Source organism: Vanellus vanellus, assembly GCF_965231255.1.
Source record: "Vanellus vanellus genome assembly, chromosome: 1".
Taxonomy (NCBI): Eukaryota; Metazoa; Chordata; class Aves; order Charadriiformes; family Charadriidae; genus Vanellus; species Vanellus vanellus.
Window position 1 is genome coordinate 147,385,811 of NC_138905.1, and position 448,176 is coordinate 147,833,986.

At 40.2% G+C, this 448,176-nt stretch overlaps 1 protein-coding gene across 1 annotated transcript; it reads right to left on the reverse strand.

The window, feature by feature from the left end:
• Positions 1 to 106,824: 106,824 nt before the first annotated feature.
• Positions 106,825 to 439,390, reverse strand: GABRG3 (gamma-aminobutyric acid type A receptor subunit gamma3; the record flags this gene model as incomplete). The annotated part of the gene is made up of 10 exons (XM_082498342.1): positions 106,825 to 107,103; positions 110,664 to 110,693; positions 112,216 to 112,412; positions 120,583 to 120,735; positions 157,486 to 157,623; positions 261,206 to 261,288; positions 263,578 to 263,798; positions 418,971 to 419,038; positions 435,619 to 435,767; positions 439,338 to 439,390. 10 exons carry the CDS (start codon positions 439,388 to 439,390, stop codon positions 106,825 to 106,827), a joined length of 1,371 nt encoding a protein of 456 aa, XP_082354468.1.
• Between the last annotated feature and the right edge of the window lie 8,786 nt (positions 439,391 to 448,176).

Genomic DNA, 448,176 nt, shown 5'->3' on the forward strand with positions numbered 1-448,176 from the left:
TAAGTCTGTAGAAAGTCAGGAGAAAGGTCAAAACTGAAGAAATTCTGGGTTCACGTAGTCATTGCGTCCCACTGCACTGAGGTGCTTATGAACTCATCACGCCTTCATCACAAAAAACATGGTTTCAGCTGTTTCAGGCACACATTCTGCTTTTCATCAGGAACAAAAGAGGCTGTGAAGCCAGTTCCTAAACGACATACATTTATCTATTTTTCTGACATTAATGAAATTATAACACAAATCTGAAATACTGAAAATGTTGCCACTGAATTCATTCAAAACCAGGAATGGGTCTAAAATGAGATTTTTGGTGCTGTTCAAAGCAGAAATTCTGTTTGGTTTAGATAATTTAATGTCTCAGTCTTCTGCAATTCCCTTTTCAAGTTTTAGCCTGATTTTGTAAGGAAATGTGGCTTACAAGATTATGGTGTGTATCTGTTTGTGTGTGATCAGGACAACTCTTAAACTATGGATCGAATTCATTCAAGCTGACAGATGGGAAGAGCTTCCTACAGTTATGAAAATAAGAAGTCAAGTAGAGAATCGAGAGACCTTAGTTTTATTTCTCATGGGAGAAAGGCTAAAGAAAGCCCTCACCTCCTTTATTTTCTCATCAGAGAATCAGTATATGCTTTGCTATATCATTTGTTGATAATTTTACTGCAGTGTGTCCTTTCCACATCATTTATCCTATGCCCGTCACCCCTTTCATAGGTACACATAAATGTGATTCAACACACTATCTTTATTCATCAATGAACACATCTTTAGATCACACTGAGTTTACTGGGACTCACTCACAGGGTACCTTGAATTAGATTGGGGTAAAAAGGACACAAAAAAGAAGGGAGATATTTGCCTCTCCTTCGTGCTCCTGAGTGACATGAAACTCAGGCTGGCAATGGTTTGGCTCCAAAGCTGTGCAGGAGGATGGCTTATTAGGGTGAGATTTCCAGACTTGCTTTCAACAAGATAATGTGGGGACTCGAAGTGATTTCAGCCACGGCAGCAGCCGGGTTTACTCTGTATGTGCCTGACTTCTTGATGTCATGGCTGGATTGCTTTGGACAAATTGGTTTGGACAATCAAATTTCCTTGGAACAGGTCAGTCCTACAAGACTTGGGCAGCCTGGTTCGTTTTGTAGCCACGTTGTTATGTTTGACTGTGAGTTTGCCTTGTTTTTATACTGTTGCTTATACTCAGATCAGTAAATAACACAGTGGGCAGGTTGATACTGCAAGTTGACAGAGAACCTTGAAATAAGACACCCGAATTTAAATGCTGCCAGTGTTTCAAGGCTTGTGGGTATTCACTAGAGGTAAAATGGAAATACATGTAAAATATAAAACTTCTGCAATTCCCTGTTCTCGAGTGGAAAGCGATATTTATAACGAGCAGCTTAGTCTTTAATTCAGCTGTACAGCTAAACCCCAAATCAAGAAAAATCTTTAAAGAACTTAGCCCTGATCCAGACTACCTGAATTACATGAAAGCTACAAATGCGTTTAAGGATTTTGTTACAATGGAATATCGGCATGCAGCAGGATTGTACCAATATTTCTCCAGACGACAAATACAAGATTCATCTTGGCAAGGTCATGATGTAAAAATGAAACCTCAACAAGTTTTGTTGACCAAATGAGATGAAACTAGAAAGTGGAAACAGAACCCAGCTATATTCAATGTGTTGACACATTATGAATCTGTGAGAAATGCAAGTACATGCTAGGACTGCGTGTGGCCACATGAAGTAGGTCATGCACTTTGAATAATTTTTTTAATTTACAAAACCAGGTTAAATGGTAGATATTATGATTTGATTGTATTTTTTATTTGATGTATCGATTATTGCTTTAAATTATTGAAGAAACAAACAATCAGGTGGAAGCTTTTAATATACTCAACACTACTATATCTATCTTTTCTACTTTTTCCTCTGCTATGGCAAATGAATATTTTGACTTGCATTGGACACACTAAGTGAGCTTTAAGATTTCTTTAATTTTTATCCTTAAGATCACATTCACCTTCGGCCAAAATTAACTGAAGATATGTATGATTCACTTATTACCATAGGCATAATTTTAAATATTTTCTTCCGCAGCCAATAATCTTCTCCTTTCTATTTGGGTCTATGTGAACTACTCTTACCTATATCTATATGCAATCACAAATATTTCTGGGTTGACACAATTATCCTGCTAAATAAAAAATAAATATAATCAGTACCTCTGATTTTGGCAATGGTCGTGGGGCTAAATCCTTAGAGATTCACAGAACTCTTGGATAATCCCATTTTGTCAATATACTCTTATTCTGAGTTAAATTCATTCTAACTCAACCAAGGACTCAGCACTTTTGAGTGTCCCTCAGCTCCTCAAAATAGGGCTTTGAGGAGACAGAATTCATATGCAGAGTTTGTGTTGGCTCTGTGTACATAAACATATCTGTGTGGTAGGCTGAAGAGCCTGTGCTACTTTCATGTTTTACTGCTTGAAGTTCACACGGTCATGAGGACATAGATATAGAAACACCCTTATAGTAAGCCATACCATCATTATTTATTAGCCAGATCTTCAAGTGAAACATCAAATAGTGGGATGTGGCCAATGAAATCACAGCAGGAGAGTCCTGGGATTCCCTTCTTTTTTATCATGTTTCTTCATATAGTCTATCAAATTTTCAGTGGCAAAACAAATAATTTACATTATTTCAGATGCAAATGCCTTCATTTGGATGTGTGATTGTAAATCTGGAGGCAGTCTGCATGTTGACAGTTAATCTCATCTTTAAACAGTTTCGTGAACTGAGACTTCTGTGGAACTAAATCTGTCAGTATTTCCTGTCCTCTGAATACGTATCTGTCCTATACATGTCCTGTAGTTACTGAATGGACTGACACCGAATCATGGCAAATGCGTTACGTGGAATTGCACAACATCAATACACAAAACTGGTTTAAATTGGAAAAGTCATTTAATGATAATCTTTTGCTGAGGGGAGTATGGACTTTTGTGTGGGCACCGATTTAAATAGTTGCCTCATTTGCTGTAAAGACTATGAACCAACATAAATCGTTGCTGGTAGCTTTTCCCTTCCCTTTTGTGTATATATATATATGTACTTTTTTAAAAGCCTTTCCACATTAACCATTAGTTATTTAAGAAAATAATTGCACCATTGTTATATTAAAACAACACCTCAGCAAGAGAGTTCTGATGTCCTGTTGTCTTTGTTAATTGTGTTCTCAAGCACCGTGGCCTTCAAAATTTTCTGGGCATTTTCCCACATGTCTAAAAACCGTACAGGTCAATATCTGTCTATCTGTAAGTGGCTGAGATGGTTGAAACAAATGACTTAGTCCTTTTCAAAGTCATAGATGGCTGTAGGGTAAACAGCCCATAAATTAATAGGTCAAAGGGAAGATACAGAACCTGCAAGAACCAATTATCTCGTTTCTTTCCCGTAATGCACCACTTATCTTCAGCTGAGACGTTAAGATGAATAATAACTGGAATAGTAAAAAAAAGTAATTTTATTTGCAGGGCACATTAGCCTATTTTTTTGGCTGGTTTTCTGCAATACATTTTTTTCTCTGAAGTATGGTGAAGTGTAGTAGATCCTTTTTTATATCTGAAATGATACATAATTTCATTAGGGTCAGTGCAAGGACCATGGTAATTTGTCCTCTGACACTATTCCAGTCTCTCCTGATTTTTAAGTATTGCAGCACTGCATAGTTAGCCTGTAAAGACGACATCCTGTGACTCCTTTTACTGATGAGTTTGCTTATATCTATTCCAAAGCTGTAGTGGAAACATGACTCTTAGCTTGGTTGAACATGTGATAATTTGAATAAATCAGCAAGAAGCTGAGCAAATACCAATGTAAAGTTAATTCTAAGATTAGATTAAATATTTAATGTCAATTATAAGATATATGGTTTGGAAAATGTCCTTTTATTAGCTTAAAGCTAAGACTTTAATGTATTTTCTCTCCAGATTGTCCCTACGTAAATGATTCTTTAATTCAATAAATGTTTCATATTAGTATGCCTGCCTGTCACCAGCCTGAATTCTATGCAGGTTGGTTATATTTTCATACGAGCAATTGTATTATTGATACTGTTGTGGTAATGAAAAATCAAATGGTCCTTCATTGTATACAGCACTTAATGGAAACAGTTGCCATTCAAGCTAGTGAAAATGCTGAGACCTACGAGGCTGTACCAAGAGTCTGAAAGCTGAATAGTTTATCCTTGCCAGGGAAAGAAGGTTATTACTGCGAGAAATTATAGCTCTCCCGTCATTCTCTCTACTGATCCAGCTCCTACTGAAATCAAAGGAAAGGCTCCTGTTGGCTTCAGTGAGAGCAGACTGGAGCTTTGTAATACCTGTGAGTCTCCGAAACAGAATAAATCTTCCTCTCTCGTTACTTTAGAGCTGGCTGATTCGCAAGTGCCGAGTTCTGCTGTCATCTTCCATGCTGTGCAATCCAAAATATCACCAAAGCAATTGTACTAGCTCCTCCAAGCTCAGCCTCTCAAGAGAAATTGGTGCTATGGGCGAGATGCCAGATGAGGATGCAATGGATAGGACAAGATTTATGGTGCTTCTTAGTTCAATTCAAGGCACAGCTACCAAGAGCTGGAGGGACGAGACAGACTGAACTGAGGGCAGGCTAAGTAACAAGTTCATGTTTTGTGAAATTAAATAGATTAATTCGAATAAAAATAAGAGCCAAAGTGGTCATAGATTACTGCTGACGGATAAGGAAAAAAAAAATAAGAAAAATGGTTACTATGTGCTCATCTTTAAATAGAGAAGCTACTCCTTGCCAGTTCCAGTGCAACACTTAAAATACATACCCTAAGTTCAACCAGTTCCAGTTGGAGTAAATGAATTTATTCTCAGGTTTGCAAACCTAACCTAATGTTTAGTTCTTTGTTGAATCAGGTACTAAAAAGGAAACATTTTCAGGACAATAAGACTCAAAGATTGCATAGAAGAAAAACAGAACATTACACAACTAGATTTTAGACGATAATTTGCAGAATAAGGAACAGTAACACAAACCACCGGGGGAGAAGCAATGACTACAACCCTGCAACCTATTGCAACAACACAATACAAATTCAGCAATGAATTTTAATTCATTGAGAAAAGTTATGTGGAGTGGGAGATATAACTTATTCACTAGAATTTGTGTGCACATATTATTTCTGCATTACATTGTCAACTCCCTCATAATGCTAACTGTAAAAAGTGGGCTCCATCACTTCCTCTGAAAGCGTCCCTCAAAACACACACAGATCAGTAGGTTTCTAAAAATATATCTATTCTGAAAGAAACACATTTTGTGCAAAGGTGCATTCAGGAAATATTAGCTAGGTCGATATCCAGATGGACACTCTGGATACCTTGCAGCCATACCACAAAGTAAATGTGTAACGTAATCAGCATGTTGCAGTACAACGAGCATCAGCCAGCTTTTCCCCACCTCATCCCCAGTTGCTGTGTCTCAGTCTTAACAGAAGGAAACCTGAGCCTGTAGGCTGCACAGAAACTCTGGTATAAACCAAGAAGGTTTCCTAATTTGTCCATCTGCAGAGTAAATTCTGTGTTCTTTTTTTTTTTTTCTTTAGGGATAGAACTGTTCCTTCTTTGTCCAGATAATCTGTTTGTATGGCCGTGTGCATTTATGGGAATGTTTGCATCAAGCACATTAAGATAATGTCTATACATATAAAAGGAAATAAAGAAACATAATATTTGATAATTTGGTAAATCTTACTAGATTTATTTAAATATGAAAGATGATGACACCTTTCATGATGTATATCTACTGAAGAAAACATCACCTTATTTTTCCTTCTGTCCTAGGACACAATTGACGCTACTTTCTAGACATTGTCCCCAGCTGAGAAGAATGCAAGAACTCACCACAGCATCACTGGTTATTCTCCATTTCATCTTTTCCTTCTAGCTCTTCAGGAGAACAAGCAGAAGTTAATATCACCTAAAGGAGCAATTAATACAGGATCAGCTTTACAGCAAACTTGTCTTGCAGAGCTTCTGCAACTGCAGCTTCTCTCCTACAGGCTGATGACACCTGAGTGGAGCAGAACATCCCTTGCACAGATGGTCTCCATGCAGCTGACGGTCTGCTTGCCATGATTCAAGTTGCTGGGAAGCTTGTTTCTGAAGGCACTGCACAGGGGATACCTGACCATGGTAGTTAATTGGTAAAGGGGAAGATTAAACTATCAGTCATGTTAGATACCTGCTGTGCAGATGCCCACACCTGAGCTGGTTGCTCTAGGCTCTTTCTTTCGTCAACAGAGAATAATTAGCAGCTGTGGGTTTCATATGACCTAAAACATTCACGGTATAGGTGTTTTAACACAGATGAAATTATTCAAATTCTAACTATAAAGGAAAATTAAGCTGACTTGCCCAAATACAGGCATTAATGCTGAACATGCCTACACGTGTTCAGACAGGCAAAATGCCAGTACGACTACTGTGGACCGTAGTGATAAGACAGAGCTCAGAGTTACTGTATTACCATCATGACTGGTATGATAGCTATTGTTTCTGTGAATGCTATGAAGTTAAGTGTCCTCTCTAGACCCTTCCTACAGGCGGTCTGGATCATTGCATTCATGTCAGGTTACATCTCTATGTCCCCCAGAATACAATGGCTGGATTTGCTTTACTGTGATATGTTTAAATATATTTATATATACATACGCTTGAGTGTCTTAATAATAATAATGGTGCTTCAATAACACTTTAAGGAAACAAAGCCAGCCACTCCTTTTTGGTGGAAAAGGAAACAGTCACTCATCCAAATAAAATATTTTCTACTCACCAGCTCGTCCAGCTTGAAGGTCACTAAGGAATTACGCAGGTACCACACAAATATGTGCACGCAGAAGGGAGAGCCAGGTAACATAGCAAATGACCGGGAGCAGGATTTTGTAAGATGACATGACAGACTGCAGTGATCAGAGGCAGGGTTTGCCAGGTGACCGTGCTGATCAGCAGCTTGCTTGCTCCTCTCCATTTTCTTATGTTTCTGATCCACCTTTATTCCCCCTGTCCTGGTTTCAGCTGGGATAGGGTTCATTTTCACAAGAAGCTGGGAGGGGACACAGCCCCGGGCGGCTGACCCAAGCTGGCCAAGGGGGTATTCGATACCATGCGACGTCATGCTCAGTATAGAGCTGGGGGACCTGGCCGACAGGTGGGAATTGCTGCTCAGGAGCAGACTGGGCATTTCATGTTCTGGTTGGTGAGCGGTTAAATTGTGCATTAATCATTTTTGTATATTCCTTTATCAGTATTATTGTGGTTGTTTTGCTTTGCTGTTCCGTTAAACTGCCGTTACCTCAACCCAGGAATTTTGCCTTTTTCTTCTGATTCTCCTCCCCGTCCCACCGGGGGAGGAGGACTGAGTGAGTGTCCATGTGGTTCTTTGTTGCCGGCTGGGGCTAAACCACCCGTCACCTGGTTTCACCTGGGAAAGAGTTAATTTTCTTTCTAGTGATTGCCCTGGAAGGAATGTCAACAACACATATTGTTTTAGTTGTTGTTAGGCGATGTTTGTGCTTCTCAAGGACTCTTTTCAGCTTCCCATAGAAGCTGAGAAGAAGCATAGACAGAACAAGGGAATGGCCAATGGAATATTCCGTACCATAGACATCACGCTCAGTAAATAAATGGGGGTTGGCTGGGCAGGAGTGTATCGGCAGTCACTGCCCAGGAGGGTGCCAATTCACTGGGTGGTGAGGGTGACGTGTCATTATTGTATTTTTCCCTCTTTTTCCCCACCCTTCTTGGGGGTACAGAGGAAGTGAGTAAGCAGCTGTGTGATCCTAGTTGCCAGCAGGGGTTAAACCACAACACCCCCTTTCCTGCCTTTGGCCCTTCTGGAGTTTTGCGTATTCCCACCATTCCTTTAAATAACCCATAATAATTTTGCTCTTCCCCTTGAGAACCGTGATAATCTTCTTTCTGCCTTCTCAGTTACACGGTTCTGGCTGAACCTCAAGGCAATCAGATATTCTTCAAAAGTGCTCCCTTGACCCAAAATAAATGCTAGTGTAGATGCACCTTAGCTACCTAACACTTAATTAAAATTGGGAAAACCAGCCTGGACAAATTGAACCCTTTTATGAACACTTTTTATGAGAATAAATAGCAAGAAGGATTTTTAGTGTAAGGTTTTTTCCTACTCCCTTATCTTATAATTCATTATTTGAGGCAATGGAGCGATTTAATAAACTGGACTTCTGGTAAGAATAAGAGCCAAAATAGTGGGTCCCTTGGGCTTGAAACTTGACATCTAGCTACCTCAGGGATGTCTAATATTGAATCCACTTTTCTTTTCAGTATTTTCTACCAGGTAATGTAAGCACCTGGGAAGGTGCTCAGTGCTCTTCTTGCACTGTCTAGAAAGCCTGGGCTCCTAAACTTGGTACTTAGGTTTCCACAATTAAGCAGGAGGCTCACAAATTGACTTTTTCAGCTGTCACCCTTTCATGAGGTCTTCTGTGGATGTAGTCCTTAATATTTTAATACTGTCATCCATACTGTTTGTATTAAGACAATACATATAGAACCTTGGAAAAGAAAACAGAACTCATGAATCATTACATCTGTTTTCTGACTTTTATATTCATTTTATGAACTTTTGCAGTCTATAATTTGGAAATAATCCCAGAAAATGAATATTTGGATTACTCTGATTGCAGTTTCAATAAAAAAAAAAAAAAAAGAATGCATAGTGTAGTCAATCAGGAAATATTATGCTAATTACTGTAAAGATAACAGCTGTTCATACTCTTTAGATTATTAACACCTTCTACACTCCAGCAGGGAAGCATCCCATGCAACGCTAATCTTCCATGTGCAAACAACTGCTGTTCCTTCACAGGGAAGCGGGTAATACATTCTTCTCTCTGACAGAACAATAGGCAAGCAACAGCAGGCAGAACAGAAGTTTTATGACTTTCAAGATATTGTTAATGTCATTGGCGCTGCAAACTGTACAATACATATGCTACCAGAAGAAAACAAATGTGGTTCTTATAAAGCAAAAATCACATCCAGCCTTTTATACGTAAATAAATTGCTGGATTATGCCAGCTGTTATTTTTTTTTCTCTTTTGACTTTTCCCTGTTTTATTTTTTTTCTTTTATCCAATTAAAAATGGTGAAAATCCAACATAAATTCTGAACTGGTTTTGTGAAATATTCGAGTTTTGACTTTATAAATTACTATGGTGCTCACTCCTTCTCATTTTCTGGGTTATTGAAGTAATTTTCAGTGTATTGCTACCTTAAATGTTATGCTCACGTTATAAAGCAGGGAACGTGATGGGCAGTGCTGCCATCCAGTGTGACCTGGACAGGCTGGAGACCTGGGCAGAGAAGAACCTAATGAGGTTCAACAAAAGCAAGTGCAAGGTCCTGCACCTGGGGAGGAAGAATGCTAGGCACCAGTACAGGTTAGGGGCGGACCTGCTGGAAAGTAGCTTGGAGGAGAAGGATCTGGGGGTTGTGGTAGACAGTAAATTATCCATGGCCCAGCAATGTGCCCTTGTCGCCAAAAAGGCCAATGGAATCCTGGGCTGTATAGGGAAGAGTGTGGCCAGTAGGTCGAGGGAGGTCATTCCCCCCCTCTACTCTGCACTGGTGAAGCCACAACTGGAATACCGTGTCCAATTTTGGGCTCCCCAGTTCAAGAGGGACAGGGAACTGCTGGAGCGAGTCCAGCGAAGGGCAACTAAGATGATGAAGGGATTGGAGCATCTCCCTTATGAGGAAAGGCTGAGAGAGCTGGGACTCTTTAGCCTGGAGAAGAGAAGGCTGAGGGGAGACCTTATTATGGCGTACAAGTATCTAAAGGGTGGGTTGAAGGAGGATGGAGCCAGGCTCTTTTCAATGGTTCCCAGTGACAGGACGAGGGGCAATGGGCACAAGTTAGAACATAGGATGTTCCGTTCAAATACATGGAGGAACTTCTTTACGGTGAGGGTGACAGAGCACTGGCACAGGCTGCCCAGGGAGGTTGTGGAGTCCCCTTCTCTGGAGATTTTCAAGACCTGCTTGGATGCAGTCCTGAGTAATGTGCTCTAGGCAATCCTGCTTTAGCAGGGGAGTTGGACTAGATGATCTCTAGAGGTCCCTTCCAACTCTGATAATTCTGTGATTCTGTGATTCTGTGAAAAATAATTCTTATTGTGCGGAAAAATCATTTCCTACCAAGGAAAACTGTCTGTGATCTGGGAAGAGGTGGAATAATGTTTTATCTGTGAAAAATATGACTTGAATAGTAAAAAAAACCACTCTAAATCTCTGTAATGTAGACTTTGAAAATGAAGTGTTAAGTCCAAGAAAAAAATACAAGCAAGTTGCAGAATTAACAAGTTCAAGGGCTCTCTGAGCTGTTAGGCCTAAAGAGAGTTTAATTAAAGTTAATTGAGGAATGTAAAAGTTGTAAAAACTATCACAAGGAAGAGGAAAAAAAACTAAACCAAACCAAACCCAAAATCTGACTCTGAAAGAGATGAGATAATTGGATGATAAAACTATCCCTTAGTGCTGCGTTACGCTTCTTGTGTCAGTGACTGACTCGGCAAGGCGGGTGCTCGGTGTGCTTGCTTTGGCAAAGCTGGAGGCAGGTGCCGGTCTTCTTGCTGATAACCAGCCAGATTAAAAGGTTGTCACCCTCAGCATCCCCCACTCCTCTTCACCCCTCTCATTAGACAGAACGAACAAAATTGAGATTTCCCACATATTTGTTATAGCCCCTGATACGGTCCCGTCAAAGTTCTCTGCATCTGCTGCTCTCCCCCGCTGTGCCTCTTAGACCACTGTTCAGGTGCCTGAACTATCCTGGAACATTTTGCCTGCGGTGGGGCACCCCAAGAGCAGCAACTTTATAAGTTCCGAACAGTTCATTTTTCAGTTATTTGCATTGCTTACAAACTTTGCGGCTTCTCTGGTACTTCTGGTCAGCCTACAGCTAAGGAACATCCTTAACAGGGTGAGTCACTCTGGGTGAATCAGCCCTGCATCACTCCCAAGCCATAAAGTCTGTTACACTCCAGCTGGGGACTGAGCTCAATGAACTGCCAAAACCTAAATTACCACCTCTCCTTACCCAGGATCCATGTACAGAAGGACACCGTGATGTGTGCTTATCTTTTTTCCTCCTTAGTTAGTCCTCAGGCTTCTCAGAGAGATCCTAGGTGCAACAGGTTATTTGCTCGTGTAGATGAAGAGCTGTTCCACAGCCCCTCTCAAATGAGAGGCCACCTTAACTCAGTGTTCACGGGAGACCAGGAAATGTAAAAGGATTTCTTATTTCCTCAGACCATATTTTCTGAGATCTAGAAGAAAAAAAAAAAGGCGGCTTTGCACTCTCTCTGATGCTGTATACGCGTTAGACACAGAAAAGCTGGTAGTAGGCTCTTTGCCAAGCCAATCTGAGTTTCTGGGACATCAAAATCAACCCTAAAATACAGGATGTGTCTATTTCTCAGCTGATCTGATAGAGATTACTTTCACTGAACCTTAGGTGTTTCCAGTGTAGACACCTGATCTAGCACCCTGTGGACTCCTTGGCAGGCAATGGATGCTTTTAGACCAAAGGCATTTTGTCATATGGAAGTGCTTAATTCAGGATGAGGTGAAGTGAACCACTGAAAGAGTTCCACAGACAATAAAGGGAGAACAGAGTCATTCACTGAGATGCAATGTCTGTATTGAATCAGGTTAATACCATCTTTGTGTTTAACTTACAGTAAGCTTTGTTCTAAGTTAGTTGAATATTAAAATGCAGTAGGTGCATCAGCTTCTAATTCTATTTTAGCAACATACTGCACAACACGAATATTTTAATGTAGAAAACTTTCACAGAGGTGACTTTTTATTAAATATTATCTTAAAATCCACAGTTCACTTTTTTTTTTTTTTTTTAATTTGAAGTGAAACAAGCAACCCCGCCTCCTCTAGTTTTAATAAAGGACAGTGTTATGTTAGAAACCTCTGAAAGGTTTATTTTGTTATAGACATCTGAAGCTCTGTTAGAAAGAGTTTGAAATGAACCCACTCTTAGAAGTTTGCTTGGATATTAAAAATCTCCAAAATTTGGGTGACTTATTAGCTTCTGTGCCAAGGATTATGTGGTGCTTGATTTTTGAGTCTGGGTCTTTCCTAGCAATTACTGTTTTAACTGGAGTGTAAAATTAGGCATCTGCAAAATCTGTATCTATTGATTACAGTACTGAAGAGGAAAAGAGACAGATAGCTCATGAAGAAACCTTCATCTGTAAATATGATATAAATATGTGACATGTTGATGTAATAATATTTATAGCACAGAAACCCCAAATCATGGAATTATTGCTACTCATGTTTCACGTTTAGGATAGGGTACATAGGAAGAATTTTAAATACAAGATATTTCTGATATGTACTAGGAATGTACATATCTAGCTAGGAGCATAAGAGATTGATCTTTTCTACATACAGAAAAACACTATGGATATGCCACCAATGTCATCCAAGTCATGAAGTTAAAGATTTCCCTCGTCATTTAATCTGTGGGGTTTTTTTGCCTTTTTTTTCTTCTTTTTTTTTTTTTTTTTTCAAATGAATATATATTCACTTTTTTCACTTTTAATGGGGGAAAATTGGAATACTTCACAGAAAAAAAAATCACTTATAAAAGGTTATATTTAGGGAAAAAGTTGTTACGCGACCTACAACTTTCCTTTTATTTTAACCACTCCATGTAATGAAATGCACTCACCTCTTCTACATAAGTGTTCCCATGATCCCCCCAAAACAAAGGAAACATCCCATCCTTCCATCCTTTTTAGTGAACCTGTCTTCTCGCGAATACTTTCTTATTGTATATTGTGTTCTGCATGTCAGATGGTGGCTATACGGATAGATTTGCTCTGAAACAGAAAACCTTGACAAGGAAGATTGGGGAATAAAGAGTTTGGGGGACTCTGTATGAAACAACCCTTTGTCCATTTCCTTATACCAGCAGGAGCTGGAAAAAGGCGTCCTAGGTTGAAGGTTGTGATGTGTTGTGTTTGTAACTCTGTTTTCTTTTACTTTGGATCAGCTTGGGTTTCCAGTTCATGCATATTTTTCTGATGTATATGCTAGCATTCTGTTATTCCATGAGAAATTGGCTGAATGTCTTGGGAAGCCTGGGATGGTTTCCAATAGTTGTTTATAATTAGGAGCATCTCAAGTAGTGGTGGTTTTTCACATCAGTGGAAAATAGGAAAAATATTTACTTTTAGTACTTATTTAATCATCAGCTCTGCTAAATCGTGGTGTGGTTTTTTTGTATGTTCTTTTTCATTCTGTTTATTATGCACTGCTCTTTTTTTTTTTCTGTATTTTTCTCTGCTGCACAAGGAGAATGCAGAATCTCCTGAAGGAGGCTGCCACAAGCTAGCTTGAAAATGTCTGTTATAAAACTAATTTAAATCTTCTGTCTCTGATTCCACGGGCTTTTGATCAGCCCTGGAGAAACTGGTCATCTACTTGGAGGAGGTGATTACCTCCACAGCACAATTGATGCTTTACTTGCTTTGCTGATTCACAGAAGATGCTAGATTAACCAGAGCAAGGGAGTGTGATGTATAGCTGAGCAGAGGCATAGTCCTCTGTGGGAATCTTAACTGTCATGTTAGTAGCTTTTGCTCCTGTATTTTAAACCAGCAGAAGAAACCTCCCTGCAAACTAGCAGTATCCTGGGGGATACCATGTGAAATAACTGTAAAGTTTTTGTGCTCGACCTCCTGCTTCACAGCTCTCCAGTCAGGCCAAAGCTAAATTTTACCATCCTTCCTTGACAGAGACAAGTGAGGGTGCAGACAGACGGTCATCGGTTTTGGACAAGGTATGACCTCCTCTAACAGTTTTCCCCCTGCTTTCTTGTAGGAGATCAGGAACCAGAAAGCCGCTTGTCTTCACTGAAGCCAACTGTACAAAGCAGACATTAATTGACAGGTTGCATACATACATACACCACATGTGCGTTGACTCTTTGTATTGCACCTTCCAGGATAATTTATAGAGGCAGGATTTTTGCAGACCTTCCCAAAGATCACATCCAGTCTTGATCCTGGGGGTGCTGAACCTCTATGCAAACCTGGAGGGGAGCCCCTGGCAACACATTTTGGGATGCAGGGCGACTTTGGAAGCAAAACTGTGTAGGTCCATGAAAGATAGATTAGCTAAATCTCCTCTTCCATACAGAGCATTCAATTACATGGTCCCTGGCCCGCTCATCCAAGGGACTGGTCCCACACAATCTTCACATTTCTCATGGGGAGAGAAGTAAGGAAATGTTCTGATGACAGAGTTAACATCCAAACAGGACTTTAGGATGAGGCTATTTCTTGATGGTCAGTCAGATGATGCCCCTGTAAGCTAAGAACGTGAAAGAGCAATTGCCATCTATATCCAGCTTAGGACCTAATGTTCTGGATTGGTGGGCATCTACATGGGTAAAAAGTTGTTTGGATTGTCAATGGTTAATGGGTCGTGCCCTGCGTGGATGCCTGTGATGAGTACTGCAGAGATCTGTCCTGGGGCCTGTCCTGTTTAACATCTTTATCGATGACTTGGCAGAGATGGCACAGTGCATTCTAGTCAAGTTTGCAGATCACACCAAGTTGGAGGAACAGCTGATATGCTCAAGGGTAGGGCTGCCATCCTGAGGGACCCAGACTGGTTGGAGGACTGCACCAATAGAAACCTCTTAAAATTCAACAAGGACAAATGCAAAGACCACATCTAGATACTGTGTCCAGTTATGGGCCCCCAAAATAGGAAAAACATGGACAAATTAGAGGAAGCTTAGTGGAGAGCCTCAAAGGTGATGGGGCTGGAGTGCTTGCCCCATGAGGAAAGGCTGGAGGAGTTGATCTTGTTCAGCCTGGAGAAGATATGTTTTTGGGGACCACTAACAACTCCCCCAGTACCTACAAGGGGTCATCAAAGAGATGGAGCCAGGCTCCTTGCAGTGGTTCAGGGCAGGGGGGCAACAATGGGCACAAGCTTAAACAAGAGAGGAGAAATATTTTTTCGAGAGTACAGTCAGGCAGTGGAGCAGGTTGCCCAGAGAGGCTGAGCAGTGTCCAACCTTGGAATTTTTCAAGACCCAGTTGTGCAAAGCCCTGAGCAACCTGGTCTGATCTCATAGCTGGCTGTGCTTTGGGCAGGATTTTAAACCAGCTGACATCCCAAGATCCCTTCCAACCTGAATTTTCCTATCAGTCCTATGATTTTTTTTTTTTATCCAAGATTTCCTAGGGTGTTGCCTTTCCAGATCTTTTAGTAGGGAAGCAGTTTGGATTCAGGTTGTTTGTTTCTATCATTGTCTGTGTCTCCTGACATTGGATGAGGAAGAAAATGTGAAAGTCAAATCACCTGACTGTTAGGATGTACAGCATAGATCCCTACATCCGGGCTACTTGTCTAGACTCCCACTGTAACTGATAGAGAGAAAAAGGCATTTTAGGGATAACATTAATCTCATCTGAAGGTAGGTTGTCTGCTTCATGCATAAGAATGTTTTTCTCCACTGGCTATATCGGAAGTTTAGATGAATAGCTCAGTTGTAGCTGCCTGTAATATAGTTGCCCACAGAGTTAAATGAGATCATTCTTATCTGAAATGCCTGCAATTACCCACCACCCTTTTTCCCTACTCTTTACGCTGAGAGCTGTATGACAGATTGACACCAACTAGCTCCTGAGATCCTTTGCCTTTGCAGGTGGTGGCATGTGAAGCACTATGGGAATAATTCAAGGGTAGCAAGAATCTGTGGGCAAAAATGGCTTTTCCCATTATGTAGAAACCATAAATGGCTGACAGAGCTTCAGAAACCATTTAATCTTGATAACATAAATGACAATTCTCTCATACCTGTCATCATAGCATGAATCAGGTGGAAATAGTCTCCCCTTTCCCCCATTTTATATTCAGTAGATGACAGCTCATTTTTCAAGGCTTAACATTTTTAGGGGTGGGGGAAAGGAGAAGAAATACTAGGAAACCAGCATGGCAATTATGTACCTTCATCCTACTAGCTGACTGATAATCCCAAATTACTCCTTCTGCTCACAGGAGGATCAGGCGCTCTTAGCTGATCGTGCTTCACGTTCCTATTTATTAGGTCTGTATACACCTGCTCTGAGTACTTTTGGTTTATGAAAGAAACATATGCCAGGGAGCCTGACTGCAGTTGTAAAATTTTAGGAGGGGGAGAGGAACACAGTTTTATGACTGAGGCCTGAATGATCTTCTACATCTCTTATGCAAGGATACCACACAAGGCTTTTGGATACCGAGGTCATGGGAAATTAATCACACTATCTCCGGCTGACAGTTCCAGTGATTAGTGTGCAGAGACCTTTCATATCTCAAAGCACCAGCATGTTAATCTGATCAATTTAGGCAAGTGACTTCAGATGTATACAGTCATATTGTAGCAGAAGCCTCAACTTCACAATGATAGGACTGTGTTAATCTACTGCCAAAGTTCAGCAATGGCTTAAAAGAAAACTCATTTTGACTTTGCTAAAAAAACACACAAGTTCCATTTCTAGTTAGAAGCTTTTCATAAGTAGGTTCAATCCTGTAAGTCAGAGCAAAAAATTTAATACTTCTGGTTGTGTTTCCATTAAGTCAATGGAAAAACAAAATTTTGTTCTTTATGTTCCTTTCAGCAAGTAATTTATGACTCATGAATTTACTTCTTATTACCTGACATTTTTCTGTCATTTCCTCCCCTCTCCCAACTGTGTTATTTTCTGTGAATGGTTTGTGGCAGTTAATGAAGCCACAGCTTTTGAAATCACTCACTCTGGCCAAAGTTGAGTTGAATTTTTCTTCTTTCTAATTGAATGTGACAGTCAGTATGATATGTACCTGAGAGAAAAGATCTTTGAAAATTCACCAGGTAAGCAAGGAATATGGAACAGGTAGACATTTAGAGATGATAAGGAGGATATGGGAGAATTTTTGCAATTTAAAACTTTTTCTTTTCTTGGTCTAAGCCCTGTCAAGGAATGAAAAAAGCCTAATATCAAGGTTTCTGGCTCAATATTGGCAGAATTTAAGTGTAATTTTTCATCACATTCAATCAAATAATTGTACGTGAACATAATAAAAATAGGAGGCATAATTCTGGTTCTGATACTGTTGATTGGGAAGACTTTTGTCATTGATTTAAATGAAGGTTTCACATGAGGTGTTTAAAACTTTCTAAATGCCATCAAAGGGGTACACATGCAGCACACATATGAGGTAGAAATGTCCTATGGCTTTGAATTCCTTGTCTGTGTGTGTGCAATTAAGTGTGGAGTCTTGCAAATGTCATTTATTTCTGCACACAGTTTTGTGCAGGTAGAAATGGGTTCTGAAAGACTATTTGAAACTGGGGTTTATAAAGTTAAGATTGCGGAGAACTGAACAGAGTTAGTTTTGACACTTCTAATGAAAGAGAAAAACTTTCATGAATTTGTGGAACTGAATGAAAAGAATGATATCAGCAGCTGAAAGGTAATTAAGCCTAAAGAGCAAAAGATGTAAAATGTAGTTATTGTGTCAGGTTCCCAAGGCTGCACACAGCTGGGATGTGTGTGCAGTTCCCTAAACTGCATACATCAAAAGAAATAATTTGCCTTGTGATTACAATGGCAAGTGTCTGAGAAAGACGCTTTCACTTCTGTTTAGATTGAAGGATACTGAAAAGTTCTCTTGGAAATTGCTTCTATCTATTCAAACAAGATGGCATGGATTTGGTGGTTTGAAAATACCTGAAAGGGAAGGAAAGAGAAAAGTTCATTCTGGGGGGAAGTTGCAGTTATCAGAAAGTTGATTCTGGCTAGAATAAAGGTCCTTCTTCCTTCTACATAGTATCTTCTTAACTCAGGGGTATATTAAGGGAGAACATTTGAGATCAAAACAGGCAAAACAGGTACCTTTTTTCATATTTCATGGTACCCATTTACAAAGTGCTGAGGAACTTCCTGCCTCAGAGCAGTGAATACTAAAATTTAGGTGGATTTAAAGATCAGCCTGAGAAATTCTGGGTAGAAGGTCCACTGTGATTAGCTCTGCTTCAGGATGTTCCTGAGCCACAAATAACTGGGGATGGTGAGACTATGCCGGGAAAATGTCTATTCTGTTCTTATAAATTGAAAAAAAAAAAATGTTCTTTCCTTATACTCTTTAGTATGTGTTTGACACTGGGCTAGATGGACTCGACACAGCAATTCCCATGTCACATTGGATGTGCTCTGTATAGTCATTTCTTTATAGACAGAAAAGATGAGTTGGTTTAGATTTTGATGTATCCTATGGATATTCATGATATGTCTGAAGTAGGATCTCCCCCGTGGGTTTCCCAGCAGATTTGTTTGAGTTTCATAGGAATTCCTACAGAAAAGCGATTGTTTGGGGCTCTGAGTGGCATAATTTTATCCAGAAGCTAATGACAGCTACCTTAGTTCAAAATCATGATTGCAAACTATTTATTTGGTACACAGTGATAGAAAGGTGTTAACTTTCTGTTGACCTGTGTAAAAGCTAGCATTTACCGGTATCTAGTATCTGTTGATCTTCTGGGGAACAGACTGGAACTGGGGAAGACCACGGGATGGGATGGGAGTTTCAGCAATTTGTCCTCCCATTACAACAGTCAAACCTGCATAATGAAATAATTGTCTCTGCTTGCACCAAGCTTCAGATTGCTGGAAGTAAAAATAAAGTTGGTTACTGAACTAAAAATTCCCTTTCATTTAAATTTGAGATCAAGTTAAACCAAGAATTTTCTTCAGCAAAAAGATCTGGAGTTCTCAGTTTTCATACCTTCTTTTTTTAGAAAAGAAGTCCCCAGTGTATTTCTCCTACGGAACAATGTATCCCTCAAAGTTTTTTTCTGATCTCTAGTTCTGCCAATAGCAGATACCTCTGCAGAGATCAGCCATATCATCATAACATACTAGTCTGTGCTTTATAACACAGGGGTAAACATTGTTCCCTATAAGGAAGAGAAAATAAGATTCATCATGGGCAGGTGTAAACATCAAGGATCATAGAAATCCTTCTGCTTTGAGACTACAGATTGTCTTCCTCTGAACTATTCAGTCTAATGTTCACTCCCCTTGTAGCTGATGAAGAGGAACAGGTGCTTTGTTATCCGGAATAGTACCGTTGTTAACCTACTATTTAAATAACTATTTAGGATAAGTTCCATTTTTTTTCCCCCTCTCAACTGTAGGAGAAGCTGGGGGTCACTAGATCCCATATAGATGCTTTAATGTGGTCAGATGAATCCTACCTTGTGAGTCTAGTCCTCTCCTCAGAAAATATTTCTGCCTTCCTTTCTACTTCTGACGCAACAAGCAGAACTGCTTAGCTGGTTTGGGAAAGCCAGGTGGCATTATGAAGCAGCCAAATACAATTATCCAAAATCTTTATCTTTTCACGGTTCCAAAACAAAGCCATGGCAGTAGAGGAACAACCAAGTCCTTATACGCATGAGCATTATGCCCATGTTGGCAGTGGTAATTCCAACAGTCTTTTTTCTACGAAAACCTGCAGCAGTAGCTGGGAAAATTTGTTCAGACGTCGAAGTCAATGGTAGCTGCACCTTTTTCGATGAGGTAAGCAATACTTTTTAATTGACAGTTATGTGTGTTCTTTTTTGTACTTTTCCCCTAGTAATAACGATTCATTTTTTAAACAAAATTTGTATTTTCAGATAATCAAACTCTGCTGTTATCATGTGATTGCAGTACTGTATGTGCACAGAAAAATACAGTAATTATTAGAAGTCTCCCTTTCAGGGTGAATAGAAAGATTAATATGGATAAGAAACCTATTAATTTGTTAATTTAAATAAACCCTCCCCATTGCCTCCTGATTAATTTAGTCCATAATGCTCTGGACCTCCTGGAGTCAGAAATAAAGGATCAGTGGGTACTTGGGGTACAAGTGACTTCCATGCCTTTGGTTTCATTATTTCACAAAATCCATCTATTGAAATGTACTGTCTATCAAATATAAAAGTCCATTCGGCACAAGCAGTGCTCCAGCAGTGCTCCTCCTCCTCCCCCATGCCTACCAGGCCAGGGCTCACTGGGCAGGATACCTTGCAGCTGTTGGACATTTGCAAATCCTGCTGTACGCATTGACAGCTACCCATGCTGATAGATAAGAAGAAACGAAATTGCCTCTGGATAAACACTTACTTCGTGGAAGCTGGAAAGAACAGACTTAATTAGTGTTGTGGGCTTAAAGGACCTATTGTTCTACCTGGAACAAAGGCTCTTTGAACATCATCCCCCCAGCAACCACGGCACTCTCAACTCCGCAGCACCCTCTGAAAGGTCCCAGGGTGCATCCCTGTTTTTTCCCCAACTTTTTTATCGCTAATCCTGCCAGCAGCATGGCAAAGGGAGGGTTCAACACCCTTTTCAAAATACACCATTGCTACTCTAAAATTAACTACTAAAGCTGCCTCTGCCAAGTGAAGGTAAGGAGTTGAAAGGCTGAGGGGAGCAGGATGAGATGGAGTCGAGGCTTTGATCTTCTTTATGCCCTCACATCAATTGCATGTGGACTGAGAGCACCGCAATAACTGCACTGCCATATCCTGCTTGCCCACTGCAGCACGCCAGGATACTTTGTGGAGTCCGCCTTTTCTGAGAGCAGGTCTGCCAAAGCAATCCCCTGAAAGTTTGAATCAGAGCAAGACGTTAGGAGAGAAACAACTACACTGACGTTCCTATCTCCATCTGTGAGAAGACACACGGGGCTTAAGATACCCCCAGGACCACGTACAGCCACTGGCAAATACACGCTGCTTTACAGCATCAGAGAAAGTAGATGATGCTGTTGCCTGCAGTGCGTTTATTCCCCTGCAATTCTTCCCACCAGCCTGTGAAGGTCAGGGGCCTTTGTTCTATGCTATTAAAAACTCAGTATTTACCCCACCACAGTGCACACTGCTCATCAGTTCCACTTACTATACGAAAACAGCTCTATCGTAACTTTTGACAACAGATGACTTGTCAGAGGCAGAGTGAGTAATAATTCGTGCATTTGGGCTTTCAAAACTCCTCGCCTAGTTCTTATTTTGCTGGCTTCCTCTGCATCCTCCCAAGCAGCTGTTATTTTCTCCATCTGGGGACCTCGGTTACCGCTCATTGCTGCTGCTGCTGCTCTTGGCTTTGCTGCTTCTAAGTTCCCCGACTCCTCCTGAGTTTGTTGCACCTTTCACCTGTTGCTGTCATCTCTGGCTGTCCTGCAATAAGTGCTGTTAGGGCTGCCCGCTTCGCCTGGAAGAATTCTCTCCAATGAATGTATGTGTGCCTCAGGAAATAGCGTAATTCAGTACAGCAGGTAGTAATCTTTCTGGGCGTTAATATTAATCCAGGCCTTGGCATCACGTCAACAAGCTGTGCTGCCTGAAAACATTTTCTCCGAGGTAATGTACAGTTAAATGATTCACCATTCTTGGTTATCAACGAAATACCTCATTTTAGGTCAATTGAAAATTAAAAAGTTTTAAATTATCCAAGCACCACTTTTTTTTTCTCTTCATTGTGATTGTTAAATAGAAAAATGAATTATTTGCACAGCCCTACTCAAGATGACATTTTTTACTCCCCCTCTGTTATCACCTGACGCAATCAACATTTATTCACAATTCTAGACTTGGCTGTGGCACCATTTCTGCATGGCTGGGGCAAAAATCACCTTCTTAATTCTAAGTCTCTGCAAATTGTAAGGGAAGGTTGTAGGATAACAACCAAAAGCCAAAACAAGAATGAGCACTAAGAACTGAAATTCTGGTTCTTTCACTACTATACAAAGACCTTTTTTTGCGATTAACACATTAAGAACATGTGTCCTGGTTTGAAGTAAAACAGAACCAATTTTGTTCAGTAACTTTGCTTCTTAGCTGGGCCTCTTCTAACTACTGAAATTAACTGCATATTGTGCAGACAGTGTTCACTCTCTCAGAGTGATAAGACCAATGTTTACAGCTGATGCCCAGGCATGGTATGCAGAGAGGCTCCTGCTTATACTTATTGCCGTAACCCCCAAGGCCAACCAACTCTGTTATTTGCCCCGTTGGAGGGTCGGAAGCGGAAAAGCATAGTGGGGTCCCACCTGTGGGGAGGAGTGGACAGGACAGGTGACCCAAAACTGACCCACAGGGTATTCCATCCCATCTGCCTCATGCTCAGTATAAAAGCTGAGGGATCAAAGGGTCAGTGCTCTTCCTTCAATGGCCGACGTCTGAGGAGGACTCTGTTTGTCAGCCTGTGATCCCGATCCTGAATCCAGATCCGCAATCCAGTTCCTGTCCATCACTGAGTCCAGCCTGTGACTGCCCCAGTGCCAGCCGGTGTTGTGATTGTCATCTCGGGAGCTTGATACGGTTTTGTATATATTTTTCATTATTTCTTAATTTTATTTTTTTATTAATATTTCATGAAAGTAGTTTAGTTCCTTCTAAACTCATAAGTCTCTTTTCCCTCCTCTGCCTCTCTCTTTGTAGAGGGGTAGAGGGGAGCATCTGTCGGTCCCATCTGGGGTCCCTCAGGTCCCCAGTAGTGGATTTTGGCCTAAACCATGACAACATGTATTTGCATGAAGTATATTTTTCCCCCGAAGATACCATAGCAATGACTTCAAGCATTCAACCAAAACGTGCAAAGTGTTGATAATGTGCAGCATAGGAAATGAGAAGATGAAGGTAGAGCCCAACACATAACCCTTGCAGAGCAGTAAAAGGAGGAGCCAAAAAGCACAACAAAGGGCACTTGTCTGAAGGATGCATATTAAGACTTCCCACTATCTGAATATTTGGGAAAAAAAAATATAAAAAGCACATATAGAGCTGTACAGCTGCAGCTCTTCTGTAAGCTGATAAAAACAAAGAAAGAAATAACTTCTTTGAAAAGAGCAGAATGTTTGTCCACTTTGAATACTCAAAAGTCTGAATTCTGAATTCCTCTTCATAGGCAAAGTTGAATTATATATTTTTTTTTTGTCTGAGACTACAGAAATAAAAATCGTTTTCTTTAACTTGTTTATGTATTTGTCAGTACTGGGTTTTCATTGTTGTGTTTGCAGGAATGGGCCTGAAGTCAATTTCCATTGCCAGTTTTACATTTCATGCAGCAACAGTGAAGAAAAAAACCTACTTCTGAAGTAGGAAAATATGTTTATAGGAAAAAAGAAATGGGCACAGAGAATCCAAGGCAAGAAAACACCTGAAATTGTTTTTAAAACTTTTTTGTTAAAATGGACTATAATTCCCCAAGATAATTTTCCTTGAAACAGCAGAATACCATAACATATTTTCCTTCTCTAAATAAGATTTGTGAAGTATGCTATAGCATTGTATGAACCAGAGAAGACTCCAGTAAACTTTCTGCAGTAACATCCAGGTGTCCTTTCACTAGACAAATGTGGGATAGTCAGGGTGGCCTTCTTCACAGTGCCCTCTGTGAACATGCGCTATGAGGATATTATAGAAATTGGGCAGTAACTGCATTAGGAGTTCATATAAAACAGAAATTGTGAAGGGTGACTTGGGTACTGTACTGTAGTCAGCTCAACTGCTAAAAGAAAATGGGGCCAGATATGCTCACTCTGTGATGGCTTAACATTTAACTAAGTCAATTGACACTGAATTATTATTGACTCCTACTCACACTGGGGTCCCCATCATAGAATCATAGAACTATGGAATGGTTTAGGTTGGAAGGGACCTCAAAGATCATCTAGTTCCAACCCCCCTGCAGTGGGCAGGGACACCTTCCATTAGACCAGGTCGCTCAAAGCCCCCTCCATCATCATCAGAGCCTCCTTTGCAGAGCTGATACCCAGTAGTCGTTCATCCTTCAGCCCAGGTGGAGTACTTTGGAACTGACCCTATTGTATTTCACACCCCTTTTTTAGTCCTTTTTTTCTTTCCAATTTTAAAGATCATTGTTGGTCTCACCAAATACCCTAGGCCAATTTTAACTTCTAGAGTTTGGTTCAATACTTCTTGCAGGGATGGGAAATGTTTCTAGTATCTTTAGAAAGCATGCAATCGGTCTCTTTAGAACTAGTTTATCCCAGAGAAATTTGACTAATGCCAAGATAATCTGCATTAGCAAAATCATTGAGTCTGTGTCACAAAATACAACTTGGAACAATGGCATTATTTGTACAGGGGAAGTTATTCTGGTGGACTGCTGATCTCAGAATCAGTCCCTGTGTTTCCCATTGCTTTTTTGTATTATATTCTTTGCTGATTCATTTAGGTTTTCCCCAACATTTTATAAATTTGCATTTACAGTCTGTATTTAATTGATTTTACCATTAATAATTCATAAAATGGTAAAGTTATAGATCAATGCAACAAGGTAACAAAATAATGACAAATAAAAATACAATTAGTAATTATTAATGTGATTAGGGGTCTGGATCAGATGACTCCAGTTGTGTTTGTTTCTATACCCTGTGTCCTCACCATAGGGGAATGTGGCAGCACTACCAAGGTGCTTTGATATTTCTCATCCATGTACATTAGGAATGAGTTGTACACAGTTTTCTGATACAAGTATGTATCTGAATATATTTTTCTTTCTCTACAGCTAGCACATTCATCTTAGTCTCACAGCAGGAAACCTTCAGATATCTCTAGTGCAATTCCAAGGCTCAATGAAATCGTCAGCCTTTAAAACTAACCTCAAATCATGACATGAAAATCATGCAAAAGTTTTAGGGAATGGAATTTCAAGGTAAATGCAATGCTATATTAGAAAGCTTTTTTTTTTTTTTTTAATGTGGAGAAATTAAAGTAACCTTAAAATAACAGGCTATTTTTTAAAGGACTTACAATTTTAAACCATTTTTGTTACTTCTGAGCTCTTTGTCTTGGCAATACTGCAGAGTGGAATTTTCTCATGAGAAATTCTACCTCTGTCAAATGGATTGGATGAAAATTTTTTTAAATTGATCTTAAAGGCAGTGGTGATTAGTGTTTTGAGCAGAAAATCATAAACTTTCACCATGAAAAATTCCTACTGTGTTTTCTAATTCATTTGTATGTCTCAGTAGCATTGTTTGTTATTTCAGATCTGCTACTGTGGTTTATATCTTCCTTTAAACGTGCCAAATACTAGAGCTTCCACTGTTTCTAATTAGGTTTTTGTTTTCACTGCCTTACATGATAGGTGTCACTGAGGAAACAGGATCTCTTTTCTTGCTCAGATTATTTAGAGAAATTCTCACAATTTTCCTGTTTAAAAGAAAGAGCCTGGGGTACCAAGTTTGGGAAAGAGGGAAATAGGCAAAGTCAGAATGTAAGCACGTCCAAACTCTAGAAGATCAACCCGCCCACCGTAAACATACCCTTCTCTCATGGAAGATGCATTTTAATCAGTTAATACCATGTGAGTCTCAAAGCACACATAGTTCTTCTACTCTCTGCATTGTCCTTCTGATCTTGTCTTGTGTGATGATTGATGACTAGATAAGAGTATAACACAAAAGGTCCAGGGACTACATCTTCCAGGACAACTATTTTTAGGTGCTGAGGAAAGACAACCAGGACTCTGCAGGGAACTGTGTTTCTATTTATAATCAGCTTCCCTTGCTTCAGCCGAGCACTCCACTTTAAAAGCCAAGTCATACTTGATGCTACGTAAAGCTTTCCTCACAAGATCATTAAAAACTTTAAAAGTCTGCAGGATTTCTGTTTAGAAATATGATCTAGTTAAATCCCACCTCCATCCAAAGTTAGATTAGAGCAGTTCTAAAATATCATCTAGCTGTAGCAACAGGATATTAATCCTTTATAAGCAATTGTCTATTGTGCGTACGTTTTACACCCTTGCCTTTTGTTACTCAGAGAATTCCTCCACAGACCAAAGGCTAAAGGGAGGGCATATCAGGGCTGCTTTTATCTCCATGCTTATGGGAATTCCCCCTGAGAACCCTTTGCTGTTCGTGCTGGAGCCACCCCCTATATTTCACTGGGCCAGCACCAGGAAAACAGGAAGGGCAGAGTCTGATACAATATGCTCATTAGTTTTAAAATGCAAATTCGTTGTTGACAGAAGCTGTATTTGAGACTTAGCAGAGGATTGTATTGTACACATTCCTTCAAAGCTAAAGAAGCTTTTATTTTGGTGCTCTACTTGGCAAACCGCTTTGGAGTCCATCAGCTTCCTCTGGAGTCTGTCAAGCACTCCTATCCTTTCATTAATGTTTGTGTTCATGTTCTCTTGAAGAAGGAAGCTTCACATATTCCTGAACAAGCAATAAAAGGTTACTATTTAATCCTCTGGAACTCTGCAGAACTAATTTACTTTGCTTGCTGCTTTTACCTTCCCTTACTCCCTCCATTTATAATTACATTAATTACATGCATATAAAAATATGCTGTCTCTTTGACATTAATTACTTGGCAGTGAAGATTAATGAACTTTGTAAAATGTTCAGTGTTGCAAATTCATAAATGGCTGATAACCTGCATGGGTCACCAGTATAGTGGGAACTCAAGTAATGACCACAGAAAAGTTTCCTGTTAGTAGCCAAGAGAAAAAAAAACAAAACAAAACAAAACAACAAAACACTCCTAAGAAAAATAAGAGGCAGCTTGGTATACCAAATGCTAGGCAAAATATCTTTGTAGATTAAATTTTTATACTCTTTAGTTATTTCGCAGTAGAATAGGTAGCCTGTAATGCTTTATTTTTTACCCTAATAATGCTTAATTTTCTTAAAATTTTGCTCAGGTTTCTCCCTAGGTTTTGAGTCCTTTTCTTCATATTTCCATTTCTGTACAAGGGAGAATGTCTACCACTGAGCAGAACAATGATAGCACTGTTCTTGCTAGTCCGTCAGGGTTTTCATGACTGTTTGACAAGACATACCTTTTCTGAGACAGGAGATATTAACACTGCTATAACTGGCTTATTATGAAGTCCAGAGCTGCATAGTAAATAGGGGCAATATTGGGAAAGTTGAAAAAAAAAAAAAAGTACTTCAAACATTAGCATGCCCCAGACTGTTTTGTAGTTTCCTCAAATTTACCCTGTGTAGGCTACATAGTCCCTGGTGGGAGGAAGTCTTCTGGTAGGAAGCCCAAGAAAACTCCACAGGGGCCGTTTTCCCGCATCTGCTTCTTACCTGCCACTGGGGTGCAGAGGAGAAGGTTGGAGGAGCACAAAGAAGAAGAAAGTTCAACTCTTCAGGTGCCTGTGGACCCATGGGGAGCAGTTTGCAAACACTCTTAAGTTCCAGAAAGTGTACAACAAAGGATTACAGCTCCCTGGAAATCTGACTGCACTGGGACATGCTGGATGTAGTCCTGGCACTACAAGCCTGTAGCAGATTAAGTCACATAGCACAGTCTAACACAGGCTGTAGATTACTTAGCTTTTAATTGGTACTGGAGTAAATAGAAGATGTGCGTCTGAAAGTGCTTACCATCACTGGGCTTCTATAGTTACAGGGAAATAGCATAAGGAAAAGGTCAACAAAAGTTATATTTTTTATAATATCCTATTCTCTCCTTCTTGCAAAAATTGTGTGTATGTGTCACTAAGTTTATACGTGAGGGAAAATCCCCTTAGAGTGAACCACAGCCCCCGCAGTGAATGAAGTCACACGGAAGTTCCCTTAAAGGAAAAAAACTCCTAGTATGCCATGACTGTTAGGTTACATATAGGTAGGAAAATCGTGTCATTCCTGTCTCAAACTCCAGCTTGACATACGTACATGACATAAACAACACATACGTGTCTACAGACCCATTTCAGTCACTAGTTCCAGTTATGGTCACAGTCTCTGTATAGTTAATTTCATCTGAAGTTCTGCAAATACTGCTGCCTGGAATATGAAGTCAATACAATTATTCCCATCTAATAATTTGAGCATATACTGAAAAGTTTTGCAGGATCAAGCCACTTTTAAAGCAAAATATAAGACATATTTGAAATTCTCTCTGACTGTATTATGAGACAAGATATATTTTGCAGAAAATTACATCTGCTAATAAAGCTCTTAAATTATGTCACGCAGCAAAATTAAATCCAGTTTTGGTGACTGTCATGTCATCAAAAGAAAAATTTAACATGGCCTAGAATTCAGTCACTTTGGGATTACTAGATACCTCTTTCAGCTGCTTTATAATGCATTTTAGTGTTTACTGTTTTAATGTTTACATAGCTACTTCACAGTCTTTATTTCATCAAAACAGTCCCATGTATTAGGGAAGTTCCATTACTCTGATTTTATAGCTTTGGTACCGAGGAAAAGAAAAGCCACAAGCAAATTGGTTGCAAAACTGGGAAGTGAATCCTGACTTTGGAGTCTCAGACAGATGACCTCACAAAAAACCTGCCTTTTTCTCCCTGTAGTCATGTGGAGGCACATACAGGGCCTTATCTCTAAGTGCACAGACATGTACATTGACTTCCACAGGCTTGTGTTTTATGCTTGAAGCTTGTTATGGGCATAAGACTTTCCAGGACTAAAGCCTTAATACTCAGTGGATTCCATTCAAGCACTATCTCACTGCATCACTACTCTCCTTAAAGCTCCCAAGAAAGACTTAGCTGCCTGTATCTTCCTGTGTAGCCACATTTGTCGTGGTTTAACCCCAGCTGGCAACTAGGACCACACAGCCGCTCGCTCACTTCTTTCCCTCCTTAGTGGGATAGGGAGAAGAATTGGAAAAATAAGGAAAACACGTGAGTTGAGATAAAGACAGTTTAATAGGTAGAGCAAAAGCCGCACACGCAAGCAAAGCAAAACAAGGAATTCATTAACCACTTCCCATCAGCAGGCAGGTGTTCAGCCACCTTCAGGAAGGCAGGGCTCCATCATGTGTAATGGTTACCTGGGAAGACAAATGCCATCACTGCAAACATCCCCCCCTTCCTTCTTCTCCAGCTTTATATGCTGAGCATGATGTCACGTAGTATGGAATAACCCTTTGGTCAGTTGGGGTCAGCTGTCCTGGCTGTGTCTCCTCCCAACTTTTTGTGCAGTTCCAGCCTACTCATTGGCAGGGACGTATGAGGAACAGAAAATGCCTTGACTACTTAGCAACAACTAAAACCACCAGTGCATATCAACATTATTCCCATGCCAAATCCAAACCAAAGCACTATACCAGCTGCCAGCAGAAAGTCAACTCCACCCCAGCTGAAACCATGACTACATTGTAGTTTATTTATATTTCTGCAGTTCTTTCTCCTTTGGGATGACTCATTCTGTAATTGGTACACATTTCTCAGATAAAGTGTTTGGGAAAATTATGCTTGAACTTAAACATTGTTGGGTTGAATTGTATGGCTTGGTTTAGCTGTACAGGTCAAGTGTACGAGTGTGATCACGCAAAGTGCAAATGAGTCACTACTTACTAGCCCTTTGCTCGTCATTAATTCCAGAAAACTCTGGTTCTCTGTTGAAGGAAGGAAAACAAGATCTTTGAATCAGCTTGTACACAAATGAAACTCTGATCCCAATAACACACATGTGGTAGCAAGGGCTAATATCAATTATGGAAGGTTTTGCAAGATTAGGCCTTAGAACTTTCCTAAGAGCATAAACCTACTTTTCCTTGATGGGTAGAGGTGTATTTAGTCCAAGCTTTCTAAAATGTTGAGTACCTGAATTTGTGAGAAACAATTTAAGCTGCTTCAAAGGAACTCCATTTTACGTAGATTGTGCAAGGAATGATTTTTTGAATATGTAAATCAGTCAGTTCGGTTATTTCACACTGGACACCTAGAAATCTCTTGACTCTTTTAAAAATGTATAAATGTGTTCTTTTATTTTGCCAACTTTTAGGAATAAAAGGAAAATTATATCCAATCTGGTAGAACAAAACACAACATACAAGCTTTTTGCTGTTTTCTTCTTTCTTCCCTAGATTAAGAATGCTTAGAGGTAAAGGATTTCCCCCAAAAGAACAAAGTCTCTGATCACACTTTATCCCCTTCTACAGTATGTAAAGGGTCTGATTGTGCAATACCAGCTCAATTGATGGACCCCCTGGTGTTAACTAGCCAGGTAGCTTGTGCTAAATGCTTGTCCCAATTTTTAAAGGTTCCACCCCCTATTATTTTTAGGGTAGTTTTTAATACTCCATTGTATCGCTCAATCTTCCCAGAAGCTGGTGCATGATAGGGGATATGATATATCCATTCTATGCCATGTTCTTTGGCCCAATTACTTATAAGATTGTTTTTAAAATCAGTCCCATTGTCCGACTCAATTCTTTCTGGAGTGCCATGTCGCCACAAGACTTGCTTTTCAAGGCCCAGGATTGTATTCCGGGCAGTGGCATGGTGTATGGCATAGCTTTTCAATCATCCAGTGCTTTCTTCCACCATTTCTAGCACATAGCGCTTACCCTGGCATGTATGAGGGAGTGTGATGTAATCAATTTGCCAAGCCTCCCCATACTTATATTTCAGCCATCATCCCCCATACCACAAAGGTTTTAACTGTTTAGCTTGCTTGATTTCAGCGCATGTTTCACAGTTGTGGGTAACCTGTGCAATAGCGTCCATGGTTAGATCCACCCCTCGGTCACGGGTCCATTTATAATTTGCATCCCTTCCTTGATGACCTGAAGTATCATGGGCCCACCGAGCTAAGAATAGTTCACCTTTATGTTCCCAGTCCAAATCTGCCTGGAAAATTTTAGCAGCCTGATCTGCTTGCTGATTGTTTTGATATTGTACTCATGGGTACACAGTCACCACTATTTGAATCGTGTGGGTAATTCACATGTATAAGAAGTATTTATGTGTACCTTTGCAGAATCCATGAGGATTCACTTGGCAGCTGCTTTTCCCCAGGTGAGCCCAGCATCTGTCTGAGCAGATCTGTCTCAGCATGATAAAGTAGGAAAGTGCATATTATGTAGGTAGTGCAGGTACAGATGGAAGGGGGACAAGGCTGGCAAGACACTGTGCAGCTGGAAGATGTTTCTTAGGTCCTTACAAATGACTGACCCCCTCTGTGAGAAAACTCAACCCCCTCTTACTTTATTTTCCTGTATCCATTGTGATGCAACACAAGACTTGAAATAAATTATGTTTACAAACTAGCACTGGAAAAAAAAAAAAAAAGAGTTCTGGGAAGGAAATTTCTGAGATTAAAATAAGCCTGAAGCTTATCTGGTATATCCACTGTATGCTGCCCCAATGCACTATTAATTAAGCAATGAAGAGGGTGAAAATTATATGCTTTGGCTGACTTTTTTGCAGTTACTTTCACTCTTATTGTGTTTGTTCAAAATAATTAGATAGCTGTATAAGGCCACAGAACTGTTTCTTTATGCTCAAATGAACAAACAGAAACAACGATTCTTTAACTTGGCAAGTATTGTGTGGCAATGATGAATGTGGAAACAAAGATGCAAGAAACAGGCATCAAAACGGAAGCTCTCTTTCCATCTGTTTGCCTCTTCATTTACAAGAGGTTGCTATGGGGGCATGGCATCAACAAAAGTTAACTGAACTATCATGAATAGGAACAGTACTGCATCTACTCACTTACGTGAGGGCCGCACCTTTGCTGTTCATGCAATGAGAAGAATATTAGGAGCCCATCCTTGCAGAGTGGGATTCCAAGAGCCTGATGTGTACAAATGCACAAGGTTGGTTACCTGCGCCAGGTTACCCATGCAGCTAAGGCAGAGGCACCGGTAATGAGGAGCCCATGACCTACTTCAAAGGACACCACTTAGTCTTTACACACAGTGGGAAGGCCTACAGCTCACTGTAGCCTGAGTTGATGCTCTCTGAGCTATCTAGGAAGGCACCAGTTCCGATCTAGATGCCGTATACAGTTTTTAGCCTGAGCCAATCAGTCTTGCTGATGTGGATCCTGCATAACACTGTATGACTTCTGCGTCAGAGCTAATTTGTGTTTGGAGAGCTTGGAGCAGACACAGGCAGAGAAGCACGTGTCTGTCTACACCATCCACATTTATATATCCAGCCGTCCATAAATATGAAAAAGCATACAGAAGCGTTGCCTTGTTACAGTAAAATACACTCCTAGAGAGCACAGTTGAATGGGAAGGATGTACTCAGTACGACTGACTCCACAGGAGTCTCCCCGGGGCCAGGTGCCTCAGTTATTTTCACTAATGCCTTCGGAAAGCAGCTGACAACTCGGGTGTGTACATGCTGGACTCCACTTCCTAATATCACTTGTTAGCCCTGTTTTACCCTCATAGCCCTCTTTGTTCATTACCTTCATTCTTGCCTTGCATATAGCTTTGGACGTCATCAATCTTAAAGACATGTTGTCCATAAACTGACAAAACAAAAGCACTCTCAAGCGTAGATTAAGTTTTAAAAAATCTTCCTGTTATGTAGCCTTAAAGGCAAAATTGAAATCACTGCAGAGAGGAACAGCTTCTTGTATTCTTTCACCAGTAATACTTCAAAAATGCTCTTTGATCTCCTCATGGGCATACTCAGGAGTCCTGTGAATCCTGTGGGGACATGGCTCTTGTTCTGGCTGCAAAGGAAGGCCTTCTGGATGAATTTTGCAATAGTTAAATAGCAGTTCTTCTTCAAGCACAAATTTAGTAAAATTTTAAGGCTTTAATGCCTTTTACAGTTTCATTTCCTATGTGCAAAGGTTCGTTCAGCTTTTGATTCGTCTGGAATTCAAACCAGAGGTTAGAATTTTGGATGGGATTCCTCTTACTGAGATTTAGAGTTGGGATTTGGTTGCCCAGCCATAGGCATCAGCTGCAACTTGAGTTGCCCTTGGACATCTCAGGCGTCCCGGCTATAAAATAAGCCACAGAACTGAACTCTTCTGGAGCAACAGTTCTAGAGTAGCTGAGAGCACATTAAAAGTACTCGCTGACTATGTTAACTTGCCTGATGTCTGTAACATCCATCCTCCTGCTGCCAGCATAAACCTCTGGCCTGTCTACTCTAGATAATTAAATGGAGCTATGGTTTGTTTGTTTGTTTGTTTGTTTTTGGTTTTTTTTGGGGGGGGGGGGGTGGTTTTTGTTGTTGGTGTTTTTTTTTTCTATCTGGCCAAGTAGGCTGGGTGATTTGGGACCACACAAATGATGGTGGAATTATGGATGCTTTAAATCACTGACTGAATCAACTCAGCAGTTAGCTGTTACCTCCAAGGTGAGATGTGTGCCTGGGTGAGAGTTTATATGTCACTGCCCATTTCAGAAGTCACGTATGCTGTTTTGTAATGGCATCGCTCCTGTGCATCTACTGTACCTATGTGTTGTTTGATCCCATAGATAATCTCAGTGCAGTCTTCGGTTGCACGCACAGTGTGTTGGAGAATTGTGTTTTTCTCTAGTGATAAAAGGAAATCAAACAAAAATGTTCTGTTAATATTATGCAGCAGTGCCGCCTAAGCCTGTTGAATCTTTGTACATATGAACCAAATTCATAACAAGGATGTTACCACACAGCAATTTAGTCCACAGCCTGGAAGTGGTGTAAGAGAGAAGCCTGACTAAATCACCAGTTCTTCACTGACCCACAAGCACAGGAACAAAGTATCTTTTTCCTCCCCCCTCCTCCCCTCTGCCGCCAAACAAAAGAAATTTAAGCAAAATCTGAATAGATGAGCATGAGATAAAGGGGGCAATGCAAAACATAAGCAAAGAATGACAAGAAAGGTTTTTAGAAAGTGAATTAGCTGAGGAGAGAAAAAGGCAAGGAAAGCATCAGACCACCACTCAATAGAAATGGAAGGCTATTAGCAGATGACAGTAAGAAGGTCAGAATTTTCATTGCCTTTTTGGCAACAGCCAAAAATCAGGTGGCTAGCTTAAAAAAACATGAGTTAGAGAACACAAAAACTTACCCTACATCACCTGAGGGAATGAAGGGCTTTCAAAACTGCAGGCAGTTACTGTTGAAAATTTGAGGGAGCTGGAGCTAAGTTAAGCTTCCAGAAGACTGGAAAAAGACAACAAAGACACCTATCTTTTTAAAAGAGGAAGTTGTTGTCCCCACAAGCCAAGGAATTCTGAGCTTAGATACTTTCAATTTCCAGAAAGAAACTGAAATATAATGAAGCAAATCTTGTGTAAACACCTAGAAGATAAGAGAAAGAAAACATTCAGCAAATATATTTTGTCAAACATACCTCAAACCAATCTAATGCAACCCAGTAGTGAGCTCTATGTTACAAAAGCTCTTATAGACACCTCCTTTAACATTTTTGAAGACAAACTAGGACAATTTGCAACTCTTAGGTGGATGGACTGATGTTGGAAAACTTCCCAGAGAATAATTATTGAATGTTCAATGCTAGGTGGGAAGGATGCATTGAAGGGAAATCCACAGGAATCTCTTCTCGGCCAATATCTTCTCTTCAATATCCTCCTGAGCTGCCTGGGTGAGGGACTGCACTAACTGGGAAGGGCGGTGGGAGGGTAGGAACTGAACTTCAGCTGCTCAAGGCCCATTGAAGAAATGGTGCAACTCAAACAGGGCATGTTTCCTAAAGAGCAAGTACCAAGTGCGACCTGCAGGTTGCCCAAATACAGGGTAGAGAACAACTGGCCAGACAGCAGCTCTGTGAACGGCACAGGGATAACAGTGGCACACATGGTAAGCAAGTAGTAGTAATGTTGCGCCACTGTGATCAAAGATGTGTCCTTGGGTGTATAAATAGGGCTATTATGTGTGAGAGAAATGAAATAATTCTTCCTATTTGATCCTGGTAAAATATGAGTCGGCCTGTGAGCGGTGTTTATTACTTAATTCCAATAAAACATACGGATTTAGAAAATACTGTGAATGAGGAAAAGCTAAAGGAAGGCTTGGAGTTCTTTGGTTTAGAAAAGAAACAGCTTAAGGCAGACATGAGATCACATTTCAAAAAATTAGCTATAAAGACAAAGGGAATAAGGTCTTCCCCATATTTTCTGTGAAAAGGACAAAAAGTCGTAAGTCTTAAAGCATCTGTCAAGACTGGCAGAAGCATAGCTGAACCTGCCTTGGGGAGGGACGGGGAATGGGTGATCTAAGTGCTTTTCTGTCCCATGCTTTGTGAACTATAACTCTGTACCTATATCTATATTAAGGAGGGGCAAGATTTTAATTTATTATTGATGTTACAGTTTTTAAGTACCTTTATTTAAAAGTAGGATTTTCAAGTATAAATAATTGGCAACATGCATACTTAGCTGACTTAGAGAATAAGTACATAAATTGAGTAAGTCATCATTCCCTCATCTGATCTCAGCTGGACATGACCAGAATCAATGCAAGAACCTGAGTCAGATCTTTAGAAAGGCTTCAATTATTTTGGATTGATTTCATTTTAAGTTGTTACAGTCACACTGTGATTAATGGATCTCTAGTCATGGCACAGTTTTTCAGTAGAGCTGTCACAGACAGTCCCCTTCTAAAGACAGGCTTTGGGCTTTATTCTGGAGAACAAATGGGCAGTGCTGACCCACCAAGAAGGAAATCAGATATAACTGCTAACATTTCCACTCATATGTGCCCACCAAATCTTCCCACTGAAACAGGTGTTACCAGCCACTTCAGGTTTTCATGGCTGGTTTCTTACCCTGACACTCCACATCATAACTCACTGACGAAATCTCAGCTTGAGAGAATCTCTGTGTTGTTTGAGTCAGTATGGGAACTTGCATCCACAGTGCTTATATGTTTGGGTATTTAGTATTAGGAATGGGGCTTTTTCAAGGTCTCCTACTGGAGCATCATACTTTGCATCAGGAATTCAACCTTCGTTTGGACAGAGAGAAGGACATCTGTAATCCCACTGTTCTGTGCATTCACAGGGATGTTAAAGTCCCTCCATGAAATCAGAGAGAAAGCTTTTGAACTTAATTGTATCTATCTACTAGTCTATAAAGATGGATGTTTATTTTGCCTCTCTGCTATTTCATAGAATCATAGAATGGTTTAGGTTGGAAAGGACCTTGAAGATCATCGAGTTCCAACCCCCCTGCCATAGGCAGGGATGCCTCCCACTAGACCAGGTTGCTCAAAGCCCCATCCAGCCTGGCCTTGAACACCTCCGGGGATGGGACCTCCACAACTTCCCTGGGCAACCTGTTCCAGTGCCTCACCACCCTCAGGGTGAAAAATTTCTTCCTTATGTCTATTCTAAATCTACCCTCTTCCGGTTTGAAGCCATTACCCCTCTTCCTATCCTATTTGTTTACACGTATACGGTGCTGTCCTGCCTGCGGGTGAAATATCCCCAACTGAGGCGTGCTCTGGCCATTTCCACAGAAAGTTCATCCTCATGGCAACACAGGTGAAGGAAGGCTTAGTAACATTTGAAAAATGTTCAGGAGCTGTGACCGTGCTTGTCTTTCAAAAGACTTACATGTTAAATTCCTGGCCATTGCCTGCCTTCCAGAATCTCTGTACACACCACATAGCAATAACTGAAGAATCTGCGGCATAGGATAACTGTCAAGTGATGCTTTGAGATGATCAGTAATGCTTTAGACAGCTAATGGCTTGTTCTGCTGGAGAAACAGGGAATTTGAATTCTTAGGCATTCCTGGTGTCTCTGAAATCATACATCACTGAGGTGGAAGACTTGGGTCTTTGCATATCTGCATAGAATAACACAATAGGTTGGGTTGGAAGGGATTTTAAAGATCATCTAGTTCAACCCCCCTGCCATAAGCAGGGTCATCTTTCACTAGATCAGGTTGCTTAAAGCCCCGTCTAACCTGGCCTCGAACACTTCCAGGGATGGGGCAGCCACAGCTTCTCTGGGCACCCTGTTCCAGTGTCTCACCTCACCATCATAAAAAATTCTTCCTCCTGTCCCATCTAAATCTGTCCCCTTTCAGTTGCTCATGTCCAATTTTTCAACCAGCAGTATCCCCAAGTCCTTCTCTACAGAGTTGCTCTCAATCCATTCATGCCCCAGTCTGTATTGACACCGGGGATTGCCCCAACCCAGGTGCAGGACCCTCCACTTGGCCTTGTAGAACTTCATAAGGTTCCCATCTCACACATCCCCTGTAGGACTCAGTCTTGGTTTGTTCAGCAGCAGTGTTGCTGGTGGCCACTCCACCTGTGCCTCGTCCAGGTATGTCAGTTAGTGGGAGAAGCAAAGGGCATTTGAGCAGCACATATGTTATTTATTCACAGCTTCTAAAAATTTGAGAAAGCCTAAAATACAAATGGAATTTAACCTATGTCTTTGTTCTTTCCATTTTGAGTTAGCTTAAGTGGGGTTTATCTGCTGAACTTTTGACTTCTGAAAGTGTAACTAGATGTCTAGGCTCCCTTTATTGCAAAAAAGAGAGAGAAAGGGTATCTCAAGAGGGCAATTTTTATTTATTTTAGATGCCTGTCCTGAGTTGTGATGATTCTCTTTGTGAAGGTATCTGCAGGTTAATATTGTGGGACCCCGGATAACTGACTGACTAAAATGCTTGAGTTGCACACATAGCACCTGTTCATTTACACCTTTTTGTCCTTTTTTTAATCACAGTTTTCACAGTCTTGGTGCGAATTTTTCCCACCTTTTTATTTTCTTCTGGTGCTTTAATATGTTTCCTATTCTAAGGGTCTCCCAAGACCTGCGTTATCCTGAAATATCAGTTTGGTAAGTGCTGCGTGATAGTAGAAGTAGCATCCCAGATGAATCATATTTGACATACACCAAAATTATGCAGAAACATATAACTAAATTGTGACTAATACAGGAATGACACACTGTCTGACAACTCAGGCAAAGATAAATCACTACCTATAAACGGAGGTGCTAGAATCAGCTGAAAAGCAGTTAACTTTTTCAACCTGAAACAACAAAACTTGTATTTATTGATCTCTGTGCACATAAGGAGACACATTGATCTGAGAGGTCTAAGGTCTTCTGTGAATGGCCTGTACTTAGCAGTTTTCAAGGCAGCAAAATCCATCTTGGTCTTTTACATCAAACTTGGTGGGTGTGACTGGCCTGGGGGTAGATGCAGGAGAAGCGTGAGCTCTTGGCCGGTGAGTACTGCAAGTACCTGCCTGCTGCACGGGCTCAGCCGCTCCGAGGTGCCCACGGTCCCCTGATCCCTGCCAAACAGCGAGATGTTCTCAAGATTTAGTGTGGAGCTGCAGTGACGCAGCACAGCAGGGTACACGGCTGGACAAATAGATTCTTACGGCCCCTGCAAGGAGCATGGCCATGGCGCTGTGGTGCTGTCCTAATTAGCCTCATCTGAGTTAATTAGCAGACTTGTAAACTGAGCTCAGTCAACTGGTGCTTTTGCCTCCAGCCCTGGAAGAAGCTCATTAAAAGCCTATTCTGGGGTCTTTGCACCAAGGACTATTATGCCTTCCAATAACATCCTTCAAAAGGCAGCAACTTAGTGCCAGTCTTTAGCTTCCTTCAGTGCCACCAGAGCAATCTGGACCCAGAAAGCATGGTCCTGCAAAGCGATGGGGTCACGGGCAGTGCTGCCACGAGGGTCAAGAGCATCGAGACACGTCAGGGAGCATGGCAGTGCCAGCGAGGGCTGTCGGTCCAGGGACATCACCAGCATGGGTTTGGTGACCAAGGAGCTGCCTGCAGCACAGGCTGCCTCCAGCAGCGGGCTTGCAAGCAGCAGGCTTCACCGGGGACGAGAGCTGCAGCTCTGCTGCTCTCTCTGACGCTGTGGGTTGATCTTGGTCGGCTCCAAAGGAAACAGGTTTGGCAGCAGCAACCGGAGCTCTCCTCTGTCTCAACTGTTTTTTCCCCCTGAAAGTAAGGAATTAATCTTTTCAAATACAGACTAAAATATAGTCATACGAGAGCTTTTCTTATAAAACTTTTCAATGAAAAAGAAAAGGATTAAGGATATCATTAAAGTAAAAGCCTTCCTTAATACCTTTTATCAACACAGCCTTAACCATTTTAATTCTCTTCCTTTCCTGCATTATTAATAGGTCTTTTCCAGATTTTTAATGGTAGCATTTGCTGCTCTATCTAGCTGTCACGTTAACTCTGTTGTGACTCTGGTCCCATCGCTTCTGTTGGCAATAGAGTAGTCTAACAGCACTCGCAAATCCTGGAGCTGAACCTGCAGCTCTCAAGGCGCTTTGCAGCCCAACACAACACTGTTCCCTGTAGCCATAGGCAGAGCAGCACCAGGAGGAGGAGGATTTTCCCGGTGTTATTCACCAGATCAGTTGCAGAAACAAAGACAGACTTTCACCATTTCTCCACAGTTCAGAGGCACACAAAAGTGACATTTGATGTGCTCTGGACTGAATTTTTTGACATGACTCCCTGAAGAGTTTCTGAGTTTCTGGTCAAAACATGAGGGACGACAACTTTGAGTCCAATTTTATGAAATCAGAGAGCATTCAAATAGGCATTTGAATTTTCAGTTTGACAAGCATCAGTCAGCTTACTTCAGTTTTCACCAAACTTTGCAATGTGATAGCAAAGTACCATCATGGTGCATGTGACCTTTGAAATTTAGACTTGCTCTTTTTTTACATAAGGGAAAGTATGAAGCTTCTTTGGGTGGTAATTTTCTTCTTTATTTTGTGAAAATCAATGTTCATATCACCTCTCAGGGGGCACATTTTCACAGGGCAAGGACAGATGATGTTTTTAATGGGTTCTGTGCAGCAAGTGTGGCAGAGCTTATTATTATTCTCTCATAGGGTGCATTGAAAAGTAACACTTAATAAAAAGGACTACAGGAAGCCAACATTAAGTGGTACCTTTTATTAAATACGAAGCATCTGTGGTTTACACATTTTGGGAAAAATGAAGCTCAGTCTTATCTTTTGTCTATTCCTTTAAACCCATAAGGGGATGTCCTGGTTTGAGGTAAAACGGAACCAATTTTGTTCAGTAACTTCGCTTCTTAGCTAGGCGGCCACCCCGGCCCCCACTGCAATGGCACAGGCAGCACCACCGGCAGCCATCCCCCCCACTGCAACAACAGCGGCCCCTCCGCCGCACGTCCCGGCACAAGCCGTGCCCCTCCCTGCAGCGGCACAAGCCACGCCGCCGCCTGTCCGGGCACAAGCTACTCCAGCCGCTACAAGCAGTACCAAAGCTACTCAAACTCCATTAAAATTGGTACAAGCTGCCCCAGTAACCAGGAAGAAGAGAAAGAAGCCAGATTGTTCCCCTGTTGCTTACAACAAGGACCAGCTCAAGCCAGACAGCTTGGGAGAGAGTTCTGAGGAAGATACGGGAGAAGGCCCTTCTAGAGTAGATCCAGGAGAGGGTCCTTCAAGACCAGACAAAGGAAAGAGACCTTTTAAAACAGATAAAGGTGAGAGTCCTTCTAGAGCAGATCCTGGAGAGGGCCCTTCTCGGGCAGCCTCACCACAGGAGGAGTCAGATGTAGAGGTAGTTGTTAAAACCTTCTCTATGAAAGATCTGAGAAATATTAGGAAGGACTTTAGTCGTCGTGAAGGTGAAACACTTATCTCCTGGTTGCTCCAATACTGGGATAGTGGGGCAGATACCATAGATTTAGATGGCAGAGAAGCTAGGCAATTGGGAAACCTGGCCAAGGATGGAGGTATCAATAAAGGGATTGAGAGAAAGACAAACACTCTCAGTCTCTGGAGGCGATTGGTGTCAGCCATAAAGTGCAGGTACCCCTTTTAGGACGATATCGAATGCCATCCAAGTAAATGGACCAACATGGAAAAAGGTATTAAGTACCTGAGAGAATTGACTCTGCGAGAGGTGATATATAGTGATGAGCAAGTGATTGTAGACCCTGATGAAATGCCATGCAAACGATCTATGCTAAAAAAGTTTGTACAAAGTGCACCATCAACATATTCCCACACATTGTCAACAATGGTCTGGGGAGGATCTGATACTGACACACCAGTAAATGAAGTGGTACGACAGTATGAAGACAGTCTCTCTCATCCGTTCTCTGTGGCAGCCATAGAAAAGTTGACTGTGACCACCGAGAAAATGACTGAGAAAATAGAGCAAATGACCCAGAAAATAGTTGAGCAAACCGATAAACTGTTTGATAAACTAACCAAAGTGGAGGAAAAACTCCATTCTTTCCCTGCGCAGACCCATGTTGCAGCTGCTAAGAAAAACCACCCTCCTACTCAAGAGAAAAAACACCCTCCAACTCAATACAAATCAAACCCGATACAAGATATCCTGTGGTTTTGCCTCTGTGAATATGGAGAAGACATGAAGAAGTGGGATGGAGAACCTACCTCAGCTCTACAGGCACGGGTGCTTGAGTTGCAGAATAAAGCAGACAGAAGAAAGGATTCTTACAGGAGGAAGGCTGTTCCGACCTATGGTAGGTGATCCTACAGACCAGGTAGGAACGGATCTGATAATCGTAGGTACTACGATCAATGTTAGAGGTGCCCTGCCTCCAGCCAGGAGGAGGAGAGGGACAACCAAATTTATTGGACTGTGTGGATTCGATGGCCTGGCACATTAGAGCCATAAAAGTATAAAGCCCTAGTGGACAATGGTGCACAGTGTACCCTATTGCCATTGAATCATAAAGGGGCAGAAACTGTCACTATTTCTGGAGTGACAGGCAGATCTCAAGAACTGACTGTATTAGATGCTGAAGTGAGCCTAACTGGGAATAAATGGGAGAAACACCCCATTGTTACTAGTCCAGATGCTCTGTGCATCCTTGGCATAGACTATCTCAAGAGAGGGTATTTTAAAGACCCAAAAGGGTATCAGAGGGCTTTTGGTATAGCAGCTGTAGAGACTGAGGATGTTACACAGCTGTCTACCTTACCAGGTCTTTTAGATGACCCTTCTGTTGTGGGACTACTGACGGTTGAAGATCAGCAGGTGCCAATTGCTACTGCCACCGTGCATCTACGACAGTATCGCACCAACTGAGACTCCCTGATTCCCATCCATAACCTGATTCGCCGGCTAGAGAGCCAAGGAGTGATCAGCAAAACTCGCTCACCCTTTAACAGCCCTATATGGCCAGTGCGAAAGTCTGATGGGGACTGGAGATTAACAGTAGACTATTGTGGCCTGAATGAAGTCACATCACCACTGAGTGCTGCTGTGCCAGACATGCTACAACTTCAGTATGAACTGGAGTCAAAGGCAGCCCAATGGTATGCTACAATTGACATTGCTAATGAACTCTCAGATAATGAGAAACAGTATGCTTTGTTTACTGATGGATCTTGTCATATTGTAGGAAAACATCGAAGGTGGAAAGCCGCTGTGTGGAGCCCTACATGACGAGTCGCGGAAGCTGCTGAAAGACAAGGTGAATTGAGTCAGTTCGCAGAGGTAAAAGCCATCCAGCTGGTATTAGATGTTGCTGAACGAGAAAAGTGGCCAATACTCTATCTCTATACTGACTCATGGATGGTGGCAAATGCTCTGTGGGGTTGGTTAAAGCAGTGGAAGCGGAGCAACTGGCAGCACAGAGGTAAACCCATCTGGGCTGCTGCACTGTGGCAAGACATTGCTGACCGGCTAGCGAACCTAGTCGTAAAGGTATGTCATGTAGATGCCCACGTACCCGTGAGTTGGGCCACCGAGGAACATCAAAACAATCAGCAAGCAGATCAGGCTGCTAAAATTTTCCAGGCAGATTTGGACTGGGAACATAAAGGTGAACTATTCTTAGCTCGGTGGGCCCATGACACTTCAGGTCATCAAAGAAGGGATGCAAATTATAAATGGGCCCGTGACCGAGGGGTGGATTTAACCATGGACGCTATTGTGCAGGTTATCCATGAATGTGAAACATGCGCTGAAATCAAGCAAGCTAAGCAGTTAAAACCTTTGTGGTATGGGGGATGATGGCTGAAATATAAGTATGGGGAGGCTTGGCAAATTGATTACATCACACTCCCTCATACATGCCAGGGTAAGCGCTATGTGCTAGCAATGGTGGAAGCAAGCACCGGATGGTTGAAAAGCTATGCCATACACCATGCCACTGTCTGGAATACCATCCTGGGCCTTGAAAAGCAAGTCTTGTGGTGACATGGCACTCCAGAAAGAATTGAGTCAGACAATGGGACTGATTTTAAAAACAATCTAATAAGTAATTGGGCCAAAGAACATGGCATAGAATGGATATGTCATATCCCCTATCATGCACCAGCTTCTGGGAAGATTGAGCGATACAATGGAGTATTAAAAACTACCCTAAAAGCAATAGAGGGAGGAACCTTTAAAAATTGGGACAAGCATTTAGCACAAGCTACCTGGTTAGTTAACACCAGGGGATCCATCAATCGAGCTGGTCCTGCTCAATCAGACCTTTTACATACTGTAGAAGGGGATAAAGTCCCTGTGGTGCATGAAAGGAATTTGTTAGGGAAAACTGTTTGGGTTTTTCCTGCTTCAGGCAAAAGCAAACCCATTCATGGGACTGTTTTTTCTCAAGGACCTGGATGTACTTGGTGGGTGATGCTGAAGGATGGAGAAGTTCAATGTGTACCCCAAGGGAATTTAACCCTTGGTGAGAATACTCAATCCTGAGCTGTATGATGCTGATCACTACATAATACTAACAGTGTTAAATAAGTGTTTTTCAGAATAACACAGTGGTGATGAAACCTGAGCTAGCTTCATCAAGTGGTGTCCAGCAAGCTCTTCAAGATGAACATGCTGCCCATGGGCACGAACCAGAATGAATTTCGTACCGTCTTTCCTGCCCTGAGATAAGATCCTGCAATCATGAACTAAACGGACTTAAACTTTTGTCTATAAACATAAATCATAGATGAGTGACCTACATGTATCCATATCATATATATATCTATGTGTGTACAGATTTGATAGATAAAAGTAATAGTAATCTGAGCAAGATGCAAATGGTATGGAATAAGGGGTGGAATGTCCTGGTTTGAGGTAAAACAGAACCAATTTTGTTCAGTAACTTTGCTTCTTAGCTGGGCCTCTTCTAACTACTGAAATTAACTGCATATTGTGCAGACAGTGTTCACTCTCTCAGAGTGATAAGACCAATTGTTTATAGCTGATGCCCAGGCATGGGATGCAGAGAGGCTCCTGCTTACACTTATTGCCATAACCCCCAAGGCCAACCAACTTTGTTATTTGCCCCGTTGGAGGGTCGGAAGCAGAAAGGCATAGTGGGGTCCCACCTGTGGGGAGGAGTGGACAGGACAGGTGACCCAAAACTGACCCACAGGGTATTCCATCCCATCTACCTCATGCTCAGTATAAAAGCTGAGGGATCAAAGGGTCAGCCCTCTTCCTTCAATGGCCGACGTCTGAGGAGGACTCTGTTTGTCTGCCTGTGATCCTGATCCTGAATCCAGATCCTCAATCCAGTTCCCATCCGTCACTGAGTCCAGCCTGGGACTGCCCCAGTGCCAGCCGGTGTTGTGATTGTCATCTCGGGAGCTTGATACGGTTTTGTATATATTTTTCATTATTTCTTAATTTTATTTTATTATTACTATTTCATGAGTCTCTTTTTCCTCCTCTGCCTCTCTCTTTGAAGAGGGATAGAGGGGAGCATCTGTCGGTCCCATCTGGGGTTGCCCAGTAGCCGATTTGGTCTAAACCACGAAAGGGAAGAAATTACAAAGCCGCTTAGGGTCCTAAATCATAGAGTTATAGGATCATAGAATGGTTTAGGTTGGAAAGGACCTTGAAGATCATCGAGTTCCAACCCCCCTGCCATAGGCAGGGACACCTCCCACTAGACCAGGTTGCTCAAAGCCCCATCCAGCCTGGCCTTGAACACCTCCAGGGATGGGACCTCCACAACCTCTCTGGGCAACCTGTTCCAGTGCCTTACAACCCTCAAAGTGAAAAACTTCTTCCTAATGTTTAATCTGAACCTGCCCTCTTCCAGTTTGAAGCCATTTCCCCTCATCCTGTCACTACGTGCCCTTGTAAAAAGTCCTTCCCCAGCTCTCCTGTAGGACCCCTTTAGGTACTGGAAGACCGCAATAAGATCTCCCTGGAGCCTTCTCTTCTCCAGGCTGAACAGCACCAACTCTTTCAGCCTCTCCTCAGAGGAGAGGTGCTCCAGCCCTCGGATCATCCTTGTGGCTCTCCTCTGGACACGCTCCAGCAGGTCCATGTCCTTCTTATGTTGGGGACTCCAGAGCTGGATGCAGGACTCCAGGTGGGGTCTCATGAGAGTGGAGCAGAAGGGCAGAATCACCTCCTGTGACCTGCTGGCCACACTTCTGATGCAGCCCACGATATGGTTGGACTTCTGGCCTGCAATCGCACAGTGCTGGCTCACGTAGAGCTTCTTGTCAATCAGCACCCCCAGGTCCTTCTCCTCAGGGCTGCTCTCCAGCCATACCCGGCCGAGCCTGTATTTGTGCTTGGGATTGCCCCGACCCAGATGTAGGACCTTGCACTTGTCCTTGTTGAACTGCATGAGGTTGGCTTGGGCCCACCTCTCCAGCCTGTCCAGGTCCCTCTGGGTGGCATCCCTCCCCTCCAGCGTGTCTACCTCGCCAAACAGACAGACATTCAAATCCACCGTGGGCACTTGAGCATTGCAGTGCAACACTTTGCAGCATCAAACCGTCAGGTGCCAGCCTTCCTAGAAGCAGTCAGCCAGCTGAGGTATCCAGGATTCACATGTAAAACAGGGGGATTCAGTGTGCCTGGATAAAAGAGCCCTATCTGGGACTATAGGCACTTTCTGTAGGAGCTCCAGGGATTTTTTTAACTGGAATCCACAGTCCTGCTTACATCTGACACGTAAGCCAAGATTCTTTTAAATAAAACATATTAACTGTCATAGTACATTCCAGCTCCAGACACCTAAAAATGTAGGTGAACCTACAATGTCCACTTTGTGAACAAGATCCTTAATCTCTGCACAGTGGGGTACAGGTAGTGCATATGGAGAGCTGTTCAGTTCAGCAAATGTGACTTTAACTTTAGTGAGGTGAACAGGTTTCTGTATCTCAATGAAGTGTGATTTACTTTCAAGTTGACATCAGTTGCTCACTTGTAGGTGTCCAGTGCCATTTGGGCAGCTCTGAGGCATCCTGCCTGATCTCCAGATGCCCTTCCAGGATGTGTGTGACACTGATCAATCCTGTGTGATACCTGTCCATGCTTTGCAGCTGTCTCAGGCGCTCACTCCAGAGCACCTCTGATAGCACCAAAAGTGGGCAAATGACTCAAGCTCTCTGTTGGCTATCATAGGGGCTTAAACATTCAGGGTATAAATCAGTTGCTTAGTGCTAGATAGTCAGCTAACATCTTTTTAGGAACTATGGGAAATCCCACTGGGCCTCTAAATGTTGTCCCAAAAGCTCCAGCCCTTTGTCACATCCACTACCCCCACACAGATATTTCAGGTGCTCTAAGACATGTCATATCGCACGAGGTTTCTATGTTTTAGCAGCTGAACTCTGATCCTGGTTCATATCCTGTGGGCTGACATGGCTGAAACCTAAATGTAGGGGTCTGAATTTAAATCTGAATCTCTGAATCCCACATTCAGCGTTTTCTTCTTTTTTTTTTTTTTTTTTTTTTTTTTTTTTCCCTGCAAAAGCTGGCTGACAGGAGCATCAGTGCTCATCTCTTCTGAGCGGACTGTGCAATTTCTTGCTCCCCCATCACTTCTGTTCGGCTGCTGCCTCTGCTCCTCCCAGTGCAGGTTATTGCTCTGGAAGACAAATTTTTCCATTTTGAAAAGCTCGTGTGCTGCTTTCTCTATTCCCCTGTTCTCCATGCCCTGCAGATGCAGATGGTTAACTGCAGGCTGCAGGAAGAAGCAAGTGATAGTTTCCATCACTTTAGAGCTTGGATAGGTTGTATGCTACAGTACAGTACGTGCCGACGCTTCCCATGGAAGGTAGCAGTTGGTAGCTTGGGTTTTCCTCTCTGTTGAGGTACCAGGACAGCTAGGAGCAGAGGGACCAGTGGCATTGCAGCTCTTTTCTATCATTGCAGGAAATTCTCTGCTGTAATGGTGATGCGATCCATTGAACATGTGGCTTGGTGGACTTCCACCTCTCCCAGTTAACCCTCCAAAAGAGACCAAAAGGGTAACTTCAACTCTCGGAGCTGTTGTTTAGGTGTCTTTGCAGACTCGGCTGGAAAAAAAACCAAACAACGGTCTTTGAAAGCATTTGGGGCACATTTTGAAACTTAATTTTCAAAATGAAGGCTAGGCTGCAATGTAATCAGGTCAGCCCAGGGGTGAGATATGCAACTGAGAGGTATTACAAACTGCACTGTTTCAGTTGATTGCAAGACAGATCAGGACTTTTTAGCAACTCATAACTGTCTTCAGGAGTTTCGTGAAGAGAAATACTTCTGCTTGGAACCACTAGCTCAGTGAGCCTGAAATACTTCATTCAAAGCATCTCGGGTTCAGCACAGTTCGTCTGGAGCCAAAACAGGTTTGTGCCTATCCCAGAGCTATAGATCCTGGGAGCATCAGGGTCAGCATCTTGGCACCCGACCAACAGATCTGCTGTGGGCAGGAGAATATTGAAACCCCCTGCAACTGCTCTCATAAATCAATGTTACAGCTATTTTTAGTCAAACTGACAAGAATGTCATTTTCACAGAACAGTTTCTGGCTCAGGGGAATTTCTCCTTCATAGGAGATTTTTATAACAGTTGGTTTTAATCTGATTTGAATTAAGAACATACATCAAAAACTTCTTTGTGCACAGAAACTTCTATTTTATTGGCCATTCTGAGACAGGAAATCATGCTGGAAAAGGGCAGTCTGAGTACCACTGAAATTAATGATATCTTTGCTTTTACCAAGCCATGTCTGCGGTTACCAAGCACTTAGAACCAGTATGCATGCGCTCATTGATACTGGGTAATTCCCTCCTGTTCGTCTTATTAAATCACCCAGAGTCAGCTGAAGGTATATGAAAGTAATTGGGTCAGTCTCAGTGGCTCATCTAAAACCACGTATTGAAGAAAAAGTGACCGAATATGCTTTTCGGGAATTTTATTAAAAGTAAGTAATAAGCAGGAATCAATTTAAAGAGGATGCAATAGTTAAGCCTTCTACAAATACTTCCCAATCAGTTAGGACTTAATCAGTGCAAATATGAAATTACAGTCAAAATAAAATCATGTAACAATTAAGCAGCACCACTAGAAATAAATCCTCAGATTAGTCAAAACCATCAAATGAACACTGCAAATAATCACTCCTAAATCCTAAAGCAAGAAGTTCAGGGAGGTAACCACACATTTAGTTCCAAAACACGATCGACTACAGCCATGGCATAAATCTTTATCTGGGTAAATATTTCAGCATAAAAAGAAAATGAGCATGAATCTTCATTACAATCTCAGAAGCCAATTAATGTTTTCTTCTTGGAAGTTCACCATCAAGTACAGATGCTAATCAGCATGCTCTTTCACTCCTCTCTCCCAGGGAATATAAATGTTACAAGGTATTTTGATAAGCACAGATTTCAGTAGTTTTTTTCACTGATCCACCACTGACAAAACCCTAGGAAAACCACAACGTTTGACTGGAAGGGAAGGCATTCTAGTTTAGTATGGAAATATCGTCCAGTGCTTTCCTATGCGGATACAAGGATTCCATTGAGTATTCCCCCAAAAAACAGAGTTAAGTAATTAATATAAAAAGATATTCAAACATTTCAGCTTTTGTAGTATTTGGCTCTACTTGCTATGGGGAACTGCCATTGCAGTTAGACATATTTCTGATCATTTTCTGAACTGAAGAAAAAGTGTCTTTAGATTGTTTTTGTTCACATTTCAGGGTGAAGAAAAAGGGCTGTCGTTTCTATCAAGTATTTTGGGAGGGAAGGTTGCAAAGTGACGGTTGGTGCCTGGAAAGGTACATCAGGGCCCACAGGAACTTAGTCTATGGTGGATGGTTCATCCTTACCTACTTTGCAATAACTTCCTTGGTCCTTGTTAAAATAGGGATGTCACATGCCTGAAACAGGATCTGATGTCAATAGAGTGACTATGCTGCAATCTGGAGCTCATTACGGAAGTCCCTTTTGAAGCCACCCCTCTCTGTCACATCTACTGATTTTGATTTCCACAAAGGAAAAATATCAGGTGAATCTTGGAGAAAAGAATCTAAGATGTGGATTTGAAGTTTCACTTCAGCTTCTGGAGCTGGTGACAAAGCAGCACTTCATCATCTGGTGGTCCAGCACAGCATTCAAGTGGCCACTCCAGAGAGCAGCCCCAAAAAACATTCCCTCCCTTTACCCCTATCAAACACCTGTGTACACCTCAGAATAAATCTGAATAGATTTAACAACAGCTGTCAAATCAGCTCCTCGGTAGATGAGAACTATGTTGGGCTGGCTCGCTGCTGGAAGGTTAACAAGATATTTCTTACACTTGAAGGTCCCAGCATTTTCTCTCTTCTAGAACCACAGCAAAAGTTTAAAATGCTAATTAAACTAAATCCACTGAAGTTTACATAAATATACATTTGTATAAAGACCATTTTTCACTTATCCTGAATAGTCTGTTATAGATTATATTCTTTTCTCTTACATCTTAATCTTGTTTTGTAATTTCTCAAAGGGACGAATTTTTGGTATCCAACTTAATTTGATTTCAGCATTTAGATGCTTAGCTCCTGCTTTGTGAAATCCACAGCCCTAAGGTCTGGCTACTGATGTCTGCAAAGAAATTTCAGTTTTATACAGTAAGTGCTACTAACAGAGGTGAAATGATATGCCAGAAGTAGGGGGGGTGTCCAGAGTTTCTTCTCTCCCAACTTCATGTTTTTCACTGCTGTTGTACCATTTCTGAGAGCACAGCTGGCCCAGACTGAGTCTAGCTACCCTAACTTTACAGTACGTAGGTTTTAATTATGGAATGCATGCTACAATCAGGAATACAAGCAAGCTCTGCAGGTAGAGACCAGCCTTTTCCCCTCCCTTTCCATGACTGTGCGCCCTAATCACTGGACACAGATGCTTTCTGTTTGCTTTCCTGGGAATTCCCAGAATTCCTGATCCTGGGAATCCTGGTATTTCTAGTTACATAATGGCCAGCTAACAATAAGTGGTGTCAGTGGGGTTCCTTCATGAAACCTCCTTAAACTTCTCTTCTTTCCAGTTTGAGAGTGGAAATGAGTGATGTGAATTACCTGCTCTGTGAGCTGAGGATTTTGAACTTTTCTGTTTTAAGAGGTGGGCTACTGTGGAGAAAGGGGAAACAGCAACTGCTCATTCTTCCCCAGGAACATTTAGGAGTGGGTTTTCAGCTCTGAGTTTTGAATGACAGAAGTGTGCCTTGCAGTCCCAATTCACATACCTGAGCTATGGAGTGGAGCAAAAATTTCCAAACTATTCCAGGATTTCGCATTTAGCTGTAAGTTTTCCCTGCTTGCCACGAAAAAATTTTGGAGCACCTCCAACCTGATGTGCTCTCTGTGCACATGCTTTGCAATACAGCTTAGGCTCAGGGACCTGAAAATGTAAATTTGGTAACTTACAGGCACCAAAGTCTTTTACTGCATCTGGCACAAGGTGGCTATGAATGAAAAGTTGGAGACAAAGTTTACCAAAGTATCAACATAGAGAGGACCATATAAAGAAAGCATTATAAGCAAAATTCAAACTCCTGTATGAGCTTATATTTCAAGTGAAAAAGAATTTTAATGAAACCAAAGTAGCTCTAGTGTGGGTTTGCGTCAGGCCCTGGTGCACTACTCAAAATTGAAGTGAATTTTTCTCTCTGGTATTTCAGTCATGTTTTCCCTCACCAAGACTTCAGCTGAAACTGCCGAGACCCACAGTCCTTGACAGAAATTACTTGAATCGAGGACAGAATGACTGGTTTCAGGTGGGAAATTTATACTGCAGTGCTGTCACAACAGGAGAATGATATCTAAATGCAAAGTGTCCCATCTTTGTGAATACAGGCAAAGGAAAAATCTTAGTCCTTCCATGCCAACTTAGACGAATGACATCTGGCCCTGTCCAGATGTTCATTTAAACGCATCTGATTGTTTGTTCCTGACTTTTAAAAAAGCGTCAGTAGTCGTAAGGCAAAGAAAATGACTTAGCATTTACCTGAAAGGTTAAGATGTATCTTAACTGTGAACCGCAAGTGTTTACCTAGAAAAGATTTCTGGGGGAAAATGACAAGAAAAAGTAAGTCTTAGAGGTGCGAGGCAGACCTGTCTGACTGCCAACATTTCTAAATTTAGCTGGACTTTCATTTCAGGCTTGATTTCTAGTACTTACCCAATCACAACTATCAGTCCTCAGTGCCAGGGTGCTATTCTCCAATTACAGTGATCTGAAGCAGAAGTCAGACGGGACAGATAGCCCTGCAGAACTGAGAGAAGTGGAAATGCTTTGTCGAAGACCAGACTCTTCGCTGTCGCATGATCTAGAGCATGCGCTAGCAAAGATATGCAGGGCGGCTACTGCACCGCCTTCAGCTTCCCCAGAAGATGGTCTTCAGCTACCAAGGGCTGCCTAACAGTTCCTAGTTTTTAGCTGATAGAGCGGTGCAGCAGGACCTGACACAAACCCACACTAGGGCTGCTTCAGGCCACCTCTCCACTATGTTCTCCCTGCCATGGTCTGCCACCAAAGTGAAGCCCCAACTCACTGGACGTTTATGGATCCCCAGAGGAGCTGTGGCTCCCAGTAGCGGACACTTACTGAGGTGCTTATTCTTCAGCCAAACTGGGCCACATCTGGATGTTCTGGCTGTTAGGCTTGCTTCAGGTGGTGAGGAGGTGCTGTAAATCCTTCTGGGTGATATTTGATAGCTGAGAGGCAAGTCTCCCAGATGCTAACAGCCATGTTGTTTCTTCCTCTTGCCATGATGCAACAGAGGCTTAGTCGTGATGCAGCTACCAGCTGAAGCAGGATGTAGATTCAAAAGCCTGGATTAACGCAGGCTCTGAAATAAACACGTTTTTTTCTAGCTATATGGCAAAGCACTTTATATTTGTCATGATTTAATTGAGAGACTGGGGAGACCTGTTAGCACAGCTATGACTCCAGGTACAATGTGAAGAGAAGGCATGAATTTTGAGCAGTTTTACTGCAATGTTTAATGAACAGATTGTCCTAGGATTTAAAATGTTATTAATTAAGGACCTCAATTACCAGTAAGTACTGTTTGTCTTGTTATTATAACCATTGACTGTAAAGGTATCATTGCTAAGAGTCATGTTCCATGCCATACTGAATCATAGTATTTAGGACTAGAAATAAAACTAAATAGTGCAACCTTCTCCCTAGGTTGGAAAGGAAACACAATTATTAGATCAATGATAACAACAAGAAAGGACTGGCAGTCAGGATGGTTTTGAAAGTATTACCGCTGTAAGAAAAGATATTATAATATGGAGAAATTAATAGCTATTAGAAACTTCCATCATTATTTCAGTCAAATTTATAGTAACACTTGGACATAGTTTTCTGTAGAAAGAGAGGTAGAAAATGTTCATACAGCATTGCTCAGTCATTTTAAGCTGCAGTTCCCTTACAACAGTATTTAGCTCTCAGCTACAACAAGTATAAGGAAGCATCTCGCCTTTAAATTGTCTTTAAGTGAGTTTCCTGCAGAGATAAAACAGAAGGGAAGCTACAAAATCCAATCTTGGTAATGGATTCCTAGATCAGTGGTTCCCCAATGAATTTTGCAGCCACCTTGATGTTGGCTATCATTTGGACAGTTACTGTCTGACTGCTATTTAGAGGTGTATATATATATTTTGTTACACCAGAGAATAGTTACAAAAGTTAATAACAGAACTAGATTAACACTTACCCTTGCACTGAAGTGGGAAACAGTTTTAAAAGTCAGGAACATATCCTGAGTTGGCGTATGTGTCTTTATATCAGTCAAAGACAAGGGAAGATAATAATGCAGCTGAGGAAGCCAGTGTTGGCTAGTAGGGAAACCAAAGTATCTAGATTCTACCTGTGCTGTACAGACATTCATATTAAAAAGCATCACGTGGCCAGGAGATATATATAAATTATTGCTGGTCTGAAAACCTGGCTTTGAAGAGTTCCTGTATCTCATACCTATAATAGCTGTTGTGTGTTCCTTGTAAAATAGTGACCACAATAACGAGAAGCGATGCTTTGACCACATTATTTCACTGGTCTAGGTGCACTACCAAAAAAGTCGAATGAATTTTTTTTAATTAACCTTGATTATGGAGGAATTTGGGAAGGTTTCCACACCAGAAGTCTTTGGGAAACACAGTCTTTGGGCTCTAACTTAGAATAAAATGTCAGTAGAAGAGATCCGGGAACAAATCACAAAATTAATATTAATAAATTGCAAGGTCTTGATGGTATTCACTCAAGAGGTCTCAAAATGTGGAACATTTGAACTGATGCACAACCTTAAGTTTATAATTGTTTCTGTATTACAGTACCAGGCTACGGTGGCATCACTTTTGGAAATTATTCCAGGTTAGATGCAATGAAATATTGAGCAATAAGCCTACAAGAGGAAGTTAATTACATGGAAATGTACTAATAACTTGGGCAGAATCAACACAGACTTTGTAAAGGTAAATCCCATCTGTCAGAATTACTACATTATGCTGGAAACACAGACGGACAAAGAAGATCTGATTGCTGTATGGATTTGTTTTTTAAAAAGCATTTTGACAAGATTCCTCACCAAAAGCTCTTAAAGAAGGTACGACGGAACAAGGGGACATGCCCCCACATTGATAAAGAGAAAGGGGAATAAAAGCTCAGGATTCAAGCTGAAGGAAGTAATCAGTGAAGGAAATTATTCAGGATGAAAAAGATAAGGCTAAAGGTAAGGTATAAAGATAATAAATAACTGTAGAAGGCCCTAATGACAGACATGTCATAGATGCTAAAATAGCAGATGAAACTCAATACACATAAAACGTGATCAAAGCTTTAGGACAGCTTCTTTGTGAGGAGTAACTTAAATAGATACAGACTGTTCAGCCTGAAAAAGAGACAACTGATAAGGTACGTACAATACAGGTCTATAAAATCTTTGCTGGCCCGGGGCAGGGGTGCGGGGAACAATTTCAGTGTAAGAACTAGGCAGCCTCCAAGTAAGCTAGCAGGAGGAAAATTCATAACAGTGAAAAGGAAGTGACTCTTTGGGTAACACATGGTTAAATCAAACATTACAGCAAAGTGCTGAGGGTACTAGCTTACAGGTCTTCAGAGTCACCAAATGAAGTTATGGCAGATTCCTGCAGGGTCAGAAGGTTCACTGCAAAAGTCTCACGAGATGAGATGCTCCATCTTATTCTCAGCCAAGTCACTGTTTGGTTTTTATAAAGTAAACAAGCAGGAACGAGAGAAGGGAGTGAAGCAGCAGTAAGCAGGGCTGCAGTGGGGGCTCAGCTCTTCCCTCAGCCTGGTAATTGCCTGTCGTGGATGGAAATATTTGACACGGTTATGATTTAGCAGCAATTCAAACTTTATTAGTAGTGTGCGGTAAATCAAGAGGTTAAATTTTAGCAGCACTTAATCATCAACTGATTTAAGGATTTACAAGATGATTTAACAAAATAATTGAACACTGACTTAATTACAGATTCAAAAATGCCAAGATTCACAGTAACTTACTACAAGGTATCCCAAATCAATACATACGCATATGAGCACAAACATACAAACACACACCACTGGAGGGGTCACGTGTGCACACCCCCCCCCACACACACCTCCCCCCGAGTCTTTAACTGGTAGGACCAAAGATCCTTTTGCAGTGGGTGACTCCAGTGAGCCGAAGGGTGCCCCTTTTGACTCCTTATATGTGCATAGACAAATGGACAGAAAGTATTTGGATCCAGTAAAGTATAAGAACACTGATGCTCGTAAGAGCTAATGTGTATATTAGAGACACATGGACAGAGAGGTGGATGAAAGAGAGGCTAGCCTACAGTTAACATTCCCCTCTTCTCTGGTTTACAGTAAATACTCACAATGCATCGGTTCCTCATCGGACGATAACTGAGACTTGAGAGGGTTGATTTGCCCTGGCCTTTTAATCCTTGAGGTGGCTGCTTGAGCAGTGTCCCAACTCAGGGGAGATGCTGATCACAGCCTCCTGCAATTCAGAAGAGCTCCAAGGGTGTCGCTAGAATCATTACTTGTAGCACCTGAGGTAATTGACTTTTGTCAGATACTTTTCCACTCTGGCCCAACTCGGACAATGGGATATTCTGGTGCTTCTCCAGCTTGGACAATGGATATTCTAGTTCTTTCCACCAGTTGCACACGCCCAGAGCTTGAAAAGATTTTGAAGTTCTGGTATCATCCTCTTCTTTGGGCTACAATCCATATATTGTCAGGAGTGATTGATTACTGTTATTCTTTCCAAGCGATAGGATTCACTGGAGCCAAGTCCGCTAAGGGGTTGCTGTAATGTTCTGGTCCATCACCTGTTACTTAATTTCTTTCTTTTATGTTGGACCATTATGTGTCCCAGGTGCTGATGGGCTGAGATAACATTTTGATCCATTGTATTGTGAGGTGGCCCAGCCAGGAAATCAAACCAAGCACCCAGTGGCCTAAAGCAGCAGGGGAGTTGCACCACCACATTGCTCTCCTGGGCAAAGTGCTGGGGAGGCAGAGGGGTGGAGTAAATCCGGGGGGCCCCAGGGACCGTCTCTCTCGGGAGGTGATGACCAGCCTGCACCATGCCATGCGATGTGCAGCAGTAATGAGTGATTTGAAGGTGTACATAATACCAATAAATAAAGATGCAGATAAGTAGCTGCAATGACATATTAATATGTTAAAATAATTCCAGAATTGCAAGCTATTATACTGTCGCGCCAGCATTTGATGTATTAGCATTTTGTTGAGCCCAGAATTTTTTCAGGTAAGTCCAATATGTTAAAGCTACCTGTGCTTCTTAGACTGTTTTGCAATTAAGAACATGGTGCTATTTCATGTCTAATAGCTTACATAAACTGGAATGAAGAGTGACATTTTCATTTGAAATGAACAAAAATCAAGATCCTTTAATGAGTAAAAGAGAAACTGCAGCCCCCTCATAGACCACAGTCACCTTCAGAAAGCCCTTGGTAAAGACATGGCAAAGCTTGAAGACATTTACTGTACCACATTACATTTTTATTAGATTTTCCCAATTAATTTTAGTCATCAGAGACAAGAAATACAATGTTGTTCCCATCAGCTGCTCATATTTGCAAAAATGACCAATCTGGAAAGTATATAACAGAAATCCCTTTTCACCATGTTCTATCTGAGAAGACAGCACACAGCAAAAATCTTTGGGATTATCTATTAAACTCTTTGCTTCCTAATAGTACATCTTCTACTGGTTTATCTGGTTTCATTTCCAGTGATGCCAAGAAAAACTTTTCCACGTATTTTTGGTGGAAAGCCAGAACAAAGGCTAAGAAATTTTATGACCTAGGTTCTCATAATCATTGAGACTAAATCTTCTGATGCTCAAGGGTAGAGTAAAGGTCACAGCAGGTCCCTGTTGCAACTGCCTGAATCCACATAACACTCATCTCCACAAAACAATGATTTTCGCAGACAGGCTCTTCTGATCTTTTCCTTCAAGTTTGGTAGAACCATTCAGTAGCTGTTTTAAACATGCCTCCTGCTTGCCTTAGCATACTGCCTTTTGTGTCTTGGTATCTATTTCATCTGCCTTTCACTAGGCCTCTCATTTCATCACCGAAGAAGTGGTATGTCTTTATCTAACAGTGTCTTCTAGCTCTTTAAATACTCGTCATACACTCATGTGGTTTATCATCTGCTCCTTTTGCAGAACTATTCTGGGACCTTTTTGACCCAGTCATATTTAGACACTTAGAATCTGTCTTCCTAAGCCAGTGCTTTGCCTGTAAATGCAACTAAAATTAGGATTTCAATCCTAATATGAAATGATGGCTCAACAACAAGAAGAGGAAGTGCTGGAGTTACAAATAAACACAGCAGTATTTAATTCATCTACTAATCAGTTCCTTACGATTTTAAAAGATCTAAAACAGTCTGGCACTGAGTGACAGATGTTCAGCCACTGCATCCGGGATCTGAAGACATTGCAGCTGCACTGTGGAAAAAAATAGTGTGTGGGCTCTCCCCAGATGCAAATATAATGTAAATGCAAATTTATACAGTCGGAGGCTATGTGCAAACTTTCATGTGCAATCTTATTTGCTGCAATTCCAATCAACGTGATTCTGTTGGATGAAAACCATGGACACCGGAGCCATTAATCATATAGGAAAAAAGGTCACCAACACATCTGACCTCCACAGCGCCAACGAGTATGAAATGTGAAGGCAATAATTCTAGATGCCGCAGGATTGCTGACTGCAGAGCCTTCGTGCCTCATAGTAATCCTGAGATATGCCATTTATTCTGTCATATCTGATAAGGCCTCTGGCACCTGGTTTTAAATTCCCTCCTTTCCCCCATCTGACTTCTGCCTGACCAGATCTGCTGGCAAAGACTCTCATAACACCCCACGATTAAATTTTACAATGTAAAAATATACCGATTTCCCAGACACCCACTGATTTAGACAGCTGGTGGCTTTTGTCAACTATATTGCATAGATATGTGAGCTGTGTCACTGTGATGAAACTTGTAGCGTGATACGAAATTTCTCTCATGATGTGCAGATAAACCCCAGATTGGAAAGTGCATGAATTCAAACAGCATTAATAAAATGGGACCAAATGATTTGCTATTGACTGTTTTATTGATCACTTCTTCTCCAGTGATTTAGCTATATAGTGAAGTTAATTATTTTCCTGTAAAGAAGTTAATTATCTTCTTGTAGCACTTATAATGCTAATGAAATATGGACTGCTTGCAAGCAAATTGGTTTCACGCACTGAAGTGATAGCACAATCGACAGACACCGGTCTGTCTAACCATCAGTCCCACAGAACATCAGGCTAACTTTAGCAAAAGCTCATGTGAATGCTGTTTTTCTTCCTATAAGCTATTTTATGCTCAGACAATAATCTTGAAGTAAGATGGATATGTTGGAGACTGTCACGCTGAGCAGTGATGACTTTCAAGTTGACTCCGATTTTGATTTTTTCCTTGAGAGTCCTTTTTTTTTCTGTTTCATATCCTTCAAGGATAGATGTTTCTGTGAGGCTTCCTAGAGAAGGAAAAAAACCCAAACTTAAGATACACCTGAAATTGTTATTGTTATTATTGTTATTTAACTAAAAGTTAGAAAGGTAAAATGGCATATGCTTTTCTAGGTTACCTACGTTTGTCATCTAATGATTGCCTCACTGCTTGGGCGCCTCATGTACTTTAAGAAAATGTCCAGGAAGTTGTTTGCTCTCTTTGTGGAAAATTAAATTTTCATTGATAAGGCCAGTCAAAAAGCCCAACTGGCCGCTGCTCGATTTTGCTGTAGTGTTTGCGGTAACTACTTGTCAAAACTGAGCAAGGCATGGGTAGGTAACTGCAGGTATACAATAGCGGGAACATCCAACGCAAACTCTTGTGGTTACTGTACCTTTTCAGGGGCCATGAGGAATAATAATGAAATAATCTCAGCAAAACAAGGAAGTCTACTTTTTTCTCAATTGATCTGGTAATTTCAGTTTCAAAACATGGGATTCCTTAAAGGGAGAATGTGACATTCCTTATTCTGAGAAAGTGCTCAGTATCACATTTCAGAAAGCAAGACTTCACCAAGATTTCTCAATCTGGGCTAAAATTTCTGGCAATCAGTACCTGCTAGGAGAAATTTATTCTGGATAGAAACCAACAGGAAGCATGTCTGCACTTTTTTGTTATCTCCTAGATAGAAGAAATAGATTTTGTGCATAGACTTTCTTAGCATGTCTAGTCTGCTGCGGCAGGGGGAACCTTAATAGTGCAACCAACACCCAAAAAACCCGAAGTCAATGAATTGAAATACCCTCCCGCCCCCCGCCTATGAACAGCATAATAGCAAACACATTGTTTGGGGCCTTTGGGGCTGAAACGTGGCTGACCTTAATCATTTAGCCCAGAAACATAGAAAGGGAAGGCATAACAAGGATTTAAAGAAAATAAAAATATCTGTGGGCTATTGAGGATCATGCGGGCATTGCTAAGATCCACAAACTACCTGTGCCTCACACAGTATTCCTCTATATGCAAGGGAGGCTGTACAATATTGCATAGTTTTAGAAATGTTTCAATCATCTCTTGCTAAGAGGAAACAAAAAAAAAATCCAAGATTTCTGCTGTTGGCAAAAAGAGGGGGTGGCAGGTAGATCTCATACCGGAGTGACACCATTCAAATATTTATAGTAGCTTCAAGCGACACAGTGTCAAAACAGCAAAATCATATTATTCTACTTCAAGAGTCATTTGAGTGCTGAAGCATCCTGAAAATATGCCAGTCATGGCAATTGGCCGCTCAGTCTGCTTTTTTTCTCATAAAGTTTCTATGATTAACTGCGGGGGACATCATGCTCTGAATTAGTCTTTTTAGATGACGCAGGTGTTTACTAGCACAAGGTCTATGGTGTTGTGAATCCCATACCTCCAGCACCTGCATAAAGCAGCCCTACTGCAGGGAAGGCAGGTCACTGGAGGGAATTGTGCACCCCTGGGCATTTCACAGGGCAAGACAATCAAGTGGACATACCGTTTCTTTTGTCTTTATGTGAGCTGAGGCAGTTTCCTCTTTGGATCTGTGGTTTGCTGCCAAATAAACCTTTTTGGCACAAAGCATTCATAGTGGCGGAGGGAGAGGGACCGTGTGTTACTTCTTTAAGCTGTATCATAAGCATACAAAGGTTATAAAGAGGCAAAGGAAGCTGAAATTTTAAGATGGAAGAAAGAGACAGACTGCAAGCCCTGATTTAGGTAGATTTCTTAATTAGAAAAAAAAGATATAATCTATGTTGGTAGGGGTTTTTTCTCCCTTGCTGTATTACTGAAAGTGGCTTTTTGCTCTGATTCCTTAACCCCAGAGGTGCTAAAATACTATTTGAGGTTGTGTACAATGTCTTAAACAGAACAGGAGAAAATCCTGCAGACTGAGCTGCATAAGAACTCCAGTGCATCCCTCTATGGTATTTCCAGCTCTGAAAGACAACATATACTTCCTGTCATATTCATCCTTGGGAAACACAGAATTCCTTCATTACCTAATTAAGATTAGGTCACTCATGCTGCAGATATTCATAATGAACACTTCTGCCCATTCACATTAGCACCTTCTAAGATTATTAGAAGTTAAAGAACTGATACCTTCTTTATAAATCCCTGTATGAGTGATTTATATTAAACAATGAAGGGACATGTGTATGTAGCTTACAGCATCTAATTTGTTGGTGGAAGGATAAATATTGCAATCAACATTTCAGACTGATGATTTTTCCCAAGAAGACATTCATTTCCATCACTAATGAGCTAGAAAGTAAAACTGCCACAAGCTTCATTTGACTGGCAGCTTCAGTGGCTTGGTCAAGAGCAAAGTGAGGTGAAAAATTTTTTTGGAAAAAAAAAAAAAAAAGCATTACTCTGGGTTTGTTTTTTTTTTAATGCTCTGAATTTGATGATGCTTTGAAGTCAAACTTACCTGCAGGAAAGGCTTGCTCTTTTCAGGAGTTTGTGTCCAGCTTAAGCACCCAATTGTTACTGAGCTGGGGACTTCAACAGCTGCGCAGTCTTCAGTAGCAACCGTGGAATAAAATAGACTTCCTTTCTGTTGGGTTCAGTGCTGGGCAGCAATGGGACTGAGAAGAATTGCATGAATTTCGGTTGGCACCAGCCGGGGCTCGCTTGGTCCCCAGCCCCAGCACACCGCCTGCCTGGCAGCGGGCAGGAGCCTGCTCCCTTTGGGAACCTCGGGGCTCTCTGCTCTCGGATGGGAAACCCTGTTCTGGGAACAGCTTTTCATATTCGGCTTTTTCATGCCCGGTCCTCATCGGAAAATCTATTGTAAATAACAATGACAGTGACAACAGTCATAATAAATAATAGGAAAAAATACAACTACTCTGTTGTTACCGTTGGTTTTATTGAGCCCTTGATTTTCTGTTGAGTCATACTCACAGTCATAGCATGCACGCCATATTTTAAACAGTTAATTAATTAAGTCATTAATACCTCTGAAGGCTCCTGCCATTATCGTCACATTTTTAGGAGTTCTTTGTTCAACCCTTTTTTGGAATAAATGAATTGCCCATAGAATTCAAACTGTGCTTTGTAGTATACCTATTATTTGTTCTTAAATGTCAAGAGAGGCTTTCCTGGAAGCTTGATTGTGTTCTTCCAGCCTCTGGCACAAGATTAGATTGCTATAAGCTTAGACTGTTATCACTGAAGTTGATTATGTTGTGGAAATTTCAGCATCTGACCACATGCTGTTTATTAATATTTTGTACCACTTCAATATTACGTGCTTAGATAGTGAATTTCAGCAAATAATATGCTTCTTGTGCATGTTCCAGGGAAGCAGAATTTATACTAGAAACAAACTTGGAATAGAGCATTTCTGGTGGATATGGACAATTATTTGCAACAGGAGAAGTTCTATCTCACTATTGCTGCTTTTCAGGCACCTTTATTAGCATTTCCATTTTTGGAATTAAGAACTTGACTGGGGATATACTTATGTATTGCAGCATTAAGTGATAAATCTGAAACAAATACTCTCATTCATTCAAACAATGACAATAAACACCATTCAAAAGCTGCAGCTAGCAAACTCTACTAAATATTTCAGATCCAACTCCACCACGGTAAAGCAGAGCAAAATAACTTCCACGACTGTAATTGTTCTCATCACTAAATAAAAACTTGGTAGTTTCTGTGGATGTGTCTGTCAATCATGCTGCTGTTGGCAAAAGATGATTTGCGTTAGTGATTTTTTACACATTTGATGGAATGCCAGGATAGGATAGGTCATATCTCTTACAAACAAGAGAAGATAAGAATTTTAAAGCTCTGGAGGCATATTAGGATATATAATACAAACATTAGCAACTCACTGTGGACCAGATTTGTATAGGTGTACGTGCTATGTAATGAATACATAAATTTTGCATTTGCTTTCATGTCAGTGCCTTTAAATCAGAAGTAAGACAGCTGGCTGGAATTAATCAGCATTTGCCATAGCATTACTAAGAGTAGAATTTAGAACAAATCTTGGAAAAATAAAGTACCATAGCTTTTTTTTCTCATTCTTCCCCTAATAATGTCCTTACTACCCTTTCTTGTTGCAACACATCTTATGTTATACCTGCATGATGAAAATGCTGAAAGTCTCTCTTTTTTCTTATGACAAGAGATTCCAGTGGATATGGAATCAGGCTTTTCTTCTGTGAATCAAGGGAGCATTTAGCAGTGTATGGGTGTTCTTACTCACCACTTCCTTTGCCCCACAGAATGCTTTTTTCTTTCAGAGATGTGAAGAACATCTTTTTTGCTTTTTTTTCCTCCATAAAGGTGCGGAAGAAAAAGAGATGGGGTGGGTGATGCTCTTTGTAGCTTAGAGGAATTCTGGAGCACTGGCAGTATTAATGGCTCCAAATCAGCAAGAGCTCACCGTGTCATTTACAGACAGTTAAACCCACTAGGCATCATTAGATCACCTAGTCTGACTTCTGAATTACACAGGCACTATGCTTGATCCATTTCTCTCTGTTCTGAGATTAATAGCTTGTATTTAGCTAAACAGAAATATCATCAAACCTTGATGTGAAGACTTCAAAAGATGAAGACATTGCTGCCTCTCTCAGTGTTTTCTCACAGTGGTTAATCATACTTGCTTTCAAAGGTTTGTGCCATATCTTAAACTCGAAGCTCTACTTCTTTACACAATTTCCATTGGAACTTTGTATTTTTACTTCTTTCTGTCTGTATTGCCATGCAATGTATCAATGCACCAAGCAAAGATTGCCCCTTCTGGATAGGCATTAGGGATCGACTATCCCATCTGCTCTAGATGACGCTGCTTGGGCAGGGGGTGGGATGAGATGTTCTCCAGGTCCATGTCCCTTCCAACCTCAGACATCATCTGGTTCTATGAAGTACTTCCATGTGGTAGAGACTGGGGAAGGTTTTCTGGAGCACAAAGTGAAACCTTCTCAGCTCAGCCACAGTCACACAGATGCACAGTATCATCTGTGAGTCTTTCTTATGACTCAGGTGAATATTTTAGGAGATAGAGGACCCATGGATTAAAGCTTAGAACAATGAGACAGTTACGTGGCTAGATAAAGATTATTTGCCTTCCTATTTGACATTCATCCATGAGGGAAAAGCTCACCCATGGCTGCTGGTTTGTTGAGCACATTGCCATGAGACAGGGAGGGGTAATTCTGGTTCTGGAAATGAGGCTGTGAATACGAAGCCACTTTTCAGATGCTACCCAAATGTGAAGACTTGGCTCTCTAAATGTAGCTTCTGACTGTTTGCAAGCTCACAGGACTGGGTGATATTTTGGGAAATAAGATATTCTCAAACCATTATGACACTGACCCGCAATTTCCTTTTTCCTAAAGAGGAGAAGTCCAAAAAGTCAATAGCAATATTTTTTTAAGTGAAAGCTTACATAAGGCCAGGGGAAGGGAGCAATGAAGTAACACCGAAGGGAGAAAAGAATTAACATGTCATTTTTGGTTGAGCTGTGAAATTTCTCTTCCACTCTGAAAAGACAAGAGAAAATCTAAATATGCAATAATAATATAAACCAGTCCAAATTAAAATAAATAAAATTTCTGTCCTCCTTTGTATTGCTCATTATGATAAGAGGGAATCCATATTACTGTCTTAACAGAGAGTCACAGATTTTTCTAATCCTCAGCAGGTTATTACTCACACAGTTAAGTCAGCAAAGACAAATGTGCAGAATATGGTGGAGTATAAGTTGTTACTTATTCACAGCAGTTTATTTCAGGGACATTGCTTGTATTGCTTAGAAGCTTATTTCTTGCACTCATTTGTCAGGAAAAAACCAAACACCTACTAAATTTAAGTAATAAGTATGGTGAAGACAAGTAGATTTTATAGCAATTAGGTTTGCATACACAGAGTTTTCAAACCCAATTGTATCCAAAATTGGTGGGCAAGGATATGTCTTCCCACAGGAGAACTGAGTGAAAACACTCTATCAGAGTTACAACTCGTTGATGTTTGACTTATTTGGCACTAACATACTGTAGGATTCATCACGCTTATCTACACATATCCATCATGAACATCTGAGATCCTCTGATATGTAATAGAGAGAAATCGGCATACTCAGAGGCATAAATCCTCAGAGCAGACACAGGGACGTACATTTGAGTTTAAGGGTTCATCCTTGAGCATTACAGGCTTTCCTCCATGTCTGATACGGGAACTTAGGGTCACCAGCTCAGATGCAGATACCCACCTCAGCTGCTTTCCAGCCAAAGTATCCCCACTCCTATTTCACTTCAGAATTTCACCTATAGGATAAAACTAGTGTTTTCGTCTTATTATGCAAGCTGCTAGAATTATGAAACAAAGTATTTGAAAGATGACAACAGGCATTTTAATTGTTAATTACATAACTCTATACATCTCAATAAACTGTATTGATTCCCATGAATTTACCTACTTCAGCTGTGTATGAACATAGATTTGGGCACACGATGCTCATGTACCAGCTTCTAGGTTAAAACTTCATTGTCTGTTTTCATTTCATTCTCATGGATCAAAAAACCCTATAAATTGCATTTGCAGAAGTATCTTATCCAGATATCCATGTCACTGGTGATATAACATAACATAACATAACATAACATAACATAACATAACATAACATAACATAACATAACATAACATAACATAACATAACATAACATAACATAAGCTAACTCTTTGTGAAATCCTAAAGGACTTCTAGCCTACGCAACTCATAGTTTAACTTCAAATTCTGAACTCTGAGGGAAGAAAAAATATTAAACTGTTGTTGGATGTCCAGGTAACAGCCTACTTGAAATGTGACAGCTTGGGACCAGGATGACAAATTCTCTTTGAATTTGAAATGTGTCTTGTAAGCTGAAAGATGGAGTACCACGTTCAGTGACACTTCAGGTATATGACAGAAAAAAGTGCGTGTATTAATTCAGATATATGACAAACATAGGAAAATTATTAGGAAAAAACATAACTTCCAAAGTATGTACACTCTAATTTATTTGAGGTTTTCAGAGTATCTAAGATGGTTTCCACTTTATCAGAAAACACTTTCACAATATATGAAAATTGTCTTCCTATTGTGAGTTCCCACTTACAATAATTCTTTAATCAAAAAATGCTGCAAACCAGTATAACAGAATGAGTGAAGAGTTGTACGATTATTAAAATTTATGTAGCTCAGAAAGGCTCATATATTCTTTATGCAGCACTCTCCCTCCATGCTGTACACCTTGCTTGGGAGCGAGTCAAGCTACAATAACTGAACCATGACTCATGGACTTCGTCTCACTGGTATGAAAGTTTAGGGGAGGACAAAATAGATCCCGAGACTTGAAGGGCTGAATATAAAATAGCGTTTAGGGCACTGCAAGTGCTCGTTGTGGAAACTTTAAAGAACAGACTAGGCCTATACATCACACCAAAAGACAGAAAAAACGACCATTCTTCAGCTGAACTAAGTTATTTCAAGTAGGAAAATGGGAACCATGAGCACATAACCAGTGGTTGGCTAACTTTTCAGCACACACACTGTTGCCAAAGTGATAAATCCGGGTAGTGAGCAGTTGAGCAGTCAGCAGCTGAGACAAAGACATTCTGTCCTCTAATAGAAAAGCTCCACTGGATATCTATACTACTGTGCAGAATGAAGTAGTGATTTGTAGTCCTCATAAACAAGATTTCACCAGCTATCCTTGGGCTCTCAGGTACCTGCTGTACATCAAGGTTCCCGCAGATTCTGCTTCTTTAAGTTCAAAGGATTAAGAAGTCCACAGTGGCCACCGGCTTTTCATTCTTGTCAACTCTTAAAAATTTCCCAGTTCTTTCTCTGAGTCTGGTAATGACTCTTTTAACCTCAGTAGCTGCTTTCACTGGTTCATCTCCATTCATCTTCATCATCTTCTCCTCAGCTTTGTGAGTTTTCAGTCACACTCTGGCAAATACCACTTTTTGAGTTCAGCCATCCTTACATATGGTAATTGTTCCTCATGCCAACTACTGCTAACCAACTGCAAAACTTTTCACAAGTGACAACAGAAATCTTAGATGAAGAATTAATGTTCGTTAGTAGCGCAACCTGAGCTCTCTTTGGTGTGCTCTTCTGAAGGACAGCAGCAAGGGCAATTGCTCTGGACTCCAGGTAATGAGAAGACCCCTTGGACTCATTAAGACTGCAAGGCAGACAGTGGGCAAATAGGAAGGAACAAGCACCTCCATGAGTCTAGCTCCAACTATAATTTTTGCTGCCATTCCAAGAGTAGTAGAGCAAAAAAAATGAGCAAGGAATTCAGAACATCAGATTAATCATTGATGGGGACAGTATTGGTCTTGCAGTAGTGGAAACCAAAAGTACCTTATGTTTGAGAACTGACTTCTGGAGGGAAAAAAGTTCAAAAATTTTGTTGGAAATTTTCCTGAAGACCAGCATTGTAATTGTATGAAGCTTCCTACTTAGGTATTTCTACAAATAGCTTAATGTGTATGATAGTCCCACAGTCTTGATGACTGCTTCTAAAGTAGAGCACCACAAGAGAAAGCTCAGAGAAATATACATGAAATGGGAAGAAAACGTGTAAGAGCTGTAGGCAAGCACGGTTTCTAGATCTGACTGCCCACTGGCTACATAGCTAACAGCAAACCCAAAAGAGGACTTTAGCCAGGCTTCAGACCTTATTGAACCAAGAAAGCCCATCCAGTCTGGACCAATCAACACATTTTTTACAAGTTTGTGCAAACTCAGCCTGCTGCAAGATATCTAAGGTAAAGATAATATTTAGTAAAGATTATTTACATTCACTTTAACATGGGATTCTAGAATATTTCACTCCTGACCTGTGCTTTTTTACAAAGTGAAATTGAATACTATGTGTACGGGTGATAATCACTGATGTGGGTGGTCCTGGGGGTCCTGACAGCCTGCTTCTGTATCTGCAGTATAGACATGACCAGTAGGAAATCAAGAAAGTGATTTTAGTGGATGAAAAATATTCTGTGTTTTGCTCTCAATCACCACTAAGCCTTGCTCTGAATTTGCAGTGAGCTCCTAAGAGTGGGCTATTATCACCTGTAAAAAACCCACGGAATTCAGTGGATGAGGTGCCAACCACATAGTTTCAGTCAGCCTCTGCCTCCTTCCACGCTCAGTGGAGACAGCTTCAGCGGGCAATTCCTCACAAACTGAAATAGGCATCTAAGAAGACTCAACCCTGCAGGCACCAGCTCTCCCCACTGATCGTAAAAAGGCTCTGAACAACTATAACAAGTGGACAACTAGCTCTTAGATGGCTAAAGTTAAATATTATTATTAAATATTCTTAGTGGAGATGAGAGGCAAGACACTGCTTCATACCGTATAAATACACAATGATAGGATCTGCTAGAAAAAGTTTACAATTTCAAGGACATGAATAAAGAAGTGATTAAAACAAATGAGCCTAAGTGGATATCAGAAAGTGGTTTGTGATTACAAAACTCCTTGTCTGGTGTCTTTCTAAGGTTATGCATTATCTTAATTATATGCAACGCTTTGAAGATGTATTTTCTTAGCAGGTGTATATACTTAATCTATTTGACATGCACATCAAATGTATTTCATTGACCAGATGCTTGGTAATACAGACTTGGAGAAGCCTACAGTTCTGAAAGTAGAGAAGTTTAAAGTAACTCCTTTCTATGACACATCGTGGCTTTGCAATTTCTGCACAAGAGAAAAAGACCTCACCTCACCAGCGCATCCACACATACATCCCTGTTGCATCACTAACACACCCCAGATTGCGAACATATGGTTTATAAACTGACTAGAAAAGATGACCAGTGTACTAGAGTTGTTTGGAAAGAATTGTTCCTTGGTATATCTAGAAAGAAATTATTATTTCTTTGTTAATTTGTGACACTTTACTCAGAAGAATCAGACTCCTTTGTGTAGCAAATGGGGACATATATTACTGGTTTCAAAAACTAAATAATTTAGATGTAGGCCAGAAACACCCAAGAAACTCAGATGATTCCAGTAGAACCAGCTACAGAGGAGAGGTAATTACTATTGTAATTAAAAAATTATTTCCATTATTCTATGTTGCAAAAAGGAAATGCAAACAGATACAGCACAGTATTGTTGTATTTTGTAAAAACAGTAAGAAACTATTCAGAATAGTGAATCAGTATCAAAATTGAGATGACTGCACCCAAAATTTCATTTGCTGTTACAAGTGCTATTTTCAAACTGGAACGTTCATCTTATACATAACAGACGTAATAGAAGGACACTCAAATTTTGAAGAAAACTGCATTTTGAAAAAATAATCCAAAGCTTCTTATGGATCTAGAATGCCTAACCACTATATCTTAACTAGAAGTTTGACACAGAAGTTGCTAGTTTTTCCTGAAAACATTAAAAAGACTTCTCCTGAAATGTGCACACATCTTCCTTTTCCACATGTTCATGTTCTTTTGGAAAGAACTCTCTGTTCTGGTGGGAGGTATATTTTTCATTCATAAAATGATTCAGGTCATAAAGATTACCACTTAAGTAAAATAAAACAGGTTAAAAATCAGCCTCTGATAAAATAATAAATCTAATGCACTCTAAGAAGGCATAAACATTGGATATGCTGTTTGAGGGAGGACACAAAGTAGAGGAGGAAACCATCAGAAATAAAATACAAGTCCTAATTTTAGTAGTCGACATATGGCATTGTTATAGCAGTTCTGAAAGTTCTGTTTAACAAAGGGTAAGTTGACACAATCACAAGTCTTGAGTTGTTACAGATTAGCAACATATCATTTCTCATCTGATATGGATGTTCTCCTGCCACTGAAAATGTCATCACCTACACAAAGTGGCATAACTCAGCCAATTGGAGCCATGTGAGCAAACCTTTAGTGTACACGCTCTTAGGAAAAACAGTTGTTAATTTTTTGTTTCCTGAGTCTAAATTTATAAAGTATCAGTCACAGATTTGGGCTCACGTCTGTACAAAGTAACTAGGAACATACTGTGAATCTAGATTCATCTGACCTAATGCATGTGTCTCCACCTAAGCTAGGCATGTAGGCTCCTGTTACAGGCAATGGAGAGAAATGGGTGTTTCTGGACTGCCATTCATTTCCTTCCAACGTAGCCATGTAAATAAGGCAGATAAATCATATCCCAACAGGACTTTTTTCATATCACTGACTATAAAGAGACCTGAGGGTGACTACCTTAGAAGAGGTTGTCACTGTGGGCAACCTGGAGAAGAAAAGACTGAGAGGGGATCTTGTCAATGCTTATAAATACCTAAAGGGTGGGTGTCAAGAGAATGGGGCCAGGCTCTTTTCAGTGGTGCCCAGCGACAGGACAAGGAGCACTGGGCACAAACTGGAACACAGGAAATTCCATCTAAACATGAGGAAAAACTTCTTTACTCTGAGGGTGACAGAGCACTGGAACAGGCTGTCCAAAGAGGTTGTGGAGTCTCCTTCTCCAGAGATACTCAAAACCCACCTGGACGCATTCCTGTCCAACCTGCTCTAGGCGAACCTGCTTGGGCAGGGGGGTTGGACTAGACAATCTCCAGAGGTCCCTTCCACCCCCTACCATTCTGTGATTCTGTGACCTGCAATTAGCCCACCCCTGATGTCAAAATTACAGCAAGCACTAACATATGCAGGAAAAGAAACAGCTCATGCATCTAAAAGGATGTTTTGGAAGCAGGATCTCTAAAAATGAAGTAACAAAGATCCACTGATAATGGTGATGGCAATAGTTATTTTTACGGGCCTGGATCTTCCCAGGCAATTTAAGTGCTCGGGAGTTACATGCTGCAGTACTTCACTTCAGAATGGTTGGCACTCAGGATAAAAATTGGAACGTAAAGCAAGGCGACCAAAGATTCCTCAACAAGGGCACAGTGTAGAGTAGACATCTATCTCAAAAAGACAGTCTGAAATACCCTCGGACTGAATGGCTGAGATGCATTTGAACTTTTGTTCTTTCTGGACGTCAGACACTTGACTGAGACCTTGAACAAAAGTGCTTATGTCCCTTGGGAGTCATACCTCTGCCCCTCAGTTAAATCCTTGCCTGCACCTCTCTCTTGAATCTGTTGAGCTGAGTTCTCTGGCCTCTGATATCTTGATGGTAAAAGTGTTGTGCATTTGCCTACCTATGTGTTGTAAGACACTGCTGGAAATGTTTGCAAGGAAGGTGAGAGGGAACCCTTTTTATTCAGATGGATGTGCAGTGTAGCAGAGAAGAAAATATACATGGGACAAGAGAGCGAGCATCTGCAGTGCAAAAACCCCGCTTGACAATGATTTCTTGGTGCTCCTATGCTGCTTCGGCATGTGACTGCAATCCTACGATGTTTAAAAAAAAAAAATAATGCAAGAAGTGAACTCAATCATTGGAAAGAAAAATGTTCAAACTGAGAGGGGGAAATCTGTAAGTTTATATATTAAATAATAATAGAAATGATAAATGTCTTCTCAAAAATTAAGTGAGCATAGAGGTAATGGTCATGAGATGGCTATCTAATAGTTGCATTAACACTGCATTAATACTTCATTCTTTTATGGAGACAGACTGTACAGTCATGTTGCAGTCACAAGAATATTTATTCCATGTCTGTTTTATTTAATAGACTTTTTGGTAGAACAAGCAGGAGAGCATTATGATAAGATCTAGAAAAATCATCTAGAAATATATATATATATATATATATATCAACAGCAATGGAGAAAATGCCAGTTTCTCATATTTCATGCCCCATCTCTGTTGAGCTGCAGGTTTCCTTTGCTCTCCAGGCAGAGTGTTTTTCCCTACAGATACTGACTGTATCAACCAAAGCCTAGAAAATACGTTTTTAATAGGAAGTTCAGTGGTATGGGATATAGGCATGTAGTTACCTAGGGGCACATTTACAGTCTGTTTCCTTTTTTTAAGATGCCTTTCTCCAAAACACTCTAGTTCCAGTGTGCTCGCTGTGGTTACCCAAAAATTGCTTTTGGAAAGCTCTTTGAAAGGAATTCTACTGCCATTTCTTTCAGAGGGAAGAAAGCATCACAGAATTTCTGTGATAGTTGCAGATAGTGTACAGCCTAACCTGACATGGGAGAATCAAGTGTGGCATGAGCCGAACCAGTGTGCAAACGCTTGAGATACAGGAGGAAAGCGTCCAAGACCTGGTGAATTAAACCTGGGCTATAATGGGTTTATATCCCCCAGGTTCAGTGGGGAATGGTGGGTCTAGTTATCCACGTCAAAGTAATTGTCAAAGCTTTTATATATGAGTAAATTTATGGCTTTTTTTTTGGTATTGATTTTTGAATGGCCCTCCCCACTGATATTTATAAATGCACAAAATGATAATGGGGATTCATGTACCTGGTACTGCTGATTGCATTGCTATTCCCATCCTTGTGACGTACCACCTGATGAAGCTTCACTGTGCACTGCACCTTTTCTCCTTCCCTCTCTTCTCCCATTCCCATCCCTTGAGGTGGTGCTGCCTCCATGAGGTCTTTACTTACAAAAGTGAGGGAGAGTAGAGTTTCCACTCTTACTTTCTTCCTCCCCTGGTGACAGTGTTCCTCTTCCTTTTGAGCAAAGCACCTAGAGGGTACAGGTGTGTGTACAGGACCCCAGAAAGGCAATATTGGGGATAGCAGTCCTATTCCTCAGAGCAAGAAGGACCTTCCCTGGGAAGAAATCCCCCTGGAACAGATCCCAAAAGCTTTTTGCAATCAGACTGGATAGCGTAGAAAAAGCAGAGAGGAGACCTTGGGTCCTCATCTGTAAATCTCTGCACTCACACTGATCCCTGTCCAAGGTCTAATAAACGTGACATGTATGCGTATCAGGACACTTTTTTCACAACTTGTCTCACAATTTTTTTTTGGCAGGATTGCTCACCATGATTATGAAGCTTGTCTGTCCCATCTTGGATACCACATGGAAGGCATGAAATCTCAGGAGCTTACTGTGAATATCTATTTGCCTTCTAATCATACCTGGGAAACTGAATAGCAATATATTCTGCTAAGTGTATCTTTGACTGATTCACTCAGTTTATCAGGACACTGTAACAGAACTGTTAGATAGAAAGCCTAAACTTCAATAATTCCTTGACTGTCTGCTACAGATTTTTATGTTATACAAGGATTTGGTACACTGGTTCTAGATTAACTATTGCAGCAAAGAAATATTGCTGTCGCTCAAAATCAGCTTGTCAGTCACCTGTGAATGTTGCCAAAGAAATGCTTACAGTTCTACCAGTGCCTTTTTTTTCTGCCATATTATTGAGTATGTATATGGATAAATATATACACATATATATGACACTAGTCTGTCTTTTTTTAAAAAAAATGCAGTGCCATTAGTTTATATGTTACACTCCAGGGCTTAATATAGAGATATAGAATGAAACTATATTATAAGTAGCTTCCAGTCAGTGATGGACTGAGAAGAATTATGATTACCTCTTTTGTCTCCGAAGGGATCCTTTTCATTTATTTGCAGCACAGATTGGCATTTATTTACACTGCAATGACAATTCATCGTAAGCTCCTTTTTAATATATTTATTATAGCTCTGGGTTTGGTTTTCTCCATTGCTGCTTTTCTAAACAGCAATTTCCAGTCTTCTATCTCGGCCAATTATTTTTTCTCCATAAATATACTACTTTACATTTATCTATTTTAAGTCTCATTTATTTTTATCTGCCTCTGCTGGCTTGCCAATGACTCTGCAGCACTGCTATATGGTCTTTTGGACAGACATAAGCAATTCACATCCATTATCATTAGACAAACCCCTTATACCTTTTACCTTTTTTATTTTCTCTTCATCTGTTCATTCCTGTTGTATGATTTGCTTGGATTATAATTCCTCATCATATTCCTTTGGTAATGAATAACTATTTGACACTGCTGTTTCACTGCCAAGATCAACCAAGGCCAGCATTTTAATGCATCTGAATGTCACCGATAACAGCCCTGAAATGGACACGGGATGCCAAGCTGGATTTGGATCTTTAGCTCCTCAATGCTGATGTTCAGTTGCAGTCCCCACTTCTTGAGTCAGATTAAATGTATAACTCAAAAATAAAAAATAGAAATCCTCGCTTAAATAAGGATTCTGTGACTTGCAAGGGAAACATTATTTTTCATTTCTTTATGTCTCCTTATTTTGAGATCTCGGGCAGAAAACTGTTGGGAAAACTGATTTTGACCTAAAAGAAAAAAAATTCACGTAGCATCAGTCTGTTTAAATCTTGTTACAGGCTGATTTTCAGGATGCAATTCAGACAGGGAAGGAATATGCATGCCTCACATTACAGATTGTACACAAACTGAAGGAAGATTGCATCCATCATATGGTACATGACATATCACCAGTTCAGAATGGTCTCAGTCCCACAATTGTTCTTCCTATTCATTGATGCATCTATATCAGACCTGTCAGATCATTAAATTCTCATTACAGAGATGTTATAGCTATTAAACACATGATTCATGCCCTGATTTCTGCCCCTTTTCATTCCAGGAGGTATGTATGACTATCAGGTTCATGGGTTCAGCTATTACCAGCATAGACAAGTTGCAAAAGGAAATAGCAAAGGAATGTACAGATGTTAAAAGCAGCTTTTATCCTGTTTCTCAGAATCTCTCAAATCTTTCCGTGTGTTTGCAAGACTTTTCTTGGTCAAAGCGGCCTTCCTGGTGACAAGCAACTACTTCAGCAAACAACTGAAGGGCTGCATGGTAAACAAACAAATTGAAAACCAGAACAAAATGCCAACTTCAGTAAAAAGCGTGCCTGGGGACAGTAAGGAAAAGTCCCAGAGAGGTTTCCAGAAAGGACTGCGTGAACCAGAAGAACTAGCTGATGGGACCATGAATCACAAACTGTATTTTGAGGAAAGTTTCACACAGAGGTTGTCGGGGGGAGCTCACCTTGCCCATGGCTGCTGGAGAGCTTACAGCTGCCTGTAAGACCATCACACAGGGTATAAGCTGGTGGTGAATGTGTTTCCTTATGCTTGGGCCATTGATGGCCTTCTGGAAAGCATCAGAGTGAAGAGGGAGAGGACAGAAGGTTGCCATGATCTCTTACCATTCCTGTCCAAGGCTGGAGCAGGCAAAGAAAGCAGAATGGGCACAGGGGGACAGTGGAGTTTGAGGAAAAAACTGCAGGGTGGTTTTCTCCACCAGAAAAAGTCCCTTTACAGTCGCACCTCCTCCTGCGTCTCCTCTCTGCGCCTGTTCGAGTGGCTCTTTGCCCTGCTCCTACTTGAGGGACTCAGCTCCCAGTGGCCAGGTGAAGAGGTCAGTAGGGGGGGATCAGCGAGTGGCCCTGAGCAATGGTGGGGGCGGTGGGATCCCCCTAGCTGCTGGCCACAGGGCCTGTCTTCTGCTCAGCAAGGGCCTGGCGAAGCAGTTACTTGGTCACTGCTCATATAGCTAACAACGTGGGAAAGAAATATTTGGCAACAGAGGCAAAGGAAAAAAACAAAGATCTAATTATCTGGAGCTGAAAGTGGACATATCCAGAAAGCAAGTATAAAAAACTTCAGAGGACAATTAACCACAGACTCAGATGATAATAGTTCTGTTGAATTGGATAATTCATCATATTTTTAAATAAAGACTTAGTGTTAATCCTTTACAGAGTAATGGTCTGCTTGGACTCCTTCATTTTATACGTGAAGCCTGGATTCATTTTTCCCTTCTCCATTATTGTGAATTTGCTAGGTTCAATGTTATCTGCCTTTTTTTTTTTTTTTTTGTCTGTCCCTCACGTACTCGGTCTCAAGGTCTTCCAGCAATTACTTGCAATCAGACCTGGACTTTATTACCCTGTATACATAAATGCCACTAGTAAATTCTGTCACCCAGCTATACACCTCTTTGAAAAGCTCATAAACCAAGGTAGAATAGAATATTTAGTCCCATACTTTGAGGAACTTAAATAAGCTATTTCTCTCACTGTGGAAAAACCAGTGTGGGCATAATTCACTCATGTAAATAAGAGTTTTTCATGCTTTCTGATGGGAGTTTAATCCTTGTTTAAGGGTAGGGGAAGGTCTGTTCTGCATCAGACTTGGCAGGGAGGGAGCACGACAAACTTTGGTGACGAGCTTCTACTGCCTGTGCTATTCCAGCCCCAGTTGCAAAAGACAATCCCCTGACAAAAACCTACAAGGCTTTTGGCATCTGCATTTAAGTCACTTCAGTATGTCAGCTTGGAGAGGATATTGCACTCACTGTCATAGGATCCTTCACAGCATGCCTGCTAACAAACTAAATTTGCAGTCATATTTGACTTGGCTGATGATATGCTAATACACTTGCTAAGCCCATCTTGAGTTATACTCAAGAACTGCATTTCAGTTAAGGGGCACTATCAGTTTTGAGGTAACTTCTTACACTGCTTATCAGCTAAAGTTTACTCGATGAGTGGTCCTGAGCAGACAGGTAAATTTGACATATCTACATGAGTAAGGTGTGTCTGAAAAGGAAACAGGTGTGCAGCCACATCCATAAGCTCCTGAAAATCTTTCCTTATCCCTGGGAAGCCATGTCTGTAGGGCTGGACAGGCCTTGTACTAGTAGGGATTTTTTCCCCCGCCTAAGAGTTACCTAACTATTTTGGAAATTTATCCTCAACACTTAACAAAAGTGAACATTAAAGTATTATTTTAATATTAAACTTTTCTTTCAACATGCAGCTCAATAAAAACTATTGACTCTTCAGATTCAGAGAAAATGTTCCCTTGACACATCTTGTGAAGATAAATTGACATGTTTTTTGGAAACGGGGTGACTATGAGGACAGGTGATAGAAGCCATTTACCATAACTCTGCTGGGAGAAGTCAATAAAACTGGAGGAGGAGAACCATCGATCTAGAAAAGCCATGTTCATGTGAATTATCTTTAACTAACTCAGTGGTAAAAAAACATTTTAAGTTTCTAAGGGTACTTACTACATTTATTTCTGCTGCAGACATGACTCACCAGCACTATTTCTTTGAGAAAGACAATTGAAGTTAGGCCATACACTAACCTGGCAGGTGAAGCTCCACTCCAGGCTCTGCCTCACTCCACCTGACCTTGGGCAAATTGCCTGTACGTCAATTTTCTGTCCATTCTGCAACTAACCAGTGCTTCCTTTCTTCACTTCTCCACTTTGCCTTTTTAACAAGTGAGTATTTCAGAGCTAGAATTGTACAGTTCTACACACTCCTCAAGCCTAGAAGATGAATAAGGTACTGTAACTCTGACATGATTCAGTGTTGTAGAGGTTCCTGTAATATAAATAATAATTACATCAAAATGATTAAAAGAAACTTTAACACTGACAAATCAAGCCTCTGAACTTAGAATATATAAAAACTGAGATGAAGGCTTTGAGACTATCTTTCTTTTGTAGGAGATGTAAGCCCTGCTCAAAGATGAATGAATAAGGATATGGTAGAGGTGTAATCATCAGGTGCCATGACAGGATACACAAAAATTGTTCAGTGCCTCTTCCAATGCTAAAAATAGGTGGTGCATAGCAGATTCAAAACATACAAAGAAAGGTCCTTCTTCATGCTTTGCATATCTGACTTGTGAAAAAGCTTGGCACAAAATGTTAAAAGCTTACGTGGATTCCAAAACCAGTTGGACATAGAAAAGCAAACAGTGGGGTGGCTCCTGCACTGTTCCCCAGGCATCCACTGTTGGGTACTTTTGGGTACTGTTCGGTTTTTAAGTGAATCACCTGGACAGCCCCACCTTTTGTGCTTTGGTTTGTGCTGAGGAGCGGTGTCAGAAAGCATGAATGAGATTCTTGTTGTATGAGACTAAACAGGATGGTATGCTCCATGACCACGCATAACACACTGCAACCACACACAGGTGTTCAGTCCATGACCTACTGCTAGTTTGACGTGGAAAAGGCCCCGAAGTATGTCTAAGATGCCAGAGCCCTGGCACCAACTGTTTGACTCCGATTGTCCACTCTAGTTTCCTCTCTCACTAATGGCTACTAAGGTGCCACCTCTGGCAGGTCAGTTTTTATCCCTCTGATACAACTCTTCCATTGGAGCTAATTGCAGCAGTAACTAGATGTCACTCTAGAAAGGTCCATGGCTGTTCACCAGGGAGTTTCACAGATACTGTTTGAGACAGACAGTGGTTGACACCCAGGTATTTCAGGTTTCAGGACTGTTCTGAAGGGCTCTTTTATTTCCTGGTCAGATCCTTCTCTTTCACACAGTCATATATACCCTCTCACCATTTTTTTCATCTCCTGACCCTTGTCCAAATTTGTCTCTGTCCCATTTTCCATCCTTCCCCAGATTTGCCTGCCTGGATCCTATTCCCTAGCTATGCGCCTCATTTTCCAACAGTCACAGCTGCTACAGCCTCCACCAGAAGGGCCAAAAGCAAATAAATTGCACTTCCACTCCTCTGACCTTTTGCTGCAGCATATTGACTGTAAATGCTGCATGTAAGAACTTAACTTTCACACCCTACCTGGTGTCACTTGGTAATTTGCCAACTGAGATGCATGTCTAAGCCAAAAATGGCCCAGATGGCATCTTTGTGACAGATACCAGGGAAACCCTCTCCACATTTCTGCCCCCAGAGTTCTCCTTCCAAAGCAGGAAACCTGATAGCTGGCACCCTGGGAAAAAAGGGAGGTAGTGTTATAAGAAATAAATACGGAGAACATTGACAAAATACCAGTCTTCCTAACCATACAGACTGCCACACCCCAAGAAAAAGCCAAACCTTTTTCTTAACTTTTTAAAGACCATCACACTGAGGTGAAACCTCTGTCTAGAAAATTTCTGCCTAGACAGTCCAAAGTTGATAAGTGAAAATGAAGCCTTACAACGTCAAGTGCCCAAATCCTTAAGTCTACTAGCCACAGCTGGTGCTGCCTACAAAAATGTAAAGTATAAGCAATCCTCTGTAAGAGGATAGATCCTGGGTTTTATTGATGATTTTGTGGGCTTAAGATCATTTAAAATGTGTCAGACTTTTTCTTTCTCCATTAGAATGAAGCTGCCTTGATAAACCTGACAGGCACAGGATTATACATAACTATGGCTTAATTTTTAATTTCAATTACACATTTACTTTTGAAGCTTATCATACCCTTGCCAGAGATACCATTTATCCAAGCCCACACGACTTACTACTGCTTAGCTGGAGTGTCTCAGGAGTCAGGGGAATTACACTGGACCAGAGCAGGAGGCCATTTTCCTGAGGACCACTCTCCCCTGCATATGCCACAGGCGCCCCCTGCCCCCCCATCCCCCTTTGTTCATTTTACAGTGAGCTCTTAACAAGCAGAAAGTGAGGGACCCTTCCCTGTAGCTGGGAAATAGCCATGTTTTAAGGATAAGTCAGGTTCTGCTGAGCACCGTATTTAGCCCTGAGGAAGGCTGACTGACTTCTTTGCTGGCAGAAGCAAACCCAATTTACTCAGAAATAACAGATGGGAATGGTGCATATAAGCCAATTCTTTCATATCAGGATAAAGATCACATTTCCCTCAGAATTTTTAAGTCTAATTGAATGCCAGTATATACCTGAGTGCACTCAGTTATAGAAGGAAGAGTTGGCAAAGTTTGACTGAAATACATATATCTCTGTCCCGAATGAGGGAGCCATTCGTGAACTTCCTTTAAGCCAAAGAAAACTAGGTAGAAGAATAATACAGAACATTGCAGAGGACTTCCTACTGACTTAACTTATTAACTGATAATTTATTCGCAATCAGTGGAGAAGTCCAAAATAGATTAAATGATTATTCATTTTCAACTTATACACACACATTTCATGGATTTTTTTCTTCTTCCTGTTGGTCCTTCACATCTCAGGTCAGGACTGATTTTCTTTCTGTCTCAAAAGACAGGAGAAAAATGACACAAAAGTAGAATCACCTTTAGATGACAACAGTGAGCAGGAACTATAGCTCAGTCATATGGCAGCATTGTGATGGTGAGTGAAGGAGAGGCACGTGATAATTACATGCAAATACACTGAAGCTGATATTTTCAAATAGGCCAGGAAAGCAGTGTGCACCCAAACTGAGATGTTATTTGTAGGGTTTCCTTTAACATTCTTTAAATGAAACTGGAGGAATATGAAAAGAATCCAATTCATTTGTCATCACTGTAAATCTCAGTTGTACTTCTTCAGGTATCAGAGCAGGTCAGACAAAGGCATTTTTTTGGGTAGCATGAGTGGCATAAAGGAATAGACGTGACAAGCTAGCTTCTTTTTGCTGCCTGGTAACACACAGTGGAGTAAAGTCCCAAAGCAATTTGGGACCTGCAGAAATCACAGAGGACTGTACATCAAGAAGTCTCAGCTTTCGTTCCATTCTGTAAATGCCAGCAAGTCTTTCAGAAATTCAAGCAGCCCCCAAAAGCCCAGAACACTTAACCCAGTGGAAGAGCAGGGGAGAGCCTTCCTTCTCAGGCTGCTCTTTCTTGTCCTGAAGGCACTCCATCACTCACTTCTGGGCCCATCCCAGACCATCCACTCTCCCAGTCTACCCTGCAGGTAGGAAACCTTCTGTATGGCATGTCATTGAAAACCTAACCCCTTAGTCAGATAATAATAGAGATGCGGGACTATGTAGGAGTCCCACTAGGATTATGTCACTGTTTGGGAACTTCTCTGAAACAGAAGGTATTATTAGGTCACGTTTTAAGAGGAACAATATAGGCAAAAAGTATTTTAATTTTCTAGCCTTAAATTCAAAGATATTGGAAGCTTTCTATCTTCACTCATTAACTCATGTTGCCACCCAACCCTCATGTCTATGCTGGGGGATTGTGTGGAAATATGTGTTCATATGTCAGACTGAAACATGAAATAAATTAATTTATTATTCATTTATGGCAGGAGACAAGCCAAATAGTATACATATGACAAGTTCCCAGATCACATGGTCACGCTTTCTCCAGTAGACTAGTTATCACCAATTGCTAGAGTTATCTATTTCTAGATGTAGTGGCCCTCAAAAACAAAGGCAAGTATTTTAGAAAATTGAATAGGAGAGAAGCTAAGAACAAGGACTTGAAACAATGCAACACTTACGTAATGTATGCCAGAAACTTTTCCCTTATTAAAAAATGCTTTCCAGATAAATAACAGGCACTCAAGACAGCCATTATTTTCCTCTGCAATCATCCTTTCATGTAATCTATACAAGTATTCTCACAGGAATAATTACAAAGTATTCTCACAGGAATAATTACAAAGTATTCTGATGACTACTATTAACAATCAACTGAATTGCATTTCAGAATAGTTCCTCTCAGATTGTGACCATTTAAAAAGTATTGTCAGCATATGCCCAGAAGTTTGGAGAGAAAATAGACTGAGTCTGCAAGGGAGGCAGAAAAAAGGAAAGACTGAGCCAGATAATTAAAGACACAGATGCAGAAGCTACATGTATGAAAAGAGGATGAATATAATTATAGAATTCAGGCTCATGAGGAAGAATTTAATTTTCCAAGCTTCACAAGAATAATCCTTATGCAATCTTCTTAGAAAGAAAAAATACGGTGCCCTCCTTTGAATTACTTCCAAATTGTAGAAAAAACTTAGGATAGAACAATAGTTCAAATGGCCACATTTGAGGTTAACAGAAAAGCTTACTTCATTTAGCATTAAAAAGCATATAATACCAGATAGTTTTGCTAACCTCTGTCCTAGACTATGAAGAGAGTTGGAACAAGAAATTGTAAAGCCAGCAAAATGAATGTTTGGTTTGGCTTGTTTTTTTTCTGGATCTTTTATTTCAGGATTGTTTTGATACCTGGAAGGTAGTAACGAGTAGAAGTGTGGGAGTGAAGTAAGTGATTCAAGGAAGCAGAGATGTCTTACTTTTACATCAGTACTTTAAAAGATCTTGGAAGATATTTCAAAGAAAAGCAACAGAGATACAGACATGGAGTCTAACAAGAAGTTGAGTACCAAAGATAGAGCCGTTAGTCTGCTCAAATACCTTTTTATTGATAACAGATTTTTCAGACAGGTAATGCAGTGGGTTAATCCATTTGTACTTAAATAAAGTACTTTATCTGATGCTCATAGAAAATCGTTGGTGGCAATAAAATAGAATACAAGGTTAACAGAGCTGACTAAAGCAGAATTATCAGGATAAAAAAAAGAAGACTGTAAAAGAAGTATTCCTGAGGGATCAGACTTGAAATTGTCCCTGCTGCAGATTATAATATTTCACCTCTAGGTAGAACTAGGCAAAAGTTGATAATGAAAAACAAACTTAGAGGGTATTACAGAATCATAGAATAGTAGGGGTTGGAAAAGACCTCTGGAGATTGCCTAGTCCAACCCCTCTACCAAAGCAGGTTCGCCTAGAGCAGGTTGGACACGAACGCATCCAGGCGGGTTTTGAATATCTCCAGAGAAGGAGACTCCACAACCTCTCTGGGAGCCTGTCCCAGTGCTCTGTCACCCTCAGAGTAAAGAATTTTTTCCTCATGTTTGGATGGAATTTCCTGTATTCCAGTTTGTGCCCATTGCCCCTTGTCCTGTTGCTGGGCACCACTGAAAAAAGACTGTTCCCATCCCCCTGGCACCCATTGATAAGATCCCCTCTCCAGGCTAAACAGACCCAGGTCTCTCAGCCTTTCCTCATAAGAGAGGTGCTCCAGTCCCTTGACCATCTTCGTAGTCCACTACTGGACTCTCCCTGTCTTTCCTGAACTGGAGGGCCCAGAACTGGACACAATACTCCAAATGTGGCCTCGCATAGTAGAAGGGGAGGATGACCTCTCTCGACCTGCTGGCCACACTCTTCTTGATGCACCCCAGGATGCCATTGGCCTTCTTGGCCACCAGGGCACATTGCTGGCTCGTGGTCATCCTGTTGTCCACCAGGACTCCCAGGTCCCTTTCCACAGAGCTGCTCTCCAAGAGGTCAGCCCCCAACCTGCACTGAGGCATGGGGTTATTCCTCCCCAGGTGCAAGACCTTACACTTGCCCTTGTTGAACCTCATTACTGAAATGAAGCTTGAATTGAAGTACTATTGAAGTTGAAGAGAACCTGACTGTAATATAAGATCATTTTATCAGCTGGTCTGACAGAGACTGTACGAATTCTAACAGAAGAAAACACAAAGTCAGGTACCTGGAGGCCAACAATAGGAATTCGGCTGTAGCCCCGCCTCAATGGCTGCTGGGCCACCTGCTTGTCAGGGAAGTCCCACCCACCTTCTGGTTAGATGCTCTGCTGATGCCACCGCTTTTTTTCCACTGGGTGACGTGTCACATCTGATGTGTTCACAGCCAGCCCTGTGATTGGCTTCCAGATGCCCTGCCCACTTTACCCAGAAGGCCATCACAGCAGGAAGGCCTTTCCCGCTGCATAGATGGGAGCCACCATTTTGCTTCAGCCACCATTTTGCTTCAGCCACCATTTTGCTTCAGCCACCATTTTCACAGCAGGAAGATGCCATTTTTGGCAGCGCTGTGTTCCCTGTGCTCACAGGCAGCCCTGTGACGGGCTGGCAGGACCAGCCACCCCTCCCAGTTTACCTGGAAGAGCCCCCCCCCGCGTATGCAGAGGCTGCCATTTCTGCTGGTGTCGTTCCCCACCTGTTTTCACGCTGCTTGGAGATTGGTTTGTTGCTCATTTTTGAACACATCATACCCAGATACCCACCCTCTGGTTGGCTCCCCATTTCCTTTGGAACAGGAATTAGTCATAGATATGAACATATATGTATATATGTCAGAAATCTGCGTGTGACTGGGTGAGGAGGGAGAAGACAGAAGGCTGCCATGATCTCTTCCTGTTCCTGCCTGGTTGTGCAGCAGGCAAAGGACGCAAAATGAGTATAGGGGGACAGTGGAATTTGAAGGAAAAACAAAAAAGTCTGGAGAAGCCTGACCAGCAACCAGCTCCCTGGTTCAATTGGTTGTCCAGTATTTTATTTCTTAGCTGTGCGTAGTAGCAGTGGGTCAAATCCAGGCCTTTTCCAGCCGTGAGACTGAAACGTATCCCAAGCTCATAGAGGGCTGAGAACATGGGATTCCCAGTGTATTCCTGTGGGCAGAGCCTCCAGCTTCTCTCCAGCACCCACAGTAGGGGAAATGGGACATAAATGAGCCCTCCACGTCCTGGACCTGGCTTGGTCCAGGCTCGGGGGGGGAGGCATTTGGAGGGGTCGCTGGAGGGCAGAGCAAGCAGATTCCTCATGTGGAACACTGCTGGCAGGAAGAGAATTGTGTTGGAAAAGGTACAGCAGCCTGCCCTTTCAGAGATATGCTCAGGGCCCCCAAAGCCTCCCCACACCTTCAGGAAGGGGTCAGGCATCTGGGTGCTGCTGGCTCACACTCTGCAGATCCATCTCAGTGCCTACTTATGCTGGACCCTCTCTGGAGCTCCTGAGACCTGTGGGGCTGTTGCCTGGAGCCGATGGGAAAAGCCAGCATTTCCTTCCCATTTTGGCCCATGAATATCTGGGTCTGTGTCTGACTGGCCGGAGCAATTGCCACAACTACCCAGCATCTCTCTGTGGGCTGGGATAGTGTCCTTCCTTCAAGGACTCACTGTTTCGCTGGCTTATGGGCTGAAGCTAGACAGCACATGCAACCACGCTATTCAAATCTCCCTCCCCACACAGCCTTCTCTTCACTTCTCATTGATAAGTTTAAAAAATTCATCTCCATTATTCAACTAGTGAAACTTAGATGTGTACAAAATTCTTGTCTACAAGTGACCTGTCCATATGGGATTTTTTGCAGTCCATCCCACCTTGGCACTCTAAAACATGTTTCAATCCTTTGGCCAATCTCATTGCTTTTCTTTTTTCCACAATGTTTATGCATTGTCTTGAATTGTGAGCAATAGCATTTCATAGAAAATTTTCAGGTCAAATGGTTGAATAGTCTCAAGTGAATTTAGAGTGGGTACTGGAAGAAAATATCCAATTAGTGGTATTCTGGAACCACCTTCCAACAGTGTAAAGGAGAAAATATCTAATTTTAAGATGGATTGTGGATGACTCCTGGGGTGGATGAGGATGACGTGGTTGGTAATAATAAATTTGATTATGATCAAGAAGGTCTCTCCCTGTCCTGTGACTTATTCCAGTAAAGACTGTCCTCTGGCACATGTAACGCTGCTGTAGCTTCTCTAGCCATTGCTCCCCTGCTAAGACATACAAAGGTTTCTTTAGCATTTTGGTCACATTTCAGTAGGTAAGTAGGTAATTTTGAACCCTTAGCCATCAACCAGAAACCTTGCAACAACACTACATGTAATTAAAGGGAAAGTATGAATGAGGAAATGCATAAAGAGAAGACTGTTCATTAATAAACAGTTTCGATACACTAAGGCTGACATTTCTCAGAACAACTACTTACAGCGTTACTCAAATTTACATCACAATAAATGCTCAGAATTCATCTTGTCTAAGACACCGAACTGATATTTTTATAGGCGTTTCTTTGGTTTTAATCTCCATGGTATCCGAGCGCTTCAGAGGAAGAAGTGCATGTGCTGTGAGATTGTTTGAAGTGTGTCTCAGGCTACTTTTATTAATTTTCACACCATACAGAATAGGACATTTTTGTTTAAATGAATGTCAGAGCAAAACCCATGCAGCTTCAGTCTGAAATTCATTTACATCTAAATAGCTGTCTACCAATTCCCCCCATATAAATGGCTTTTTGCAAATAAACATTATTATGTTCACAGATTGTTTAGGCCTAAAGAAACAGTGCTAGATTTAACTTCTTATTTAAGATTTCGCCCCCTTCGTTTCTTTGCAATCTGCGGTTAACATGATGAAAGAAATGTGGTGTGATGGTATCGACTTCTTTAGCACCCAGAAGGAACAAAAGCAGGTTTCATCAGTGCTACTTAGAAGAACCTTGTTACCATATTTTCTTACACTTTGTACTGTACTGTTTCTCACAGTGCTTCTGAGTTAAGGAAATAACATTATCTTCATTTTGCAGATGAAGGGCTAAGGCAGTTTACCAAATACACAGGTTTGCAACTTGATGGCCCCAGTTCCACAAATAATTAAATAATAAACAGGTCTAAAAGCCTGTTTCTGGAAGTACTATTCACATAGTGACAAAGTCCTTATGTGATAAATTGGAAAGGATTTTGAGCTGGTCTTCATGGCAGCATGGGCTAGTCTATAAGAAAAGTTCAAGAAAAACCCATGCTTTAAACTCTGTCCTTCAAGGGCAAAGGCCTCCCTGTAAAGCTGGGAACACTGCAACTGCAACCCTTTTGTGTGCCCAAATTACTGGGTTCTCTTGCTAGTCTCAATCAAGTGCCCTAAACAGATGCCTGTCATCAACTTGAGTTCTCTAGATACTGAATCTAACTCTAGTTGTCTTGATTGCCTTTATATGAAGTGAGAGAATAAGGTATTTCTAGGGTACTTCAGTCAAAGGTGAACATCTAGGGCTTAATTCAGTTGCTCATATTTACATATCTAATGTAATTTGAGACTCCCTGGGTTTTCTAGGGTTTTCTTGGGTCTACCAGATATGACACAGGTCTTACGGGAGACTTGTGCCCATCTGGAGGCAGCTGGAGGCAAGGCTGGACATCCCACTGCACCCACACTGGCATGGAGGGTCTTATGTGTGAGCAAAGGATTTGTATGATATGCCTGAGCAAAAGAGTAAAACCCCTAAAAGAGGGTTATTCTTACTTCATTTCATTATTTACAAAGAGAGTGAGATGTCTAGATTAGATTTAGCCAGATAAAACTGACATCAATCCCACCCTGGGTATTACAGAATCACAGAATCACAAAATGGTCAGGGTTGGAAGGGACCTCTGGAGATCATCTAGTCCAACCCCCCTGCCAGAGCAGGGTCACCTACAGCAGGTTGCACAGGACGGTGTCCAGGCGGGTTTGGAATGTCTCCAGAGTGGGAGACTCCACAACCTCTCTGGGCAGCCTGTTCCAGTGCTCTGCCACCCTCAAAGTAAAGAAGTTCCTCCTGTTGTTTAGATGGAATTTCCTATATTCAAGTTTGTGCCCGTTACCTCTTGTCCTATCACTGGGCACCACTGAAAAAAGACTGTTCCCATCCCCCTGGCACCCTCCCTTTAAGTATTTATACACATTGATAAGATCCCCCCTCATTCTTCTTTTCTCTAGACTAAAAAGACCCAAGTCCCTCAGTCTTTCCTTTCATAAAAGAAATGTTCTAATCCCCTAATCATCTTTGTAGCCCCTTGCTGGACCCTCACCAGCAGTTCCCTGTCTTTCTTGAACTGGAGGGCCCAGAACTGGACATGATACTCCAGATGTGGCCTCACCAGGGCATAGTAGAAGGGGAGGATGACCTCCCTCGACCTGCTGGCCACACTCTTCTTGATGCACCCCAGGATACCATTGGCCTTCTTGGCCACCAGGGCACATTGCTGGCTCATGGTCATCCTGTTGTCCACCAGGACTCCCAGGTCCCTTTCCACAGAGCTGCTCTCCAGGAGGTCAGCCCCCAACCTGTACTGCTGCATGGGGTTATTCCTCCCCAGGTGCAAGACCCTACACTTGTCCTTGTTGAATTTCATAAGGTTTCTCTCTACCCGACTCTCCAGACTGTCCAGGTCACATTGTATGGCGACACAGCCTTCCAGTGTGTCTGCCACCCCTCCCAGTTTTGTGTCATCAGCACTTGCTGATGGTACACTCTATCCCTTCATCCAGGTCATTGACGAATATACTGGACAGGACTGGACCCAGTACTGACCCCTGAGGGACACCACTCGTTACTGACCACTCATTACTGACTCGCGACATCACTCATTACTGACTGGGGTATGAGAGTTTTTATTATACAATTAGGTTAACAGCAACATTTTTTTTTGTAAATAACAGATAACTCCTTCTGCAAGTGCTTCTTGTTCTGGGAATACTGAAGCACAGCGATATTTTATAAGTCAAGCTCAGTATTTAGTGCTATGAAAAAAACAAATGCTTAAAATGAACAAAACCCTGTTGAGGCTTGCCAATAAGCAATATATGTAATACTGCTATATCATTAGCTGTGATGTGCTATTAGATGTAATATGCATCTTTGTTACATGTATTGTTGTCTGTTTATATATTAAAACAACATGAGCATAAAGTATAGGACTAAATCTGTAACAATGTATGTAGCACTAAAAAAGTTAATAATATGCAAAATCATAGAATCATAGAATGGTTTAGGTTGGAAGGGACCTGGAAGATCATCGAGTTACAATCCTCTGCCATGGACAGGGATACTTCCCACTAGACCAGGTTGTTCAAAGCCCCATTCAGCCTGGCCTTAAACACCTCCAGGGGTGGAGCTTCCACAACTTCTCTGGGCAGTGCCTAAACCACCCTCACAGTGAAAAATGTCTTCCCTCTTCCAGTTTAAAGCCATTCCCCCTTGTCCTATCACTACATGCACTTGTAAACAGTCCCTCCCCAGCTTTTCTGTAGGCCCCCTTTAGGTACTGAAAGCTGCTACAAGGTCCCCCCTTCTCTTCTTCAGGCTGAACAACCCCAGCTCTCTCAGCCTGTCCTCATGGGAGAGGTGCTCCATCCTTCTGATCATCCTTGTGGCCCTCCCCTGGACCTGCACCAATGGGTCCATGTCCTTTTATGTTTGGGGCTCCAGAGCTGGACACAGTACTCCAGGTGGGGTCTCACCAGAGTATAGTAGAGGGGAAGAATCACCTCCCTTGACCTGCTGGAGACATTTCTTCTGATGCAGTCCAGGATACAGTTGGCTGTTGAGCTGTGAGCACGCATTGCCAGCTCATGTTGAGCTTCTTATCAGTCAGCACCCCCAAGTCCTTCTCCACAGGACTGCCCTCAATCCATTCTCTGTTGAGCCTGTATTTGCTTGGGATTGTCCCTATGCAGGTGTAGGACCTTGCACTTGGCCTTGTTGAACTTCATGAGGTTGGCATGGGCCCATCTCTTTAGCCTGTCCAGGTCCCTCTGAATGGCATCCCTCCCCTCCAGCATGTCTACCTCGCCACACAGCTTGGTATCATTGGCAAACTTGCTGAGGGTACACTCGATCCCACTGTCCATGTCACCAACAAAGATGTTGAACAGCACCGCTGCCACTGACCCCTGAGGAACACCACTTGTAACTGGTTTCCACTTGGACATCGAGCCATTGACCACAACTCTTTGAGTGCGACCGTCCAGCCAGTTCCTCATCCATTGAGTGGTCCATCTGTCGAATCCATGTCTCTCCAATTTAGAGACCAGGATATCATGCGGGACAGTGTCAAACACTTTGCACAAGTTCAGGTAGATGACATCAGTTGGTCTTCCCTTGTCCACTACTGCTGTAACCCTCTCGTAGAAGGCCACCAAATTTGTCAGGCATGACTTGCCCTTGGTGAAGCAATGTTGGCTGTTATCAGTCACCTCCTCTTTTTCTGTGTGCCTTAGTGCTTCCAGGAGGATCTGCTCCATGATCTTGCTGGGCCCAGAGGTAAGACTGACTGGCCTGTAGTTCCCTGGGTCTTCCTTTTTTCCCTTTTCAAAAATAGGGGTTATGTTTCCCCTTTTCCATTTGACAGCAACCTCACCAGACTGCCATGACTTCTCAAATATAAGGGATAGTGGTTTAGCAACTTCACCTGCCAGTTCCCTCAGGACCTGCGGATGTATCTCATCAGGTGCCATGAACTTGTGCACCTCCAGGTTCTTCAGGTGGTTTCGTACTTGATCTTCACCTACAGTGGGCAGTTCTTCATTTTCCCAATCCTCACCTTTGCCTTCTGCATCGTGGGTAGTGTGGCTGCAATCTTTACCAGTGAAGACTGAGGCAAAAAAGTGAATAAGTACCTCAGCTTTGTCCTATCCCAGGTGACCATGTCTTCCGTTTCCTTCCAGAGAGGGCCTGCATCTTCCCATGTCTTTCTTTTCTCACTGATATACTTACAGAAGGATTTTTTTTTTTTGTCTTGATGTCCCTGACCAGATTTAATTCAATCTGGCTTGAGCTTGCCTAGCCTGATCCCTGGCTGATTGAACAATTTCTCTGTATTCTTCCCAGACTACCCGCCCTCGTTTCCACCCCCTATAGGCCTCCTTTTTACTTTTGAGCATGTCCAGGAGCTCCTTGTTTATCCATGCAGGCCTCCTGGCTTTTCTGCCTGCCTCTTTCTTTGTAGGGATGCATCACTCCTGAGCTTGGAGGAGGTGATCCTTGAATATTAACCAGCTTGCTTTGGGCCTTTTTTCCCTCAGCACTTCATCCCACAGCACCATACCAAGCAGATTCCTCAAGAGGCCAAAGTCAGCTCTCCTAAAGCCCAGGGTTGTCAGCCTGCTGTGCACCCTCCTCGCTGCCTCAAGGATCTCGAACTCCATCATTTCATGGTCACTGCAGCCCAGGCTACCCTTGAGTTTGACATTGCCCACCAGCCCCTCCTTGTTGGTAAAGACAAGGTTCTCTCCTCGTTGGCTCCTCTACCACTTGGAGAAGGAAGTTGTTGCCAATACAATCCAAGAATGTCCTGGATTGCCTATGCCTGGCTGTGTTATCCTTCCAACAGATGTTGGGGTGGTTGAAGTCACTGATGAGGACCAGGGCCTGTGAACGTGATGCCACCCCTATCTGTCTATAGACGGCCTCATCCACTTAGTCTTCCTGGTCAGGTGGTCTGTAGCAGACGCCCACTGTAATGTCTCCTGCTCCCAAATTCCCTTTAATCCTGACCCATAAGCCCTCAGTCAGCTCTTCATCCAGCCCTAGGCCAAGTTCCACGCACTCCAGCTGGTCATTGACATATAGGGCAACACTGCCTCCTTGTTTCCCCTGCCTGTCTCTCCTGAAGAGCCTGTAACCTTCCATGCCAACACTCCAGTCGTAGGAGCCAACCCACCATGTTTCCATGATGCCAGTGAGATCATAGACTTGGAGGCGTGCACACATCTCTAGCTCCTCCTGTTTGTTCCCCATGCTACATGTATTTGCATAGAGGCACTTCAGCCATGTCCTCGTTGAGGCTGACTTGGCTGGAGCAGATACAATTCATTTGCGCTCCTCTCCAGATGGCGTTCCTTTGTGGTGTATTAACAGTGCCTCCTCATTGACTCCTGTTACCCCAGGAGCTCCTGGCTTGTCTACACAAGACTTTGAGTGTGCTGCAATGTAGCCAGCATATCTCGGAGCAAACAGCAGCAAGCCCTCACTAGCACACCATTCCTCTATCCTTGGTGCATCGTCCCTTGGCCTGTCACAGGCAAGCCTGGTAATATGCCCTTCCCCTGTTGAGTCTAGTTTAAAGCCCTGTCAATGAGCCCTACTAACTCTTGGGCTAAGACCCTTCTCCCCTTTTGGGTGAGGCAAACCCCATCTGCTGCCAGCAGGCCTGGTGCTGTATAGGCCATTCCATTGTCAAAAACCCCAAAATTGTGGTGGTGACACCAGCCATGGAGCCACGTATTAACAGACTGAGCTGGTCTGTTTCTTTCAACATCATTGCCCCCAGTTGGAAGTAGGGAAGAAAAAATAACCTGTGCTCCGGATTCCCTTACTAGCTGTCCCAAGGCCCTGATATCTCTTTTAATCATCCTTGCACTCTGATTTGCACTTTCATCACCCCCCCCTCCATGGAACAGGAGCAGTGGTAGTAATCTGAGGGCCACACCAGGCCAGGGAGTTTCTTCATGATGTCCCTAACCCGGGCCCCAGGGAGCCAGCAGTCTTCCCTAAGAGTGGGGTCTGCCCTACATATTGGACCCTCTGTCCCCCTCAGAACTGAGTCGCCTACAATACTTCAATAATTTAAATGTTCTGTGGGATTAATGACAGGGCTAGAATAATTTTTTCTGGTCTTAATGCGTCATTTAAAAGTTCCATAATCTCAGAACAAGGGTGTCACAATAGGAAGGTAAAACACCTTTCAGTATAGCACATCATCTGAAAAATTGGTCCAATACTTTACAGAAAAATGAAATTACACTATCGACTGAAAAATGTGAAATTATCAAAGAGAATGGAAAAGCGCTCTCAACATGCTCACAACACTTGACTTCCAGGAACATTCTCACTGAAATGCACATGTGTTGCTTTGAAAAATATTCCTCAGTGCTGAAGTACTTAGATTTTTTGTAGGGTTTGTGTGGAAAGTACCTACTGTGTCTTTGAGTATGTTCTTTTCAAATTAATTTTATATATTACTAGAGGTGTTTGATTTATGTTTACTTAACCATTAACAATGTGTGAGTTAAAGAACAACAGTGAAAATAGCCGATATGGCTCTAACCACGTGCCTCAAGTTTGACTTGAAGAACCTAAGCTGAAGGGTAGGAGCCCTGGGTGTCTTTGTTGACTCAGCCAAGAAGCATGTGATTGGTGCTGCTACCTATCTATCAGCTAGCAGAAATGAGAACTTACACTCTCTTGCCTTTGTCTGTCAGGTTTATTTCATGTAGAGAATGTGGAAATAGTAATGAGAAGAGAAAAGGAACTCCCTCCCTCCAGGGAAATGTATGAAAACTGTTTTTATTAATCCTTGAGGAGCACTACTTAAACAAGCAGCCCTACTGTTTTCCAAAACAAAGGGACGTAACTCCTGTTCTGTTTACTCCAGAGGACTGTCAAACTATGTGCCGTGTTCTCCTCACGTTATGAAAAGGGAGGCAACAAAAGTAGAAAAGAGCCCTACTGCAGCTGGAGGGGGGAGAGTTACGCTGGAGCTAGGGAACAGGCACGGCAGGGCCACCCTTTTGGCAGGCGAGCTTTAGCGGGATAAATTAAAGCAGCCGGTGGCCTCTGGTGAGTCACACTGAACCGGCATTTAAACAGCAACGGCCATTGTCTGTCTCATACAATTCCTGTAGCAACTCTGGCCAGACAGAAGTGCAGCCCTACTCCCTGGTATGCCGATAACAATGGCGACATCCCCGTTTGTGAACGGAGGCCAGTCGCTGTCAACGGGAGTGCTGGATGGTGTGTGAGGGGAGTGTGAAAAACCGTTCCAGCTAGGATTCACATTCATGCGGCTCTGCCAGCTCCAAGTTATTCCTCACATTGTGCCAAGTACAGGATGAAATGCAAGTCAAAAAGGGAGGGTAGCTTACCTCTCGCTACAGACCCTACGGATGTGAGAATCTGCATGCTCTGTGGCTGTGCATGCTGATCACTTTGCCTCCATACTTCACTGGGAAGTGTTTTCCATATGTGACAGTATATTCACAACACACAGGCATACCCTGTCATCCATTGGAATGTGCTCCTGGAAAGTGTGGTGGTTGATTATGCAATAGGAGGGGAGTCTGTATGCAGGGATTTGACAAATACACACAACTGAACTACACAGGGACGGTAACAGACAGGGACAGTATGTCAGTGTGTTGTGAAATAAGGTCTTTCCGCTCATTCCAGTAACACTACTCAAGAAAGCAAGTTCTTGATGGCATGAGTGAAGAACAAAGACAAGAGGAATGCTGCTGCATAGCCACGCACAAGGTTCTTAGCATATTTTGCTAGTGTGTGTGTAATACATAAACAATATATTAGTGAAATGTTTAAAATCCTGCATTGTAGCCTACTGTGTGTATATTCTTGGCAGTTATTTCTGGCAGTTATTATTCTTGACTGCAGTTTAGCAGGTACTGTAGACATATTTGTGTTGGTATTTTCCTTTAATCTTAGAAAGAACAGGGAAATCCCCACATCGAGCTGTGTTCCTCGTAGCTGCACTATTTCTTACACATCTTTCTTATGCTATTATTGTTCTGCATTCCTCAGTGCGGCATCCCTATTTCTGCTGTTTAAAAAATAATATGGGTGGGATTCATCTTCCATAACTTTAGATGTTTATGGCTGTGCTAGACTCCCTTTTGATTCCCTTTATTGATGCTGAAAAACAGATGAAGTCTTTTATGAGTGCGGTTTATATGACTCCCAATTTCAGATTTCTACTTTAAGATAAGATGAGTTGTGTTCCAGTAGTGTCTGTGCCTCTCCATCAGCTGTAAAGGGAATTTAGATTACTAACTCCAGTGACGGTGTCTGCAATATTTATATCTATATTTGGTCAGATGAACTTTGCTTTGTGTATATTGCTGGGTTGTGGGTTTGTTTGGGTTTGTTTGGTTTTTTGTTTTGGTTTTTTTTTTTCCCCATTGAGATTTGATTTGACTGGACTCCTGCAATATAGAAATAGGGATTTGTTTTTGCCTGATAGCCACCTCCAGTAACAGTAACTTAAGCAACAGATTGCTTGGAATGGTCTTTTCTTTTCCTGTTCTCACGGAGCTACTCTGGCACCGTGGACAAGTGTATGGGGTTTCAGTTTTTGATGGGAGAAGGCTGAAGTGGTAGTGGTACTTGTGGGCCTATAGAATAGGGACCAAAGCCTGTGAATATGCAGATTACCTCCCAGGATTATCAGTATCTTGGATATGCAACACTTCTAAACCTGAAGGCCCCCCTTTCTCTCTGGGGTGCGTTGCTGTCTGTCACCTGGCTCTTGGGTGGTGGGAGAACTGCAGTCCCAGTTACCTACACAGAGCTGTAGCAGGCAGCTCTCTTCTGTTCTGCATGCTGATGTGAAAAGGCTGATAGCACTTCATAGATCACCCAAGTGCCTACTGCCTACAGTTTAAGCTCTTCCTGGCTTTTGCATTTCTGGGACCGTTGTCTGTGTGCTGGAATCCGCTCTGTGACTCTAAGCAGCATGTCAGTAGCTTACATAGATGCAATGCAGATGAGCTCATGCTGTGAATTCAGCTCTCCTTAGAATATATTTTGCACCGGCTTATTTGTGCAGATGCCACCCTTCACTGCCTCATCTGAGGCTCAGTGCCATGTAATGAGGACAGTGAAGAGTCCTACTGCCAAAAGCCCTCCACCCTGATATTTCCAATACCTCTTCCCTGGAGTGAACTATGTAAACCATCCTTTTCCTAGAATCAGATGCTACTGTGATTTGATTTGCACAAATCTGAGTTTGTCTGCATTGGTAGTTTTCTCCATAGATGTATGAAATTAATACCTGTAGTGGATAGATCTTCATAGGTCATCATTTTCAATTTAGCTTTGCTTCACACATGCAGAACTAATGAGTTCAATGCCTCCATTAAGCAAATGAGTGTACACACATAACAGATACAGTAGCAAACTTTGGGCCAAAGATAATGGCTAGAAATATGATCACTAACTCAACCACTTAACCTTCTTCTGAGCTTTCTGTGATCACCTATCCATACAGTCTGCACTTGTGAATGGTTGGCATCCTACGTGGCCGAAGGGGAGGAAACTTACAAGAACAACCTTGTAGAGAACCCATTTTTTCACCCTTTTGGACATAACTGCACACTGCACATTAGTTGCAAAACACAAGCAGATAGAGGTTGTTTTATTTGTATATGTAACACATAAAAAGAGGTTAAAAATATGTATCTATTGTCCACCAGTTGCTGAAATGACTGTAGATATGCCTTTGGAAGATCTAGTACACGCTACATTACAATAAGGGCTAGAAATGTCATTAATTTGTTATGGGGTTTTGTTTGGTGTTTGCTTGTTTTTTCATACATTGAACTATATTCCTACATTTACACAGTTGAACCACACCGTAGACCTCTGTAACAGTGAACATGTTACTCAATCACACATTTCAACGTTCAAAGTAAATACTTTTGCCCATTGCAGTTTGGATTTGTGTAGAAATGTAGCATGTAGGTTGCTCACTAAAAGTAGCTAGGAGTTTTCATTCATGCAACGTAATATGTAAATAGCATAATTTACCAATTTGCAAGGGGAAGATAAGATTGGGATGGTATCAGATGCTTCTTTTAAGAAGTTGCATAATAACAAATTTTGTTTTATTTGACAAGACTGGGGCAGCAATATACATTAAAAAAATTCATTGACATAAATGACATGTTCAAACTGGGACTTTGCATAGTCATAAAAAAATCCATTTCTCCAGATGGCATTGAGAGGTCTCACTAGGAAAGCATAATGTGATTCCTGACATGTCTTATGTCCTATATAAAAAGAGAAATTGTTCAGAGACTGAACAATAGCAGCAATGCCAAAGCAGATAGCTTGCATGTTGGTTTTAGTTAGGTCATTGTTCCCTATGTATCTAGTTGAATATTTATGGGAAAGGTAACTGGTGAAAAAAAATCCTTTTATGGAATCATAGAAATGTTGATTAGAATGTGGGGTTTTTTTGGAGGTCATGTAGTTCAACCTCATGCTTGAAGGGGGACTACTGCCAACACTCGGTCAGGCTCTGTCCAGCCAGGTCTCAAAAACCCCTGTGGAGGGAACTCCCACAGCCCTTCCAGGCAGCCCCTTTCCTGCAGCACTGCATTGTGGAAAAGCTGTTCCTCATCTCCAAGCTGAGCCTCCCAAGGTGACACCTGTGTCCCCTGCAGTACTGTAGCAGTACTGAGAAGAGATTGAGAGTTTGGCTCCAATGCCTTTGTAAGTGTCCTTCAAGTAGTTGTAATCTGCGACTAGAACATCTCTTAGCCCGCTTTTTATAAGTCTGGATGAGCTCAGTTCTCTCATCTTCTCGCAGTCTATCTGCTCTGGGCCCCTGATCATCTTAGCAGCTGCCTGACGGGTCCCCTCCAGTTTCCTAGTATCCCCACTGATGATGTGGGTGGGGAGGACATGCCCAAACCAGGATATTTATTGCTGCCTTGTACTCACCAGGGCTGAATACAGGGCAGTAATAAATTCCTTTGATCTGCAGGACACAGCCATAGCATAGCGCATTGCAGAATTGCATGAGCTGTGGTGAGAGCACATCGTTACCTTCCGTTCAGCCTTGCAATTGCAGCAGTCTTCACTGGCTTCCCATGCCACTCTGCTAGCTGGTTACCAGTCTGTGCTGATGCAGGAGGTTTGTCTGCTCTGGTACACTGTTACACTTTTTCTTACTGAAATCCGTGAGGTTTCTGTATGTTTAATCCTCAGCTTAAGGGCCAGGAATAGACCACTGAATCATTTATAGTTCACTGGATTTGTAAGATATTCAGAGATGTGTTGTCAATTGCATTGTCAATGTGTACTAATGACAGAGTATATGTAGCATGAATCCTACGAGTCTTTGGGGGATTCTGAGTTAGATAAGCTGTATAATCAATTAAGAAGTATTACAGCTTTCATTTATATTTCAGCTAGCATGGAAACTACGGGAGTCAATGGGGATTTTGCATTTAACTTTTACAGTTGTCATTGTTTTGAGTGAAGAATTCTATCAAAAAAATGTTGGTCAAAGGGTTTGACCTGACATTTACCAAGTTTTTCTTGCATGAATATCTTTAAACAGTATTTCATAGTCAAAAATGTTGGAAACAGAATGTCTGAGCATTTGGGAGAGGTAAGGTTTTGGCTGAGCATGAACTTTGCCAGTTCAGTTTCTACTGGGTTCTGTAGTGCCCTGACCAACAGTTAGATGTATTCAAACCTAATATTTTCTGATAAAATCTAATCTTTCATTAATGTATTAATGGTTGCTTTCACTGAGGATCCCTGATAGATGAGCTGTCACAGCCTCCATTTCTGTGTGCCTTAGGGTCTGCTCCTTCATGTGTTTCAGGTGACCATCACACCAAGCTCTATAGGATTCAATGCTATTTTCCCTCCTGGTCGTCACGCCTGCAGGACTGTGGTACCTGGGCTTTCTCAGGCTGCAGCGCCCTCACTGCTGGGAAGATAGTCAGCAGCAATGCTCTGCCCTATCTGACTCAAACAGTGCTGTTTAGTCATGGAGGGGAAAAAAATGGATGTCAGAGATGAGAAAACATACAAGAAAGCAAGGACTCCCTCCTTTTCCTAGGAAGGGTGAGAGTTTGCTTTTTTCTTGATTTGCCTTATTTTTGTGGACTGGTGGACCTATGGCTCCTCTCTGACAACTACAAGACCCCAGAAAACTTAGCTGCACCTTAGCAAAGGGTACCTTTTCACCTCTGCTATGATCCATGACTCTCTTAGACCGACTTGCTCTATAAAAAATAATGCACCTTCAGACAACCTGGAAGTTGAAGCTGCTGTAGTGTGCAAAAATGTGTGTCTATGGTGTACATTGGTTACTACACAAAACTAGAGGATGGGCTAATGAAACTCATTGGCCCAGATTTTACTTGCATGAAAAATTCTTCCTTTTAAGGACAGTTCTGTGGCAATCTGGAGGAACATATAATAAATGATAACAAAAATAACCAAACGTGCAAATTAATACATAAAAAAAACCCACTGGAACACATTGCTGTATGTTAAACTTTGGCATATATAAATTATTTTGTACTGCTAATGCAGATGCCTTCCATTTCTAAATGAACTTTAAAAATGCGAAGGTTTTTTACTATTTTTTACTTTCAGGCTATTAACTGACAGTGGTCTTCTAATATCAGTCAGTAGGAAGATGTCTATTCTGTTTATTCTTTACTTTCTGGATAGCTCCCTGATGTTCAGCTTTGCTCGTTTTCCATTTCACAGACTGAGTTTACTTTAACTGAAACTGCCAAGCAGTAATTCAGTTCTTAACTAGATTTGCGGTGGTGAGACAGAGGGTAACATAAAAAGGCAGAACTTATTGGCACGATTCATCATCATACTTTATTGCACACTCGAGCCTACTGGGCAGGAAATGTTATTAAATTGGAAGATGTACCAGAGCCTTCTGAATCTGACAAGATGAGCACCTTAAATCTCAGGAAGGGCTGATGTGCTCAACTCACATTCAGTCCCCCTGAATGGTCGCAAGAATATAGGTGGTGTTCCAGGTTAACCTCTGCGAGGGAGAAGAGCTGGCCTTGCGTTCACACTGTGACAGTGGTACACGTTAAGGACTAATATGTAGAAGGCAAATAGTCATGGCAGCAATTGTGCTCACCTGTTAGTCTGAGGAGTGGGGCATAACCCCATCTACTTGGTTACTGCATGTCAAACGCTGGCATAACAAGTGTCGGCCGCTGTTAGGGCAGTCCAGAATCTATGTATATTTTTGAGTGGACAGGTCAGTACTAGCAACTAGTTGTATCGAAACACAGATGGGGGTAAAACATGAATGGCATGTCAAACTAATAAGTGAAAACAGTGGACTTCCTGAAGGGAAAAGAGATTTCTTAGTGAAAACTTAATGAAAGACTATGGAAGAATTAGATGCAATTGTTGTTTGTGAAATAAAATGTCTTTTGGAAAAAAATGCTTTAGTGATAGGAACATACAGAAAGTATAAATATAACTCAGATGATAGGGAAATCCCTATTGCACCACGGGATTGCGAGAAATTTTGGAAGTTTCTGCATTATGCGTGGCCCAGCTGTCAGCTCCAGTGTTGCTATGGTCTGAAAAGGAGTAAGGATTTCGCAGTTGGAGTGGATCGAGACTGGCAATTCTGTGGTCATGAATGTACAGAGGTGGGAATTAAATAGCATTCAAAGAGGATAAATCAAAAAGACACTACTTAAGAATAAGTGGCTGCCGAAGAAATTATACTTGTAAAAATGCAGAGTATAGTTTTACCAGTAAATTTCATTGTGCAAGCAGATCCAAAGAACGGGCTTTCAGTGTACTGAAAAAATTGGGCTTGGGAAAGTTTTGAAACCAAATTTGATTGCACTTTTTAAATTATGAAGTCTTTACATTCAAGCAGTTTGTGCAAAAGGCAGCTTATTTCTGGACTTCTCTTTGAATTTTGTAGGATATTCTTCCCACTATATGTTAGCCCCATGGATAAACCTCAGTCTCAAATCTTTTAGTTTACTGGCTGCTCATGCTGACTATTGAAAATATTTTAAAGACTTTTCTGAAATTCTTTTCAAGAATGCCCTGTCAGAAAGGTAACACACTATTCCTCGTCTCTTAGGCAGATTTGCAGATGTCTGTTTCTATTTTTTTAAGCTCCCAGCTTTCATAAGAAAATACAGTCACGAATATATGCACACAATACTTGCATTTTCTGATAATGTGTATTTATTTGTATCCAGAAATACAAATGTTGGGATCAAAATACGAATATAAATATTATTCTAGACGCACAGCCCTACTCCTTAACACAAAGTAACGTGGAGTGGATGTGGTCGATAAGGGAAGGTCGTTGTATGAGAACTTGAGGAGATGAAGCACGCAGGTGTTTGACTTTTCTGGTTAGGTCAGTCTGGGGAATCACTAGGATGGCTATCTAACTTAGAATGACATACTGGTACTAGTGCTACCTGTATTATTCAAGGCACATTGGGCACATAATTGTACTTTCATTTCACTATGACATCACAAGCTGCACTGCTAGCAAAGAAATCACACACCCCTAAGAAAAACTTAGGAAGGAAGGAAAATCAGAAATCTAAAATTTTATTTGTGTTCTATAAGAAAGTTCAATTTGGCACACAGTTGTCAGTTTTTATGTGAGTCCTAAAATTGCACTCGCTTAAAATTAAGAGAAATATTCATATGTTGTCATTTTGGGAAAAAAAAAAATTATTTGAGAGGAATATACTGAGAGTTTAAAATAGGATAATATAAGGCAGTTGATGACTGTCTGTGATAGCCACAGACTGGGCTCAGATTCCCTCCAGCCTAGTGTTCCTATTTGTGACGGCCACATGTTGGCCCATGTTTTGTGGTTGGTATTGCATGTGAGCGTGGATGACAATAAAGACACAAGACTCCTCAATGACTACAAAAGAGAATATGGGGGACTGATACTGTAATCTCTCTGCACAAGGTTTCCCGCTGTTGTTCAGAGGAACATTATTTTGTGGAAGGTTATTCTGAAATTTTGTTTTCTTTGGAGCACTCTAGCAGCGATTTTCTTTCTTGTTCTGCCTGTGTAATACTGTCAGATGCAATTATTTTGCCAGCTTTCCATGAGTTCAACATCAGCTCATTTTTTGATGATCCCATGTGGTCTGTAAGTATGAAATGGACTCTGTAACATGCTCTGTTCCACATTTGTCAGCAGTTGTTTTTTTTTTTTTCAAATATATCATCAAAATTGTTGCCATTGTCCATTTTCTATTAATATGCAATTTAGAAATTTTGGCATTTATCTGTTTTAGCCCCCACTGTAAGTACAAAAAGTAGAAATCTCACTTTAAGTGCTTAAGTTACAAATCTGCTTTTCACAAGCTTTGAAGCCAGTCAATGGATAGTCAACCCTGCCAGAATATGATCCAAAGCTCTTTCTGCTTGCTAGTAAGAATATTTTAATTTAAACCCCTCTTCTGGTCAATGATCTTGATTGATAAGAAAATTTTTGACCTGGAGGCCTCCTCTTTAAAGTTTTTAATCACAACACAGTCTCAATAACAAGCAGTCCCCAGGTTCACTGTGGATATTTCATTCTTTACATTTTATAATATATTGTGTCGGTACAGCTTCATGTCTCCCAAGCACTGTCATAGGCTGCAAGAAGGTAAAGAGACATTAGGAGACTATTAAGCACTGTATTAACCACTAAAGGGAGCACCTGGGTCCCTGTATAAGAAGCTCTGCAGGCTGGCTTAGCCCTCCAAGCAAAGCTGAGTTTTGTGAATGCTTCCATGACACCAACGAGGCTGTTTTGGCTCCTCTGGCTAGTGTCAGTCATTACCTAGATAAAAGAATACCTGGCAAATAACCGACTGTATCACTGCTCGGTTTGCCTGGTTCAGTCCTTGGGAAAGCTTACCCCCAGACATATGAATAATCATAACCACATGTCGTCTGCTGTCTTACTTTGTCCTTCATAAATAGCAAATGATTAGAAGATCAAAATGCACATTTTGATAGAAAGTAAAGAATTCTCAGGTGTCCAACTCTGAGGCACTGAACTTCATGATGAATTTTATTGTCTAATTTCACATATATTCTAGAAAAATCCTTGAGGACTCCAGATGCATACAGACACTGACTTGAGGACCCACAACAAAAGAGAAGAAGTAAAAGAACGTAAAGTTTGCAGAAAGGAATGCATCATCACAGATCTTGGATATCTCCCTTGAGGAATATCATCGGACACTAACTAAGTGCTCAAAGACTGTCACAATCCAAAGTCATTTAAAGAAACGGCTGCTAGGTAAATTGGATAATTAGAATGACATTTTACCCTAATTCAGGACTAAGTACTACACAGGGCTATAGGGTAGCATATCTCTTTGAGTTATCCACCATATGTACAGTGTATAAAAATTTCCTGTTTAACTTGTCAAAGCAATGCAGTTCAAGTGGAGACGCTTTTTTTCTATTCAAACATCATTTCACTTTAGATATAAAACACAGATTTACTTTTAGTATCTAAAACAGTAACCTAAATGATGAGGAAAGCAGATTCTCTGTTTGTTTGTTGTCCAGACAAACCATGGTTCCCAGGGGAAAAGGCAAAATTATTAAGGCCACTGAGTCTTGAAGGAAGGCCTCCATTTTTTGTGTATATACTAGAACTCTTCAAGAAGAGAATGTAGTGAACCATAAGAAGCTTATAAGCATATAAACATAGTATAAGATTAATGACACTATGCTTATTTTCAATATGCAAGTGCAAGTCTCAATGTAAGTTTGCAGTATGTAAGTCTAAGTTGAGCTGATTTTGTGCTTGCCAATTGTATAGGTGAAGAGAAAGAGGGAGGGAGACAGGATCTAAAATTAACTCAGAAAAAAAATAAAAAAGCTCTGAAGGAGAAAGAACCTCACCTTCCAGCTGTGGAAATGTATTCCCAATGCATAGCTTGTTTTTTGCCTATTTTAAACAGTCTTCTGGGAAGTGACCTGGGTGAAGTAAACTGCAGTCTTGAGTTTATGCTCTGCATCTCTTGGTGGAATTCAGTTGCTGAGTGAAGAAGGAAGGATTCCACTAAACCACTGAAATCCCACTGGAGTTTTCTTGCTACTTAGGAACTGAGAAACCTACAGACTGCTTGAAAAAAAAACAAACATCAGACAAATGCTCAATCTGTAGGTTGAAGACTTCTAGAATATTGGTCACACTCTGTGGTGCTCAGGAAGATCTCCAGCAAGGTCATTGTCCCTCTTTCTAGTTCTCAGGCCAGGAATAGTATATCCTTCGATATCAAGAAATGCTAAAGGCACTAATGTAAGAGGCACAAAGATTTCACTGTAAGCAAGAAGAAGAATATACCTCGAATAAAATCATCTAATTGTGTAGATTATGGGGTGTGACTTGCCTTTTCTTAGTGTTTATGGAAACACAGAAAGAGCAGCCAATGGGAAAAGTACAGACTGTACTTATGGAAGCCTTTACAAGTTGCAGTGGGCACTTTGTTTTACAGATTAGAAGGTAAGACCAACCCTCCAGTTTGTGAGGCTAATGAAATCTGTTTTAAAAATATTGAGTCTCCCTTCCCACAAAGTCAACAGTACAGCAACTATGGTCTTTCCAGAGCTGTCTTGCACCTGGTCACTTGGAGCATGGGCAGGGCAGAGACATTTTTCTAGATGTATGGTGAAATTTGGTGTAAAAAGGAGGTAAGCATCCTTCCCTTCCTGAAGTGACTGAGTCAGGTGAGTTGTGATAAATGCACGCAGCAACATGATGTGCTAGACTCAGAGACACATTAGCACTGCAAAAGTGTTTGAGATAGCTATCTATCCGAGCTATTTGGCAGGACGCCTCCAGTTCCAGAAATATCATTTCCTATCAGATAAAGGCTTATGTGTCACTGCTGTTCCAGCTGATGAATGTGCAAACCACCAGGTGGATGATTTGAAATTAGCTGTGGGTAGGTGGTGGGAAGAACTGAGTAAGAAGAGTGGGACAGATAAGAACTGCACGGCAATAAAAAATAATTTCTTCCTCCCCTTTTATCTTCACTACTCATCGTTGTCTCTGTGAAGATGGTTCTGGTTTGTTTTTTTTTTTCATTTTTCCTGCTGTAATTCGTATAATTTTTATTGATATGTACAATATACCAATATACAGCTGAGAGTTGATGAAGGAGAAAAGGAAGATCTAAAAGAGAAGAAAAGTCACTAAAGTGCCTGAGGTGTTTTAATCTACAGCTGTACTTCTTGATTAGAAAGTTACATTAAAATTGTCTGGCATACTTAAGTTCCACATTACTGCTGGACGTGGAGACATCATAAACTGGCTGCAAGTTTTTATACACTTATTCTGGGAAGAATGGCTGTAAAAGAAGGAGCTGTCAGTATGTTAGGCATCAGGGCCAGAAGAACTGAGAAAACAGAATTTAGCAGAACGCTATTTTTATGCATTCTTAATTGCCTTGAAAATCCTGCCCTCAATGCAGGAAAGCACTGTCGTTTGACTTTTAATTGAAGAGGGATGATAAGAGGTTTGACTTTAGATCATCCTGGAGGAAGTTGGTTATCTAAACAAACCCTCACCATCTTTTCTGTAACTTCACAAAAGAAGGAATGTAATATGAAGATACTAGATTTTGTGGTTTTACATACATATCTAATGAGTTTGTTTCACTAGTCATTTGTTTTTGCCTTCCTCCATTCCCTTCCCTTCCCTTCCTTGGAAGGGTAAAAAGAAGTACCAAACAACAAAAAGAAGCAGCTGAATAAATGCAAGTCTTGAATGTGAAATTCTATGATAAGAGAATGTTCTAAAATGCTAAAAGGTGGTTCTTGCATTTCTCATGGGAGAGTGCACAGAAGTGTTAATTTTTTTCAATTTGCGAAAGAAGCAAGAGTATCTGGAGGTTAATGAGGATATTCTTAGTACTACAGAAGGATATGGCACATAGATATATGCAGACCACATTATCTAGGTGTCTAGAATAATTGCATTTTGAATGACGCAGAGACTAGAAAGCTTATCTTCCCTGATCTCTATGGTTTTTCCGTGGCTGCCAAAGCACAGAGCAGTGAAGCAGAGGGAGTAAAGCAAGCAACTAGGAATAAGCAGAGGAATGCGTTCTGGAACCTGCCAGCCTGCGGCCTCTCTCCTTGCACGTAAATCAATTTTTTTGCAAATAACCCCAGAGTAGAATATATTACACAGTAGAATATGTCCTCCGCTGCCAGTGTAAGAGGGGAAGCCAGTAGTGTCTGCAGATTCTTTCTTGGTTAGGACCGTGGAAAAAAGTGAATGAAACGCTTCCAACTTCTGTTTATGAAAGCACTCAGAAAACAGAGGCAATATCAATGGACTTGGCAGAGCCGGTCTGCCAGGAAAGGATCCGATGGGATTGCGTGCTTTTAGCAGGAATGGGTAGCCATGAGCAGAAGTGTAAGAAAAGTATATGCTCATCATCTAAAATGGGAATGTTCCACTTCCACACTTACTCCCAGGACAATCACTCAAGTATGCAATTGCTAAATAAACCTCACTTTAACTGTTCAAGATCTAATACTGGAAGGCACCTTCTTGTGCCTCATCTGTCTCAATACTCTCACCAACATCAATTGATTGCGCAGAGGGTTTGCAGGATCAGACCCCTAAAGGATAACTGTTTCCATTCTTTTATTTAGGCTTGAAATATTTCTAGTATTCTTGCAAACTATGGCTGAAGGTGGCTGTTAGAGTAGATTGATTCATAATTAGAGATCAGGATATTCAACTTCAATTCAATCACCTTCTTGCACTGCTCAAAATATAACTCTCATCCTTAAATAAAATCCATACTTCCAAGTGCAGGGCACAGAGATTTTACAGAGTAATAGATTTTACAGAGTAATTTGCTGTTGAGAGTTAGCAAAATCTTCAACATGTATTTTGAAATCAGAAGGTTATCATTGGTTTAGAAGACATCAGATTGGGCAGATTTTGCTAAAAATAAGGTTTTGATCCTGCCCCAAAATATTTCTCCTCTGTGCTTGTAATTTGAATTTTGTCAGTCCTTAGAGAAGTAATTCCCCTCCCCCACCTAAACCCAGCTCTGTCTCTGATATTTTAGGCAAGTGAAAGACAGAAGAGAGTATTTTGAATAACTACAGTTAACTTTTGTGTTGGTATTTTTTTTCAATTAAAAACTCACTGGAAGCACAGAGCAACAGCAATGACAGACAGTGATGTTTCAAAGAACATGACAGCGTTTCTGTTCTTTTAGAATTACCATTGCATTAGTTTTTGTTTGTTTGCAGGATTTTCCTTCTGAGCAGAAAAGGAACATCTACACTAATTTTTTATCAAATGCTGTGTGGAAGAGACACACATCTTTTGAGATGATAAAAGAATTATCAGGTCCTCCAGAAGAGAAAAAAAAAAATAGATTTTTGGTTTTAGGTATGTTTTAACTTTAATCCTTTGTAACCATTTGTCATCCAAAGGGTAGTAAAAAATCATTGCTATTTAGTTTTTAATCTGTTTTGTTTGTAACCATTTGTCATCCAAAGGGTAGTAAAAAACCATTGCTATTTAGTTTTTAATCTGTTTTGTTTGCTTAACAACCATTATTGAGACAATCTGTAAAAGATGTGATCTAGTTTAACACTGTAAAACTAGTTTTTGAAAAAAAGTTTAAGAATGTAATGGTCAAAAGCTTGAAAATTACAAAATAGCTTTTTAGGGTAAAATATGGATGGTAGTTTAGGAAAAAAAAGAAAGCAACATTTTTCTACATGTGGCCACTATACCATGTTTAATCCAAGTGTGACAATTGTGTTCCCATAATGTACTATTCAAGTCAAAAGTGTTCAGTCTTCAGCTCACGCCCAGGAAACAACTGCCATGAGTAAGGACTGCAATATTTAACTTTATGGAAAGAACAAAAAATTTCCTTTGGCACACGTTTTTCAATTTTGTGAAATAACTTTGAGAGAAAAAATAAGAATGAGAGAGAGCGCTTTTTAGTAAATTGCAATCTGAAGAAAGTCACATATTCCTAGTGCTATTATATAGTGATTTTTACTCATGGCCTATCAACTATGATCTGCTACAATGACACAAACAAGCAGGAATCTTGTCCTGCTTGAAGTAGAGTAATTTAGAAATCAATGACCATCCTGTGTTTAGCCATTCATAAAAAAGACAGTTAAAAGCTTGAAAAACTGTAGAAGTTATGCCTACAGCTGCCTCAGATATAGGCAAGTCTTTTATTTATATCAAAATAATAGCTTTCTTTTCACCTTAAGTCAAAACCATCATGTGTAGGTAATTGGCTAATTCCATGAATCCCAGACCTTTGCAGAAAATAATGTCCACGTTTTGTTCCCACCAGCAACATTTCTTACTGTCTGGTGGTTTCTCTATAGCGAGGAGATCACCAATGAAATATTTCCCAAAACCTATGGGACGTAGCTCAAGCAAGTTTAAATACAAAGGAGTGGTTTTGTTGGCTTTGGCTTCTTTGCCAGTGCCAGTTTATGTTGCTCTGAGCCTCAGGGATATGGCAGCACTTTGAAGAAAGTATGGGAATGAAGAACAAAAACGACATATTTAACCTTTGCCTGAATTGTGTATAGCTTCTATGCCAAGGGAGAATAGTAGAGATTCTAATATACAATAATTATTCATAAACATCGCTTACACTACAAATTCAGCTGAATTTTGTAAGGATCTTTTCCTTAAAATGAATTGCAGTAAGGAGATAATTCTTCCACGATTTTCTTTTTCAGACAATTATATATTAAAATTCTTCATCAGGCTCTGTGATGGTGAAGATTAATTTGGCCTCTATAATTTGAGATGAAACTGACCGCGTCCTTCACTTTTTCTGCACTTTCACCATCCCTCCACAGTGTGAAAACACAGCAGTCTTCACCACTACAGGCAACATTTAAAGATAGAGGTATCCAACCCAGTAGACCAGGTTAAACAGCAGGAAGGATGTAGGAAAAAAGACCCTAGAGTAAGAGTCCAGTTCTAAGATGTCTATGTGAATCCGTCCTCTCCTCCATGAGCCTGATTTACACTCTTCGTAACAACAGAAAAAGCTCTGGCAGTCTTTCCCATCCAGACATTCATAGACGCACGCATCTTCAAAATCTTGCCAATACATGGCATTGTTCAATGTGATGACTGTAGTTGGTGGTCTCATATCAAGTACAGAGTAATTCTGAGGAGAGAAAAAGAAAGCAACAGTTTGATAAGCTTCCATGGATGATGCAGATCACAATTAGTAATCATGGGAAAAAATCACAGGAGCTGGGGATAAGAGGTCGATACGATAGGAATTCTAGTTGTGGGGAGCATCTTTCTTTCCCTCAAAAGATGCCTTTTCAGATGAATTTCCATAGAGAGATTGCGAAGTGGCACGTTAAATAATTCTACGCGTATTTTGTACTTGGTTAACTCAAAGCATGTATTTCCTTGTAACCATTTTTTCACAGTTAGGAGTTCACTTGTCTGTGCAAATATTATTTGCAAGTTACTTTAAACACTTGCAGCTACTACATTTAAGAATGTATTCCAAAAAAATAAGGAAGCTGTCCCCCCTCCCCAATTAATTACAGAACAATGTCCACTTAGTATAGCTGCATTCACTGCCTCTTATCTTTACCATGGTTTATAAAAACAGATCCGATCAGCAACAGATGATGATGATTTCAGTGCAGTGATGATTTCAGTGCAGGATTTCAAAATGCCATCCCTGGGCACATCCCCTTAGTGCTTATCACACTAACTATGCCCAGAAATAGGGCACTTTGATGTCACACATCCTCACAGTACCACTCGTGCCTACAGACCTCTCCTTCTTCAATGCCCTCCCTATTTACACTTTGTCAGCTTTTCTGTCACACCATTTCCTTCTCATGAAAGGTGCTTTCTCACAATAGTCTCCTCTCCCATCAAACCACCCGTTCCATCCTCACAAATGCCACCTCCTCCGCTGGCACCACTAGGAAGGGTCCCATCATCTTCGCTGCCTGTCTGCACCGCCCTGACAAAGCAGGTTCCAGCCCTCTCAGGGCAGTCTTCTCCACCTCGGGGGCCCTTCCTCTCCCTGTGACTGCGCTGAGCATCACCTTTGCCTGCAGGAGCATGCCGGGTATGCACTAACAAGGTAGGCACGCCTCTGCAGCGTGCCTGCTTGCATTCTGGAGGGTGCTCTGGGCCCCCACTTCCATGCTTGAGGTACAAAATAGGTGACGTTTCCTGTTGAAGGTGTTGGGGCATACCTGAAAGCTCTCACTGTGTCTGTGAAAGAGATCAGTGATATGAGTGATGTGCCTCGGTGGAAATTTTCCTTTTTCTATTGACTTCATTTTCTTTCTACAGATCCTTTGGTCTGACACACGATAATATTACGCATCTCATTAAAAATGCCGGTCCCTGGGATAAGAACTTGATGTGGCATCCCTCTGCTTAGATGTTGGCACCTCCAACATAGATAACGACATCTGAACAACTGCCCTATGGTATCCAGCCAATTACTTCTAGGACACAAGTCTTCCCGTCACAAGTAGATGGCTAAAATCTCTCAGGTGCATTGCACTGTGGACTGTAAAGAGATTCCAATTCAGAAGCAGATTACTGCAAATCTATTAGTTGCGAATGACTTTATCTCTGAGATTACATGACACAAATTATGCCCTTATGGTCTTCTCTCTCATTTATAAAGTTTCAGGTGTCTGGCATCAGAGCTTTACCATGCGCTGCCACATGGAAAAGGTCTGAGATTATTGCACAAGCAATGACTTTTTGACTGTAGCACTTCGGAGAGAAAAAAGCTGTAACTAAACTAACTCTTCTATACCACTTCTATACATAAAGGCCACTTACAGGCCTTTATGTAAAATTCCTACTCGGTGACTGCAATTTTCTATGCCAGGCTATAATATTTGTGTTAAAAAGATGAAAGGTTGATTTCCATCTCTCCAGACAATTTTGGTAAGTGAAGAGAAATAGGTGCCCTAGTTCTGCAAAGGAAACTCTCATCTATCAATAGCCTGTTTTTTTTTTTTGTTTTTGTTTTTGTTTTTTTTATATCAACTATCTGCTCGGGACAGAAGATAAAATAAATGCTGTGATAATACAGACAGATTAATCTGGTTGCTTTAATCTCTGTCAGCTAGGAGGGGTCCTGAAATGACTAGATACCAGGTGAAGGTGAATGGTACCCACTGTGTCCTGAGTCCTGCTGAGCTGGGTTTGGGAGGCGAGTGGTGCCCACACAGTGGCCGTCAGCCCAGTACCACGTGAGAGGTCTGGCAAGGCAAGGCATCTCTCAGGTGCCTTGGACAAGGCCGTTCAGATGCAGTGTTAAACATGCTTAATAAAATCAGTTCAGAAAAGGTATTAGTGTGTTCTCTAGGAAGAAAAACAAGGGGTGGGATTACCTGAACACAGATTTATTAAGATTAATAAATTTCACCTTTTAGGTGGCATCACTACAAGGTTGGAAAAGACGATATCTTGAGAATCAGACACTGCTTTTTTTCTGCAGTTTTTGCTACAATTTGAACATGGAAGTTGTTCATGTATAGAACAAGGCCCTGCTCAGTATCTATCTTATAGTGAAAAAAGAAAAGAGTGAGTAAAAGACTTGAAAAGCCCACAGATACTTCCCAAGCAGGTCAGACTGACTAGATCTAGACAAAGTGTTAAACCCTATTGTCATTTTAATTGTGCAGCTCTTTCCTTTTTTTTTTTTTTTTTTAATTGGAAAAAAGAAAGTGCCACTACCCATTCAATTTTCACTTCATCTTTCAGAATATTCTGTCCAGGGAGTGACAGCAAGAGCAAGCGTATAATTGCAATGTTTGCTGTAAACCATTCATTGTCAATGAGCAGACTTTCAATGCTATATGAGCTCTTTAAATACATCAGAAATCTCACGGGGGAAAAAAAAGTGTGCGTAACCTTTTTTGTAAAAGGTCAGCTAGTAATATGGAGCTAGCAGTTCTAAATTATGAACTTCAACATATCGAAACCAAGAAACGCAAAAGCAATCTTTTAGTTCTGTCCCTGTTCTTATTTGGGTCTGATAGCTGGGAAGCAGGCCATCCAACCAGCTGATTAACTGGCCCTCCGCATGCTTTATATTTATATATATTATCGTATGTGTTCCAGTTTCAGATTTTGTACGACTTAGAGACACAATTTTATGCTCAGTTTCAACTTTATTACTGCTGTACATATATAAATAGTTATCTAGAGCTTTGGGGAATAGAATTTATTCGATTTGTAGATATAGCACAACTAACTGTGCTAAACTTCTCTGCCTAAATTACTTGAAAATCCACCTGAAAGCTTGCTAAAGGCTTTACAGATATGCATAAATTAATTATTTTCTATGAAACTCAGTTAAATCTTCATATAAGTGTATGACATAAATTGTGCTTACTAGTTTTTTTATAAAATGTAAGGAGAAACTGCGATATTATATAAGGCAGACACACAAAATTTCTCAGTTAAAAATAACACACAATATTCTACACTTGACCGTTCTCCCTCCCAAATCATTTGATAAGCCCTTATAGAAAGAGGCAGCTATGTCCCTCTGCCACAACCAAAAACAAGCTGACCTTTTAACAAAAAAGCAAAACAATATTTATAGTGAAGCCAGGGTAAAACATAATACAGTGTTACAGCTTTCTTGAGAATTACTGAAAGTAAATGTCAGCCATACATTCATGCCTCCATTTCTCTGAGTGAATAAAATAGTTTACTTACCATCACATGACCAAAACTGACATCAGGTAGCTTAAATGAAGATAACAAAAGAATTATTCCGAAGAAAACTTACTTATTGCTTCATATGCATCTAATGTTCAATAGCATTCCTTAAACCAAGCATTTAAATGTATTTGTCCATAAAACACTTCATGCTGATTATTCTATATATTGAGAATAATATTCTTGCACTTTAAAACTGCATTAAACCTCAGCAGAATGCACGCCACTTGAAATCTTTATTCAACCTATTATATTTATTTATTTAGCAAACAATAGCTAAGTGAGCATTTGCTCTTGTGTTAATTTAAATCTCATCAATGTTTCATGCTTTCCCTCATCTTCATTCTCATGTCTGGAAATACATCCCACTCACAAAGATACTCGTGACTTTTTCATTCAGTCTTTCTATAGGATGAAATTTTAGTTTGATCATAAGCAAGCTCATTTTGATTGTCTCATACTTTTCTTCTGGTAACACTCTTTTGCTTTTGTGTGCAATGCATTTTTATGAGAAGCTATTAGAGGTTTAATGGAGTTTTCATTGACTAAGTCTATGGCTTTCTAGGCTTTCTCTAATTCCATATTCATTTCAGCTTTTCCTTCATTAATTCTTCATTCAGTCATTTTCTATAGCTCTTCATTCAATCCCTTTTTACCTTGTGACCTATTATTCCCTGAATTTAGCCTTCTGTCTCTTCAATTTCATCCTTCACATTTCTCATATTTGTCTTTGTATTTCTGATTTCAAATGCCCTTATTCCCTCCATTATGCAAAATGGCATCCAACATCTCCAACTACTGATCTCAAACCCATAAGCTTTTCCGCTGTTCTTGAGTGGACAGCCCACTTCCCCTTCCCTATGTTTACACTGAGATTTTATTCTCCATTATACTGCCCCCTCTCATTCTCGCAGTCAGTTATGACGTACACCAGGCAATTCTTCCTGCGTGATTGTTTTAATAGTTTCTAAATAAGCAGCTTTTGTGTGTGCCTGGGTGTTACTCTTGGAAGTGTCTTTTTGGCCAAAAATGCACCTTTGCAAGTGACCTGCTCTGTTTTTGTACTTCGGAACAAGCCCCTTTGTGCATAGGGCTAAAAACAAGTGCTGATTCCCAGTAGAGACATTGAAATCCCATTTGTAAAGTTCACAAATATTTCTAGACCTTTTAAGTCATGAAATAGCAGATGCACTTGAATATACATCGATGTGCATATATTTGTATAACCAGCTATGCAATCTGTTTCAGTGGCAGTCCTTTATGACCACCAGCACTGTAATTGGAGGACAAAAGACACGTAGGCAGGGTTGCTGCCTCATGGTCGGCAGACCGCTTCTGTTAGGAACAGACCTCACTCAACAAGCGCATTACTGCTTCTGCTGATACTGCGGGTAACTATTTTCCATCAGCCTTCAGGGCAGATCACACCACAGACTGGGAAGAGCTCAGAGGAGTGGAGTATCATGGGATTACATGCTGTCACTGAATGATTCTCTGCTCTCTGAGCCAGACACATGCTGGAAATCAAATTTAAAAGCTCCCATCTTACCGACTTTTTTTTCTTAGTACAGTTTGGTTTCCTGCAACTTGAGTAGTAGTTGAGGGTTGCATACTCCATCAGAGCAGCAAAGACAAAGAGGAAGCATACAGTCACAAACAAATCCATAGCGGTGACATAGGAGACACGGGGTAATGACTTCCTTGCAATGGTACTCAAAGTTGTCATGGTCAATACTGTGGTGATGCCTGCAGAGAGAAACTTGATTTAATTGTATGCAACATCATTTCTCCATGTTGCAGAAGAGTCTTTGGAAACAAACATACAAAACATAAATCCAAATAATTCATTAATTTCATTCGGTGCTATAAAAATAATGAAAAATAACATCTGTAGAGCCAGTGGTATTTTGTAAACAAAGATTTCCCAGCTGTTTATATTCATCTTTGCAAAAAAGACATTCCTATGCCTCTCAATATGCTTTTCCTCATCTCTTCCTTTTTCTGGCACCAGTTAGGTTGGAGATGTGGGTGAGGGAGAAGGAGAGAATGAATAAATTTTCCAAGAAAAATATAAAGCAGGAAAAAAAAAAAAACAGAATAAAAAATAAGAAATATAGAAAACAATGAAGGAAACGGTCTTTTTCACAGCAGTACCACTCTCATGAAAAAAATTGTGCTCAAACAAGAAAAAAGAGAGGGGGAGAAAAAATAAATTTTGCTGCTAAGTTCTGGCCATGATTTTTGAAAATATGTTTTCACACCACTGCTTACTTGGGAGTCCTCCACTGCTATTTTCCTTCTTAGTAAGGGAAAACAGACTCTCATACAAACTTCAGATGCAACCTTCATGGAAATAGACTTTTTAATTCATACAAAGCATCACATCTTAGATTGATTTAGTAATAATGAATATAATGGGTATTACTTGGTGGGAAATATCCTGAAACAATAAAACCAGTCCTAGAATTAAATCTACGGGGTGTCAGTTATTTGGCTTCTGGTAATTCATATAATTTCTCTTCATTCCTGAGGAATAGAAGTCTTCATTCCCACTTTGGACTGATGCTTTTAATCATTTGTTATGAACTGCAAGCCTTCTGAAAGAAAAAATAAAACTCCTCAATGGCTTGGGAAGAAAAATAAAGCTCTCACTCAAATAAGCCTCAAGAGAGAACCTGCTCTAGAAACAACATAACCATAAGGTAATCTTTCTTTTTATAGTTAAAGCGATATTTTTCAATGGTACACAGTGTTTGAAATGGCAGGGGATGACTGAAATTATGCCTTATAGTAAAATTACTTCCCACAAATGGCACTCTGGAGAAAAAGAAGTATCTGTGGATTACTTTTGACTACTTTCTGCTTATGAAAGAATGCCCACCTCTGATTTGTAGCATTTGATAGAAACTGCCTTGGCCTCAACCTTCTTCTATAATGAATAATAACTAATTGTATTCCTTAAAGAACTACTACCCAGAAACAAAACAAAACAAAACAAAACAAAACAAAGAAGAAAATAATAGTTGCTGAAAAAACACAACCCAATAATCAAGATGAAAGCAACGCTGATAGGAAGTGGGAAATGTGAACTTCCTATGTACCTTGGACATCTAAAAGCTATTGGGAAAATACTTCTGTTTCCTGCCAACTGTGTCACCTCCCAATATAAGCACAGGTGGCTGCCGTGGTCCAGTAACCTCTCAAGACCCTTCAACAACTGTTCTGTAGCTATCTGGTGCTTTGAAAAAGCTCCAGAGACAAAGTCCATGCTTAGCCATTCATCCCAGTAGTCAACTGCAAAGATATCCAGCTGCAAAAGGTGTTGGCTCACTAGCCTTGATTTGGCCCTTGCTAACTATAGGTTAATTAGTCTTTCTATATGACCGTGACTCAGGCCTTGGGAGTCACTAACTTCAGAAGAACTGCATCCAGACTATGGCATACTTGACATATGAAATGAAGTTCTTTAACACTTTCTAACCCACATTTAGATTTCTAACATAAATCTGTCCTTTTCAGAGCCACGTATGCATGCACCAGCTCTCAGGTATTTTACTACCTTTAAAAAATTCCTCAAAACCTATAGTCTTCGTCCAGCACAATATGCAGTATCCTTTTTACCTGGACTCAAGGGAAAGATTTTATTTCCCACTCATCCTGTGAAAGGATCTCAGATTACTTTAGGACACTTTTTTTTTTTTTTTATTAAAAGGTAAAAAAGAAATAAAAGGGAAAAAAAAGCTTGCAATGCTCAAAACTTTTTTTTTCTTTTTTTTTTGCAAAGTTCTGCAATTTTGCTGCTGAATGCTGTATTGACAATGTAATATTTTTCCTCTATTCTTACAGAAATGGAAGCATAGCTTTGTATTATTTGTGACAAGAAGTATTCTGCAGGTATCTGTAATGATGACCAGCTGCCAAAGCGACTATGGACAGAAAGGCAGACATGTGAAAGAAAAATTACCATTAGCCTCTGTGCTTAAGTATAGAAGTCCTCAACTCAGCCTAAATCCTATATCCTTAAGCCTGAATGTGAAATACCTACCCGAATCATGTTTGAGACTGTGAAAAACTAGGCGCTCTAGGTGAGAATTGAGCAAAACCAGCCCAATAAATCAAGTTGTAAATGTCTCAATGATACAGATTCTGGGAGTTTTGGGTGGCTCCGGACTTAATATTAGCTGATTGAAACAAAGTAGGTTCCACTGAATTTATACACACAGCAATTAACGGTGTAAGATTTATTTTCGTTTTAAGATATTAATAGTGTCCATCCCCAGTCTCTTTGACAACAAATCACATTTTGCTACCAGAATATAAAAACTCGGGGAAAGGAAAGTTTAGCGTTATCACAAGCCATCATATTTGCTGGATTACATGTCACACTTCAAATTACAGCAGAAGCATGAAACAAGATTGCTGAGCTCATAGACAGAAACATCCAAAGGTAAACCAAACAAATTTTACTTTTATTATTTATACAAAATATTTTTATTCTATGAAATCCAATAGAAAAGTGTCATTCTTCATTTAAACTGAGGCTTGGGCTTGGATTCCCGCTCACACCATAAACAAGCAATGAGTTTTTGAAATAATAAAAATTCTACCCAGTATATCAATTTTACATCTGACACATCGGCACAAGTTTTAAAATATTAAAATGAGTCATATGGGGATACATACGGAGAGCAAACAGAAAGAAGGTGCACCAGATGATACAGTTATATATTCCTATACGTTTACAAGTTGGAATATACAGATACGCATATATGAATAAAAGGCAGCACCCATTATTTCCAAAGAGAATATCTAGTTTCCCTACCCATAGCTCATTTTATCTCTCATGCTAAGAAATTTCAGTTTGTTGAGTGGTTTCAAATGCAATAAACTTTGCCAGATGAAATTGTTAAGTCTCTCACTTTGGGGAGGCCCGTATGGCAAAGTGAGTTTTGCATCTGTTATTGAAATTCACAGTGCTCGCGAACCATCTCTTCCAACAGAATTTTAAAATCAGCCAAGGACAGCTTTGAAGTAACGTAGCTTCACGATTTTCAGGTCGACAGGTGTAAGTGGGAGCTTACAAGTTTGTGTATAAATACCGTTTTGTGACATTTATATTCTCTGAGTAAATTCCATAGCAAAGATGCTATTTGATAAATCAAAAAGGACTGTCTGGGAGATCAAATGATGCAGGGATACATAATGCATGAGAACACTTTAACCTTTAGATCATTGGCCTAAACAGTTCTATAAAACCATTACTGTTTGAAAGCTGCTTACTGGACAACAGATTGCAAAGTAAGGAAGCAGGAGCTTCGATGTAAGAAACTCTTTGGTCAGTGAGGCTCATTTTTTATTTTTCTAAGGGTACTTTGATGAGACACTGTGGGAAAGGTGTATTGTTTTTACCAATGCCATCACTTGTTTATAAACTTTATTTCTCTGACTTTCCAGTGTGGCACCTATTTTGATCACTTGCTTGTTTTTCTAGTGGATAAGCTTAAGATGGGATGGCAAGGAGAGCAATGTTCATTTTTTATTAGACATCATCTGTATCTTTTACATCAACACATTGCTGGCCTTGATATCTACTGCATTTTTTTAAACTGCAGTTTGAAGTTGCTCTGTAGTAACTGCCTAGTCGCATTACGTGTTGTACCCGTTTTGAAAAAGCCGGGGGAAACTGGGATAAAAGATTCGGTTCAACTTAATTCCCTTCATCTTCAAGGAATACAACCTATTCTTTTACAGATCATAACTTTTCTTCAGACACTTGCTGGCTGCTCTTGACTGTGAACATTGGGAGAAGATCATTGTGATTACTAGAGACAAGCAGAAACAGCAGAGAGCCACTTTTTTTTTTTTTTTTTTTTTCTCTTTGAATGGAGGGCAGAATAACCTGGAATCACAAAACACAGAGCTCTCATCCAACACTCAAATTCTTTTCCTGGTTTCCCACTGTCTCTTCAGGTGGCCTGTGGTGAGTCATGTTGCCCCTCTGGGCCCCAGCCCCTTATAGGGCATGTGAAAAAGGGACTATGATGGCAAGTTTTTAAGGAGCACTTTGACGCCTCTGGGCAGTTCTGCTGAAAGGATACTTAGGGTCTCATTTTTTCCCTCACAGCTAAATACCCCGATTGCATTTATTTTTTCCAGCACAGAAACAGCTTATTACTGAAAGGGGTAAAACCCATCCTTCATGTAACTGTGAGTAGTTGCCAATAGCTTAGGAAGTTACTCATTAATTTCAGAAAGTGAAACATTTCCTGATGCTAGCTCTTTACGTTAATGCAGCCATACTCGGAGAAGGTTTCGTGCACTGAGTCTACAATTAATTTCAACCAATTAGTAGGACAGTTTCAGCAGTTTGCCTTCGGCTGCATTACTCACAATTTTGCCATGTGCCACTATCCAAATGTGGATGTGCGCTGTTGCTCAGACAGATTTATAGGTTGCGTTGTACAAGCAGACATACAGTACACTGGGAACATCTGCTTACTGCATCCCAAGAGTCAACAGGCCATTGTCCTTTTGAGAGCAACAGGACTCTCTGCACAAAGACGTGACTTGTGTATGTTATTTTCTTGTTATTTGACTTTATTTATATAAAAAAATATGTTTTAGCTCAGTAATTTAATTCGTCATCAGAGATTTAGGAGTTAGTCACGATAGCCATTGAATATAGCCTTGGAACATCTTATTTTTATGTTCTTACTTCAAATTCATGACCTCATTATATGAATACATTTTTTGTCTGAAGTCCCCGCTGGCTGAGGGGGTGAGGCAGGGAGAGTCACACTGTTATGACTAGCGTTCTAACCTACTTCTGCCTCTAATTAATTGGAAGACAGAGTGGTGTGGTGTGGGGAAGTTCCCTCTGGGACACTGTATGAACACTGCTTCCAGAAAATTAGTAATGCAAGCTGTTAGATGCCTTTTCTCTTAAGCATTATGAAGGTTCTAATCATAGCATCATAGAATCTTCTAGGTTGGAAGGGACCTTGAAGATCATCGAGCCCAACCGTCAACCTAATGCTGCCAAAACCACCACTAAACCGTGCCTCTAAGCTCCACGTCTACCCACCTTTTAAATGCCACCAGGGATGGTGATTCCACCACTTCCCTGGGCAGCCTGTTCCAATGCTTGACAACCCTTTCTGTGAAGAAATTTTTCCTAATATCCAGTCTAAACCTCCCCTGGCATAACTTGAGGACACTTGCTCTTGTCCTATCGCTTGTAACCCAATTGGGTGGTGCGTGACTCTGTGCACACACATGGTGCTTCAGACTCCTAGTTAAAAAAGATGCAGCAATCTTTTCTTATCTCCACTGAGTCACCTGAATTAAGAAGAAAGGAGTTCAGCAGAGAAATACGCTAAAGGTCTATTGCTCAATTTTCTGGCCATCAGAGGGAAGTCTACACAGCCGGGAACAGGCAGTCGTACACCTGCTCTGTCCTCACCTTTGTATCGTCTTTGCACTGTCCTGGAGTTGGAGGGGATCATAGAATAACTGCAAGTCTTACGGTCCATCATGTTGCTGGAGCCACAGTGTAAAGGCACTTTGGCACTCACATGAAAGGAATGAGGGCTGAATATTCCTTTCTTGGAAAATAACCTCAGAAAACTGGACCCACATGATGCCACATGACACCACATAACTTACAATGGTCAGAAGTGCTACGTTTAGTAATTTGACAAACTCCTGGAGCAGATCCAGCAGGTTATGGTCTTGTGCTGACCTCACGCAAAATGGGTTTTAATACAGAATTATCTGTAAAGTGTGAACCAGTGACGGCTGCTTGCGCTTGTCTTATTGCGGGTTTTCTGATATGTTTCTTTCTATTGATCCTGTCTCATGGCTCCAAGTCACTGAGCTGCTCTGGTTTGGAAGGGTGCCTCTTGTCACTCACTAAGAATTAAAGCTGACACAACCTCCCCCTAGGAAGATGCTCAAGGATTGATAGCATTGCTTAAATAAAGCTGTGACTAGTGAGGGAGTAACACTTAGAGAATATTTTTGGTAACGTATTTCTTCTATCATTCAGCTGAAAGTTACTACAAAGCTATTGAAGCATTAAAAGTTTTGGGAGGAAAAATGTTTGTAACCTGGGCCTTGTGCACCCAGAATAGATGACCATATGTTTTTTGTATGAGTGAAGGATTTAGAAAGTGGGATCAGACTTCTGGACACATTCAAGAGGCTTAGCAGCTAAAATCTCATTCAGAGCAAACGGGCTTCAAAGTCTCTTTAGCACTTCATTTTTATTTTCCCCTTCAGGGTCTTCAGGGGGTTTTATGCTAGAAACCACACCACCCTCAAAATTGGTGGTTGCTTAGATTTATTAGTGCAGGAGAGAGACAGACAGAAACAGGACAAGTAATTTTGAACAACTGTATAAAGGCTGCATTGCTAAACAAGATGTCTTCTTCCTGAGATCAAGTAGAGCACCTCTACACAGTGTTTGAAGGAAAGCTAACAGAAATGGATTCACATATAAATAAGCATCCTTTCTGGTAAATGCTTAGTTCACAGAATCACAGAATCACAGAATCACAGAATTATCAGAGTTGGAAGGGACCTCTAGAGATCATCTAGTCCAACTCCCCTGCTAAAGCAGGATTGCCTAGAGCACATTACTCAGGACTGCATCCAGGCGGGTCTTGAAAATCTCCAGAGAAGGGGAAGTTATTTATATGAAAAAGATTGAGGAGTACTGATGACCCTTCATCAACTGTTTAGGGGAGTGGGAGGCAGAGGTGGTTTGTACAAATGGCCTCTCCTATACTGTGGTTGAACGAACGCTTGCCAACACACAGCAGCACTCGAGAACACCGTGCCTGCCGCAGGCTGACTTCACGTGTCCTCCAAGGAGGCGCAGCCCGTTCACAGCTCCGGTTCTCCACTCTTTCCTCGCAGCAGTATCACCCTTTCAAGCCTGGGGACTCAGTTGCTCCTATGAATGCTTTCCATTTCATTTCAGTACAAAAAGTCAGGCAGGTCAGTTTTTAATAATTTGTTCTTTCAAGTTGAAATGATTTAGAGGGTCCAGCTAGTTGACTGGAGATGGTGACAAACTCCAGCAGGAAGAAGCAACGAATATCTGGGAATGGTAACCTCTACGCTTGAAAACAGACATATAAACCTTGACACAGCCTCCCCTTTTTGCTAAACTGGTAGATTTCTGAATCAGTTAGTATTTGCAGCCCTGGCAACCACAGTCTGGACTAAAATGTTTTTCCTTCAGTTCTGATATACACCTATAATTGGCTACTATATAGCTCTATGCCCTCGATGCTGGCAAAACCTGCATTTTTTTCCATAGACATAAGAATAAATGGTCAACATTTCTAAGTGTATCCTAAAGCACAAAGCCAAAATGCAAATGCTGGTCCTGACATAAATTAACTGCTGGAAGACCTATGCCAGCATAAATCTCCACAACCTGTGAAAAACATCTATAAACCCAGTGTGGCTCTTAACTTCAAGCATGCAAACTAAAGCACTTCGAATGAGTTAATATTATTATATCCCACAGTTCTCAGTATATATAAGATATAATGCCCCATGGGGGAGAGTTTCTGAAGGGAAGGAAGCCAGCAGTGCAATTAATTTATTCTTCAAAAATGTCACTAAAATATCATAGTGAGAACAAGGAGACAGACATTAATTCTAGAATATTATGCAAAATAGGTGGCAGTGTCATTCCAAAGGGTCAGAGTAGTTTACTTTTAATTACCCTGTTAAAGACAGAAAACCAGAGGCTTCAGTGATAAGTAGACCTGGGTCTGCAAGATCTATTAGCAATAATCCAAAGCATATAGCTAGCAGTGTCTTTGAAAGGAAGATGACATTTTCCAATGATAGTGTAGGAACTACACAAAGAGAGAAAAAAAGGGAATTATTAACAACTTACCTAATGCTGTTCGTGCTGGTGTGGCATCTTTTTTAATCCAAAAGGATACCCAGGAAAGGACAACTGTTAATATACAGGGAATGTATGTTTGAATAGTAAAGTATCCCATTCTTCTACTTAAGTCAAAGTATATAGTCATGACGACATAATCACCTGCAATAATAGCATAGAAAATGAATGGACATTGTGGTGAGATACAGACGATTTTTCATTAAGCTTCTACTTTTTTGAGCTTCATAAAAACGCAGCATATGAAATATTTCTTAGTGTTTCAAGAGCGTCTGTGCAGCAATGTTCATGTGAATTAGAACTGAAACAAACCTTTCTATTCTAATTTCCTTTAGTTGTAGGTCTCTGTGGAAATGTTGACCTATTTGCACAGGAAAAGGCTCTCAGTAATCATTCTGGATGAGTAAATTTTTGAAAGGCATCTTGGCTTTCCAGACTTGATATCTCTGAATGGCTCCATGGCCACAAACATGAAGCTACTATCATTCACCAGCTTCTGTAACCAAGACACACAAAATCCCTCCTTCTGCAGGCTGTACCTTCCCTGCCCTAATTTCAGATTTGAGTGACTTCTTTTATCTTCTCTTGAGATGTGAATCAGGGTCTTTATGGCAAGTGTAGCATGCACAGGAGTATGTCTTTACATAAGAAGTCATTTATAGGCACTAGATCCTCAATGCTGGCGAGACAGGTCAGACTGCATGCTTTTAAAGGGCTCACCATTAGAAATGAAGAGTCTGTTTTTGTCAGCATTCCTCCATTTCAAAGCAGTTGTGGTCATTTGTAATATCTGTAAACCTTCAGAAGGTGAGCCTGGATATAAAGTTTGTCATTCTGCTGGATACTAAAAATCATAAAATCAAGAGCTCAGTAAGAAGGCTAGTTTACCTCACATTATATGATTTTCTTCACGGTATCTCTTCTGCTAACCCTTGTGACTCCACAGGGGATAATAATCTGTCCCTCTCTCTCTACTCAGTAGAGGCTACCAACCTTATCACCTGTCTCCTTACTAACAGCTCCCTCAGCTTCATAGATGTTAACTATCCTTTTCTCTCAGACCGTCACAGTGATTAACAATAATGAAACTGAACTGAGACCAATTTCTGTACTTCGCTTGAAGTATGTTGCTTCCATTTCAGATGTGAAGAAGAGTTTATATGCCTGAGAACTTTTATGGGGTTTTGTCTGACTACGTCAGATGACCTAATAAATTATATTGCTTCTTGTTACAAACCTTGACTTTATAGAATACGATATTTGCTGAAGGCGTCATTTGCAATAGGTAGGCAAGTATGTCCTGTTACAGCAAACCATCAGAAGACTGAGGAAATTAGTAGCACAGGGGGACTAATCCCCCAAGGAATGTACATACAACTCACACAAGTAGAGGCACAATGAGTTCATTAGGAGTTCAGACAAATTAAAGCTTAATCTTCTAGTAACAGAGAGCATATGAACGAAAGCATCTAATACAGTGGATATTTTGACTATAGCTAAATATTGCATAGAAAATAAATTAATTCAGTACGAATAACTTCTGCCTAAAGAATATCTGAAGGCTACTGTAAAATGAGTGAACTCATTTTACTCACCATGAGCTACAAAGTCAAAGGTAAATAAGAGTCTGAGGGTGGGAACTGGGGAGAGAAGTTTAGAACAGTGAGTCAAAAGGAAAACTTTCTACATGTTATGAACATCGGTTTGAGATAGATATATTTGGAAGAGGTTGATAAGCCTGTGTGTGCTTCCCTCATGCCTCTGTTAGATGAATGTGTACGTTTTCACGAGTACTGTGCCAGTAAGAAGCAAGTGACCCCAACAAGCTGGACACTCATTTCAGAAGCCTAGTGTATTTGGCATTATGGGACAGAGCTTTAATGAAAGAGCTCACTGCAGCTACAAGTAGGAAATATTGCTGTACATCATGACATAGTGAGCTTTGTGGGATGTTCACAGGCTAAGGGTTATTTTTATTCCACTATTCGCCAGCACTTTTCTCTGTGCAGGGAATGGCACCAGGAAACTGATGTGGGTTAGTAACCATTGGTTCTACTGGCTTATTGTTAGGCTATATCAGCTCCCTAATCTAGTTTTCAGCATCGAAGAAAGATTTATAACACAGCAACTGGCATCATTTCATAGAAATAGGTGTAAGGAGTCAGAGGCTGTGTAAACCAGTGCTTCTACTGACAGCAACCAACCTAAGAACCATGGAAAAAAAGTTATGATAAAGTTTCAAACATCGTCAAGGCAGAAGGATGAGAAAAAAAGGAAATCAAAGGCTCTATAGGAAATGTGCCAAGTCTTTACATTTCCTTTACCCGGTTATTGTATCTAGAACTGCACATCTATGGATAAGTTGCTATTGAATGGTATAGAGCAAAGCAATCTGCAGACTTCTCATGTACAATGATATACGATGCACACAATTCAAGTACACACATAGGTTACTGCTCCTCTGAATAGTAAGATTGCGATACCCAGCACAGCAAATGAGAGTGGGGCTACATACTGGACAGTAAGACACTGGGAAAGTAAGGCTGAGTCCCTGCTTTCAAGGTCTTCTACTGAAATAAACCTGATAAATTGAGAGTGGGAGAAAATTATGGCACATTTAAACTGTTTTGCAGACAGGAACTGAGGCAGAGATTAAATGACGCAGAGAGTCCATCACCACATTTAGTCATGAACTGATTCAGTATCTTCCAGGCAGGATTCATTTGCCTTGATTTTAGACATCTAGAAGGTAAATTCTAAAGATGGCCTGCACACTGTGACCTCCTTTCTATACTTAATGAAGAGAAATTGGCGCTTTTAGTATATGGTTTGTCTCATGTGTTTTAGAGGTATAATTTAGAAGGATGTGAATGTACCCAAAACATTTCCATTTCTCTCCTGTGATTAAAAAGGGAGAGTGATTGCCTCAGATGTGGACAAATACATTGTAGACACTTGCAGATGATTCAAGGAGTCAATGACACCCCTTGGTGATTGCTAAATCCAATGGTGAAATCTAAACTGGGCTACTTCTATGAGGGTGCTAAGGTTATTTTACCTAAATATAATAAACTTCTTAACCTTTCAAAGGGTATTTTAGTTATTCTCCTCCTTTGTCTCATAGTTAAACTTGATGCCTTCATCCTTAAGGACATGCACAACTTCTCTGCTTGCTCCTCTACTTTCCTTCCTCCCTTCCTCCCTCCCTCCCTCTCTCCCTTCTTCCTCCTACTCTTTATTATAACAGAACTTTTCATCTTCTCTGCAGAACATCCTTCCAGCAAGTTAAATAAAGGAACTGTGACTTGGTCAAATTTTACAAGGAGCTGCAAATTACCAAGCATCCAACAAAGACCCATAGATGTCTAACAAGCACCCATTGAAGATGAAGTCCTAGGATAGTGAGAGGCTGTGTCCATTTAGCCACTGACCTACTTTTTTGTCTGAGATCCGTATACAAAAATTCTCACTGTGAAGAAGGCAGACCCAGTCAAACAAGTCGCAGCTGTGCATGCAGATTTATATACTGCACCCTCCGAGCTGTACTCTAAGTTACGTGACCACACTGACATAATGTTCCAAGAGATAGGGAGAACAATTTGGTTCAATGGAATTACTAATGCAAAGTGAAAGTAAGAGGAGAGTTTGCTGGTTCTCCTACAGTACTCTAACCATGCTTAGAGAGGATGCAGCTCAGAGATGATGAATGCTGATCACAATGCTTAGGAGCAGGAGGAAATCACCACTGCTGAAATGCAGAGCCCCAACTGGAAGCACCGATGTTGTGACTGCTGTCAAAGGCAAGCGTGTTTCTGTACAACATGTACTGAATGCATTTTTTAATAGCTACAGTAAATTACAATTTGAAACTCAATTACCACTTCAGTTCTGCTATCCTCAGCCAAGTCAACTTCTGTTGAGATTCATGAATTGCCTCTTTGCATACAGAAGAGCCAGCATGGATGTGCTATGGCTACTTTCCTCATTGCACTACTCCAAACTGCATTATTATTAGTAGTAGTACTAGTATTTTATCTAAATTACTCCTTCCAGAAGTAATTATTCTCTATGTATCTAAAAACACTTGTCTGCAGCTTAACGGAAAGTAGCGATGGTACATATATTTCTGATTTTTTCTATACACACAAAATAATTTCTACAAAGAAACTCTCCTCTCTTCTAAAAAAACTGACCTACAATTCATTCCGTATGTCCTGCAGACACGAGCAACCCAAAGGAAAGAAAAGCTTTCAAGAACTCTGCTTGGTGCCTCCTTGCTCCTTCGCCAGCCTTCAGAGCTCCACCTGCCATTACTGCCACTGCTAGAAGAGGAGCTGGGACTGATTGTGTGACCAAGCCCCGCAGTGCAGGCAAGATGGGAAAAAACTGCTTCCAAACTGCATATCATTAAATCAGCATACTTGTTTTAAAAGTAATCACACAGTGATTGCCTAGCTAGGGACCACTGGAATAGCTAATACCAAAAAACTTCATTTTGAAACCCAGAGAGGAATTCTGCTTTTTAACAGATTAAAGACTTTCCCAGGAAGGCAAACTAACTTTTAACTGAACTATCAGACCATCAATTCACTGAAATAATGAAAATTACCTTGAGGAAAAATAGTGCCCCACCAGTTTTCTATAAGAAGAGAAAAAGTTGCTTCTTGAGGCAGCAAATTGCGAATAATAGGAATAATGTACCAATGCTTCCCATGAAACCAACCCATGACTGCTGCCTGTGACCCATAGGACTTATATTAGCTAAGTTTCTAGTTTGAAAGTAGGACGCTATTTAGAATAATAATGATTTTAAAAGGAATAACTGCTGCGGATTTTAATGAACAACGCAAAACTGTAGCCTATTTCCTTTGTCTTTTGAAGACTAAGGGCATGGCTGACTGAATTGTCAGAATTTTGCCTACATTGCACCAAGAACAGCTCCCTTAAAGGTGAAATGTTTGAGCAGAATGCAATTATTTTTTGTTAAGAAAATATTTAAAAAATATAAAATGTTATACTGTAATTCATTTATTTACTAAAGCCATACTATACTATCTTATTACATATTTTCACTTATTCTCTCATTACACTCTGAGGTTAACAAGTGTTACAATTCCAATTATCTTAGGAAAAAAGTTAAACAAAGAATTACTTTACAAATACTGCAATATGAAACCACAATGCACGTGCTCAGCAATTTCAGCATGTGAGTGAAGATTACATGCTAATTGTCCATCACTAGAACTGCAGAATAATGAGGAGTGGCAGAGTTTATCCATATTGTTATGAGAGTTTGATTACAGAAAATAATCCTAGTCATTAGAATGAGGACTCACACAGTGTGTCACGAGTATTTCTTTGTTGATCAGCGACACCATAGACAGTACACTGAGGCATCTTCCTTATTATCTTCATAAATCAAATTTACTTAATAGTGAGCAAACTAAGTTTCTAATCTTCAGTGTTGGGTTTTTTTTAATTTTATTTTTAATTGGAAACCAAAAGAAGACCCTATTTAATCCTGCCATTCACTTTTAATTTCCTCCCAACCTGTTTTCTGATCTTTGCTTCCCAAAGCTCCATTTTTTCTTTCCTGAATTAGGTTTCTATGCTTTCTTAGTAACCTGAAAATTTTCTACTGGTTTGGCCACTGCCTACCAGTCATCCAGGATGGTGTCCTTGCATCATAAATGCCTTCATTTACAGACATTTAGTAGGGTGGAACTGTAATTTTGGAAAAAAATTAGCTCAAGCAGGAGACCACTCCTGTTGAACACATTGGTCAGACAGCTGACAAATAAAACCATTGAAAAAAAAATTTCACCAAAGTCAGTATGTACAGTTTTTACAAAACATTCACAAGAGAGGTTTTTTGGAAGTCATATGTGCTATCATGGCAGTGCTGTTGTCAACTGGGGATGTGCAAGTTTCAGGTTCAAGAGAAGTTTTCAGGTTCCAAATTTTACACTATCTGGAAAAAATAAGTCAGCTCAGAATAAGGCAGAAACAGTGGCTGTGGTACGAAACCCAACTGTGCCTAATTCAGAGTAGAAATTGTCTTCAAAATCAGACAGAAGAGTCACGTGAACTAGGCCTTTTCAACTTCCCAGGCCATCATCCCAACCCCTGAGAGACATGCCCAGTGGAAGGTCAAGCTATCTTCTTGCTAGCATTACTAAAATGAAAATAGATGGATTGGGATTTCTTGAAGTACATTGCCTATCACTAATGCTTCAGCAGCTGGTCTGTCTACAGGGCTGGTATCCTATCCTAACATGATTTGGTCTTGACCTAGTCCAGGTATGAAGGAGGCTTGAACTTCAGAAGATCCAAAACCTAAGCAAAATGGTAGAAGAAATAGCTGAATGCCCTCACAGGTCCTTATAACTCCAAAAGGAGATATTATTAAAAGAGAAATGACAAGGGTGAAAACAGGATTTTGCAGTTCTCTCGAAGAGAAATGTAGAAGGAATGAGAGTCATGAAAGTATCATTAAAGTGCCTTTATCTTCTTCAGCATCTTTATAAACAATGAAGAAATACTGAGGACTTATTGAAGGCTTATTCCGAGTCCTCCAGTGTGTCAATCAGCATGCATCAACAGTTTTCATTTCCAGGAAAAAACTTTGCTCCATAGCACTCTAGGACAAATGTTTCCAAGCCAAAAGGAAGAACAGAATGATCGAGGTCATGCTGTCATGTTGTCACTTATGGCCCTGTCTTAGATTCCCCTGTGCTGCTCTGGCATTTAGGTATCTTGATGGTGATAGGCTAGATAACCAAGAGACCATGCTTGGATGGGAGCATGTGTACAGCAGAGAAACATGTTTGCACCTCACCCCAAATAAATTGAGTGTTCTTGGAGTGGTAACAGGCACTCATTACATACATATTTTCTGCATAAGCTGCATGTTTAATCATGCAAGAAATGCATACAGGTCTTCAGAAGCGTCATTTTTGTACGTATTGCTGTAGTAGCTATGAGACGCCCAGTCACCGGCAAAGATCTTATATAATAGATATCGAACAAACAGAGAACAAAAAAGCTTCCTGTGTCCCAAAGATCTCTGGGTTTGAATTCATAATTGCCTTTGGCATTATCAGGAAGTGTCTGTGTGTGTACGTGCGCATGCGTGTACAAGTACAGTGTAGCCCAGGTTTGGCTTTCAGCATTTACACTTGAAAAGCAAATTTTCCAGAAATGCGCGCACACCATGAGTGCCAAATCATTGCTTACGTTTCCCATTATCGTAGACAAATTGCTATACCAGTATACAGTGAAAAGAAGAAACTCAACGCCAACAGCATTGTTTCTGCTTGTAGAAATCATGTTCAATTATAAGTATATACATATTCATAAGCATGGGTAATAAAAATCAAATATTGACAGATTAGAGTGTGAAAAGCAAAGACCAGACTCCAGGCTGTCTGAAAGCAACAGATTTTTTAAAGTCAAGTAAGACCAAGACTTTCTCCTAACTTATCAGAACCAAAAGCCATTAAATTTGGGGGTTTTGTTCTTGTTTAATAACAAGAGGAATATAATATTGAGGGTTATATTTTTGCTTGAAGCTATACATCTTTTTTGTCACCCTCAAAAAACTTACATTTATTTTGCTTGTTCTTCCTTAGATAGTGAACTTTCATTTTCTTTGGTACAAGCAGCATTTTCAAAAGACTTTTATGAAATGACAGGTTTGTTAAATGAGCTATTACCTGCTTTTAAAAGTTAATGACTATGTTTGCAGCACATAAAGTTATTTCATCCTCTGATTTTGGCATTTGGTATCAAATCTGGAAAACCTATGAATTTGTTCAAAGATGTAATTTCTTTGGATTTTTTTTTCTAGAATTGTTGGCATACATAGATTGCATACTGGAAGTCTTGATGAAGAACCGGAATTAAATAAATAAAAGACCCATTTTTTCAACATTTAAATTCTTTGTGTCCCTTAGTCATTTGAAACATACTAGGCAATATTTCTTTTACCTTAACCAATTCATTATATGCCATACTGGCACTTTCAAAAATAATTATTTTTGATTTAGCTGTAATAATTTCAGCGTCTGTAGCTATAGCCCATCTCTTCTGTGAAGGATCTGGAGTACTTTGAATGTACTCGGGAGATGGATGAATGCCCATGAACACACTTGACCTACAATAAAAATACAAGTGGGGCAAAAAACCCAAACAAACAAACAAAAGATTTTAGTGTTTGGTGGCATGATCAAGAATATTTTACTTGTTTGTATACTTACGTATTTATATACTTATACAGGCTGTCCTGCCAAATACACGTATTCTTTCTTCCCAGACCTACTACTGTATATAATACTCTCCTCCAACAAAATCTATGTGATGTTACAGCCTCTTTCTAATCTATGTGGTATTACGAGCATCAGAATTGCTCTCAGGCTGTTCAGGCCTATTATCTTGAGGCATAATGAAATTTTTGTTTTACAACATGAAGTATCATTTTGTATGTTCTTTAAAATGGCCTACTAATGAAAACGATGGATTTTTAATTTGGCTGTTGTAAGGTACAAGTAATATCGGAAAATCCTCCAAAAAATGCAGTTTCAGCAAGCCACATAATGGGTATAAAAATGTATAATGCCATAAGCAAGACCGATCAATGATTACCAGTCCTGTTCGATTTCTGCCCTAGCAGTAGAAAAGTTGCCCACATAATCTCCGTTTGCATTCATGCATCAATCTGAGAGAAAATCAATATACAAATATGGTGTTGCATGCATGATCCATTACTCACTATTCCTAAGAAATGTTGCTATTTGCCATATATAGGATTTCTTTTATGCTTGAAGAAAAAAAGTGAACAAAAGCAGATTAAGTAAAAATAATAATAAATTACCGTATCGGCCTATGTCGGTGAAAGTAGATGCAGGATTGGAGTGAAGGTGTGTGTCATTTATGCAGGAATCTTTTTCGAAAAGGTTTATTGACGGGGACCTGTGCAATGCTTTTTTAACAGAATATTATTCACACTCCACAGAGCACCAAATACTGTAGAAGGTCTGAGAATATACAACACTAATGACTCTTGCATTCATTTTGCTCTTAATAAGCACCAAATCATGCCGGGGAACACCCAGATTTATGCCATCTGTCAATGCTGATCACTTCTCATTTATTTCTAGAACTGAATTTCTTACAAGAGCTGTTGTTTGTCAGAGGAGGCCCCTTTGTACTGAAGTTTGTTGTGAAGTCCCATAGGACTGGGTTTGGTGAACCTGTAATTTGAAATCCAGTTGAAATAGCTTTCATTTAGCTATCAAAAAATCCCATGTCAACATTTTCAAATAAAATGCTCTTTTTTTCCTTCCTGAGTATTTAATTTTACACATTAAAAAAAAAAATATTAAAAATGCAACATTTTGCTTGACCTGATATTCTTTTGTTCAATTAAAATGTTCACAGCTGTGGCCTCACCATTGTGACTGTACCGTGACATCTTTTATATAATCATGGAATGGGGTAACCTGTTTCATCCTGTTCATACTGACATCTAGTCCACCTCAACTGTCCCTAACATACGCTCTTGTGGCCCAGTTTCCCTTACAATCTTTTGAAAGCTTTAAATAGCATATCACTGTTGGAAGCCCATCACCATTGATCATGTTCCATTCTGGAACAGGCTATGGTGATTATCTGGTCTCACTTTCTGCATGGTATGAGATTTTCCCGGACTAATCACTGATGCAAACCCCGAAGTTACGGGTAAATTAGAACATCTTTTAGAAAGGCATCCTATCTTCATTTAAAAATTTCCAGCAATAGAGTTGCACTGTAACCCTTGAAGTTCTTTCAATGCTTAGTTATTCTCACTGTAAAAAACATGTGGGTTTTTCTTAGTCTGCAGTCATCTAGCATTGGCTCAGACCTTAAGTCTTAATGCATCTTTGCTAGACTGAAGAACCCTTTTTAACCAGTTTTATTTTTCCCATGCAGGTACTTAGAGATGGTAATCAACTACCCTTTATCCTTCAAGATAAACACTTACGGTCTCTTAACACAAGGAATTATTTCCAATCTCAAATAAATCTTTTGTCTTTTTCCTGCACGGCACAACTTTTCAAAATTACTCTTGAAGTGCAGCCATCATAATTAGGTCTTATTTTAATAGCAGCTGCAAAAGCATAACATATAAAGACAATATAAATGCCTTTCTTCCAGAGAATAATCTTTCTTTGAATATGTATCCAAAATCTGTGCTTGGTATTTTGGCCACACCTTCAAATGAGGAGTATATTTTAAAATAACTATTAATTGACAAGAAATATCCCAGAGCCTATACTCCTGCAGCACCCAGAATGGCAGGTCTCCAATTCGGGGAAAGCAAAATCCATAGGCTTCAATCCTAAATACATGCTTCAATCCTGAACACTTGTTCTGAAGCACAGAAATGCCTATTGGCACTTGAATCCAGGCTACCAAGCTATTTGAACTGCTTTCTACCCTGATTTGCATTTATCATTGACTGCTATTGTGTCACCTATAAACAAGGAGTCTTAATGTTATGATTACTTCTCCATCATCAACAAAAAGTATTAAATAGCATCAAGCCAGAAGACATAGCACCTCAACAGAAGGCCCTGACAAATAACAGTTTTTCTAGCTATGTTTTGAATCTTGCCAGGTAGTCAAAATTTAATAATTTGATATGTGCCACAATGATTTTCTTATCACTGTCGCTTCTTAATCAAAATGTCATACTGCATCAAATGAGATGTCTTACAAATGTACATTATATCACCACAAATGTATAAGCTTGGAAGATGATATTGAGCTAGTTTGACAGGATTTAGTTTCTATGAATGAATGTTTATTGGTGTTAATTATATTATCCTCTGCGTTTGTATTAATCTATTCCAGGATCAGCTGTTCCATAACTTTGCTCAAGATTGATGCCAGGATGAAAAGCCTGTAATTACTTTGGTCATTTTATTTACAGTTTTTTGAAAATGAGGGGAGAAAAAAAAAGAAAAAAACCCTTGCTTGATTTCCCCTCAGCCTTCCTTGAGGACTTGTGGCGAATGCGCAGTAGTGATACCTGGTCAGCTCTTTAAACTGTTGTTATCAAATTATCAAAGGGTATGTTAAGTAAAGAAGGACTTAACGAAGGGGTTGTGCTGGGGAAGTGGCTGGTAACATTAGAATAGAATAGAACAGAACAGAACAGGATAGTTCCATTGGAAAGGACCTACAACAATCACCTAGTCCAACTGCTGACCACTTCAGGGCTGACCAAAAGTTAAAGCATGTTATTAAGGGCATTGTCCCAATGCCTCTCAAACACTGACAGGCATGGGGCACCAACCACCTCTCCAGGAAGCCTGTTCCAGTGTTTGACCACCCTCTCGGTAAAGAAATGCTTCCTAATGTCCAGTCTGAACCTCCCCTGGTGCACCTTTGAACTGTCCCCACATGTCCTATCACTGGTCCTGAGGGAGAAGAGCTCAGCACCTCCCTCTCCACTTCCCCTCCTCAGGAATCTATAGAGAGCAATAGGGTCATCCCTCAGCCTTCTTGTCTCCAAACTAGGCAAACCCAGAGTCCTTAGCTGCTCCTCACAGGACATTCCTTCCAGCCCCTTCACCAGCTTTGTTGTCCTTCTCTGGACACTTTCAAGGACCTTCACATCCTTCTTAAATTGTGTTCTCTATTTTCCACACATAAAACCAGTAAGTTATTACTTGCATTCAAAAAATCCTATAATAGTTTATCTTTTACACATAACTTTCTATCTCACACCAAATTCCTGCATGCCACAAACAATACTTTTTAAGTTAAGAAATTTTAAGGGGTAAAGTCAAGAAATTCCAAGGAATACTAGTATTTGCAGAAGGAGTTTTCTAGCATAGTGCTTCAGATTTAAGGCACAGCTATTTCTCACTTCACATTATAGTTATATGTCTCTTGTTTTTCTACAGAGCTATTTGGTAGTTTGTAACAGACGCAAGTTTGCATTCTATTTGCTGTTTTATCTGGTAGAATAAAGAAAAGTATTGATCCGTATGCACTCACACTGATTTACTTCCAAGACATTTGACAACTAGAAAAAGGTAACTCTACTTCTGAATGAGTGTTATTTTAGCTCCTTCTTTGCCTACATTAATTTCCCTAGCTTGTATCTCTGGTATTGATGCAATGTTTTTTCCTTCACATCTCCCAATGCCTTCACTGCAATGTGCTATTAATAAATTAATTTTGTGCTAAATAAATGCTCTTTTTTTTTTTTTTTTTTCCTGTTCCTACTAGCCCTTTTTCTTTAGTGTACTGCCCTCCTGGATTACCTAGTGCTTCCCCGTTCCTTTGTGATGAATGAAAAAGCCAGTCTAAATCACATCCAAATCCATTTACTTCTCATCTGTTCATCTCTATTTATGAGTAATATTTTTCATTTCTTAATGCCATAATCAGACTTTCACTAGTTTTCATGAGAAGTATTTCCTTCTTTTAGTTCAACTGGCAATAAACTTGGCTTTAACCTGCCAATAGTGTTCGCTCGATTGAAGACATCAAATCAGAGATTTAGCCCAAGTCTGTTGATATTGCTCTCCTTTCCGTCTCTAGGGAATTGTTTTTGCTTATTGATGAATTCTCTTTATCTGATATACTGCAGTATGACATATTTAAATTGCAGAAGAATAACATGCATTGAATTTTTAAAGGGCTTCTGTTAAATTACACACTGTCAGAAAAAGGACCAATGCTATCCCTCGTGCAAATGAAGAAATAGAACTCTTTTCCCCAAGTGCCTTTCAGTACTACCTTTTGATCATTCTCTTCAGTCCTGGGCAAGAGTCTACATGTCTTTCTATGTCTTCCCTGCATGATCCAGAAAAGGAATAGTGACCATAAAGAACTGCAGAGAGAAGAAAGGACTCCTTCAAAATTCTGAAGAAAGGGATGAGCAAGGTAGGTGGTTCAGTGACACAAAGGTGATGTTTTCTTCACAAGTCACAGTCAATTGTAGAGTGGAGCAACTATAGTGCAGGAAGATCTTGACATCCACTGGTGCCAGAAGTTAATTAGTTCTTGGCAAATAAAAAAGCAATTCTGTGTAATCAAGCCAGACCAAATTTATTTTATTTTTCAACTATGCTACCTTTTCAAAGAGTATATGGTAATATCTTTGATTATTACTTTATAGGTTCCAGTTTTCCTCAACTACAAATACCCATGCAATTACCTAAAAATGTATGTGTTTTGGGGGGAGTGGAGTCGCCTGTTGTACTTCAACCCATGAATCATCATTAACCACCTATTCAAATGGTACTGTGTGAAGAGGATTGCATGTCAGATATGTGCAAATTAAAAGGGAACATGAGATGAATTCTAACTGACTGTAACAGTACAAAGACTTTGAAAATTCAGCAACTTCAACCAACTATTTATAGGAGGAGAACAATTTGGGAATGGCTAAAAAGGGCAGAATCTATTTGGCTTTTAACTATTTAATGACTTTGCTGCTGTGCTGGCTGAAGCTCTAGTGTGCACATAGAAGTAAACAGCAGAGCATGTGTTTTAAAGTTATTTTTTCCCAAATATTTGTAAAACATTAGGTTTTTGTACAACTTCTGTGGATGTCCTTTACCTGGATTTGAGTAAAGCTTTTGACACTGTTTGCCATAGCATTCTCTTGGAGAAACTGGCTGCTCATGGCTTGGATGGGCGTACAATTCACTGGGTAAAAAAATGGCTGGCTGGATGGGCCCAGATAGTTGTGGTGAATGGAGTTAAACTCAGGTGGTGGCTGGTCACAAGTGGTGTTCCCCAGGGCTCAGTATTGGGGCCAGTTCTGCTTAATATCTTTATCAATCAACTGGACAAGGGGATCGAATGCACCCTCAGTAAGTTTGCAGACGACACCAAGTTGGGTGGGAGTCATGATCTGCGTGACGGTAGGAATGCTCTACAGAGGGATCTGGACAGGCTGGATTGATTGGCAGAGGCCAAATGTACGAGGTTTAACATGGCCAAGTGCCGGGTCCTGCACTTGGGTCACAACAACCCCATGCAGCGCTACAGGCTTGGGGAAGAGTGGCTGGAAAGCTGCCAGGCAGAAAAGGACCTGGGGGTGTTGGGTAACAGCTGACTGAATATGAGCCAGCAGTGTGCCCAGGTGGCCAAGAAGGTCAACGGCATCCTGGCCTGTATCAGGAACAGTGTGGCCAGCAGGACTAAGGATGTGATTGTCCTCCTGTACTTGGCACTGGTGATACTGCACCTCAAATACTGTATTCATTTTTGGGCCCCTCACTACAAGAAAGACATTGAGGTGCTGGAGCATGTCCAGAGAAGGGCAACAAAGCTGGTGAGTGGACTAGAGAACAAGTCTTATGAGGAACAGCTGAGGGAACTGGGGTTGTTTAGTCTGGGGAAAAGGAGGCTGAGGGGAGACCATATTGCTCTCTACAACTACCCGATATGAGGTTGTACCGAGTTGGTTGTTGGTGTCTTCTCCCAAGTAACAAGTGATAGGACAAGAGGAAATGGCCTCAAGTTGTGCCAGGGGAGGTTGAGATTGGATATTAGGAAAAATTTCTTCACAGAAAGGTTTGTTGAGCATTGGAACAGGCTGCCCAGGGAAGTGGTTGAGTCACCATTCCTGGAGGTATTTAAAAGATGGGTAGACTTGGTGCTTAAATGACATGGTTTAGTGGTGGTTTTGGCAGTGTTAGGTTGATGGTTGGACTTGATGATCTTCAAGGTCCCTTCCAACCTAGATGATCCTATGATTCTATGATTCTATGCAAGGGCCAAGTCAGTTTCATTCATATGACTTGGTTAAAAATTTGAATACCTACACCAGTGGAAGAGAATAACTACGGAAAGGCTGGAGGCTGGCAGTTCATTATTCCTGTGTACGTATGATAGCACCGATTGTTTCTGCACGATCTGCCTTCATTGCTGGGCCTTGCAGGCCTGCAACTTCTAACCATGCTCTGCTTTCATTAAACAAGTAAGTGTGAACTCCAGCATAAGTGGATGTCTTCTGCTGACTGCAGCCTAAAAACATTAGTCATAGCGCCTTCAAAAGCACTTCACCCTATTGGAAATCAACGAGGTACAGGTTTCTAAGTCACTTGTGCCACATATTTACAAGGTAATTGGATGAGCACAAGAGAGGCTCGGAGCACAGCATGCTCTGGCACTAGCCAGCGTTGCAGCACTATGAATGCCTTGCTAAAACTGATGGATTGCCAGTCTTAGTGGGATCACTTTGAGATCACTGCTACTGGGCATCTGCAGCATGCAAGGTCCCTCATGACTCTGTGCACTCCACAGATTGACCAACAGGCACTTTTGAGAGTTTTCTCCAATGTACATAGGTTTTACATCTGCAAACAGAATCTGTCTGTACTCACCTAATGAAACAAGTATGGGACCTACTTGTGTAGGAATGTTTCCATTTCTGAAGGTCTTAGGACTGCAAAAATGTTTAATGAGGTACCCAAGGGGTGGTCAAAAAAAAATCACTGGCAGTCTTAATTTAAGCCTTTGATTTATTTTTATTTTTCACAGCCAGCAATCTCTTTGCCCTGTGCTTTGCTTCCACGGATGAATCTGAATGCAAAATGGGGACAAAATACCACATGCACAAACTGGTAACATGTTAGAAATAACCAGCTGGGGAAACACGATTCAGTCCTGTGAGAAGGAAACTCAGGAAATTCATAAATAGTTAGGGTCCCATTTAAATAGCATACACACCTTTGCAACCTGACCACATACAGAATAACCTACTTTGAGACCTACTTTGCCTAAGAGCTACCTGAGCAACAGTCTACTTTGGGAAAGAAGTATAAACAGGTTTTTCATATTTCTCCCCAATAACTTTACTGATTTTTGAAACCACCAGACCGACTGGAGAATGAAGTACCTTATTTACACAGGTTGGTCACAGGTTTCAGCAAAAAAATATTCACAATGCTCAGTAGGCATCAACCTGAGGGGAAGAGTCGGCTCGAGGAAGAAGACTAGTCTTAAGTTTCACTCCATGAAGGGTACAGTAATCAAGTGTTATGGCTGAATCTGTGCTGATAGCACCTGCTTACTGAACACTAGTTTTTGACAGTTCAAGGATTTGCAATTTATACAACATTTAAGAAGGGCATTAGATTAGCCCAGGGTAGAGATTCACACTGTGTAAATAGACTCTTGAGGAGTTTATGTCAGCAAGGAGTAGTTTGCTGTGTACATTTGTTCCAATAAAAAGTGCTTTCAAAATAATAAAAAAAACAACAACAACAACAACAACAACAACAACAACAAAACAACAAAAAAAAAAAACCAAAAAACTGGGGAAGGACCAAAATATTGTGCCTATTCTTTTTTCTCCTTTTTTTTTTTTTCCCTTCTTTAACTGCTCTTTACAAAGAGAGCCTATTCCTGTGTGCAGATTATACCTTACAGAATGAGAGGTGCCTTCTGGAACTGAGTTACCACTAATCAATTACTGTTGCATTTATTGATGAGCCTGACTATGACAAAATGCTCCACGTGAGACTTAATACTTCAGGCAAACAGCTTGAGTATTTTGATATTAAGATCAGTTTTCCCTTAGTGTGTTCTTTCTTTGACTACATAATCTAAGCCTTGACAACTGGTAATTTTATTCTACATCTAAACTTCTGCTGTGTATTATCTCCAGTTTGTACCAGGCTGTGCAGTAGGTTTGCAATATGAATAACGCGAATAAACACACTTGTGCCCTGCTTGGGTAAAAGTCTATTGTGCTAAACCCCTTCATGGTTTAGACCCTGGAATTAGGTTTCTATGGCACTGCCAACAAGTTATGGCAAACTTTGGGTCTTTGTATGTAAAAAAGATGTTAATGAGATGCTAATGGCAGGTGTAACCTCCTTGAACTGTCAGAAAATGAATAGGAGACTGTTAAAACTGAAGTGCTTGGAAAAGCCTGAAGAATCACTTGTGATGCAAGTAGGTTGCTTTTCCATTAATATTTAAATGTATTTTTAGCACAAGGTCAACACATACCAAAATACCAAATTAAAAATGACAGATTGAGTTTTTATTTTTTTATGTGTAGCTGCATTTGGTCAGCATTTCCCAGAGTTTTTAGGGATGCATGGGTCATCTGTGAAAACGTATTCAGAACTGAATTTTGGCAAACAATACTTCAGCCCTGGAGCTTTTTAGTTTCAGAGCTTTCAGAAAGTTTAACTTTAAGAAAAGAAGAAAGTTGTTCCACTGGTTAAAGATTTCTTAGTACCATTCATAACCCGGTTTGACTCAAATTGTTATTTTTGGCAAGTGCTGTAATTAATTATTGACATAAACTAATTGTTTTGGCTATTTTGGAAACAGCACATTTAAGTAACCACAATACTGACAAAAGAAACCCCAAGCCACATCCCTTCTTATTCTACCTTCAAATTAATTCAATTATGAAACGTCTAACTACTTCTTCCTTGCTTTTCTCCTTGAATCAACCTTCTTCTGCCTGGTTTATTTTACGTGGAGCTACCTATCCTCAGGCAGTCTTCATTTCTGTTTCATTATTTCTGTATTATGATTCTTTTCCTACTTTAAGTAAAGAGAGATATGCAATTTTTTTCCATCACAACCTATCAAACACTTTTTTTCCTGTAGCATACTCACTCTTGGTCTACAAATTGCTTTGGAAATTATCACTCCAAGAGTTTTCTAGACGTTGAGTTTTAATGTCAGAAAATGCAATTTGTTCTTTAAAATAATCATTAAACACAGCTTTTTGATGAAACCAATGGGACCAATGAATAATGCTATCTTCTAAATACCAGCCAGAGTGACCTATACTCTTGCAAGTTAACATGCATGTCTCCATCAGAAATGGCAAACATAATTAGTTCCCATGAGCAGTCAGAAATATCTTCCTAGTCTTGTGATATCTTTTATGATACTATCCATGAATTATTAATTTTAAGTGTTTTTAATCAAGGCCTGGATGATTTAATATAGTAGACAGTATTATAAAAACATTTCTGATGCACTTCTATAGATGTGAAAATATATAAACATAAAAGATGACTCTTAGGACTCAAGCAATATATAAAGTTAGCAGCTCAAGTTTCTACGATTATGATGTGGTTAAACTTGGTATATATGTTGTTCCTTGCTATCCCACCCTCTCAACCTCGCAGTAATGAACTTCAGCAATAACTGATATTTTTACATCTACTCCGTCCTTGAATGGATTTCTATACAATCCCATAATAACTCAGATTTAAAAAGAGAAAAGATGAAATGAAGGCCAAGACAGTCAGGATTATTCCTTACTACAGACAGGTGGTCCTGGATCTGAAGATTCTGATCTACCCATGATATTTCTAATGTGATAAAAGACTTGGAAGGATATAACCAAGAACAGCTCTAAATCTAGCTCTAAAACTAAATCTAAAGCTCTAAATCTGGCATGTTCTCTTTTCAGTTGTTGGCTGTACATCTTTTCCCTTGTAAGACTTTTCTTGAAGATAAGCACGGTTGTCTTATGTTAGCCTGTCCAGCTAAATGAGGCTCCTTGGGTTCTCTCTTGCAGTGATTATATAGAGTAATTCTTTAAATAGATTTATGTGAAAACCATCAGACTACAATGAGAAGAGCTGAAGCCTTCTTTTTTGTTCCCTGTGTTCTGCAAAGATCTTTCAGTACACAGCAGTTCTACAAAGGGGTTATAGTGGCAGTGGACAAGGGACGACCAACTGGTGTCATCTACTTGGATATATGCAAAGCGTTTGAAAACTGTCCCTCATGATATCCCAGTCTCTAAATTGAAGAGACATGGATTCAACAAATGGACCACTCGGTGGATAAAGAACTGGCTGGACGGTCACACTCGAAGTGTTGCGGTCAACGGCTCGATGTCCAAGTGGAGAGCAGTGACAAGTGGCATTCCTCAGCGGTCGGTACTGGGACCGGTACTGTTCAACATCTTTGTCGGCAACATGGACAGTGGGGTCGAGTGCACCCTCAGCAAGTTTGACGATGATACCAAGCTGTTTGGTGAGGTGGACACGCTGGAGGGGAGGGATGCCATCCAGAGGGACCTGGACAGGCTGGAGAGGTGGGCCCAAGCCAACCTCATGCAGTTCAACAAGACCCAGTGCAAGGTCTTACATCTGGGTCGGGGCAATCCCAAGCACAAATACAGGCTCGGCAGGGAATGGCTGGAGAGCAGCCCTGAGGAGAAGGACCTGGGGGTGCTGATTGATGAGAAGCTCAACATGAACCAGCAATGTGCGATCACAGCCCAGAAGGCCAACCATATCATGGGCTGCATCAAAAGAAGTGTGGCCAGCAGGTCAAAGGAGGTGATTCTGCCCCTCTGCTCCACTCTCATGAGACCCCACCTGGAGTCCTGCATCCAGCTCTGGAGTCCCCAACATAAGAAGGACACGGACCTGCTGGAGCGTGTCCAGAGGAGAGCCATGAGGATGATCTGAGGGCTGGAGCACCTCTCCTCTTGAGGAGAGGCTGAAAGAGTTGGGGCTGTTCAGCCTGGAGAAGAGAAGGCTCCGGGGAGATCTTATAGTGGCCTTCCAGTAGCTAAAGGGGGCCTACAGGAGAGCTGGGAAAGGACTTTTTACTAGGGCATGTAGAGATAGGACAAGGAGGAGTGGCTTTAAACTAGAGGAGGGCAGGTATAGATTAAACATTAGGAAGAAGTTTTTCACTTTGAGGGTGGTAAGGCACTGGAACAGGTTGCCCAGAGAGGCTGTTGAGGCCCCGTCCCTGGAGGTGTTCAAGGCCAGGCTGGACGTGGCCTTGGGCAACCTGGTCTAGTGGGAGGTGTCCCTGCCTATGGCAGGGGGGTTGGAACTCGATGATCTTCAAAGTCCTTTCCAACCTAAACCATTCTATGATTCTATGATTCTTAACACAGATTGACTTGATTTTCCCTGCAGGACCCTATCAAGTCTCACAAAGCCTGAAGCCCTGCCAGCAGGGAATATTACATTTTTGGCAGTTCCTTCCAGATACCAATGAATGACAAAAGCCAAACTGGTCAAAGCTTTGTGGTTCTTGCATTTAGGAGGTTGGTTGTTTGTTTGTTTGTGAAAAAATAAGCAGCCTTGTTTCTTGATTTTCCTCCAAAGTTTTGCTGGATTCAATGGCGTCTATTGAATCGATCTACTTCTTGATTGAAAAAGGTTCCCCTGAACATTGTCCTTCCTTACGTTATTTGCAGGCCATCCTGCAGCCATATGGGTACCTGAGCTCAGTCACTGATACTGTCTGTGATCATTTAGCACCCAATTCCAGAAAAGGACAAAACACAGACAGTTTGCCATGGGTTAATAAGCATTTTGTTGACAGCAGAGAATTGGTGAGAACTGAGGGTCTTGGACTCTCTTCCAGGCTCTGAACAGCAATGTAGTCTTTCCACCGAGCTTAATACATTCTGCCTCTGCCCAAAGCCTTTTCTCATTCACAGGGCTGACTTTCTAGCTGTTTTATGCAATCAGCTCCAGCATGAGTTTACCAGCTTCTCATCCCAGTCCCAGTCTCCTCATCCCTGCCATCTCCCTTTTTGCCATGCCCCAGTCTTTCCTACGCTGCATGGCTCCAAATCCTACGACAGAAGTTTTCTTGTCCAGCCTTCCCCAACTTCCTTCTCTGTTTTTCATTTTCCTCCTCTCATGGGCTTCTAGTCCTGTCTTTCCCACTTCGCCTCTCCCTGGGTATTACTGCCCTTGTCCCACCAGTCCCAGCCCCTGATCCAAGCTTCCAGATTCTCTTGGAAACCTTTAAGATTGTTTAATGAGTTTATTAATGAACTGTGAACAGTAATGCAGCAAAATCACCAAATGAGGCACACTTTTAGATTAAGTTTGGAGAAAAATGTGACCTGGAAGAGAGGATTTCTTTCCTCCTGGACCTACAGGGCATTTTTATGATTCTCCTTCAGTGGGATCTCCTGACCAGAGGAAGCCTGGACTGGGATCACAAATGAGGCAAGGTGTTTTCCCTGGAAAGCTGTCATGCTGGATTTATTGACTCTAAGGTACAAGCTCTTCCTTGCATGCCTTACCTCACAGAGTGACCTCACACAGGTTGGAGCGAGGATATTTTAAACTTAACTAGCCCTCTTCCTCAAAATTATTTATTTCAATATAAATATATTTCTGCAATTTTGTGTTATTTCAACTCTTTCTTGTTTTTCTTATGGGGTGAAATGTTTTGGAAGCATAAACCAAAGCATTAAACAGAATATTTAAGTGACCAAAACTGCTTAGAATTTAGCTACTTAAATGGACAGGCAGGAGGCTGGACTGTACTCTTATAAATGTCAGGGCAGGTGTGCTTATGTTTTACATTGTTGGATTACATATTTAAAGAAAAAGGGAGCAGAGGGCTAGACATGTTCTCGGCACTTCACTTACCATTAAATCAATATTTCATGAAAATATTTCCAGGTGCTTAAGCATTTGCACTATAAGATTATATCAAGTTTTAATCATGTTTGGGTGGCTGAACATGTTTGATTAATAAAACTCCCACTTTTCATTATTAATGCTACAGTTGTCAACTTAGTAAAAACTCTGAATTGGAAAATCAAAGCTGGATCATGAGAGATCCTGTAATGCTAACGCTTGTGGCTGCACTTACATGGAATTGCGGAGGGAGAAAACTGTTTTATCTTCAATAAAACCAGAATGTTTAATTCCACAGACACTGTTATAAAGAGGTTTTCCCGGGTTTGGGGTTTTGTGGGTTTTTTGTTTGTTTGGTTGGTTTTCTCTTTTCTTTAAGAATATTTAATTGGAACTAAATGCAAATCTATACTTTTATATATTGCTGCTGAACAAGTAAATCTTTCCTCTCCCTGCTTCTTTCTTCAGTCTCCAATTATGTAGATCATTTCACATTCAGGCTTTGCAGTAAAAAAATGGCAGAAATGGCACATCTATTGTAGGAAATCAATACATTTAAATTCTATATAGTAAGAATGTTCTCTTGCCTTTTCATGAAGTCATGTAAACATTGGTAAAATAATTCAAATATTACATACTGATTGGCTGTTATTTTTACATCCCCTTTAAACTGATGTACCTTACCACACTAGATGCTACACGAGAGCCATGCGCATTCTGGTTTTATCTGCCACACTCCAAACTGGATGTGGACACAGGCAATGGGTTTAATAGGGATCTGGAGTGTTCAGTACCCCTCACTGGCAAGACATCAAAAAAAAGGAAAAGATTGAAATACTGAACTGGGGACAGGTAAAGTAATTAAGAAGAAGAGAATCTCTACTTTGGAAGAGGGAAAGCATGATGAATCTTAAGTCCTCACTAGGATGTCTTCTGATTGCTTTCAGAAGAAACCTGGTATGCGTATAGGGATTACTAAAGCTAGAGTCAATATCTGGCTTTGTTGAATACTTGTATTTATGGGCAGCTCATTTCACCTTTTCTTCTCACTTTGATGAACATTTAATGATCTTGTGGAAAATTTACCTTGTTCTGCTTTTGTCTATCTTTTCCTTCTACAGTAGAAACTCTCAGTAAGGTAGAGGGAATCAGGCTTATTGAATTTCTTTGTCCATGTTCATAAATCCTTTCAGAGTTAACACAATCCTGTAATTTTGCGTTATGTCTAGTGTAAAAGCCACTGAGCTGTTTTTCTTAAGATAAAAATTCACTTCGAATCAAAAATGTGTCTGCAACATTCTGTGTGCTGTGGTTTGCTAAAGCATTCCTATAACGGCTTGGTGCACTGTGGAGTCAACCCAAAGTGGAGGGAGAGAAGCAGAAGAGACACAGCCTGGAGGCTGTGATTTCAAACCAGAAACAGTCTCATAGCCATGCTGCTACCAGGTGAAGCTGCCACTGCAGGAGTAACACCCTGTATTTCCTGCACTGCATGGACATGTCATGCAACCATACAGCAACATTCTTCACGCTTGCAGCTGAAGCGCTGACAAAAATGTTTCAAGTTTCTGTATGGCCCATAAGTGGCCCAAGAGAGCAAGTGAGTGCATGACGCTCTAATGCACCGTGGATGTTGCACAGGGCAGGCAATCCAGTGGAGGGGAGTGTCAGTCTAGAGGGAAAGGAAGGGAATTTCTATGCTGCTGTCGTGGTTTGGGCTGGATTGGCCACTCAGGTGGAATGACAGACACTCTCCCCTGCCTCTCTTCAGAGAGGGGAAAGAGAGAGAGAGAGAGACTTATCAGTTTAGAAGGAACTAAACTACTTTAGTGAAATATTAATAATAAAAGGAAAAGAAAATAATGCAATATATATAAAACCATATCAAGCTGCCAGGATGACAATCACGAGACTGGCTGGCACTGGGACAGTCCCAGGCTGGACTCAGTGACGGACGGGAACTGGATTCCAGATCTGCATTCAGGATGGGGATCAAAGGCAGACAAACAGACAGGGTCCTAACAGGACCCAGACTATTGAAGAAAGAGAGCTGACCCTTTGATCCCTCAGCTTTTATACTGAGCATGAGGCAGATGGTATGGAATACCCTGTGGGTCAGTTTGGGGTCACCTGTCCTGTCCACTCCTCCCTGCAGGTGGGACACATCTACGCTTTTCCACTTCCAGCCCTCCAATGGGGCACATACCAAAGTTAGCTGCCTTGGGTGTTATAGCAATAAGTATAAGCAAGAGCATTATACATACCATTCCTTGGCATAAACTATAAACATAGGTCTTATCACTCTGAGAATGAACAGTTTCTGCACAATATGCTGTTAATTTCAGTAGTTAGAAGAGGCTTAGCTGAAAAATGAAGTTACTGGACAGCAAATTGGTTCTGTTTTACCTCACACCAGGACAGCTGCAATATATGGGAAGAACACCCATCAGAGCAGGAGGAAATTCAAGCAGGAGAAGGCAACATTCATGAAGATCCATGCTGACCTTAACCCTTATTTGATGTAGCGGATGGCCACCAAGAATATACTACCAAGTATGGAAATAGATCTGCATTGATGAGTTTGAAGCTGGCAATGCTTGACCACCATCACTCTGCTGACTACAGAGAACAAGCAGACTGTATCTGGAAAGACAGCAACCACTTATGTGATTCAAAAGGTGATATTTATTATTTCTGAGGTTCTTGGTTGGCATCATCATGCAGGTAAGGGACATAAAGGACAGGGGAGTCTGTTGATCCTGTTGTTTCTGAAACACTGAAATGAATTGATCTTTACAGGGACCTGATTCTTGGGAACTTACTCAATCTCTGCAATTGCCCCTGTTATCACAAAGAGCTGTTATTGATCCGTGAATCCCTATTTCTCTTTAGAGCAGTAGCATTAGGTTTCTACAAAAGGGAAACCTAGATGCTTTGTTGATGTATTTCTGTTGCATTCCAGAACTATTTTCTCATCCTCATATTACTCCTCATTACAAACACTAATGTTGGGAATCTTTCATTCATAGTTCATTAATGAACTTTCTTGGAGACCTTCCTCAGAGCCCTGATCCTGCATTTCTCCAGTTCCCTGGATCTCCATAGCAGATTATCTGTGTAGAAGAGTTGCAATAAGCCATACTGATGTGTTACCAGTGAGGGATACTGAACACTCCAGAGCCCTATTAAACCCATTCCCTGTGTCCATGTCCAGTTTGGAGTGTGGCAGATAAAACCAGAATGCGCATGGCTCTCATGTGGCATGACCCTTGTTAGGTGATAGTGTCATGCCTCTGGATAGGGAAAGAATGACAAGGTCTGAGCTAAAAAAAAAACAATAGCCAAGAACACGGCAAGAGGTCTGTGGCAAATGGTCAAAGAAGAATTAAGGTCTTACTCCAGCATGTGTTCAAATGAAAGTAAAAGCAAAGCCCCAAACCTGCGATTATAAGTGATCACTACTATTTACACGGTGTCTGTGCTGGTTTTGATCCAACACCAGGAACCATAAACGGTACTTTTGTTGAACCCCATCCTAGGATTAAAATTTTAAGATTGTAATTAAGAAATGTGATGGGCTAAAGAAGACTTAATCCCCTATTTGATTAATGTATTATTCTCAAACTGACCTTAAGTATTACCAAATGGATTAGTTGTTATTTGTTTAGTATTTTTTGAATAGCTTCAATAAATAATTTATCGATACAATTATTAAAAAGCCCTTTATGATATATTGAGAGAAACTGCATTGTCTGTGCTTTAACTGGATGACAGCTTTCCTAAATGGAATAGCAAATGACTTTAAGAACAAAGCAAAACCAAAGTAACAAAAATGACAAAATTTAATGTACTCAAAGTGTTAATGTACTCAAAGATTTATGAACTACATGGATGAAAAAATCATGAATGCCATGAAAAAATCTTTAACATTATTCTTTTCATTTTCTTAATTCTACACTGGAATGACTTATGGCCTTCTTTAGTTAACAGAAATTCAGATGACATAATATGAGAAAAAGGCATTTCTGAAATACATAATGCTAAAGTTACTTCATTGTCACTGCCTTTCAGAGTAGCTTTCTGAAGAAAAGCTGAAAATGGTAACAGCATCTTGCATTTACTCTATGGGATCTGCTTGAAGCTTACAATAAGCAGACAATAAATTCATTTTTGGTCTTTTTTTTCTGAGACAGTATCGGTACTATAAAAAACACTTCCAAATAGTAATTATAGGGCTGTACAAAAATCTTACAGTCAAAGAGAGATTACCTCAAGAAAATGTTTGACTGCAGTCCTCAAATTTTTTTTTCAGCAGTAGAAACACTGATTGTCCTTAAGTATGCAAAGTTATATTTACAATATTCTTCAAGAAATTATTACTTCCAGAAGTTGCAGTGCTTGAGACCTGATTTTTTTCTTGTCAATTTGTTAAACAAGTGGAGGAAAATGGGCGTTTATGTATGAATTTGGGAACTGCAGAAAAATGTTCACAAGTCCTTATAATGGAATGCTTAATACAGTATTAGTAGGATTGAAACTGTTTCAGGATGTTATTGTTGGTTCAGTCTCAGAAAAAACTACAAGAATAAATTCTTCTTTCCTCAGGATGACTGAGACCGGATGTAGAATATCTGCCAGCTGTGCTCATATTTTCGAAATGGTTTTGAGTATAGGCCAAAAAAGGGGCATATTCACAGTTCAACATCAAAGATAATCAAAAGTTAATGAAGAAAGGAGCAATGAAAAATGTATTGTTTGCTATAATTTGTGAACATCTCCAGAGTTGCCCTGTCCTAAGTTTTTTTCTCATAAAATTGTAAGGTTTTGCACAAAGAAATTAAATTTGTTTAAGGTGCGGTTTTATTTTAAGGTTGTGACAATGGCAAAACTTTGTATTATGTTTTAAAAAATCCTCCATCCCTAGATGATAGGGTAGTTATTAGCATCTGTAATCCTGTTCTCTACGCATCTCACCATGGATCTGATTTTTAAACATATGATGTTAGAGGATGAGATTAAGCACCATTTGCAATGGGCCTTGGCCTGAAATGAGTTATGAGCCTATCACTGAGCTAAAGGAGCTTCTGTTGTCTCAGGTGACATGGCTAAAACCAAAATTTCAGAGAATCACAGAATGACAGTATGGTAGGAGTCGGAAGGCACCTTTGGAGATCATCTAGTCCAACCCCCTGCCAAAGCAGTTTGACCTAGAGCATGTTGGACAGGAACGCATCTGGACAGGTTTTGAATATCTCCAGAGAAGAAACTTTCTACAGCTGTAAGTCACAGTGTAGAATGTCAAGACCAAAACAGCTTCCAGCTACTTTATTTGCTGCTTAGAGGAAGGTAAAGATCAGCTCTGCACCCTTGCTAGTGTTCCCTGAGGGTGACGGGAGGCAGCTTTTGTCAGCCCAGTACTGAGAGCACTTCAAAGATGCACTTCATTTCAAAGGGGATGGTCCCACCATGCCATGCAGCTTTCCTGCTTCAATGTTTCCAATGACTTCAAGCAGAAAAGGCACCCTAGGATTGCTCCTTGAAGGTTTCTGATGGATGATGCCTGTCCCCAAAGCAGACACAGCCTTGAGGCAGCTTGAGTTAAAAAAAAAAATAATTAATTCCAGGTGTGTAAGCCAGTGGTGACCTGAAGTTCAGAGTTTGCTGAGGAGATGCTTGCAGTCACTGTGGAAACCTATTCAAGGACTCAGTTTTTTCAGATGTGCTGCTCAGGATGTGTCCTTAGAAATTAATCCCTCTATTCATACAAATAAGAATAAGCTGCAACAAGGTTTTCTTCACGTTTGAATGTGCTTCTGTCTTTATCTATTGTGTTAACACAGGCAACATTTACCAAGCTTTCCTCCTTTCAAAGGAAGCATTTAGAAAACAAACAGACATGTTTGCTCTCAGTGGAGAAACAGAAGAGTAAGGATAAAATAGAGTTTGGAAAAAGAGCGTGTAAATTGGTATTAGTCCAACAGACATTTTAATAAATGTTTTATATTAATAACATTTGTTTAATAACAATTTTTTTCTGGGAGGTATCCTTGTAAAAAAATTGACTAGATGGAGAGAAATTCAAACCGAAGTGGACCAAGACACAGATTAAAATTCTGATCTGCATGTTTATGGCTTCATGTTTGCCTCAAGATTTTCCTTATTTTGACAAGTGTCCATAACAACCTGCATCTAGTGAACAATGTATGAGATGCATATTCTTTTTTCTTTTCAAGCTGCTTTATAATTCTCCTATGATTCTCCTACTTCATTATTCTAAGAAAATTTCTGTTTTGAACCAATAGTACTGAAGGAATAATTTGGCACACTGTTTATAGTATGCAAAAGACACGCCTGAAGCTGTGGACATGAAGAGCAGAAAACTCTTCAGATGTTTTTTTCACTCTAACTGCTCCTACTTGTAAGAGGTCTACAATTAACTTTGATACTGACATGAATTAGAATGTGGGTGGTCGTTCTATACTTCTCAGATTAAAATCTGTATTTTTTACTTATCTAAAAATAAGCTGTTCCTCTTTGATACAACACCGTACATCGTTTTGTTTGGGGGGGGAGGGGACAGGGAAGAGGTGCTGGAGGCGGGTGTCCCCAGGTCCAAGACAAACTTTAGACATTTGTACAAGCTAAAGTGAACTTACTGCAGTTGCAGACACTTAACTAAAACATGAGTAGCTGTGGATTGTTTCTGTTAAGGAAAGATAATGTAGATGTATTGTAGATGATAGTATTGTGAAAGCCTTGCATTGGGGAGCAACCTAGATCTTCAACATAGCTAAATGTAGTCTTCCAAATGCCAGTCTTGACAGGTCATGTCAGAATGACAATTTTAAGTTTCCTCTCCACTGAGGATAAACACAAGATGGTAAATTCTGCGAAACAGTGAAAGGTTTTGAAAGAGAGGCTGACAAGAAAGCACCCAGAAATCATGCAGAATTATCCTACATAAGGATATTGTCTACTATTATACTTCTACCACTGTTTTTTATATAACAAGGTCTAAAAGGCTAAACAGGCTCACTCGCAAGGCTCATACGAGAAGGCGATGTATTCAAGAGGATTCCTCTGTTCAGAAGTATAAGGACATCGGCAGAACTTAGTAAAAATCATGTAAGTGTTTTGAGATCCCTGTCCTAATGATACCACCTCCCTGTACTCTTGGGGTCATATATTTTACTTCTATGACACAATGAAACTCTAGTCCATTCCTTCAGTTTGTCTCAGGTTGACCATGATTAACTTTCTCTCATGTAATGAGTGACAGTCTATTTGGTGTCTTCTGCCAAAATTATTTTGTAAACACCGCAATGCATCATGACTGATGCCAGCCCAGATTTCTGTCACTGCCAAACTGCCACACCCAACTGCCGAGGGTCCACCTCTCACTCTCTATGGGATGCTGTGGTCACAGCAGGCTTCCTTGCATTTCAGGAGCACTCCTTCATGTTATCCCATACCATTACTTTGGTTGCATTTGCCGGAAGGTTTGGAAACTTGCTAAACACTTACTCTTGTACGGCACCATTTCCTTAACTACCACACAGCATAGATCATATTTGCCAGACTCTCTGGCAGGTAATGATGGTAAGACAAGTATTGGCTTCAGTAGGTGATGGATAAATCCAGCATCAGGCAACTAATCATAGAAGAGATTTTGGTTATTGCCACTACAACTAGGAAGCAGGTGTTGACTGAAATTGAGTTGTTATTATTGTGACTAAAACCTGGATGTTGTGAATATTAGTTGCAGAAAAGGGTCCAAGAGGCAAAGAGCCTCTGTGACCGCATGGAAGAAATCTGGAAACATGACCCCAATGTGAATGAGTAAAGGCTAAAATTAGAGAGATCTTGCTAGCACGTAACTAATCTGTGCTGCACTTTTTTTAAGGTATGGCAAATTAAAATCTAAAAAGACACTTAACACCTTTCTGCGGCATGTGAATAGCTGTCCCATTCTGTATCTTAAAATTCTCATTAAGATTGTAGATTCAGCAGTGAATAAAATACAAAATATCCTGTGCAATACTGTGAGTTTTAAATTAAGTACAATTGCTGCTTGTGAAAGAATTTTAGATAACATTGTAGGAACTTTGGGCAAAGGCTAAACCTTCACTGTTTGCATTAATATAAAACTTTTGATTGAGTCAGCTATAAATCACCAGTACAGTGGTGTAATGACACAGAAGTAGGAACAAAAGCCAGAGTTGCTGGAATAGCAATAGCCTTGAAAGTTGTTCTCAGCTGTATAAATGCAGATGCTCAAAGTTCTTATATAATATGTCTTTCCACCCCCACTACGGTGATATTAATACCAGAAATTCTATCATCAATCTGCATTGTAGGTCAGAAAATCTCAAGGTATCTTTTGCAATTTGAGTAAAAAAAATCCGTCTACATCGTTTACCTTTTTAGAAGTAAATGCAATTTATCAATCTGATTCTGCTTTGTATCTTGTGTATTAAAGACACTTGTAAAGCCCTTCTGACTGCAGTTGCGGTGTCTCTTCTAGGGAAATGCTTCCCTCTCTCCCTACTGCTTTTGCCACCACAGACAGCTTGCTACTTATTGCCTTTATAAATGTAGTCCCATAGACCAAGAAGGGTTGTACCTCTAAGGACCTGGCGATCACGCACACGGCAGTGCAACTTCTCACTTGGCAATCCCTGGCCACACAATCTCCCTCACAGACCCAATTTTGCCATGGGTCTCTGCTGCAAGCGGGGGAACTGGGCATCTCAGAAGGAATCCATGAAAGTCAGCAGCTTACCACAGTGTCATCTAAGCTGGGCACAAAAAAAGCATAGATGAGGAGACGTTGCTGCTAGGAAGGCCTCTGTTGCTGTGAGGAATTCAGAACTGTGTTCTTTTGAAGTAGGAAACCTAGCAAAACATGGAAGCAACAGCAGCCTTCTGCTTTTTACCTTGTGGCCTACTGGTTAAAGCACCAGGACATGTGAGACCCAAGTCCCTACCTCTCAAGTGAGTGATTTGGCTAGCCTTCAGGCTAAATTCTGAGATGAGTTCACCTAGTTCTTGGTATTGCTAGTAAATACTCAATCACTCTTTCAAGCTCAGAGGAGAGCTCAGGTCAACAACCCCAAGTTCTGGGGTATGCCTACCGGAGAACAGAGTCAACCCTGTCGTCCTCTTGGCCAATGAATTATTCTGGAAAGGAAAGTGATGCAGCTCCAGCAGAAGGGAGCAGGAGATCAGGACTCTATGTACAAAGAGAAGCAACAAATACAGCATTGCCAATGGATGACTGAATGAGGACATTGATTCAAGAACCTCTTAAGGTTACACACATACAAAACTATCAGGTAAAAACCTCCGCTGAAGAAAAACCTAATGGAAAAGGAGTGTGTGTTTTTTTCCATACAATATGAAAATCTTTATAAAGGAAAACTTGAGGTCCTTTAATGAGGCCAACTGGGTATTTTTTAGGGAGAAATAGCTTCCTACTGAAATTTTCCCTTAAAAAAAAAAAAAAAAGCAGGCAAAGACCTGACTCCAAGTCTTATACTGTCAATTTTTTAAAAACTTTTGATTTTACCATAAAGTAAAGTTACTTTATTTCTAACCTCTCTCACATTTGCAGCAGTAAGGGCCTATCCAAAGGCCACTAAGCATTTATCTCCACAAGGGAAAGCGTAAGAATGAAACCTGTTATATATGCAGTTCTGCCAAACTATCCTCTCCACTCCTCTTGTTCTAATCATCTTTTGTACTATTTGTAAACAGAAGAAAAAAGGTGTTTTTAGAGCATGCTATTCTTAGCCCACTGCTATATTGATAAGCTGAGCTTCCTCTAGTTTCTAGTAACTGAAGAGCTACCCATATTAATTAGCCAGTTTGAGGCCAGGCCAGCATCAGGGAAAACTTCCATTAACTGCAGTAAGCAGCTGATCAAGTTATAAATCACTCTCTTCAGAAGCTGTCTTACTACGAGCTTTGTGAGATATTTTTGTAATAAGTGCTGGATTTACAGGGCAATATAAAAGTTTGGATTCCCATAAGTGTCAGTCAAACTTGTAATCAACATAGGAAAACACTTTAACAGAAGTATTATTAGTAATCGTCTGTTCAATTATTACATTTCTACCCTGAGTGGCTAATGAAAAATGTATCAGAATCTATTATATGAAGTTTACAGTATCAGTGCAAGATGAATTGCTGTTAAAAATAAAAATTGAAATTTATTTTAAAAAAACTATGGCTTATTCAAAATATTCATTCTGATCGATTATAGTTTGACATGTGCATATCTCTTAAAAGTGAATACAGCCACTGTTGATTGTCTCTGTAAACTTGGAGGATTTGATTTATTGCAAATACTGTATCAGAGATAAAAACTCTGTCAACAAAAAAAATATTGCTAAATCTTCTTATAATCAGGCTAGTTTTCTGTTTACACATAAATTGGTGTTTACTGTCAGAAAAGAAGGGCTACGATATTGCCTCATTCCAGAGACGATTGCAGTGGCAAGGAATTTCATTATTATTCTGTGCCTCTGAAAGGAGCCAAAGAATGATAGCCGATTCACATCCAGGCTGCGCATTTGGTGCTGCACACAAAGTAATTTTAAGCTGTATAAACATCCTGGATTTAAAGGTGTTATTGGAGTTGTATCTCACAATGAACTATGAAAAATGAACAGGGAAAAAGTCAGAGAGCGAATTCGTTACATATGCCACAGATCAGTTCTGTGGGTCAGTACTAGGCATTATCTTCAAGCACTAAGTAGTGTTTTCAACCTATTTGAAGTCCTAAATGGGATTTTATGTTCTTGCACCAGGTCTGATGGATTTCCTTAAGAAACAAGTTGTGGAGAAAGCTGCACATCAGAAAGAAAAGGTGAGTGAAAATTAGGCTGCAAGTGCCAGTACGGTGTGCACGTCTGCCTGTGTGAGGGCAGCAAGCAGAGGTATCTTCAGCGCTGGAGCTGGAGAGTTGGGCAGGAAGGGCTGCGAAGGGTGTATTCCTGATACCTGCTAGTTTGGCAATGCTGGAGCTGCTGGGGGTGGGGGCCCATGGGGGCAGAAGATGCACAAGGACTCTGAGAAGTTGTATGTGTGTGTTTGTGTAGGTAAGGTGGGAAAGCAGAAAAGAGTGTGATGGGGGCAGCAGATTCTGGTGAAGGGTGGCACCTCAGGCATCAGCTGTCCCTGTATGGTTCTGTTTACCACCTACAGAAATATACTTATACTTGGCTTAAGATTCAACACAGGATTTTAGCAACACAGGATTTTAGCTTGACTCCTGACTTCTCAGGATTTTCTTCTAAATGACAGAAACAAATGTTTGAAAGCCCAAACCCGATTTAATGAACCTTGGGAACAAATGCAAACACAGTTTGTAGGTTTGCAGGGTCTAACATTCAGACCACAAATTTCAAGAACCCAAGGACAATTATGAGGATAATTACATCTACCTGATACAAAGGAAGATGCAACAACTGTGAGAATGGATTGTGTTTGGAAGTGGAGACTGAGAAGCCAGAGAGCAGAACAATGGAGAATTCTCCCATCAAACACGTTTTCTGTTCTCCCTCTTTGGGGAGTGTTAGACTTTTTCCGCGCACAAATGCCGGAAACACACAAAAGATATTGTCTGGCATCAGGGGAAAGCAGGTTCTGAGGTGCTGGAATCCAGCTGGCACTCCAGTTGTGACAGGTTAAAAACAAACATACCTGCAAATTCGCTTTCTCCCCTTCTGCACTCACAGCAGGAGTCAGGCAGGACAGGATAAGGGGAGTATTTGGAAGAGAAGGGGACATTGTCTGGAATCATGGGAACCCAGAGGAGATGTCTGCTGAGGGCTGTAAATCCAAGCCTAACCATTAAAACGTTTGAGATTGTGTGATACGCTGGTGAAAGAGGGAAAGGTCCTGCAATGCCACGTAGGTAAAAATAGGCACTTTTTTCAAACAACGCAGTGCATTTATCTGAGTCTCCACTTGTCTACTTCAGGATGCCATCTGTGAAAGACAGGCTGTGCAGCACAGCCAGCTGAGGTAGGGTGTGCTGGATCCCACTGAATTTGGTATTTGAGGGAAAAAAAAAAAACACAAAATTCATATTTGTCCTGGGAAGAACACATTGGGAAGATGACAAGCACTCTCTGATGTGCCATCAGGACTCAGTGGGACATTAAAAAATGCCAATGACTTTAAAAACCAGAAGAGCTTCATGAATATTCATTAAATAAATGTCTTCAGATCAGTTAGCTGGTACAGGAGAGAATGTGGCTGAATCAGATAATTAAAAACAAACATGCATAGACACAAACACATTCAGCAACTATGGCATCTCATGCACTTTTTTCCGCTCATTTTCTGGGCCGTGAGTGCACCAACAGGCTCCAGTTGCCCTGATCAGCCTGTGACCATCCTTCTCTCTTACCACCCTTGCAACCCATTCCCTAAGCTGAGTGGCTTAACTGCCTGCTGCCAACCCTGGCCTTGCCTTGCCACCCTGATCTCTGGGCTGGGTGGTGGTCCTGCCCCATCAACACGGACCTGTGGGGCGATCAGCGGCTGAACCCGCTACTGCCACTGGGCAGCTTGGCTCATTCTTGTGTGGGTACTGGTCATGGACCCTCCGTGCCTACATCTAAGTGACCTGGAAGCATTTAACAGTGAAAAGTAAGAAGAAGTGCCGATTTTGAAATGGTTTCTCAAGCCAGCTGCTCTTTGCTCACCTAGTGGTAGAGCTAGGCACATGAACATCTTTTCCTCTGGATAAATCTCTGGGAGTGTGTCGGTCTTCTGACAAAGTCAAGGAGCATCTGCTAATGCTCGTCTCCACCTGATCCATCCCTTGACTTGGTGGGGGCTCCCCCGGTGAAATTTGTCCTCCCTATAAAAATATGTCTAGTCCACCCTTCTTCTGCCAATAGCTATTTATGTAGGTCTTTGCACCTTCTTAAAAGATGAGGATTCTTATTTTTGTTCTAGGGTAGTTTTTTACTTGCCGTTTACTGAGTCCCCTGCAACAGAGTATGTACTTTAAATTGTGTTGTTATTAGCATTGTCCCAAAGAGCTTTATCTGAATCTGTGACAACAGATATTACCCTTGCTTTGCAGCCCTGCGATACAGAGCAACACGTAAGATGAGGCACTTGATGAAACAGCAGTATCAAAATATGAAACACAATTTAGAAGTCGTATAACAAGCAGACTCCACTAATTGTCACCCATTTGCTGTATGTATGCCAAGGTGTACCTTTTTATGATGATAGTTATGGCTATTTATTAGGTTCGCGCATTGATGTATTCAGAATGTATGAAATGGTACTTTCCGTCCAGTTCTGTATAATCCATTTGTAATGATCAGCTATTAAAGTTTTTAAATACGGCACTTTAATGGTGTTTTCTGTTTCTGATGAATTATCTGGAACTTATTTATGCAAAGGCTCCTTTGGACTGCAAAAATCTCTCAGGCTAAAGGCATCTGAGGAAGAACACAAAAAGAACTTGTACGATGCAAAGAAGTTTTCAAGTAAATACAAATTAGATTCAGTAGCTACAAGGTCTTTGTGTTTATCTAGGGGTGTAAAAAATTGAGTGGTTTACAAAGAATGAATAGACTTTCCCTGGGGGAGATGTCAGCAGAAAAGTGCAGTCAACGCTACAACTCACTCTGTGAGCTTTACTCATGGATTCCTTCATGATTCTCTTTTGGGTTTTTTGTTGTTTTAGGGTTGTTGTTTTTTTCTCTGCCACCCGTGCCCCGCCACCCCATCCCACCCCCCAAGTGTACTTGGAAAGACTGGGACTCAGAAACCTGAAGTTTAACTGCAAACACACACAGAGTGCTTTTAAGGATGATGGTCTCCTCCCTCTTTCTCTCTCCTGTTCTCTCTCCTGTTTTCTTGATCACCCTTCTGTTGGCCGATTTGCAGTTTTAAAATTTGACAATTTTCTCCTTATATGCAGTTCTTCCTTTTTTCACAGCTCAGTGCCAGGTGGCTTAGTATTCCCTCTACTTTAATTATCTTTGTCAGCTTTATTTGACATTGTCGCAAGAGAAATGCTCTTGCTATAGTATCTCAACATCTTGCCAGCTGGCACCAGGGGAATTCTTCAGGACTTGTGAATTAGTTTGATATCACCTGACAGAGAGAGCTTACTTAGGGTGTAAGATAAAGGTTCATGACCACAGCACCGGGACAATGATTTCTGCTGTGTATTCCATGTAATCACCATATGCAGTAGATATTTATCTGGTTGTATTTGTATCTTAGCATGAAATTCAGAAAAATCCTGAAGAAAAAGCTGAACACCTCTTCCAGATGGCAATGAAAATTTTCTCTGGCTGCCAGCTGTTTTACAGGGTAGTCTTCGTGCAGGAGTAAAGCACATCACTGTGGCAATGCTTTAAGCCACTGCTGGTTCAAGGCAAGCCATGACAACATTTCTCATCTCACTTAGATTTCAGAAATACAGTCTTTTTGACAGCTGGCTTCCTACTTGTGTACCTCTGAAATTGCCCTAGATTAGCATAAAGGTCATTTAGATGTCTGAAAAAGGTTTGGAAAGACTGAAAGCATATCAAATAGCAGAACTCTGTCGAGCACTAAATCTAGTCATTTTGTGGTGAAAATGACTACCAAGAAAGGGCTTACACAGATGCTGGAAGAACAGCAGCTTGTTGCCACGTGGTCAGTGTGACCTCTCTTCATTATAGCCAGAACTGATGAAAAGGAGCTAAAAGAGGCACCCCTGAACTGGTCACAGGTAGGTAACACTGTGGCAGCTCTCACGTTGTAGATGAACACACAGTTTAGTGAGAAGTAATAATGCCCTAAACCAGCGGAAAGGTGGGTTGTGTCCTGCCTTTCTCCCTCCATTTTGGCAACCCTTGCTCTATAGCACAGGGCATACTCACAGTGTTCTAATGTACCAGTTAGTTTTCCTGAGTCCTGGCCCTGGGTTGCTCCTGCCAGTAAGTACTGTTGGTGTTCAGTCAATCTGGCCTTGAAAGTACCTTAAACTGTAGCGTAAATACAGCCAACGAGTCTATGCTGTGCAAATTCAGGTGCAAACTCAGGGTTTTACTTTTCAGACCTTTCATGTATTTGTTGAATGAAGTGTCTAATTTCACTAACCCTACCATTGTGGTCAAAATCTTCCTCTTTAGTTTATGGTGAAAACGTGTTTCAATGCAGGAATGGCTTAATAAACTTAGCTGAGGAATGAGAACCATATTGTAACTTCAAGTATATAACAAATAGCTATGTTAAGTTAGCACTTATTCCTCGGTTTGTGAAATTACAAAAAGAGTAGAGAAAAAGAAAAGGAAGTTATCAAAATCTGGACAAAGTCAACAGTTTTGAAGCCTGCACTTTGGAGGTTTTAATCTGAACACTGGTACACATTGAAATAAAATTACACTTGAATGAAAGTAAACTTGGAACAAATATTTTGAAATAATTTGTTTTCCAAAACAAGCATCACCATTTGTATCATTCTCACCTGCAGAGGTTTTCACAATTTCTGAAGTATTTCTCAGACCCATAAAGTCAAACTGGTAAAGCCTCCAAGATTTCTGGTCAGCAGCCTCCACTGAGTTTTTTCTCCATCTGTAAATCATTTCCTCTTTAGGGTAGCCATCTAAAAATTAAAAAAAAAATAAATATATATATTGCATTTCATAAAAATGTACTACAAAACAGTATCTGTTCACTGATTTAGAGCTATTTGGGAATATCAAAATTTCCTAGTGGGTTTGGTGGTATAATTCAGATAAAGAGTTGTATGGCACACAAAAATAGAGTCATAATACTGGTAAAACTATGATTTTTCAGAATCATTTTTCTTTTCCAATGGAGAAAAATTCTGATTGGTTCTATCAGAAGCAGATCTCTTCAGAGATGCAGTTGATTGTACTAAGTTGAGGTCCATACACAGGAGTATTCTGCTTTACGTATGCCCTGAATAAGCTGTTCAAACCAATAGAATGCAAAAAAAATCAGGCTGTAAGTGTAAGATGTAAGCAATTGAAAAGAACAGACTGTTTTAAAAGTGACAATAGTTCCAATGTGGTGTGTGCTACTGTACTTCTGAAATGAGCTCAATACAGTGCAAAAAAAGCAAATTTTTAATTACTATGGGATTTTTAAAGTGATTATACCATCATATTACTTCTCAAGGTTGTGGTATTTAATGAGACATCACCTGATCTCTACAGCTGAAACAGCTTCTGAAAGTCTTCCTTTATCAATTTAGCACTTAGTAGTCATAATGAATCCTCATGCCAATATTTAATTTCCTTTTTGTTAGAAAAAGGCATTTTCCCATAGAAGTCCAACAACAAATCTTCAACCAGCCTAATCCATAATAATAGACCATCTAGAAAACAACAGCACGCCCATGCTAGTTAAAACCAGATTGTTCTCTAATGCGTAATACAATAAATGCCTATTCATCTAATAATTAATATAGTAGATGTAGATTGCAAGGCAAATTAAAAGCCTAACAACAATGGCCAGTTAATATAACTGTCTCAGCTGTAATGTTTTTTTCCCATTGGATACTGATGCATTTTGATATTTGCATTACAAAACAACTTCTCTGGTCATGGTGCTATTTCCTTGATGTTTTCCTGCTATGAGTGTCTTCTGCATCTTGTTTAAGGTTCCACCCTGCTGTGGCACTGCTGTAAGGTGTGCGTGGCCTCATTTATCCCTCTCACTAACACAGCATGAAAAGTACCCACCAGTCCCTCCGTTCTAATCTGGAGAAAATGACTATATGTTAATTCAAAATGCCACGTTCATATATTTCCCATCCATGTAAATAAAGAAGTAACCCGCGAAGGACCCGACTGAGTAACAAACACAAGCCCTGCCGTTATCCGCAAGAGCTCTTGCTGCCAAGCAGATTTCACTGCCAATTCTGCTGTGCCAATCTGCGAGACTGATCTAAAGGTTAATTTTTTTTTTGGCTGGCAGATTATGTCAGAGGATGCAGAGGTACAGTGAAAGAAGTCAAGCTGTGCAGGGCCTCCGAGCCTTAGCCCTGCATCCTCTGAAGTCTTCTCGAGCCTGGGTCCTATTTGACTGAGCCCTCTGGCCACATTTCTGACCAAATAATGTCTCCCTCTAATGGAAAGCCCTACATTTTACCTCAGGAAACTTCTCAAACCATCTTCATTTGTGGATACTCTGATATCTTTTCCCCGCAGTTCCGGAGGGAAGAAGCATCAGATGTCCTCCTCGCCATGCTGTGGCTGCTGCGCCCTGATGCCGGCTGGCTGGCGGTGGCAGAGCCGCCCCATCCCCACAAAGAAGTATCAGGAACACAAGCGGGGCTGCCGTGCGGTCTGGGTCCCAATCCTAACTCCTGATTTGCCTCCTCGTGGGGAGGAAAGGAAGCCCTTGCCCTGTTGCACTCCCTGCACCAGCTCCTGCTGTAGAACTTGTGGCTCCAAGCGCCAATTTGCAGATTTTGTAGCAGGCAGTAGATGGGACCCCAAAGTAAATTTCACCATAATCATTGCAAGTAAAAATGTTTCAAATGTCCTGGAAGTAACAAAGATTTTTTTTTTAATATATTAAATTGATCCAAAATAAACTTTTTACATTTTTTCCAATTTTTACTGTAAAAATTATGTCAATTAGTTTTGAATTAAATTTTTTCCTGTGTTTTTTGTTTTGTTTTGTTTTTTTTTTTCATCCCATGGCTACTCCACCAAAAATCCATTACAAACTTGAAAGCTTGCCATCATATTTATCCAAGGTATAACTGTTTATCCTGGCAGGAGCAGCATGTAGTCAGGAACAAGATCATGAGATTCTCATCCTTTTTCCTATATTTTTGACTAAGAGGAGACAAATGCAATTTCAGAATAACTACTTTGAGTATTATTCATCGTCATTAAATAGTAAGCAACTGACTTCAGGACACCATCATGCCCTTTCAATAGTAGTCTCCTTAATCCACAGTCGCTGACATCTGCACTTACAACGGTTGGGTTACTTACATGAAAGGAAATAAGTACTAGTGATTCAACGGGAATTGTTTCAACCTGTTAAATAACTGCTATTATGTTCTGCTCTGGTGCCAGATGACTTCACTTTTCAATTCATTTAAAAGTTATGAGATTTCTTGTGGAATAATGACACATCTACTTGGACAGTAGATCACTCCTAGGATTCATTTAACTTACAGAATGGACTATTCATGATGGTCCTTCTATCCAATATTTCTTGTATACAGCCTAATCGCTTCTAGCCCTCTAAATGCTTCATTTTAGAACTGGAGACTTCAGTACTTCCATGAGAAAAAGAAACCTCTGCTGTTCAGCTTGCAACACAACTACAAGTGTATTATCTATAGAAATGTCTGTTTCCTTTCACTTCCCCAGCATGAGAAATGGCAGTAGATTACCTTAAATCTTGACCTTGTGGCTTCAAGCCATCCATGTTGAACAAATTGCTATCAATCAAGTGTATTTACCCGGTCAAGTTGCTTTAGGTTATGTAAGAATATCCATGCTGCAGCCAGGCAAGGCACCAGGAGGTCCTGGAGGCTTTCCAGCAGGTGCCAGTAAGGCAGCGAGGGGGACAGCATGGGAAGAAGACAACCACGACAACCAAGTGTGTGTTCTGTGTTAGAGCCATCCAAGTTCTGGCAACATGCAGTTCAGGAGCTTCTCAGCCAAAGTCTGGGTCAACACCTTCATTTTCCCTCCCATTAATTTATTTGATTGCCTTTAAATTCTCCTATTTTTCAGCCTGCTGGTGGTTTTGTAGGCTGTGCTGTAGCTATTTGCACCTTCTGCAGGTTTTAGATTCATATACTAACATGTCAAAGACTTAGAGAACACCTTGACCATTTGGCTTTTTGTAAGACTGGTGCTACGTGCCTTTGTAAAATCAAGTAAAGAAAGAATTTGGTTAAGTTATTTCTTTAAGAGCCCAGTAGAAAGTATCCATGTAATACCTCCTGTTTACTTTCACCAAACCTATTAGTGTAACAGTTAACATAAGCGATTGGTACCTTTGTTGCTTTACTTATAGGCTTAAACATATAAATTTTCAAAGTGTACCACTGACTTTAACTCCAATAATGCAAACATGGATAAATAATACATGCACGTTTTGCTGTTTTGGAGGTGAACCTATTAAAACAGAAAGCCAAATTGTCATGACAACCTGTGAGATTCTGTGGATTTTATATCCTCTTTGTTACTGGAATAATTGAACTCATGTTACCACATCTTCTCACAGCATCACCATATAATTTATAACTGACAGGTTAAAAATATTTAAACTTCATCTTCATACTGTTTCATTTTGTATGGAGACTGATTTGTGCAGAAGTCTCCAACAAAATGCTGGGAAAATTGTCAAGGCCAGAAACATCTCCAGGCTGGATGAGATGCATATGCAATCACAAGATAGCTGCGAGAATTGATGTCAAGTGGCCCTGAAGCACATCTGCTACAGGAGTCAACACTGATGGCAAATAAGCAACTTCCATAATACAACTGTTGATATATCCATGCCTGTCAGTGCATACTGCCTCTAACCCTGATTTCCCCAACGCTGTTGTTGGTCTGGGTATCTTAGATCACTGCTTGAGTCTTTGTTCACCTTCTTTTCTGGGATAATCGGTCTATTTTAGGAAGAGAGTAGAGACGGGAAGAAGATGGCGGCATGGGGGTCACATCAAAAAAGGCACAGACCACTTGAAGAACTAGTTTCTGTCTAAAAAACTTTAGAAATTTATCCAAGACATGAAAAGACAGAGAGGCATGGAAAAAACCCACCCAACCTCTTTCATCTCTTCAGACATATTTTCCCTGCTCTGTGAAATGAGTTTATTTTACTGCTGGTTCCCCACGCTGTATTCAAAGATAACACAGGCAGACCCAGCTCGTAGCAGAACGAGTAATGCAATAAGGCTCCTTCTAGCCTTGGAAAAATTTTTATGCTGAGAGCATGCAATGAGGAGTTAACGAAAGCAGCAGCAAAGCTGAAAATGTGGGGGAAGTAGGCAAGAAAGGATCAGTTCAGTTAAGGATCTGCCAGGAGGCTGATGCTTATGATGGGAGTATATATTTGAAAGATACAGCTGGATTCTGGGAAGCTGGATTCCAGGGGCGTTAGATATACAAAGTCAGAAGAAAGCTTGTTATGAAAGACAAGCTGTCACCATCAGCTCATGATCAGAGTTTACACCACAAGAATGGAGGGAATGTGGTAGATTTGACTGCTGCTGCTGAAGGTGGTCAGGAGAAGGTGGATACCCTGACGCGACTAGAGGCAGGCGACGATCAGCCCTTCACACCTTACAGACAGCTGCTTGCAGACATGCTTTGCTTCCTCAAATGCTACCTAGTAAACCTTTCTTCAGACTAATCATGAAACTCCTGTCAACACAGCCCCAGTCAGATGAAGAGGGAAACCCCTGTCAACACAGCCCCAGCGATATGCGGATAATGAAGTACAGAAATGCACCTTTCTCTGGTGCTGTGTTGTGGATGACAAATCATATGCTTCCACAGAAGCTGCCGGGGCTCTTTTTCTTGTTAGCAGTCTTTATAAATGCTTCTTTTTCAGCAAGCAAACTGCATTTTTAATCCAAACTTCTCAACATTTCGGAGGAAGAAGTTTCTCCATGATCTATTCCTGTATCTGTTTGGTGTTCATTCTCAGAAGGTGTGTGCGCTTTTAGCTGGGAGAATCCTGGAAGTTCCCCTATTAAAAATTATACTACATTGGATTTCATGATTGTATGAACTTATTAAGCACAATTGAATGGCAGAAAGAGCAAAGTTTAAGTTCAACATGTTTAAAATAAAACAAAAAAAGAATAGGGGATATGGAAACTTCATTATGTCTTTTCAGGACGAGCCCATGGGGTTAGACAAAAGCAGAAGCAGGGAAAGAGAACAGAGACAATTATTTACTTAAGACCTATTGAAAAAATACTTATAATTTCATGCATATTGAGTTCTTTCTGTCAATAAATGAAGGTGACTAGCATTTTTCTCACTCACTGAATTAGAAAAAAAAAGTATTTTAAACGGCATCTATAATAAAAAAAGGATAAATGTGAATGCTGCAAAGATAGCTTTAAAACCTGAAGTGAGTTATTTCAGAAGTTGTAGATAATTGCACTTAGATGATAACTACAGCAATTATAAACGTTATTCTTTGCCCTGTTTGCTTGCATTGGTAATTGACACCTTATTAACAGTACATTAGCTCATGAAAAAAAAATCAACCAACATAGCCATGACTGCAGAATAATGGATCTAATACGGCCCTAAAGTTAAAGGATACATCTCCCATTGAAGAGGACAAAGTTTTTCTACCTAAAAATGTGCTTTAATATGATTGTGTTATTGCTTTGGCTAAGAACTAGAGGATCCAGTCGAAATCATCAACAGTAATGCTTAATTACCCTTTTACCCGGGACTAATTCTGTTTTTTGAGAGAAGTGTTAGAATGCTAATACAATTTACTGATACATTATCAAGTAGCTTAACTTTTGGGAGGAACTTGTGGCATCAATGCATCTTTGGGGCCTTCAGAATAGAAAGGAGGAAAAGACAGGTGGTGTTGTCAGAGAAGTCAGTCACAAAAGAATGATCTCCAGCTCTCGTAGAGGTACACTTTTTCCTCATTTTTTGCTACTCCTAGACAAATTGTAATCTTAGCTTGGTGAAAACATAGACTAGAATAAAACAGAGAAAATGAGAAGGGAAAGAAGGAAGGCAGAGAAGAACAAATGGGGTTGGACAGAAATAAGAGACAGAAGTTTTCCATTGAAGATGTTTTGAGAAGTGGCATTTCCCACGTGCTCACTTTCTGAGAAAAGTCATAGTTCTCTTTTAAAATCTAACAGATACTTCTCATATATGGGTGCTATGATTTTTTCACACACAGCTCTAGTAGTGAAAAAACCCTGTTTTGAGTACAAGATTCTAAAGGATAGGCAGAACAGCTTGAAATTGTACTAAGAAACTAAGTCAATTCTTTGGGTCATCGTACCTTTGTACTCTGTCTTTAAGCTCACTAAACAATTTTCCTTTTGATTAATTTGAAATTGGTACCGAGAGTGATTTGGTTTTGGAAAATGTTTTTTTTTTAATCATATATTGTCCCTATAATTAAACTTTTCTATTGTCTTGCAAATACCTTCACCTTTTCTGAAAAAGAAAAAAAAGACAAAAAAAACCCCAACAGTCTCATCTTATAGCCTGTCTTAATGTTTTGTGATGCATTTTTATTTATATACTTATTTTTAGGGCTCGCTAACTTGCTATTTGGAAGGCAATTTTCAGAGCCTCGTGTGCAACAATTGCTTTTGCCTATCTGCTTGCATTGCTCTGGCCAGCAGATTATCCCACAAATTATTCCACTGATAATTAGAACATCTGATAAATGTTCAGATTCCTCTGATTTAGCTGTATGGCGTCCCCATTCCTAACATCATTAATGGTTGATGAGCTCATCTTGCTCCTAGCTTACCGGTTGTAAATTGTATCTTATCTGAGGAGAGAGTTCTTACTGAGGACATATATGGAACCCTTGCCTAGCCAGATGCAGTCTTGTTCATGCTTTTTATGGAATGGATACTTCACCCAAACCTCCTGTTCTGTTGTGTATAGAACAACATGAAGATTTCACCCTCAGTTTTCTGCAATACCAGCCTTGCAGAGAAAAGTGAAAGTCCTGAACTTGGGTTTCCTAGCTTAGGTTCTCTCCTCATCTGAATGATTCTGGAATATGCACTCGTTCTATTCTCCATATATTTAGAACTTTTCTTCTTATAAAAAAAGATGCCAGTAGGAACACAGAATTTCATTTTCTAGCTCCTTGCACTGATTTTTCCTTGCTAACATAAGTTGTTTCATAATGATCTGGCAATGCCTCACATTTGGGTGTCATTACAAAGAATAGTCCAAGATTTTATTAATATTGTGATTGAGATATTTTTTGATAATATATACCAAGCCTCAATATTTGTATTTGCTGTGAGACTGCAGATGATAATTCTAGATAAGAGGAAACTTTCAGGTATGTATGGTAAAGAGATGGCTTTTCAGAGTCTGCTGGGATCCTCTGCTACAAGCTACCTGCCCTACATCATATATACCATAGCCAGCCATGCACAGAGACGGGAGGCTTCACCTGGGAATTTGCTGTTCTCAGGTGGATTTCAAGTTGGCAGTCTCCTCTGTCCCCTCTCCTTTTACCTGGACTTCATGTGGCCCTACAACATTGACTGAAAGATGCTGAGAATTCAAGAGCTCTGTACTACTGCTGAGACATCAGCCTCATTATTGTACTGCTAAATATGTAGTTCTGTAATAGAAAACAAACAGCAAAAATGAATATTTTAACAGCTAAAATTTTCTGTTTGGCTGACTGCATAACTCAAATGAGAAGAGAAAAATCACTTGTCTTTACAGCTTTTAACTGGCAATCAAAGAATATTATGCTGCATGCAAGATTTTCTCATGTCTATTTAAACATGAATTTTGTGCTGGATGTGCTGAGGGAAAACTTTGAGGTGCTTCCCAGGATTTTTATGAGATGTGTAAAATCTGAGTGGCTGCATACTCAAGTAGTATCTCAGGCATATGTAAGTGATGGCAATCACTCACAATTTTCTGTATAGAAGTTGACTCTCAATTCAGCTTTACCAAAAAGAGGACACCAACATAATAACAATAGAACAGATGAAAAATATGTGGATAACTTATGCGGCACTAAATGATTGGGGAGGAATGGCTGGCAAGGTGCCTGGTGGAGAGGGACCTGGGGGTGTTGGTTGACAATTGGCTGAATATGGGCCGGCAGTGTGCCCAGGTGGCCAAGAAGGCCAACAGCATCCTAGCCTGTATCAGGAATAGTGTGGTGAGCAGGACTAGGGAAGTGATTGTTCCCCTGTACTCAGCACTGGTGAGGCCCCACCTCGAGTACTGTGTTCAGTTTTGGGCCCCTCACTACAAGAAAGACATTGAGATTCTGGAGTGGGCTCAGAGAAGGGCAACACAGCTGGTGAGGGGTCTGGAGAACAAGTTTTATGAGGAACAACTGAGGGAACTGGGGTTGTTTAGCCTGGAGAAAAGGAGACTGAGGGGAGACCTTATTGCTCTCTACAACTACTTGAAAGGAGGTTGTAGTGAGTTTTCACTAGTTACAAGCGATAGGGCAAGAGGAAATGTCCTCAAGTTATGCCAAGGTAGGTTTAGAGTGGATGCTAGGAAAAAGTTGTTCACAGAAAGGGTTGTCAAACATTGGAACAAGCTGTCCAGGGAAGTGGTGGAGTCGCCATCCCTGGAGGCATTTAAAAGATGCGTAGACGTGGCTCTTAAGGACATGGTTTTGTGGTGGTTTTGGCCATATTAGGTTGATGGTTGGACTTGATGGTCTTCAAGGTCCATTCCAACCTAGACAATTCTATGATTCTATGATTCTAAACCAGAGCAAGTAAAAATTCCTGGCATCAGTATTTAAAAACAAACCTGCTTGGGGATGCTATGGACAAATTAGAAAAGAGACAAATTAGAAAACAAAGCTATAAAATAACCAAAGAGGAACATAACCAGAATGTCTGCCAAATCTGCAACCCTTCAGTCTGCTGAGATTGTCCCAGGATGCAGCCTTCCTATTCCTTTCATTTAAACTGCACTTACATTGAAGATGTTTAGTGACATAGTGATGAAGCCAAACTGAGTGGGGAAGTGGAGTCTTCGGAAGGGAGAGCCTGGATAGGCAGGAGAGTGGGCTAACACGAACCTTATGAAGTTCAGCAAAGACGCGTGCAAGGTCCTGCACATGGGCAAGCATAACCCAGGAGTGTAGAACAGGCTGGGATCTACCTGGTTGGAGAGCAGCTCTGTGGAAAGGGACTTCGGGGTCCTGGTGGACAGTAAGTTCAATATGAGTGAACAGTGTGCTGCTGCAACAAAGAAAGCCAACAGGATGCTGGGTTGCATCAACAAGGTCATCATCAACAGAGATAAAGAAGTCATTATCACACTCAGTGCTTGCCAGGCCACACCTGGAACACTGTGCTCAGTTTTGGTGCAAAAAACACGTGGACAGCCTGGAGAGGGTCCATAGAAGGGCCACAAAGATGATCAAAGGACTGGGAAGCCTGCCATATGAAGAAAGGCTGAGAGTACTGAGTTTGTTCAGTCTTGAGAAAAGAAGGCTTAAGAGCAACCTTATCACCACATTCCAGTATTTGAGGGGTGGCTACAAAGAAGATGGAGACTCCCTTTTTACAAGTAGTCACATGGAAAAGACAAGGAGTAATGGGTAATGGGTACAAGTTACTCCTGGGGAGATTCAGATTGGACACAAGAGGAAAAATGTTCAAAATAAGAGTAATCAGCCATTGGAATAATCTCCCCAGGGAAGTGGTGGATTCCCCAGTACTGGCACTCTTACGATTCAGTGGGACAGGGTGCTGGGCCATCTTGTCTGGACCGTGCTTTTTCCAAGAAAGGTTGGACCAGATGATGCTTGAGGTCCCTTCCAACCTGGTATTCTGTGATTCTATGATTGATTCTATGATAGCCCTTCTAAAGTAAGTGTTTAATCTCCTTATGACTGGGACAGACAGCAGTGCCACCAAAATATGCTGGCCAACTGCGTTCAAACACCCCAGCCAGAGGGGAATACCGTTCTCTAGAGGACTTTTAAAATACCTTTTTTAAATTTTATTGACTATGTAGGGCACCTCAGAATAGCTTTGTAAATGGAGTAAATTCCATCAAAGATCTTTAACACAAACATATGAGAATTGAGTTAAAAATAGCCCATAAGTGCTCAGTATCAACTTCAATTGTACTGGATATTATAAGATAACATAATCTTGCTTTTACCCATTTAATGGCAATAATTAACTGTATCTTTCATGTAGGACTACTAAGATTTCCTTAAGACTATACTGATGAGAAAGACAACTTTGTTTACTTCATCCATTGCTTCATTAGATAAAGTGCTGAGAAAATGTGTTTTGGCTTATCTGAAAACATATAATGAACAAGCAAAGATTCTGATGGAGACTCAGAGCTCTAGTAAAGTAAACAACATGGCCATAAATAGCCCAGGAAATGGAAGAAAATACACCTGCAAAGATTTTTAGTCCATGCAAGTGTGGAGGAATGGTGAGAACATAATTTACTTACATGTTTCTTCCTTTCATTGACAAGTAATCTATCTAAGCTTTTTATTTCAACACTTTGATATGAAGATTTCTTTAACACTGAGAACTCATTTTGTGTTTTTCGCATGGACCTGGCAGTATTTAAAGATTATGCTAAACATGCTTAATCTTTCCATTCTAACTGCTACGCAATAATTAGTATGTATATGTTAAGTAAGAGTGGAACTAAAAGAGGGATATCCATTAGCAGTAAAATAATACAATATTATGATCAGAAGTATGATATTATCAACACAAAAATATAAGTATAATAAGCTATTTGTTGTACAAAGTATATAAAAAACAACTGGCAAGGAATAGCCTGCATTTCTAAAGACAGGCAAGAAGACTATATTCTCATACAAAATAATAATAATAATAATTGAGTAAGCATAAATTAAAAAAACACATTCACAACTTGAACGTAGCTGTTACAATGAAATAGTGAAAGCATACACGGAAGTATTAGCATCCATCTGTTTATCAGTGCCCAGTTTCTGAGGCTAGAAATATACTGCAGCCTATCCGCGTTGTCCCATGTACAGAAATTTTCTCTCCAATTTTGATTACAAAAATCTATGTAGTTATATATTTAGATTACATAGTCCATAGGTTTTGTGACTAGCCTGAACTGTACGTTTTCAGACCCATGAAAATGAAAATCTAGGTATCAACAATGCTTTTCTGAATTGCCATGAAACCCATTTCAGGCTTCACAGGAGCTACACCAGCAAAGCCTGTGGGTTTACAGAAGCCATCAGAAATGTGCTCTGCTCAGTCTACATAACATTAATGGAAGTAGGTTACAAATCAGTTTTCCATACAAGATTATTATGACATTTTTATAGGTCTTCTCAGAATGCATCATGAACGGATAATAAAAGGTAAAACACCACTACACTCAAAACTGAAAATACTGCGTCTTTTCTGAGTACTGGAATTTCATGGAATAAAACTATTTGCAGCATAATCTGAAAACTAAGCAGAAAATTTCATTAGGCCTGAGATTAGGCAGGGTTAGCTTTTAAAAGATTTGTGAAATAACGTTGCTGGTGTTGAAAAAAAAAAATGCTTATAAAAACAATTTTTTGTTGAAAGCCTCAATTCTTTGTTTTCCATCACAGTATAACTTAGTGTGTGAATCGATATTGGAAAATCAAAACCAGGTTCCTCTAGTCAGGTTTTTTCAGTTTATCAGCTATTTACAAAGAAATGAGCAGTATCTCTTTATTCATGTAATTATCATTCTGTATGTAGATTTATTGTCATTTACACACATTTATAGTAATTTGCACACACATTCAAATTCACAAAAAATGTTTTTTATAGCTCTGTAAAGTAAAGAAATGAAAAGATTTCTACATTTTGTGATATTTTGCTAGTTTCAATTTTAGCTCCCTAGGACTTTGCACCTATTGACACAGCATACAAGATTAGGCAACCAAAGACAAATGTTAACAATTTTTTGTATCTTACGCTTACAAAAAGAATAGTTTCTGAAGAGGTGATGGCTAAGATGTAACATCCCTGTTCTTAATAACATCTCATCAGAAATTATCTGATGAAATGAAGCTTCAGATGAACAGGACACTATGTTGATTCTGACATATTTATAATCACACTCAATTAAATTAGTGAGAGCACTGCACTGTTTTCATTTAAACATCAGCGACAGTGTTATGATTAATTGGTAAATATTTTAATTTTGCATTCACTAAATTTGGCCTTCCTCTTCTCTGGAAGCATTTATCAATGCCTTGGTTTGTCATTTACTTTCATCTCAGGGCTGTCTCTTCTCCAGTTAATGCCTTTTTTTTTTCCCCAAAACTCCAGTATTTGTATCTTATTTGCTCTCAGGATAGTGCTGACGGAAATTACCTCATGTTCCTGTGTAGTACACCAATCCAAGTATTCTTCATGTCCTTTTCTCACCTTTTGAGGTATATGTATTGATCACAACGATCTTTCTGCGATGTGTCTGTGTAGCTCAATACCTTAATCTCTTGTCCAAGTATGTTATTTCAAGCACATGAAACTGTTATTTTGGTTATTTCGGTTAGCTTTACTTTAGCTCAACTAAAACATTCTTTCTAAAGCTTCTGAGGAGCCATGTTCTTTTTCTCCCCAGATCCCCACAGTGACTGTAGATCTCAGTATCTTACAGTACACAATAGGGTAAATTCGGCATCTCCTGGTAGTTTCTTTCTCAATTTCTGGTCCCAGACAGTAATCACGATCTAAATCTCTTCAAATGATCAGTTACTGCTCTAAAATTAAAGAGCTGTGGTGGAGGTAAGGCTGAAGAAGCCAACTCTCTAATATTTTTGCCCGATTTTTTCTCTCATGCATTTCAGTTCTCCTTGTGGTGCGGTACTCCTCAGCTCTTAGATTCATAGACAGCTTTGCCTGTTGTTAACTGAGAAGTTTTAAGATCAAGTTCTTCAGAACCTCGTTTCAGAACAAAGTACTATCCAAAATAAGTCCACGTACCAACTGTACATGGTTTTGTGCTGCTTTGTTTTCCACTAGAGCTTTAACGCAGCAGTATTGTGCGTCAGCACACAACACAACTGCCTCCAACAGCTCTGAACCTCCAGAGGCTACAACTCCCCCAAGTCATTCCAGGGTATCAGGCAGCTGCTACCACTCAAAAAAACCCCAAACGTGGTGACTACGACGTGCTCCAAGCTGCAGCCCTGGGAGCCTGGCAGCCCTGTCCCAGACAAAGGTGTTTTCTGGCCCTTGGCTGTTTCGCAGTGAAATTGCCTTTCCTGTGGCACTTCAAATGGCAATAATGCCATTTTTTCAAAGCAGTTGCCATGTTCTGTCAGAATCATTTGATCTTGGATAATGTGTGCCCATGATTCTGAAAGAAAATATTATCTGTACATCCAGCTCAAGGAAAACCCTTTTTTAAAAAATGGGGTTTGTGTGTTTATATTTAGAAAAAAAATCATTACAGAACAGTGAGACTCTTTGTGCGTGATCCTACCTGTGAAAATTGTTTTTTTTTAATTTTTTGGGAGAGGTAAAATTTCTATTTATTCTTATGTTCCCCATTATTCTGCACTCTTGTTACTCCTCATATCCCAGCACCAGTCTGAACACTGTTCTCCTGAAAAGTACACGGCTGCCATGTCACAGCTATTCCAGGCCCTGTATAAATCATACTGACAACTACTTAAAAAACATAAAAAAAATCACCAGTCATAAAATCAAAACCTCAGCAGTTTTTGCTTCATATGTCTCTGGGCCAAGTTATAGTAATTAAATCTTTTTTAGCTTGGTTTGCTTAGGAAATTAGGCTTATGTAATTATATTCGTTGTCTATGTTTATGTGTGTGCTATCTGTCCTTGCTTTTGCACCCATTCACCAATTTTATTGAAATTTGGTGGAAGAAGGTAAGCCTCAGATATATATTCTGTAAAAAGAAGGTCGCAAACAGGGGAGACATTTCTTAATAATGCTGCCCAAGGAGGAAAAGGCTGCAGCCTTAGTAAGGATCAGAGAAAGGCCACAAGTCCTCAAGTCATATGCCCTTGAGATATCGGCCCTGATATCCTCCTGCAATCAAAAATGCAGCCAACACCAAGACCACTGCACTACTCCGGTCGAGAGGACTGGTCCTGTAAAAAAGGGGAGGGGAAAAGAGCACCTGCTCTTAAGAATGGATGTGTGGGCTCATCCAGTCCTAATGCCACACATGTTGCAGAGCTCAATGTCTCAGTTTTGAGTCTCAACAGATCTGCTGACATCGTCTGTAGTATACCATTTCCTTTGTGTTGTGTTCTTCATCACATATTTCTCCAACAGGGCCACTTATTTTAGCATCCCTCCCAAAAGATCTTTCCCTAGTACCACCCAGTGATTTGGCAGACACTATATTTAATTGGACCTTAGACTGCTCAAATGGCTTTGCCCAAGGAAACTGACAAGTAGGGGATCTCATCCTTCAAAAATCTGTCATGAAGGCGGCTTCCTGGACACATCTTTCTGCTTCTCAGCAAGCATAGGTTTTTCAACTGCAATGGCTGACTTTGCCATGACGTGTTATTTTTCATGCCAATTACACCTATTTGAAGATAATTCAAAATGTGTCCCAACCAGATCACCACTGGCACCGAGACTTCTCTGTTCTCATCACCCTAACCCTTTTGGTCTTCTATCTTTATCTTAAATCTCTTTATTTCCAGCCTATGGCATTGCCATTCCTTGAAAGTATTTTGGAAGGGGTATATGTTTTAATTATCTCCTTTTTCCCCATCTGTCCCCTACTCTTTCTGGGTATTTAAAACCCCACTGCAAGCGATCTGTTTGCTCGTTCGCTGAGGACAGATTGCTGAAGATACTACAGGCAGCAACATCCAGAACATTGCCAGGATGGGAAGCCCAGCTCCAAACCACACAGCCCGTGTCCCAAGGGAGAGAGCCCTCACAGAAGCATGGGCTAAAGTGATACAAATGCAAGGGGCTCAGATGGTTGGTCTAAGCCTTTAAGTCTCATACAAGCTCTCTGAGGCTCTGCCATGGGCAAAAGGGTCAGCAGAAACATGCACGCTGCCGCTCCAGACAGCAGCCTGCCGCTGACTTTGCCCGTCTCGGTGCTGCCCCTCCTCGCTTGCCAGGAGCAGGCTTCTAAAGTAAGGAAATCAAGATGCCAAGAATTATTGCACGAGTGAAAGAGGAGAGCAAGGAGAGCCCTCCAGCCCCAAATATGCTCCTTGATGTATACTTTGCATGCCAGAACCACCAGAAGAATATAAGGTGAGATGGGCACAGGGGGCAGCGTTCCTTTTCTATTTGAAAGTGAACCTCACTGAGAAAGGAACAGGATGAAGTTCAAGGTGGGATCTGAATATGCTGAAAACCTGTGAGCATCTATTACAAGATTTCCAGATCAACAAAGGATTAAATTTTGTGGAAGTTAAAAGCTCCCTTTCTCGAATGATAGGCCAGAAGCTCTTATCCAGGCTCAGCTCTAGTAACAATAAAAATCATATTTCTCAGCTAAAGAAAGGAGAAGCAGCTCCACCACCCACTCTTTACAGCGGCATATGTAGTTGTACATGACTCCCCCTCCTAATTGTCAACAGTTTCCTCTTTCCTTTGAAAGGGGTTACCAAAGTCCAGGGCTGCTTGCACAGGGTCCCCACACCTTTCAGAGGAAGGTCCCCACACCTTACACAGAAATTACACCATCTGTAATGAAACCACCCGTCTGCGTGCGACAAATCCTGCTCCTTTCTGCAACACGTCTCCCAGGTCTGCTAACTCGGCAGCCTAAACAAACACAGGCACAGAATAATATCTGTCCTGGCTTTTCAGCTGTTACGGCAAAAGAAACTTTCAAAGGAAGGAAACAACAATAGCTGTCATCACAGTTACCAGATCACACAGCAAAGCAAATATCATGGCAGCCCTCCCAGCCCTGAAGTAACCCTCCTCTCATCAATAAAGTTCAGTGAGCTTCCATGAATAAGGTCGCATGATTTCACTCAAATGGGGTTGAAGTCCACGCTCGCTACCAGCAGCACGGTTAGGCAAATTTGACCGGCATATAAGCCTGGTTGGTCCACCTCAGAAAACACAGAGCTTTGCCCACAGTAGGCCAGGATGAAAAAGTATCATCTCCTGAAAGCGCCACCTCCACCTTATATTTCTCGTTCTTGTTTTCTTGTTGTTTTTTTGTTGTTGTTGGTGGTGGTGGGTTTTTTTAGTCAATAGATATATATAACTTATATTGAGTCACCCTTCAGTTCACCGCCCCCATATCTGGGTGCAAAGAATCAGAGAAACGGCACGCTGAGGAACTAGGTGAGGGAGAGAAATTGTCTCTGCCTTCTGCTGCGCAGTGGTAGAGAGAAGGTGGGATGCTCGCTATGCTTCCTTTACCTTGGTGAGAACATGAGAGTGGCGCCCGGTGTTTTATGTATTTATGGTACCTTTATAAAACCTCAGTGTCCTCCTCTCTCTTTGATCGCTCTATATATACTGCTATTTGCTCGGCAGTGCTTCCTATTGTGATACGTAACTATTTTGAGCCTCTGAGCCATTGTATTATTAAAAGAAAAGTATATATTTCTCATGTTTCCAGAGATGCTAATTAGCATGTCAGGCATGCTAATTAGCTGCAGTGCTCCTCACTTCAGAACAGCATGGCACATGTGAGAGGACACTGTGCAAATGTCCTCCCTTCATGTGAAAAGGCAGTCATAGCTTTTTTTTTCTGGTGGCGCAGATGCTTCTGGTGCTTGGAGACCCCTTAATTTGCTTCTCTTTAAAAAATGTCATCCAGTCTCTGGGGTATTACTTTGGGCCTATATTTCTCCTCACTTTTTGATGGGATTAAGATATTGGTGAGAGTTATTTATAGGAGATTATAATGGCTACAAATGCCTTGAAGAGATCATTTCATAAGGCACGTTTCCTTCATAACTGCACAGAAGTCAAGAGAATTTTAAGAGTGAAAATTCACTTTTTCAGACTCAGCATCTCATAATGAGCTGGCACCTGCTGCTCATCTATGTTATAATGAAGTCAAGCAAAGCCCTTCAGAACTGGCTAAATTTTGAAACTGAGTTACGACATATGGAGAGGTGGATGTTGATGCTGCTGTATGGGCTGCCTAGCAGATTGCTTTACCTAGGTGCTATGTGTAAGGGTAATATGAAGTACATTTTAACTACAAAAGGGACCTCAAAGTCTAACCCTTAATGTAGACTGCTTATAGCAGAGTTTGTATAAGACATGAGGAGATAATGTCTGAAGGGAGAAATTCTTTCCAATCAGCCAAATACTGCTAGGTTTTCAATTAAAACTCTATTAAAAAATAAAACAAAACCACCACCAACAAAAAAACCCTGGTGACTTTAAAAGCAGTGACTTACTTGACTACCTGTTTTTAAGTATCAGAGGAAACGTGTCTCTTGTGCCCTTCTTGCATTTTTTCTAAATCCAAGATATAATCAGAACACTTTCAGAAAAGTGCAGCTGCAAAACTGAAACTGTTCCGTGGCTGGAGCACAGGATATTTAATGGCAGAGCTAGGGCTCTGGCAGCGATGATGCAGCCCATCCTCAGGAGATTTTTAAGACTTAGTTATGACTTTGTGATGAGGTGCAGAGAAAGAAGCACATAACTGCCGTACCAGAGCCAGGGTTGGGAAGTCACTGTGACCCAGTTTCCCAGTCTCTTTGGCCGAGGAGGCAGCCACACGTACTTCTGATTAAAACCTGCTGTTTCTGCCACACCAGTTCTGTTGGTGACCAAGAAGGCAAAGTAAAGCTCTCATCTGCTCCCTGTCCCTGGGGTGGAATACAGAAACGTGGCTACGTTAAGTTTGGTCTCTCTCTCACTTCTTCCCTACTTGTGCAGGCACCTCACATGGGAGCACAGGGAGCCTGACATCAATCTCAGTTTGGACTACCATGCAAATCATATGCTTAGCCTCCATTTCCAGAGGCTGCAAAAGGTCCCCTACGTAGATACAGATGCTTGACGCAGAGGAAACCCACACACCAATCAAAATTACACCATCATGATCCTTATGGATGCTGAAATACAAAAAATGCAGCTGAAGTTAAACACTATGGTAGCTGATGTTTATAACATACACAGCAGGAGCAGAGACTTCTGAATTCCCTTCCATGGGTTTATAAAATGAATGTTGCCAAGAAAAGGGAGTTAGTAGAAGAGCAGTACGGAAGATATGCATGATACGAAATCAGTACAGCAACAAAAAAGTCTATGGACTACACATGACAGACTTCTCTAATAATTTTTCCATATCTTTATGTCCTTCCACTGTGCATAATTCTTTATTTTTTTACTTTAATTTGCATCTTACTAGCTATCAATCTTGCCTGCTGTGTTTTAAATAATAATGTGAGATAGCCCTTTCCTAAATCTTAAAAATGTAGTGCCTAGCTCAAACAGATTGACACCTAGATTTCAGAGGCAAAAAGGTGCTCCTTTCTGTATTTTTGTCAATCTTTGCTTTTGAAAAAAAAAAGATGAAGTGGCAATGCAGACACATGGTACTAAATTCAGAAACTCCATTAAATTTGAGAGGATTATCATTGCTTGCATAACAGCTTGTTTCGATGAGATGTCAGACATTGTTTGAAATGAATAGCCTGGCATTATGGCTAGGTGTGATTCAAGACGTTAAAGTTTCTACGTGATCTGAGAGAGATTTCTTGTTTTCTCCTTGCAATGTGCCACAGGATTAACCACTTTTTAAGAAGAAAGCACATTTCTGTAACAGAGAAGCAGATATTTTTTGGGGGGTATATAATCTATATGGCTCAAGGTCTGATTTTGCTTGAGTTTTCTCATGTCTAGTGGGACGTGATGTCCCACAAGACTAGATGTCTCACATCTAGTCACTGATGAGATATAACTGAGCCTGGGAGCCATACTTGTCATGGCAGTGCTACAGATGATCATCCTTGGGACAAAATGGCTTTTCTCCAAGACAATGCCAATTCCATTCAGCTCCAGTGTGTCTCTCCAAGTTTTCACATTCTTATGCCCCTTCCCCAAAGAACAGATCTCACTGATGTGAGTGTTGCTGTTCAGCCATGGGGAATTATGCAGCTATTCCAGACCTTTTCCTCTAAGAGGATCAGGTGATCAGCACCAGAAATGGAAGGTGTTTGAAATCCTTGATTCCAAGTGTCTTAATTCCTTTATCTATCTCACACCTATCCTACTACTCAGTGGTGATAATCTGAAACATCTCACTTACCACGAGCTTATTTGGTATCTGTGACTCCTTGCAACAACTCTAATAATTGGCTGGTAGATCCTTGTCACTTCTTTGGTGCTGACTGGTGTAATGCACACTGGGTGGAAGACTCTAGTTATTCAAACAGCTTCCCAGGGCCTAAATTAAAGCTGTAACAACTCTAGGAGTTCATTGAAAACCTTGCCATCCAAAGGACTGCAGCAGTCAGAAAATAAATACAAATCAAATTAAATGTTAGAACCAACAAGAATGGGAAAATCAGCCTGAAAATGTAACAATTCCATTACAAAGTGCACTGTCACCTGAAACACGGTGCTTATCTCCAGCTCTCCTAATTTAAAAAATCGAGAATAGAGGGAGCTGAGAGATTAATGATGGGAATGGTTGGATTCAGAAACCACGTTTGTACGAAGAGAGATTGAAAAGTTTGGAACAGCTTATTTTAGGAAAAAAGATAAAGAGGTGTTGACAATGGCTTTCAAAATAAAGCATGACATCAAGGAGGTGGCACGAGTGCTTCTAGGTGTGTCCCCACAGAATACAAAAAGGAGAAAGCCTGCTATTAAATTCACAGGGCAGAAAATTTAAAAAAAGGTAGAATTATTTTTCAATGAGGTACATAATCAGACAGTAAAGTTTATTGCCCATTGATGGTTACTATCAAAGCTATCATTAAAAAACCTCCCAAAATACTAAACAAGCCTACAGTTAAGATACCAGGATGTAAACATTAGGAATTTTAAAAATGAAATAAGGATTGGGAAAGAGAGAAACCCTCATTTCCTTTCAGAGCATCTCAACCTGTTCTTGAGAGTATCAGGAAGAAAGTTTCCATCTTGGGAGTAGTGATGGGGTCACCTACGGGGAGAGAAAGGTAGGAGAGCTACCACAACTGCTGCCAGGAAATCTACCAGTGGTGATGGATGTAGGATCATTGCCTCCTCACCAGACTGTCAGTTTTGGCAGCACCTTTCAGCTTGAGGTGCAGAAAATAAAAGAAATCGATGGTCTTATCCTTTTATCACCTGGTTAGCCTCTGATATGTATTTGGCTGCTGGGTGATTAATTTAGGGAAGGTACAGATGCTTGACCTAGCAGCGCTCTCTGGCCCTGGAAATGATACAGAGATACCTTCTGTATCACCTTGCCCAGGTGGCCTAGAAGGCCAACGGCATCCTGGCCTGTATCAGGAATAGTGTGGCCAGCAGGAATAGGGAAGTGATTGTCCCCCTGTACTTGGCACTGGTGAAGCTGCACCTCAAGCACTGTGTTCACTTTTGGGCCCCTCACTACAAGAAAGACATTGAGGTTCTGGAGTGGGCCCAGAGAAGGGCCACAACACTGGTGAGGGGTCTGGAGAACAAGTCTTACGAGGAGCGGCTGAGGGAACTGGGGTTGTTTAGTCTGGGGAAAAGGAGGCTGAGGGGAGACCATATCGCTCTCTACAACTACCTGAAAGGAGGTTGTAGCAAGGCGTGGGTCAACCTCTTCTCACTAGTTACAAGCGATAGGACAAGTGCAAATGGCCTCAAGTTACGCCAAGGTAGGTTTAGATTGGATGCTAGGAAAAAGTTCTTCACAGAAAGGTTTGTTGAGCATTGGAACAGGCTGCCCAGGGAAGTGGTGGAGTCACCATTCCTGGAGGTATTTAAAACATGGGTAGATGTGGCTCTTAGGGACATGGTTTGGTGGTGGTTTTAGCCGTGTTAGGTTGATGGTTGGACTTGATGGTCTTCAAGGTCCTTTCCAACCTAGACAATTCTATGATTCTACCTTAGCCAGCTGCCAAAGATCCAACCGAGCTCTCAGGGCAGCCTGGTTTGGAGGTGCCCTAGCATGGCAGCCCTTATCAAAGGGGCACAGGGAGCCCATGGGAAGCCTTGGGCAGTGGGATGCTGATACAGGGGGGATGCCAGCGTTTAAGCCCACTAAAGGGACTGGGGAACATGTCGCATTGCCACAGCAGCTCTGCCTGGCAGCCCAAACCTTCTGAGGGGGAGAAGATCGCGATCGCTATTTCTGTTGTCTATCTCTGGCAGCAACGACCAACAAATGTTTTCCACCTTCCAGGACTCTTCAGAAACTGTAACTTAAGGCAAAAGCAAGACAAAGAGCCAGTAAGGATAAGCTTGTGATCTGACTGGAGTTTTGGTCTGATTCAGACCTGTGCAGAATCCACAAACTTCACATAGGCAGCTTCCCAAATTAACAAAATAATTTAATTTTCTCTTGCAGAGTTTCTCAGAAACTTCAGGTATGACCTGTTGCTAGAACATGATGCTGGACTAGATGTAGAGTCCAGTTTGATCTAGCAGGTTTTGTGTTTTTAACAATGGAGTACTTATGTTGATAAAATGCTCCATTTCTGCTGTCCTTGCACACTCATGAGGTGTGAGAGAAAATAATTTTCTTCCTCGCAATATTAAGTAGAGCTAAAAGGGTAAGTCCTTTTCCAAAATAGCCTGGAGACACGTTCATTCTTTTAGTGTTCTTCACACTTTGCTGATAATGCATTTCTTGTTTATGTCTGGGAAACAAATATACCCCCTTTTGTCATCAGTCTTAGATGCTGTTATACTTCTGCTGAGCTCTCCAACCTGGATTCCATTCCAGCAGCTATGTTGTAAATCATTTCTTTGCCTCAGGACCTTATATTTGCAAGGTCAATTGCTGTTGAAATGATGATTACTATAAAGCTGCTATGTATAAAGAGACTGACAATCACAGTGCCCTTGAGCATTGACTGCAGGAAGTGGCTACCATCCCATTTTCCTCGCCAGACAAAACTATAGTTAACCAGTGTACTCTTCACTTTACAGTACAGTCCCAGAGAGGGAAAAACTGAACAGCTGTCCTGTGATTTCATCTCTGCTATTAATATTAAACTAAAGCGTATCCAGAAAAAGTCTTTAAATTTAAAGCTTTCACAGACATAATGTTGATCCTGGCTTATAAATTTACTTCTTCGCAGATAATGCAAATAAATGTCTCCTTACTGCACATTTTCATATTTGCAGCTGGAACTCAAGGCTGAATTCCTTATCTGCTACAGAAAAATGGAGTCTAATTTTTACTTTATAAATATAAAGCTGCAGAAAGTAGAGGAATAAGACTTCAACATCTCACAAGGCAACTGTGTTTCTGAACCGGCACTGTCTCCTCTTCTGGTGATGTCTACCACAACCTCTCTCTCACATGAGCAGAGGGGCAGAGCAGACAAGAACCCACTCCTGGTGGCATGAGAGGCCAGCCTGGGACCTCCTCCCTGTTTTGGATGCAGACTAGCAGGGAAGCAATGTGGAGGAGAAGTGGCCGGCTGCAGATATTCCCACAAGACCAACAGCGCAGTCAGAAGAAGTACTGTCCAACAACAGAGTCAGAAGTACTGAGGGCTCTGGTGTCTCAATCCACATCTGCTACATTGCACTGCTTATCCCAAACAGTTTCTGAATGTATTGCTGTGTGTTTGAGACGATCCTTCAAAATGTTCCTATTGTTAGGGTAAGCTTGAATTAAGGTCCGTACACTATCCTGGTCCCTAGACATCCAAGCTCATGAATGAGCCTTAAATGTCTAGAAGACATCAGTTTGTTTGGCTATTGTTAAACTTGTTAACAGTTCTCTCTGTAGATGACCTGGAAACCAGCTTAATGGGCCAAGGCTGACAGCATCACCCTCAGAGATATTTTTATCCTTCTTTGTTGATAGAACAGTCGGATTTCTTTCCTCAGACTGTCTCAAAATGCAATGGATGCCTCAGTAAGGAAAGTTTAGGCTTTTGCCATCCATTGCAATGATTGAATCTGAGGGTTTTATATAACGGTAACACAAAGTTAATTAAGCTTCACTCATAAGAAATGAAAATAAAAAATAAATTATGTTATCAATCATCTTACCTAACATAACATAGCACAGCACATACGATAAATCTAGCTAAACTGAACATGTAGAGTAGTTTCCTCTACAGTCTGGCATTATTTGCTGACCTATTTTTTTTCTGCTTAAGCATTAAAAAAATGAAGGCTAATTTTTTCTCGACACATTTTTGCTAGCAGTTTCTTTAACAATCCACCCAAGTTATTAAGAAACAAGACAGCCAAAACCAGGTGCCGTGTTCTACTAGTCCTTGAGGTGGGACCATGCGCGAAAGAACGAGCATTTTGCAGCCTGCTCCTAGCAGGTGCCAGGAACACAAGGGGACTACAGCACTCGAGCAGAACCTGGCACCTCCAGGCTCCATTTAGGATGTTGTCTCTGGGTAATACCATTTCCCAGACACCTAGCTAAATGACTCCATTTACTCCAGAGTGGCTAAATACTTTAGGACATGGCCCAGTTCTAATCACATCAATGTGAACAGGCCTTGAGACATCACTGAAAGGTTAGTAACCACCTCTAGCTTTGGTGTTGCTCACCAGTCAGGGGCTGGTGGCATATAGCATGTTTCCACCTACAGTAGTTTAAGGGAAGAGATCAGTTACTGCTACTACTTTTTTTTTTTTTCAGGGTAAACGGTAAGATTTCCTCTCAGAGTTCCTTTTCCCTACATGTTTCCCAGGAAGAGGAAGTAAAATCTACACTTTGGTTCAGAAGGAACCAAAACCAGTCAAGGAATAAGGGCAGCTCTGGGAATTTCATAAGAGATGTTTGAATGCGTGGGATGTCAATGAAAACAAATGACATCTGGCCTGCTTATTTCTCTGTGATAATTTCAGAGCAAAAGGATACTGCAATAATGAAAAAATATTGATAGCTTTTCCTCAGTAATGAATTCAAAGTTTACAGAACACAGCAGGGACTCTGGCATAGCAACATCTCATTCCTTGAGAAACATCGTTATTACAGAAGTATTAAATTATTTTTCAATAAAATATTTCATACACATAAACACATAAAGCAGCTGGAGAGAAAAATCAAATTCTAATTCTGTCTTTGAACCCTGGTGACAAATGGCTTCCTTCAGATTCCAGGAGATAGATAAATTTAAAGACAGGCTTGCATGCAGCCTTGATTTCTGCTATCCTCTTGACTAGGGCTCAGGAATGCCATACTGAAGATAAAATTTAATTTCCACGAGAGGACTGGATGACTCTGGGAACAGATAATGGCACGTAGAGCCTTTTGCCTTTGTAAGTCGCTGGTTCAAATAGAGGTCAAACTGTGACCGATTTTTGCTCCCCTCTGAAGGCTGTTGGGTATATGGTCCGTGACATGAATCAGTCCTTCCCAGCTGCTTTCTGCATCCTCACAGCTGGCACAGTCCCAGCTATTTTATCTGCCAGATACTGCAGGGCTATGGGGGCAGTGGTGGCCGTGGAGAGGCCAATGACTTCTTTGTCATTGCTGGATTTTTGGCCTTCTTCCTTCTGACCAAGGTGAAAGTTATACAGTTGGCAGCATAACAAAGCTCCACTGCTCATATTATACAATTCCTATGGCTGGCAGAGAATTTAATTATCCGCTGTTGTCAACTGAACAGCTTTCAGTAAGACTAAAAATAAATTTAAAACCAACGCCCTTTCCTCCTCCCCATACACAGTATATTTTCACATATACAAAAAATCCCAACCCCAACCATGACTAAAGACACCTCCACCTCCCTGTATAGGAGCTGGTCTTTGAAAGGCTATAAATCATTTCAGTGAATTGTAGATTATTTACCACTGACCTTATGTGCAAGGAGGAAAATAAGTCTATTCTTTGAAAATCAGAAGGACGATATGGTGTTAAGAAGACTTCTCAACTGTGCTGCTATCAGTTTGAAAAAATCTGACCTTTGTAAATGCTATAGGTTTATATTTTTATGCCATGGAACAGTATCATATTAAAGGCGTGAGAAGTGCAGAGTGAGAGGGTTTGTACAGGATCAGATATTCATGAAGGGAAAATAAAATGCAATTTAAGTCTTTGAATGTTTGTTGTGTATATTCGTAAGGAGGCAAATTGAGATTTGAATCTAAAAGAAAAGGCAGAAATAGAGGAAGGATGACGTACATCCTCATCTCCCTTCATGCCCTTGCCTTGAGCTGAACCTGCCGTCCCGCAGAGGCTGATGCCCACAGTTACCATCACACTGAGTGTATGCATAATACTTTGACGTGGGAGGTTTTTACCACCCCATGTGTTTTTCACATCCTACTTACAAGATCACCAAACTATAGCTCTCTATGGTACTATAAATTTGCATTGATCACCATGAAGTCAAAATCACACCGCTGTGGCCTAAATTTACAGTTGCCAGTAACACCACCTATATCAACGATTGATTTTCTGCTTCTTTTGGGCCACATCAGCATTTCAGTCTGCTTCTGTTATGTCATCAGTATGATACATCAACTACAACAACAACATCAAAAATGTAGTTTTGGCAAGTGGAATTGCCGGAAACACAGCAATGCTATCGCTTTCTGCATCTCCTACTGTCTACAGATACAAAATGCTTACTCTGTTTAGAAGAAAAAAATTCAAGGGTATTTAGTTTGTCCCTGGATAACTTTAAATTTACATAGAAAACAATACCAAAACATTTAACAAAAACAGTTGTAATTGATGTCAAAGGTTTTAGAGAGATCAAACATCCTATGGAGTTCCATGAGGAGAAGGCTACAGTAAATGAAGAATACTTGGAAACTTCCTACTATCTCTAGAAAATTGCTGCCTATTTTTCAGGAAATATTAATTAAAAATTATTTCCACAGCAACTACATTTAGGCTTAGGGTTTTTCTTAGTTTTAGTGAAAAGCAAACATTAAAAAGGCTTCTTAAAAGATTTGGGGATTTTTTTTTTAATTTTTTAATTCATTGAAAGCTTTTTAGAAAAAAAGTCACGTAACCGTGATTGCTTTTCAATCAAATAATTTTGATCAGTACTTGTTCTAAATTTAATTAAAAATAAAGATTAAAACCCAAATGCTCACGTGCTAAAGTATATGCACGTGTCTAGTTCCCAGGAAAGACAAACTTCAGCATATACCTAATTTTCAGCAGATGACATCCCTGGAATACCTAAAGGTTAATCAGAAGTGCAAAAGACTGAAACATATTTGTCTGGGCCACAAAGTAAAATTCAGGTGAAAGAGATTTGCAAAGATTCAGCTGTGCACTAATTAAAGCTTGAACTTTCCCATGGAAAGGGAAAGACCAGCTTCAGCAGGATGTGGTCTTTTCACCACTGTACAGAGCTCAATGGCACCACTGATCGGAGGCATCATTGAACTGATCACACTCACAATGCTTCCTACATTTAATCAGGTGCAAATTCACTTGTATAAATAAATAATTATTATGCAAATGTATATAAATACTGGAAAAATATCTTAACATATTTTAATGTGTTATGATTAATGAATTATTCTTAATTATCAGCAAACTTTCAGCCTAATGACATGAACCAGTACATTTAATCGGCATTTCAAAATAAAGCACAAAACAGGTTTAGAGATTTACTTTAAAAGATTTTCTTCCAAGATTTTTCTAACAAAATCTGTTTGCTTCCCAGCAGTATCAGCATGAATAACCTGTTTATATTCAAATACTCTTTATATAACAATAAAAACTTAATGTCAATGCACATGCAAACTGGAAGGGTTGCAGCTGAGACATTAGATTTCTCATTTATTATTTGACTTTCAGGCATCCCGTCGGAAAGAAGAAGCAATGCTGAGATGGCAACGTACAAAAAAAGGTGTCTTTTCCCAAGTAAAAGATTTCTTTTATGTACATTAGCACAAAGTATTCATCAACTATTACAAGAAGCATACTGATAAAAATGATAATAAATTAATGAATCATCTTTAAAAGCGAAAGCTGTGTTGAAAGGTAAGGAATCTCTTTTACATTAATCATCATGTGTGCAGTTCTTCAGTGATGCAGTCAAAAACTGACAAAAAATCCGCACTCTATAATTTTAAAAGGCTCATGTGAGTCTTTAGTTCAATGGCTAATATCTTGGTATTGCCTTAGTTCATGATTCTAGATTTCCTAACAAATGCTTAATGCTAATTTTGTTGAGGGATATCTATTTTCCCGGTCTGCTGCCCAAACAGCTGATAGCACTTACTGACGTTTTTCCTGCTGTACTATCCAAAAATATAATGAATGTAAATAAATGCTGTATTATTGACACAAACACTGGGGCAAATTTGCTGTATAAATCCAGGGTACCTTAAAGGACGGCAGCAGACTCATAGGATGTAACTGATACCAGTTGCATAATGTGTGGCAATATTAAATCAGTCTGATTAACGTCTCTGGGTTAACACTGAATTTTACTGGGTACATATATGCCTGCCTTCCCTGTAACGGCTAATTTTGGTCCCGAACTCCGCACCATGTAAGTACAGATCAGGACAAATTTGGAGCCTCGTGCTCCTGGAACGCTGACTGTTATCCAACGCTGTTGCTGATGAGCAACGTTTGACCTTGGAAGTAGCTCCCTTGGTTAGGACCAAGGACTGATTGAGAAGATCTAAGCCTGTAGTGTCTTGACTGAATTGTGGCTTTCATTTTTCATTGTTCAGTATTGCCCCCCAAGGGAGGCAGGGGCTGTTATTATGACTATGCATTGCCCTGTTCTCTGTGTGTTTAGACAGCAAGCAGTACAGAGGGTTTGCAGTGCTCTCCAAAGAGGTCTGTTACAGCCTCGTTAAGGACCAGCACCTCCAACCGTTGTAAGCAGCAGATGAAAAAATTTCACTCTATTTCTAGTGCAGCCTGTGGTTATTTACACTGATGTATTGGTCCATGAATTGCTCAAGGATGTCTTGAACCTTTTAAAGTAAACAACAACTAATTAATTATTCATCAAATAAATTAATAGGATAAATGTTTGAATTAATTGAATTAATTAATTGAATGAATAATCTTGCATTTAACATGTATATTCATCTTCAAAAGCATCTGGGCTCGTGTAAGTGTTCCTTATTGCAGAAGACTTTAAAAGAATTACATTTTGCTTGAAGACAAAATGCATCTGTTCTTTTTTATTTCTTGGTGGGGATTATAGTAACAAAGACTGCTGCTTTTTGAAGAATAGCAAGCCCCATAACATTCGGAAATTATTTTAAAATAAAGATAACAAAACATATTTGTCCTGTGCAGGAATGTATTATCTACACAGTGATATATTCTACCACTGTCTTTTCCCTGGTTTTTTGTTTGTTTTTTTTTTTTTTTGTTTATCTTTGCATGACTGCACCTCAGAAAACTCCTTTTTTCACCGTTAGGGACCAGGCGGTAGCATATATTCAAAATCAGAAAGTATATTTCCCCTGGCAAAAGACAGCATCCATCAACATTTTGTACTTGGAGTTTCCCTAAAGCAGCCAAGATACAGTTAAATTTTTACCTCACATGAATTCACTGGCATTCTTTAGGAATGTGTTAAACGTCCTATTTATTAGTGAACTGTGCAAAAAGCATCACTCAGTCCAACAAGACATTAATTATAAATACCTCTTCTGCCAGATCTACATATCGGATATTTATGGAATTTATTTGTGCATGTAGGGCAAAGACTAAATCATAAAATAAGTCATTAACTTGAAGAGTATGTATTTTTCTCATGTATTTCCTAACATTTTTCAATTTATTATCCTTCTTATGAAGTGAATGATCTCTGTGGAAACTGATTCTTTCAGCATCCATTTCTCTTCCTTCTCTCCTCAGGGCTTGTATACTTCTTTTGCAAATTAAAATCCCATTTTTCTTCCAAATATTTAGGTGCTTATATAAATGCATGCAAGTAGTTATTTCATGGAATTTAAATGATGTAATAGTCTGAATCAACATTGTGACTTGAAAATCAGGTTTTCTACAGCAGAGCCACTGAAAGTTTGCGTTAGTACAGATAAACCAAAACTGTGACTTAGATCACAGGCTTAGATCAGGCTGGTTAGCTAAGAAAAGATTTCCCAAAACAATTGCTCAGAAGTTAAACTAAAATTGAACCCTTGGGGAGAAGGAAAGCATCATTATCGCTATCTCTTTATTTTACAGTTTTATGCTTTTTGCATCCTTCTGGTCTCCAGCGAGCATCGTGAATGCATAAAAGGCAGTGAAAGAGGCTATTCTACCACCACCTGCTCAGCCAGCAGCAACCAACAACGCTCACAGCACAAGCACAGCTGCTGCTGTAGGAGTTTCAGCACAGGTTTACAAACTGACGAGCATGACGTTTTGGGTACCCTTAGTTCTATAACAACTTGAAAAATTTTAGCAAAGCTCTCCAATTGCTCTGTCAATGAATACAGTCTACATCTGGTGCCAGCCATACGCTGCCTGGGAATATGTAACTTGTACCTAAGTTTTCAAATCGGGAATAATGTTGGTTTGATTAAATCCGGGCTCGCTAGGCAAGTTGGAGATAAGGCAAAGGAATTGTCGAAAGGAACAGAGGTATAAAATATGTCCAAGTGTTTAATATTTTTATTTGGAACTTCAAGTCTCTCCAGTTAAGTAGAGTGATTGCTTTTGTAATTCCGCCGAAGCCTGTGTCTGTCTGAATGAACTAACATGGAGAGTTAAGCTGGAAAAAAAAGGAAAAAAGAAAATGAAAAAGAGTTCTCAGAGGGTAAGAGAGTTTTCAAGGAACGGAGGAGTTGGGGATGGGAGTGCAGCAGTGGCCCTGGAGTCTTTCTTCTGTTCAGAGACTGCAGACAGACAACCTGCTCCCAGGGCACGGGCCAGAGGAGAAGAAAACAGCCAGCACCAGAAGCCATTTAGATCAAAGAAAAGTCTAAAAGTAGCTAAGTGCAACACAATTCGACCAAAATGTAGGTGTCTGGAGAGTGTCCAAGTGGCGGGGCTCCTGCAGAGCTCTGTGGTAAAGGCACAAATTGGGTTGAATATTTTTCTAAATATTTCCAATGACAATGTTGCCTCATACCAGACTTCTTTATTTGTTCCCCACCCTAAACACGCACTGATGTCCGTTCCGGCTCCCAATTGCTCCCATACAGAGATGCAAGGCGCTGTGTGATTTGCAGTGCTGGAAGTCCACGAGTACCACCCCCCCAAACTAGTCACGTTGCAGGACGTTTCCTAGGCAGTGCTGCGAGGAAGTTCAGGGAGCTGTAGTGTTCCAATACAGGTGTGTCCTTGCGAAGCTCTGTTTGAAAGACTACAACTCCCAGAATATTCCACTTTTTCATTAACTGCTGCAGAGACTTTTGTAAGATGACACCTGCTGCAGGAGAAGAAAAAAAGTAATGCTGGGAATCAATTGTTAGTGTGGACAAAGTAATTAGGAAAGCGTACTTTTAAACTGACACTCCAGAATCTTTATCAGGTTGGTTTTAGGCAGCTTGAGAAACTGAGATACAGAGGTCTTCATACAAAGAGAAAAACAGCAATACTAAAAGGATTATTCGGACTTTGTGGAATCTCTTTTTCAAAGTTCCAGCTTAGCATGAAAAGTGATCCCCTGGATCTGAACTGGATCTGAACTCCAAAAAAGCAACCCAGAAGGCAATATTTGGAGCAGATGTAACTACAGTTTGAATGGGAGAGCTCAGCAACTGTATGGACTTGGGTACACACTCATTTTGGGAGGTTATTCAGTGACAGGAGTACATCCTTGTGCCATAAGAAGACATAGATAACCTTTTTTTATTTAAATACATACATGTATAAATTGGTCTCACCAAATCATGAGAATCATTTACGCAGTACAGTGAACAGTGCACTTGAAAGGAGACCAAGAACTTGCATAAACTTCCAGTCCACTGTTCTGCAAATCCTCCCAGTCCTTATCCCCAAATATTCCTACATTATTATTTTTGCAGCTGTAAACTTTTTTTTTTTAATGAAAAAATAATCTATTGAGGATTAGCTTCCGGCATATGCTAAAAGTTTCCATATCTTTCAATTTCGTACCTAAACCTGAGTGCTCCCAGACAGCAGCACATCCAGAATATTTCTTGCTGTGCTTCAAATCTGCTTCAAATCATTTCCTGGGCCAAATATTCTGAAGACTGATAATAACTCGTACCACAACAGAATGAAATACCTGAGGGCTTATGCTCTAATACTTTTCTGATGTGCAACAACATCCTTGAGAGAAATCTGAAAAGACCACAGTAAAAACCGGAAACTCCCACACATTTTAAGGCTATGAAACAGATTATTTCAAACCGTGAATGCTTCTAGCTTCATATTTTATTCCGCATTTAACTAAGGACAGAGGTACTTCCTCAATATGCACATCAGGCATACCAAGTTTTCTACAACTTTTAGTTTCACCAGTTCTTTGGATTGGCGCCAGAGCTTCTGTGTGCATCCTGGACATCAACAATCTCCTGCAGATGAGGTTTCTTTTTTTTACTGTTATTACAGAACAATGGCTTCTCCTTTCCAGAATGCTGTAATCTGCAGCAGTGGCACAAGGATAATGATAGTGCCCAATCCATGAATTGTTTGTTTACACTTGACTTCAATTGACCAAGAAAGATGCGCACACCACTAGATGACAAGATTATCATGACTGTAGACATTCAGAGAATGATGTGTCATGCACCCTATTTGCATTTGGAATCTGGAAGAACATCTGGAAAATCAGAGAGGAAATACTCTGTGGACTAATATGGTGCATACATAAGTCGAAAGTCTACAGTATTGCAGACTATGTACTCAAGTCTTTAGCTTATGGTTCAACTATGCTATAAATGCCTGGCTTGTAGTAAGGGGCTCCTGCAACAGAAGAGAGGGGTTTTTGAGCATGCAAAGAAATGAGCTTGCTTCTGCACATCACTGAGAGGTGTGGTGTATCATCCTCACTAGTATCAGACAACGTCTTTCAATAGTCTTCCTCTTGAGACATCTGCTCTCCGCCCCTCCTTGGGTTCAATACCTGAACCTGGTGGAAGCAGAGAGGCAGCTAGTCCCATTTTTGCATTGAAAAGCCAGAGCTACAGCTTTACCTTGCCCTAACATGGTCTGCTCTAATGTGGCAGGCTATTGTACCTACAGAAGGACTGAAAAGATCTAGGCTTAAGGATCTACCAAAGATTTATGCTTTTCATTCTGTGATCTACCTTTTTCCTGGAACTTAGCTAGAATTGGTTTGGCTGAAAACTGAAGAAAAATCTCAGCTTTTACTCTTTAAATCGGCTAACCTTTTAAAGCTAAGAATCAGTCAAAAAAAATGAGAGAAGCATTTCACATTTAAGGATTAAGGATTTCATCTTTTGATCTCACTAGAGAGCAGGAGAAAATTGCGTGTGTGTGTATGTGTGTATCATAGTGTGCTGGAGAAATGCACGGATGGTTCAGGGCATGTGGATGCACTTCTGTCTGGGAAACCCTAGGAAGATATATAGAATCTCTAACTATGAGCAAGTAACATAGATTTTGATGTTCATCTATATGATGGAAAATTAACTTCTAATAACACTACTGATGACTGTTCATGTAACTTGGAATATGTGTACATTGAAAGTCCTCATTGGTGCAGAGTTTACCAAAGTATCAACAGCCAAAGAGGCAACACCACTTTCTTCCAGCCCAAAGTGGAGTGTAGTCTGAGGTGCAGGAGCTCATGTTTCCAATTGCAGGTCTCCTATTCGCCAGTGACACATTGAACAAGTTGGGAGTTATGACAGTCTTGTTATAAACAGACACTTTTCAGCTTTCTTAAAAGATAACTTCAAATCATACTTCAGATTTTTGGTCCCAAGGAGTGGGACCTGGTCTACAGATTAACTGGCGTGGACTGTCTCATGTTGAATACTGCAGGCAGGGAGAAGAGATCCTAGAGCAAAAAAAATCACCTGTTTTTTTGTTTGATTTCTCCCACCTCTATGGCAACTTGGTGTACTCCAGGCTGAAGCCTACAGGCAGAGTCTGATGTATGTAAATATAGGCTGGTGGAAATCAGAGCCAGGAGCAAAACAGGGAGCAAAGCAAGTTGACAGTATAAGCACACCTACTAGTTTATCATTGTATTGTCCCACAGTCCTATAGCAATGAGATGAAAAAGGACCTAAAGTCCCATCAGATGCCACCCATCACATATACTTTTTTGCAGGAGATACGCATACCTTATATGGTCTGAGAATTGCACATAGCAGAGGCTTGGTACATTTAATTTGTTTCCTGCTTCTATTTTTAATTAGAGGGAGAACAGAAGGGACAGAAGGTGCCTGTTCTGTGTCACCTTTTGCAGTGGGTTTTCTGTTATCTCTTTGTTCCTGCTGTCCTTATTCCCTGGCTATTTATTTTGTTAACAAACAATCTGCCTGCAACTACTTTTTTTTTAATTAGCGCTATGTCTGATTTTAGTAGAAAAGCCAAAGAAGAACAATCTGTATGTAGAATAAATCCCTTTTGTACTCAGGTCTGCAATACATCATTTAATGCTCTATTTCAGCAATCCTGCTTACAATCACTTCCCTTCATATATCATAGCCATTGCAGAGTGAGCAGCAGTTTTACTGTACAGCTGTTAGGATGAAATGGTACTTGCAGTGTGGGTAACTTTACTTCATTCAGGTGGCACAAGTCCGTCCATCCAGTCGTCCATCCATCCAGTCATCCATCCATCCATCAATCCATCGATCCATCCATCCATCCACCCATCCAGCTACTGTTCTGTAGGTATGGATATCTGCATCAGCACTGCATTATATTTTTTTCTTTAAGCCAATTAGTCTACCTTTTGGTTAGAAATATCTGTAATTCATCCCATAGTTGATTAGCCAAGGTTTGCACAGTATCTAATCTGGTATGATTCAATGATCTGCTACAGTGTGCAGAAATGGAATGCCATGCTAGAGAGACATTCAGTACCTTTACCGCCAGAAAGCAGGATGTAAGATTTTCAGTCTGCAGAGGAGAAGGCAGAGGAAGAAAGGTTGGAAAAGGGAGAATGTTGGCAGAAGTTCACACTGGTGAAAGACAATTTGAATTTAAGATAAATTTAAACTATGCCCAGTACCATGAAACACTGCTTGGTGGAGGAGGATGGCTTCTTGTTCACCAAGTTAAAATCTTAATTTTTTCTGTTCTCTATCAGATCAAGAAGCCTAACTGGCTTTCAGTCACACTGCAGATGTATTGTATTCAAAGAAGGTAACTATGGAGAACTGCTGATACACTTGACTGTTCTGAATGCTACAAAATGTATTAACCCATGTATATGTCAGACAACATTTTTGACACTTTCAGGCAGCTGGAGCATAGAAGTCTCAGATATAAAAAAAAAAATAATCATAGAATCATACAGTAGTTTGGGTTGGAAAGCACCTTTAAAGGTCATGTAGTCCAACCTCCTTTCCAATGAGCAGGGACATCTTCAACTAGATCAGGTTGCTCAGAGCCCTGTCCAACCTGACTTTCAATGTTTCCAGGGATGGGGCATCTACCACCTCTTTGGGCAGCCTGTTCCAGTGTTTCACTACCTGCATTGTAAAAAATGTCTTCCTTTTATCTAGTCTAAATCTTCCTCTTTTTTTAGTTTAAAATTATTACTCCTCGTCCTATCGCAACAGGACCCGCTAAAAAGTTTGTCCCTGTCTTTCTTATAAGCCCCCTTTAAGTACTGAAAAGTCACAATAAGGTCTCCCCAGAGCCTTCTCTTGTCCAGGCTGAACAACCCCAATTCAGCCTATCCTCATAGGAGACGTGTTCCTGCCCTCTGATCATTTTTGTGTCCCTCCTCTGGACCTGCTCCAACAGGTTCATGTCTTTCCTGTACTGAGGGCTCCAGAAATGGATGCAGTACTCCAGGTGGGTTCTCACCAGAGTGGAGTAGAGGGGGAGAATCACCTTCCTCTAACTGATGGCCACGCTGCTTTTGATGCATCCCAGGATACTGTTGGGCTTCTGAACTGCAAGCACACATTGCCAGCTCATGCCCAGCTTTTCATCCACCAGCACCCCAAGTCCTTCTCAGCAGGGCTGCTCTCAATGTCTTCATCCCCCAGCTGGTATTCATTCTGGGGTTGCCATGACCCAGGTACAGGACCCTGCACTTGGCCTTGTTGAACTTCATGAGGTTGGCATGGGCCCACCTCTCCAACCTGTCCACATCTGTGTGGATGGCATCCTCTCCCTCAGGTGTGTCAACTGTACTACTCAGTTTGGTGCTGTTCGCAAACTTGCTGAGGGTGCGCTTGATCCCACTGTCTATGTCATTGATGAAGATATTGAACAGTACTGATCCCGATACGGGCCCCTGAGGGACACCACTTGTCACTGATCTCCATCTGGACATTGAGCTGTTTACCACAACCCTCTGGATGTGACCATCCAACCAATTCCTCCTTCACTGAACAGTCCATCCATCAAATCCATCTCTCTCCAATTTAGAGAGAAGGACGTTGTGGAGAATTGTGTCAAAGGCCTTACAGAAGCCCATATAGATGACAGCCACTCTTCCCTTGTCCACTGATGTAGTCACTCCACCACAGAAGGCCACTAGGTTTGGCAGGCTGGACTTGCCCTTGGTGAAGCCATGCTGGCTGTCTTTGTCCTGGTTCCGGCAAGGATGGGGTTAATTTCCCCAAGGCGCCGGCAGGGGAGGCGAGTATTCCATACCACGTGACCCGTGCCCAGCTATAAGAGGGGCTAGCCGGGGAGAGGGGGGCAGTCGCCACTCGGGGGCGGGCTGTGGTGGTGCGGGTCCGCTCGGCGCCCTGCGCGGTGGTATCGCGTTCTTATATTCCTTTACCGGTGTTATTGTTTTTCTTTCTTCTTCCCTTTGTCTGTTCTGTTAACTTACACTATTTCAACCCACGAGTTTTGCCCTTTTCTGCCGATTTTTCCCACGGCTGTGGGAGTCGAGCGAGCGGCTGCGTGGTTCTTTGTTGCTGGCTGAGGCCAAACCACAACAGTCTTGAATCATGTCTCTGTCCTCTATGTGCCTTAGCATAGCTTCTAGGAGGATCCGTTCCATGATCTTCCCAGGCACAGAGGTGAGGCTGACAGATCAGTAGTTCCCAGGGTCCTCCTTTCTACCTCTATTTTTTAAAAATGGGTGCAATGTTTCCTTTTTTTCCAGTCACTAGGGTCTTCACCTGACTGCCATGACTTTTCAAACATCATGGAGAGTGGCTTGGCAACCACATCAGCCCGTTCCCTCAGGACTCTGGGATGTATCTCATCAGGTCCCATAGACTTGTGTATGTTCAGTTTCCTCAGGTGGTCATGAACTTGATCTTCTCTTACAGTGGGAGGGACTTGGCTCCCCCAGTCTCTGCCTTGTGATCCATCCACTTGAGAGGTATGGGAAGAAAGAGAACCAGTGAAGACTGAGGCAAAAAAGTTGTTGAGCATATCAGCCTTCTCCTTGTCTGTTGTTACCAGTTTGCCAGGCTTGCTCATCAGGGGGCTAAACTGTCTTTGACCTTCCTTTTCTGGCTGACATACCTGTAAAAGACCTATTTATTCTTTGCGTCCCTTGCCAAGTTCAGCTCCAGCCACACCTTGGCCTTCCCGACCCCATCCCGACACAGCTGGGCAGCGTCCCTATACTCTTCCCAGTACACCTGTCCCTGCTTCCACTGCCTGTGCATTTCCTTCTTGCCATTTAGGTTGACCAGGAGGTCTCGACTCAGCCATGCTGGTCTCTTGCCTTCCTTTCCTGATTTCTTACTCCTGGGGATGGAGAGCTCTTGCGCTCTAAGGTAAGTGTTCTTAAAGATCTGCCAGCTCTGTTCTGCTCCCTTGTTCCTGAGGGCAGTGTCCCAGGGGGTCCTATTGACTAACTCCTTGAACAGCTGGAATTTTGCTTTCCTAAAATTCAGGGTCCTGACTTTACTCTTCACCTGACCCATATCCCTCAGGACTGTTAACTCCACTAGTGCGTGATGACTGCAGCCCAGGCTGTCTCCAGTCTTGATGTCACCAATTAGCTCATTTGCGTTGGTGACCAACAGGTCCAGTATCGCATGCCTTCTAGCAGGGCTGTCTATTAGCTGACTTAAGAAGTTATCCTCAATGCATTCCAGGAGTCTCCTGTATTTCTTACAGCTCACCAGCCTACTTTTCCAGCAGATGTAGGGGTCTCCAGCAGGATGAGAGCCTGCGAGCATGATGCCTGCTGTAGCTGGAGTAAGAAGGCTTCACCAAGGCTCTGGGCAGCCTGTAGCAGACAACAATCACAAGGTTCCCTTTGCTGTCTTGGTCTCTTATTCTTATCCATAGGCTTTCAACCTGCTCATGGCTGTTCTTCAGAGACAGTTCATTACACTCTATGTTTCTTGATGTAGAGACCAACGCTTCTGCCCCTCCTTCCTCACCCGTCCCTTCTAACAGCCTTTAGCCATCGATAGCCATGTCATGTCATGGGATTCATCCCACCAAGTTTCAGTAGTGGCAAGTAGGTTATAGGTTTCTAGCAGCATGGTGGCTTCCCATTGCTCCTGTTTGCTGCCCATGCTGCATGCAAGATGCCAATCTCTGATATGTTTCTGACGAACGTGACTCCACAGGTCACCTGTTATTGGAACATAGTGATGAACTGACATCTAGGAAAGTTAAACTGATCAGAATAATTGCTCTTTGATCAGTATAAATATTCAGCCAAATTTAGCACTGGAATCAACTGAGCTTAGTGATCAGTCACAATCCTAAGTGTCAGTATTTTGATATACAAGCTGCCAAAGAAAGATTAAAAGTAGTAATTTCCTGCTTGCATTACATTTCTTGGTGAACATGATCAGGGTTGATGAAGTATCAAGCAAAGTGCTTCTAGATCATGTACAATCATTTTCTCTTTTTTTATAAGCCAAAAGGATGGAAAAATGCAAAAACACTTACAAAACATAAAGATATGTTAAATGTGATAATGTTAAATTATCAACTTATAGACATCAAACTCAAAACTAAACCTGAACCCTGCCTTTTATGAAAATTGACTTTGCAAAATCTGTTACAGATTTCATATTTGCATTTGACGAAGATGTTAATGTTTCAGTTACATGCATAAATGTTTATGTGCCTGCAATAAATTTTTTTAATATATCAAATAGTACAAATATATTGAGAATATGAAGAGTATTATCACTGTCTGTGTTTTAATACACACGGTTTTTTTACAGAGTAAAACAAAAAAAATAAAGAAATTAAATATGGTACGCAAAATATCCTGTGAGATCTATGACTGCATTTATTTCTTCATTAACTTTTTCAGACTCTTATACTGAGGGAGTGTCATGGTGTCGGTTGGGATAGAGTTACCTTTCTTACTAGCAGCTGGTACAGTTTGGGATTTGGGATGGGAATAGTGAGGTGGCGCACTGGTGGTTTTCGTTGTTGCTAAGCAGTCAGAGCCTTTTCTGTTCCTGACACTGCCCCACCAGCGAGCAGGCTGGGGGTGCACAAGAAGTTGGAAGGAGACACAGCTGGGACAGCTGATCCCAACTGACCAGAGGGATATTCCATACCATCTGACATCATGCTCAGTATATAAAGCTGAGGAAAGAAGAAGGAAGAGGGGGACGTTTGGAGTGATGGTGTTCATCTTCCCAAGTAACCGTTAGGCGTGATGGAGCCCTGCTTTCCTGGAGATGGCTGAACACCTGCCTGCCCATGGGAAACAGGGAATGAATTCCTTGGTTTGCTTTGCTTGCGCATGCAGCTTTTGCTCTACCCATTACACCGTCTTTATCTCAAGTTTTTTCCGCACTTCTACTCTTCTGATTCTCTCACCCATCCAAACTGGGAGGAGTATGTGTGCGGCTGTACGGTTCTAGCTGCCGGTTGGGGTTAAACCACGAGGGGGGCAGGGGGTGGAAGCCTCAGTTGAAGTTTCTTACAACTGACCATTAACTACAGCTCAAGCTTTCTTCACTGATTCATTCTTCACTTCACTTCATTGATGCAGAAATTTCTCTCGGACTTTTCTGCTTCTGGGGACTTCTTTGATCAGTCTACTCAATAAAGTTACAGTATTTTTCAGTTATTGTCTGCCATCTCTTGGTAACTGTTTAAGGTAACAAGCCACCTCCATCAATGACTTAAACACCAGCTAAGGGATGTTTCAGGAAAATTACACCATTTTTTAAGAACACTCAGATATTCATTGAACTTGGCAGGAGAAGGGAAGGTCACGGTGCACAAATGTTGTCATGGCAGCGTTCTTTGTATCTGTCATAGCAAACATGCTCATTCGGCTGTACTCTGAGAAGGGAATATGTGAGTTGAAAGAAAAGTTTGCTCTTTCACATGAACTGATCTTCTTCAGTGAAAATGTGAATTCAAAGAAAAAATGGAAGCTTAAGCAGCCACTCCAAAGACTGCAGAGGTTTGGATGTGGGTCAGTACACTCGAGCTTAGAAGTAATACTCTTTGAAGCATCTGGACTCACTGTATAACGAGCTCCAGAGTGCCTTGCTCATAAATGAACTTCATCTCAGGGTAGATCAGAGTCTTTACTTGCATGAAGTACACAGTTACCTCTGACAGACAGCACTCCGATGTTAAAAAGGAGCGAGTAGCACTTTTCACTAGTTACAGTGTGTGATGCTACTGTGCAAAAAAGACCGGATAAGAAAAGGCCTCTATTGCTTAACAGGTACAGTCCTCATGAGAATTCAAACTCACTTCCATTGGCTTCACTGACAAATAACTTTTTAATAATGCATGTTCCCAGTAGCACAGTAAAGCTCACACAGAAAGGAAAGACAGAGCTGGGTTTTCTACAGTGAGCAACAGAATAATTTAGCAGTTTCCAACTCCATTCCTCAATCATACTGAAAAACAGGATTTTTGAAAGATCCATTTCTCGAGAGAATAAGAAAGACAGGAGAGAAATATTTTGGATCTGATGCCAAGATGAAATTGAAGGCTTTGAAATGGAAAGAAAATAAATTTTAATTTGAAATTTGTGAACTATTACCGCCATTGTAATATGCTTGACAGCCTCTTACAATATTTTTGCCTGGACATTTCTCCAACCAAAATACTGTTTTAAATCCTTTATGTTAACGGCAAGAGGAACTCAGTACATTGACAAGCTAGGAGGCCTGTCAGTCTGCTCAACACTTTTGGAAGCATTCATACCTGTACAGTTAATAATACTTTTAACTTGCACTGAGAACAAGAAGACAAGGACTTTCTTTGAGCTTTCTACATTTGAGCAGTTATGTCACAGTCCTAACATATCTTTGACAACACAGAAGTCATTTTTACAATAGACTACTGTGTTGCTTCACATAATGGAATGCAGTAGTGAAGGGGCACTGCTTGTGAGGAGACCTGATTTGCTCTTATCTTGTATTAAAAAAAATGTTTCAGAATGGTTGACAAGAAAAAAAAAAGCAAAAATTCTTGAGCTGGCAGGGCTTTATCTGGTTATCAAACTGGGCTGGAGTAGCAGAGCATATGCATATGCCATTTGGGTTTTGGTTCATGAGCTATACATGCAACTACTTTTCTCCTTTGTCATACACATTGACATATATGGTATATGTTATATCATACTGAATGACAAAAAAAAAACCATAAAAACTTTTGCTAAATGAAAAAGAGTTTAATTTTTATATGGAAAATCTTCCATATATGGCTGGAGTTCCTTACTTAGAGCGTTTTCAAAATTTCCCCCAGGTCACATTAACTGCAGTGGGATTCTTGAGTGTTAAGAATGAAGACTTTTGCCTTTTTGTTTAATTTGTTTAAATATTAATAGACCAACCTGACTGCAGGCCATACAATGAAGAGAAGAAATTGTGACTTCAAAGAAGTCATATTCATAGAGTCATAGGAATATTAATACTAGAAGGAACCTCTGAAGGTCCTTCAGTTCAAGATACCCGTTCAAAGCATTGCTAGCTTCAAAGTGAGATCACGCTAGGTCGAGCTGAGTTTTGAAAATCTGCAAGAACTGAGATCCCACAGCGTCTTTCACAGCACCTGGTCCTGTATTAACTACTCTGACAGGGTTTTTTTTTGCACTTACACTTAGCCAGGATTTCCTTTGCTGCAATTTATAATCATTGCTTTGGTAATTTTGCAGTGTGTTTCTGAGAAGAGTTTGGCCCTTGAGCCTTCCCTTTTCCAGGCTGAATGAACCCAGCTCCCATAGCTTCTCCCCAACCGCCTTAGTGGCCTTCAGCTGGATTCTGTATGTTTGCCGACACCTGCCTTGTATTGAGGTGCCCAGAACTGGCCTTACCAGTGAGGAAGAGAGAGGAATAATCACTTCTTTGTATCTGCTGTCTCTGCTTTCTCAATAGTCCCATGTGCAGTTATCACAAGAGTGCACTGACAACTCATGTTCAACTTGCCATCCACCAAAAGACCCAAGATCTTCTCTGCAGAGCTGCAAATTAATCAGTCTGTACCCAGACTGAATGTTCCTGGATGTTCATTAATCCTCCACCATACCATCAGTGACAGAATAGGTTTAATCAATGTGCTCCCCACATTCAAACATATTCTGTATAGGACCAGCTATTCCTTAAGCTGTGGGAAAGACCAACCAAAGCCACTGTCTGGGGAAACTGCCATCTGCACCTATTGCTATGAGGCATTGCTGGAGTTAAACTGCAAGCAAACCCTATATGAAGGGTTGTTGGGCCTGATGCCTGCAGAGCCAAGGATAAACAAGGCTACAGGAATGGGGACACGGGTTGAGCAACAGAGTTCTTAAATCTCTTAAAGACTTCCAATCAGTGCAAGATCCTTGCCACCCTGTAACTCCAGTCTCCAAAGATACCCAGAGATATCTACTTGAGAATAAAAGTGAGGGAGCTGAAGACGTTTCTCCCCACACCTGCCCATATCCTCTCTCCTGAATAATGCCACATCTGAAACAGGGAAGTAGAAGGAAGCTGAGTTTCTCAGCCACCTAGCTTAAGTAATGTATTCACTTAAACTGCTGTTAGAGGGGCAGACATTGAGATAAAAAACAGTATTCACAAGAAGACATTTGTCTAAGCTCTTGTAATTTTAGGCTGTCTGAATCCTGGTACCTTTAGTAGTTTAGTTGTCTGCGCTGCCTTAACCTTGCCTTAGCTCTGTTTCAGGAAGAACCAGAGCTATGTTGCTTTTGCATCCTGACTCATTTTTCCCTAAGTGGTAGGTAAAGCCTCCTTTATATACATGCTGGCAGAATCAAGATGCGCTTTTTCAACAGCATCTTCAAGCACTCAGCTGTCAATGAGATTCAGCAAGGTTTCAAAGTATTTTCTAAGAGCAGTGGGAGTGACTGTTTGCTGATTGTTTATCTGATTGCCATCCCACATATACATCTTACATATATATATAGGGAGGTTTAAAATTAAATTGACAGATGACAGTTCCAAAACAAACTGAAGGTGATATTTCTTCTCCAAAACATGGTTAAACTAGGGCATTCATTGGTACTGGATGTTTTAGGTGCTAAAATGTTACATGGTTACACAGAGTTACAAAAAGCCACAAGAAAAAATATGGGAGGAAAATGTATAAAAGCTATTAAACACAAAGATATCATCTTTAGCTCAGGATGTCCTTTGGCTGAAGAGAAATAGAGGACAAGAAAATGCACAGAAGAGGAAATGTTATACATTTTCCTTTTTTATACTCTTCTCTGAGCATCTGCTCTTGGTTACAGTTAGAAACAGGATACAGAGCTAGAACTCCAACTGGCCCTGTGTGGCCTTTCTTATGTTCTCATGCCAGTTGCTAATTACAATACGGCACCAAAAACAGGAATAAAATAGCTGTATTTCTAGAGCTCAAACTATTTGAAAAGATATTCCAGCCCCTGTGCGTGTCATATTTTATGGCCAAACCTGTACACATCCTCCATATGTCATGAACAGCAAATCTGTGAAATTTAAGATCCTGCACAGAATCATAGAATGGTTTAGGTTGGAAGGGACTTTAAAGATTATCTAATTCCAGCCCCCTTGCCATAGTTAGGGACACTTCCCACTAGACCAGGTTGCTCAAAGCCCCATCCAGCCCAGGGATGGGGCATCCACAAATTCCCTGAGCAATTTGTTCCAGTGTCTCACCACCCTCAGAGTGAAAAAATTCTTCCTGATATCTATTCTAAATCTCCCCTCTTTGAGTTTGAAGCTGTTCTCCCTTGTCCTATCACTACATGCCCTTGTAAAGAGTCCTTCTCCAGCGTTCTTGTTGGCCCCCTTCAGATACTGGAAAGCTGCTATAAGGTCTCCCCGGAGCCTTCTCTCCTCCAGGCTGAACAACCCCAATTCTCTCAGCCTGTCCTCATGGGAGAGGTGCTCCAGCCCTCTTACCATCTTCATGGCCCTCCTCTGGACCCACTCCAGCAGGTCCATGTCCTTCTCATGTTGAGGGCTCCAGAGCTGGATGCAGGACTCCAGGTGGGGTCTCACGAGAGTGGAGTAAAGCCTTTTGTTCTGAATCTTCTCTCACCTTTATAGAGTTTATCACCTACTTCAAATGGCCACTCGTGCTCTTGGATAACATGGGTATCTCTGACTGTTGAGCAGGGTGTGTCAGCACATGGTGCAATCACCATATGCTTATTTTAGTATAAACTTATTTCAGTTTTGAACATCTATGAAGAGAAGATTCTTAAGGAATAATTCTGACAAAAAAAAAATTAGTAACCACTATTTCAGCATTATAAAAGACAGCCATACTCCTTGAAAAATCAATTGATTCCTTTGGTTATGGGGAGTGTGGGCTTGATATAGCAAAGCTTTCCTGAAAAAAAATACTTCAGTTGATTTATGCTTGCAAGTGTTTACAGGATGACGTGGCTATCCTTCCTAGCATTATATGTGTACTAAGGAATCACAAATTCCTTGAGTCTTGGTCAATCTTTCACTTCAAATCAGTCTTATTTTACAAGAATAACAAAGCTTTTGCTGTGCTCCTGGGGATTATATCTTTGAAATGTGCACAGGTAACCTTGATTCAGGTCAATTTTATTTTGCTTTTCCCTCCATTTCTTTCAAAACTTAGCTTTCAAAAAGCCTCCCACTGGCTTTAGAAATCTTTATTTAATACATAAACGCTGATAGACTAGCCACTAATGCATTATTTATGTAAATCCTTATTACTTGCTAGCTTTGACATCCCATTTTTGTGGGCATGTATAAGTACTTCATAAAGCACTGCCATTTCTTCTGTAGTTTTGTATTTTATGAAAAAAAAAAAAAAAGCCTACTTGCTAAAAAGTAAAATCCCATAGTTCGGTGATCTGAGTGCCCAAATTATGCAGGATCAAGAATCTCAATCCAGTGGATTCAACAGTAGCCTGCCAAAGTACTTCTGAGCTTTTCACACACTCTGGGTTTTAGCTGCTCTTGGCTCCCATTCTGTGACAAGAGGATGACTTGACTAAATGCAATTTAGGGATTTCTTGTATAAGCTGATCCTTCTTATGACAGGCAATTCAGAAAAAAGGCTTTTTCATAACCTGCTAGGATGCCCTACTCTATTTCTTCTGTACAAGACAGTCTGCCCTCTGACGACGCAGTTTGCTGCAGAAAGCTATGAAATACAGAAGGATTTCCCCTCAACTACAAGAAACAGGTCTAGGAGCTACAGCAGAGGATTACATTAAACCGCTCTTGGTGTTGTCTGAACATTTCCACAATTTTTCCCTTGGGCTGATGTTAGTCTGGCTCACGGCCTAAGCGCCCTTTTGTAGTTGGAGCCTCTCTCTCCGGCGTACTGTTGGAGCACAGCTTCCGTTTCATCTTCAACTAAATGCAGTCTGGTTCGTAAGATCTGAGACCACTCCGTGGTGTAACCAAAGCACAGCAAGGGGAGGCAACTGGGAGATCCACTTCGAAAGGGAAAGCTCAGATCGTTTGAACCAAAGCACTAATGTAGGTGCAGCCCTAAGTGCTTACCGTAGCGCAGTACCTAAGCAGGAAAGCAGGCCGTGTTAGTGGATCCCAGTTGCATTGGATGGGCGTCCAGTTTGCATACCAGAGCACCAGAGCTGGCAACCTTGGAAACCTGGGCAGAGGAGCTTGGCTCCTTCTGCTCCAGCTGCGTACATGTGCTCTGTGGGCAACAAAGGAACATTTGCACTGCTCTGGTGGCCCACTTTGAATGTACTTTTAACAAGAATTTCAGGGAGCAAGACCCATACAGATATATGTCCTGGGGCCCCTGAAATGCCCTGATTTTGCAGTGACATCTTGTGACTAGCTGTCCCAGCACAGCCCATTGAAATGTATTGCTAAAAAAGGATTTACTCCACTGCATGCCCATAAGTATCACTGGGAGAAATTTCAAACAAGATCTGATACAACTGTTTTCTAGATCTGTTTCCATTTAATATTCTCAGTAATGACCTGAATCATGGAATAGAAAACACTCTCAAATTCTGTAAATGACATGAGCTTTCAAAAGAGCTGCAAACACTCTGGATTGGATCGGAGTACAAATGATATGGATACGTTGAAGGTCAGGTCAGTAGAGTCCAAAATCAACAAGGTGTAACTTGCTAAAAATAAATATATTAACTGGGCAGCTGTGCAATGGCTGTTCAGCAGCTTTGCAGAAAAAGACATGAACACCATGTCTATTTGTTCAGTGTACCACCCATTCTGAGAAATGCAGACGAGCTGCTGAGAGTCCTTCAGAAAAACAGAGTGAAAACAGGTTCAAGAAGCATGAGGAAAGGATGGAAGAATCTGATTTGCTTAGTTCTAAAAAAAAAAAAGACAGTACAGTTCTAATAAAAGTTACATAGTCTGTAGAATTTCCTCTCGAAGGTTTTTTTTACAGATGATCAGATGAACTTCTATTAGGGTTGATGTAGGTGTCCTTGACCCTATTTCAGTGCAAAGGGTACTGGATGGTCTCTTGAAATTTTCTCCAGCTTTACATTTTTATGCTTGAGTGATGTGAAGCACCACTGCCTTTATAAAGAGGATGCACTCTCAAAGTCTCCATGCCATCAGAAGTACTCCTCCTGAGCTATGAAGATGTGACATTCCTGGGACATAGACATCTGGAGCTGTTAAAGTTCCTGTAGGAGTGGCCACTTAATAGATGCGAGTTTTTTACTCTGCCTCAGAAATAAGTTCACTCAAAGCAATGGTGAGAGAAAAACCTTTCTTTTCAGATGTACATTTGAGAATATCAAGCTGATACAGGCTTTTCCAGGGAGAACAAAAAGTTCCTAAATATCAACACAATTCAGAAGATACCGAGTCAGAGGACAATATTTGTTTGGAGGGTGGCTATCAGAGGTCTTCTGCCAGCAGATCTTTGACATTTGAATCAACTTCTTTACTGAAGTTACGGGTAAATAATCCTTTCATAAGTAGCTTGAGAATTTTTTTCTGCTATTTTTTTTTAATATCTTTTTTATTCTTGCCTAGCCATTCACTCTGAGTATTAAAAAGGCAAAAATTTGCAACAGGGAAAAACTCAGGAAAGTTATGACTCTTATTGAGAAAGTATTCACCGTATCTGCAGTGAAACCTTTCTTTCCTGAACAAAACATCTTAGGGATAACTCCTGTTTCATAAGGGATGTGATGTAAGCACAGTCAAGGTAAAGATGACTGTTTGATGCCACTCTGGTTACTAACCCCTGAAGGGATATTCAGGCTGTGCTATTCAACAATGTGCCCTGGTGCGCCAGCATCCCTGTAGCCAGCTGACCAGGTTTTTTTGTTTGCTGGAGTAAAAATGTCTTATATGCCTCTCGCAGTTGGGCAGAGTTGCCATGGTAACTGGAAAACATGGTGGCGAAATATCAGCCACATAAACAAAAGCTCTAATAATACTTTGGGAACTATTTACCTTTTTATCTCTAGTATCCAGTGGTACTGCAGACTCATTTGTTAAGTATTTCGTGTCTCATAAACATGTTGATATTATTCAGCCTGCAAGGTTTCTAGCTGAGCTTTAGTTCAGCAGATTTAACTGGTGTACTTTCAGAAAAATAGGTATCAGTACAGAAATTGTACTCATGGAAGTCAGTTTGGAGCCTCATGCATGTATTTATTGCAATGCTTTGATTTTGAAACCACTTTAACCCTCCTAATTTTAATCACTTTACCGCAGCATAAAACTGGAATAATATAGAGCAGACAGACCTAAACTAGGCATAATCCCCCAATCTACGATTTTGCTGGTTCCTGCAAACAGTCCTAGTTTACATTGTCTATTTAACCTTACATTTCAGCCATAGAAATGACAGAATACACCTTTATTTTTTGTTGTTTTGTTAGGTAGTAGATCAATTTGTGATCTCCTGTGTTTGAATTTCTGGGGCACATTTATTTCAAAGCACATCTAGTACATAATATTCGGGAAGCAAACCAGAGGAAGGCACCCACTATGACTGCATATACCCCTTGAAGAGGAGATTCAAATTGTGCGGAATATCCCCGCTTGTGAGTGACGGGTTTTCGTCTCTCCTGAGAAAGGTCATAAGCGAAAGTCTAGTTAAAACCACTGCAATTGACTGGCAGCTTTCTATAAACACAAGTACATGACAATTACTCTGAATATTCCCTGCAAAAGTTCTTCACGTACTGCACGTTCAGGTTTTATCTCCAAGAGCTCCGTAACCCTTTATTAAAAACAGACCTCAGAGACGCTCTTTAAACAAGAACATAGACTATTACTTCAGTAAATCAGGTTTGAAACCATTTTGCAAAGCAGTTAGGCATTAATGAAATTGTTCCAAAGGTCACCAGGTTTAGTTCAATTTCCCATTAAGTGGAGATGAGAGCTCAGTGAATAATTAATAGCAAATGACTGAATGAATTTCACCTTCCCATTGTAGTCACAAGCTCTTTCAGCAAGTCACAGGACTCTCAAGGATGTTCTGAAATCATTGTCTTGGTTACTTCTCAGGCTTTCTACTATTGCAGTGTTTGAGCCGGTCCATCTCTTGGCATCATGTTGCTAGACTCCGGAATGTTTGGGGTCTGCCACATTCCCTCATCTCTACAAGTTTCATTCCCTCATCTCTCCTTGCCCTAGCAATGCAAGCCAGCAGCAGTACACATACTGTACCAAAGGCAGAGTATTACAGCTCATCAAATGTACCCAAAGGATGAGAATTAACAGAAAAAAGGGCTACACATTCACAGAAAGCTTTTGGAAGTTTTGCAGTTCAGGGTCCACGTTAAACGCATTGGGCCCCAGGATGCGATATAGAATCATAGAATCCTCTAGGTTGGAAGCGACCTTGAAGATCATTGAGTCCGACCATAAACCTAACACTCTTTTGTAAGTATGTTAATATATATAAAACAAACATTTCTACTGTACATGAGTAATCAAATCTATAATTTAATCTTTCTGACACTATAACCTCACAAGTACATCAATACAGAAGAATTTAAAATAACAAATATTTGGTGAGTTTCGAAGGCTCCTGGATTTTGTAATAATTCTGTGCCATAGGTCTCTAACGCTACATTTCATTTTGGTCCATCTAGAGCAGATCCATCATTTACCTGCTGGGCAGGAGAAGATATTTATCCTCAACGTGTCAAAGTCTTTTGTTTGACAGAACAAACAGGTGTGGTCCACTATGAAATTTTTGCCAATGCAATAGGGCCTACGGTCCAAGATGACCTCTAGGGATCCAGCTAGGGATCCTGTCAAAGGATGATAGGAAAATCAGGTAACAGTGAGTGAAGAGTCACAATGAGAAATCCTGCAGAGAAGACTTGCATTTTCAGCCCTGCCCTTCCGCATTTAGGCAGTTTTCTCTGGTATAAGAAAAGCCACCTCCTTTCACTTAGTGTTCTCTGAAGGACTGAGAAACCCCCCACTTTTTTTTTCCTTAAAAACTAAGATAAGCAATCTTTTTTATAAAAGCTTTCTGGAAGGAAGCTTCTGCTCACCGGCTACTGCTGGGCTATTATTCCATGAGGATGTGGGAAATGCGGGTTCATCTGCCTGGATGAACACACAGATCCAAGTTAACATCTTCCTGTGGCAGGCTGATGAAGTTATTCTTTGTTCTCTGGACCAATGCCATATTCACCAAGTAACGAAGCCTGACCAGATGCAGGACTTGACTCTTTAACTTTCTTAATGGAACCTTTGGAAATGGAAATTTACATCTACGGTATTATATTTTTCTTTCCTCACTCACAATAATGTTGGACTAAGAGGGGGAAATGGAAGAATGCCAGTTAAGATGTTGAAAGCCCCTGGAACAGTTTACACAACTTCCTCCTCTCCATAGGCAGGGTCTAGGGAACTCCTAAACAGAAGAGGGACTTGATTTCAGGGCTCTCCTATTCTCTAGGTCACTTTGTCAAGTGAGGTAGTGACTAAAGACACTGCACTGCTTCTTGCTGGTGGACTTGGGAGAAGCTTACGCAGCAGACGAAAAAGAGGAGTATCAAATCTGCTCACCGATGAGTGTTGGAGGTGTGAAACGTGCAGAACTGGGCCACCCCAGTTGTAGGGAGGCTACTGGGTCTGAAGGTCACTGTCTCATCACAACTGGGAGAAGCAACTTCGTGAGCAGAGAAGTTTCTGTAACCTTAGAAAGCCTATGACAGTCACCCATTCCAAACCCATTTGCTAGAGTATTTAACAAACAGCGTGTGATGCTCCCTACAAAAGGAATTACCATCTTGTTTAGAAAGACAGACATAAAACACATCCTTGCACAACTGAGAGCCCCTTCTCTTGCTAAATTATGTTAAGGAAGTTGATATGAACGCTGACTTGAATGGTCAAGCTTTGTAGAGCATAATAAAGGCCAGTCCCATTTCATACTTATTGGCACCTCTGATACAAAATACCTGAGGCTTGGGCTGGAAAATTTATCAGGAAGTTTTAGTGTTTTGCCGATTAAAGAAAAGCTTTTGTCCTTGAAACACATGAAAATTAATTAACCATACTCCCTAAACATGGAGTTTGGATGGGTTCATCCAGCATGGCAAATTCTGTATTCAAAAGCAGCTTTGAACAGGGATCAATGCAGAGACTGGTCTAGTGGTTATCTGTGTGCAAGCGGAAGACACATCTAAGGAGCTGTGGCTCCTCTGGCCTGGCTGTCAGTTGGACAATCATCACGTTGTGGCTAATGGTAACAAGATTGCCCTCTCACCATCTAATGGCATTTGTTATGGCTATTTGAGTTGCAAGGTTGCCAAGAAATTTAGCCCTCAACGGGCCATAAGGGGATGCAGCCATGTCCCAATGGCAGGCTAACATCTCCTCGTTTAGAAGACCAATAGAACAACCATGAGGAAAGGAAGTGAAAAAACACTGGGGCTTTATTGACAAGAGATACCATAGAGAAAGAGCAATAATTTGTGAAGAGAATAGTAATCCCTTTTCTTTTTCCTAACAAATGGTTTCTTCTCCCTTTTAGACTTCAACTCTTCTGGATTTAGGGGGAGTGTCTTCTGCTGTGGGAGCAATTCCCTAGAGCTAGCTATTTTTATATCCTTATTTTGATGTTTAATAGCTCTTGATGGTTTTTTCTCAATATCTAGACGCATGGCTGAGTGCTTTTTGAAGCATTTATATTTTTAGTCTCCAGAACACCTGTGACATATTTTAGAAATCAAAATGCATGGCATATAAAGGAAAGTAAATCTATCTGTTTGTTTAAAACCTGCCTCCCAACTGCTTCACTTGATGCTCCTGAGTTCTTACATTAGAATAGACACAGAGTAGTCATTCCTTTTCTCTGGGTCACTGATAATTTAATATGCTGTACATTGTCCATCCAAAACTGTCATGACATCTTTCCACAACTCTTAGCAATCATTTTTTTTTAATAAACCTGAAAAATTTGGTAGCATCCACAAATTCTTTAACCTCATTATTCATCTCCTTTTCCAAGTCATTTATGATACGTTGAACAACAGATCTCCCTCTGAGACCCTAACCTCTTCTGTTGTGAGACCTCACAACATGTTTTTCTTTGTTTCCTACTAGCCTTAAGCAATGGCCACACTTCTAGCTACGTCTGGCTTCTGCTCCATACTTCAGTTTACCCTCAGAATCCTTTTCAGGAAACACGTCTAGAATCTTTTACCTAAAAATATCCATAAGTTTTTCTGCTAATATGTCTTGTGACCATAAGAAAAAATGGGAGCAAGAACTTGCAATGGAGTAGTATTTTATGTTTCATTTACCTAAGTCTTTATTTTTCTAATTGCAGATGTATAAGTGCTGCACTGACAAGGTCCACTGAGGTGAGTGAAACAGCCTATTACCTATGTGATACAGGAATAGATTTGGCCTGTGAGTGGGTTATCTAACTAACAGGGCAAGGACTGAGCAATACTGAGGCAAATAACAGTCAGAATGTCTCTCTTTAAGAATTGTGTCTGGGTTTGTGTTTGAAAAACAACTTTGAAAGCTGTGAGCTAGTTTTGGCTCCAGGTATATTTGTGCCTTTGTTTGCATTTGGAGTGTATTAAAAAAAATCAGAGCAGCAGCTGGGAGGCAGATGATTAATCACAGAGGGAGCTAAGCCTAACCTCCCTGTTGGACCAGCTTTCCCTTAATGCACAACCTTGTTCATGCTGAGTAATACCTTGCTCTGCAAATCATCCCTCTGAGATTAACGTTGCCGTTAGTTTCAAAAATGAAGCCCCACCGAAGACAGCGAGGTTTGCAAGGCGCTTAATGAAAAGGCAATGGGATTATATGTTTAGCAGTCAAAGTACAATCTATCCTACACTGAGTGGCAATCACCTGTTACAAAATAGAAAATAAAGCTCACTTCCAGTTTTGAATCATTCTGATGTTCCTATTACTGCTTCTGTCCTTGATTTAGATTCATCTTAATATACTCGAATGAAAAGTTAATTGGTGCTGGCGCTGATTCACAGGTGGATTAGATTGCCTTAAGTCAGAGCATCAAAGGCACAGGGTGGCTGATGAGGGGCACCAGCAGTTTCAGCCATCTGATTTTAACTTGCTACCACATTTTTTGCCAAAGCCCTCAGTGTCCATCTGAGCTCAGCTAACGAGCTAACAACAGCTCAGCCCTTCATTCATTTTGGGAAAGCACCACATCTTTATCCACGTATTCAGAAACTTCCTCATCAAGGTCCTTAAGTATGTAGAACTGGAATCAGCAGGGCTACCCAGCTGCTTAATACAAGCACATAGTTAAGCACCTTGATGAAGTCTCTGAATTTGTGGATAAACAACCTATATAAGGTCAGATCTTTGATTAAGTTGGAACAAGATTAAGCAGAAGAACAGAGCTCGTGTCTGTGTTTGCAAAGGCAAACAAATGCAGGAGAGAACATAGTTGAAAACTCAAGTCTCTTTACTGTAAAATGATGGAGGGGGAATGTGGCATTACTGAGACGTAAAATAGGTGAGAACTTTATGGGGCTAATGTTAGTCTGATTTCCAAGGAAGTCAGCGATTCTGTGATCTCCTTCCCCACTGATTTATGGATCCACAGGCCAGTTTCAATCAAATATCAAGAAGCAAGCTCAAACATATGAAGTTTTCGCAGTTTTTTTGAGCCAGTAGTAACCACAGGCCTGTGGCTGGCGGAGCCCTGTGTACTCAGGCAAAGTTAGACTGTGTCTCCTGTTGTGAGTATGCCCTCACATTTGGAGCACAAGCCGAAGTTACTGTAGGTGTTGGGGACAAAGTGTGTTGGAAATGGGGTTTTATTAGCTCAAGGTCTCACTGGAACAATTTGTTATCATAGCTGTCAGAACAGGGTGCACTTAAGCATCATGGGCAGTTGGTAAAATATAACTAGCAACCCAAGTAATGTACTTTTGTTACAGGGAGTGATAGATTGCTATTTAAAACACTTGGTTTTTAACTATTATTTTCCCTAATTTGTCACAGGACTTCAAGAGTCAGCAGTACGATTTCTCTGAGTAGAAGCTACTTTAGGTTTTTAGATACGTGTTTTTCTTTTCCAGCTAAAAGAAACCTGGCATAAGCCTGGCATTCAGTCAGTTTTGATAGTGAGTTAGTCATGCTGGAAGACTGACTTACAGAAGACATGCTTATTTGATGTCATAAGATCCTGTAACTCTCCTGGTTCCCTGTGATTCTTTGTGGTAGAAGACTGAGCAGTACTAGATATGGTCTAGTCTATGCTTGCAGTGAATCAGTGCTTTCTAATGTTTTACCTAATCTAATATTAAGTGTTCTCTGCTTCCAGTGCAGTCATTCACAGCTATTCTGTGTCACAAATACACATGCTAACAGTATTTTCTTTTTGAAAACAAGTGCAACAGCTCGTAGTTCTAGCTCAGAAAAAAAAAAATCCACCAGAAAAACAAAACCAAACCAAACCAAAACAAAAAATCTGTTTGATGTAGCTATTTAGTGAATGCTACTATTCTGGCTACTTTGGTTATTCAGCAGGAATATCTTACTTGGAAATCACCTGGTATTACCCCATGGAACACTAATACCAGACACTAAAATATGTTTGCTCATTATCACACTGCAGATTAACATCCTTAAGGGATTCTATAGAGAGAAACAGCAATCAAGCAATCGGCTGTCATTACGTTATACCTAAAAGATTAATGGATTATGAGGGAGACAGAGACTACATGCATTCACTGTCTTCAGAATTGGCCAGAGGATGCCTGTTGAGCTGAGGTACGTACATGATGATAGATGTTATTTTAATTCAAAAAAAAAAAGATTATTCAGCTTTTCCCAAAATGCCAGCTAGCATGTATATGCCATGGGCAGATGGTAACCCCAAAGTAGACATATGTATGCACATATGCTTTTATATTTGTATTCACAAATGGCTTCAGTATTAAAAAATCACTCTAATCCACAAATTCTACTGCTGCACTCTCAGATTGTGTGATTGCTGAGGACCCCTAACCAAAGAAAGCCCTACAGAGAAAGCTTTACAGTTATTAATTTTGCTTGCACAGCACTGGGGGATGGAGAAAGTTAGGAATTCTTTCGACAGCCCGTTTACAATACTCAATATCTTTTAGGCAGCTCCTCTTGTGACTCTGAGTTCGAGACCAGTCAAGCTGTCAGGGCCGTATTGCACAAACTGCACCAGCCAGTGGCGAGAGTCCTCCCAACACTGAAATTCTGGTAATGAAAAGGACAGAACACGAGATTCTGTCAGACAGTCCGTAGGTGTAATTACATACAAGTTATTAGAAGATATACAGAGAAGATATGGTCAAAAGCATGAAAAAATGGCATCTTTTAAAAACAAATGGTCTCTCTCTTGGTAGCTTGTTGTTTGGTTGAGTTTTTTGCTTTCTTTTTTTTTTTTTTTTTTAATAAAACACACACATTCACATGCTCATACAGAGAGGAAAATGGGAAAAATGGAAGAGGGTGGGACTGAATGAAAAGTGAAGGGTCTCTTCCTTCGCACCTGTGAGGCACAGCTTGCTCTAAAGCTTTCAGCTGAAATGTCATTTAAGAACAATACAAATAGGGCTGCCAAAAGGTAAGGGGGTATCCCAATGCACATATATGCCGTGCTGATAAACAGACTAAGAGTAACCATTCCTGGAAGCAACAGTTTGGTATACATATTACTCTGCTGTAATCATAAACTACTTAAGGACCAGGAAAAAAAACAAAAGGCAAACTTGCTAAAATGATGGGAATTATCTCCTCAATTTATTTTCAGCTCAAAGTAGCTCAGGTACTTACTTATGCTTCCTTCACTGCATACTTTAACAAACAAGCAGCGTATATTCAACAGACTGGTGCAACAATTAAATGATCACTGAGTTGTCAGACGGTCTTTACAAAATGTCAGCGGTATCTCCAATAATGAAATGTGACAGACAAAATGTCAGTTCGATGTATTCAGATAACATTCCTTAGGTAACTGATATGGGAATGAAGACTGGATTTAGCGTGCCATTTTTTAGAGCAAGATCAGGAAAAAAAGTATAGAAGGTTTTTTCCACTTAAACTTTCTTTAAGAGATGTTGATTTCAATTTCAGGAGGAAACAAATGATTCAGTTTTGATCTCTGCTAAAATGTGAAGTGAAAAAAACTTTTTCCCTTACTTCTGTTAAAAACAACTTGAAGTCCTTAATATAGTAGGAAGGCTAGTATATTATTTTTCCTTGGCAATCTCTCCACCAAGTCAGCAAGAACCGTCATCAGCTAATAAATGATCCAAGGATGTTAACAGTAATCTCCAGCTGAAAAATAAATACCCCGATATAACAGTCCTTTGGGAGCTAAGAGAAAATAATTGAAAACAGAACATCTCTACTTAAAATAAATTAAACCACAACTCTTAGCTGAGTCCAAGTGGCTGAATCTGGGGGAGGGCGAGAAATCCAAACAAAAACCTATATCAGTCTTGTTTAATAACAGCACATAAGAGACATTATAACTGTATTCATTTATTCTGTCTTTCAAATAAAATATATTTAGTTGTTCATCTATGAGACAGATCACATGAAGATGCTGGTGGGGGATTCTCAAACCACGCTGGGGATGATTTCCAGCGGTTGCTGCCTGTCTAAAAGGAGCCGGACTGCGCCAGCAGGAAGGTGGGTGCGCGGCACTGCATGGAGCAGGACTATGTTGAGGTGGCCTGTCTTCTGACAGTAAGGAGCTGTGGTTCTCTCACAAGGTGCTGTGGAAAAAGGGACTAACCCCCCACAGCTGGAGGCTTTCTGGTGTCTTGTCTGGGAGCAACTCCATGGGGTAACAGCTGAGTTCCTCACACCCATGAAGGCATGTATACGCTTGACTCTGGGATGCTTTCAGGTTTCCAGATCTACATTTGTGCTCCCACTGTGTGACATCTTCATACTAAGCCAAGGTCCGGACACTCAGCAGCCACATTTGCACTCAGTTTTTCAGAGAAAGAAAACCCATGGGTATAGACAGGACTACGATGTGCTGTGAGCAAGTCTCCTGGATGACTGAGCAACCAAAATCCTGGGGGCACTGCAGCTTTCCCTAGTGAGGAAGACTTGATGCGTGTGCCTAGGGGCAAAAGCGTGCAAACAACATAAGAGGAAATTTTGGGGGAATCCATAAACAATTTCTACATCAACAAAATTTCTGCCTCACCCTCCTGAAAGCTGATTGACCAGATCCTTAGATATCTATGCCTCCACATGGCAGTGGTGGAGAACTAAGCCTTCAGCTGGAAATTCAAAGTTAACTTGAGAAGCAGCACAGGAATGCAAGAGGCAAACCCCAAATATACAGCTGTAAGTGTTCGATATCTCTGTGCTGGTACCGATTGGATGGTTATGTTCTTTGCCTGCCCTCTGTCTCCCTCAGCTCCAACAGCCAACGAATGACTGTGCCGCTGAAGCCACTTCTTATCCTTCCTGTCCACTTAAAAGGGAAATAGCCTCGGCTGTATCTCTGACCTTGTGTTGCAGTCGATATCGATAGTGGTTCACCTTAAAGCACAGTTGGCTGTAAAGGCTGAGAGACAGTGGCTGTTCACTCCCAGCTGTAAAGTCAAGGGAACGAAATGCGATTTCTACGCTTCAGCTATTTCTTCGCAAGTAAAGACATTCACTGAAATTGTATTTGTGTTTGTGTTTATTCTCATTGCCCGTCAAGTTTGGACATGCATAGTTATGGCAATGTTCTTGTTCTAATTTGGTTCCTGTCACTACTGTGACTCTTAATGAATGTTTTGTGCACGGCGTTCCTGCAAATTGCTTTCAGGAAGTTTTGCATTTGTTTGGGATGCAAATCAGCTGAGAGGTATAATACCACCAGAACTGTTAATATATTTCCCTAAGAATTCAATATATATATATATATCCTTTAGATATTTAAAAAAGAAATAAAACACTATAAACAGCATTATGAACCAAAACAGTGACTTTATACTTGCAGGGCTGTAAGCAAAAACTGTAAGTCATTATAGAAATAAGTGACGGACCAATTTTATTAGTTCCAGTTATTAGACTAAATCATCGCATTTTTTTTCTTTTTTGCTTTGTTCAAAGACAAGTCAGGAGTAATGAACTATAATATTTTCAGTATTCTTTATACCTGTTCTATTCAAAGCCTCTGATTCCCCTGGGAACTTTTGAAAGAAAGTCAGATTTTACATGTTCTATTTCTTCACATTATTTAGTCAGCTGTATCCAGACTTTACCACAAATAACTGAGTAAGAGGATCTACAGCAGAAACACTAAATAATTTCACCAAATAACAGCTGCTAACTTCCTTCAGTCAGCTGTTCTTCAGCTGAATACCTACTGACAAAATATGTCAGTCTTTAAACTTTAGTGACATACCAGAAGAAACATCATTTCCTCTGAAAACAAATGACCTCTCGCCACTAGACATAATCTTTGTCTTTCAGGAACAAAAGGGGAAAACAATACCCTTGCCTTTTGAAGCTTATCAGCTGAAGGATGCATAATTCAGTCTTACAGGAAAAATTGGTCAAAAGAGATCTTGTCCATTCATCACAAAAAACACAGAGATGTATGTTTCAGCCTTTGCCCAAGCTCTGTATATAGATGAGTATCATAACTCTCATGGTCTTCCAGGGGATTCGAAAGAGGAGATGAGTGTTGTATGTGTAAAGGCGGTGTACTTCCAAAGAAGATGGAGTTATTAAAATTGCATATATATTTGTATATTTTACCTAGCAGAGGTGCTATATATATTTAGTTCAGTTTACACTCACAGTAGGTACTTCATTTGGATAGGTGGGTCTTATAGTGCAAAGGCTTACAACAGCCATCCCTGAGAACAAACGACACATTCTCAAGAAAAAAAGCATATTATTAAGATGGATCCAGCCACCCATCAAAAGAAATGCTCTGGGAGACAAACAAAAGAAATAAGTCCTAAGAAATCAAGGTTCCCTAAAAAGAGTATCCAAATCCTCACATTCAAAATGAGATGTTATCTTTATTGTGATGCAGCTGGACTATTTGCAGGGCTGAGGGAGCCACAGCTGTGGAAATAAGGAACTGAATCAGAATCTAGTAACAAACCACCACCGCTAGCAGTAGCCTCAGGCAATCTCAGGATACATCTACTGGCAGTTAGCTAAGCTCTCCGGTTAGCTCCCGCTGCCTGGATCTCTGTCCGTATTGCATGTGTTTACTTCAAAACTCTCCTTTGAAGCAAAACCACTGAAGTCTTCTGAGATGAACAGCCAGGACTCTTCTCCATTTGATTCACTCCAGGGACCACTCCTAGCAGGAGATATGGATAAATGTAGGCCAGGGTTGTCTCTTTCCACATTACACAATCTTCTGGCTCCATGCCAGCAAACTATGTCCTCGGATATTCCCTACACGTTCCCATGCCAAACCCTGGTCATACAATACAAACCCTCTATTGCAGTCTATATAGATGTCATTTTGGGGGTCTGCAACGCACACACGTACTATTTCCCATGCTGATATGAAAAAGAAAAAGACCCTTCAGAAAATATTACTTGTATTTACAGGCACGGCAGCATAATGCAGGAAATTTGAAAGATCAGAAAGAAATGCAAAATAGTATGCATCACTGAAGTGATTGAAGTTTGCATAGTACCTTTCACGTGTACGATACCTTGCTTTCAGGTACTTAATCTGGACTCCCTGCTCCTGGGAGAGATGTGTGGCTGCCTTTGAAGTCCAGCAGCGAAATTGTCATAGACGAGCGAAGTTATAATCCACAAACAAGAGAGATGGACAAAGATGTAAAGCAGCACAAGCTTTATATAACTGCAGCTAAAGCTGCAGCTCACTCTCCAAGCACACCTCTGTGCTTCACACAGAAGGAAGCGAGCAATATCCAAAGAATCAGTTCAACGTGTAATGGCAGATTCTCCCTGGGAGACTGGTAGTGGAGAGATGGTTTTCCATCCAGACCAACATAGCTTATTCATAGCTAATGTTATCTTAATTAGACACAGTAATTAATTAAACACAATGATTAGATGCAGTAATTAAACCCATTAATTAAATACTGTAGCTTACCCACTTTTCATCAGTGAGTTTCATCTCTTCATACAATCCTTATAATTGAGATGATTTGTTTCACTTTAGTCATAAATAACGAAATCCACCAAAGTGCTAAGAGGAACGGAAGTGCATCAGATCCACTCCTAACCCTCCAAAGCCTTCTCTCATCCCTGTGTAACGTGAGAAGTGCCTGAATTCACGAGGTCCTTCTTTGCTTGACTTTAATCCACATTTCAAGGCTGCCTGTGACCAAAATATAGCTTGGAATAAGAACACCTAAACTTGATTAGAGCCCAAAACCTCTGCAGGGGAACACCTTGCCTCTTGGAGCTCATTTTGGTGGACATTTTCAGATCTCACCTAAATGATACCAGCTGAAACTGTCAGATTCACACAGCATTTAGGTAAGGCTAGAGGAAGGTGATATTCACTTAGTATTAGTCTAGAAGCTCTGAAAAATTGTGAGAAAATTCCTCCCTCAGTTTCTGGGGATCCAAATCCACGCGATCCAGTAACTGCAGGATTGCCCCATGTTGTAGATGGGGTTAGATGGACTAGGAATTCCATGTCCTCTAGTAAGGACAGGCCAAATATAACCCAAGATTAACGGGATCAATCAAGAGCATGGCCTGTGGTTAGGACAGTCTTGGTCATCATTCCCACATCTGTGTTTGCATTTTTCTACTGCCAACGTTATTTGGTGTGGGGGGATTTAAAGCCCTTGAAGCTAAAGAAGGAGCCGAACCCGGTTTTCTCATCTCTAGGACAAAAGCTGTTACATGCTAGGGATGAAAACATTTTTGTTCTGTATGACTTGCACAAACCCTACGTTAAGTTCTTTAGAGCTGATTCAAAAGAGACTCCAGGGCATCAGCAGCAGACGTTTTCTGAAGTCCTGGTTAAGATGCCTAAGGACTGGAAAGAGAAACAGTCTTTAAACATCCCTATCCTTACTTTGCCTAGCAGTTTCCAGCTCCGAGGACCAGCCTGTGGGGATCCTGTCAGCCTGTACCCAACTACCCCCACCGTTGGTGTGGGGGACCAGACAGCCTGGACGTGCTCTGGACTCCACTGCAGGGATAAGCTGCCTCATTTTAAACTCAGAAGCACGTTGCTGGATCTAATGCAGACTCTCTGCTTGATTTGAGATGCCTTGTTAACTAATGCGGAGATGCCTATGCAACAGAGCAGAGTATCAGTAAGAACCAGGAACGCTCATCTCTGTCCTAATCAAAAACATTCACAAAGCAAAAGAGAATTAATGAAACTGTCCCTGAATCTTTACCTCCCTGAAACTCTTCAAATAAAGCACCTCAACGTTCCTTAGGGACTCCTGTCCACAGGCAGAGTTTACTTAACATGCTCCCAACAGGCAAAATATGTTGCTTTTCCTTAAAATGTCACACGCGTATTTCAAAGTCAAAAATCAACCTTTGTCCATCAAACAAGAGTGTTTCTGGTTGAAAGTTTGAGGATTACCTCTGTCCAGGGAGAAATACTCGGCTAATATCTTACTTTTTGTTTAATACTTTTCAGGCCACCAGAAGCCGAGTAGTAAACGAAGCTTTAAATCCCACAACAATTCCACAAATTTAGTAAAATAGGGATTCTCTTAATTCCGGAATGGTTCCGTGTAATACCATCATCTTTGGCAAACAGGATGCCAACTGTGAAACAAGAGCTGGGGTGTAATTACAGTTGTCATGAAAAGAAAAGGGGCAACAATCTGAGAAGCAACCATAGCCTTGACAAAGAATGTTAAAACTCCAGAGAAAAATGCAAATAGCAAACAAAACAAAAACTGACAGCCACCTCAAAGCCTGTCCCTGCACCCCCCTCGAAAACAAATGAAAACCCACAACAACTCATCATCAGATATGTGCAGCCACACAAGAAACCCAAAACAAAGATACATTTTTGTGCAGTATGTCTACTGCAGTGTAGCATATGTAAAACCATGATCTGGACTAACAAGTTAAAAAATGTAATTATGTCTAAATAAAGTTAATGGGCTGGAAAAAGGGCTCAACAGCTTAAAATATCTAATGACTTTGAGAGCAGCTTAATTATAACTACGTTAATTCTAGTCTTAGCTCATGCATATTCTCATCTGTTGTAGCAGTCATGAAAAAATGTTTGAGTCCTAGCACAGAATTTTTGTTCAAAGAACTTTGCAAAACAATAATATTTCTTTCTGATCTACTTTCCTTTACAAAATCCTATGTCCCAGCACACTAAAGTAGCAGCAGTTTAAGCTGGTACGATCACATAGCAGGCACTGCAATACGGCAGGATGTCTACCTGTGCAAAGCTCGGGAATTTCAATAGTTTTAGGCCAGCAAGGTGTTAATGTGCTGGTTCTCCAACAGAAGAGTGAGTGCAAGGGCAGAACACACTGCGCCTTTCAGTGATGCTTAACAGTGTTTTGCTGCCAAAACAGGAGGTAGGGTTCCGCAGGAACCTGTCCTGGATCCAGTGTTACTCAGTATTTTTACTAGCAGAAAAGAAATAAACCCAAATAAAACTTTCAGATGGCACCAAATTCAAAGAACACTGAACTAATGATTATTGAACTGAAATGGTTTGAGGAAAACGGGGCGTAGTTCAATAGAAAGTGACACAGATGCTGAACTTGTTATGTTGCACTCTGAACTGTTTGGAAAACTGTGGTTTTACTTGAACTTAAAATTTTGTAAAGTAATTAAAGACAGGGGAATAACAAGAACACTCTAAAGTATGTGAACTAGAAAAGGCTGTTTAGAGAAGATTATGGAGGGCATAAAGAAAGCCAGGTAATTCTTTCAGCTTCATAAAAACACAGGTATAAAATGAATATGGGCAGAACAAAGAATAATGGCTTTAAATTGCACTAGAAGACTTCGGTCAAGTGTCAAGAAAATACCCAACAAAACCTAACAGTAAGGCTATTGAGCCACGGGTACAGCCTTCCTGGGCAGGCTGGTTCCTGCCTCCAGCGATGGAAGCTCTAAACAACAGGTATGGGGTGTGCTCACGGGGAGAGCACACACCTGGCTGGGCTCAACCTTGGACCTCCCGGGCTCCCTCTGCCTCCATTTACTTCAATAACTGGGAGCTACGGTAAGTTTGCACCTCTCGTTTTTTTTCTTATCTAGAAGAAGGAAATGTGTCCTCCTCACGGAGGCTCTTGAGCGATGCCTTTAGTTCATATGCCAGCTCCCCGCTCAGTACCGCGGTGCCTCGCTTACAGGAAGGGGGCTGCTTGTTTGCCTGTTTTACAAGTTTCAGAAATAAGGACTTGAAAAACAAAGCAAAGCAACTTTGAACGAAACAAACAAAAAAAAAAGCCAAACTCGCTATAATGAATGGGGGGGAGGAAACAAACTGATGGATTCTTCTTGTCAGCTCTTTGCTGAAAGGCATAAGTTTAAGACAGCTACAGTAACAGAAAATGAATTGGTACTTCACACTCCAATATACTGTGAAGCCTCCAGAGCGCTATTATTATTATTTTTCAGATGTTACCACTGAATCCTTACACATTGGAGAGACAAATGTCCCCCTTTCTGAGGCCTACTCGTTGGATGGGTCTTGGAGAAAGCACTGATAAAGACATCCACATCTGAGAGCTGGGTGGGTGCGAGGTGCACAGGCGATGCCCATCCTCTGGATGTGGAGACCTACTGGGGCGTGACATGGCTCCTCTCCAGTCCCAACGCTTGGTTTTCCTTCAAATCAAGGACTAAAAAAAGCTCATCTGTTCTTCCCTTCTGCTCCCAGAAAGGAACAGGGTGATGGTGAGAACCATAGCCAGCCTCTCCACTGTCACCGATTTACTTTTAAACCTGGACTCAGCATGGAGCAACACGCCAGCCTTTAAAGTGCAAACACTATCATGTTCTTAGCCTCATCTTTTCTGCACACCAGGGAGACTGAAACCCTTCTAGAGACATGAGAAGCACACTTGAAGTGGAGACATGACACTTTTCCACATGCTGAAAATGTTAAGGCATAAGAGCTCACTCCCCACTCATGTGGTGACATCACTTTTAGATCAGTACTTGGGAGACCGAACATGGCTTTTCAAATAAATGTTAAAGCTAAGGACTTTAAAAAAGGAAACCTGAGTATTCAATATTTCAGCACTGTGTATTTTATGTTTGGTGACAGTGTTTAAGTTCAGGATAACCATGAACATTGTTTCCATGGAAATGTAATTTGTAAAGTGCCCTAAAATACACTGTGAATGAACTGACACTACGGTTCATAGACAAGGACTCTTCTGGAATTTCCAGAGGCTAGTAAAACCAAAAGTCAACAAATAATCTCATTACGATTATTTCATTGTTGTACTTGTATCCACACCAAGAGAAGGCATTCCTGCTGTGACCCAACTGGACAGAAGACAGAGCACTTCAGACCAGCAGTGACCAGGTAGCAGTCTCTCTCCGGCGTGTATGAAGTCCAGATCTGTGTGTGGTTTTTGTTCAGCAGATGTGGGACAAAGGAAGAAAAGGTCCTTCCTTCCACTGGTCCCTCTTTTTTGTGCTTTGTTTGCACAGGTGGGACCAAATCTGACTCCAGGCTGCTGACTTTAAGGGTCCGGATGCATTGGCAGGGACCCCCTTTTTTACTGTGTGCTATACTATCACGTACTAAACGTAAAGCCTGTGTAAACAGTTTATGGGGCACACTTCGTATTTTGCTTGTGATTTGCATATTTAAAGGGAAATTCGATTCAATTTAAAGTAAACAAAGCCAGCATTTACTGTTGTTTAAATGAAAATGCCTCAGATACGTTGTACATAGAAAAAAAAGCTTTATTAAAAGAAGTTCTAAATATGAACATAAGCCTTTTGTTGAAGAAATGAAATATTATTTGCACTTAGCTAATTGAACAATTTGTATCAGACCATCCTAGCCAAGATTTTAGGGCAACTAATTCAGATGTCCTTGTATCTCAAATTAAAATAATGCATTGCTAGCCAAAAATAAACATTCCTCTTTTCTTCAGCTTCTATTCAGTTTGACTAGAAAAGAAGCATGTGTTGAATTGGACAAGATGGATAACCCGGAGAGAAGAGAAACTTGTTTCTGAAGTTATGGGACCAGTTACACCTGAAAAGAGTTAAGCTTTGGCTTCTGCAAAACTTCAACAAAACTACAAGTTCCCTGTTAGTGAAACTAATGCCAAAATGATTTGATCTACAAAACTCATCCTCTCTGCTTAACTGCCAAAGCATTTTGTTGCTTTCCAGTACACATAACGCTTAACACTGACGGGCACAAACATGATTTAAATATCTTCTAACCCAGAAATAGAATGTTATTTCAAATAACAAAGCAATGTTTAAATCAAGCATACCTTATTTATTTAGGCTGCTTCTGTAGCCTAAGCTGCAGAGAAGTACTAGAAATACAGTTGTAGAAAATGTCTATGACTACGGTTGTGCTCCGGTTTCTCCAGCACAGACAGAGCCTATTTCTTCCCTCCACTCTCACACCCTCCTCATGGTTTACACCCGTAAACCTCCTCATGGTGAACCCGTACCTGTGCGCCAGCTGAGAGGTCCATAAGCTGTGGCGGAGAAACGGAGAAGCAACATGCAGCTGAGGAGTGGGAGAGGGTGGAAATTCTTACCCTGGTTTGGTCTGCTCAAGGTCTCACCACGTGAAAGTGTCGCCTATCTCACCTACAGGACACATGGGTAGGCACGTGAGCCGGCTGGCGTTGACATACATGGCTGCAGGCACCGTGGCATTACAGGAAAACCAACCTGACTCTCAGAGTTAATTATTATACGCCTTTCCAAAAGACTGGTTGTTCACACCCTTTGCATCACATAGCACAAAGCGCGACTGTGATGTGTCTGCTCTGCGCTCTCTTCTACCCTCTCTCTGAGCTGCCAAGATACTCTTGGTGAAGCGGCTATCTCCATCTATTTGGGTTTTTTTAAAATCTCAGTTCTAATTAGGATGTGGCAGAAAATAAGTTGAAAGCGGCAAGCTCAAAGTCAGAGCTCAGGTGGAGTCAGTGAGGTTGTACCAGATTCATATCAGGCTGGAGGCACGGCCCCCTCGGGAACCTTAACATTTAACTTCCGTCACTGCCCTGAATACACCGATAAAAGGCTTAATATTTTATTAATAGCGTTTCACAAAGTATCTTAACACACCGTTACATAAAGCAGCAAGATGTTTAGCTCCGTCAGCGCAACTACCTCTTGCACACACGTGCACGCTCACCTATTGTACCCGTGCCCGACACCCACTCCAGAGGCCTTTCTCTTTCGCCCAGTGTGAGAGATGGGGAATCGTTCACTGAGTTATTGGCCTCAGGTAACGGATCCGTGGGATCACACGTCTCTTACTGAGGTCAAGAGGAGTCATATGAACACAGGAGGGCAGAATTTGACCCATTCAATTCTTTATTTTGTTGAGGCACAGCGACAACAGGCATGTCGTTGCTGTAGAAGAGACAGTTATACTCACAGAACTGTATTCTTTTTAATATCTCAGCTTTTTATTTGGTGCTCTTTCAGTCCTTCTGTAGCTTTTCCTTTGACAAAGTTCTCTGAGACAGAAGGTCCCCGAAAACCGGGGCGGGAAGGACGTTACCCTTTCAGAACACTTTCCCATATAAATGCATGAATAAAGCACAAGTCACATTTGTCAGCTGGAGGGTTATGGTGAAGTATGTTTTTCATTATTTGCAGTGAATAAAGGCCCTTCTGATGAGACGCCACCTTTCACTCTTCCTTAACCAGCAGGTAGCTATTCTGACAGCACTGTGACAGCTGAATCCAGAAACTTTTCTTTTATATAATCTCCAAAGTTCAGTATAAGCAATCCTGTGCTAGGATCTAAACTTTTCTCATCTCCTGTCATCAGCTACGGTTGAGTTACAGTTCAGGAACACTTGACACACACTTTGCAGTTATTCAGAAATGGTTACTTTCCCGATCCTCAGATTTTGTTCACATATATTAAAAAAAAAAAAAAAAAATGGCTGTTTTTCAGTTCTTTGTTTCCCGCCCTCTGAAGTGTAACTTTTTCATATGGCAGTTGTCCAAAGAAGGTTGTTTTTGCATTTACAGGAGACCTTTGTATAGGCTAAGGAATATACCCCCCTCCCACTCGCAAACTAACGTTCAGGTCATGAAACAAACAGAAAAATGCAAGGGAGCTTTTGGTTACAGTTATGAAAATAGCACAATACTGTTATTATTGTTCCTGAACACTGCAAAATTAATCCAGTAAATGCACTTATAACCATTCTGACATACCTGGATAGAACGTTATACTGTTCTTTTTCTTCACTTTTACACCAAGAAGCTGTGTTTTTAGGAGCTCAAAACACTGTATTGTGTTGTGACACGGTGATGTGCTACTCCGAGGCGAGTGCCCTGCCACCACCGCTTGCATTAGTGAACTTCCCACCCATGTGCGACAGGAGACACACTGCCACTTCATGACATGAGATAAACCAAGGCAGCAGAAAAAAAATGCTTACCCCTATGCGTGTTGTATCCTCTTGCCGCAGTGCTGACATACTTTTGGGTAAGTGATTAGACTACCAGTATGAATTCAACAATCTTTCACTGACTTTTAATTGCTTAAGGCTCAGCTTCATAAAATGTTAATCTTTTCCACTTAATATTTACTTAAAGCTTATTACAGTTCATCCTTTGGCACAGGAACTGAAATTAGTTATCTAATTGTCTTTCCGCAAATTTGTATATTAAGCGTGGATTGATGATTAGAACACTCAAAAAGCTGTGATTAATGCATTTTGCTGGACCAATCTGTATGCTTGGGGAAGTTACATTTTTTCTAGCAATAGATGTAAGGCTCAAAAATCTTCTTTAAAAAACACACATTAGAATTGACATTCTAGTTCTATGAAAAATCTTTCTCTGAGGCAGCTGATAAAATATCAAAGAATGTTTGGATTTCACTAGTATTACATTCAGTAAGAAAATCCACTGAAGTGGTTATTAAATTCCTATCAGATAGCACTCAAAATACACAAAAAAAGAAATAAAGATAAATCTGGAGACACATTCCATATGATGGGGAACTAAAATGCTTTATTCTTTCAATCAGAATTATATTTATTCAAATAAGCACTAACGCAACAATTGTAACCACATATTTTTCAGCTGTACAGATGAAAGTTGATGGAAAATAAAAGTTACGGTCAGACTGATCCATTCTTATTGCTCTTCCTACCTTCTTAGCTCATTGAGAAAGGAAGGGGTTGAAGTGAGCTTAGAAGAACCCTAGCCTAGGAAGCACATGGCTAAATTTAAGATTCCACTCTACATGCAAAGATCACAAATCACGTTGTTTTTTTTTTTTCTCCCAAAACTAGATATGCTCAGAATAGTTCCACAATATGACTGGATCATCGGTTGTGTTATAATTCTGTAGCTTGAGAAACCTACTGACAGCATTAGTTGCTACTACGACTCCACAGATGTGATAAAGGTACTAAATTCACAAAAGAGAAAAGGTTTAGGGGTTACCTACAAATAATTTGACTGAAACATGTATTTTTTTAAACATCTGCTTGCAGAGATGAACAAATAACACATCATCTCCCTTCCTTGAAACTTTCAAACTGCTGCACTGGAGAAATTAGGTTTTTATTTTAGATTGGTTTAATTATTGCACAAACCCTTACCCAAGCATTTTGACTGCATTTCATAGCCAGCTTAAAATCATGCTTGGAGTAATCCTCTATGTTTGTAATTTTTTTTTTAGATCATTCGGGAATGAAAGACAATAGGTTTTACATAAGCCTAATATGGCTCATACAATTATACTTAAATAACAAACATGCTCTGAGTTACATCACCTCGGTCTACAAAATCCTCAGTTACAAAGAAAACCAGTTAGATTTATCCTTGTTTATTTTATGTACTTATGTTTATTGTGCTTTTCCTAATCTTTAAAATATTAATTTATGAGTTGGCACAGTTTCAATGAAATTTTACAACAATGTAGGGAAAATCCCTAATTTAGCTTTCTGTAAATATACATGCTTTAATTGTCGCCTAATTTGCTTAATAGTGTGAAATCTGTGGCCAAATGGGTGGATGATGTTTGAAATTTTTCTTAGGAAATTTTCTGCTTTGTTCACAAAGGAACCACTTAAAATCCTATTTCCACAGGATTTACCAGCAGCCTTACTGTGAGAAAATATGCTGCTTCAAAGATGCTGAAAATTCGCTAAATCTAAATAGATTAACTCCTGGCAAAAAAAATGCCTGCAGATGAAATAAAGCAATGATATTTTGTTCTGTAAACATTTTTAAATATGGGGGTTTTTTAATAGAGAGCTACAGATTATTTTATACTCCAAGTAATCTAGTTTCTAGTGTCCCATTGTTAATAAGAGTTGATGGTGCATATATGATGGGATAGTGGTACAGCTAAGACAGGCACGATCAAGCTCTCAAACTCTCAAGCCAGAATTCAAGACTAGAAATCTGCGCCCTATTAATTTTAGCTCATCCAGTCATTCTTGCTAAGGACTTCCTCCTGTAACAATCATCGCTCACTGCAGCAAAGTTAATCCAAAAGAGGAGGTATTTTTATCACTGAACACACCATTGTGGTTAATTTCTCTAAAACATCCCTATTAACAAAGTTTTACATTTATTTGTTTTAGTTTGTTTTGTTTGCAAATACTGGAACATATTTTCCTTGGGGGTTGTATTCTATAGTAATAACCCATTGGCAAATAAAATAAATTATTTTTATTTAAATATTCTTTAAATATTTATCTTGCCAAAATAATCTCTGTCTTTTTCTTCTGATAACTACTTGGTGCATGATGTTTACATACATAATCATTCTTCTCTAGAACATATAGTGAAATATCCCTCTCTAAATTGCCATGTAACTTTTTGCTCTTGCCCTTGTGTTTCTTCCAACCGGTACCAAGACCATCATGTGTTATACCTGAAATTTCCTCATAAACTTTTCGGGATGTAAGCTAAGCTGTCTTGGATGTAACATATATATAACAAGACTGTAAAACTGAATTACTATGTCATACTGAACTGCAAGGAATACCTTGTTTTGTCATTTTGAAATTAATATGTTGTGATTTAAGTGATCAAGTGGTTTCCTTGAATTTGGACTATTTTTCCAAAATATTCTAGCATATGAAGTGTAAATATCATTCAAGTCTTGGACACTATATATATATATATAGCTATATTTACACAACAGCTCAAAAGAACCTTGTAATGCAACATAATAAAGTGTACCATTTTTTTTATCATATCTGATATAATCCATTGAGAATTTTTTATGGAAGAACTGCAGCATGTCCAAAATTCAAATACAATTATTTTACTACCTTTTTGAAACAATGTACTGAAATGTCTCACATGCTTACATTAGAGAATGGAATAGCGTTGCACAAATAATCCTATAAACCATGTATTCTAATGTTCAAACAAGCAGAAAAAATAGAAAATTTAGACTACTGACATACACTGAAAATTAGCTGCAATTTTGTGACCTCTCACTGTTATTAGCTGTTCAAGTTAGCCAAGCTTGTAAGGTCATCCAAAACGTGTCTGAATCTCTATAATTATGTTACTCAAAGTATGATCTGTCCTTTGCTAAAGCCTTCCATACACCAGTATTAGAGTTACGCCCACTGAATGCAACATTGTCTTATTTATTGTGTTCCATTGCATTAGTCTATATGGAATTATGCTATAACACTGACAGTCTTTGAATTCATTTAAAATGGCTTTCTACTGAAAAAGATTTAAAAAGCAGCCCAATGCTTCTTGCCAGACAGCTTCTTGAATGCTTTGAATAGAGAGAATTTCGTAGTACAGCCATCTAACTTTACAGCAACATGTGCTTAATTCTTAATTAGTCTTCAGTTATTTGAGACTGCTGTCCAAATCCATGAGTATATTGTGTTAATAAGAGCAACATGAATCCTGAGCCAAAAACCCCAAATACTTGGGTGAAGTTGTAAGGCAGCAAAAGTCATATATTTGACTCAGAGTCAAATAGTGGCTCATATGCTTCCTTTTGAAAATAAAATCAAAGTCCTGATGAATGTAGTGGTGGTTCTTTTTGCTTCTTCAGTGAGAGACTACATACTTCATCACTCCCAGGAAAAGAACCTTAGCAGAGGACCTTAGCAGTGTCTTCATTTCCGGTGGATTTTTTGCCCATTAAAGTATGTGCGTAGTTGCAGTAAAAAGGAGATAGAGATAACTACCACCAAAATTATCAAGACCAAATTCTGTTGAGAATTACACATGGAAAACACTGAAGTGCAACTAAGGGCATGATGTAACCGTAGGATTTGGCAGAGCAACACTTTCCACAGCATTCAACAGGGATCAGTTCAGTTCCATAATAAGCCAAGGGAATATGCCACTTTTTAGGTAAATTGATACAAATTCTATTAAAACTTATTTTGTTTTTAGCAATACCTCTGCCCATTTGTACTCTGCGAGACAAAGGGATAAATAGATAAATATGTATGGGTGGAGGTTAGCAGATGACTAATAGCTACTTGAGCTGCTACCTCAACAATACTTCATCAGTTGAAATACATTATGATCATGATAGAAGTTCAGCTTAGAACTATCCAGACATGAATCTACATTTGGCCATATGGAAAATCTAACACATGGGGGTGTAGGAGTGATTATTTATACCATCTGACTTAAAATGTCTGATTTGTAGTCTTTCTAAGCAGCCTGTATAGCTCAGGTGCTCTGAATCACCCTCTTGAAGAGCCAAACTCTCTCCATTGACTACCTTGGGAGTCTTGGCTCAGATGTTTGGTGGTTCAATCAGGTTATGCAAATATCCCCATTCTCCTCCATCTCTCCCACACACACACTTATATACATATAGTTCATACCTAAGAACTTTTAGAGAGGATGCAGTAATGGAAGAACAGTAGACTAATGCTGTGTAGAGTCCTCAGGACATTTCCAATGTTCACTGCTTCATCTAGATTGTCATTACAAATAAAAGACATAATATAGCTTAATAACTGAAGGGAAGCTAAGTGAAAATACTGACTCACCCAGAACTCCGAGAGATGTGGAATGAACAAGGACAGTATTTTAAACAGAATACTTCAGGGAACAAATGCATGCTCCATTTGTGCCTTTTTACTCCTGTGCATGAAAGACTAGGGCAAAGCACTGAACACCATAAGGGTGAGAGATATAATACTGGGGTACGCAGAACTGCCTTAAAGGCACTTTCTTAAAGAAATAAGTATACATAAATTAGGCGAGCAATTTTCTAGAATTAGAAAATGACCTTTTCCAAAGACTCCCACAAAAGAAAGCGTTAGTCTCAAATTAATTTGAGAGCATGCACTTTTATATTGTTTCTGTTGTCCCATTTCAGTGCCTAACATTTGAAAAGGCCTTTTCTTCAGAGTCCTACCAATCAGAACCTGGCCTTTAAAACATTTCAGAAGATCACAGCACTTCTGACTGTCAAATAATCCCTTCTAATAATTCTCCTCTTTATAATCAATCTTTGTAAAGAATTCACTTTGTAAATCTGCACTGACCTAACCTTTTTGCTTGTTTCCCAAAGACTTGAAGCCACTGATGTCTTCAAATAATGCCACCGCTTTTAAACATCAGTTTCCACAGGAAACTTCAGCATTTCAAGCATATTAGTGGATGATACTGAAAATATCCAGTTGGAAAAGGTTTGTTAGCCCTCTGTTATACTCTAAATCTTTTCAAATGTAAAACATAATTCATACTTTGTCACATGATGCTTCTAGTTCCGGTGAACAACACTTTCTTCCCTTAGTAAGCAGAGGTAGGAAAGACAGGGGCAGCACCTGTCAAACTGCATGGTTATCCACGGAGAGGTGGAAATGCAGTAAGATAATTCAAATGCTTTGCAGGTATGAAGAGTAAACTGGGGAGCCACCTACACTTTTCCCTTCCCTCACTTTGCTGTACGGCCGAGCCACAGTGATGACAACCCGTACCCATCGCAAGGAAGCAATGCGCCTGGGTGCACAGAGAATGAGGCCAATAAGTACCCTCCGGTGGGATGCCATTGCGTGAAGCGCCTATCCTGAAATCTAAACACAGCTAAAATATTGATTCAGGCTAAAATAAGATTTGGGGCTTGCTTGTAAAGATACTCTCTGTACATGGTAATACTTGAACTAACTGAAAATTTTCTACCTCAATATTTTTCTGTCAGAAAAGAACCAAACTTCCCTGTGGGAACACACTGAAAAGTCAGTCATGAATTTCCTTCAAAGGAAAAATATTGGCACTAGCACAGCTCTACCAAAAGCTACAATTGACCTCTAATATACATATTTGAATTCATACTGAAACTACAAAGCATATTTTCTTCATGTAATGTTACAATGTATAATGCTTTTAGATCAATGGACTATAGCCTGCAAATCTGAATGCAGCTTGTGTATGATCGACATTTTACACTACCCTAATAATGAACAAAGCCAAAGCGACAATTCTTTTTCTCTCTCCAAACTCAACGAATGTCAGAGGACTTCAGGAGAGATAACTTTTTTTATTTTTTTACTTTACTGATGCCACAGACAGTTTGCCAATGCCTTCAGAAGAATAATTTATTACTTTTTTTTTTTTTTTTTTTCAGATACCTGATGTGTAAGAGAAGCAACCTTGCTTCCTTTGTTAGGGCCTCTACTACTCCTCAGCAGAATTAGTTGCGCTCTGCTGTGCACAGCATACCTTCATAGATGCTGATGTGGTTCCTGCAGACTAGTTCTAACCATCCTTCTTCTCTAATTTGAGAAATGAAAAAGGAATATTTTTAAACTTATACTCTTATTAACCTACAACTCAGAGATGTTTAACGAGGGAAACAAATAATTTGACTGAACAGTTAACTTATTCTACTTCCCCTCTGTTTTTGTTCCAAGTGAATCCAGGTAGGAATGATGAGCTAAGCAGGTGTGACAGGGAAAAGTGGTGGTCTGAGTCACCTGCATACCATAAAATACTGGACAGTACATGATCTGGGAGAAGGATTTGCTGCAACATGCTCCCTTCCTTCTTACTTTCTTAATGCATTGGCGAGATGACAGTAATTGCTTTTATGTTACTCCTGTAGCTTCAAAAACATGTGAGTTCCAAGCATGACTTAGAGGGCTTCTTTATAACAGAGGCACTCTAGGTGTACGCTGGGGGTTCAGAGATGTCCTACTGCATCCACACAATGGATGCCATTGTAATGGCAGGTATCCGAAAGCACAGAAGGGTCATTCTAGCATTGTTGGCAACATCAGTTGGCCCAAAGGCAGCACAGAAACCCCTCTGTTTCCTCTGCTTCAGTCACTGAGACATCAGTACATCAGACAATGGAACAGACGGGGGCTATAGCAACTGTGAAAGGTGGAAATTGCACCTCCTTGTGTGTATCATCTCACACGTGATCCTGCCAGAGCACTCTGCCTGTCGTGCAGCAGCGTCGCTGATCCTTTGCTCTGTGATGTTATGCTCAAGACACAGATGCTGATTAGGTGAAAGAAATTGTTTACCAAATGCTTCAGACAAGGTGGGATCTGTCATAGTTTTCCCTGAAAAGGTAAAAAAGGCCAGTCCCAGCAGAGGGGAAGTGTGAGGACGAATTCAATTTCTGGAGTCTCACACTAAGTGCATGAGTGGTTATCTCTGCACTGTGATGCATTTACCTACAAGCCACTGCAACGTACAGTTTCCAGCCGGTTTGATTCAGCTCCATCCAGACAAGCCACCAGCTTTCTAACATACGAGGAGAGGCCAAGAGAGCTGGGACTGTCTGGACTGCAGAAGAGAAGGCTTGGGGGGAACTTATCTGTGTATAAATACCTGATGGGTGGAGTTAAGAAACCAGAGACAGACTCTTATTTGTGGTGCCCAATGAAGGAATGAGAAGCAACAGGCACAAACTGAAATACAGGAAATTCCACTTTAACATAAGAAAACATTTTTTTCACCATCACCGTGGCTGAACAGTGGAACAGGTTGTCCAGAGACACTGTAAAGTCTCCATCTGCGGATATGTTCGAGACATGACTGAACATAGCCCTGAGCAACTGCTGTATCTAACCCTGCTACAAGCAGGAGGTGAGACTGGATGATCCCCAGAGGTGCCTTCCAGACTCAACTATCCTGTGATTCCTCCTGCCCATTATCACTGTGTGGCCTAATCAGAGTCATAAAATGCCCTAGTAAAAATTAACATGTTAGTGGACGCTGAGATGAAAGTAAATAAATCAGAAATGTAGTCTTATTAGAGATATGAGAAAAGGAAGGGTTTGTTTACATTCAGAATAGGTGACCTTCTATTATAGTCGCAATACTCATGACACGATGCTCGAGGTACTGCTGAATGTGCTTTATATATCTCAGGTACATATAGTCTGTGTTTTCATTGCACCACACACACTGATCTACTGTGCAGTGGGATTTTCTTCATTCTACCTCTAATTACATTCTCCAATTCATTCCTCAAAAGCGGTGAAAAGTATTTGCTACTCATTTATTTTTTAACTTAGAAATAAACTATTTCTGACTTGTTATACATTCGATTTATAGTGAAAATGTCATTGTGCCTTAAACTAATCAAACGACCTTTAATTCAGGAAACCAATGAGCACACTGTGCTGTCATTCAGTGTGACCCGAACAGGATAGAGAACTGGGCAGAGAGGAACCTAATGAAATTCAATAAGGGCAAGTGTAGGGTACTGCACCTGAGGAGGAATAACCCCATGCATCAGTACAGGTTGGGGGCTGACCTCCTGGAGAGCAGCTCTGTGGAAAGGGACCTGGGAGTCCTGGTGGACAACAGGATGACCATGAGCCAGCAATGTGCCCTGGTGGCCAAGAAGGCCAATGGCATCCTGGGGTGCATCAAGAAGAGTGTGGCCAACAGGTCAAGAGAGGTCATCCTCCCCCTCTACTCTGCCCTGGTAAGGACACATCTGGAGTACTGTGTCCAGTTCTGGGCTCCCCAGTTCAAGAAAGACAGGGATCTGCTGGAGAGGCTCCAGCAAAGAGCTACAAAGATGATTAGGGGATTAGAACATCTCTCTTCTGAGGAAAGACTGAGGGACTTGGGTCTTTTTAGTCTAGACAAAAGAAGACTGGGGGGGGATGTTATCAATGCTTATAAATACTTAAAGGGAGGGTGCCCAGTGATAGGACAAGAGGTAATGGGCACAAACTTGAACATAGGAAGTTCTGTCTTAACATGAGGAGGAACTTCTTTACTTTGAGGGTGACAGAGCACTGGAACAGGCTGCCCAGAGAAGTGGTGGAGTCTCCCACTCTGGAGATATTTAAAACCCGCCTGGACACCGTCCTGTGCAACTGGCTGTAGGTGAACCTAATTTGGCAGGGGGGTTGGACTAGATGATCTCCAGAGGTCCCTTCCAACCCCTATCATTCTGTGATTCTGTGATATCTACTTTCACTGTCTCATTTCCCTCCAGATATCACCCAATGGTTAGATACAATACTAAACACTCAATGGAGCACTGAAGCACAGGAAAGAAAACTATAATTTAATTAAAGGATTACTACAGCATTTTAACAGACATATAATTGTTCCCTCACAGTTGTGACTTGAAACAATCAGTCTATCCACTATTTATTTCTCTGTGGCTGGGCTTAAAAAAGAGAAATAGTTAGGGGTACTTATATTATTGTAACTAGCTTAATAATAATTATGGCGGCCATTGTTAAAGGAAAGCTACCATTGTGAAGAACTTAAACATTGTATTTGAAAGTTTCAGAATTAAAATTAGGCTAAAAACCTTTAATGAGTCTTTCCATCCACACTAAATGGAAACAATATTAATCTTTGCTCCTTGTTTCCAGGTGAAGTGTTCATTTCTGCAACTAGTATAGTAGATACCGGACACTATCTATGTAAGTAAGCTTTGTGCTGGGAAGTAAAAAGGAGTTAGGAAGGTGCATCCATAGTCTAGACACATAGAGACAAAGCAGAAAGGAACAATCAGTGGACTACTGTGCTAACCCAGGAGTCGGGAAAAAGTGGAAAGGGATCCCTGTCCTCTCGATTTTCATGAGCATGAAACTACAGGTCATTTTCCTTGCTCAGATATCTTGCCTATGTGTCAGGCTAGCTGAAGCTGCTCTGGAGTTCATCCTCCAGTTTGTGGAATACCTCCAATACAAGCGATCAGGTAAGCAACTTCCCATAGATTCACCTCATGTAGCAGTGGCACTTCCACAGACTCATTCAAGCTCAAGCACCTCTGAGAGTTACAATAAATACTGGCTTTACTATTGACAGATTTGTGCACCAAAATGTTCCGTAGAGCAAATCCTGAAGAAGACTTGTTCTTTTTTCAGCATTCTCTGCTCACACTCTTCAGCTTTACAGAGATCGTACCTTTGGTTTCCTCTCTGTCTCAAAAAGAAATATTTCCATAGACCAACCTGGGAATATCCTGATAACATATTTTAACTAACCACTTGCTTTTCTTTTTGAAATTTTAGGTGTGAGTTGGGTTTGGAAAAAATATCTCTCTGCTCAAAACAGAGAGATATTGCTATCGATAGTGAAATCATCAAAAGAGATGCATGCACTTACGTATAGTTATGGTGCAGCATGATACCATATGTACCCATGTTCAGAATAACATAAAAAGAGGTAATCTCATTATTTTGTTTGTATGCTGTTGGGAAACATTTTGAACTACGTGGGTCATTTGAGGAATCACTGTCACTGTGATACCTGCCACAGATTGTGCCTGACTTGAGAACAAGACATCACTGTTCTCAGATACAGGGCATAAACTGAGCAAAATGGAGCTGAGGGACACCATCATTAGAAAATACATGCTTTGCAAATAACAATAACATCACTAGCGACAATCTTGAGGTGGTTTTGTTTTGTTTTTAATAAAACTGAAAACAGGAAGCAGCCCTAGAAGAGAAGCTTTTAGAAGATATCATGGAATCATGGAATTTTCAGAGTTGGAAGGGACCTCTAGAGATCATCTAGTCCAACTCCCCTGCTAAAGCAGGATTGCCCAGAGCACATTACTCAGGACTGCATCCAGGCGGGTCTTGAAAGTCTCCAAAGAAGGGGACTCAACAACCTCCCTGGGGAGCCTGTTCCAGTGCTCTGTCACCCTCACCGTAAAGAAGTTTTTCCGTGTATTTGAACGGAACTTCCTATGTTCTAACTTGTGCCCGTTACCCCTCATCCTGTTACTTGGAACCATTGAAAAGAGCCTGGCTCCATCCTCCTTCAACCCACCCTTTAGATACTTGTACGCCATAATAAGGTCTCCCCTCAGCCTTCTCTTCTCCAGGCTAAAGAGTCCCAGCTCTCTCAGCCTTTCCTCATAAGGGAGATGCTCCAATCCCTTAATCATCTTAGTTGCCCTTCGCTGGACTCGCTCCAGCAGTTCCCTGTCCCTCTTGAACTGGGGAGCCCAAAACTGGACACAGTATTCCAGTTGTGGCCTCACCAGTGCAGAGTAGAGGGGGAGAATGACCTCCCTCGACCTACTGGCCACACTCTTCCCTATGCAGCCCAGGATTCCATTGGCCTTTTTGGCAACAAGGGCACATTGCTGGGTCATGGATAATTTACTATCTACCAGGACCCCCAGATCCTTCTTGTCAGAACTACTTCCCAGCAGGTCCACCCCTAACCTACACTGGTGCTTTGCATTCTTCCTCCCGAGGTGCAGGACCTTGCACTTGCTCTTGTTGAACCTCATTAGGTTCTTCTCTGCCCAGCTCTCCAGCCTGAACAGATATATATTGGGGAAAAGTGTTAAAATGTTACTATCTGACAGAGTTTGGAAAAGAGAAGATGTTGTCCCAAAGAAAGCTCACAAAAGGTTTCTTTCACACACACATATTTTTTTTTTTTTCCAAATTGTAAAATCCAATGAAAAATACTTAAATGAGATTTTTCTACTCCTAATCTGAAATTACAAGTAGTCTAATCAGGATAATATGAAAATAAAACACCAACAAAAGGAAAAAATAATTACAAGATTCGGAGGATAAAAATTTGTTCAAGATGTAGCCAATATCATTTTCCTTTGCTTCTAATTTTGGATTTTTACTGTAAAGTCCTATATCACACAGATTTCAATCCTCCAGTTCATGTGCTTCATTAAAATAATCCATTTAACACTGTGCTGTCCAGAGATGATATCAAACTGAGAGCCACAGGCAAAAAAAACCTGTGATAAATGGCTAAATGGGAACAGGCTGACAGTGTTTTGATTTGTAGCAGGACTACTTTTCCCTTGTCTACTGGGTTATTAAAATCCACATGGTGATGTATTGAAATAACCTTTTAAAGAAGAAGGTAGCCTTGTGCCTGGCAAAGTTTGACCTTAGGCTGTTTCAGCAGCGTGACACAAAATGTCCAGTGACACAGGAGTGGGGACAGAAGAGAGTTTCAGATCCCTTGTCATTCTTTTACCATTCTGTAAATCTGCCTGGTCTCCATATCGACCACAGCCAGGGTTGTGCAGCATACCGTCACACATGAAAAAGTATGCAGCTCACTCAGGCAAAAAACTGAAGTTCCCAGTCTGAAGCATGTCGGTACAGGTTAGATGTGGAAAAGGAAAAAATATCCCAGTTCACTCCAGAAAACGCAACTGTCAAAGTAAGCAGAACAAACGTTTAACAGCCACGCTCGCTCCTGCGGTTTCTTCCTGTTGCTGATGAAGGTCAGAATTTCTCCAGTCCCTTCATGAATGCAGAATATAGAAAATTTGGTGTCTCTCTGATGGCAAGGGAGGATATTGCAGTGAGACACCAAGAGCAGGTTAAAAATAATCTATAATCTAACCCCCCCCTATCATTTAAGTTACTAAATCTGTACAGGTAGAGTTCAAAGAATGAGCAAAGAACTCTGATGGCTCTGTGAATTATTTTTCATACCAGTATATAATTTTCTTTACAGTAAGTAGGATCATGTTCACTATCTGATGAATTCTCTCTGAATTAGAACACAGTCAGACAAAAGGTTTGCCGATTCCCACCCATCTTGAAATCTGAATAGATTAGTGCTGAGTAAGATGACATTATATAGTTTGAGAACATCTTCTGCCCACTAGAATATTTAAAAAATACAGTTTCCATGCACAGATTTTATTTTTTTTTTTTGATGAATACAAAATATTTCAGTTCAGTCCTAAAGCATTTCTCCTTTTTTTTTGGATGAGCTGCCCTCTGAAAACAGATAGTTTAAACTGACTAGTTTAGATTAGATTTCACCTAGTTTTACACAGTTATCCTGTCCTCACTGCCCTTCTGGACTGTGCAGTTTAAGGCTGTGGTTAGTTACCTAATGGCTAAGAAAGATGTAATTGGAATCCTTGTCTAATTTTAACAGAGAAAAGACAGGAGTCCTTTGAGAGGACTAATTCACAGATGAATACTGTTCAAACACCTCTAATGGAATTCACAAGAAGATTTTTTTAATAAAATATAATGATTTACAGGGAAAGTATTTTCTATTAGTAACCTAAATGCACAGCCAGTTTCCTGATGTTCATATAGGCTGATCAAAGGATGTCTTACTTTTGTTTCTTCATTTGCAAACTACCATAGAGGAAGGTTTATGAGTCTTGGGCTGAGTTGTCCCTCTTAGTCACAGGTGGTTATCACCAGATCACAGCTAGATGTAGCCTAACAGGCATTATTTTTCACTCCTTCTCACAGCTCCCCGAAGAACTACTGCTACTTTAATGTCTGCTGGTGTGTGTGGAGGGGGTTAAGGTGCTCTGCTAAAAGCAACGCCCATACATCCTATCAGGACAAAGTATTTTCCAAGGCTAGCTTAAGCCACAGCATATGGTTGACACAAAACAATGTGCACAGGGCACTACTACTTGAGTGTTTCAATTACTGCATGCCATTAAACTACATAAAATGCCAGCTATGAACCACCAAAAAAAAATTTGGATAAAAGAATTGAGTTTACTAAAGTAAGAATTGACAAAAAAAAAAAAAAAATCCAAAAACCAACAAGAAAATCACAATGTTTCCAAAATCTTGAAAATTTCTGTGGAAGCTCCCATGGTCAAGCATTTTAGGACACAGTTTCTCTATAATTCTCTATTTGCAGCACCATTAGCTTAGTACCGTTGCCATAGTTCACAACAGACGAAAAGAAGTGAGTGTAAACAGAACTGAAAACTGAAGAGGCTATTTTCATTGTCCAAAGTGGCAGAAATTCAAAGAAAGGAAAAACAATGCTATTGGTAAAGAACAGATGTGGATTCTTTCCTTGTTTTAACAACCTTAGATTAGGTTCATAAAAAGAGTACAAACTAGAAAAAGTGCATATTTTAAGCAAATATATAACATATAGCAATAATATACGTATTTTAACCAACTAAATTCCATGTCTATGAAGAAGAATGGAAAGCACAGATTTCTATGTTATCAATTACCTATGTGGCTGACCAGGTGCACATGGCAGGAGAAAATGGAGGTTTCTGCATATAGCTTTTACTCTCAGAACAGCAAGGAAGCGGTCAGGGTCATCTCACATATGCTTATTAGTTAAGGATGAGGTTAACCTCCTGAAAACCATGCAACTGCAACTGATACTAAAAAGTATTGAGTATAAAATAGTACTTTTACCTTTCGAATAGACGACTGTGAAAATCAAAAACTAATACATAGAATCATAGAATCATAGAAGGGTTAGAATTGGAAAGGACCTTGAAGATCATCGAGTTCCAACCCCCCTGCCATAGGCAGGGACACCTCCCAGTAGACCAGGTTGCCCAAGGCCACATCCAGCCTGGCCTTGAACACCTCCAGGGATGGGGCCTCAACAACCTCGCTGGGCAACCTGTTGCAGTGCCTCACCAACCTCAAAGTAACAAATTTCTTCCTAATGTTTAATCTGAACCTGCCCTCTTCCAGTTTAAAGCCATTCCCCTTTGTCCTATCTCTACATGCCCTAGTAAAAAGTCCTTCCCCAGCTCTCCTGTAGGCCCCCTTTAGGTACTGGAAGGCCACAATAAGATCTCCCTGGAGCCTTCCCTTCTCCAGGCTAAACAGCCCCAACTCTTTCAGCCTCTCCTCATAGGAGTGGTTCTCCAGCCCTCGGATCATCCTCGTGGCTCTCCTCTGGACACACTCCAGCAGGTCCGTGTCCTTCTTACGTTGGGGACTCCAGAGCTGGATGCAGGACTCCAGGTGGGGTCTCACGAGAGTGGAGTAGAGGGGCAGAATCACCTCCTGTGACCTGCTGGCCACACTTCTTTTGATGCAGCCCAGGATACAGTTGGCCTTCTGGGCTGCGATCGCACATTGCTGGCTCATGTTGAGCTTCTCGTCTATCAGCACCCCCAGATCCTTCTCCTCAGGGCTGCTCTCCAGCCATTCCCTGCCGAGCCTGTATTTGTGCTTGGGATTGCCCCGACCCAGATGTAAGACCTTGCACTGGGTCTTGTTGAACTGCATGAGGTTGTCTTGGGCCCATCTCTGCAGCCTGTCTCTCTGGATGGCATCCCTCCCCTCCGGCGTGTCTACCTCGCCAAACAGCTTGGTATCATTGGCAAACTTGCTGAGGGTGCACTCGACCCCACTGTCCACGTCACTGACAAAGATGTTGAACAGTACAGGTCCCAGTACATGAGATAAAGTAACCTCAAGGTGGACCTGCGTAAGCAGGCGGGTTGGACCGCATGACCTCCAGACGTCCCTTCTGACGTCAACCATTCTGTGACCCTGTGATCTTGTTACTCTGTAACTCTGTGATGAAAGTAGATTTTTTTATTCTACACGCCCCCAACTCCCAATGCAATGAATTTTGATTGTCCTGTGAGTATAAATTAGGTCAGAATTCATAGATATCTATGGGATAAAAACACTGCAAAACCCAAAAGTTTCTGTGTTAAGACAGTGTAGCCACATTGTGTCCTTGTAAAGATTGGGCAAATGTGTTCAGTTCGTCAACTGACTGATTGATCCCAAGGACTATTTTAGCAAGCACCCTTCAGAGCAGCCATTGGTTTTATCATGGGCTGTGTTGACTCACCGAGTTGAAGGATAGTTGAAACACTGACATTCAAGATTAGGTCAATGCCATTTGTCTAGATTATGCTTCCTTATAACAGTCAAAGGAACTGGGAGATTTATTTTTGTCTTGCTATGCATTCATTTCGTATTTAGTTTTAAATAATGGAATGTATGGAAGAGATCAATCGAAAATGGAAATTAGGATAAATACAGCACAAGTGGAATTCCAGGTGTGAGCTTGGTAAGTTAATATCTTGCCCCTACACAACTTCTGACTTAAGCCTTTAAGGCCTCTTTAAGGCAGAAAAAGAAATTGTAGTAGCCGGAAAATGGTTGAAGAATCTCTGACTTTATGGATCCTGTGGCTGAAGGTTTCCTCAAGATGAAACACAATGAGAAAAACATTGCCTAAAATTTAGCTGAAGTGAGAGATGCCAGACAGTGCTTCTTCTGACTTGGGAACAGGAGAGACTCTTTTCTCCCTGAACTTAGATGCATACACAATTTTTGTTCTAGTTTTTGTCCTCTGGTTTGTGTTTTGAAAAGAAAGTTGCCTCTACCTGCTATTCTGAAGACTGTTATACAAATGGAAATACCTATCTCCCAAGAAGAACTATTGCTTATCTTACCAGTTCGTACTCATGGTTCTTGGGTCAATTCAAGATACAGAATTTATATTGATTAAGTAAAACTATTTTTTCTGCCACTAAATACAGGAGATGACAGACAGAAAATTATATGGCAAGTGACATATGCCAGAAGTACAAGGATTACATCTGGCAATACAGTGTTTGAGCAACTAGTACTACCTTGCCCGCTGCTTCTTGATGTGTTGACTTTTGGCTTAAAGAAGATGAAATAAACTTCACTGTTACTTGACATCTGGAAAATCAGAAGCACTGACAGAACCATGAACAGTACATTAGGAGTTTGTTAGTTCTCTTTCTAATATTAACTCAGGCACACAGACTGCTATGGAAAATGCTCCAGAAAAAAAAATAAACACAACCAAAAACCAACAAAACACCCTAGAGCAAAACCTATGCAAGATATCCAAGAATTCCATTATAGGGGAGATAAGTAGATAAGCTGTAGAGCATTGTAAGGCTATATTAAACACAGGCAGCACCAATTCTCTGATGCACACCTCATCACGGAAAAGCACCATACTCAGATTGGGAAGGCAGCCAGTGCTTCCTCCGTGGTAACAGGTGGCAATTACTATGGAGACCAATAGTCCCATGCTCTCAAATTTGCTTACTATGCTGCTTTTGATTTTGTAGGCAGAATGTTTCACCCGTGACAAGCATTGAGTCCATAAGGAAACAGAGCTGAGGTGGCATAGCCAGAAACATCCAGGTAGCAGTCTGAAGGTAATATCAAACTGACCACATGGTAACAAAGGGGAAGAACATGCAAGGAAGGCAGATAAACAAACAGGGAAAGATGGCAGTAAATGCAATGATGTAGGACCCATGGAAAATGAGAAAGAGGGAATAATAGGTGGTGGTGTGGTCCTAATGCGGGTACAATAATGGGACCTTGAGGGACATTCCACATTCCCCAGGGACAGAACTGAGGAAAAAATTCCACCAGATTTTTTCAGGGGCACCAAATTTTGCAAGTTTTTCTTGGGTTTTGTTTTCCGAAACTCCTGTCATTTTTACCTTGTCAACAATTATCTGGGTTGTACAATGTTATACAATGTCCTTCTCAGTAAAGAGGAAAAAATGTATTATGCAGAATCCCCTTTAAACTTGAAGCAAAGACTTCTACGAATCTTGACATTCTCTATTGTATTTGTTGACTATCAGATATTTTTCTCAATTTCTATTTCAATACTATCATTATTGAAATTGTGAAAAACTGAATATTTTTTGCTATAGAAATAACAGAATAAATTTTAAATGTTTTCTTTCCTGATTCCCTCCTTCACTCTCTTGTTTGGTTAATGAGGTGGAGGATAACACAACTGATGAAGACTGAATAGCTGAATGAATTTGTTGAATAGATATAGGGAATCTAATTTCAATACAGACCATAAAAATAATAGTTGATGTAAGCTTTTGATGTACATTATTCAAGCTAGCCAAAAAGAAATAAAAAAGCAATTTCCAGTTTTCAAATCCTCTTTTGAATATTCTGTGCCTTCACAGGGAGTATTTGATTTGAAAATGAACTTAAATTGAGATACCAAGATTACACTTACTTTTACCACTTTCAAAAAAAAATTATTACATTGCCCACCCCTTTCTGTTTCACTGTTATTACTTGTCAAATATTTCATTCATATACTGGCACTCAAAATAACTTTGCTTGATTTTAGTTTGCTAATAAATGCTTTCTTAAAAAATTCTGAGATTTATGGCTTTTTTCCCATTCTTCAACATGTTTTCAAATTATTTCATCTCTGTGTTCCCACTGACACACGATGGCTTTTACTGAGTGTTCCTCAACTATAGAAAGTACCCCAGGACACCCAGGTCCTTTTTTGCAAACCTGCTTTCTAGCCAGTCAACCCCCAGCCCACATCCCCCTGTTACACTGGGTTATTCCACCTCAGATACAGGAACTTGCATTTCCCTGTATTAAACTTCATTTAAGGTTCCTGTCATCCCATTTCTCCAGCTTGTATAAGGTCCCTTTGTGTAGCAGCTCCAGTGCACTAACTTCCCTCTCCTTAAATTTGGTATCATCCTCAAGCTTACTGAGAGGTCATGCTGTTTCATTAACAAGGTCACTAATAATGGTATTAAACAGTATTGACCCCTGAGGGACACGACTAGTAACTGGCCATAGGTAGATTTTGTACCATCGATCCTTTGAGTCAACCGCACAGATAACTTTCCACACAATTTACAATCCATTTATCCAATCTGTATCTCACTAATTTGGCTACAAGGATACTATGGGAGACTATGTCAAAGGTCCATACGACATCCACTATTGTCCCCTTATCCACAAAGCCAACCGTTTCATCACAGAAGGCAATAAGTTTGATCAGGCATGATATGCCCATAATAAATACATGCTGGATGCTGTCAGTCACCTTTTTGTCCTTCCTCTGCTTGGAAATGTCTTCAAGGAGGATTTGCTTCATAACCTTCTGAGGGACTGAGGTTACCCTGAGTGGCCTGTAGTTACCTGTATCTTCCTTCTTGAAGATAGGTGTGATGTTGCATTTTTACTGCCATCTGCCTCAGTCACCATGATCTTTCAAAGCTGATAGAAAGTGTCTTTGCAGCGACACTGACCATCAGACACACTCCACCTGGTAACATAGATTTGTGTATATTCAACTGGTGTAAGTGCTTCCTGGTTCTGTCTTTCACAGTTTATTCCACAGGTGCTGCCAATCGGCTTGCGGATGTGGGAACAGTTCTTAGCAGTAAAACAAAAATGAGGAAAAAGGGCATTGAGTACTTCAACTTTTTCAATGTCCTTTGTCACTAGGAACGTTGCCCTGTTGAGCAGCAGGCCCACATTTGCCTTAGTCTTCCTTTTGCTGCCAACGTACTTGTAGCAACTCTTCCTGTTGCTATCGCATCACTTGCTAGTTTCAACTCTAGCTGCTCTTTGGCTTTCCTATTTCTGCATGCTTCAGCAATGTCTCTATTCTCTTCCCAGGTAGTTTCTTCTTACTTCCACTTTCCATGTACATTCCTTTTGCATTTGAGCTCTGTCAAGGGTTCCCCATTTATCCATGGTCGCCTTCTGTCTGACTTCCTGCACACTAGAGCAGACTCTTCTTTTGCCCTGATGCCAGAGCCCGTTAGTCTCTGGCTAGGTTCTTCGAGATAATCCACAGGAGGAGGGCTTAATGCTTAATATCAGATTTACTTATTTGTAGGCATTTGACATTACACAGGATTTTGCTTTAGCAAAGTGCTACAGCAATGCACTGAAATGACGACACAAGCACAATACAGCAATTGCAATATGCAGTTGAATCACAATTAAACATGATTTCTATTGCCAGCCTCCATATGCTCCACCATCATGATGCTGGAATTCCCCAGCCACTGGGAAGGAATATGTGCATTAAAGCCAGCTCAAGCCCTTTGTTCTCTTCAAAGTATGTTTTGTTCATTGTTCAGTTTTTACACTTTACGTTGGGCTGAGTCGCATATGCAATTCTCCACCCTCCATGCAGGTCTAGCTAGCTAAGGAAGACATCAGTCTCTACTAATTATCTCAGGGAAGGCGTATTACACAACCACAATCCAATGATCCACTGGTATAGCTGTATATCTAAAACAAAGTTCACCCTTCAGTCGCCTTTGTGTCAAGATAAATTCTGCTTTCTTGATGATAATTGCTGTTTATTCCTTGCATCTTTCCCTGAGCTCATCACTTTTGCCCATCTCCTCTAAGTCATCTAAGCTTGCGGTAAGGTTAAATGATGTATCTGAGCTTAATGCTCCAGTATTCTTTTCATGAGAAAAACATTTAAAAACAATATGTAGAAAATCCAAGTTATCCTTACTAAAATTAAATATGCAAGTCATATCACCTACAAAAACTCAATTTGTTTATTTGCATTTTGTTAGATGTCTGCTCAGTCTTTTTTAGGTTTGTTGTACTTTTACTTTATAAGATCACATGCCATTCACAATGGTATAAGAACAAAAGAACAGGCACAATTTAAGAAAACAGAAAAAAAGACCTCAAAAGTGACATCAAACTCTGGTCTAGGTCAGAATCTACTATACATCAGTTATCACCTGAAAAGTTTATCAATTAAATGAGGAAATTTTCTCCAACTGTTCAATTTTAGCCTTTACACTAAAAACAAACAAAAAAACCCAACAAAAATCTCTTTAAATGGATTATTTGTTAAAAATTAAAGATAAGGCATTGTCTAAAACAACTTCCATTTTTCCTTCTTGATTGAGATAGATCAGCAATATTCATTTTATATGTTACTATTCTATAACTGTGATTGCAGTATATCCTATGCACACACTAATACTGGTATAGAATAAGTTAATTCTTGCAATTTTAATAAGACAGGTATAAAATTTCTACCACTTTGATATTCAGCATCTTAAAAGCCTCCAAGACTGGAAAGACATGTTCTATAGACAGAATGGCTTGAGAAAAAGAGCTTGAAAATACTGACACTTTAAGGTAGTATGTAAGTGCTTTAGATCAGTTAATGAAGGCCTCTTCAGGTTCTCGAGGCCTTATATAGTTGGAAAAGTAATAATTTATACACCCAAGTTGAGAGGTAAGAAGTAACTAAATACTATTTTAAAGCACATTCAAAAATCTCCTTGAAAGATTTCTATAACTTTGTTTCCTTAACAGTAGTTACAAACTTTTTAACTATTACAGGTATTAGCTTTTCCTACAGTTTCAAAAGTGTTTTAAATCTGCCATGGATAATGGTTTTAAACTGAAGTTAAGATGAAAATGATGAAGCAGATTTGGAATTGCAGTCAGTCGTTCACAACAGTATTTATATACCGAGTTCTTTCCATAACTTCAAAAGGTTTTGTTCCGACCATCACTGAGAAGCATGTATGTCTGTTTGAAAAATATTTCAGTCTCACATTCAGTTTTCACAATTTTCCAGAAATACTACAGAGGTAAAACCTCCAGTGAGAAATTTCTGCTATGCCCTGCCCTTCTTTATCGGAGGAATACTATGAGAATATTTTTTTTCAGTATTCCAGCACTTCTGTTCCAATTTCTGATTAAAATGAAAAAAAAAAAAATCAAAAGTATATGACAAGAAAATTATTGGAAAGCTAAGTACTGAGGTTTTTCAGTGAACTGCAAAAGGTGGTCAGTTTGTCTGAGTAAAGGACAAAAATTTCAGATTAGCTGATTATTTGAACTGATTCTTATGAAACAGAATTTAGAAAAACAAATTCACAGAAACTGTATGAATTGTGTGACAGGTATGCATATGGCACTGGTTTATGTCTTTTTATGCTTGAGTCCTGAACAGTAAAATAATTACACATTTTCTTTCTCTGTTTATTAAAATCTTGGTCTACTTTCTGTACTAGCTTTTTATCTTCTCTCTACTTTCTAATTCCAAACTTCCTGTCACCGTAAATTTCTTATCCTGAAATTCCATCATAGTTCTTGGGTTTTCTGTTCCTCTGATGGTTTTACCTTAGCCGATTGATTTTTTGGATCCATCCTTTCAAAAACAGACATGACTATCCATTTTCCCCCTCTGTCAACATCTGCATTACAAGAAGATTCTCCAGTCCATAAATCTTCTTAGTCTTGTTCCTGGACTCCTTCCCTAGCTCTTTAATTCTCCCTCCCTTCTTGTATGTGATTGTCCAGATGAATGTCACTTGAGACTTGTTGTTCCTATGCAGAAGTCACCCTGGCCTTCCAAGCAGGTGAGACTCTCTAGGTGTTACTCTTATGGTTTCACAGGTGGTGCTCAGATTCTCAACTCCTTTCTGTGTCTTGCCAAAGAAGGAAGAAACTGGAAGGAAGATTTTCTCTTGCCAGAACTGAGGAAGGGAATTTTGGCCACAGCTAGTCCATGCGGGAATGCAAAGGAGCATCGTGTAGATGGAGGAAGGTAATAGTCATGACAGTCTTGGGTGAAAGACAATAGGATGAAAGGGAAAAAAGTGAAAAGGGGAAAATGTGAAGAAAAGAAAGGGGGAGTCAGGGAAGAGGAAAGAAGGAAAATGGGAAAAAGTGAAAAAAAAAAAAAAAGGAGAAAAGGAAAAAAGGGTTGTAGAAGACAGAGACACCTAGGAGGTGTCTGAAGAAAGTTGTGAAAAGTAGGAGGTGATTCTGTCAGGACTGACTAGGTGGTAGAGAGGAGGAAAATCAGATCTCATGTGTCTGACCTGTGATAAAAACCAGCATTAGTGTCCAAGTTGAGCAGAACGTAAGGGGCTGATGGAGTCAGTGTCTTTGTGTACTGTTGTGGTGTGAACGCTGATAGACAATAGGTGGAAAAATAAGCTCTCACAGCAGTATGCCAGGGACCTGAAAATCAATTCCTGGAATCTGCACAGAGTGGGGAGAGCTCTAGGGAAATAAAAGGATAAATTCTATCTCCTGCTTGAGTTTTGAACATATTGCTTGATTATATTAGTCTTTAGAAGAATCCTCAGGTCTTGACCAACAAAAGTTTACCTTGTTTGCAAACCAGTGATTGCTGGTGGTAACAACCATTGTACAATGAAAATATACAGAAAAAACATCACCATTTCTAATAGAACATTCAGAAAAATAAACTGTGAAGAGGAAGCTGCAACAATTTTCAATTCTTTCCTCCCTTCCTCCCTTTTGAGGAGTTCCCTGAGAAAGCCAACACTGAAAGTTGATTCTCTTAAAAAATTGTCAGGGAGAGATGTTTTTTACAAACACCAATTTTTATCTCTGAATATGAACAAATTGGTCTATAAGGAAGATTGATTATTTTAACACAAAACTTGTTCTGAATGTGGAAAAGATGTTATGATAGAGTCAGTCAGGATGTCTCTGGTTCGACCCCCTGCTTAAAGTAGGGTTGATACTGAATTCAGACCAGGTGTCTCAGGGCTTTATCCAGTTGTGTCTTGAACAGCTCCAAGGACAGAGACTTTACAATGTCCCTGAACAACCTGCTCCAATGCTTGACTGCCCTTGGTGATTTTTCTTTTCCTTCTAAGTCAGAGCCTCCCCTGCTTCACCTAATGACCATTGTCACAGTACTCCACTATGCCCTTCAGTACAGTAATTAAACATTAAAGATTACTACCATGATGTGAGACACTAGCGGGAAGCCAACTTTTGGTGCCTGTAACCAATCACAGTGAATGTGATGATAAATCAAAGTGTGACTGTCATTTTGGAATCCCAGGGACACCTCAGTTTTCCTGCCTCCCATACAGGCAGTGACTAGTCTCAGCTTCCTTAACTTTTGAAATCTGATACTACCACAGACCAGGATTTTTGCCTGCCAATTCTGCTAAGCTTTGGCATAAGAAATGCTGCTTTATTTTGCACATAAATCAATAGAAACCTACAGTACAAATCTCCCAAGCAACTTTGAGGTTTGCAAGTTGCTGGGAACAGCCTTTTATCTTCCTCTCTGCAGTCTTGTGTTGGTTAGACAAGAAAAGCTTTAAAGATTTCAAGTATGGACTTTGGGGAAAGGTGTTGGGGACAAAAAGAAAGAAAGGAAATACCATGTTATGAAACACTCGGATATCTCAGTTTCCTTTTAATCATAAGAGACGTTTATCTAAGAGTTTCTGGTTGCCTTCTCTGGCTGCCAGAGGCAAGCAATGTTGTCTTATTGAAGTGTTGATTTTCAGACAACTGCTGTGAACAAATACACCATTCAGACCTCAAAGTTCCCTTCTCTTGAAAGTCATCACTCACAGACAAATTTCTCCACGCTCATTTGGTCTAGTACCTTCATTTGAAGTCAATCAATACAGGAAGAAAATACCTCTTGCTACTTTTTCTTCTTTTTAAGAAGAGCAACTGACCTTCCAGAATTAAAACATGGAAAACACTGATTGTTCTAAATGGTTACCTTTCTTTTTCCCTAAATGAGGTGGTATTTTTGCTCCATTTCAGACAAATGCATAGGAAGCACAGTAACTGCAAAATAGCTACTATTTTTCCCTTAGGTGCTATATTTTGAAATACAATAAGCATACTGACTTCACCTTCTGCAGTGAAAAAATCAGAGAGTCAGAAACGATTCAAAAACTGTAAAATAGCCAGTGTGTGATCAGGCCACTTACAGGCAACATGAAACAGTATATTGAGAGTCTCTCCACTGCCATTTTAAGACGAGATTTGAAACTAAGCATCATCTATTCAAGATTCAGGTGCCTCAGGATGTTATAGAGTGAATACTTCTTTGTGCTGAGGAACAAAAATTCCTAAAATCTTTCACAAAGTTAAAACGTATATTCCTCAAAAAGACAAGTTTACATTCCACAGGTATAACCCTTTTCCAAAGGAAAAAAAAAAAAAAAAGTTTTCCTTGAAAATTCTTCGTCAGCTCGGATATTCAGCCTTCATTAGTTCAAATGGCATGAGATATACAGAGTATACCGTTGCTACCAATGAAGACTAGAATATTAACATTTTTTTTTAAAGCACAATTATGGGAGATGTGCATTCAAATGTCAACTCAGTTAATGTAGATAAAGGGAAGACTCTTAAGCATAGCAGCATCAGAGTGCCTCAAGGCCGTAACTAAATATTTGACATATATGCCATTAAGAAAAGTTAAAGGACAGTCAGTCTGTCCATTTCAGAGGATTCACAGTAGTATTTGTTCTTCTTTTTGCTTCATCCTGTTTAACTCTATGAAGCTTCTTGCATATTGTTTGTTGCCTTAGTATCTGAGCACCTGTCAGTAATGAAAAGATTGAAAGCTATAATATACTTTTTTTCTCATCTTTTCTCTTTCTTCTAGGTGTGTCTGTAAGCGAGTGAACGTGTGCAGAAGGATGCATGCCTATGAGAGAGAGAGAGAGAACAGAGATTCAGAGATATCAGGAGTATTCAACATGGATTCACGAAGGGGAAGTCATGTCTGACTAATCTGATAGCCTTCTATGTTGGCATGACTGGATGGGTGGATGATGGGAGGGCAGTGGATGTTGTCTACCTTGACTTCAGCAAGGCTTTTGTCACCATCTCCCACATCATCCTCACAGGCAAGCTTAGGAAGTGTGGGTTAAATGGATGGACAGTGCGGTGGATTGAACAGTGGCTGACAGAGCTCAGAGGGTTGTGGTTAGTGGTGCAGAGTCTAGTTGGAGGTCAGTAACAAGTGGTGTCCCTCAGGGGCCAGCACTGGGTCCAGACCTGTTCAATATATTAATCAATGACCTGGATGAAGGGATAGAGTGTACCATCAACAAGTTTGCTGATGACACAAAACTGGGAGGGGTGGCAGACACACTGGAAGGCTGTGCCACCATTCAGTGTGACCTGGACAGGCTGGAGAGCTGAGCAAAGAGGAACCTAATGAAATTCAATAAGGGCAAGTGTAGGGTACTGCATCTGGAGAGGAATAACCCCATGCAGCAGTACAGGTTGGGGGCTGACCTCCTGGAGAGCAGCTCTGTGGTAAGGGACCTGGGAGTCCTGGTGGACAACAGGATGACCATGAGCCAGTATTGTTCCTGGTGGCCAAGAAGGCCAATGGCATCCTGGGGTGCATCAAGAAGAGTGTGGCCAGCAGGTCAAGGGAGGTCATCCTCCCCCTCTACTCTGCACTGGTGATGCCACATCTGGACTCCTGTGTCCAGTTCTGGGCTCCCCAGTTCAAGAAAGACAGGGATCTGCTGGAGAGGGTCCAGCAAAGAGCTACAAGGATGATTAGGGGATTGGAGCATCTTTCTTACGAGGAAAGGCTGAGGGACTTGGGTCTTTTTAGTCTAGAAAAAAGAAGACTGAGGGGGGATCTTTTTAATGTGTATAAATACTTAAAGGGAGGGTGCCAGGGGGATGGGAACAGTCTTTTTTCAGTGGTGCCTAGTGATAGGACAAGAGGTAACGGGCACAAACTTAAACATAGCAAGTTCCATCTAAACATGAGGAGGGACTTCTTTACTTTGACGGTGGCAGAGCACTGGAACAGGCTGCCCAGAGAGGTGGTCTCCGACTGCGGAGACATTCAAAACCCACCTGGATGCTATCCTGTGCAACCCACTCTAGGTGAACCTGCTTTGGTAGGGGGGTTGGATTAGATGATCTCCAGAGGTCCCTTCCAACCCCCATCATTCTGTGATTCTGTGATTCTTTTGGAAAGCTTGTTGTTGTTACACTTATGTTGCTTGTGTTTTTACTGAGGACAAAACTGGAGCAGAAGATGGTGAGATCAGGACGGATGTCCTTTTCTAAGATGTTCATCTACAAATGAAGGACTAACTTCATATCAGCCTTTCACACACATGATTTTCTTCTGTTCTAATCAAGCAACTGTTTCAAGTAGAAATTTAGATGGCTTTAATATATCCTGAGGCATAGTATGGAATACCTTGAGATTAGAGACACAGACCATGAATTTAGTTCATCTTTTAGTTGCATAAAAGGCCCATGTCAAGCATGGAACAGCTCTGATGTGGTTTTCTAGTAACCTGTGTTGCTAAGGATGAAAATAGAAAGATATTGATGAAGGACCTAAATCCTGTGAACTGCGATTCATTCCACTTCCTGATAATCAGATTTGTTTTTATGAGGCTCTTGGGTTTTCACTGGTGGTACTTTTCCAAAGAGAAGAAACACAGATGCCAAATCAGGCTGCCAGAGTGAAAACACAGACATTAACTGGGACGTTCCCTGAACTGATGCACTCAGGGCTGACCAAGCAGACACAGGTGCATCTGGCCTTGCTCACCAGTGTTTACCAAAAGACATCAGTGCCAGTCGCAGCAAAAACAACAGACAATATGAAACACAAGGTCTGATTAAGGTTGCATCACAACTAGTGGAGCCAGGAGAACTTCTGATCTCCTAGATGCTCCTACCCCCCATCAGGACATAATGAAGTCGCACATAACAGCCCTCCCCATACTGCCTAGGTTTCCCCAGGAAAGAAACTCAGGTAGGAGGTAGAAAGGATCCTCAGTGTCTTCTGCACAAGCTCTCTGATTTGGCCAATTGCCCCAGAATAGCGTGTACCTTTTGTTTAATTTACATGCCTCCCTATGTTTTCTTTCTTATGACTGATGGAAAGGTTTTTCCTGAGATTATATAACAGATTAGTGGTAAAACTGACAAAAGGCACATTATCAAAAAAATTAGGGAAAAAAAAATATTACTTTATAATATGCATGGCTAACCAAAACATAACTTATTTTCCATTGCACAGCTCTGTGTTTAGATATATAAAACTGCAGTGTTTCATAAAGAAAAATAAACTGAAAATCTACATCGTATAGGAGAATATAAAAATACTTATTTAAAAATTAAGTTAAAATTAAACGTGGCGTCTCAATTTGTGTTTCTGCTTTCTCCCATCTAAATCTTATCACTCGTTTGTTTGTCTGTCTGAGGGGTTATCTGACAGTAAGAGACATAATCCCAGCGTATTTTGTTTTGACAGACATATATGCTACCCAACCATGAAACAGGATTAAAGTGTTGTTATCTGTCATACAGCATGCCCGTTACACAACGCTGATCGCCTTTTAAGGAGACAGACCTGCCCTTCATAGCAGGGGATCCAACCAGGCAGACCTCAGCAGCATCCCTCTAACGGGAGCAGATACACATGACATTTCCCTGATTATCCTCTAGCGCTGGGAACAAAACAGCATTCAAAGTTGCACAACTGCTTTCCTTCCCTCCCTTTCTTAGCTCCGTGGGTGCTCGGGGTATGGTGTTGTTTTTTCCTTTAATTTTGCAGAAGCAGAAGCGAGAAAAGGGAGGGGCCTTTCCTCATGGCAAGTTTTGGTGTTTCCAGGCTGCCTCGTTTGCCCAGGCTGCACTAAGGTAAATAACATTGACAAGACAAGGCTACTAAGTTGAGGAGGTGATGTTTTCATCCTGGTTTTTGAGTCCGTTACAAGTAAACCTTTGATGGCTTCCGCTAACCTCGTTATCATTGGGCTGTCAAACCCAGCAAAAGTAACAAGCATCGACTGGGCTCTGGCCAAGATGCGTCTAATCTGAGAGTCACCAGTCACAGCTTTTGTTAAATTTCTGTGGCGTACTGCAGGTTATCTGGCTGACCTTGACAATTCTGGTCTCTCCTCGTTCTCCTTTTCTCTCCTCCTCCTCCGCGATTTTAGTTGGTATTTGTTCTGGTTCTGACACCTGTTCACTACTTCTTGGTTGTCAAAGTGCCAAACAGTTTCTCTGTACTTGGAAACAATTCTGCGGTGATTCTTCATTTCTCTTAAGACAACAGTGAGTTCAAGCACACAGTTCTCACAGTTTGGAGATGTTAGTGTAACTTTTACTGTGGCCGTTGAGGTGGCCATGGAAAACAATAATGCAATCAATTTTTTTTATTTTTCTTTTTTTAAATCTACCCATTACAACAACTAAAGTAATTAGAAAACTGCGTGCTCTTTGTTTCTTTAAAAATATGCCACATTTTCTACTAGGGATCTAAAATAACTTGAACCTTCTGGGTTCAAGCAAGCTCATCTCCTGCCTTTGGAAATGTGCAAATAAGGGCAGGAGAAGGGAACGGTTGCAGCTTTTAAATTGCCTGGCAGCAGCTTACCTTGACTTGCACTTTCAAGTTTTATGCTATATTTTGTGATATACATTTCAGTTACATCAGGGAAGGCTACAAGGCATAAACATATGCAGTTATACGAGCATTTGTAAAAATCTAACAAACACTCCAAAAGAAAGGCACCTCAAATAAGCATATGATGTAACACCTGTACACACACAATGGAGCATGCATCTTGGAAGGTGCCTTAGGCAGTTTCTTCAAGGAACAAGATCACCAAAGATCAAAATCTGCCCATAACCCAAAGAGGAGTTAAGAATTAAGAGTTTGGGCACTGCTGACTATTGATCCACTTCTGACTGTTGTCTGTAAGAGCAACGCCATGTGAGCCATTCAGTCTGCTTTCTCATGTTTAAATAAAAGACCCATAAGGGCTACTTTTATCTTACTTACAGACAATTCTTTACTTATTCAATGGAGTGCTATGACTCCCTAACCGAGAGAGAGCAAAGATTTCTATTACAGAGCGTCCCCACATTGTCTTGTGATGCAGTTGTTACAGAGTGCTAAGATCAGTCATTGCTTCTCATGCTAAAAAATACGATGTAAAGGACTATGACTGTCTCCTGATGCTCTTTATATCACCGAGATGAGCTTGTCAGAAGTTACAAACTCGGGGCTGCCAGCCATTTACAAGTCATGGACCAGGCTTTCTATAAAGATCAGATTCCTTTGCAAACCAATTATCACAGACCTAAATAAGCAAATAATAATAACATAAATAAGTAGTATATAATGGGTGTTACATTTGAGGGAGAAAGTTATTTTCTTCCTGCCTGTGGTGCATTTGTGTCACGCTGTCAAACGTTTGTTAGAAAGAAAAAGCTCACATTGGCACGTGATAACAGGCTTAAAGGGATTTTGGCTTCAAGTAAACACCCAGTATCATGAGATCTGTGATAAAATCATGGGAATTAACAATGATTGTCACATGGCAGACACTCCAGGGCCTTTTGCTGATACATTCAGCTGTCAGACATGCAGCCAGCCACCTGCCTTGCTTCAGCATTTTCTCTTATTTTCTCTTGACACCATAAGCATAACTTAGTCAGCTACAGATATTCTTGCCAAAACAGAAAAAAAAAATGGCTCGCAGGCAGGTTTTGTCTTTTCTAAGATTGTTTTTGATACTTTTTATTAATCTTACTAATAGAAAATTTAGAAAAATAACACTCGTTGCTTTGAGAAGCTAGACTGCACTTGGGATTTTTGAGACTTCTAGTGTTCTTGTTTAAACATAAGTCAGAACTGGGGGGTCCTATCCCTGAAAAACAGTTACCTATCCTAATCGTCAGATACTGGAAAATGAACATTTTTTTGGCTCTGCAGCTGATTGCCTAAAGAGTTTGTGCCGTGACATGGGCTTCCCAACTTCCTCGGGCAACCGTTCAGGGTGAATGGAGACACCAAGGATCCTTGGAAGACCACTGCAAAACTGGGGTAGATGCCAGGTTCCTGGAATAGCCTACCATCAATCCAGAAAGCCTCAGGAAGAGTTTGCTGGACCCAAGATATCATGAGCTAAGCATGTTAGGCTTTGCCAATTAGCACTTGCTGTAATTGTACTCTAGGGTCTCGTTCTTGCTGGAAGTAATGGCAGCTGCTGCCTCTCCAGAGGAGCCTTCAATCTCATAGAGAAAAATCTGAAGAGTCACTATAAAAGGAGAGAGACTTTTGGTCTGCTACTAGGACAAAACCTTCACTCTCTGTGAGAAATAGAAGAGCAAGGGTTAATACATGAATTAATCACTGCCATCAACTCTCCCTGATCATCAGGGAATCAATCAACAAGCCTCAACCTCAGGGAAGTTTCGCTGCTTTTTCTATGAAACAGAGATAATTTGTGTATTGGTGGCCGTCAGATCTAAGAACAGACTATTTTAAGTCTGTTAATATTGTACCACAACATATTGTATAAATTCGGAACCAGCATTGAACCATATAGCTGTAATGTTTAGAAAGGTGTCTCTGATATACCTCGAGCAATGAGACAGAAGACTAACAGAAAGACTAGAGCCACACTCATACTTACAATATGCACTACTTTGGCATGAATCTACCATAAAATAGGTTTAGAAAGTGCAACTTTACAGTGATACACTTATAACGTGGATGAATTTGACCAATTTGGTATACATATATTACATCCTATTGGAGCAATTAGATAAAAATTAGCAGAACTTCCAATGCAAACCAACATGTAAAAACTTTATGAGTCTTAGCTTGGCTATAAAATAGAGTCTTAAAAATCTAAAAGACATTTAACGCAGTGTCTCTTACGTATTGAGAAATGTATTGAGTCACGCACAGAAAAGTAATAGTGAATTAGCCAGTGGTGAGTAGTCAAGGAATTAGCTAAATAGTTGATTCTCTAAGAAACAATACATTATTTATGTTAGATAAAAAAGAATTACCTGCAGGGAATTTTAGGGAAACCTAAGGCGAGTTAACAACTGAGAAATGCAGTAGTAGATTACACTCAGAATGACTATTGGAAGGAAGAAATGAAACTACTCGCATAAGATTATAACATATTTCAAATTCACTATATCCAGGTGTCATTGTAGGTACCTCAGTAAAAAAATGCTTAGAAACATTAATGCTTAAAGGTTAACAAAAACAAAGAAGATCTCTACAGAAACATGCACTCTTCATAAATCTTTGGAATAGTCCAATTGTCTTTGAATGCTGCCTTGCACACCAGCCAATCTATTTGAAAAAATGCATAATGAAAAGAGTAAAGTTTGAAAGAGTGCAACAGAAATAAGAAGATACGGAAAAGACTGTATGAGAGGGATTAGCAGATGAGTGGGAGGAGGGATTTATCACAGATATGCTTCACGTATTGTATTCATGAATTGTCATACATAACGCAAGTCATATGCTAAATACAGGGTTTGGGAGGAAACTTTCAAAGGTCAAATTTTCCATAAATACATATCTTTTTTCCCCTCTGTAAGATCTCTTTATATTGACTATTCTCTGAAAAATACAGCCTTCTGAAGAGAAAGATGAACGCGTCCCGGTACCTTAATTTCTACCTTCCTAGAAGAGGAAAAAGCCACAATAGCTAAAATATGCTTGTCACAAAACCTGAATCAAGAATTCCATTGATGCCCCATGATCTGGTTCAGCCCATTACAGACAGAACAGATGGGAAGTTCAGATGTGGATTAAAGCTCTTTCTGCACATTGCAATGCCTTCCCAGCATCTGTAATGAAACTCCTCTTGAGATATGAACATTAAGCTGCGTTCCTTCTGGCCTGTTCTTCACCAGGAGTACAGTTCTGCCCTGAGACTTTATTAATGATTGTGCTGATGATACATGAGATGAAACAAAGCAGAGCTCATTCCGCAAAACTGGCATTTGCTTTTCTAGGCTAGGAAGAATAATAAAGAAACATATTAAAATTGGTGATGACAGCTACTTCTGTTAGAAAATTAATGATATGAGACTCAAAGTACTGATTGCATATCCATAAGAGGTTTCATGTTCAAAGGGGTAGCATTTGATTGAGCTGAATTTGTATTTAGAAAGATGGGATCTCTTTCAAGCGCTATGTTAGATTTGGATGATTTTTTTAAAAAATACATTTCACATTTCCTTACTTTTTATCTGCAATACTTCACATGCTTTTGTACACCACTTAAGAAAATACTTGAACTTTTAGAAGGCTACAAGTACATGATTTAAGACCCGACTGAGAAACCTGGATAATCAATAGCTGGAAATTTTGCTTTCCCCTATTTTCAACTAAATTGAAAACACTTGAAATGTTCATGTGTGAACCTGTGTGTGAACCTTTTCTGTCCGCAGTAGGAATGGCATTCCTGGCATGCCCACCTTTTCTTGTCTTGCAGCAATCCTCCAGGGCAACTTGAGACACTGTAGATCCTCTCACTTAGGAAAAGATCAGCAATTGCCTACAAAAATGTCATTAATTCTATTGCCTAAATCTAAGGTGCTTTTTTAAAATGATCAATAGTTTCTGCAGTTTGATCAGAATAGCAGCAAGAAAAAACAAAGCAATGAAAACCCATTAATCCATTCAGTCTTATTATTTTTATTCTCGCATCTTGCACTGCAGCTCAATATTACTGCATCTGGCGGAGCCTGAAGCACGGCCTTACAGATTGTTTCAGACCTCAGGTATGCAGCTAGCACAGATTCCCACAATAAAGCGCCTTGTACATAATGAATAAGTTAGTCGACCAGATGCTCTAAACAAGGTGTAATGGGTTTGTCAGCTTCATTTTGGTATGGCTGTCATATGCTGTTGCCTGAAGGAGTGTCATGAATTTAAGTTAGTCTTGAGCACGTGGATGGGGAGAGGAGGTGAAGGTTTGTGCTGGACTGAAAAAAGAGCACTTGAACAATTAACTGTGTGCAGGTGCGGGTGCAAACATGCTCACGTTATTCTGCAGTGCGCCTAGTCCTCCCAAATTAAGAAAATCCAGAATATTCAACAGTCCCACCAGTGACTGACAAAGGAAAACCAAAACCACGTAGGCCAGCTGGAAACCAGCCACGTGGCAACTCTAATGGAAAAGAGTTCCTTCAAGTAGCTTAACCATACGGACACTGGACGCTGTGGGGAACCAGGATCTTCTAAAGAAATAGACTGGTGCTCTTTGTAATCAACTCTAGTTTTAATTTTGCTTTGCATTTCATCCGAAACACTCTCACTCCCTCACCATAAAAAAAAATTAGTAGCCATTAGTACAGAGTGATCTCGTTATGCTTAATAGCTACTAATGCATTTTTCTTCCAATGATTTGTCCAAAACTTTCAAATCCTTATAAAATGTTAGCTCCCACAGTATCCTATGGTAGGAGTTCCACAATTAATTGTGCTTAACTTCTCATTTCCAGCCTGCATTTTGCTGCCTGTATCTTATTTGTTTATTCTTGTGCTGACATCATCCTTCAGACAGAATATCTCTTCCTCCTTACTGATGTTTATGTGAATCCTAACTACCGCAATAAACTAAATCTTATGGCAGAATCCTGAAATTAAGTTATTTCCACAATGCTCAAATCAGCAATGAATAGAGATAACCAAGGCAGTTTAATAAGCTACTTGAGTACCAAAAGTAGCACAGCAGCCTCCCTTGGCTCAGGAGGATAAACTAACCCAAATGAAGAACCACACTGACAGAATACTTTCATGCAGTAGTATATAGTCCTTTAAAAACATATGAGGAAAGTGTGATCATATAGTGCAAAATCTGTCAAAGATTGCTATACCAGGATAAAGTCACAATGCTGACTTTTCACATTCACAGGGAAATACACATTCATACCATGCACTGGCATTCATGCCAGTGTTGTAGCATCTCTGTATTAAAGAATCCCGCTTGCCGCATGGGGTTGATCACGCCAATCTGGCACACGGAGCGGGAAATAGCTGTCACGTTGCATAGCAGCCCCGCGTTATGCCATTGGGCTCAACGTGTCATGTAAGCAGTGTGCTAAGCGCGCATCTGTGTAAGGACTGTAACAACATGCACAAACCTCCCGCATGCCCTAATTTGCCAGAGGATTCATCTCATCACATCACCTGAAGCACATGCAAAACTTGCACAGACAATAAAGAGTTTTCAAAATATTTCAATGCTTTCTAATTCCTATAAAGGAGACTGGAGAGCTCCAGGAGCTGTTCTTGAACAAGGTTTTCCACAGGAAGGGGCAGGTAGTTTCAGTAACCACTGACCACTGTTAGCAGACTGAGATGGTCTCTTGTTCGTAAGCTGCTGTTTTCTCCTTATTCATGCTGGCAACCAGACCAAGCAGAGCTCAGTATTCCCACCTAAGGAATATCAGTTGTCCTCGGAGCAACAACAGGGTGTGAATTAGTTGGCAGTAGAGGAAAATACTCCACAAACGATTTGAGATTAGTTTCCCTTTTCTGAAATATCAAGGGGAATTTATACAAAAAGTAAGGAATTTCAAATATTAACCTTGTCCATGTGTGTGTAGAGATGTAGGGAATATTGTCCAAAACTTGTGCTTTTTTTTTGTGCTTCCCTGCAGTGGAAACTGTGAGAATTTGCCTGTGTGCTGGGGGACAAATGAAAGGGATGCAGAGGGACACGGAGCTGTGCTGTGAATTCTACAACCATTTTATTTTATTCAAAGATACACATCTTGGAATCAGTAATCAGCTTGTCCCCTCAGAAACTTGTCATAGCAGGCGGTAATAAATCATTCAGGCACTCAATCAGTCATTCACTTTGTCAGTCCCACTGAGCGTCATGTATCTTGAGACTGCTATGAATGTACGCAGCACTGAAAATACAACTGAGTTATGAAACAAGCAAATCACACAGGAGATGTCCGACTGTTATGATAATAGTAGTGCTAAAAGTGTTCAAAGAAAAGGACACAATTCAGTGTGAACCTAAAGAAATACACTCTTGTTATCAACATGACCAAAAAGATTGGTATTAGTTTAATATTTCTGCATGAGTTTTTCCATCTGGCGAGAAACTAGAAAGAACGCACATAGCAACTCTGACAACATTCAGCTTCTCCTTGATCCTATGTAATCTCCATAGATGGTAGTACATGTATTACGGTCATATATTTTTATGTTTTCAAGGCCAGAAGGGCTCCAAGCTCATAGATCTCAATTAGGAGGAACCTCTGCAAATCAAAGTATATTTGAAGCTCTGCCTTGGAGCAGAGCCTCCTGAAGTTCACACTGGTATTTCCTCTCTTTAAATAAAAAACACAGAGCACAACTTACTTGCATTCAGCAACTGTCTAGCTATTAGGGGACGCAAGGTTTGAAGCGACTTCCCTGTCTATTAGAGTTCACCTTCTTTGGATATTGCTATCGCAGGACCTATCAAATTTATATGGTAGGTTTAATTAGTATCTCTGGACTGGGATTTAATTTTTAAGATCGCACACTCCTTTCCCCGTAGCGCAACAAATCAGCAGTAGATTGCCACAAGGTAAGAGTAGCTTTATGCAGGAACTAAAGGTAGGTGAGGTGTGTGACAAGTGACAAGCGCTCATTAGCAAGGAAAGCTCATTCAGGAGTGATCTGCCTCCTGTTCAGTTGACTATGCATATATTCCACACATCTGAATTAAACACACTTCTGTTTTTGCCCAGGCTCATTTATATACATAGATCATAAAAAATGGCAATGTAGTGATAACGTTTTGGGGGAAAGGGAGATGTTTACACTGGCAGATATTTTTAAAACGTTTTCCTGGGGACAAAGAAGAATACACCCTGGATCAGCTGAAATGCAAATCCAGTTCCCGATTGAGAATTACCATTTGTGTACTATTCGTTAATGGAAATCAATACCCTCCTATCACAAGAGCATATGTATTATCAAGACATTAAATTGTGTCATTCTTTCATCACTTTTTAAGAGATGATGGAGAAAATGCTGTTTTCTAAATAGAAAGACAAAACATTACATTTCCCATTCACTTTTGGAGAACACAGATCCCGAGTCTTGGAGTTTATCAAAAGAAAACTCTTTAGTGGAGACCCTTTTAAACATGTTTGTAAAACATTTGCTTTGTGTGACTTTGGATTACAAACCTGTGCAGATGTACCCACGGGCAGACAGCTCTTAAGCTTTTTCAAATGAGTCAGCATGAAGATAACTTTTCCTCACGGTAGTATTGGACCTCAAGATTAACTCACCTGAATTTTGTTTTTCCATCCATTTCACCAATGCATTTGGTTTGCCTATTAGGTATTTATATACCTAATATACCAACAACACTACACACAATACAATTATCGGAAAAGCCGAGCAATAAAAGGAGAGAGTTTTACAGTAGTTACACCATTTGTTTTTATTATGGAACAGAAATGCATTGCCATGCTACTTGCTATAAACTCAAATGTTCAGAGATTGCTGAGCTTGTCCCTGAGCTGTGCACCTCCACAAGAAAACTGCAATTTCTAATCTCATTTGCATGTCATGATTTCATAGATTAACATAGCACAGGCTGGTATGAATATCTCCTCCTGCTGAAAGTGTGACTATAGTATCAACTAAAAAGGAGGCGTTTGGCAAAAAAGAACAGGGTGAATCTACAGAAAACTTCATGGCATAAGTCCATTGCCCAGGCGTGTTAGAGAGGAAAACAAAAATCCCCTGAATATCTAAGCAAACCTGAACTGCCTACACCTGCTGTGGAACAGTTGAACAACCCGACAGAGATCAGAATTAAACTCCTGCCTCTGCATACTAGTCGTATACAACAGTTAGGCATCAAAGCAGTACTTACAGCTAGAGAATATCAGAGGACACGAGTGCTCATCCATTGGGAAATTGTGCAGCTGCAGCTGGCACTCAGCGTTGATGGTAAGCCTACGGAGAAACCAAGCGTCTGTTACTACACATCGGCACAATGAACAGTCGGAGAAGGAGGCAGGGTAACCTTAGGTACCGTGCAAGAGCGCTTTGACATCTGTAGGTAAGGCCTGAAAGGAAAGGATTATATTTGCAGATTGATCATTGGCTATTTAAGCCTGATCCAAAACAATAATAATTATCTAAACCACAAATAATTTCAGACACGTCATTAAGAGTTTGTTGATCCCAAGAAATCTGTGCACGTTTTTCTGTGGACAATTCATCATTGAAGGACATGGGATGGAAAAAAACATTCTTTAAAAAACTATCAGGAAATATGGCTGATGGAGTGGTAAGTAATTCCACAAAATTAAGACCTCATAAAGAATCTTATAAGGAACATTCTCTGCATTTACCTATAGTGTGAACTTAAGATACTTTCAGTCATTTTGGACTATCTCTCGAAAACTTAACAAAACTCTGTATACCATTCTCAGTTGTACAGATGTAACAAACATCAGCAGAAATGGCTTCAGCCCCACTTGAAAGCTTGTTTTACTTGATATCCCTAACACAAAGAACATTATGAATGGAGCTGATTTTCAAATGACCATTAAAAATGGATAATCTTCAGTCTGATATCTTACAAAGTAAATCCATTCACCCAGGTAGATTGCATTAAATGCTAGTTTCTTATCCAGTCTTTTTCAGGAAACAGACACTACATTAATTGTGTACCTGAATTTATGCAGCAAGTGTGGGGCATGAGGCTTTTGTCTTGGCTTCTTTCTTTTTTTTCTTCTTTTCTTTTTTAAACTAATTCAAGAGCTAAAGGTTTGGGAACCTTTAGCTTTGGGAAAGGTTTGTCACAAATTTAGTATGGCACAGAGAAAATCTCTGTCTTGGAGAAGGTCACCTGTGAGGAACTTTTGCACTGGCACCAGAAGAGGATTTGCAGTGTCATGGCAGGAGTGCATTCATACCCAAAAGCCGGCGGGGAGGAGGATGGAAAGGCCTGGAGTGTGATTGAACCGTGTACACTTTCTCCTGAATACAGAACACTCATCAACACCTGACAGTAGTTATCGCTTCCATGCCATACCAATTCTGTGTGCTCGCTTAAGTCAGATAAATTGTTTTTGAATTACACAGTGTTATCAATGATCAATGACCATTTTAACAGGTCCTCCTATGTAAAAAGGAGGCTGACCTGAGTGGGCGGAAAGGACTCAAAACATCTTTCACAAACTAAAAATGCGCACTCAAACAATCCACTAGGTCAAGTATCACCCCATTTTTAGTCTTAGACAAATTTTGCAGTCCATTCAACAAATAGTTTCTTTAGTGATCGGTATTCAAGTCCAACTACTTCAATTGCCCTGAAATACTGAAGCATGACTTAATAGAAAAAAAAAACAGGAAAAAACAACCCAACCGAGAGGGTATTGGAGTTGACATCCTAATCACCGAAGTCTTTAGCTAAAGGCTATTGAAATAAGCAAGAGCTCTGTCACAGTGGAGCAAGCCTAAGAAGGGAAGGGCACTAAAAACGTCAGTAGCATTTCCAGCTGTTTAATTCCTTTCTTACTGTTTGCCAAAGACTTGCTACTGGAGCCCAGCTGCAGTTGCAAGTATGATCAGAATATGCTGAACACAATGACTGAAGAAAATGTAGCATGAAAGGGATGTTTCTGAAAACGTTTGCCATGTGGAATATGGCTTGTGGCAAAACTCCCTTCTAAGCAATTCGTCTCTTCCCTAAGTAAACACATATTTTGATTTCCACAGGCTTTTTTGATGCAAATATATACGGTATTTCTAATACCTTACAGTTGATGGTATCACAAAGATTAGAAAAACTCTTAAAGCCTTTCCTCCAGCAATTCGCCCTTGTGATGAGATGTGACAGACTATCTTTCACTGCGAATTCTTTGAAGAATCAAGTATTGGCATTAGCATGAATCTAGCAATACTTTATCCAGCCCTGCACCTAACACTGATCAGAAAGGTTTCTGACAGGTTTTATGGGACTACATGCCCCTGATTTTATTACAAGCTCTAAAAAGCCCAACGTATAAAATTTAGACAGACGTATTTCCAGTTCTCAAGGCTCCTATTCTAGAAAGACAAGACTTTGTTTTTTAAACTCTGCAGTACTTACGCCTGAATATTTCAGTATTTGTCAAGCACGGTCAGGTAAGCATCAGGAAGAAAACAGCAGAGGAGAACAAAGATACTACTGAAAATTACTACCACTATGCCAGAGGCAGGAGAAGCGTTCAGCCCTGCACGCCGACTGCTCACCTGAGGGTGTACAAGATCTTGCCGTCGTTCCATATGCGGAGGAGCTGGTTGGGGGTGGTGATCCAGTGAGCCTCCGCCGTCTTTGAGTTACGAAATATTGTGTCCGGGATCCAGATTAAGCCAACCATGTTGCTGTTCAGAGTCAGTATCTTCATGGTGCTGTTGAAGCGAAGACGGCTGTCTGTCCACGTCTGGGCAAAAAATATATCAATTTGATATTCCTGCAATGAAAGCATGATATGCAAATTGAAATCAGTTCCACGCTTCCCACTACTATTTGGTCTTTGATAAGGTCCATCTGGGTGTAGAGCAGCAGGATATGTTCAGGTCAATGGAGAAGGTTTCCTTTTTTAACTGCCTGAGGAAATACTTTTTTTCCTTCCGTTTTTTTTTCTCTTTCTTTTTCTCTTCCCTTTCTTTTTTTTTTTTTTTCCTCTAGCTACTTTGGAAAGCAGGCCAAACAACTCACTTGCCTTGGTCCTGTGCCATAACAATTTCTGCACTAGCACGTTTTTTTCCACCGTCTGTAACAGTCACAGCTACAAGATAGAATTTGCAGAGACTTCATTGTCACAGGGCAGACTGATAGAAGAGGTGTGAAAGACAAACAAGAGCAACACACATAAGGTGGAGAAAGGTGAATTCCCCTGCTTATGGCAATGCCTTTTGAGGTGGGGGAGGCGTGTAAATGCAATAAATTAATTGCTCTGTTTGTTACCAATTGTTCAGCCGCTCGGTTTCACGTCACACTACAGCAGAATTGAAAAAGCATGTTCGTGCTCCTTTACAGGCACCTCAGGTACCCCAAAGCTAAGAGCAGAGCAGTCACTAGCTTACTGCCCCAATGAGGCTAATATCGCAATTTACATGAATCTCATCCTTCCCTTCACTCCATGTTTACTGCTGTGTTTCTGTAGATAAGCAGTCATAGTAGGTACAATAGCAGAAACACAGTCAAACAGACAAAATTATATAGGTGAACATACAAACACGCTGATTTATGCATTTAATACCCCATGGAAGAAACTGTGCAAAACCCAGTATTTGAATTGTGAACTCCAGCCGCCAGAGGCTGGGAAAGGTCACGTTTGCATTTGCTGGTGTTCCTCTCCCTCCTTCCAGATTGCTCTACCTGTGGACCCTGTGGAAGCGGCCATCTGACCATGTCATGAAAGACCCTCTCAGCATCGCAGGGCTGGCCACATCCGCGACAGGGACACTGTTTGCTGATGTGACACAAAGCATATGATCTACAAGGCAGGCTAATACAGGGGCTGGGGATAATCCAGAGGACACCATCTCCTTACATCCCCTGGTAGATGCAGTCTTGGTATGTCTGAACAAAGAAGAATTAAGGCTGTGTGGAAAATCTGGTACGTTTGCCTTTGACCGCTCTGAACTTGTTTTTATTGCATTTTTGTTTCTCTATTCCTAAATTTTAAAAGGGAATGAGTAAAAAGAAATGATATTATACAATCAGCATGGTATATTTTTTTATTTATAGACAGTTAGAAGAGCTTGTAGTCTGAACTGAGGACGGTGTTTTTGCTAAGAGGCATCTGTTTCTCCGGTGTTATTACCTTTTTGGCAGGTCATCCTTCCAAAGCTGATGTTATAACACTGGGAAACCTAATTCGCTGACACTCTAAACCTAGTTCAAAACACACTCTGGGCCTCTCATCTCTAGACGGTAAATGATCAATAGGTGCATAAGTGGTGCCTGCATGCATCCAAATACCAGGTAATAGATCACCTTAGGAATTAAAGCCTAGCCACCAAAAGCATTAAGGACCATTTTTCTTCATAGCCCATCTCACTACCATTTTTCATTGTATTATTAGCTTTATTTTCTCAGAGAAGCTGACAGATTTGAATCTGAAGAGACTTTTCTTTCATCTTGATGAGCACAAAGCTGCACATCTCCACACGCTTAAAGGATGTGTAATGTGCCACCTAGCCCTAAGTATTCACCTTAATTCACCAGGTTTAAGATGGCAGAGTGCTGATCCTGTTTCTTTGCACGCAACTCTGGATCATTTTAGTCCTTGAAAGTCCAGTGACAAGAATTTGGCACATTCGGCTTCTATAGAGAAGAATATGCCAGCCATGTCTATAGGTTTCTCCAAATGCTGAGTGAGTAGACTTGCTTTTTTTAGCTCACATGTGAGAATCAGTATTTATAGAAGCAAAGACCGTTTGTATACAGCTGGCTAATGACAGTGCTGTCTTTTTACAGGACAAATTTTTGCATGATATTCATATTTGCTTTATTTTGACTAAATTTAGGAGGAGACATAATTCCCTTCTAGTGGATCGTACATATTTACTTATATTTAGGATTTTAGGATTTAGAATATTTAGGATTTCTACCCCAGCAAAGGAAAGAAAGCCCTTGAGCTCTGTAATACAGATTCCTGAGAAGGTACTGCAGCTAGATCTGAGCAAAGTGGGCACCAGAAGGAGCACAGATCTGTCATTGTGGTTTCCATCCTGACAAACTACTCTGGCTGAGAAACAGATTACATTAGCCTAGAAGCAGGGCCGTGTTAACACCATTGCCCAACTCCCATTTTGCATCTCCTTTACTTAATACTGCAACTAGAACACGCCAGCAATGATCATCATTCAAAATATCTCTGTAATGGGCCACCACAACTCCATTCATCTCAATAAAAGCATTTCAACTCAAACTAAGTGGTTCACAGATCTTCTCAGTTATTTAGTTCTTTAAGAAATGCATTTTTCTCTTTGTAAACTTTGGTCATAAAAAGCAAAGCAACATTTTTAAAAGTCAAGCAAAGTTGTTTGAAGTTAGTTGCATTGACTTTTTCAACACTTTACCCCTATTATTTTTATTTAAAGAATTTACAAAGTTCAGTCAGAATGTACAAACTGCAAAACAAAATTTTCCCAGTATAAATATATGCACATTTCCATTTAATATCTGAATTACAATTTCATACCTTTTATTCTCTCCATTAATCCTCTTTAGAAGTGAATGTTAGATTAGCACATCCTTTACATTAATCTTTGTAATTGCTTCAGTCTTCAACCAAGCAGATAATGGGGTATGACATGCATGTATCCGCTCTACTAGGAAGGGACAGAGGTTACTTTTGAAACTGGTACTCAGTTCTTCGCTTCTAATGGAGCTAAGCCTATGCACACTTTAGGAAAATTGCCTCTATCTTCACTGACGACACATACTCAGTTCCCAGTGAAGTCAACAGCTTCCATAAACTGCTTTGCACAAAGCTGGTACGGTGACCTCCAACACACACAACATTCAACAAGAAACTGCCAGAAAAAAGATTTCTATGATGTTGGTCTCAGATACAGGTCAATATAATATAGTAATATAAGAAAGGAATGCTTTTCATTTGCTACCTGCCATTTAGATGAATGCCTATGTTCAAAGACCTTTATGAAATGTAATGGTTGCACTTAGAGAGTTCAGGCAGGACATCAGGTTTCAGCAAAATGCATCTACAACTCCAATGCCATCCTTTATGTTCTGTTCTACCACTGTACTGGAGATGTTGCTAATATCCTTCTCATTCTTTCTTTTCTTGTTTTTAATTTTTGGCAGCAACCATTGATTACTATAATGAACACAGGAAGAAATAAAACCCAGGCAAATATCAATAAGGTTTCTCCCCAGCGGCAGAAAGGTGAAACTATGATGTTCTCCATGAAATGATGCCAAGGTTATGTACAGTAAAGTGTTCTGTCACTAAGTTTTCCTGTCTAACAGGCACCTAATTTGCCCTGCTACCACAAGAGGCTCAAGATTTTTCCTACTTATGCCACATATTCGCACTGCACCTGGATGCATTAACTGAAGCTACACTCCAGAGCGGCCACACTTCTGAAAACACATTCTCCTTGAGAAGAAGTAAGGGACAACTATACAGGGAAAAACAGGTCTGCATGTTAACATTAAGGGAAATTCTAGGGAAATTGTATTTCCTTTCATATATCACATATTGGTGAGATAATATAAAAATTCTCTGATACAAAATTCAGTTATAAACGTGAAGGGATTGAGAGAAGAATAATTTATTATCAATTTTAATAGATTTCATCATGTTTGACTTTAAAAGTAAATTCCTAAAGCATGTTATGTATAAACTAAATTCCCCACACTTAAAAACTTAATTGAAATGGAATCTGTTTGAGGATTCCACAATCTGTCCAAACCTTAGGAAAATGGTTTTTTTAATAAACAATTTTAAGAAATTGAAAGAGCAAGAAAGTGAAACTAGAATATGAGAATGTTAAAGAATCGTGACATATACAAGTACTCGGCTGAATCTCTAACTACATAACATCAGGCCTTTTAAAAAAAATTAAATTGCCAATGGTTTTTACTGCTTCTGGAAAGACTAATGCTTTTCATTAAAATTAAATCCGTTTATTTGTATTTTGTTTGATCATATAAAAATATAACCTCTGAGTGAAATGTCCTTGTTTTCTTTCCCCCATGATAACAAGCTTATGACCAAAGAATTTGTCATCGGTTCTTTTTTGCAACTTCCCTTAAATGAATGTGTTATCTTATACTTTTCATCATGTAAAAAGCCAGGTTGTCCTAATTGCAAGACTTATTAAGAAACACTCAGTACAATCTGAAAGTAGTAACTAACATTCCATCACTGAAAACCCCTCTATCAGCTCCAACAAGGTCATCTTTGAAAATGGGATTTTAAAATCAGCACTTATAATGCTTACTTAACTTCCAAAGTAACTTCTAAAACAAAGAAAACAGATTATGGTCCTTTTACCTGTGCAGTATGCAAGTAATTGTCTCATGGATAACATTTCTTCCCATTCAGGGGGGCATGACACACAGTTAACAACAGTATTACTTGCAAAGAACTATTCATAGTCAGGGTCCTAACTACTTGATTTTAGCATACTTTTACATTTTCAAATATTCCTAATGTGGTTCCATAAGTTCCTTGAAAATAATCAAGCCAGCAGTGAATTATTTGCCCTTCAACTGTTTAGGAATGATTAATGATAGGGAACACCTTGAATGAGCCATGGTTTGAGGCATCTGTAGTCACAGAGAAAAATACATGCTTTTCAACAGAGTCTTTCATTGTTTTCTCAGTCAAAAGAGGAGCTAACATGTTGTTGGCAATACATGAAGCTTTTCTCCTACCATGATGTATCATTTTAGCTGTGGGTTAATCCTGGAAAATACAATTTAATTGGCTGTCACAGTTGGGTGATCTATTTGAATGACTATGGATAATAGTATGGTATGCCTTTGTTGCTTCTGCTGCAGCCTTCTCATTTTCTGCATTTTCACAATTCCTCACAACAACAGTAACAACAACAACAACAACAACAATGTCAAGAGTCTTGTCCTTGGGAAAAAAGCAAGAAATTCTTGCATGATACTTTCCAGGTTCTTACTGTTGCCTACCAGACAATATACCATCACTTCAAGACTCCATTTTCCTCTACTGTAGGAAGCCTTTGGGCAACTATTGCCATCTTTTCTGATCTATTCATAACTATTTCTCTGACTCTTCCAAAATATTTTTTTTTTCATTGTAGAGCCTATATCTTGACTGTTGACAGAGTGAGGCTGTCTTTGATTAAATTTATTACTGGGTTTTCTATGAGGCTGGTACTTGATCAACGAAAACCACCTAAATAATTAGAGTCCAGTTTAGATTATGAGCATTCTGTGCCCTCCGCACCCCTTGTATATCATGCCAACACACCACAAACACTGGTCCCATAAGCTTGAAACTAAGCTAATAAACTGTGTAAGGGTTAAAATCTCCTCCAGCTTCCAAAAGGCTTAACTTCACCAAACTGTGTAATCCTATTTCTAATTCTTAAACTGTTCTGGAAATAAGTATCAAACTTCCCTTTTACATTTCAGTCCAAAACATTCAATATGAAGTAAGCTTAAAAGAATTAATAAAGGTAGAACCATTTACATGCAAACAGTGTTACAGAAATGTTAAGCATTATGATTTAAGATTGGGACAAGGGTCGAAGCTGTTCAGGGAAACAGGAGAGAAATGGGAGCAAAATCTCTGAAGGGTGGGGGTATCCCTCTTTCTTCACTCAGCCTAAGACCACAGGTGAACACACCCAGAAACGTTCTTTCTCTGTGCCCTTGCCATGCTCAGATGAAAAGTACTAAGAGAAGGCTTTGAGACACCGTGTGTTAATAGGAAATGTCCCAAACATTAAGGTGACATCTGTGATGTCTGTTTCTTTGGTTTGCAATTTGGTGCACTTGAAGAACATTAAATGAGGGTAAACTTTTCAGAGTTTGAAGTTCATCTTCAATAAAAGAATATTTTTCCACCCCAGCTCACCGCTGAAAGGAAATTTTAATCAACAACAGAATTGCCAACGATTACCCTGCAAAGGGCTGTCCTGATGGATCCAGCTGCCCCTTTCATTGTGTAACAAATGAGGGAAAGAAGAAATGGTCCCTGAAACAGGGGTTGAGTGGTTCCCTCTTCCTGAACCAGAACATTCACACACCTGATATCAAAACACGAAGAGTAATTCTGGGGAGCACAGCCCACCTTTAGCTTCCTTGAGTCATCATATCTTACCCTGGATAAGTGGGCTGGAAGGAGGAGAGGACTGCCCTTTGTTTAGGTGGAACATCTGAACAGGCTTTTGATCATTTGAAGAGGTACAGGCTGTGCTCATGGCTAGTTTTGATCTTGATGGAAATAAATACTCCCAAAGCAATTGCTGCATGATGTGCGCTGTATGTTCCCCAGATTGCATGGTGTATTGATTATAAAAAGCCAGCAACTATGGTGATTCCAGGAGAGCCCTGGAAGGCTTAAAATGTTACCTTAGCGTTACTCCCTGACAGATACTGCTTGGTTTTGCATCATGTGTGCAACTTGCGTTCCAATTTTATAAAATTGGTAAACATCTCTCGGATATCCTGTGAGAAGGAACTGAAAGTAATGGAATGGTCTACCGTTTTCCAGCGAAGCTACTTTGAATCTTACACACTCCCTTTTTGTGGAAATAATGCAGAAAGAAATAAATGAAGTCTGCTGGAGAATTCCTGGTAAAATAAACAGCGTATTTCATACACAGTGTATGTTCAAAACACTTGTGGTATCACCAAGACCGACACATGCCTTCTGTGAGGACAATAATTCTCACATGCATGTTCTGAAAGTTTTCCTTGCTTTCAGCATGGCTTGGGATGAGCGGAGTAGCACCATTAGAGATGCCTGTAACTTTCCACGAAGTATCTCTGCCAGTGTGGAGCTTCATTTCAGAGGCTGCTCAGGAGCCAAATGGCCTTTTTTTCCACTGTCCGTGCTCCTGCTCCCCCTCCAGCTCCTACCTTTATTCCTAATAGTCTCTGAGAGGGGGAAGAGCACAGGAAACACTTCCCCACTTTTGACCTTTTTTCTGTTCTTAATCTGAGTTTATCTTATTGAGCAGCATTGAGGCTGTACCTTTAAAAGACCCCCAAAATAAATATACAAACCAAAACACAGAACGATTAGGTTTACAGTGGTAGTAAAATATATATCTTTGAAAACTTTCCAAACTGTTTTATGTCTAGAAATACTTTGAATAACTTGCTCTTTTGTGAGAATTTGCTTTGATACTTTCATAAAGTTACAAGCATGATGGTTACATGGAGAAAATACAATGAAAGAAGCAAAGTCAACATTCAGATTGTCACCACAGTATAATGGCTATTCAGGTTAAATAACACTGGCAAAATCTTTCAGCAAGCAGTCACAATTGTCTCCATAGCTGAATACTTTGAGTCAAAAAAAAAAAAAAAGCTCTTCTCATCACTGCCTCAGCAGGAGTCTCCGAGTAGGAGGATGGAAATGGAATCTTGTCTTTTTCACTATAGAGTTGCCCTCTGGCTGCTTTAGGAGATTATTTCACTGATTTCTGGCTATTCTAAAGAGTGAAAAACAGCTAACCTCACACTGAAAACAAAACATGCAATTATCATTTAGCATTTCCTTTCCCTGAGAAAACATTTATCTGTTTCTCTGCACCTATTTTGGCTCCTTGGAGACCAGCTCCAGTCCTGCTGTATTCCAAATAACTTCTTACACTTAGTGGAAGGAAGGGCTAGAGATGTTTTTCTTGGCCCATCCCCAGAGATCCCTTCATGCCTCCTCCTCACTCTGCACTGACGGGTTATGTCTTCTGGTTCGATCAACCATTCCACAATCAGAAACACAGCATGAAATTAGAAAGAATGCAGCTCATTTTAGAAAACCAGCTGTAGATCTCTTCCCATCCCTTTTGGTGGAAGACTCTTCATTCTTGCTGAATATTGCTGCTTCCTATTTCTTCTGGGACTCTTCTGTTGGCTTCTCTTTCTCTTTAAGCATTCCCGAAGACATCCCGGTTGCTATGATCACACCACAACTGCACTTCCACAGCCTCTTCTCTTGGTGTGTCAAGAAGGTTAGGGTTCATGTCCTGTTGCAGAGACGGCCTGATGAGAAGCTCTGTCTTTGATGGGCCATAAATATATGCTCCTTAACTGGGCCACCTGAGAAAAAGGCATGTCCAAAGCATGCAAGGAAGTCAGAGGGGAAGCCGAGGAAGGCGATACATTGCAGTAGGCAGACTTTTGGTCACTGCTATCTGGTGGGCAATGTAGCTGGAAATGCTAATCAGAATAGTCGCCCCTAAAGAGATTGCTGCTGGAAGAAACAATGTTGTTGGGATTAACAGAGAAAGCCCAGTGCCCACTCTGACCTGTAATTTAAGGCTTTATTAAGACAGCAGACGGGTTTTATGAGCAAGAAAGAGGAGGGCGTGGGGGAGAGAGAGAGATTCCAAATGCATAATTCAATGTGGTAAGAAACCAAGGTTGTAAACTTGTGAATTTAATAAGACGAACGCACAAGGACAAGCTTAACTCCTGTGGAAATAGTAAAGAAATAAAAGTGAATAATCACAGAACAAAAGAAACAAAGAAAGAGAAAATTAACAGTCTGTGAACATATGTTAATCTCTGTACTTAATATAATAAAGTACACTATTAAGGTCTCCTAAGAATGCTTGATATCTGGAAAAATATAAAGTAAATTATAAAGATACTCAATAGTATTCACATATTAAAACAAAAGATGTATCAACTTCATAAGCATAGTTCTTGAGGCATTAACTTATTCAAAACAGAAGCTAAACTTCCCTGTTCAAAAAAATAAATGCACTCTCAGAGACTACACACAGTAAGACTTTATGCACATAATCTCTGTGTTAAATAGTTTGTTTTAATGATGAAGAGAGGCCAAAGAAGTGGAATAACATTTTGAAACATCTTTTATGCCACTGGCAAGCTAGAAAAGCAGACATTACCATGATGTTCTGTGTATTGTCACTCTTAGCACAAGAACAGCTGCAAAGCAATGGGAGACAGGGCAGTGGTGAAAAAAACAGACAGAATCACAGAATCACAGAATGACAGGGGTTGGAAGGGACCTCTGGAGATCATCTAGTCCAACCCCCCTGCCAGAGCAGGGTCATCTACAGCAGGTTGCACAGGACGGCGTCCAGGCGGGTTTTGGATGTCTCCAGTGTGGGAGATTCCACCACCTCTCTGGGCAGCCTGTTCCAGTGCTCTGCCACCCTCAAAGTAAAGCAGTTCCTCCTCAGGTTAAGATGGAACTTCCTATGTTCAAGTTTGTGCCCGTTACCTCTTGTTCTAGACACCCATCTCAGGCTGAAGGATCAGATACAGTGAGGGTCTCACGCAGAATCACAAGTGAGAGGAAAGATGGTAAGGAGCACATTGTAAGGAGGCAGGTGGCAAGATCAGATGGTTAAAAGTCCTCTTCCAACTGTTCCCCTTCAGTGTCATTTTTAGGGTATCTCCTGAGGCTATGCTGTACCTTAAGAATCCACATACAACTCTACTACAGTATCCAAGTGTCCCAGAAAGTTGCTCCCTTATCTTTATAACACTCTGGTTAGGAAAAAAGAAAAGTTATAGCCTTTTTTTCTTTCTCAGAAGCTGAGATACTGAGGGCATCGGTGTCTTCTCCAGGGTTGTGCAGGAATACTACAGCTCACCAGAGGTTTAAACCCCATTCTTTCAAACCTCCTCCCATTTGAAACCATCCTGCCACCCACCAATGAACATTTTCAAGGGTCAAAATAAACAAATACATACAGTTGTGCATTTTTTTTGTGCTTTTCCTCAAAAGAAGCACTAACTCCCCACAGCTGAATAAAGGGAGACCACAAACGTAGCTGAAGCACCGCACACCCAGTCATCCACTTTGCTTCATTGGCAGCTGACTTCCTTACCCTGTTTCTTCCAAGGTAAATCTGCCACACAGGCAGCTAAAACTGAGAAATGCAGACATACACCAGTTGGTGCCACTCGGTCTTGGGGACAAGTATTGGTCCCCAGACATCTGTGATTTAGCAGAATAGATATACCCAGGTCACAGAGCCTAAATTCATTACGACACAAATAGGATCCAAAAGGAAAGTTTAAAGTGCCGGATGACAGAAATAAAGTAAATAAACGAAGCAACAGGGAGTGAGGGACTTGTATCCTGTGTCCATAGGATATATCTTGTATCCACAGGATGTGAATAGGTGTTACTGTCGTTAAACAAAACGATGCATGAAAAAGCCAACTGTGCACAAAGTACTAGAAAAAGTTCATTTGTAAAAGCCCTTATTTGCATTTGAGGGAAATGCAAATGTTTAACCTCCTGAAAATGAGTACAAGACTGTTTTGCCACATAGGCATGGAGAAACACTCTGCAATGAGGGTCTCAGCTTTGCTCAAGTCCTTCTTGCTCTTGGCTCCAGAGTAGCCCGGGCAGCCCTGCAGCCCTCTGCGCTGCTGGCTCAGGCAAAACCAGACCCCTCTCTGGTTCTGTGTTACTGGAAGCACACTTGGATGGGAGGCTGAGACTCCATATTCAAAATACACTGCCCCAAAGACCATGCCGGCTGCCTTCAGCAGGCTGAGTCGAGTCTTCCCACATTTCCAAACTGAAGACACTCTGGTTCACAGCGTACCTCTTCAGAGGAAAATACAGGAGGCAAATGTCTTCAGGTGTCATCTAGGCTTCATAACACAAGCACAGAGACAATTCAAAAAGGTAAGTACCTGGGGCCTATCCTTGTCTCAGTTTCTTCACCTCTTGGGCATTTTTCTTTTATTATTTTGATCTGGTTTTGTGGGTGGCTACAAAGTAATCCTTGGGCTCCACTCATCCAGGTAATACTTCCTACCGAGCCTTCTTGGTTTAGGTGGTTTGACACTCAAAATAGCTCTGTATTCCTTTAAGACCCTACTTCTCAAGCCAAACTTGGTCAAATTCCAGCTCCCCCTAGATTTCAGCCCATTCTTTTTTGATATGAGACTCATTAAATCACCTATTGACATTAGTAATTCTTCATTGTCCCTAGTCTGGGAAAAAAGCGACACCAGATGAAATAGCAGATGGCTGATTGCCATTCACTGGGCCATCCGATGATAGCAATTTCAGGAGTCTGGGCTGTTCCTATCAGTTTTATATGAGCACTTTCCTCTTACACTAACAAACTCCATCGCTCACCAGTTGAGGAAATTCAAAAGGAGCCTATCAGAAATTTTCAATACCTGATATCATTAGGGGAAAAAAAAAAAAACAAACAACTAAACAAAAAGTTGGAAGATCCATCTTGCAAAGCTCATTAGGGAAAATGAAATATTGTCATGTAATGATATGTAAGATAAACTCACTCCCTAAAACAATTTAACCTCACTCCCTAATTCAGCATCTGTTCTAAGATTGCAGGATTTATAACTGATACCAGAGCATAATTTTTACACTCTATTAGAAAGAATAAAAAGGATTTCTGCTACTACTTGTGAACTGGTTATACTGTCATCAATCAAAAGAGATTAAAATAGATGTAGCTTGTATGGGAAAAATACTTCATCTCCAGTGCAGTTTCACTTTCTAGCCAGAAATTAAATAGGTATTATATGTAGGTGATAACACAGGTACTTTTTGTACGTTGTGCCTAAACCCCCCAACACTGGACAGGTAATTAGAAGTAAGGACAGCTGCATCTCTAACCCCAGTGAGGAAGGCGCTCCATCCGTTGCCACGGTAACACTCCCACCTCTGCTCCCCCCACCACTGGTCCCCTCCCCGTTGCTGTGGTAACCACTTGATATCAGTCCCCCTTCTCCCACCCCTGCATCCCCCCACCCTGCTTGGACACCCACCCATCCTTTGGCTATGGGCTCAGGGCACGCACTGTTGTCGGCACTGAGCAGCTGGAAATTTAACGCAGGGAGATGTAGGGAAAACACCGCTTTCTCACACACAGAAGAGGCTGTGGAGGTGCTCTTGGTTTTGTTTGAACGCATTTATGCAGGGATATGCTATAAGGGGAAGTCATGGGGTCAATATAATGTTTGTACGTCACTTTCTTTGGTACATGGACTCAGGCTGACCCTTTGCCCAACAGTGAATGTCACCGGTAATTAACTCTACAGCAGGCTTTTTGCTGGTATTTTTTTCCTTGCATTATTTAATGACAGAGAGAAACAATAATATTGACCCAGCCACATTTCTCTAACTCAATGTGTTTTGGCTTATTCAGGCTGCATTTCTTTCATTTCTGAATGCTGCTTTTAAACTGGTAGAGGTTTTATTCTTATTTCTATTTTGTTTTTCTTTTCCCCAGTTTTAGTAAAAGGAAGATGAAAAGAAATGTTTTGCTTAGGATATTACAGTATTTCTTTCTGAATCCTGCTAAAAGTTCTCCAGCCTTGAACATTTTCCACTGCAAAGAATATAAATTTTGTAAGCTTTCCAGCACAAGTTTTCTGAACTTTTCTTAACCAATTTAAACTTTTCCGGATTACTAAAGCTCCTTTCACTAGCGGAATGGGACGAATCTTTGATGGTCTATCCCACTGCTGAATTGTGACTAGCAGACAACTGGAGGTCCAGCAAGAAGACAGATGGAAATCCAAGGGCTAACACTGGCTTCTGTTTTTCCCTGGTACCAATACACAGTCACGTTTTCTTCACTTGAGAATCTCCAAACTTGGTGCTGTTGTAGCAGGAGAGAAAGACTCAGCTCTGATTCGACAACAACTTATGCCAATACAGGAAAAGAACAAATCTCTTTTCTATGGGAATTTTCTATTTCACTGTTATTCTAAAATCATATTTCATAATGCCCAGCTGTGAAGTTTTGCTTTAAAAGTGTTTCATGAAACAATTCATAATATACATTTCAATTGCCTGTGAAAGGGAAAAGTTATTATAGCAATTTCAATACCAAAAACTAGTCCATTGTGAACAACATGAAAGAAGTGGACATGCTTTTTGCTAATGCAACCCTGTGTGAATCCTTACTTTTTAATTTCCTAGCATATCAGTAAGAATGGAAACAAAAGACCCAAAGTACAAATTGTTCCAAGTAGATTTTTCTCATTCTTAATATGTGGAATGAAAGCCATGAGAAAGATGGTTGAAATTATTCTGGAGGCAATAATTGTAGGAAAAATGAACTAAAGAATGTGAGAATTCTCGAAAGCAGCTATTGAACAACTGAATTTTTAATTATGCATTTTTGAAAAAGCAACCGTCAGTCCTAGTTAATAAATACATACAGATAAGTCAGCTGTCATTAGACTGAACAAAGCTTGAGGAGCAATCCTGATGCAGTTTATCTCTTTCTCTAAACCCATAAAGAAGAACACTCATCAGAGTTGTGAAACGGCCACCTGTTGGAACTTTGCTCATTTGAATTTAGTGACCTTCATAATAAAAGTGGCATTACCAGTGTGGGAGAAATGAGTGATCAAGTATGAAACCAAAGATTTTTCTCATCTGAACCTTCATTTGAAGTTCTTTTCATCTTGTTGTTATTACAATCACAGATTTAGGAGTGCTTCAGAGATGAATGAGACTGAACAATCACAACAGCAGACATGGGAACTGTTCTACCTGATTTTATGTTCTTTGATAATAAGCCAATGCTAATTACCCTGCAAGTGGGAAAAAAAATTGAAGTTCTACAAATTAAAAAAAAAAGCTCTCAGGGGACAAACTCTGGGCAGTTGTCAGTGCTATACTGGTGAATGCATATAAAATTAAAGAAAACTGATCATGATTGTGTCTTAAAGAATGAAGAGTAAACAAACAACTGATGGCTTTTTTCAAAGCATGACAATCTCTATCTAGATGAGGGTCAGTGAGGACAGGTGGACATTCCTCAAAGCATTTATGTTCTCAAATGTATTTAAAAGAGTTTTAACAGCTCTAAGAAGCTTAAGTTCAGGAGAACAACTGAGGTGAGCTCCGACCAAATTTGCTGAGGTGCTTCAGACATCTTAAATGCCTAAAGATATGCTATGGAGCAAACTCAGCAGTCCTTAGCTGAGGTGACAGGTGATAGCCAAAGGGGTTTGAACCCTGAGCTCCCACATCCCAGAACAGAATACTGTTGGATACAGGCTGAGGGAGAAGAATGTTCTGGATGGCAGCACATTTCACCCCCTCTGTTGAAGATGTGTCATTGTGTCACCAGAAAAATAAGTTTCACGGAGCCAGGAAACAAGAAAGATAGTCGCTTTGACTGCAATCTACTGCTACTTGCAAAGTTAGCTAAAGAATGGGAGATGAGCAAGAGTTTACGTACTTCGTGTTACACAATTACTGGATAAAAAAGAAAAATAACCTGCTAAAGCTTTCTTCTTCTATCTTAGCTCTCCAACCCTGTCTAAGAAAGCACTTTTTGGCCCAGACTTCCAGTTTCACATAGGTATTTAGGGTTATGCAAAAGTCGTTGCTTCAAAGCATGCCCTCTTCCATCAAATGTACTTTTTGTTCATTTAGGTACCCCAGAACTCAGAATAGTGCCCAGTATAAATACTGAAATGGGAATAAATCTCAGAACTTTCCCAATGTTTGGGTGTGCTGGGAGGTAGTCAAGTTCCCAGAGACAGGTGATGAACATTTATACCTGGGATGAATGCCACAGCTCTTAAGACCTCTCATTTCAATTTAACAGGCATTGCAATAGATCAGGAAATGTAGCAGAAAAAGGGCCCATTTACACCACACCTTGAAAGTTTCCATAATATTTTAGAAACCAATTATTTCTCATAACAAAGACTGAAATAAAAAAAGCCATTCGATCCAGTTGAGTAAAAGTTGGTATTTGATATGGTTCAGTCATATTTTTACAGAGAAAATTGAAGAAATTATAAATAAGGGCACAAAGCTGATATGACATTAAAATACATTTACGTGGGTGAGAATTCTGAAGTAAATCAAAAGACAATGTAATCAAATGGCAAATGGCCTAAACTGATCAAGATGAATAGCAAGCAAATGGAAGTAAATGATCAAAGGGGAACACCTGCTGCCACAGACACCATCTATGTTAGAAGTATATTAAAAACCTGAAGCATCATCTCCATTCCTATCAGGGACCCAAATATTAAATCTATTAACCACAAGCAAGCCCCCACTTCTGCCAGAAATATTTTCATATACGTCACCCAAGTGACTTGTACTCCACACATTAATGGACAATGAAGGCTTATAATGAACATTAGGAACTGCATGGACAACTCAGCATAAGGTTGGTCTAAATTATCCACCCAGACTTATACTGCTAAAAGCTTCAAATCTGGGAGCTAAACAAGGTTCCGTTTAGATACGCATATTAGGAAATACAGTTCTATTATGTGATTAAGAGTTTCTACATCAAAATTGTTTTAGTATATTGCAGGTGCGGTCCTTAATGTCACCAGACATTATGGGATCTGACTTGTCCCATTATAGAAATCTGTTTTCCGTACACATACCAGAAGCAGTATCAATGTCAAGTAAATGACTCAGGTTGACTTCATAATTATTGTTTTTACTTCAGGCAAAAAAGTACAGCCCTTTCTAAGTATGAAGTTATAATAGCAACATCATCTTATTTAACTTTATAAAAAATGTTCTTGCAAACTCTTGAGAGAAGCTCTCATGACTTGGCTCAAGACCACAAAAGTTGCAAGGGTAGCTTTGTGTTAGAAAACATGCCTTCATCTACGCTGAAAATCTGCCCAAACTGTGACCAAAAGAAAATAAAGCAAACAAACAAACAACAGACCCAAATCACAGTCTGTATTTTCTTGGTAGACATTGTCTAGATCTCTAGATTTCCCAAAGAATGTGTCCAAAATAGACAAGTTTCTCTGCTGGCAATAAACAAGACTTTCTTTGTAATTGTTGCTCTGAAGTGCTGAGGCCTTAGCTACAGAGCAAAAAAGGAAATACCCTGTCTTTTCCAATCTGCACGTTCTTTTACGTCCATGCACTGTGCGGGCAGGACAGTTCTTTCAGACTACATCTTAGCAGAGCCCAGCAAAACATCATTGCAACACTCCCAACCAGGTGAAAGAGAAAATGGGGAAAAGAACTTGACTGGGATGTTCCATTAACTTTCGAGTTACACAATTTCACTAAGATCCTTGCATCAAACCAGGTATTTCAGAGGATGTTCACTCATTGCTGTTTACAGTGGAATATGGCATGCAGAAATCACAATACGGGTATTCCAAAATATAGGTGTACTGCCATGTTGTTGCAGGTAAATACTGACTTTTATAGCAATAAACTGCTGAATCTGATAAATCAAATGGAGTAAAATATTGACTGATACGCAGATGGTTTTGACAAATGTTCGAACATAAAGGATAAAGATAGGACATGAAGAGGTTTCTGAGAAAAATGGTAGCAATTTTGGATTTAGAGACACCCAAAATTCTATCAGAAAATGTACAAGTAAATTCTTCAGGCTTTACCAAAACAGCAACAATAACTGAAGACGTTTATAAAGCATTCTTACTTTTGCAAGAGCTATGGACACTTCATGTGGGATAAAAGTTGAATCAATGGTTCCATTATGCATAAAACCCCCATATTCGCTCAGATTTTCTTTCTTTTTTTTTTTCTCCCAGCATAAGCTAAACATTCTTATTCTTTTTCTATCTGATATTCATAAAGCACAATGGACAGAATTTAAGATGCCTAGTTAGAATTTTCATTACATGTTCAATTTAGAAATCCAAATTCCATTCTGAACCACTTGTGCTCAATTTCTATTTTTATCAGGGTATTTCTCCATTCTATGAATTCACTGGATATATCAATGTTCTGTTTCTGAACTACTGCAGAAATATGCTATATAACTTCTAAAGATGTTTAAAATTGGTGATCCTCAGGTTGTCAAATAGTGGTGCTACTCTTTTTTGTCTTTTACATACTGAGCAATTTTTTTTTCTTCTATCTGCTTTTAAACATTTTGTAGATCACCGCAATCTAAACAGGAACTAGTAAAATTGCAACATTTATCTCAAGACTGCTCTCCAGGCTTGGCTATTGGAGGTCTTCCTTTTTAATTTATCAGATGAAGATAAAGCAGTTACATTAAGTCATTTTACACTAGCACAGAATCCGAATTTGTATGTTTGATGGTCGCACCTCTGTGCTAGAATCAAGTTCTGGCTCAAGCAAAATCAAGACTGTTGTTCTAGAGGTCTGTCTATGAAGAAGGTCTGTGCACCTTCAAACTGAATTCTGCAGGAGTACAGCACCCTTAGATGCCCTCAAAGTCTGCAAAAACTCAGCCCTTGAATCAATTATGAAACAGTGCAGACTGGTGTTCAGTACCTGCTGCGGGAGTGTAAAGCAGCAGATTGGTGGGCCAAGAGTAAGACACTGGCAGAAGAGCAGGACCCACAGCTGCTGGGGGAGCTGGCAGATGTGACTGCAAGGCCACTCCAAATAATTGTGGATCAATCATGGCCATTGCGAGAAGTACCCAAAGACCGGAGGAAAGCAAATGTCACTCCTATCTCCAAGACAAGCAAGAAGGGAACTACAGGCCGGTCAGCCTCGCTTTGATCCCTTGGAAGATGATGGAGCAGCTAGTCCTGCAAATCACTTCCAGGCATATGAACGTCTGGAAAATCATCAGGAGTAGTCAGCATGGATTCATCAAGGGGAAGTCATGCCTGACCAACTTGATAAACTTCTGCGATGACATGACTGGCCTGATAGATGAGGGGAGAGCAGCATCTACCTGGACTTCAGTGGGGCCTTTGAGACTGTCTCCCATAAGATCCTCATAGATGAGCTGGTGATGTTTGGGCTGGATGAGCAGACAGTGACATCGGTTGAAAACTGGCTGAATGGTTGGGCCCGGAGGGTGGTGATCAGAGGCACTAAATTGCCGCTTAACAAGAACCAAGAATTTACAATAACGTATCTATGCCTTCCTTTGCCTTTTTATCCTTCTTGATTGTCAGGTAAGATCTGTATCTTTATGTATTTGCAACACTGTGTCATCCACTATCAAGCTGTTCTTTCATTTGCTATTGTCTTAGACACCTAAATGTTACAGAGTGTACTAAAGTGTTGTATTTCTCCATGTCTGTGGGAAGCAAAGGCAGGATTGCATTTCTTTTTGTTAAACAGTGATCAGACTCTGAACAACACTGCCTGTGCGCCACGCTAATTGATTCCCTCTCTCTCCAGTGCTATCACAGAAAGGGGACCTGTCAGTCTCAAACTATTTAATTGCCTTAAGATCAGCTACCTAATCAGTAATATCTATTTAAAACAGCTTATTTCTAGTATGACTGTGAAAAACAAAACAACCCAAACAATACATCTCCGACGTAACAACATCCTGTGTATGCTCGGTGTGACCCTTTGCTTTGGGACAGATAAGTGAGACAACCGTATTAACTTAGTGCAATGTTTCCTGTGACAGAACATTATTATTTATCATCTATATGTTGGGAAAAAGGATTTCAAATCTCAGGTCTACTGAGATGGCAGCTCGGTACAAAATGAGAGAGATAAGTGTCTTGGTTTTCTACATGTACCACAGGTATTTTTGATGCAACAAGTAAATTAATGCTGAAGTACTACATGATGATTTCTGACATTAAGATCTTCATATCAATCAGTACATTTGGAAAAAATGAATCACTATGGTAGGCATTAAATAACTATTTAAAGTACAAGATACATAACGCAGAATCAAACATGACTTTTTTTCCATTACCGAAGATTCAATTTCAAATTAAACCACCTTGTGAAAAATTTCCCACAATCTTAAAGCAGTGCCTACATCTGCATCCGCAAAGGCAGCGTCACCTCTGAAGCAGTTAATGTCTGATACATTTTCTTGATGTCGCTTGTTAGGTTTACTCTAAGCATTCACTTCAGTAACACAAATCAGAACTGCTCTGTTGCAGAAGTGCCAGCTCGGACAAAAATTGTGTTATCAGACTGATCAATTAATTATATAAAAGGCCTGCTTATCCTGCAAAAGGCAGTCTCCAGAATGCCCTTCCAAACTATAAGCTATGGGTCCTCTGGGGATTCAAAAGAAGGGCAGAGTTTTTATAACAAACCTCTCCAGAATGATTTGGGAAACCATTATAACAAACTCCCTCCAAACCATAATTTGCACAATGGATGTGAGTGACCCAGTGGAAATTAGTTCTCCTTTTTCAATTAGAAGCCCTTGAAATATTACCCTGTGCATGATTACTTTTTCAACAGCAGTGCTACGCTTGTAAAGTCTGTGGCTGAAGAGCACCTCACTGCACAGAGTGCCTGAGCATCAGTTGCCAACTGTGCATGGCAGATGAAAGCTGAGAGCAGGGGTGAACATTACAAAATGACTAACAGCATTACATCATTACTTTTTATCTCTAACAAATGACCAAAAATACCAGCCAGAGGGACTAGTGCAAAAATGGTTTTGTGACCAAAACCCCAATATTTGCCCTGTTTTCAAATACAACATCTCCTGACCAGAGTGTTAAAAATCTCACGAAGATTTATACATAGCTCTGCCCATAAAGATGGAGAAATTCTGCTGATATGATTGGAATAGAAAAATTACTAAAACTACTCATACCGTGCAGCTAGCCGATACTTTGTACTGGCTGGAAATAGCATGAAAGTTGCAGAAAGAGATGTTGAACCACGTACTATCACGTTGAAACTATAGGAGAGAATGATTACTGAGGTTGCAATCTGAATGCTGCCGTTTTCTTACACATGTGCTTAACTAAGTCCATGTTTATATTCTCTTAATGTATTTATAGATAAGATACTGTTGTTTGATGCAAACATCATTTTCACCATAAGCGTCCTGGGAAATGTTTAAGCGTAAATCTGTGATCAATTCTTTCAGGCTTTGCTGCTCGTGTGTAGGTCCTATAGCAATAGTTGTGCAACATTTAAGAAACTTGCTTTTCAAAGTGGGGAGGCATCGACATCATCACATGAGAAACAATTTGTGATAACTGATAGAAAAGTGGTGCATGCTTTTCAAGACTGGACTGTGCATCTGGCTGCATAAATACGATGTCATGTGCTAAAATTTGGGCACCCAACTTCATACCTTATGGTCTATTTAACATTGAATTAACATAGTGTGTCATTTCGCTTCATATGTGAAGCACGTATTTCAGAGTTTCTTCAGTGTCTTTACTCCGTTTGGAATGCAGGCATGAAGAGAAGCCTAGAAAGCATCCAGGCATTTTACAATTTGGGTTATAGCTCTCAGCTGGACTAACAAATAGCACAGAACGCTATATACATTTTAAAGGCAGCAAGTGTATTACATGAAACAAGCCGGATAATAAAACACCGAATATTGCTAGGGAGAACCCCACCGAGGGAAATAAAACTGAACCATAAACCAGCAGCTCCCCGGCTCTCCAAGCAACAGCAGCACTGTAGGGAAAGCAGGGGGATCCCCGGAGCGCTGCAACAGCCCAGAGGCAGGAGAAGTCCTGCTCACTGGGGTAGATGTCCACAACTCTCACCCGTGACGGGGAACAGCTGAATTCACAGCTGGAGCATTTGCTGCAGGAGGGAGCCTATGCAAGCTTCCCTGGCTGCAGGACAAGAGAGAGGAGAAAAATATTGGAAATATTTCATCATACTTGTGTCACCTCAACTGTCAATTACAGAAGAACAGAATGGCCCTCGTGAAGAACTCTCTTCTTCAAACCTGTGACAAGTCCCCACTGTAAGTCCTTCTAAACAAAGAAGCATCAGACAGAGAGGGCACTTGTACATTAATGCGTACTCCAACAATTTTCCAGGCACGCAGTGGTTCCCAAGGCAAAGGAGGAAACATCTTACATTAAATTTTTCCCTGGAGTGTAATACTAAGTTTCATTGTACTTGCTGGAGCTGCAGCAATATGCAGAAATACAGGTCTAAGTTGCTCAGGCTTTGTGCCCCACTTTGAAGACTGCCAGCATCTCCTCAGAGCAGTATCCTGGCAATAGAAGCGAGCACTACCTTTAAAATTCCTTCATTACATCTCTCTTTCCTAGCCATTTTTTTTTATTTTACTTTTTATAAGCAACTCCTATTGATCTCTGATTAGCTGGAGGCAAGGATTTATCTGACTCTGAGATATGATGGAAACCATGTTTTTACGTACAAGTCATCATTTCATGGAGCTTGTTAACAGAATAGGACTCATCTCCATGGGATAGTTACACGGACACTTCCTTCTTGAAACTGTCTATTTCCATGAAGTAAGTGCATTGAATTAGGAAATTAGATCAGGAGTGGCCTCAGCTCTTTCATTCACAATTATATTTAGTATGTGTGTATGTCAGTGCCTCCGCTATCAAATATCATTGCACAGTCAGCCAGGGTTGGCCAAAAATTATACTGTCTGTGTTTTTCAAAGCTCTAATGTATTAAACACTGCATTCATCATGAATCAGTAAGAAAAATAAAAGTATCAGAATTATTCACAAAGTGAAATATTCCAAAATAATTTTTTCAACCTTCTAGAAATAGTTTATCCATTAACATCATATTTTGATAAATTAAAAATCAGTCAAGAACATTGAAAAACTCAGTCATATTTTGCCAAAACTTCTTTTAAATAAATTTATATTCCCTCATAAGGCCTTGATTTAGTTGAATCAACATTTTCCAGTGGAAACCATTTCTGTGAGAAATTCTTCTCCCGGGCCTTAGGAAGCAACTTCATTGACTTCAATATATTCATCAATACATTCACCTGGATGAAGGGATAGAGTGTACCATCAACAAGTTTGCTGATGACACAAAACTGGGAGGAGTGGCTGACACGCCAGAAGGCTGTGCTGCCTTACAGCATGACCTGGACAGGCTGGAGAGTTGGGCAGAGAGAAACCTTATGAAATTCAACAAGGGCAAGTGTAGGGTACTGCACCTGGGGAGGAATAACCACATGCATTAGTACAGGTTGGGGGCTGACCTCCTGGAGAGCAGCTCTGTGGTAAGGGACCTGGGAGTCCTGGTGGACAACAGGATGACCATGAGCCAGCAATGTGCCCTGGCGGCCAAGAAGGCCAATGGCATCCTGGGGTGCATCAAGAAGAGTGTGGCCAGCAGGTCAAGGGAGGTCATCCTCCCCCTCTACTCCGCCTGGTGAGGCCACACCTGGACTCCTGTGTCCAGTTCTGGGCTCCCCAGTTCAAGAAGGACAGGGATCTGCTGCAGATGGTCCAGCAAAGGGCTACAAAAGATTATTAGGGGATTAGAACATCTCTCTTCTGAGGAAAGACTGAGGGACTTGGGTCTTTTTAGTCTAGACAAAAGAAGATTGAGGGGGGATCTTATCAATGCTTATAAATACTTAAAGGGAGGGTGCCAGGGGGATGGGAACAGTCTTTTTCCAGTGGTGCCCAGTGATAGGACAAGAGGTAACGGGCACAAACTTGAACATAGGAAGTTCCATCTAAACATGAGGAGGGACTTCTTTACTTTGAGGGTGGCAGAGCACTGGCACAGGCTGCCCAGAGAGGTGGTGGAGTCTCCCACTCTGGAGACATTCAAAACCCGTCTGGATGCCATCCTGTGCAACTTGCTGCAGGTGTCCCTGCTCTGGCAGGGGGTTTGGACTAGATGATCTCCAGAGGTCCCTTCCAACCCTGACCATTCTGTAATTCTGTAATTCTGTGACATATTTGTTTGGTAAATGAAAAGATGATTTACAAGGTCAGTTGTAGCAAAACTGGGAGCTGGATAAGATTGCCATCTTCCATACAATAGGGCAAAATATCACCCATTTATCCACATGGCCTACTGCAATCACTATGCCAAACCTTCCTGCACCGGTAACACCAGTACTTGATAGAAGACAACGCCTCCTTCCCATCCAGCTGAAGTCTGGTGGAGAAAGCTGTAATTCCAAAGCTCGGTGTTTTAGAGCTGAATAACCAGTTTTGTACTTCTATAGCAAAATGTGAATTTTTACATTGTGCTAACCAGTCCACACTGGGGAATTTGGTTTCCTTTATTCTAACCCCTCTAACAGCAGAAGGGCATTTTGACGCATTAAGTTAACCAGCTTCTAAGCATGCGCAAAACTGTTCCTTCCAGTTGAACTCTATAGGAGTGCTATGTGCTATGTTTTCATCTCCACTTGGAAAGTGTTATTTAATTAACATAATAAGAGAACCAAATACATAACACTGATTTTTAGGTTATAGAATCATAACATGACACAGAATGTAAATATTAGTAACCAAGTAGTAACGAGCAGTTAGTTATCATTTCTACTAGATTAACCGATACTGTTATTAAACTCCTGAAAAGATCTGGGCTTGGTCCCCTTTAGTCAACTCTCTCACCTTGCGTCCTCACATGTGCTGCTCCTCATGCCAACTCAGATATTTGTGTAACTGCAGAGCAAGCCAAATCAACTTTTTAACGAGGCAGAATACTCTTTTCTGCTATACTGGCAACTGAATGAACGGGATCCAGTTAGTTCAGATTGTTTAACAGGGCAGCAGTTGCTGCTTCTGCAAGGTAATGTACCTGTGAACAGGAGCAATGCAGATGTTCACTCTAGGCCACCACACATTGACTGAGTCTCAGAGACGACGCATGAATCGTGAGGTGCGTACACAGCGGCTAGTGGGAAGGCACAGCAGCACGGCCAGATCCAGCTCAGGTGGCTGAAGGTGATGCCTCTGCATCTTCATTGCTTCACCTTCCCCAAAGAAGATGCCCTAAAATCAACTCAGGGAGGTCTGTACACACACCTTCTCAACATAGTAGTGAATCTCTCTGTGTATATATATATATATATATTCAAATGCACTGCTTTTTCTCTGTCATTAAAGTAGCACACACTGTTTATTCATCCTATGGTCACACACTGTTGCCTCTCACAGTAGGCATCTGGAGTTCAAAGACAAATTGACACTGAGTTCACTTTATGTGTCTATCTAATTTTAACCATAATTTACTTACAGTGGCTTCTGCAAGGTGCTTGGTTATTAAAAATTCAAATCAAATTGTATCATTGGTGCTTTAAAGAATATCATGCTGACATATCAGGTACACAAAGCAGTAATATACAGATGCATTTATTACCTATAACCAGAAAAAGCCATCAAGAATGAATAAAACTAACTATATTTTAAAATAATAAAAGCTACACATTTGCCTATGCTCTCTGAACAAACTTGAATGGGCTGTGGCTTATGACCAATTTAGAATAATTTACCATCCAGATAGTCTGCACTGGAACAATAAAAGTCCCATTTGTTTAGATTTATTTTAACAGCAAGATAATCATAGACTAATCGCATATGCATCTTTTTCCCTACTGCATAATATATGTTTTCATTTAGGCAAAATTATAAGAATTTTAAATTCACTGGCCTTAGAAGAATAGAAAGGTAAAACTAATTATTTTAATGAATAAAAAAGCCTTTGGGTCATCGATAATTCAGACCTCTAACGCAGAAAAGGGAATAATATTATTCTATGGATTACAATATTCAAACCAAGAAAACAGTCTGGTTTATTTTTATCCTACTGACTTATCTCTGATTTGAAGATACACCAGTAGGCTAGGCACCAATGTAGACTTTAAAGTTCAACACTTCTAACACAAAAAGGCAAGCATAAGTAAGTTGGCAACACTCAAAAGAAACCCGAAAGAAAACCCGAGCAGCCAAACTAAAATTGCCTTAGCTGTCTTCAGACTAAATCCTGGATTAATAAATATTGATTATTAAATTAATAAGTATTTATCCAAGGTTTAGGTCTGAAAGCAAGTGGTTACATTTCATGCTAATTTGGGGGATTAAGAGCATTGATTTTATGGGTATTCTCTTCAATATCAGAATTTCTTAGGTCGCTTTCCCTCTCTCCAAGTGGCTCCCTCAGCAAATATTGCGAGTCCAACGACCATGGGGTACATTCAGTCACTGTGAACGGCACCCAGCCGGCGCTGCTGAGTGACAGCGGGCAGGAAGGGCAACCCAGGGGCCTGGCGCCGGGCTGGCAGGCGGAAAGGCAGAGTTGGAGACACCGCTCACCTTTGACAAAACGCGAGGCAGCCTCGTGCTGCAGGGAAGCCTCCTGCAGCAGCTTCACTGGAAGGAAAACAACACTTTCAGAACAGCAGCGCGCAGGCAATTCACAGCGACCGATTTGGGGTTTTGGGGTTTTTTTGCTTGATTTTTTTTTCTTTTTTAAAGCTTTCAGTCAGGAATTATATTCCTCAACCTAGTCCTGCAAAGCCGTCTGCAGCACCGTCGGGGAGGAGGGATGTGCAGGCTGAGTAGGGCGCTGGCTTTCCCCAGGCACAGCTGCCAGCAGCTGTTCCTGGCGGGAGAGAGACGCTGGCCCCAGCAGCAGGCTCTGAACACGCAGCAGGGACAAAGCATCACTCCCAGCTCCTCACCAGGGCTGCGCAAGTGTCTGCAGGCTCCTGCCGCAGGGGACAATGGCACGCCTGGACGGCTCACCTCCCAGAACTGCTTACACCTCAAAGGTCTCTTTCCCCTGAACAGCTGGTAACACATCAGAAATTTTGAGCAGAGGGCATGTTTTACCTTAGGGGCTTTCACCACTCAAACATTTCTCTCTGATTTTCCAGGAACAGAACGACCCGATGACCATTTCTCCCCCTCAGCTCTCATGGGTGACCTCCTTTATTCATAATTATTTCTTGACTTACTGTTGTGGTTTAACCCCAGCCGACAGCTAGAACCACGCAGCCACTTGCTCACCCTCCCCAGTTTGGGTGGGGGGAAGAGAATCAGAAGAGTAGAAGTGAGGAAAAACTTGGGGGTTGAGAAAAAGGCAGTTTAATGGGTAGAGTAAAAGATGCACACGCAAGCAAAGCAAAACAAGGAATTTATTCCCTGCTTCCCATGGGCAGGCAGGTGCTCAGCCATCTCCAGGAAAGCAGGGCTCCATCATGCCTAACAGTTACTTGGGAAGACAAGCACCATCACTCCAAACATCTCCTTCCTCCCCCGCTTTGTATACTGCATGACATCACATGGTATGGAATATCCCTCTGGTCAGTTGGGGTCAGCTGTCCCAGCTGTATCTCCTCCCAATTTCTTGTGCCCCCCCAGCCTGGTCACTGGGGCGGGGTGAGGAGCAGAAAAGGCTTTAACTGCTTCGCAACAACCAAAAATATCAATGCGCTACCACACTATTCCCATCCCAAATCCAACACATAGCACTATACCAGTTGCTAGTAAAAAAGTCAACACTATCCCAACTGAAACCACAACACTTCCGTGTTTGCAAAACAAATAACAGAAACCACAAAGAATAATGTATCCTGATATGCAAGAGGACATCAAAAGAGATACACATAATAGATACACATAAAACAGAATAGTATAATTCTTTTTAATTCAACTCTGTGGGAAATGAACAAACTATTCCTCTAACAATGTCTTGCAGCTCTGAGTGTAAAATCAGTTAACTAGCTAAATAAGCAGGCTGCTGGGATGGCTGCATCACGACAGACAGACTCACCTGTGAAAACAATCCTGGGAAGAAGCTGATCTTTTTTTTAGTGCTACTATTTATCAGTAACTGAAGCATAATCAGCTGTGACTGGCTGAGGAACCTGCCTGCATGCAATTTAGGAATTCTGGTTAATTATGTAAAATTGCTCAATATTTAATGCCTCAGTGTGTAATGAATCAGCTGTGAACTAGCTAAATCCTTTGTAAATTACTGCCCACTCTGTCTGGAAGATGAGCCCGTAGATAATGAAAGACAGAAGTTAACTGAAATATTTAGGGGTTTGATGAACTCTACAGTCAGACCAAAAGAAAGAAGTACAGACGACCACTTTGGTCCTTAGCTGGAAACAGGAGTGGGAGTAGGATACACTTGGAAAATTCCCAAAGAGGAAGACAGGGTGTACATTACAGAGCAGGGGCTGACAGAGACAAAAGGAATTTGGGGGCAAAAAGGCGAGAAAAGGGACATGTTTTCATTGCTTATTTGGCTGTGGGAGCAGCTGAGGAAAGAGAAACCAATGGCAGAGAGGAGGAAGAAAGGGGTGATTACCAGCAGGAGATGCCAGTTGCAGAAGGGGATGCTGCCAGGGCAGGAGGAGGCAGAGGGCTGTGGGTTTGTACCTCCAGCTGTGACGGTGGGTTCATGCGATCAGAAGGGAGCTGTGCCACTCCCCATCCATCCTGTGGTCAGGTTCAGCTCCCTAATGTCTGTGCTGAGAAGAAATGACACAGACCCCAATGAAAACCCAACAGCTCAGTTGCACCTGGACCAAGGAAAAATTAAGGAATGGGCAGATGTAGCACCTGTGGACTCACACAAAAGCATGGTGAGCATCACGGACCTCGACTGGGGTTATGAGACTGTGGATGATGGCCTTTGCCATCTCTCACGTCATTAGCAGGAGCAAATAAACATTCAGTTACTAAACTAGAAAAAAATTGAATAACTTAAATTCTCACTCCTCAAAATCATTAACAGTTTTCTGCAGGATAGAAAGCCCTGGTTACATTCCATTTCTACACCATACTAGCAAGTTATTTTTGATTCCACAAAGATGATTTTGAGGATACTGTCACTATAGAAACTAGCGGTAAAGGAAGCTCTTTTGCTCGATTTTCCCACTAGAGAAAGCAATGAAAATGCTCACTTTATTAGCTGGTAGAAATGGATGTAGTTACATTTAAATATTTTCCTCCTGCTCCTCTTTAGCCACTTTTGTATTTGACAATATTGCTTTTGAAAAAGCTTTCATTATCTTCATGTAAGACTGGGGTTTTCCCTTTTCCCCCTGCAGGTTGTTCTGCTTGTAGGCGTGTGCGTGACCATGCTCGTGTGTGTCACGAGTAACAGACATCACAAACAAAAACCAACGCAAAATCCTTTTAGATTGAAGCTGATGTTGTCTAAACGCATTGTTAAACAACATGCGCTTTTGGACGTGAGAAATCCCAGGATAATGTTCTTTCCACAAAGCTTAAGTTTGTCTTTATGCATAATCCACAATGCAGTCAAGATGAGTAATAGCTTAGCAGCAGAATAAAACTGAGGAAATCACATCTTAAATTGTGATATTACTATGCATACTATAGTAATACCGAGATGCTCCAAGCCCCCTCCTCCCCGTGTTGTGCCCCCAGTTGTGCTAAAGTCTATACCTATACCTAGATTGTAAATGTATTTCTGGCTTCGAAATTTTTTTTATTTCAGTATACAAGAACTTTGGAACATTCTTGCAGTTCGGGTACCTCCTATTACCTAAAACATGAGCACAGCCAATGTTTCTCCTTGCTGCCCCTCTTGGGAGGAAAGCCTGCCTGTTTTGTGCAGAAGGTGCTTTGAACCGTTTCCATGCAGATCTGAGCACCTTGTTGGCTGCTCCTGATGCTGCAGCTCTCTCAGATCTGATGTGGAGGATGGTCAGGAGGAAGGCGTGAGAGCAGGCAGGGGTGCCAGGAGAGCCTGCGCTACAGCTGGCACGCTGCTTGGGTGGTCAGCCCCACAGGAAGGCTGATGGTCACAGCCAAAAGGCAACACACCGCTGCTTCTTCAGTTGCCTCTAAGCTCTGCCTGACCAAGCAAGTGCTCCTGACTCGCTCTCCAGCAAAGCCAAACAGAACTTAACGCACCGGTGCTCTGCACACAGCATCCGAGAGCCATAAACCCCATGATCCAGCCCAGCTTACCTGGGCCTTAGCTCGGGCACAGGAACATCTGGGGGGGACACAGCCAACACGTAGCTGTTGCTCCATGTGCAGATCCCCTCCCAACCCGCTGCATAACAGAGCACGCGGATACCGCGTGCACGAGTAGGCAACACTGATCCGCAAGGATTTTATTCCAAAAGCAACTGTCAAAGAGATACTGATTGAAAAGGCATATTTACCTTCTTTGGGAGACATCTATGAATGAATGCAGACTGACTGGAACTGAAGACAATTTCAGTAACTCAGACTTCCAAAGATCAGCCTCCCCTTTCTTTATACCAACAGTATATCTTTTAAGACTGAGAAGTTCAACAAATGTAGAGCCACTCTAGCACTATACAAACATCAAACGATGTCTAAGGCAATAAGAAGGAGCTGATGAGCAGCAGAGAATGTGCTCGCCTCCTTCCAACAGCCAGTCCTGGGTGATATCAAGATAGTTCAGAGTTGATCTGTTTAATGCCACGGACAGATGGAACAAGTTTGACTTTGGTTTCCAAAAATGCTTAGGTCAATAAAAATCCTTCAATCTTCCTTTTAAGTCTTCCTGGGAACACTTGTAGCATTTGCAACTTAATTATGCTTTTTGCTTCCTGTTGCAGGTTTCCTTTCATTTACATCGAATTTTCATGTTCATAGAGGACTGAGACAACACAAGGAAACAGTGAAGGCCACTTGCTACCAAAGCAGGTTGCTTCTGCCAGGCACCTCTGCACTGAGTGAAGGACTCGGAGTTGTCTTGACCAGGAGAAAAGAAGAGATTAGGTTGTGGAATCATGCAGTTATACCATTTTATGTAATACAGAGAACTGCATTGCACTGGTCGATATATAGAAGAGCGCTTTAAGCATCTGCAGTGCTTTCCTGTAGACCCGAACCGATCCGTACAAAAAATTAAATGGCCTACTGAAATTCAATAGAAATCTATTCTTTATTCACTGCTGAGACCCTGTCAGTAACACATGTGGAATAAGAAAATGTTGGCCTGAGAATTACAGAGCCGCCCTAGCTTCAGGAGCAAATTAGTGATGAAACACATGAATTTGATCCTAATGGATTTTTTTTACAATGTTTTGGATTTTTTTTTTAATAATGTTTTGAAGCTGAAAGTAGCGATGCTTCACTAAAAAATTTATTAAAGAAAATTTAATCTACTATGTTACAGACGATTCTCCAAGCTCTATGACCTTCATCTATACTGCTCCAACTGAAGCTAAATGAATGTCTTGGTCTTTGTATAGAATTTACACAGGTGGAAAAGGAAGGCAAAGGGAGGCTGTGTTGATAAAGAGATGCATAATTATTTGCACTAGTATAAATAGCTTCAGAAGACACAAGAGATCAAGATACTAGCTATGCAGTTTATGCAGTTTGTCAGAGTTGGAAGATTTACTGTTGTGACTCCAGAATAAAAATATTTTATGATTAGAGGATGCTGAATATGGAGTATTTTACCACTCACAGACAACACTAGACTACAATAAGCTGAATGTGTATGAAATGAATAAAGTCTTTTATGCTGTAAAATAATAATGAACATTCATAAATTAATGGGAACTGCCCTCCTGAGGTTAATGGACTACTACCTGCGATTTCTTACTTGTGTGTACCACAACTCCTACAGATCATTTGTTCTTGCACAAATGAGTATGTTAACAAGCATTATACAGCTACCCAAGCCAACGACATTTTTTCATGATTAGCACATGTACCAAATAAAAAAAACCCACTAGCATAATAGCAATGCTGCACTTTTAAACAAAAGCTAAGGAAATCTGCAGGAAAACCGTATTTGTTCCCAGGCAGTGCTATTTTCAATTACCTGTTTGTGCACACTGACATTTTCTTTTTGAAAATTGTTTTAATAGAGCCCAAAGTAGCAATTTAAAACTGTAATGCAGAAATCTAAATAGAGCTGAAAATACCCCGAAGCGTTCACCGAGGAGGAGGCTTTTCAAAATCAAATGATACGCCTTTGACAACCAGAACATCAACAGGTTGAACTCAATGAAAGAGGACAATAGCAAATGACGGGCAGGGGATGGCAGAGCTCCCTCCAACTGCAACTGAATTTGACTGAGGAGCGATAGAGTGATGTAGCTGGAAACACACTCCCATCATAATCAAAGATCGTAACAGGCAATCACATCAAGCTGTGGTGCTGCACTTGGAAGGCACAATTACTGGAATACCTAGAATTGAAAGCAACGTGGTGTTCAGCAAAAGACTGCACAGAGAAGACAAAGATACTGAGTTTTGAGCTGAAAAGTAGTGCTATTTTGTTGAACAGCAAGAATCTAACGCTCATCCTTCTAGGGTCAGGAGCTCAAAACATACACTGGCTCTCAGATTTTACCTTGTAAAATTTATTAAGAACCTGTACTTGTGAAACAGCTCAGGATCAAAAGAATGGGGGATGATGAATCATTTAACTGCACCCATTCTTCTGTTAAAATATATAGAGCATCAAGAGAAAAAAAAAATATAAGGAAGAATTTCATGCTATTACACTTCTACCCCTTCCAAGACTGAGTATTCTTAGAAATATTCTGACATAGAAAATGTCTATTCAGCATGCAGATGTTTACGTTTAAAATTGTGCTTTCAAATATGGCTTTGTACTACCAATTTACTACTCTTTAAGAAAGTCCACAAGTTCAGAAGCTTATTTTAGTTTCAAGATTTGTGATAATTCTGTTCCTTCTGCAGTCACTGGGGTTACACAACACACAAAAACATCAGGAATGCTTCTTTCTATCCAGAGTCATGCCGAAAGGAAAACGGTCTCATAGAAAGCCAGCAGAAACCTTTCCATTTTTGTTTTTATGAACTGAAAGATTTTCTTTAGGCGAAGTGAAGTGTTTTAACGTCTTCAAGGAATGGCAGGTTTGGAGAAAATGGGGCCATATTATTCTCAGAGGAGTAGAGTGGCAGGACAAGAAGAAACAGGTACAAGTTGTAGCAAGGAAATTTCTGGTTAGATGTTAGAACAACCATGAGAGTGTCAAGCACTGGATTAGTCTGCAAAGAGAGGTTATTGGATATATTAAAAATTTGAGTGGACAGCAGCTGGAGCTGTAAGTTGTCCCTGCTTTGAGTGGTGGGTTGGACCAGAAGACCTCCAGAGGCCTCTTCCAGTCCATGTTCTATTATATGAGATTATCAGATACCAGCCAGACACAACTGTAACTGAAGCTGGCTTCAGAACAAATGAATTAAAAATGTTTTCTATAAAGCAAACAGCAGGAAAAGAAGCGACATTTTTACATCGCTCAGAACTTGTTTTCTACTTTCTTTTGATACCATATTCCAAATAAATTTAGCATTTGTGATTACAACAAAAACATATAATTCCATGGAACACTGTTCGTTCAAAATTCATTTAACTAGGTCTGCTGTTTTGATTGTTATTACTCTGAAACAACAATTAATTTTATTTAAAAGCTCCATTTTTTTCAAAGTAACCAGTTATTTGTGGCAGCTCCATGTTGTGGTTCTGATGAAAGATACCCTAAGAGGCTTTGATTTTCAAAAAAAAAGTGAAGAAAATCACCACCAGAAGATTAGCTCCATTTATAGTGCTTCTGTTTTGGACTCAGCAGTCTTTTTTTTAACAATCCTAGCCAAACAGACTATGAAACAACATGATTAGCCTTGCTCCGACCTTGCAGTATTCCTTGCTTCTGCTACTAAATGTGTTGTTTGGAGTTCTAGTTGGAGAAATATCTAGTCTGCTAATGAATGATTTGTATACATTCACTGTTTCTTGTTAGGATCACTACTAACCATAAAATTCAAGCAGCTAACCCAAGATTTGACTGGCCGTCTTCAGGCCCTAGATAAGCATTTTCTCCAAGCATGTCTGAACATTCAGGATAACATAATGTGAATGAGTCATCACGATTTTGGGATTCAGATCCTTTTTCTTCCATCTCCAGTAAAACCCCAAGAGCAAAATATATGTTTTGTTAGTAAGGAATTAAATGTCTCTTTTGCTGAACATTAGACATCTGCTTTCCACATGGTTTTCTTCTCACTTTTCCCCAAAAGAACGCAAAATGTACATTTATGTCACTTCTGCAGAGAAGTCTCTGTATTACATATTATAGGGACATTCACCTACCCTGGAAGGAAACTAGTATGATTTCGAATCTGACTGTTCTCACCTCAGCCAAACCAAAATGTTCACAGAGCAATTCCAGAAATCTTCAGAAAGTTACAAACTAAAAATTCTTATGTACGAATTAAAAGTTCTTGTGAACTCCAGAGCTGGGAAGTTAAGAAGATCTGGCAAGAACTGAGTTACCTGCAGCTAAAAGGCACGTGGATGGTGTATCTTTAAATAACATTAAAATTGTGCTCTGAGGCTGTTGGGGCGGGGGGGGAGGGAGTGAATACTTATAGACAATAGATAATTGGATGTATGGAGGGGAGGTAAATGTTCAAAATTGAACTTTTGAGCTCTCAAGTATACGTGTGAATCTTGCTATGTGCAGCCTGTATGGGCTGGTTGTAAATTTTGATAACACCAGGTCTAAACAGAAGCGCTGTATCCTGAATCTTCCAATTAATAAACAGACATGAGACAGCGCCACCAATTAGGAGGCTGATCGTGCCTTGTGATTCTGGGAAAACTGGGGGCCAGCAGATAAAAGACGAGCTAAAAGGTGAAGATCCTCAGTGGGGGAAAGATCCTGGAGGTGGGGGAAGATCCTGGAGACCAGGGAGTTGCATGGAAACAAATGCCAGAGATCCCCAGGGACCTGGCCACTAACAGCTGAGACAGGTCACTACAGCTGAGGAGCCGCACAGCACAAACTGACACAACTTTCTGCATCACCTTTCCAGACCAGCAGCCGTCTCCCTGCTGGGGAGGGAAGCTGAAGCTTTTTGAATACAGCGCCGAGGGAGGTGCAAGTGATTGCGTGAGACAATCAAATATAATCTTGCTGGGTTTTAAGTAATCCCCAGTATCCAGACCCTCTATGGCTTGTTCTTCACCCTGTCTCACCCGTGGCAGAGACCGAAAATAGTAACTAATACAGGCAGCTAGCAACACCGCCTGTCCAATGGAAGGTCTCAATCTTATCCTCAGTCATCTTGTTCTTCCCATCATGATACCCCTCAGGCTATGTAGCTGTGCGGCAACGTAGCGAGACACAATACTCGGTAGTGCACATGACAGCACAGATCACATTGTCTTGCGTGCAATGTAATGTCCAAGGCAATTCCCCAATTTCTGTAGCTGATGTGCTCAACAATGAGGATATTTCCATGTAGGCAAGGAGGAATCACAACCACTGGTAATTGGCTGCACCTCTCTTTTGAGATACATCGCTGACATCAATACAAGTTCACAGTTTTCTTACAAAAGGAAAGCAATTGTTCAGCAGTGGCACTGCTGTAAGACATGCAGAAAAACAACACCACTAAGCAAGAGTCACTAGGGAAAATAAAGAAGAAAGGGGGAAAGCAAAAATACAAGTCTTCAGAGGAATAATGGAAGATGGCATGTAGACAGTCCGTCCTTCCATTTCCATAAGTGCAAGTGAGTCAAATATACTTGTCCAACTATTGTCTTATCTAGAGGTAAAGTAGCCAATAAAAGCATTACCTATAAAGGGTGAAAAAGGGCAGGAGAACTGAAAAAGGCAGACAGACCTGGAAAGGATTTAGAAGTATTTGAACATGGTCTCTGTACCAGGACTTCATGATTTTTTCAAATAATTTTAATGTGCAGTATAGATAGAACAACATTTACACATGCAAACACCATCACATATATTAATTAACGTTACGCAGACTCAGAAGTTAGCGTTCTCTTTTCCTTCATTTTTTTCCCATTTGTGACAGAGTTTAACTGGCACCTAAATGAATCCACTGGGACACCAAACTGAATGGCTATTGTTGAGTTTTCTGACTAATTAGATATGTTAGCCAACTAGATACGTTACAACTTCACAATTTACTTGTATCAGAGACTCCACTCCTGAAGGTATAGTTCTGGCAGTTGCCACTAAGTGTCACTGTTCACATAGCCTCAAAAGCCATATGAGCATGCAAATAAAAGCTGGGCTTCGAGAGGCCCCTCTGTGGTTGGGTGGCTTTAGGCGTAGAAGACTCCTGGGTGACAGTCTCGTGACACTGTAGTCAGCTACTGACGATGCTTCAAGACAGGGCTGCTTCCCATCCCAGCTCACAGACTGGGACCTGCTGGGACACCGCGGTGAGGAAGGATCATAGTTATTGCAGGGAAGTACAAAGACTGGCTGCCAAGTGGTGAGCCAGTACGTTAACATGCAACACAAGAAACTTGAGGTGAGATACTTGAGGTTCAGTAGGGAACAATGCCTCACACCGCCTCTCTTTTGTAACCAACTGCAAGAACATTTCTAGCCTGTTTCAGAGGAAAGTCAAATAGGTTAGCTGAAAACACCAGTCATCTTCATCCTGCTAAATAGCAGGACCCAACTGTGCTCTGGTTTCGATAAAAAACCCAGCAGCTTGCTGAGGCAAATAAGCTTAGCTTTTCTTGGGAACAGGGTTCATGTGCATTAGCAGATTCTGTTCTGGGAGTTGAATTAATTCCTAGAAACCAGATGTAAAGCAGAAAAAAATGACATTAATGCTGTTTGACCATCTAATTTCAGAAGTGCTATATGTGTGAACACAAATCACATTTACAGTGCACCAAAACCAGATACCACAAACTTCTCTGCTACAGAGTCGCTCCGTCCATCTTTCCTCACTTAGAAACACGGCACGTGTGTACGGCCAATAATAATGGTGGAAAAAATGATACTCCCTCTGATACAGACAATGGTACAGAGACTTTGCTTAGACTATTTTTCAAGTCATCTTGGACTAACAGAACCTGCTGAGCAGCGCTGGCTCTACTTGCAAAGACCTGACAGTGAAGAGCAACTGAAAAAAAAATCACCCAGGCACAGCCACTGTTTTTATCACCTTTCTCTGTCTGATAACAGCACGATTTCTTCTAGAAATTCAGCTGCAACTTTCTTCAACATGGGCTGGGTTTCGATGGCATTAGTACTTTTCTACTTATCTAATTCTGTTATGAATTTACTCAGACTCAGTTATTTCTAATTAGTTCAGTCATGGCGGTTATTTAGGTAATACTTTATTCAATGTATATAGAAATATGTAATCTACCTCATCTATCTTACTCACTTAGGATTTGCACCAGAATTTCTCACTCTCTTAATACCTTTTATTTTAACTCCATACTTTTCAGAGCTGAACATTCTTTCCGTTCATTCATGCCAGAACAACATGTGTTACTGACAACTTATATGAGAAAATAACCTGTCCCACCAGGGACAATAGCATTGGAGTAGTTTCAGTTCAAGCTGTCTTAAAGTCTTGTCTTCTTTCCACATTAGTAATTTAATAAAGCAGAAAAAATATCTTGCTATTTCAACTGCCAGACAACCCATTTGCTCTGTAGAAGCTCTGGTTCTGTCAGCATCTCTATACCAATATAGAAAAATCTGTCTAGGAACAGGAACCCGTTCAATGTCTTTCAACTTCCTCATTTCTCACATTTTGGCCTCTATATTAATATTTATACAAGCCTTATTTTTGGTAGATAGTAAAGTCCCATTTCATCGTATGCGACTAAGTAGTTCTGGGTCATTTTGTGCATTTATTGCCAAAGAAGTATAACACTTAGAAGAATTCCCAATTATTACTTCAGGATTTATACAGCCTGTCTCTAATCTCTGAAATATTCTCTACCTCCACAGTTCCATTGCTCTGTTGTGCTGGTTTTCACTGGGGTAGAGTTAATTCTTTTCATAGTAGCTAATATGAGGCTATGTTTTGGATGTGTGCTGAAAACAGTGTTGATAATACCGGGATGTTTTAGTTATTGCTGAGCAGTGTTTACACAGAGTCGCGGCCTTTTCTGCTCTTCATACCACTCTGCCAGGGTATAGTCTGGGGGTGCACAAGAAGTTGGGAGGGGACACAGCTGGGACAGCTGACCAAAGGGATATTCCATACGATACGACAACATGCTCAGCAATAAACTAGGGGGAAGATTGGCTGGGGGAGCTGCTGCTTGGGGACTGGCTGGGCATCCATCAGTTGGTGGTGAGCAATTGTTTTCGTTTGCGTCACTTGTCTTTCTTGGGTTTTATTTCCCTCTCCTTGTTATTTTTCTTTTCATTGCAATTTGTTGTCATTCTTATTATAATTATATTTTATTTCCATTATTAAATGGTTCTTACCTCAACCCACGAGTTTCCTCACTTCTAACCTTCTCATTCTCTTCCCCCATCCTGCTGGGGAGCGAGCGGCTGTGTGGTGCTTAGTTGCTGGTTGGCGTTAAACCACGACACCTATTTAGACACAGTTTGTGTGTCTAAACAAGCGTGACTTGGTAAGTTTTCCCAGTATCTTACGCTCTAGTCAGATGGTGTTCTGCTCTAGGCTTATTCTAATTTGGGGCCTCAGAGCATATCAACATGGTTGATGAGCCACATTCATGCAAAGGAAAAAAAATATGCAGAAAAATGACAAAATGTGGTAGGAGGGTAGGGCTTAAAGGAGCTCCTATGGAGGAAGAACAAGACAAGGTACACCTGTATCTGACAGTTCTTGACATCATCTGGTTGACATAAAGAGAGCGGCTTAGGTCTGTGGGTATATTTTCCTTGGCCATGAATTTCATTGAGCCCAGTTGGTAGAAGTCTTTGGTACATTTCCTCTCCATCTCTTAGGTGCATTATTCCTCACCTCTTATTGCAGTACACTAGCCTTTAATCAAATAATCAGATATATTCATTGCCTGGAGGAACTGCAGGAACACAACAGTCTCCTCATCCAGGAGCCATGTCTGAAATCAGCTTTGCACAGCACTTTCAATTAACCTCTCCTGTTTATCAACTCCTCCCATTTCCTGCTTTCCAGTCTCTTGATAGCATCATTAGCAACCAGTATTTACATAAAATCTATTATTTGTTTCTCTCTCCTTTATTAAAACATTTACAGAACTTATAACAAAATAATGAAAGTGGCTGAAGATAATTCCGGTTCACTTGTTTAGTTAATAAAAAAAAGGAAAAAGAGATGATGGAGGAGTATTTTTAAAATACCTCTTTTTCAAGTGCTCTTGTAAGTTTGCTGAGGATGATTGTGGATATCTTTCCAGTCAGCTGCTCTTTTGATGTTTCTCTCACCTTTAAATGAGAACAGCAAATACGATTTTTTCTTTGTTGTGTTCTCCTGCTCCTTTGTTTCTGGTGGTGAGCAGTTCTTTTCATTGCTTGTCTCTTTTCTATAGGTTGGCAAATTTCATCCTTTTTTTTTTTTCCCGTTAATGTGTTGCTCTCTTACAAGGCTCTCTGGGCAAACAAATAATCAAACCCCTGCAACTTCTACCCTGCACCTTTCAATCTTTCACACCAACAGGAATTTGACAGACAGACATTTGACAAATAAAAACTATAGCCTGTAAAAGGAATGCTGCAAAGTAGTTTGGCCTGTTGAACCTGTTGGTCTATTTCTTTACCACTGCCTTCGTAATTATTATGGATCACAGAACACCAGCGGGCTTTCAGGAGGCCTCTAGACAAGACAATAAGAATATAATTGAGTTATGAGACACAAGGTTAAAGAGATAAGAGTTCAACCTCCTCAGTAGTAGAGAGGGGGAAAAGAGGATACCTATTTATTATAGTGAATCCTATCCTACCTTCTCCTCTCTCCCTTCAAAAAGACCAGGTGCATCTCAAGTGCCTTCAGAGCATCACTAGAATTGGAGCCAGTCTCCTTGCCTGAGTGAGAGAGGGAGCTGCCAACAGACTTAATTCAGGTATGAGCAGAAGTGCAAAAGTCAAGATCGATGCAAGACAGATGATCAGGATATGCAGTTTGGGTTCAAGAGTCATTCTGAGCCCTAAGTTAACACAGATTCTAAGAAGCAAGACCCCCAAAAATCTTAAATAATGAAAAAACAGCCTTTGAATTCTGATTATGAAGTCATTCATTTTATGTTACTCCCATGTTAGGAATAAACTTCATGTATTTCAACAGAAACTAAGGAAGAGAATAATCTTACTTTCCCATTTCTAAACTTGCACAGACCCATTAACAGTTTCAGAGTTAGTCGAAGGTCCAGCATAAAAGACAATGAAAAGCACAACACATGTATATTGCCCTAGGTAAAGTACCAAACTGGAATACGGGAAAATTAGATTCATAACCCTACTCACAAAGTACTCTTGTCATTAGGATATTCATGTACTATGGTGTCTGTGCCTTCCTCCCCCTCTCTTAAAGATTTCTACTTTGAATAAAAGCAGAATTAAATCCTCACTGCAAAGATGTAAACCCATATACAATCCTATTGTGGCTTTCTCTCATATTTTCAGTATGTCTACACAGACTTTTGCAGGCAATGAGAGCACACTCTGAACTCAATGCCAAGATTATTAACCAAAACACAGCATGACAAGCTACAGAGGTTGCAGTTTCTGACTCAAAACCAGCTCACATCTGGTGGGTCTTTAATCCACCTGTACAACTGCCTGTAAACAAAATGAAACTAAGGCAGCTCTAGAACAAAATATTTAGCGACACTTCAGAATACTCGATTGCCTGAGTATTTTTGTGATATGTGAACTTATGACATATTTCTTGAGCTTTAACTTAATTTTCAAACACCTTTTGTTTCAATCTGAATCATACACTGTATTATGTAGGGAAGCACACTTACAGGACAGCTGCTTCCTAACGTGAGCTATAGTTGTGTCTCTCGGGAGCACACCGAGACCTGTGTTGAGCTCAGCTGGTCACTGATGTCTCCATCAATCAAGCTGCTGGGAAATATTCTCATCATTATTGCTCTCCCTTCTGTGAGGCATGTGAATATCAAAGCACATGAACTGCTTCCGAAATCCAAGATGGGAAGTTTTCTGAGCAGAAATGTCTCAAGTTTTCAAGTCATTCTCCAAAGACTTGTATGTGAGGGTAACGCTAACAAAGAAGAAACTGCTGTTAGCTTTCTAAGTTTGCATCTGTTCATCAGCAGAAATAAGGTAGCAAAAAGATCGCCTTTGCCGATTGCAAATCTGCTTTGAGTAGCTGAGCTTATGAAAAAGTATTTCCTTATCATCTAAAGCTAATGACAGGCAGGACAAACTTGACCAGAGTTCAGGAAAATCCTGGGAAACAAAGGTAAGAATTTAGATCACTTATGAGGATGGACAAGGTAGAGAGAAGATTGATGGTGGAATAGTTGAATTACGTAAATGTGGCCGTCATTTACAATTGCAGGACAATCTGGCCTCGGCTTTGAGACCTGGCTACTTACTATGAGCAAACAGCAACAGCATGTCAAAGAGCTTCAGGGAGCTAAAAAGATTAGGAAAACTATGTGAACAGAGCTCAAATCTCCTCCTGCTCCAGGTCAGTGACCAAAGACTGCATTGTTGGATATTCTACCCCCGACCTTGAGCACCCTCATGTTCTCAAAAAATGAGGTGGAGAAGCAGAGCGTTGACTAACTTCACTGTGAACACCTAATGGAAAGATTTTGTATCTGCCACCCCAATACTAGGTAACCTTTGTGCAAAAGTCAGTTCTTGGTTTTGTTAACCCCTTTCCTTTGTATTTCTTTCCTCAGTAATTTAGGCAGCTGCCCTTCAGACCGAGCCACCTCTTCCCCAGGCATCATGTAAGGTCCCCAGCCATAGAGCTCAGAGTTTAGGATTATGGCAGATGGCAAGACATGAGGGCTTTCACTGCCACAGGGAACAGGAGCTTTGCCACTGGGGTGCAGCTGCCAGGGGCTGTGGTATAACACATGGTGATTTGACGATTTCATTTTGACACTGGTGAGGCAAAAAGTCATATTAAAAATAAAATCACCACAAAACCCTCCCTCACCTTTGCTGCCCCTCTGATCAGAAACAGTAAGGAAAGAAAATCCTATTAAATGGAAAAGCAAACACTTGCCATTTGCTTAGCAAATAGATTTATTTTCATTAAATATACCAGAGAACAAGATAAGCAAAATGTCTAGCCAGCTTCCAGACTGCTGTCTTATCTGAACAAGAGTTTCAAAAACATGGCTATACCCAGCTTTGTGTTCCAGCAAATTGAAGAACATTCTCCCACTTAAACAATATACTACCTGAAGTAGTGTGTGGGAAGACATTTTGGTTTGTGCAAGTTAATTAATCCCTTTTGTTAGTAGATTAAGCTCTTTATAGCAGGTCAGAGATACAGGCTGAAATACTGTTCTGTAGTCAAATATCTCTAAAACAGATTTGAAAATCTCTCAGGTCATTTCCCTCTGCTCTGTCAGTAGACAACTCTGATTTACGGACAAATCAGACCTGCACCAACTATTGCTATTGAAAAGAAAATTACTAGAGAAGAGGAAAACCTATAGCAAGTGATTTGGGTAGCCACTTATACAGGTGAAGCATAAAACAAGTCCAACTGCACGTGTTATAATTAAGCATGAGGACGGATAATTGAGCAACAAGCTTTGTTTCTAAAGGCTGACTTCATTTGATTTCCTCAGACACAAACTGAAGAGCAGAAGTCATGGCTTTCCCTCAGTGCGCACGACGTGGGCGGTCCATTGCCTTTGCCATTTGTCCTGATAAACAGGCACATCTAGCTTAAGCATAGCATCAGTAACCGTTTGTTTCTAATTATCATTAGGATTGACAGAAATATTGCCACTGCATTACAAAAATGATGCAAACAAATAAGCAAAACCAATCCCACTGCAGCATATGGGACTCACTTGGGATTATTGCTGGTTTTGAGGAAAAAAAATAAGATATGGATATTTGCTGCTTACAAAGACTTGACATCCTTATTTCTCCCAATTTCCAAATAGCCACACCCAACTTATTGTCAGGCATTTGGATTACTGTAAATTTACACTCAGCAGTACCATGATACTGCTGACACAGCAGTAAATACAGCAGCAGAAGTTACAGCAGAAGGCAATCACAGCAATTTACACACATCTCTGTGTTCATTAATACAGGCACATCACACATTTAAAACAGAGGAAGCCGTACTGCAGAACAAGCAGGAATGTGGCGCACACACAAACCGACACGGCCCCAGAGAAGCATTTGGTCCAGCAGCTATGATTATTAGCCCTGAAAAGAACGAGATCTCATCTCTTCCAGATTCAGAGACACCCCTTCAGAGTCACAGCCACCTCTTCCTCACTAACTTTAAATGCAGGACGCATCAGATTTCAAGAAGGATTATAGATCCCAACCACTCGCTTATTCTGGTGGTTGGCAGCTTTCATCACAGCATACAGCATCTAACTAGCCTATCGTTTGATGAAAGCAGTAATTATCCACATCTCGAGCCTACTAGAGGATTACTTTGTATAGTGTTTGTTGAGCTTTCTAGTTGCTTGCTCTTTGTGTTTTTTTCCCCCTGACTTTAAGCTTGACTTGTTTTCCTCTCTCCTTTACCTCTGAGGCTTGTCCTTTTTCTTATCTTTGAATTTTAAGCCTGACCTTTCCTATTCTGTCACAATGTGAGACAACTTCTTTGTCTTTAATTTGTTAGATTTTTATTTCCAGGGTTTTTCATATATTGCAACTCAAGGTTTCTCTCAACAAATGAATGCCTTTTCTTTAATAGACCATGTCTTTATCTGCATCATTAAAATCGGCAATAGCAGCTTTATAGCGGCGTTGGGTATTTTTAGTTTGAGTGAAGCCTAGCTGTGGGGAAAGGAACTTCACCATGCTCTCCACTGAGCCCACAGGCACCTTGTTCTCACATCTTAGTTTTAACAGATGTCAGGGTCCTAGGAACGAGAACAACAGCTAAGGAAACATAAGATAAAAGATCAGATAACACTTCCAAGGTAAGCTGCATCTGGATTGTGGAACACGTTACTTGAAAGGTTAAATGAAACAATAAATGTTAAGCCAACAGGTAAAAAAACTCCACAGACTCAAAAAATGCTATGCTTTTTATGAATATAATTTGTCAAATCACAATGTAGATTGTGTTGTCCCAGCTGTTACAAAATCAGCCGGGTTTACAGGCATGCCAGCGAGGCTCGCTAAACCTAGATTGCTTCACTCAAAACAGTGATTCACAGTCATGCTTTTCATTCTTTATTTATTTTTAGTAGTGTCAATACTAATACCTTGCACTGACTCAGAACAGCTTGCCGGAGCCACTGGATTGTCCAAGCTCTCTAGAACCGAGACCAGCTTTTTGTACTCTCCTGAGATACTGTCTCTCTTTAAAGCTGCTGCAGTTTTAAATTTCTCAAAGACTCCTTGGTTTTCTTCTTGTACGTATGATCATATTTGTAGTGCTCTTTGTTGTTTTTTTTTTTTTATTGTGATCACGTGCTTTTGTCTAGTCATAAAAATGAGTAGCAATGAAACATAAAGAGCGGTGCTTCTGTTACCACAGAGAAGATGACGAAGGGAAAGAAAAAGGAGCCAAAATTTAGCATACTACAAGAAATGTGGAAATTGGTGGATATTTCTAAGACATGCTTCCTAAGCAGCTGAATTTCAGCATTTCACGGTAAATCTGGAAAGTGAAAAAGTTTTTTTGGATACAGGGTTGTTTTGCTTATTGTAGAATACTGGTTAACATGCTATGACAAAGGAAGTCAGTGACAGCAGTACACTATATGTGCTGCTGAAACAGAGAACAAAACATTTATTCTACACAAAATTATGTAAAATGACATTCTTATTCCTAAATCGGTTAGTTTATTATTACGGCTTTTCATATTGTAATGAATAAATCCTCATGGTTCTTTTTACGAGTTCTTTTTACAGTAAGCAATTCAAAAGACATTTTTGTGCACTCAAACACATGCATGAACACAAGCATGCAGGTTCTTCTACCTGCTTTGTATCACCTGTTGAGAAGCTGGAGAAACATGATGTGGAAAAAACCAGTTGAGCTACAAGCCTCAGTCTCAGGCGGCCTCACAATAACCTATGATTTGAAGACTTACTTATCAAGTGTTCTGGAACAAACTTGCCCAAATGACCAGACGTCAGTCCAAATCATTGCTTTCTTAGTGGTGAGCCATCAGCACTGTGAATGGGTATCTCAGTCCTGTTGTATCGGGAACTTCATTTTACAGGCTATGCATTTTTGCACCACAACGTTTTGCAAAATAAATATCAGAAGCCTCTCACAACCAACAAAAACAGTGGGCTTGGCAGTCTGCTAGTGCTTTGCATGAAGTCCTATTGAAGCATCTTTTTACTCCACAGTGATTGGTAGAGGTTTGAAAACGATGTTTGTTAACCAACAGAAATACAATGTTCTGTATTCCTGATCACTGTGAGCAAGAGATGGTTTGGGGAGAAATATGCGACACCTCTTCAGCATGGAAGTCCAGCCCAGACCATGACCAGACCTTGCAGCATTTGTTCGCTGCAGCAGGAGGGTAACCATGAAATGGAGGAGGAAACATATTAGCTACCTGCAGAGGATCTTCAGCTGCTCTTGATATAACATCATTTCTAGGTACACAAAAGAAGCCTTGAGTGAAGGAAGTTATGCAGTCTTGGCTATCCATGAAAGGTAGTTGCATTTTAGTACGACAGCAGGTCTAAGTCTGGAGTAATCCATGGATATCACCCATCTGCTGTGTTACCAGTATTGGTATGAGAGCTTTCCTAACCATCTGGGAAAATGGCTTTTAGTTGGCAATGGACACACCTCCTTTGCTGCTGGCAGAAAGATAAGAAGTTTGTTCTTGGCGGGGAGATTACTGCGATGTTCCTGATGAAGACATGAAAAGGTATGCTTGGTATAGGCTAAAAGCAGTTAGTGATCTGATTCACACCATTTATGGAACTATATTCCCTGTGCCAGACTAGGATATCAAAAATGGAAAGAGGCATCTTTTTTCAATAGAGCTTAGACTGATCACACAAATTAACTCAGAGTGAATTATTACATACCAGATGAAATAATATCCTGAGTGAGTTAATTCCCGGATGACGGTGAATACTAACGGCGCTTACATTCTGCAACCTTCCAGAGCTCTCCTGTGCTGGCTGATGAGGCTATTTGCTAGCCAACTGCATTGTACCAAAGAACTGCCTAACCATCATGGCAGAGCATGTATTCAGGAGCATGTATTTATTCAGTGTTCCATTCATGTCTGGAGCTAGAGGCTTCAGAGCAATCTCTGCTTTATGTTATGACAGATGCTGTGCTAAACACAGCACAAAATCAAAATAAGTGAGAAAACCTCACCTAATGTGAGTGCACTGAAGGTTGTTACAATCCATGGTGCCCTTCGCTGTCTGGTCCCTAGCAGTTCACGCTGGCCACATTATAATTGCACAACAAGACGAGATCTGGTTACACATCATACCTTCACGGCTCCCAATTTCTTTGGAAGGAAACTCAGGTGCATGCCAGGATGACAGTGATGGTAAGCTTCTGTAGGTCTTCCACTTGGCTTGATGGGAGAAGGGGTATGGTGCAGAGCATATCTCCCCCACAACAGAGGTTCAGCTGCTGATTAGGCAGAAGGTGTCTTCCAAATGTTATGGCACAGCTAATGAGATATCCTCTTTTAACATAACAGTCAGCAGGGGAGAGGAGGTGTGGCTAAGACTCCTTGATATGAGAGCTACTGCTCTACAGTTGTAAGCTTTCTGGGGAGTGAAACATGGGAACATGTCAGGTGCTGTGTCGTTCCAGAAGAGGGGGTTTGCTGAGGTAAGGTTGTCTCTGCTCAGACTTCAATCCTTTCCAGAATTGGGAAATCTCCTCTATTGTCAACCTGTCTTCACTCATTTGACCACATGAGAGAGATTCTCCAAACATAGAACTTTTGCCTTTTGTTTCCCCTCAGATTTTCCAGGCATCAGGGAGTCAATCAAATTTCTGTCCTTGAGGCTCAAGTAAAGAAGGGAAAAGTGACAAGTAATAGCTGGGGTTTGCCTATTTTTAGGGCAGAAAAAAATATTTCAGATGAATTCTGAGTTGGTGTAACTGTAAGTCTTCTCCCAGAGCTGATAATCTGCACCAACAGCACAGTCGGGCTTTCTTCTCCAGAGAGCACTGCTGCAGAATCACGGTGTGCCACATCTTAAAGAAGCTAAGAGAGCGGCTGAGCAAGGAAAGTAAGTGAATTGTCCCAGGGTTTTAGCAATAGGGGTTTACTTTGCATCACACGTTGTGATTTTTAGGAAAAACAAAGGCTGAGTTAGAAACAGGACAGTTGAGAGGAAAAATGTAAACAATTGCACATGCATGTAATTTCCTTTGGATGATGTGTCACTGATCCCTGTGACCAAAAAACAGTGGAAGTATCCACTTAAGAAACCAAAGGAAAGCTCGACAGGAGGTGAATTAATATTATTCACCAGAAGGGTCCACTCCCATGAGCAGCTGAAGAATTAAAGGACAAACTTAAACAAAATAACAAAGCAGCTTTGTCTGGTCCCATTGATCCAAAACAAAGCACTCACTGTACCTTAAAATCTATTCTGTGTCTCCTGCAGAAAGTCTGCTGTGAAAGAAATGGAGTTTTGTAATAATTATTTGGAGCCTTAGGGGTTCAGAGCATCCTCTTGTTCACATTACTGCTGCCTTCCTACCTGAATGCATTTTCATGTGTATCCTAATCAGTTTATTTACTGTTTGAACGCTATTTTTGATGCCAGGAAGAAATGTCTGGGTAGAACACTGTAAAATCTCTCTTTTCATAAGAAGTGATGAAAATCCTTCAAAACACAGTTCAGACTGTATTATAAACTGTATCTGATAATGCGAAAGCTCTATCTCCTAGCAGTGCATTGGACAAATTAGTTTTAAGCTCTACTTGCTCATGACAGGATTTAATATGTGGTTTTATTTTTTAAATCTGACATGTGAAAAGAGAGATGACAGGTAGCGCAAGGCTGCCCCTCAGATGTGAGGCACAAGGAAAATTTCCTGCATCAGGCAATTGAAAGAAACAACATCTGGAAGTGAAAAAGAGGGGAGGAGGAAACGTGAATATTTCAAGAATAGCAGCAAAACATCATAATTAGAAGCATGTGAAGCAAGTAAGGGAATTGTGGCAGATGTCAGGTGGGAAAGAGGGAAGATTCCTCTTACCAAGCCATTTGGTCACGGATGCAGTCAACAAAATAGCCACTAGGCAATGTTCAAACACTGTGGTGTTATTTAGTAGACACTTATGAAAACACTTGATGTGTGTTCTGTGTGATAAAATTTAAATTAGTGTATCTAAAGGTTTTGGACTAGGTGTAGATGTTTTCTTTTGAGAGTTCTTGGGTTTCTTTTGTTGAAAAGAGTGGTATTCCTCACTGATGTCCTGGTTACTACTTAAGTCCTTAGTGGCTCCGTTCATCTGGTGTTATGCATAATAAAACGCAAATTGATGTTACTTCTGAGTAAGGTCATACTCCGTTCTCTGTGATAAAAGAAAGTAAAGTGCGATCTCTAGTTTTCTTATAAGTTGGTAGAGACTCCATTACCTTCATCTGTAACTGCATCTTTTTAGCATTGACTTCAAATGCATCCTTGTTGTGATGATTAGCTTCCTGACCCTTTGCTTCAGAGCTCAGGAGACACCAGCAATGACCAGTTCCCCAGCCCTGGGCAGGTGCACAGGGCACTCTACACACCTGTGAGTGCTGTAATGCAAACAGCACATGATGTTTTTAACCCCAGGAAGCAAGAATAGGAAAAAGACTCAACCGTAGCAGTCCACCAGCCTTTAAAATGGCATGCTGGATGATACTCAGTCAATATGAATCCAAAGAACATCAATGGACTTTTATGCTGAAAGTGTGAAAAGCAGTCTAGAACAGCAGCTGGGTAATCCTCGACCTAGGAAGCTTGCTAGCACAACACCCTGTTGACTTACATTTTTTTTTTCAGAAAAGGTGTCCATTAGCTCTGTGAATTTCAGCATTTAATACACCCTTAACTTCATTCATGTGTGCAAACATCATTTCCATATACAAGCCCCTTAGAAATTTAGTGTGGGCTAACCCTCCTTACAACTTAATACAGCAGTATCAAAACTTCTCATTAAGTTTGAATAGGGTGAAAATTATCTCAGAAATTAGGGGATATTGCAGATATCCTTTAATGATATTGATTTCCTAATGGAATCACTGAAAAGATGGAAAATGGCCTCCTAGAAAATAATGATGACTTTTTACGGGAAACAATTAAAGATGGGAATTTAGTGTAGAGTGAATTAAAGTAAATTTATTAGTCCATTGTGGATACGGAATTTCTTGTCATTTCATTGAGATACAAATCACGCAAAATATTAAACATCCTGAATTTATTCATGGGATAGCGTAGAGGCATTGCTAGTATTCGCTGTTAGCTCTGTAGAGACAGCATGGCACTGGGTAAAGCACAAAGCCCCTGCAAGGGATCACTTTTCATCTGCTTTCTCTGCCCACTTTAACACAACAAAATAATTTTTAAGTGGAAATGCTTGCAGGAACCACGGTGTCTATATATTGATATCATATGCAAACTCTAAATTTCATTTCTTCTCCTCTGTGTCATCCTCTGGGAACCTTCTGTATTCACTTAAATCTCATGTATTTTATGTCGGGGCAGGAGGTTGGGAAGAACATGTAACATTCACCTCCTGTTTCTAATACAAAGGATAATGAAAAATAACATAAATGTAGACACAACTATGCATAAAGTATTTTCAGTGGGTAGAATGCTGGACTTTTCCTGCACAAGGAAGTAAAAGCACTAATCACAAGGACATTTTATTAGACCAGTAGACTGAAATATGGTACAGTTTGAATGCAAACCTATGTGCCTCGCCTAACTTAAGTACATAGGTTGCCTCTATAGTCACTGGAGTTCATCATACCAAGCAGCCATGCATCTATGTATGTAAGCCAATTCAATTTAATATTAGTAGAAGGACATAACTATGCTTCCAGATCTTGAAAAGGGAGACTCAGTTGGACTGGACAGCTTAAAGACTTGGATGCAGAGGCAGCCTTGAATTTCTGTAAGCCAAAGAGCTCACTACTGGTTCTTGACTGAGATTAGGGTTTGACAGTAATCAAGCAATTTAGACAATCAATGTATGTGGGGAGATTGATCTGCAACATTTTCTTTGAGGAATATTATGGCCCCTGCAGGAATAAATTTAGGTCTAAAAAATGGAAGTTGTTCCTACTGAAACAAGTCTGGCAAGACAGGTTTTTATCCACTCTTGCCAGGCATTCTAGGTTGCAACTTCTTTGAAGAGGATAAAGGAGGCTTCGGCTTCCCTGCCTCATTTTGTGGCAGAGGAAAAGTTGGCATTAATAAAAGACAGCTGGGTGTTCTGTAGGTTCAGTCAAAAAATAATAGAAACAGCATTTTTTGTTAGGAAGGGACCATACCATAAAAACTGGTCAGATCAAACAGGTAAGCTTCAACAAATGTGAGTAATGGAAAGCCAAATAATAATAATAATATGTCTAAAGAGGCAGATAGTAACAGATACCATTGAAGAACAGATAAAAATTTAAATACCGTGTTTTGAAAAACATAAAAGTTACAAGATCTAGTCTAATTGTTGAGCACCTGGATTAAGCTCTAAGTGTATCAGCTAAATTTAATAGCAAGAACTCAACCCACTACTTGGGGTATTATAATTCCACTATCAAGAAGAGCGATATGTATACAAAAGCACTGATACCTCTTGCAGATGTTCCAGCAGTTATGAGATTGCTCACTATATAGCTGTAGCCCTAGGCAGTTACATAATTTAACTATCGTCCATAATCATCAGCCTGCAATGCACATTTAATAAATTTGTTTATTGTTCATCCGGTATGAAAATGCTTCTCTGTCCACAGACTTCACCACCAGAAAACGTTCTGAGCCAGAGTACCAGTAGGACTTACAGGAGAAAAGCTTTTAACTACTTTTAAGATTGAGCTTTCTAAGTTTATGAAATGTATTAAGCCACATGGCTACATACCAGGAGATGCTTCTACTTATAAGTTAATCAAGATACCACGTATGTCTATAAAAAGCAAGAAAAAAAGAAGTGTTAAGCTTTAAATAAGCAGAGTTTCCAACACTACTATTAATGCTAACTTTGTACTATATTAATTTTTTGTAATAAGGGCTGATTCCAACTGAAAAGATGTCAAGAATTCAACTTACTTAAATGTATTTTAAGAAAAAACATCTTGGAAAGAGACTTGCCAATTAGCTTGGTCATGTCATATTTGAAGTCTGTAACAGTATAAAGATTTCACCTCCTATGGGCAAATACTCTACAGCTGTGAAGAATGATTTTTTTTTTTTTTTTTTTTACAGGATGCACTCACCCCTATTTGTAAATTGATTCACGTAGTTCAAAAGTAGATACGTTTATATTTGAAATAGAGACATTTCTATGCAGTTTTTCATTCTTTTTTTCCACAGTTATAGCTTAAAAATAAGCTAAAATGACAACTAAGGGCCCATCATAATAGATGTATCCTAGTTCATATGGTATTATAATTTAAAAGATATCTTTGAAAGTAGACAAATATATGAGAGAAAATCCACATGAGGCATATGAATTATCAACCACACACTTCACAGATGGGACTTTTCGGTCTTCAAAGAACAGAAGAAAAATTCCTCTGTTTTAAATAGTGTGAGTTCACTGAAGCTGCACAGGAAAATGAATGGAATTATGAAGAGAACAGCATATTTATTAGGTACACAGTATCCCAGACTCTACAGTATCAAGATTGATAGGAGCCTTAGGGAACTGAAGGCTGAATGGAAAGACTTCTCGCTTAGAAGTGAGGTGATAGTGCAATAACAAAAGGGTCATCCTCAGTGCTCTGTACGATGACCCAGAGTAGATTTAACAAGAATCCATGGCACTCTCCTCACCATCCACACTGCCTGGTATGCCACATCTTCTGGGTCAGATGACAAACCAGCCACTGTACCGCCATACCATCCTCACTCAAGTCAGATCCTGGCTGCATCCCACCCTTGAGAAAACGCAGATATACTTCTCAGACAATTGCAACCAGCTGGAAGTTTCCTGGGAGTGCTCATATAAGCATGGAAGGTCAGGGAAAGCATTAAGTGGCTGTGATGGCTTATACAAAACTTCACATTAGTATACAAGCAAAATTATTCATATTGTTAAATCAGAACCTCTTGGCGGATTTAGGAGTCATCCAGTTACAAAACAAGCTAAAACTATTTGACTTAGCTGAGCAATCCCAGCATGAATAACAAATCAAGAACTGTCACAGAATATAATTTGTGAGTAATCTGTAGGGTGAAAACACTCCTATAATAGTCTATACTGAAAAAATTCAAAATGATCAACAACTCCATGAAAAAAGCAATGCCTGACAGTAAACAATTCACACACAGAAAATAAAACTAGCTTCAATAATGTGTTTGCTGTGAATAGCTGGTCTTTTGCTGTTCTGCTAGCGAGGGAGAACTGCAACAGCAGCCAAAGCTGCTACTGCAACTGGAACTCTGATGTGCTCCCTGTGGACACAAGTAGCCTGATCAGTGCATCTGTGTCATTGTTTAAACTTAAAAGCTCTTAAAACTTTTAGAAGTGACATCTTGATATTCACAATGTGTAGAATTCTTTTTTCCAGGCAGAATTTGATTCAATGTAGCTGAAAGAACCCACTGAAACAAGCTTCTTGCTCAATGCACAAAAGAAATACATTCTTAAATTACTCTGAACACACAATGATAACAAAGAGCATGATACGGTATATTGGTATGCTTTGGAAAATCTGATAAAAATATTTAAAGTCAGTCACTGTACTTTCACGGAACAAAATCAATTCACCACAACACGCTGGATGTGAACATGGTCTCAATTTTTCTTTTCCTGACACAACCTTGCAAACGGGAGAACAAACTATTTTAAATATATTTAATTTAGTGTGGAATGTTGTGAGGTTTTTGAGTGCACATATGATGAATAGTTGAGATAGATGTTAGTCATCACGGTACCCCCAAAAATGCCCTACTATATAATTTCTTCCACTGAACTGTAGTCACTTCACAGAAATAAATACAGTGGGTTAGACAGATAAACAGGTGTAACAGTTTTAGTATGACTACGGCCAGCAGGTGCAGGGATGCATTTCTTCCCCTCTATTTAGCTATTGTGGGGCCAAATCTGGAGAACTGTGTCCAGTTTGGGGCACCCCAGTGCGAGAAAGGTATTGGCACACTGGAGCAAATCCAGCAGAGGACCCCAAGACGGTCAGAGGCAGGAGCACATGAGATACAGGGAGAGGTTGAGACAGCTGGGTCTGTTCACCCTTAAGAAGAGAAGGCTCAGGGGGAGACCTTTACCCTGTCTACAACTACCTGATCGGAAGACAGAATCAGATTCATCTTGATGGTGCACAGCAATGGGACAAGAGGTAAAGGACTGAAGCTGGAACATGAGGAATTATGATTAGATACAAAGAAAAGATTTTTAACCTCCAGGGTGGTCAAATACTGGGAAAGGTGTGCAGAGAGGTTGTGGAACTACCATCTGTGGAGGTGTTAAAGACCTTACTGGACATGGCCCCAAGCAACCTGATCTGACTTGCCCGCTTTGAGCATGGGGTTTGACTAGATGACCTCTGGAGTTCCCTTCCAAGCTAAATTATTCTATGATTCTATGATTTTAAATATATAGATATACAGATATATAAAACAAAAATACAGAATTTAGTTGCTCAAAAGATAAAATATTGAATCTGCTGTTTGGGGAGGAGGAGATTGGACATTATTATTTGAAGTTATAGGCTGTGCCATGCATACAACCAGGTGACAATTAAAATTTTCAGAGATACACTATAAATCAGGAAAACAAGTAAGAATTAGCAAAATCTTTCAAAGAAGAGCACAGGCTTTCTAAGTATGGCATTTTAATTGGCTTATTGCTTGTGGACCTACATTCCCCCCACAAAGACTACCAAGAAGGATTTTAATGGGATTTGAGAAACCTGCAGTCTAAATGTATAGTTCATCTCAGCTTGTCCCATGTACTGGACCCAAACGGAGGAAGACAAAGCCACTTAAAATCACACTAGCAAGTTTGAGGATAGCTAACATTTTGTTCTGACTTACACCATCTAGCCAGAAATTTAGGTGAGTAGCAATGTGTCGTCTTTATTCATGACACGACAAAGTAAGACAAAACTCTCAAGTTTGCAATGTGTGCATGATTTCAGTCATTTTACTCTTAAAACTACCTGTGCAGGATAGGGAAGTGATTGCATTAATATGCAAAAGCAGGCAAGTAAAATATCCATTTGAGAACTAAGTTTAATATTGACTACCTTAGTGAGAGAAAATAAATCCTAAGTCCCTATTTCTCCATCCGGTAAAACAGTATCTGCCTACATCTTTTGTAATGTGAAGGAAATGAAAATACTCAAATAACATAGTAAAGAAAGGAAATGACTAAATTATAGTTTTGTTATTAGTAACAATAAAGCCACTACCCGCTGTTCAGAAAAGTCAAAAATTACATTTAGTAAAGGTTATTCCAAATGTCATAGTATTAAGGCATAATTAAAATCAATATAAAAACACGCAGATAAACAATATTATCCTGCATTTCTTTCATTTTGCCTGCTACAAGACAAAATAAATTCCCCAAACAGCTGCTGTTGGACTGGAAATATTTTGGCAATTTTTACTATCAATGGATTAATATTTATAGGAAAATATTTTGTATTTTGAGGGAGCAGTCTCCTGGGCTATCCCTGTGCTTTGAGCACTGCAGATGTCTCTGAATGTTTCCTTACAGCCAGTTGCTTTAAAGGTAAGTACATACAGATGGAAGTACAGCAAGATGATGCAGAGTTATAGTACCTCAGGCACTAATATTTTATGCACTTTTTAATGTTACATTTAAAAATTTATGAGCATCTACTCTGCTAACCAAGTCCATCTCTATTCCTGGGGGTTAAAGTGTATCTTTATATACCACAAGTATTCCAGGTGAGTTGGTTTGAAAACCTAGCAATGAAGGGAAGAAACCTGTTTTCAGAATCCCAATAGGGGGTATATCATGTAAGCTGGAAGTAGTAGGTTCTACATTATTTCCTTAAATTAAGAGCTGGCAGAAGCATTGCTTCTGTGGCCACTGTGACACCTGAGGTCAGCTGGATGATCTCAAGATCCTTCTCTCTTTGTAATCCATTAATGTAAGCATGGCTATTTAATTGAGAGTGTCCAACCAATGCAACACATACAGTATATGTAACAATCAGGAAAGAAAAGCAGCTCGGTGAGCCAAGAGCAGCTTCCAAACGGTAGTTAAAAAAAGTGAAAATAAATAGACTGAAGATAGACTAATAGCATAGCATAAAACCTCCCCTAAGTATTCCTTCTTATGTAAGTCCCGTATTTGCCATTAAGACTTTCCTTATTTACGGAGCCTTTCCAAAGTTTGATTACTCAGCCATTTACACAGAATTTGTAATGTAGAGAACTTACAGCAGTGGTTTACTGGTACCTCAGAGATTGGAAAATGAAGGACAGAAGAGTGGTGTGAAACTGTGTTAGCTTTGAGATATATCCCAGGTCCCTGTTGGTACCTAAACACTTCCTCCACCTTCACAGAATACATTCTAAGCCATTACTTGATGTAGCTACAAAATGCAGAGGTGATAGCATGGGCAGAATGATTTTTGAACATGCTTCCCCAAACCTTAATTTAACCTTCATTAGCAATTATGAATTAGTTGATAGCTGTAATTCAGTAAAGCTTCTGATGGAACACAGTTTCAAAACATTAGCAGTAGGTGATTTGCATTTAACATTTACTGTACAACCAAATCGCTACTATTATATTAAAGGCGTGGTAATTTATCACAACGCAATTAGCTGAAAAGCCTGGCAATATAAATTAGTCCCACCTCAAGCCACTAAGAAAACTCGAACTCCTACTGAGATTTTATTTTATTTATTAAAGCAATATAAAAAATCATTAAAAAAAATCAGATGTAGTGTCTGCTGACTCCTTAACTCTTTGCTAGAAAGAAAGAAGATAAAAGACATGTCCACAAGGAACCTAATCCAACATCTCAGGCTCCTACATAATCTCACACTTAAGCATGCAAGGATCACAAGTCAGACTAAATGAGAATAAGTTTTCAGTACTCATTTTAACACAGTGCTTAGTACTTCTGACAAATGCAGTCATCATCTGTAATATTATATACATCTACAGCAATATATAGCCATGTACATCTTTTTAAAATAAAAAAAAAATTATAAACACTCTGAGCTATTTTGCCTTCACATTGTACTTATCCATAGCATCCACAGCATTTTGCTTGACTACTCCAATGAATAGCAATTGAGTGTCCAAGTACTTCCAAAGCCTAAATTACCAATGTGTCACCAGTTAAGCAAATGTCTTCATGACACATTCAGATAAAAGACCATATGGCAAAACTGGAAAGGAAAATGAGGAATATATAATGAAGTGCAAATATATACACATTGGTTATCCTGCTATAGTGTGTCAGTTGATGCTGAAGCAGAAGATCTTGCTCTACCCAAGTGCCAGTTTTCATATGCAAATATTTTCATTGGTATGAATACCTACACAGTGAATGTCAATTTGAACATCTCAAATGTGAGTGGGGATACTGTACTAAGGCAAATTGAAGAGCAGACCCAGAGATGACAGTGCTTGGAATCTTAGAAAAAGAAACAAATAAAAAAAGTATATGTAAAGCAAAAGTAATTGCTTGTGGCTTAAAAGTCACTGTAGAAATGGTTGGCATCCTCATTCAACCATATATATTAGGAAGCTGATGAGATAGAAACTATCTTGTTAATTTGCGAAAAGTCTTACATATATAAATAGGCCCCATTAAAACTCATAATGAGTTCAAGATGAGAAGTGAAGTGTTGATGGTATTATAATGCTACATAAGGACATGCAGTTCACAACTAAGTATTTGATAAAAGAAATAGAAAAAGGTTGGTAAAGTAAGCCAGCGAAAATGCTTGCTGACATAGATGTTGGTGCTATACCAAAGACTTGCTAGCAAAAAGGAGTGGAAGTTTCTAATTGAAGACTTAGTACAGAACTATGCTGAACGGCAGGTTCTACCATATCTTCATGAATGTCCACTACCCAACTGGAATAGCTGAAGCCACCCAAATCACAGCTAGACAACTTTTTGGGGAAAAAAAAAAATTAGTCTCTTGGAATACAATCATCCACTTCCAGAAGAATGGCTAATAATGTCCAGAGTAGGTATCCCCTTCCCTCCCCAAACGGTTTATGAAAGCAAGATGTAATTTATGACATTGTAGTACAGAGTAAGTAATTCCATCATTTCCATGTAACAGTGACAAAATATATAATCCATAGGACGGATAGGTATTATGGTTTGAGAAACCCACAACAATTTATTGTCATTTAGACAATTATTCTCTCACTTGATGACCGCTCCCCACCCAGGAAGGGAAACTGGGAGAAAACAAGGAAACCCAAGGGTTGAAATATAAACAGATTTAATAGAATAAGACTAGATGATTAACATTAATAACACTAAAGAACCAATATTGATCCCAATAGCAATATAAAATATACAGGGATTATACTCAGCCCATTCTCTCCATAGGAAGCTGTGCGCTCACAGCAGTGGACAGCAAATGTCGGACACTGCCAGTGCTACAGCTTCAGGAGGAAGGGATGGCCTCCAGCACCAGGGCAAGAAGTTCTCAGGATGGCAGCCATCAAGGGAGAGAGAGACTTTGCAGCAAAATTTCTAATTTATATTGAATGTAACGCTCATGGTATGAAATAATCCTTCTGGCCAGCTTGGGTCAAGTGCCCATGTCTTGCTCTTCCTCATCCCTGCACCTGGCAAATTCAAAAAACACTGAGACCTTGAAACCCACACACCAAATCTGGCTATAAAGTAAATATTTTCACAAATTCAGATACTACAGTCTTTTAAAAGTGCAGTTTTTCCAAGCATTAGAAGAGAAATTAGTCCTGTTTCGCTCAAACTGGGACATTAGGTATAAAGGTAAACCAAACAATAGGACAGGCCCTGATCAAAATTCCTTTGCAGAACAGGAGTATTTTTAGACAGAACTCAGAAGGTCTTGTCAATCTCTGACACAGGTAAGTAGCTGGCTGATTTAGATTCAGAGTGCGCAAGCTTGTACACCTGAAAACCTCCAAGGGAGAGATGTGCCTTTAAAAGACTATCTAGAAATTCTTCTCAGCAAAGAATTTTATGCTGGGACAGTATATTTGATATCTCACTGGTGGCAGACAAGCTATTAACTGCCCTCTGGAAAGCTCTTTGAGCAACACCCTCCTTCGCCTCTCAGCAATGAAGGCAGATATTTGTGATTGCAGTTTAGTGCACATTTGCAGTCAAAGTAGCAGTAAGTCACAGATGACAGCCAGAAGCCATGATCGGTATGTAACTACTGTGAGAAAGGTTTAAAATTCCCTCCAGATAAACCCCTGGCACAAGTGGGACAGAATATTATCCCAGGCAAAATAATGTTTCATCAATGCGTAACACATTGCCAAACATCCATGTACATCCAATCATTTGAAAGATGTTCTGGGCATCAGACTCTACTCCGAGGCAATACCCCTTGAAGATACTCCACCAGAGTGTCTGACTTGGCCTCTGCTTTAGCAATATACTTTCTTACACAAGACAGGTGAACATCAAAACAGCACATAATCTGTTGGTAAAGAGAATTCAAAAAAGAGTATGCAAAGGTATGTGCTTCATCATAGACTATTCTCAGCTTACCACGCCAGACCTACGATGCCATCCAGCTTTACCAACAGGCCTGCTGCTCTTCGTCTCCTATGGCTGACGGTGGGCCAGATGCCCACAGACACAACAATTTAGGTCAGTGTGTACTTTCCAACTAAGGGAGGAGAATATGCAGAAGATGACACTTCTGCTCCCAGAGAACAGCCAACTGACCCTCTGGTGGAGAGGGCAAGTGGGAAAGGACAAAGGAATCAAGGCTGATGACAGTTACAAGAGAAAGCTGACACCGAAATACCCTCAAGATACAGTGGGTGGTAGATTTAAAGCAGGAGCAAGAGTAAGAAGAGAGAAGCCTCACCGAAGGCGAATTTCTCAGGTAGGATTCATCTTATTCAACATTAGCTGTTTACAAAGCAGTTGTCCACACATGAACTACTCACCCTAGGCTACCCTGGAGAAAAACAGATTCTTTAAACCATTTACACTCTAGAAGCATCTGTTTGTTTTGTTTGTTTTTTTTTTTTCCTCCGTTAAATATCCAGGGAGTATAGATGTATTTTTTTGGAATTTGACATCCACACTTGCAACCTTTGGGGAGGAATCAGACCCATAACTGGTTAGACTGCACACAGTGTTGTTAGCGAGAGGAAAAATATAGGATTATACAGAGGATCACTTTGAATTTGTGCCCAGCTTTAGCCAAATGTTTTTACACTCTTAAATATATCAAGGGAAATTGCTTTTGTTTTTTTTCTTTTTGTTGGGATTTCATTTTCCCTATTTCCCTATTCTGGGAGAGGTACAAATATGCTGCATAATTTTGAGACACTAAAATATGTCTCAACATCAAAATATGTCTTAACAGCTACTGGAACTATGCAGGCATTCGTATTGTTTGGCTAATAACCAATTAGAATAACCTTTAGGCTTTGCTGCATCTGGCTTTCAGACTGTGGTAATTGGTTTGGTCATCTCCACGTTCCAAATAAGACATTTCCCTTTGCTGTATTTTGAGCTTTTTCAGCTATTTTACTATTTTATCCTTCAGGGAATAGGGCAGAAAACTTCAGGGTAGCATTTTTTGCTCTATTCAATGTAACCTACATACTCACTGCAGTAGCCAATTGATTGTCAAGCACTTGATATACAGACCTGTTTTTTCAAGGTCACTCTAAACTTGCAGAGATTTAACCTTCTGCCAATTTAACCAGAAGAAAGTGAAACAACTTTTGTCTAATAAGATGGTCTACCCTTGCAAAATTTAACAGTGGTAAATATGACCCTTAGGGTCATATTTTTATCGATACAGTGAGGTCAGAATTTTATCTCAGCAAAAAAGTTTTGTCCTTAAATAAATTGAAAAAGTAGGCCATCCCCCAGACATCTTCCATATGAAACGGGCAAGCATCAGCTGGAAAACTTTGAGATACTATGGATATCACCAGACATCTTTCCCCTTTCCTCCTAAAAAATCTGGGGGAAAAAAAAAGAACAAAGGAATCTGAAAGGAAATAAATTCGTATCAGTAGGGAAAAGAGGGGGAAAAATATGCATGTATCTAGCTTGTTGACAATATTGTCAACAAACCTACTGTTGACAAAAAATAACACTGACGCTTTTGCCTTATGAGGGATGCAAAAATATGGCTGAAAGTGAGAATGAACCATTCCCATGGTTCACACAATGTTTGCATCAGCTTCTTCTGTTTCTGTAAGATACAGCCGTTACATGATAGTGTTTCTAGGCAATAAGTACTGAAATACATTTACCTGTTTTTTCTAGTCTCACAGCTGTAACTAATAGTTCTTGATGCTATATGTCTCATACAGTATGCACATGCTCTGTTTTTGCTAACAATTTTTGTTCTATAACTCACACTCTGATATGATCCATAAATTCCACCTCTTTACGCTGGACAGCAAGTGCCCACAGTGCTGATATAATTCTCAACTCCATATAGTTTATAGAGCAGATCCATTTTATTTCCTCTAAAGATAAGTTCTAATTGGTTTTGACTATTCATGCTCTTTAATTAATGACACACTGTTTCACACCCATGGCAGCATTTCTGAGAGAAGTTATATATTTACATTTCAAGCACAGCTTTGCAGTCTCTTACTATCAGTTCATGTGTCTGAAAAAAGTGCATCTTTTCCGCTTCTTCCAAGCACTGTTAGATTGTGCAACATTCTGAGATTGTTTGCGCTTTTCTTTAAAAAAGACTGCAATGTTTAGAAAAGCACTATATACCAACAATCATAGTTAGATTAAAGCTGTGTGCGGACTAGTTCTATTTGTAACACTTGAACATTACTAAAACGAACTCAGAAAATGAATTCTTCTGTTCTCTCATATTTGTTCAAACACTTCATGAGACTTTGTGCCCAGCTATTTTCCACCTAGACTTAGCTAAGAGTACAGTCAGTAGAAACTTAATTCATATATATAATAATAATAACACAAAATTCACATTAATAAGTGAGGTTAGGAAGACAAAATTTACATTAATAAGTGAGGTTAGGAAGAATATATACAAGGCGTGCAAGAGGACTGAAGCAGAATACACTGTTCCATCCCCACCCAAAGGGGAAAATAACCACAGAGGTGTACAATTCACCAATTTTTTACATGGAATTTGTGTAGAAGCATGAAAGCTAATGTAAGTGGCTTTACTTTGCTTTCTGACTGAGACAGAAGTACACTTTCTTGCTGTTGCTTTACTTGAAATTATTTGAACAAATTGACCCTGAAAATCTGTGTGCGACTGACATTTGTTGGAACAGAGCTTCAATGAAATGACTACTAGAGCAAATATGATGAAAGTGTATAAAATGGAAACCAAAGTACACTTTTATATTAATGAAGTGTTTGGGACAAATTCCCCTTTCTGGCACCTGTAACATAACATGAAGTGCTATAACACAGCACAGTTTGGGGTTTTTTTAATGTGTTGTTCTTGATCAGAAGCTAAAGCAACAGGAAAAAAAGAGCATTTTACTATCAAAGAAAGCTGTTCTGGCATGAAAGAGATGAAATTGCTATAGGGACTGCTGAGCTATGTAGAAAACCAAGTTTTAGGCAGGATAGAGCTAACATCCATACCATAAAGAGTAAGATTTGTAAAGTCACCTACCATTGCACTGGAGAGATCAGCATAATGCTGAGGAAGCCAGCATGCCTTTGCCACGGATAATTAGATTGAGATGGGTTTGCACTTCCAACCAGCATTTGAGGGCGTTCTCAGAAGAAAGGTATGTGTGTGTAGAGGTAAGCGAAAGGAACAAACTCCGTTAACCCTCAAGACTCCCATTTGACTACTAAAAATACAGAACTACTCAGTCATGCACTAGGAACAGTTTCTACAGAACTAGGAACAGTTTCTACAGAAATCATGCACTAGGAACAGTTTCTACAGAAAAAAGAAGAAACCTAAATGAATCAGATTTAAATGACCATAAATTAGCTACAGCCTAATATTTTTTAAAGTATGAGCAGGTAGCAGACATCTATATTCAACAGAACATAATATTTTGGTCAATGTTGCAAGTAAGAAATGAAGTTGATGCTTGCTTGAGAGCTGTTGGACCAGTTCTGTAAGAGCGAACAACACATACGAGACAAAAGAGCATCCAGAAGGCAATATAAATCAATGTTATTTTGACTGGAAATGGCTATCAGACTGCAGCACCAAAAATATTCCCACCATTAAGAAACATAAGGATAGCAGCCACTTGGCAGAAGGCTTGTAGACACTAATCTATTCATACCAAGCAACCTACAAGGAAATGTGCAGTGCTATACAACCCCCAGCCCAAAGCAGCCTGGGAAATATTTGCTTGAAGTCTGTAAAAATGCCAAATTATCCCCATCCTCCCAGTAACGGTATATGAGAGAAGACAAACAAGGAAAAGTTGCGGCTACTCCTTCCACAGCCTCAGATTTGCCTTTTTCAGGCTGTACAGCACTGCAGATGTTGAAAGCCGGACAAAATAGTCTCATGCTCTGAACTTTTATGGCTTAAAAAAAATAAAAGAAAATCCAACCATCAGATAAAAGCTTATGACATGCCAGGGTGGTCGGACTGGCTGACAAATAAAGAAGTTAGGAGGCATGCACAAAGCCATTCTTCAGGCAATGGACATACCTGGTGTTTACAGAGGGGAAAAAGAGGAGCCCCCCTGTGCACTAGGGAATTCTTAAAACCAATTGACAAGGTCGCTAAACAGTTCAGTCTCAACAGGATTTTCAGACTCGTACCAAGCTACATAAAAGCTCCACAGATCTGAATTATTTAAGATGCTTGAGTCTTAAAAAACCCAAGGCTGAACAGACCTCCTTGAGATACTTATACCACTTTCATTTGTGTTGATTGCCAAAAATATTAAAGGAACAACTTTGCAGGCTCAAAGTAACGAAAGGGAAAAAGTAAACAACAGAAAAAAAAAGACCCCTTGAGTATCTAAATATTGCAGGACTTTAAGAAAAGTTTTGTTCTAGCACAAACACAAAGGCAGCAGAGCTCTGCTGCATCACAAGGAAGCCTTCCATTTTTGCTGCCACTCTGCGAACAGATAACACTGCACTCATTGTAGGTATAACTGATGTGGTTATCTTTATTCTTCTAAATATTAGCTGAACTGCTTGAAACCTAAGCACGTATTTCACAAGTCATACAAAAAATAAACAAAAAAGTGCAAAGATTTTAAAAAATTTTGACCCCTTCTAATTATAAAGGAAGCAGAAGATACCTGTTTTCCTTGTATGTAATGAACAGAGTGTTCAAGTTTACCTGCTTTTGTAATTAATTTTTAAGGGATCCTAAAATTTTTATTACAGAACATTGAAAGAAGCAATGTTTACTAAAGACTATGAAGTATTTGGATTCCTTAAAAAAAAATCCCAGCATAACTCTCTTAGCAGCTGTAGTGGACAAAATGGCTAAATTATATCATAGCAGAAACAATAATTGCCGTTACTATTTCTGAAGCCCTTTGCAGATCTTGAAAGCACCACATTGACACGAAAAGGGTAAAAGATAAAAAAAAAGAAAAAGGGAAACGAAGGGAAACGGGAAACGAAGGGAAACGGGAAACGAAGGGAAACGGGAAACGAAGGGAAACGGGAAACGAAGGGAAACGGGAAACGAAGGGAAACGGGAAACGAAGGGAAACGGGAAACGAAGGGAAAAGGGAAAAGAAGGGAAAAGGGAAAAGAAGGGAAAAGGGAAAAGAAGGGAAAAGGGAAAAGAAAGGGAAAAGGGAAAAGAAAGGGAAAAGGGAAAAGAAAGGGAAAAGGGAAAAGAAGGGAAAAGGGAAAAGAAGGGAAAAGGGAAAAGAAAAGGAAAAGGGAAAAGAAAGGGAAAAGGGAAAAGAAAGGGAAAAGGGAAAAGAAAGGGAAAGGGGCATCTATCATGTTTATTTATGCACAGTGTGAGCATATGCAGACCTATCTATTTATATTTAACTTCTGTGAAACCAAACTTCCGTGAAACATCAAAGTTTAGACTGCAGACACAGGATGTATCTGCAATGTCCATTCATTTATTCATGAAGAATACCCGTCCTTCTCGCTGTGCACAAGGAAAAGGGGCCCCCAGTGATCTAAGTCTTCGGTAGTGTAGGAGTGTTTTGTGTCAACCGCTCATCTCAAAACTAAAACTACTACTAGAAACAGCAGCCACAGCGTGTCTTCTTTATTCACAAGTACATAGCATTTGCTCAGCTCATAAAAGCTGTATTATGGATCACTGTGGATGAGGCTCTTCCCACACTGACATGTTAATGACAGCCTCTGCCTCTCAGATGAACTTCTTTTTGGTCTCTACTCAGTCAAAATATTTTATCAACAGCTTTTTTTTCTAGTAACTCAGGCTTTAGCCTGCTTCCACTAATACGTACCTGTGGTTAACTTCACCACCATGAGTAATTCAGTGGATTTAAATGGAAATATTCAAATATTCAACTCCAGCAGCATACAGACAGCATTTGTGGGATTGGGATCTTTGCACTAACATCAATACCTTTGAATTTCTGATAAAAAAATGTAAAGATCTAGATATAGATCTGAATAACCATGAAGCAAGTGCAGCTACTCTGAGAGCTGTCATGACACAACATCAACAACCTCCTCATTTAAGTGCTGTGTTACTATATTTCTTATTTTATTCTTTTATCTAGGTAACCATAAGTAAATATGCTTCCGTAGGAACATACTACTGAGAACATTGCTTGCCCAGAACTTCTAAATTTATCTTGGATCTGAAACTTTATACCAGAAAACATTGGGCAATTTGCTTTTGTGAGATTTCCACCACCACCTGTTTCTATCTTGAGCATTCCTCACCAGCAGCGCCACTTCCACTCCACTGACCACTCTCAATAGCAAGGAGAAATGAGTGGGAAAAAAAACTACTCCAAAAAGTTTAAATACTTTTCAACATTTTAAAAGCTCTACTGATGTACATGGATCTGAGGTGTTGGGAAGGAGCTATATGATCTTTGATATCCTTGAATAGCTTAGCGATGACTTAAGATCCAGTACATGGACCTGGCTATGGACCTGTGGCCATGTCCTGACTATACATCAGATGAGAGGAAAAACATGACACCTCCAGGAAGCCTGTAGAAACAAGCACAGCTGTATCGGTGGGCTCACGTCTCGTTATAGTTAACCTGGGGACCAGGACTGTCAAGATCCACCTGTCCTGTGGTGTGATCCTACCAACCATGATCTAAAAGCTTGAAGCAACTGCAAAGAGAAGGAAAGGGAAATGAGCTAACCCCTTGCCTTCCTTTAACTGTCTTTCACTTTAAAAAAAAAATGGATTTTTCTGCCACTCTGCAGAAAAACAGTAACAATTGAAAGACAGTAGATGGGATAGACCATCTGAAGATATCACTGATGGTGTCTAAGTAATATTGTTTTAAAATGAAGTATAAAACTAAAATAAGAATGTTGGATATTTCTCTCCTGTCAGGTAAGCAAAAAAAGGCATAAGGATGCATGGCATTGTAAATATTCTTCACTTTGAACAGTTCCCTCTCTCATAAAGGAAAATTTTAAAGGTCAGACATACATTAATTGGAGAAAAAAAAAAGAAAGAATTATTATTATAACATTTTTCTCCTTGAGAGGACTAACACAGCGTCACTGATAAATTCATTTCTGTAACTAGAGTAAGCAGCCTTTGTTAAAATTGCACTGATATAAACTACACTTTTAAAGCTATCAGTTCTAGAAAATTAAATCTATGAACTTTGAAATCTACTTATAATTTTACATTCTCTGGTACATCAGCAGTAGAAGATGCTGCGCAAAGACTATCAAGAGTTTTTATTTCAACCTAGCACGGTATTTTTTTTCCTAGGTACTTACTGGCTTTCAGAAACACTTTTCCAGCAAAAAAATGGCAGTCTAGAAAATGAACATCAGTGATCAAGAAAGGAATCTGTCTATATTTTCAGAAATTGACATCACTGAAACTTTTTGCACATCACTATATAAATCATTGGGCAAAAATGCATATAATTCAAATACAGAAAATCATGTATTCATGTATATGAGTACATCCAGTCACACTTTCAGGACTTGCTCTAAGCCCTTGCAAAAAATTCCTGTTGCTTTCAAAGGGATTTAGATGGTCTTGCTAGCTACTTGCCTATAAGAGTGCCTGGCTCATCTGCTGTCCAAAGAGAGATGCATTACAGCAAGATAGAGAAAGGCAGGAAAAGAACTGAGTTCATTTCAAAGTGTCACAGAGTGACATGGTCCTCCACAGGCACACGAGGAAGCTGCGAATGAAGATATGGACTGGTGAGCCTTTCCCACCTTCACAAATTATTGAGACAAGCTATCTTGCTGCTCATACTGCTAGAAAAGTACAATTATAATCATAATGAAAATTAAGAGCTACCATTTTTTAATTACCACGACTGCATGGTATTCCAGAAAAACTGAAGAATATACATTTACTGGAAAATCTTCGTTAACAATTTTGACTCAGTTAGAGATCACAAAATTGCACATGTAAACACTGAAACTTTTGGGTTTGATTTTTATCTCCATTTACATAAGCGTATACTTAACGTGAGTAGATACTGCACTATTTTCTTCCATGGGCAAGAGTAAAAATGTTTTGAAATCATCACCAGGTCTAGCATGCCACATCTGATATCCAACACATTTTGTGAGGAATGCATCAGATCGCTGGTTTTATACCCAGTTCTGCCACAATTCTTCTAGAAGACCAGTCATGTAAGAGAGGGGCACTCACACAACTTGAAAATACTCATTAATGTCTTTATCAATGGAAAAAACAGGCAACAGAATGGAGGAGAACACAAGGGAGATCAGAAATCATGACGGAAAACAGAACTGATAATAGTCTAACAAAATAAAATAAAGGGAAATATTATTGCTACTTTAGTGGTATTGCAAATAATAAATAAGAGTAGTCAGTATCACGGAATCACGGAGTTGGAAGGGACCTCTAGAGATCATCTAGTCCAACTCCCCTGCTAAAGCAGGATTGCCCAGAGCACATTACTCAGGACTGCATCCAAGCGGGTCTTGAAAACCTCCAGAGAAGGGGACTCCACAACCTCCCTGGGCAGCCTGTGCCAGTGCTCCGTCACCCTCACCGTAAAGAAGTTTTTCCGTGTATTTGAACGGAACATCCTATGTTCTAACTTGTGCCCATTGCCCCTCGTCCTGTCACTGGGAACCATTGAAAAGAGCCTGGCTCCATCCTCCTTCAGCCCACCCTTTAGATACTTGTATGTCCCTCAGCCTTCTCTTCTCCAGGCTAAAGAGTCCCAGCTCTCTCAGCCTTTCCTCATAAGGCAGATGCTCCAAGCCCTTAATCATCTTAGTTGCCCTTCGCTGGACTCGCTCCAGCAGTTCCCTGTCCCTCTTGAACTGGGGAGCTCAAAACTGGACACAGTATTCCAGTTGTGGCCTCACCAGTGCAGAGTAGAGGGGGAGAATGACCTCCCTTGACCTACTGGCCACGCTCTTCCCTATGCAGCCCAGGATTCCATTCGCCTTTTTGGCAACAAGGGCACATTGCTGGGCCATGGATAATTTACTGTCCACTAGGACCCCCAGATCCTTCTCCTCAGAACTACTTCCCAGCAGGTCCGCCCCTAACCTATACTGGTGCCTAGCATTCTTCCTCCCCAGGTGCAGTACCTTGCACTTGCTCTTGTTGAACCTCATTAGGTTCTTCTCTGCCCAGCTCTCCAGCCTGTCCAGGTCACGCTGGATGGCAGCACGGCCCTCTGGGGTGTCAGCCACCCCACCCAGTTTGGTATCATCAGCAAACTTGCTGAGGATACACTCTGTCCCCTCATCCAGGTCATTAATGAATATGTTAAACAAGATTGGGCCAAGTATTGACCCCTGGCTAATCTGCAAGAATATAGGACTTTCCTATTCTCTCCCCTCCCCACTCTGAAAATGTCACTTCATTTTCAAATTTTGCAGTGTAGAAATATAGCAAACATTAATTAATAATTCCAACATGCATTATGACAAGTATAAACTGATGCTTCAAATTTGGGAACTGAAGTGTTTACAGATGTAGTAAGAGTCGGATTGTACAAATAAAACCAAAAATGAAACAAAGATTAAAAAAATAAGCACACCTCATGTCTATTCCGGATGTCTATTCTGTCAAGGATGGCAAAGAAGCCTTCTCACACGCAGATGGATGCCTCACTATGTGAAGGAAGAGAAACCTCATCCTTAATTTCAGCAACAGGAGCACAGCCTTCAGAAGCCTGTTGATTTCTAGTTTCTGCTAGTAGATGTCTAACCTTGCGAGGAAGCCCTGCTGAAGTCCATGTTTCTTTGGATGCTGTGCTTGGCAGGACCAGGAATGCATAAGCAGCCAGAAACCAATTTCTACATGTTTCTGAATGCCCTGCTGAAAGGAGACCTTCTGTGCTGGAGTGAAACGAATGCCTTTCTAACTCTCAGAAAGCAGACCAGGACTGGCATTTGGAGTCTTACAGAGCCCTCATGCTGCTTTGTTTAAAATTTATTTTTAAGGCTAGGACAGCTGGGGGGAGGAATAAGAGACATATTCAGCTGCACTCAGCTTTCCAGTTATAATAAGGGTGATGAGGGGCGATGGGGATGTCCACTACCAAGACGGCTACTGTGACTTGTTAGAACAATCTGTGTATTGCACCAGGAATTGCTAATGGAGAGTCCACATTTTTCCTCAAGTGGATGGTGAAAAGAAGGTGCTGTACTTACTCAAGTCCATCAAAACGCTAAGAACTTGGGTTTCCTTCCTCTTTGTGTTTACACAACCTCTCTGGTCTACCTGTCTACAGTGTTGCAGCTCCAGCTGTGCTTCAATGGCCACACACGTGGGAGAGTAGAAAAACATTCTGTGCTTACAACCCTTTCCTCTCACTCAAGAAAAATCTTAAGACTTCATTCCAAGTTTTCAAGAATTTAATGCAAAAATCATAAAGGTAAACATTCTGAAAATAAAAATTTTGAAGGCAGATAACACTGCACTGATTTTTCAGTAAGGCAGAGGTAATTTCAGATATTGTGCTGAAACATGTCCCTACCTGAGTTTTAAGCAATTCTTTCTTGTTTGTCTTTATATATTTGATTAATACCTAGAGTTGAAAAAGAGTATATCTACTTATAATTCAGATGATAGAATTTAATGAATACTTGTGAATTTGGTGATGCCTTCCTAAACGCCAAATATCTTGAGCGCAATTTTTCAGGCTCAGGAAATTGCATTTGCTACTCTAAACCACTCAAATAAATATCTGAAGCTTCATCATTTCTCATTTTTTCAACTACCACATTGAATTTATTGTAGTGAGCAAATTTTAAATTTTAATTTTTAAGGCTAAGTGTTTTTTAATATATTAGATTGATCCAATTACTTTGTTCACATTCTCAAATTAATGTAAAACCAGTCATCAACATTTAGATATTTTTTTAGTCTAATCAAAAATGTGCTCAAGTCATCTTCCCTGTTGCAGCGTAGCCTTTGAAGTTTGCTAATTATTTCATACTGTCAATTTTCCTACAATCTGTCAAGAATAATTCATGCTAAAGAGAAGTAAGTATTCGATTTATTGATTCACTGGAATAAAAACATTATGTTAAAAGATGCTAATTCAAACTAAATTGTACCCTGTATTATAATACCCATTATAACTTAAAACATTTCTGTGTGCAAATCACAGAATTAGGAAGTATCTGTTTGTTTTAGACGTTCACCAACTGACACATAGCTAATTGAATCACATAATCATTACTTTCAGAGAGCACAATTGTCCTACCTGTATCAATTTTTATTATTTCAGTACAACTCTATGTGGCTACTTATTATCTATACAGAAGGGTATGTGTATGTGCAGGTAGATATGAATCTATGTCTACACAAACAAGCAAAAACATTACAATCAGAATATAGTATTAACAAAAAGTTTTTTAATAAAACCTACTGTGTTCTTAAGTCAAATTCTGAAACTTGATAACATGTTACATAGCTAGTACTCCCACTGACTGCTAATGTAGGCACTCCAAAGAAAAGCCAAGTGTTTTTTTCTGGATTACGATGAAAAACACTCACACAATTCAAGAAGCAATGTCAGTGAATGCTTCTTCTCTCCAGTTTTCATCATTAGGTGCTATTTCTAAAGAAATATATTCTAGGGATTGTAGAATAACACATTGGTAAAGTACATAGGCATATTTCACAGTATCCTCTTGGAATAAGGCTACTTGGAAAGCTCTCAAGGGAAATAGTTTGTCTAATGTTTCGTACAATACATTTCATCACCAACTTCTCATTTTTCTTACTAGTAAGGAGTCATAAGAATCCAATAAATAACAGCTACTCATTAAATAAAAAAATTGTGATGCAACAGAAGTTAGTTTAAAAAAGACTAAGTTTTAGTTTGCTTTCTCAAATTGATCCGAATTTGCATTTTATTTTCTACAGTCTCTGACCAATTAAGAATAAGGCCTAGATCTACAGAGGGACTTCAGCATCAAAATTCTGAATGTTGAAGCAAGTTGGCCAGATAGTGGATTGAATTGCCTTGCATTAGACACCTACATTTCCTATAATACAGGACAATTCTCACCAGCTGACTAAGCACTGACTATGGAGAAAGTTAGAAGAAGGACTAGTTTTTAAACTGTTTTTTAAATCATAACAAAAAGTACTTCATACCATTATAATGACACATGTACACACATGTCCAAAGTTCCTTCTGAAAATAAGCATTTAAAAATTCCTTCATTTAGAAAACAAATTAACAAAAGAGCTAGTGAGGCAGCTATAAGGGTCGCGGCCTTTCTTTCCAAATATGGTAGAAAAGGAAATCAAAATCACCTATAAAATTTATTCTATAGGTCAATGGTTTCATACAGGAGACAAGCTTAATTCCCTCCTCTTCCTTGGACAGCTTGAACCTAGTCTGAGGGCAACAAAGAGGTAACAGACCTGGATGATGAGGTACATCAGTAATTGATGCTACTGAAGCTATTAAGTCTTGTATGCACTATACGCATATTGCACTCTTCCAGGGAAAGACAGCGCTCTAGCTTAGTGGTTAGGCAATCACTTGGGAAGGGAGACTGGCTCTTAAACCTTGGAAGGCCATATATTTTTGATAAAACAGATGGTTATTAGAAAAAAAACAAACCATACACACATCCCCTCATCCTCCCATCCTGGCACATGGAATTTGCAGCGACCGAATAGATGCTTGCGGGATTTCGGTTTTCAACTTAGGTATCTAAGTCCCATATTAAATGTTTCGTTTTTTCACAGCTTACTTAATATTAAATGCTATCTTGTCCTCTCTTTGTGTTTTCCTCCATTCAGGCCAGGGACACCTCCAGGAGAATGACTACAGCTGCAGAAGTGCAAAATTTGACAAAGAAGAAAATAAAGTTTCAGTTTAAAAAGACAACATACAACATGTATACTGAGGGGTTAAGCACGCAAGCCACAGGACTTATCGCCAGTAGAAACTAAGTCCTCAAGGCAGGAGTTTCAATATCATACCCAATTTTGCTGGTCAGTACAATCAATATCAGCAGTGTTTAACCATCTGCTCTCATGTTCCTCTTAAAAAGAGTCTGATAGTCCCTGGCAGGTGGTGGTAGATGGGAGGTGAAAGCAACAAGATCTCTAGGTCTGTGCGAGCTATGTATAAAACAGGGTGTGGACAAAGGTGTTTAAATCCTGGGAATGTTCTTGAATTCAAAGGGCTCCGATGGGTGGCTCCTGTGGCTTCTCTGAAACCCTTCCAATTGTGGTCCCAGCACTTGACTTGTTCACTAGGTTGCCTTTCAAAAAGGACCAGGTGATCTTAACCCCAAGCTAAAGGGCAATTTGGCAAAGTCATTTTTAGCTGGAATTAGCTGACAGCACCTTTCCAAGTATACCCAGACGTTACTTAGATAAGCAAAATTAGTTAAGTCGGTCAATTTTGAAGAATATCCTTGAAAAGGGGAAAAGGAGGGCACACAGAAAAACACATTTCGGATCTCTTTCACAGCCATGCATGCCCCCATACGGGATTTCACAGTGCGGGGCAAGAGGAGGAACACACCACTACTATGTTACTTTGTGCGTGAACATGAGCACTAAGTTTCAGCAGGCACAAGATGCCAAAACTTCACAGAAGTTGTAATAAGAGTATGCCCCAAGGATTATTCATCCTCTAAGTCATATATCCTTTGGAAAATTATTGGAGTGATAGACAGAACATCAATTCATTGCAGACAAAAATGCAGCATCTTCAAGCAACAAGTATTTTTTTAAAAAAATAGTTAAAATATAAGGTGACTGGGAATGCTGGAAGAGAACAATACAGTTCTATGGACTTAAGCTACCTCATGGCTTGCAGAGCCAGTGGCTTTTGAAGACTGTTTGTTAATGACAGTTTGCAACACTGTGGTAAACCAAGGCCTGTAATTTGCAGATTTTATTTTTAGAAATACTTATTGGAGCACTGCGGCATTGATGGCTATGAAAGAAGAAATAAAAGAAAGGGGGGAGGAAAGAGCCCATGCAGAATTAAAAGCTTTTCAAGTTTCCTGAAAAGAGTTTTTCAGAACAAGAGGTGGGTTCTGTGGAGTTTTTCTTCTACTTCTTAGGGGAAGGATAGGAGCCCAAATTCAGGGGCATAGCATATGCAAAGCACATTCAGCGTGAAATGCCCGACTTTGTATCATATTCATAAAAAGCTGCCGCTAGCAAAATAGATAGCCAAATTGAAACACACATCCCATTTCTATAAAAATCAGGGAAGGAAATGTTAGCTAGAAAAACTGATGTCAAGATGAAAAGCAGGCTTTTTTCCAGCTGTCCTTACTCAACACTGTAGTCGGGATCATACCACAAAACCAGACAGTCCGGTCACAATTAATTCTGAATGGGGTCATGAAAGGCAGAAGATACTCCTTCATGGCTTAATTTAATTATCATTTCTGGCAACTGGAAAGCCTTTTAACATTTTTAGAATATAAACCTGTTTTCAATAGTTTCTCCTCTTTGCCAAAATGCTCAAGCAGTCAGTTTTGATTCAGTTTCTTTCCAGAGCTGACAAATCCTGCCACAGCTGTTTTTGTCAAGAGGCTCTGAAACCCCGTTAGGTCATTGTAGTTTTGTTTTCTGAACTAAGCGTATTTGCGTTCACTGTTTTACCTGAAATTGCCAATTGTAACGTTACATGTTATCTTAAAAATTATCCTGACATTAGCAAATGCTTCCTCCCTGAGTGCTTGTTGAAAGCCATGCAGTTTGTTAATGTTACAGTGCAACCTGATCCCTTTCTTTTGCTTTTTGCAATTTCCTAAATACATTAGTATCTTCCTTGCAAATGTGCGGACATGAGCTGCACTAAACAGCCTCCAGAAAACAAAAAATAACCAAACAAAAAGTCATGAAAAGTAAACCCAACATTCTGCTTTCAAATAGCCACAAGGCAACTCAAAAGTTCCAGGTCAAAATTTACTGGGAAAGCGCTGATTGTGGACGTTAACACTTGGCTACCAGCCCAAATTGCTGGACCACCTTTTTTCAGCAAAAGGAAAGGAAAAATTCAGCCCACTTCCCCACACCTTCTTTGACCTCAAGAGCAATTAAACACTGCAAAACAAGAATGGGTTCATCTCTTATCCAGGTTAGGATCCGATATGACATAATGCGCAACTTCAAATAAAAGACAGCTCAGCCATTGGCAGCACTCGCACCGCGGTTCAAGGTTTAAGAGCACGCACAAATCTTTACAGAGTCAGGCTGTAAGTCACTCACTCCTCTCCAGTCCCGTCAGCGGCTTTATGTAACATGAACTATGGGTTTCTCTGCAGTTCATAGCTTGGCAACAGCATTACTTCTAGAAGAGCACGGAGGAACAGCATCAGAAGTCCTTATGACTGCCCAGAGACTTCAGGGGACTCTGGAACAGATAATATTCAGCAGCCAAAGCAACAGAACATTTTGGCAGCTTTTTTCTCTTTAAATTACAACCTGCTTCTAAAAACAATTTCAAAAGACCTAGCACGGGAGATCTCATTACGACTCTCATGGGTGGCTAGAATAAAAAGTAAAAATGGAAAGCTATTCCAAGATTGAATCTTTTTTATTTCTCACTACAACTACTATGAGACCACCTGCCTTTTATGCAGCGTTTGTAAAGCCAGTGTCTTAACTGTCATGAAACAGTTTCCATTTCTGTGGCTAGGAACAGTCACCGTCACTGGGTTTTCCTCCCATTCTGTATACAAATAATTCTGTTTGCAATGAAATTCTGTTTGCAATGAAAGCAGTTCTACAATCTCTCTTCCCCTGGGTCAAATCCTGCCAAGTTCTGCCCATACCTCCCATACGGTTTCTGGCATTATGCAGCAAGGCAGCATTTAATTCAGAAAAACAAGAAAACAAAACACACTTTGAAAAATTGTGTTGCACAGTGTGGGGTGCAATTTGTCCTACTTGTACATGCATCCTCTTCCTGATTCCTAAGCAATGTGTGCGTAAGTATAAACATAATGAGTGTTTATTATTTTACTGATGTCGTCCTAAAAAGTTGACTTTTTTTTCCTCTAGCTCTTTTAAAAGAAACTGTACTTAGGGTAACTTTAAAATTCATTCTTTGCAAATAGCAATAATAATAAAAAGACTACAAACCCGTAATGAGCTCTGTGCAGAACAACTCCTTAGTTTGTCTGAAATCCTTCCACTTGGAGTCTGCGCTGCTGTGGAGATCTAAGCATGGAGATAACGAAGCCCTTGGGTGCCAGATGGGTTATAAATTGGTACCTAGAATTCATGGTAGGTTTTATACCTGTTTAATTTGCCACAAGCCTTGTTCATGGCACACCTGCCCTGCTTTTCATTGTTTCACTCTGCTTGGTCTACATCTTGCTACATAGTTCAAAAACAATTGAATGCCTTGTTTGGGAGCTAAAATATCTTTCAAAGTGTGCAAAGAGTCACAAGCAAATTTGCCAGGACTGTGATTTCACTTGCTAAGCAAAACAGAAAGAACCCTTTGCTTTTTCCATTGAGCTATCATAGTTTCATTCTTTTCTTTCCTGATCTATTTATAAAGATCTTTATGTGCAAATGGTATTCATCTATCATTAATTTTTTATTCCACTACAGTAGTTTTGAAAGATAACCAGTTAACTTCACTTCTTTCCTCTTTAATATCTTCTAGCCTTGATAGAAACTGTTTTTAAAATAATGGGTTTCTGTAATGTTGTAAGCTGTCTCTCTCAGTTCTACCCTCCCGCTACGCACACACCCCTTTACAATTCTTGTAACTGAGATATAAATATAGGAAAAAATAAAGTAAAAATAAAATCACAGACTGGATTTCCACTAACTGCAAAGAGATAAAGTAATGGTTTATCAATTATCTAAATCAATGTGAATTCTACCATGATGTAGGCACGTACTATTTTCCATTAGGTTTGGAGTTTTGTGTACTGTTATACCTATCTACAATGCAAACCTAATTCAGATAAGAAAGAAGCTATGCAGTACTTCTGACTGAATAGTACCGTTAATTTGAATATGCGTATTGCAAAAGAGTAGAGCAACTAGCAAGCATGCGTGGACGCAGTGTAAGTAATATTGCTGTCACCATCCCTACACCAGCTAGCAATACCTTCTTCCACAGTATTCACATTATTTCAGATGCAATCGATTGTTGAACTGGGGAATAACAGGACAGTGTATCAGTCAGTCAAGCCAGCAACTGGAAGGTGCTTCTGGCTTCCCAGTTGACCCTAAGCTCCCGCAGAGCAACACAGATGGGCAGCACTTCCTACCTTCCTCAGCTGGCCAGGAAATTGCCTTACTGGCACATGACCCATCCTCAGTTATAGAGGTATTTATCATCTTCACATCGACCAACATTAAGCCCCTGTATTCTTCCAAATCTGCCGCTGGCACAGAACATGGCACTGCACTTCTCCAGCTGCTCTGGCTACGGCAGGTACACCAGCTCCCTACCTTCATCTGGAAAGGAATCAGAGTGATAAGCCTGGTGATCTGGCCGTACCGCCTACAAATGCTCTTTACAGCTATATTCGCTGGATGTACCTTTACCAAGTAGCTCACTGTACTTTGAAAAGGCAGCTCCCTACTTTCTCCTGCTTTGCCATAACTTCACATTAGGCTAAAACTTCACATAGCAGCAGCACTCACTTCCATACAGGAAAGCATCATTAAGTGAGCCTAGTCCCCTCCTCAAATAGGACAGCCTAGATGATACAGTCTTTTTGTGAAAGCAAAACACCGCATCCAAATACCCCCAAACTAATCAGCCTCTGGTCTGAAGAGAGGGGTGGTTCTGGGTGAAGTTGTGGGAGCCCCCATCGTCAATAAACTTATTTTCAGGAGTATTTGCTCTTCCTGGAGTGGTGACAAAGGAGCACCCCTGAGCAGGGGGCGAGAGGAGAAGCCTGTCCTGCTTTCTACTTCTTCTTCCTGCTGGAGAGCAGAGGCCAGGCAGGCAGCCCAACCCCAGGTAGAAGTGTAGCAGGGAGAAACACAAGGTAAGTGCAGGAGATACTGAAATACCCATGGGACCTATGAAGGTTGGTATTATTTGGTATCTGGGGCCATTTTAAAAGCTTTATCATCATTATGCTAAGTAGCATGGGACAGTCCCATTAAGAAGTCCTTGTCTGTTGGGAGGGATGTAGAAAGAAGAGTTCTTTAGGAGGAAAAGTCACCCACCAGGAGCCTGTGCTCTCCTTGACAACATAACAAGAGAGGGAGAGAGAAGATTAACAGCCCTTCCAATAACTGGCTACTTCTTTTATTCCATGTAATGGAAATAGGGGAGAACACTATTGTGTCAAAAAGCTGGTACTCTTGGCTTTTCTCTAATCTCAAACTGAATGTACCATTGAAGTGAAATACAGTATGGCCAGTTCACACCACCCTGGCAGCAAAGAAGTTGTTTTTGTTTCCTTGTGTTTCTTTCCCATCTTAAAAAAGGAAAATTAGGAAATGTTGAGGTAATCTCTCAAGCCCTTCCATAGCTGAAAGGAGCTGGAGCAGGGCAGATGGAAATAACCAATTCTTCACTATTTCTTAAGTTCTCCCATTGCTTTGATCACTTCTGCTTCAAAACGATGCCCTGTTTCAATGATATATCAAAAATCACGCTGATATGGGTCCATCTGCATGAAAATCCTATGTATAGATTCCTCACTGATGGGAACACTATAGAAATTAACGTTATAATTTATTATTACACAATTCTAATGTTTCTAATAGAAGAATGAGATCTGTAAAGAGAGCTCTGAAGAAAACTTTCAAACAAAAATAATCTTTAGGCCTTTCCTTTCCAAATATAAGCCAACTAAGTTTTGAAGGATAAGTGCAGCTATTTTTCCTATGGCAATCAATATATTTTACACACAGTTTTCTATGTATTATGCTACGCAACAATCAACCGAGAAACAACTGAGAGAGATCAAATGGCAGAGGTTAATAACTCGAGACAACATCACATCCAAGGCAGTCTATTTGTACATGTCACAAAAATGATAGATAAGTAGTCTGAAGGGTGTAAAGATAAAGATTAGGCACTCTATAAATGTGTTTTTATGTGCGAAGTCTACAACTTAAAAGCTTACCCTTTATATAGGTTCAAAAGAATCCTTTGAAAGCAAAGAAAGAGCTTCTTTGAAGTGCTTCTTAATGCACACAGCAAAATAGAAGTAAGAAATTAAACAGATGGGGTACTGGCAGGAAAAGGACTAATTAACGTAACCAGATAGGTGGCAAGCTTCAAATATGACTGTAGTAGCGCACTGATGTTAGCAACAAGGGATGAACTCACATGCGTAAAAAAAACATAAGACCGTGACTGAGTCTCTGGATTGGTAGAAAAACTGGAGACTACAAAGTGCTTTATGTTCTAGAAGTGCCCGATTTCCTGCATTGGCTGCAAAGGGATTGCCTCACGTGCAAACAGCACGCAACGCTGGCTGCATCCAACTGAAATGGGAGATTCTGGTAAACCGAGGCCAAACTATGCCAATCAAATCCTAGAAAAACTAACAATATTGTGGTGATGTTACTACACAGATAAAGGATCAAGCAGCCAGTAATCTCACGGAAATAATCCCACATCCTCATCAAATATTTACCAAAGGTATCACCTCGTCCTCTGCCCCATTTCAGTCCACATCATGCTTGCTCTTAGCTAACAGTTCTATTAACAATGTCAGCAAGCAGTGTGTTGCTCAGCACTCAGATGCCAATGGCACAGGAGCACCCACTTAACGTGGTCTGATGTTCCAAACACATCTTCAGGCTCACTGACTGAGGATGACTGAAAGCTTGAGGTCACAAAATAAAATCAAAGCTGTATTCAAAAGATCATCCTCATGACTGCATGACTTAGATGCTTACATATGATAATGTAGTCTTTGAACAGCATTAAAAACAGAATAGCATTATTTCTAGTTGACAAACAAGGTGCAAGAAGTCTATTAACCGAGGCCCTTTGCTTTTTATGCCCCATGCAAAGAGCATTAGAATCGGTGAAAAAGCTTCTGTTAAGTTTGGGGTAAGTACCACAGCAAGAAGTGTTTCTGGGGCAGGGCGAATTACTTTGGTTCAGAAATCTCTCTCATCTTGTTTGTCTTTTTTTTTTTTTTTTTTTTTTTTTCCACCAGCATAATAGCAATGAAGGTATTCAGCGTGAATAGCAAAAGGAGATTATTGGAGGGGACTTTGGAATTTCTTGAATCCTTTCTTTCCCCTCCCCTGGTACCCTTCTTTTATTTAAAAGTTACTGAAAGCTAGACTATATACACTAAGAAATTTCCAGAAACTGCCAACCAGGACTGAGGTTTTCACAAGACCAATGTCTGGGTACGAACCTCTTTGGGTTACTTTGCTTTTTAATACCCTGTTGAGCGAGGCTCAACACTCAGCTTCAGTGAGAGACTCAGAAACACAATTACTGTGCTTCACTGGCCAGCCTGCTTCCTTCCTCTAGGCATAGGTACTCCTTCGTATTCATTTAAAAGGAAAATCTCTCTCTGCTCCATACCTTCCAAACCACCATGATTGCCGCACAGATCATGAGCTGTCATGAGAAGAAGCAGAAAACCTCCATTTTGTTTCATACCTTCTATCACCTTAAGGGTTTATGAGGATGTGACTTCACTTATTTGAACAGCAACCATTTTTTATTCCTGCCAGACTGTGTTAAGAGGGTTTTAATGCTTGTTTAATGAAGCCTGGAGAAACGGAAATGTTATTCTGCTTCTGTCCATTTAGCTGCTTCGTTAGGAGTTATAATATCTCTTACAGAATTTTACCCATTAGTTTTTCAGCAGCAATATTTTTCAGTTTGACCGGAATTACAGCATATACTAATCTTTTAAGGAAAGTCCTGCTCTCTGTTCTAGCATGCATTATAAACAGCCTTCCTGGGGGTTTTGCCTTTTAATCTCATTACAATGATTTATTTGTTTTCATCTACTTTCTCTTTGAAATCAGGTATTTAAAAGTGGTATTTATAAATTAACTTAGGTATTTGTGTACTGAAAATTTTCCAGTGAGGTACACAAATGTTTCTTTTAAATAACAAATACTTTTCAAAAATGCAACTTTAGAAAAAAAACATTGGGTTTATATAGCATTGAATGGAATATTTTGCTGAATATGTTTTTAGGATTTTCCAACAGTAAGATTTTTCTCCTCCTTCCCCTGCTTACTTTTAGAGTACTTTGGAGTTTAGTTCTATTAAGAGTTGTGTTTATATAAACCTTACTTGAGTTATCATGCGATGCTGTCTTTTCTGTTTAATTCTTTCGGCTAGGGCATTTCTCCTATTATCAGTCGTTTCACAGAGTAGTACAATATTGATACAAACAGGTATTTCTTAGCTTAAGTGTTCAATTGAACTGTCTAGCCTGAGGGTAAAGGTTTGTCCTTGATAAAGATGCGCTTTCTCCAGGGACAGCTGAAGTCCATGGAGAGATCTTTCAAAGGACTAAAGGCAATAATGATTTCAGCTTTCAAGTTCAAAAAATGCTTCTTTGACCCTGCTTTATATAACAAACTTACAGTAAATATATGCAGGATAAATTTAATAAAATACAACAAACAAAATATTTTACTGCACACACTTCTTCCCTTGGGATGTAAGGAAAAGAACAAACTTGCCACAGATGTTAGTCATCAGTAAAGGCACGGCAATGGCATGGCGGAGGGAACAGTCTGAGAACCAACTGCACCAACTGCACACACTGCAAGTTCTGTACAATGGCTATGCACCATACGTTTCCGTTGCCATTCCTAGCTCATTTTAAACAAGTTTTATTTCCAAAGCTGGCTTCTTCATTGAGGTCCCAGCTCTTGTGCTAAGGGTGGAATGTGGGGGAAGTGGGGGAAGTAAATTACTCCTTCGAAGACAAAACTAGCGGGGTACCTTCTCTAGGAGCTTCCAACAGCAGTTACTGTCCCTCCTCCCACCAACTTCTCTCACTGTCTCTGGAAATTTTTGTGTAAAAACCACCTGGATGATGAATACTGGAAATATTTCTCTCTAGAACTGTCCTACACGGATTCTAGAGCCTCGGTGAAGACAGAGTGAGAGGCGTTTGTACTTATTGTTTTAGAGCTACAGGTTTAGATGGAAAACTCTTCTATTTTATTTTTTTTCTACATTTCACTTGTATATATCATGAAATAAATTTTAACAGGGAGAATAAATAATACAAGCCTTTAAGTACCATCACTGCTGAGATCACAGAGGCTTCTTCTAAATTGTTGTTTTGAAAAGTCATTTTTCTCCTCTCGGACGTACATTGTCTCTCTGTTACTTCTGTTAAAAGTCCCCATAAGAGTAACAACATCCTTCAAGACTAGGTAAAAACAATCCGCGTTCAAAGCAAAGTGTGATCTGAATCTGTAACATCAAAACTTTGCAGAGCTATTAAAATTCATGTTCTAGAAGGTGCAGCTTGATATTCTTTATTGCATCATTTGGAAAAGGAACTGGTTTTTAAATGTTACTGAAAAATACATTAGAAAAGTGTAATCCAGTTTGCTTTCTAAGTCAGGAGGCTTTTATGTTACGTAACATTTCAGAAGGAACTTTTACTAACTTATAAACATAAAACGTCCACTCCAAAACTCTGCATATTTTGTGTGCAAAACTATCTTATTTTGGGTTTTTTTTTACTTGGGCTTCTTGATAGGGAAAAACACCCACATAAAATATGATAATGAAAATCAGCATAAGGCATAATTTTGTGCGACTTCAGCTGTTGTAAGTCAGTATGAAGCCTTCCAGCTCCCACAGTTGGTGGTGCATTACAGAAGGGTCAATATTTCCAAACTATTTTTTAACAATAGGAACTATTAGAGCATCCAAATATTGGCTTGGGTTTCTAAACATAACTGGTTTCTCTAGAAAGGTCAGTTTCTCTTTGAACACATTTTAAAAGCAAAATATAAAACAATTTTCTAGAAGGGTAAAACTGACAAATTCCTGATTCAGTCCAGATGGTGTGGGGGTTTGGGTTTTTCTTTAAGTAAATCTATCTTCCATTTCATAATTTGAAAACCTAGGTAAACACTAAATAAATAAATAAATAAAACTGTTTGGGGGCCTTGTGTAAATGTCTTGTTTGAGGAATTCTAGCAACTGTTTATGGGACTGAGGAGGGTGAACAGGAAATATAATAATAAAAAAGCATTCAGGGATAATAGTTACAGGGCTCAAAGCCTCCAAACAACCATGCTACTTATTTTCTGTAGCTGTTTAAATTGGCCTAACTGCAGGTAATTAAGTTTGAAAGAGTGCTGTCCAAGGACACAGAAAAGAAGTGGAATCACTCTGACGCTCTGAATTCATTCAGATGTAGGATTGTCAGATGTGGTCTTTCCCTTGACACAGATATTGAATAGATTTATGATGAAACTGTCTCTCACGCTCTCTTGTCCATCACCCAGTGTTACACATGATAACCTACCACACACCTTTTCATGCACTCTTTCGCCCGGTCACAAGACGAAATCAAGGTCTCATTGAAATTATATTCACTGTAATATTCACTGGCACCAAAACTGGTGCTTCAATAAGACACAATAATTCAAAGAGTCTGCTACCGCTGTATGAGTCGAAAAACCAGTATTTACAATAGCAGTTAGTATCTATCATGTATTTTCAGGCAACAAAATAAGTGGATTCTTTTGTAAAAGCTTTGCATTCTTGGAAGATCACATCATAGAAAAAACATCTCATTTGGTTCCTAGTACTTTTCAAAGTAGTTCAGCAGGCTTCCAAACACCCTTCTTACATGATAGGCATAGCCAGTATCAGAACAATTATGATTTTATCAGTGTTGCCGTGCGTTTCTCAGAGAAGACTCCACATCTGAACACTGTTGAAAAGTCTCTTTTATTATCCTCCCGCAGAGTGAATTATTTCCCAAGAACACTAGAATTCATTCTTGTCCTATAGTGTTTTAAGTGACTCTTATTTGAGTTCAATTCTTGAAGAACTGAAATCCTGTCTAAAATAATTCCCGTGGAGTTTCTATTCTTATTTCTTAAAACAACTTTTTCAATTTCATACAAAAAAGTCATTCAGGTTTGAGTAAAAAGGAAAAAAAATTCCTTTGAATTCATTTGACCTTTCCCAGAACAGAAGTAATCATTTCCATTTTTCAAAAGGATATTGTACTTATAGAATATGTTTGTTCACCTTGTGATGGAGAATACTATCGAAATTCCATCTGAACACAAGAAAATCAATTTTTTTTGCAGTAGCTGTCAAACACCAGAACAGGTTGCCCAGAAAGCTTGTGGAGTCTCCATCTGTGGACATATTAAAAAAACAACTGGACACGGTCCTGGGCAACCTGCTCTAACTGACCATGCCCTTTGCAGAGAGTGGGACCAGATGATTTCAAGAGTTTCCTTACAGCCTCAGCCATCCCGTGATTCTGTGATTACATGTGAAATAGAAACATCAAGGTTCTTCATCCTTCAGGACAATATATAAATAATCTTGGAATATTTGTCTCAAAAAAAGCCAGAAATAAAAATAAGCATTTAAATTAAAAACCAAGCAACCAAACAAAAATTACTATTACACTAACATCTGGTAAGTTGCTGGCTTTGAAACATCTTCCGTTATCACTTGCTATCACTAGAGCAACTATTTGTTGAAACGCATATCAACACAAAAAATAATAAAATTCCAGGCTTAAAATATTGGAGATGCAATCACAGGACCTTTAACAATGTCCTCTGTATCCTCCACTCTAATACACTGTCTTTGTCTGTAAAGTTTTTTACAGTGTCAAAACCTCTTTTAATCAATACTATCATAAGTGGCTCTTCCTATATTCTACATGAGATCACATTTCTCTCTGTGCAGAAGGCCTTTACAACAAAATGCTCAAGGAGAAACTTGCGGTTTATAGTGCCTTCCTCTTTCAAACCCAGGCCATAAAGAAACGATAAACTTTTCCCAATTGTGTAGAGGGTTTTCTTGTTTCCATCATTCCCCACTGACATCAAAATCTTATAGTACAATGAACATAAATCTAAATTTCCACACTCTCTTTTATTAAGAATAAATCTGTAAATTTAAGTATTTATATTGTGTATTTCTTCAACAGGTACTGTGTAATTTTCACCTTTGAATATTCCAACTAGCAATCTTGTAAGTTAAAGATAATTTTAAGTTAAACAAGCAATAATCTATATGACACTGCAGTATGAGACTTCCTCCACGAGAAAACCCCATAACTTTAATTGCTAGGATATGGTCTCTCTCAGAAAGCAGACTTTCCGACCTAGGTTCCCATTCCACAAGGCAGACATCCCCGCATGCAGAACCTTATCTTCTCTTAGCTTTGTCCTGTCTCTCCACAAACCCCTTCTAAGTTCTCCTTCCTCATCCAAATGTTTGTACAGCACAGATTACAAGCGTGTTAGCTGTAGCTAAACTCTCATTTACCAGGACTAGACAGCTCTCCCTGGACCCTACTAAGTACCACTTTCATTTCCCATCTATCTCTGGCAAGTAGTTTTTGAGCTGTAGCACACAGTTGCCACCTTTCATTCAAAGCTGCATTTTACGAGTGAAGGAAGCAATTTCTGAGTAATCAGTAAATTAGGCTATAGAGCACTTTGGGATGCCTCTGGATGACAGGTGTTATGTAAAAAGAAATCATTCCCACCAAATCATTAGTGACAAAGCCTTTACTAGTTGATGGCAGGCTGGAAGTCAAAGTAAAATGAATTGCTATTCACTTCAGTAACACCTTTAATTTGTCACAGCCTGAACCAAAGAGCCTGTTCTGCTACTTTATGTGAAAAAGGTTGGGTTAGCCATAGCTGTAACTTGGTGGCTCCTTATGACTCAGGGCAGGCATGCAGACCCCCTGCAATGCAAGTGCATAGCAGTCTTCCCGTGCAGGGAGGTCCTCCACAGAGCCCTGCATGATCTGAGGGGCAGCACTTTTCAGTAGTGGATGGGCCACCTAGAGCTACCTCAGGCACAGCCTCTCCAGGCCTTCTGCAAAAATAGTTTCGAACCCTAGCAAACCATACGCACAATCTCAGTTAAATTCAGGTATAACATCACAAGTTTTGTTTCTTGACTTATTTTTAACTCACTGAAACTCATTCCCAGGGTTTCTGATAATTTTCGTTATTCTGCCTGAAGACCTCATCTACATGGGTTAAAAGTTGTCTTCTTCCATAAGAGGGAACTCAACTCGTATGTGTGCACACGTGCGTGCACATGCATTTTTGGGGGTGGTGGTAAGTACATCTACCGAACTATAAATACAGTAATCCAGCAATTATTCATTAAAAAGCAATCAATTTAATATATTTAAGTCTTCTAGCAGTATTTAGAGATCCAAGCTCAGTTTTGCTTACCAACACGTTATATTATATACATAATAATGTATGTTAATAAACTAGGCAATAAATGGATCTTCCATTTAATAAATCAAAAAAAAAAAAACAAACAAAAATCCTCTAAATTCAAATGCTGTGTTTTATAGCAATGCAATGAGAAATTCAAAACTACCCTGTTCAAAAAAAAAAAAGCGTGCGTCTTTCAAATGGTCAAATGTGCTTGTGCTTTCAAATGTGCTTCAACTGTGGCACTGTAAGGGAATTCTTCAAGGAGTGTGTCAGTGAAGACGGGACAAGCTATTGCAAGAAGTTTATGAAGATGATGTATCATCGCATCTGCAAGAGTGGCAATCTGCAGTCAGGTCCTGCTCTTTGCCCAGACACAATTAAGCTAGAAATCTAATGAATCTTAGCATAGAAATTTGTGTTACATTAAATCAATTTTTGTAGTAAAGAGGCAAGTTAAGTTTAAATTAAAAAACAGCATTGCTTAGAAGACCCAGAAGCAAATGTAATAGTTGTCACTTTAGACACAGAGGATGAAAACAAAACACCAAGGATTGCTGTATTATTTACTTCTAGCAACCTTTAACATTATGGAACACAAATATATCTTTTGAGAGGCTGCATGTGACATATTTAATTGTTGTTACTCCATCTGAGTCGCTGGACAAAATTAGGGATGAAATTCACTGTTGCTGAAAATACTAAATACAGCAAATTTAAAAAGTGCACTATTTGCCATCTCATATTTATTACATATTTTATATGTAGCAATGTTCCTGTTTTCATTCCCATTGCTACAGAGAGGCTCACTGGTGAAAGCAGAGACTGCTGATGAAGTCAGTGACAGTATTCAGTTGATTTTGAAAGAGAACAGTTGTTCATATACACAGAAAACATGAATAGTTTAAACTAAAATTAACTTTAAGTTCCAGTTCTGAATGTCGGCCTTTAGAGTAAGAAGTAAAGCTCTAGGTCCCACATACAAGGACCCTTCCCCAATTCACCTTTTCAAAGCATTTAAAAGAAAATAATCCAGAAAAGAAAGCAGATGGATTAAAAATAAAGGACAGAAAAATGTTTAAAAATAAGGCCAGAAAAAGGGACAGAAGGACAGAAAGGACAGGAATAAGGTGTAAGAAGAGAAAGCATCTGTCTGAATATCCCATGCTAAATATTCTGCATCAAAGTTGTGATGGAACTGCAAATATCTTTTGAATTCACCATCTAAGTCTTCCTGGAATAGAACGCATTAGACCAGAAACAATCTTTGGAATATGCATTTCTCAGACTAAGAAAATCCTCTATAATTTCAGCTGGCACGCTTTCCGTGTCATAGATATATTTATGGCAGTCTATTATCCAAACAGGCTGTTTGAACTTCGCTCTGTTACAATCTATGACATATTCAATTTTCTGCCTTTGCTGCTTTCCACATCAATGGATTTTATATTGTCTACAAGAGGTTGAGGCATTTTCCTACTGCTCACTTTAGAAGATACAGACAAAAACATGTCCTCTCTTCAAACTAATTTTCAAACACTTCTCTCATAATGCAGACTATTTCCATGACTTTTATTTGCATTTCCAGTCTCCCATAACAATTGAATAATCTTTCCTGGGTTTAATGGACTACATAAAAGCCTTAGTGAGCTCACTGTTCAGAGACCAAAAGTGTTTTAAAACAGTCCCAAACTGTTTACAAGTTTCAAAGCAAAAAACTCCAAAAAGAGCTTGAATTTTCACCTCAGACAGAATGATGAATTACTATACTCCACATTTAGCTTTTTCCAAATCTGAAATCTGCATGAGAAACGTGTAAATAAGCAAGGGATTTGGAGGGCATTTTGGAAAGTATGGCACTGCTTGTTATAACAGAAGTCATCATCTCCTCTCACTTTCATGATTCTTTGCGTGGCAAAAGGTCCAGCATTACCATTTCAGTTGAGTTTTGTAGCTTCATCTAGTTTCATGCACATAGTTTCTTTCTGCTTTGTAGAAGAGCATAAGATACCACGTTTGTAGTTCACCAGAAACAAGGTGATAAAATATCAAATACATCTTCAACACAAGAACCACAATAGCTGTCACACATCCATCTTTGAAGGCAACTTTTTATATGAATAGCTCAAGTATTTGATAGTTTTTGATAACCCCAGAGACTTTAGAATTAAGAGCTCATTTAATATGAGGTGAGTATTTTTGAGAACCTTCATGATAACTTGTGGATGCATTCCTGACCTTTTGGGATCAAAAGGAAGAGCTGCAGCCTGAATTTCAGACTGGCCTTCAAAAAACTACAAGAAAGACGTTATGCAGTATCTTTGGGTATAACCTGAATTTTGGAAATTGGGAAAGCTACCAAAATGTCTTAATTGGCGATATTTACCAGTACATTGGAAATATTAAAGAACCTTTAATACTATCTACAGAAACACAAGCTAGTCTTTCTTATAAGATTTCTCACTCCATGGTGCCATGCATCAGGTAAGTCTTCCATGACCAGTCGTCTTTGTCATTGCACTTCAAGCCTTGTTCTGTTCTCAAAGATAATAGGTTTCCAGAGTAATGTGAATGACCTCGGCAAGCACAAAGGTACTAGCAGAATATAGACCTAGGTTACTATAAAGTCCCAGAAATTTAGAAGGCTTAGTCACTACATTATTTCCCATCCTCTCTCAATTCTAAGAACCTCCCATTATCCCTGACTGTACTGTAACAGGGAGACCTCTGGGCAAGGCTTAGCTCTAAAGGGCTTTCGATTATCAATTCTCTGTAGAAGAGAATTCTCCATTAAAACTAGATTGATCTATAAAAGATAATAGAACCATAGAATGGTTAGAGTTGGGAGGGATCTTACAGATTATCTAGATCCAACAAATTAATAATAAGATAGAAAGGACAAAAAGGAAACTTATTTAACCCTTTTTCCTTGTACAGTTCACACCTCAAGCTTTTTCTGCTGACATTCCTTCCTGTTTCAAAAACACTAGACAGCCAAGAAACACCATTATAACCTCCCAGAAGCACATCTGTGCTGACAGCATTGGTACTGTTGGTGCAGAAAGAAGAGTAGCAGTTGGTAGGTGTTTCAGTAGAAACTAAATAAAGTTTTGGCTGTCTTACAGGCTCTTTTCTTCACTTATTCCTATCAACATCTCCCTTGCCCCCAACAGAAAATCAGATACAAAGGCAGAATAGAAATAGTATCATGTCACACACCATGTTAATCATTGATTCTCACATATCTCCCAATTTAGTGAACATCTTAAAGTAAGTCTAGAAAGCTTTCACCACAATATTCTCAGAGGGATTTCTCATTCTGGGTCCTTCTTCTGATCAGTTTTACCGAAGAATAGAAAATTTTCCTCTGGAGCAGCAGAGAAGATTGAATGAAGACAAAGCCCTTCCTTGTTTCCTTTCATTTCTCTGTTTCTCTGTCAAACCACAGAAGCAAGAGGTTGGGGACCCTCCAGTTACCCATCCCAACCCAAAACTCTGGAACAGCAGGAGCAGGAGCTTATTACTGATCAGACTCTGTCACTGACTTGGAGAACATGTTACACTTGTACTTTATGGGATAAACCTTGTTGTGTTTCATGTGTGGTATTGAAACGTATACGGAACAGGTGAAGAATGTAAAATGCATGATCTTAGAAGAGGACTTCAGGACACTAACCAGTTCCTCTTCCAGCACAGGCAGTTTGCACAGCAGCAAAGCACGCTCACTTTGATGCAGTCAGATTCTAGTCCAGTCTTCAAAACCTCTGGTCATAAGCATCTCACTACCTCCCCAGAGAGTTTCTTTTAGAAATCCATTGCACTTTAAAGCAAAAAATTCTTTCTAACACCCAAGTCTATCTTTCTGGAAATGAAACCGGAGTTTCTAGGCCAGTTTGAAAATCAATTAGTAAATGATATGACACAGTCTTCTGACTGAAGGTGAAAGTGTGATGTTTCAGATGTGTTTCATGATTACATAGTAACATAATGACTCTATGAAGCTTTTAAAACTGACAGGAACTAATTTGAGAGAGAATAAAACACAGTTTATAATTTTCTGCTCTAATCTTAATTATTCATCTTTGATGCTAAAAAGAAAGAAAAGATTGTTTTCCAAGCTTCTTATTTCCTAGTCCAATCCTTAGGCTAACCAGATCTTCTAATGGAATTCAGACAGGTCTCTTGTACTTCACCAAGCCTGCAACTGTGTACACAAATAAGTGGGAACACAGAGTTTTGAGCCACCACTAGAGAGACTCTAACTTTCAGAATTACTGATTAATGTAACAACTGCAGAACAACCTGTACCTACCATTTTACATGTGCTACTGTAGTCTTGTAGTTATTCAATTAGCTTAGCCCTTTTCCTCTGAGAACAGCTTTATTTTCCTTTGTTTTGTTACTTAAAAATATTTGCCCATGCTCAGATTTCTCGACTTCCTAAAATATTCACTTCAAGCCTGCCTCTGCACCAGCAGAAGATGTTGGGAGATTTAATCAAGAGGATAATACTCTCTGGCTATCTGCAGGGTGTGATCATGTGTATCACATTAGTTTTGCTCCCTAACTAGGTAAATTAACTTCTATGACTAAGAGGAGGTGGGAAAAATCAAAAGCTTTTCAGAAGAGGTAGCACAGGTACTCCCATCCTTAATTTCTCTATGAACACACTAAAGAATGAGAGACTTTTGCTTTCCAGAAACATTCTTGGGGAAAAATAATTCCCAAGAATGTTTATATACAACTAATTTAAAGGCTGTTTAACAGTACTGAAAGGCTTTCAGGGCTTTTATCCAAAGAAGTACTCACCCCATGAATCTTATTTCAAACAAAAAGTTCCATCTGCAGCAGTAACTAATGAAGCTTGATTTTCTCTATACATCCACATGCACAGAGGTTGGAATTTCAGGTTAGATTATAATCTTACAAAGTTTTTGAATATTTTCATTAAGGACTCTTTAGTGTCTGATAATATAGTTAAGTTCTTTTCTTACCTGGAGACTTGCATTCTTACCCTGTATTCCCGTATTTTTTATGGAATTCACAAGAGTGACTAAATCTTTGAGATGCTTATATGGTTGTATTAATTCAGTATCAGCAAGTAGGTTTGAAAGTTATTCTGTGATAGAATGAATACTAGACAAGTAGAGACATCGCTTCTTCAAGAAACCTGCGTAAGAACTATAGCTTCCTCTCAACACTGCAATAGAATCATAGAATCACAGAATCATTTAGGTTGGAAAAGACCTTTGAGATCATCAAGTCCAACCGTAATATCATCAAGTCCAACTGTATACATTTGATAAAATACAGATTTACTCTGAAGTGATTTTAATCTGAAATACAGTGCTGTGCTTAAGGAAGAAACAAAGACAGCTGTCCAAAGTGTGACCTGTAGTTGTGTTTACTTCCTCCTGAGCCTTTGCATAACAAGGCATCCATGGCACTGGGCAACCATTAGAAGCCTTAAGCCCTGACATCTGCTTGGGAACCAAGCATCTCTGATGAAGTATTCCATCAGACATACATTGTTTGCTTAATGTAAGATTCTGACTTCTTTCGGCCCAAATTCTCCCTTTTTTCTGCTGCATTTCCGCCAAAGATATTGCATTTGCATAATCAAAGAAACAACTTTTTTCTATCTGAGTTCTATATCAAAATGAAGCACTTCAAAGCACAGTCTTGAGTTGTTTTAAGAAAAAGCTACAAATGGTTTTGACTAAGGGAAAAAAAAAAAAAAAGGTGAACAGAGGATACATATGCCTCTCCTCAGATTACTATCTGATCAAAACAAAAATAAATCCTTGCTGTTCTGGCAAAGTTCCATGTTTACATCAGCTCTCCAAATCCACAAAAAGGGGTGTTGGACACCTGTGGGCAAGTTGCTGGAAACAGAAAAATTGCTTCTCTTACTTGTGTCGTGGTTTAACCCCAGCCAACAACTAGGACCACGTAGCCACTCTCTCACTCTCCCCCGGTGGGATGGGAAAGAGAATCAGAAGAGTAAAATTCAGAAAATATGTGAGTTGAGATAAAGACAGTTAAATGGCTAGAGCAAAAGCTGCACACGCAAGCAAAGCGAAACAAGGAATTCATTCACTGCTTTCCATGGGCAGGCAGGTGCTCAGCCATCACACGTGAGTGAAAAAAAAAAAAAAAAAAAAAAAAAAAAGAAAGCAGGGCTCCATCACACATAACGTTTACTTGGAAAGACAAAATGCCATAACTCCAAACATCCCCAGCTTCTTTCTTCTTCCTCCAGCTTTACATACTGAGCATGACATCACATGGTATGGAATATCCCTCTGGTCAGTTGGAGTCAGCTGTCCCAGCTGTGTCCCCTTCCTACTTCTTGTGCCCCCCCAGCCTGCTGGCTGGTGGGGCGGGGTGAGGAGCAGAAAAGGCCTTGACTGCTTAGCAACAACTAAAACCATCAGTGTGCTATCAACAATATTCTCATCCCAAATCCAAAACATAGCACTATACCAGCTGCTAGTAAGAAAGTCAACGCTATCCCAGCTGAAACCACGAGAAATTGTTTGAAAACTGCACTCTGTAACTTTAACTTACAAGAAATAAAGAAGGGAGATCCATGACAATGAGAAGAAAGTAAATACTGTCACACATTTTCGAACAAAAAAAAGGGAGGTCAATTCAGAGAGGTGCAGGCCAGTTATCCTCAATTCAGGAAAATCAGGCAGCATGTCCTCTTGGAGTACATTTCTGGGTACAAGAAGGAGAAGGCGACTGAGAACAGTGAGCATGGGTTTACCAAGGACAGATCATGCCTAACAAATCTGATTGACTTTTATAATGGAATTACTGGACTTGCGGGTGAGGGAAGAGCAGTGGATGTTGTTCACCTCAATTTTAGCAAGGATTTCAGTATTGTCTCCCACAGTATTCTTGTATCCAAGTTAAAATTATACGATCTGAGTGAGCAGACAACTAGATAAGTAAAAAAAACAAAGCTGTTGCACAGTTGGGCTCAGAGGGTAAGTCAATGGGTCATACTCTACCTGGAGATCAGTATCAACTGCAGTACCACAGGATTCTATCCTGGGACCTGTTTAACAACTTTATCAAGGATCTGGGGTAGGTCACAAAGCTTACTCTTGTTATATTTGCAGGTGACACCAAACCGAGAAGAACAGTTGATATGTTCAAGGGAAGGGCTGCAATCCAAGGGGAGCTGGACAGTCTGGAAGAATGGGCCAACAGAGATGATATGAAATTCAGCAAGGACAAATGCAAAGTCCTGTGCCTGGTAAGGAAGAGCCCCTGGCAGTGGTGCAGGCTGGGGACTGGCTGGCTAAGGAGCAACTCTGTGGGAAAGGATTTAGGAATCTTGGTAGACAGCAAGCTGAATGTGAGCCAACAGCATGCCCTGGCAGAAAAGAAAGGTAACAACATCCTGGGCTATATTAACAGGAGCACAGCCAGTAAATTGAGAAAAGTAATTGTCCTCCTTCCCTTGGCATTTGTTAGACTGCATCTACGATATGATGTTCAGTTTTGGGTCCCCAAATACAAGAAAGACCATGACCTACTTAAGCAAGTTCAGCAGTGGGCCACCAAGACTTTCAGGGGGCTAAAGCACTTGACCTCTGAGGAGAGGTTGAGAGAACACGGCTTGTTCAGCCTGGAGAGCATACAGCTTCAGATGGACCTAACAGGAGCCTATCAGGATCTATCAGTAAGTTATCAAGAACACAGAGTCAAGTTCCTCTTAGCAGTGCATAGTGGGAGGGTGAGACAATAAGCATAAGTTGAAATAAGAGAGGTTCTAATTGGATATAAGGAAAAACTTTTTCACAGTTAGGACAGACAAGCAGTGGAGCAAACTGCCCCGGCAGGTTGTTTCACCTCTGTCCTTGGAGGTTTTCAAGAACTGTGTGGAAAGCCCCGAGCAACATCATTTGTTCCAATAGCTGACCCTACTTTGAGCAAAAGGTTGGACTAGAGACCTCCTGATATCACTTCTAACCTATATTATTCTATGGCTCTATTAAATTCAGGTTTCCAAATGTAATGCTCTCTTCTCAAGAGCTTTTCAGTTTTATTATTAGAATTCAGTCATTATAGATATGTTATTGACTACTGTATGTAAGTTGTTAAAATCCTAGCTTCAGCAGTTTTAAAATGTGAGGTGTGGTTTTAGCACAGAATATTACATTAAGTTAAATGCTTAAATAGATTAACAGATATCTGTATGGTAATTAGTTATTAAAAGCATTTGCTGAAGATAGAAAGCTGAGTCAAAAAAGCCTCTCTTGAATTCCACAGTTATTTTCTCCCCCATAAGACACACTATGAAGAAACTACAGCCCAGTTATCGGCACAGTATCCTATCCTCCCTTCAAACTTTTCTTTGTGGGTAAGAACTGACATAACCATTTCCTGAGTTCTTCAAGAAGTAAGGAGTTGCCAGCTGACACAAGGTATCCAGGGATGTGCCACAAATATGACTTAGAGTTAAGGCCAGAGAATAATTAAGATGGATTCACATGGTGGAGGTCGTGTTTGGCCAACCTCGTAGACTTCTATGATGAAATGACTGGCCTGGTAGATGAGGGGAGAGCAGTGGATATCGTCTACCTAGACTTCAGTAAAGCTTTTGATACTGTCTCCTGTAAGATCCTCATAGAGAAGTTGATGAAGAATGGGCTGGATGAGCAGACAGTGAGGTAGGTTCAAAACTGGTGGTCATCAGAGACATAAGATCTAGTTGGACGCCAGTAACTAGCAATGTACACCACAGGTCAATTCTGTGTCCAGTCCTGGTTTAGATCTTCATTAATGATCTAGATGATGAGGCAGACTGCAACATCAACAAGTTTGCTGATGACACAAAACTGGCAGGAGTGGCTGATACACCAGAGGATCATGTTGCTATCCAGAGACACCTTGACAGGCTGGAGAAATGGGCCAACACAGAATCACAGAATGGTCAGGGTTGGAAGGGACCTCTGGAAATCATCTAGTCCAACCACCAACACAAACCTCATGAAGTTACAAGGGGAAGTGAGGAGTCCTGCACCTGGGGAGGAAGAACCCCATACATCAATATATGCTGGGGGCAACTCAGCTGGAAAACAGCTTTGCAAAAGAGGCCCTGGGGATCCTGATGGACATCAAGTTGAGCACGAGCCACCAACGTGCCTTTGTCGCAAAGAAGGCAAATGGTATCCTGGGCTGCATCAGGAGGAACGTTGCCAGCAGGTCAAGGGAGGTGATCCTTCCCTTCTACTCAGCACCGGTGAGGCCAAACCTGGAGTACTGTGTCCAATTCTGGGCTCCCCAGTATCAGAGAGACATGGACATACTGGAGAGAGTCCATCAAAGAGCCACAAAGATGATTAAAGGACTGGACCTTCAATCATACAAGGAAAGGCTGAGAGACCTGAGACCATTTAGTCTAGAGAAGGTTGGGGGGGATCTTCTCAATGTATATAAATACCTGAAGGGAGGGTACAAAGAAGACAGACCCAGGCTCTGCTCAGTGGTGCCCAGTGGCAGGACCAGAGGCAATGGGCACAAACTGAAACACAGGAGGCTCCCTCTGAACATCAGGACTTCTTCACTGTGAGGGTGACTGGGAACAGGTTGCCCAGGGAGGCTGTGGAGTCTCCAACCTCAGAGATATTAAAAGGCCATCTGGACATCACAGAATCATAGAATTATCAGAGTTGGAAGGGACCTCTAGAGATCATCTAGTCCAACAATGGTCCTGGGCAACCTGCTCTAGGTGACTCTGCTTGGGCAGGGGAGATTGGACAAGATTACCTCCAGAGGTCCCTTCCAACCTCAACTATTCTGCGATTCTGTGGAACTCAAAGGAAGACAAAAAAAGAAACAGAAACATAAAAAGATTATACCTTTTTTGCTTTTGTTCTTCCTGTTTTTAAATTCTTCCTTCAAACAAGCTGGTAATATTTTCCGTATTGAGAATGTTAAAATGCTCCCAGAAAACAAGGAAAGCAAAATACAGCATCATAAAATAATACAAATCTCTCTCATTTTAAAAGAGCCTTGGAAAGGTATGAGTTATATTCAAAAATTTTAACATGATAAATTTGCTCATTTGAGATTATACGTGTTTCAATACCAGTAAAAAATGAGAAAGTCAGTGAAATTTGAATATAACAGATTACTATAGCTTTGCAACTGAAAATACTGGCCCTGGACTCAGACAGTAGACACACTTGCTTAAAACGATGAATATAATACTGAGGTTCTTGTAGAAAAACATATTGGCACAAATATCCAGGGCTGAAATGAGATTATTACATATATAAAACTGATTGTTATTCTGGATGCTAAAGATGCACTGATCCCACCACAAAGTCTGGGGACGTGTTAGAGTAAGACATTCATTCCTTCTTAAATACACACAGGGAGAAGAGACCTTGCTCCCAAAAGCTTGTATCACAGAGGTAAAGGAGAGAATGACAGGTTACTATCATTTCCCTGGGGTGACTGTCACTGGCCAATCCTTATACAAGGAGTTCAGCAGAACCTGAAGGAACAAATACAGTACTACAGAAATATCAGGTCCCTTCAGACACTAATGAGACTACCTCTACACAAAAGTTTTTTCCATGTTGGAAAAAAAGATCTCTAGGGACAACAAATATTAGTAGTACACAGCCATGCACTCAAGAAAGGCCCTAAAAATTAGACTGGAAGTTAACTTTACTTCAGTGGAAAACTGGAAGAAGGGCGGCATCAGCATCTTTCCAGAGTACGGAAGTGGTTTTGCGGAATCAGAAATCAGTACTAAACAAGAGTTTGAATGACAAAAGAATCAGTAAATCATGTAATCAGAACCACTGCTATTGCACTGGATACATATGAGAACTTAGAGGTAAACCTGTCACAGCTTCTTCCCCGCCCAGTACGAACACACTCGGTTTATGGACTTCAGCATCACCATTTGAATTCTACATCTTGGCCCCCTGTCTCTTACAAACAAGTGACATTGTCAGAACTATCTGACTGCTACTTAAAAGCTCCAGGACTTATTCTGCTCAGTGAAATTTACAGCCTGTATTAGAACAGAGTCCAGAAGCAGTGTCACAGATTTCTAATCAGCACATATTCTCCAGCAATGAGCATATTATGAAAACCTACTGCTAGACAAAGTCGATTCTAAAAATGGGCTGCCTAAGATAAAGGTGTAGATACTCCTACTGAGCCGAGTGAATGCATTTGAAAAGAGTCATTATTTCACTGGGATACGTTACTTGTATAGAACATGAGTTTTAAGTTTCAATTCAGTTCATGTTTAAGCACAGGCCTAATTTTGCTTCAATGTGGCTGTTCCTCTTGAAGTCAGAGATTCACAGGAAATGGTTCTGGAAAGGACTGGATGATTCACCGTGCCACCCCGAAGTACAAACACACGCTGACACAGCTCTGAGTACCTTTGCACTGGCAGCTGTTCCACGGGAGTGCCCTGAGCTCTCAACACGGGAAGTCTAGTTTACACTGGCAAAAAAATGTCTGGGGTAAATAACCCTACCAAAAGCATTCTTAGCAGTCCTAAAAGACATTTAAATGACTGGTTGACCCAACTATCAGTAAGAAAACAGTTGGCCCCAGCTCGCTACAAACTGTAATGCTATTTCAGCAATAGCTTGCTTGTCACAATATTACTGCTTCTCTGGGGAGTTAGGCATCGCATGCGAGTGATACTGTCACCAAGAACAATATTGCCTAGGTTTTAATGCTTTCATTTTTCCTGTATAATCCTGGTCTGTGAGGTGTTCTAACAGTGTGCATCGGGAAAAACAGCAGGCAAACAAAACCCAATCCCCGCAAAAAACCACCTCTGCTCTCTGCTCTGCTCTGCTCTGCTGCAGATCTTGAGCTGTAGACCAACTTGACAAAAAACTAGTTCTCTTTGCTTTGGATCGTACTAATTTCTTGATTGTGAAAAAAAGAGATACACACGCAATCAACTAATTGCACATCCTAGTGCTAAGCAGTAAAAAAGCTACTTTACAAAAGATTACACATAAATATTTCTACTGGGAGTGAAACAAAACTGAGTTTTTCAAAGAACTTTGGAGTTATATTTGGCATTTTTACAGTAAATTGCATCTAGTAATGATCCTTGAGGAGTAACTATGAATTCACTTTTACTTATCATCTGTGACAGCAGCGCTGTTCTTGGTGAGGGGCTGCCCCTGCAAGGATGCCTCCGCTTCTCTTGACACTGGGAGGCAAATTGGAGAATCTTCTCTTGTTCTACCTAACAACTACATTCTGAGTGACTAACCAGTTAGAAATCCCTACAGGGACTAAAAGTGCCAATAAAAGAAACAAACAAAATAAACTTGCATTTAAAACTGGACCAAGATTAGGGGGAGACATGAAAAAAATAATTAAAGACAGTAATAAGATCAAAAAATAAAACTTATTTCAGCAAGATTAGTGAGATAAAGTTCCCATTAGCAGCATTTAGGCAAAAACTACAAGAGAAGCAAATGCTGACAGTAGGCTCTTCTCCCTTGCATACGAACAGCTAATGTTCCTGCGGGAACATGCAGTGGTTGGAACCGGGCATACCACAACCAGAACTGTAAAACACTGGGGATGGAGTTTGCAAAACGCAGCAGTACAGGGCATGTGAAGACACTAGGTTTTGATTGTCTGCTGGATTCGGTTTACAGTAATGTTTTTCACCTCTTCATAATTTCAGCATGGAAAGCCTCTTGTGTCTTGTGCAAAAGTAGAAGTGTGCAAATGGAAAGAACTCTTGTTGGGGCAATGCCCAACTTACAAACTGAGTTGGGAATTGTCTTCAGCGCAGCACAGTTACACGGATTTACTTACACATAGCACTCTGATAAGCAGCTGAGTCAAGACACGTTGTCTCATAACTTCTTCTGTTCTGGGCACTGTGAATATTGTCCAAGCTACAGCTAATATGGAAATTCAGAGTATGGAGTTCATTTTCAGTGCCATTATCATATTTGTAGCCTTTTCTAAAGCCTTGAGATTTGCCATTATGTAAAGGCAGGATGATTTTGATACTGCACACACTGACTTACGTGTAATCACAACAGTGGTCTATCTATTGCTATTTCCTAGATCTGGAAAAAGGGATGCAGATTCCCACTAACATGTGCAGAATCTATGTGGTTCCTAACTATCAATGAAACACTGGGAATTAGAAATCTACTGTCATTTTCATTCACTTTGGTGCTTCACTACTTTCTGAACTCATGGACCTTTAAAATTTGGCTCCAAATCAAAAACTATTTACTGTGAAACAACGTACATAAGACCTAAAACCATTTACACTTCCCCACTGATTTACATTCACAGTCTGGAAGCACAGACCATTGAATCTACAAGCCTAACTAAAACCTGCTAAATCAATTCAGCTTTTAATTTGCAGTAGCTTTTATTTCCTTAGATATGGTAAACCACTGTTCATCTCCCGCCTGACCATTCAGTAACAAAATTTGTCAGCTTTGTACTCATGTCATTACTTCCAACTTATTTGACCAGTTAATTCTAATTGCTTTCCCAGTAGAAGCCATTTATAATCCACTCCTCTGAAAATCTCCATCCAAAACTAAAACAAAAACAGGCCATTTGAACTTCCTACTGAGCCCCAGAGTCTGGAGCTGCTTCAGCTGCCATTTCAATGCTTCTAATCTCTTAAGTGTAATTGCTTTTATTATATCAGTATGGACCCAACTGGCTGCGGCTCTTTTTAACCTATTTCTTTCAACAATCACATTTAACCTCCATCAGTAAGCATGGATTATTAGTTGGAAGCAAGGGCAGAGGCAGCACATTGTGATGAGAATGGTAATGGGGAGAGCAAGAATAATCAGTTGCAGGGAGGGTTTTGAAAGTATTTTTCATCCTTTGCCTGGGAATGCAGCAGCCACTCACAGCCATGCCCCGTTTCCGATGGGAAGGATGACAGTGACTCCTGGATTTTAAGAAAGGAGCTTTATATTTCTGATCTGACTCTAAATCAAGCTATTGGGAACTAATATGTAGATCATCATCACCCTCATCATCTGTGCAAGAGGGACCTGTCCAAAGAGTGAGCATGCTTGCCTTACTGAGCAAGCAGAGAGGGAGGTGACTGCTGTCACAGATAGCTTGTGGACTGTCTCCAGGCAACAATGCAACAAGTGTGAACAAAGATCAACAAGAAACAGCAACCTGCTGTATGCACACTTCACTGGAGGCTTTATTTCATAAATGTAGTCCAAGTTATTCTCCAAGCCACCCTCAGCTTTCCTGCAGATACAAAACCCTTAGCTATCTGCAGTCTCTGACCCCATTCACTAAACACGACTGCTTTTACAAATAGCAAACCTCCTCCAGGCAGAATTCCCTTGTTACTAAAGTGGCACGGGAACAGGCTGCCTTGTCTTATGTTGTCTTCTCACTGTCACTAAGATGTGGAAAAATCTCTAGCAAAGAAGTCTCCCCAGCACTGTAGAACATAGCAACCCCACAGGCAGTTCAAGTGAGCCATCTGGAAATGATGGATAAGTGATAAAAAAGAACAGGCCTGCTTCTGTTTAAGAACCATTTACATTGATAAAATTAAGGAGCAGGTTTAATCTGACTTTCGCTTTCTCATGCCAGTTTGTAACAGTCCTAAACCAAGATGCATTCATACAAGCAGTGATACTGCTTTTAATTAAAACAGCCAAATTTTAGTTGTGTGGGGCAATAGTTTCAAGCAAGTCTCAGTAATGTTCCATATACAGGCCAAGCCAGCAGAAGACTACCATTGTCCTCTACTAATCTGATTACCCCAAACCAAAAGGAAAAACAGTAAAAATTCTCCCCAATATTGAGAAACAGTCTACAAGCTGAGAGGGCATTGAGAACTTTCTCCCTGGTACCAGTGGTGCTGAAGGAGCTTGATAAACCACCCAATATTTCTTTCTAACAGATGCAACACCAACAGAGATGCCGTGATTATATTTCCATTTTTAAAGACAAAGTCATCATTTGGTAGGGTGCTGGATGCAGGATGGTTGTGGGGGTTTTTAAAACCTCACTCTGTCCCATAAATCTGGATGTAACCAAGATCACAGTGCCCAGGCCAATGCCTGTACACAGGATCAAATCTACTTTGATCGAGGCACTAACTGAGGATTTTTAAAAAGAGATTATGGTAAGCTTGCAGTTCAGTTTGTTTCTGAGCAAAGGAGGAGAGAGAAAAACAAAGCTTGGTAAAAAAACATCCACAGAAGCACTGGGGGAAAAGCATTTGTTGCACCTGTGTTGGCCAGGTTTAGCTTAATTGATTTATTACAAGGTGTTATTAGAAGGCTGATTGTCCTTTGTAAACTGTTAATGGAGAGCAAATCTCATCTATTACTTCCCTCTATCAGTAGAGAACAGCTAGAATTGGAAACTTTGGATAAAACTAAGCAGTTAAACCAACTGAAGAAACATGTTGACAGATCAACAAAACAGACTGTATGGCTGCAGGAGACAGATGTATTACAAGCAAAAGAATTTGAGTGTTGGAAATGTCTAGGGGCTAGCTTGGAAACATGTATCCTTGCTGAAAATCTTCTACAAGACTGGTTTTGGTTATTGGGCCTAAGAAGCACATATGAAATTCAGATTAAGTAAAAAAGGGAACTTATTTTATTAAATTTGAAGGTTCCATGTCCAATCATCCAAAACAAACACTATACTTCTGATAAATGAAGGTTCAACACTGCCCTGACACCTTATACAGACATATACCAAATTGAGTAATGCAGTATCCGCATTAGACTGCATTAGGAGTCTTTGTTGAGGACACAAAGTGCTTCTACTTAGCATACCATACATTTTTTTCCCTTAAAAAAATCTCACATGCAAGTTTCTCCTTGTGAAGAAAAAAAAAAGAAGAAAGCAAAAAAAGTGTCAGATGGTAGATCATATTACTGTCACTTTCCTGGAAGCTTCAGATTTTTTGGCAACAGGGACACTACAATGCTATGAATAGAACTTAACCATACACAGTCTAGAGAATTATGTAAGTGGCATGTTATGCGTTTACCCATAGAGAGAACTCTTACAGACATGTTTGTTAGCAACAGTTAATGGGCAGAGTAGGCGTTGAAATCTCTTTGCCCAAACTGTATTGACTTTTCCACTTAAGTGGAAGTGTTAGCCAAATAAAAATCCTTTCATATTGAAATGTTTTTGCTAAATAGCTTCCTTTCAGTAAGTCTCAAAACAAATGTACATTTATTTTTTACAGTTCTGTAAAAAATTATGATAGAAAAAAAATTACCAGATAGATTTAGCATGTTGAAAAGAGAAAAAAATGTTTTCCCTTAGTTTATGTTTCCAGTCTTTTAAAAGATTGTACAAGTGTGCTTTTCTGTTAAGCATCCTCCGTTAGCTATAGGAGGCTGGAGAAAAGAGAGATACGGAGGTTTTAATTGAGAAGGAAATAGACTAGCTATCAGGGAACCTCATTTCCTCTTCCTTGAAACACATTTCCTCTACTAAGGTGGATTATGATGTATACGAACATGGTAACAAGAACCTGTAATGGAAAACTACTTCATTATATTTGACTCTTAGTAGATTATGACCAAAAAAACTGGAAGGCTGAATCAGACAGGGTTCCACTGGGCTCTAATCTTGATATAGAATTACCTAATAATTTTATTAACCATACAAAAGACAGATACACCCCCCCCCCCCCCCCCAAAAAAAAACCAAATAAGCAGGTGACATCAAGCTGGGAGTGGCTTTAAGCAGCTGAAGGACAGAATCAGAATTCAGAATGAACTTGAAAATTGGAGAACATGCTGGAGGAAAACTAGATGAAATTTGACAGAACATATGTAAATTTCCAGATGTAGGTCACTGTCATCAGCTACACAAACAAGAAGGGTACATGAAAAAATCCTTTTGCTCTTGTGACAGTGGTAAGGTCTCATCTAGAAAATTATTTTGAGACCTACTTTCAAGCATGAAACCAAGCTAGGCATGGACTGTCAGAAAGTTCAAAGGGAACATAGAATAGGATCACAGAAACTGAAGATCTAAAATTTAGTAGGACAGACTGAGCTGTGGAATGAGAGATGTTAATTTGAAGAATAAGAGACTCAAAAAAACCTTATAGTCTTCAAATATGTAAAAGGCTGGTGCAATCTGTTCTCCATATTTACAATGCCCAACGCAGCAAGGGATATTTGAATTTCTAGGGGTATGGCGTATGAAGCACTGGAATGTGGAGAGGCTGGAGAATCTCCATCCTTGCATCTTTAATAACTGATAAAACAAGTATTGATATGGTGAGCAGGAAGACGGAATAGATCTCTGATTTCCAACCTTGCTTGATCTCTCATTTGCTGCTGCATGCGCTAGCACTGAAGAGGAGGTTCACTAGCCTGTTGAGCTTACGAGACAAGCATAAGGACAAAGGAAACCTATAGGAGAATGGATGGTTCTCACAAAGAGCGTCCCACTCCACGTAGCTGCATTTATGGCCTTCAACTACACTGACACTATCTTCCTGCATGCGGTTCTGCACTCACAACCATTAAACAACATACCCCTAAAGTTTCTTGGCCAGCATTCATTACTTAGACTACACACAAAAGCACCATATTTTCTAAATGCATTTGATTTTTTGAGGTGAAAGGCAAGATCTACAACTGAGGTGTCCTTGAGGCAAAATTCTCCCACATGGAGGCAACTCTTCTCATCTCCATTTTCTGAACCTTACAGTTACTTCGCTGTCCATTCTGCAGTTCAAAAACAGATTGTCAAATGGAGATGACAAGAGAGTAGGATGAATCCAGTTTCTAGCACAGGCACGGTAGCGTTTAGTTTCTTAACTAATCCTTGTTGTGATGCTTCCAGGTAGCCATAATGGCTCCTTGCAACCCTGTGAGATGGATGAGGACTGGAACAATTTCCACAAACTGGAAAAACAGAGGAAAGTAGCTTGTCCTCGGATAGGGAGACAGTTTCAGAGATGGGATTAGCACGAAGTAACCTCACTTCAAAATTACTGACTATTATCTCCCATTAAAGCCTTTTCTGTACTGAAATTTTCCATTTTTGTTTGCACTCAGGTCTAGTTTTGCTTGTATGCTACAGGATTCAAAGCATGCAGATTGTACTTAAATAATTTAACCTTCGTTACTTGTCAAACCAGATCCACTATCCCTCTTGGTCTGAAGTAGTTGCATTGCTGCAATACTGCATAGAAGCAGAAACACAAAGGAGAGAAATATAACTATCTCATACCGGTTGCTGGTTGTTTTCTGGTTTGCTTTTTATTGTCACTACTTTATAGATGATATTCCCAAGCACATTTTTCAAATAGAGTGACTGGGACTATTTTATTTTTAAAGGACTTCATAAAAAGCAGCTGATATGTTGCTCCGGACTACAATCATCTACTGCTTGTTCCTCACCTAAAATAACACTCTGCTTTTTAATATTTTTATGTCATAATAATTTACTCACCTTGCTGGTATGACTATGGGATGGCATCTTAAAAAAAAATAAATAATGACAGCAGCAATCTCTAAGAACCAATGAGTGTGAACGTCAACAGCATTTCAAATAAGAAAAAAAATGATACAACATATGTAAAAATAGAGCATTCAAGAACTGACCTGCAGCATAGTCGTCATTTATATTCAGCAGATCTTTAAGGCGATTCCCCCAGAATCACCAGAATCTTGGGCCCTCTTGCTGACTATTTTTTTCCTGACTAATTCACTCCACAGTAGCAGAATCTTTATACTTTGAAGCTCAGCAAGCAGGACTGCTTCAGGATTAATGGAGGCTCTTTCCTGCTTTTGTTCAGGTAACACATAATCTCTGCCTTGGGTACCTGGACATTCTTTATATAGCGCTTTTATAAGAGTATCACCAAGTCATTTTTGATTATTTTAATTGATAGCTAATATAGGAAGATTTCTCTTGACAATATATGCTTTATCTGCCAATCAAAAATGGTATGCACACTCAGTACTGAAAAAGCCTTCAGACTCTTTCCCCCTCTGCTTTCCCATTCTGATCTAAAAACAAGCAGAAAACCCACGAGCTAGCTGCCATTTGTAAATATTTAATAAATACTGTAGGAGAAGGTTCCAAGAATAATTACTTCAGATTATATTTTGCTACATCATAGATGTCTTCATTGGTTGCAGCATTGAACGACAAACTATTATAAAAGCAAGCCTAAAGCACTGAATATTTATGCTTGCATGTGATTTGCATTAAGAACAAGCACATCTTACAAGTAATGCAAGCAAACTTCTCGGCAGCGAGATAAGCTACAAACAGAACAATCTGAGGATCAGCTAGCAGCACAAATGACTTTGGGTTACAGATTTCCAGACTTTTGCCAAACTTAGTGCACTAAAAACAATTACTGCTCTTGTAATGTCTTTCTAAATTGTAAGAGTTTTTCTACTGGTTTCAATTGGAGTCAAGTCAGTATTAAAACAGCATAGCAACAATTTTAAAAATACGTCTCTTGGAAAAATCTATCAGGACTGAAAACTTTGAACATAAAGCACCTTTCATTCAAGAATCCTACCGCATTCAGAAGTGCTGGGGGCCTTTTCTTTCTCTGGGACACTGGTGTGTTCACCCTGACCTCACTTTCAGTAGATAAGTGCCATGGAAAGTAATTTTTATAGATTGATGGACAAAAGCAAAACAGGTGAGGAGACTTGAGCCCCGTTTGGATGGGCCTTTGAGCAACTTGATCTAGGTGAAGACATCCCTGCCCACGGCAGGGGGGTTGGACTAGATGATCTTTGAAATTCACTTCCAACCCAAACCATTCTGTGATTCTATGAAAGAAAGAAAAAATCCAGAAAGAAAGCAACATCTTAGCCAAGATGAAGACTGGTAGTCTGGGATATGCTGGAATCAAGCACATGACTAAAGAAGAAAAACATTCAAAGCAAATTATTCCATGAAAAATAAGCAGATCAAAGGAAACTTTTCCAGTGTCTACTGTATTCTGGTAATAAAACTATAGATACCAATCCATCTGTATGTAGAAGTGACAACTGCAAATGTGAATCAATTTCATTTTCATTGAAGGGCTACAACCCAACTTCGTTTTGTGCCTACTGCAAATTACTGTTCTAAATCCTTGTAGAGATGTTCAGAGTTTTCTGATTCAGAAACCAGAGTTTTCCTTTATCCTTCCAGTTGGCTAATCTTCCCACATTCCCCCTGCAAAAGCCATCAGACCCTGGAAGGGTCTTGCCACAAACCTTACTTTTAACCTCTTCAGTTACTAGACAAAGGGAACAAGAAGGTGGCTTCCTGCTCTCCAACAGTACAGTAAGCTCAGACTTTTGTTTCCCGTTAGTTGACTCCTGTTTTTAAGTTAATACCTGAATTGAAGTATTTTGGATTTGACTAGACGAAGCTTTTTTTGTTCAGCAGAACATAAAACTCTAAGGTTTTGTTTTATTAAAAGAAAAATCATAGAATTTTGTTAATCAGCAGCAATCTTCCCACTTCTCCCTATTCAGCTGGTTTGGAAGCTAAACTTAGTCAATTATTCACATTCCCAAAGGGCAAATGCAGCCTAGTTATCAGCGTTTCTTAAAAAGCTGACAAACTACCTCTACTAATTAATTAGCAGTTCCCACTAAAATGGGTGGACTTGTCATTAAGTCATTAAATTCCTTGGCTACTTGCAGTGATTAAAATCCACATCCCCAAAGCCTACCAGGATATTGCCTGTGTACATCAAGGTGCTATTGCATGAATGATGAGCAATAAAAATAATTTACAGAAGTCTGAATTTAATTGACCGTGCTGCCAGCTTCCCTTTCAAGTGATTGGAGGGACAAGTTACCAATTTAAATTAAAATCCCATGTATCATTACAAGAACAACAGAAATTGATTGCAACATCTCTTAATTACAATCCTGGGAGGATTAGAAACTCTTGAAGTTTTAAAATTAAAGAATGGTATGTCTACGCATTTGTCAATCTATCACAATATCAGAACTCTTACCAGGAACCTATGAAGGATTTTTCTTAACGAGATCATGCACCTAGATGCAGAAAGAGAGTATTTTAATCAGAAAAAGAAAAAAAAAATAGTTTTAAAATAATTCCAAATTAAAATAAAAAGCACAAGAAGATTATTAATACTTTTCCGTGAACAGATTTTAACTAAGTAGTATTATAAGATTAACTTTTATTTTCATAACATAATTAAAACCTATTTTAATTTTTAAGAACCTCCATACTTCTCCCACTTTTGTGCCACATTTTATTATTTTCTTTGTATGCCCCTGTTATGGCTGAACTAATCACGCTGTCCTATGCAGAGGACTGTGATAAAAGTTAATGTATAAACACCTACTGTGCAGAGCTGATTACTAGTAGCACTAGCTCACAGTAAGGGCACTTTGAGGGAAGAACAAGCCTTTATTTGCCTCTCCTTGCTGAAAGCCAGCAGCACCACACGGCAAGTCATCATATTCAGCTGCAGGCAAGTTGGTGGAGCAGGAGAGTCTCAAAGAACCCAACTTCCCTCCAACATAAATTTCTTTGCGTGCTCAAGTGTGGCTTGAGCGCCTTTTTGATGATCGTAGCAACTGATAGAGTTATTAATTTGCTATGGGCATTTTGAGCCCATTTCACATTTCCTGGGAAGAAAGGGAGAAACATCCCTGTAATGTTTCTAATGCATCAGGAATAGGATCTCCCCACAGACACACATAGGACCCACAGGTCAAGCATCCAACAGGATTTCACAAGCTCGCTCTTTGTACAGTAAACAGCCTACTGCTGGGTCATGTCAGCTGCCCAGGCACTTTTCATCAGCAATAACAAGTACCATCCCTGACCTGAAGAGCAAAATCATCCCTCAGTGACAGATTCCCTCTATTCTACCAGCAGAGCAGGGATCTGTGACTTCAGATGTAATGATGCCTTAGAAGTTATGTGTTGATCTCAAGTACTGCTCAGCTGCTACGTTCTCTCATTTATTCTGCTGCTAAAATGACAAAATTCATGAGGATTCTGCTAAAAATCAGACAGGTTTTTTTGAATTCTGTAGTGTTCTAGGACCCGTAAACCTGAAATGTTGATACGTGGAGAAATAAGCCTATTTTTGCCATGGCATGACTGCATTGCAGCAAGTGTCCAAGTACTTAAGTCTAACACAGGCAAATAAAGGAAAAAGTATATGACTATAGTGGAGGAGAGACATATAGGTAAAGATTAGGAAAGGTGAATCTGCAACTTAGACAGTTAAAAGAGATAAGAAACCTTTCTCATATTTCATTCCAGTATGCCAGAAGTCTGTCAAGGGGTTCAAAAAAAACCCTAATGAAACCAGAGAAACAAAAGCAGTGTAATACTGTTGCAATTGGTATATTCACTATTGACTTTCAGTGATAAAAGAAAGCATCTAAAAATTTTATTCTGGATCATAAGGGCACAGACATTCAATGTCTGTTTAATGGCCAAAGCTGTAGTTCTGGAACACTGCCTTCTTGCAAACACCCATTTAGGGGGAGAGGAAAAACAAATAAACACAGCGCAGTCTCTGGAGCTCAAAAAAATTCAAGTCAGCCTATTTCAAGAGCCTCAACTACCAAAGCTCCTAGAATCATACTTATTTCCTAAACCATTTTCCTTCAGTTTTAGCTATCATTGATGCTGCTGGATACATCATCTACTAATATTAACTGCAAATGTTCCAAATCTACAATTATACCCAGTGAGAAGATGAAGTTTGGAGGAAATCTTTTTCCTAGCAAGGGTAAAAAGTCAGCATTGATCAAAATACAATTAAATGTATCATGCAGGAACATTTCCAAATTAAAGCAGGGCTTTCTTAGTTTTCTCCATAAATAGGCTAAACTGTTCTCAAAGCTGCTGTAGTTTTCAATCCTAGATCTGCATTTTGAGCTTCAAACCCAACTCTATTTCAAATCTGATTTCTTCTTGCTTATTATAGATTTCTATCTGGCAATGCAATTGTTCTTGCTCCTGACATTTGTCACAGATACTCAGTTTAGTCTCCTGATGAACCAAACAGGACTTAAAACGACAGCAATGAAGAATGGCAGTTGGCAAAAATTGCTGGAAAGTTGATCTCCATTAAACACGTTTGAGTGACACTAGTAGTTCTTCTCATACTGGAAGTGAAAAAGAAGCAATACCCCTATCCACCCCATTTGAAACACATTGTTTTTCTTCATGTTATGTGAACATGTGGCAAGAAAAGGAAGTCCAAAGAATTACTCTTTTAGATAGACACATCGATCAAAAAAAGGAGGAGGCACTAAAAAATGAAATAATATGACAAAATCCTTGCTAGGAGTATTACTTAAATACTCATTCAGAAATGGGCTGCAGTAGGAGGGTTTTGGTTTGTTTTGTTTTACCAGATCAACAAAATGGTCAACATTTTTTTCTCTGTGGAAAAAAAATGGGTTCTTTATTTATGTCAGAGGTTAGATAAACCATTTGTAGAGCTTAATGGGTGTTTTTATAAATCATTTTAAATTCTTTCTTTGAGCTACTTTTCAGCTATTTAGGATCTGAAGGTTAGAAAAATCTGAAGTTCATATCCGACAGAAAGACTTCATTGCTACAAATACTAGCAATTACCTTGGATTTTGAGCTGCATATTTTTGTCAGCTGAAAAGCCAAAAGTAATTAATATCTCCATTTTAATGAAAAAGCTTTTTTAACTGAAAATGATATCTCATAAATAATTTGTATTAGTTTAGTTACTATATCCTACCATCTCAACTTCTGTTATCTACGGAAAGAAGAGGATATACTTTCACACAGGAAAAGACAGAGCCTAGGATTACACAGAGAAAAAAAACTACAAAAAAGTTTCTCAACATACTTCTATTGACCGCCTTTAGAAATGTCACTGCTGTGAAAAGGTGCACAAGTACTTAAATCAGTGCATGTCTTCAAATTCTATATGTTCAGGAGGTTTCCCTCAGTGACACGGAGTACTTGGCACTATTACTGTGCAAGGAAGGCTGTTAATCTCCATCTTAACGTCACACAAAGTTAACTTGCCAATCCCCTTGGACACGCCACTGAAAAAATCCAATACACTGATTACATTTCCCACTGCGAACACAGGATTGTTCAGGACTGACAAATTCCTACGTCTCAGTTTCTCAAATTTTACTGTCGCGTTTGAATAATAGGCTGTTACATGCTATTTTTTGCACTCTTAAAGCACAGCAAGTCTTACAACGTACCCTAGCAAAAACGGAACAGAAAATACCACTTAAGGCTAAAGATTAAAAGTAGCATCTCCTTCACACAATAAAATTTTGAGCTAGTAGAGATCCTATACCCAATTTGCACTGAATATGGCAAATACCTAGGAACTAGCCTTCAAAAAAGCCCATTCCCTGCAAAAAACACTACGGTATTTCATGTGGAGACTTGTGCTGATGAGCACACTGGGGCACATTTGAAAATGCAATTTTTCACCAAAGCACTATCTGTGGCTGTCTTGCCAAGGTAGGCTTCTAAGCCTATCAAGAAGTTTAGGATGAAGACCAAATCAGAAGGAGGAAGGGGAGAAAGTGAGAGGCATTTTTATGGACTGCACTGATTTTTCAGTAAAATGAATTGGAAATCCTGCAAAATGAATGTGAAAATTTTGAGGTGCCACCACCTTTGTTTCTTTAAATTTGGAGGCAAACACAATGAAGGACAGCCTTTCACATACTTGGCCATGCACAAATAAGAATTTTTGCCAGAAGTATGAAAGTAATCACTCTGTACTACAAGCAGCACAAGAATGGCTTCATTTAGGGAAAGGAACATCATTCCTTGTCTCAGTTTCTCTCATGTTCTTTTGGACCACATTAAGATATAGTTGACATGTTTCTATCAGTCCAGGTCTCCTTCTTTGGTCTCTTTCCTGCTAATGGCTTCATTTCTGGAACAAGGGTTCTCTCTCATCTCTTCCTTTTTCTCCACTTCAGCCAAACCGTCACTCAGTTTCCTTTAACAGTGATCGTTAACATAGTCAAAACTCCCCAAAATGGGCTGTGCAACCTCTTCACCACTCTGTTCTTCTTTGGCTTGCATCCTGGTGGAGGGAAACTATTGGTTGCTTGATAATAAATTCAAGCAGGATGTAAATTTGGGAACTTTGGAATGCTTCCAAGCTTCTGGGTCTGGGCATATATCCTACCTGCACACACAGTAGGGCAGCACTCAAGCAAATAATAGGCTTTTGCCTAAATCCTGGTGTCTTTCGAAAGGAAACCCATCCACACAGGATGAGTAGGACTCATAACTTGCATTGACCAGGTCTTTACAGCACATAATCACAGCTTGGCTTCGAAACCACTTCAGCTAAACAGATGGTGTCCCAGTTCAGACACCCTCATTGCCTTTAGAGAGCAAAGTCGTTAAGAATTAACTTCTCTGACAAGTTCTCTATCTTCTTTCCAACAGCGTAGATGGTATGTGATGAATTCTGTGTTGACTGGTGGCTGAATAACAGAACACTAAAAAAATTCAAGTTTCACATCCTTAACTGCACTGAATAAATTGGGCAGAACCCCCTCCCCCAAAGTCACCACAGGGTTGGATGATGTCTTTTAACCAGAATCCCCAGCTTTTACAAAGAAAATATGCTGTCAGCTGGAAAATTTTCTTCTCTCAAGCCTGTACTCACATGTAGCTGTAAGCCATCAGAAATAGCTGCCAGACCACGAAAAGATGATTAACCATTTATAAAACGTTATTTATAGCAGGCAAACTATTAACTATGGGCAAATTACTGATTCTCCAGTGGTTTCTCTGTGACATTTCACATTCAAACTTTCCTAAATTTCCCTGAATAAGGCTCCTTTATTATTTTTTTTAATAATTTATTGTCCTCAGTTTATCTTTTCTCCATCTTAATATTCATTGCTCTATTTTGACAGGATTATTTTCCTGCTGATGAGGACTAGGCTGTTCAGACAGATTCTCTTGCTCCTTAGACTTTACTGGTATGTATCATCGCTGTCCTAGGAAGTCATGAGTCATGGATTGCTAGAAGCATTGTTTAAGACAGACTTGGAAAAACCCCCACTATAGTACTCATTGCACAAAAGTATTAATAAACGTGGTGTATAAATCATGCTAAATAGTTGGTCAGATGCTTGGCTGTGAACTGTTCCTACTTATTATTCCTCATTATTTAAACAGAATGTAAAAAAAAAAAGCTATTCTGAAATTTGTGGATAAAGCAGGAACCTGTTCAATACATGCCTAATACACAGTCACTAAGAATTTGTGTTTGAAGAGTTAATCTGAAACAACAGTATCTATCAAGTATGAAAACTGAGTTTCTTTCAGTGAAGGCAACAATATAAAAAACCCAATAAAGTCTGATGTTTTCCCATCTTTAAAATGTTCAATCAATCTTTTCCAGCGTCATTATTTTTTACATCACATTCCTATCAGATATTTTTCTGTTAGAAAATAAAGGAAGACTATTGTAAGCGTTTGACAAAATTGTAAATTCTTCATGGGAATTGTCCCTAACAATATTGCTTCATCTAGCTGTAGCCCATTGGCTGAGATTTTAACCCGTCTCAGACAGTTTAAAGTCTGAAATTGATCAATAAGCAGTGTCCTTCATGCACCAGCAAGAAATATAATCCTACAGTAGTTTTACTTGTGTGCACTATTATTCCTCATCCTTTCCCTCTTTCACCCCTGGGAAGATATTGACTCACTGCTAATATTCCATCAGTAAATTGCTATTAAGTCCTGTGGGGCTACAGTAAGAAAAGTGAGGTCCTTGAGTCCTTCCAGACTTCAAAGACTATATGATCACACTCCTGTTCTCACTGTAATATGTATCTTGTAGGAAAAATCAAGAGTTATACCCACTAAATGCAATGTGAAAGAACAATAACTGAAAGAAAAATTGGTATTCCTCTAGGAATTAAAAATAAGTATCAGTCCAATCCTAATCTAATAAATGGATTTCCAAGAAATGTTATGAGCTAAAGAAAAATAACAATGTCTGGGAAAACAATACTTTGAAAACAGCTCTGTGTATATTTTACATTTAAGTTTCCATCATACTTTCGTGTTCTAATATACAGAATTTCATTTTGGAGGTGCAATCCTTTTCAATTTCTTGATTTCAAATTCAAACAAGAAAAAAGTTTAATTAGTACGTCAATATTTAATTAAAATCTTGTGTGCTTGCACCTTTTTTTTTAAAAGGGAAAGAAACCAGAGCTATTTGTCTCAGTCTTTTAAAGCACCACTGGCTTTAATCAATGAAGTTTTCAGGCTTTTTGATGTTACAGCCATAAGCTATTTCAAAGCATAAGACATTTCAAAGCCAAATTATGGCTATTGGTCATTTTTGCAAAAGAACGCTTTGGCCATTACATTCCAATAATTACCAGTACTCAACCCTCAAAATCAAATATGAGTAATTAATCTGCTGGCAGACTACTAGCCTATGACATAGACTTCCATTTTCATTGGACATCATTTACATGAATTTACCTTTAACAGTAAGAGGAAAGGAAAAACTATATATAAAAAAAGAAAAAAAAAAAAAAAAAAAGGAATACATCTTTCTCCAATCTGCTCAGGAATTGAATCTCTCAGAACCACTTTGACTTTCCTGGACACTGAGGACGGTTGCTAGCAATCCTACAAATAAAGTGAGTATAAATCCTGCAAATAGCTAACAGGTGTTATTATTCAGCATAAGGAGCTTTCCAAAATGAGATTTGTGTCAATCACTTTCCTTCTGTCAATTTCTCAAAGGTTTTGTGATTACCACAGGGGTTTTGGGGGAGAGTTACATGGGATGATAAGTGGTTGATAACTGACTGCATGTATGGGTATTTTCCAAGGGATCTATACTTCATCATTTAACTCCAAATGAATGCTTAATAGATGGAAATAAGCATGAGCAAATGCCTTATTAGTCTATGACATGCCTCCTAATGAGATGATTTCAAATTGAGGAAATTCAAACCAGAGAAAACAAAATAAGAAGATTAAAGGTGAAAGACAAAAGTGAAAAACTGAGCTGACAAAACAAGAGAGAGATAATCCAGTTTTACCCTTGTGATCAATAGAAAAGTCTACAGGCTATATTTTTTAGAGTCTTTTTCACAGGTGGCACTTCAGCCAGACAGTAGAAAAAGCACAGGGAGTCAAGGTACAATAGTCCCAGGTTTAACAAGATTTAGACTCTCTGAAAAGAAAAATAGGAAGCAATTTAGTAACAGTCAATGTCTTGCAAGGCTAGAAGTCTTGGTAATCAAAGAACATAAGAGAAAAACAGGCTCTTGCTAACATAGAAATTAACAGCTCAATCAAACTTAAACTGGGTTTAACTAATGTGTGCTGTAATTGGTATTTCCAATTATAGTGCTTAGAGAATGGCACATAACGCTGCCTTTACACACTATGTAAATAAGTGTGTTGTAGATATGCACACAGCATTAAATACAGTCACATTCAAAGTCCACTGGTGCTAATGGAAAACAGCCTTCATTTAATTCTAATTCTCCCTGTTAGAGACTTTGGCAGTGTGGAAATTTCTGGAAAAGGCACAAACAAGACAGTATGAAGTATGACCCTGGATTATGTTCTCTTTACCTGTCATAATTATTCAGTACTAATTCTGTAGCAAAAGGTTCAGAAATTGCTTTTAACACTGTTTTTCTCTATGTTAGCAGTAAACCTTTTATCTCAGATAGCATCACATTAGAGTGACCTGGACTGCCTAGTAGATCTGCAGAGGCACCTGTCACCAAAGAAGGAATGTTCCTGGCAAGCATAGGACAATACTAAGAAAAAAAAAGAAAGAAACAGGTGCCCAAGTGTCTCCTGAGATCCCTTAGCACCATAGTAGTAAGTCTCTGCAAGGCCCTCATATGCCAAGATTTCTTTTCATCGTCCTACTTCTCTGATGCTACATGTTCCTAGAGGAAAAAAAAATGGAGAAAGTGGAGGGAGTATTTCCAGCCTTATAGACAAAAAAGTGACAACATAAGAGATGATGGACACTGTGGCAAAAGAACCTGTGTCTCCACTCAAACTTTGATCTACAGTATTTCCTTGGCAGGACCAAAAGACAGTATAGCCTAGAGTTTTCAGTATGTTTCCTAAAATTGCTCTAAATTTGTATCAAACTTCAACAAAGACAAGTCTCTGGAACACTAGATTTCATGGCATTAAGAGGAAACGGTGTCTGTTAATGGGCATTTTCCAGGCATTTTATGGAGACTGCAATAAAAACATATAGTGAACATTTCTGGAGCCCAAATTCTGCCTTCATGGTGATATCACATGCACAAGAGAGAAGAAGAGGCAGAAGGCTACCTCTCTCGCTTGATAGCCCCAGACAATGACTGTAATAATAAGCAGAAAATGAAATTAAACAAGCCATGCCACTTGAGGCCAATGGTATGAGGTTCAACAAGGCCAAGTGCTAGGTCCTGCACTCGGGTCACAACAACCCCATGCAATGCTACAGGCTTAGAGAAGAATGCCCAGAAAGTTGCCCAGCAGAGAAAGACCTGGAGGTATTGGTTAACAGCCGACTGAATATGAGCCAGCAGTGTGCCTAGGTGGCCAAGAAGGCCAGTAGCATCCTGACTTGTATCAGGAATATTGTGGCCAGCAGGACTAGGGAAGTGATCGTCCCCCTGTACTTGGCTCTGGTGAGGCTGCATCTTGAGTACTGTGTTCAGTTTTGGGCCTCTCATTACAAGAAAGACATTGAGGTGCTGGAGCATGTCCAGAGAAGGGCAACGAAGCTGGTGAAGGGCCTAGAGAACAAGTTGTATGAGAAGTGGCTGAGCGAGCTGGGGCTGTTTAGCCCCGAGAAAAGGAGGCTGAGGGGAGACCTTATCACTCTCTACAACTACCTGAAAGAAGGTTGTAGCAAGGTGGGGGTCGGTCTCTTCTCCTAAGTAACAAGTGATAGGACAAGAAGAAATGGCCCCAGGTTGCACTGGGGGAGGTTTAGATTGGATATTAGGAAAAAATTCTTCACCAAAAGCGTTATCAAGCATTGGAACAGGCTGCCAAGGGAAGCGCTTGAGTCACCATCCCTGGAGGGATTTAAAAGATGTGTAGATGCATTGCTGAGGGACATGGTTTAGTGGTAACTTGGCAGTGCTAGGTTAACAGTTGGGCTCAATGATCTTAAACGTCTTTCCCAACCAAAAAAAATCTATGATTCTATGACTGTATTCTTGAATTAATCTTCACTCTCAACACTGCACTTGGAATGTTCTGTGTGTCTCATCTCACTGTTGATTATTAAGCCCACAAAAAAAAACCCAACTATTTTTTCTGTTTAATCAAGCCCCCAGTAGTAAAAAAGTGACATTATCTAAATATGTGACCTGCAGGACAGCAGTCATGGCACAACATCCTGAAGGCTGTCCTCACCAATCCATGCCTTCGATGGATAGCAGTACACTCACCATGCAAAAGGTTTGGTTGGACACATCAAAAGTTAGCAAGGTAAAAAAACACACAGCTGGAAGACTGGTTTGCAATGACCCTGAAAAAAGTGAGTATTTCACTTTGTTGTAAAAGAAAAACATTACAGCTGCACAAATATCCTCATTACAGACAACAATGGGAAAGAATGTAAAAGCAGTGTATGTCACTCAAAGCTCAGGAGTTCAAAGTTATGTAGTAAAATGCTTCTGTAGTTGGCAGCGCTGTAACAGAAACAAAGCTGTTGGAGTTGAACCTAGTATCTTCAAGAGCCTTTTAGGAGAGGTCAATGAAAAAGGAAAAAAGTGAAAAGTACACTTCTGTTTGTGGAGGAAACCATCCATCATTTGCAGTGCAAAATTCTGAGGTAGTCTTTTTAGAAAGACCCAGACACAGCTGTGTTTATGGTTTCAGATACATACTTATATTCATCTGCATATAACAGTAGTAGGTAATTTTACAAATTAATTAATTAAATGCATTCTGTAGGAGTCTGCTGTCTCATGATACATTTTTATATCCTTGGTAGAGAGAAAACAACGCCGACATTAGTATAAGACCTTGCTTATTATTCATAATACCCTCTTCTCTAGATTCCTAGGTAACGAGCGCAAAAATACATCAGAAGCATCCTAGTGAAAAGAATTTCTAATGCATCCTAAGTCTAAACAGTACCATCATTTTGAGAGATATTTCCAAATGTCAGAGAGCAAATTACATTTGATGTCAAGCCAAAGCATTTCAGCGTGGAAGCATCACTTTAGGCTTCTATTAATAGAACGATCTATTTTAAGAAAGAAACGCTACTCATATTTTACATGGTTTCCCTTGGAGTTTCAGGAATTCAGCTTGAATTTCTCATCATGTTTGCAATATAGCTTTTAGGTTTATAGTTTTCCAATGACATATGTGGCCATAGAATGTGCTCTTGGTTTCAATTAGATAACTTCATTATTTACTGATGTTTCCATTCGTGGTCTCTTATAGTACTTCTAAATGTTTAAGGTTAAGCAAATTCCAATCTGTTATCTTATAATTAAACACTAATTCAAACATGAAGGTATTATTGTTCATCTCAAACTATAGCATCATTGTTTCTGGCTTACATGAACAAGTCTGCATGAATTAAAATTCTTACTAGCCAAGATTTAGAGATGGCAACGTATTTAGTATCATGCTCATCTGAAGTATCTTTTAACCTTAAAAAGCATCCAAAGCTTTTCATATTTTATACCTTAAAACATTTAGGCCATCTTTTCAGAATGAAAGAAGCTAAGAAGCTCTTTTCAAAGAGATTACTGAGAATATTAAGTGATTGTTTGTAGCTGAAAGTTCTGCTTACAAAAGTAACCCTCCCTTACTTCCACAGCATTCTGTAGCAACAGTAGTAGCCAAGGGTCAATTTCTTTCAGCTGTCTGAGAATTTTAGCACCTATATGCCTCTTAGTGAATGAAAAAAGAGATAGGTTAGGGTGTCTAAAATGGATATCTTGAGAGAAATTCATCTTCTCTTTCAGCTGGGTCTACAAAGAATCTAGATGATTAGGTTAGATCAAACATCTAGAGAGTTTATAAATGGCTTGGATCTGACGAAAGGCATGCCACCCAAGAGGCTTCCTCTTCTATGATAACAGTAAAGCCCGCAGGTCTCCAAGGTAATTAAACCACGGAGAGATGTTAACGTACATTAACACCACTAGCAGTTATCCAGAGCCACTCAATGACAAAAGTTAGAATTGAAATGTTACAAAGAGAGTCTTAAAGTGTAACAAGCAACATCCGGGACCTACAAGCGTAATTATGGGCATGTGACCAATGCCCTTTGTATGTAGAACACTGTGGTCTCACGTGGACTATAAAGTTTGAATTTCCGATAACTAAGTAAACAGTATTTGCAAATTTATGTATTCACCTCAGATTTGTAGTGTTGGAATACCCATTCTCCTTTTTGCTTCCCTACGTTAAATGGCCAGTTGCTAGAACAATGTCAGATCTGGGTACTTTCATCATACCTCTGATTCTGGAGACATGGTGACAATAAGGCCAAAGTCATGGCACCAGCACAGCCCTATCCTGGGCTCATTTTTCCTGGGTCCTTCATGTCACAATAGTGCAGGCTGAGCTATTCTCGTAGCTCCTGTTTTTGTCCTTTACTTCACTTGCTTAAAGTTAGGTAGCTTGTTAACAGGCTTTTCAAAAAGCTATTTAATAACTTGTTCTGTTATGACTTTCTTGCTTTAGGCACACGTACCCATTCTAGGAACTCTTTGTTATTTATTTGACCCATTTTACCTTTAAATATTTATGCACACACCTGCACTGAAAGCTACTCAATTTTGCATTAATGGATTTATTCTTCCAGGACTCTCAAATTACAGAGGACGCTCAAGAAGTTGATCTAAAGGAGCTTGATGTTGATAGTCTTTCTAATTGCACTGAACTCAAACTCTCAGATGACCTTTGGAAATCCTTATTTGTTGTATTTATTTTGAGCATCACCTCAAATCAACCACAAGTATCGTGAACATGCAGAAAGTAGATTAGCTTTTTTCAGATTTTTCTTCCAAAAAGCTAGAATTACATACATATACCTACTTTTCCTAGCTTCTTTTTCTCCAACTAGTAAGTTCTATTTCTTCGGCAGAATTAGTGCAACCAGAAATTTCCCCAGGGGGAAGGGGCAGGGGGAGGAAAATTTCATTAGTCTGAAAGTACCTCGCAATATATAAAACTAAGAATATTAAGTTATTAGACAGAAATAAAGTTTTTATTCATCTGTTGTTCAGACCTTGGAGTATTAAACACAGCAGTGTACAAAATATCTTTTTCTATAGCTAAATAAAGTTACCATGTCTTCTCCCATCTCCTGTGACATAACAAGCGTTAGCTAACTATAGCACATGTGCAATGAATGCTTAGTGCTCTGCTACCCTCCCCTGAAATTAGCTGACCACGTATGTGTTGTAAACCTCTGAGGTTTCTCTGCCAGACCAAGTAGCACGCACCGTAACGTGCTCTGTGACCCCGGCCATTTATCATCCAGACCTCACACCTTACCAGAGCACACTATTACTTCATTATGATGAGCAGGAGAAGGAAGAAAGTGGAGAAAAAATATTAGGAATATTGTGTTTGCGGGGGAGGATGTGGAGTTGAAGTTTTGGGGGAAGGATACAATTGGGTCTTTACCCCGCTTATTTTTACCAGAGAAATGGCTGCACAGCATCATCTCTGAAACAGCAGTTATCATCATGAATCCAGAAACAATTACTGCTGACTTGGAACTAGTTCAGACTTACCACCCTTCCTCTGCCATCTCAGGCTCCCATTTGTTTGTGGGCTGTTAATCGTAGTTGCAGTATTACTGGGTTTTACTGCTTGCTGACTGCTAAGTTACTCTGAAGAACCCAAGAGGTCAATAAATTGTCACATCTTGTGCTCCTCAAAATGTCCTCTGATCTCTTTGAGACCCTCAAAATCCTAAAAAGTGCTCTGCAAAGAAAAAGCTGTCCTGTTACTGCTTAATTTATATGAAATGAATTATTTGACCAAGATCTTAAAAAAGATTAATACACCAAGGATAAGCCCAATACGCCACCCTCATTGGGCAATATTACCTCCTGACATTCACAAGTTGATCAAGTTTGTGGTTTTAGAAATAAAAGATACTTTGAATATCTTCATCCTTTAAAAGATACAGCTGCCCTGGATACTTTTATTTGTATGCTACTTAAACAGTGCAAAATCTCTTTCACTTACTCGTAGACGTTTATTAAAGCTAATTTTGAGCCTCTGGTGCATTTATATAGCTTGCTTATGACCTGGCAACACCTGCAGAGCACTAGTGTAATGATAAGTGCTTAAATAAAAAAAAACTAAGGTTGTTTCTCTTCAACATCCCTTTGTTGCATTTACGTTCCTGTCTTCAGCTAAAGACTCAGACCCTTTCCTGTTCAGCTAGATCCTGCATCATCGATTCAGTTTTCGCTTTGATGAGACTCTCATCGGGCTCAGCAGGACTTGTTAAGTAATGGCCCTGACCTCCGTGCCATCTCTATGGAATATCAAGCTTGCTTGTGCAGGGTTGTGCAGAACCTACTGTAATCACTTTGAAAAACCATTTATACCACACTGTGTTCGCAAAGTCTGCAATGTTTCAAAGGTGTATTAGAAGGCTGAGAATTGTAAGAGAAAAAACATTTGAATTGACACTTTTTTATCCAACTTAAGTTACAGTAAGTATACAGTTTTGCTAAAATCTTACACTGGGTTTGACATTTGGGCCTGAGAAATAAAAACAATAAAGAACATTTGGACTTTACCTTAACCTCTGTTAAGTCATATAAGAGAATTTCATGTCTGTTATGGCATTCCTGACCCACCTCGTTAACCATTCAAGTCACTATGACTTAGTTGGCACTGGTAGGCCAAGCAGCACTGATGAACTCCCACATCCAGGTACACGTACAGGTGCTTTTCTTTTGACTCCATATTGAGACAGGACTCGAGTGCAAACCAATTCTCAGCCCCTTAGTCTTGGCTTCTGCAGGAAGGGGCCAAAGTAAATGAACTGGAGAGGAGCCACAAAATGATCTGAAGAAACCCTTGATTTGAGGTATTTCTGCCACTTCTTCTAGGTACAGCCAATATTCAGCTGTGGAGGGCACTAGGTCTTCAGAGAAGGATATAAAATAACTTGTTCTGAACAGTACTATTCGTGGCAGATTTCTCCTCTACTAGAGACGCATGGACTCACACATACACACACACACACACACACACGCAGCCTTCAAATGTGAACCTGAGAACAGAAATGCATCTAGTCTTACATTTCCTTTGGTTAGACCCAGCTAAATTGAAGCACAGTCTCTTTGATAGGCTTCTCTGATATATTTTCAGGACACACACACCTACTGTTGTCCCTTGATGGAAATGAGCCTATGCAACCATGAGGTCTTTAGGCCACCAGGATAACAGCTAGTTCCCCACCTTCTTCAGTATTCTCTCTCTTTCCATATTGGTCCATCCTCACTCTAGGTTTACAATTCACTCTTCCGGGATGTACAATTGCTAAAAGGAGATAGACTCACAGAACTATAAGACTGTCTCCCTTGAAAACCAGCAGAGAAAAATACACGCTTGTAGGGTGCAGCTGGTCTTATCCTAAATTAGACACCTATGTTTGATCAATTGATGCCTAATCCCAGAAATACTTATTTCTCTACTGTTTAATACTGCTACTAATTCAGAGGTAGCTGTCAGAAGTTAAATAAGACAAAATCTAATGGAAGTTTTCCATACAAATGGCTCCCCAGTTTTATTGCTGTAGCTAAAAGGGAACTCTAGGCAAAATGAAAACAACACACATAATTTCCCAAATAATTCTTGAGCACAGGGTCTTCAGACGTCCTCCGAGATGTCTGTTGTTCATATTCTTTTTGTCTCCAGAGAAGTATCTAGCTGTTATTTCTATAAATAAGGCTATTTCTTGTTCAGACAATTTCCTTCCTCCTTGCCCAGTCAGCCTGATAAGTTGGATTTTTCTTTTACGTGACGTGCTCCTCTCTCCTGTCCTAAACCCATGATCATCAGTTCCTTCATTTCATGACTTTTGCACCTAGAACACTGTCTTCTCTCTTCTATTTCTGGGACATTCCATTATTGTCAGCTTCAGCCTTATGCAGTGAAGAAAAACTCCGACACTTCTTTCCTCTTCTCCTTTTCCATGTCTCTACTCTGTTCTTACATGAACAGGATCTCCCTTTTTGTTAAAAGACTTCCATTAGGAACAGAGTTCCAATTTAAATTAAGTGGTGAATATGCCTCTACCATCAGTTGTTCAATAATATAAACAAATGAGTCCTGACTGATGCTATTAAATACATCACACAGATTGACTCCCATGTAATCCATAGACCACTGTGGAATACATTGCACATTTTTTCTCCCCAAGTGTTAAGAGATGGTTTACATGGAAATTGCCACCAAAATATTCAAGGCTACAACCACCTGTCAGAACCCCTTATTCTTTAGAATTAGACACAATTATAATAGTAAAAGAAAGTGATTTTCAGACATACACATTCCCGCAGACTGAACATTTTGAGTGAAAGAGCTGAAGTTGGTTTCTTTCCTGGAAAGGGATAATTTTATCAACACCATTTCAGAAGCACAGACAGCACAGATCAACTTGTTATCAATTGGAATTATCTTTACATGACCCGGACAAGATTTCAAAACACACGAATCAAGTTCCTGGCTATAACACTTCCACCCGCAGAGCAATATGTTTAGCTGCACGGGATCAAAGCAAGAGCTGAAACAATAAAACACCCTCTCCACAGTTCTGCTTCACTCTTTCCAACTCAGAAGAGTCCTTAGGAAAAATGACTGTGGGGCAAACTACTAGTCCAATTTTGATTACAAGTTTTATTCAACACTGAAAGATGTAATAAATCATCTGAGAGAAATGAAGTTCCCAGAGCCACCATGCTGAAGCATATTAAGTTAGACGTGATTCTGACAAATGTTTGACAGTGCATTTCAACTTATTCTAACATTACATTCTCCAACTTGTTACATTTAGCTCTGGTTTCTTAGAAGCAAATTGTGGGTGGGAATACAAGTTTCTTTTCATACAATCCTGAAACAACATAATATATATCTGAAAAAAACAAACAAACAAACAAACAAACAAACAAAAAAACACCAACCCTAAATACTTGGGAGTTCTGCAGCTGAACACCTACTGCAAAATAAGAAATAAATTCTAGCTTTAAGTTAGCTCCACTGTTGGAGGTAAACCCTAACACCACGATGGTTCTCTAAATAGACTCCTTCAGCTCTCACTCCCATATGCAGGCACAGTAATAAGGAAATACATCTGTTTACTACCTCTTTTAATCCACACCATTGGTGTCCTCAGAATGAAGGGCTTAGGTCCTGCAGCTCAGTATGCAGCTCCTTCTATGTCATACTACAACATAAAATGGTTCAGCCTTCACGAATGACCAGAAAACACAATATAGATTACTGCGCCACAACAAAATATATAGATTATTCAAATAAAATGTCTATCACTAAGAAAAGGATACATTGAAAAATTAATCCAAACAAAAGCAAGCTCTAACGAATACATCCAGTTAACAAACACGTGTTACCCGACCAGTCCTTCAGCTAAATACCCAATCTTTGTGTCTTGTTCTACTATAGATATCGATCAATGAATTATGGCCAAATGTTAGTTTTTAGATTTATTTTGGTTCTCTTTATCACTGTTGAGCTAACGGATGGAGGGGAAAAAAAGGAAGAAAGAAGCATTAGGATATAAAACACTCAAATAGTTCATCGTATATACCTCATTACCAGCAAATACTGTTGCTCTTATTCCTCCACTATTGACAGATTATGGTCACCATCATAATTTGACTTGGTTTGAATAGCTTCACCATAATTGTACCCATCCTACATCCACTGTGTCTAATGCCTTCTTACATACTAGATAACACATGGTACCTACTAAACAACAATGTAAGGAACTAAACCAGGTAACTGTCTTAACCTAAACATATAATGTACAAGATGCTGTAAAGTATTTTAGGACGAAAACAAAGGCAAAACATCATAAAAACTCTTCCAGATAATAACAGGTCATCATTCACCCAAATAAGAATGATAAATAGATATTACTGAAAAATACCAATGGCAGGCTCAAACTTCTTTCCAGAATAGGTAATATACTATGTTTTATAGAATGAGAGTAAAGAAAGATTTAAAAAGATAGCAAAGCATCTTATTAGGCTAACTGCAGAGCCTATTAGACACCTTTATTCTCCCATATCCCAGTCTGCTGTTTTCTGAGACAGTGTGGCAAAGTAGCAAGACAGACTTATGGCTCAGCTCCAACAGCAAGATCAATCAAATCCTATTCAGAAAGAATCTGGGAGTATGACCCTAGCACATACATTAGATTGTTTTAAATATGTTTTCCTCAAGGTTGGGAAAGGCAAGGCAGAGAGGAAATCTATTTCTATCATCTCAAACATTATGTTTTAATTTATGACCTGGATATAGTTTTCAACAGCCAGACTAAATTTTACATTAATATTTGGTTTAGATTGTCAATTCAGGAACACATTTTAAAGGAAATATTAACTTTTCAGGCTATTTCTATTTATAAGTAAAAGAATGCTTTCAAATAGCTTTTGTCATGAAGAAAAAAACTGAAGTGATATTTTGTAAGCCCACAAGCTGTAGGCAGTTAGCTTTTAATATATGCTGTTTCTCTGGGAATTCAGGGACTGGGGCGGAGAGGTAGAGAATCTGAAATGGTTTAGGTCTTTTGCCTGAAGAGAGCTGCTGAACAGGGAGGTCACTAACTACTTTTCACTGAATATTTAAGAAGACACATTAGTATTCTATTCTGCTGGTGGTATTATTATACACGATGGGATTTCCCATCTCAGCACACAGTATTATTACTATTTATATGGTCATACTGTAACACTTAACTGAATAATACATATTCATATTTTGACAGAATATGCAGGAATTACAACAGTTTATGCGTAGCCTGCAATTTCTGGCAATATGGAAAAGAACACATTCTGGCAAGAGAGTGCTCTCTTCCAGTTTCGTTTTTATTAGCGAAGATCATAAAACATCCTGCTCATTAAAATCTGAATAACTTCCACTGGGAGTGCACTTTTCTGAAAGTGTTTTCCTACAGCTGGTGGCAAGATAGATCTGCTGGCTAACCAGAGCTCTAATAGGACATTATGAAATCCACAATGCAGCACGAAGACAGTTGCATAATCAGAGCAATGATTAGCAGCTCTGCCAAGAAATGGTAAGGGCTTAAGCACAACTGAGTAGCATGTAACAACAACAAAAAAAAAAGAAGCCATCATTTTCAGTCTGAAGTCCTGAATTAAACTTTTATACATTATATTATTGCTTTCACTACAAGGATGCTAAGAATAGATCCATGATAAAGGCAACACTATATAAAATGAGACCATAAATCACAGGTACTAGAAATGCCATCATTAACTGTAGCACAAGACTCTGGCATGGATTTCTGTGCCTTAGTTCTCAGTGCTGCTCCAGCGCTCCTCAAGCCCAGGCAGCCCTATGACAGATGCCTAGTCTAAGGGCTCTGCAGTACCTCCATGTCAGAGCCACAAGTGCACTCATAGACCTCACTTGCCCTGATCAGCTTCGGCTGGGACACCCCAGCCATGATACCCACCCGCGGGCTCAACAGCCTGATTTCAGCCCACGCCAGGGCACTCAGTCCCTGCCTCAGCACCCTTGCAGGAGTGCCAGTCTCCAGCTGTATTGCAGTGATGCCTCTGCCTGGCCACGGACCTCATCGATCCTGACCCTGACCCGCAGGCTGACATCCCGACCTTGGCTGGGCACTGCCCCATCACCACTGAAGTTTCAGGCAGTCACCTGGTTTCAAGTTTGTTACCTTAGGCCAGTCCAGCTTCCTCAGCCATGCAGATGACCTGGGGAGTAAACAGCTGATGCTTACAGGGATGATTTGACAGATTGTTACAGGACCTCTCTGTGTGGGACCTGCGTACAGTTCTAGAGGTTTCCCTCAGGCAGCTCCTGCTGGGCCTACTCTGAACAATTTGGATACTTAAATATGTTGATAAACATCCTCAGTGGAGAATCTGGGCTTTTGCTCCAAAGACTCCTCTAAGTTGTTCGTGCTGCAAGATGGATTACATTGTACATAGGTAAGACATTTGCAAATAGTCATTTGACAGTGTGTTTTGTATGTAGTTAAGATAATCAATAGCAATGAATTATGTATGTGCTGGGTGGTCACAGACAGAGCTGAGCTGAGCAATGCCTCGGGGACTCTCATGCCATCCAGAGGAAGATGCTGCTGTAGGCACCTGCAATGGAGCCTCCCATCACCACCCCAACAGTGACTAACTGTCCTGTTCAACAGATTTGACTTCCCATGAGAACATTAGTCTGTATCCCAAAAAATTAGTTTGACGTTCTAGAAAACACTGTCCGTGACTCTCTTTGCAACAACTGCATGAAGAACCAAGTAAATATTTTGATCTGGAATTGCATGTCGGAGCAACATTGATTTGTATAGACATAGCAGCACTTCCATATATTCACTAGTTTGTTATACTGGCCTCTTCAGTACTTTGGCTATTTCAGTTAGTTCAGACAAAATTTGTGAAAGTAGATATAAATAGATATATTCTGTCCTGTTACCAAGGTATAGGGCACATGAAACTTGCAGTGTGACACCCCCACGCCTGTTTGCAGCAAAACTTTGAGCAACTCATTGGTATCTAGCTCCACACAACACAAAAATAAAATTCAAAAACTTTGTAAGATGCAACATTTAGGTGTAAACTCTTCACAATTTCAACCTAAAACAGCAATGGAAAATTCAAAGTTCTGCTTATACAGAATCTGTCCGTTAAATCCCATTGGGCACACTTAATGGTAAGGTAATGCACTTTTTTTTTAAGTCTTATGTATTTGTGTCAAAGGACCACTACTGACCTCAGATGTGGGGGAAATAAATTGGCATTTTTATACTACACTGAAATTTTTTACATTAAAAATCCTTACAAATCAATATTAAATTGAAAACTTAATTCATTATCTATTATTGTGATTTAGATATATCTACATTGCAAAGCCCCAAAAGAAGTACTAAAGAAAATCGCATTATCTAAAACCTTACTGAAGGCATACAAATATTCTCAAGAATCTGTCGAGTCTCTAATAAAATATAGGTTTTTCTGGAAGCAGATTAAAGATTCTGTTCAAAGTACTTCTATGAGCAGACGACTGTAGACCTACTTTAATAAACCTGGTAGGCTGAGGGATTAAAATCGAATGCCATATTTTTAAGCTGGAAACAACTTGGAGTTAGAAGACCATTTTTACATCATACTGAACATTATTACACTGTAAATCTAGAAATAAATAATGGAGCTGTACAAGCAAGCACTAGGGAGCAGAAAATTGATTGAATGCATTATTGTAAGTAATTTGGTGATTCTGTGATTGGTTTTGTCACCTGGAATGATGGAACTGGATAATCAAATTTAGTCCTGTGTTGGGGCTTGTGACAACATATAATCCCTTAACAAGCTCCCTCTTAGAACCCGCTTACCTCTCCTTAGAGAAGACCATTTTGGTTCCAGTGTTCTGACAGTTAGAAATATTATTTTCAGCATGCAGTGAATCATTGCATATCTAACTGCGTATTTGTATTAACCTTGTCCTTTGAACTTCTTCATCCCTGATGTTTAGCCTTCGTAAGAGCATAATCAGCAATCAAACTTCACTTTACTAAACAAGTCAAACTTGCTTACATTGTTCAGCTGTACTGTTCTGGTGCATTTGCACTAGGTTAAACCTTCAGTTTATAAAATCTCCAGATCATCTTCCCTGCCTCTTCAAAAAAGGTGGCATAACCATATAGCAGCTCACTTCCTCTCCCAGTTGTGTCAACATTATATTAAAGCATTCTTCTTCTGGTGGGTTGTTGACAGAAACAGGTTAGATAACACAGAAGCATCATACATACAGGTCTGAACCCAACTCAACTGCAGCCAAAATGGCTTGTTTAACAATAGCTTTGGTTGGGTTTTTCCCTAGAAAGTAAAATTTCCACCCTCCTTATGATTTTAGCAGCTCTCCTTTGCATCTCTTCCATCTTCAAGTAATCTTTCTTAACGAGTTTCATCTGAAGTCTCATTCTGCCTTGTACAGTATCACTAGCCCTACCTGCTGGTGGTAAATTGGCAATTATACGCACCAGGTAGAGTGTGACTAGTCCCTTGAGCTGACTGCATGTTTGTACTTCACAGTTATTATCTTTATTCCTTCATTACTCTCAGCTATTCTTCCTTTGGACAACCTTCTCATTCAACTGAGCAGGTATTCCTTTAGTATCGGGACCATACCACATTGCCAGTGAACAACAGCCCTGGTTGTCCATATTCCGTTTGTACTTGGCAGCTAAAGTACTAGGAGTTTTAATGTCCTTTGGAAAATGTTTTACCTTTTGAAATACTTTATCCTTAGACTCTTTTGATAAATGGGCTGGCTTTTCAGTGATTGATCCACTTTCCGTTCTTAACAGGCTCTTTGCTGACTCCTAATTCCATTTTACCTAGTTCTGTAGCCCTCTCCTTCATTATCCCCTTCACCTCCATCCCACTCCTCCTTTTGCTTGGGATGAAAGTCAGTTTTAGAACTTTGAAGTAAGTACAAGCCTCTTTAACATGAAATTTCTTGAGCTGTGCAATCAACCTGACTTCATTAAATAATTCCCTTACATTTCTCAAAATTTTATTGTTTAAATAAATCAACTGGAAGGAAAATCAAAACAGGTCTGAAGTGAAAGTTAAGTTGAACTGATGTGCGACCATTTAATCTAAATTTTTTTTAATAGTTTTTCAGTACTTACAAAACGAAACATTACAGGGTTTTGGCCCAATAATTACTTAGTAAAGAAGTCAGACTGATATCAAATCCTGGAATAACTGAACTTTATGCTGACCTTCACACATTAGCTGAGAAAATTACAAGCCCAAAAGTGACCAGACTTTTTCAGTAAAAAGGTAAAATTCTTTTAAGATAACAACTTAATTACGCAGTACAGACAGCAAGGGTAAAGGGCCATATCAGATGATGTGCTACACTGATAAGAAGGTGGTGCAAAAGATGGTTAAATAAAGACAGAATGAAAGTAAGAGTCTAAAAAAGAAAGTAAGTCTTTAAAACCAAAAGTAATGATTATTTCAAAGTACACCAATAGTAAAATTACTTATACAGGCAGAAATCTTACCTAATTTATCTAAATTGGCAACTGAGTTTCAAGAAAGCAATCATATATGATTGTACCATCTTCTCTTTACATAAAGTAAAAATATTATTAAACAATAATTTGGCACTCAAGTTGTTTCTTCAAGCAATTGCCTATATTATTTTACACCAAATACTATATTTAAACCTACTGAAAATTTTTCAATAAGTTTTCCATTAAGAGTTATGGGAAAACCTTAACTTCACACATTGATACAATTCCTAGAAAAATTTCTCACAGCTTTATTCTGAAAATCTCTGTTCATAATAAAACCCAGTTCTAGGAATATATAGGATATCCTATATATCCTATATAGGGAGTTGCTTTAAAAGTAAAACAAAAGAAAAACATAAAAAACTCAAAACCCAACTCTACGTAAAAGGGAATTCAAACTAAGTCGGTTTCGTCCCTAACACAAATTCGTTATGGAGCAACCCCATAGCCAACCAACAAAGCTATTACAACATTATCTATCTTCCCTTAATAGAACATAACTGGCACTTGTGTTCTAGACAATTATTATCTCTCACTTCTGTAAAACATCTGTTTTCACAAGATCTGGAGCAGCTGGATGCTGTCCTAAAGAGACTAATGCCAGTCAGCGTGCCTCCCACTGAAAGGTGGGGAGGTTTTTTTATAGAAGTCCTGGACTGAGCATCTTTGAACCATACAGTGCATTGCCAGCTTTAGGGCTAGAAGGTTACATGTATGACTCAAGTCTCCCATCGTGGTTTAACCCCAGCTGGCAACTAAGCACCACACAGCCACTTGCTCACTCCCCCCTGTGGTGGGATGGGGGAGAGAGTCAGAAGGGTAAAAGTGAGAAAACTCCTAGGTTGAGATAAAGACAGTTGAATAAGTAAAAGCAAAAGCCTCACGCACAAAACAAAACAAGGAATTCAGTCGCTGGGCTTTGAGCATCCAGGTTTAGTGGGAGGTGTCCTTGCCTATGTCAGGCGGGTTGGAACTAGATGATCTTTAAGGTCCCTTCCAACCTAAACCATTCCCTGCTTCCCACGGGCAGGCAGGTGTTCAGCCATCTCCAGGAAAGCAGGGCTCCATCACGTGCAACAGTTACTTGCGAAGACGAACGCCATCACACTGAACGTCTCCCACTTCCTTCTTCTTCCCCCAGTTTTATATCCTGATCATGATGTCATATGGTATGGAATAGCCCTTTGGTCAGTTGGGGTCAGCTGTCCCAGCTCTGTCCCCTCCCAGCTTCTTGTGCACCCCCAGCCTGCTCGCTGGTAGGGTGGTGTAGGAAACAGAAAAGGCCTTCACTCTGTGTAATCATTGCTCAGCAATAACAAAAACATCCCTGTGTTTTCAATGCTGTTTCCAGCACAAATCCAAAACATAGCCCCATACCAGCTATGATGAAGCAAATTAACTCAATTTAAAAAACAACTGTATTCTCAGTAAACGCACCCAGGTCTCTGACAGTTTTACCTGTTGTCGCAGAAGAAAAAATCCCCCATGTATTTTCTTTTGAGTTTATTGCTTGCCTCAGCTCCTGCTTTGACAGCTTCCAATATATCCATTTCCTCCTCCATTCTCAGTTTCTTCTTCAATTTTGTCGTCATGGTCATGCATTTCCACACACTACACTCCCAGTCCAAAAATCTGTCTCTTATATTCTGTTCTTATGTAGACAGCTGCAAATAATTGAGTGGTACACAAAACTTTCACTTCATTTTCATCCTACCCTATAAACCGCAGCAACATTCCAGTTGCATTTTAGGCCTTCATCCTCCCATTTCTTGGGGTGGCAGGGTTCCTTGGTGGGAAGCTTTATGGACAATAGAAAGGTTTAATCAGGTACAAGTGCAAGTATGTCCCACAGTTTTGGCATCCAAATATTTAAGACAGCCTTCTTCAAACAAAGCATCCAAAATAAACTCCTTCATCTGCTGAATTCTCTCGTTTGGCTTCTCAGCTTAAGCCAATTCTTTCCCTACTAACAAAAGTAACTTAGCACCATCATTTTCCAGGGAATCTTATACAGATTCCTAATAGCATGCTGAGGATCAAAGTGTTTATTTCAGGTTAGGGTAAACAGGATCCCATTAGGATCCTATTTATTAAGATTAGATTTTGAAAATGCATACTGCTGATCAGATCAGTTTAGGGATAACAAAGGTTTGGTGGCCAATGAATCAATCTGTTTAACTGCTAAAGTACCTGATATCCTAATCTGTTGGCATACAGTGTATTAAAATACCTATAAATACTCTACTTTTCTACAGAAAAGCATTTCTGCAACACTTTCTCTGGATTTTCCAGATAGTATTATGGGTAAAAAGCAATTAGCATGTAGCCTGTAATGTCCTTGGGGCAGCCCTATTGCCTGCACAGTACCAGGCACTCGCACTTTAGGATTTCACAACATTTTAAGGATGCACTAGACTAGATTTGGAAACAAGTTTGTCACAATCTCCCTCTGTTGTCTCTACTCACCTATAAGGAAAAGTAAGAAAAAGCAAAGTAAAGAGAGTAGAGCAATTAATTGATCAAAATTGTGTAATGAGCCTGGAATACAATGAAAAAAGTCCCTTCCCAATGCTCTCTGCCTAACTCTACATCACAATTTGGTGTAATAAATTTTGAACTAAACTGAACATCATCATGCTTCCTCCGCACTCAGGTCAAGATTACAGTGAAAAGCTTTCAGAAATTAATATTTGGGTTTGCAAATCATCACAGTAAAAATACTACAGCTTTAGCCAATTTATGTTAGCTATTTCATGAAAGTTTCATGTTTTATAAAGTACCTCTCAGTTTTTGGAACTCTGATGAATATGAGCCTATATTACTATATTAAAGGATGCCTAATCAAGTTTCTAAAACATTACAGCTATATGTGAAAATCTCAGAAATCCATTTAAAAAAAAAGTATTTCAGCTTATAGTATCTTGCAACCTGTTATCTACCCAACTTGTTTCTATCCTGATAATTTAATGAAATTGCTCTTGTACAGTTCATAACAATATTTATTAGACTTGCAGATTTTTCTAAAGCCATGCAAGAATCAAGACCAATTTTTCCACATAAAGACGGATAAGGCAACTGTAAAATTAGTTGCTTTAAGAAAAGTAAAGTAATATTAAGCAAGGACAGACTCAGGCAATGGAAACTACAGAAATGAAATACAGCTGAGAAAAATCTGCATTAATTATCTGAACATACCTTTAAAATAATACCAGTAGATTTCTGGTGAGTTTTAAAAACCTCTCTTTCAGCTATTTTCAATAATTTTGATACAGTTCAGAAGGCTTTGTCAGCCTTCCATGCTACTCTTGTACACTCAAAATTCCTGACACTATGTCCTGCCTTTAAATTAATCTACTGTCTTTTTAAAAATTCCTTCCATCATTGCATGGTAATGAGAGTCATATCTCCATGAATTATCAACGGTTACTTAGGGTAGTCATGTGCAGAACAAGGAAATAGGAGACAACTTTGCCAAATTCAACCATTTTTATTTGAATAATACTCTATTCAACATTCTTTATTCACAAAAACTGGTACTTTTGATATGGCATTGGCCTGAATGTCACAGCTGATGTTATAAAAATATGTTAGTTTTCCTAGCTTGATCCTAAGAACTTTATAAAACTATTAATATTTGGCAGATAAACCCCAAGGACTTTCTCAAATAGGTCCTCTTGCAACGACCTATATAAGATTGAGGTACCATAAAGAAAAATAGCCATAGTCAGCTGAAAACTCAGCTTATAGAGGAGCAGAAAGAACAAAGATCATGAACAGCTTCTAACAAGTAACATGCAGTTTTGAGCTTATGTTGGGTTATTATTTCTGACTACTTTTAACAAAATTATGACCTTCACAGTTTAACAGAATGCAGTGGCAAAACTTTAGACAGAAGTCAACTAACTTTGGCAGGTGCATACAAATAAATAAAAATGCCAGGAGATGGTAGGAAAGAGTATAAGACATCAATTTATTAAACATTCTTTTTATTATTTATTTATGAAACTAAACCCACAGTACTTGTGGACAAACAGCTCCAAGAAACTAGAGGAAGTATATGAACACTAATATCACACACTGCTGGGATTTTTTATGAATTTAACACAAGAGAAATGTAATTAACTGGACTTATTTCCTACTTTCTTGACTATACTATCATTAAAGGTGAAAAAAGTAAATGCTAGATGGATGCAAGAGCCACTTCCAAAACAGAATGCTTTCTTTTTGCACAAGTGCAAATAAAAATTTATCCAAAAAGAGAAAGTCAAATAAGAATTAACTCCAATGAATTACTAGGTGAATAACAAGAATTCAGAACAGGTTGAGTAACCGTCTCTCTTGCCCTTCTACTTCCTCTAACCATTCACTGAATCAATTTCCCAGTCTTTCCACTAGGACAACTCGGTTTCCCCCAAAGAGGTCTCAAACATTTCCAGAATAGGTTTGACTCCATAGAAATAGATGGACCTCTGTCACTCTTTGGAAGCCACTATCTATGTTTAAAAAGCAGTTTGGCAATGCAAAAAGGAAACAGAGGTTTTGTTTATTTTTTATTTTTTGTCCTACCGTATTACTACTTTGCACTGTTCTGTTGAATTCAAGTGAAAAATCACATGGTGATTTCTGGAAAAAAATCTTTCGTGAGATCTCTCATAACCTATTGCATGATCTATTAATTACAACATACAGTCATAGCTTTAACCTAAAGCAAGCTTTTACAAAGAACATTTGTAACGATGAGTAACGAGCTGTTTGCTCTAGGTAAGGTACAGTTTGATGATTACTTTTTTCAGCTCCTTAGCACAATATTGCCGAGTCGAAGCTCCCTTGAGTTGGAAACACCCTTCTATCCCACAGTGGAGCGAAGCTGCAGTCTTCCTCAGATTCCTTCCTGTCCACGCACCCCACCTTCTCCCCTTGAGGACCAAAGCACACTGAGGATGATGCAGCCTGAGGTATCCTCCCAGCCTGAATTCACAACACAATCAAGGTGTGCAACTGGAACTGGAAAGCACCTGGGGGATTTAGTTCAGAAATATCTTAATATACTTAGCATTTCTGAGCAGCTGGTAAGTGGAAGAAAATAAGATTGTCACATATCTACTACCTGCAAGGTATGTAATGATAAGTGACAAAGAATGCTAGGGTCTTTTCCCTTGATCTCCCCAGTTTGGTTTGGGAAGGATCTTGAGGCAGCCTGCTGTCACAAAACTTTTTCTCAGCCCTAGCGGACACACCTCTAAAATATGAGGAATAAGGTTAACAAGCTCAAGGAGGATTGCTGTGGACCTTAATTATCATATGTACAGAGCTGCACTTTCTTTTTTTTTTTTTTATGAAAAGTGGAAACAAAATTGAGAGGTACATTGCCACACTGTCTTGCCTGTGAATCACTTTCAGGTTGCCAAAGCAGTTACTTCACAATGCTTTAAATGAGTTTTTGAAGGAGTTTGTGGACTGTATCTTGCCCTACTTTGCTGGTATCAAACACGTCTTTAGGACACTTCGCTGACACTCTTGATGATCACAAAGCCATGGTTAACATCAAGAATGAAGCACTGAATTGCCTAATTAGACCAAATGCATGCATGCACATATGCACTTTGCTCAACTATAATAACGTTTTGAGAAAGCTGGAATAGCTCTGTAATTAATATGACCAATCTATTAATAAAAGCTAAACCCTGGGAAATAGAAAACAACTTATTTTTCAAGGAAGTGAAAAAAGGATTGCAAAAGGAAAGAGCAGCTCTCTATGTTTAAACATCAGCAGTGTTATTAAACCTCCAACAGCTGTTGCCAGCTTAAATCCCATGGAGACAAATTGATGATATCTGCATTGCTATATATTTCTGGTGATAAACTGGCAGACCCTGAGAGATACTCTGATGTAGCTGGACTCATGCATACGTGGAATAAGTTCTGCAGATATTAGGATTTCCTTGGCTGCAAACGGTTGCCTTGGACACAAAGAGACACAGACTTAAAAATAGAGCAGTCTCTACATGTGGATTAGATAGTCAGCATTCTTTGAGCCAGCCAAATGAAGATAAATCAAAGCTCAGAAAGTCTGGGAAGAAGCTTCCTTGCTCTTCCATCTTATTGCTAAATTAAATCAATAGGGGTTGAGAGAATATTGCAGTTACGGGTAGCTACATCAGTATTTCCCCAATAGGAAAGTATTCTTTCATCTATAGATTAGTTCAACCAATAAAGGTATTGCACAGTTAACATTTCACTTTTGCTACAGTCAACTTACAAAGCAAGATCAGTTACTGCACTAGGAGGCCATTGAGAAGAAAATTCTGAATAATCTCTAGGGAGAGATTTTGACAGCCTGTCATGCAGCCCTTTCCCACTCCTCTTCCCAAGCATCAAATTAACTTGTAAAGGATATAAATTAAAACGTGTTTCCTTCCATGACAGCAATCAGCCACTATCATAAATATCAAGAAAGGAAGAGGTATCCATCCATTTTTTGCCCATCTATTTAGAGTCTAAAAAAGACAAACCACGCATGATTCTCATATCTTCATGTCTTGGTCAGTCTTACCCTGTAGTAACTAACTACACACATAGTAACACACATTGCTAGGTTAAGCTCTGCCACAGAATTCATCACATATTTGTCTGACCCAAGCATAGTCAATTTTCGTATTAAGAATATATCCTTGATCTATTGTGCACTTCCTAAAGAATGTCAGCCTTGCTTAGATTAAAGGAACAGTTAAACCCTTATTAATAGCCGTGTGAGTAATCTAACAGGGAAAAACAAAATTCTAAGAGGTACCATGAGATAGAAATGCTATGTGAAAGGGTTTCTCATAATATGCTTATAGCCAAGTTGGTGAGATAGAAACTCAATAACAGACCATAAGGTGGACGGAAAATTGGCTGGACCACTGTGCTCACAAGGGTGTCATCAGTGGGTGTCATCCCTCAGGGATCAATAGCTCAATCCAATATTCTTTCTCATCTTCACTAATGTTTTCAGTGATGGGACATGTGGCATTCTCAGAAAGTGTGCTTCACACTGAGGGGGTGATCAACATGTTGAAGGACTGGGTTACTATTAGAAATACCTTGACAAGCTGGAGAAATGAACTGACAGAAAACTCTTGAAACTCAACATAGATAAATGGAAAAAGTTCTGCATCTGGGATGAAATAACTCCACGCAACAGGACAGGCTGGGTGCTGATGAGCTAGAAAACAGCTTCGCAGGAAAGGATTTGAGGACTCTGGTAGGCAAGTTGATCACGAATCAAAAGTATGCTGCTGTGGAGATGAGGGTCAACCACATGCTAAGCTCCATTAACAAGAACATAGCCAGTGTGTTGAAGGACATGATTGTTTCCCTCTGTTTAGCACTTGTGAGACTGCATCTGGAGTATTATTCCAGTGTGGGGCTCCTCAGTACAGGACACTAACATACTGGAGCAAGTCCAGCACGGGACCATCAAGGAGACTGGAAAACGTGACATATGAAAAAAGACTAAGAGAACTGGATTCGTTCAGCCTAAAGTGAAGGCTAAGGGGAGCTCCTCAGCTACCTAATGGGAGGGTATATAAAGAAGATGGAGACGTATTCTTCTAAGAGGCACACAGAGACAGGAAAGAGGCAATGGGCACAAGATAGAGCACAGGAATTTCCAGTTAGAGTTAGATGTGTGTTATATTTCCTTAAATCATGGCAGTGGTCAAACATACTGGAACAGGCTGCCCAGAGAGGCTCTGGAATTTTCATTCTTGCAGATGCTCAAAACTACACTGGCTGTTCAGTTAGACCACAACCTGGTCTAACTGAACCTGCTTTGAGTGGAGGGTTCAACTAGATGACTGGATTTCCAATGAGTAGATTTACAGAAGTCCCTTACAACCTAAATTATTGTGTGATTCTAAGCATGAATGTAGAATGACTTTTTCTCCTTTTTTTCCTATCAGTAGCTACATAATCATATTATTTTTGCCTGTGAATTAAACAAAACAATACCAACAGATTATTTAATAACGAATATTTGAACTTAACTACCACTTTTTCTCATCTAAGGTAAGCCCGTGTTTACCTGATTCACACATTCCTACTCAATTTAGCATTGACAGCACAAATTGCATACATGCTAAGGTCATGCATAAAAATGCATTAATGCATTGTTTGAATCAGATGTCCAACAAAATGGACACAGTGGCAAATAATAACAAACATGGTATTGATTCTGACCCTGTGACTGAAACAACCTGTATGCTAGACAGGAATACCACCCAGGTGTCCACCTCTGCTGACTCAACAGACTTCTGCCTACAGAGAAACTGAGTGTCAAAATTCCCTCTGTTCAAATCTAAGGAATCATTAGATATACACTCTGCTTTAACCATGATTTTTTAATGTTTCCTATATTTGGTCTATCACTTGAAAAACTGAAAAACATCATTGCCTGCAGAAAGGACTGCTCCTTGCTCTTGCAATCATGATTTAAAGATTTCCATTTAAGAAGAAAGAAATTGAACAGATAAATATGGGAAACCTGAATTTCATCACAGTCTTTTTCAGCTACCTCACTGATTAGTCAAAATCATCCCCCCTTGATTCCTTTAACATGCCATTTTTGTAATTGCATGTATGATGCATGAGAGGCCTCTGCTGCTAATATTTTTTCCATGACCACACAAGGATTTTTAAACTGATGAGAATCTTCAATCACACACCTTAAGCAATGCTTTACCACCCAAATTCCTTGGAGCTTGAATTTTCATTTTGACTGCTTCGGCATTTTCTTAGTTAATCCTGACCCACCTTGACTTCTATTCCATTTGCACACTGAAAAAATTCAGTAGTTTGTAAAAACATCTAAACTTTGGATTGATTAACTTGCATGAACTTTGGAAAATTTTAAGATTCATCCATCAGCGATTAGAACGTACTTCACACACAGGCAAACACCATTACATAGCATACATTGACATTTGCAATCTTAAAATGCTACAACTGTGAGAGCTGACATTTATACAAGTGTCCCTCAAATTTTTAATTTCAGTACAGACTGTATAATAGGCTAATACTAGGAATTTAATATTAATCATATTTATTAGAGAGCAATTATAGAAAGGGTAAAATCCACTACAGTTCTGCTGTACACAGTGCTATAAATTTCTCTTGTCCTAAAGAATTGGTAGGCATGACAGAACAAGGGCAGAAAGAAGGCACAAAATCTTGCAAAGAATGAGTTATGGAAGAGTAGCCAACTGTGCAACAGGTCTGCTGGAAGGGAGAAATCAATGTTAAGAACATGTGGAGAGGCATACGTTAGGAGAGGATAAGCTACAGGGAAAGGAAAGAAAAGTCAGAAAGAGGACTTTTCAACGGAAATGAGAGTAAGAAATTAATAAAGAACTGGAGTAAAGATGAATTACAGTGATGGGGAAAGAAACCAGAAGAACACAGAAGAGAACCCTTCTTTTGTAATTTGCTGTCAGTAACGGATTTCGGTAGCTCTTTCATTCACTCTTTCCACGTGATATTCTGATTATATACATCTCTTTTGTTAAATATAACCATATTTATGTTTAGCCATGTAATGCCAGCGTCTTCCAGCAGTAAGCCTTAAGAGAGACGAGACAGATAGCCAGAGTGTCTGGGCTTTATTTCCACACTCTACCAATGACAGACTGTACCAATTAAAACACAGAAAGTGACTTATTCTCCCTTCAGCTTCCCCCCACCTGTTTTTTATGTGTACAGATCACCTCTTCCTCTTTTAATTTACTGTACCCATCAATTGCATCTGGAAGCCTAGATTTTACGCTCTCCTGTAATACAAGAAACATAGAGAAAAGCCATTCTACACTCTGTATGATGTGCTTCTTCACTAGCCCAGCAAAAGGAGGAGATGCTAATCTTTCCATTCATCTGAATGATCTAAATTGAAAAATCTGGTTAGCCAATCCACAGAAATAGAAAACAATTGTTTAGGGGTGAGAAGACTAAAAAAGTATACATGAAAAGGACAAGTTTACATGACTTCTTACAGCACCATGGAATTAGTTCAGTGACATAGGGGATAACTTTGGCTTTTATTGCCCTGTATAAAGAAATAGCATCTTCAAGTATGGCTTTAAGGTTTAATGCAAACCTGTCCATTTCTGTGGTCTACAATCCATCTCTCCCACAAAATTTTTACAGTCACTAATTATTGAGAGATTTCTCTTCCCCTTTAACTAATTTAGCTTTGTTTGCTGCCATTGCATACTTAATGCTCCCTCTCAGGCACCATGTTATTCTTTGCCCATAACAGAGTTGTCTTACTCTCTTCAGACAAAGAAACCTCACGCAGGGATTGTATTCCCAGCATAGCAAGCACGGCAAAAGCAGAGGCATTTTCAACTCAGTTTTCACGAACAACAAAGACCTAGCCAATCAATATACAGCTGTTAGAAACAGGATGCTGTGGTCTGTAAAGCAAGTGTCAGGACAGCTACTGTGAATTATAAATTAAAGTAACTGCAACTTTATAATCTTTATAAGAGCATGATATAGAAAGGTTCTTCTGATCACAAAGCCAACCGAGACTATCAGAGCATTCAAGGTGCACAAATATCCCTTAGCTTGAAGACACATCTAGCAATCCCACAATAATGGTAACACTCTCTTTTCTTTATAGCACATCTTTTATTCCCTCCATCACGAAGCATTACCTGTATTACGCCTAGGACAACAACCAATACTTTTTCCATTCATGACTTCTTTCCGTCAGCAGTGACACCTCCCTACCTGAATCATTTAAAAAGATTGTACTGTCTTGTGTACCTGACATAAGAATAGACTTAATGTTCCCACTATGTTTTCCTTGCTGAAGAAAAGGTCTGACAAAATTTTATGGCCACAGCCTATAGAGGGAATAATTGGCAGCACTAAATTGCTTATTACAGCATAAGAGATGGAAGACTGCAGGTACAAAGGGATTCTGTCATTTCCTTCCAGCATCTACAGGCAAATCAACAAATTCTCTCAGCAGGGCTCTTGGAGTCTGTTAGCTTAACAGAATTATATCATACTAGGGGTAGAAAGGACCATGTTGCCATGCATCTGATCCATTAAAAATTGGAAGCGAGCCACTGGCCTGCACAGTTGAATCACATCAGAATAGTGAAACACACTCAAGATTCAAAACCACCCGAGAACTCCAGAAAATATGTCAACTGTCTATATTAAAAGCAAAAGTGGGGGTATTCATGAGCAGTCAGATCCCTCTTCCTGCTTTTAGCAGCTAACCTTTTTTGGCAGGCTTAGCATGATATGCAAGGATACGTGAACCTGATCGAATGGCATTGTTTCCTTAAGGAGCGAGACAGTAATAGTCTCATCTTGGAAATTAATTTTCTTTATCCTTCACAGAGAAGCAAATAGACAATTGTTTACATGTAACAGCTTGAAATGTAATGACTAACACTAGCCATGGAGAAACCAGACATGAAGAAAAAAAGAAAAGACAGAAAATTAAGAGAGAGGCAAGGAGGTGAGGTGAGGCGAGGAAAAGACAAGCCGAGGCAAGGGAAAGACAAGCCAAGGAGACAGCAACTTTACCACACAATTGTCTTCTAGAGAAAACAAGAACTGCAAACCAGCATCATCCTATTTACTTTGGAAGCTTTCTAAAATATACATAATTTTTGAGAGGAAAAAATGGGTTGAGGAAAATTCAGATGAAGAGAAAAATAACACTGGTCTGCTGAGAATCTGTTGAGGCATTAAGCAGAAAATAAGTGGTATTACATACTGTATTTCAGGTGCTGCCTTTAAGTTATGGATTGGATAGGTCTCTTGGTTCTAGTTATCCAAAGGGAAACACAGAGCCAAACAATCATATCTTGGATATAAGAGTTTGTTTGTTACACTCAAGCTTTTGTTTCCACATAAGCAAGCATTTTTGGCAAGTATTATAATCAATAATTCATTGATTAAAATAAATTTCTGCAAAATGCCTACTATAGAAAATAGAAGATTGAATCTGTAGACTGACAGATTTTGACCGTTCACAGGAATGACATTAAAAATTACAGGCTGATTTCCTAATGCACTAGTTTTAATTCAACAAGTGAGCAGGGAGTTAATTTGCTTGCCAAAAAGCTGTAAACCCTTACTTCTAATAACTGCATTCTGCTAACATGATGAACAATTTACCATATGTCATATGCCTTCAAGAGAAGTGCATTGAACCTCCACCTAAGCCTTTATCTTCTTTATTCAAGGAGTGTTCCTTGCTTAACTATACCCAAATATTTAGGGCAAATGAAAGATTTCTGTTAATCTTCGCCCCCTTCCTCAGTAATAGCATTTCATAAATTATATGGAAATAGATTATGGGGTATTATTTGGAGAGTATTTGAGTGTCTCCCTTCAAAATATGAGCTGGGTTGCTTTCCTTATCCATTTTTTTGTTTACTTATTACTGTTACTTATACTATGGTCTTTTTAGTAAATATAGGCTATGTTATAGGTTATGTTCCTTTGCCTCTGAATATCTGCAACAATCACCTAAGAGGGTAGTGAAGTATTCATGGAAATGACTGCAGAGTAGGAAAAAAAACCAATACCAGCCTAATTACCAACCACTAATTACCCAGTTTTGGCAGCATTCAGTGGTAAACTCCTGAGTTCAAGTCCTGTCTTTTTCCAGGCAGGACAAAAAATCTGATCTGCGTTCTACTACATCCCAGCTGAAGGGCCTTTAATTATTTCTTCACTCAATGTATTTCTACTTCGAGTTCAAGAAATCTTCCTGACTCCTGAGTAGAAAACTGCTCTTTTAAAGGTTATTAGAAACTCACAGGTTTTAAATGAGAAATGCCAGTTTACAATTTATTTTAAAAATGACAACAAAACCAATCTGCCCATTCTCATCAACCAGCCCCCAGCACCCAGCTGCCCTTCTGCCCAAGAGCAGGCAGCCACACTTCTTTGTAGGCTCATCTCCCGTTGACCATAGCAGTGTCTGGGTGAGTTTCAGGTAACTTTGTTTTCATGGAATCGTGGAATTTTCAGAGTTGGAAGGGACCTCTAGAGATCATCTAGTCCAACTCCCCTGCTAAAGCAGGTTTGCCTAGAGCACATTACTCAGGACTGCATCCAGGCGGGTCTTGAAAATCTCCAGAGAAGGGGACTCCACAACCTCCCTGGGCAGCCTGTTCCAATGCTCCGTCACTCTCACTGTAAAGAAGTTTTTCCGTGTATTTGAACAGAACTTCCTGTGTTCCAGCTTGTGCCCATTGCCCCTCGTCCTGTCACTGGGAACCACTAAAAAGAGTCTGGCTCCATCCTCCTCAACCCACCCTTTAGATACTTGTAAGCAATAATAAGGTCTCCCCTCAGCCTTGTCTTCTCCAGGCTAAAGAGTCCCAGCTCTCTCAGCCTTTGTTTTTCCCAGTTTATTTGTTTGTTTTAAACTAGTCCTGAAACAGATATAGTCAAACAACAAGCAGGCAATCCATCCTTTGAAAGCTTTTTGTCAGATAATATGTATGTGGATTTCCAACACCTCCTCTACACAGACACAAAAAAGCTATGTGGTAAAATTAAGATTAATTCAAGCATTTCACTAAAGATGGAACTACACCTCCATCTGATACACTACCAGTGAAGGATGTCTTTTAAGTCTCAAAGCTACTTTCACTGGACATCCCAGAAATCCACGACTGAGCTATTAAAGAAATCAAAACACTTTTTTTAAACAGTGACAGGATATTAAACCTTACTTAAATCATGCTTCATTGCAGAAGAACTTATATCTATCAGCTGCAGGCAGAAGAAGATAATAAAATGAGGACAAGACAGAGTGTTCCTCGGTTGTGTATGGAAGCAACACAAACTGGAAGTCCCTGCTTTCTAATTCTCTTAGGAGATCCCATGAATTTTGTAGATTATGTCAATTTACAGTAAGCAATATAAGGAAAGCCCAGAATTTCACTAAGTTCATTTCCATATGCCAAGAAATGTATGTCAAGGGGATTAATACTCACTCATCTTCCTAGATGTTTTGTTTTGTTTTGTTTTGTTTTTCAGAAAAGGAGTTTAAGAAAAGTCTCATCATACTCTCAGAGGTAGAGATTAAATTAAAAATTCATAGCACCTTTAGGTGCTTGAAACAAGGTTTTCTTGGTTTTTTTCAGAGTATTTTCCATTAGGCAATATATAATACCATATATTCAATACTCATCAGTTCGGTATCTATTGCACTGCTGGATATCAGACCACAGAGTGTCAAATTAGGTTCTTAAAGAGAGGAAGATCCAACTAATAGCCATTCTGAGAAGTTTGCTATAAACATCTTGTAACTCATCCTACCAAATTTTCTTTGGCAGAAGCAGGATCTAGTTCTATTGCAACAGCATTCTGCTGCTATAACCTTCCTGTTATCTCCCTGCAAGCACCCATTGGTACTGCAATAGCAATAAAGAGAAATATGCTTTAATGAACAAAGAGTCCTAGATCAGAGAAGCTTTGTGTATGCTGGAGGATAAACTGTTTTTGCATAAACATGGTGGGTTTTGCATAAACATGGTGGATTATCAAGAAATGTAGGACTGCATTAAGCTTGAGTGCAAGTGAGCAAAAAAGTCAACCATAACTGACTTTTCAATCTCAAAAAGTCTTTAAATATAACTTTTCTGAATGCTTTCCTAGTCTTTTATGTATAAACCAATCTATTACATGCCCCTATATTGTCATTTCTGTAGATAAATAAACAGAGTTCAAAATATTAGTTCCAACACAGTGAGCTCTGAGCCAAAAGACCATCTTAGTTCCCAGTAATTATTAACTATTGTTTGCCACTCCCTTTGAGGACCAGGAGAGTTTGCTAGTGCATTTCACAAAAGTTTAATGTCAGAATAAGAATGGTAAGGAATATGGGGGCTATGCCTGTACAGTTCTTTTAGATTAAGCAGATCCAGGCCTAAGCCTAGATCATGTGGTCATCTTTCCAGTTATACACTGGCCCTGCATGCTCACTCCACCTTCAGAGTGACTCAGTTGGCTGCTCAGATAAGGCAAAATAGATGGACTCTAGTTCACAGCTGACAGCCATCCACATAGGCAGTATGAATATATCAATGAAGATGCTTATATTCAAATTCGCACACAGCTAGGAAAAGGAATATGAGCGTGGTCTTGAATTCCCTCTTAGACTTTAGAAGAGCATGAAGCCTCTACTAACAATGTTTCTATCCATTCTCCATGGCATGCCCCTTTTCTTTTCACCCTGCTCTTTTTTTACCTCCAATCCTGATTTCTCCATACCCCAACTCTTCAGTCCATTCCTATTCATTACAGTTACCCAGTCCTCAGTCTTTTACCCTCTTCAAAATACCCATGTATCTGTCAGTTCTTCTCACATTTATTTCTTGCATTCCAGCACCTGATGCTACCCCTGGCCCCTTGTCTGTTGCATCAGGTAACCCTCCTCCATGCTGCTGCAGTGCAGCAAGATCACTAGAAGCATACGATACTGTTCTTTCACATCAGCTGCAGCACCTCAAATGTAAACTCTTGAGGAAATCTGGCCTACACTCACACTGAAACATATGCAACACAGGTGGAATCAGATACTTAAGCTGCTAAAATCTTTTTTCTCTGCAGAGCATGTGCAAACAGACTTGCAGGCAGATTTTCACGGTGACAACAGAAGGCATCTCTGACATACAGGAAATGCACCATTCTCTCTCTCCCTCCTCCCCAGAGCCTTGAAATTTAATGTCCTTTCTAACTACCATGAGGTGGTAAAGTTTGGGGAGAGGTGGACTGACGCTCACTTTTGAATGTGAAAAAAAACGCTTCTTCCTATTTTTGTTTCAGAAACAGCCGAACCACTGTCTGAACCGCTTTTGGCAAATAAAAGTTTTGTCATGGATATCTGCTGTTGAAATGTTTACCCCAACTCTTTACAACAGTCAGCTGAAACCCAGTATTTATAAAGAAAAATATTATGCAGCTGTTCAAGTAGATTAAAACATCAACCCCAAGTACTTATACCCTGATTTCACATTTTTACTGCAATTTTATAATCCAGGAAAATATTTTACTAAGTAAGGCTAAAATTATATACAGTTTCCTAAGTAAAACTAACCCTGTCCTGCTTCTCCTCCTGGAAAATACTCAATTAAAACAACTGGAGATTTAGCCCATGGAAGAGCTTCAGATTTCTGAACAAAAATGGAAGCTGAGCCTTGTAAGGTTCAATTAGACACAGAAATAATGAAAAAGCACTTTCAAATCCAGTTCCTGACTTTGGCTTCCTTATGATACTCAGCATAAATCAGGTCACTTATTTACGAGCTGACAGATTTTCGTCATGTCCCTTATTTCTATTTAATTAAATTTTTCATTGCTGGTTTGTTTGTCATTTTATTCAGAGTGTTACAAAGACCCTTGTAACTCTAGACCTATGGAAAGTTTAAAATTTGAGATATGCTAATGTATTATCACAGACTATATATATATGTACAGGCTAAGATATATCAGCAACAGCAAAAAAAAACATTTCCAGGTACATGAGACCTAGGAAAGTATGGCAGGGGTTTTTTGTGAGAAATAAATTGATGTTTATATTTTTCCTCCTAAATAAGCTTACCCTTTTAATCTGCTGATACGGTCTTACTTGCACAATGCCAGCAAATGTAACTGCCAGCACAGGTACTTCTGTACCCAAGAGTTGTACCCAGTTGCTGATTCTCCAAGCACAGTGGGCTTTATGAGCAAAACGTTTTTACTCCATGCTCTAGCTGATGGCTTTTCTGGTGAGGTATTTTGAAATAGGTCACAGTTGTAAACACTGCTATGTCAGCAAAAGTTTCATGCACAAATCTGGGCTAAACCAAAGAACAAACACAAGTTGACCATTCAACATATCAGCTATCATTGTTCCCATTAGCTAGAAAATTCACATGATAAGTTTAGCCAGATTTTTTGGAAATCCAAAAGAAACTCCTAAATAATTATTTTAATCTGCCTTTTCATAGTTTGCTAATCTATTTGTGCCACAATCTGTGAAAAGCTTTGTGTGCTAGTCCAGTTAGGCAACTTCCAAAATATAGGTCCAATTTAATTTTTTAAGGCATTCTCCTAGGCTTCCTACATTTGTTTTCACTTTCCTTCTCTTTATACCACTCTTACAGTACTATCCAGATGGCAAAGAAATGCTCAGCCATATTTACATAAATACAGTTTCAGACACCAGAGAGTTAGAGAACACATTGCAGGGAAAATAATGAAGATAAACTTAGTAGCTTTCAGGTAAGTGCAATCAGACAATCTTGCAGTCTGTGTTTTTCTTTTTTAAATACACTCTACAAGCAGCAGCCTATGGACTAGCACAGATCCACACACTTCCATTTATGTTGATGCAGTCAGCCATCTATGTCAGGTGAGAACCTGGGCCCCCGGTGGAATTCAGAGCACAACATGAGACATTAGGCAGATCCTTCACTGCTGTATGCATCACTTGTTTATTTGGCCCCATCAGCACAGAATAAATTGCCCAATTTACTGGTGTTTCACTTTGCACTCTCCACGATAGTGCAAATGAAAAGAAAAGACAGAAGTCAGTGAGGATCCAATATGTTCTACTACCAAAATGAACTTTGAGTTACTTTGGATCTTATTATTAGCCTCCCAGTGTGGAATATTTTAGGAGAATGTGGCTCAAATTTATGCCTGGCATAGTTCCAGTCACTTATTGAGAGATTAATTTAGCTCTTTTATTGTTTATGCTGTTTCACACATTGCACATAGGTATCAGTACAAGTCAGGAACAGAGACAAAATCATTGACTGCATTTACCTAGATCCCTATGTATGCCCTAATTGAATCACAAGAAAAATGATTGCATGAACTGAATTTATCCAAAATTGTTAGTCTGATTTCAAACCAGCATTGAGAGGAGAGGCAAGCCTACATTATTCTGACCAAACAATATAGCTTGATAGCTCATCTCAGTGTCTAATGAAGTAACGTTTGCATAATGCATGAAGTCCAATTTAGGAAAATTGAAACTGCTTTGCCTTAAAGATGGCCAGATGTTTAGTAAGCACGTGATCAAGTGACAATTTCACCCAGAGAAATGAAGACCAAGACTGAGGCAGATAAGTAATACAGGAAGAAATTTTTCATTTCCATTTGCAGCGGGGAAGTCCAGCAAACAGCTTGGTGATCTCAAGTCTTAAATTACTAAAAGCAGTAAAATTAAGTAACTGACATTATTGGACAAAAAGATGTTTTATTACAATATAATAGTCTCTATAAATTGAAAGAATAAGGTCATACCTTTCTACAGTTCACTGTTTTGATTGCCTTGTAATTCAACCTCAACCTACAGACCTTCTAGGTAATGAAAAAACCATACTGTGCACACTGCAGTAAATATACCTCAGGGAAATAGCTACCTGAAAAGCCATTTGAAAGCACAGAACTATGAGTCTGATACATGGAGTGTGTGTAAGCAGATGGCAGTTATTTCTTTGTCTGTTAACCGACACACTTTACCAAACATGAACTATCAGCCAAAGCTCACTATCCCTTGAGTCCACTAGCTACTGTTTCCAAGAATGATTTTGAGAGGCAAGGTCTGAAAACGGAGGTAATTTATTCTTGTTGGGTAAACAGTACAGCTAGGAAAAAAAAAAAAAAAAAAAAAAAAAAAAAAACCACGAAATCTTGGGCACTCATGCCCTTTTTCTGATCTGAGAGAGACATCACAAACTTCAAGCCTGTTTAGATGAACATGTTCTGGGTAAAAATAAGTTACATTAATTAACGTACAATCAAGTTAAAGGTTAGCATGTACAACTGAATCAGGAAAAGGTGCAGCAGACAGGAAAAGTGACAAGTAGTTACCACTTGCAGAGGTTACCAGGAGCACAAGTTTTACAGAGACATAAAACCAATGCCACTATTGAGCTTGTGCTTGTCCATATTCAACACAATTGTGAAATTTAGATTCCAGGTTTCTTCTTTTGAAGGTTTTAGTAATCTCTCTCAAGGATAAGGACCAGGAGGTCTGAAATAGCATCGCTGTCTTGTGAAATGTTCTCAAAATAGTAGCCAATCATTTTTGCCTTTCCTCCTCTGTCACAGTTCACTGTGGTGCATCATATTTGTTCTGTTTCTCCCATGCAGTCTTCACAGGAACTTTTCCCTTCAGAGAAGAATATTAATACTGAAGCGGACTACATGACAGTGTAAGCATCACTGTGTCTATGTCAAACATGATGAAGTGTCTGCATGACCAAGGGTTTCTCCATTTTTCCAAATATACCTTCTTTATCACAGCTGGCCTAATTTCCTTCTTTCAAAAGTTACTTTTTTACACCTCAAATCGCAGCAGGTACAACAATACTATTATTACAAGACTAGAATTCCTATGAAAGAATACTTACATAAGGTGCCAAGACTTATACAGATTTCTTCTAGATTTCTAATCCCACCTAAATCAAGTATTCACTATCTATGCAAGGAAAATGTAAGTGGAGCTCAGACTGATGTAAGTATTTTACAATCACTGAAATTTATGGTAAGTTAGGCACTGTAAGAAAGCTTGACACCTTCATACCTTTGTGAACACGGCCCTCAATCTGTCAAGTCATATGTATGAGAATTACAACAGGTTCCTGTAGCTAGGTATTTAATACCTCCCATGATTAAGTTCCTCAAGCACTTTTGAAAATTCTGTTCTTGCAAAGTATGCCAAACGCAAGTCAGAGAAAGCAAGAAACAGTTATCCCTGCTCCCAAGTCTCCCAAGGAATGTAGTTTCCTAGATAAGCTCCAAGCACACACAGCTAGTCTTGGGGTAAGCAAAGGAAACAGTCAGAAAAGAGGGTAGCAGTTTTTTCATTTAAGAATCTCACAACAGCCTTGAGAATTTCATCTCTTAGACCCCTGAAAGTTCCCTTATCTCTACTATTTAAAACTTAAAAAAAAAACTTTGTAAAATTATTATATTAACATTAAAATATTTGTTGCTATTCTTAATGGAGTGTCTCTACTTCACTGTAATACCTATGATGTTTAACCAAAACACATCCAAAACGCTACGGTTAAAATCGTCTGCTTCTCTGTAGTATGCAACAAGCTAATAATAGTTAAAAAAAAATCTTCTCACCAAATTTCTTCAGCATTCAAGGGTTGCAAATGTCATTTTTGGAAGTAAGAAAAAACACGTTTCTGGAGGAAAGAGCAGTTTTAAGGGCAGAAAACAGCTTGTCCAACACCTGCATCTTACAGGTCTAACAAAAAGCAGATGCACAAGAAGACAGACAGGGAGAGAGCTTTGAGGAAGAAATCTAAGGTATAAAGAACCCAGAATATCACTATTTTGGGCCACATAAAAGTCCCTTTTCCAGACTGATATATATAAATGAAGACTACAGTGATTTAAAAGGAGAAAAGTGTATGATGTTAACAAAAGCATGGGGGTGTTTGGGATACAGATACATCCCTGCACTCTGCAGATTTTTTTAATTGCAGAAACCAAGCATTTGTTTTATTCTTCAGTTCTACAGAAATACCTTGTCTGTACCAGAAAAAGCATGCCTGAGAGTACTTAAGAGTCAAGGGATACCATGTTCACTAAAAAAGCTTGAAGGGAAATTAAATACATTTCTCTAAACCTTATTTTTCAATGATAAGGCAATAAAGCAAATTATGTCCAATTAGACTGATGAAAAGCTCTCATGTGGAAAAAAATTAAGATACGTGGGTTCTTCTGGGATTTATTCATTGCAAGAATGGTGTGAAAAATGAAGGGCATTGTTCTGATATTTAAATGACACTGGTGAATAATATTCATTTTTTACCAACCAAAAAACATTAGAGAAACATGAAGACTCTTCTGTGACCCAATTAGGAACAATATGGCGTCACACTGTATTGAGATATTCCTTCCTAACTACAAGCACATTTATAATGCCACTAGAATCACTCCATGGATGCTGCAATGTCTCGGTCTGTATTCCCAAAACTTTATACCATGAAATTTTACAAAAAATTGTCATTAGGACTGCTCTGTTATTTACAGGACCAATCAGCAACATCCATTTACTTCTTGGGTAAATCCATCAGTGAAAGAACTAAGGAAGACCAAACTCTCAAAACCATGGTTTAAATTATGTCAATATCATGCAGGAATCCAATAAACAGGTCGACACAAAAGTAATTACTCTTTCATGGAGCAATCATGGAAAGCTCAAGCTCTAAAACAAAGTTGATAAATGCTTGACCACTCAAAACCTAAATTGATTTAGGCAAAGAGACACGCAATATACCCTAAGGTAATTCAATATCTTTTGCAGTAATTTAGCCGTAGCTTTTCTAAATTAACTTTCCCAAATGTTGGCAATAAAGAAAGTGAAGCTATGTAGCACTGGATAGACAAGGAAGGCAACTGTTACTTTCAAAAGGAACTGTAACTGCATACACTTACTCTAAAGCCTAGCGTCTGTAGGCCCAAGAAATAGCTTATTGAAGTGGGAGAAATCAAGCATAAGAATTAGCATCAGGATGGAAAGTATTTTCTTTCCATACTTTGTACAAAGGCAAACTCATTTGCTCAAAGATGAGGTACCTGTTAGATACTGTAGCACTGTTCAGCTATGGAAAAAACATTCAGTCCAGCTGTTCTTCAGATATTTTTGCAATGCCTGTCACTGAGCAAATGAGACATTTCATTGTCCTATATTACTGAAAGTAAATTGCTCATTTGTTATACACCTTTTGAGACAGCACTAAGGCCAAGTTACCCGTATTTGACAATCTGCTTGAACTCTGATAAGACAGACCAGCAGACAGAAGATCAGTCCCTTACCAAAGACTTGTGACAGAAATTATCATTCCTCCAAGAAGCAAACTGGATTTCCTGCCAATGTAGTAACTTATTGCTATAAGTATTTTACCGCTACACATCACAGTACGCAAGCTTCGTTACAGAAAAATGAACATTATGCTAGTCCATCCCATTGCACCTCAAACAAGAGAAGCCTAAGGCCTTTATCCAAGCATCTCTCAGCTAGGTCATGTTTTAGTTACACAAAGTGAGGCTCTAAAGGAGACCAAAAGTAGAGGCTGCCAAGGTGATATGTGAAAAAAATCAATCCATGCTCATTTTTTCCCTCCAGCTTCCTCCCTGCCACTCAGTTTCACTTCTGAGATTATATTAGCCTCTCACAAGCTCAATGGTGGAACAGAAGTCATAAATAGACTCAAGTTTCAGCTTACTAATACTACATCCCAGAAACATTTTCTTAGTGAGGCACTGACTTCCGGAGCTTGAAAGAACAAGAATGAGTCTCTATGTGAGATGATTTTGATTTATCAGCAAAAATCCATGCAGCTTAAAAGTTTTCTATAATTCATACCATTTTTATCATGAGTGATCCAAATTTATTGACAGTCGACCATAATCTAGCAGACTGTTTAAGTGTATGATTAGTATCTTAGTCCTCATAAATGAACAGACTCACTCAAACTAAAACTTAATCCAGGACTGGAGTGTTGTCTTAGGTCACAGAGCAAAAAAAGCAGCTTGTAAAAATTGCAGGGAAAAATACAAAGATCACAAGGAATTCCATTATTTTAGAGAGGATCTGAACTCAGCAACTGGAAAACTCAGATTAGGTAATACAGTGAGATACAGTTAGAAAAAAAACACTCCAAGTTAACAATGAAGAACAGGATATGGGCTTGTGCTGAAATGGTGTCTAGAATTATCTTTGAGAAGAAGCCTGTAAAGGAAATATTTGGGGCTACAGAGTGGGGTGAAAAACAGATGAAATCTGGATTTAAATTAGCTTTGCATTATTATGGAAAGATTCACCAAGTTATGTTTCTATAATTGGAGATGCTCAAATAATAGTTTTAAATATCAAGTAAATAGACATAGAGACTAAAAATATGCAAGAATTCAGACTTAAATATAAGCTCTGAATAATATTTTAGACAAGTCTCCACATCAAGACTATTCTTTTAAATACCTATCATGTCTAGTGGAGAAGCAAAATAAGCATGTGGGGACTTTGAAACTTAAGTTCAAAGAATTCTATCAATACATTAAGGGGCAAAAAAGAGTAGATTGCTTTTATTCTACAACACTTAACTGAACAAAAGGGAAATACAGCATCCATAAAGATATATGACATAGCCTGGAGAGTGGACAGAAAAGAATGAAGTGATGAAAGACACCAAAGAAACACTCTATGAATTATGTTTTCAGATTACCTAAGAATAAAGAGATGAGCATATATTCAGCAGATAACCAATTAATTGTTTTATGAACAGGTAAATTCAGTTTATAAGCTTGTTTCTCACACTCTCTCTTCAACATACTTTCTGTACAACTGCATTAAAATGAGGTTCCAGTTGCTAAAACCATGCAGGTGTCAAATTCTTCCTTCACTAGCAACTTGTGCTGCAGCCTCAGATTCCTGTAGCTACTCATTTAAGGCTATATGTGTGTACACACAAACACGCAGATTTTGATGCTATTGAGATTTAATAGTCTATGTAATCTCAGTGTGTTTACATGTCTGTCTCACAAAACTACTTATAGGGGATTTTTTTTCCCATCAGTTACATCTGATTCCCACTTTGCATATTGACATGTCCTCTCTCCTTTTTCTGTTCTTTTATACACAAGACTACTGCTTATCTGCAGAAAACCAGGCTACATTAAGATACATTAAGATCTAAGTTTTATAAAGCAACTGATAAAACTTTGTTGTTGTCGACAAGAATTGGGCTGTTGACAAAAATTGGAGCATGGATTCTAATGAAAAAGTATATGCTTCCTGGACAGCATTTTGAACAGGAAGTGTTAAAAAAAAAAAAAAAAAAAAAAAAAAAGACACTAAGGTATGAAAACAGAATCGTCTGGAATTCATACACCTGCTTTAAAATATAAAGTGGGGAGTGAAAATAAAAACAAGATTGCAGATGAATTTTCAAGTTTAAAAAACTCACTTAGAAGATCCCTAACAGCAGTGGAAGCATGTTCATTGTGATTACACATATAACAAAGTTTTTTTTTTAATACAGAAAAGTTGAAATAAAATCTTGCAGTAGATATGGACGGATACTGTATCCTACAACTCAGGGTTTCTAATGACATTGTAACATGAAATGACAAGTTGCAGATTTCTGTAACTTACTTTATGAAGAGATGAAAACCAACACAAAGGGATATAACATGTTTACAGAAAGATTTAATTTGGCTTTTTTCAGACCATGCCCCAAAGGAATTTTCCATGTCACAGATAATGGAAGAGTCACCACTGTCTATCCAGAAAACAAGTTTCTATTGTCATCATAAAGATGTTATAATGATGAGTCTGTAATAGAAGAGCATCTACATTACCTTCTCACAATCACTCCTGTTTTTTCTGGAAATCTTGAGGCTCTAAATAGATACTTTTGAAAGCAACTAGGAAATGAAACACTGGTAAGGCCTTTAGTGGAAGTGGCATAAAACTTCTGCAAACAGTCTGGAAGGCAGTTTAAGACATATACTCCTGTGGATTATGCCACCTTTTTCACAGAGTAGACTGCAAGCCTTTTTGAAGGGATCCCTAACATTTCTTCCCCTTGTGTCACTTCCAGCCTCAGCCTAAGAGGATTTCTTTTTCCTCAGGGTGACAAGCATTCACATACAATTCATCTGTCTGGTAGCAAATGTCTTTTTCCTGACTGTTAAAGAAACAGTTAGATATTAATATTCATATTCAAGTCTAATCATAATTACAACAAAGTTATTGACATCTGAAAAGCTTTGCTTTACAAAATTGGCTTGAACATTCAACTGAACACTTGTTGAATAGATAACTTAAAGAAAATTATTTTACTTCCTAGGTTTCACTCACAGGATGAAAAGCGCTGATGAAAACTGATAAGAAAATATACCTGCAGAGTTTGATCTCTAGAGAAGCTCAACATGATTTTCCATCAGAAGTGCTGCAGATTAAGAAAAAAGTGATAGAGCTAAGGACTAAGTTTGGAAGTACACAGCAGGGAAGTCCTCCTTGAACATGTTGATGATCTCACTCTTGAAATAGAAGAGATGGAAATCAATGTAATCACCTTTCTTTTGCTCAATCAACTACCATCTTGACAAGTTGCCTTGACAGAATAGCTCAACTTTTAATAATAATTTAGGGCAGAAAAACTATAAGTTCCTTTCCTGCTGAGAAATACAGCACATATAGATTCTCACAAGGATACTCTTATTTTTCTCCTGGAATACTGTTCTTAATGCTGTACACAATTTTCACACACATTCGTCTGCCTTTGAGAGTTCAGTTATATGACAGGAATCAGACTGAAGATGGTCCCTTCCTTCCTCTTCCTCTGCCACAGGTAATTTCCAGCTACTGTTTCTGTTGTACCCATGCTCCAGCAGTTCACAGGCTACATGAAAAACTGCTTACTTAAAAACAGATTATTTTTTTAAATTATTTTTTTTAATTCAAAAAAAATGTGTAATTTGTTTTTCCAGTAGAGCACCACAGAGCTACTGCATACTGTAGCCAAACTGTTGGAATAACACAAATGGGGGGAAAAATAGCTCCTCAATCAGTTCTGTCATAGTAGAGACAAGTTATCATACGGCACCATAGCTTGTAGGTTTGTGAGGAGGACTTCTCATCTTCATTGTAAATTTGAGACTGCAAGCTCATTTCTGCCCTCTCATGTAAGTTTGGACACACTCCGAAGTAATAGAGCAAAAATGGAGCTTTTGGACACATAAGTTTGCTACATTTGAGAGCCCAGTGTTAATTTCCTATATTGATAATGACATTTGAGGACAGAAATAAAACTCCAAAGTGCTTAGCTAGTTCAGATTCAGTTTCAGTGGGATACACTGTCCATAAACGTATCTGAAACAAAGTCAATTTCTATTCAGAAGTTTAAATATAGCTTTAAGCAGACTTGAGTCCTTAAAACTTCAGGTACCTACATTTTATATTTCATCATTATTTTATTTATTGTTCTGTTCTTACAGATTATACATGGGTTTTTTCAGCTGTAACCAAGAAATATCTCTGTGCCATACACTCACTATCTTAATAAAACTGTTGACTATCAAAGAGATACAGTATGCATTTTTAAAATTGATATCTTGGTGCATCTTTCCATCTTGGTGCCATAAGATATCCTGAACTCAATGTTAAGAGATAAGTAAACTAGTCATGTTTTGACTGTGCCATAATAATCTTCCAAGAACAGCTGGTTCCTTCTATTATTTTTTTCTTCTTCCTCCCTGAAACGGTTTCGATAAAGTGCTTTCTTAATTATTATTCCACATACATTTCCAGCACCCCAAAATGCTACTTGCAAGCTAATTCAGAGGGGCAAAGAGCAAAAAGACTTTGAAAAGTAAGTATCCTCACCATTGCCCGCATTGCTTTTGAAAAGATTACCCATTCCTAGAGTATACATAAATGCAAGTCAGAGGACCATAAGGAGAATAGATCTTCCAATAAATCATTCCCTGGACAAGTTATTTTGGTACGCAGTCAGGGAAGGGCAAGATAATTAGCTATTTATTAGTTTGAGAATGGAGCAGGTACTCCCATTGCCTGACATTCAGTGCTTTACATGAAATATTACCAATACATTTCACACTCTTTGAATATGTGTCCAAGTTGTTCCTAGCGCATAATTTGCTCTATCTTTACTCGCCAGATTTCCCATTGCCAGGGGGCGTAAGAGTCTCTGACCACCCAGTATTTGATTCACTGCAATAATTTACATTCTCCCACATACAGAGGCAAAACCAAACAATCAGGCTGAATGACCACCTTTCAAATATAAGAGCTTTTGTTCCAAAAATACAAAACATACATGCAGTGCATTTATTACTTTCTTATATGACCATTGTACACAGCAGCCTTTGAATGTTATTGTGAAAAAAAGAAAATCATTGCTTTGAAGAGGTTAGTGTAAGAGTTTTAAGTAAATTAAGATATTAACAAGTCCTCCATTTCCAAGCTGTATTAAGAAAAAATTCAGCCTAGTTTACAAAGAGGAATACTGTGCTGAACTCAAACTTGAAGGTGCACAAGCAGCCATGGTAACCCATACCTCCATAGTTACATAAATACCCAGCTTGCTTTCTAAATCTGAATGTGTTGCTGCAGAACTGAGGTATACCCTGGAGTTAAGACGACCACAACTGACCAACTGTTATGTTTTGCCAAGTTCATTATTGTCACACTATCACACAGACTCTTTCAGTTTCTCCTGCCTTTACATACGCAGTACAGCTATGTATACTTTTTTCAAAATTATACTTTAAGGCTAAAGATTGTTGATAACTTAGAGAAAGAAAAGCAACCACTGCAGAGATGATGAATTTCAAATAAATGTACTGATAGTATGTGATGACTCCCATTAACTCCACATTATGAAGCTCTGTATATTTGATTGAATCTTGAAACATTGATTCAAGAATTTTCCTGATAATAGTTTTGCTTCATACTTATTTTTTCCTAAGATGGCTATTTTACTATTCAAGATCTACCAGCATTTTGTGGTAGACAACACAGAGCATAATATTGCTTGTAGGTTTGTTCTTCTCTTGAAGAGACAGAAAAGGGTCATCTGAAAAACAGAGCTATAGCGAAAACAGAACTAAATCAACAATCAAAACAACTTATCCCAGTGGTATTTATTGTCTCTTTCAAAAGCCATTACTGATGCCAAGACAAGCAGTCCAGATAAAAATCTGTGTTAGCAAGTCACTTACCATATTTATAGATGATACAGGACCAATGCTGTTGACATAAATGTCAACATCAATAACTGTTGGTTTTACTGTGGAGAAAAAAAAATAACATTATTTTGTAGAAAACATAAGTAATCACTTTAAATATTTTCTTCCCCAATAACTGTAAGGTCTACTCTTCAGGTAGAACTACTGAGAAATATGGATTATGTATTTTTCAGGAAGACAAGGTACTTTTTCTCCTACCCAACAAAAATTGCAAATCACAGCCTGTATCACTTTGTCATCATGATCCCCATTTATCTCAGCAGAAATTTGTTAAAGAGACTTTCAGTGCTAAGCAGAGTGGCTCAAAGTTAAAACCTAAGATGACTGACATGAAACTAGAAATAATACAGCATATCACTTTTCCCCATTGCCTCAACACACGTGTCCTCTAGCACGTGTGTTCCACATCAATAAATCTTTCCAGATTTCTCATCTCATCAGCCCTGAAATCATCCTAACTTGGAACAAAATCACTATGAAATCCATTTAGCTAAACCTAAGCAACTCTTCTGCTTTCAATTTAGACTCATTCCCTTCAGCCCACCTTGCCTTTTCACTCATTCATCCAAAGGTTTTTGAATTTGATTTGGTTTAGTCAATGCAAGATTTTCCATGTTTTCACACTTCCAAGATTTAATAGCCCAGGACAAGCTCTGTACTCCTTTCTTTAGCTGAGACCACTAGCATTTATTTTCCTTTTAGCATCCTTGGTATCAGTGTACTTGCTGAATATTATTCAGATAGCTCTTACTGGTGATGTAGCCTAACTCTAAAATAATGTCACTCTTACACTGAAAGGCACTTTTTTTTTTTTTACTTATACTGCCCTCTTTCTGACCCCACAGGGTATATATTAACCTATAAATTGAGATCTAAATTGTTGTTTTACTTTCTCCAGAGTTAATTGACCCAAAATTAAGTAAGTATAAATCCTGTTCTAACCTGCATAGTCAGAATTGATGTAAACTTGGCCCTAGCAGGCCAACAGCTTCTGTTAGACTTTTCCCTTTCCCATAGAGGCACCTTCCCCTCTCCACGGTCTTCAAAAATCTCCAGAGAGCAATTCAAACCACTGAAGTCTGGGAACTACGCTGAACTCAGGACTTTTTTGCAGCAATCCCCAAGACCCCTAGAATGAGGAAATCATCAGCCACTCAAAACCCAGAGAGCTTTCTTCAGGGAAGCTACTGAGCAGTGAAGTAAGGTACAGTGAAATACCACAGTTCTGTGGTATTGCTTAGAATCATAGAATCATAGGGTTGGAAGGGACCTCTGGAGATCATCTAGTCCAAACCCCCTGCCAGAGCAGGGACACCTTAGAGCAGGTTGCACAGGAACATGTCCAGGCAGGTTTTGAATGTCTCCAGAGATGGAGACTCCACCACCTCCCTGGGCAGCCTGTTCCAGTGCTCTACCACCCTCAAGGTAAAGAAGTTCCTCCTCATGTTTAGGTGGAACTTCCTATACTCAAGTTTGTGCCCGTTACCTCTTGTCCTGTCAATGGGCACCACCGAAAAGAGCCTGGCCCCATCCTCCTGGCACCCAACCTTTAAGTATTTATAAGCATTGATCAGGTCCCCCCTCAACTGTCTTTTTTTCCAGACTAAAGAGACCCAATTCCCTCAGTCTTTCTTCATAAGAGAGATGTTCTAATCCCCTAATAATCTTTTGTAGCCCTTTGCTGGACCATCTGCAGCAGATCCCTGTCCTTCTTGAACTGGGGAGCCCAAAACTGGACACAATACTCCAGATGCGGCCTCACCAGGGCAGAATAGAGGGGGAGGATGACCTCCCTCGACCTGCTGGCCACATTCTTCTTGATGCACCCCAGAATGCCATTTGCCTTCTTGGCCACCAGGGCACATTGCTGGCTCATGGTCATCCTGTTGTCCACCAGGACTCCCAGGTCCCTTTCCACAGAGCTGCTCTCCAGGAGGTCAGCCCCCTATCTGTACTGCTGCATGGGGTTATTCCTCCCCAGGTGCAGCACCCTACACTTGCCCTTATTGAATTTCATAAGATTCCTCTCCGCCCAACTCTCCAGCCTGTCCAGGTCTCTCTGTATGGCGGCACAGCCTTCTGGTGTGTCAGCCACCCCTCCCAGCTTTGTATCATCAGCAAACTTGCTGAGGGAGCACTCTATCCCCTCATCCAAGTCATTAATGAATATATTGAACAGGACTGGACCCAGTACTGACCCCTGGGGAACACCACTCGTCACTGACCTCCAACTCAACTCTGCGCCCCTAACCACAACCCTCTGAGCTCTGTCTTGCAACCAGTTTTCTATCCACCTTACTGTCCATTCATCTAACCCACTCTTCCTAAGCTTCCCTATGAGGATGCTGTGGGAGACCGTGTCAAACGCCTTGCTGAAGTCAAGGTAGACCACATCTGCCGCTCTTCCCTCATCTGTCCATCCAGTCACACCATCATAGAAGGCTATCAGATTAGTCAGGCATGATTTCCCCTTGGTGAATCCATGCTGAGTACTTCTGATAGCCTTCTCTTCCTCCACGTGCCTTGAGATGACGCCCAGGACAATCTGTTCCATCATCTTTCCAGGGATGGAGGTGAGGCTGACCGGCCTGTAGTTCCCCGGGTCCTCCTTCTTGCCCTTTTTGAAGACCGGAGTGACATTGGCTTTCCTCCAGTCCTCAGGCACCTCGCCTGTTCTCCAGGACCTTTCAAAGATGGTGGAGAGTGGCCCAGCAATGACCTCTGCCAGCTCCCTCAGCACTCTCGGGTGCATCCCATCAGGGCCCATGGACTTGTGAATATCTAATTGACCTAACTGGTCCCTCACTAGATCCTCCTCAACCCAGGGGAAGTCTTCCTCTTTCCCCGTTACTTTCTCCAAGGCCTGGGACTCCTGAGGGCTCGGCCAAGTAGTAAAGACCGACGCAAAGAAGGCATTCAATAACTCCGCCTTCTCCGCATCCTCTGTCACCATGGCTCCTGTCTCATTCAACAGTGGGCCCACAGCTTCTCTGGTCTTCCTTTTGCCTCCAATATACTTGAAGAAGCCCTTCCTGTTGAGCTTGACATCCCTTGCCAGGTTTAGTTCCAAGGTGGCCTTGGCTTTCCTTGTTTCATCCCTGCTTATCTCAGGTGGGTAACAGTTAATTTGTCTAAACCTTAAGAAGCCATCCAGCACAAAGATGAAGATAAACAGGAATCTTCACATGTAAAGATGAGTGTCCCACAAATTTCAGACTAACGATTAGATGCTGAAGAGTTTTAAAGTACCTGAAAAGATAGATGGTTCTGAAAAAAATAGGCAGGCTGGTTTGTCATGTAAGACTTTGGTATGTACATATCATTAGGAAGACTAGATGTAATGCTGCAAAAACAGACATTAATGTGGATACAAATAGTGGTTAAAGATTATAATCGTTCTCTCTAATTCATTAAGTACCACATACTTTTTTGACTGCATATGGTCAGAACATCCAGGATTATTTAAGGCCATGGTTTCAAATTGTCTGAAGTACTGGCTTATAAACTTGGATCTTCCCTTTAGCAAAAGAAAATCTGAACTCAGCTGAACAAGCACAACTGATTAATGCAACTCTAATTGTACCCAGCTAATAACTAAATAGGAGTCTAGCAGCTTCTGGTAATGAGACTTGCCTCAAACTGCAGTAATAAATGTCATTACATAGGAATCGGTAATAGTGGGGAACTACATCTAGCTCTTTTACCAAGATAGAATACATGGAATAAAGAGCTCTGATCTTTTTAGGGCTTATGTATGTATCTAGCTGGAAGTTCAACAGTAAGGAATTCTGGTGAACATTAATGGGACTAGACTTAGCAATGCAAATTGGCATGCCATTGAATCTTGGCAGGATCAGGGACAAAGTTCAGGACCAGAACACAGTGCTTGGAATCCATTTTTGTTTAATCATTGCAGTTAAGCATATAAATAGATTATAAGATGATAATTTCTCCTGAATATGTTGGGCCAAGTTCTCTTCCAGTGAAAAAAAAATGAAGCACTGCTTGCTAATGCTAAAGAGAATTTGGTCTTATTCACATTAAAGGTCTAACCTTGAAACAGAAGAAAACTAAGCAGCAGCCACTTCCATCAAAATAAATCAGCATCTAGCCTCAGACATTCCCAGTAAAATTCAAATTAAAAATAAAATAAATAAATAAATACAGGTAAACTGTTATATCACTACAACAACAAAAAAGACTTAAAGTTCCTTTCAAAGATATATTGTTTTCCTAGGCAGAGGCAGAAAATACAATTGTAATACAATTGTATGGTAAATAAGTGTTCAGGTTTTGAAAGAAGAGTACAGTTCTTGTGGCATGTGGGCTCTCATGGATATAAACAGACATAAACTGGGAGAACCATCAGGTATAAATTTTAGATTTGATATCACAGGATTTTAATTCAAAATACCAACACAATGAGGCAAAGATTTTAAGATCATTTTATCCAAAATGCATTATGAAAAAGAAAATAAGTGAGTCTTAAAGTTATCATGTCTTATTAAGAAGAACTCAGTTTCAGGAAGAACTGAGTTTCATAGAAGACATAAACAGTTACATTACCAATTATTTCAGGGCCTGATCAGGTTTTCTGTATACTACATGCATTTGTAACACTCAGCTTATGGGCTGATTTAAGCCACACATGGAGCTACTGAGCTGCAGAAAGAGCCTTTTTTCTTGCACTGAGAAAGTCCTCACAATCTGGTTGATTGAACAACGAAAGTGTTAATACCTCACTAAAAGTTAGCAATAAGATTACAAATGGATGCTCAGCTCCAGTAGTGTTTTGATATCGGCATCAGCCCTAAATAGTTCTAAAAAGCTGCCCAAAATTTAGAAAAATCACCGGCAGAACCATGTGTATAACATACAGGTTGTTAACAAATGTACCAACCTTCTCAAAGTTCTTTGAAATATTCTTTAATATATGGTAGTTAACTTTCTCTAAAAGACAATGCATGCACACCCAAGTAACAGCAGTGTTATGCTGTTACCCAGTGCTATCTAAGGTTAGCTAACTGCTTATCACAATCTTCAAACATGTTGGGTTTAACAGAGGAGGCAATTTATCAAGCCAATCAAAATATCTGCAAACAAAATTAAGGTCTCGCCAATACTTAGCTAATAGTCCCCATCTGATCCAAATGCCATGGCTTTGAGGCAGACATTGTGTTTATATTCCAGTGATCCTTGTGACTATCAAATTGCAAGGACACATACGAGTGAAATTTCTCTACAAACTGCAGACAGTTCAAAAGACTCCTAGCCATAGGAGTCATGAGTTCAATGCTGCCTGCAAAGCTCACTTAAGAAGCCAGGTGAACACTTAGACAGTTAGTGTAAAGCTAGGTCAGACATGTCTAGACAACCACAAAACACAGAAACAGCTAGAATAATGCCATGATCGCAAATACCCATGCAGGGCAACAATAGGATTTGTGTAGTCCTGCTTCATAGATTTACTCTGGTGAAATAAAAAGTACATGAGCTTGAATCCCATTAAAATCCATGGAGACTTTACTCTTAGACATACACAAGTTGATCATGCATGTAAAAAATTCAACAGATAAATCAGGAGGGAATTTCATGTAGGAAAAAAAATCTCCAATAAGTTCCTGACATTTTATTACACTTTTTTTAGGACTTTAAACTATTCCGTCCTTTTAAAATATCTTTTAATTTTTAATAGATCTCTGCAATTCAGAATTGATGCTTATTTCATGAATGAAACCACTTTGTATGCTTCCTACAGAAAGCTTCCTCCACATTTGAAGTCTGTCCAAATAGCATTTATGTTCCTGAACAAATCATAAATATTTAGAATTATTTTTTAAAGTTTAACGTTGAGAAATGTTTTTATTGGAAGCTTATTTAAACATGAGTAGAACCAGCTGAGCTCTCTTAAATTTTAAAAAAAAAAAAGAAAAGAAAATTAATTTTTGTTGATAGTTAATCTTTCTTACATTGTTCAAGCAAGTCCCAGATCTAAGTTATTCTGGTTTTACCCAAAACAGCGGTGGTAAAAATATTAGGGATCAATACACACATATTTATAGAAGCAAAGCAATTAGCACTAGGTTTTTAGAAGGCATGCAACCACATAACAAACACAATAGGAGCTCTGTTCCAGAAATACACAGCCACTTGAACTCTGCCTAAGTTCCACGAGACTTCTGAACACCAAAGACTAACAAGATTGGCTCTACAGTAATGAGATATTTTTTGAAATTACTCTATAATGATATTTTACATTATCTCATTAGTGCATAAATTGCTATTTTTAAATTGGGAAAAAGCTGTAATAAATCATCACACAGTTATCAGTAACCGTAGTAGTAGTGATTATAGTGTTAATGTTTACTTTGCGTTAGTGATGATGACTATTAATATTTTCCTACACGAACTTATAGGTGACATCTAATTACCTGTTTGTTCCTGTTAAACAAACTGCTATGCTAACAAGTCACTTCTCAGGGATAATTGTGGTCAGCTAAAATTTCTATATTTTGGGACAAACTACCACGTTTGAAGAAAGACATAGTAACAGGGATTGTTGAGTCATCATCCCTGGAGGCATTTAAAAGATGTGTAGATGTGGCACTTAGGGACATGGTTTAGTGGTGGACTGGGGAGTGTTAGGTTTATGGTTGGACTCGATGATTTAAAGGTCTCTTCCAAACTAAATTATTCTATTCTGTGATTCTACGAAGGCATCAGTGAGGAAAATAAAGACAGACTCATTCTTCCATGCATAGAAGAGAATGGGCTTGAACAACAGATAGAGACCAAAGCCCTCCTCTTGCTACAGCCAGAGAAACTCTCACAGAACTGTCATCTCTGTGTTTTAAAATCAAACTAGCAAAATAGGACTGCAAATGAAAATCAAAAGCATAATCAAAAATTGGGTGCAGACTTGAAAGAAAGTTTGGATGACAGCAATACCAGGATGAGAACAGAGTCTTCTGAACAGGATATTTTATTCGCATGCTAAGTTTTGTTGCCATTCTGTCCTGGAGTGTGAATGACAGTGTGCACATAAACGGACTCCGTCCATTAACTACGCATCATTTTTATTTGTATCCCACCATCACCATCAATCAACCTTCAGCACTTTCAGTATTTCATTTACCTTTCTCTAATGCACAAGCTGTAATTTTTTCAGTATTAGGTTGTTTAGGAATGAAAACTGTAGATCTGAATGGTTAGGCTGGTTTTATAATCAATCCCTAAACTTTCCATTTTTGTTTTACTTATACTCACAGGAGGGTGGGGTTCCTATGTGATATCATAAGACTGAACAGTAATAGAATTTGTTCCTGCAAAGTCTAGCAAGCGAGCAACCAAGGTCTAGATGAACAATAGCAGTCATAAGAAAACCATGCAATTGCAAAAAAAGAGCACCAATATTTTAAAATAATATGTGCAGAAAGTTTTCCTTTTTTAAAGATGACAGAATAATTTATTAGTCTGTGCCACAACCTCAAAATGGCAACTGTAGCACTGTACATCTGCCCAATTTACAAATACTTGCTCAGAACCCTCTTCAATGAAAAAAAAAAAAAGACTTCTAAATACACTTCTACACTTGGTAGAGCCAACATAGTCTAGGTTATTACAGTAGGAAGGAGAGAGAAGGAAGGGATTTTCTTACGGAACTAATATCTCAGACTTTTCCTGACTCTTACCTAACTTTCAATCTGTGGTGTCCTGAAAGTCTCTATGCTATATTCCCAAAATCCTCTCAGATTTCTTAGGTGAAGTTATGGAAAAGAAGAGAAAATAAGAACTAGAAGCTGCTACATGTAGTTTTGGCTCTGACAATTTAGACAAAGAGTTTGGGAAACATGAACTGTCAACCAAAGTTTCCCAGCTATAGTGCCACTCAAAAAAAATATTCAGGCTAAGTTTGTATAAAGCCATTTCAGCAAGTAATCACTGTCAGGAAACAAAACTCTGAATAAGAGTTATCGGTGTAAATGAATTATTTACATTCACAATGAGATGGTTGTATTGTAAGGGAACTCGCTGTTAAGGTAAAATGCCTCTCTCCAACACAAAAGCAGTATTGTAAACCCAACAGACTACATGCAAGACATAAGTATTGCAAAGATACAAGCAGCTCATTAGAAATGAGACAAAAGAGCAGTTTCAGCTGCAAAGAACTGTATTACTTTGGTTAAATTATGAGATTAGTTTCAGAAAAACAAAGTGTGTGAATACTGAAATATTTCTATGTAAGCTTCAAATTAAAGTGTTGCTTTCCAGCATTTGATTTAAATTAGGTGTTCTAAAAAAGTGAAACAAAAAAGAAAAAAATCAAACCTGTTAAATAATAAAAAAATAAAACCACATTTATTTTTTTTAAGCAGAAACATTAAACTGGATTTATTGGAATAAAATTTCTCTCTGTATTCTTCTAGTATGACACATAAAGAGTTTTACCTAAGAGAAGGATGAGCAAAAATTAGGGTGTTTCCCTACTAGTTGAGAAGCTAAGAACCAATCCAGGTCAGAAACGAAAGTCAGAAATCCCCCTTTACTCAGCTCCATGGTTATGCAATTAGAAAAGCAGAACGTAGGCATGGAAAAACTCAATGTTAACAGGCTAACCTAATCAGAAATGTTCCCATGATAGATTTTGAAAGAGCCTACGTTTGATGCACTATCCTGGCACCATACAAGGATTAGGATTAGGTGGAACTAACCTATTTATTTATGTCATGTTTCAAAACTCAAACATGGATCACAGTTTTAAAAAATCTAAAACTGGGACTTCGGAGTCCCCAGAGAGTAGTTTACCCCTCACTTGCTTTTTATATTCCAGAAATGTTCATGGAAAAGCCTGCAGAAGAAAGCATCAGTTACTGAAGATGCTAGAGAATTAAAACTCCTGCAGACAATCAAGAAATCCCTTCTATCCTCCCACCTAGAACAGAGATTGCTCTCATTTGCATTGAATAGCAACCCTTTCCTCAGGAATATTCCTCTCCTTACATAGGTGTGCTTATACATGCATATATATGGTATACACCTATGTATATATGGTATACATATGTACATATACATATACTCATGGAAATAGACAGTTAATGGATTTTCAGTTTGGCGGCTGAATCAGAACAAGTTTTCTGAAATAAAGACAATCCACTTTCCCACAAATAGAGAACAGGAAGTATCAATGAGAACAATTAAAGCATTTCTGATTTTTTTCTCGTGATCTGTTTCAGCTCCTGAGCTCTCACTGTATTCAACCATTTCCTAGCTGAGTCTTAGCCACAGCACTATGCATCCTCACCAACAGGTTATTCAAGTTTCTTCTTCCATATAAATTAGACTAATCTCCACAATCTTCTGCAGTGCCCAACACTACAGAAGTTGGATCCAGGACTAGGGCTTTCCCCTCCTGAGTGCTGCCATAATACAAACAGAAGTTACTCCCTCTTTCCTTCCCGTTGTGTAGTACCTTTACACACTGGCTAGCTCTCCGGGTACAACTGTCTCTAATCAATCCCTAAGTGACAACTGTCTCTCAATTCTTCCTGTTATAAGATGCCGCCTGTCCTTGTCTCTCACAGGCTACCATGAAAAAAAGACTTACAGCAGAAAGTAGTAATTTGACCTTGCATGACAGTTTACAGCTTTCTCTGCACTATGATCTGGGAAATATTTTGATCTGTGAGGCAATAAGCAACCCTCTGTGACCACATATGGGGCAACCTTGCTGGAGCTAATCTAAAGAGTATCAGGTGTGGCAATCAGAAGCTAGCAAAAATAACTTGACAGACAGAGTGGCAACAGCCTGTGGTGCACTTTCTGGGTTAATTTCTATGTGGCCTGCTAGGAAGGCAGGTCAGACAGAAGAAAGGTTGTGATACAGCTTCAGAACTCGAGGTTTTCATTAGGACTGTGCTTGAAAACGCACATCTTCAAAAAGCAACAGAATGAAAGTTGTGCCTGCTCACCCTGCAGATCTGCTCCTTGCATACACTGAGAAACTGCTTAAATTAGTTAGAGAATTTTTAACTGCTTAAAAAGAGAGCTGCTGTTAAAACCCGTCAAGCCAGTACAGTAAAGCATGTCAGACAGTCTTCTGTGTTTGCTGGCACAAACGACCCACCTATTTCTACCAGCTACACTTGTACAAACCTACTCAAGGGACTCAGAGTTGCACAGGTGTTTGTGAGACTGCTCTTGTCTTCAGAAGTTTGCCTAAGCGTTATAGATACTTGAAGAGCAAAGAAAAACAGCTGGACTCTCAAGACAGCTAGAACTGTCAGAGTCTGAAGACACGTAGGCAGTAAATTAGGGGGTGTATTTACGTGTGCGTATACTTATATATACATACATGCATATATACACTTTCATACTTCAAAGTGAACTTATTTGGGCTTATAAATACACAGTAAACACAGGGGACCACTAGAGGCTATACAAATATCTAGAGGATCCAAGAGTAACCTTGTTACTGCAGTACAATCAAAAAGGTGGGAAAAGCAGGCATTAGTGGTGAAAGCACCTCAGAACACAAGATGCTGAAGCTTTCTTCAACACGTGCAATTCAATGCTTTCCCTAATATAGTTATACAATTGAGAAACAGAGGATGCAAACATGCAATACAAATGATCCTACTACTTTTTTCTACCCTTTCAATGAATAATATCAGTAAAATACATATTATTCATGCTTGTTCTGTCTCTCCCATAATGCTCTTGCCTCAACTCTGATTTGATGTTAACTTGACTTTTTTTTAATAAAGTAAGAAGGCAGGCAGCTTAGAAACCAAGTGCTAAAAAGTATAGGGAAAATAAATGAATACAATAAACTACCACATTTATACAAGACTTCTCTTGCATTAAAAATGGAATTCAGTCTTTTCAGTTCTGGCTGACCATTACAAGAAGTATCAGTTGAAAAACTAGCTGTCAGCTAAGTAACTCTGAGGCACAGGAAGATCTGTCTTGTAATTTTCCACTCCTTGATTTGGGTTTTTATCTCATTTTAGCTTAATTTCTAATACTTATGATCACAGGCTACTTTCAATTTCCCTGGGTAGTTTGAATACACTAGAGTGTAGTCCCTTCTCATTGGCTTTTCTCTTACCGGCACTATTTTGCCCCAGCCTCTGAAATAGAAATTAACTGGAAGTCTTGAAGTTTCCAAGGCAGAGTATAAATAACTGCAAAGATTATTGGTACAGCCTGAAATGCAGGGAAATAATGGCTACGTTTTTTACTATGTTTTGTAGGTACATTTAAAAAATGCTGAAACAGAAATTTATCACTTTCTTAACACCACTTTCTCACATTAGGAACACCATGGGGAAAAGTAGTGGACAACAGTTCTGTCTGTTTGTACCTGACAAGTTTGTGTAAGCCCTTGTGTTCTGGAGGAAGGTATTTCAGCATGTAATTTCTGGTGTTCTGGAGGAAGGTATTTCAGGAGCTGCGAAAAAAAGGCCGGTAATCACAGGAAGGCTGGAGAGCACCTGGTCACACTGCAGGATGTGTGTTTTAGAATATCCTTTGCACTTAAATTAAGAGTGATGAGGTAACTGATGGCTTGTTAGAGATGCTCAGGGAAAGGTTTTGTTCTCTAAAAATTATTGGTGAAATAAAAAGTTTTCTTTCACAGTAGCAGGTTGAGATAAAGAGGGAAGCTTGGAGTTTGGCTCAGCTTATGAACTAATCTTAACATTACTATTGCCTTGTCATCACTAAAATTTTGGTCCACATTAGTTATTGCTTCTTAACAAACAAGAGGCAAAAAGATCTCTTCTTTAAGGTAAGCAAACCAGCTACCAAAAGGCAGCTCTTAAGACTTAATGCTCATCATGCTCCAAATGAGTACGGCAGTGCTGAGCCTGGTCTAGGGTGAGATTTTTTTTCCTCCTGCTACTAATGTCACATTTCAGAAACTTCTCACATACTAACTTTTTGGATGGGTAAGGTGACTTTCACAGTGAAAGAAAAAGATAGCATATCATCTTCCACATGTAAAGCTCACTCAGGGAATGTGATTGGCAAAGCTCACTCAGGGAATGTTATTGGCAAAACTCACTTTGGAAGAACATACGTTTACAAACTTTCTGTCTGTTTAAGGCAACCTACAAACTTTATGAAGATAAGCACAAAACAGTGTAGGGTAATAAAAGCAGCTTTTGTTTTCCAGGACTCCACTGTGGACTAAGCTGTCCATTAAGGAAGGTGAGAGGGAAGGTTTCATTACAGTAAACTAATTTTGAAGGAAATCTATTTCGTCATGTGCAATTTAATCTACCTGTGGTTTGTTTCATCATTTGTTTTGTTTTGGTTTTTTTTTAACAGAACCGAAATTTTAAATTGGTTAATCAAAAATAGAGCAATAGCAAAACCCTGGTTTATTAATAGAACCTAAGTAAGACTGAGATTTTTCTAGCTGTAATTATCATCATTCTACTCTGTGGCCTGTTGGTTTGCCTATTATTTCTTTTCTCATTTTATTAATAAAGACAAAGTGAAATTTCAGGGCCAGAATTTAGTCCTACTAAATGTCAGTACTTAGACCAGTGTGACATGGGGGAAAAAAAAATCACTCTTGCAGGGTAGTAAGCCATATTGCACTTAGAAAATGTTGCATATCCATTGAACGGGTCTTCACTTCAAAGGACTTTGAAACAAACTCCAGAGTACCTGCTGTTGGAAGAGATTTTAAGACCTTCATGGTTCAGAACAGGTTTACTTGTTATCTGGGACTCGTGCCTTTTATACCATGCAACAGACTCATGATTCTCAGCCCTATAAATGTAGCTGGTAAAAAGTAGGTGGAAAAGATGCTTTGTCTCTGCAAAACACTTTTCTTTTTGATCCACTCAATAAGCTGTTCAGTGTGAGGTGCTTTCTTCTTTTTCTTTTTTTTTTTTTTCAGTTCCAAAAGGTATGTATGTTCTGTGGTATAATGGAAAACTGCCAGATGCCACCATTAAAATGAAAACCCTCACAAGCTGTGATATTTATGGAGACAAGAACTCTGCCAAGTGTGTGGCCACAGGGAATGCAGTCAGATATTCCCCTCCTGGTAAAACACTGCTTTGTTTCCAAAGACCATAGTCCCCTTTTAGCTAGACAGGTCCTGTTAAGGTGTCAGGTTGCTGATAGCCTTCACAGGGTAACTATTTTGCCTAATGGTTAGGTTGTTCAATCCACTCTTTCAAAATCCTCGCTTGGAACCTTGCAGGTGATGCCTGTACTGCTGAGCACAGATTGAACATGTGATCTGACTGACAGTCATTTACCTGAAAGCCCAGGTCAGCATAAGAAAAAAAGAAAGGAAAGAGCAAGTCCTGGCCTCGCATCTTAGCATTGATGTACATGCACTTTACAGTGGTTTAGGTGGGCTGTGCAGGGGAGGAGGAAGGAGGGTGGCTGTGTGTTGTTCACAGGAGTTCATTCACTGATGGCTATACACCTGACCTGGAGGTGACATGATTACTCAAGAACTCAGTGCCCATAATATTGTAAGGGGGCACTCTGAATATGCCTGTATAGTGCCAGGAAGTACCTGGACATACCTGAGCTAGCCGAAACATCAGCTGCTCTGGGAAGGATGAAAGACCACAGAAAAGTCACTGCCTGGGCCAGCATGCATTTCAACACCTTGTTTGCCCCGGTCTTCTCCTTCTCCCCATAGGCTTTGGCTTGCAAAAGTGTGTTCCCCAGTGAACTAAAAACTGCAATCCTAACTTTTGAAAGTGCAAAGAAGTCAGTATTTTCCTAGGCTTTCTGACTGCATTCAGAAAGAAGACCACTTCTTCAGGAGCACTGCTAAAGTTATCCACTGTTAGAAGTAGAGGCTTTGCAATAAAATGTTGGAAAACAGAGTGAAGAGTGACGTGGCATGAAATGGTGAGTGTCCCCTGTGGGACAGCCGATTTGCTTACAGGCAGCACTGAACAAATGTAAAGTCCCTAATGAGTAGCCAACTGCACGTTAGTCCTGAGTTTAACCCTCAACGTCTTTTATTGGCTGCACTTCTGCTTGATTCTGAGAATTACTTCTCTCTTCCTCCACCGGTTCATTCCACGCTTTCTATAAATTTCAAAACATGCATTTTCTTACTGTATGCTCTATGTTACCTGGCCCACTCCTTTTTTTCCTAGAGCTTTAAATGGTTTATTTAACTGTATTATGTTTTAACTGATTTGTATTAATACTGGGACCTTCAGGGCAGGAACACAGTTCAATTGCCAGGACAAGACAACAATCTAGTTTGGAGGATAACCTTCTCCCTGATGAAAAGGAAGATGTGCTCATATGTGAGGAACCATCTGGCAGTTCAGGGAAGTTAGACAGAATGCCCAATTCTCTACCATTTCCCCCATGTTCTCCTTGACAAATGCAGCAGCTCCTCTGCTTCAAAAGGGCAGTGTTATTTATCTGCATCAAAGGTAGAAGAGGAGGGAAGAGGGACCAGGGAAGGAAGCAGAGGAAGCACACTTCTCTAGCATCTGAACAACACTCAGCTCAAGTTCTGAAATAGCCAGATTCCTATCAAAGAGAAAAATGGCCTAGGACTGAGATGCTTGATAGAAATAGATAGATGTAGTTGAGAACTGTAAAATCTCTGTTCGGTACGATATATGAGGAGCTGTGCAATTTAACTCCTTTCTCTAAAAGAGGATTTATGAAAGTTTGTGGTGAGGCAAAAAGAATTATTTTGGTAACAATGATTTTCCAGTGCTGTAGGATATATCTGACCTCTGTTGATTTTATGGCAACTGACATGGGGACTTTGAATGATTACTTTGCCCCACATAGGCATAACATAATTTACTTTGCCTGAAGTCAGTAATCTGAGGACACGGTGTACAAAGTAAAATAAAGAATTTGTCTGAGAATGTCAAGATGTTGATATGGGTGGGGAACTGCATTAAAGCACTTCTCCATCAGATATTAAAGATCAGCTAAATCCAGGATGACAAACTAAGTAGAGAGAGACAGATAAATGTCACTCTCTGTTAAAAAACAGACATATCTATCAAATGTGATCTTTCTAAATACTACAGAAAATCAAAGTAATAGCTATGGAAAAAACAAGACAAAACAAAACCAAACCACTTTCTTTCATACCACAGCATAGGGGTTTTTTTTCTGTATTAATGTGTAGCCATAAGACACTAATAATTGTAATCGTGAATACATACAGATGGCTCTTACTTCCCTCTAAACTCAAACAAAGGGATCACCTAGAAAGGATACCAATACATTTGCTGTCAGCAAATTGTAGTTTCACTATAATAGGTGGTAGGAATTTTCCCTCTAATCTCTGAAAAAAATTAGGAAAAGCAAGTTATATTAGTTGAGCTTTCCTGTCATGGTTAGAGCTGGGCTGGCCACTAAAACAAATGACTGACGCTCTCTTTTACATCTCTCCCCTTCAGAGAAGAGACGGCATCTGCAGCAACCTCAGTTTGAATCTGAGTCATGGCATCACCCCTTTGATCCCTCAGCTTTTATACTGAGCGTGGGGAAGATAGGATGGAATACCCTGTTGGTTAGTTTGGGGTCACCTGTCCTGTCGCTCCTCCCCGCAGGTGCTACCCGTCTAAACTTTTCCACTTCTGACCCTCCAACATGGCACTCAAGAAAGTTAGCTGACCTTGGTTGTTATAGCAGTAAGTATAAGCAGGATCCTCTCTGCATACCATTCCTTGGTATTCACTATAAATATCAGACCTTATCTGCTAGAAGCGGACTGAAAAATATGCCATTAATTTCAGAGAGTTAGTTAGAAGAGGCTTATCTGAAAAGTAAAATTACTGAAAAGAAAATTGGTTCTGTTTTACCTCAAACCAGGACAGCTTTCCTCATTCCCAGTTCATTCTGAAGTATATGCAAGGTATAATAAATGTAAATGGAAAATTGTCTCTGATTTCTGTCATACAAACTTGCTGTGAACAAACTGAACGGCAGCTGTGCTGTAGCCATTCTGATCTAAGGATGCAAACAAGGCAAACAGTGCATAACCACAAAAGGTAAAAAAATACTGGTTGGAAACACACAACCTATATGTAGTAGTACTGCCCACAAGACACTTCCATTCAACCAGATTTCTTTTGGACATAAGATGTCTGACAGTTTGGGGAAGAAAATCTCCAGAGTTGCCCTATAGGCAGGCAAATCCTAGTGCCACCTTCTCAGCATTAAGGAACATAACTTTTGTGATCGCATTTTGAAGGGAGTAGATGTACATTCTTCTCTTGCTGTATCCTACTTTTTGCTTTGAATATGCTGGGGTTTTGATTGCTCCTCAGAGCGTGAGTTTTTCGTTTGCATGGATTGGATGACAAAAGAGAGAAGTGTGTTCCTAACTCTGCCAAAGACCTGCTGAATACTTTAGAGCTAGCCCTTCTATATCTCTATCCAGACTCTGTACAAGCAGAGTTTGTCACCTTAAGTTACCACTGTATCTTCCCATGAGGATTAGCATTTTTTACATATTGACTTCGAAATGAACTTCAGCCAAAAAACCTTAATCTCCACTTTCCCAGCCATTTGTGCACACTAACCAAAATATAACATAATGTCTTTTCTGCACCCATAGATGCTTTTCCTCGCTTGTGCAGAAAGGAGTACTTACTTCCAATATCTGGCCGTAGCTTTTTGTCATACTCTCTCAACAGCTTGTTTAGTATGAGAGTCACATCTGTGTCTTGTGTTTTTGGAGCTAAAACCCATTTTTGGTTAGTTGTTCCATCTTCATATTCATCCTCTTCAACCTTTCTAGAACTGCAATAACAAATCAAACAAATAGATGTTATTTTACATAACTAAAAACTGAATTTACTTTCTGGGTAAATCTCCACACTTATCTGAAGAAGCTTCAGATATCTCCTTTAGTTCTGCCTGTCTACCCAGCCTTAGGCTGTTTTTGGCAACAGGATGTTCCCATTAACAGTTGTTGAGTATCTGTGGATGGGTCATCATTCAGAATTGTTCAGAAATTGTCTTCTGCCACCGGCTCAAAAAATTTTACTCTGGGAGTTCATACATCTATCAGAGTAGTATTTTATACCCTGTATTTTAACCAACCTATCCCAACTAGTTAGTTTACAATATACTTTTACCAAGAGTGAACATCTGCAGTATTATTTTATTAATACACCAAGACAACTGATTCATCTCTTCCACAAAGGCTAATAAGAGTATTAAAAATTCAGATCTTTTAATACTTCCTGATCATTTTATCCTATTAATAAATTATTATATTCTCAGTGCCTGAATTTCAGTTTAATGTATTACAAGACTTAGAATTAAGAGCTTGCTCCTTGAATTTAAGATGGATTATCACAAGCCCACAAATACATTCCATAAATTAATCTGAGTTTCCCTGCAGTTTTAATGACATCTTTTAAAAAACGGTACTACACCAAGAGTTGTGAGTTCCTTCCTTCATAGGTGGACTATTTTTATTGTAAGAGTATGCTAATACAAATGTGGTGGAACTACAGTTTGCCCAGAAATCACAGCAAGAGCTATTTTCACACAAGACTAATTTCATTTGTGCGGCTTTTTGTGCACGAACAGTAAAATGTTGAAGATGTATCTTTTGGTATCTTAGAAACCAAATCTGTTTGATGTCTCTCACTGGAGAAAATCTATGACAGTTAAACTGAGATGAAGTTATCAGGAGAAAAGATAACCTCTGTGGTGGAACCTACAGCAGTAATCATGTGTTGCTTCGACCTGCAATTGCTCCGGTAATACAATGTTATTTTGCAACCTTTTAACATAAATGTCAACAATTATGCAAGGTGCAAAGCAATGGACAATCAGAGGCACAGCCTTGCTAATTCACGGGATGTGCTACATGTGTCAGAGCAACCTCTTTTCTCTCTCTCCTTCTCCTTCCCTCCATAGTGAAACTAGTGTCTTAAAATATCTCAGATGTCCAGAAGACTTGACAGACATGCTATAGTAACAGAAAAAAAATTGAATACAATTATAAAAATTTAATCACAGAGCATCGTCAACCCTCAACATTGCTTGTAGACCACCATTCGAGCATTTAATGAAACTTTTAATTGAAACTGCTGTACAGCCAATACACCCCTAAGGATTAGCCACGAATCACTTAACATGACCTCACAAATTGCAAGTGCTCTACAATTTCTATAAAAATAATTTTGAAGCATAGCCCCTGAGGATTTTCTACAGAGAAAGCTCATATAACCTAGTCGTAAAAGTAGAGAAAACTTAGGAAAAATTTTGAATAGATGACCACTCCTTCTCTGTTAACTAGTTATATTTTTTAAAAAATCTTGATCTTTTTTTTTGTGTAATTCACCCAATGAGCATTAAAAAACTTCAAGAGGAATTGGGGGGGGAGGGAACGGGACGGGATGGGGGGGCAGGGAGGGCATATCTCTCAGATTCAAGACAAGCCGTATGTTTTAATACTGCAGTTAGAGAACCATTCTCAAAGGAGGCACCATCTCCAAATACACATAGTTGATATTTCAGGGCTGAAGTGATGCTGAATTGCCAACAGGAAAGGAGCACAAATTGTACATTTTTTTCTGCTGCACCAACCACAACTTTACTGGAGACATTCCGACTGCACGTGGAAATGAGAACTGAGCTCAGGTAGGATCAAGATTCACATTTCAGGGAGCTGCATCTTTAAGTGCAGTCACTAGTAAGACTCCAAGCTCTGACAAACCTTTTAAATCCCCTCACTCTAGCAGCTTGTTTCCTACAAAGTACTTCCAGATGATGTAAATTCCTACCTACCTTCTAGATGAAGACTGGGACTTTGAGACGTTTCACAGTGAATCAGACTAATACACAAGATACGTAATTTTCAAGGTGTTTTGTTTTCCTCCTTAAGAGTTTATTTCACTTCCCTTGCTTGCCTCTACACAAGTAGGCTCCTTGAAGGCATTTGAGAATGCATTTTCACCTGTAGCCTTACTGGTGACTACCAAATCCCCAGCGTATTCCTGCTATCCACAGAAACAAGTTCTGGGATGATGGCAGGCCATTCTCAAACTGAGGAGGAAGAACGGCAGCACACATTCCAAACTCCTCAGGTGCCACTAGATCTGATCCTGTGAGGGGACAGAGAGGAGGAAGTGTATGAACTGCAAAAGAGGAAGGCTGGAAAACCCTGAGAGGTTGCGGGGAAAGAGTTTATTTCCTGCAACACGTGTGTCCGGGACTTGCTCCAGGGGCTGGTATGAAGCAGCCTCTTGTTCCTTTGGGAATTTGGGAAAGAGATGCTGCTTGGGTGCGGGGCAGGCTGCTGAGAAGGAGAATGTGGGAAGGGAAGGGAAGGGAAGGGAAGGGAAGGGAAGGGAAGGGAAGGGAAGGGAAGGGAAGGGAAGGGAAGGGAAGGGAAGGGAAGGGAAGGGAAGGGAAGGGAAGGGAAGGGAAGGGAAGGGAAGGGAAGGGAAGGGAAGGGAAGGGAAGGGAAGGGAAGGGAAGGGAAGGGAAGGGAAGGGAAGGGCTGCTGAGCACGACTGCAGCCCGGTTTGTGACAGAACCTGTGGGGGACGCTGAGGTGACACCTTCTCCTGGGTTATGCGTCAGAGGCCCTTCCTAGTACCCTGGACAACCACCGGGACCGAAGGCGAGCCCGGTCCGAAAGGTCACTCAAGGCTGCAGCTGCCGGCTGTCCCCCTACGGCCCCACACCGCCCGCCGCTACCGCAGCCCCGCCGGGGAGATCCTTACCGCCCCTGAGGCGGGTGCGGAGGGTTCCCCGGCCCGGCCCCTCCCGCCCCCCCGCGGCGGTTAACGCCCGCCGAGCCGAGGGCGAGGCGGTTAACGGTAGCCCCACCAGGCACCAGGGCACCCCCCGGCACCCCCAGCTGGTCCCGACCGCCGGGCCTGCGCTTCCCGCCGCCGCCCTCTCCCTCCTCACACCGGCCCCGACCGCGGGGGCCCCCGGGAAGCCACCCCGCGCCGTGAGGGGAGCCCGGGCAGCGCTAGCCGCCGTCCCGACGGGTGCCGCGGGGCCCCGGCAGCCGCCGGAGCGGGAAAACTTTCTTCCGGGCCGGGTCTCGGGACGGAGCCCTCGCGGGCGAGCTGTGGCTTCAGGCGGGGCCGAGAGGGACAGCGGCGGGGCGGCAGCTGGCCGAGGAAGCCAGGCGGGTCCCGGGGAGGAAGCGGGGGAAGCCGCCTTTGGGAATAAAGCCCCGGCACGGCGCGGGGGGTGGAGGGGGAAGAGCCCTCTGTCCTCCCCGGGCGCCCCGAGTATTTTGGAAACTCCGGCGAGCGGGACTCCAGCCCGCAAGCCCCGGTGCGAGCGGGGGGTGGGGGGTGTGGAGGGGTAGAGGCGAGAGGAGTGCGGACTTACCAGGCGTGAAACACTGAGAGGAGGAAGAAAACCGGCAGGAGCTTAGCGGACATGATCCGGGCAGCGCTGTCCAGGTGAGAGGCGCGGCAGGACGAAGGGAACGTTGGAGGGTGTTCACATGAAAGGGAGAAGGAGGCAATGAGGTGAAGCTCTCAGCTTCTCTTCCTCCGTCTTCTCAGCTTTATACCCTGAAGAAAATAACCCCTTTCACACCGCTCCGGGAAGGGAGGGGGGGAGGCGAAAAGAAAAAAAAAAAAAAAAAAAAAAGAAAAGAAAAAGTGGGACGAGAAGGGGGGAAACCCCCAGCGGAGAGGCTTCCAGGGCCAGGTATAAATCAGGCTCCGCCGGTCTGACAGGTGTTCCGCGGGCACCGAGCTGCGGCGCTTCCCCCTTTCCCCGCGATCAGTTGCCGGCGGGAGCAGCGGCGCGGCCCCTCCCGCTCCCCCGGCTGGCGCTGGCCGTGCCCCCCGGGCTCTGCACAGCCAGCCGGAGCCCGGGCCCCGCCGGGCCGCGGGCGCCGCGGGGCGGGGTGGGCCGGGCCGGGCCGGGCCGGGCCGGGCGGAGGGCGGGAGGAGAAAGGGGCGCACCTCGCCTCCCCCCCTTCTTTTTTCCCCCGCGGAGCGCCCTGCAGCGCGGCAGCGGAGCGCTGCCGGGGGCCGCCCCGCAGCGGGGATCACTTCGTCCCCGCTCCTTGCCCAACAGGTACCCGCCTCGCCGGCAAAGGGGGGAGGGGGTGAGGGGCGAGGGGGTGGGGAGGGAAGCCGGGAAGTGCCCCCGCCCCGGCGGGCACACACGCACCCGGGAGCGGGGGAGCAGCAAACTCGCCAGCCGCAGTCAGCCGGCAGCGGGGGTTTCTCCCCGCCATCACCAGACCGATGACCCCCCCCCCCCCCGAGGGGGCGGCTCCGACAGGGCTGCAGCGCCTGGCGGCAGCCCTCCTCCCCCCCCCCCCCGCTGTTTTGGGGGATGCCCGCACCCCCAAACCCCACACTCACTTGCCGAATGGGGCCCCCCGAGGCGCTGGGGGTGCTCTCCTCAGACGGATGGAGAGGGGTCGGCGCTGCTTCTGGTCTCGGGGTGGTCGGAACCACGGGCATCCCGATGTACATACAGACGCAGATCCATGTAATCGGTGCGGCTACAGGGAGCGACCTACACAGTACAGTCTTCCGCAGATAGATAGACAAACATACACAAAGCAGCGTGTTTGTATATGCCCCTGTATCTAGCTGTATGTATATAGAAGTTTGCATGCACTGTACGAGAGCATGGATACACATATATGTGCATAAGGTATGCCTGTGTAGAATGTATACATAGAGAAGGGAGATGCGGTGGACCGAGCTACATATGATTATTGGGAATTTTAGAATAAATGAGTATCTTCTGCTGCGAGAACTCGGAAATGTGACTGCAGCCAAGTGTATTCAGGGCAAAAATAGTTTGGGTCTGGACATCATGTATCTTTCTCCTCCACTAAGAACAGCACAGATGTGATTGTTAGCGACTTAAATTCTCTCCAGGTGTGTGGAGCTTTGCACCAGGATTCGGGGTAATAAGAATATTCCCCTTCGCTTTCAGAATCGGAAATGACAAAATTTCACTTACGTGGCGGTAATCTGGAAACAAAAAACTCTGCTAGAGGTATAACGAGTGATCCTTTTACTGTGATCAGGAATCTCGAAAGCATAAATCTTTGTTCCCTTCTCCCTTAGACATAATTTCCAAGTTCTGCGGGAGCCGCTTTTAATTATGACATTACATTTAAGAAAAAAAAAAAAAAGTTCTGCTGGAAGATGCTGTCTTGATTTTAGAATAACTCCTACATGATGCCTAGAAGAGCTGGCTAGAGAGAGTTCTGTTCCCGAAGTTATTTATTGAAGGAACGAGACAGCTTAGGGAAAATCCGCTGTGAGCCAGGCAATTAATTCCCAGTCATGCACTTTAGGTTTTTTTCAACCTGAACGTCTCTTTACTAGATTATACAGCAGTTCTTTCGTGTTGACTTTGGCTAATTGCAGTTACTGTGAATTTCTAATAATCGCTTGTTACAAGACTTGTGCTCTTTTCCGTCGCCAGCAGAGAGTTGCAGGTGGACTCCAGACCGCCTGCTGCCTTGAGACAGCAACGGCCGGAATATCAAAGGGAAGGGCAAGGAAGGGAAAGGAAGGGAAGGGACGGCGGGAGTTCGGGGGTTGCCTGGATTTCACCAGGAATAGCTGCGTGAAGGCGCCCCTTTCTTCAGGAGCGGGCCGGTTAAGCGCTTGCCCATCCGCTGATGTGAAGTTTTGCAGAAACAGCGGCGCTGGGGAGAGTGCGGGAGGCGGGACGGGACGAGCCGCCGCCTCTCACCTACGGGAGAATCTCCCGCCGGTGCCGGTGCCCGGGAGTCCCGGCGGCACCGGGCTCCGCGCTGCCGCCGGCACCGCTGCACGGCAGCTCGCTGCGGCCGAGAGCCTTTTCAGGCACCCGAAGGTTTTCTGAAGGCTGGTGCTTATGGAAAAAACATCACTTCGGGCTCCGAGGTCGCGGTACCCGCGTCCCGGCTCGCAGTGCCGGCGCGTTTGGAAAGCGAGGACGGGAAGGGCCCCGGTACAAAGAGGGGGTTCGCCATCGCCGGCTGCCCCCGCGCTGGCCACATATGGAAAAATATGTGTATTCACACACAGACACACTCAAGTCGTATAAATAAAAGCCGAACCCGTCCCCCGGCAGAGCAAACTGCTAGGGAGATGCTGCAGCAGCGGGGCTGCCGCGGTGTCGGGCGGAGCGGGCTGCGGCCGCCCCGGCCGGGGGGCTCTGCCGGCAGCGATGTGGGGCGGGGGCGGCCGGGCCGCGACGGAGGCTGCCTTCCCCTCTGCCACCGCCCGGGTGGGCGGCCTAAGTAGGCCAGATGGCACCGTGGAGAAAAAAAACGGGGGAAAGGCGCACCGGCGGTGATTTGCAAAGAGGGATGGCGAGCCCGGATCCAGCGCCGCCTCACCCGCCGGGGAGCCGGGCGCTCGGCAGCCTCACACCGAGGGGACCCCCGGACTCCTCTCCTCTCGGCCGGGGGTGGCTTCCCAGCCGTGGTAGCTCCGCCCGGCGCCGCTCCGCCTCTTCGCCTCTTCCCACCCCCTCCGCCCACCGACCTCTTCCCGCCCTCGCCGCCTCCTGCCGCGGCGGCGGGATCCTCTGGCGGCGGCGGCGGGAAGCGCGGCGGCGTGGGGAGGGACGGGACGGGACGGGACGGGACGGGACGGGACGGGACAGGACGGAACAGGGTTGTGTGTCCCCCGCCCGCATCCAGCCAGCGGCAGAGCACTCGGTTACCTCTGTTCGGTGACCGTGTGCCGTTACCGGTGCTGTATGTGTTCATCAAATCACCCAGTCCTGCGGGAAAACCCTCACCGCGTTAGATTGACTATTCCCCTCGTTCCTTGCAGCGTGACAGCAAGCCCCAAGGCTTGAGTGAAGCTTTATGGTTCATTAATTATTGCCTCCTTCTCCTCAGGCTGCAAGGAAAAAAAAAAAAAAGCGTGATGTTTAAGATTTTCCTTCTGTTGTTCTCAGTGGGCTATGTGTTAATGCCAAAGGAATACTTTAGCACCACTTGTTATACCTCATCCCTCGGTCACTTCTACTTTTCCTCTCTTCTTCATAGTCACATGCTTCTCTGTTACTTTTAGGCATACTCTCTGCCTTTGCTGAGCCTTTTCAAATCGTGTATTCAGGTACGGATCATGATTAACCAGCACACATTTTAAAAAAGAATATTTTATCATACCCTGTAATGATAATAAAATGTTTATGTTCCCTAGCATAATAAAATGGATCCACATTTTAACTTACCTTTCACTGCATTTTCAGAGGACGACTATTTTTTCAACCTGAGGGATACCAAAGGAATAGCTTTGTGGTATTTCTTATGCCGGGGGGGAGCAAGTAAGAGCCTCCAAAAGCAGCTGTGCAGGGAGCTAGTTAGCATAAATAAGGAGGGAAATGCAGAGGGAGGGAATAGAGCTCACAGATCAAGTGTCTCATGCTAGAACTGGGTGCCCCCTTTCTAGCACTGAACAGGTTCCTGATATTGGGCACCTGAACTTTTCTGTGATTATATGTTGAAGAAGAGCCCTCACTGGTGGCTTTCCTGGCATCCCAGTAACTGAGACTGCCACCTACACCATGAGCAACAGAGGAGGGAGCTGGCGCTGCTCTAAGATATACAGGGATGGGATGAACCCCGTCTCCAACAGCTCCTGGACTCATGCAGCTGGAGGCTTATTAGAGATGTGTTAGAGACTAGAGCCAGTTTATTGCAGCTGAAGGTCTCTGTCGCTCCCGCTGGAAGCACTCTGCTTTGTACAGGTAATTAAACCTGCCTTGAGGTAGGAAAATGAACCTCTGAGGTCCAGATGCTTTCTGTGTGCCTTCAGCTCTGTCCTTCAGCATGGGGCTCTCTTTGGCCCACAGACAGGATATGGAGAATCCCTCCTGATGCTGCCGGGCTGCAGCTCTTCAGCAGCTTTGCATATGCTTGCTCGCAGAAGCCTGGGCATCAAGGGCAGGCAGGCCTGGACCTCTGGGGCCAGATGACCCCATAGCAGTTGTTCTGAGGATGTGATGAGGATTCAGCCTGCAGCGAATGAAGAACTGGGCTCAGATCTGCTGAGGCCAAGACTGCTGTGAGTGGCTGGTTCCAGCATTTGTTATTATATATGTGACAAGTTATGTGGTATTTTTTGTCCTACGTGTAGTACATCAATTTTTCCCACCTACACATGCAACCTATCGTTGTTGGTCCAGTGCATTGCAATGTATCGGTATTTCTCAAAAACTCTCCAAATTCATCTAACTGAAATGAGTTGGTATCTTCAATCAACATTCTTAATTTCCTTTTTGCTTTGTTTTTAGCCAGGGCCAATTTAAACAGCAACTTTTAAGACATGATGACTGTGAGAAGTGATAATTGCTTTTGAGGATGGCAATGAAAAGGCAAATAATGCAGTACAGAATGGGACACTTACACTTGAGTCTAAATTAATGGTAGTCCTAGGAAGATCCTTTACAAGTCCTTTGGGCTTCATAAAATCTAAATGCCATTCTTTCTGTCTTTCTCAAAATTGAACAAATGTCCATAAGAAAACAGTGGAAGATGCAAAACTGGTAAGGTGAGGATGTCATCTGAGACTGTCACCATGCAATTGCCATATTGAAGTGTTTGTAGTGACATAGCAACATATTAAAAGCCAGGAAGAATTCAATCAATTTGATCCAACACTCCTTTAGAATAATTTAGGTTCCTCTGAACATTTCAGTGTCAAGTCCAATCTGAGGAGCAAGGGTGTTAGGGGAAATATATCCTTATTACAAAGAACATTATCTCCACATTTAAAAAACAAATAGCTGTGCAAGCGCTACATTCATCTTGTCCGTATAAACTGAATACCAAAGCACTTTCATTCAGTTTTCTTGAAAGTTTAACTTATATGATTAGCAAGAATTTTTGAAAGACAAGATTATTTTATAAAATCATTTCTTTCTCAGTTTTGTACAAATATGTTTAGCTATTCCACAGAGGGAACATCCCATTTAGAAAAAAGCAGAACGCAATTTGAGATAACAGAAGAGGACCAAGCTTTAGAAAATACATTGTTGCCTAAATTCATCCTTGGAGTAAGCTGGCACAGCTCAAATATCAGAAATAAAGACCTTTTCCATTGTATTTGACTTGTTCTTTCATTCTTAATGGGCACAAGTGAAGAAATTTGGCAGTAGAACTGCACACACTTACTCTCCAGTGCTGAATTGTTGTAATTCGCTTTTCAACTTTTTTTTTTTTTTTTTCATGAAATCATACAGGAAAAACCCAATGACAAGCAATTCCTATTTATTACTCTCTTTGGCCGTGACTAAGCTGTGAAGTAGATGTGCCCTGCAGGGTCCCAGCTCACCCATAATGGGGACAGTGACATAGCTCACCCCACTCCTGAAGATCCAGGCACCTTCCAGGGGTATCCAGAGGAGGTCGATGCACATCCAGATACCACCCCAGCCTGGAGCAGGACAAGGCCAAGGTGTTTACTTTGAGCCAGGATCTGGGAAATGCTCCCATCTCCCACAGTTCAGATGCCATCAATGAGTAATGGTCTCCCACACAAACAGTTCTATTGGCTGCAGAGAGATTTAAATTGTTAGGTGTTGTGTAGTGAGAGGCAGTGGCATTTAAGTATTCCAGCCTGGAATCGAGTGGCTTATTGAAGCATCTCCCAAACTACGGGACGACACTTACTGTTCAGGCAGGAGCACACGCTGCAAGGTGGCTTCTTCTTCTTCTTCTACCACTTCAGTTCTCATGCAAGGAGTGTGTGGGCTTCTCCAAGAAACATAAGATAGACTGTTTCTTCAGGAAATTTAAGCCTGGTTTAGCAAATCCACGATAACGGAATGAGCTCTAATCATTATTTTCTGTCTTTACCTTCAAACACAGAAAGCGACGGTCAATATAATTGGAAGTGATTTATGTATAGAATGTCTGTGGTGCCATATGCCTTTGTCAGGTAATTGTGAGGTTCTCTACACATCAGATAAACTTCAATAAACTCTCTACCAAATTAAAGCAAAGGACCTGATCCTGCAACCATGCAGCTCCACTGTTTGCAGGTAGTTCCGTATTCAGTGAAGACAAGGAGACTCTCCATGTAAGTAAAACTGGTCAGATATAGAGGTCTTGGTACTGAGTCCTGCAATGGAGACTAGAAAATTATGCTGAGCCATTCAGGGTAAGAGTCAGACTTGGGTGTAAGCAAATAATACAAGCACAGAAAACCCTCTGGGGCAGACAGAATGGCTGTGGAGAAGATGCTGTAAAGATGGTTCTGAGTTTCTTGTTCATGTAGCGAGAAGCCTCACACTGGAGGCTTTTTGTGGAAGTCTGAGGAAAATGAAAAGCAACTTCTTATGATTCTTTCTCTTTCTTGTTTTGGGATTCATGTGTATTCAGACATCCTTTTACCATGCATGGTGTCCTCTGGAGGTTCACAGATTGCTCATAGTTTTCAACAGTGTGGTAAATACAGCCTCTGTATTGTCCCAGAAACACTCTGGTGCCACTTTCATAAGTACTCTGTGGCCTAGGGTCCGACTAGGCATTCCTGCACTCCAGTCTTCTCTTGCAGAAGAACATTTGCTGAGTAGCTGTACAGGGTCAGGACAAAGGTCTGGACAAGGCAGTATCCTTCCTCTGAAAGTAGCCAGAAGCAGACGGGTTTGGGGAAGAATAAGAAGAACAGGGCACATATATATGATATTCCTCCCAGGTACTCCTCTAGCTTCTAACAATCAGTGTCTTAGGATCCTGATATAGTTTCAATCTATTTAGAGAATCATGCCAAAGTCCTATGCTCCTAACTGAACTTCTACCCACAGAACCTGGTTTTGGCCAGTGACTGTCCCGTTAGTTCCTTAACAGTAACTGTTTTTATTTTAAAACCCTACAACTACCTAATCTTCCTGTGGTGAAAAAAAAAACAAAACAGCCCCCCACCCCACCCTCACCCCCCGAAAACAAACCCACCATGTTTTTCATGCAACTTGAATGTTTGGTATTTGAGGGAATGAAGTGTTAAGAATCCAAGTTTGGAATTGCAAATATTATCATATATAATAATGCGTGATAAAAAAGTTTGAGCCTGTGCCACCTGTAGGCTGCGAGAATGGTTGGGAAGAGAACAGGTACTGAGACATACCTGACAACAACATGGTAGCATGTCACATATGGGGTCAAAAAAAGGGCAGGTCATCATGTGGACTATCTCCTGATGGGTCCTCATCAGCCCACCCATAATGATCAGACACCTGGTTGAGCAAGATTAGTTTGGTGCATTATGCTGTGGCACTGATGTTGCAAGAGTTACATCTCATCTGTTACTCTGCTGAGACTAGAAATAGCAAGATGTTGGTAAAACGATTCCTAGCAAGAAGCCTTGTCCAGATGTGTTACCCAGCACGCATCCATCTGCCATGAGTATCAGTGGCACGCGCTATCATCGTCAACCACAGGAAAAAGAGCTGAGAACAGTGAACAAACGCTCATCTGTGGGGCCGCAGGCAGACTCCCTCAGTCATTACCAGTAAGACCCCACCACGCCACTCATTGCATGGTCACTTTGCCTTGCCACAGGAGGAATGTGTACCCATATGAAATGGTTAGAAGAAAAGTTCCCTAGGTGTGCACGTCCTGATTAAGATGAATTGTTATGTTTGCTAGCCCTGACAGCATGTTGGGCTTACCTCCCCTTGTCTGGATATTCAGCCTCCAGGAGCCTAGCACTGCATTCCTTGTACACCTCTGGCCATAGGAAGAGGCAGAAGAGGCTGCAACTCGGAGGGTCTGTCTTACATATGCAGAAACATCTGCTCCTCTCTGCCAGTCACTGGGTGTCAGCTGTTTTGGAGGTGCTCAGTGAGTGAATCAGTGGGGACACCCAGTGCAATGTGTGTGCACTTAGAATCATAAAATAGTTTGGGTTGGAACAGACCTTTAAAGGTCGTATAGTCCAACCTCCCCTGCAATAAAGAGGGACATCTTCAACTCGATCAGGTTGCTCAGAGCCCTGTCCAACCTGACCTTTATAATTTCCAGGGATGGGGCATCTATCACCTCTCTGGGCAGCCCGTGTCAGTGTTTCACCACCTGCATTGTAAAAAATTTCTTCCTTATACCTAGTCTAAAACTTCACTCTTTTAGTTTAAAGCCATTACCCCTTGTCCTATTGCAACAGGCCCTGCTAAAAGAATTGTCCCCATCTTTCTTATAAGCCTGCTTTAAGTACTAAAAGGCTACAATAAGGTCTTCCCG